General features: G+C 44.5%; 1 protein-coding gene across 2 annotated transcripts; it reads right to left on the reverse strand.

Moving 5' to 3' along the window:
• Nucleotides 1–128,694: 128,694 nt before the first annotated feature.
• AMOTL1 (angiomotin like 1) lies at nucleotides 128,695–440,266 on the reverse strand. 2 transcript variants are annotated; one of them, XM_086935303.1, is made up of 14 exons: nucleotides 440,109–440,266; nucleotides 431,623–431,673; nucleotides 252,496–252,645; nucleotides 239,112–240,015; nucleotides 207,526–207,814; nucleotides 197,131–197,275; nucleotides 194,118–194,204; nucleotides 183,871–184,016; nucleotides 173,128–173,277; nucleotides 163,651–163,841; nucleotides 160,663–160,788; nucleotides 146,209–146,444; nucleotides 139,677–139,949; nucleotides 128,695–131,424 (listed from the first exon to the last, which is right to left on the reverse strand). In XM_086935303.1, the coding sequence occupies exons 1-14, from the start codon at nucleotides 440,194–440,196 to the stop codon at nucleotides 131,318–131,320; spliced, it is 2,943 nt and encodes a 980-aa protein (XP_086791429.1). In that variant the 5' UTR covers nucleotides 440,197–440,266; the 3' UTR covers nucleotides 128,695–131,317. The 2 variants fall into 2 exon arrangements, with proteins under 2 accessions (XP_086791429.1, XP_086791428.1); XM_086935302.1 differs by lacking the exons at nucleotides 431,623–431,673; nucleotides 440,109–440,266 and adding an exon at nucleotides 354,600–354,947.
• Between the last annotated feature and the right edge of the window lie 1,428 nt (nucleotides 440,267–441,694).

Below are 441,694 nucleotides of genomic sequence, written 5' to 3' on the forward strand. Positions count from 1 at the left end.
TGGCCCCACAAAGTCCATATATGTATATATATTTGTGTGTGTATGTATATGTATATGTGTATATATATATATATATATATATATATATATATATATATATCATCGAAAATAGTCAGTCCTGAACTTCCAGAGAGCTGGCGACCAGAGACAAAAAGACCAAAGGAATCCCAAATTGAGGCAAAAAAAGGGTTGATTTATTCCAACAGCAGCGCGGATGCCCTTGGCGGACATGCTGGGCGTTAGGACTCGCGAATAAACTCACAAATAAAGCACCTTTTGTTTTGGCACCAGATTGGGTTTCTGCTCATCGTCATTTCAACCATCAGCAAGTTGGTAGCGCTTTGGACGTGTGGCGAGAATTTGTATATATATATGTATGTATGTATGTATGTTTGTATATGTATGTATATGTGTATATGTATATCTATGTATATGTATATCTATGTATATATAAGTTGCTACCTTTTCCAAAGAAAAAGGCCGTGACCCAAGGGAGACAATCAGGAGCACTTTATTGAACAGATGGCTTAGGCGGATGCATTTCGGCGTTATCAGCCTTCCTCAGCGCCCCTCTCCAACTGCTCCTAGCGCTGCGTGGTGAATACAGTCCTTCCCCTCTGTTGTTTTGACCTCTATGCTCCGCCCCCTCAATGTAGTCCGCATCCAAATGCAGCTCCATGTAGTGGAACTGCATATCCCATAATGCCCCAATGTTCAGCATAGCGGGACTGGATACATGCCAAATGGGGTGACGTTGCCAGAGAGAGTATGTATATATGTATATATATGTATATGTGTGTGTGTATATATATATATATATATATATATATATATATATATATATATATATATATATATATATATATATATATATATATACATACATACAGCTCCAAGATGTGTCCATCAGTTGAGTCTCACTCGGCCGACAGGAGCAAGAGAACTCTCCTTTCATGGTATGGACGGATACCGCTCAGCCATTAACAGCCTCTGTGAAGGTTTGCCTGACATGTTTCGAAAGCTCCTCAGCTTTCTCTTCAGGGGCTTTCACGGAGGATGCGTGTATATGACGTTCCCATTTAAATACTGCACTCCCTCCAATGGGATATGTGAATCTGTGCATTATGGGAACTGTAGTTCGTAATTTCTCATCCCCCCATATGGATGCACGCATTATACTCTGTATGAGCGGGCCTGTCCTAAATGAGTGAGACTCAACTGATGGACACATCTTGGAACTGTATATATATGTGTATGTATATTTTTTATATATATATATATATATATATATATATATACACACAAAAGGAGGTCGGTATGGAGGAATTAATATAAAGGCTTATTTTTGAGTAGAGTACATTCAATTACCCTCTCATCAGTTTTTTATCCCATATAATTTCATTGATAAAGACACACATATACAATGGCACCTAGTCAATAACAAACTACAAACAAAATAACACGTAAAAAATATATATACAAAAATCATACAAACAACTATATGTTGCCAATACCCATAACAATTTACACTTGTGTCCACCCTTTTTTATGGGTGATACACTTAGAGGTAGTCTAGGTTGGCACTTAAGACAAAGGGGTTTATTTTCTATCGATCTTATTGTGTCATCAAAGAGTTATTAAACCACTCTTTATGAATATACTAAAGACTCCTCGATGCAGATGCATTTCAGCCTTAGATGTTCTTCTTGGCTTCTTCAGGACTAGGGCATTGGACCAAAAACTAAACAAAATGAATATGCATATATTTATTACCCACCCTTTCTGACCTATTATTTGTATACAGCATGCTGGCTATACCGGTCAGATGCCTGTGTAATTATAGTTACCACAGTGTCACCAGAAAAGTGCGGAAGATGCAAAGAATAATCAAGCCTCATATCGATGAACAATAAATGCAGGTTACAATGGTAACCAAACACTAGCACCCTATGAATTCTAGAATGGTATCTGCAAAAAAGTGCACGTGATGTATAAGTATAGCATCCCAAAGCACTTAAAAATCGAGACATGCCTATATCGCAGGGCAAATGAAAAAAAGTCTCCTCAGTAACTTACATCAATATTTGCACCGGTCGTTTGTATTAACGGACCACGTCTGTTACGTCTCTAAGTGTGTCCCACACACGAGGTAAAACCACCTAAAGAAACCAAGACTTTATATTAATTCCTCCATACCGACCTCCTTTTGTAAATGCCTTCTCATTTGGGGCCAAAACAAGTGGGTGACAAGCCCTGTCAATGGTACATCCTGAGCCAGACCCAGTAGGAAGGTCTTGAGGGGTGCCACCAGCACATGGACTGAACCAGGCCCAATGACCTTAGGCTTGCTCTCAGGAGACCATTCTCCCAGTAGATCCGGTGTGATCCCGACGTATCACCAGCTGCCTGGTTTGCAGCCGGATCCACAAACCTTCCAGAGAAGGGCTCTCTTTCTGCTCCCTGCAGAATTCCTCCCTGGTAGGACCACTTTCTTGTTGCCAATGGGTCAGCTCAGATAAGTCCCCCAGCTCAGCTACCAGCTCCCCTGTGGGTACCGGGGCGTCCCCCTCAGGATCTGCCTCCTCCCAGACCGTTGCAACTTCAGGGGCAGGTTTCCCACGCCCCCTACCCCTGCTCTTGCCAGGAACCTTGGCCACTGTTTCAAGTTCCAGGTTCTTCTGATCACTCGCCCTTCCCGGCTGCAGTTGACGAGTAGTCCCGCATGCCCACTCTGGCAACCCAAACATCTCCAAGTGAGACTTGAGCTCAACATCCCTCCACAAGGACTGTTCCAAGTCGTTTCCTATAAGACAATCTACAGGAATGGTAGGGCTTACAACCATCCTCAAGGGACCGGACAACCCTCCCCCCCCCCCCCCTCAAATGGAGCCTGCGTCAACATAAATCGGCGCTCTGAGTTGTCCACAGCAACTACTTGGTGGAATGCCCCAGGGAGTACTTGCTCCTCAGAGGCCAGGTGACGTCCGACTGAGGTCACACTGGCTCCAGTATCTCTGGGATCCTCTACCCGTTTCCATTGATGTTCAGCGATCCGCCTCCATAGCAAGCTTCCTAGGGTCATTCAGCTTACTATCAACCAAGTGCTGGTGCAACTCTCCAAAACATAGATTAGATAGGTGCTCCCATGCAATCAAATTGTAGAGCCCCAAAAAACTGTCAATTACTGCCCATCATCCAGCCACCCAGTGACCTGCAAAATTAATCCACACCTTCCAACCAAATGTTTGCCTCAGTTTTCTTACTGGACCTAAACTGGTCTATGTACTTTTCTGGAGTGAGACCATACCTGGTGAGAAGGGCCTCCTTCATGTCTGTATCAGCATAGGTGAGGTTACACCCCTTACCCAAAGCCACTAAAGTGTCCCTTGCCTCTTGCAGGAAAAGAGCCCACAATACTGCCCCCCAATTCTTCTCAGTGACCCCATTCATTGGGAGAGGATGTGGTTTCACGGATAGTCTGGGGAAACCAAGTTTCAAGCCTCTGGGTCAACCCCACATCCTGTGATTCTGGGCAAATCACTTAATCTCTCAGTGCATTCCAAATTAAAACAATAATATTATTGTGTCCGTGTGTAACGTAACTGGTGCTCATGTAAAGCGCTCCAATACCTTTGGGTCGAATTTGCGCTATATAAACCCCCCTCCCCCCTCTGTTCCCTAGCGTGTTTTTTACCTCCCTTCACAAAGAATACTCCCAGGACACAACTATCCCTGAACCTCAAAGCCCCCTCCTTTCAGTGCCATGACCTCCACCAAATGCCTTACATGGAATATCCGTGGTCTGAAGGACCATAAGGCAAGCCCGCTTATTACATGCGTACCTCAAAACTCGGCAGGTAGACATCTGTTTCTTTCAGGAACTATACCTCTCTCAGTGCCTTGCACCAGGACTATGTGCGTGCTGATGTGGGGTCGCCATACTGCTGCATAGGGGCTTGCAATGGCAGATGCGCTTTGCAAACTATGCTGACAGTGGCAGATATATGCTGCTCGCTGGCACCCTGCACCATCAACCAGTTATATTAGCTGCTGTTTACGGCCCTAATACTGATGAACCCGATTTTTTCACAGAGGTCAGGCAAGTAAACTCTGGTTTTGCAGCGTGAATCTTTCTGGATTCACTATGCTGTGCATATTCCGCGGTCTTGTGGTTGGGTCCGGATTCGTAGTCTTTTCTTTGTTTTTTTGTTGTTGTTTTTTTTCGTCGCCCAGGTGGGCGTCGGCGTCACCCCTTCCTGGGTGTATTTCCGGTGACGTCGGCATGCTTCCTGCGGAAGCTCCCACCCTGGGGCGCCATCTTCAGATTCTTTTTTCCGCGGTCTGGTCTGGATCGTTCCCGTTGGGCTCCAGACATTTTTGGAGAAAGTACTAGGAAAAGTTTGAAATTGGAGAAGATATCGAAGGAAGAAGACTACGAAAGACTTCGCCGAACACACAGCCCGGCGAAAGGAAGGAGAATTCATCGAGGACTTCGGCGATCGTCAACGTTCGCGCGGCCAGGGAGGCCTAAACACTCGATGATGGACAACACACCGTTCAAGTGCTGCCCTAACTGCCACCACAAGTTCACGCAGAAAGACCAGCACCCGGTTTGCAACCTTTGCCTACCGGTGGAACACAGAAGCGAAGACTGCAACGCCTGCTCTGTCTTCGCCCCGAAGACCCTTCGTGTAAGGAAGAGCCAGAGGGTAGCGCACGCCACCCTCAAAGGAAAAAGGCCCGACGCCATCGCTGTACGAGCTGGGGATGTCCTCGGAGGAAGAGGACAACGCTGCCGCCAAAGACGACAGCTACACGGTCGTAGAGACCGATTACACGAAGACATCTGATAAGGTAGGAGACTCGTCGTTCCCCAAGAGCACGAGAGACTCAGAGTCTCGGAAAAACAAGGGCAAGGCCCCGAAAGCGCCGACGCAGAGACACCTCACGTCCGCCGCTACCCACAGGCCCAGCGGATCTTCTGAGAAGGAGTCCCTGGTGCCGAGAGCTGCTGAGCAGCAGAAGTCGCCAAAGATTGTCCCCGAAAAGGACTGATCGACGTCGAGAGAGAAAGACCCTAAAGCTTCGACGCCGTACAGGGACCCGAAACCCAGTTCGACGTCCAAGGCCTCGACGCCGAAGCTCTCGCAGCCGAGCCAGGCGCCGAAGAGTGGCCGAACAATCCGGAGCTGACAACGCGGCCGAGATGGAAAAGAAAAAACGGCGACTAGAAGCCGAAATGGAGAACATTTTGCAGCGGAAGAAGGATTTCGACGCCAAGATGAGAGCCTTCACGATTCCCCACAAGACCAAGCCACCCATGCAGGAAATGGTCGAGGAGGAAGAGGAACAGGTCGAGGAACATGAGCCTGGCACCGAAATGGTCGACGATCAGGAAGAGGACGAGAATCCCTACGAGGCTTACAGCTATGAGGAGGAAGAGGACAGCAGGTTGGACGCCGAGTCGGCCACCTCTGACCCGCAGGAGGAGGATTACTTGGATGTCGACACCGAAAGCCCAGAAGAGGCGGTCGACACATACCCTTCGAGGCCATCGCCACCAGACGACATCGGAGCTTACAACTCGGTGATAAGGTCGGCGGCAACCGCTTTCAAACTCAAGCTCGACGAGGAGAAGCAGAAAGCGGACTTTCTCCTCGAGACATTACTCCCCACGCAAACAAGGAACCAGTATCTACCTATGCTCGACAGCGTCTTGGTGCAGGGGATGGAAGCATTCAGGGAGCCCGCAACATGCAAGGCAGTCACTCCCAGAACCGAAAAAAAGTACAAACATTCATCGAAGGACCCAGCCTACATTCGAGGTCTCAGCTGACTCGATCATCACAGCCACAGCAAGGAAGAGGGCTAACGTGGCCACCACTTCTGGACCTCCTCCTGATAAGGAGAGCAAAAGGATGGACTTAGTGGGCAGAAGGATCGAACGGAATGCCTCGACCCATGGCGCATGGCTAATTCTAATGCCCTCATAAACAGGCACATGTACCAGATCATGGAGGAGCTAGGAAAACTGGTGAAAGACCTACCCCAGGAGGCCAGGCAGAAGGCAGAGAAACTGGTGGAAGACGGGAAGAATGCGGCAAATTGTTGCCTCAAGACGGCCCTGGATGGTGCAGACACCTCCAGCAGGCTCATGATGATGGGTGTCACGGAAAGAAGACACGCATGGCTCAGAATCTCGGGCTTTAAGCCTGAAGTGCAACACAGCATCTTGAACACTCCGTTCAACGGCGAGACGCTGTTCGGGACAACAGTTGACGACAAACTCAGTCAACTAAAGAAAGACAATGAAACTGCACGATTCATGGGAGCCTTGCAGTTCAGAGGCAGCAAAAGGGGCACCCAGCCACCGAGGCCCGGCGGAAGAGGTGGAAACCAGCCAGGTACTTCACACCAGGCTTTCCAACAGACGCACCAGGCTGACTCGCAGGCGCAACAGAGTCAACAGAAGCAGTCCTGGCAGTACCAGTCAAGGGGCCAGTCCTTTCGAGGGAGAGGAAATGGACGTGGTCAGCATAAAAGAGGGGGCCAGCAGCCCGCCTCTAAATGACTTCAGAGACACCCGTGTGCCCGCCCACAGAAGGGATCCCGGGGGGCAGCACGTACAAAGGGGTCAGGACACAATGGACAACTACCACCACGTAACACCAGTGGGTGGAAGATTAAGACTCTATCTCCAGGAATGGAGAGAGATCACATCAGACAAATGGATTCTAAACATCATCCAATACGGGTACTGCTTAGAATTGGAAGGGAGACCAACAAGCAGGAGACCAAAGCGTAAGCAACAAACGAACAGCTACAGCGGCTTCAGGAAGAAGCGAGAGAGCTCCTTCAAAAGGAGGCCATAGAACGGGTTCACTTCAAAGAAAGAAACGAGGGAATATACTCAACGTATTTCCTCGTGACCAAGGTCGACGAGACAATGAGACCCATTCTGGACCTCAGGTTCCTGAACACATTCATAAGAACACAAAAATTCAAAATGACCTCCCTGCAAGAGGTGCTACCGCAATTGCAGATTGGGGACTTCATGGTCACGATAGACCTCAAGGACGCCTACCTGCACATACCAATGAACGTAACGCACAAACATATGCTCAGGTTCACGGTCGGAGACAGCCACTACCAATTCACAACACTAGCCTTCGGTCTAAAATCAGCTCCGAGGTTCTTCACAAAGTGCCTCGCGGCAGTCGCAGCGCACCTACGAAGGAAGGGAATACACGTATATCCTTACCTGGACGACTGGCTAGTGAAAGCAAACTCGTACCAGAAATGCAAGAAAGACGCACATACAGTGACGAGAACGCTGATAAACCTGGGGTTCTCCATCCATTGGAAAAAATAATCAATGGAGCCGGAACAAGTGAAGATCTTCTTGGGAGCACAGATCAACACCTTGCAGGGCAGAGTGTTCCCCAGCAACAAGAGAGCAGGGGCCCTGGTGAGGGAAGCTCGCCTCTACCGGAAGGGACAAGCTCGGACAGTGAGGACTGCGAGCAAGATCTTGGGGATGATGGCATCATGCATCCACCTGGTACCAAACGTACGACTTCACATGAGACCCATCCAAAATGGCTCCAGGAACAATGGTCACAAGCTTCAGGGAGTTGGGAGGATCTAGTGGTTGTGACGCACGCAGTGCAGAAGGAAATGACATGGTGGACCATGGAGAACATAGCAAAGGGAAAACCTCTTACACCCCCAACACCAACAGTGACCATCACCACAGACGCATCCCTGATGGGATGGGGCGCTCACATGGAAGAGCTCAAAGTCAGGGGGTCTGTGGACACCAGCAGATGCGTCGAATCACATCAATTATCTAGAATTGAAAACAATCTTCCTTGCATTGAAAGCCTTCCAAACAAGACTGTACAAGCAGAGGGTGTTGCTGCAGACAACACCACAGCGATGTTCTACATCAACAAGCAGGGTGGAACACAGTCAACAACGCTTTCGACACTGGCGCAGGAGATCTGGAGATGGGCCATCCCCCTCAGGATAGACCTACTGGCCATACACCTACCAGGAAAGGAGAACATTCAGGCAGACTGGCTGAGCAGACAGACATCGACATCCCACGAGTGGGAGCTCAATGCCCAGGAGACGAAGTGGTTGTTTATCAAGTGGGGAACGCCATCAGTGAACCTGTTTGCAACACGCCAGAATGCCAAATGCCAAAGCTTCGCATCCAGACAACCCGAAGAAGGGTCCCTTGGGAATGCCCTATGGATAGATTGGTGCGGGACATTTGCTTACGCTTTTCCCCCGATACCACTGATACGCAGAGTACTGAGCAAGTGCAGAGCGAGCAACATGACCCTGATACTGGTCGCACCACAGTGGGCCAGACAGACATGGTATCGCAGATCATGGAGATGGCACAGAGTGCACCCCACAGATTCGGCAGAAGAAAAGACCTGCTCTCCATGCACAACGGAGAGGTACTGCACCCAGAGCCAGAGAGCCTGAGCCTGGTGGCGTGGCTCCTGAGGACATAGAATTCGCACACTTGAGACTGCCTGAGAGCACCCTCAGGGTCCTTCGGGAGGCACGAAGGCCCAGCACACGGAAGTGCTACGGGGCAAAGTGGAAGAGATTCACAATATGGTGCAGGAAGGAAAGACTTCACAATAAAATGAAGAAGGACTCCACAGTGCTAAAATACCTCCCGCACTTACTGGAGAAAAAACTCAGCTCGTCCTCCTTAAGAGTCCACTTGGCAGCGATAGTCGCCTATACAAGGGGTGAGATGCGCAGGAGCTTCTTCATGTCACAGGTTGTGAAGAGATTCCTGGAAGGAGCGAAGAGGATCGCACCACCCAAGCGGTTGCCACCACCGGCATGGAACTTGGACATAGTCCTGACGGAACTCATGCAGGAGCCCTTTGAACCGCTCCGCAAGGCCTCACTAGAAATGCTGACCATGAAGACAGCTTTCTTGGTTGCAATAACATCCCTACGACGAGTGAGCGAGCTTCAGGCGCTAACTCTGCAGGAACCATACATACAAATACACAATGACAGGGTTGTGATGAGGACTGACCCACACTTCTTGCCAAAGGTGGTGTCCAGATTCCATATGAACCAGTCCATACAGATTCTGAGTTTTTTCCAAAAACCAACAAATAGCGCAGAGCGAGCCCTTCACACCCTAGACGCCAGAAGGGCGGTCATGCACTATATCGAGAGGACAAAAGGACACAGGAAGACAAAGCAGTATTTCGTGTCATTCGCCAACAGTTTCATGGGTAAGGCTGTAACAAAGAACACTATTGCACGATGGATCGCGCAAACAATCCAACTCTGCCACAAGCGGGCAGGGCAAGAACTAGCAGAGGGACCACGTGCCCACTCCACTAGGAAAAAGGGTGCGACAATAGCCTTCCTGGCTAATACACCCATACAAGACGTGCCTGGCGGCAACATGGGCTTCAGTGCACACATTCACGAAGCACTACTGCGTTGATGTTCAAATGAACAAAGAAGCACAAGTTGGACAAAAGGTGCTCCAGCACATATTCAAGAACCAAAGCTCATCTTCCACCCAGCCGCCACAGAAATGAGAAACCGCTACAAAATCTATGCACAGCATAGTGAATCCAGAAAGATTCACGCTGCAAAACGAATAGTTTCTTACCTGTCGGTGTAGTTTTGCAGCTTGATGATCTTTCTGGATTCACTAGCGAACCCACCCACCTCCGCCAGAAAGATGAGGCTGGAGAGAGAAAGAGGTGGTCAAAAAAAAAAAAAAAAAAAAAAAATAACAGAAATGACTTTATATACAAAGCGGTTAAAAGAAGTTTCACCTACATAGAACATTGCCATCACTTCGGAGACGAAAGAAACACGGAAAAAAAGAATCCGAAGATGGCGCCGAAGGGTGGGAGCTTCCGCAGGAAGCATGCTGACGTCATCGGAAATACACCCAGGAAGGGGTGACGCCGACGCCCACCTAGGCGACGAAAAAAAAAACAAAGAAAAGACTACGAATCCGGACCCAACCACAAGACTGGGGAATATGCACAGCATAGTGAATCCAGAAAGATCATCAAGCTGCAAAACTACACCGACCGGTAAGAAACTATTCGTTTTGGACCCGGGCCATTATATGGGGAGGTGATTTCAATGTTGCATTAGACGACCAACTTGATAGATTTGGCACATCCAGTCACCCACACCCTCGCGTTGAGCTGACACTCAACGCCATTATACATGACAACTCATTACAAGACATTTAGTGGCACATGCAAAAGGTACCTATATTACAACTCACCGCAATGCATGGTCGAGGATGTATTATTGGATCAGACTTGGGTCACACATGTGTCGCATCTCCCTCACATCTTGATTAACTTTTCAAACTATTTATTATTCCCTCCCTGATGGTACACTGCAGTTCCCCGTGGAATACTTTTCAAGTGGGCATCTGAGCTGGAGCGATACTTGGGGATCAGGCTTCGTCGTGATCATGATGAGTTCTGGAAAGCCAACTACAGCCACGCCATGTCCTGGTTCGAAGACAAAATTCTGGACTGGGAGGCGCCCTGGCTACTTAGCACTGGACTTTTTTTACCCTACCGGGCTCCCAGAGAACAAATGGACACCAGTGGATGTGTGAGATGGGCCTGGATGGTTTGCAAAAAAAATCCCTACCTATATGTCCCATCTATTCCACTAAGGCATAATCCCGGCTGGCATCACTGATGGACGCAGGTGCTGGAATGCGCATACGGGAGCAGGGCTCGTAACTTTCTCTGATCTGTATCCAGAGGACCAATTTCCGTCTCCATGTGCAACATCCGCTACTTGGTGCCCCACTGTCTTGGAGGCGCTTCTTTACCACAAACTCAGTGCTGCCTGCCATGCTCTACATAACATGTTTCCAGCACCTTCGACATTTTCGGCCCTCTAGCATATTACCAAACTCATCATCATGCAAACTAGTCACTAGACTATACTCTATCATGCAGACACCCACACCAGTAAGCTTGCCTGCAGCCCGCACGTCATGGATGTCAGACACAGGCCCCCCTCACACTAACGTCCAGTGGACCTATTGCTGTAGCCAGAGAGCATTACTATTTCCCATCTACAGGCTGCGACTTATACATTTTAAGTTCTCACACTGTCTCTACTGCCCCCCAATACACCTTTTCAGCATAGGGCTCATTGCTGATGTGCCCGGCTTGAACCTCTCCACAAGCCATATACCTTCCTCCACTTGGCGGGGGGCCGCAGTGCAGCTTTGTTCAGGGAAGGGGGTATTTTCAACTACACACAATTTTACTGGCCACGCTCTACCTTCCAAGGCCTAATGGCCCTCCTGGGTTCTGTTAAGGATGCCCCTGCAGGCTTCTGCCACCTAACTGTAATGCTTCTCCTATTGGCTAAGCGCAGAGTTGCCATCCACTGGGGCCGGTGACCTGCCCCCACTGTGTCCGCTTGGCTGTGAGACGTGGCATATTGCCAGGAGCAACTGTCCAACTTCTGGGATATGATGCCCCTGCGATCCCGCCCCAAGGATATTTGGGAACGGTTTCTTGCACAACAACCGAGTAATCCGTGGTCTATAGACAACAAAGGTACCTCTAGATAAAATTCTGGAGTCACACATCACCACTAATGCTAGTATCCTAAGTGCAAGCAAAAAAGGTCAAGATGCAAAGTAGAGATTCATATACAAAGTGAAATAGAGAGAACCCATTCAGGATTATTGGTATCCCATCATTTCACTTGAAGTGCCCAGTGTCATCATCTGGGGTTCCAAACAACTCTTCTTTCCCCTCCAATCAAAGAGGAATGTTGAATGAGTTGTATCCTCTTGTAGGGATTTTACCAGAAGACAAAACACAAAGGGAACTCTTTCCTTTTAGAAAAGTGCAGTGCAAGAAAAAAGAAAACATGTGTGGTTGAAATAGGATAGGCAACAGAGACAAAAGATGGTATTCCTCTTTCTTATAATCTCAAATTGCGTTCCTACTTAAATACAGTGCAGGAGAAAGACAGCAGGTATAACTATTCACCGCTTGTATCTATGGTCGACATGTTTCAGCCAATGGGATAACTCCCTGGCTTTCTTCAGTAACTCAGCACAAACAATCTTTGCTACTGCAATTACCAAAATTCATACATACTGATGGGACATTACTATACCCTTGTGATCAGTGTTCAGATCCTCTGTATATACATGATGTATAGGGCATCGATGTAATACGAGGACTAGACCTCACCACTCTCGGCACCAGCTCCAGTCAAAGAGGTCCCACTCTGTCCGCCGTTGACTCCAGCTTGAACGTTGCTGGGATGGAGGTTTTTAACTGCTCCCCAAGACGCTTCACCCTAATTGCTGAGATGGGTCCCCCTGCCCCACTATTTCTACTTCTGCCACTCTGGCTAAGGGAGGGTTGCAGCCACATGTGAAAGAGGAATTGTCTTGATGCTACCTATTAATATACATCATACAGACACCATACTTATCCCATCCTGTCCCTTCCTCTCCTTCCTATCCCATGTTTTTACAGTTGTGTTTCTCGCTATAAATGCCAATAGAATTACTTTTTTTTTTTTAAATGAAGAAAAGAACAAGGCCTTGGTCTCAGGACTTGATTAGCTGTGAGTAGACCACTCGGGTTTACCAGCAAGCAATCGCTTAATTTTCTTTTTTTGCCGCAATCTATGGAGACCACCACCTACATCCCATGTACTTTGCAAGTTGAGATTTTTAATCACATACTTGCAAAGGTAAAACTAACTACTAAAATGCAATCTAAAAAAGCCAGTGCTCACTAAAGGTATCAGACAAGATAGGGGCTGGGTTGAAGCTGTGGTCGTGACAACCACCGCACACCTAGTCCATGTAAACTTCCATCCGGTCGTTTTAACATTTAACTGTACCCTACATCTAACTGATGTATCCACTTGTGTTCAAGTTTTGCTAACCATGTAGAAGCACATACAAGGAACTTCAGCATTTTTATTCTTGCAATTCGACACAGTTATAAAGCAAGAAATCTTTTATTAAATTTAGCATTCCATTTACCAGAAAATACATCTTTAGTGCCTTCAGAACCGACTGCCTCCCAAATAATATGCTTAAGAAAAACGGCCTTCCAGTGAAGCTGTTAATATTAAAAGCAAGCAGAAGCCACTGTCAATTGTGTGGAAATCCCCAACCCCAGAGATAGCTAGAAGAACAAGTTACCATCAGTAACACTCTTCCAAGTGTACACTCTAATTGATGATTATACATCTTAGCAGTTCTCTTGTGTGCCAGGCTGGATCCAAAAACTTTTCCAGAAGTTGCTCCCGTGCATCAATAGGTGGCGCCATTGGATTCCATGCTGACCTGGCCCCATTTCCAGAATTGATGGATTGAAGGTGTATAAAGACGAAACCTCTGGCCACTGCATCAGTTTTCTAGAGACCAGTACTGTAACTACTATTTAGAGGACAAATTGAATTTCTACACACAAAGGATTAGACTGAGTGTGAGTTTGGACTGTCTGTCAGAATAAATCACTTTTATTGATCATATATTTTTTTCAATTTTTTTTTGTTGGTTATAATTTACCAAAAGTACACAAAATAGATAAAGAACAAACAATACGAAATACAATTTTCATAAAAATGACATTTGCATAAAATACACACTAGTGAAGAAACCTTTCAAACGACCACCTATCTACACCGTAAAGAGTGCAATTCACTAAATAGTGTTTTTGATATGCTTAAAAAAATCATTAATCTAACCAAACAAGTTGTAAATAGTGATATGTATGTATGTTTGTTTGGTGGTGTGTGAATGTGAGATTGGAGTGCTGATGTTGATCAATCACGTATGAAAGGTTTCTTCACTAGTGTGTATTTTATGCAAATGTCATTTTTATGAAAATTGTATTTCGTATTGTTTGTTCTTTATCTATTTTGTGTACTTTTGGTGAATTATAACCAACAAAAAAAATTTGAAAAAAATATATGATAAATAAAAGTGATTTATTCTAACAGACAGTCCAAACTCACACTCGGTCTAATCCTTTGTGTGTAGAAATTCAATTTGTCCTCTAAATAGTAGTTACAGTACTGGTTAGGTCTCGTGACCTACAATGCGCGCAAGCGCATTGAGGGAGTGAGAATTCAAGTCGGCAAAATCCTCGTCAAACCAAGGGCTTTCTGCTGCGGTTTTCTTGAAGTTCACGTGAATCACGTGAACAAACAAGCACGCGCATCAGGCACTCCTCCCACACCTCACGGACATCTGTTCATTTCTCCTCCCCCTCCCCAGCCAGCTTCCCCCAGGCCCCTGCTGCTTCACACCCTCATTGCCGCTCGGCCCCCTCCCATGCCCGCCGTGTCGCATTTCTCCTCCCCCCTCCCCTTCTCTGCCTTGCCTTCCCTCCGTCTTGTTATGAAGGTTTGTAAATAGCATTTATAATACTTTACTAGCACTATTGTAGTACTACTTAACGTACTACAAAATGCAGTTTGTGAAAAGGCTCCTTGTATTTAGGTTGGAGCTTCGCTTTGGACTTCATTTTAGACTTTACCAAGGGCAGGGACCTTGAGCAAGACTAAGACGTGGAGTGGGAGCAGCACAAATTTTGGAGTGTGACTGGCTCTCCTTCTTGTGCTTTGCAACATATGCTCCCCGGTGGCCTTTGGCTGCTTCAGAGAGCATTTGTCACACAACTTTGAATCTTGTATGGATCTGAGACACCAAAGACAGATGTCATGTGGATCTGAGTCTGACATCTCCTTCCTGCAGGTGCAGTGCAACGCTGCTGGAAGCCAGCAGATTTGGAGGTTAGTGAAACCCTGGCAAAAATTTGGGCGCAGGATGTTCACACATAGATTTGGCGCCTACATACAGCTCACACCATCACTTCTGAAGGTGGGACAAGGTTGATACAGAGTTCAATGGCACCACCAATCGACGTGCAGAAGCAATTTCTGGACATTTTTCAAGTCCAATCCATAAGGTAAAAAAACTGCAGTTGGAAGAATCCATCAGAAGAGGTTAGTTCTGATATGTTCTATTTACACATTATCATTTGTGTATTTACTAAGAACCACTTACTTTATGTATATTTTCCTGAAACATGTCGTGGAAAGTTCTTCATCCAGCGGCCTCCAGAAAGAAGCACTGCACCCGCGTTCTGTATAACTTACTGTGAAGTTGTTGGAGGTGTCTCGGCTGGAAAGTGGGAGAGTACACCATTTTGTGTCATTGCATTAGAGTAGAGAAACTCCCTGGCATGCTCTGCAGAATCTGTGTAGAAAATGTGGAGAAGTGTGGCTCACTGGTTAGAAGCGGCAGACCCTGAAGCAGAGGTCGGCCCGGGACCAGGGTTCAATTCCCGACGCGGCAGGGTCTTGGGTCAACGTCCGCGGACTCGATAATTCTCGCCTAGGTACCTACGCTAACCATGGGTCCCACTCTGCAACTCTGGGCAATAGCTTGCTTAATCTCCACAACGGCCCTAGCAGCGCCGGGGATGCCTGGCTTCACCTTGGGGGTGCCCTCTCACAGGGAAAGCCAGGACGGGTTCCCCAGCGGTATACAGCGCCAGGATGCCCCGAGTGATGGGGTAACAGTGCGCTTTACAAGTATACATACAACATCAGATGATCTAAAATGAAACACAGAGTCTGTAAGGATAGATATAAATAAAGACCTGAGAGTCTGCAAGTATTGATATAAATGAAGATCTGCTGGAATGGATGCAGCAACCATGGAGATCCTTGTGATAAATGCACTCTTAAAAGAGAAGCATTATGCCACTGGAAATCATTGCAGCTTTTCCAGCTGTCAAGAGATGGAAGCATTGTGTGGTATCCAAGGAGTGACATTGTTGATTATTTTTGTACCAGGGAAATATGATGGAGTTTATAGGCCAGTATGCCTAGGTGTAATGAATTGATGTAATCCAGTACTCATTAGGCAGACGGAAGCATCTTCCCTCATCCTCGAGTAGTAGAAGGAAGTTAAAAAGACCTTATTGATCTAGGGCAAGAAAGTCAATTTGTGGTCACAGAGAAACTCTGAGTTACAAACAGTGCCATCTGATCAAGCCAGAGGATCAATATCCGAGGGCCTTCAGTTAAGTGTCCAGATGGAATTATGAATGTGTAAAAGTGACACGTGTATTTTCTAAGTTAATCTTTTAACTTTCCTACTGATCCAGTCCGCAAGAGCAGACAAAGAGTTCTGGAAGTTATTTGGGCAGTGTCAGGCTGGTGTCCGGTTCAAGATAATTCAACTGTTATCAGTATATGGCATGAACAATCGGCCCGGGGACCTTATAGGCTAAACCAGACAGTGGTGGAAGGCACGGATCGGGGGCGGGAGGGGGGACGAAGGGGTTTTTATAAAAGTATAAAAACACTTGCCTTCCTCTGTGTCTCCATCACCGTCTCTCCCCTGGACTTGGAACGGGAAGCACCTAGGCTCCCCTGAGCCAATAACAACACTGCAATGCAGAATTGTAATTAGTAAGCACCCAGGCTCCTCAACACTGCAAGGTAGTGTTGTGATTGGTCTGAGTGCCGTAGATCGGTGCTCAATCAGGGAATGGGAGCCTGGGCATGTTCTCCACCCAGGCCATAATTCAGCCTGCGTGGAGAATATGCAAAGTACGCATGAATGTTTGACCGGCCCAAAATGGCCGGCCAAACATTCATGCGCATTTGGAGTGGGCAAACCACTCCTCCGCCTGCTCCTCTGACATCTGAGCAGCCCCGCCCGCAAACCTGCAGCAGCAGGAAAACCTAAAATGGTAAGAACCTCAAGTTATTATCATTTTATGTTTTTTTTCTTTACTGCGTCAAAGCAGAGGGGCGAGGCTCCTCCGCTAAGCCGCCGCTGAAACCAGAGGAAAGAAATAGATACTGAAAAGAGTAGGACTAAATGAGGAACCTTGGAGCACATCACATAAAAGGCATCTAAACACAAACTGCAAAGAAAGAAAGAATGGAGATTGTGAGTAATCAGTCAGGAACAAGACAGTCAGTCAAGACGCTTGATCTGAAATAGGTTTCATGCAGCTAAGATATCGACGCAAGGCGAGACAGTATTGGCCGCCGCTGAGAGATCATCAAAGGCTCTAAGTTGAGGAAATGTAGACAGCAACACTGCTTCTGTTCCATGCATGGCTTCAAAAGCATGCATGGGCCAAATCCATAAAACATTTGTTTTCTTTGACATTTTTATATGGTGCGTATTAGTTATGCATTGCAGTCATCCTTTAAGGAGGCTGCGTGCATGATGGCTTGCCTGTATAGACAAAAGTGAGAGAAGCTTGAGAAAAGACCTGTCACCTTCCCAGCCAATCAAAATACTATAACAAAATAAGAACGAGTCTCCTACCTATTTGACTAATGTTCCAACTACCATTTTCTGATAGTCTTCAAGGTTACGGTGCCTTGGAACCCACAGATTGTTTTAAAAGGACCCTCATTCACCTACCAGGTAGGTGACATGCTTCATCATTGGGTTCCCACCCTGCTCGCCGAATGCTTCCAGGGTGTGCTACGATGCCTGATTACAGCCGAGCTGGGTTTTTTTTGGGGGGGGGGGGGGGGGTGATCTGTGATTGTGTGTGTGTGTGTGTTAGTGAAGGGTGATGTTTAAAATTGGCTTGAGATTTCCTTTCACTCTCCGTGATTTTTTAATAGTGGAATACTTGGTCAATGTTAAAAGCAGTGGTGAATCAATGTGGATATTCAGTTGATCCCACTTATCCGAAGTGTGATCTACATGTTTCAGCCATCTTTTTTTCATGGCTCTCAGTGTCAGTGTGGCTTTGGTCAGGACCAAAATCAGAAAAAATGCATGCACACTAAGGCATGCAATGAAGGTGTGTGTGTGGTTTGTACTTGCAAACCCAAGGCGTTGTGAAGACAATTACCTCTTGTGTTTCATCCTGTAAAAAGTGGAGTTACGAGTAAGTGGCATTATTGACATATAGGTAGACTCTGTGTGGAGCCAGATAAGTTGCTTTCTCTCTGGTTCCTCTCCATGACCATTTATCACATCTTTGTCAATTACATTTAGTATCATAACCTGTGGTACAACTTGGAATAAACACTTGAGCATGTGAATGTTCTTACCAAACACAACATACACCAAGACATTACACAGATATATCGTTTTTTCATTATGATTCAGGGCATCGTAATTCATCGTTTTTTTACTGTTAGGTAATATGTATCTGGCAGAATCCTAGAAACAATCACCAGCTTTTTTTCATTACAGCCCCAGCAGCTGTCAAATTATTCATGTAGTGCTGTAATTGAAACCTGATGCGCATGTTAGAAAAAGGGGCTCTTTTTAGTTTTTCAAATTAGCAGACCGCGTTATTCACTGCTGCATGCATGGATGATGGCTTACCTGGCCAAGACTTTATATATCTACTGCTGTGGACATAGAAGGATGTATGCACATACGTATATGGTATTTCTATAGCACAAGCTTGGCTAAAAGGTAGCAAAGCGCTGAAGAAGGCCCAAGGCCAGCTAGAAGTCGGCGAGTGATAGGAGAGGAAGCTGAGATGTGGACGGTTAATGCATAATGATGTCGTTTTCTCAAAAGTGTCGAAACTTCAACACTTTTCGAAAAAAAAAAAAGAGTTGGGACAGTTCTGATTGATGAGGAGAAGTTTCAGATCCTGGCTGTATAGATGAAAAAGGCCTGCTGTCTTGTTTTTTCTTTTTTACTCTTCTTAGTCTGCAGTCTGATGGTGTCCTGGCTGTGAGTGTGCAGAGGACAACCAGAGATGGTGAGCTTGTCTGAAAGATAAGTGGTATGACCATGCTAGAGAGAATCCTGAGACAATCTAGGAGGCTTCGGCTACACCTGTGCAGATATAACTGGAGCTGTGGAGGCCATCCTTGGTGGGACAGGTCTGAAAATGTCTGTATGTCTGCTGCTACATCTGTACAGACTGAATGTGAATAGCAGAGGCGCATCCACTAGGGGGTGCCCTGGGAGGAAGTATGTGAGTCTGCTGTTATATATTGGATACGAGAGGCCCACCCAGGGGATAGGTCTTTGGAGCGCACGGTCTCTTGCTACAGCTGTACAAGCAGAACCATTTTAAGAGGGGCCCACCCAGGTGAATTGTGTTGACAGTTTGTGTCCGTTGTGACGTCTGTGAGTACTTTAGGCTGTATCACATTAAGGGAGCACTAATTTAAGACCGCAATCTGGCACAGTTTTATTTAGGCTGACTGGTGTTTTTAATAGCTTTGGCTGAAAATGTGTCAGTATTTATTGACATAGTTCAAGTAAACAACATAATGTAACAATATATACAAAACAGCATTATGACACAAAACATAACGGGGCACAACACAACAAAACAGACCACCACAAAAAAACAACATAACACATCACATTGGAGTAACGCAGAACAAAAGAAAAACTGAACACATCACCCACGGCCCGGGACCAGGGTTCGATTCCCGGCGCGGCAGGTTTCCGGACCAGGGTCAGCGGACTCGATAATTCTCTCGCCTCGGTGCCCACTCTGATCAGCGATCACACTCGGCAACTCTGGGCATTAGCTTGCCTCATCTTCACTAACGGCCCCACCAGACCGCCGGGGATGCCTGGTCTCACCCTGGAGATACCCATTAAGGGACCATCTCTCAGGGAACCCAGGAAGGGTTTCGCAGCGGTCGAAGCGCCTTGGGACCCTCCGGGTAAGTAGTGCGCTATATAAATGCCTATACATTTACATTTACATTACACCACAACAAAATGTCGCACAAACATTTTGTCACGTCTTGCCGTCTGCAGAAACCCAATTTTTATTATCCTGTGGAAAAGGTGTTTGCTCCGAGCACTGCCGCCACTTACCACCAAAAGACATGTCAAAAATGTGGGCACGAGTCGGCCACCCGGGAGAGACAGGACTGAGAGAGTCCTTTATTCTGCTGCTCTGCCCGTGCTCTGTCTGTGTGATGGAAGGGCACTGTGACCTTGAACTGCAGAGCTGTGCACAGAGAGAGTTATCCTAGCTTGCTTGTAGGGTGTCCCACGCCCGAGGAAGTCTTTTGGGCACGGGTCTCCAGTACTGGCTGACTGCATAGCCTACCCCAAAGTAACATCGCATTTCTGTAAAGATTCCCAGCGCAGCAAGGTAATGCTATTCAGGACACTGGAACGAATAATATGTGTGCATTGTTTACAACCAAAGGAAGGTCCGAGGCTCTGCTTGACCTGCTGAACTCTGCACTTACCAAGCACCCACATAAATTATGTCTCGTAAAGTCCTGTGAAAATGCAAGATATTTTATTGGAATATTGTAGGGAAACAGATGTTACCAAAACAGAGCGCTTGCCCCTGAGAAATTTCTCAACGTCTCACTCTCATGGTCTGTGAGCGGGGCACAGAGCCAGCACCGAGTTTACTTAAGCCAATTTGATGAGGTTTATATAGCAATCCCTTATCAGATAAGAATACATTAACTGGATGTCTGTCCTACTTTTCAACTGGATGTCTGTCCACCTATACCGACACTGGTTTGCTGTCCACCTATCGTACAGTTACATAAGGTGATAAGTGATTGTTATATAAACCCCATCATATTGGCTAAAGTATATATATATATATATATATTCATTGAAAAAAAAACAAAGGTTACTGGGATGTGATAGCATGGGATTAGATGCATGTGTGGGGGGGAGTTAGGCGCAGGTAATCAACTTTTGTTAATTACATTTTACTTTACGTAAAAAAAAAAGAAATTTACAAAACAAAATCGAAAGTTCAAATGGAGGTTATAGTTAGGTTGATGTTTTAATCACACAAAACCATAGAAATTCACCGCTTATAGTTATACTTATGTTAAGAAACTATAAATCATGGCCTTAAACTTACTGAGCTGCACAAGTTATAGTTTCTTCAGATAAGTATACCTATAAATGCTGAATTTCTATGGTTTTGTGTGGATAAAACATCAACCTAACTATGAAGTCCCTGTAACCTCTGTTTTTTTCATCAAATTTCAGTTTTTTTTAACATAAGGTAATATATAATTATCATACATTAATACAACCTCTGCCTTCGGCCAACCCCCCGCATATATCCAACCCCTTGCTGCATACAGCCTTTGGCTGTGCGCTGTGGGAGTATAGTGTGTGAGTGTGTGTTTTTTATCCTTGTGGGCTCAGATCAGCGGGGTCCTGTGGATTCCCCAAAGATCCTCGATTTGTGCCCCCAAAAGATTTTTGGGGGCGATTTCTTGCCTATGAGAGGTCACTCCATATGTCCTATGGGGTCAGAATGCCTGTATCTTGACCCCTTATGTGTTTTGACACTTTATTTTCCCTCCGTCAGACCAAGCAACAAACGAAATGGTGAACGCAACTTTCCTTTCAGGTAGTGGCCAGCCAATCAGGGCTTTGCTTTTCCCCCAGAATCCGCAGGTACCCATGGGTACCAGCGAATCCCCCTGTGGGGGGATCCGCATCCTTAAATGTCCCTACATGTCTTTCTTCAATAACTCCCAAACTACTGAAAGGATTTGCACCAAATTACACAAGACCACTTTCTGGACCAGGATGTACCTTTCTGCCAAATTTGGTGTCATTTCGTTTAGTGGTTCTGAGTGTAGCCATGGCTAAAAATGGCAAAATCCCCATAGACCTTGCATGGGGAAAAAGTATTTTGGGACCCCCTTTTTCCTCAGCACCAGCTTGACGAATCACCTCGAAACATTCCAGACAACAGCTGAACTGACTTGTGTACTAGTTTAGAATATTTGGAGAACATTCATCAAACAGCGCCAAAGTTAAGTAAAAGGTGGTCCTAACTATAACTGCCTATCACCAGTAGGATATATATATATATATATATATATATATATATATATATATATATATATATATACAAAAAAGCGAAGAGCACCCAATTTGAAGACCACACTCGTTGTGTCTTTCTCTTTAATTTTGTAAGGCAGCAATTCAACAACCTCCGTGGGCACCGTTACATCAAACAGCCACTTTTACCAATATATATAGTCACTGCACATAGGGTCCTATTCACAAAAAAAGCAGAGAATTTCTATAGGTGTAGGTATTGTGTATTTTTTCCTGGGACACACCTGTTCTAACCATTGGTACGCAGATTCTCCTCAAAGAGGTGAAGTCGGAGACATACTTCTCAAGTTGCTATGAAATTTCAGTCATTTCTTTTACATAGGGTTCTTTTCCATTTCCCTTACCATTTTATGAAATTGGGTGTTCCTGGCACCTTTCCAGACTTTGTGCACCACAAGGTGCACCGAGGAGTAGCAAAAGTGTTGTGAATACCTGGAAAGCCTGGGCCTTTTTGGGCTGTTCATGCCTTTTGAATCTGAGACTCCTCAGTGAACACTCACTTAGTGACCTACAATGTTGTTTATTAATGTATTTATCGATGTACTGTGCACCGCTTCCTCCTGTCAAGGGCCTCTCCATGCTGACTATTGACAGCTCAAATATAGCAACCGGCGCAAAGCACTGAAGGAAAGGATTAACAGAAGAGAAACGAATTTCTGCAGAACTGTGCTTGATTTTCAATTCAATGGATTATATGTTGGAGATCATTCCAAATTGAGGACCCTAAACCCAGAAATCTATAGCCCCATTGCTTTTAAGCCTGAAACTAGAGCTCTTAAACATCATGTCCAGCATGCTCGGTCTGATGTCCTTGATGTGCACATGGGGAATCACCAGACTGGCCAGACAACAGAGCTGAATTTATGGTACAGGGGTGGACTGTGCACAGCGGCTTGAAGTGGAGCCTTCGAGTCCCATGGAGCCAATGCAAAGCTCTTTGTGCCTTGGAGACGTGGCCCTTCTTCCACAGCTTGCATATCAATCCAGCTGCCTTGCTAGGTGTCAGGTCTCACTACTCTGTAAAAACTTGCAGTGCTTAATTTGAGCTGGTGATTGCAGGTAGGACCCACTGGCACTTATTTTTTGGGTGCAGCACTTACTTTTCGGGACCGGCACTTACTTTTCTCATCAAACTTTCACCCAAAGCAAGAGAGAGAAAAATAAACATGGTGAAAGGTGGAGGAAGAGAAATACAGAAAAACACTGATAAAGGAAGAAAGGATGGATGAAAAGGAATGTGGAACAGTGAGATTGAGAGTCTGGGTGTGCCTTGTGCTGGATTAAAAAGGTATGCAGCCTTAGTAATATGCACCCCAATTTTCGTAGGAATGGCAGTGGGCTCCTGAACAAAACTTTGGACCCCACCACATCTTATTTTACAAATTAAGTACTGAAAACAGGCACACATGGATTATTTTTTTTCGGACGTAAGCTACATCTGTGCAGATAAAAGTCCCCAGTCTTAGTGAATTATGGGGCATATTATCAAGGACGGCGTTAAAATTATCGCCGGTTTAGCGGCAGACCACTGCTGCTAACGCAGCGATAATGATATAATATGATAATATGCCCCAGAGAATTCCAATAGAAGCCCAGGTTCACACCAGAACATGGACTTCTATTGGAATTCTCTAGGGCATATTATCAAGCCCATTATCGCCGCTTTAGCAGCAGCTTCCTGCTGCTAAACGGGCGATAATTTTTAACGCCGTCCTTGATAATATGCCCCTTGGTTCTTTCTTTTCCGTATGTAGATTACACTTTTTCAGCACATAAATTACACTTATAAGCATAAAAAGGTTTTGCGAATAGCAGGTGGTAAATGGCAGCAAGGGGGAGTGCTGTGGGTTTGGGGAAAGGGGAAAGGAGAAAGGGCTGTGGGGTGGGGGCCAGACCACATTAAGGCAGAGCAATGCCATGGGAGCATCATTCAATCCTCCTATGCAAGAAGCATGCTGTCCAGGGCATGCTGCCCGTCTGCCTGCAGCCCCTCCTCAGAATCATCTGGGGATTCAGCGTGTGAGGATTCGCACATGGTGGAACCGGGTCTAGTGTTTCTGTACTTGGATTACTGGGTCCAGTATTTGCATACCCAAAAACCCAGGGTCAGAAACGCAGTCCCGCATGTAGGAGATGTAACTGCTCTGGCCATCTTGTTATAAGACCCTAAGTAGAGTATCAGCAGTACTCCTGCTGTGAAAATCCTCTGTTGCAAGCACTAGAATTGCTATCTCCATAAGGGCTACACAAGAAACACATTTAGAACTAAAACAAGTAAGACATGTATCCGGATGCAGAAGATAGCAGTAAGAAAGGGAATCTATCCAAAACTGGCATATCTCCCATCTGCTCCTCCGGCTAATTGTGTGCCCTATTTAGTCCATCCTAGGGGACAAAAATTCCACCAGTGAAGAATACTCCAGAGATGCTACTGTCTCCACCATGGTTCTGAGTTAACTCTTCCATTCATGGTGGCTGATCTGACAGCTATTCTAGGATAACTGGTCCACCACCATGTCTACCAGAGTTAATGTTGTGGAAGACCATCAAGGAAGTGTGGTGTCGGACCTCCAAGGAAAGGTGGGTACTGTGTACCCCACATGCTGTGATCTCCAACAGGCTGTAGGTACGTTCTATGTCCCCCCTCTTAAAGGTACTACCTTTACATTGCCCATGTAGGGCAAATCCCAATAGTGGCGGATGTTCTGTCAGAGTTTTCTTCTGAAGGAGGCACCTTCCATGGTGGATGCCGCCACTCAGGGGGAGAAACCTCCAATGCCTGATGAACATTCTAGCTATGACAATTATTTTTGTAGTTTTGGCCACATTGGCTGATGGATATTCTGCCATCCAAACTTTAAAGCATAGTAATGGTGTATATGATCTTACTGGTACTGAACTGTTGCAGTTCGTCTGTTCTTTTCAATGTTAATTGGACAGTTTGGAGCACGCCACGGACATCGGGAGGAGAGACAGCAGTGTTGAGATTATTAATCCCACATCGGGCATTTTGTGCAGTGTCACATTGGCCCCTGTTGAAAGGACTCCTGTTTCACCGTGGCTGAGGTGGTATTGGGGGACCGGAGGAAGCTAACTTTATGAGGGAATCCAAAGCAGGAAAACTTTTCCTTCGTTCCATTGGTTGTATGCTGTTCTTTGGAGGGAAACCCCACACCCCCCCCTGCACTGACTTTTGGTATATATCCTTGTTCCCCCAGCGCACAATTTCCAAGGGTTTGAACACTGAACTCTGGGAAATGAAGTCCGTCTACAACAACGGGACTCCACGCAGGTGTGCAATTGACTAACAGGGGGCGGAGCGGACCTGCTCTAACAAGGTACAAGGGAGCTGAACTCACCATAACTTCTGTGACTGCACATTTGGGACGCTTTGGGCGCTGAGGAAGGCAGGAGTCTGCCGAAATGCATTCACCAGTTCTGAATTAAATGGCTTCCAACGAAATCCTCCTGGGTCTCTGTCTCGTTCCTTTGGAGGGAGTTCTGTGTTCATGTGTATATATATATATATATATATATACGAAAATCCTCAAACTTCCACACCAGCGGCGCGGCGAAAGAAGAAGACGGACCCCACGGCTTCAGGCAAGATGTTGCTTTTATTAAAAACCTTCCTGGCGACGCGTTTCGAGTAGCTAGTACTCTTGTTCACACACCATTCAATAAGTCAGCCTGTTATTTTTAAATGCTAGTTTTCCCTGACCCCTCCTATGGGCCACACCTCCTAAAGTGCATCACATGATTTGTTAAAACGTAGGCATAGAAAAGGTACATATGTCATAACGGAAAGAAAAAAAGAGACTGCTATAAACTTTTCTTATTAAAAAAAGGATACATTTTGCCTGAAACACTACTGTATAACTAATAAATTTCATTTATACATGTTGTATTGATTTTTCATAATTTTATAATGCTAAAATATCGCAATATAAAAACATTAGTTGCTTCCGTTAATAACTATTGCACGTATCCAATGTTTGTAAAACATTATTATCCTTACTGCATGAATGCAGAGACGCCCCACGGCTGATAAAGTGACTAATGCTTTTCACCGTTTATTCATGACTGCATGAATGCATACAAGCCTCAAGGCTACTAAAGTGTCTGGTGCTTTATCCTTACAGCATGAATGCTGGGTAACCAGTAACGGATTTAGTTGATACCGCATTGGAAATGTGGATATTAATTTGGCCTACTAAAGAAACAATCATGTGACATAAAGTCTAAGTGAATTGGAACTAACCATGAAACCCCCAGCACATGTAATGAATATTTATTAAAAATTCAAAATACTTGAATTTATATACAACATAAATATTGATACTATATACACTATACGTACCCATACACAGAGGAAAAAAAGAAGAAACATATTTTTTCCCTCTTATTAGGTAACAGTGCTGTATATCTACATGTGTGCCATTGTGAATATGAAAAAACTGTGAGGAAAACCTGGGAAATGACCCTACATGACAAAAAATATATAGGATACTGATATAAGAATATATTAAAACCTATGTACACAATATACAAGAAGAGAAGTAAAAAATATATATTGTACATTTTACTTAGACACCTTACTAACTGAATTGATTCTGTTGAGTTCATGTTACACATATAGAAAGTAATAGTGTCTAGCCGGATGAGTTAATCATGGTAATTTGTTACGTTGACTTGGGAGTAAGGTACAGCACAATATCATAACCACAGATGTAAAAACAACCACAAAGGGACTCAAGTGAACAACACGTGGGAGAAAAAAAGGGGGGAATTTACAGAAAGTTGTGTAGATCTTCCGTGGCGTTCAGCCCATAGGGCTGTTTGCTGTCTAACGCCACAATATATTGAGTTTCCAACTTTCTCAACGCGTTGTCCCTATCGCCTCCCCGTTTTTGTGGTGGCACTGCATCTATGACATAATAACTGAGGCACGACAGATCCCTGTCATGCACTGCGTTAAAATGCCGTGCCACGGGGTAGGCTTGGTCATGATTTACAATTGCTCGGAGATGCTGCAAAATCCTGACGTGCACCTGCGACCTCGTACTACCCACATAGCACAAATCGCAGGTGCACGCCAGAACATATACAGCAAACTCCGTGCGGCAATTGTAATTGCCTTTGATCAAAATCTTGGCCCCAGAGAAAGGATTGACATAATAGGTCTTATTTTGTCTGAATTTGCAAGCACGGCAAGAGCTACATTTGTAGAAGCCCTTTCTATTTAGCCACTCACTACCCAAGGCTAGTTCTGGACGAGGCTTCACAAGTCTGCTGTGCATGCTGTATGCTCTTTTAAAAGTGATGATGGGTTTGTCGGGGATTCTTGAACACAAAACACCGTCAGTTTTTAAGATCGACCAGTGCTTGTTGATGATGGCTTTGATTTGTTTGTGTTGCTGACTATAGGTGACAATTAGTCTGGGAGGCTGATCTTGACTATTGGCCTCCACCGGCCTGGGGGTCAACAATGATTCCCGTGATCTCTCTTTTGTTTGGTTTAGTGCCCTGGACAGCGTTGATTCACTGTATCCTCTGGCCCTTAAACGCATTATCATCGTACTGGCCCCCTGATCAAATTTTTCCACGTTGCTGCAAATTCTTTTTAACCGCAAAAGTTCCCCCAAAGGTATACTTTCGATCACGTGACGAGGATGCCCACTGCTGGCATGTAATATACTATTGCCAGCAGTGGGTTTGCGGAATAATGAGGTAATGATATTAGTTCCTTCAATATCAATCTGGACATCCAGAAATTGGGCCCTTTCCTTGCTGACACTGGATGTGAAAAATAAATTGCTGGTGTTATTATTGAGGGTCTGAACAAATTGATCAGCACTTACAATATCGCCCTCCCATATGCAAAAAATATCGTCAATAAAACGCATCCCGTGTTTGACGTTGTTAAAACCCGGTTTGTCGATGAGATCCCGCTCCTCCCACCAGCCAACGTGTAAACACGCATAGCTGGGGGAGAAGCAGGATCCCATCGCAACACCTCTGATTTGTTTCCATATGTCCTTGCCATACATGAAAACATTATTGTTAAGACACCACAACACTAGCTCGCACAGTATTGAATTATGGCCATAATACTCGCAAGATTTGTTGCCCAAATAGTGTTTGATTGCTTCAATACCTTTAGTGTGTTCTATACAGGTATACAAAGATTCAACATCTAATGCAATCATACACCAATTTGCTTGCCATTGTATGGTACCCAATTTAGACAGAAAGTCTCCAGTGTCCTTGATATAGCTAGCAAGACTCTGAACATGACATTGCAGGAAAAAGTCAATGTAGCGTGAAATGTTCTCACCCACACTGTTGATCGCAGCGATGATGGGCCTACCTGGGGTGGGTTGCCTCATTTTGTGCACCTTTGGAATCAAATATAGGTGCGGCATCACTGGATTCTCCACATGCAGGAATAAAAATTCCTCAGATGAGATCAAATTTTTGCGTTTGTATGACAAGAGCATGTGTTTTATATTGTCTCTGGCCCGCTTGTATTCCATGCCGCTGCTCCTTTCATAGCAGTTGCTGTCGGCCAATTGTCTCTTTGCTTCTGTCACATAATCTTGTTTTTGCCACAGGACAATATTTCCTCCTTTATCAGAAGAGTTTATTACTATGTCGGGATTTCTGCTCAATTTTATCATCAATTTGTCATATTGGGCACGTTGAAAATTGTGTTTATAGTTCTTTCTGGTAGCATATTTCAGTCTTTGTGTAAGCCTGTTGAGTGTCTTAAGATCCTCCACCACACACTCGTGGAATATGTCAACCGCATCCTTTGGCATGACGGGGACAAACTTGATTTTAGATTTAAAAGGACTTTCTCCCGCTCCCTTTTGTGTTACACTTATTGCCCGAAGTTGGTTCTGGGTATCCGGTAAATCTGTGGATTGATTGCGGTTGGAAACAGAAAATTCAGTTTCTAGGTCACACAAAGTTAGCAAGGTTCTTGCGTCCCTGGCAGCCGCCATAGGCACCTCTTTGGCTACTTGCTCTTTGTCCTTAGTGTTGTTTTCTTTAGGGTTGGATTTGATGGTAAAAAACTTTTTTAGTTTAAGCTTCCTGATAAAAAGAAACACATCTGCTCGCGTATTGGTATAATTAAATGTACTTTCTGGGCAGTAGTTGAGGCCCAGAGATAGAATTTGTTGTTCAGCCATTGTTAATGTTAGATTTGACAAATTAGTAATGGTGCTCGCCATTGTGGTTACTTTTTGTTCTTCTTGTTGTACCACGGTTTGTTTTTGTTTGGCTGCGGCAATATATATATATATAAACGCCTTGCTCACTTGCCCGTGAGCAAGGCGTTTATCGCTGAAATACGTAGGGTGTTTTGTCCTGGCCCGTATGCTTTGAAATAAACTTTATTTCCAACTGGAATCAATGGTGATGTGATTTATGCTGGAAGGAGAGCACTCTCGCAGTTTTGCGCTTGGTGGAAAGTGGATCTCGATACAGGGTAACCTCTGACCCTGCAGTGCACCGAGACATGAAGAGTCCTTACGCTTCGGAGGAAGTGGTGAATTGATATATATATATACCACTACCAGTAGGTAGTTATAGTTAGGACCTTGTTTCTATTCAAAAAGCAAAAAGCTTTTTTTCTTTTGCCAATATTTTTGGCGCCGTTTGACAAATCTTCGCGGAATCTTCCAAACTAATGGTTCACTCAGGTCATCTCCTGTCTTGAAACACATTTTCACCATGTTAATTTTTAGAGGAACTTTAGACAAAGCTGCAGCCTGAACTGCTGAACGTAATTACACCAAATTTGGCAAAAAGGTAGGTCTTGGCCCAGAAAGCGTGCTTTTTTTTAAATGGTGAAATCTGTTCAGTAGTTGCTGGGAAAAAAATAAATATATATTGATATCTGAGCACCAAGGAGGATTCGCAAACCCTCCCGAGCACGTGGTTCATTCTGCTTGGCTGCCAACACTCCAAACCAGGGTGTGTTGGCAGCCATCTTGTGACTCGGTAACCGAGTCCCAAGAAAACAGTTTAAAAAAACAAGAAAAGGGGGGATGGGTAGAAACACCCTGACCACCCTAGGCCTGCTCACGGGGTCCCACAAGGACCACAAGGGCCAAAAAAAGCATTTTTGCTTTTAAATCAGCCAAATTCACACTGGGTGCACAAATACGGGCGTGAAAATAGAAATGAACGAAGCGTGGGCTACGACGCTTCGTTTTAATGTGCCCCCGGGTGGGCCAGGTCCCGGGGGCAATATGTAACTATATGTGGGTACCACAACCAACCCGGGGCTTGTTTAATTATGGGTGAGGGGGCCACACAGGCCCCCCAAGCACCGGGGACTGCCACCTCCCCGGGACTTTATTTAATTATGTGCAGGGGCATGCGGCCTCCCTGCACCCCTGGGGACCAACACCTTCCTGGGGCTTTGTCAATTTGTGGGTGGGGGTGCCTCAGGGCCCCCAATCCCCGGGGACTACCACCACCCCAGGGCTTTCATTAATTATTTGCGGGGGCCTCACAGGCCCCCCTATGCCCTGAGGACCACCACCTCTCTAGGGATTTTTTGAATATTAAGGGGTTGGCTCGCGGGCCCCCCCAAACACCCCGTGGACAACCAAAGCCCAGTGTATCAAAAATGATGGGAGGGGGGCCCCTCTCCTGGAGCCCTCAATGGCCCTGGGCACTGCCACCCCCAAGGGCTGACCCCTGCAATGTCCTAGAGTGCCCACCCCGAGGACATTGCCATTTGCCATGGCAGGGCGGGAGCACAGCTCACGCTCTGCCATAGCAAACACTGCTTTGCTTCTTGAAGCGATAGCAGAAAACCTGCTCTTGCTTCCAAGAAGCAAAGCAGAATTCCTTTTGGGGAAGGGGAGCTGCATGTTAGTAGCTCCCGTTACCCAAAAGCAATGCTGGCTCCCACAGGAGGCGGGGAGCCTGCAGTGACCATGGTGGCATTTGGGCTCCCCCCATGGTCCCCAACTTGAGGGCTAGCCCCGGGGATGGGGTGCCCGGGGCCAGAAGTGCCCGGGCAAGAAGTGCCCAGGGGAGGGAGGCCGCGTGGCCCGCCTCCTGGGAAAAATACATTTTTAAATGTTTTTTTAAAAAGGAAGGCTGGCTCCAGGGGATGGGATCCCCGGGCCATAATTGGTCTTAGGAGGGGGGCCACGTGGCCACCCTCCTCCCAAAAAATCCAGGCTGGCCAGGCCCGGGGATGTAGTCCCCAGGCCAGAAGTGGCCAAGGGAAAGGGGCCCTGCGGCCCACCTTCCGTACTCATTATTTAAAAAATGCCCCGGGTGATGGGGTTGCCGGGCCGTTATTGGCCCCAGGAGGGGGGCCACGTGGCCTCCCTCCAAAATGTAAAAAAAGGAAATGCTGGCCAGGCACGGGGATGGGGTCCCCGGGGCTAATAGTGGCCCAGGAAGGGAGGCCACGGGTCCCTTTCTGTTATTTTTTTTTTATAGAAAATGCTCAGGCCCTGGGGGATAGGGTCCCTAGTGCCCAAAATATATTAAAAGAAGGAAGGCCGCACAGCCCCCCTTCTAAAAATATTTAATAAAAGAAAAGCCAATATCTCGCCGAAGGCCCCCCTGTACCACTCTCCAAACGTGCCCCCTGGCGCATTCTAAGTTGGGGAATTAGGTCCCCTTCATTCCTGAAGGTCTCTGGTGGCCAACTAGCCGACCAGGTACCTCCAGTAAGCCCCACACAGTGGGATTGCTGAGAGGTGGTTTGAGGCCATTCCCCTTTTTACACCACTCTGCAAATGCACCTCTTGGCGCACTGTTGGTGGGGGCGATGAGGTCCTCTTGTGTCCTGAGGACCTCAGGACACAAGTGGACTTCATCTCCCGGGAAGCCGTGCACCAGGAGTTGCGTTTTCAGAGTGGTGTAAAAAGGGGGTGTGGCCTTTGAGTACTCTCAGCAAACCAATGAGGTACTGGGTTTTCTCGGAACCAATACTACTACAATAACCCAGCGGTGTCAGGGCAACACCCATAGACCCCGGATTCCCCTGTCTTGGCAAACAGAGACACGGGATACTTCTCGATGACGTCAAAGACCAAAGTTTAATGGTTGCAACCAGGGACAGAGGTCTATGAAGTACACACAGGTAGTTCGAAAGAGACTGCACCATCTCAATGAACAAAACTCGGTCTTTTATGCCGAAAATTACGCTTCTGGCAACATCACAATTTACATTCAGTGCATACAAAACTAACCAATGAGCAAGTAGCATTTCAAAAAGTAGCGAATCACGACAGTCAAAGTTAATCCCACTTTCCGTTGTCCAGCCCACCAAAACGATCGCACATATGCTAGATTCCTGTTCGATCAGGCCGGACAAACCCATCATAAAACCTTCAACCCCAGATCGATGAACATGTCGTAAAGGAAAGGCAGAAACAGATGGAAAGGAGATAGAGGAGTGGGAACGGTGGGCCATAAAATCGGACCACGTCCTGTTCTTTGATCTTTATCAGTGCAACTGCTAACCAAGGAACTGGCTCAGCAGGATTCGCCCCAGGCGAGGAGTCAGTTCGGCCAGGTCAACCAGAAGTCAGCTAAGGCGTACGTGTCAAGGACTCGTTCGGCCACAATCATAGGGCCTATGTTAGGGCAACCATACAAGATGGCTGCCACATTACAAAATGGAACCAGAGGGTTCAAACTAAATCCTCAAATGCAGAGTGTTCTCCTATATCGATTCATACGAAAACATTCAGACACGTTAGACTCGTCATTTGCGGTCTGCTGACACCAAGATCGTCCATTTCCGACAATCTTTATAAATCGGGTTTCCAAACTATCGAACCCAATTCGGGACCACGGAACCACAGACCCTCCTTTTGCCCTATCATAGGCAATAAACCCAGACTCATTTTAATCTGAATCCGGATCTATATTCATCAGGTCATCGATATGCTGCTGTAGCATCATCTTATTACTATGCATCTCTCTCCGGACAGGCTTCCGTACGCACAAAGTAGCGCAAAGGCCACAAATAGCCGGAGCACACTGTACACAGAGACAGAACATGAACAGAATCACTAAGACCATCCCAATGACCATCAAAATCTTCCAACCCCAAGTGGATATCAATCCCCATAACCATCCCATCAAAGACCAATCCCCTTTGTCCAGATGGACAGAATCGGAGATTTTATGCAATTTGGAAATGGCCTGGAAGACTGACGGAGCATTATCTGGACTAAAAACGCAGCAGCTCGATTGAATCAATCTACAAACTCCCCCTCGATCTGCTAGAATAACGTCTAGGGCAACTCTATTCTGAAGTGTCATAAGTCTATCCGACTGGAGCTCAGCAGTCAGGTTACCAAGGGCACCGGCAGTCTCAACTATGGTGGACTCAACCACTCTCGTAAGCTGACGAATATTCCTACTGTTAGCCATAGGTCCCCAGAACGACAGAAAACCCTTAAAGAAATCACCCAATTCTTGTCCCGCAGTGTCTTCTTGGCTAAAGACACCTCTAGCAATTCTCATCTTGTGATAATCTGCCGCAGCTGTAAAAGTGGGGGGTAACAGAAAGGAAACAAAACATGTGCCCGAAAAATGATGGGGCAACCATGTATATGCTTTGTCGTAGCAAACAAAGTAAGTACCCTTGGCAGCTAAGAACGCTGGGGAAGACTGAGACGGAAACACGTAAGTCTCAGTGCAAACGCTCTTCCCTAACTGAGCTCTCGGATTCTTACCGTTGCCCTGCAGACAATAGTAACCCTTATGGGGCACTATCCAGATCGGTAGAGGACTTTACGCACGCTGGTTAATACTCAGACTTACTCCATATCCATTTACGCTCCAACCACTATATGGTTGCCTCTCGTCTTTCGGAATAGTCTCTACTGCATTAGTCCCTTGAATCATGTCGACTATGCCTCTAGCTATAGGACTATTCTTCGGATTATCTCTCGGTGAACGTAAGGGGTCAACACTGTGGGCATATATGAACATGGTTCTGTAAGCTCGGATCGAACCATTCAAACTAAAGGGCAAGACCAAATAAGGAATTCCTTTATCGGCTGTATGAGGCATTAAACCACAAATCCAGCAGTTCGTTGTATTGATCACTAACTGATGCTGATGAAGGAATTATTAGCGAACTCCTTACGTCTGACTACCTCATATTCAGGCAAAGGGTGGAAAGAATGAGAGGAAATAGTAGGTGAGGGTGTAGATTGCACAGTGGAATTAGACGTCACTTTAAAAACAAATGCTACATAACCAATTATGAAAATTACGAAACTCAGTAGTAAAAGTATGCATGGTATCAAAAAACATTTCTTCGACATTATTTTGCAAATGCGTTTTCTAAAAGTCAGTGTCTGCACAGGTCTCTCCAACTCAAAGAAATCCATCCTAAACTAAAGTTGCTGCCCGCGGTGGTTGGTTGATTCTGCTTGAGAGTGCCTCTGCTATACCCAGGAAGGCTGCCCCGGACCAACAGAATCCAAGACCTAGTGTCTCAGACTTACACTCCCAAGACTGGTAGCAACCGCGACCCTAGCAGCAAGAACCGGATGGCAGTTCAGAAAAAACAAAAATACGTAGATCCTTGGTGGAGAGTTAACCTGCAAACGTAAAAAAATCAACTTTATTAACTTTATTTGTCCTTAGTTCTCGATCTCAAATTGTATCTGTCTCTTCCAGGTAACTCTTGATCGGCAAACAAAAGATGAGGCTCGGTAGTGTCCAACCGCTCTGCAGGAGGTATTGCTGCTTGCAAAAGACGATCGCTCTCCAATGCTGAATTAGTCCCAATCAAACGAGCATCACTGAACGTAACAAATTTCGGAACTGTCTCCGTTTCTGAATCTGCAAGACCATCCTGAACCCACTTGTCGTACGGCAAAGGTAAGGGTGCTTTCTTCGTGTGGGAGCCGTGAATCCAGTGGCGTTTCCCACGAACTCGCACCGCAGATCTCGTCGACAACAGGACCTGGTAGGGTCCAGTCCAACGGGGTTGTTCGTTTTTAGTACGTTGAAAGTTCCTCACAAAAATCCAGGAACCAGGTTCGATAATGTGACCTGTATCTTCTGCATCTTGTGGAAGAGAGTCGTGCACCTGTTGGCGTAAAACATTCATTTTAGTTGTCAATTCGCGCAAGTAATCAAGCAAAACAGGGTACTCAAGGTCGCTAAATCTTGTTGGTCTTGGTACGCCCCAAATATTCGCCGGGCGACCAAACACAACCTCATACGGACTCAAACCCATTCGCGAGTGCACAGTCATTCGGATGGACAAAAGTGCTAAAGGCAAAGCATCTGGCCATTGTAACCAGTGCTCTCTTGAATTTTAACTTCAAAGTGCCATTATAGCACTCGACTAAACCAGCTGATTGGGGATGATTTGCAGCATGAAATTTCTGCTTGATCCCGAGACCATCACACACTCTCTTCTTCACTCGTCCCACAAACTCACTTCCGTTATCACTCCAAATGATTCTCGGCAATCCAGACCTAGGGAAAAATATTTTATCAGAGCTTTGGCAGTGGACAAAGCAGTGTTGTCCTTAAGGGGGTAAGCTTCTAGCCATCTAGAAAAAGAGCAAACAACTACCAACACATAGTTCAAGTTGTTGCACCTTTCCATATGGATAAAATCTAGCTGCAAAGCCTCGAACGGATACGTAGTTAGGAGCAAAATGACCAGCTGGTGTTGGAGTTCCCTTGCCAGGATTATGCATCAAACACACCATACAATTCTTGACCAAGTTCCCTGCACATCTGGGTATTCCTGCATTCTGCCAAACCGGAGCCAACAACTTGCAAATCCCTTTCACACTAATGTGTGCCAATCCATGTGCCATTGTAACAACTGGAAGCACATACGCGTTTGGCAGCAACCATCTTTGATGTTCGGACAAATCAGTCCAACAACCATTCGAATCCAACCTACCCTTACTCTCTCTCCATTCATCCAACTCTTTCTCCGAAGCCTCACTCTGGATAATCTTCACGCTCTCAATGGTGTCTTCACACATGCCTTTCTCCGGAACCCATCTCGCTGGTCCCACAACATACATTCGACTCGTCACATTCCTAGCAGTTTCTTTCGCAACCTCATCCGCAAACGCATTACCACGACCAACATCATCTGTGATCTTTCTATGAGCACTACATTTCACAATCGCTATCTGCAATGGTAACGTAAGAGATTCAAGAAGTTCATTCACCAGTTGCCCATGCTGGATTTTCGCCCCATGCGATGTCAAAAATCCACGTTCACGCCACAATCGTCCAAAACTATGGGCCACTCCAATCGCATACTGGCTGTCAGTATATACATTCACTCTTTTCCCTTTCGCCAACACACATGCTCTCGTAAGTGCAATCAATTCCGCCGCTTGAGCAGAATTATACGGAATACGTGCAGCTTCGACAACTGTATATAAAGTCGTCACGGCATATGCTGCAGTGGTATCGCCATTTGGTAATTTAAAACACGAGCCGTCAACCCACAAGGCATCATTGCAACCAGGAAGAGGAGTATCTCTCAGATCTATCCTCCCTTTCGTCTCTTCTTCAGTTCTCAAGAAACAATTGTGTTGCTCTTCGCTATCATTGTCTGTCTCAAGCGAAATCGGCAACAATGTAGCCGGGTTTAGGGTATTGCACCTCTTAATGTGCACATGGCTTGCTAACAACGTAAGCTCATACCCTGACAACCGAGCACTAGTCAAGTGCTGTGTCTTCGTCCGATTCAACAAGGTATCCACTGCATGTGGAACCATAACCACTAGCGTATTATCCATAACCAAACCAGCAGATTGTCGAATCGAAACAGCCGCTGCTGCAGTTGCTCTCAAGCAACTCGGCAACGCTCTAGCCACAGGATCTAAAGTTGACGAAAAGTACGCACATGGGCGTTGCTTCCCGCCAAATTGTTGGGTCAAAACCGACAATGCACATCCTTCTCTTTCATGGACATACAATGTGAAAGGCTTACTGTAGTCGGGAGTACCCAACACAGGAGCCAAGCACAACGCATTACGTAGTTCAGAGAAACTCTTTTGGCTTTCCTCAGTCCAAGGAATCGGAGTTGGAGTATCCTTAACCGTAAGAGCTATCAAAGGTTTTGCTAAAAGAGAAAAATTTGGGATCCACTGTCTACAGTATGACGTAATACCCAAAAACGCACGTACTTCTCTCTGTGTGGTAGGGACACTCATTTTCGCAATGGTCTGGATTCTTTCTGGGGTCAGTTTCCTCCCCTCCTTCGATAAGAGGTGACCTAGATAGGTAAGTTCTTGGCGACAGAATTGTAGTTTGGAAAGAGAAACTTTATGATGGCATTCAGACAAATGAGACAACAAGGACACAGTGGCATCCTTACATATCTCTTCAGTATCGGCAGCGACCAACAAATCGTCAACATACTGGATAAGGGCCGCACCGTCAGGTAAGGCCAACAAGTCAAGTTGCGTCTTCAGAGCTTGACTATAAATCGATGGACTCTCGCAATAACCTTGAGGAGCGCGCTTAAAGCGGAAACTTCGTCCTCCTAAAGAGAATCCAAAGATATCTCTACTCTCTATGGCAATCGGGATGCTGAAGAAAGCATTCTTCAAATCAATCACCGAAAACCAAGTAGCAGAAGCTGGAATCAGTGTCAGTAACGCAGTAATGTTGGGTACAACAGGGAATTGCGGAACAATGATCTTGTTCACTTCACGGAGATCAATAACAAACCTATATACAGGAGGCTGTGAAGAATCAGTTCTCTTTAGAACGGGCAAAACCGGACTATTGCACACATTACCTCGAGTCAGAAAAACCTATAGAAACATTATTTAAGCCAGACAAAGGTGCGCCAGAAAAACCTATAGAAACATTATTTAAGCCAGACAAAGGTGCGCCAGGGAGTTTCGAATGCATAATAGAACTCTTCGTAGCACCAGTGTCTAGCAGAAAAGTCTCTGACACGCCTTTGTCAATCAGATCATAAATGATCGCTAAAAGCGCTCGTTCACCATCGCTTGAAATTAGGTATGGGCGGAAAATCCGTTTCGCTCGCGGATTTTGCGGATTTTCGGGAAATTCGCAATCCGCGAGATTCGCGAATCTCCCGCAAAATCCGCAAATCCGCGCGCAGCGGATTCTGCTCGCACTGTTCGCGTGAGTTCGCGGCTTCCCAGTACAACTTCGCGCCCCGCGAATAAGTGCTAAATTGCAGAAATACGATCTTAGCAAAACTGAAACTACTTACCAGGTTCAAAAGTTCAGGCTCATCATTAGTAGCCATTTCCTGTAGTGCTTCCTGAGGGGCCCCTCCAGAGTTCAGTTGCCAGTTGCAACTATTATGTGACCCTGCTCTGAACCTCAGAATAGTTACACATATGCCACAAAGGTCCTGAATTACAGCTAAGGGAGACAAGCAGGAGCCAGGCTGGAAGTTAAAATCCATTAATCAGCCCCTAATTCATTATTGTCAGTTGGGGCAGGGCAGGTGTTGTAACTAATTTTGCAACAATGAAAGCACTTAGCAAGTGCAAAAGATCACTAATCAGGGCGCACTAAGGAAGCAGGTGCCAGCTAAAAAAATATTCTGTGACACATTAATCAGCCCCAAATTAATTCAGGTCACTTGAGGCAGGGAAGGTGTGCTTTGCTTTGCCGAAAATAATGTACACTGGACAACCAGAGGGTGTGGTGATGAAACAGAGGGTGGCATGGGTGGGCCAGAGGGTGGCATGAGTAGTCAGAGAGTGGCAGTGGTGACAGAGAGTGGCAGTGATGGAGAAGAGTGTCCCAAACAGGCTGGACACGTAGAAACAACAAGTTCGCGAAACTTGCGACCCGACAGGTAAGTTCGCAATTTGCGAAAGTGTACAAAACCCTCGCGAACTGGCAGAAACCCGCGCAAACACAAAAAAAAAAAAATCCGCAAATTCGCGAGAATTCGCGGATTTTGCGGATTGCGAGTTCGCAAATCCGCAAAATTCGCGAACGCGAGATTCGCAAAATTCGCCCATGCTTACTTGAAATACGATATTGCGGAATGCGAGGTAACTGAGCATTCGCCTTCAACGTCACAACATATGGAGGAATGTCTAACAGGCCCACATCATTTGGACCCGTAGCCCACAGCGAATCCGGTAGAGAAGACAATTCAGGTGGAAGACAATCTTTCGAAACATATGTCGGAGAAATCACATTCTCACCTAAGGTAAGATGTACTCCAGACGGAGAACAGTACAAAGTCGCATATAATCTCTTCAACAAGTCAAGGCCTAGTAGGTTCTCATTACAACCTGTTGTCAAAAGAAGGGGTGCTTCAAACATACGAGGACCAACAGAAAGAGGCAATGGAACGGAAATCGGATTCATAAGGGGGGCGCCAGAAAAACCTATAGAAACATTATTTAAGCCAGACAAAGGTGCGCCAGGGAGTTTCGAATGCATAATAGAACTCTTCGTAGCACCAGTGTCTAGCAGAAAAGTCTCTGACACACCTGATGCAATCACTTCCACGTAAGGTCTACTCTGATCTACCGGAACTGAAACAACTCCCTCTCTTTGTCCATGGCTGTCCTAATAATCATTACCTTGCTCTCCATCGCCTTCAACATAGTAATCATCTACGTAGTACTGTGTAGACCTACCAGAAGAATTCTGCTGTTGATCAAAACTGTTCATTGAATTTTGCGGAGGCAAAGGGCGCGCGTTCTGTCCGCGACCTCTACCTCTAGGCGCTTGTTGAGCACCTCTACCTCTAACGCCAGGAGTACTATTTGCACGTTGCAACAAAACTGGACAACTATTCTTGTAATGACCTTCTTCTCTACAATATGCACACTGATTAGGCCCATATTGAACACGCCGTTGTTGAGGAGTCTCGTCTCTTTGCGAGTTCCTCGAATACTGTTGAGGCTGCTGATAGTCACAATGATTACTAACACGAGGTGGATAAGCTTGTTGTAGAAGAACCTTAGTCTTCAATTCCTTAGTCTTCTTATCCGCTTTCTCTAACTCATCCTTACGCCTATTCTCGTAGTACTGAGCCGTAGCAAGAATCTGCGCCGAAGTAGAAACAGGCCAAGAACTCTCGGAATCCTTCAACTTAGTACACAACTCAGGAAGAAGATTGTGCACGAATTTATCAACAAACAATCTCTGGCCACCTTCTGTAGCCATATCCTGACCACTATGATCTACAAACGTTTCCTCGAAACGCGAGAAAAAGTCCGAAACAGACTCTTCTTTCTTCTGCTTACAGGCTGACAATTTGTCCCAATTAACACGGACTTCAGGCATTAAAGTCTTCATGAAAGTAATAATCCTACCAGGAAGTTCAGTAATAACATCTTCAGGCTTAGCACCTCCCACTTGTCTATCATTTGCTGCAGCGAGATTCACCCACGGATCGCCCAATTCATGATCATGATCTGTATGACGAATGACATTCCAAATGGACTGTGGAACAACATTCCCAAACAGCATATCTATGTCCGCCAAATTTATGACACACAAACTCACAGTTTGCGCAAGTTCTTTATAATACCCCGCAGGATTCTTTCGCGGATCTGGTAAAGTCTGCTTAAGCGCTAGAACTTCTGCTCGCTTCCATGGTACATGTACCCACACTCGCTGGAAATGAGCTAAAACAGGTGGAGCAGCATTAGGATCAGCGGGTCTCCATACTGGAGGAACCTCTCGCATCGGATATTGGCGCGCATGTCTCCTAACTGACGAATCTGGCTCAAACAACTGTTCAATAGGAACATCGCTACGGAGCAACAGTAACGTTGATACCGCTTTCTCAACATTGGGTAGACTCACAATCGTTCCTTTGGCAAACTCCGAACGCAATCGGGACAATTCTACAGGAACTCTACCCACTTCGTCCATCCATTGTTCATGGAGGAATGCACACATGAGTTAAAAAACGTAGCGCTGCTTTGGTGCTTTCCATTGTCGGAAAACATCCATAATACCTTCTAGATCATACTGGGACTTATACGTCACCCATCTACGTGTCATATGGTCTAGAACCACTCGCTCATCTGTATCGGGCAATTGACTACGCAATTGTCTACGCTCATTCATAGGAGACATACCCATTTGTCCCAAAATAGGAGTTAGGAAATTAGAAAAGGCAGCGGTCATCCGCTGTCTAGGAGAAGGAACAGTCGGAAGGACAAGAGGAGACGAAACAGTAGTAGTAGGATCCATAGTCGGAACAGGCATAGAGACAGCAGTAGTAGAAGGAGGCAAAGTGGGCAACCATTGAGAAGGCTGCGCATTAGGAACAACAACTAATGGAGGAGCTGGCTGTGGAGGAATAACAGGAGGAAAAGCAATAGGAGCTTGCACGGCCACAATAGGCTGTGGTGGTGCCGTAGCATTCTGCATATAAGGTGGTGGTGAATTTAGCAAATGCGACATCAAAGGGTCTTTCACAAGATCCTTTTCGTCTTTCTGCTCTTTAGCTGGCAAGACTGGGTAGCATCTGTCTACTGCTAACTTCCTCACTCTAAGCATCTGCTCACTGTCTCTTTCTTCTTCATCATTTCTGTACGCAATGGCGGCTTGCACCATTGACATACCCTTTCTATTCTTCTTCGCTAACTTAATTTCTTTCTGCTTGGCTTCCTTGCGCCATATGCGGAAAGAGTCAAACATCGCCGGCCGGGCTTTCTTCTTAAACAACTTCACTTCAAGATTATCTAAGACTTCTGTCTCAAAACTACCATAACGGGGCCACTGTAGGACACCGTCATTCTTCGTATATTTTACCCAAATCTCATTATAGCTAATAGGACCTACTCCATGCTTCACGTACAACTCGTATGTAGGAGTTCTGATCGGAGGAACCGGACACGAATCCTCTAACCGGGAATCCCTCATAGTACCACAACTAAACAAATTCCTAAGACTGCTAAAACCAGGCATCTTGCTCACTAGTCTAGCTTCAAACAACAAGGGTAATCTAAAATCGATAAGCTCGTGAATACACGAATCCCTTGGCTTTGGGGCCTGCAGGTACCAAATCAAAGCTATCCACTAAAGGATACAAAACAAACTAAGAACTAGGAGACGCTCCCTTTATACTTAACTGAGTTGTCGATGGCGTCACCAGAAGACCCGTCAATCGTCTCGCTCTACAAACGTCTAAGGCTCCAAAACAGGGCGACAGTCAGGGCAGCAGTCCTTCGTAGCCGTCGGGACACGGGAAACCTCGCAGCAAAGACCTTCGGAACCACGTCGACATACAGGGGTTGCTGAAGTGGCTGGCCAACCTCCGGAATTTTCACACGAAGCTCCTCACGAAGCTCTGGCTTGGACCGGTACCGCTGAAGTCGCCCCACGTTGGGCGCCAAATGAGGTACTGGTTTTCTCGGAACCAATACTACTACAATAACCCAGCGGTGTCAGGGCAACACCCATAGACTCCGGATTCCCCTGTCTTGGCAAACAGAGACAGGGGATACTTCTCGATGACGTCAAAGACCAAAGTTTAATGGTTGCAACCAGGGACAGAGGTCTACGAAGTACACACAGGTAGTTCAAAAGAGACTGCACCTTCTCAATGAACAAAATTCGGTCTTTTATGCCGAAAATTACGCTTCTGGCAACATCACAATTTACATTCAGTGCATACAAAACTAACCAATGAGCAAGTAGCATTTCAAAAAGTAGCGAATCACGACAGTCAAAGTTAATCCCACTTTCCGTTGTCCAGCCCACCAAAACGATCGCACATATGCTAGTTTCCTGTTCAATCAGGCCGGACTAACCCATCATAAAACCTTCAACCCAGATCGATGAACATGTCGTAAAGGAAAGGCAGAAACAGATGGTAAGGAGATAGAGGAGTGGGAACGGTGGGCCATAAAATTGGACCACGTCCTGTTCTTTGATCTTTATCAGTGCAACTGCTAACCAAGGAACTGGCTCAGCAGGATTCGCCCCAGGCGAGGAGTCAGTTCGGCCAGGTCAACCAGAAGTCAGCTAAGGCGTACGTGTCAAGGACTCGTTCGGCCACAATCATAGGGCCTATGTTAGGGCAACCATACAAGATGGCTGCCACATTACAAAATGGAACCCGAGGGTTCAAACTAAATCCTCAAATGCAGAGTGTTCTCCTATATCGATTCATACGAAAACACTCAGACACGTTAGACTCGTCATTTGCGGTCTGCTGACACCAAGATCGTCCATTTCCGACAATCTTTATAAATCGGGTTTCCAAACTATCGAACCCAATTCGGGACCACGGAACCACACCAGTTGTGTGGGGCTTACTGGAATGAAAAAAAACAGGAAGGTTAGTTGGTTCCCAGGGACCCTCAGAAGGAAAGGGGACTTCATCCCCCAACCAAGAGCGTGCCTGGAGGCACATTAGCATAGTGGTGGAGAAAGGGGGCATGGCCTGTGTCCACCTCTCAGCAATCCCACTGTGTGGGCACTTACTGGAGGTAAGAGGTAGGCTAGTTGGCCCCTAAGGACCCCCAGTAGTGATGGGGAATTCAATCCCCATCTAAGAGCGCGCCAGGGAGCACGTTTGAGAGTGGTCGGCAAAGGGGGCATGGCCTGCTATGAGAATTTAGTAATCCTGCTGTGTGGGACTTACTGGAGGTAATAGAATGGGTAGTTAGCCCCCAAGAATGTCCTTGGGGGCAAACTACCCCTCTTGTTACCTCCAGTAAGTCCCACACAGTGGGATTGCTAAGTCATTTTAGGAGGCCAAGGCCCCTTTCTCCACCACTCTGCAAACGCACCTCCTGGCAGACTACGGGATGGGGGATGAAGTCCACTTTACTCCTGAGGGACTTTGGGGGCCAAGAAACCCTTCTGGTACCTCCTGTAAGTCCTATGCAGTGGGATTCCTGAGCGCTGGTCGGATGCCCAGCACCCTTTCTCCACCACTCTGCAAACGCGACTACTCGTTGAAGAAGCATTTGCGAGAGTTTGAGCTATTGGTGTTGTAAATGTAACAGTTTTTTACTTATGTTTTTTTGTGTAGAGTGGATATACGTTGAATGTAGTGGAATTATGTGGTAATTTGTAGAGTGAAATTATGTAAATTGAAAGTATTTGGTATTTAGTGCATAGGAATTATGTGGAGTGGGATTATGTGTTTTGGTAATTATGTGGTATGGTAGTCTGTGTTGTGGAGTGGTAACCTCAAGTTTAGTCTTCCTCGTTTCCATAGAAGCTAAACTATAAACTTAAAGAGACACAAAAAAGAAGGACCACTGAGGAGCACTTCTGAATCTAGTCAGAGGTATGAACAGGGCCACTGGAATTATGTGTCTGTTCGGCTGCACCAATTTCACATAATTAAACATATTCAGCATTTGCCAAATATTCCATCAGCTGCTGCTTAATCTGCATATTTGAACAAAAAAAGCCTTGTCTCTAGCTCAAACGGCTCAAATGTTCCCAAAAATGCATTTTCATGTGTTACAGCATGGTGGAAGGCCATTTGCAAAGCTGGAATGGTCATGTATTACTTATTGCTAAATGTGGGTGTTAAATTGGTACTAATTTTGCATAAAACTCTCATCTTTCTGTGCCTCTCTCTCCTCTTTCTGCATTTCTCTTACATCTTTCTGCACCTTTCTTCCTCTTTCTTCACCTCACTGTCTTCTTTCTGCACTTCACTTGCCTCTTTCTGCACTTCTCTTGCTCCTTTCTGTACCTCACTTGACTCTTTCAGCCCCTCTGTTGCTTTTTTCTGCAGATCTCATGCCTCTTTCTGCACCTCTTGCCTCTTTCTGCACCTCTCTTGCCTCTTTCTGCACCTCACTTGCCTCTTTCTGTACTTCCCTTGCTCCTTTCTTCACCTCTCTACCCCCTTTGTGCATTTATCTTGCCTGGTTCTGCACTTCCCAAGGCCTCTTTCTGCACCTCTGTTGCCTCTTTCTGCACCTCACTTGACTATGTCTGCAGCACTCTTCCCTATTTCTCTACCTTTCCTGCTTCTTTCTGCACTTCTCTTGCTTTTTCTGCACTGCTCTTGCTTAGTTCTGCACCTCTCTTGCAAATGTCTGTATCCCTCTTACCTTTTTCTCCACCCCTGTTTTCTCTTTCTGCACCTTTCTTGCCTGTTTCTGCACCTCTCTTGCCTCTTTCGGCACCTCTGTTGCTTCTATATTCACTTCTCTTTCTTCTTTCTGCACCCCTCTTACCTCTTTCTGTACCCCTTTTGCCTCTTTATGCACCTCTCCTGCCATTTTCTGCAGTTCTCTTGCCTCTTTCTGAACCTCTTTTGCTTCTTTCTGTACCTTTCTTGCCTCTTTCTATACCCCTCTTGCCGCACCTCTGTTGGTTCTTTCTGCAGTGCTCTTGCTTGTTTCTGCACCTCTGATTTAGAGGTAGTTTTAATCCCCCTGCCCTATTATGTACCCGGGCCTTACAGGGGAGGTCATGCCAGTCACAGGGGTACTCCAACCCATAGTGAACCCTAGTGTATGTAGGTGTTTTCACTGTATTCTAAGTGTCTTTCAGCATAGCACTAGCTCCAGGTCTGGTTGGTCAGAGTCAGTTACCACCAGTAACAGTCAGCAAAATTTGGGGGCACAGGATGACTTTGCAACAAGGCCTGTTTCTGCACCTCTTTTGGTTCTTTCTGCATATCTATTGCTTCTTTCTGCATATTTCTTCGTCTTTCTGGACTTCTGTTGCCTCTTTCTGCATTTTTCTTGCTTCTTTCTGAGCCTTTCTTCCTCTTTATGCACATGTGCTACCTCTGTAGGCACAGTTAGAAATTAGCATTTAAAAAACATTTGAAATTCACAGAAAAATACATAGGTTCCAGGGACAATATAGTTAGAAATTAGCATTTAAAAAACATTTGAAATTCACAGAAAAAAACATAGGTTTCAGGGACGTTATAGTTGGAAATTAGCACTTAAAAAACCTTAGAAATTCACCGAAGAAAGACACAGGTTTCAGGGACGTTATACTTGGACATTTCACTCGTACAAAACCAGAGAAATTCAGCCATTATAGTTAGTTGAGGTAACTATAACTCGCGCCCTCGCAATCCACTGCTGATGACGTCACATATTAATGTCCAACTAACTATAGCATCCCTGAAACCTGTGTTTTGTTCAGTGAATTTCTAAGGTTTTTTAAATGCTAATTAACTATAACGTCCCAGAAATCTATGTTTTTTTTCAGTGAATTTCAAAGGTTTTGAAACCTAAGGAGAGGGTCAATCTACCTTAAGGAAGAATCCCGATGTTGGCCTGCCATGAAACTAAGATCAAAATTATATACAGTGATCGAGCAAAAGATATAGTAAATACAGAGGAATGCTGTTATGGAACAGGATGGACCAGTGAGACAGCTACATATCGATCACATGTTCAATTTGCTTTTTTGTTACATTTCTTCAGTCTGTGTGTGTGAATAAGTGACATTCTACTGACAAATGTGTGAAACTTTGAGTGGCACTTCCTCATGAGTAAATCAAAGCAACGATTAGTATTTGTGTGCCTGCGAGTTTTCTTTTATTGTGTCAACAAATATGATATAACACAATAATCAGTATACCTCTAAAACAAAAAAAAATTGTTTTTGTGAATTTGAATAAAAAAAATTCGATTCTGAAAATATTAGACTGTGCATTAAATGTTACTACGGTCTGTAGAAGGGGAGTCGTCTTCAGAGTGCTTTAACCAGTCAATCAGTCACGTTCTCCAATTCATACTGTTCTCCACAGTTTCTCCTTCTTCTGGCCACCAATGAAGGTGACTATAAGCCCTAGAGGCAATCAAGACCATGTGAGGTTGCTCATGAAAATGAGAATGTAAAAATATATTAGCTTTAGGGGTTTATGACAATAAAGTAGGAAGCAGAACACAAATCTACAACAATGAACCCATACAAAGGTTGCTGTTATATATGATAGAATGTGTGAGAAATTGGGTTTTAGTTTGACTGGGGTGAGAGCACTGGTCAAGCAACAGCCACAATCCTTGGCACAGTGACGCACATAAAGCTACTAAATGAACCTGTGCTTAACCCTGGGTAGCTTCCAGGGTAATCAGGTACATTTAGAGGTAATGTATAAATTATGTATGCAGCACACAAACATGATAAAGTGAAAACACAAAACAAGTATATTCCCACAACAATTTAGAACAATATAGTTCATTTTAATAAATTATTTGATACCAAAATTACAAAAATCCAATGAGTAGAACTGAAGTTATGAAATTTTACGGTTCTTAGTGAAAACTATCTCCTAAAAGATCAAAGCGCCACCTGCGATATTTTTGCTGTGCGAGCTGGTCAATGTAAAAAAATATGTCAGAAAGCAATGGAGCGCGGTTCGGATACAAGAAGTACATTGGGGCTTACCTTTGGACTTAAAATAATTTTTACGAAAAATGTTCTGAAAAGGTATAGTTTATTGGGGCAAGGCTTTAGGCAGTGTCCAAAGAGAGATCGTCATCATTGGGGAGCCTTGGCTCAAACCCAAGATTTCTACATTAACCGCATCGCTGCAGCGGCTTTTCCCACTGTGTGCGGTAATTTTCAAAAAGCCGCGTTACATGACGAGCTCAGCTCGTCATCAGCATACGAGCGCCGTAGCTGATGACAAGCTGAGCTCGTCATCAGCAGCGAAGAGGTTAAGTCTTCGTCTCTTTTTTGGAAGTTGAAAATCACCAGCAGAATGAGGCAGGAGGCTGTATCCAAAGACAGTTCCAGGGGCTCAGACACCCCTTTGTTGAATGACCGTTGATCAGGATTTGCTTCTGTGAGCAAGAATGCATCGGGGGCATCTGCAAAGTCAGGCTTACCAGTGATGCACCATGGGCAGGTTGACAAGCAAATTGAAAGTCTTCCCTCGATTCTCAGAGCAGTTTTTGGTCAAGAAATTTCTAGCTCCTCAATTTTGGATTTTGTCCATCTGGGCACATGTAGCACCACAACCAAGGGTTCAGGACTGGTGGGACACCACTTTGGAGTCAGGATTCACTCAGGATGGGTCCAGATTCAGGTTCAAAGTCACAGGAGCCGTGTGGTTCTGAAAAGGAGGCAAGCTATCTAGCCCTTGGAGTAACTCTGGTAGTCCTTGGTTCAGGTGACGATGAAGGGCTCAAACAAAAGAGCTGCCCTCTGAGGGTTCAAGGCAGGCTCCAGGCAGCAAAGCAGTCCTTCCAGGTTTAGCAAAGCATTCATGCAGAGTGCAGAACCGGTCACAGCACCAGCGAGTCCTCTGAGAGTCCTTAAGCCGGTCCAGAAAGTGAACTGAAGAGTGAGTCTGAGGGCTCTACTTTTTTAATTGGTGTCTCCTTTGAAGATGGGAGATGTTTCTATAGGTTTCTCTTTGAAGTGCTTGGAATATCTTGACTCCCCTGCCCGGCTCCAAACTGGCTGCTTGGAGCTGGCTGCAGTGACAATACCAGCTGTATTCTGGCCCGTATTCAGTTCCAGACTATTCATCTACCTCCACCTTCAGAGGGTCCTTTACACGCGGATCTTGAGAATCAACTTTCCCGAATCCTCCAACAAACGTGTTTGGACCAGACCAGCTGGTTTCATAGTCATTTCCATAGAATGAAGTATGGTAATTTTATCACTTCACAATGATAGCAAAGTGACAAGAATTGGTCCTGAAGAATGCCATAAACCTTTGGTCATCAAGGCAGAAACATGTTGACCTATTCTAATAGGGAACATCTGTATACCTATTACTCACACTTTTTTAGTTCTATCCTTTAGGGACAGCTATTAAAGTTTTACTGTCCTCTTATGAGATAGTTTTAATTCACTACTTTAGTTGTTTTTTTGCACTCTGCCCCTTACTCTTACCAACATTGGATGATTAAAACACCTCACGCTCCTCTCCTGCGGGAGAGTTGTAGCCCACACTGTGTACCTTGCGGTCGCAGGGTGCAAGAGGGAACCCATTGATGAAGCATGTCACCTTTGGGTGAGTGAGGGTTCTCGTCTTTACAATAATAATTGTCCCCAGTTTTTACAACCAATATTTAGGTATAGTCGGTAGACCATCCGGTTACTTTTTGTGAGTACTACTGAAGGGGTGTATGGGCCATATGTATGTACACATTTTCCCACAGATACAGAATGGGTAAAAGCCTTTTATACATCTGGCCCTATATGTTAACACCCCTCTAACATTTAACTTGATAGGACTATCCATAGGTTCCAATATAGCAGTGCCTACCGGTCAGGTGGCACTCCTAGTCCTTACCCTTTTTCATAATTCCTCAGCAGAACTAGGGAGGCTATTGATGAGGTCAAGGGAGAGACAATTGATTTAACCTGCAATTTCATCAGTGTAAAGAGGGTAAATGATGTCACTTCCGCTACCCCGGCATTCATAGGTTTGAAGCCGGACGATAAAAGCGGCTCTTGAGTTTAATCGTGTCAGATGTAAAATGAACAGCTCCTCACAAACTCTCTGAGAAGCGGGACCAGCTACATCTTGTTCTGTGGCTGGGCTTTCCTCCAGCTGTCACAGAGACTGTTCTGAATTCCTCTCAGGTCAGCGGCTGCCTTCAGGATGTTCTGCAGTGCAGGGAGTTAATGGATTTTCCAGGTAACGCTCAAACCAAGTGTTTGTCCACAGAATTCTTTTGCAATAAATTGAGACCTCTGCAAAATGTCGAGTGTTGATAGAAATTGGTTGTGCCACTGTGTGTTAGATATTTGTTTCGTGAAAACAGATTTTTTTATTTAAGCAAATTCAGTACATTCATTATTATTCACAAAATATGTTTGATCAAAATTTAGATTAATCTTTAATAGCTTGCTTCTTATATACCGCTTCATACGGCTCTTTGTCAGTTTGCTACTATCCAGATTAATGGTGGTCAATGTACCAGTCTCAGTGGGATGAAAGGCTGAATTGACCTTGTTGATATCTGTCTGTCTGTCTGTCTATCTGTCTATCTATCCATCTATCTATACACAAACGCACACATGCTTTTTATTCCGGCCCTTTGTTGGTGTCCCTCCCACTATTAACGGTGGCTCATCGTGTGCCCCCTCCCTAAAAATCACTTCACCACTACATCTGACTCACGGTGGTATCCTGCTGCCACCAATTTGACTTTATACATGGATACAAATGTGAAAAAGATATCTTTAATATCGACCAGCTGTGCATTACACAGTAGGTGAAACTATAAAAGCTAACATAATCAGTGGCCATGGTGATGCTGTGATGTGGTTCCAGAAACACTGACACTTAGCAACATATTTACTAACATTTCATGCAACGCAGGGCAGCAAGCACATTTGCTGAGTTGTATGAAATGGAGAGGGCAGAAATATGCCATATTTACCAAGATATTTTGCGATTCTGCTCCCTCATTGCATTGGCGCACTTGAAGCTGCATAGCACCAATGCAGTCGCCCTTGCACCTTTCTGCACGGGTGCATATGTTACACGCAGGATTGTTTTTGGTTTAGAAGGACTAACTTCCTGCTCAAAAAGAATCCATTCAGACATTTTCCTTTTTCTATATGTGATGCGGAATGCATCACACGTAGTAAATGGAGAAACAGGGAGAAATGAAGATACTTCTCCTTGCTACACCAGGGTTTGGGAGGTGCACCATTCTGACACAATCGCAGATATACTGACCTTAGTCGATCTGGGATTGTGTCAAAATCCATGTGTGGATGCATGGAACGCCCATGCTCCATCCATGGAATGCCTCCCTGATGCAAAGTAATGCAAATCATGCCAAGCAACACAAAATGGCATTGGTGTCTAGTAAATCCCAGCTAAAGACTTGCGATGATTTGAGTCACACTAAGTCAACGCAAGTCAACACAACCTGGACCATAGAGTGTGATAACCTATAATTGGCAATCCAGTTTGCTGTTCTTTTAATGCATAGATTGTACATGTCTCCATTGTGCCCCGGGTTTTCTAGTTTGGGCATAGTGAATAACACGTGCAGCATTTAAGCATGCTTAATATTTAAGGGATTTAAGAATGAGGTTTTAACTAGGATGTGTGAAGTGGAATTTTAAACTTTGTAATTAGAACAGCAAGAACATTTGCAGTAGCCATGCATACATTTATTTTCACTATTGCACCTTGGTAATGTGGCATCTGTCTTTTACGTTGTGGTGCTGTTAAACAGTTTGGAGTGATGTAAGAAGTAACAAGAATAGGGGTGGTCTCGAGAGACGAACGACACCCAGTGCAATGAAGGAGTGTGTGCGGATGTAGTGAGCAGGTAGGGTGAGTAGGAGGGATGAGAAGCAACATGCAGGAGAACTAAGAGGAAACAACGTACAAGAGCGGATTGCAAGTGGCAGGAAGGAGTGAGGAGGACCGAGCACTCGATTAGAGCAGGAAGGATCGAGCCAATAGCATTGGGAGAGCGGGAAATACTACATTGGGTTAAGCCAGGACCTGAATGACAAGCTCTAAAGCGACAGGCTAAAAGAGTCTGGTAAAAAAGCCAGCAGTTGAAGTGTGTGGTCATTTCTAAGTATATCAGAAACAATAGGTCTTTTAACAGCTATGCTGTCAAAATCCAGACCTAAAAACTGGGACAGCAGTTACAGATTTTGTTTCCTTTAAATGTAGATTAATGAACATAAGTGAAAATGTCAATGTCATTAACACCATATAATTACTGTGTGTGTTCACAGATGCCCTCTGGCAATAAACAATTATGATAATATATAAAAGGTAGGAAACAATCAGAAGTGGACTTGTGATGTTACATGAGCATAGGAAATTGCATGCTATGTGGTCTCCGCCCTTAATATCACCCATCCCAAGATGGTAAAAGCACAATGATAGTACAAAACATTTTAACATCTTCATTTGTAGCGGCACACTCAGCGTTAGGTCTGCCAGTGTAAAATGTAGAAACTACCAAAGGACAAATAGTACTCAAGTGAAGTGATGATGAGGTGTCAAGAGGAACAACCGACGGTCTATCTGGGAGGTATACGACTTGAGAGTTAGTGAGCTGTGGTGACTGTCCATTGGGATGTATTTGGCAGAGCCATAGCAATCTCACCAGTGGCCACTGTCATTAACTAAGCAATAAGTATGTTCATACCATCAGCATAATTAATGGCTATGACATGCAAATTTTGCACGGATGATGGCACACTGGAGGGAGACCAGGCACGGCACCAAGAGCAGACAAACAAGCACTGGCGTTGCCAATAGGTTTCGCATTTGGAAAGTTGGAGCTATTGGTTTTGTAAATGACATTTTATATTTATATATCGTTATTGGCATTGTCAATAACAATATATAAATATAAAATGTCATTTACAAAACCAATAGCTCCAACTTTGCAAATGCGAAACCTATTGGCAACGCCAGTGCTTGTTTCTTGACTTTCAGTAATGTTCAACAGTGTCAGCAAAAAGGCACATGTTGTACAGCATGAACAAAGGGAGGGCGGGTGCGAGCTAGCTGATACACCTGTGTCATTTTGGCCAATTGCACCATTTAAAAATTAAAAATAAAGAATTATTTAACAAAATTCGTAGCCTTGCTATCAGGAAAAAGGCCCTTGTTGCATTATGACCGGGACCAGAACCAAGCAGCACCCCACCGTCGTTGAGCCATTGATCAGACTCGGCCGGCAGCCTGCCCTACCAAACAAAATCCCCTAGAAAAAAGACAAAGTCAGAAGGTAAACTTTTTAGTAGAATGAACCTAGTCCCTGTAACCAACCCGCACTCCATCACAGTGAGTCCTATCTTTTGACTTGGAGCCGGTCTTGCATGACCAGTTACCCGTAGTTGGTGATTTTGGCACTAGAACAATTCTAAAACTCCTAAAAATCATATCTCTGGTTCTCCTGATCCAATTTGTGTTGCTTTGGTATCTATTTGCTCAGTAATATGTATAGTATTTTTTATAAGCTTGAATGGGACATAATAGTGTTGTTTTCAAAATAACTGGCTTGGTACTGATAAATACTTTATGCTGGTTTTCTTTTGAGCTAAGCAGGACTGAAGGAACCACAGCTCCCACGACTGAGTTAAGGTTTAATAACAGGGATCCAAACTGGATCTGATATAGAATAGTGACATTATTACTAGGGGAGTTCTCACAACCACCCCAATAATATTCCACTTTCTCACAGTTTCTCTCCAACAAAAAAAGCTAAACATTTCAGGGATTAGGGGTGTGTGGGGGAGGAGGAGAATCCCTTCGGGAGACCGATGGGAAACAGATGCACTATCATGCAGTGTTTAAGCACAAAAGGAAGAAAATGGGTCCTTACATGTAGAAGGACACAAGTAAAGAACATATGCTCCAGGGTAGGAACAAACATCAAGGCATCAAATAAGAAGCAAACAAATGAGTGATAGCCAGGCAATTGGCGGCTTTAAGCCCACTTCTTGGTAAACTGACAATAAGTCTTTTGCAACCAGACAGTCTGCACCAAAAAGCAGTTGTGAGCCTTATTGGGCGGAGGGGGTGGGGGTGCGGGGTAAAGCTACTTTAGTATTCAGTTCGGACTGGGCAATTTCATACGGATTATGCCAGCAATTCTGGTCATTATAATGACTGTTACCGACATACGACCCCGTACACGAAAGAGAATCAATTGTAAAGTATTATTCATATTACGAATAAGATTATTTGGATACTTATAATCTATGGGATGAGAACTATATGTGGTATAAATTAATAGTGAAAGGAGTGTCATCTATAATTCAAGAGCAACAACATACAGATTAAAAAGTTTTACTAATAGAACCTATTATAAAGCCCAATGATGACTGCATAAGAAGGGGAGCCTTTATATGTACGAAAAAGAGGCAGTGTGTGGCACGTCAGAATAAAAAAAACAAGCTCGTGGCATTGCTGTGTGGGGTGCGGGGGAGGGGGAGCAGGGCAGCGAGCGAGCATATGGCGAGCAGCGGGGGAGCAGCTTGTGAGCGTGCATTCCAATGAAGTCTGGTGAGAGGCGTGGGGAGAGGGGGAGCAGCAAGCGAGTGGGAGACGGGGAGAGTGGGACGCAATAAAGAGCGTCTACGAGGTGGTGAGAGAGCTAGCCCAAAATGTCTTTGGAGGCGCATGGTCTAGCACAGAAGAACAAGTGTTCAAGCAAGTCAGCAGAAGCCACAAAACGTGCAGGAAAAAAAAAAAGAAACGTCTGAGTCAATGAACCACGGACGTGGCAATCGACCCGCATGGTCGGAAGTGTTGATAAGAAAAAAGGAGTGAAAAGTGTGCGAGGTGGGAGGTGCTGAAAACGACTCGTAGGTGAGAGAGAAACAATAACGAACCATGTTCGTTGTCAATTAAAAATGTTCTTCGCATGCGTTCTAATTATAATAAAGGAGTGTGCCCGTTTGGTGCGGTGTCGGGGGTGAAGTGGGGATCAAAAAGGCTTACCGTGAACAAAATGTTAGAAAACATGATCAAACTCCATGGTGTCATTATCGAGTGGTGTTAATCACCCGGTGAGCCGTGAGCATGCGTAATAAGCATTGTGACAGGTAATAGAAAGAGGACTGTCTGTAGTATTGTGCGTGGAACAACATGAAAAAATACATGAAAATATTTGTTTATAAAGTGGTAAAGTGAAATAGAACAGCTGGGAATGTAAACATGAAGTAACCAGAGAAATACGAGTAAAAGCAGGGCGGAGGGAAGCCGGATGGGGGCTGGAGAGCCTGGCGGGGGGGGCGGGAATGCGAGCGAGGGGAGCAGAAGTGTGGCAGGCGGATTAGGGAGATGCGCGTGCTTGTGTGGTCACGTGACCCGCTTTTGTGGTCACGTGACTTACATGCACTGTGAGAAAACCGCAGTGGTTTCACTAGTCGATTGAGCACTTGAATTTTCGCCTATTACATTCGCAAGCAAATGATAATAGGCGAAACCTAAAAAGCACAGCACAGAACTATGCGGGTTGAAAAACCAAATTTGCTAAACCAGTTCTGACAATGTGTTTCATGGGGTACACAGACAAAATATCGATTTTTAAATATCGATATACAAAAATATCGAAGTTTAAATATCGATGGGACAAAATATCGAAGGTAAGTAATATCGACAGTCTTAATATCGATATTGGTATGATATCAGTAATATCGAAGTTGTAAATATCGATGTCAATAATATCGAAATTAATAACTTTGATGTTACTAATATCAATTTTTAAATAAATTTAGTGTATATTATATTGTATTTATTATGTTTTATTATTTATTTTTAATGTAATTTAATTAAATATTGTCTTTTACTACTGTAGCGGGTTGTGGGTTTATAGGGGAATAGGGTGGGAAGTAATTTAATTATGTTAAATTAATTATTAATTAGTAGGAATTATTAATTAATTGAGAAATAATTTTTAATTATTTTTAATTAATTGATTAATTGATAAATATGTTCTGTAGCGGGTTATGGGTTTATAGGGGAATAGGGTGGGAAGTAATTTAATAATAATTAATTAATTGATATATGTTTGTACATATTTTAATTAATAATTAATTGGTAATTAATTTCTATTAATTAGTTAATTAGTTAATATAATTTTTGACATATTTATAATTATTAATTAGTTGGTAATTAATTAATATTAATTATTTAATTACATTAATTATAGTAATGTTTTTTATATATAATTTATTGTTATTCTTAATTAATTAATTGGGAAAAATAATATTAATTATTAAATTAAATTAATTACAGCAAATGTGCTAATATATTTACTTTATTGTTATTGTTAATTAATAATTAATTGGTAATTAAATAATATTAATTACTTTTGGGTAAAGGAGTATTTTTAGGGTTCAGGGTCAGTTTTCAGTTTTTGGGTAAAGGGGTATTTTTAGGGTTCTGGGTCAGTTTTCAGTTTTTGGGTAAAGGGGTATTTTTAGGGTTCAGGGTCAGTTTTCAGTTCATGGGTAAAGGGGTATTTTTAGGGTTCTGGGTCAGTTTTCAGTTCATGGGTAAAGGGGTATTTTTAGGGTTCAGGGTCAGTTTTCAGTTTTTGGGTAAAGGGGTATTTTTAGGGTTTAGGGTCAGTTTTCAGTTCATGGGTAAAGGGGTATTTTTAGGGTTCAGGGTCAGTTTTCAGTTTTTGGGTAAAGGGGTATTTTTAGGGTTTAGGGTCAGTTTTCAGTTTTTGGGTAAAGGGGTATTTTTAGGGTTCAGGGTCAGTTTTCAGTTTTTGGGTAAAGGGGTATTTTTAGGGATAAGGGTCAGTTTTCAGTTTTTGGGTAAAGGGGTATTTTTAGGTTTCAGGGTCAGTTTTGGGTTTTTGGGGTACAGGGATATTTTTAGGGTTCAGGGTCAGTTTTGAGTTTTTGAGGTACAGGCGTACAGGGTAAAAAAAAAAAATTACATTAAATCAAATAAATTACATGAAAAAAATTAAAATTACTTTAAATTATTAAGTGTTTTATTTATTTTAAATGTATATGTATTAGTTTTAATTTTGTTTTAATATTTTTATTTAATAGTTGTAAAATTATATGTATTTTAAATTTATTTTTACATTATTATTAATACATTTAAAAAAACGATATTTTTGATTCCGATATTTTTGTACTTCGATATTATTTTTTCGATATTTTTGTACTTACCTTAATGAAGATAGGATTCCGATATTTTTGCTGTCGATATTTTTGCTCCGATATTTTTGCATATCGATATTCTGTCTGTCGATATTATGTCAGACATTCGTTTCATGGAACCTCTTAACACAGGGTCCACCTTGAGTGACATTTGTCAGGTTGACAAAACCAAGAGGCATATTAGCAAGAACCTTTTTAAAATTATCGCAGTTTTAGAGGCAGGAAACTGTTGCTAAAACGGCGATAATGGGCTTGTTAATATGCGTTATAGAATTCCAATAGAAGCCCAGGTTAGATGTCCTGCACATCTAACCTGGGCTTCTATTGGAATTCTATAACGCATATTAGCAAGCCCATTATCGCCATTTTAGCGGCAGTTTCCTGCCGCTAAAACGTTGATAATTTTAACGAGGTTCTTACTAATATGCCCCCAAATTCTTGAATGACCTTCTTAATGCTGTTTGGCTTCTCCCCAATTTCTCCTACTCTGCCTTCTTTTTAGGAGTAATCCATCCTAAACTCCCTTTTTAGATCTTGCCAACAAAGCCCTATTGTGGACCATACCACAACCTATTGCGGACTCTGAACCAGCAATTGCGTACCATTGGCTGGTTTTCTTGACTCTCATTTATTTGATTCTAATTCAATGACTTTCCTTCCTCTTGTTTGTGTCCCTGCAATGGAGCATAGCTTCCTTAACAGTTATTTGATTTTATGAATTGTAGCCTTCCACTGCTCACATTCAGGGAATTACTTTTTTCTTTTTCTTTCAGCACCTCAGAGAGTGCATGTGTTTTCTTCTCTCCCTTGTGTGCTGCTTCCCTCAAAAATATACCCCTGCACACTCTGTGTTGCTCCTGCCTCCCCACCTCTAGCTCATTCATTGCTTCACTCAGCCATCTCTGTCTTTTTAATTTTTTTCTTCCCCTGACCTCTCTCAAGCACATCTATTGCTCCCGCACTCCCCTTCTACTCCCTATTGCATCTTCCGTGTTCACTTCTCCCCCAACACTCATCCGCTGATTCACCCACCTGTTGTGTTCTAATAAAAATAGTTTATTTACATTTCTTTGGGTGGGCCTGGCAGCTGCCATTTGCTGCTGGGCAGCTCCTTATTCCAAATGCGCTTTTACGCATGTTTACATTTTTTTTCATTTGCTGTTCGCAGATGGTGTCCGCCATCTTAGAATGGTACAAAAAAAATTGTGTCTGCGTCATGCTGCATGCTCACGCATACATGGGCTCTTTGTAACATCGTGGTGTTGACACCCATATGCACACATTCAACAAGCAAGCTTTTTTCCATTTTTTATTTTGACAATGCTGCATAGGTCGAAAAGGCAAAACCTATTGGCTTCGCCAATACTTAGTTTCATTTCCTGTTCCTCCCTCATTCTTTCTAAAAATGTGAGCAACCTTATCTCTTCCCTTCCTGTTTCTCCCTTTTTACCACTTCAAATTTTTTTCATGTTGGGTCTGTATTTTGTGTCTATTGAGCCACAAAGAAGGCCAAGTTCTAACGACATTGTGCTCTCTTTGTGTCAACCCCTGAAGTCCTGTGGTAACCAATTTCCATCATGCCAAGCTTAGTGTAAAATCTTTGAAGTTGACGTGAGCCACAGTGCTACGTCTATTGATGGAAAAATCAAAGAAAAGAGCTCAGGTTTCTAAACCTAAAGGCATTCCTTTGGCACATGTACATTAAAAATCGTCAGATGGCCAACATGTTGGGTTCTGCTAGATGAGACTCTCTCCCCTAGCCTCCTGACCATTTTGTCTATGTTTGCGACCCCTTTGATTATTCAACGCTCTTCTGCTTAAGCTAAATGTAAGGTCGCCACCATTCCATTAGGGTGTAGCACCAGCTAAAATTGCATTATGCATGTCAATGGGCCTATGCCAATGAAAAGATGGGAATATTTTATGTGTTTTGAAGAATTGAGCTCCCAGTTGCAAGATTGCAGCCATTTCTCTGGTTGCTTAACAGTAGCTTTCAGACTTCAGGAGTTAGGGCCATATGTTTCTGATCTGCTTTGCTGTCGTAAATGCCGCAATTTCCAAAACAGCAGCTATTGCAACTGCAAAATAGTTTTTCTCTATGTACTAATTTCATTTAATGAGCCAGTAAGCTTTTATTGGCTCTTAGAATTAGATTGCCAGTTGATAACAAATTGCAATTTGGAAGGGGAGTGTCCTTCCAAATTGCAAAAGCAGTATGTGATGTATCAATATTTTGCAACTGTAATCTGGATTCAAAACATTGAAAAATGTACTACTCCCGTGTTGTTGAGGTAAGCTATTTGCAAAAGGAAAGCAGTCTTTACCCCTTCCCCTCTGAGTGTAAAAAAAATGTTTGTAGTGGAGTAGCTAATAGTTCAAGGGACCACTCTCTTTAAAGACAGCCCCCGTTTGCTTAACTGAAAATAGGCTGGATAGGCTTGCTGGCCACCATTCCTGTGATGGTCACCAATCAGAGTGAGTTGCAATTTGGAACCTACCTCATTAACGTTCATGAGGTAGATCGGATTGGATTGCGACCAACTCCGAATGGGAATTTTTGCAAAACGACCTATTAGTACATAGGACAGTTTGCAAAATTAGATTGAACTCTCAAAAACGTAAGGGGAGATTCACTAATATTTTGCGCCGTGGTTGCATCACAAAAGTGATGCAAATCGGCACCATTTTTTTAAATTTACTTGCCAGCGTTAAACTTGGTTAGCGCTGGAACTAACGGAAAAGTAAGGTGAAGCAGAGCACTTCGCACCACGGGGGCATTACAAGGATTGAGCATGGGCGTTCCCATGCAACCACCCAAGATTTCTCATGCTAAACCCAGTTTACTACGTGAAGTAGATTAGGTTTAGCGTGAGTAAACTGCGCAAGGAAGAAGAAATGCTTTCATTTCTCCTTCCTTTTCTGACTTTGCATGTGTGCTGTCCTGCACAGCACTCATACAAAGAGCGAAAAGAATTGAAGTGAGTCTCAGCGTAGTATTTTGTAATGGAATAGTTCCCTTCCAGTACAAAACCTATGCTAGACTCACCGAAACACCATTGCACCATGGCGCAAAGATGTCTGTGTGGCGCACAGCAGCTGATTTCAGCACCGGCGCTAGTGAGAGGGGAGGAGAGTACCTTATTTTAGTAAATAGGGCACTCACCTCCTCTCTCCTTTTCACCTAGTGCAGAATTTGCGGCTGCTACATTGCAGTACGTGAAAAGTAGGTAAATCTCCACTATAGTATGCATTTGCGGCTGCTTTTTACAAATCCAATCTTGTACATCTGCCCCTCGACTGCTTAATTTCTATGCTTATTTAGTTATTCCGGGTCCAAAAATTGTGTTGTGTTAATTTTCATATTTCATGACTGTCCTGTAGAATGGGTCAGAAAAACTCCTTCATTCAGCTTTGGAGCAGATGTAACGTAGCATTAATTAACACATTATAATTCAACAATTCTCAAGAAAAAGAGGATTGATAAAATGCCCCGTATTTAAAGGGCAAGTTAATTGCCTACTTTAGTTAATTTGAGACAGCACATTTTGCCTTTTTCCTTTATTGACAGTCAATGATTTTGCGTGGTATTGTCTGCCTTCCTTGCAACTCACAACCACAACTACAACCACAGAGCGCCACCTCAGCTAAACAACAAAATAAGAACCAGAATATCACAGCACGCCTAAAAACACAACAAAAGGTCAGCAGGACACAGCAAGAAAACACACCAACACATCAACACAATACCACAACAACTCAAAAAGACAGACCAACACAGCAAGATAAAAGAACACATCAGCGTCCCAGCAAATAATACACCAACACAATGACACATAAACAAAACGAAAGATCAGTAAAAGGTAAGAAAACAACACACAAAAACATGTTGCAACAAAACACAATACGGAAAGAACAAAAAAACTCAACGAAAAACAAAATAATCCAACATCAAGACACAACTGCCCAATAGAACATCACAAGAGTTCAAAAAGCTTCAACACATCAACTAAACAACACAACAAATTAGAAATAAACCACAAAGCAGTAACTTAACACAGCAAACAAACACAACACAATAATACATCAGCATTGAACGCAGCATAATACACCAACAAAGCACAACAGAGTAACAATGCAAAAACGCAACACAATAATAACCCAGCAACATTACACAAATATCCCAAAACTTTAACAGAGTAGTGTCAGATGTTTCAGCAGGGCCTGGGGCAACTTGCTTCTAAGAATAGCACAAGCGTATCCTCCATCCAAAAGAGAAATCAATGCATCTGACACTATCTAGAGGTATTGCTTTAAATTGATTTTTAACAATAGACAAGCAGGCTTACTTTACTCTAAATATTTTTGCAGCATTGTGATGGGCTTCATGAAGCGCGGGCCCTGAGGCATTATGTTACTTCTGCCCTCCGCTTGTGATGACCCTGTTTCAATACAACAAGAAAAGACAACAGCACCATAATACTCAGGCACAACAACCAACCAGCACAATGACAAACCACACAACAACACAACTAAATAAAATATTAGCACCACTATACAATATAAGAAAACAGTATATCAGTCATAACACAATAAGAAAACACAACATAATTTCAACACACTATAATACAATACAACAACATAACACAAAAATATAACATACACCAACAAAACAACACAACCTCACCACATCAACTAGACACCCCAGGGTTCCTCCCTCAGCACAACGCTCTTCGACGTCTACATGGCTCCTCTCGCACCAATCGTCAGAACCTACAGACTCAACATTGTTTCATACACAGACGACACCCAACTCATCCTCTCCCTATCCAACGAAGTCAACACAGCCAAACACAACTTTCAAGAAGGTTCCAAAAGTGTGTCAGGACAAAATGAGAGAGTAGCATTCCAATCACTGAAAAAATTCCAAAAGTTGATTGATCATATGCAGTGTTTTATATATAGTTTTTAAAGTTAAGACTCCCTCTCAGGAGGGTAGCAAGAGTTGACAGCCAACACGTGTTTCACCCCCTTACATGGCCATCCGGCCTGGGGCCTCCTCAGGGCGTTAGTAATTAGGTATAGGACACAATTCGTCCAAGAAGATCCGGTTCTCGGTCACGTAATCTAATATGTAGTGGCGAAATGCCTCAGCGCAGTCTGTCTCAGCAGTCGGCATGGCACACTTTTGGAACCTTCTTATCGCCAGTGGGATGGGGGTCACACGTATTCCAGCTTGCTGTCCCACATGTGGCCCCAATTCAACAGGCAACATAGGCCCTCTACGCAGAGATCTGCGATAGCACCTGCCACCTTTAAATCTGCATAGAGGGCCCATGTTGCCTGCAGAATTGGTGAAATATCATTGTGCTTTGTCAGCATCTTTCCCATGATAGCATGTATGGTCTGGGGGATGATTGCCTGCACCTCAACCTGTCCCTGCACTACTGCGCATATTAGATTGGATACTACCTGTCTAGCATTCATAATTTGTAGCACATATTATATGTGTTTCCTGTATAAAGAGACTCTATAATTTAAGACTCCTACTACATCAGCAATTAGTAGGTTCTCAGGATGTCAGATATTGTGAATATCCAGCCAATACAGGCACCTTCATTACTCAAAGGGCTTGCTTTAACAGTCATGTGTGTGTGGTAGTTCAGCAGAAAACCAATTCTGGTTTTATTAGTAAATCAAAGAGATTTCCAGATACTCGGATGCCCTAAAGTGTGCAGGCGCTACTGCATGTTTCATGCATTTTAGCAGATGGAGGAACCTTACCTTAACAATAACAATCTATGGGAAAGCAAATTTAGTAAAGATGGTCATTCTTCCGAAGCTGTCTTACCTGTTTTCCACAATACCCCTAGCCTTTCCACGTAATAGCATTAGTAAGGTGCAGGGTAAAATTGGGAGTTTTGTCTGGGGAGACAAGGGTGTAAGGTTATCCTAGAAGAAACTGAGACGCAGACTTAATAAAGGGGGACTGACTCTTCCCAATATCAGCTTGTATGCGGTAGCATTTAAATTCAAAGGAATTTGGATGCTACTTGCGAAACCAAAAGAGTCGGCTTGGGGAAGGTTGTTGGGAGAAATGGCAAGAACGGAAGGAGGAGGGGGTGGTGAGGCTTTCCTATATAAGTTTGGGGCCCCAAAATATTTTAAGCGAGTACATTTGAAGGTTCTCAGGGCAGCCTTGGAAACTTGGTACAAAGTTAGAACCAGATGAGGGATAGGATACCACTCAGACCTAGCACCTATTTGGGATTCCCCTGGAACACCTTGTTGTCTTAGGGACAGTTTGGCTGTACCTATCAAGAGAGAGGGCATAAATATCTGGTCTGACCTGTTAGACTCAGAGGGGATCCACTCCTGGGAATTGCTTGAGGGCTAGGATCGATACAGGGTTTTCGAGATTTAAGTATCTATAACTGGTATCCTGGTTCGATGCAGTAAAGGGGGACGTGAGAGGGAATTGGGATCTTGAACGTCTGTTTCAATCTTCACACTCAATAAAGTAAGAGATTTCAGTGTGGTATAACCATCTTTTAGAAGCTGAAGATCTGGAAGTCCCATCCCTATCTTTGGTCTGGAATCAAACTTCCCTAGAAGCCTATATAGACGCCCTGTTTGAGCCTTCATTGAAAGTACTATATAAATACATCAAACCCGCAAGTCTAAAAAAGAATCACTTCTTTGTCATCAATAGACTTTATTATACCCCAGCTAAGTTAGCCAAGTTTGCTCCATCCCCAACACCAAAATGCCCCAGGTGTATGATGCCCATTGCCGATGACCTTTACATCTATTTTGAGTGTCCTGAATTAAAAATCTTCTGGAAGGGGGCCAGTGACACTCTCCGAGATATTTTTAAAGCCAACATTGATGTCAATTTGTCACTAGGTTTTTTTGGGGATGATGGTTTATTTTATCAGACTGCACCACTGATCCATCGTTGGTTATTATTATACCTGGTGTTACTCGCACGGAGAGTGGTCTGTAAAGTGGAAAGATCCCCTTCTCCCTAAGAGCGAGGACTGGCATAAAGTCACATTTGCTATGGCTCGCCTAGACCACGAAGGTGAAGGGGTCAGTTCGACAAACATCTGGCTGCCCCTTATGAGATTGGGACGCAACTTGAGATTAATATAGTTAGTCCTATGATTACACCAAGCCCCCCTTTGAATGAAACTGGCCCACAGATCGAAATACCGGCTTCATAAGACCCGCAGAAGCTTAGTGGTGTGATGAGGACAAAAAAAAAAGAAACTGCCCTAAGGCAGCATCTATGGCCTCAAAACTCCACCCATGAGTAAAATGTTTCAAAGGCATGTGCAGCTGTTACAAATGTAACTGTCCCCCACCCTGCGGCGTTGGAGACTCCTCTATTCTTAGGAGTAACTGCCTCTCAGTAATTTACTCCTATCATGGCAGAAGCCGCCATTTCCATCGAACAGATTCAATAAAGCATGAGATTCAAAACAAAGTAAACCACAGATAAAGAATAACTTTTTAAGAGTCAAACTTCACAAGCCTACAGTAAATGGGTGCTACCGTATTTCGTCCGTAGGAAGTAACCATGATTACTGTAGCCCCACACAACCCAATGACTCTACCTTCTGATGTGGTTTCCGTGCTTTCTGGGTTACTAACAGGCCCTTATATGGTTCAGGGAGGCTGTGATAGTTCACCCCCAAATTCCTTTTTCACTGTAGAACACTGAAGCATTGCACTTATGTAAAACCGTAGATATATTTTTTAAAGTGTTTTATTTCAACAGTCTCATCTTGTTGCTTAATATATATAAGATAATTCCTTTATTAAAAAAACCCACGGCTGATCCCATGGTCTTAACTAATTATAGACCTATTTCTCTTCTGCCGTTTTTTGCAAAAACAGTTGAGAAATTTGTTCATACTGTGATCAGCAATTTTGCGGAGGCGAACAATCTGTTTCACTCTAGCCAGTCAGGCTTCTGGCAGAATCTCAGCATAGAGACAGCATTGCTGGAGGTATCAGATTCCATTAAAGAGACTTTGGATGCAGGTGGCAAAGCGGTACTGGTCTTGCTAGATCTCTCGGCGGCCTTCGACACCGTGCCCCACGGCCTCCTTTTGCAGAGGCTAACGGAATGCAGCTTTGCGGGCACGGTGCTGAAGTGGCTCACCTCTTTCTTAGACGGTAGAAATCAGGAGGTCTGGTCACCTCCTTTCTCGGCCAGTATACCATCCTTAGCGTAGGGGTGCCACAGGGCTCTATTTTGAGCCATGTACTCTTCAACCTGTACATGCCCCCCTGGCTACCCTGGCCAAAGAGAATGAGGTCACAATAATATCATACGCCGATGACACTCAACTGCTGTTCACCTGTAGGAAAGGAGAGGAATTTAATGGGGAGAAGATTAACAAATGCCTGAAAGAAACGTTTGCTTGGTTTAAATATAACCATCTGAAATGTAACTCAGATACGTCTGAAATTATTTTTTTCCGCTCCCCGCTGCTGGATGTCAGGAAACAATGGTGGCCTCAAGATATGTCGCCACCCTAGGCTGCAGTCAGGACTGTAAATAACCTGGGAGTAAAATTAGATGACACTTTTTTGATGGCACCCCAGGTTCAGGCAGTAGCACGGATCTGTTTTGGCCTCCTAAAAATGTTGCTGAGGTTTTTGTTTCTACTTCAGACCTCACACAGAAAAACTGTTATTCAGGCCCTCATTATGTGTAGATTGGACTACGCTAATGTCCTGTAATTGGACCTCCCGGGGTTCCTATTAAACAGAATGCAAGTGGTGCAGCACGCGGCAGCCAGGGCTATTCTGAGTCTTGGGCCCAGAGACCGGACTCAGGAATTTGCATTGGCTGCCTGTTCGCAGCAGAATTCGCTTTCAGGCGCTGGTCCTGGCTTTCAAGTCTCTGCATGGCCTCTGAGCAAAGTACATCTGCAGAAGAGTCTCTGGTTATGTACCGGCCAGATCTCTTAGATCCGCCCAACAACATCTTATGGTCATCCCGAAGTACTGCAGGATCCGTAAAGGCGGCTGCTCTTTTCAAGTGCAAGTGGCCGGACTCTGGAATAAGCTGCCTCTTTCACTTAGGCAAACCACTAATCTGTTGACCTTCAGGAAACAACTGAAGACCTGGGGCCTCATTCATGAGGCTGTGCATCACTTTTACCCTGCTGGTGCGTCACTTTTTGTGACGCACCAGTGGCGTAAAAAATGCCCCTTGTTGCGCCATATTTACAAAGTGACGCATCTAGGTAGATGTGTCACTTTGTAAACCCCTGCGTCACATTATACCTGTGCCAGGTATAATGTATGCAAGGGGGGCGTATTGACACAAGAAAGGGTCGTAGAAGTGACGCAGTGAAATCTATGAGATTTCACTGCGCCACTTTTAGGACGCTGTTACGTCAAAATCTTGCGCCTGCCTCACAGCAGGCGTAAGACTGACGCAGGCCCTTTCACATGGGGCTTGCCCCATGTGAAAGGACACATTGCTGGAGTTGCGTCACTTTTGTGACACACTCCAGCAATGCGTCACTTTTGTGCCTACAGATACTGACATATCTGTAACTCCTTGCGACATGATCCATCATACTGTAAATATGAGGCATCATTGGTGTAGCAAGGAGGGCGCAATGAAAAGTGACGCATCGCTGTTTTCACGCAGCGATGCGTCACTTTTCATAAATGAGGCCCCTGGTTGTTTCAACAAACAACCTAACTGTTTCTTACCTGGTTCTTTCTCTTCTCTGTTTCTTCTTTCTCCCCCATTCTTAGCTTTTGGTTTTCTGTCTTAGTGCCTGGATACTCTGAGTAGCTGTGCGCTCTATACATTTATTTTAACATAACATAACATAACCTATGAAAATAATCACACAGCATATAATTAAAAAGAGCACACAATCCTGTTGCTTGCAGTGAAGATAAAATGAACAGTTCTAACATAATTAAAATGTCCCTTACTACTTACCGCCTTAAAGCTATTTCTATTCACTATTCTATGAGAGCATGGTATAGCTATCTTGCCTCTAGAGTTTCTTGGAGCCCAACGCACCGCATACCTCTTCACAGCAGATCAGCTGTGATTATCAGACTCCAGCCAGAAGAGAGTGTTCCCCGGAAAGAAAACACACAATCAGCTGCTCTAAGCTCCCCTCATCACTGTATTGACTCTTGGCACAAGAGTGGATGCTAAAGCCGCCTGGCAGGACCTCTCGTGATAACCTGGTGCGATGGCCTCTTGAATTCAGTGGTTAATCCAAAGAATTATATATAGGATTGGCCACAGATCTCTAGCATGCATTGGGGAACTTTCTAATAATTCAATACATAACCATTCTAAACCAGCACAATGAGAATACGTCCACTCAGATTATGATGTCGGTCGGATTTATCTCTAACCGACATCAACGCAGATTCGGGACTGAACCACCTTAGATCGGTGGTCCCGACCAAAGTATTACAATGCGACTGCCCCTGGTGCAGTCGCATACTCCCATTTTTCTATAGGAGCTTGTGCTGCGGCTGTAAACCAGCTATAGCATAAGCTCCCATAGAGAAATGGGAGATTCTGTTAATCCCTGCACTGCGTTGCAGGCACCTTGACCATAGGTGCCCCCTCGGCCCCCAACCGGAGGCCGCTAGGGGTCCCCAAAGTCGCTTTTCGACATCCCGATGGCAGAAACGGGATGGCTGAAATGCCGTCGTATAGGGATTACAGAGAGTCAAATGGTATGTGTTATAGTGGCAGGAAGATACTGACTTTTAAAAACAAATGGTAGTATTCTTTGTTTCATGTACATGTTTATATGTGTCTGGTTGTAATGCGTGTGAATTTTATAGTCTCAATGTTAGTGACATCTGCCGAAATTGAATGGAAAAGAATGTAGAAAGTCATTGGTTAGCAATCTTTGAACTTGTTTCAAATGTTTCAAAATAATGGGCCAACATTTGAAATCCAAATATAGTACAATGCCTGTTAATGCTGGGTATTTTGAAGCAAATATTTTGCAACCAGTTAGAAACAAATATGTCACAATGACTTTACTCTTTCTGATCTACACAAAGCTGAAACAACTCTAATGTATTAATCCTTTTTAAAAAAAATATTTACTTCAGAGTTGAAAATTACACAGCAAGAAACAAACACATCAGTGTATTTATTCTATGAGCCATACAGGCAGATCTGTTGCTATCCTATTTTAGGTTAGCCTCCTTTAATCTAGTCTCATAACGTAACAACAAGCAACAACAAGCATGTGACTACACTAAGCTAATATAAGTAACACTTAATTGCTAAAGAGTAGCCTGGATATGATGCTTCCATAGAATTTGATTACATTTAATTGCATGATGAAGACATCGCAAAATTGTGACATTTCCACCATGTGTTCCGAAAAATTCCACAGTCCTAAAGCCACTTTTGAGGGTTCCAAGTAGAGTGCCATAGAAGTCGTCCTCGAACGTTTGGTGAGCCCGCATGCAGTGGGAACTTTATGGATATCCACAAAGCCAGTCAAAGTTTCCCCCACAATTATTTATGTTTCTAAACGAAGACCTAAGTGAACCAGGGGTAAATAATGTTCTAATATTCTCCCTTTAGATTTTAGGTTTAGGCAATTGATAGCTTAAAATATATATGAATTACTTCGAGTGGAAAAATATTTTTTATTAAAAGTCTTCTCTTACCTTTGAAATTGGGAAGTTTTCTACTTTCTATGATACGTGGGTCAATTATACCGAGGAAAAAAAGGCTTGGAAGTGTGTCCTGGTGTACACAATGCACTAAAATTTCGTATAATCAGAGGCACCATCTTCACATGGAAAATAACTTGTCTGGAAATAAAAAGGAATAGTGTATCTCACAAATACACTGACTCTTCAATGCAAATTCTGTTTCATACAGACCATTCACCGTCTTAGGTTTAGGCAACACAGACATAGACGAACAAAGTTAATAAAACATTAACAATGTATGTATTATGAATGAGGTATTTGTGAATCAGGTTTGGATTTGTAAATAAAACCACTGGCTGCGCCAGGGATCAGTCATACCCTGGCTGTGGCGGAACTGCGCCACAATTTAAGATGCTCAGCGAGGCTGGCGCAGTCCCGCTGATCATATTAGGGGTTCTGCCACCGCTAGCCATTTCATGGCCGGAGCCCCGCCATGAAAAGGCTGGCGGTGGAGGAACAAAGGGGGCCCTACAGGGCGCCCATGCCTCCCCCGCCATGGAGGTGCATTCATGGGGGCCCAACATGTGCCCCCCCTTGTCTGTATTCCCCCAAAATGCCAGCACAACATGGATGTCACCATCTATGACGTGCTGGAACTTGTTTGCCGTTCCCATTGCTGTGCCTGTTTTCCAGGCACCACCATAGGAAAGGCAGAGGACCATCCGCCTTACACGAGTGCCACTTGTCTTCAGACCCACTCCTGCATTCATAGGAACCAATGCCAGCCAGTGGGAAGCCCTGGTGGATACTCTGCCTGCCAAAAGCTTTCTTTGCCTGTGGCTGTGTTATGTGAAGTGTTGCCCAGTTAGCACTGGCCTCTCTGCCATTGTATTTGTCATCATTGTTTCAGCTGTTGCTTGATGTTTCAGAATGACACAACCTTGCTGTTGCACTAACACGTTTCTGTGGTTCATTCATGCCTCTAACTGAGCACAATGTATAGGTGATGACCATATACATGTTTTTTGATCCTTAGGGCCTATTATCTCAGGGCTCTGTTGGCTGGTGTGAGGCGCAGAATGACTTCTCAAGGTCTCTATCAGACTCTCCTGCGTTGCACAGAACAGTGAAGATCTGTCCTTTAAGTTTGTAAGACTAAAAGATGGCCATCCAGTAGTTACGTTTTTGTGAATCATCAGTATCCAATGAAATTACTACTTTGATGGAGAATGTGGTCACTATAAATTATCAGACACCATTATAAAACAGTGTATCCTTATATTTGGAAAAGCGTGTGTCCAACTGTACTGCTGTAAGTTGTAACCCACGTTTGGGAAAAATGCCTCTGAAAGGGTCAAATATTATCACGCTGGAAGGGTGACACTTGTATGCGACACTACCTTGTTTAGTAAGAGGTATAATTTAAAACCCTCATGATTTTAGAGATCAGAAGGCACTGGCTGGCACCCACTCTGAACAATGTTCCAGCATCACAGGCTCTCGTGGGTATTGTAAAAGGTATGATACGGCCTTCCTTTGCATGTAAGTCTTTTTTGATTGCCTGTTTGCTCGTGTTTAACACGTTTTTTTAAACGCCCGCGACTTGACACTAGAAACAGCAAAATAAACTTCCGCCCTCCATTGAAAGGTGTGATGAACTCGGGACTCCGGCACTCTGGTGTGTCACGCGTCCTTCTCAGCCTCACGTAGACTAAAAATACAGACAGCTGTTGATCCTGAGGAGCGCTGAAAGTGACGTGGGGCACGCGGCCAATGGCCTGCGTGCTTCGGCGTGCCCTCGCGTGCTATCCTTCCCATCTACCTGGCAGCGGTGCCACTGGCACGCGCTGGCAACAGGTGCAGAGAGGACAGGAATGCCCCGGCCGGAAAGTCGCGCTCCATAGTGATCATACCACACATAGCCGACGCTCCATTAACGTGGACTCAGGAATCCTTTAATAGGCCCTGTAAGGGGCTGCAGGGCTTCGCAAAGGAACAAACCTTGGCAAAGGCAATGGTTTTTGCCAGTGCACATCTTTTTTTAAACATGTTGCGCAACAGGGCCGGCTGCTGTGCAACATGGCTTAAAGTAAAAAAAAAAACAAATCTATGACGCCACTAGCTTTGACTGCGTGATAGCGGTTTTTTCCTTTCAGCCATGTTGCACAGCAGCCAGTTTTGCGAGGCAACATGTTGTAGAGAAACTCACACGTAATTAAGTTATAAGTATAACTTTATTCAAATACAAGTTCCAGACGAAGTGACCACCAGGTTCAACCGCCTTTATGCATCTGCCCAGTAAGCTCACTCAACTGTCCCGCTCCAACGTCTATATTACAAATCTAAACAAGTTTACATCGAATGCCTAAGCGCATGCCACAACATTCTTCCACTTCCGCGTGAAAACCAGGAAAGCTTCATGAGGAACGGAACCAAACAATTAGGAAATATAAGCCAACACTAAACATCCCCCCCTTTTTTCCCTAACAAAAAAACAAAACAATCAATAACAAACATAATCTTGCAGGGCACGTGGCCTCTTGATTACTCTTTTCCCAAAAGACTTCTCTTTGTCTTCTTCTTCCAAGAAACTTCCTAATGCTTGTTGAGATTCCATAATGGTTGTTTTCTTTCCTTTGGTTTCTTGTCTGGAAATTTTTTGAACCACATCATGAGAAACTCCAAGAACTGGTTGTTTACACCAAGCAACTCTTTAGAGATTCCAACATTTAATAAATGACAATTTTTTTTTTGATTTGAGCAATATGTTGAGGATTATAAAATGTGCTATTGCCTTTTGGAACAAAACCAGAGGGCATATTATCTACAATTAGCGATATTTATCGCTAAATAAGCTTAGCGTAATTTTTTTTATCGGCGCGCATCGCTGGATTTTATCGCAGAGATAACGTGCTATTAGCAAGGTTTATCTCCAATGCGATAACATTTCCGGCGATAGCGGCAAAATGCGTGAATATCGCTGGGAATCCAGCGATATTCAGACATTGACGCCAATAGGGTCTTAACCTGAATATCCAACTCCCATTACAGGTTAAGAAGTGGTCTGAGCAGGCGTTAGTTTTCAGCAATATTCACGCTTAGCGCAAATTTTTTAATCGCTACACCTGCGTTGATAATAGGCGATAGTGATGTTAGCGACTGCTTTCAGTCGCTTACAGGTTGGGTACGCCCACTTTGCATGTCATTAACGATAAATATCGCTGACATGCAAAGTGGGCCCCAAACCGCTCGCTATCACCTAAAAGCTGATGTTAGCGACAGCTTGCTAATAGGGCGATTAAATGATCACCGCTTTGCGGCCGAAAACGGCCGCAAAAGTGGTGATAATTTCATTTTGCCTGCCTTGGTAATATGCCTCAAGGTTTTCTAACTCTGACCCATTGACCAATTGACAAATTTACATTTTGAGTACCATGTTTTTTGTCATAACATTTTTTGTATTCATCATGTTTACGATGGAAATTTTTCATGACCTCTGCAGCTGACCAAATAACATCACAATCAGTTTTTATCCATCCTGGAAACCATTTTGATCTGGGTTTCCTTCCTCTCAGGAGCTCAAAAGGAGAAAATTTTGTAGCATCAGAAGTGGACATCCTATAGGACCAAAGAGTTTTAAACACTTGAATTTCCCAAGGAACATCATTTTTTAAGGCCAATTGAATGGCACCCTTTAAAACTCTGTTAAACCTTTCAATTAAGCCATTTCCACTCAGGTTATTTAAAGAAGTGGTTTTATGGAGAATACTACACTTATTTAAATAACTGATCATATTATCAGAAGTAAATTGTACTCCATTGTCGCTGATGATCAGAGTAGGAGTACCTTCTCTTAGAAAAACATCATCAAAAAACGTTATTACCGTGTTAGTGTCTAGATTCTTTATGATTTTGATAACCGGCCATTTAGAGAACACATCCGTCATGGAGATGACATATTTTCCTGAGCTACCAACAGAGCCCATAATGTCCACTGCCACATTCTGCCAGGGATATTCTGGACACATAAAATCACTCATTTTTCATTTTCATTTCATGAAGCTTTATTCGGTGCATTAAAAGAACAATGACCATAAAAGCACATAAGCAAAATGATTGCATAATTATACAGATAAAACAGGATTAAAAAATCATGCTTTTCCTAAGCTGCATTGACTTACATAAAAACGTGGCAATATAAAAACATTTGTCCGGAGAATTCAATTCATAAATCAATTTCAAAGCATCATCAACATCACTCATAGGTTGTTTTAAAGTTTTACGAGATTTGTCAGCAGAGGTACATAACTCACACTGTCTAACTGCTCTTTCAACTTCGATGTCTATACCTGGCCTCCAACATTTTCTTTTAATAATGGATTTGGTTTTATAAATTCCTAGATGGCCTTCATGAAATAAGGAAATTATCTTATCCCTAATCATAAAAGGTGCAACCAATTTATCAACTCAAATCAAGGAGGCCGATTAGGATGGCGGACGGAATGCCCCGCCGGGCTGGCGTTAGCCACCGCCGGCCCGGCGGGGGCAAACCCTCCGCCATCCTCACAGAAATGACCCCCGCCACATTCGGATGGACTGCTTTTCAAAGTACAAAATGGCAGGCACCGCACGGTGCCTGTCATGTTGTGCTTTGAAACGCACAACATGCATTTTTAGCATTGCGGTGGACGGTGCTTTCAGCACCGCCCGCCACAATGTTAAAAATGCATGATGGACCCACCACTGTGGCGGGTGCATCCTAATTCATCGCACGGGATCTCCGCCCCTGTGACGGATGGTCCCTTCCTACAACGGAATGGCGGAGGGACAAAGTGCGTACGCCATCCTAATCGGCCCAAAGATTACCATCTAAACAAACCAATTCGTTCCTGACCTCCCAAAACGATTTTTGTTCTTTTAATTCAAATTTACGTGGCCATTCAACATTTCCAAACTCCATCATTTTCTTCAAATTGTTATCTTTTTCTAAAGCTTCGCCCCATTCAGACCTTTGAATCGAATCAATACCATGGTCCTATAACCAAGCGACCTAAACATCTTCCATAAGATCATCAAGATTTTCAATCAACTGTATTGAAAACCTTGAAAGAAAATCTGCAATGGCATTATCCTTACCAGGAATATAAACAACTTTATAGATGTAATCTAAAAGTCTCATAGATATTCTTGCTAATCTCGCAGAAACGTTGACCATACCCACATTGGCTATAACCTTAACCAAAGGCATGTGATCACGCTTGATGATAGCATCCTTGCCCCAAAAATAAGTTCTAAAATGTTCCAAAGACCAGGCACAAGCAAGAGCTTCACGTTCAATGACCGCATATATACACTTAGCAGGAGATAATGATCTTGAAGCATACGCTACAATAAATTCCTTAGCATTGTCATCAAGTTGAGAAAAAACAGCACCTATACAAGTGGCACTGGCATCAGTAGTGATGATATTCTTGCCACATGGATCCATACCTTGAAGGGCAGGAGATTGAGCAATAGCATTTTTAATGTCTTCAAATTCCTTCTTACAAGAATTGCACCACACAAACTCTGTTTTAGCTTTTAGAAGTTGTCTAATGTGGAAAGTTCTACAAGAATGTTTTTTAACATCATCTTTACTTATGAGGTCTGGTGCATCAGTTATAGAGGAGACGAGCTTAGCTTTGGGACGTATTCCTACTGCACTGATTTCATGTCCCAAATAGTTTACACTAGAATCAGCAAACTTGCATTTAGAGTATTCAACAGTCAATCCAAATTTGTTTAGTAAGGAGAGTACTTCCATAAGTTTAAATTTGTGTTCATAGTCCAGATGGCTGAAAATGTTATGTATTAGGCGCTGAAAGACAGCGGCAGCAGATGCTAGGCCAAAAGGCATTCTAGTATATCTGAAATAACCAATATGAGACACAAAAGCAGTGAAATCCTTACAATAATCAGATAAAAGAATTTGGTGATATGCCTGGGACAGGTCTATAGTTGAAAAAACTTGCATATCTCTGGTTTTAGAAATCATTTTGTTAATTTTGGGAAGGTGAAAATGATCAACTTGAATACTAGCATTTAAATGGCGTAAATCAATGCAGAGCCTAATTTTACCATTGGCCTTCCTGGCTGCGACCAATGGAAAAATCCATTGAGAACTCTCAATTGGCTCTATAACACCATCCTTAGCCAATATATTCAATTCACTAGCTACTTCCTCCCTGACTGCAAATGGAATATTCCCTAATTTGTGAATTTTGGAAACCGCATCTAGTTTCAAACGAATACAATGTTCAAAACCCTCGATTTTGCCAAGAGTCCCCGAAAATACATTTGGAAAATCAGTGCGTAGACACTTCCCTAAAGAATCACCTTCATCTAAAATTAGGACTTGTTCAATCCCATTGGGATCTAAAATGATGTTCAATTTCTTTTGATCTTGTCAACCTAGGACAGATGGTCCTATTTTAGAAACATACATTTTGCAAAGCGTGCTTCTGTGTTTGAATCTGAACAGGAGTTTCCTAAAACCTAAAAGTTCAATTAGATCTCCATTAAAACTCTCCGGGGATATATCCGGAGTCAACAAACTTGACACAATTTTGTTCAACCCAAACGGATTCATTAATAATTGTAAAGGGTGAACCCGAATCAGCAGCAATGTGAATACTTACACCACCCATAAACATAGAATACATGGGTTTGTTTGACTGTTTGTTGCTAAATATGTTAAAAACAACTCTGTTACCAGAGATAGAAGCATCGCAATTATCCTCATCACTATCATTATCATTAGAATTGAGATCACTTTCCTCAACACACTTGACTCTATTAGATTTCCTATCATGATATACTTTGCTAAAATGACCTACTTTTCCACAATTGGAGCAATGACTTCTCATTGCTGGACATCTTTTATCGTTGGCTAGGTGGTTTTTACTATCACACCTGAACCAACGAAATTCTTTTTTTATTTGAAGTGTTTTCTTTTCTATTATTTGTTTATTTATTATTATTATTATTATTTATTATTATTTTCTATAACACATAACATTTGACTCTCTGTAATCCCTATACGACGGCATTTCAGCCATCGCGTTTCTGCCATCGGGATGGCGAAAAGCGACTTTGGGGACCCCTAGCGGCCTCCGGTTGGGGGCCGAGGGGGCACCTATGATCAAGGTGCCTGCAACGCAGTGCAGGGATTAACAGAATCTCCCATTTCTCTATGGGAGCTTATGCTATAGCTGGTTTACAGCCGCAGCACAAGCTCCTATAGAAAAATGGGAGTATGCGACTGCACCAGGGGCAGTCGCATTGTAATACTTTGGTCGGGACCACCGATCTAAGGTGGTTCAGTCCCGAATCTGCGTTGATGTCGGTTGGAGATAAATCCGACCGACATCATAATCTGAGTGGACGTATACTCATTGTGCTGGGTTAGAATGGTTATGTATTGAATTATTAGAAAGTTCCCCAATGCATGCTAGAGATCTGTGGTCAATCCTACATATAATTCTTTGGATTAACCACTGAATTCAAGAGGCCATCGCACCAGGTTATCACGAGAGGTCCTGCCAGGCGGCTTTAGCATCCACTCTTGTGCCAAGAGTCAATACAGTGATGAGAGGAGCTTAGAGCAGCTGATTTTGTGTTTTCTTTCCGGGGAACACTCTCTTCTTGCTGGAGTCTGATAATCACAGCTGATCTGCTTTGAAGAGGTATGCGGTGCTTTGGGCTCCAAGAAACTCTAGAGGCAAGATAGCTATACCATGCTCTCATACAATAGTGAATAGAAATAGCTTTAGAGCGGTAAGTAGTAAGGGACATTTTAATTATGTTAGAACTGTTCATTTTATCTTCCCTGCAAGCAACAGGGTTGTGTGCTCTTTTTAATGATATGCTGTGTGCTTATTTTCATAGGTTATGTTATGTTATGTTATGTTATGTTAAAATAAATCTATAGAGCGCACAGCTACTCAGAGTATCCAGACACTAAGACAGAAAACCAAAAGCTATGAATGGGGGAGAAAGAAGAAACAGAGAAGAGAAAGAACCAGGTAAGAAACAGTTAGGTTGTTTCTTGAAACAACCAGGGGCCTCATTTATGAAAAGTGACGCATCACTGCGTGAAAACAACGATGCGTCACTTTTCATTGCGCCCTCCTTGCTACACCAATGATGCGTCATATTTACAGTATGACGCATCATGTCGCAAGGAGTTACAGATACGTCAGTATTTCTGACTTATCTGTAGGCGCAAAAGTGACGCATTGCTGGAGTGTGTCACAAAAGTGACGCAACTCCAGCAATGTGTCCTTTCACATGGGGCAAGCACCATGTCAAAGGGCCTGCGTCAGTCTTACGCCTGCTGTGAGGCAGGCGCAAGATTTTGACGCAACAGTGTCTAAAAGTGGCGCAGTGAAATGTCATAGATTTCACTGCGTCACTTCTACGACCCTTCCTTGCGTCAATACGCCCCCCCTTGCATACATTATACCTGGCGCAGGTATAATGTGGTGCAGGGGTTTACAAAGTGACGCATCTACCTGGATATGGCGCACCAAGGCGCATTTTTCACGCCACTGGTGCGTCACAAAAAGTGACGCACCGGCGGCGTAAAAGTGACGCACAGCCTCATAAATGAGGAGCCAGGTCTTCAGTTGTTTCCTGAAGGTCAACAGATTAGTGGTTTGCCTAAGTGAAAGATGCAGCTTATTCCAGAGTCTGACCACTTGCACTTGAAAAGAGCGGCCACCTTTACGGACCCTGCAATACTTCGGGGTGACCATAAGATGTTGTTGGGCGGATCTAAGAGATCTGGCCGGTACATAACCAGAGACTCTTCTGCAGATGTACTTTGCTCCGAGGCCATGCAGAGCCTTGAAAGCCAGGACCAGCGCCTGAAGGCGAATTCTGCTGCGAACAGGCAGCCAATGCAAATTCCTGAGTCCGGTCTCGGCCCAAGTCTCAGAATAGCCCTGGCTGCCGCGTTCTGCACCACCTGCATTCTGTTTAATAGGAACCTAGGGAGGTCCAAGTACAGGACATTAGCGTAGTCCAATCTACACATAATGAGGGCCTGAATAACAGTTTTTCTGTGTGAGGTCTGAAGTAGAAACAAAAACCTCAGCAACATTTTTAGGAGGCCAAAACAGATCCGTGCTACTGCCTGAACCTGGGGTGCCATCAAAAAAGTGTCATCTAATTTTACTCCCAGGTTATTTACAGTCCTGACTGCAGCCTAGGGTGGCGACATATCTTGAGGCCACCATTGTTTCCTGACATCCAGCAGCGGGGAGCGGAAAAAAATAATTTCAGACTTATCTGAGTTACATTTCAGATGGTTATATTTAAACCAAGCAAACGTTTCTTTCAGGCATTTGTTAATCTTCTCCCCATTAAATTCCTCTCCTTTCCTACAGGTGAACAGCAGTTGAGTGTCATCGGCGTATGATATTATTGTGACCTCATTCTCTTTGGCCAGGGTAGCCAGGGGGGCCATGTACAGGTTGAAGAGTACCTGGCTCAAAATAGAGCCCTGTGGCACCCCTACGCTAAGGATGGTATACTGGCAGAGAAAGGAGGTGACCAGACCTCCTGATTTCTACCGTCTAAGAAAGAGGTGAGCCACTTCAGCACCGTGCCCACAAAGCCGCATTCCGTTAGCCTCTGCAAAAGGAGGCCGTGGGGCACGGTGTCGAAGGCCGCCGAGAGATCTAGCAAGACCAGTACCGCTTTGCCACTTGCATCCAAAGTCTCTTTGATGGAATCTGATACCTCCAGCAATGCTGTCTCTATGCTGAGATTCTGCCTGAAGCCTGACTGGCTAGAGTGAAACAGATTGTTCGCCTCCGCAAAATTGCTGATCACAGTATGAACAAATTTCTCGACTGTTTTAGCAAAAAACGGCAGAAGAGAAATAGGTCCATAATTAGTTAAGACCATGGGATCAGCCGTGGGTTTTTTTAATAAAGGAATTATCTTATATATATTAAGCAACAAGATGAGACTGTTGAAAAAAAAACACTTAAAAAAATATATCTACGGTTTTACATAAGTGCAATGCTTCAGTGTTCTACAGTGAAAAAGGAATTTGGGGGTGAACTATCACAGCATCCCTGAACCATATAAGGGCCTGTTAGTAACCCAGAAAGCACGGAAACCACATCAGAAGGTAGGGTCATTGGGTTTTGTGGGGCTACAGTAATCATGGTCACTTCCTACGGGCGAAATACGGTAGCACCTATTTACTGTAGGCTTGTGAAGTTTGACTCTTAAAAAGTTATTCTTTATCTGTGGTTTACTTTGTTTTGAATCTCATGCTTTATTGAATTTGTTCGATGGAAATGGCGGCTTCTGCCATGATAGGAGTAAATTACTGAGAGGCAGTTACTCCTAAGAATAGAGGTGTCTCCAACGCTGCAGGGTGGGGGACCGTTACATTTGTAACAGCTGCACATGCCTTTGAAACATTTTACTCATGGGTGGAGTTTTGAGGCCATAGATGCTGCCTTAGGGCAGTTTCTTTGTTTTTTTTTTGTCCTCATCACACCAATAAGCTTCTGCGGGTCTTATGAAGCCGGTATTTCGATCTGTGGGCCAGTCCCATTCAAAGGGGGGCTTGGTGTAATCATAGGACTAACTATATTAATCTCAAGTTGCGTCCCAACTCATAAGGGGCAGCCAGATGTTTGTCGAACTGACCCCTTCACCTTCGTGGTCTAGGCGAGCCATAGCAAATGTGGCTTTACGCCAGTCCTCGCTCTTAGGGAGAAGGGGATCTTTCCACTTTACAGACCACTCTTCGTGCGAGTAACACCAGGTATAATAATAACCAACGATGGATCTGTGGTGCAGTCTGATAAAATAAACCATCATCCCCAAAAAAAACTAGTGACAAATTGACATCAATGTTGGCTTTTAAAATATCTCGGAGAGTGTCACTGACCCCCTTCCAGAAGATTTTTAATTCAGGACACTCAAAATAGATGTGAAGGTCATCGGCAATGGGCATCATACACCTGGGGCATTTTGGTGTTGGGGATGGAGCAAACTTAGCTGGGGTATAATAAAGTCTATTGATGACAAAGAAGTGATTCTTTTTTAGACTTGCGGGTTTGATGTATTTATATAGTACTTTCAATGAAGGCTCTAACAGGGCGTCTATAGAGGGTTCTAGGGAAGTTTGATTCCAAGCCAAAGATAGGGATGGGACTTCCAGATCTCCAGCTTCTAAAAGATGGTTATACCACACTGAAATCTCTTTCTTTGTTGAGTATGAAGATTGAAACAGACGTTCAAGATCCCAATTCCCTCTCATGTACCCCTTTACAGCGTCGAACCAGGATACCAGTTATAGATACTTAAATCTGGAAAACCCTGTATCGATCCTAGCCCTCAAGCAATTCCCAGGAGTGGATCCCCTCTGAGTCTAACAGGTCGGACCAGATATTTATGCCCACTCTCTTGATAGGTACCGCCAAACTGTCTCTAAGACAACAAGGTGTTCCAGGCGAATCCCAAATAGGTGCTAGGTCTGAGTGGTATCCTATCCCCCATCTGGTTCTAACCTTGTACCAGGTTTCCAAGGCTGCCCTGAGAACCTTCAAATGTACTCACTTAAAATATTTTGGGGCCCCAAACTTATATAGGAAAGCCTCACCACCCCCTCCTCCTTCCGTTCTTGCCATTTCTCCCAACAACTTTCCCCAAGCCGACTCTTTTGGTTTCGCAAGTAGCATCCAAATTCCTTTGAATTTAAATGCTGCCGCATACAAGCTGATATTGGGAAGAGTCAGTCCCCCTTTATTAAGTCTGAGTTTCTTCTAGGATAACCTTACACCCTTGTCTCCCCAGAAAAAACTCCCAATTTTACCCTGCACCTTACTAATGCTATTACGTGGAAAGGCCAGGGGTATTGTGGAAAACAGGTAAGACAGCTTCGGAAGAATGACCATCTTTACTAAATTTGCTTTCCCATAGATTGTTATTGTTAAGGTAAGGTTCCTCCATCTGCTAAAATGCATGAAACATGCAGTAGCGCCTGCACACTTTAGGGCATCCGAGTATCTGGAAATCTCTTTGACTTACCAATAAAACCAGAATTGGTTTTCTGCTGAACTACCACACACACATGACTGTTAAAGCAAGCCCTTTGAGTAATGAAGGTGCATGTATTGGCTGGATATTCACAATTTCTGAAATCCTGAGAACCTACTAATTGCTGATGTAGTAGGAGTCTTAAATTATAGAGTCTCTTTATACAGGAAACACATATAATATGTGCTACAAATTATGAATGCTAGACAGGTGGTATCCAATCTAATATGCGCAGTAGTGCAGGGACAGGTTGAGGTGCAGGCAATCATCCCCCAGACCATACATGCTATCATGGGAAAGATGCTGACAAAGCACAATGATATTGCACCAATTCTGCAGGCATCATAGGCCCTCTATGCAGATTTGAAGGTGGCAGGTGCTATCGCAGATCACTGCGTAGAGGGCCTATGTTGCCTGTTGAATTGGGGCCACATGTGGGACAGCAAGCTGGAATACGTGTGACCCCCATCCCACTGGCGATAAGAAGGTTCCAAAAGTGTGCCATGCCGACTGCTGAGACAGACTGCGCTGAGGCATTTCGCCACTACATATTAGATTACGTGACCGAGAACCGGATCTTCTTGGACGAATTGTGTCCTATACCTAATTACTAACGCCCTGAGGAGGCCCCAGGCCGGATGGCCATGTAAGGGGGTGAAACACGTGTTGGCTGTCAACTCTTGCTACCCTCCTGAGAGGGAGTCTTAACTTTAAAAACTGTATATAAAACACTGCATATGATCAATCAACTTTTGGAATTTTTTCAGTGATTGGAATGCTACTCTCTCATTTTGTCCTGACACACTTTTGGAACCTTCTTGAAAGTTGTGTTTGGCTGTTTTGACTTCGCTGGTTAGGGAGAGGATGAGTTGGGTGTCGTCTGTGTATGAAACAATGTTGAGTCTGTAGGTTCTGACGATGGGGGCGAGAGGAGCCATGTAGACGTCAAAGAGCTTTGGGCTGAGGGAGGAACCCTGGGGTGTCTAGTCGATGTGGTGAGGTTGTGTTGTTTTGTTGGTGTATGTTATATTTTTGTGTTATGTTGTTGTGTTGTATTATTGTGTGTTGAAATTATTTTGTGTTTTCTTATTGTGTTATGACTGATATACCGTTTTCTTATATTGTACTAGCAGCCCACCCCAGCGTTGCCTGGGGCAGAAGGGGGCTGGGGGCAGCATTTCCGGATTGCGGCAGCGTTGCCCGGGGCAGAAGGGGGCTAGGGGCAACATTTCAGGCTTGGGTGCACTCCCGCCCCGGCCCCCGCCCGCCCCGACATTGCCCGGACCTCCTCCTGCCTCCCGCCCGCCTCCCGCCTGCCTCCCGCCTCGCCTTTGCCTTACCCCGCCCACCCCGACATTGCCCAGACCGCCTCCCGCCTCCCGCCTGCCTCCCGCCTGCCTCCCGCCTGCCTCCCGCCTAACCTTTGCCTTTGCCTCACCCCGCCCGCCCCGACATTGCCCAGACCACCTCCCGCCTCCTGGCTGCCTCCCGCCTCCCGCCTCGCCTTTGCCTTTGCCTTACTTGAGCCGCAGCTCTTCCCCGCGCTCCGGACTTCACCGCCACTCCTCGCTGCTCGTCACCGCTCCTCCCCGCCTGTCGTCAGCACGCATGTTGCGGACATCGCTAGGTCGCGGCCAGCACTACGTCGCGGCCGGCGCTACTTTTAGGGGACTACTTTGTTTTTAAAGTTTAATTTTTTAATTTACATTTTTTTTTATTTTATGCAGCCTATGTCCATCTACACACCCTGAGGATTACAACAATGTATTGGGTGTGTGGATTGGCGCTGTGGTTCCCGAGTTTACCTTGCCAAAAGGTTTCTGTTCTCTCTTTATAATAGTAGTATAGATAGTGGTGCTAATATTTTATTTAGTTGTGTTGTTGTGTGGTTTGTCATTGTGCTGGTTGGTTGTTGTGCCTGAGTATTATGGTGCTGTTGTCTTTTCTTGTTGTATTGAAACAGGGTCATCACAAGCGGAGGGCAGAAGTAACATAATGCCTCAGGACCCGCGCTTCATGAAGCACATCACAATGCTGCAAAAATATTTAGAGTAAAGTAAGCCTGATTGTCTATTATTAAAAATCCATTTAAAGCAATACCTCTAGATAGTGTCAGATGCTTTGATTTCTCTTTTGGATGGAGGATACGCTTGTTCTATTCTTAGAAGCAAGTAGCCCCAGGCCCTGCTGAAACATCTGACACTACTCTGTTAAAGTTTTGGGATATTTGTGTAATGTTGCTGGGTTATTATTGTGTTGCGTTTTTGCATTGTTACTCTGTTGTGCTTTGTTGGTGTATTATGCTGCGTTCAATGCTGATGTATTATTGTGTTGTGTTTGTGTGCTGTGTTAAGTTACTGCTTTGTGGTTTATTTCTAATTTGTTGTGTTGTTTAGTTGATGTGTTGAAGCTTTTTGAACTCTTGTGATGTTCTATTGGGCAGTTGTGTCTTGATGTTGGATTATTTTGTTTTTCATTGAGTTTTTTTGTTCTTTCCGTATTGTGTTTTGTTGCAACATGTTTTTGTGTGTTGTTTTCTTACCTTGTACTGATCTTTCGTTTTGTTTATGTGTACTTGTGTTGGTGTATTGTTTGCTGGGACGCTGATGTGTTCTTTTATCTTGCTGTGTTGGTCTGTCTTTTTGAGTTGTTGTGTTATTGTATTGATGTGTTGGTGTGTTTTCTTGCTGTGTCCTGCTGACCTTTTGTTGTGTTTTTAGGTGTGCTGTGATATTCTGGTTCTTATTTTGTTGTTTAGCTGAGGTGGCGCTCTGTGGTTGTAGTTGTGGTTGTGAGTTGCAAGGAAGGCAGACAATACCACGCAAAATCATTGACTGTCAATAAAGGAAAAAGGCAAAATGTGCTGTCTCAAATTAACTAAAGTAGGCAATTAACTTGCCCTTTAACTACGGGGCATTTTATCAATCATTTTTTTCTTGAGAATTGTTGAATTATAATGTGTTAATCAATGCTACGTCACATCTGCTCCAAAGCTGAATGAAGGAGTTTTTCTGACCCATTCTACAGGACAGTCATGAAATATGAAAATTAGCACAACACAATTTTTGGACCCGGAATAACTAAATAAGCATAGAAATTAAGCAATCGAGGGGCAGATGTACAAGATTGGATTTGTAAAAAGCAGCCGCAAATGCATACTATAGTGGAGATTTACCTACTTTTCACATAGTGCACTGTAGCAGCCGCAAATTCTGCACTAGGTGAAAAGGAGAGAGGAGGCGAGTGCCCTATTTACTAAAATAAGGTACTCTCCTCCCCTCTCACTAGCGCCGGTGCTGAAATCAGCTGCTGTGCGCCACACAGACATATTGCGCCATGGAGCAATGTTGTTTCGGTGATTCTAGCATAGGTTTTGTACTGGAAGGGAACCATGCCATTACAAAATACTACGCTGAGACTCACTTCAAATCTTTTCACTCTTTGTATGAGTGCTGTGCAGGACAGCACACATGCAAAGTCAGAAAAGGAAGGAGAAATGAAAGCATTTCTCCTTCCTTGCGCAGTTTACTCATGCTAAACCCAATCTACTTCACTTAGTAAACTGGGTTTAGCATGAGAAACCTTGGGCCCTATTTATGAAAGCCTTGCGCCACCGGTGCGTCACTTTTTCCCATGTTAAAAGTGACGCTAGAACGTTAGAAGTGTTGGAATTCTATAACGCATATTAACAAGCCCATTATCGCAGTTTTAGCAACAGTTTCCTGCCTCTAAAACTGCGATAATTTTAACGAGGTTCTTGCTAATATGCCTCTTGGTTTTGTCAACCTGACGAATGTCACTCAAGGTGGACCCTGTGTTAAGAGGTTCCATGAAAACATATTGTCAGAAGTGGTTTAGCAAATTTGGTTTTTCAACCCGCATAGTTCTGTTCCTGTGCTTTTTTGTCTGCTCTTGGTGCCGTGCCTGGTCTCCCTCCAGTGTGCCATCATCCGTGCACAATATGCATGTCATAGCCATTAATTATGCTGATGGTATGAACATACTTATTGCTTAGTTAATGACAATGGCCACTGGTAAGATTGGTATGGCTCTGCCAAACACATTCTAATGGACAGTCACCACAGCTCACTAACTCTCAAGTCGTATACCTCCCAGATAGACCGTCGGTTGTTCCTCTTGACACCTCATCATCACTTCACTTGAGAACTATTTGTGCTTTGGTAGTTTTACGTTTCTACAATGGCAGACCTAACGCTGAGTGCGCCGCTGCAAATGAAGATGTTAAAATGTTTTGTACTATCATTGTGCTTTTACCATCTTGAGATGGGTGATATTGAGGGCAGAGAGACCACATGGCATGCAATTTCCTATGCTCATGTAACATCACAAGTCCACTTCTGATTGTGTCCTACCTTTTATATATTATCATAATTGTTTATTGCCAGAGGGCATCTGTGTACACTCACAGCAATTATATGGTGTTAATGACATTGACATTTTCACTTATTTTCATTAATCTACAATCTGTAACTGCTGTCCCAGTTTTTAGGTCTGGATTTTGACAGCATAGCTGTTAAAAGACCTATTGTTTCTGATATACTTAGAAATGACCACACACTTCAACTGCTGGCTTTTTTACCAGACTCTTTTAGCCTGTCGCTTTAGAGCTTGTCATTCAGGTCCTGGCTTAACCCAATGTAGTATTTCCCGCTCTCCCAATGCTATTGGCTCGATCCTTCCAGCTCTAATCGAGTGCTCGGTCCTCCTCACTCCTTCCTGCCACTTGCAGTCCGCTCTTGTACGTTGTTTCCTCTTAGTTCTCATGCATGTTGCTTCTCATCCCTCCTACTCACCCTACCCAGGGGCGGTGGGTGACATTTTAAAGTGGTGGGGCGCAAAGTGATTTGCATACAGCACCGTAGCGAGCGAGCGTAGCGAGCGATCCGGAACCCCAAAAGGGGGGTTTGGAGGGATTACCCCCCCAAGAAAATTTTGAAAAAAAAGAAGAAAAATCGTGCATTTTCAAGCACATTTGAGAAAGCAGGAAGGTTAATAAAGCAATTGTGAAAGTGCAGTTATTACATTAATAGATGGCATAACATACGTAGCTGCTTATTCAGTATAACCACAGAGCTTTTTAACTTGTATATCCAATGGGAGTTGGATATTCAGGTTAAGACCCTATTGGCGTTCTTGCCTGAATGTCGCTGGATTCCCAGTAATATTCACGCATTTTGCCGCTATCGCCGGAAATTTTAGCGCATGGGAGATAAACCTTGCTAATAGCACGTTATCTCTGCGATAAAATCCAGCGATGCGCGGCAATAAAAAAAAATTTGCTACGCTTATTTAGCGATAAATATCGCTAATTGTTGATAATATGCCCCCTGGTTTTGTTCGAAAAGGCACTAGCAAATTTTAAAATCCTCAATGTATTGCTCAAATAAAAACAAGCACTGGCGTTGCCAATAGGTTTCGCATTTGGAAAGTTGGAGCTATTGGTTTTGTAAATGACATTTTATATTTATATATCGTTATTGGCATTGTAAATAACAATGCTATTAATTTATATATTTTCAGTGCCAACACATATTAAAAAAATAATTGTCATTTACAATACCAATAGCCCACACTTTCCTAATGCGAGACCTATTGGCAACGCCAGTGCTTGTTCAGCATTGAGAGCTAATAGAACTGCTTGTTTATCTAGTCTGTCACACTGTGCCAGGCACACTTTCTGCTGCTTTTAAATATGTCTCATAGCCCTAAAGGGCAAAAGCCCAGTTTGTCTCGGGCCACCATGGAATCCACCACCTGCAAGATCTTCAAAATCAGCTACATCACCTGCAAAGTCATAAGCACTGGAACCCTCCATACCCCTCCTATCGGCTGACAAGCTCACCACTTTCGATGGCTCTCGCACAGGCACAGCTAGGGCACCACCAGACTGAAGATAAGAAAATGTGCAAACGAAGGCAACTGTCCTTCTGTAGGTGTGCACCCAGTATCTGGAACAACATCCATCTGGACCGCCCCCCCGTGTCAATTTAAGAAAGGGCGAAAGATGCCTGCCTCTCCTCAAAGAAACCTACATCATGGTGCAGGAACAGTCCACTTCCGCAGCTGCCCCCACAATCACTTGTTGGCTGTATCTTTGCCTTGGACTCTGGACAGCGCTCTGCTGTCATGTAGCAAATACTACATATTTACAGGCTGTGAGGGTTGGGTGACATGAATAAACACGCTTCTCGTTTGATAAGTGGAGCAGCGCGTGGTTTTGCCCTCTGTTGTTTGTCAATAAAGGGCTAGTTAAAACCCAAAGATGCCAGGAGACGCCACGTGCCATGAAATTAGTGCCTAGCAAGAACCTGTGGGGCTTCCCTCCAAGGAACTCGGAAACAGTGATTAAGCTGGAGATAAAAATCAGTTTTGAAGCGTCTTTGATTCTCGTGTCAGACTTGCCTGGAGGAAGCTGTACGCACGTGCTCTCTGCAAGTGTCGGGCGGCAGCAAGTGAGCGCACAGGTGCACGCATGCAGCCAGAGCCGAGATAGCGCCCCGGGCCGAGAGAAATGTGGCGCCCCAGCTGATGGCAGTGAATTAAACAAAGCTAAAGGTGTCTCTTTAGTGTTCACTGATCACTTCTTGGATCAGCAGGGGCAGCCCCCTGAACACAAACATTCCGAGACCTACCCTTGCTGCCTCACACGTATGACGGTTTTGTAGATGTATGCCAGCAGGGGCCAAGGGACTGCAAGGAAGGGGGCTAACACGTGTTACTGTCATATGGGCCAAACTGAGCGCACGGCACAGACTGTCCAAACAATGGGGTGTAATTTCATGCGGGACATCTCTCTGCCTGGCTAACGTATGGCCTTGCTGTGCGGGGCACACTGCACGCACTGTTTCAAGAAACCAGGGGCTATTCGTGCCAGGTAGTCTGCAACGTGCATTCCACTTCCTGACCAAAACATGGCTCTGCCATGCCAGCGCTAGACCACACATGAGCCGTCACCCAGACATTCTAGGGCTGAAGTGGGCACTGAACTGCTCCAACAAAGGATGACGCAGTCATGCTGGGCGCCCACAGAGCACTGCAGTGCTTTACCAAAGCACGGCCTGGCATTAAGGGCATGGTGTGCACACTGCACTGTTTATGAAAATGACAGCTTTGCTGCGCAGTCCGTGAGTGCTGCTGCGTAAGACTATAGCATGGCCACGTTGGGCCCGCATAATGCTTAAAGGGTAAACTAATAAGTGCCTGGGCCCAAAGTTTCTCACAGGAATCCCACAACGGGGCTATCGGACGTCGGTGGTGCAATGGTTACCAAGGCTGCGTGGTCGTTATTCCAGCTCATTGCCTCTATAGTCCACGACCAGCCACTCCCTGCCCCTTTCTTGCTCTAGTAGGTTCCCTCTCATCCCTGCTTTGTTTCTCTGAACTCTTTCAATAATTCCATTCGGTCTTCTTTCCTCTGTTTGTGCGTTCTCTCTCTTACCCTGGGTATACCTCTGAGGTGGTAAAAATAAGTGCCGGTCGGCCCACCGGCTTAAAGTAAGCTCTGTGCTTGGCTAGGGTCCCTGGATCTCCCTGCATGTAGCTAGAAGGGCATGGCACGCGTAGCTGCAGGTTTCCCTGGTCTATGCATGACTAGGTGCTCCAGCTTAGGTTTTTTCCCCCTTTGCATTCTGGGACGTGTAGTACTGGTATTATAATAAAAACAAAGCAATATCGTGGAGTGGAGCAGCTAGACATGAATGGACACGCATCCTCACAGAAATGACCCCCCGCCACATTAGGATGACGGGGGAGTCCGCGGCGGACGGCAAGACCGCCCACTGCTTTTCCGCCGGTCACCTTCCCGACCGGTGGAAAAAAGTGCTTACATATGGTGGCGGTGTCTGCAAGACACCGCCAACCATATTAAGATGCCAGCGGTCCTATGCATTTCCACGGCGGCATTGCCGCCGTGGAAAGGCATACGGTCTTTGGTTTGGGGGCCCGTTGCAGGCCCCCAGGGTGAAGGGGTGTGTGGGGGTTGCACATGGGGGGTACCTATGGTACCCCCTGAGTTTCAAAGTACAACATGGCAGGCACCGCGCGGTGCCTGTCATGTTGTGCTTTGAAACGCACAACATGGATTTTTAGCATTGCGGCGGACGGTGCTTTCAGCACCGCCCGCCGCAATGTTAAAAATGCAGGATGCACCCGCCACTGTGGCGGGTGCATCCTAATTCGTCACATTGGACCTCCGCCCCTGTGGTGGACGGTCCCTTCCTACGACGGGATAGCGGAGGGACAAAGTCCGTCCGCCATCCTAATCGGCCCCAAGAAATGAAATGAAATGAAATGAAAAATTGCATTTGTATAGCGCATAACCGCCCTGGGGCCTCGCAGCGCTTGAAGATAAAATGGTTTTAGCGCAGGCTCGGGCAGATCAGAGAGATTTAGCAAACAAATGCGTTTTTAGGGCCTTTCTGAACGAGAGGAGGTTGCTGTTACCCCGGATGGCAAAGGGGAGGGCATTCCAAAGTCTGGTCGCCGAATGGGAAAAAGAGCGGCCACCCCAACGGGCTTTTTTAATTTTAGAGGAGGTGGCCAGCTTCAGGGTACCAGACCGAAGGGGGCGTGTTGGAACATAAGGCGTAACCAGAGGGTGCAGAATCGCTGGGCCTACACGGTGGAAGGATTTGTGCATGAAGCACAGAGCTTTGAACTGCACTCTGGCAGCCATTGGGAGCCAATGAAGGTCCTTCAGAGCCTTCCTCGCCGACTGCCGATGGGACAGATTGAACAATAGGCGGGCCGCACTGTTTTGTGTGACCTGGAGCCTCTGAAGGACCGAAGCCGGTGCTCCCAGGTAGAGAGCGTTCCCGTAATCCAGGCGAGAGAGAATGAGGGCCTGGACCATGATCCTCCTCGCCTGGAAAGGGAGTAAAGGGAGCACCCGCCGGAGCATCCTCATTAGTCCGAAGCAAGTGGCAGCAGTTTAGTAGCCTGGACAGAGAAATCAAGGGCAGTGTCAAGCCAGATCCCGAGGCTCTTTATCTGAGACTTGGGTGCAGGAGGAGCGCCAAGACATGGTGGCCAGACGGGTGCAAGAGCAGACGGGGAGGGATTTCCAAGGAGAATGATGTCTGTCTTCTCCCCGTTAAGCTTGAGACAGGAAGCTTGCATCCAACTGGCAACAGCCTCTAGACAGGGGCCTAAGGTGTTGGATGATCCATCTGCGTGGTCTAACGAGACCACCAGCTGCGTATCATCCGCGTAGGTGACTATACGCACACCAAAGGGATGGACTATCCTGTCCAGAGGTTCCATGTAGGCGTTAAAGAGGGTCGGGCTCAGGGAGGAGCCCTGAGGGACCCCACACCTGAGAGGATGTTTAGGAGAGACTGTCTCACCCTCAAAGACCCGGAAAAAGCGCTCACTCAAAAAGGAGGTGAGCCAGTCCAGAGCTGCGCCCGACACGCCCATGCCCGCCAGTCGGTATACTAGCGTGGCATGGTTCACCGTGTCGAACGCGGCACTAAGGTCTAACAGGATAATGGCCACCTTTCCTCCCCGATCCAAAGTCGTTCTTGCTTCCTCTGTGACCGCCAACATGGCAGTTTCTGTGCCATGTTGAGGGCGAAAACCTGTCTGGGAGGCACGCAACAGACAGTTGGATTCCAGATAGTCTGTTAAGATATTGTTGGTGTGCCTCTCCAGCAGTTTACTCAACCAGGGAAGCAACGAAATGGGGCGGTAGTTGGACAGGTTGTTCTGGTCCAGGGAGGGTTTCTTGAGAAGCGCCCTCACCATGGCACACTTCCAAGCGAGTGGGACCGACCTGGACACAATGGAGGTGTTTAAAGTTTCCAGGATCACAGGACGAATAACGTCCAGTGCCTTGACAAGGATCCGGGGGGGTGCCGGGTCATTGGGGGAGCCAGAAGAAACTTTGGAGATTAATCTATCCAGGCTGGCGGCATCAAGAAGCGGAATTGTGTCCAGTTTGCAGGGAACCGAGGAGTCAGCTGGCCTAGGAGGGACGGAGGGGGTATTGACTGTAGGATTACTAAAAGATGAATATATGGTCGAGATTTTCTTGGAAAAAAAGGCAGCTAGCTCATTACAGCGGTCTTGTGCCCCTTCAACAGAAGGACGCTCAGCCGGAGCTGAAATGAGGGACTTAGCTATCCTAAAGATTTCTCTAGGCGCATTTGCTGCAGCACTAATTTTACCTTCATAGAAGGAGGTTTGCGCCATTTTAATCTCTGATTTATAGAGCCTCATTGCGGACCTGTATTCGTCTTTCCTAGACTGAGAATGGTCCTTCCTCCACGCTCTCTCTAGTTTGCGGCAGTTAAGCTTTAATAACCTCAGAGCAGGAGTGTACCAGGGTGCAACTGTAGGTCTTCTGATGAGATTACAAGGGCGTTTGGGAAGAACTTGGTCTAAAGTGCTGGAGATCCAGTGATCAAAGTTGCTAGAAGCTGAGGCAGGGTTCAAGGCCTTTCTCGGGGGTCTTGAGTAAGGGCCGTTGTCCAATCGGTAAGGGGAAGTGAGGACCATTTCCTGCCCATGTACTTTATAGAGGCTTCAGGAGGGGGACAAGAGTTAGAAAGCCAGGTGAACGGTATCAAAAAATGATCGGTCCAAGGCAGAGGAACAGGGGACTCTACATTAAGGTTGATATTACTGTATATGTGATCGAGAAGATGTCCCTTCTTATGGGTCGCCTGATAGCCTCTCTGGCAGAGGTCTAACGCTTGCATGTTGCCCCGCAAGTTATTAGCTGCCGTATCCTGGGGGTCATCTGAATGGATATTAAAATCCCCAAGCAGAGTGAGGTTAGATGAGGTCACGGCTGCGTTAGCGGTGAGATCAGTAATTTGAGTGATAAAATTGTTGAGGGAGCCTGGTGGTCGATAGAGAAGAATACCAGAAAAAGTGGTGGTAGGGGAGAGATCAAGTGCAAAGTGTAAGCTCTCACAGGTCAGCAAGGAATTAGAAGTGACCCGACACTTAAAGGTGTCCCTATATATAATAGCTAAGCCCCCGCCTCTCCCCGATTGGCGGTCGAGGTGCTTAAGGGTGTAGCCTGGAGGAGTGGCCCATATTAAGGACGGGTCGTTGTCAATCTGAAGCCAAGTTTCCGTTAAAAATAGGGCATCAGGATTAAGTTCATCAATCAACAGATGCAACTCTGTGGAGTGTTTAGGTAGCGACCGGCAATTAAGGAGATACAATCTCCAAAACTCTCCCAACGGGGGGGAGCCGCTACATGGGCGGGAGGTGCTCCATGTACAGTGCTTGCAGTGATGGTCGGTGTTAGCTGGAGAGACGGAATGGCAGCAGGAAGGACTGACAGGGGGGCGTAAGGAGTGTAACCACAAAGAGTTGTAGACAACTTGATTACCGACCATGGTGCCGGTCACCACCCCAGACCAGGACCAGCGAGAAGCGTCTGGACGCGGACTGGCTTCTCTTTGGCGCCTCTTCGGCGCGTATACGGCGCTACCGCAGCGCGTCACCGCTGCGCGGGATAGGAAGAGGTCATATAGATTAGGCCAGGGTGGAGACTAGCCCGTCAACCTCCCCAAGATGGCTGCCCAGAATGGGACACCCAGGAAGTGGTGTCGCTTAAGCCTCCCTCCACACAATCAGCACAAGCTGTGGTGGACCGGGGAGTAGCGACCAGAAAACAGGTAAGAGGCACAGCAATGTAATTTAAAAACACATATTCTTCAATAGGTTTTTAAATTGTTAAAACGAAGTAGCAGCAATCTAATTTTAAAAACACATATTCTTAGTCAATAGGTCTTTAAAATTATTAAAAACGAAAGTAGCAGCTTGCAGAACTCCTGGTCGCAATCAAGCACTAGCGCTATGATCTTTGTTGGTAAGTGATCGTGCGCGCAATACTCCCACCTTAAAATAGTGAGGGCCAGGGGGGAGACTAGCCCGTCAACCTCCCCAAGATGGCTGCCCAGAATGGGACACCCAGGAAGTGGTGTCGCTTAAGCCTCCCTCCACACAATCAGCACAAGCTGTGGTGGACCGGGGAGTAGCGACCAGAAAACAGGTAAGAGGCACAGCAATGTAATTTAAAAACACATATTCTTCAATAGGTTTTTGAATTGTTAAAAGGAAGTAGCAGCAATCTAATTTTAAAAACACATATTCTTAGTCAATAGGTCTTTAAAATTATTAAAAACGAAAGTAGCAGCTTGCAGAACTCCTGGTCGCAATCAAGCACTAGCGCTATGATCTTTGTTGGTAAGTCTAAACAAACCAATTCTTTCCTGACCTCCCAAAATGATTTTTGTTCTTTTAATTCAACTTTACGTGGCCATTCAACATTTACAAACTCCATAATTTTCTTCAAATTGTTATCTTTTTCTAAAGCTTCGCCCCATTCAGACCTTTGAATCGAATCCATACCATGGTCCTATAACCAAGCGACCTAAACATCTTCCATAAGATCATCCTGATTTTCAATAGACTGTATTGAAAACCTTGAAAGAAAATCTGCAATGGCATATTCTTTACCAGGAATATAAACAACTTTATAGATGTAATTTAAAAGTCTCATAGATATTCTTGCTAATCTCGCAGAAACGTTGACCATACCCACATTGGCTAGAACCTTAACCAAAGGCATGTGATCACACTTGATGATAACATCCTTGCCCCAAACATAAGTTCTAAAATGTTCCAAAGACCAGGCACAAGCAAGAGCTTCACCTTCAATGACCGCATATTTACACTCAGCAGGAGATAATGATCTTGAAGCATACGCTACAATAAATTCCTTACCATTGTCATCAAGTTGAGAAAAAACAGCACCTATACCAGTGGCACTGGCATCTGTAGTGATGATATTCTTGCCACATGGATAAACACCTTGAAGGGCAGGAGCTTGAGCAATAGCAGTTTTAATGTCTTCAAATTCCTTCTTACAAGAATTGCAGCACACAAACTCTGTTTTAGCTTTTAGAAGTTGTCTAATGTGGAAAGTTCTACAAGAATTTTTTTTAATGAATTTTGAGAAAAACTCCACCATACCAAGAAATGATTTAACATCATCTTTACTTTTGAGGTCTGGTGCATCAGTTATAGAGGAGACTAGCTTAGCTTTGGGACTTATACCTACTGCACTGATTTCATGTCCCAAATAATTTACACTGGAAGCAGCAAACTTGCATTTAGAGTATTCAACAGTCAATCCTAATTTGTTTAGTAAGGAGAGTACTTCCAAAAGTTTAGATTTGTGGTCATCATTGCTCTTCATCATAACCAAAATATCATCTTGAAATATTAATACATAGTCCAGATGGCTGTAAATGTTATGCATTAGGCGCTGAAAGACAGCGGCAGCAGATGCTAGGCCAAAAGGCATTCTAGTATATCTGAAACAACCAATATGAGACACAAAAGCAGTGATATCCTTACAATAATTGGATAAAGGAATTTGGTGTTATGCCTAGGACAGATCTATAGTTGAAAAAACTTGCATATCTCTGGTTTTAGAAATCATTTTGTTAATTTTGGGAAGGAGAAAATGATCAACTTTAAATGGCGTAAATCGATGCAGAGCCTAATTTTACCATTAGCCTTCCTGGCGGCGACCAATGGAGAAATCCATTGAAAACTCTCAATTGGCTCTATAACACCATCCTTAGCCAATCTATTCAATTCATTAGCTACTTCCTCCCTGACTGCAAATGGAATATTCTTTAATTTGTGAATTTTACAAACTGCATCTGCTTTCAAACGAATGCAATGTTCAAAACCCTCGATTTTGCCAAGAGTCCCCGAAAATACATTCGGAAAATCAGTGCGTAGACACTTCCCTAAAGAATCACCTTCATCTAAATTTAGGACTTGTCCAATCCCATTGGGATCAAAAATGATGTTCGATTTCTTTTGATCTTTCCAACCTAGGACAGATGGTCCTTTTTTAGGAACATACATTTTGCAAAGCGCGCTTCTGTGTTTGAATCTGAACAGGAGTTTCCTAAAACCTAAAAGTTCAATTGGTTCTCCATTAAAACTCTCCGGGGATATATCCGGAGTCAACAAACTTGACCCAATTTTGTTCAACCCAAACAGATTCATTAATAATTGTAAAGGGTGAACCCGAATCAGCAGCAATGTGAATACTTACACCACCCATAAACATAGAACACATGGGTTTGTTTGACTGTTTGTTGCTAAATATGTTAAAAACAACTCTGTTACCAGAATTAGAAGCATCACAATTATCCTCATCACTATCATCATCATTAGAATTGAGATCACTTTCCTCAACACACTTGACTCTATTAGATTTCCTATCATGACATACTTTGCTAAAATGACCTACTTTTCCACAATTGGAGCAACGACTTCTCATTGCTGGACATCTTTTATCGTTGGCTAGGTGGTTTTTACTATCACACCTGAACCAAAGAAATTCTTTTTTATTTGAAGTGTTTTCTTTTCTATTATTTGTTTTATATGTTGAATTGCTCTTTAATCTGTTGGATAAAACTCTGGCTACTGTTTATTTCGATGTTGTCTCTTGTTGGGAAGCTTCAGAACCTTTGAGTGCTTTGGCACATCTACCAGACAATTCATCTTTGCGGGCTACTGCAAGGACATCTTTAAGGGGATTATCTCCCTTAACCCAGAGTCTATCTTGGATATTAGAGTCATAAAAATGCATAGCAATCTGATCTCTAATCAGTTCTATTTCAATCAGACCAAGTCTACAATCAATTGCCAATTTTTGCAGAGCCATAGCATAATCATCAATGGATTCATTTTTTTAAGTTGTTTTCTTTGGAAAAACTTAAAACGGGTAACCCCAATGCATACTTTTGGCGAGTAATAGTTGTCTAAATGTTTAATAGCTTGATTAAACACATTATCATCACCCTCTGCAGAATCTTTATTTAATTTATTATAAATTCTTAAACCTTCAGGCCCAAGACAATGCATTAAAAGACCTTTTTTCCTATCATTAGATAACTTATTAGCGTGGTCAATAGTGAAAAGATAATTAATAAAGTTTTCCTTCCATTGGATCCAAGGAACAGGTGGATAACCAGGAGCACAAATAAATTCCTTTGGAGGTTTAACAGTAATATTGGTCAGAGGAGTTGACATTTTAAATAATTAGATGTGAACGTGAATTATTAACACGGAGAAAGAAACAATATAAATCTGAAATGCACTGACTATATTTATATTAAAATTATAGGAAGTTATTGCAAAAAGGCTGTGCGAATCAGCGTTGTGAATCACACCTGGAGCTGTAATTTCAGTTAATAAAGAGAGTCTTAAGCTGTGTGAATCAGCAATGTGAAACACACAAATAAGCTGTGCGACTCAGCGTGGAAAGTCTCACCTTGAATTGAAGATATACAAAATCCTTCTTCCAATTCTCACCCTTCACCACACAGGAAATATGCAGCTAGTAGCTCGGAGTGTCGAAAGCAGCCCTTGTGAACGATTGTCAAATCAGTTGAGACAAGAAATGCGCTAGCTTTCGTCGTACCGGCAACGTTTGCTGGAGGTATGGTAAAAACGGGCTCCAATCTGCAAGTTTTGTTTGAAGGAATCCAATTGGGGGAGAACTGAAGAAATGGGCCAATCACGATATAGAAAGCACCACTTGGAGGCAGTATTAGCCAATCAGAATTGTCATAGAGTCATCTGAAGGAAATCAGCAAAATCAGGAAATGCTTCAAATTATTCATGCGTCGGCTCTCTTTCCGTCTGGAGGATTGTCACCAATATGCGTGTTGAGTACGATGCCTGAAAATCTGTAGCGCTGACTGAATCGGTTCCATAAGCCATTCAGAGAGATGAGCCTTCCAGAGCCAATTCGTACAGCTCTATGGACTAGGTTTACCAAGCAAGCAAGTACAATGAATGATTCGGACAGCCCTTCTGATTTGGTTTGCCAAACAACATGACAACTGGAATCAGTCTTTGGGGGCCCGTAGCTGGCCCCCTTCATCCGTGCCCTACGAATTGGGCCTGTGGGGGTACCCATAGGTCCCCTCTTCCAAACAATGCACAGTGTGGCAGGCACCAAGGGGTGGCCACCACAGGGTGAACGATTATCCCCAAAAACCCCATTTGTCAATGTTAGCCTGTGTCGCATTAGGAACACAGTGGTCCAAACCGAATTAATTTTACATCAAAAAACAAAGTATACACATAGTTGATTACTTTAGTGAGCTACTTGGATTGAACTGCTCTGTTGAATCAATCAGTGATGCTTCCTCCAGCACCAAACACAAAATACCTGACACAAAACCAACGGATTATTTGAAAAAAGTGGAGGAGTTTAATAAATTACTCCATTTAGGCTTGATATTTATATACATTTATACATTTATATACATTTTTCTTACTAACGGTAAAAAGAAGAGCAATCTGCTTCTAAAGAAGTGCAAGAAAAAGAAGAAAAAGCAAGGTGGTGATTGTGGAGAAGGGGTGTAAGCCTCAAGAAAAATTGTGACAAGTGAGAGAAAATTTGAACGATTCCAAAGTATTGCAGCTGTTTTTACAGATTCAGCTTGTTTTGCAAAGGGCCACAGTTGATTACTACTGTTTTTTCATTTATACAGTCATAAATCACATGTATAATGTTTTAATTGAGGAGTGGTCCTATTTGCACAAAAAATAAGGGGCGTCGACGTTTCGACCCGACTTTAGGTGCAAGGGCAAGTGGGAACCTCGACCTGCGGGTCTTCCTCAGGACAGATGTAGCACAAGCTTTGTACCGTAGAATTCTCAGAGTGTAACCCACAAATTACTAATGGGTGGCCTCCGTCCTCCTGCTCCGGGATGGACGTAAAATAAGGGTGACCGTAGTGTACCACCCAACAAGGGTGGGGCGGCGTCTGTCTCAGATATTCCCAATTGTAAATGCAGACACAATTCACACAGAACGTCCCCGGACACTTGCGTGTTGGCTTGGGATCCTTCGGCTGTTAGATTGGAATCCCCGTTCCGTTTTACCGCGAGTGCTTTCCTCGTAGCGTTACCGCCGCCACACCGAACCGATGTGTCGGATCCAGTGCAAATAGGACCACTCCTCAATTAAAACATTATACATGTGATTTATGACTGTATAAATGAAAAAACAGTAGTAATCAACTGTGGCCCTTTGCAAAACAAGCTGAATCTGTAAAAACAGCTGCAATACTTTGGAATCGTTCAAATTTTCTCTCACTTGTCACAATTTTTCTTGAGGCTTACACCCCTTCTCCACAATCACCACCTTGCTTTTTCTTCTTTTTCTTGCACTTCTTTAGAAGCAGATTGCTCTTCTTTTTACCGTTAGTAAGAAAAATGTATATAAATGTATAAATGTATATAAATATCAAGCCTAAATGGAGTAATTTATTAAACTCCTCCACTTTTTTCAAATAATCCGTTGGTTTTGTGTCAGGTATTTTGTGTTTGGTGCTGGAGGAAGCATCACTGATTGATTCAACAGAGCAGTTCAATCCAAGTAGCTCACTAAAGTAATCAACTATGTGTATACTTTGTTTTTTGATGTAAAATTAATTCGGTTTGGACCACTGTTTCCTTATAGCATTGACTACCCAGGTCCTTGAACCGTATTGGGTTACCCCATTCCAGTAATGGCATTAGGAACACAGGCGCCCATTGAAGCCAGTGGGAGCCCGACCGAATTGTATCCGGATGCATTCAAATGCATCATACTCATTCAGTTGGACTCTCCCAATCGGAGATTTCCCGAAAGCATTCTGGACCGAGTTGTTCGGTATGCTTTCCGAAAGAGATCGGACTCGGGCCCTATGCGTAGTTAAAGTACCTCATACATCAGCCCAGTAGTTGAAGATCAGGGACATGACTACAGAATATGACACAGCGTTCCCGCCTCACGGATCCACGGGCAGCACTGAGAAGTGTGGTTCAGAATTGAATGTAGGAGCAGTGATGGTGTCTAGTGCAAGTTGTGTCATATTTTATACAATGTAAAGTTCAGCTTTGATTCTCTCATACCTTTATCATGTGTATCTATCAGTTCCTCCCATTTCTCTTCGATGTATTCTTTGGAGAGGATTACCTGCCATTTTGGTCATAGTAGCTGTAGCCCGGATGAAGAGTATAGCTCTGTGTTTAACATTGTACAGCCCTTTCACTACTCCTTAATGCCTATCCTATAGTGGGGCAACCATCATTTCCATGACTTGTATCCAACCCCAAATCCATAGGTTAGTGATTTCCATTTGTGAAAGTTCAGATTTTTTTTGACAAATAAAAGGAGATAGATTGTCAGAGATCATGTCAGTGAGTACAGGATTCAGAAGAATACCTAAATATTTTAAGTTGTGGTGGACCCATCTAATGTGGAAGTGGTCAATCACTGCTCTGGCTGTATGAGGAGACACCGGGAGAGCCCTGTATTTACTCCAATCACTCTTGTAATATTAGAAGGCTGAAAAGGAGTCTAAAAGGGACCATAAGGAAGGTGTAGGTTCGGTTACTGTAAACATTATGTCATCTGCTTAGACCAATGCCTTCACTTCTTCTGTAGATGTCTGTATCCCTGAAATAGAATGTGTTTGTGACAGGAATTGCAAGTGGCTGTGTTCCATGAAAAAAAGAAGGGGCAATAGGGGTGGGGGCAGTCTCTCTTGTCCATCTCAAAATTGGGAATCATTTTGACTAAACCCACCACATGTGACTTGTGCCGAGGGGTTTTAAAGGTAGCAAACCTTAGAGATGAAATGCTCACCTAAGTTACATCTTTCAAGTGTTATACAAATATAGCCCCCCTCCACTCAATCAGAGGCTTTCTCTGCATTGAGGGAGAGTGCATTAGTAAGGTCAAGAGAATCCTTTGTGTTCCATAGTATATGGGAAAGAGTGCGAAGGTGATGCGTGGAGACCCTGCAAGGGACAAATCCCACATATGAGTCATGGCTCAATGTGGGAATTACTTTACGTAACCTAGCTGTAATTATTTTAGCTAAGGTATTCATGTCAGTGTTAATTGATGAGATTGGGTGGTAGTAAGCACAGTACAAGTGGTCTCTGTTTGGTTTGGAGATCATGCTTACGATTTCTTTGTTAGAAAAGGAATGTAAAGTGCTAGCATTTTCCACCTATTGAAAGGATCATGTAGTAATTTAAACATATGGGGGGCTTGCAGTTTTTTGTAGATTTCACTAGGATAGCCATCATCTGCAGGTGACATATTTATTATTGGAGTGTTTTTTTTATCTCTTAAGGAAAGATCTCCCCATCTAAGAATGCCTTCTCAGCGTCCGATAGTTTAGATAGTGGGTATTTGTCAAAGGGGCCTTCCTCAGCCTTCAATATCTCAGCACCCCAATTGGAATAGTAGAGCCTTCCTAAGAATTTTTCAAAGGTGTTAACATGGTCTTGTATATGAGTGTATAGTCTGTCATGTTTATCTCTTAGTGAAGTTACTGTCATGTATGAGTGTCTCTGATTCAATGGTGAAGCTAGCAGGTGACCCACAATATCACAATTTATTTACTTATGTATTGTATAATCTGCTTCATCAGTAAAGAGGGCGTTCAAAGCTAGTTTTGCCTTTTCCAGTTTGCGTAAAACCTTAAAGTGTCAGGTGTTTATTGCATTGTTAAGTAAGTTCCTTATAAGAGCGTTCAACTTCCAACTTTTCATTGTGATCCAAGTTCATTTGATCAGAGAAAACCAATGGATTGGGATGCGGCCCGAGCAATTGCCACTGCTGTGATTAATTCATGCATTCCACCCATTAACTTGTTGTTTTTGCTTTTGATGCCCTAAGTGTGCTAGGTATGCCGGGAAGTGTTTCCTGGCAAACACACGGAGATGATGGACAGAGTGTTGAAACTTTTAAGACACTCATCCCCAGTCACAGATCTGGGTTGAATCCATCATCATTCTTTAGCTCACTTCGCCACCGCAGTTCAGACCCAGCCATATGCAAATCAGTCTTGACCCTGTTCTTTATGGGAACAGTCCAGCCCGAACTGCCAAGCCACATCTTCTCTGGACTGGACACAAGCATCCTCGAACTGGTTTCAAGATAACGCCCTCATCAGCAAGGCTTGCTTGAATCCAGTGGTAAAGTGAGCAAGGTACCAATGTCTGGGTATACCGTGCCAACTTAGGGCGAACAAAGCAAACACAAGGAGATGATTGGCGGAGTGCTGACACTTTTCAGACACTCACCAACAGGCACAGATCTGGGTTGAATCCATCATCGATCTTTAGCTCACTTCACCACCCCGGTTTGCGAAGTTGGCGAAGTGGTTCCTGGGCTCACTGTGCCACGGGAACCATGCTATACCTGGCTGGATATCCCTAATAAGGGTGAAACCAGTCCTAAGTTGCTTGTGTTCCGGCTCAGGGAAGACCTAGCCTGGCAGTTCGGGCTAGACTGTGCCCATGAGGAGCAGGTTCAAGGCTGATTTGTATATAGCTTGGTCCAAACTTAGGTGGCACAGTGGGCGAAAAACGACAGATTGGGATACTGCCTACGTGATTGCTAATGGCTGTGATTAATTTAAGCATTCCATCTATTACCTTGTTGTTTTTGCATTTCACTCCCTAAGTACTCTGGGTATGCCCAGACATGGGTCCCGGGCTCACTGACACTGGAACCAAGCTGTACCTGGCTGAAGAGCCTTAATAAGGGAGAAACCAGTCCTGGGTTGCTTGTGATGGGTTCAGGAAAGACCAGCCCTGGCAGTTTGGGTTGGGCTGTTCCCAGGAGAAACAAGATCAAGACTGATTTTCATTTGCCATGGTGGGAAAAAACAATGGATTGGGATGTGTCTCCCAGTGATTGCCAGGGGCTTAGATTAATTCAGCATTCCATTCATCATCTTGTTGTTTTTGCATTGATGCCCTAAATGAGCCAAACACCCAGACTTGGGTCTCAGGTTCAATGTGCCGTTGGAACCAAACTATACATGACTGAAGAGACGTAATGAGGGTGAAACCAGCCCTGGGTTGATTGTGTTCTGGTTCAGGGAGGACTTGGCCCAGCAGTTCGGGCTTGGCTGTATTTTTTTTTATTTGACCACACTAAGCAAAGAAGGTGTTGCATACATATCATGCCTGCAACTGAATCTCCATCCAGCTGCACTCTTGAACCACCCTCTGCTCGTACTGCCACCTTTCTCCTCATAAACACTTGAACACTAACCCTACCAAAACCCAACTCAACAATCTATTCATTGCGAGTGATACATGTGCTGCCTGAACTAAATATTGTACTCCCACTCCTACCTCCAAGTGTTTGATTCTGCTACCCCCAGAAAGTGAAAGTCTTAAAAGCAGGAGCTTGGCATTTGAATGAACTTGCCGTAGTATTTAGTTTCTGCATTTCTATGGATACTGGCAAAACTTGTTAGAAGATGGAGTGACTACCAGCCCTTGAGTTGTGCAAGCCATAATGAATTATTTTTTAACACAGATCTTTTGGACAAGGGGATCTGTGTCTAAGCTGTAATGTATAGTTGTTACTTCTGCAAAATAGAAGCGGTCTATTTAGGTCTCACATAGACCACATTATCTGTTGGATACCTTGTCATTAATTATTCAAAAAAGTACAAGAATTACTGAGAGCACAGACTTTGGGTCAGCCCATTCAGTCATTGGCTTTCATGCGTTTTTCACGGTTTGCCATTGTATGGACCGATTGTGCATTATGGACATGGCATTTTGTGGATGGTTACATTGCCCCATTAGAGTCCCTGTTCAGTTTTAGTTTTGGTGGGATTGAAGTTGTTCTTTTTGCAGTGTATGTTTTTGATTTCATGACAATATTTAATTGCTGGGCTATATCTTTATTTTAGGAAGTGCATTTGCTCTATGATCGATCAAGGTATCCACAGTGCAAATTACTAATTAGTCATGCAACTTGGTTTACTTTGTTGTTAATAAAACGGGTTGTTTTTTATGTTCAAGTAAATGGTGTGCAGATAAACCTTCTTAAAGATGCAACAAAAATACTGGTCCTTTGTTAAAAGTATCAGCTATGCAGTATTTTGCTGTTTATGCTTTTAAGTTGTCTACAAAAAATACAGATTTCATCTTCTCACTCCTTTTCATATGACTCTCCTTAGATTGTGCAGCTTAACTCTGCTAATGTAGACTGCTCAGCATAAGGGCCCTACTGCTAGCTTCCAACTGTTTTGGCCCAACATATTATTTCGACATAGGATTTTTCTTTCCAGGACAGCGGAAAGCTACACACGAATTTACCTATTACCAAATACTTCCCCTAACAAAAACCCTGATATATAAACTTTGACAGAGACTTTTCCAATTATTGATTTTACTCATATAATCAATGAGCCCTTTTGCTTTTCAAGACTGTATTTCGTGTCTATAGGTGGGTATCATGGGTTGATATCAAGGCCAGGGTTTCACAGGGGGCAATTCAGAATGAAATATATTCATACATTAAGAAGTACTACATGAGTATTGCATAACACAATTACAAATACAATTGTAATTTGGCCCTGAAATGTTCCACTCTCCATTAATAAAAGTGGAAAGATGATCCAGTCCTTTCAATTTGAACTAACTTTATATGAATACTCACTGAATGTTCCTCTTTTAGATGCTTTGGTTCAAATTAAACAGAAAGGGGCATATTAGCATCGGCTTGTCGCCACTTTAGCGGCACTTGTTTGCCGCTAAAGTGGCGATATATTTATCTCCCTATTAGCACGATGTCGTTAGCGACAGCTTTCCGGCGATAGCAGTCGGTTTTTCTATTGGCTTGCATGCCAGCAATAATTTTCGCTAATGACATGCAAGGTAGGCGTTCCACCTCTAAATATCCCAAAAAACTCCTGCTAACCGCACTTTGCCCTATTAGCAAGGATGGCCCGGACCCGCAAATCGACAAAAAAAGTCACGCTAAGGCCCGTTAGCAGCAGGTACTTAAGACCAGAAAATAGCTTTATTCGACAGTGCAACACCGGTTGTCTCTGACCATTTTGTTCTAAGGTTGGTGAGTGGAATGGAAACTTGCACTCTGATGCCAACGTAGAGCCATTTAATAAGATGGCTGCCCTTCCCCATATAATAGAGAGTTCGTACCAGGTCTTGTTGCGGGGGTTCGTTGAGTTGAGGCGCCCATGTCGTCTTAACATAGTGAGTGACTGCTGCATGGGTTAAATAACGTTGGTCCGGTACACCAGTGTTCCTTCACAAAGACGTCATGATCCAGGAGGTTACCATCGCTAAATAGTGACCCAACCTCCGCCACTCCTGCATCCACCCACACACTCAGCCGGACCTTCTTGAGTCTGCCACCAGCAGTCTGTAGTCCCAAAAGTGGACTGTTACCAGCATATGGAAGCACAGTTGGTGTGTAAAGAAGGGCCTTCCTCCAGCAGTGAAGTGCTGTTTTGAGTAATGGAGGCACAACAGGGGATCCTTATCTCGGTAGGAGCAGCGTGTGTGTAGGGCAACTCGCTCTAAGTTCCAGGTCTCAAACCCTATTTCCTGCAGGTTCCTGCCTGCTGTTCAGTAGGACAGCCATTTGAGCTGGCAGGCGTAGTAATAAGCTCTAAAGTCAGGTACCCCCAATCCGAGGCTTATCCTCCGACCGCCCGGCCCCCATATAAGGTCTAGTAGTAATGTATCCAACTGCAATTCACGGTATGTCGTGTATGGCATCAAATGCCCTTGCAACATGCTGTATATTGGGAAGACCAACCAAGAGGTTAGATCAAGGATAACCCAACTTAAGTCACGAATCAGAACAAATATTCAAACAGCTCCACTAGTGAATCATTGGCGTTTGAACAACCACACAGAAATGGATCTTAAGTGGACAATTATATCAAAGGTGGAAAAGGACCCTAGAGGCGGGGATTTGGATGCCAAACTTTCAAGAAGAGAAGCAATGTTGATTGTTAAATTCAATTCGGCGGTAGATGGCCTGAATGAGATAACTGAGATTTATAACCTTAATTAATGCAAAAAAGTTACACTCCACACTGACCAATGTCACCATTGTTGCACTTCCTTGGTACACGAAAAGCATCAGGATTTAATAACAAGTAACTCATCATTGTGTGTGATTCACAAATTTCTAGATGTATATGATCAATACACAACTATGGAATTATGCCATCATTCGAGAACACCTTAGGTGTTGAGATGCGCGCCATGGCTTCACCACCCTGTGATTCCATTTAAGGAAAATTGGCTTAGATTTTGGAAATCATCAATGTTTCCCGAGGCCATTAAAATCACTACATAACAAGAAATGACTGCTTTACCGAATTGGCCCATGGAGATATATAATCGTCATATCATATGTAGACCAACAGGCGGATCGAACCGCCTTGAGATTATCCATTAAAAAACGACATCTCCCATGAACCACCACCCTGATTTTTATGAGTTCGTTATTTCGATAAGGTCAAATAAACATGAAATTCCAGACGACATTATAGTCGATATCAAGTGGCTTCTAATAAATATAATAAGCTTGTCTTTAGACTGTTTCAATTCATCTCCAGACACGCCAACTACATTCCCCATGAGTCCACCAACCAGGAAGTGCCTCACATAAACCTCACGCAACCATAGAGGTAGATCCAGTGCGCGATTGAATTCACGCTTGTTTCCACCACTTGGGTTTCTTGGAGGTGCATTCGGAGGTAACAATTTCTCCAAGTCCGTTTTGAACCAGAACGTTGACTAATACCTTACGGGTCCGTTTTAACAGCTCGCTGTTCCTCTACAGGTCTCCCGAAACGCTAACATCTACAAACCTGACAATAGTGGTTATCGGCGAACTAAGTAAGTCAGAGGGTCACTATTGTTCATTGCGTTTGGTCTTGGACAAAGTTTGTTGAATACTTGGAAAGTTCAACAAGTTGCCATTTATTGTATTTTAGGATTGCGGAAAACAGCATACAAGTTATACAAGGGTGATTGTGTTGGATCACTGTAAGTATCTTCGCTGGAAACAGAACATGTCGAAGTAAGTGTAAGAACATGATTCTAGAAAAATAACCGTTAGGTGTTGTATTTTAATTGTAGTGTCAAGCGACGGCTAGAAATGAGCCAGGTTCTTCTCCACTTAAGGTAAGCAGCAGAGGCTTTTAGAAGAGATGATGGGCTGATTTGGTATAATAACCAAGGTATTAAGAAAGGTTCTTATTATGTTCCACAGCTCTGGGTCCTGATGAGAACTCCCCACCCGATAGGAGTTCGAAACGCGTAGACCAGTGTGTTTTAGAGCCATAAGATTTTCTAATCTAAAACAATTTTTTGCTCCAAATTGAAGAAAATAAGATCAATTTTTTGCTATGGTTATTGTATTAAATTGTAATATATATTCAAATGTATATATGAGTATTTGGGTGCATGTGGATGTCAAATGGTAGAATGTGTGAATGATTGGGAGAGATGAATATTTGTGAATATGTACAAAATTATGGTGGATTTAATGTAATGTGTTTTGTATTGTAGATGTTGATGAAAATTTGGTGAAATTTAACCAACAAATGTATATGAAGTAAAAATAAAACAAGTGATTAATTCAGAGTGAAGTATAAATCTCACATTCAGTTTAAATCAAATGTGTATTTGAAAAGGAGGGATTTAGTAGAAGAGTATAGGCAATTGTTCAGTTTTCGATTCGTCCAGTAGGACAGCCATTGGAGCTGGCAGGCGTAGTAATAAGCTCTAACGTCAGGTAACGCCAATCCGAGGCTTAGCCTCCGACGGCCCGGCCCCCATATGAAGGTCTAGTAGTGATGTATCCAGAGTTCGGAAGGTGGACTGAGGCACCACGAGAGGTAAGTTCACAAAGAAATACAGAAGACTGGGTAGCACCACCATCTTGGAAATTGCCACCCTCCCCAGCACCGACAGTGGTAAGGATGTCCAAAACGATACGCAGGAGCGTATGTTAGTAATGCCTTTGACAGATTACCATCTAGTTAGTCCGCCTGTGTTCTGTATCTCTGAATTCCTAAGTACTGAAATGTATGATGAGCCACTGGTAATTGATAATCACCGAAATGTAGTGTGTCTGAGTGAGGTCCGTCATGTAGATAGAACGTGTTCGATTTCCCTTCATTTATGGCCGGTCCGAGATACGTTCAAAGGTGGAAAATATTGTGGGGAGATGTTCCGCCCTAGCAGAGAGATCACGTAGGTATATAATTATATCATCGGCGTAGATTGAGATTAAGTGTGAAGTATCGTCTACTAAGATCCCCAGGTGTTCAGCAGACTGCTGCAGCGCTAGCGGCTCTAGGGCAAGGACAAACAATGTAGGGGAAAGGAGGCATTCCTGCTGTGTGCCTCTGTGTATAGTGTATTCTCGCGAGATATTCCATGCGGTACGAGTTCTTGCGGTAAGGCGAGTATATAGCAGGCGCACCCATTGGAGATATTGTGGCAGAAGCCTGAAACGTCGCAGGGCTGTAAAGATGTATCCCCATGTAATGGAATTGAAGGCCTGGCGGATGTCCAATGCTATACAGCCTGCAGTGGCACACTCCTCTAGGGCAGCCTGCCTGATGTGATTCAGGCGTCTAATATTTAAAGAGGTACTGCGTGTGGGCAGAAACCAGCATTGGTCTTTATGAATTAGGGTATTTAGGTGGGGTAAGAGTCGGTTGACCGGGACCTTACTGAGGATCTTGTATTCAGTCGCTAATAAAGAGAAGGGTTGGTAACTAGATAGGTCAGCACTGTCTCATCCCGGTCTAGGGAGTGAGATGACCAAGGATTGTACGGTGGAGTGGGGGAAGTGTCCGGATTCCAAGGCTGTCCCATATAGCTCTTTTAACTTGGGGACGAGAATGTCTGAGTACATGTCAAAGAATTCTATAGGCAGGCCATCGAGGCCCAGGGCCTTGTTACGCTTCAGTCCCTTAACTGCAGCTCGTATCTCGTGTCTAGTAATGGGTCCCGAAATCTCCTTCTGTGTGTCTGCTTTCAGACATGGGTATGTGAAACCATTGAGGAAGTCATCCATTACAGTGTTGTCAATATGTGTGGGTTTGCAAATGCATCAAGGTATGAAGGACTGAATAGCTTTAATTGGTTGTATTGTGTCTTATTATTTAATAAAATGTAATATTACATTTCTAATTAAAACATATTTGTATGATAAATTAATTGTAATGTGTAATCTAATAGTCATTCATTTATAATATAATTGTAAAATTGTGTTTTTAAGCCTAATTTTTTTAAGTTAATAAATTAATGTTAGATATTTTTAATATATTACAATCACTTTGGGGCTGACTATGATGCAGGTTGGACCATCTTCCGATGTCCTGTCGAGGTTGGTCGGACCACTGCAGTCACACCAGAAGCAGTTGTGCCAACCAACATATTAATATGCATGTGAATGCACTGAAATACGACAGCTGCAGTCCCTCTGACTCTGACAAAACAATCAGACCGCGGGGGCTTCGGAAAGGCCCATCAGAACTAATCGAGAGCGAAACAGCGGTGGAACTGCCCGCATAATTACGATTCGTGTTTCCGATGAGGCGTCTGGGGTGGGCCAACCACATTGCCCGAGCTGACATAACAGGAGGCACATTAGGGCAAACATCACTTCCACACAGTTGCACACTTCCTGTCTCAACATGGATCTTACAACACAAGTCCTGCGCTCCTGTATCTGCTTGATGACGAGGAAAACTGACAACTTTGTGTACACAACCACTGGGAAGTGACATACTGCTCCCTCTACTGAGATCCCATAGCCAATGGATGGCCAACCTCAAAAGGCTGGAACCCACTTTTTTTTAGGGGGTGTTGTGTGACTAGCATATGTCCCAATCGTCATGCAGGAACACCATGACAATATACTTGGGTAGTGAAGATGTACATAAAGGGGCTTCAGGCCTTTCTCTAGGCTAGGTTGTGACGGGGCCTTGCAGCGGTAACACAAAAAGGTTTGTGGTCAGATGGATATCCATTGGGCTCTCCATTCTAGCCATCACCATCTGGATTCACAACTACACAACTGACGTCAGCAGCAGTACCACCCTGCAGTATGTGTAATGTGAAAGATGCATCTTTCGGCATTGTCTAAATGTGTAAAGGGGCATAAAACCTAAACAAATCGACTGAATAAAGCGTGAATGATAAACTTTGTTAAAATATTTCACAGATCAGAAAGAATGGGTGTAAATATTCGTTAAATATAATGAAGTTATTAAATTTTATTATTGTTTTTAATAGTATTTTATATAACTAAAACTTATTGTCAGTATTCGGCTTTTTAAAAAATTGTGTATAAAATTTAACTCCTGTTTTAATGTAACTGCTTTTATGGTTTTTTATCTGCCAGAAACCGAATAAAGAAATACTTGAAATAACACACTCATAATCTCATTAGCTCTGAACATAAAAGCCTCCAAAATACACAACAAAGCCACACGTGTTGTACATTGTTCCTATGCAACTCACAACCCATCATAATGCAGAGTCCTGGAATGGCCCATGTGCAACGTCACTTGTATCAGATATGCTGTACCAATGACAGGAGCTTACAAATGCATGTCAGGTGGCACCCTAAGATAAGTACAGATGCACATCAAAGGTGTCATAGGACATGGTCACAATTACATAAGGCACACCCCTCCCACTGACACCCCAGGTAGAATCTACCCACTGCAAGCCTCGGTGGCTTGAAAGCCACTTAAGAAAACAGTGAGTAGTGTGATTCGGGTAGGTGGTTTTAAGTGCCCCTGGGTATATCTGTCGTCAATCCCGGTAGGTCGCCAGAGCTGATGCTCATAATATCCTCCACGTACCTTGCATATGTTACACATACTAAAGGTGTCAAAAAATACAAATATGTACCAAAGAAACACATTATACAGCCACAGAAGGGAGAACAGACATACTGATAACAGTCCATCCCCACTGTTGACAGGTTAGAACTGCAGCATCACCAAAAGTAAATGGAAGTAAGTCAGATTGAGATCTTCAACAACCATTGCAACTAACACCCATTGGGGAAAGGCAACTATCATTGTCACGTGTTGATGCAAAGTAAGTTGTAGTCTTACTGTTGGTTTCTTTCAGGTGGGCTGGGCTGGCCAAAGCAGGGGGGAGGAGTGGTGGGCATTCCAAGTGTGCATGATGGTTTGGCCACCCGTCTTGGGCCTGCCAAACAGTCATGTGCACTTAACATGTTCTCTACCTGGTTTTATTGTACAGCCTGGGTGGAGAACATGCATAGGCTCCCAGTCCCTGTCTGAGCGCTGAACTAGAGCGCTCGGGCAAATCACAACTCTGCTGCTATACTGGTGACAGCAGAGTTGTGATTGGCTAGGGGAGCCTGGGTGCTTCCTGCTGCCAGGAGCCATAAGAGAAGAGGTCGGAGGAGAGGCGGCGGCCAGCCGTGCCCAGGTAAGTGTTTTTTTTCTTTTTCATTCCTCCACTCACCCCCACCACCTAGCTTAACCCCCACCCCCTTTCGGTAGCAGCTGGCACTGATGATAGTGTTTGGTAAGCATGCTGGGGAGAGTTGGGGAAGCAAGCAGGGGAGAGTTTGGGAAGCATGCATGGGGGAGTTAGGCACAGCTGCTCCTCTTGGTGAAATACACTTACCTGTAAGGAAGTATTCATAAAAGGAGCAATTTCCAAAACACCCCCCCCCCCATGTATCTTTATGGCATAGTCCTGAAACAGTTAACTTTAGCTGCAGGGAACCATCGTCTGTTCTCTGTTCCTCTCGAGACATGTCTGGCTTGTCTCCTAGGTTAGCACTTCTGGTAATGGGTGTTGCCATCACTGCGGTTGAATGAGCCAGCAACATCTGCAGAGGTCGTTGAATCTTTTTCTGCTCCCGCCTAAGAACACACGACAGTTTTCACTATGTATATGAAGTCATTTTATATGTTAATCCTATTTCAAAAGTTAGAAAAATTAACATTTTCAATATTCACTTTAATCTAGATGTTCTTTAAAATGATTTAAAATCAACAGAGCGCTTTACTTCATTATTCTAAATTCAGAATGGAACAGGATGTGAGCGATGCCTTCCTGGTCTCTCTCTCACGAGGATAGAAGCCTCTCATACTGCTGTCTAGTCTGCCTCTATCGGGGCTCTCGGATGTCCTTACAGCCTTGATCCTGCTTAGTAATGAATTCAAACCTATGCTCATACATACTTCGAATAATAAGGAAAGAACTGTGCCCAAGTGTTCTCATGCATATGCTGTATCTTTACCAATGTTTTTTTTGCCCTGACATTTAGACCAACCAAATAAGTCCTACTACAATTTGCACGGATGTTTGGACGAACCAAATTGGTGCAAAATGTACATTTTGAACGTCCTTGCAAATGTCGTCTTTTCAGGTAGTAAAAAAAGCAAAATGTGCACCAGTGCAGACAGAGTGAATCCAGAGCAGCTGACTAAGCTCATTTTAGAGGGGGGAAAAGTTCCTTTTTAAGTTTTTTGCAAACTGCACAAAGGTCCCTGTAAAAACATCTGAACTGAACTGAATGGGTTATTTCACTTTCTCACGTCCATATGAAAATTTGTGACAATTTTAGGTACAAATATCCCTATTTACATCCAATGAACAGTTTTTGCATGGGATATACTTTTCAGAAAACAGGCCCTTATTGCGCATATTAGAAGTGGCCTCATCTGGAATCTCATGTTTCAACCAAAATCGGTATTATGAGTGATGCACATTGTCGCACTCGGGGGCATATTTACAAGGAAACTGCCAGAGCGTGGTTTTAAGCCAAAATTGCTAATGCCGTGCTAACAGTTTCAAAACCCCTGCGTTTCCCCTAGCGCTGGCGCTAAATTTAGCTCCTAGGACCGATGCAGGCACCCTTGCTTTACAGTTCAAGGGGGCTTGCGTTGCAGGGAATGATTGTTCATGTGCAGGAAGGTGTCCCTTCCTGCCCATAAACAATTAATAATTGCGATTTGTAACTTTCAAATGATTGATAATGTGCAGGAAGGGACACCTTGCTGCACATAAATAATCACTAATGGCGATTTGCTGTTTTTTGTGTGCTGAAAAATGCAGCACGCATAGAAACAGCAAAAACGAGGAGAAAGTATTAATATCGCCTCATTGTGCCTATTTAAGGCTAGCTTTTCCCTGGTCTTATTTTTGGCGCTGCGCCATATTCACGGCACCCTTTTAAATACAGCATCAAAAAGCAATGGGTGTTGCAGTGGAACACCCATTGCCCGCCCCTTTGCGGCAGCAGACTGCTGCAGTAAGGGATATATTTACAAGGTGTCCTTAAGCCACGTTAAGTGGCTTAACGCCACCTTGTAAATATGGAGCAGGGCATTGCGCAACAGGAACGTCATTAAAAATGATGTTCCTGTTGTGCAATGCCCTTGTAAATATCCCCCCCTGATATTCCTGAATGTGGTTAAACCACGTTTCAAATAGGAGTTAACCCTGAAGGTCATTGCTAGAGGAATTAATCCTCAATAAAATTACATGTTGACATTGTGATTTCCATGTTATTCCCCTTGGCACAGGGATGTAGAGGTGATCGCTATACCCCTGATATCTGTAGTACTGCGCAAGGTGTTAGTGCCTCTAATGTTCGGGCCACTGGTAACAAGAGCCTTAAAGGTTTCAATGTCACAAATTGTGCCTAGAAGGGCTGTGCAGAAGGTAAACTTGCATACACTTTCCAGATGATCTGGGTTTGACTATAGTGAAAATGATCTTGCTATGTGCCGAAAGATTTTACTCAGGCAGAGAAAATCCAGAAAACTGTTAACTTTGCCAAAGATGAAAATTATGAACATTTCATAACTTCACTGTCTGGTGGGGACCCTTTGGGCGCCTCTACTCACCTTTTTTTCCTGAGATGTCACTGGTTTCTTTACCTCATTTTGCCATGGCCTTTTTAATCACCAGCTGTCTTTGACCCTGCACAGTGCTCCGCTGCCTTTTGGCTGGGAGTGCGCTATAGATATACCATATACATACATACAAAAAAGGTTTGGACTTTACAAAGTAGATGCTGTGGTGCTGGACATCATAAAATGATACAAAACATTAACACACCACACTAAGATTTCAAATGTGGCACAAACAGCTAAAACACCTGTTAGACCTGACATCATTGGCTTGAGTCTCTCCTCCATTTTTTCTTTTTGCCTCCACTGTTTTTCGATGTTTTGCTGGTATATGCTTTGGGCGCGGTGTCACTGCTGATCAGTGCCACAGCGCAAGTGCTCCCTATGTTAAATTGATGTATCTATTGTATCCATGTTTGGCTTATTTGGTTTACTGTCAGTCCCTAGTCTAGTGCACCAGGAGTGCCGGGGCTTGTAAATACAAATGCCGCTCGTGGGCTTGCAGCACGTGTTGTGCCACCCACAGGAGCGGCCTCGTAAAAGAATGTCTACGGGTCGGTCATTGCGAGACCCACGTGCAGCCTAGTGCTGTCACGCAGGCTGCGCAAGTATACCTACTTGCCAGCCCCCCAAACCTTCCCTTGACTTCATGTTAGTCACCCCTATGGTAGGCCCACGGGCAGGGTGCATTGTAAGTATAAGGTAGGACACGCCTGACCAAGTTGGCATGTCCTAATAGTGAATTACAGCCATCGTCGTTCTTCACTATTGCAAGGTAGCCTGCTCTCCATTAGTTAGAATGGGCCGCCGGGATTATTAATGCTATGATCCTAGTTGGCTCGGGGAGCATGGTGCAATGTCGAGTTTGGTATCCCTGAACTCGGGGTTTAATTACGCATCCGTTGGTGTGGATGGTTTTTGGACTCGGGGTTTGAAAATAGCACTTTTAGAAAGTGTCTATTTTCTTGTCTAACCATATCTGGTTTCTGCTGGTCTTGCGTGTGTGTGACAGGAGCTGGGTGGCTCCACAGGTCTGGATGAGTCAGTGTGGGATGAGTGGGACATTTGCGTTGAGAGTAGGGGGAGAGTAGTTGTTGATAGCCTGCCCTGCCTGGTACAATGCTGACTCCACCTCCTTCCAAGCGGCTGATGGCTCTGTGCCTGCCATGGACGATCCTAGCCCCACCTCCTGCCAGGAGGCCGATAGCTCTGCTCCTGCCCGTGTCAATGCTGGCTCCACCTCCTGCTGGGCGTCTGAGGACCCAGCCCTGCTCAGTGAATAAGCCAGGTGCTTCTGCCTGGCTCCACCCACCACAGACCCAGGATGTTGGGAAAGTCCCCGGCATGGACAAAGGGATCAAAGCCGAAAAGGGGTATAAGAGAAGGACCCCTGAACCAAGAATTTAGATCACTTCTGACAAGGAACCCTGTAACCAAGGACAAGAGGCCTGCTGATCTGAGGACTTGCCTACCCCTTCTGCCAGTGTGCTGTTTGCTGGGGGGAATCCTGCAGTGCTTCTTTATTTTTGCCAAGGAACCAGGAGAGAGGAACTGTGTGTGTACTCTCACGCTTGCTAAGAAAATCTCCAAGGACTGGAAGAGTGCCAGTCTCCTGCTGAAGTCACAGGGCTAAAGGACTTCATCTGCTAAAGTGCTATTCGCTGGGACCTGTGAATCCAGCACCTCTGAAAGAACCAGCCATCTCGACGCCGACGGACGTCGCCGAATCCAGCTCGACGTAGTGGGTAACGGCCCCAGTGTCCCGCTTCCTCGACGACCGGCCGCCGGGCCCGACCGACGCCAGCAGCAACGCCAGTGAGCGGGAGTACGGCTCCAGCTCCAAGGGACCTCGTGTCGGCACCGCTGCTGATCGCATCGCCCTCGTGCCCTCTCGACGCCGTGAGCGCTGCTCACTCTGTGCAACCGCATCATCGACAACGACGCCTGCTGAGGCCTGAGCGACACCGAAGACGCGCCGCCGGATTGCTCGACGCCGCCGATCATCGTGTGCTTCATTTTCCAAAGGTACTGTGTTGTGGGGGGTCCGTGTGACTCCAGGCTCGACGTAGCGCCCCTCGCGGTCGACGCCGAACCTTTGGATTAACTTTGCCTCGACGTCGTGTAGCCCCCGTGTGGGTTACCCTGTTGCTAAGACCTGTATTGCCAAGAAGAAGATTTGCTTTGATACTAAAGACTTTTGTGCTAAAGAAGAAACTACCTTTGAACTATCCCTTTTCCCTTCCCAGAGTATTTATTAAGATTGTGTACATTTTTGTCGTTATTTGGTCTTGTGCTAAGCCTTATATAAAAATACTTATTTTTATAATACTACTGTGTCGTGTCCATTTGTAGTGTATTCACTTTATTACTGTATGTGGTCATAAATGCTTAACACACAGCCTCTGAGATAAGCCTGTCTGCTCTGCCAAGCTACCAAGGGGGTGAGCAGGGGTTATCGAAGGGTGTGATCCCCTTGCCCTGACTAGAAAAGGTGTGTCCCTATTTGTCAGAAGTGTATACCTCTGCCAACTAGAGACAGCCGGTTCTAACAACACCCAAAATATTCTCCAGGCATAGCAAGCCAGGAGAGGGATGAGGTTAACAGACCAGGAGGGAGTACCTCAGCAGCAGTGGTGGCTGATCATTTTAGAAGTAGTGGCTCGATTAGGCCGGTACTCCAGAATGCTCTTAGGCGCAATCCCAAAGCTCCCAATCGTGGTCAGTTATGAACAGTGTTTATAATGGGCCATGATTGAGAGCTCTGGAGTTGTGACTGAAGGCAGCACGAGTTTCTCACACTGCCTGTCAGAGTGTGAAAATAAATTAAACCATACAATTAATTAAAAGAAAAAAAAAACGTACTTACCGAATCCAGTCCGTTCTGGTCTTACAATTCGGCTGGCATGGGGTCTCTGAGCCAACTCCCCTAACCAATCCAGACGCTGCTCTCATGCTGTTAACCAGCATGAGAGCAGTGCCAGGACTGGCTGGAGCAAGCTGGCTCAGCCCTCCTACAGACACTGGAGGCCTGTGCCTGCATCCACCCAGCTGTCTAAGACAGCTCTGGTGGAGAGGTTCAAAGTACACGTCAGGCTGGCCGTTCCATGACTGTCAGTCAAAGTGACATGCACACTCTGGGCCAGATGTACAACCATTGGATTTAGCGGTTCGCAATTTGCGACAAATTGCGAGTCGCAAATTGCGAGGAGCTAAATCCAATGTTCAACAGTGGCTCAGACACTGTTTGCGATTCCCAATGGGGTCGCAAATTGCGAGGCTCATGAATATTAATTAGCCACTCGCAATTTGCGAGCCCATTGGGAATGACTGGCCCTCCCAGGGATGGTGGACTGCTGGGATCAGCAGACCATCATGTCTGGGACTGCTTTTCAATAAAGCAGTTTTTTTTTTTTAAATGCAGCCCGTTTTCCTTAAAGGAAAACCGGATGCTTTAAAAAGAAAAAAAATGAAACTTTTTCGTTTAAATTTTTTTAAGGGCAGGTAGTGGTCCATGAGAGCTAGTTGGGAACTCCATTGCCACCCTCTAGGGTGTTAATTTGCGACCGCAAAACATTCATACATTGCTTTGGGGTCGCTATTAGGACGGGAACTCCCCTTCCTAATAGGGACCCGCAATTCCGAGTCACTATTCCGGAACTTTTCCATAAATATCTGTCTCCTGGACAAAAGGACAGGTTAGAAAAAATGCTAATTCGGAGTCCCAATTCCTAAATTGCAACTCGCTATTTAGGAATTGTGCCTGCAAGTAGGGTCGTACATCCGGCCCTTTAACCTTTAGCTGTGCATCATTCCTCTACCCCTGCTGCCAGCCAGCAGTGCTGACCACACTCAAACACTTGGCTTGGGCTGGCGGCACGGAAAAATAAAACTATAATAAAATCATTTTATTTTTCATGTTTGCTGCGCTGGCAGCACGGAGGGTGATGTTTCCTGCGCCCTAGTGGACTCACCGCCGTTGCTCTGCAGGGGACTACCCAGTAGAGTACCATGAAGAGGAAGCGGAGATTCACCGAAGAGGAGTTGGAAATTTGATCACTGAGAGGACAAAACATAAGAGCTATCCCGTTGTCACATCTAGCCACCCACAAGCGAAGAAGGCTGCTTGGTGAAAGTGCATCCTTGATAAGGAGATTGTGTTGGAACCAATATGCAGGATTGTGGAGGAATGTAAGAAGGTGTGGAATTATTAGAAACACAGAAAGGTTCATCAGACGATCATGCCAGAGAGTGGAGCACTGTGCTCTTATTACTTTGAGAATTGGACTATGCTTAACTAACATACACAATTAGATACAAACCTGAGCAGATAAATACACTTGATCACCTAAATACAAATATAAGAATACTAGCAGTCCAAATGAGGTTCCCGGCCTTTCTGCGCGTCATGTACAACAATAAGATGCATAACGTCAGAACACCATTCGAGGCGGATGAGCTTCTGGAGTCCATCCAGAACCACTCTCAGGGCAAATGTTGAATGACCAAGATCCCCCCGCCCATTCAGCTTATTTACTCTATAGGCTGAATAACGACGTTTTCAAGAATGCATCTTGCGAGCTAAGGGAAACTCTTAGGAAACTTGGGACAAAAAAAAGAGGGGGGACAATGTGCAGTGGGTAAATTAAAAAAAAAAAAAAAAAAGTAGAAAAGGTGGGAGGAACAAGGGAGGAACAGGGGAAGAAGGAACATATGAAGTGAATACAAAAAAAAAAAAAGGGAGGGAACTAAAAAGAGTAAGTGAGGGAAAATGGAAAATTAAAAAAAAGAGAGAGGGAAGAGAAGAAAGGGACAGGAAAAAATAGAAAAAAAAAAGAGAATATAAGTGGGATGGGGAAAAAAAAAATAATAAACTCACACTCTACGGGGGTCGTGAACAAACAATTCAATAGGGTGATGGTGACGGTTAAAGAACAGGATAAAACACTGTTTTTTCTCTCTAGTTATTTTTAAGGAGCGTAACCCGTGTCGAGGGAAGGAGGGCATAGAATGGCGCGAACCGGCTCAACAACTGGCCGGAGTAAGTAGGGACGGGTTCTCCAAAGGGGTGGGGGAGGGGGGACACAAAAGCATAAAAACTCAAAATTATCCTCAGAAGCTTGGCCCTCTAAAACAGACTCTTCTTTTTTACAATCCAACTGCCTTAGATAAAACAACTAAAAGTAATAAAGTAAAAAATATTAAATTGTGTGGCATGGAAGTGAATATTGGGAAGGAACAATGACATCGGTACAATTCCTATCTTGGAACGTGAATGGTCTGCGCGTACAAGGGAGAAGAGAACGCATTTTACAATATTTGCGCGATTCCCCGGCGCAGATCATCATTATCCAAGAATCACATCTCTTAAAAAATGAGGCAGACTCAATACTAAAGAAACAAAAATGGATAGACGTATTCTTAAGTACCGACCACAACGCAAATATAAGAGGTATTCTCCTAATTTGCAAAAAATCAGCAAATGTGCGGATTCTTGATTTTAGGGAAGACAACAGTGGAAGATGGCTCATAGTTAACCTCTCTATACATGGACAGAGGTATAATCTAGCTGGATATTACGGTCCCAATACTGATGATCCGTCTTTCCTGGAAATTATAAGGAACAACCTAATAACCACTTCGGACCCCATAATTTGGACAGGGGACTTTAACGTTATTCTAAACCCGAAATTAGACAAAACCACCAATATTAATAGGCATAATTGTCAACCCCCTTCAAAATCTAGACAATCTCTTAAAGGGATCATGGAGGAGTTGGGTCTGGCAGATATATGGAGAGAAAGAGCTGGCACTAAACCGGGGGTATCGTATAAGAATCTAAAATACAAACATACATCACGAATAGACTTAGCCCTGTTTAGCTACTGTCTCCAAAATTCCATATCTAACATCAAGTATATACCCTCTCACTTATCCGATCATTCAGCCTTGTCGTTCATCTTAAAACTTCAAGTTCAAAAAAATCATCCCTCTTGGTCATTTGATCGAACTATTTTATTGGACCCGGAGGAAGGGACACACCTCAATTCCGAGGCTAGGATGTTTTTAGATATCAATCTGTATTCGACCTCTCTTGCTTTGGTCTGGGAAACCCTTAAGGCATACCTGAGAGGCTGTATTACCAACAGAGCTTCCTTTATGAGGAAAAATTATCTATTAAAAATCCAGAACCTTGAACAGGAGATGGAGACAATCGAACAAAGGCTTGGGGGTACAACCGGGTCACTACAAGATCAAACAAATATGTCAGATCTCAGAAATCAGATGGAAGATATCCTACAAGAGAGGGTCTCAAAGAGATGGGAGGCGAGTAAATTATCCAACTTCGAATTCGGAGAAACCGCGGGTAAGATTTTAGCTTGGAGGATTAAAGCAGACCAAGCTAAAAACTACATAAGAGGGATTAGGGTTGAGGGGGAAAACGAGCTCAGGTCATCAGACGTAGGAATTAGTACTGCCTTCACGCAGTTCTTTGCGGAAATATACAGGGAAGACATCACAGATGACCAACAGGCAAGGAATACATGGCTAGATCAGATATCTCTTCTACACCTCTCGCAAACACAAAGCGGGGCAATAGAAATGGACATCTCAGAGGTAGAAGTCAGAAAGGCCGTTTCTGCATTAAAACACGGTAAAGCTACAGGTCCCGATGGACTCCCTGGAGAACTGTATAGAGCCCTGGCTGATACAATCGTCCCTTCCTTAACTGCCCTCTTCAACGGTATCCTGAAGGACGGCAATGACCCCCCTCGATCATGGTGCGAGGCTACTATAGTCTTGATTCCAAAACCTGGGAAAGATCCAACACTATGTGGGTCTTACCATCCTATATCATTATTGAATAATGATTACAAGATATTCACCTCCATCTTGGCAGCTAGATTGGGCTCAGTAGCGGGGGAAATAATCCATCAAGACCAGAAGGGATTTATTAAAGGGCGTCAGCTTTCCGATTTAACATACGACCTAGTGGGTGCAATTGACATCGCCTCAGCTTTTTCTACCTCGCTGGCAACCCTCACTTTGGACGCGGCTAAAGCCTTCGACAGAGTAAACTGGTCTTACTTAAATGACGTTTTAAGGAAGGTCAACTTGGGGGAGAAATTCTGTCGAACAATAAAGCTCCTATATAAATCACCAACTGCACGGCTCTTAATAAATGGCACACTGTCTGAATCACTTGGGATCTTTAGAGGTACCAGACAGGGCTGCCCGCTTTCCCCCCTCCTCTTTAACTTATATATAGAACCGTTTGCGGAAGTTCTTAGACGAGAAGATTCTATTCCATCTTTTAGGTTCGGGGAGTGGGAAAAGCGGGTAGCTCTGTATGCAGATGACATTTTGATCTTTACCTCAGACCCGGAGATCGCACTTCCCGTAGTGATTAGGAGAGCTGAAGAGTTTGGCCGTATCTCGGGCTATGAGATAAACCCAACCAAAACCGACATTATGGCATGGAATATCCCTGACCTACGGTTAAATATATCTAACTCAATGAGATATTTGGGAATCCGGATAGTGCAAGATATCGCCCAAATTGCCCAAGTTAATCTTGTGAGAATTCTCAATGAAATCAAAAAATCACTAAAATCTTGGTCTAATCTTCCACTGACTATCCTAGGCAGAGTAAGCCTGATAAAGATGTCAATCCTTCCCAAGTTTACCTTCCTATTTAACACGATCCCTCTCGCATTTGATAAAACAGCATTACAGAAATGCCAGAGAGAGCTTAATTCTTTCGTGTGGGGATACAAGTCAGCAAGAATATCATGGAAAAAGCTGAGGAGGAGGAGGGAAAAGGGGGGTCTATCTCTGCCTGATCTGCAATACTATGCGTGGGCATTCCAACTATCCCATTCGAGAATGCTCTTAAAAGTGCCATCCAATACACCAATAGGCCTTATGTTTAAGGCAATGCTGATCGGTGCTGGATTACCAACTAACGGCTATATGTTCAAGTTTGGAGAACAGAAATACTTTAAGAAAGTTAAATTAAAAATCCTTATGTCCCAAGCGAAGATATGGTCACATATAAGGAGGAACCTGGGTTTGTCATACTACTCCAACCTCGCACCCATCTGGGAATCTCCAGGGCTGCCTTCTTGCTGGGACGACAGGCTTTCTATTCCGTTGAGAGCAGGAGGGATACTAACATGGGGAGAAATGTTGACAGGAGAATCACTGAGGCCCTGGGAGGAGTTGCGGGAGCAGCGGGGGATAGAGCTCTCGAGGTTTAAGTTTTTACAACTAGATAGTTGGGTTAAGGCAGCAAACAGGTCTGGGGTAACACTAGGGAAGCATAGTATCACTGAAGAGAAATTGGTAACGAAACCAGCAGGTGGCAAAGAGGTCTCGCAGTGGTATTGGTGCCTGCTAGAAGAGATAGATGGAGATTTCACCCTCCCGGAACAACTATGGGGCTCAGATCTGGGGGCTCAGAGCATCGAAACCTGGCAGAATTCCTGCACCTTATTATATAAATGCGTCAAACCTGCATGGCTAAGGCGTAATCACTTCTTCACAATGCATCGAGCATATCTTACACCGTTAAAACTATCCAAATTTATCCCAGGCAAAAAATGTAACAAATGTGGTCTTTCCGCAGCCTCAGATATTCACATGTTCAAGGAATGCCCCAACATATCACAGTTTTGGAATGAAGTTAAAGTAACTCTGGACTCCATCCTTAACACTTCGAACTCTATCTCACTTTCCTTGATTATATTTGGATGGGACAACAATATAAAGGGCCACGCAAGGTCATTTCTGTTCTATGCCATACTGCTTGCAAGAAGAGAGATATGCAAGGTCTGGACTGAAAATCTAGCACCAACACATGCAAACTGGCTGTCGTCTCTCTACGCAACCTCTAAAACAGATTTGAGGAGATCAGGTGGCGAAAGTAGTTGTATGTTTTGGAACGTTTTGGTCCGCTGGAGACAGTAACCGGGGTTTTTTTTTTTTTTCCCCCGGTCCTATGATTATGCCATGAAACTCCAGAACTAGGACCCTCCAGTTGGCTCCGAACGGCTAGCTCAATTGATTAAAACGTCAAGGTTGGAGTCTTTTCCCACGATACTCTTCAGGCCATCTCTTGCCGGTTTCCATCAATTGTAGTATTGGGTGCAGAGGAAACCCTGCACCTTGATTGTGTGGATGGCAGTTGGAGGCTAAATAAGAGTGGGTCAGGCAAATGAGGATACAAGAAAGGAAAAAAAAAAAAGAATACTAGCAGCCCGTCCCGACGTTGGCCAGGAATGAATTGCTGCCGGCCAGTACTATATTGTTTTGTAGGATTTCGTTTTGATAGCATTTCTTAACTGTGACAGGCCTGTGAAACGCTCCGATTCACAGTGGACTGCTGATGCACTTAACAGTGCGCATTCAGTAGTGTGTGAACTCGAGTTTCCCTACTTTATTTTTCCTTGCAATATTATATAGCGCGAACGCGACAACATGGCATGAGCACAATTTACATTACAGAAGAACACATTCATTTGTGGTAGGCATGGGGAGACAAAGCGATTTGCCTGGAATCACAGGATGTTGAGCTGATGCCAGGATTCGAACGTAGCTCCCCAGCTCTAAAGTTCGCAATTCTAGAACTTGTGGCGGGAGGTGTGTCTAAAAGTGTATGTCGGTGCTGGCCATCAATGAGAGAGACCTGTGCATTTTTCAAATCGGTGGTGAAAAAATACGAGTATGTTGCTGGAGATGTGGGCTGCCGTGCCACCAATGTACTTACCGGGGAGGGTAAACACCCATTATTCCGCAACTTTCTTTCCGCATACCATCACTCGGCATACTTTCATTACGAAAGTACCATGACTCCGCAATGCCATTATAACGCATGGCATTACATTTTATATGCTTTTACCACGCATACATTTACAACGAAATTCGTTGTAAATGCATGAATGGTAAAAGCATGTTTTTTTTAAATGTTTGGATAAGATAAGTATGGGTATAGGGGTGTATGTTTTGGGGTACTGAGGTATATGTTTTAGGGTGTTTGGGTATTTTAAGGGTTCAGATATAGTTTTGGGTTATGGGGTACAGGGGTAGTTTTAGGGTTTAGGGATAGGTATGGGTTTTGGGGTACAGGGGTATTTATAGGGTTCAGGGCTAGGTTTGGGGTTTAGGAGTATTTTTAGGGTTCAGCGGTAGGTTTGGGTTTTCGAGTACAGGGGTATTTTAAGGGTTCAGGACTAGGTTTGGGTTTTGGGGTACAGGGGTATTTTTAGTGTTCAGGGCTAGGTTTGGGTTTTGGGGTACAGGGGTATTTTAGGGTTCAGGGCTAGGTTTGGGTATTGGGGTACAGGGGTATTTTTATGGTTCAGGCCTAGGTTTAGGTTTTGGGGTACAGGGGTATTTGTAGGGTTCAGAGGTAGGTTTGGGTTTTGGGGTACAGGGGTATTTTAAGGGTTCAGGGCTAGGTTTGGGTTTTGGGGTACAGGGGTATTTTTAGGGTTCAGGGCTAGGTTTGGGTGTTGGGGTACAGGGGTATTTTTAGGGTTCAGGGCTAGGTTTGGGTTTCAGGGTACAGGGGTATTTTTAGGGTTCAGAGGTAGGTTTGGGTTTTGAGGTACAGGGGTATTTATAGGGTTCAGGGCTAGGTTTGGGTTTTTGGGGTACAGGGGTATTTTTAGGGTTCAAGGGTAGGTTTGGGTTTTGAGGTACAGGGGTATTTATAGGGTTCAGGGCTAGGTTTGGGTTTTGGGGTACACAGGTATTTTAGGGATAGGTTTGGGTTTGGGGTACAGGGTATATTTATAGGGTTAAGATGGGTTAGTGTTTAAGGGTGTTGGGGTATTTTAAGGAGTAAGGGTGGGTTATGATTATGGGGTGCAGGGGTATTTAAAGGGAGCAGGGTGGGATTAGCACACGATAAAAGACATGGCATGAAGGGCGGAACGTAACACGCCCCCAGCGTTTGTCACGCCCCCAGGACACGCCCACAGCACAACGCAGACACGCCCACAAGGGACTACTTTCTTGGCACGTTTCTATGACCTTTTAAATGTATATGGTGGGCGTCTGCATAGCCTATGTCCTCCTGCTGCAACTGCCCTTTCCAACGCTGTATTGGGTGTTGTGATTGGTGCTGTACTTTTTGAGTTTACCCGCCTCAAAGGTTTAGGCTGTCTCTTTCTATTATTAGTATGGATATGGATGGGAACTTTGAGAAGTGAAATTTACTTATGAAATGAAAGGTTACTGAGTGTATGGCTCGAAAAAAGTTATACAGCATCACAAAACTTGTGCTGGCCAATATTATGGAAGAAATATTGATCAGCATAGTAAAGAAATCGAGCATGTGTAATTTGTGGCCCTTTTTACGGTTTGGAATTGTTGTTCAAAGCTATACATGATGGTGCAAGTTGATATACACAGAGGGTGCAGAATGCGTGTGTTTTGTTTTGGTATTTGTCTTATTGGACTTATATCCTTGATATGGTCAGTACAGCTGCACCATCATGCAGGACTGTGGAGGAGTGTAAGGAGAGGTGGCCTGATTGTAAACATAGCACAAAGGAGAAGCTTGCACAGAACTTGTGGCTTGTGTGGAAGCATGCGGTGGTTCATACAACCAGCAGGAACTGACACCCGTAGAGGAGCAGGTGTCAAGAATAATAAGCCCTGATATGGTGGTACTGATAGCAGAGACCAGCAATCAGAAGGGCACCAGCAGACTTCATGATCAGCAAATTGGCAAACAGAAGCATGTATCCAACTAAATCAAGTCTCAAGACACAGGTATGCAAAATATCAAATCACTCACACACACCATGTTGAAAGACAGCGTAGACCGAAAAGAGAATCTGTTGAAAGAGTAAGGTTCATAACTACTTTCAACAGTGAACATAGGAAGATAGCAAGAATTTTTAAAATACATTGGAATATTTTGAAAAATGATAGGGCTATGAATCAGTTTATTGGCAACTATCCGTTGATCACTTAGTGTAAAGCAAGAACTTTGCAGGTGATGTGAAGTCCAAGTGACACCATAAAATATAAAAACAAGGAAAAACAGAAAATGTGGCTGCCAAATGAACAGGAAGGGCGTTACTGATCTCAACATTGTATTTGCAGTAAATACGTTCCAAATGGAATTCAGGTTTTCCGTGCTTCAAAGTTCTTCAAAGGAATATAGGATGAACTCATTTATAAATTGAAAAACAACATTTTGTATTTATTTATTTTAATGCATTCGTGATAAGTTTAACACAGGCTCCACAGTTAGAATGTTGTGCAAGAACATGTAAGATCAATTAAAAACAAGGACGGAAATTCATCCAGTGCCGAACATTTCAATGCTGTTCATGATATGGCTTAAAACATCAAGGTTTGGGGTATTGAGCATGTTCCAGGCAATAGAAGAGGGGGAGCTAAATCCAGAACTCTCTGCACCAGGGAGGTTTGGAGCACTGATAAATTAGATGCTATTGAATTTGGCTTGAATATTGAAAATTAATTCTGCAGCTCATATAAAGCACTAATTCGGATGAAGGTTTCAGGTGATGTTTTAGGAATATATATATTTTCCTAAAAATAATGTATAACATTGTGGAAGTATTTTACAATACCTTGATTGTTGAGCCCAATATTCATCTTTTTGGACTCCTGCATTAACGTTTCAAGGTGTCATTTTTAGTGGGTAGTAATATAACAATAAAATGCATATAATTACTTTTTGTTACCAGAAATCCATTTGACCAAATAGGGAAATGGTTAAAATATAGAAAAGTACTTTGAATTGAATGAACAACTGCTCCAAAAGAAGGTTGTGGGACACGGTGTCAAAGGCTGCGCTCAGATCCAGCAGCAATAAGGTTGCCTTGTCACCCCTGTACAGAATCTGGCACATAGAATCAAAAGCCAGCAGAAAGAGCACATTTTGTACTGTACAGAGCGGGGAAATCAAACTGGGTTCTATGCAGTAGATCCCTTGTCTCAACAAACATTGAGAGTTGGCGGTGAACAAATCTTTCATGGACAAAGGAAGAAATGAAATAGACCTGAAGTTCCCAGGTTTTGCAGGATCCAGGCGAGGCTTCTAAAAAATACACCCTGACAAAATAGCGATTCCTATAACTAAATGGTAATTAAATCAATGTTTACTGTAATGATGCCTTTGTTGTTTAATCTTCTTTGCGTTTATGATCTCCGTTTTATTTTGAAGATTACGGGACTGATTAAGAGTTTGGCGCTGCGGCGCAGGGTGTGCCCCACTGCTGAATTGGCAAACCCGTGGTCGTGCCACCCACCAGATCACTAGTGCTTCTCATGTCTGGCATGCTTTTTTTTTATGTTCACAGGGCAATGCTCTAAAAATGGGCACCGCAATGGGAACACCAAAAAGAGTTCCTGAACGCCGTAAGTACATGCCGTGCAGAAACTGGGGTGCATGCACACAGGGGGTTGTTGTGCCCCCCTTGCATGCACTCCATGGTGCAGAGGCACAAGAGGATCCTGTAGGGCCCCCTTTGTTACCTGTCTGCCTCGGTTTTACCACTTGGTCGATAACTGTTGAGAATGTATTAATATTTACGCCATTTAAAATGGAATGACTGCTCCATATATGTCTCTTACTAATCCACTTCCTGTATTGCATTTCTGCCTATGTGCGGGTATTAGTGTTAGTGCATCTATGCTTTTTACAGCATACATTTTTTTTATTAATATGCCTAAATAGCAGCTCCCTTACCATTCAGCTGGCAAAAAAGGAAGCATTCTGTCCACAAATATAATAAACCCCTGGAATAACATTCTCGTTTCCCTGCAGGATTAGCCAAGATCCACCTGTCAATTTGAAAGTGTGTTCACAGCTACTAGTCCATACATGTCTAGTTCTTTTAGGTGTCCATCTTTTATACACACAAATCTTCCCTTTGTGTTTGCTGTCAAGTTTCAGTTTAGGATAAACCATCTTCTTTCTAAATTCATTTTCCTCTTTTCTACAAGAATTCTCTAGGACATCACTCTTTTTGTCAGCAGTATGTGTCATGTCAGTGTATCTTTCTTCTAAAGGCATTATATAAGCCAATAGGTCGCATTAAATAGATTAAATTGTCTTTATGAGCATTTATATAATCTATGGGTCTGTGAGGAAATGAATAGTATCAAGCTGTATCCATTACTTTTGCTGATGAGTGTAAATTCATGATTTCTATTAATGGTACACTGGAAAGTATTATCACGAAAATGTAACCCATAATTAATTTACATTTATTCTAATGCAACGCATTCTCTGAGTCAGTTCAAAGCTCTTAGTCAAATAGCTTGTAGAAAGGTTTAGTAAACAGCTTTTCTTTGTCCAGTTAAGCTTCTCACTAGACAATCCTTAACACTACTCCGTGTTCTTTGAAAATGTTGTCTCTACTTTTCTGTAACTTTCAGCTCGAGCCTAAGTTAGTCTTCTGTAAAATCAAGAAGTAAAATAAAAAATCTCTAATAGACACGGTTCAAGTCTCTTTCTTCTTCTGTTCAGTCTCCAAAGTTTTTTCCAACTATTTTCCGTTGGTTTCTTTCTTTCAATCAAACAATCAGTACATTGGTAGAGCGTGCTACTCACCCGTGAGGGTCTCAAGGCGCTGGGTGGGTGCCGCTAATGCTCGAAGAGCCAGGTCTTGAGGTGTTTCCTGATTGTGAGGTGGTCCTGGGTCAGTTGTAACCTTTCAAAAAGGTTCAAATAGTTCAAGGTTTACGTTGCACAAATCTTCCAAAGTGGCATTTGAAACAGTGCTCACAAAGTACGACCAGTCAGGTGCTGAATATTTGCGACCTTAGGTTTTGCTGATTCGGGTTTAGGCTATTTTCATCACTAGACTAAGCCTCTTCTGGTATTATTTCTGGTATCCCAGCTATTGAAGAACTTCTCCTCTGATTCTTGTTTTCATAGCTTTGTGGCAACTCTGCTTGTGGATTTACCCTCCTTATTCCAGTGCTGGTTCCTTTACCTGGATCACATCACAGGCACTTTCTCCCAGTGATTTAATCTCAGCTTCTCTTCTATCTAGAGATAACCAAGGCACTCTGTTATTTGAGGTACTTGCACTTGATCTTCTGTCAATTAATCTTCACTCCTCTCATCCTTGCGCTGTTGAACTGGCAACAGTGTTGCTGGTCTAGGCGGTCTCTTGACTGGTGGTGGAAAACCACCAATGCTCTTCGCTCAGGATCAAAGACCAAAGGCACTTCTTATGGATTGCTTACTCTTTTGGTGTGCGAGGCATGATTCCAGTTCGGGATTCCAGCACACTTAACAGCTGTATGTGTAGTGAGGATCACCTGGAAGGGGCCTTTCCAAAACGGGGGTCAAGGCAAGTCTTCTGAACATGCTTCTTGATCACGACCCACCCACCAGCATTGAGGTTGTGGGCCTGTTCTTGATGTGGATCTTGTGTGGCAGCTGAGACTTGATGAAAGACAGAATGGACTACATCAGCCAGTCCTTTACAGTAATCCAAAATAATATGGTCAGTAATATTTAAGAGAGCATTTGGAGGAACGGCGGGTAATCTCATTGCCCTGTCTATTAAGAGCTCGTGGGGATAACCCAGAATTCCTGAAAGGTGTACTCCGAATACCCATCTGCACCAATGGTAAAGCATCAGGCCATTTTAGAGAGGTAGATGCACAGACTTTAGACAATCTAGACTTGATCGTATAGTTCATTTGTTCAACAATACCAGAGGCTTTTGGTCTGTAACTGCAATATAATCCTTGCTCAATCTGTAAGGCTGTGTAGATCATTTTCAGAACTTCATTGTTAAATTATGTTCCTCTGTCTGACTGAAGAGAAATCGGTCTGCCGAATCTGGGTTTCAGTTCACGCAACAACAACTTTGCACCAGTAAGGCGACTTGTCTAGTTGGGTAGGCTTCCACCCATCTTGAGTAGACACACATATCACTAGGATTTATCTCAGCTTGTTATGGACAGGCATCTCGATAAAATCCATCTACATCCTGTTGAATGGGTCGCCTGATCTCCCTAAGTGTGTTAGAGTGATGTGTCTGCTTCCCTACGTTTCATTATTGACAAAGTCTACACCAATGGCAAACCTCTTCTGCTAGCATTCTGAATCTCGGCTTATACCAATTCTGTCAAAAAAGTCTCACCATGGTGTCTCTCCCCAATAGCGTGTATCCATTGTAGTATTGTGTGATTGGAAACAACAAGCCATCCAGTAAGAGGGGTCTCCCATCTACTGTCATCCAAATATAATTTACATTTTACTCGCAACCTGCCTTTATCCAACCATTCTGTTCAGCTTATGATACATTTTCTTGCACCCATTTCATTTCATCCCATGTATCTGTGACTTTCATCAACATTGCAAAAGAACTCTCCTCTTCAGACAAGTGAAACCTCCATGAAATGAACAAGCTAACAGAGTGCTGCTGAGTCGGTGTATCAGTTGCCCATGGCAACATATCCTCTTCCTCCTTGATGTGCTGAGCAACTTACCACAACGATCTCTCCTGGCCGCTGCAGAGCATCCAGTAGGTCTTTGGTGTGTGTGCCGTTCTTTATACATTCTGACTATCAAACTATCACACACAGCTCGACAGTACAACAAATACTTTCTCTCATAAATATGAACAGGAAAGAAAAACGAACCAATGGAGTAAAATATAAAGTTTACTTCAAACGTGAAGTGTAGAACTCGTATATGAATTGGATCCGATGATGCAAAACAAAAGTAATGCACATCAAGCTAGAGGTGACGAAAACACATTCTGTCAATAATATACATCTTTTAAATAATTCATCATTTATGTCTTTGAAATACCATTCCCCTTATTAAAATATATGGATGGATGTCCACAACTCTAGTATGAAATGGGAATATTTCTTTATATTTCACTGATAAATATTTCTTGGTATTCTCTTTTTTGTGCCTGAGATCATTACACCGATTATATTTCGCCATGGGAACATCACAATGTCACCAGTTCTCGAACACTTTTTCATTTGGAATTGTCATTTCATTTTCAGACGTCATTGGACACTGCATAAAAACATTTTTTTTATAGTCTGTAAATAATTTTTGTATCTAAAATAACCACATCTAAATGTTTCTTATTTGTACCTCAAACATCAAATTCTCACCTTTTAAATATAGATGTTTTTTCACAATGAAGTCATAACAATATAGAAATACCACAAAACATTTTTGCTGCACACAATAAGATGTACCAAAAAGTTGTCTACGAGGTCAAGGTTCATTTTGCTCCTGTCCATCAGACCCGTGGGTTATGGCAGTAGAGTTCTTTCATCCATTCATCAGAAACATGCCTTATCCTCTGCTTAGTTATTGCACCCGCTGATACTTCCTGCCATTTGGCTTGTCTGGAGACAGACACATGGACATATGTCATTCAGAACAGGTGTGTCCAACAGAAGTCCAGAGAGCAAGATCCATGGCACCTTTTTCAGTTAGCCGCTGAGCATGTAAATCAGTTACATTTAAATTTGTTTTACATAAATTTACCTAACATGGATATATCCTAAAAATGTGGCATGGACCCAAGCTGGACAGCCCTGATTTAGCACAGGTTCCTGTTACAAACGTGCAAGTACAGTGATGAATTACTGTATTTTTTCTTCATTGTGTTGGAAAGACTTTGTTTCTTCAAACTCTATATTTCTTCCCACACGGCCAGGGTCCCACAAACATAGGCATAGCTTCCTCCTTGTCATGGTACATTATGCTGGCTTTTAGATTGTCATATTATTTAGGAAAGAAGCCTATCTCTCCCTACAGACGCATTTATTTATGATTTGAAATAGCACCACAAGAGTTTGTTTTGCCACACAATGGGAAATTGCACACCACACAAAATTTCAAGGCTAGCAATAAACACATTGCGGCATACATATATGCTGCAATGTGTGACAGCAAAGGTCCATAGTGTCATTTATGTTACACCAAACATCATTGCACCAGTGCTTAAGAAGTGCCGGTGTTTGCAGGTGGTGGGCACCGGTACTCATTTAAAGAGAAAAACGTATTTTATGATCTTCAGACTTTGACCAAGAGAGAGAGAGCGAAAGGCAGAGAGGAGAGATTGACAGAAGAAGATAAAGATAGGAAAACAGTCATTAAAGGAAAAAGCAGAGATGGAAAGAAACTGCAAGAGGAAGACAACGAAAAAGGGAGGGTGGGGTGCAGGAAGAAAGGCATGAGATGGAATCAACAGAGGCCAACCTAAGCAGTGGGCAATGCCAGCATTTTGCGACGGGCTTAGAAGTAAAACTTTGTGCAGGTGCACTTAATAATTTACAAATTAAGCACTGCATAACACTAATAGCAATCCTCCTAGTACCTGAGCACGCACGCGCTCACACACAGGCACAGGCGCTCACACACAGGCACAGGCGCTCACACACAGGCACAGGCGCACACACACAGGCACAGGTGCACACACACAGGCACTCGCGCACACACGCGGTCACCCCAACCCCCCACACACAACCATTGCCTAGACCTATGGCTCTGTGGTTTCCATTTGCCAGAAATCTGGGTGTTTACTAAACATATGGTTCACATATCCTACTGCTTTCGCACACCAATAACACCACCCATGTCACATCTCGACCTCAGAACGATGGACAATGCTTGTCCCTTTATGCATCACAAAGCCTTTGTGGCTTTCTTTATACAAAATGGAATACACCATTGTAATACAATTTCACATCGTACACGGTCAGGGCTTCATTCACGGAAGCAGAGGAATGTGTGCATGTACAAAAGGTTTATAACTTAACAACTGTGCACTAAGAACCCGGCACACCATTTTCAAAACGTCGAAAACATCTTATAAAAAGAATACTCTTATTTATTTAATTTACGAACTTTGGCTTGGCAGCACCCAAACTGTGAAAACACATGGGACAGGAACTAGTCAGACGCAGCTTCAAACAGTTCATTTGAGTATCCCCGGTCATCAATGTCTCTTTCGCATTGTTTCAATGGCTACCAACAAGCCTTTGCTGCACCCAGAGTGCAGCCACCATCAGTTGTCTTTGTTGCACATTCAAAGCCATCTTGTGGCTTAGTCACTTCTCACGTCACCTTGTGGCGTCATCTCTTCCTAAGCCCCTTTGTGGCTTAATCTTTCCAAATCACTAACTTTCTCTGTCCATCGATAGGATTCATCTTCTGTGAACACAGCTGCAGAAAGAGGCTCAATGGCTTTCAAATGTTTGCAGAGTACACTGGGAGGCACTGGATCACAGTTCACTAAATAAGAACCTCCATCATGTCTCCATCGGAGAAGTCCGACTTGTGCCCCGAATTACTTACTCTGCCTTTGCTGTCTTGTAGCCTTCCAAGGCTGCCACAGTTCTCTATATAAACAGAAAAAAATGCAAGTGAGTGAGACTGGAGAAAACATTTGTACTGAACACTATATGATCATTAAGAGTTTCCAGAAATCGACCCACCTACTCCAACTGTATTACCTTAAATTAAGATGTGTTCTTGCTTCTAAATTTGGGGTCGGTGTGTATGTGGGTGGGGGTGGGGGTGGGGGCGGGGGGAGGGGGTGGGGGAGATGGTAGCAGGCTACTTTCTTTGCCACTTAAGAGCTAAACCCCAAAAATGACATCCATCTATGAATGTTGTGTTTTCAATAAAATACAAGGACTTCTATAGTTGTGTGTTCAAGCCTGGTGACGTTTTTTTTTTTTTTTTCAATTATTTCTTTGTGGCACCTAGGAACTTTCAATTGTAGTCGTCAGAACTACTCATCCACCTGCCTCCCTCTTCCTGCTTCCCTTCTGTAACCCCACAAATGGGTGCTACAGCCCACCAATAGTGCAGAACTGATCATTGTACTGAAATCCAATGGTCTCTCTTCTGCACCGCCTGACTCCTTCAGGCTCCAGATTGTCAAATCCTTAGGTCTCTTGCCAAGTGCTCTGTTCTGCTCTAATGTCCAACAATAGCTGGACCCTGTTTCTCACCTATCAAAACTTATATAATCCCCTACAATCAATCAGGTTTTCTAGCCACCACTGCACTTCAACAGCACTCTCTCTTGTGGCTTATATAATCCACTTCCATAACAATCTTTCTTCTATCTTCATACTCTTAACTGACTTCTCGGCTGCATTCGATACCGTTGATCACGTCACCCCTAATCTACCCGTGTCACTGTTGGTATTCCTGACAACGCACTCTGCGGGCTCTCCTCGAATCTTTCAGATCGAACTATCGGTCGCATGATGCTGATCACTTCTTTCACTACCAATTCCATTATAAGTTGGTGTCCCAAAGGGCTCAGTCCAAACCTTCCTACTCTTAACTCTATATACCAAATCTCTTGGTGGCATTATTTCCTCCTTGGGTTTCTCGTACCATCTCCAGACACATGACATGTAATTCATCTCCTCTCTCCAGCTTTTACCCCTGTGCTTAAACATCGCATCTCCAATTGCTCCAGTCAGCTGGTTCTCCATGGCTCTCTGCCAGTAGCGTCCGCTTCCCTTTTAAAACAGTGGCACAAATATTTTGACCCACTTACAGGCACTGTGAGAAACCAGCAAAGCTCGCAGTCGTGGTCCATTATAAACAATGTTTACAATGGGCCACGATTGAGAGCTCTGGAGTTGAGGCTGACGCCAAGGCCGCAGGAGCATCTCACACAGCCTGTAAGTGGGTACGAAAGCAGACTTTATTTTAAAAGAAAAACGCATACTTACCGCTACCTCGTATCACTCTTCGGTTCCTCTGATTCTACAAGACAGAGAAGAGTCCCAGAGCCACTTCCCTTAACCAATTCTGATGCTGCTGAAAATATTACCCAGCATTAGAGAAGTGCCAGGATTAGTTGGAGCAGGCTTCCTCTATACACCCTCAGGCAATAGGGCCTTGTGCCTGCTCTCCACCAAACTGTCTAAAACAGCTAAGATTGGAGAGGTTTAAAATGTGCATTTCAAGACGCACATTGCAAGACAGCCAGCCAAAGTGGTTTAAACTGGAGCAGCAGCCACCACTACTCCCAAACTGGAGCAATGCCTCCCCCAAAGCCCCCCCCCCCCCCGGCTCGGGCTGGCTGCACTAAAAAATAAAATGGTAATAAAATCCCTGAATTACCATTTCAGTTATCACGCTTTCTCCACTGGCAGCGGACAGGGTGGGGGGTGGGGGTGTGGGTGTGGTTGGGGCTTGGGGGTGGGGTAGAGACACTCCTACGCCCTAATGGAGGAATCGCTGCTGGTCACTGCTCTCTTACTGCTTACTCTTGCTCAAAGAAAAAAACATATATCCCTGCTAAAACTGTACCACCATCTCTCAAACAACACTTTGGGAATCCCTACTACCACTCTCACCCAGACACCATCACCTAGAAACCTTGGCATAGTTTTCAACACTAAGTACCTTCAGTCTTTCATAACATGCACAACAGCAGCTGGTAATCACCAACTGCTGAACATACACAAAATTCGCCCTAACATCCCCCTCTACACCGCCGAAAAATTGATCTTTTTAACAGTCTTCACCAAGCTGGAGTACTGCCGCAGAAGACGCGCGCAGCGGGCACACCGCAGGCGTGCCTAAGGCAAGCCCGTCTGCGCCCGTCCGCGCCTGGCCGCTGACGGCTGCCAGGAAATGCTGCCAGAATATCACCATACAGACTCTACGCTCAGGGTATGTTATTCAAGAGAATGCCTGTTGCGATGGAAGCGTTCGGAGCCCTGTCTGGGGAGGAGATGTGCCCCCTAATGAAAGTGAAATCCCCCAAGACTGGAGATGCCCGATATGCAGTTGGTCTATGACCTCTATGAATTCTAGGTTCGGCATCCCTTTGGCCATCAGTAGGGGAGGTCCCGCAGGGGCAAGAGAGTGTACTGGATCATTGAGGTAGGCGATCTAGCCACATCCTTCAAGGGGTTGTATCTTAATGTTAGATCTATTCCTAGACATGTGGCAGAGATTTGGGATATGCTGGATGAGACCAAACCTGATATTTGTCTTTTTAGTGAAACTTGGCTGAATAATGACGCTACGCCAGCATTAGCAATTGCCTTTCCAGCAGACTACACAGTAGTACGGGTAGATAGACTGGGAAAGAGAGGAGGAGGGCTGGCAATTGCCACGCGCCACCCTTTCCATATTAAGAGCTTAGATTCTGTCTCTAATTCTAACATAGAGCTGCTGATCTTTAAACTGCAGCATGGTCACAGGACTGAATGGACAGGAGCTTTAGTGTACTATCCACCAGGAGGAAATAAGAGATTTTTGCATAGAACTATCTGAAAGGCAGGCCCCTTTTATATTATCAACGGATAGATTGTTACTCATGGGGGATTTCAATCACCATCTAGAGAAGTGCACTAATGTGGACTCGGCCAGCCTGATCGCGGCTATGGAATCCCTGGAGCTTTTTCCCCAGAGTAAATAGCACGACCCACCGGGCTGGTCACACTCCGGATAATATCTTCTCTAATATTCCCGAATTATTAGTTGAATCTCCTCAAAACGTGGGCTGGACGGACCATGCGAGTTTGAACTTTGCATGGGTCCATCCTAAAAATAGAGGAATCTTACAACCTCAGAAAGAACTTCGCAGAAGCTGGAAAAATGTTACAGCCTCTGCCTTCAGCAAGGTCTATACCCCGCCTTCACTTAAGTTAGCAAACGACTGTGACCAGGCGTTAGATTCTTTCGAGGCCTCCCTTATAGAGGCCCTCGACTATCGCACCGCGGAAGCTGGTCAAATTACAGACCAGGGCAGCCCCTGCCCCCTGGTACTCCGACATTCTTAAGAAAGAAAAAGCCTTGTGAAGGAAAAAAGAAAGGAAATGGAGAAAGTCTAAGTCCGAACTCGACGAGAGGAGTTACCGTGAGGCTCATAGAACATATCTTAGTAAAGTTAACACTGCTAGAAGAACACACTTCGGGGCACATATTGAAGGAGCCAAGGACTCCTCGCGTGAGCTCTTTGTTAAAGGAGTTCACAAATCCCAGGGCGAACAACCCACTCCCATCAGCAACGCAGGAGCTGTGTAATAACCTTGCGACGCATTTTATCAATAAAATTGATCTAATCTACTATGCTTTTGACTCAGAAGTGAGAGATTATGAGGGAGTCTTTGGCCAATTAAGTTCTTGTTCTCCGGCTTTAGATCATTTTTCTAGTATCACCAGCGAGCAGGTCAGTGCGCTTTTGGCCCAGGTAAAATCTGGATCGGTTTTAGACCCAGCACACCGAGCAGTTTTGTCGGAGTTAACACCGGTCATTGCTGATTCATTGGCAGAGATATGTAATATCTCACTTGAAACTGCAACTTTCCCACGTATATGGAAGAGAGCCCGCTTGAAACCTCTATTGAAAAAGGCAACAGCAGACCCTAGAGACCTACAGAATTAAAGTCAGATATCCCTCCTTCCGTGTTGCTCTAAGATTCTGGAAACAATAATAAATCGACAGTTGGCCAGCTATTTGGAAAAGAACAACATCCTGGATCCGTCTCAGTCGGGGTATCGGGCCTCGCACAGTACTGAGACGGCCCTCTTAGACTCGCTCAGGATGACACTAGACAGGGACTCTCCGAACATGCTGGTGCTGCTGGATTTGTCAGCAGCCTTTGACACCATCTCTCATACTATCCTGCTTTGTAGGTTTAGAGAGTTTGGTGTCAGAGGATCGGCATGGGATTGGATGCAGAGTTACCTGTCTGAGAGAACTCAAGCTGTCCAGATGGACTCATTTGTGTCTCCTATCACAGCTGTGGACAAGGGGGTGCCCCAGGGCTCTATTCTGAGCCCAACGTTGTTTAACATCTACGTTGCCCCCTTGGCCAGTTTCGTCAGAAATGATGGGTTTGAAACGATCTCTTATGCTGACGACACACAGCTGATAGCACACATTGGGGACAATCCAGCCGAAACGAAGGCCAAATTTATCAGCTGTATGACGGCCATCGCCAAATGGATGAGAGACAATTTTTTACAGTTGAACTCCTCTAAGACGGAGATCCTGTTATATGGGAAGGCAGTAGAACTGTGGAGCACCGACTGGTGGCCAACAGAATTAGGGAAACCCCCTGTCCTTAGGAGATGGGCAAAGAACCTAGGGATCAAAATGGATAACAGTCTTTTAATGGAAGAGCAAGTCAAAACTCTAGCAGGTACCTGCTATGGGACCTTGAGGTCGCTTAGAAAGATCTTTCCTTGGATCCCTATGACGGCAAGAAGAACCCTGATAGAGGCATTTTTGATGAGTCGCCTGGACTATGGTAATTCTATGCTGGTGGGTGTGAGGGAGGATTTGTTGGCCAAACTCCAGGTGGTACAGAATAAAGCAGCTCGCCTGGCATTGGACAAACCAGCGCGAACCCCTCCCCCTACTGCAACGTTTGCATTGGCTGCCCATAAGAAAGCGTGCTATTTTTAAACTGCTTTGCAAGGTCTTCAAGTCGCTGCATGTGTTGGGTCCGTCATATTTGGCTAAGAAGATCGAACGCTACCAACCAGGAAGACAACTAAGGTCTCTTTCTCAGGCGCCGAGAGATCCCCTGGGGGATGATTTGTGCTCCTTAAAAATGAGTTTAATAATAATAATATTAATAATAATAATAAGACGAGGAGTATTTCTTTGCACATGTTTGTGAATATGTCTCAAGGAAATAATTGTTTTATGGTAAAAGCTGAATTGGAGCTGTGCTTCTAAAATGTTTTATATTGGCGGGACAAGCAGACTTTTTATGAAGAATATGAGGGTATGATGTAATGAAAAGGTTTTCTGACATACTTATCTGGAGTAATTGCCAACAAGATCAAATGGTGCCTCTAATTGGAAATTCATCTTTTGTTACAAAACCTTACGTGAACCTAAAGAATCCTAAAGATTTTGACGTGAGTAGAATAGCGTGATTGTGAATGGTCTATAAGAATTGTCAACAATTTAAATACAAAATTTTTATTGTTTTGATAAAATGTGACTTTTGTTCACAGTGGAATTTCACTTGTACAAAATGATGTGGTAAAAGCTAGGCGATTCAGCAAAAATTGCTGTTTTTGTACCTTCCACCCTTCTCCAACTCGGCCCCACATTCTACAGCAAACGTCTTTGTAAAAAATGGGTTATATTTCTAGCAGCCCCAGAGCCAGCCCTTGCTCGGATAGCACCCTGGGCTAAAAACAGTTTGTGCCCCCTCTGCAGATAGTGCATAAAATTGGGTAGCAGGGGGTCTGTTTGTGTTAACAGGTCAGTTACACATTATAGCAGTGACCGGCCTCTGAGCACAAAGTTCTCGGCACCTCCCCCAAACAGTCTGACTCACCCGCGGCTGTAGCTCGATTACTCTAGTGCCAAGGTGCTGGTGGTGCGACAGGCGGTGTTTGTGTGTGACACCAGGTCGATGAGAGGGAGAGGGGGAAGGGAAGGGAATGAAGGGGTACATGGTGCGCAAAATGTCACCTGCAGCAAGTAAAAATCAACAACAGTTCCTCCCTGTTATAGTGAAATGCCATTCTGAGAAATCAAGTGAATCTGAAATAGGGAGTGCACACCTTCTCTTCTTTTAATTAAATTTTTACTTTTTACTGAAATTGCCAAATACATGTGTGCATCACAGCGCTGTGAATGTCCCTCACAGCATATCTAAGATATTGCCAAAGCGGGTGACCTTTGCGCCCCCTGCTGTTGCACTGCTATAGTGAGGATACTCTCCTCTTGAAGTATACCAAGTTCACCACTTTTGACCAAATAATCCAGAGTAATCTGTAGTAATCGACATTATTAATCAATATTTTATCCATCCTTCTTATAATCACTCTGGAGACAGCAATGATAACTTCTAATGTTTTATTTCGCATTTTCAAATGTCTTTTGCTGCCATACAAGCTTAAACCAAGACACGTGCTTTCAACATTCCATTGAGCCGGCATTGTTAAAACAACCCAATGCATTTCGAACTGTTAAAGTTCTTCGTCAGGGGTACTAAAAATAAATCAGAAAGAACTGCATGAAAAATAAATACACTACATTTAATGCATGTGCTAAATCACAACACCTAAAATGACAACCACTTATCCATCCCAGAACCCCCATGAAACGAGCAGGGGGGCTGGCGCTGGCCACGATCTGGATGCAGATCGGCTCAGATGGACTTGCCTTGCTCATCTGTGCTGTGCAGTCACTTACATGCAGTATACTAACTGCAGACCAAGCATCTAGACCTCCAACCTACCAAAATGGCGGCGATCTAACGGGCCTGTGGAAGAGAGAAGAATAACAAGCATTGAAAATACAATAGGTCTCGCCTTTGATTAAGTTATAGCAAAGCAAATGGCTTTCACTTAATGAAAGGCGAGACCTATTGCATTTTTAATGCTGGTTATATATTTTGAGGTCATTCACAAAGACATTCAAGAGTATGTGCAGTAGTACTGCAGGAGTACTTCTGCATGTATTAAAGAATGGCTTTGCGAATTAACAAAGACGGCAATTAAGGTTTGTCATGAGAAAAGGGCCCAGACAGACCTTTATTAATTATTAGTGGGTCGTTTGGTTGCAAGATATACTTCACGCTAATTCACAATACGTACCATAGGTATATGCTAACATGCTTTCATCTTCTTATATTCCATTGTGAAACTGCATTCCCAAGGGAAGCAGGGTGGGGACCATCACTCAGAAATACCCCTGTGATAATCGGCCAGAGCAATCAACCCAGCACATTGCACTTTTATGCAGGTTTTATCTAACTCCAAGGAAATTCAATCTGAAAGCCCCTTTTTCAGGGAAAGATTATCCACCATCTGGAGGCTGTTAAGCTCTTGTATAACTTAAGTAATGCAACAGTTTGGTATTGGGTTGCTATGTTCCTTCCCAAAGTGGCTCGGATTCGAGATTCACTGACACATTTGGGGATGTATTGAATTAGCCTAAGTGTCTGAGGATCTAATCCTGTGATTCAAAGTTAGTCGATACCAAAATATTCAGATTTTTATTATAACAGTTTTTACTGTTTTGGTGTCACTTTGTGCTTTATTCTTTGAATATGTATTATGTAATGGATGCTTTTTATTGAATTTTATTTTGTATTGCTGTGATACTTTTATGGTTTATATTATATGAACCGAATAATGTTTTGAAAGCAATCAACAAACACTACCTGCTCACCTCTGGTCCAAAGAAAATATACAATCATGCATCACCTGGTATGCTGTGATAACACTGATATGTGCGCAGAAGATTGTGGAAGTTTATATGCAAATTTTTGGGCTGATGGTTTAGGTGTAGGGTTTTGAAATTCTGGTGAAATATGACGAGGAAGCTAGTCAGGATGCAAAATGTACTCCCGGAAAACCAATGAGAATTCCCATTTACGCTAATGCAAAGGCATTTATGTGTGGTCAATTGTGTATACTGTATATTTATGGTTGCAAAAATGTCTCACAACTGGATTAACACTTTTCATATTTTGTTTTCATTGGGTTCTCCACAGAGAAAATAATATTCCTGTAGTAAACCTCTTCTCTTACAGCCTCACCAATTTGAGAGCTGTTCCTATCCCATTCCCACCCCGGAAACAAATATACTCCTGCCAAGACCTTGAAATGACGATACTTTTGAAGGGATACTCACCAAGCTTTTCTCCACTACCTTTGTTGGTCGTGTGCCTCAAAATGGGGCTGCTTGAAGGGGTGGTGGTCAGCCTTCCTCTACCTGGAAAGGATGCACTGTTTGGCCAGAAAGGGTCACTTTTCTTGTCTGTCTGTGTGCTGCTATCTTTGCTGCCTGTTTTGACATGGCATGGGCTCATAGTAATTGATGAAGTTGCTGGTGGTAAGAAAGAGGAGGGCAGTGACAGTGCTGTCAGCGATGATTGTTCATTAGAGTCCTTTCCCAAAAGCAAACCTAGTGGGGGGAAAACAAAGACACACATTTTGTACAGCAATTCATATAGTTAGTTATCAAGAGTTAACACAGCAGAATTGCACAGGCTCAGAGTAGATTATACGGTCTTGTGGAGTAATAATCCTAAACCTGAGCTGAACATAAGTAAGCCCTGGCGATACAATGAGGCTCACAGTTACAAAATCAAGCCACAAATATGAAATTTGAATTCGCTCAAAGAGTTGTGCTGTAAATATTGTGGCCATGTACAAACGTAAACATTTTGCTTACAATAAACTAGCGATGATTGTTCATTAGAGTCCTTTCCCAAAAGCAAACCTAGTGGGGGGAAAACAAAGACACACATTTTGTACAGCAATTCATATAGTTAGTTATCAAGAGTTAACACAGCAGAATTGCACAGGCTCAGAGTAGATTATACGGTCTTGTGGAGTAATAATCCTAAACCTGAGCTGAACATAAGTAAGCCCTGGCGATACAATGAGGCTCACAGTTACAAAATCAAGCCACAAATATGAAATTTGAATTCGCTCAAAGAGTTGTGCTGTAAATATTGTGGCCATGTACAAACGTAAACATTTTGCTTACAATAAACTATTCAAATGCACATTTGTATAGGAGACTGGGACATGCACTGTCTAGATGTAGGAATAAGTAATTATTCTTTCTTTGCCCTTGTCTGCAAGATCTACCTGTGTTACTTCAACGCTGGCAAATTTCCCAAAAGAGGAGTTTAAGAAAAAGTATGCCCCAACAAGCCAGCTCACGTTTCATTCTTTTAAAACGGATGAATCAAGCGCCAACCGCTTCTGAGATTTAATAATATGTGAAAGCTGATGAGTGCAACTTTTTTCCCTTAGATGAACTGTGAGCCACAACACCTGTTGTGACTCTACCATTCTTCCAGACTGCACCAGCACCCTGGCTCCACCTAAGAGTGTTCGCCGCGTTGCAGGTGAGTAACGTACGTGGAGTGCAGTGTCGAAAACAGAGTGCTGTGCATAGTTATAGAAGTAAAGAATGACACAGAAACATCTGTGATCATATTCGGCTTCCAGAGAGAAGGTGAGATGCATTTGACTCTACTGCACCACACACACAATGAACAAATGTGTACAGGCTAAGTTACATTTTCAGTTCGCAGTATGAGCAGCTGTAGATACACATGCTCTGCATAGACTATTAAGCAGTCCCTCTCCAAACCTGTAGTTAGTGAGTCAAAGATGCATCTGTGAGAAGAGCATTCTTATGAAGCTTGACCAACTAAAGCCTGCTGACGTGAAAGCACATCCACACAGTGCAGTAATGCTTGGTGAAGGAGTGAGCCATTAACCAAGTAATGTCCGTGCAGAGACCTGCTCAAAGGATATTAATAAAAAGACTTGGGTTGTGGCTTTTGGTGTGTTTAGTTGACTTTAGGTGATATGGGGAGTGTCTGCTTAGCCTTGGCATAGCAAGTCTAGAAGCTCTTAAATATCCAGCTGGCAATGCCAGCTTTTGGAATGGCACGGCCCCTGTGGGGTTTTGTGAAAGCTATAAAAAGCTGAATAAACTTTATACAGGGAGTTAGTTCTATCAATGTAATACATAAGGGCTCTCTTGATATCCAGAGTTTGGATAACCCCTTTAGCTACAGACTCTGGATGTGGAAAAAAGACAGGTACATTAACAGTCTGGTTCATGTGGCAAGGTGAAACAACCTTATGAAGAAATGAAAGGTTGGTATGAAGAACCCCCTTGTCTTTGTGAACTAAAATAAACAATACTTGGATGGTAAGAGCCAGAAACTCACTAATATGGGAGGTAAGTTTGATTAAGACAGTCACCTTCCAACACAAGAACTGTAATTGACATGAGTGTATAGGTTCAAAGGGAGAACCTATGAATAGTGTGAGGGCCACATTGAGGTTCAAGGCAGGTGCCAGGGTGTCTGGAGAAATTATACTGTTGATGCACACAAATAAGACTTTAATGACTGGTAGTTTAAATAGTGTTGTCTGCTTTGAAGTTATGCCACCACTGCAGTTAGGTGTAAAGGTATAGAAGTGTGAGCACGGCCTGCCTTGTTTAAGTGCAGAAGGTAAGACACAAAATGATGTTTAGCCTTTTTGCATTTTCTGGAGTGGAGAACAGGTCTATAGTTGGAGTTGTCCACATTTGGAAGTACTTGTGAAGCACTTCTGGGAGGAATTCCAACTTTTTGATGCATCCTTCAAGGAGGTCTGCAAAGTTGCTAGCCACAACTAGTAAATGATGTGCCAGCACTTGAATGTTGTTGCGGGTTGCCCAGTACCAAATTTCCTGCGCCAGCACAGAAAGCTGGGGGGAGTTGGTACTTCCCAGCTTCTAGTTGTAGAACATGACTGTCATTAGTTTCTCTCTTTATTAGTATTGTTTTCCCTTGCAAGAGTGGGAGGAATGCTGTCAATGTTATTCTGATGTGCTTGGAGGTCCAGGTAGATGATACAACATGGTGAAGGGTCCTGGTGCCTTGGACAGACAGGTCACAGAGGTTAGCGCCCCATCCTAGAAGAGAGGCATCTGTGGTTATGGTCACATGTGGACGGGAGTGAAGGTCTGCTTTGAGAGCCATTTTTGCAGTGGGTGCATGTGGGTGTATGATGCATTTGCTATGAATGAAGCCTTCATCACCCACAGTTTCATCAGATTTCAAAAGTAATGGAATACTGTATCTAAAAAAGAGGCAGCAACTGTTGGCATGCCATCACTCTCTTTTGGGTTGGGTGTCCTTTGGCTGTCACCATAGAAAGGACTGGGACAAGGAATGGCTAAATCTGCAGGGATTAAATAAAGGCAATATCTTCACACTGCCGATGAACTCTAGGCAGTAAAATAGAGACACTACCGTTTGACTGTGTGCTAGGCATTACCATCGGCAGCTGCCCTTGATGAGTCGGTTGTTTGGGAAGACGTGCATGGGGTTTCAGCGCAGGTGCAGTAATAGCACCATTAAGCACTTTGTAAACACTCTTGGAGGTGCGCGACTCGAAAGGGGAACACCTTGAACTGGTAGTGTCCTCCACTTACAATTATCCGAAGGTATTGACGGTGCGCTAGATAGATTAGAAAATAAAAGCACACATCATTCATATCCAGTGCTGAAATGAACTTGCCTTGCAGTATAACGTTTTGTAGAGTGACCAAAAGTGTTCAGAGAGGACGTACTGGAGACTATATGCCTGTTCAATGGAAGAGGTTTTTAATTTTTTATTTAACATTTTATTAAATCAAATCATAGTCATCATTGTAAAATCATAGTACATATCAATAAGGAGGTACAGTGTATTTACAATCACATGCTACACATTATAGGCAACCAGGAGTTTTACTGTTCTGTTCTTCTGTTCATTGCCATATCGTCTGTTGGTGATGTACAAATATCGCCCCTAAACGCGTTCCATCTGCCCCGTTTCCGATACCATTTCTTAGCAATGGCAAGAGGTTGAGAATCAGTGAAAGGGCGCTGTCCTTTTTGGGGATTAAAAGGAGCAGGGAATACACGCCTGCACCACACTGGTGAGCAGGTTCTGGTTCTATTCGTCGTATTCTAGAAGCTCCCGAACCTCTTCCTCCAGAAGGTAAAGGTGGTCTGAACTCAGTAAGTGATGGTGGGATAGGATGTTGGGACGGGTCACGAAATTTGAAGCAGTACCACTCCCACACAATGGAGAGGACTAATCGATCTTATGAGATGTTTTGCCACTGTGCTAGAAAGGGCCTCAGTCCTCCCTCAACAGGTGTAATGTCGAGGGGAAGAGGGTTAACACTGTTTTTGCAGCAGAAGAGACCATTCCAGAGCCACCTTTGCCTTTTCCATACCCATTTTCCATATAGTATCTTTTCTGGAAAGTCGTAAGGTGCTGGAGGTCCTGAAAGGACTCTTAGTACTGTTGTTAAGGTGATTGGTGACTGAGCCACCTAGTTGGGTACCTCCCCAGCAAATTAGGGACTGGGAGAGTGTAGGGTGGCCATTGATTTCGAGATATCAGTGTCTTTTTTTATTTATTTTTTCCATGCGATTGATTGGGAGGGGGAGAATAACTGATGCTCACTGTTGTGCCTTGGGCCTAAACTGTGACACCCTAAGTCAAGTTTGCCTGCGGAGGTGGATGCTGGTATTACCACCCCTCACGGCGGTATCCGCTGAGCCGACGCCACATCTACTATTGGCATTGCTGCAGGTCTTCCCTCACCAACCAACTCTTGTCCTCTTTTACGATGAACCTCTGGTAGTTGCTTTACCAGCTCCTACCAGTCATATATGGAGAGGAAGATCACGGAATTGGCAATCCATCAGTGCATGAATGCATACACTGGTGGATTGCCACCAGCTTCTGCTTTGCATCCAGGATTTTAGACAACTTTGATGCGCCTTCTGTGGTGTAGGTATTTGGCGTCCAGAGGGGTTTGACCCCCAGCTTAAAGGCCTGTTGAGGAGTGTCGACCTCGGCTCTGAGTGTAGCTTCTCAGAGAAGGGGGGAAAGATTTGATGTTGGATGTCAGTTCCTTGCTGCCAGAAGGGGGTCAAAGCATGGTGCTATTTAGTGCTCTTGATGGGTGTCTTGTGTGGAGGAGCGAAACTCAAAGGTTTTTGCAGTTTCCAGCTTGACTCGGGGCTCGATGCCCTACTCCTGAAAGAGTGATACTCTGCATATGGGAATGTGTGTTTAGGGGCTTCAAACAGACCTTGAGGCACAGTAGATGCATTAGACATTGACTTGATTTTTGGCCAGAGGATGGCGTGTGTTGCACCATTGGTTTGAGGAGGAGGTAGAGTTTCTCCATGTCAAAGACCTCGGAGAAGTTGGTGTTTGGACCCTCTGCCTGCCCCACCAGTATGCCGGAAAGCCCACCTTCCTCTTCCTTGGCGCCAGGCATATTTTCGGCTCCAAAAATGTCAGATGGCAATCTTTCACTCGGGTACCTTATGAGTTTTTTTGCTGTGGGAGTCAGACTGGCTTTGTAGGAAGTCTCTACATGTTCTGGGAAGAGGCAGAGACAGAGGTTGCAGAGTTTATGGAGGGCACTCTAGGGGTATCTGGTGCCATTCCTTTGGCAGAAGTTGATGGGAGTATGTTCGATAATGCTACCCTAGATGTATTCTTGGAGAAGTCTCAGTGAGGACTCAAGAGGGTGGTAACTCGAGGCCGCGATGTGTCGAAGTGCCCCCACCACTGACTACTGCATCCACAGTCCCAGTTTTGTGAGCGGATGCTTTCATCAGTGCAGTAGAGCGGATTTCGCTGCTGGGCTGGAAGGGGGAGCCACTGGACTTGAAAGGAAGATCTGGTACATAATAACACATCAACCTTGGAGCACCATTCCCAAACATCCAAGCCCGATAGTGCAAGAAAACCATCTGAGGTGGAGCCAGTGTGCAAGTGCATTCTGGAACGAGTCACAACAGGTCTTGTCACACATTTTACAAGAAAAACAAGTTGCATACATCCAGACACAACACTAGATGGCAAGAGTTTGCAGAGCATGGGTATCTACAGCCACACATGCTGCGAAAATATATATCATAGTGGTTGGGAGCAGCCACTTTACAGATTTTGGTGGAAATTCTGTCAATACAAATGGTAGTCGTTGGAATTGCTGCCACCAGATGTGGTCATTGGAAAAGTACCAGAAAGTGGGGGTCCATAGTCATTATCCACATAACTTTTTTCTTTAATATACTAGGGGACGGGACATTACTGCATGTTAGGAACTCAAAACATAACTTTTAATGAAAGTTTACCACTCTGTTCATGGAGATATTTCATGGCAATACCAGAAACAAAAATGTAGGTGTCCCATTCACACTAGATTAGGGAGCTACTTCATAAGTAGTTTTGATTGAAATAGGACTACATCATGATTGGTCCAAAGGTAAAGATCGCATATTCCCCACTGGTTTGTTCGATCAACACAAGGACAAATGGCAGTTCTCCCATTTTTGGCCACAACTAGAGTAACTGCCTTCCTCTCCAGACAGACCTGGGACAAAACCACTTAAACTGTTAATCAATTGCAGTGACTGTTGCCATAAGTGCGCATTAAGCAATAGCGAAGTTGAAAAATGATCTTATGAAAGTTAAAGCTAGTTTTGGCATATGTAATACCTCTCATCCTGCACAAGATATATTGGTGTTAAGCTGTGGATACGTGGGAGATAGTGTCATCAATGAGAAATGTCAATGTCATGTGAATCTTTCACAGTCTCTCAAGAGTTAGCCTCATCAACTGACTTTACCTATGCTTCCTTTCCAGAACTTGTCATCCTTCTTTTCCACGGCCATCTGGCTGTTGGTGAGGGATGTTTGGCGAGAGTGAATCCCTGGCAGTGTTGTAGCGGCTGCAATAGACGGAACAGATCTCGCTGGGCGTAAGTTAGGGGAATCCGTCTTTCCAGTTTCCCTTCGAGACCGCTGCTGAAGAACCTTAATCATAGCATCTTGCTCTATTATTTTTGCATGAAGATTCTTTATCCTGTTGTAAAATCAAACAATAAAACTTTGAAACAAATACAAATAGGAACAGACAGGTAACATAACTTTGCAGATGAATTTGGGGAGCAAAGAGTATGGAACTGTGTCTTAAATGACAAGGTAACATGCAGACCGTTTCTTGACTGCATATCTTCCATTGATATGCAATTAGGGAGTACTGCAGACTCTACATAGGAGTTATGATAATTTGAGAACAAGGAGTAAGTTAGAAACGAAGGGTCTTATTCAGAGTTTGGCAGATTGCGAGCATCGCTGTTAGTCATCAGTGCTCCCATCCTGCCCCACTTGCAGTTTGTTGGCTTCATTCAGGGTTGGGCAAAGTGTAGTGTGTCCACTTGCATAGCCTCAGCTCGATTTGTTGGTGAAAAACCTTGACCCTAGCAACCTGTTTGCCAGTGGGCTGCCAGATGATAGTGAAGTTGCCCCATCCTAGTTAGGACAGGCAACTGTCAATGGGCTTCCTTGCTAAGGACCACTGTGTATGACATGGTGGCCCTAGGCAGGAAAATCCACCTACTAATTGCACTTGTGCACAGAGAAAGCTCTCTCACATCACGGTCCTTGATTTCTATTTTTCAAGAAAAACTCCTAAAGTGAAAGTTTGTTCTTGAAAAAGAAAAGGTTTTCCGGGCGTGTGCAACAAACATGATACCACTTGGCAAACTATTCAGCTTTCAGAGCAATCACAGTAGTGGCAGCTGCCCTGGCGGAAAGACCCCACCAGATCCACTGGTGCTCTAAATTGGGTGGGCCGTCCTCCAGAAATAGACCGGAAGCTATGAACTCCACTTACCTGGTGGATTGGCTCGCTGTTTGCCAGGGTCTGAATCCAGACCCCGTAAATATTGTTTGCTGTGGTGCAGAAAGCAGAGCAACTGGAAGTCTACTGATGTAGAGGACTTCATCTGCCAGGAATTTACTTTTGAGCTATATGTCCTTCATTGTATTACAAGGTATGGCTGTTCATAACTCTACGGCCAGAGAATGAATCTCCATGTGCCATAAGGTAAATCTAACTATAAAGATTACTTAAAAGTGAGTCTGTGACTGGGAAATTAGTCACTGTACTATTACTATCTATTTCATGAGAGAAGCTGGCAAGAAGTGTGACAGGTAACATGTTGCAATAGACCTCCGAACACAGCTAAAGTTATAGAAAAATATTTTTGTGGTACCATCGGTCTTGTCATTCTGCAAACCACTTTGCCACGATAGAGCCTGGCGCAGGATAGCATGCACATGGGGATACAGTCAACTTTATTGTTTTGAGGGCTCTTATGTAGCACACGAGAAGATAGGGAACCGGGTGGCAATTTTGACAGGTAGTGAAAAGAGGACTAATGAGGAAATGGTGAGTGAATTGATGTAAGCGATGAGATATGTATGATGTATTCTAGGAGTACTATGTGTGAGAAAGGAGGGGTTGTCACAAGACTTGGTGAGAGGTGGTATTGTATGGCAGCTAAGGTAAGCAGGAAAGCTGTGAGGGGTGTCAGTGGGGTATTTGAAAAGGGGATGTACGGTAGAAATCGTTTTGTGGTTGTAGCCCACTGACAATGGCGAGAGAGAAGTATCAGATATCTTTTAGAAATATATCATGCAAAATATCAATTTCACACAGACCTGGGATAAAACCACTTAAACTGTCAATCAATTGGGATGACTGATGCCATAAGTGGGCATTAAGCAACACAGACATGTTTTTTATTTTAATGCCTTCTGCCTTTCAAAAGCTTGTAAGCATGCTCTGTTAACGCGGTTTGGGAGTGCATATTTCCCAGCAGGACAGTACAGAGCATGAGACTTGGTAATGGAAAATTACTGTTAACAAATCATTTTTTACCTAGAAATTTCTGCTTGTAGCATTTCAGTGAAGAGATGGAGCTCGCTTCTCTTTCCAGCCTGAAATTACACCTCTTAAGCACTGTGCAAATTCAGAAAGCATAGTATCAAGAATATTGCCCCCTTCGGGCAACAATTTCAATTTAAGGCTCTTGAACTTGTTTAGCCTACTGTCTAGTAGACTGGCCCAAACATTCTATTTGACATCATCAACTCCTACACAAACCCACATCTTCATGGAACTCCATAATCTCCCCTTGCTGGCCCGCACCATTTTCAAAACCAGGTGCATTATTTAACAAGCCATCATGACCAGCACCCCGCTCATCTTGTAGACAAACTCACCATATCTGGTGGTTCTTGACTCAACCATACCCAGGACAGCATCACACCGCAGACAAAGAAGTGTAAGAAGGAAAAAACAAGACAAGAGGCTGTTGTTAATGGCCCTTTCTAGGGTGCTTTACCTAAATTTTTTGATTTTCTCCTTCCCGGTTTTCCGCTGACCTAGGTGCTAGCCTTAGGACTTCGAGGGCGTTTGATAGTCATTTAGTGCTAAAGCGCTGTGCTGGTCATATACATACTGGTGGCTGGTGTATACATGATTGGCTGATTCGAGTTAGCTGCAAGTCCTTTCTCCAGAGGTAATACATATACCCAGGGCACGTACCTTAGATGGTCCTTCGTGGGCCTGCAGCACTGATTGTGCCATCTTTGGAGATACCTCATCAATCGTGCCACAGGTTTGCCCTGGTGGGGCCTGTGTACCCGGGTTACTGTTACTTGGCTTGGCATTTCAAATGCTACTTGCAAAGGTTCTGCATGTCTCTTGCTAGATCAGAGTTCTCCCTGGGGACAGGGTGGGATGTTGGGAAGAGGTAGGGTGTGTGCGTTGCATGCAAGGGTAGTGAATGGAACCGGATGATGTGTTCGGTACCACATGCCTGCGTCTCGCAATGGATTAGCATGGGGGAAAGATAGGGAAAGGATATTGAGCAGTATTTCCAACGTGCAGAATAGCAGCAGTGCAGTGTTTGATATCATTGAGTTTATAATGGCGAGTCCTCTCCAGTAGTCCAAGTCGATCCGACATTAAGTGTGTGGAAATGTCACTTTGGGAAAGTGGGCATTTCGATGCTCGTGGCTGTGTGTGCCTGTCGCCCTGTCTCCAATTCACACCTAGGTGCTGGGGGGACAGCTATATCTCAAGGGTCACTGCATACCTGTAACTCTGAGGGGCCTTTCTGGGACGGTTACATGGGGGTGTAATTGGTTATTAGATTTCAAGGGGCAGTGTCTTGGCCCCACTAAAGACAGTGATCAAAGCTTCTGGGGTAGGATGGCAGAAAGGACAACTTTTAGAGAGGGCCTGCGAATTTCAAAGGTGGGCTTCTGAACTGATCGCATCTTCAAAGGCCATTGTGTGTATAATTCTGGGGCTCTGGCCTCCGAATTTAGCGACGCTTTTGGATTTAAAACCATACTACCCTGGTTCGACGCTGGGACATTGACAAGAGGAATCTTTAGGACAGGAGGGACTTCAAATGGATTATCTGCAGACTTGTGGTGGCCAGGAGGTTGTTATGCTCCAGGAAGGGGACTACCACTTAGTGGATTTTGGCTGGACATTGCTGGCCTGTAGCTAAGGGTTCCTAACTACTCTTCAAGGGCAGGTTGGCTGACCTCCTGTCCACTAGATCCCAGGGGCACAAAGGGTATCCCCATTTCCATGAGATTATAAGGATGATGGAGATGCGGCGGAAACAGGTGAGAGTGATCATCGGTTGGGACAAAGACCGTCCTGTCCTGACGTACACCGTCATCACACTGTGCAGATGAGTGCACTCGTAACGTCCAATAGCCCACCTGAGGTGTAGGGACTTGAGAAGTTCATGGAGCGTTGGGGAAGCTTTCAGAGTCCCAGGGACCTATACTTGGAACCAGGGGAGCTGTGGTAGCTTCCTATCCAGAATGTGTGATGTCCAAGGGGTGTTGGGGGACCTGAGCTGGAAGCTGAGACGGTTTTTGACCTTCAGATCGGGAAGATGACAGTGTCTGACATTGTGACCTCTGTCAGAGGCCGCATGCTCCCTCTCCCAGGACCAACGCCACAAGGTACTTTGTTGTGGATTACATCATGACTGGGGCTGATGGTTATCATTATGTCTAGTGGGCACCTACCGTTGGGTGTCGTGAGCTACGTCAGCCCGGACCTCAGTTTAAGGGGAACATTTCTCTAGACTTGGAAGTGTGCCAGTTTGCCTATGGGGGATAGCGATCCCGCAATTGTGCAGGTGAAGCTGGGTGCCTAGAGGTCTAATCTGGATGGACGGAACTAAGTAACTATTTCTTTCCGTGTTAGGCAGTTCCATCAATCTACTCAATGTGGCGCCAGCAGGAGCAACATGTATCATTGGCTGTTGTAGTTAAGTGACTGAGGGGTTGGGTCACAATGTGTAGTCAAAGACCTGTGACTGCTTTGACCATTGCAACTTTTGGGGGTATGCAATATTGGGGAATGTTGAACTGGATGAATACCTCTGATCAGGGCAAGCATGTTCAAGCCGTTCTGCTGCTAATGAGAAAGTTCGACAATTGCATATAACTGTAAAGTGTATATACAATGTGTATTCCGTTTCTGATTTAAATGTGTGTGTAATACAAATACAAAAACCAGAGTTCTTTACATACAGTGTGGAGTCTTTTTGTGGCGTACGCAGTGTGTTGCAAGGGTGGTGTTGAGCCAATACTTTACACTTGGGCCCTGAGGAGAAGCCTGACTGCTCGGTGTCAAGCTACCCAAGACTGAGCACAGGTCATCGGACAGGTGTATCGTACTCATCCTATCTAGGACTGTGGATTCTGACTGGCCTTGGGGTGTCCCAGTCAGCTGGAAACCGCAGGGTCTAACACAGGCCATCTAGGCACCCAGGAGCTGGAACCGTATCCATCAGGGCTGCCCTGATGCTGCTCGAAATTAGCAAAGAGTTGAAGATTTACCTTTTTAGAGAACACTACATCATAATGCATTAATGTCCACAGCTCAGCTTCCTCACCTATTAATCATTGACTTTATGCTCGTCTTTGACCATGTACAGCACTCTGCAATTCACGCTATAGAATTATGATGTACATACATACATTACTGTGCGCTCTGTTAGATTTACCTCACTGCACCTGCTTTAATTCCACATTTTATGGAAGCTTGCTGCTACGGAGAGCAATAAGGTTTCATGCTGTACAACTGTGAAAATCTTTTTCAGGCCAACTTAGACTGATCATCGACTACTTTGCATTTCTGAAACATCTTCAAGTGCATCTCTTCTCGGTCCTTCGGTATGTCCTTTGTGTAATATCTATATGGTCTCAGTATGTTCCTAGCTGTTTGATATATAAGCAGCAAGATGCCTCTGCTGAAAACTCCACTTCACAAATAAAAAATAAATAAAGATGCTATTATATTGCAGATTTTGTCAAATGTTTCATGCCCCTGATGAGGCCACAAAGAGCTCTGATTTAAATTGTATTCTTAGGCACTCCATTGGTGTGTATGGTTGAAAGGATTTTGAAGTACTGTGATGTATTTGGCAGTTACTGAGTGAGGGGAATGAGGTTCAGAATCAAGTTTCAAACATGGTGTGACATGCTGCGTATAAGCATAAGAAAGAGAGGCACGTAGGAGAGAGGTAAGTAGCTGTCTGGAGAGGAGGATTTGGATCCAGGATAGGATATATACAGAATTCATGGTTCACCCCTTGGCCGTCACCGACCCAGCCGGACATCTGCCATTGCTTTCCTCGTCTCCCCGTTGTGTTTCTTTTCCCTCCCCTGCCTCCTCTCTCCGTGATTATCTGACTGCCTCACCTTTTCCAGCCTGACTTTTCTGTGTCCCCTGTAGTACTTTTCCCCCTTGCCGTTTTTTAATGTTATGCTATGCTTTATAACTCATGTAACAATGTTATACTGTTTCCCTTTCTATGTTATGCGACACTCCAGCAACTGATGTAACTATGTAACAATGTACTGAAACAATGTCCTACCTCATGTAAAGCGCTCTGATAACTTCCGGGTCTAGCCAGCGCTATATAAAACTTTTCAAATAAATAAAACAGGGGGAGACGCAAAAGGAGTGAACAAGAGATGAATAGAGCAGAGAGTAGTCGGGGGAGTGGGAGCGTGGTTAGTAGTGTGAGTCGAGAAAAGAGAAGCGCGAGTGTGCTTAGTGCTCTGACGGATGAAAGGCAAAGGTGATGGGGGCTGGGTAGGTGAAGGGTGAAAGGTGTAACATATGAAGAAGAAGAAGAAGAGAGTACTTTAGGTGGGTTGGGAAGTCTGGGAAATAGTAGCACTGAAAGTGAAGGACGTAGCATGAACAAGATGGGAATTAATTGGCACATCATAGAAGGCATGCTTGAAAGCTGCTGTTTTCTGTGACATTGCAGTATAGTTGTCGGTATGATTTCGGAGAAGCATTTTAGTTTTTAGCTCAAGTATCTTCTGTGCACAAAGTAGGAATTTAATGCATGGTTTGTTACTGTAACATGGTGTTTTAAGTCTGAAGCAGTGAAACCACAGATTTCTGAGACTGCATGCCTTGATGGGTAGTTCTGGTACAGGGAGGCTCTGTCACCAGATAATACCTGTAACACTACTGGGTGTAGGTTTGGTGGGGAACTGCAGGAGCTCAGGTGTCGAAGACAACTGGAGCTGAAAAATGATTAAGAAATAGAGGAAGCCCAGCCACAAGATCTCATTTGTGTTACTATATATTGTTGCCAGTGCATCTGGAGCAGTGGAAGATTAGCAAATAGAGCACGACTTGAATTTGTAATCCCTAAGGTTTTATGGTGTTATTTTACGATGGAATGATTCGTTTTGAGCTAGACGATGTTCCGGTGAGAAAGTAATACATTTCCACCAGTGGGGATCTGTGGGGAAATACGCAGAAACATTGGTGGTTAGTCCACAGTACTTAGACCAACGCATTCCGTCCAGAGGAGTGATGGGGACCAGGGTGATGCAGCAAACCCCACAGGGGTCTAAGGGGCTATCCTGAAGTGGTTCTAGGTAATACCCTGGAGTGGCAACGGCAAAAGCCAGGCAATTATGTAGACAATGCAGTACAGCATTTTTAGATGCTACACCGGCCAGAAATGGTTGAACCCAGATGAACAGGAAATACGAGGGTAGGGTTTCTATGGTGGTCACCCGAAAGCAGTATTCGTACAACTGAGGTTGCGCAGAAGACACCACATTACATTATTTAAGGGGCAACTGAAAAGTGTCAATGGGGCAACCTAAGAACACTGAAAGCAAAAAATATGTGATGCAGCAGGTCCTTTGTCATGATTCAGCTTGGAGCATCGTTCACACTACAAACGGGTGAGATGGCTTCAGACCCTTAAAAAACAAAAGTGTGTACTCAGCCACTCGTTCTATGTGCCATAATGCATTTGCTACAGGTTCCTGCTGATTCCCATTCTTGACGAGTCTATTGACAAGCAAACTTCACAAAGTCTATATTGTGGAACGTTCTTACCGAATTGGACGACACTTTGGAACACAGAACATGTTATTTTGGCTTACTAAAATACTTTTTATTCCTGTCGCTGGTATACAGTGGCCCCTCGTCCTAGGATATTATGTAATCTTTAGGGTCCCAGGAGCAGTTTTGGATCTTTGACTAAATATCGACGGACACAATATCGAATTCCTATCTACAAACAGGTAAGTACGAAAATATCGAATCCAAAATATCCTTTAAATATATATACTTTGTAAAAATATCACATTTCTTGAAAATAATGTAAAATTAAAAAAATATAAAAAATAAATAGCTAAAATATACTTAAAAATACTTAAATTACCTTAAAATTATTAAATAATTAATTAAACTTACAAAAAAAATATACAATCATATCTGTTAAAACATATATATATATATATATATATATATATATATATATATATATATATATATATATATTTATTTATTAACATAATATTAATAAAAAATACACAATATTATTACCGTAGGATAGTGGGAGTGTAAAAATTAGTATTCCCACTCCTGGAAGTGCAACAGTAAGGAAAGTGTTGGATAGCGTGGGGTAAAAATTACTATTCCCACTCCAGAGACTGCAACAGTAAGAAAAGCGTTGGATAGCGTAGGGGTAAAAATTAGTATTCCCACTCCAAAGAGTACAACAGTAGGGAAAGCGTTGGATAGCGTAGGGGTAAAAATTACTATTCCCACTCCAGAGAGTGCAACAGTAGGGAAAGCGTTGGATAGCGTAGGGGTAAAAATTACTATTCCCACTCCAGAGAGTGCAACAGTAGGGAAAGCATTGGATAGCGTAGGGGTAAAAATTACTATTCCCACTGCATGAGAGTGCAACAGTAGGGAAAGCGTTGGATACCGTAGGGGTAAAAATTACCATTCCCACTCCAGAGAGTGCAACAGTAGGGAAACCGTTGGATAGCGTAGGGGTAAACATTAGTATTCCCACTCCAGTGAGTGCAACATTAGGGAAAGCGTTGGATAGCGTAGGGGTAAAAATTACTATTCCCACTCCAGAGAGTGCAACAATTGGGAAAGCGTTGGATAGCATAGGGGTACATTTTACTATTCCCACTCTAGTGAAAATAAATTAATATAATTCACATAATTAGAAATTAATCAATTAATAAAAATTAATTATCAATTAAGAATTAATTAATTACCTATTAAAAATTAATTAACAATTTATTCAAAATAAATACCAATAAATTCACATATTTAATTAATTATAATTAAATTCCTTCCCACCCTATTCCCCTATAAACCCACAACCCGCTACAGAAACTAAATTATTATTCACATAATTATCAATTAATAAAAATTCATTATCAATTAAGAATTCATTATTTACCAATTAAAAATTAATTAACAATGTATTCAAAATAAATACCAATAAAGTAATTGACATATTTAATTAATTATAATTAAATTACTTCCCACCCTATTCCCCTATAAACCCACAACCCGCTACAGAAAATAAATTAATATTATTCGCATAATTATCAATTAATCAAAATTAAATATCAATTAAGAATTAATTAATACCAATTAAAAATGAATTAACAATTTATTCAAAATAAATACCAATAAATTAATTGACATATTTAATTATAATTAACTTACTTCCCACCCTATTCCCCTATAAACCCACAACCCGCTACAGAATTAAATTACGCAAACATTAAATAACATAAAATGAATTACTTAAAATAAATTACAAAAAAATATACACTTTTCACACATATACTAACATACAAAACACTTAAAAAAATCGATATTATTAAAAATTCGATATTTTTAATAACCTATATTATGTACTTCGATATTTTAACGGTCTATATTTTTTTAATCGATATTACATTACTTACCTTCTAAACGATATTTTTGATGTCTATATTCTGTCCATTCGATATTTTGTCCATTCTATATTTTGGACTCGATATTTGTGTTCCTCGATATTTTGGACTCGATATTTAGACCATATACCTTCCTGGTGAAGGCGCTTGGCGCCGAAAATTCATTAACAATTCAAAGCCACACTCTCTACCTATAATGATCATTTTTGTGTGACACTGTTTATACTTTAGAGATGAATGAGTAATTATGTTATGTGACAGAATTTTGGCCCTTTGAAGATAACAAGACATATAAAGATATCAAAACATTTCGCACATTGTCGTTGTATGGTTGTGTGAATGTGTGACTGTAGGATTTTCTGAATATTGTCTTTTCTGTTTATGTAATACAGTGTATTCATTAAAATATAATGTATAATGTACATTAGGATTTTAATTAAATAAATGCGGAGTTATTATTAAAATATAAAGAGACGTTTTCAAGTCTGTTGCCCGATTTATATAGTAATCATGGACGGTATGTTGCGCAGGGGGTGTTGTTTATTACATTGATGCAGCAGTACCACAGTAGCGGGTCAACAAAACTATCAACAAGCTCCTCGTGATCAGTAAAACTAATAACCCAATACCCACCCACTGCTATCTCACCACTTTCTGTATGTGAAAGAAATCTGGTTTAAAACTGGGTAAATAAGTCTGTGGCACAATGTGCGTTGTGGTGGGTGAGTTTCTCTCTTTATGGCAAAAGGAAGGGTCCTCCTATCTTCCTCGCTATGCAAGGACATGTAGTTTCACTGCTGTAATTGTACTGCAATTTTTATTAGAAGCCTTCAGCATGAAATTACCAATGTAGTCACTACACCCTACCATGAGACAGACGGAGCATAAACCTGCTTATACCATGAAAAGCATGGACTGTGAAACATAGATGAACATACCGTGTTACGACAGAACGTTTTGTGGTTAAGTAGTCACATCGGGACAGAGAGAGGGTGTAGGAGTGACTTCCTGCCTCCTCTTTATCCCTTTTTTTAGACTGGACACCCCTAATTAACTGACCAATGGAAAAAATAGATGGCTTTTCTCTACAAGCCAAGAGCTAAAATTTGGACTATCATTTCTCAGTACTTTAGTTTGTTTTTCCTTGTTGTGAAATTTACCAGTTTGATGCCAATCTAAATACATTGCATATAAGAACCATGCGTATTTCCTAACCCATACAGTTGCAGAGAAACTTTGAAAAATCCTTTCAAATGTAATTTGTAGATTTGTAAAACCCAGTTATATTTAATAACCTACAGTATAACAATGCAAACACAGTCACATTCATACAGTGCCAGGCAGGGAGTAAAGCCCATCTTTATCACTATAATGTACATGTCCAGAGTTGCTATGGCTGTTTGATAATAATGCTCGATTGGACCTCACTCATAGTCCATCCCACTACTTGTCATCTCTTCTCACTTGCCCAAACACACAGACACAAGGCACAGGAAAAGCCTGTATCCAGCAAGGGGAGCCTAACAAAGCTCCAATAAAGAACACATATTTAAGCCCTGGGTAGATACCTTCAGTCAGGAAGTCCCAGAAGGTCATATATGTGTTTCTAAACTAGTCATTTGTTGAACAATCTGACATCCTTTACACTCATTTTTTGTGAGCCCTAAACCCCCCCTTTCTAAATCCTACTCCATTCTATTGATTATGCTTTATGTAGTGTTCATTTACATTTCCAACCTGCCTTGTTTGAGACTGTGTCCAAAAGAGCTTTATTCAATTTTGCTTCTTTTTTGAAGACGTTCATTCCTTTTATTTCATGCTCAGAATTTTGTGAAATCTTGAACAGAACAGTCTTTCTCGGATGTGGGGTTCGCTAATATTTTATACTTCTGTGGACATCGACCCTAAATTTGCATTAGCTGCAACCAGACAGCCAACTTGGTTGAAAAGGAAGGATACATGGAAAATTGAAAAAAAAGTCCTACTAGTTTTAATTTTTTTTATAAGATTACCCTTTAAAAAGCAACAGATGCTCTCCCACTGAAGGCTGTGATGTTTGCAGCCACTTGGCAATCAGCATGATCAACCGAGATTACTGAAGCAGGTACGAGAATTTTCATCTTTCCATATATTTGCAAGAGAGGAACTTGAGAAAATCCTATATTGCTTTTATCTTTTTCTAAGGTGGAACATGAAAGGTGTACAGGCCAACTGCAGCACAAATTGATGCACGGTTGTCTCACTGCCCACACCACATTGCAGGATAAGAAACCACAGCAGGTGATAATTTGAAAAAAGGTGCAAGTTGCAGGGGAGTTAAAATAAAATAAGGAAAAAACTCACTGCAAATTGGTGGCAGACTACAAAGCTCATTAAAAAAAAAGCTTTCAGGCTATGGTCCAATATTATATTACCCAAAACTATAGAGAGGAAAGGAGAAGATTGGCATGAAAAAAAGGTCACCATTGGGAGAAATATGCTTACTTGTGGAACTCACCGTGGGACAGATATCGGCGCAAACCATGCCTCGGTGGATGTCCACCGATTAAATTTCCTAGAACCAAATAGAAGGATAAAGATCACTTGAACTATACTGTTACCTTCTGGGTGGAAAGCTACCATCAACTGTGAACCTTCAGTTGTTGCATTCTACTTTGTTGGGGCTGGACTGATTGTACTAATCATGTTACAATGGTTTGAGATGTTAGGGTTGGAGGGAGGGTTGTTTGGGAGTAAACACATATTTGTCATGGGCTGCCTCAGTATGCATTACATGTACAGGTGTGGGTGGCACAAGGATTCCTGTGGAAATAGCAGAGCCTAGTCACTGTGTGTGTGTAGGAACATGCAAATCACTGGGTCACAAGTATGTTTGCGGTCAAGCAGAACAAGGTCTTGTCTTTTGGTTAGAATTGTAGGGGGCGGTCACGCTCTATGCCTAGGCTGGTGAATTGTATAAATGCGGTGTTGAGAGCAGTAAGTTGACAGTTTGTGTGTCTTTGGCACTGTGGTGGTAGATTGTATGCATTAGGAGGAGTGGCATTGGTGTAGCAGGTGCAGTGGCACTGGGGCCCACTGAACCCTGATCATTGCTGTATTTTACTACCCCAGTAGCAGTCAAAGGAGACATTTTTCTTGCTTGCACCATGGCCCTTTGCATCCTTGCTACGCTTGAGGAGTACATGAATTGTTGGAAGTAGATGATAAAGTGGAGAGAAAGGAAAGAATAGTACACATGAGGCCATAGGTAGGAAGATGAGAAAAAGAAGTGGGATAGGAGGAGCTTGCAGCACTAAGAAGAGGAAAGTATGATGGCAGTAAGGAGAAACAAACTCCCATACAAATAGTGTCACTGAATATTAATGGTTTGGCCCACTTTATCAATATGAAAAAGGTACTTGCTTTCCTGGGGAAAATGATCCCAGATATTGCCTCGTTAATGGAGACATACGATACCACCACAAACCAAGACGTTGAAAAGACTGAGGGGCATATTAACAAGGGGATTGCCCTACCGGAATGTCACTTTTTTTTACATTCCGGTAGCGCAATGCTCTGCACCATATTTACAAAGCAGCATTAAGCCACTTTGTATGGCTTAACACCGCTATGCAAAAATGGTACTCTTTCACGCAGGTACCTGCGTGAAACGGACGCACAATGGGTGTTGCTGTGGGTGTTCCACCGCAACACCCATTGCTTTATGACGCTGCTCTGGATTTACAAGGATGTGTAAATCTGAGGCATTGCCAACAACTAATACCAAGCAGAAACAGGCGTTAGACTGGCGGAATGGGGAGAAATGCTTTTATTTATCAAAATATTTGCTTTTCTGTGTGCTGCAGAATGCAACAGACAGAGAAAAAGCAAAAACGCCATTAATGATTGTTTTTGTGCAGGAAGGCCTGCCTTCCAGGACATTAACAATAATTAAATACTGACGATTTGTTACTTCTATGTGTGCTGCAAAATGCAGCTCACATAGAAGTAGCAAATCGCCATTAGCAAATGTTTCTGTGCAGGAAGGGACACCTTCCTGCACAGAAACAGTCATCCTTGCAACGCAGGCATCTTTGCACTATGGCGCAATGGTGTCTGTGTAGGTGCTAGACGGCTATTTTTAGCGTCAGTGCTCAGGAAAAACACGTAGGAAGCACGGTATTCTTGTGAATACGGGCCACCCTTGTGTTTTGGCACTGCAAAATCTGCCACCACGCTGCGCCATTTCCTTGTACATGTGCAGCTGAGAGAGAGAAAGGCACGAAACACTGAGCAGCAGTCTCACTACACACACATTTTTGACGAAAAGTCAGAAAGATGCAGACACATAAAGAGTAGGGTGGTACTGGTGTCCACAGTGGCAGAGCACTATGGTTACAAAAGCCTCAATATATTCGCTTAATCAAAACGAGAGAGTCTAAATCCATCTCATAATTGAGGTAGATTAAAATGAAATTATCCTGGGGCAGGCAGGAACATGATGGTTGGACAACCGTCAGAACAGTAAGGTAAATTCGAGTTAATGACACCATGAAAGACATAGGGTGCCGGACCAGAAGATATGTATAGATCCCACAAACAGAGGTCACACATTGTTGCTCTGTGCATGCATAGGGTTACCAACATCTGAATGAATATCAGATAAAGCAGACAGATCAAAAGAAGAAGAGAAACGCTTCTCTGGCTCGGTGACAAACCTGAAGGTTTTTTCAGTGTTCTTTGTCCCAAGTACTGTTGTGGATTATTTGCACCACGGAAGATTGTTAGCAATAATAAAATGCATCCTTTTATTTAACCTGGCATATATTTAATGTTAAGGGTTGCTGATTTTCAAGCTGATTTTCTAGTTCACATTGTGATTCAAAAATATTTCTTGAAGATGTCGTCAGAGTTACATTGCTCATACAATTTTTTGTTTACAAGACAATAGCGTTTATTACGTGAGCTCCATGTCCAAGCACCGCCGACTGGCCTGCGCGATCTGCTCCTCCTCCTGCCAGAGCCGGATTGCCGACGCGTTGTCATTGTAGCTGCCGTGTCGCGAGTGGTTAATAATTGTGGTATCCCTAGCAACACAAAAGGAACACCTACATTTGGAACTTGCACATATCCATTTATTTTTCAAAATGCAAATCACAGAGCCAAGTTTAATATAACATGAAAAATACTGCATCTGAATAAAGTAAAATGGCAAAACAATCAGGCTATGAAATCCCGCAACTATGAATTACAGCGTACCAGGGTTCAGGGAAACATAAAAAGTGACTGAGAATATTTCACGGTAAATAGTGAAATATGGATTTCATCATCAGAATGACAGTCCCCAAACCACTCTGCAGAGCTTGACCATTGTTGGTGCTACTACGATTTATTGCATGAAGTTACAAATTATGCAGCAAGGTTATCTACATTATGCAACATAAACGAAAATGATGCTGCACGCTCTCTGGATGTATTATTTTTTTATCCATTTTAGGTTAAATTTATTTTTGGTGAAATCGGCAAATTATGTGGAGAGGTCATATAAAACTGCATAAAGAGTAACTTGTAAAATTTTCATATATTATCATTTCGGGTTTCTGGTGACATTCACAAACTACTCAGCCTTCAGCCTCGTGGTTTATGTCATCACCAAAACCAAAAAACCCTCACCGGCAATATTGTAGCATATTATGTATCATATATATTACATGTTGGGTGCTTTCATTGCACAAAATGCTGTGGCATACAAACCCATATTTCAAAGTGAACGGTTAAATATGAATTTCATCAGCCAGATGACAGCCCCCAAACCACTCTATATGGCTTTATTTACCATTGTCTGAGCGACTTGGATTATGCAGCTTCGATGACCAATTTAAGCAGCAAAAAATACAATTTGTGCGGCACATTCTTTGGTAGTATTATTTTAATCCAAAACAGAAGCAACATTTTATGTGGCAAATGTGGTAAACTGATAATGATGTGGTAAATGCTCCAGTCACAGAATCATATAAATCCTCTGGCCCCCACAATGGTCCATTGTTTTATCAACAGGTCATTCACGAAAGTTAATCCTAAATATTCTAACTGCAAACAGTGCCCATTGCTAGCTGCAGTCTATATACTGTCATGAAGAAAAATAATTGATTGATCTTTAGCACTTGGATAGTATGGGCAAGGAGTCACTAAGTTGAAGTGCGGCTGAAAACCTTGGAATCTTGTTTATGATAGAGGATTCCCTGTAGAGGGACAGCTTTTGTCTGTGTTCCCTTTCTTAAATCAAAAGCAAGCAAGTATCCTGGTTTAAACTAACTCTGTGTTGGTTGAATGTACCCTTGTTCCAGGGGTTAAAAAGATTTCCCCTGTCTACATACAGCATAAAAGAGACCCATTCTCCACTTCAGTAGCTCAAATCTTTCGAGAAGCGAAGGAAGAAAGTGCAAGATAGAAGGAAGACAATGAAGTAAAGCTCTTATAAACATACTTGGCCCTACCTGCTAGTTGGAAAGTTGTATGATGCTTTTTGGTGTTAACTTTGAAACAATGGTTGATGCTTCAAAATGGTATTAGTTGTTATAATGCGTGATACAAGAATTAAATAAATAAAGAAATACCTGAACATTACAAATAGTCTGATATACAAACTAATATCATTCGAAGTAAGGCCTAAACAAAGCTCTAATCCTAAATTAAGCAAATAAATACTTCTGTTATGTTTTAAAATGGTCCCAATCAATCAGCGGCCTACTCACAAACCCACATTTACCTGTGCAGATTTACTCACATGTAAAGTTACAACTGCACCAACAGTTTTTGCTATTCACAGTGTAACTTTAATACTAGGTGCAGATATACGTTTCCACCCACTCAAAAGTGGGTGGGGCCTGATAGAACAGGATTTACAGGTGTAAAGTTAAAACTTCTAGCTTTTCACACATACCCGGTGGTCTCTGCCACTGGGGAGGAGATATCTCCATGGAAGATTTGTGAATATCATTTTGTAGTACATGAGGAATACAACTAAATGTACTACAAAGTATAGTTTGTGAATGGGCCTCGCAGTGTGGCCACGCATAACATGTATAAAGAGACAATCATCAAATTTTAAATTAACTCAATAAAATCTTGAAGGTGCCTGTGGGATGCCAGAATGCCATAAACATAATTGGTCGCCTTCTTTCAGTCATGAACAATGACGAGCACCTAGACACTTGGAGAAAAACTACAAAAAGCTGATGGATGGAACGCTTGAAGTAATCTAAGCCACTGGTAACTATTTTGGTCTAAATCTCCAGTCCATAGAATTATTTGCCTACCATGCCTACGTCACAGTGACCGGTCATATCCAACTCAGTCTTGACCACACTCTAAAAGGGACTGTCCATGCAAAACATCTTACAGCATTAATTTAAAATGTAATTTTCAAAGAAACTGAAAGATATATATGATAGGGAACCAAATCACAATGTAATACAAACAAGTTAAAATGTTATGAACACACGAGTGGAGGAGCCCTACAGCTCCCAGTCTGGACTCACCGGAAAGGGGGCATGGAAAGAAGCCGAATACTGGCAATCTCCATTTATTAGTCTAGGGGGATGCCCTAATACACATAAATGTGGGTAAAGCTAAGGTGATGCACAGTGGAATACTTTATATGTCTCCTCTAGGCTCCCTTCCTGCGATCACTGATGGTAGCATGTATTGAAATAATATGTCCTACATTTGTAGTTTCTGATGCCAGCTGTTTATTTGTTTATTAGGCTCACCGAAGATATTGCCTGGAAAATGAAAACATTCAATAAAGTAATTTGTTAAAACAAAATATAGGAACAGAAGAGGTCTTATATTAGTATTTTCAGAACAGAAAGTCTTATGAGACACTGAAAAGTGATTGCTCCCCTCTGCTGTATTTGCTGACAGGCCTCTGTTTCCCTCCCGCCTACCTCTGGGCAGCAGCTGTGGCAGCGGCATCCATGGCAAAGTGCCTCATCGCGGTCTCCTCCAGGTATTTCTGCTCCCATTTGATCATGTCGGCTTCCAAGGACAGAATGGTCTCCTCCTTTTCCCGCAGTAGCTCCATCAAGGCTGGTGCATTGTATTCCGGCACAATCGCAGTTGGAGAATTGGGGTGTCTCTGCAGGAAACACCATCATATGAAAGGGAAAGATTAAGAATCAAAGAAAATTTGGGAAACATAACCATATACTTCTTGCAAATCTTTCTCTAACAAATGAAAACAGCCCAAATCATTTAGCACAAAGACACCGCCGAGAAAGGTGTATTGTCATCCCACGCTTCTAGGGTTGCATTGCTATTATGAATGGACCTCAATGTCAGGAACGCCACAATTACCACAGAATTCTTGGTTTGTACCCTGGAGATTTGTAACATCTCTCCATCAGCAGGCTGTACACAAGGAATATTCGGGGTAAGTACAGTCAAACCCTGGAGCCAGCATATTTATATCCGAAAGCAAGTGCATGGAATATGCTGACACAGCTGTGGAACCCAACTAATGCACTAAAATAAACTCAGTTGGAGCAATCATCATTTTTCTTCCCTGCACCTGAAGATTCCCTCGGGACATGCAGAAATTGTGGATTTCACCATTAGGAAATAAATCCTTATGTGCTGTTTCGAAGTCTATGTCAAGCAACGATTAATACTAGCTTAACTCATTTTTACAAAAAGAAGTGAATAGCAGAGCTCAATTGCATCTATCACACAGAAATAATATCCTTGCCACAAACTGCAACTCATACCTCAAATGATTTTGTTTGAAAACAACTCTGGTTTTGTTGGTCCAACATCTTTTAAACCAATACGCATAACATTTTCATTATAAGAGTATACAAAAGGAATGTGGCATTCACCTCTCATTAACAATCACTGCAAAATCAGATCCCAAGCATTCAAAGCGATGCTGCAGCAGAATCATGGAGAGGCCCATGTACAAGCATTCACTGTCATCCGTAACCACAGTGGAGGAGAGCACAAGCCCACTGCTACTGTTCATTTAACATACAGGCCAATGGACATTTACCTTTCTGTGTCACATTAGTATTTAAAACTTTGAATCAATAAATTGATATGATTGAAGAACTGGGAGCTTTACACATCTGGGCTCTGGTCACGTGAGTGGCAGACAGCGCATGGGTTATCAGCCTACCTGCGATTGATGTCATTCATCGTCTACATACATCCTTGAGCCGGACGACTAGTGGATTGTGAGGGACCTGAATGCCTGTGATGTCTCTAAGTAGGGCCTGAGCTTCCTTCCAGAAAGTTTATGTCTGTTTACAGGTCCTCCAACCACATGTAAGCCATACTGCGCACTATTTACAACCCCTGCAACAACTTCCAGATCTTCCACACATGAACTTCAAATGTACTGGAGTGCCATACTTCATTAGGCTCGTTTTATAAGCACTTTCTTTGTACTGCGAACAGATGGAGGACCTCCCTGCTCTCGTCCAAATACTAACCAAAGATATGTACGGTGACAAGGAGGGGTCATACCTTTTTCAAGGACTTTATATAGTTGGATAGTGTTTTTAACAATGACCTATGCAAAAATAAATAATGAATTCTAGTGAGGTCTCTCCCATCGTTCATCAGTATTTTTTTCTGTTTAGCTAAATAGAAAGGTTTCATGAGCCACAATTTGTCTTTATCATGAAATGTAAAGACCAAGAATATATCAAAGCTCTTTAAAGTCCCACCTTCATACAATTCTCCTAAAAATGTAAGATTATCTTGTACCCACGAGCAAAACGCGTCCTTACTGATCCCCAGTGGTGCAGTCTGGCTTGTTTATGGTAGAGGACAAAAGGAAGGGGAGAGAAGTTATGCCCTTCGTTAAAAAGCTTCTACCAATAACTTGGGGGTTATCTTCAAAATTTCAAGTGAATTCCCAATATTTGATGGTGTTTTGTGGCTATCCACAGAAACGCTTTCATTGTAACTTCTGAAAGTTTTTTTGTACATTGAACTAGAATATCAGCTTAGTCTCAAGTGACCACACCAGTGCTGGGTTCATATGGGCAGCTAAAAGTTTCCTCTCTTTATTAGGGAATCCCGAACCTCCTTTGTAACTCGAAATGTATAGTACTGATCTTGCCACATGTAAGGACTTGAAGAAGGATTATGCTGAACAGAGTGTTCATTGGAAACCTGACAGCAAGGCTTTGGCAAAACACAGAAGTCTTGGTAATGAGTTTAGAGTCCCGCTGTTCATTCTGTTGAACCATGATACCTTCAGCTTCTTGCTCCTGTGAAAGTTTTTATAAGAAGCTTCCACCAAGTCTGGAATATTAGGTTTGTAGATCTTTCTGATTTGCTGGGTCATTAATACCTAGATGGCAGAACTTGTCTTCAGAACAGGCCAATCTTTTTAAAGTCAAGAACCTAGGATTCGCACATTTTAGCACATATTGCCATTGATTTTAACCTTTGGAATTTCATTATAAAGTTAGACACTAAATGGTTGTAATTTGTAAACTAGCAATGGGCAAGATCATTCTGTGTTGTTCAGAAAGCAAAGTAAGTCATCTGCAAACAAGGCTTCTTTATAGTGACCAATCTATAATCGTATCCGTTATCACTGGTATTTAGTTTTTAATCAATAGGGTTCTACTGTCTGGACATGTTATGTTATGTTATTGAGATTTTTATAGCGCAAAACAGCTGCCCCAGTGAAGGGGCGTCCCGGCGCTTTAGCTGGCATCAGAAAATATCAAAACACCACTAAACAAGCACAGAGAAAACTATAGTGGGCCAGAAGGAAAGAGGAATGTCTTAATGGCTCTCCTAAAAGCATACAAGTCCTCAAGGGCACGAATATGGGCAGGTAGAGAGTTCCAGAGCTTAGCCGCGAGATAGCAGAAAGATCGGCCTCCAGCTCGAGAGCGTTTGACCCGTGGAACTATCACCAGATTTTGGCCCAATGACCTTAAGGAACGAGAAGGGACATACATAGTAAGAAGGTTAGCCAAAATCAAGGGGGAAGACAATTTGAGAATTTTAAAAGAAAGGCAGAGAGTTTTGAACTCAATCCTTTGAGCTATAGGTATCCAATGGAGCTTAGCTTTTGCTGAACAGAACCTGGGAAGGCCCACCAAGGCTCTCGCTGCAGCGATCTGAACACGCTGCAGCCGAGTGATTTCTGCCTGATTGGCCCCCAACAGAAGTGAACTCGCATAGTCTAATCGCGAGAGTATGACAGCCTGGATTATCAGCTGTCTGGTCGGGGAGTCAAAAAATCTCAGGGCCGGCCTAAGCTCACGCAAAATACCAAAACAAGTAGCGGCAACTTTTTTGGTGTGTCCGCAGAAACTAAGAGCAGGATCCAGCCAGACACCCACATTTTTCACATTAGACACTGGAATGGGGGTGGGGCCTAGCTCGGCTGGCCACCAATGATCGCCCCAAAGGTTGCTATGTTTACCCACTATTAAAACCTCTGCTTTCTTTGCATTGAGCTGCAAACAATTTTCCGTCATCCAACCTGCAACTCCTATCAGGCCCTCTCTGAACCTAGAGGCCATGGAATCGGCATCCCCACTGAGAGCAACCGCCAGCTGCGTGTCGTCAGCGTAGGAGACCATATTCAGGCCCCACTGCTTGGCGACCGCAGCCAGTGGCTGAACATAAAGATTGAATAACGTGGGGCTGAGTGCCGACCCCTGAGGTACTCCCTGCTCGATGGAATAGGGTTTGGACTCAAATGGGGGAATAGCAACTCGGAAGGTGCGATCAGATAAAAAAAGATCGAAACCAATCCAATGCCCTCCCTGAGGGCATTGGACATACAGTAATGGTGTGATAGGACAGCCATACTTTGATCCCTCGAGAGCATGAAGGATAGTATTAATTGCAAATTTATATTTATCTTTGTGAATAGGCAAATTTTTTTTTAATATATGTACAGTTAATTTTTGTGGCCAAATCAACATTTCTGAAAAGTCTTAAGGAGGAACACCGCTAACTTTAGTGAGATAGTTCTCCGGAGCGAGCGAGAAGATCATTTTGATCCTGTAGCACTGTGCTTAATTAGCTACACTGATTGACAGCCAGACATTGTCACCAGCCTGCCTAAACCCAACTGGCATGAGGAGATAAGTATTGGTCAGATGTTTTTTAAGTGTGCCCGAAAGCACAATTATGTACATTGTTATGTCACAGTTTAACAATGCAATGGGGTCACACGAACCCCAGGTTTCAAGGTCTCTAACAGGTCTCTAACAGGTTTTAGGTGGAGGGATAATTGTGTATATACCACAACCAAACCCACCTGCGAAAATGAATCAACTAATAACACTTTAGTTAGCGGTCCAAATCGTACAGCTTGAGACGATTTGTAAAAAAAAAAAGTAGTTGCGAATTAATATGTTTGCGGGTTTATTTAACTTTAAACTGTGATTGAAGTAAGATTACTCATCTCTATGCAACTTTTGTGCGGGTAATAATTTTAGGGCTTGTGAGGGAGTGACTGTCACACACGGGAAAAAAGGCATGTACACAAGTGCTTTGTCAATGTAATTTTGTCAGAGTTCTATGCATCATGATTTCTTTATTTTGTGTTTATCGGTCAGTCATGAGATATGAAGTAATCAGTATGAACAACTGCAGAGGAAAGGCTTCCGGGTTCTTAACATAGGAGTGTTATTTTTTTTTAACTCAAACATTATTGCATTTTCACATACAAGCATTTGCATGCATGTTATATTGTTTATCTATGATAGTATACTTTTAGAAAGCACTGTGATACAATTAGGCTTCACAATTATAACCGCAACCAGCATAACCTCAGACTGAACTGAGACAACATGCAGGGTACATTGCCCTTACGGCATGAACATTACACCAGTAAATCTATGTCCATTGGTATAACTGCATTAACATTAAATCAGTAAGTGTTTGTCCATTAGAGGAAAATGGGTTACCAACACCTAGATACCATCTGTCATGCAGGCTGAAAAAGGCCTCCTGGTCATGAGACTTCTGACCCCAAATGAGACCAGCATTTAGATGATTGTACCTATCTGCTTATCCCGGACACTCACTGCAAAAACCGTGTTGAAATCTGTCTGGGACAAAAAATGCTGCCATGAATATACTTACTAAGGCCTAACCCTGCATCCCACGGCTCGGATCATTTCTCTTGCGACAAAAAAAGTGAACTTAGCGGTCTACAGAAATTAACAACGACATCCGAAATCTTTAACGCTGGGCAATGTGGCGTTTTGCTTCAAACAGGAGGGTGTCTAATGCAGAACACCCCTCCTAGCCCATCTCAAGGAATTAACAATTTGTTGATTAGCCAAGATGAGTCTAACCGATGTGCTTTGAGAACCAAGGGGGACCATCTTGAATTTGTTTGCTAATACCCTGGATTTGGAGAGTTTAGGTGCAAATGCCATCAGCAACCCATGGTATCTGTTTTAATATTGCCAAATATTAGCCAACTTAATTATCCATGTTCTAAATATTTGCATTTTCTGGGATTGTTTATTATACATATGTACAGATCATGCAACCTTAAGCTCTGCCAAATAATGGGAAAATAGGCCTGACTGGAACATACATCTGTGGAAATGTGCATGCTGGAGTTCATTCACAGATCAATTAATGTATAAGATTTATTGTCAGGGGAAGGCAAGTTCTTTTGCTATGCAGAAATATTTTAACTAGGACCTAACAAGAACACTTGCTTTTTTGTCTGTACAAAAACTATAGTACATTCTCTATCACCACATTTGAAGATTTTGTAATATTCCTGTAACACAGTTTTGATTTCATAATCTTAAATTGCCAAAGGAATACAAAATTTACCTCACTGTCACATTGTTTCTGTAGTAGACAGTATTGAATATAAGACGTCAAATAAAAAAAGAGTATGGTTGTAGTACCGGAGTTCTTGAATGCTCTTGAAGTACCAACGAATGAACCAGAAAATGCATTACAGAAATACTATGTTTACATGCCTTAATGGGCCTCATTTAAGATACAAGGGTGTTACTGAAAATTCTATGGCTTACATGGGCCATTCCCGATCATTCAACTCACCCTTGGGGTCTGGAATCATTACAGTAATGTGGGCAGTCACACAAGACAATTTAAGGCTTGACTTTGATCAATGGAGCAGTTTTTAGGTCGAGCCTAGGCAGCGCACATGCACTGTTCTTCGAGACATGCTGTATGGGCTTACAGCCGCCCATTGGCTCTTTATTGGTAACTTGGATTGTCCCTCAAAAAGGCTTCCTCGCTAGAGGTTAATCCTTCTTTTATGTCCTGCCTTGTTGTGATTTGTATTCTCCCATGGAGCAGAGCCCAACTTTCCGGATATTTACCATTTCGTTTTAGGAGTTGTTTTTCAGGGACTCTTTTTTCTTTTCAGCCGCTTCACTTCAAGCTCTGTTGCGTGCTGTATGTTTTTCATGCTCCAGCGGGAAACCTTCAACGTCTCCACAAACTCCTCCCACAATACTCCTAGCCCGGCTCCACCCCCCCCCCCCAGGTTGCTGCTTGCCCATCCCAAAACATCCCCATTGCTGCTTGCTTTAATGCAATTCAACTGCCATCTCAGGTTCTTAATGGCAAGAGAAAGTGAAAGTCAGTGGTGTCTGGCTCTGAGGCATCTCTTCCACCAAAGGATTATCAACCCTTTCTGGATATGAAGACTTAAACATCCCATAAAAGTACAGTGGTGTGCTGCTCCTAACCAAGTCTATTTTTCACGCAGCATGCTTCAACCTTTCAACCCATCACACTCCAAGGTGAGCAGCGTCGTGTTTAAGTCTTTATTTTACAAAATCGGTGAGGGCTGTCCTGGTGCAGCAGACGGGACGAGGCTCGGAGCAACTGGCAGTTGTTTTGGGCCCATGCTACATTTTGTTGGCGTTGAACATGTTGAAGAAAATTATTGCGATTGCAAAACCCACAAATAAATAAACTTTTTCCGTTGAAATCTTTCTCTCTTTTCACTTTCTATTTATTCACCCACTGTTGACCTGCCTGATACCTCCATTTTCTATCTTTCTTTCTTTTTATCTATATTGCATTCTTTATTTCTTCTTTCTTATAGTCCTCTCTATCGCTCCCGTCTATCTATCTGACTACCTATCTGGGTCTCTATGTGTTTATTTAGCTGTCTACTACGACTACATGCACCCCTCACACCCCTTGCTTGCTAAACACATTTCTCAACTTCCCCTCTCTGCAGTGAGTGGGAGCATTGGTTGCAGCATTTCCAGCCCCCACGCCTTTGTCCACTTTGTTGAACTGTATCTTCTATTGAGCTCCTGGCCCCTATTCTGCAGCCTCCTTGCTAAGCCCGCAAAGGCGAGGTCATGTCGGGTACTTCTGATGGGAATTATCTCAGTCCACCTGAGAGAATAAAGCGGGACCTGGGCGTGCCCAATAGCCAGCCACACACGAGGTTCTAAAGAGCTGCTTTAACAGGTACAAATATCTGCAATATTTCGTCTCTTCAGGTGCTGGCATTTAAGATGTGAGCTGCAATGATATGAGGGCCCATTCAACATAAAATCACTGGAACAAAGGGGGATGTCTGCTCTCCTAAAATAGCAGAGTAGTGCAGAGAAGTGGGGGCACTCAGATTGCAAATGCCCTCGCCCCTAAGATAGCAGACGGGCACCCTCAAGCTGAGGCACATGTACGTGCAAAACTCCAGCCAGTCGGCATTAATGTCTGAGAAAGTGTACTGCTTTGGAGCAGCTCTTAGTATAATAATGCAGCATTATTTGATTTTCATTTTCACAGTCACACTTGTAATGGTTTTGTTTCCCCTCTCTTCCTGTAGTCCTGAGATGAAGATTAAAGACACACTGCGGGTCAGACATATGACTGATTTATTTCTATTTTTTTGCTCAAACATATATTTTCTTTTCTTCTGTACATGTTTGTGTTTCCCCTTCCCTATCGGACATGGATGTCACCACTCCAAGATGGCCGTCGTCTCTCCCAGGCTCTTCAGGGACTCCACTCATTGTCCATTCTCTCTTGCTGTGAATATAATGTGCAGGATTATTGTGTAAACAGACTACAGTTCTCGACATGCTGTGCTGCCACCAGGAAGCTGTGCGCATGCGCACTTTGATTATGAGCCAGGACCAGGAGTTGCACATGGGCACATGTGAGAGGTCAGCGGGAAAAGAGCTGCGAGTAGCAACTGGAGGTCTGTGCCAGGTACGGGCCAGAGACGTGTAACTTGCATCTCCAGAAGTTATAAGGGCGTCACTGTCAGTGATAATTAATGGGCACCCTGCATCTTAGCTGCCATGTGCTGGGCAGTGTGAGGGCATCAAATGACTGGCTGTAATAGCATTTGTGCCATAAAGACTATGTGGCTGGCATTGTAAAGGGCATATTGAGGGTCACTCATGCCATTCATTGCAAATGTCAAAATTGCAAAAGGGCGTTAATGACTGATAGAATAAGTGTATTTTACCATACATAGACAGTGTATGATAGTCAGTTTGGGGCCTTTAATGACTTGATAATGGCAGGACACACGTGCCACAGACTACACGTACCAACATTGTCAAAGGACTCTAATTAATGCCTTGTAGTAATAGGGCTAGTATATCATAGATGATTTACCACAAACGTTGATGACAGGAGAATGTGCTGCATCGCTAAACACTTATAAGGTCTCAAAGGCAAGGCTTATTGGCTAGGCCAAAGCTTGTTTTCACTGCCCTCACTCAGTAACCATAGGCATATAAGCAAAGAAAGTAGTTGGTTGCCTAATTAACAGGCAGAATAAAGGTGTGATAAATTAGTTTACACAGAATAGGGGCAAGGTCTGCTTTTCTGTGTTGTGTGTATTTGTTTACAAGTGTGGCTCAATGGTTAGAGCGGCAGACTCTGATGCAGAGGTCTGGCCCGGACCAGGGTTCAATTCCCACCTCGGCGGGTCTTGGGCTCAATTTCCCCGAACCTGATAATTCTCGCATCAGTGCCTATTCTAATCATGGGTCCCACTCTCCAACTTTGGGCAATAGCTTGCTTAATCTTCACAACGGCCCCAACAGCGCTAGGATGCCTAGCTTCACCTTGGGGATGCCCAGGAGTGGGCACTTCACAGGGAAAGGCCAGGAAGGGTTCCACAGCGGTATGTGCACAGCGCCTAGAGACCCCTTCGGGGGCGATTTGTGCGCTATATAAAAGCCCTACATTTACTTTTACATTTAAAGCTAGTTCTTGAATACAGTTTTCTTCACAAAAGGGACAAGAAAAGTCTGCAAATCACACCAAACATGATAAGAGCACATATTGTCATAGCGGTCAGTGTGCAGCGACAACACCACCCAAATTACTTTAAATGTATGTAAATAAAATGTATAACAATGTTGCTTTTTCAGTATAACCTGCAAGACGGGTAGCTATAATCTTACCTGCTGCATCCTCAGAGCCTCCAGCTCTCGCTCCAGCCGGGTGCGCAGGCGCCGCTCCAGCTGCTCTCGTTTTTCTCCAGCCGCCTGGAGCTGCGTCAGTGCCTGTTGCAACTTCTCCACCTTCTCTACATAAACCTGCTTCTTCTGCAACTGTAGGAAAGGACCACAGATGCCAGGATTTACACATTCTTAAAAAGCATCATAGAAGCAGAAACATTAATGTATTCATAACCTCTGCATGAAACAAACCTGAAAACACTGAACTGAATTGAAATGTATCTATTTTTAATTGTGATGAGAGTACTTAACTCGCTGAATGTGTTAATTTTTTTTTAACAAAGTCATGGTCTGTGAAAAAGGACAAAGAAAACATTTTACTTCATAATATTTTATTATTATGTCACTGTAAAGAAATATTTACTTGTATAAAGTATAATGTTAAAAATAGTAATATGTGTTCCAAGCAGTGCTTAATTTGAGACAGTGTTTCCGATGCTTGGCACTGTAGGAAGGTGGAATAGGACTGCATGGTTACCCCCACTTTTTTCCTGGTGTTTTATTGGTTTTCGACATAGTTTGACTGGGATCCTGCTAATCAGGACCCCAGTCTATCTGCTTTCTCCCTAAATTGGTTGTTGATGTAATTTAGGTACACTCCAGATTGGATTCTGGGGTACCTTTACAAGTCCCTATTATATGGTATACTATATGCCCAGGGCATAGGTACCCCAGAGGCCTCTTAGGGGCTGCAGCATCCAAAATGACACAACAGGTCTGCTACAGCAGCCTGTGTAAGGTGGTCCATGCACCCCTTACTTAGATAGAGGTTCACTATATCTACTCCATATCACTGCCCATATAAACCAGTCAGTCAGTCACCTCTATGGCAGGCCTTATCAATCCTGAAGGCAGGGTGCTGGATTTTATGTGAGTGGGTGCACCTGCATGAGCAGAGCCCCTCTGCAGCCTTCGGAACCACTATTCCAGAGTTATTTGTGATGCACAAATAACCCCTTCTATGCGGGGTTAATTGCCCTGCAATGCGGGGGGGCGGGGGGCGCGCGCAGCGCCACGGTGCTCGTGATGAGCCCAGCTAGTCATGCTGCACAGTGGAGCTGTGCTCATGACGAGCTGGGCTGGTCACGACTCCGCCCACTCCTTTAGAACGCCCGCACAGGAGGGGAATTAGCCGTGCGTGGGAGGGCCGCAGCAGTTATGACGAGCTCAGCTCGTCATGAGCACAGCTCCACTGTGCCTCATGACGAGCTGAGCTCGTCATAAGCATGGAAGAGGTTAAGTGCATTATAACCTCACGGTAAATGCTAACTTTAAAACGGCTCCATGGAAACATGTTGTGTTTGGTGTCAAACACTTTGGAATCATACCTGCACACCAGTAATTGGTGTGGGAGGTATGATTCCACCCTCCTAGATGGAGAAATATGACAACACTGGTAAACCCGGTACCAGCTTTCTCGACCCTGGCATCACAAGATGGATGCTGCCAGCCACAGACACGAGTCTGTCCTCCTGCTGCTGGGCGAAACTCCGGTAGGGTAAGGTTGGACAATAGGTTTCCTTTCACAGAGAGGTGTGACCACCTCCCAGACAGGCTTTAGTGCTTTAGTGTATTGGGGCTGGGTGGGTGCACTCCAAGAGTGCTTTGATGTCTGCACTGGGGGCACATTTGGTGTCCCTGTGCATAGTCCAACTCAAACCGGTTGCAGGAACTATTTGCACCTGCTCTGGTGTGAAACTGGACAAAGGACATGGTTGTAGCCACCCCTCTGTCCTGACCCTCCCGTAGGTGGGTCCTCAGAGTTTGTCCCACCCCTTCCTTGAGTATAAAGTAGGAAACCCAAACTACAGGATTTTGGATTTACCTGGATGAGACTCTGCTACAGAAACCAAGTACTTAGACGATCTACACTGCGCTAGATGACTGAAGAATCTCCCTTGGAGTAAAGGAGTTACTCCCTTGCTAAGCAGGCACCAAAGACGCATCTGACCGGTTTGCATCTCCGAAGCTCCCGAGGTCTCCGAAGACTTTTGCAACACAGGAGGTGGGTTTCCAAGTGTCCCCGAGGTTGACTAGTGTGCTCAGCAAACCCAAGACCTGTTTACCTTGTGGGGACCGTGCAACCTGAACCCCTGGGCACCATGTACGTTTGCAGAAGCATCTGCTTTCATGCGACCCCCTGAAGTTGTGCTTTTGGCTACTTGTAGTCCAGACCCCAAGCAGTGATTCCACTGAAGATTACCGGCCTACACTCCACAAGTGTTCAGTGGGCTAGTACTTAGTGATTCCTCGCAGGGTCCCTTTGCGATCCCTGGTCCGTTGGCCTGTGGGTAACTGTGAAGGCAACTTTAACTTTCAGTGGGCTTTCCTGGTAGCTCCAGACGAGCCCTGACTCTCCATCACTTGGGGAGTCACCAGGACCTTGCTGGTCCTCACCGAAACATCTTTTTTCTGACCGTGTTGGTTGCAGTTGCCAAGGCTTGTTGGGTGTTCAATCCGGACACTGAACCCCCAGCACTCGACATCCTTTGTGGGACAGCTCGCCTGCGGACTCTGGTCATCCTCGATGTCTCCTGTTCCCCGTGGCTGCAGAGTCAAGCTTCATCTCTTTTCACATGAAGCATCCAACATCGGTAGGCATTCATCTCCTGAGCCCCTGGTCACTGGCAAGTAACCCAGACTCTATCCCTTCTGCTTTCAGGTTCTTCTCCACTTCGATCCAGGCTTGGATCACACGGACACTTTTTCTCTTCACTGCAGCAGCACTTTGCAGTATCACGCCATTGAAAACGACAAAGATTCCTCACACAATTTGACACCTATGCACCCGGCTTCCCTGGGTTAGGTAACACGAGTACTCCGGTGCTCACATGGGTGCTGGCCTTAGAACCTTTCAAGTTTGAAAGGGTTTGTTCGAAGTCCTTTCCTAAGTGTCCTTAAACTTTAAAATTGCAACCGCGACTTTCTCATAGAGTTGTACGGAGCTTGTGGCTGTGTTCTCACACTGCACGCGTCCCCTGGGTCCCCTGTGTCACTACCTTGGGTGGTTCCTTGGGGTTCCAGCGATTCTACGTGCTCCAGGCACTGTGTCTAGTCAAGTCGTGGTTGTTATACCACTTTCTTAGTATATGGTTTGGTCTCCCCCTGGAGCCTACTGTGTAGTGTACTATTCACTGTTGTTCTAGTGATTTAATATTGTGTGCTTTGTTCTCTAATCTCAAAGAGGTTAGTAGTGAGTGTTTAAAAAATACATATATATTATATATTCCTTGTGTGGTACTCCTTTCATTTGGTCATTCAGGAGGTTATAGACTGGTAAAACAAGCTGCTTTACATTCCTTCGAGACTTAGTCTGAAGGCTGCTCTCCATAGCTACCACTAGGATAGCTTTCTTTTAAGGTTGTCTTTCACCAAGTCATCAATAAGGGTCGTTTGGACAGTGCAAAGTGCCCACTATAACTAGTGGACAGCATATACCAGGCCAACTTCTCAAAGCACCAGCACTTAATTGTCGAGACCGGCACTTATGACAGCTGCCACATGGTGGCAATGTTTGTATAATTTAGAGATGAGCAGAACAGCAATTGTGTATTAATTCAATATGCATTAAAACCAACCAATACCTGCTGCCCAAGTTATTTTTATAGCGTTGGGAACCTGAAGTAGGCTGAATTGTCACACTTGTAGCCGTGTGCTAGTTGGCAACACTGGCCAATGGGTGGTGCAAGCTGCAGAGGCCTTCTGACCAGAGCCCTGTCACTTACAATTTTACAAATTAGGGACTGGTTCCAAGAAAAGTTCTACTGTCCCACAAATTCCACAGTCTGGGTGGGACGGAAATATTGTTGACAATCATTCTACAGCTACTGCGTTTCATCTTATTTACTTGTAAGAATGACTGTTTCAACCAGTGCTACCAGAAGGGCTAATGCACAATGCAAAAGAAAGGATTTTCAAGCTGATCCCAGTGATGAGGAACCCATCCGCCTATTCTAAGGACACTTTTCTACTTCAATCTCTGTAGGACGTTCTGATTGATAACTTGGAGAACAAAATGATCAAATACTCCAGTAGACCACGGGTTGGTCAGTTGAGTAAAGTGAAAAAAACTGTACCTGCGGTCTCAAAAATAGAAAAGTAGGAGCTACTCGGGTAGTTTAACTATTAGGTTGTGTCTAGCGCAACCATGTGTGTTGGGGAAAAAAACTAACTTGTTTATATTACCCTCACACACCCTAGTGGTGTCATGCTTCATCATCGGGTCACCCCGGCCCCTACAAGTCGGGGTGGGCTCGACCACAGTATTGGGAAGCTCTTCTGATATGTTCAAGGAGGGGGCTTTACATAAAATAGAATAAAATCACCTAGATAGATCCCCGGTATCCCTTTATTATGGGGTCTATCTGGGAGGTTAAAATACTGTACAGAAATTTTTTATACAAGTGGGTCTCTTTAGGGTATTATGGTCCTAAGACCCTAGTGCCAACATGTTTCAGTCCTCTGTGGCCGATATGGAGAGGCGATGATAGTAGCATTGACAATTTTGCAATCTGGATCAATGGATTAAACCCATATCTACACTTCACCTTGAACAGGAACAAGGAAACCATCCCTTTTCTAGATGTCAATATAACAACACACAATGGAGCCCTGGGGAGCTCTTTATATACTAAACTGACTGATAAAAACAGTCTATTGAGATTCAACCGTGCGCATCCACGGTCTCTGAGAGAAAATCTACCTGTTGGACAGTTTTTAAGAATCCGTAGAAACTGTTCCAAAATTGAAGATTATAAAAAAGAGGCAGAAATACTAACATCAAAATTGAAAGAGAAAGACTACCCCGATAACATCATTGAAAAAGCAAAAAAGAGAGCGCGTAACACCCCACGTGAAGCCCTCCTAGAGGACAAAGAGAAAACCCAACCTCAACAAATTATCTGTGTCACCACATACAACTCATCGTCAAATGACATCAAAAAAATCATAAATAAAAAATGGCCAATTTTAACATCAAACAAATTGACATACGAGAAGCCTATATTCTCATTCAAAAGAAATCAAAGTTTGAGAGATGTCCTGGTCCATACAGATTCGTACAAACCCAAAATGGATAGTCAAACAACTCTATGGAACACCACACCGGTCACTGGACACTATCCATGTGGCTCATGTGTGGCCTGTGATTTCACTGAACAAACAAAGACTATAGATCTGGGCCTACGCACTGTATGGGAATAGAGATCCCATACCAATTGCAACTCGGAATCAGTGGTCTACCTCATTAAGTGCCCTTGTGGACTTACGTAAATAGGTATGACCAGCCGTAAAATAAAGATACGCATCAGTGAACATAGGAGCACAATCTGGAGAGCTATTACAGCTACTAGATTAATGGCCCACTATGTTGAGAAACATCACAAAGATACAGATCTACAATGGACAATAATTGAACAGGTGAAAGGTACTGGCAATCTACAAAAGAGACTCCTACAGAGGGAACAACGTTGGGTTTACCGATTAAAAACCCATATCAATGGTCTTAACGATGCCATACCCTGGAGCCAACTCAACAAGTAAGTCTGAGTGTTCCTTGTAATATCATGACTCACCGAGCATAGACGATTAACCTTTGACTGGTTTGAATACGTGTTCCTTGATTTCTATTATGATTTCTATGTTGTTACTAACTTTCCCTGGTTTGGCCACCTTGGTCCAACTACTTATAATTACCAATTCCCTCTTTTGCACATAATAAGCTCGATCACTCAACTCAGTACGCCACGAATTCAGGCATCACTATAGAAGAACTACAATTCTCATCATTTTCCGTGATATACGCTAACCACATGCATATTGCGCATTGATGTGACGTTGAACTACATACGGCCCAAAAAACTACAATTCCCAACCCTTTTCGCTCCACACGTCACGCAACCGTATGACGTAACAAGCACTCGCATGGACGTCACTCACGGCACCCTCGGATGCCGCTCACTGAACTTTATTAAACAACTCTCCGATCACTCCGGTTGCTCAAAGCCGAGGCCAGGAACCGATGTAGGTACACTGCAGGGTGAGATCTCCAATTCAAGTAAGTGCCTCCACACGTAGCGTGTTTGAGCAGATACCGCCCATTTTCCTTTCTCACTGCTCACTGCTCAACACTCCATATCACTAGGACCACCCTCATGTTGTCCGGTCCTGTGTGAAGCAAGCCGACTTCCCTAATTGGGTACAGTATTTGAATCACACATATGTGCATGACAAAATGGTTGTTGAGGCGAATGGTATCAGAATAATTGAGAATCTTATTTTTTTGCTAATCGAGTGGATACGATTGAGACTAACTCCTTGGGTGCATGTGTTATGTTGAGACGTGTACACACACAAGTCGTTAATGAATGCAATATATCAGAATGCGATTACTTCGCCACTGAGACATTGATCCCGTCACGTAATCCACGATATGTCACGGAGATATGTACTTGAATGGCACAAGTAAGGGCTGATACCTCTACACAAGCGTGCACTATAATCCTGATGCATGCTCACAACAGCGGCACACGTTCCTGACCACCTATGTCACTGCAGTAAACAGTAATCTGCACACAAGTATATGATGTTGTTTGTTGTTGTTTTTCTTCCCAGACGCAGCCTGGCAGTTTTCACAGACAGCACACTCTATACTTGAGGAGCAGCTACTCTGCCCTCACTATATTGTTAGGATAGGGAACCCCATCCTTCCTTACCCCACATAGGGGGCTGCTTTTGCCCTGAAGAAAGTCCCGGACCTTTACGGCCACAGAGGACTGAAACATGTTGGCACTAGGTTCTTAGGACCATAATACCCTGAAGAGACCCACTTGTATAAATAATTTCTATACAGTATTTTAACCTCCCAGACAGACCCCATAATAAAGGGATACCGGGGATCTATCTAGGTGATTTTATTCTATTTTATGTAAAGCCCCCTCCTTGAACATATCAGAAGAGCTTCCCAATACTGTGGTCGAGCCCACCCCGACTTGTAGGGGTCGGGGTGACCCGATGATGAAGCATGACACCACTAGGGTGTGTGAGGGTAATATAAACAAGTTAGTTTTTTTTCCCCCAACACACATGGTTGCGCTTGACACAATCTAATAGTTAAACTACCCGAGTAGCTCCTACTTTTCTATTTTTGAGACCGCAGGTACAGTTTTTTTCACTTACTCAACTGACCAACCCGTGGTCTACTGGAGTATTTTTTCGTGTTATACTTCTCTGGGAGGATATACTCCGGTTATTACCTCTCCTACCCTCAGGGTACTTGGTTCACTCCAGTGCCCGTTTGTGCTATCGAACAAAATGATCAACCACCACATCTGCCAATATAACAAGAAAAAAGAAATCTCCACCTCAAAGACACTCTTTTCAACCCACACGCCCACCCCTCCCCATATAAGTACTTCCAACATCACAACATATTTAACCCATAAAATTCAGCAACTAGTAAACAGTAGCTCACAATTCAGGATCCACATCCACTATATTTAAGATAATTCTAACACTACAGCAATAGCCCCCCAATGCCTCCCACCGAAGAGTGCGTTGAGAATAGTGTGACAACAGTTAAACATTCTTAACAATGAATATAGGTTTGGTGGCTTGAGATAGGGACATTGATGGTATGAGATCCATCATGGCAAAACTGTAAATAAATTCACACATCATTGGTGGGGAGCAGAAATAACCTTTTTTGGCTCTCATTAGGAGTTGCTTGGAGGTAGGTGGGGGTACATCAGATGTCAAGAATGTCAATTCTGGCTAGTATTCCTGCACCTAAATCCAGCCATTACAACATTTAATGCCTGGAATGGGGAGTAACTATGCAGACACCGAAAAACCACATGAAAATCAAGATGTTTTCCCTGAGTTACCACCTATCCTTACGAAGTGGTAAATATCTACATGGGGGGCGGTGCGGGTCAGGTTGATTGTGCAGTGGCAAGTAGGCTGCGTCTTCACTGGGAAGCATTGTTTGCTGGAGGGGGTTGATTGGTGTTCAGATGCAATCCCAACCGCTCTTTTCAACCTAAAAAACAGGCCTGGATCGTACAATTTTGGGCCTGCAAACACCGGACCAGCCATAGTTGCCCAGACTGGTATCACCTCCAGGAATATTGCTCAGCGTAACTCGTAAAGATTGCCCTTGTATGATAAAAAGTGATATTACAGGCAACAAGCAATAATTTTACTTCATTTTGACTGGCACAGGGTAAATAAAAATTGCTTAATCATTCGGATCTACATGTGGCGCCCCCTTTCCACTTGCAATGACTTACAGTGACTCACTCACAGTCTCTACACCATCCACTGCCCTCCTAATCTAAAACTGATGGGCTATGGCAACACAGAAGAGGAGCTGGGGATGGTGGACAACTCAATGAGGATGACAGGAACAATAAAGTAGAAGTGAAGTAAGGTGCAGCTTTAGAGCAGTGTCATAGGTGTCAGATCCCTCGTCTGGAGGCCACTTCACCCATTGCCCCTACCAGCGCCGCCAATGCCCGAACCCACACAACTACCAAACATCACACACTATAAGTGTAATTAACAATTCAGACTGTTCCAGGCCCCCAGAGTCATAAGAATGGCTTGGGCGGCAAGTGTTCGTCAATTCTAATGTATATTGAATTAATAAACAACTGTTGTGGTGTACATCGCTAATTTAGACAAACAGAGACACCTTGTGGCAGGATGTCGTAAGTGCTGGTGTTAACAATTAAGTGCCGCTGCCAAGCACCGGAAACCACCAGCTCAAATTAAGAACCGTTTTACAGGAGTAATTAAGTTATGCCGGACAACATTGCATTGGTCTCTACATTGTAGTATGCTTACAGTAATCCCCCTTCCATCTTTTCCCACCCTATGACCTGCATTCAGATTGTATTTGTTAGGCTCTATTTAAGTCACCCCTGCTGCCTCTTACCAAGAGCATCATGAAGCATGGTGATCCCTGACTCTGCCATACCAAACCCTGAGTGTGGCAGCCGCTCTTGCAGGGCTGTCAGTACACAGCAGCATTAATTAGTCAATGAAGCCATGTCCCACAGTCAAATTGGGAGCTCTTATCATCATGGACAGCTTCTTTAGCCTTCCATAGCCCCAGTCGTCTCATGTGTTTGGTTTTGTGCAGGAGAGATAGTCAGAATTTATAGGACCAAATCAAAACCTACGGCCTGGGATTTGGAATTTATCTGGTGCTATAGTTTAAACCAATTCTGACTTTTTGGGGAATAGCATGTTGATTTTGGATTTCACAGCACCAAAATATTGACCTGCCAAATTTCACCAAGCATGCAAACCTTACTACTATAAATACTGGGCGCAATAAACATCGCACTATTTACAACTGCAATCTCTACAAAAGCAGGTGTTTGCACATAGTTAGTACTTCTAAAGGCCAGTTGGAACCAGGACCATAATGCACTACTAGTTAGAGGTGAAACCATATTATACTTCGGGGTGCTGGAGGAACTAGGCACATGTACAACATATAAGCATATATTTCAGTAGTGGTTTGAGGTTTATAATGTAGGCCAAAGTCATGAGCGTCAACAATTCTTTGTCGGCTTTCACCATTCTTGGAAGTACAATGGAAATATGTTATGGGCCTTAGTCCATGGCCCAGGCAGCTTGGCTAAAGGCCAGCTGTATTGTTGCAATTTTAGCACAGATGCTAAAGACTGTGTCACATGTATCATTATTTCAAATAGCGATTATCTTATTGCGATTCTCTGCAAATCGTGATTAGGTAATCGCTATTTGAATGTATGAAACTCCATGAGTTTAATTTAGCATTTCCTATTGGTTCACTAATTGATCTATCACGTTAATATTAATGAGGCATGTCGCAATTTCCGGACCATTAGGAATCGCAAAAATCAGAGGGTTGGTGGCCTGCTGGGGTCAGCAGACCACCATGTCTGTGAGTGATTTTAAATCAAGCAATACTTTTTTTTTTTAATGCAGCCAGTTTTCCTTAAAGGAAAATGGGATGCTTTTAAAAAAGAAAAATGAAAACCTGTTTTTTTCATTTTTCAAGAGCAGGGAGTGGTCCGCGGGACCACTACCTGCTCCTAAAAAAACATTTTTACGAACATTCACAAAGACAAAGGGGTCCCTTGGGGACCCCTTCTCGTTTGCGAATGGGTTACCACCTACTTGAAGTAGGTGGTAAAATGTGAATGTTTTGCGACGACATTTCAGTCACAAAACACTCCTACATACTACTGCGATTCGGTTTTAGGAAGCCCTAAGCACGCCTCTTCCCAATTACGAATTGGTATGTATTCGCAATTCCAACTAGCGATTTGGTAACATGGCACAGGATCGCAAACTGGAATTCTTACATACCAAAATGCATTTTACCATTCGCAAACAGTCCGATTCTGTGAATCCGGCTGTTTGCGACTGGTAAAATGCATGATACATGAGGCCCTAGATTTTAACCAACGTTTCAACAAGTCACAAGGTCAGGTAAGACCACAGGAGCTTGAGGTTGGTACGATAATGCAAGGAAGCTGGCACCGCTGCTGCACCACAGTGCTGTGGCCACATGCAGGATTACATTTCTTGGGCTGACAGCAAATTTATGAGCATAAAGGAAGCACAAAGAAGACGTTGTTCCACAATTTACAATGCCTCCTATATAAACAGAAACACCATGCCTCTGCTCACCTCTTCTTCCAGTCTGGCCACTTTACTCTGGGCGATGCCCAGCGCCTGGTCGAGGCTCTCCATATGCCGTCGCTGGTCCTCACTTGTGGCACGCAGGGTGGTCACCTCAGCTTCCAGCTTCTCCCTCTCTTTCAAGTGCTCTTTGTCTGCAAACGAGAGAAAAACAAGAACAGCTCTATCAGAACGGCTAAAAGGATCTGGGAGTCAGGCCAACTTACCTCTAGCACTCAGGAAAAAGCTGGAGAAAAGCAACAGCTGTTAGCTTTATTACAGGACCTCTGTGTTCACAGCCCTGGCCAATGTGGATTTTAGTAACAACAGTTACACTGAAACAATGCTCAGCTTGGCACTGTTTTCGAGCCTGAAAAGGGCTCCTTCAAGGGAAGACTAGGCTCCTTAAGTGATATTCCTTTTATGCTCAAAATTGATGCAATTAAGAGCACCTCTGAGGAACTCAAGCTGCCAATCGGGACAGCGACGCGCCTTTACAAGGATGAACTTTAATATACTATAAAAGAACCAACACCAGTCCAAATTGGACTCAAGAAGCCATCACAAACACACAAAACCAACTGTAAGGGAGTTCAACAATTATTAATACCATGGTTCTGATGGGAGAAATATGTAGCCCAAATTCCACGTTGTGGCATGAAAGTCTTCACAAAAGGCCCTACTTTAAATCTGCATGAGACCCTATGGTGATATGTGCGCTTAATAAGTTCCTCTGACTTGACATGTGGAAACGATGCTGGAGAATGCAGTTAAATAGAACAAGCTTCATGAAAATAAATATACTTTAAAAGAATTGTCCACATGGTCCCGACATACATCCACTAAGTGGAATATCCAGATCACCTCCACGTTACTATAGAAGGTTTGCGATGAAAGAAGCAAATTCTGAATTTGAAAATTTCCAAAGACAATTCAAGAATTGAAGAGTCTGTCTACAGCCCACTGCATCAGAGGAGGACAGTGTTCTGTACACTAGGTTCTTGATTGAAGTATACTTCACACCCAAGCTGAATGCGTAGATGCACACAATTGTCACTTAGCATATGTAAAGTCCTATCGGACTGTTGAAATTTAGCATGTGCCAAGTGCATCTGCGAAGTGAGAAATGCTCCAAGATTGTGGAATTTCTACATTTGTGGTAGACTGCGTGTGAGGGGTGGATTTGTGGGCATTTACAGGAAGACCTACCTGCAAAAGCTGGTGAACACTCTCAAGCTTGCAAGTTTCTGACATTTCACGTGCAAGGAGTTTCCACACTGGAAACATATGAAACTGTACTCCAGTCAAAGGCAGGAGTAATTGTGCAAATAGGGATGGAGATACAGGAATGATTTGCTGCATAAAAAACTATTTACACCTTGAAGATGTAAAAAACTTGTTAGGTTTAAATGCTCAAGTGCACCAGATTTAAACATGAAGATTTTTCCACAATGTGTAAATTTTATGCATTTGAATTCAAGGAAATCCATGATTTGCACAGATTGTTTTTTAGTTCTCTTGGGACATTTTAAATCCCATGAAAATCAGATAACTTATGCAAACATAGGAGTATTCCCACAGAAACAAATGAATAACTTTCAAACCACTGCTCACTTTGTAAAAGAGTAAGTGCCATCTCCAGTGATAAAGAACTAATTTGTGTTACCTACGGCCGGGCACTGAACGCCCTGTCGGACTACATCACACAATGGACCTCCCCGCCTTTGTCGATAGCAAGTCGCATATCATTAATAAAGATGGTCATATTACCAAAACTATTATACATTATTCTCAAAATTTCTAATACCCCAGGTTGTCACTTCTTCACCACTCTAAAGACACAGCTCATTCGCTTGGCATTTTGGAGGAAAACAACCCAGATTAGGTTGGGACGAGGTCATGTAGCCTTACTTGAGGGGAGGGTTTAAGCCCTGGGGCTATATGTTCTAAGTGCCCAGGCACACTTTGCAGCATACTGGTTTCGCCTCCCCCCTTCATTTCTCACCTGGCCATAGAGCAGGGATACATTGCACCAGCCCCTACAACCACATTTTGGGATGCGTGCTTTCATTAAACAAATGCGGATTTCTCTATGGTTGCCGGCGCCTTTGCTGCTTGGCATGGATTAGCCAAATAGTTAAATAAGCCTCTGCTCTACTCCGCGCTCCTGCGGCTACCCTATCACCCTCTGCTCCCAGTGACACACGAGGTGGCCTGCCGAAAGATGCTTCAAAAGACTGGCGTTACTACGTGGGGAGACATGTACGAAGGGGGAACCTTTCAGGGTCGAGAGGCTTTCTTGGGGACGACATGCCTACCCCGATGGAGGTTATCTTGTACATTAGACTAAGGCACAACATTAGGGCATTCATCACGGATTTCCCTCAGGAACCACCCATTCTGACCCCTTTACATGCATTACTACAATTTTCTACCCCCATACCATCAGTCACAATGCTGTATCGTATCACTCAATCAGAGCAGGATGAATTACAGGGAGGGTCGCGACTAGGTTGGGATGCCGAGCTGAGAATAACCCTTCCCGATAGACACTGGTTCTACTGCTGTCATCAAACTGGGCAAATATCGACCAGTAGCCGACTACGCATTAAACATTATAAATTCTTACACTGTATCTACTACACCCCAGCCAGACTATTCAGGTAACGCTTATGTTCAAATGACAGGTGTGACAGAGGCGGGACGAGGGAGCTGACCTCCTCCACATGTGGTGGCCGTGCGAACACAGATGATGGGTGCCCAATTGAAACTCACCCACTCATTGCTTTACTAGGCTATACTGAGGATATGGAGGTATCAGTCAGAAGATTTATTTCACTTGGGTTGCTGTTGGCCAAATGGAAAATGGCATGTAGAAGGGGACGGGGAGTGCCCCTAAGTTTAGGACGGGCTGCAGGACTTAATAGATTGGCAAGAGCAAATGACTATATATATTCGGAACAATTACCATCGACCTCCCGGCCGAGAGATGTATGGGATACCTTGAGATCATATTTGTTACTCAAACCACTTGATGTGGCTAAGCTGCCCCCCCACCCCCGGGGACTCACTTGAATCTGGGCGACAGAGCGTGCCGTTTGGCTCCAGTCCAGCCTGTGGCTTCATGCGCAATTACTGAAATGGCACTCCTTGGGGGCTCCTCTTCTTCTCCCTTCTTCGCCTCCTTAGGCAAACTGAACTTTGCAGGGTACCGGCCACAAAAAAAGGTATCAACGCTCTCCCTTCCTTAAGTAATGGTGGATATACTCGATATGATGTGGGAGCGCCGTAGACAGGCTTTAGCAGAAACGTCATGAAACTATATGTGAAAATGCAAACAATGTTGTTGTCTGCTGTGTCTGTTGAGTTTGTATTTGTACTAACACTGATTTAAAGACACCAATAAAGAAATTTACAACAAAAATAAAAAAGAGTAAGTGCCAGGTCCCAAAGTTTTGTTCGAAGTCCACAGCCAGTGCTATCGAAGGTCATCCCTGCTTTCTCAATTTGTCACTGTTTTTCATCCTTTCTCTTCCTCTTTTCCCTCTTGTGTTTTTCTCTCGTTTGCTCTGGATCAAAGTTGGGTGAGGAAAAATTGGTGCTGATCCTAAAAAATAAATGCTGGTGAATCCAACCTGAATTCACCTGCTCAAATTAAGTTCTATTTCAAACTTGTGGCTTTTAGAATCAGGTCCATAAAGAAGGCAAAGGACCTTGTTTGCCTGGAAAAAAAGGGACTAATTTTTAGGTCTGAGTTTTGAAACTGCAGTTGTTAGGCAGACATTTTGTTAACAATACACATAGATTCAATCAATCAATTGGCATTTGTAGAGCGCAGCACTGTCAACCCTAGGGATATCCGAGTCCTAGGGGTGCCTGTTCTCCATTTAAAAGCCAGGTCTTGAGTTTCTTTCTGACGTCCGCCAGGGAGGATGCTGTTCGAATTTGGAAGGATAGGTTGTTCCAGTGGCCTTTGGGACTGCCTCTTTCAACATCTGTCTTCCTTCTACCAGCAACTTATTGCCATTGGCTTCTCACTTTGTCAAACACATTGTGGCTCAACCAGGTGGAGAATTTCTTTTTCAACTAATGCTATTGACTGGTTGGATGCATGCTTATGCATGCTTTTATGCCATTCAAGTGCTTGAACTGCACAATAAACAACTATAACCTTCTCCTGCGTTAGCACATTTAACCCAGACCTACTGGCTTTACAAATGATTGTTAAAACAAGTTTCCATGGCTCCTACCGACTTTAGCTTCTCATTAAACAAATGATTTTAAAATAACTACAGCTGATGAGCTCACTTAGCACATGAGCTCACCCAGCTCAGAAGATTTAATTCAGAAGTATTTTCATAAAAAAACCTGGCTGAGCTCACGTAGTGTGTTGCACCATTGGGTTACTTCTATCGCTGAACTATTTCTCCCCGGTGATGTCAGTGAAATGTTTATCAAAGATGATCACGTAGCACTCTGTATAGCCTATTAGGCTTCCCAAAATTCTGGTACTGACCTCCTCTGACAAAAGCTGGCTTGATATCTTCCCAGCAGAACTCTTCGCTCCTCCAATGCAAAGTTTCTGAAAGTGCCCAAATTAAAAAAAGCTGACTGAGGAGACTGGCATTTCATCTTGGGCGTTGTCAAGACCTGGAATAATTTACTTCTTTCCATCCTTCCTCCTCTAGTCTCCTGGCTTTTAGGAAGGCCTTGAAGACTTGGCTTTTTTCCCATTAGGTTGACTAGGTTCTGGTACTAGGAGCAGGCGCCAGGATGCCTTCGGGTAGCTGTGCACTTTACAAAAACTCAGTAACAATAACATTAATCCTTATCTAGGAAAAGTGGTAGTGTTATCAAGGTCAACAAGACAGGAAGATAGGATGGAAGCTTCTCACACGGTTGAATCTTCTTATGTTGAAGGAAAAGAGCCAGTTTATAGGATTTGGCCCAAAGGAGCACCACCTGGTAAGACGCGTTAAAGGTCAGTTAGAGCAGCAGAAGGATGAGAATGGGTATGTGTGTAGCATCACAAAAGCAAAGCGCATCATCTCGGTACGGGCCATAAAATGGTCAGAAAGCTGGATTTGTGTTGACCAGAAGGTTGTGTTGGACTGTTCTTTCAATGTACTTGGCCACGAAGGGTTAATAGACATTAGGTGGAATGTTAATGATAGGTGGCTAGGAGGAGCCCGACAAGGGAGCATATGCTGTGAATCTTGTGTAAGTACTAATAGTGTTCTATCCAGCATGTCGGGATCCAGGGTTTTCTGTCTACTGGCACTATTTGTAGAAGTCCTGTCTCATAAGGGCAGCTTTCAAATAAGAGTCTGGCGAAATGAGATTCCCATATAGAATTCTGCTCCGCTTGATCACAAGTGAGCCAGTGTACTGGCACCGGGATTTTCCAGTTGCGACAACACCACACCCGGAATTCCAGTTTGTAAAATTGCTGTGGGGAAAGGGCTGCTTTACAGCCCGACCCAGTCCCCAACCCCTGTGCGACCATCAACAGTGGCAAAGGCAGGGAGGAGCATGTACTGCTCTGTCCTGCCTGGCAACGCCTCCCTAACTCACCCTTATTAACGCCCTCACCTGACCACAAACCCTGCACCAACCTCTAAGTTCACACTTACCACCTGCTCAGAGGATGTAGTATAAGTGAGGGTTGATCCTTCTGGAACAGGGAATACTGTGCAGAATGCTGCCTGCTAAGAACAGGTCCATGCAGTTATTCACCATTCCATGAAAATTAATTTGCAATGGCAAAATTTCCATGAGGAAATTCCGCACAGTATTAATAATGCCAGTTGCCTGGAATTTCCTTGTGGAATTCCGCATTACTTCTTCAGGCCCACTGAGCGAGCAACCCTAGCCATCATTGCACATGAACTGTATAATAAAATCGTACCACTCTGCTGTAAAGATATATGTCCCGGAAGTGAAGGTATTATCTTGAATGGATATTTATGTAGAATGGAGGTTCAATTCCTCACATGGGATACACAAAAGAGTTGATCCTATAAATGTCTCGAATGGAGATAGATGTAGAATGGCGTTCATATACCTCAAATGCAAATATGCCTAGAATAACAGCCCAGTACCTCAAATGGAAAAATACATAGAATGGCAATCCAATTCAGCAAATGGAGAGATACATAGACCACATGCCCTATTCATCCAGTCTTGCATGTTTTATCAGTTCTGTCAGTGCTACTGTGCTTTTTAAAAAAAAACATACCAACGTACTAAGGACTTAATCTAAGGCAGTGAAAAGTCAAATACATTTTCAGAAAAACTGGGATAACCTAAAAAAAGAAGAAAAAAATGGAGAATCACCTTTTTTTCCAGAGGCACTCTTCTACTTACAGAAATTCAAAAATTAAACTAGAATTCCACAGTGTTCTTCGAACAGCAAAAGGTCTGTGTTTGTAGTGAGGTAGTATGTCTGTATCTGAGTGACTTATTCGAGTACCCAAATATTGGAACAAATCATATGGCCATATCAGTAAGACCAGCCAGAGAGAAGAGGCATGATTTCCCCAAGTTTATCCAGTCTAGATTCTAACGCAACTGTTTTCACATCTCCCAAAAATGTTCAAACTATCTCAGCTGGGTTTTAAATATGATGCAGAGTAGAACTCTATAAAGCAAAAATAACATGGTTTCATCTCCCATATGTTATGGCCCTTTCAAGGAAACTTTCTTAACTGGCCACTGAGTGGTCCCATTGCTGCAAACAAAAGTGGAACAGGAGGTAGTCGTGTCAAGTTCCTCATTGCCCCATTGGACATTTTCACATTGATCCTTGGTGTGGACGTATTATACAATAGATAGAGCCAGCCTATCAGGTCAAGTCCAAAATTCATTGATTTCAGCATCTCAAAGAGGGATCATCACCCCCAAGGAATTAAACATCTCTGCATCCTCATCCATATTTGACAGTTCTTCACTAACTTTAACAGTGTCGATAAGCTAATAATGTTCATGTTGTTCTTGGTTAACTAATCTAGCTGGTTTGCCATGCAACAGTGCACAGGTGATCCTCTGTATGCTGCTGGCTATTATTTTGCCGAGGACATTGAGATTCAGGTTCCACGTGGACAAGGGCCACAGTGATCCACATTTTTGGAGGGGGACTTGCCAGGATCCTGAGCCATCGCTAGGCCCTAGTTCCTCGTTTGGTTTTACACGCCTTAAGAATTCTGAAGACTCTTAATAAACGGACTGTGAAAAAGGGGAAAGAGAGAGTGGAGACAGATGTGCCCCGTCAGGCAACAGAGAAGCTGCCGCAAGCTGGACTTCATTCCCTTCTTTGAGCTAAAACCTATCAGGCCCTCCCCTCTCCTGCTCATCCTAAGACATAAGTGGTGTATCTGATTGAGGTAGCAATCCTCTTGTAACTACTCATGTATGTTTTTATAAATTACATCAAAATTATTTCGCTCTCAAGCACCATTATACAGACCAGTCCTTCTTAAACTGCACTATGCCCATTCGGCTGCCATGCAGTTGAACATTAATACATTTTTTCAATCTATATGCTATACTAGTGGTCTGCGGCTGCATGCGTTAGTGAGTCCTGAAGGCATCTGGTTCAAGGTCATGCTTTTCAATCAGGGATGAGAATGATGCTGACATGAAGTAACATTTAGGCCGCTCCCTTGCACCTTTATTATTTTATTTGATTGTTCAATCAGTAGTTCTCTACTGTTCGGACCTTCAGGTAGGCTGTTACATTCCCAATGCCAAACTTGGTAGCTTTTACCCTTTATCTAATGACTTTGTTCAGATTAAAGGCCTTGGTGGCATTACTGAAGCCCAAAGACATGATGGAGTCACAAATGCATAGCGTAGTCAGAGTTTGTTTAAATGTTCAGCAGCATTTCCTGCGCTCGCTGTAACATTTATACCAACGACAGCGATCCAGTCCCCACCAGAAACAAATGTAAATTGATACTTGTATAGCGCACTACTCAACCGCAAGGGTCTCAAGGCGCTTGTAAAAATACCGCTGTGGAACCCATCCTGGCTTTCCCTGTGAGGCGTCCACTCCTGGGCACCCCAAGGTGGAGGCCAGGCATCCTTAGCGTTGTGAGGGCCGTTGTGGAGATTAAGCTAGCTATTGCCCAGAGCTGCAGAGTGGGACTCCATGATTAGAATAGGCACGAGGCGAAAATGATCAGGTCTGTGGAATTTTTTGAGCCCAAGACCCGCCGAGGCAGGGAATCGAACCCTGGTCCCGGGCTAGACCTCTGCATCAGGGTCTGCAGCTCTAACCATTGAGCCACACTTCTCCACCAACAATGGACGGTCACTCTCTGCTACTGAATTGACAAAGAAATCCTGAAATTAATCGTAATAGTAGTGAAGGTTGTGAACCACTGTTTGAGTATGAACGTTTATATGTGTGTAGCTATGACAACAGTTAACTGAAATCACGCTTCACAGCCAAGTGTAGCTCAGCTCAATTTAACATTGCAATTTCAGCACCTTCCTTTCAACATTCCACATTGATGTTTGCATCTTGATACTCACATGCAGCTAGTTTATTTTGTGCACAAGTCATACTACTTACTTGCAACATTGTGGGAGGCAAACTGTTCCTGAAACGGTCCACTTGTAGATGCAAACCTACACGATATTGCAGTTGGTCTTCATGTTTAATAGAGGATCGGGAATGGAAGGTGGATAAACAAACACTTTCAATAATTACTGTGTATAAAAGTGTATAATATTTGTACTAGCTCTGAAGGGGCGTGCTGGGCCTGATGCATTGACACCGTGCATCCTTGTCAGAACCTATGACTGTCTCCGGCTCAGCGGGGAGCTCAGGCAGATGCAAGGTGTTAGATCCCATGGGTACCTCAGGGATATTTCTGATCTTATGCACCAAGGATAGGCCGGGGAAACCCCGGTGCTAGGTGCCATGGTTACCTCAGGGATAGCTCTCATCTTATGACCCAAGGAGAGCCCGGGGGTACCCCAGTGTTGGGTACCATGCAAACCTCAGGGATATCTTTCATCTTATGACCCAAGGCGAGCCCGGCAGAACGCCGGTGCTGGGTACCATGCGTACGGGGATAGCTCTCAACTTATGACCCAAGGTGAGCCCGGGGGTACCCCGGTGTTAGGTAAATCCAGCACGTTAGGGTCAGCTCCAGTAAAGTAGACTCCTATGGATGTTGCCATCCGATGGAAGGGTCCCACCCCCGGTATTGATGGTTTAGCTAGGGATTATAGATTACCAGGATCAGGGGTCTGTTCACATTCTTGGGGAGCGGATGGCCTCTCAACGTCATTCCCCACTATATTGCATGAGTTCTATCCCATGACAACAATATTGCATGTACTACACAGGCCTAACTGCTACATTGCAAAGTCAATGTAGCATATGGAGATGTGGGGTTAAGGATAGTAAATACATACTTACCATTACAATGTAGTGGTTGGTGATGCAATGGGCGCAGTATTTTTGTGGGGCAACAATAATGACCTGAATATTGAGTCACACATTGCCCCAAAAGGTGCAAAAATGTAGTTCTTCAATGGCCTACTCCAGAAAGTAATGGCAGATGAAGTGAAGTGTGAAACACACACAGTGAACAATATCTTCTAATAAGTGAAGCCTTTAAGTTCAATAACACGCGGAATGGAGCTCAGGAACGTGCAAAAGAGCACTGTGGACACCATATAACTCCTGGCCTTAATACAAGGAGAGAAATGGCAGAGATATGCTCCAGGATACACACAACTGCTTGTCTCTCTCGGTGGATTAACAGCCCATTAAAAAAGCATTAAACAGAGGATGGACAAAGGAGGGGCTGGGAATGCCTGAGCCTTTGAAGGCAAAAGAAATTAAGACAGTCAGATGTCTCAGTGAGCCAATGCTCGTCCCTGAATTCTCCTGTGAGCGGAAAGTCATGAAAACCTGGCAAGGCCAATTCAGCCTTCCATCCTTAAGAGGTTGGTGAATCAACTCCCATGTAAGTGGTTAGTAATAACACCATATACTTACATCACTCAAACAATACGAAAGTAGTATGAACAACAAGTAAATATAAGTCGCTCTTTTGTCTGATATACCGTAGGGATTCTGTTTCACAAGTTATAAAATAAATTAGCGCACTGCATCTCAATTTATACACCTACGTTACTCTGCAGAGTTGCATTAACTTTTACAAAATTACTTCATCTACCGCACAACTTATAAGATGGTTACTTTTTTGAAAGCAAGAGCACAAGAATGTAGTACTCACTCTGCGATGCATACTGCTCCTGGGCCCCCTCTTCGTGCCCCTCGTATTCTCGCCGGGCAAGCTGCCTGCTGGCAGTCTCAAGGCGCTCTAGGAAGAAACAGGAAACATTTTCCGTAAATATAAGTACTGTGTAAAAGAGAAGCAGGCCAACAACAACAAAGCACAAGATCAAATATATCCCAACAAAGAGGTATAAATAGATTGGCTGAAAATGACAGGTCTATGAAGAATTGAGGCAGAGCTGGTCCACAGATCCCCAAACAGACAAGCCCCCCTTTCTCCTTCTCCATCAGTAGTTGGTGGTTGGTCAGTCTAGCAACCCACTTACAAACACTGCAATGTAGTAGTCACATTTCTGAATGGGTATGATGATTAATTATTTGATCACAGTTTATACCAGAATTATAAATTAATATTCACAAATTAATCTGGTGTCCAAAGAAAATGAAGATACTGTTCCAGTTGGAATAAGGTGTAGGGAGTTTTCTTGTGCCTCTGTAAATCTGCCAGGCGTAAACAGCCATCAGTGATACATTGTTCAGGTACATGAATTTGTTTTCCTGGAGTCTTTTTAACCTCGTCGCCATCATACTACAATGATATAGTTAACATCAGGATATTGCCAGATAAAAATAAGTTCACTGCTCCTGAATTCAGGTACTCGACTTACGGGACAGTTGGCGAAAATGACTCTAAAGTTATGATTGAGACGCACCGAACAACTAACCACAACTCCGCTTCCTCTTCTACAACTCGTCGATGTCAAGCTTGCCTTTGACCATGTACAGAACCCCTGCTGCCTTTTGGCTAGGTTTGCGCTTGAGAAATACCACATGCATATATAAATACATTCACAGCAAACAGTGTATTTTTAAGGCTATAAACTGTGGTTCAGGCTGACAAATGTGCATGACAGATTCCAAGAAAAGTGCTCGACTATCTTCAAATTAGTTGCCAGGTTTCGTGCTGACTGTTTAAATGAGGCAAAAAGTAAGGAGAGGAGCACAACTGGTATTTGCTATCCGCAGTCCCAAAGGCACTATGCTCAACAGAAAAAACTGCAGGACATATGGGAAACAAACCTGGCAAGAAAGCAAAGCAGAGTTCAAAATGAGTTCCTTTGGAGAGGTGGGGTGAATCTGAACAATACGTTTGGAACAAAGGGGGAAACTCTGGTGACTCTTCAATTATTGAAAGAGTGAGTCGCAGTACAAACATGTGAATGAAAAAGAAATAGGATTGCCCAAGACACAAAAAAATCCTATCGGCCATTGAAATATTCAAGAACCTGACTGAGAAGCAGGCTCCGGATTGAACATCTACAAACTGAGCGGCTGAGAGGCTCTCTAATCGGATTGGCCCAGAGGAACTTAACATTTTTGCTCCACCTGTTAATAAGTTTGATACATGGCTTTGATGGATCTTGGTATATTGATCTGCTTTTTTGATTACGTTCAGAAATGAAAAACGACTGGGGCCAAAAAGTCAAAAGAGTAATTCATGGAATGAGTACCAGAACGCCATGCTATTCAATCTGGAAATGTTTTTTTTTTTTAAACATTTCAATTTGCCTCCACACTTTTAACGTGAAATATCAAATGAATTGTATGAACAGGCTTACAAGTCATTAAAATATACGCTCCTAGAGTACGCAAAACAACTGCTTTCCAAACTCTCTCGGAGACTGAGAGAATGTAAATCCTTTAAACTAAGTATCCTTGACTCTCAAAAAGGTGCTGGCCTCTATTTCTTTCCTTGGCGAGCCCAGGGATCAGGGAGGGGAGACAGCCAAGGTGAGAACCAGTGAGGACCAATTGTTCAGGCTACTCTTCAGCTTTTCACTGAGCTGTGATGCTCAGTGAGGTCCATACTCCCAGCTGGGACATCTCTCATCCGCCCTGGCCACTCAGCCAGCACATGGGTGGAATGGATGTGCAGATGCCAGTGGTCCAGCTTTCCTTAAGGATTCCCCGAGGAAAACTGTTCATCTTGCAGTATGATGGCCAATTTAAAGAAAACCAAGCACAAGCAACTCTGCAGGGACTGCCTCTCTGCCCTTGTAAAATAAGACTGAGAATATTCTGCAGGGGCTGCCCACCCCCACTGTGTGGAAATAGGACAGCAATCAGGGGGACCTGTGCGGCCTTGCAGAAAAAAGCAAGTAGTGGAGAAGTCCTTCCATGCAGGGTAGGGTTTTTTTTTTTTTATGGGAAACACACTGGTGTAGGTGAACATCCACTGCAAAAAAAAGTAATTTGGGGACTGTTCTTCCCCCTCTACAGCGTGCACAAAAAACATAATGGACATATTGCCATAGGCCAGGACGAGATGTCCCTGTGGAGTCGGTACATGGCTTCTGACTCCACAGAATATCTAGTAATTGACTTTGTTACAGTTCTACATGTCCCTATGTAATCAGCAAAATATATTAAGTACCACAGGACAGTACTTAATATGTAAAAATAGTAAGTGCCAGGGCTCTCGTCAGGAGGCTGCTGCAGCTTGCACCACACGTTTCTTCTGCCACTGCCGCCAATTATAGAAAAAAAAATACTAGCCAGCTATTCTAGGCTCCCAAAGCTATAAGAATGGCTTGGGCAGCAGGTAATATGTATATAGAATTATGAATTAACGGTTGTTGTGCTTTCGAATTAGACAGCGCGACCTTGTGACAGAGTGTTACTAGTGCTGGTGTTGACAAATAAGTGAGGGTGCTGAGTACCGGAAACCACTGGCTCAAATTAAGCACTGCAACAGGAAAGATTAAGTACCCTGCAAAGTAAGAAGGCTTGTGCTAATTCCATAGAGTAATCAAGTAGAGGCTGGTGGTCCAACAGCAATTATTCATTTTTACATTTTATATAAATTGCACTTCGAGGCATTCTTGCTCTAGGAATATCAATAACTTTTACTGGGCTCTGTAAATTTAGAGAAACAAAAACCATCACCAAACTCCTACCAACTTGCCAGGTAGTTTGGAGAGGCTTTATGTCTCGGCATGTAGCAACCTTACCTCTGAGGTCGCGGTTGAAATCGTGCAGCCTCCGAATTTCTCCTTCTAGCTTGTTCCTCATAGCCTTGTCCAGCGCTTCTCTCTTGGTGGTGGACTTGACCAGGCTTTCGTAAGCTTCGGAGATCCTATGAATTTCCATTTCAAACTAATAGATATGCAACATTATTAAGATGGAAATGAATAACAATCTAAAATTATGCTGAAGAGTTACCAACAATTTCCGTACTTCCCCTCACCCCCCCCCCATTCTTATTAAAAACTTATCAACATTTTACAGTTCATCAAACAAGGAGTGCAGGCAACAATCTCCCTACAGCCGATGACCAGCTTCAAAGCAACTCACTTCCTGGCCATTCGAGAACCATTGCTCCTATGCAATGCTCCTTTGCCAGTCATATGGGAACCAAAAAGTGTCTAGATCCAGTCCAGCGAATATCCTTGCATGAACTCCGACAGGTAGACTACACATCCAATTTGCTATTTAAACATATTCATGGGTATAGGCAGAAAATACAAGATTTCGTAATGAACGGATCTTGGGTTTAAAGACTACCAGAAATTAGAGAATGGGATGAAGTCAACTTCTGATGACAAGTCAGTTGGTGATTACATGCGATGTTGGACAGACAAGCATAAATACAGCGGAAAAACCATATACTGTTGGACTCATCCAGTGGCATAGTCGGAAATACTGCTAAATTTGTTGAAGGGCCCCTTGATTTTCACTGTGGCTGGCTGCCAGACATATACAGGTTCTTGAGGTATCAGTAGCAGCCCTTGGGTGTGGAGTTCACTGGTGCTGTAATTTGGGCTTGATGTTTACTAGGGCTGTGCATCAGGCCACAATACGGAGCCCCAAGATTTGGTACTGTAATAGACTGTTATATAAATCATTGTAAGACATGCTATGTGTACTCAGCCTGAAGCTGTTCCAGAAGATTGAAATATTGTGTGCAAAACGGCTTGGCCAACTCTAGCTTGTTGCCTAGGTAGAACATCTACACAGTAATGTTGAGTAAAAGTGTGAGGAGTGGACCAAATAGCGGCTTTACAGATGTCAGCTAGTGGTATGTTCCCTAAGAAGGCCATAGTAGCCCCTTTCTTGCATGCAGAATGGGGTCTGGTAGGGACCCATTAGTTCTTGCACATAAAGTTTGGATACACATGACAAGCCAACAAGCAATACCTGCTTTTGAAATAGCACGCCCTTTTTGTGGTTTGGAGAAGGACACTAAACGCCAGTGTACAAAGATTAGGAATAGCGGTGTCCTAATTCCGATTTTCTGTGAATCGCAATTCGGAAATCACTATTCCGGATTATGAAACTCCTCTGAGTTTCATAAGTGATTCCTAGTGGGTCGCAAATAGACCTTCCTCATGGATATTAATGAGGTAGGTCGCAATTTGTGATGACTAGGATTTGTTGCCAAAGGGGATGATAGACGGCGCGTTTGAGCAAATCAAACACTCACCCCCAGTCAACTGATCTGGGTTTAATCCATCACCATTCTTAAGCTCACTCCACCACCCAAGTTCAGACATGGCCTTATGCAAATCAGTCTGACCCTGTGTCTCATGGGAAAAGTCCAGCCCGAACTGCCAGGATTTGTTGCCATCACAGGGTAGGTGGTCTGCTGGAGTCAGCAGATCACTAAGTCTGTGATTGCTTTCAAATAAAGCAATAATAAAAAAACAATGCCACACGTTTTCCTTACAGGAAAAAGGGAAGTCATTTAAAAAGAAAAAAATAAATATTTAAGTTACATTTTTTTATCAGTGTAGCTAGTGGCCCTTGGGACCACTGCCTGCTCTTAAAAAATATTTTTCAACATTCTAAAAGGGGAAGGGGTCCCAAAGGGAACCCTTCCCATTTACGGATGGGTTAACACCACTTTTTAAATGGTGGTAAAGTATTACTGTTTTGCAACCAGAATTCTGTTGTAAATTAGTAATACATACTAGATCGATTTGGTATTTGGAAAGGAAGCCCATAACATGCCTCTTCCAAATACCGAATCGCAAATACAAATTGCGATTCGGTGACAAGTTACTGAATCACATTTTGCTTGTAGTACATCAGATGAAGGATTTTTCTATCACAAACGGCTCGATTCTGCCAATCGGGCGTTTGCGACCTCAAAAATGCTTCATACATCTGGCCCAAAGAGTTGTGTTTTAAGAAAAAGGTTCTATTCTAGCCACATAATAAATTAGTAGCGCTCTTTCGACATCTAGGGTATGCGAGATGAGTTCCAGTACAGACTCTGGAAGTGGGAAGAAAACTGGCAACTCAATTGTTTGATGGAGATGAAAACTGGAAACCACCTTGGGGAGAAATTTGGGGTTGGTTCTAAGAAGCAAGGGGGGCCGCGCGCGGTACCTTGGTGCTCATGACGAGCTTGGCTCGTCATGCAGCACGGTGGCGCTTTACTGATGACGAGCTCGTCATGACCACGCCCGTTCCAATGGAACGCCCAACACACAAGGGGAATTATCCCAGCGTGGACGTTCCGTAACAGTCATGACGAGCTGAGCTCGTCATCAGCACAGCGCCACCGTGCTGCAAAACGAGCTGAGCTCGTCATGGGCACCCAAGAGGTTAAGTGCTTGTGCTAAGCACGGGACACCACTGGCTCAAATTAGGCACTGCTCTAAGCCCACTTTATGCTTTTCACATGGCCTCCAAGCGGCTTTCATCTACAGACAGCTAAAAGGTGCTGGTAGATAAGGCACAGTAAAGGAGTACTAGTACCAGCATGCAAGGAAGCTCGTCAAGTTAATCTTCTTTAAAGCTATCGGGCCTAGGGCATGGGAATGGTGGACCTGCTGTACCCCAATTGTGACACTCCATTGCTATTTGCCAGTTATCGTTTAGTTCCACAATCAATAACTAGGACAACAGCCATGGAAACCACAACTTGCACACCAAATTCAATGCTCGTGACACACTGATGTGACAATTGGAAACTACAAACGACCTAGACAATGTAACAAGTGAGATTACACAACCCAGCAGCATGAGCAATTGTAAATGAAAACAATAAATACAGTATATTATACATTGCTTTCAATGAGTGGTGGTAGTTAACGATAGTTTGCTTTTAGGTGTTGTTACTCGTTCACATTTTGTGAAGTCTTTAAATATTCAATTAGGTGTGTAAGTCACCACAATACAGACCTGTTTTTTTCCTGCACACGTGCAAAGTGCGGCTGCTACAAGAGGCCAGTTTAAGCCGGAAAAGTTGCCTGATGTAAATGACTGGAAACATATTGTTCTGCTACATTTTAAAGTGCTTGTCAAATTATTGTAGCCTCTTAGCACTGAGCGAGGGGCCCGTGCTGTGCAAGAACTGCAAAGAGCACGCGTCACTCGGCCCTCCGGCCACGGCGCCCGGTTTCATAAACACAGCGCCCCCTCGAGCGCTGCACATGGCCGGCAGCTATTATGACAGAAGGCAGACTCATTTCGAGATAAAAAGATTTTCCATCAAAGCTGCTTTTGTTTAATGCTCCCGATGGGGGAGGGGAACCGTGGAATTAACATGCTCGCATTTCGCTGTAGCTTTCCAATTTCCTTTCAAACTCGGATCTGCCTGTTGATGGCTTCCGGTGCCAGCCCACCGCACACCTACACTCGGCGGCAGCCGCAGAAGCCGAGCCAACCTACGCTTTATAATTCACGCCGGGCGCCAGCCAAGCACGACAACAGTTTGAAACCACGAGCAGCAATTCGCGAAAGCTTACTGTTGTTTTTTTTTATCGACCATAATTATCTAAAATGTTCAATACCGCTTGGCGCTCTGAGACGGTTGCAGAATTCATTTACGCCGTTTTAATTTGGAGCTGGTAGTGTACAGGGAAAAAAAAGTAAACTTGCAAAATTAGTGCTACAAAAAAAGAAAAACCAAAATGCAATCGTGAGTTCAGTACTGCGTTGTAAGTGTCGCATATCTTACGAGTGAACCATTTCCCACAAAAACACGTGTGATTTCAATTAAACGCGTGTGTACTTTCATTTAGAAACGTTCTCTTGTTAACGGGAAACGACCATCAACCATAAATAAAACTATATACAGCCCACTCTGTCACTGCACCCCCTTCATGGCGCAACCTCATTTAAGAACATACCACGACTGCATGTTAGTGGCAAGCTAAAATGTCAAACCTGAACACGGCAATTTACACGAAATCCGTAGGATCGCAGAGTACACTTTGTAGTGAGCGCGCTAGCACGGCACGTCACGTGGCTACGTGACGTGCGCTGACGTAGAGGCGCGGGAGGCGGAGCGCGGCATTCAGAGCGCGAGCAGGCTGGGCGCAGGACATGCCTTGCGCTCCTTGTATGTAATGTACCTGAATAAAGAGGTTGGTACCACCATCCGACTCCGAGAGTTATTGGGGGAAGAAAGAGTATCTTTACAGTGGCGACGAGGGTGGGATACCGACCCACGACCCCCACCACGCAGACTACGAGAAGCACGGCGGAACGGAGTGGTGGCGCAGGAGAAACGAGGAAGGCCCGAGGGTACGCACAGCGACCCCATCCTCATAGGGCACGGCAAGGAGCGCAACGCAACCATCAGCAAAGAGAACAGAGCACCGAGAGCACAAATAGCGACGGTCGAAGAACCCTGAACAACCGAGGTAGGAAGCCAGTCACGGTCACGGCCCACCGGGATACGCACTGGCTACTCCACCCGAACAGGAAAGGGCTGAAAGGAACAGCCCTCCACCCTTGCTCAAGAAGGAAGAGCGAAACGGTGCACCAGGGAGCCCGAGAAGCCTGGAAGGTACGCTACCCGCAGCCCGGGCGGAGAAGATGAATGCACAAGCGGGCTACGCGATAGCGCCAGTCCAGTTCCTTCCCCGACCGGGAGAACCGCTCATGAAATGGGAGGACTGGAAGGAATACATAGACAATTTCATAGAAGTGATGGAAGACGAGAGCGAGGAGAAGTTCAAGCCGCCGAGAAAGAAACGCATCCTGCTGCTGAATCTGGGCCCTGAAGGCCTAAGGATCTACAAAAGCTTGGTGCCGAAGAAGAGAGAGACAGAGGATGACGACGTGTATGCCCATGCGCTGGAAGACCTAGAAGAACACTTCAAACCCTCAGTGTGCGTCTCAGTAGACAGGTTTAACTTCCAGCAAAGGAAGCAACTACCCGGGGAAACGGTGGAAGAATATGTGGCGGCGTTGAAGAAACTGGCGGTATCGTGCAAATATGCCAACTGGGAAAGTGAATTCATAAAAGACCAAGTGGTGATGCACACCACGTGCACGAGCGTGCAGGACAAGCTATGGGCCGCAGGGGACACCTCTCTCAAGGACGTGTTGGTGATAGTGAAAAGGGCTGAACTGGCACGAAGGTGTGCAGCGGCTACGAAGAAAGAGATCGTGCCCAGTGGGACGGTGAACAAAGTAGACGAGGAAGAACACCACAAGGATAATCAGGCACGGAAACAGCCAGAAAAGGGTCCCGACAAATGGCGGAACAGCCCAGGCAACCCTGGCAAACAGGCCGGAAGTAACAAACGGCCTTGCTACAGATGTGGCAGTTGGACGCACGAGGCGCACGACCGGAAGTGCCCCACGCTTCGCGCCAAATGCACGTTCTGCGGAATAATCGGCCATTTTGAAAAGGCGTGCAGGAAGAAGGCAGCCAAGAACGCTGTGAAGTACGTGGCCCAAGCATCGGAGGAGCCAGAAGAAGCAGCAGAGGAAGAGGTGATCACAGTCCTCTGCATCTACGATGAAATATTAAGCATAAACGACCGAGGCCGTGGCACCGGCGGAGGAAGAACGATGAAACCCGTCATGGAAATGAAGATCGGAGGCGTCGAAGTCCAGGTGGTGGCAGACACAGGGTCGCCTTACACCATCATCCCCCGGAGCGTGTGGGAAGAGAAGTTTGCTCCGCGACTGGGCCCCGAGCTGGACAAGCTGGACATACGTCCCGTTACCTACAACGGTGATCGAATCCCCATGGCCGGGTGCAGGAGATTGAACTTCGAGTTCAGGGGCAGAGAGGCCAGGTGCAAACTGTATGTCTCCGAGAAAGGTCCCTCCGTCCTAGGATGGCTCGACCAAGGAGACCTGGGCATCAAGCTAGACCCGGGAGGCAAGGAACAGATATTATTGACGGAGCCGGAGGAAGCGTTGGACACGAATAAATGGAGGAAGAAGTTCCCAACGGTCTTCGGAGGCTCAGTGGGCAAACTCGACAGATTTGCACACAAGATCGTACTCAAAAAAGGAGCCGTACCGGTGGCACACAAGGTGAGAAACATCCCGCTAGCAGTAAGGGACGACGTGAAGGAAGAACTACAACAGCTGGAGAAAAGAGGGATCATTGAGCCGATAGCCTGTGCTGAATGGCTATCGCCGTTGGTGGTGGTGAAGAAACCAAACGGGAAGGTCCGTTTGTGCGTGGACCTACGTGAATTGAACAAAAATATAGTGGTGGAGAAGTTTCCTCTTCCCCGGATAGAGGAGATGCTGGCCAGCACCAGGGGTATTCAGTGGTACTCCACCATAGACTTGACTTCAGCGTATCACCAGATAGCGTTACACCCAGAGAGCCGCAGCTTAACATCCTTCATAACTCCCTTCGGATGCTATCGATTCCGCCGCATGCCGTTCGGACTAGCCTCGGCGGCTGCAGTATTTCAAAAGCTCATGCATCAGCTGTTTCAGGACCTCAAGGGAGTGCAATACTTCCAGGATGATATATTGGTGATGGGCCAGGACAGGACGGACCACGACAGGAAGCTGGAGGCGGTGTTGGGCATCCTGGAAGGGAAGGGCCTCACAGCAGAATGGGCCAAATGCCGGATAGGGATGGAGAAGGTAACGTACTTGGGCCACGAAATCAGTGCTCAAGGTGTGACTCCCAAGAGTGAAAATGTAAAGGCGATCTGCGACGCACCATCACCAGCTACCAAGGAGGAAGTCAGGTCATTCCTGGGAATGGCGGAATACTATGGGAAATTCATTGAACATTTCGCCTCGAAAACTCACCACATGAGGCTGTCAACCCGTGAGAACAGCGAGTTCTGTTGGTCAGAGGAAGCCCAACGGGAATTTGAAATGATAAAGAGAGAAGTGGCAGGGGCAATTCCACTGCAAGGGTTCGACCCCCAAGGAAGCACCATACTAACCACAGATGCAAGTGATAAAGGACTGGGGGCAGTCCTCATGCAAGACCGAGGTCAGGGGAGAGTCGAAACCATATGCTTCGCATCCCGCACCCTGAATGACACTGAAAAGAGATATAGTGTGATTGAAAAAGAAATGTTGGCGGTGGTGTGGGCCATGTCCCGGTTCCGGCAGTTCCTGTGGGGCACAAGGTTCCGGTTGAGGACCGATCACAAGCCCCTGCTCAAAGTGCTCACCTCCAGTGGACATGCGGAAGCAACACCGAGGATCTCGAAAATGTCGCTCAAATTAATGGAGTTCCGCTATGATGTTGAACACATTCCAGGGAACAGGAACAAAGTGGCGGACTATTTGAGTAGGGCGGCAGCGATGGAGCCCAGTACAGAATGCCCGGAGGCAGGGGAAGAGTGGGTCGCACTCACCGAGGACCTCGAAGTATCTATCAGCAAACAGGAATGGAGAACGGCATATGAAGGAGACCCGAATATGGAGAAAGTGAAGGACTACATTGTGAGAGGCTGGCCGGACAAATGCAAATTAGAGCGTGGCCTTGTCCCCTACTTCGAGGTGAGAGAGGAACTATCTATGGATGACCAGGGAACATTTATATACAGAGGGGAAAGAGTCATACCCCCGTCAACGATGATACCCAGATTGATGGACATGTTACACGAAGGCCACCTGGGAGTGGGAAAGCTGAAACTAAGGGCCAAGCAGAATTATTGGTGGCCAGGAATGGACATAAGAGCGGAAAGACACGTGAGAGAGTGCCTGAGGTGCCAAGGCGCGGACAAAACGCTTAAACCATTGCGCCCTGCCCTGGGAAAGATTGATCCTCCACAAAACCCGTGGGAGGAACTGTCCATCGACATTTTAGGGCCAGTGCTGAATGCACAGGGTATACAGAAATACATTTGTGTAATGGTGGATCGTTATTCGAAATGGCCGGAAGTAAAGATCGAAGAAACAATGGACACTGAGAAAATAGTGAGCTTCATGGCGGAGACCTTCGTGAGAGAGGGCATCCCTAAGTGTGTCCTCAGTGACAATGGGCCCCAATTCCGCTCTGACAGATGGAACCAATTTATGCAAAGAAATGGAATAGCGTCTAAACACACATCCATATATCACCCGGCGGGGAATGGGTTGGTGGAGCGCTTCAATAGAGTGGTGATGGGCTCGATACAAGCGGCTATTGCAGACAACAAAGACTGGGAGGCGGAGATATGGCACATGGTGTGGGCGTATCGGATAACTCCCACGAACACTGGCTATAGCCCTTTCCAGATATTAAGGGGCCGGGAGCCGTTCACCCAAGACAACAGGATATGGAAGGACAGAGTTATCAAGAGTGAGTGGTCACCGGCAGTGGTGCAAGCCAATCTGAAGAAGGCACAAGCAGTGTATACCTAACACTATGATGCGAGGAGGAATGTAAAAGACACTGCCCTCGAAAAGGGGGAATGGGTGAGAGTAAGACTGCCCACTCTACAGAAAAAAGGGGAAAGTAAATACAGCAGGCCCCTGAGAGTTGTGGAAATCAAGGGCCGGGCGGCCTTGCTGAGCGATGGAAACGTGTGGTCGCAGGATCGCATGGCCAGGTGCAATAAAATACTCAACTGGAGAAGCAGAGACAACAGGGAAGAGAGTGAGAGCAACAGTGACCACTCCAGTGACTATGGAGGTGAAGACCCGGACTTAGGAGAAAGTAGTAACGAAGATCAAGAGGCCAGTGCAGAGTGTCAGCCGGAGGAAGACAGCAGTCGGAGTGTGCCTGGCGCGGCTGCGCTAGAGAGTGGACAGAGTGAAGAAGCAACGACTGCCAGTTCCCCGGTAAGACTGACGAGAAGGGGCAGGGCGGTGGTCCCACCAGTGAGGTTCAGAGACTATGATATGAGTCAGGACTTGTTCACATAACTCTTTGGAAAAAAGGGAGATATGTAGTGAGCGCGCTAGCACGGCACGTCACGTGGCTACGTGACGTGCGCTGACGTAGAGGCGCGGGAGGCGGAGCGCGGCATTCAGAGCGCGAGCAGGCTGGGCGCAGGACATGCCTTGCGCTCCTTGTATGTATGTACCTGAATAAAGAGGTTGGTACCACCATCCGACTCCGAGAGTTATTGGGGGAAGAAAGAGTATCTTTACACACTTGCCTGTAGGTACCTTAAACTAGGCCATACTTCCTGACTAGGTACGAGATGCAGGCTGCCAGATTCCCTGGGGCCCGCGTGTCCCCCACACTGTTCTCAAGGGCCACCAGGATACAGAGGATTAAGAGGAATTGGAATGAAGTCCACCCGGAAGTCACAGTAAGTGAGCAAGGCACTGTGCGTCACCTCTTCTCATGGACCACAATTTGGTGTGGGAGATAGGGTACGGAGGGAACTCCGTTCTTTGGGTACACACTTCCGGAGAAATGGCATTAAGCTAAGAAAAAGCCACAGGTTTCCTGGCCGGGGACTCCATCCATGTCCAACTTTGTAGCGCTACACAAGGGGCAGACTGTCCCACTGGTTCACATAAGGGAGTTGCAGGGGTGCCACCATTTTGACGCAACTAAAAGAAGCATCATATAAGTGACATACTCTGTTGTGCAGTCGATACAGAAGGGCACTTGCATCTGAAGGAGTGAGCTATGAAGTATGTGTTTACATAAGCGTCTGAAATAAATTTGACTTGGCAATCTGGATCACCCTTATAATGTAAATTAACTTGCCAAGTTACCAGTGAAACAGTTTATGAAAACCCGTTTTATCAAAAATCCCTATTTCTTGGAGAATAAAGACTTGGAAAAGACCGGGTGTTTATTGGAGAATGTTGTCCAAATGTTGGGATCCTGGATAGGCTGGACTCCAGTCATCAGGTGGCGACATGCGTCAGTGTGACATGTTATCGAAATGAGTTGGGACCTGGATGATTGCATGCTCACTTGAATGTGTCCTCAGGGTATAAAATCTCACCTGTACAGCCCGGATGAGAGCTCACTCCTGTACAGGTCACCCCTAAGACTGACATACCACCCATGAGGGAAAAGGCAACCACAAGGGTAACCCGTAGTACTTCTCCTCAGTTCCATAAACAGTTTACACAAAACAACTTGACACAACTCAATGAAAGTGATAGCTACTGATGTTAAAGTGGCTTGCTAGGAACTGACCAGAAGGGAACATTCCCACAATTCTGCATGGCCGCCTCACGCTTGTATGAGGTGGAGGCTTCGAACAACAGATCTCAGGTACCTTTTGAAGTTTGTCCGTCTTTTCGTAGAATGCCTCCAGCTCATGGCGCAGCACTCGGTTGTCCTTGGATAAAATCTCCACCATTTGCTGTGCTCGCTCCACGATCGCAAAGGCATCAGGTGGGAGCTGCTGGCTCGGCGGCGTAGCAGGCGCTGCCTGGGTAGGCATAGCACTCGGTGCCGCTGCCAGGGGCGCGGAGTGCGGCGGACCACTTCCTGAGGAGCCCTGGGAAGACATGGGACTGTGGTGATGTGCTGGCATGGACTGGAATGGTTGCTGGCATTGTCGGCTTAAAAAAATAAAGAGACAGACATTTTACTGACATGGTAAGAATATGAATGACCATAACACTATGATAAAAAATATTTATGCCCTTAATTAAGGTTTACTGAGCACATTTCACCTGAACGAACTATGCAATACCTATGTTCAATGGCTAATGTTGCCATATGAACTCTCAACTAAATTTTCCTGCATGTACGGGTCAGCCTAAATCACAGAGTCCTGTGCTTAAGTTTCAGTGCTAAAACTGGGGATAATACCCCAATGTGCTAATAACATTATCATGTCAAATGGGCAAAATGAAGGAACTCAGGTTGTTAATACCCAGAAGTTTGCTAATAGTTACTGGTCACAGAATTTCATGATGTGTTGACATAATGCATAGTAAAAAATACAGTATGAGGGCCTAAATCTAAATATCAATTTATGGCAGAAATGTAGAGCAATTAAGTTACGGCACATTTTGCCATCAATGGAGCAGCCGAGAAGAGAGTTTCTTGTGCGACTGCTCATTGGTCTCTGCCACTCACTCATGACGTCAGAGCCCAGTCAGAATATTGTGACCAGGAACATGAATGGAAATAGTTTTCACTTATAAACTATATAAAGCATTTTAGATGATATATATTACATCCGAGATGAGCACAAAGAACATTCTTATAAAAAGGATGTAGAACAATAGCAATATAAATAGACACCTCATCTTCATGGGCACAATATTATATATAGATGCTGATTGATACACAATACCATCCACCTTCTTGACACGGTAGACAAAGGCAGGTGTGCAACCCGTCAAATGTCCAAACAACAAATTCACAATAACGAAATCCAGTGCGGTCACCCATTATTTATTGTGTCGGAAAGTTGATGTTTCGGCTAAGGAATCCTTTGTCATATGTATATTTTACAAGGGCAGCGGCAGTGCAGTTATTGTAAGGTCAGAGGTTCCATGGGAATGGCATTTTTTATTTTCTTAATACTGGTGGTGTTTGACGAATCTGCACAAAACTTTCAAAAAAATCCACTTTGGATTTCTTTTTGGCAAATTTATGCAGTGCCCCCCCCCCCCCCTAAAAAAAAGAAGCTTTCCAAAAAGTTCCTTTTCCCATTTTAATTCCTACAGGACTCTTTGTTTTTTGGCTCATTCCTGGCACTACTGTAGCCCCGAAGTGCTGTTCCCTCCCCTCAGCTGAAAATTAGATGCATGCTTGTGTGGATGAGAAAGGCGCTGTACAGTCATGCATATATGTACGGAGACACAAGTTGGTTGGGTGATTCACAAGATGTTCAATTGTGACATAAAGAGAATATATCAGCATAGTCCGACAGGATAATGTGACAGACTTGATGTGAAGAGACCATGAGTAGGTAGTTTAACAATGGGGACTGGTGTGGCGGCAGACAGCTTGTGAGGGTAGGTTTGAGAGGTGGTGATTTGTAGATGTAGTGCATGAAGGCCAGGAATGTGCTGCGATATCCTGCATCAAGGAGTAGGCTCCGTTAAACCGAGCGGTGGCTGGTCAGTTTTTGAGGAACCATTCAGAAGCTGGATGAACGCGTGTGCAGCACTGCGTAAGTGGGGCTACGTGCAGGTGCCATCCACGAGTTCCAGGTTTGTGCTCGGATCATGGTCCAGTGATGGCCACAGTAAGAGAAGAAAACGACTACTATTCCAAAATCCAACCATGAGTTACCCGAAGGACAGATGCACTCAAAGGAGGGCTTACCACACAAGCGTGACTCAAGACCATGTGTTGCTTACAAAAATATAACAACTTTGAATTACATACATTTTGGTGTGGCCAAATGCAGAACATAAGTAGGAATCAAGAAAGAACCCAGTCACAGAGGGTATATAGGAGTTGCCAAATTATAAACGAAGGCTGTTCAATGGCAACATCTAGGTGAAGTAACAGGCAAGCAAATATGGGCTTGGGACGGACAGGCAGGTAACAGTTCACAGTATACCGTCTGGACACAGGTGTGGAGGGAGGTAGTATACAGAATGCACTATTTGCAGGAAAGTGTTGACCAAGTAGCATTTAAAATGCATTACATAGGTAGATCCAAGGTGCAGAGTGAAACAATCCACATGGCTACTTGGTTCAAGAAAGAGGAGGGAACTGACAGCATTGCACAACAATATCTATAATTTATCTTGATGTAAAGTGGCATATCCTTACAGGGCAAGACAGGGAAAGGGATACAAAAATATCCCAAAGCTTGGACGAATAATGGAGTGATCTATCCCCAAGCAAAACAGGTAAAACACCTAAACCATTTTTAAGGTGCTCTTAACATTTCCAAACCCTTCAACATTTAAGAAGGTGCACAGAGTATAATTTACATATTGCACCAAAAGTCAGATTTTGTACAAATAATGCCGCATCTCGTCAGGTTTATTGCAAACAGGCCCAAATATTCTAGGTTTAAGCAGGTGATACAGGACAGAGCATTCCGAATTAAATTTAAAAGATTGTGGAAAAGTCCTGCTTTCAGACATATGCACATGGGACCTTTTCCATTATTGCCACCAGATGAGGAGGATATACCCTCCCCATTTCAATCCTTGAAAAATACTTAACTTCTTCAGGTGTAACTTTGCACATTGTTGCAGGATCAGAAACAACCATCATGCGGTATAAGACATCAACAATCTTACACATTTTGGGATGTTTACAAACATCAACATTCCCACCCTCAATACTGTATTTACAAATAGGGAAACCGCACCACTCTGGCGGATCGTCAGGGATCACAAATGAAAGGTTAAGGCCACCATCATTGATTCCACTTTGCTAAGAAGATCCTCAGCGATCACAAAAGAAAGGATAAGGTCAACATCTTTGATGCCAGTTTGCTGGACCAAAAGGATCTAAGGGCTTATCTCAAATCCATCGACAGTAAGATTGAATCAATAACATTGCATTTAGACGGACTCATGGAAAGGATTGATTGGCAAATTGTCAGGTGAGATGGGCAAAGGAATGGATTTCTGACCTGCAATATCACTCTACTGCAACCACAAAGAGGCTATTGAGAGTGGAGAAAGATATAGAAGTACACTCCTGAGGCAACAATATAAGGATGGGCCTTGCTGAATCAAAAAATATGAGGCATTTAGATTCTTTTTTTAAAGCCCTCCTGTCTGACCGTTTCAACTGAGCCAATTTCTTGGACACTTTTCTGGGTGACTGGGCACAGCTGTGCCTAGGTCCCACACCACACTCTGGCACACCGCCCAGGCCAATCATTGTAGACATCTCAATTACAGAGACGACTGCACGGTTGTTTGGTTAGCCAGCGAGAGAAAACTGCTATAGTACCAGGGTGCAACCCCAGCCATTTACTTGGACTTCAAACTGGCAGTGCAAAAAGCTAGATGCAAGTTAGTGGAGTTGAAGCGTACCCTCCATGCCTGGGATATTAAATGTGCAAGGCTGTACCTGGCCAAACTGAAGGTCACGCTGAACGGGAAAGCACACATCTTCACAAATGCAGCAGAAGCAACCAAACTCTGCAAAATGTATATCAATGCCAAAAAGTTGCTGTTCACATGTCATTCACGGAAGGTTCTGGCGATGCTGTTGCAGACACTTGCAATGTGGCACAAGCATGATTTCTTCACCAGCAGCATACCAGCTCACCTTGAATTTGCCAGATCAGTTGGCCGGAGCGGTAGGGAGGGATGGGAGGGGCAATGATCTGAGACTGAACTGATCTGAGATTTCGGATGAAAACGGGGACCGGAACGAAGGACGGTGGGATCTCAGCAGGAGGCCAAGGTGGGTACTGTGCCACTACAAATTGGAATATGCATATTTATCACAGAACTTGGATGCTGGAGGGCATACCACGCACCTTGCTATTTACCATAGAAAGGTGTGCTTTTTGTTTGGGATTCTTGACGGTGATAGTTGGGGTAATATGTGTGGGTGGGGGAGTGATGGGGTTTGTTTTTTGGGGACAAAATATTCTACACATAGCTGGATATACATCAGAGTGCACACGCGAGAGGTCAGCACCATGTATGTACACATTACATATACAACTCTATGGTCTCTCCTAAAAATACTTTAACGCTTTTATCCTGGAATATCAGAGGATTAACTAAGTCCCAGAAAGAGAGGAGAGTGCTCGCATACCCAGAGAGACATAGAATTGACCTGGCCTTGCTTCAGGGAATGCATTTAGGTCCTGCGGCGTGCGCGGTGACCACGCCCACTGGAGGCCACGCCCCCTTCTTTGAACTACTTAAACCGCTGACTTCTAGCGGTCAGGTAGCAACCTTTAACCTAGTCCTGAGGCGAAAGCCGGGGCTGGAGGTACTCATTTGCTTTTAAAAAAACTGTTCATGCACCACGCTCGCTTTTTGTGTGGTGTCACTTATTGAAAATTGTGTTTTTAAACTCACTTGCGAAGCCCTGATTCCAGCGCTCTCTCGCTCATGCCTGTTGGCGCTTCAGCGCTCAGCTGACCTTGATAGCTGCTCGCTGCCCCCAGCTCCTCGCTCACAGCCGCCATCACCTGCGGCGTGCGCGGTGACCACGCCCACTGGAGGCCACACCCCCACTCCCTCGACCTACAAATGTGCTTACACAGGAAGCGCAGCGGACGAGCGCAGGGGGAGCGCCGTTTGCGCGCCGAAGGCACGCCTAAGGCAAGCCCGTCTGCGCCCGTCCTCGCCAAGTCCTCGCCTCTCGCCAGAACCCCTGCCCAAAAATCTTACGTATATGACAGCAATATACTGAGATCGCTTAACCCTGGCCCTAGATGTAATAATACAGAGGGATGCATTGGTCGAACCGCCCTCCACTGTAAACACTGTAATCTGGTCATACCTGAACCACGCCCTATCAGCCACAAAGAGAACAAAAGAAAGGAAACGTCACTTACCATCATGCAGCTGAACGTCAGATCCCTGGTCAAACACCATGCGGAGGTAAGAACGCTTTTAATGGACGAGAACCCAGACATAATGTTTCTGTGTGAAACCTGGCTTAAAGACGACCTAACTAGCATCCCCAATCTAGCCATACCGGACGGGTTCTCTATGACTTGCATTAATAGAGACTCAAGAGGAGGTGGCATTGCCGCCATCCATAGATCCTCCTTTACCTGCTCCTTCCAAAAGGAAAGTATTGCGGACAGCGAATGCGCTCGTTTCAAAATCTCCACAAGTCCCCATTGCACTCTTTCTGGCCTTTTTATTTACAGACCCCCAGGGCCTTCTACGAAATTCACTGAAGAGCTTATTGAGACAGCACACGCTATGATCACTGGCTCGGCCAACTTCACGATCTTAGGAGACCTCAATCTCCACTTAGACGATTCTTCAGATGCTAAAATCAGCAACTTCGTTGCAGACCTAGCTGCCTTGCAGCTAATCCAGCTCGTCCGAACCCCCACACATGTCGCGGGCCATTTGCTTGACCCAGTATTTACTAACATACCAGAGGCCAAAGCTGACGACCCCAAACCCATGGCCTGGACGGACCACTCGTTAATAACCCTCTCAATCCCGAACAACTCCCCTCCCGTAAAAAAATCACCCACCGCACGCCTAAAACGACCTTGGCACAAACTCCAACAATGTGACCTAGCGGTCAGCCTAGGGGAACCTAACCTGGAGGATATAAACGACATTGAAACATCTTATGCGTCCTTCCAGGACTGGATCACCAAGGGACTGGACGCCATTATACCAGCCAAGTGGACAAAAGGGCGTAACACCCCTTCCAACCCTTGGTACAATGAGAACCTTAAAACGATGAGGAAAACTTGTAAAAAAGCGGAACGGCAATGGAGGAAGGAATACAAGCAGGAGGACAAAAACGCATACTTGGACACTCTCAGAACATACCACAAGGCAATTCGGGTAGCCCGCGCTGCCTTCTACGCTACTGAGATTAAAGCTAGCCCCAACCCCACGAAAACTATTTTCCAAATCGTGCAAAATCTGCAAAATGGTGACAAACCGGCCTCTCATATCACCTCCACGCAGCAATGTGAAGACCTAGCCACCTTCTTCACGGAAAAAGTGAAGAAAATTTACAACGCCTTCACCCAGGATAGTCCAGAGGACATCAGCCCCCCCAACGCCGCCTTTGGAGACTCCAGGCTCACTTGCCTACCCGCTATCTCAGGTGAAGAACTCACCAAACTTTGTAGGAAGGTGAAATCTGGTGCCCCTACAGATCCGATGAGACCAATTCACTTCCTGGGAGCCTTGGAATTCTTCCTCCCATCCTTGACCTCACTCCTTAATCTCTCATTTACCACAGCCACGGTACCCACCTGCTGGAAACAGGCCTGGGTAACACCGATAATAAAAAAACCCTCCCTAGACCCCTCTAAACCGGAGAACTACCGGCCCGTTTCACTGCTCCCATGGGTAGCGAAACTAGCGGAAGCCCACGCGAACAAAATTCTCAGTGATCACATGGCAAAAAACAACATCCTGGACCCCTCCCAACACGGGTTCAGGCCGGGCCATAGCACGGAATCCGCGCTTCTCACCTCCACGGAAAATTTACGGGAAATCATGGACACCGGTAAAAGTGCCGCGCTGATACTGCTCGATCTCAGCGCGGCCTTTGACACGGTCTCCCATGCCATCCTACTAAAACGCCTTGAAAACATCGGGATCGTAGACACGGCGCTTCAATGGTTCCGATCATTTCTAACCAACAGATCATTCAGGGTATCTGCCCCTCCGTTCATCTCCCAACCCCAAGACATAGGACAAGGAGTCCCACAGGGCTCTGCCCTCAGTCCCTCCTTGTTTAACCTATATATGCAACCCTTGGCGGAGGTTGCCAAGACATGGGGCCTCACAATGGTGTCATACGCCGACGACACTCAGTTGGTCATCAGCCTCAATGAGGCCCCCTCTCCCGAGGCCACTAGATTCAGGGATGGACTGACTGCCGTCGCGAAATGGATGACAGCAAACTGCCTCCAACTCAACGGTGGCAAAACCGAGGTGCTGATAATGGGGAAAAACAGTGACAACTGGAATGACCTCTGGTGGCCCCAATCACTGGGCCCAGCACCCCCCCCGAAAACTCTAGCTAAAAATCTAGGAGTTTGGCTGGACTCTACTCTTAGCTTCCAGTCGCACACCAAAAAAGTTGCCGCAACTTGCATTGGTTTACTGAGAAGTCTCAACCCCATCTTAGGCTACTTTGACTCCAAAACGCAACAACTTATCGTACAATCTACCATCTTGTCCAGGCTGGACTACGCGAGTGTCCTGCTGTTAGGAGCAAACAAATCTGAAATAAAGAGATTCCAACGGATCCAGAATTCGGCTGCAAGGGCTATAGTAGGTCTCCCTAGAAGGTGCTCGGCGAGAGCGACCATTCACAGACTACATTGGCTACCCATCGAAGCCCGCATCCAATTCAAGGCCCTCATATTCGCCTTTAAAATCTTGAAGAACGAAGGTCAAGAGCTTCTCCGTTCGCTGTTGACCCCCTATTATCCCAAATGGAATCTCCGGTCCAAGGGGCAACATTTAGCCATGATACCCCACACAAAGTTCTGCCGCATCGGAGGGCGTTCCTTCAAACTACTGGGGGCCAAGTTATGGAACTCCCTTCCCCTCCACATCCGATGCATCGACAATATGCTAGCTTTCCGCAGAGCGACCAAAACCCATCTCTTTCCCTCCTTGTAGGTCTCGTCTCTCGTCTCAGTTGGTTGTGTTATGGTTCTAGCGCCGGGACGCCCCGTTGCGGGGGCAGCTGTTTGCGCTTTACAAAACAGATAACATAACATAACATAACATAACATGACACCCTGCTGACTTTGCTAAACTTTGGGGGCAACATAGATACTTCTCTTCTTACAGTTCGTACTCCAGGAGTGTTTGTATTCCGATCGCAAGTCTACGGAGTTAAAATTTGTTCATACAATTGAGGACCCGTAAGGCAGGTACATTGCGCTTGTGGGTTCTCTCAATTACAAGAAGCTGATACTAGTAAACAGTGGTGTGTGGAGATCCTCTGATGCCCTTGCTTGGCCGACCGTGTCTGCCCCTCGTTCCCGATGATTTTGTAATCTGTGAGTACTGCAAGTATCCCTTTCTGTAACCAGGCCAGGATCTTCCTAGGTATCTTGTCCTCGCCGTACTGCCTTGCCATTGCAGATTTCTTTAGGAATGCTGCCACTCTATTGGCCACATTGTGGTAGGTCTGCAGAAAACTAATAATTTCCTGGATATATGCAGCGTGGGCCATTACTGTAACGTTGCTTTCTACTGTCTTAATGTCACCGTCTGAGTGCTCTACCTTGGGTGGGTGAAGAAATGGGTAAATGGATAGAAAGAATAGGTAAATGGATAGGTGGATGGATGGGTGAAAGGATGGCAGAGTAAACTGATATCTGAGTGGATGGCTGGATGGATGACAAAAGGCTCAACTGATGGATAAAAGGCTCAACTGATGGATGAAAGGCTTTATTGATGGATGACTAAGGCGAAGGATGCTGTATGGGCGGAGGGATGCATGCATTCATGATGGATGGATGGAATGGCTGATGAATGGTGAAAGATGGAATAATGGATGAAAGAAAGACTGGATGACATAATGTAAATGTGAGATGGTGGATATCAGTGGGAGGATGGAAGGGTCAAAGCAATAATATATAGATGCTTGGACAGAAGATGTAAAAGAGTTTTTCCAGGGCTCACTTGCTTCACTTGCTTGGAGCCGTCAGAGCTTTGGTTGAAAGTGGGGAAGGGGGGTATTATTATTTTCCAGCTACTCCTGGGAGAAACATGTGATCACCACAGTTTATGAGTGGAATCCTGGGCACCAGAATATTTGAGAAGGTAGTATCAGTTTGATCGGAGAAGCAACTTGGTCTGCCAGAGAGAAGTTCTCTGAAATTGAGACAGCAGATTTTGAACCTAATGCAAGCCATTATGGGAAGCCAGTAGAGGTTCCGTAAAATGGCGGCGATGTGATCAGAACGGACACTACGTAACTGTATTATACTAGAGAAATATGTGATCTGGAAGATTGTGTGACACAAGGAGTCTTTGTTATGGATTCATCAAAGTTTCTGATTCAATTACACCCCTTTTTTTAATCATGTTGATTTTACAAAGATCTCACTGCCAACGCCTATTTCCAATGCTCCGAACAGTTGTCCTCACAAACGGTCTCCACGATTACTGGCCAGAGACACCATGAGCGGCCTTTTATAGTTTCAAGATGCTTGTTTGGTCACTTTACCCCACACTAGTTTCTCCAATGAGGATAAAGATTCCTATTTGGTGTTTGTGGTTAATTTAGGTTAATGTTTTGCAGCTGTCATTTTGAGCTACTCCTGAGAAACTAAATTGATATATTTCACACTACTTTTATAATATTAAAATTCTGAAATGTTTACAGCTCCGTTTATCAAACCTAATGGCACATGCACAATGTCTGCCACAGAGATGCTGTTGCTTGCTTTTAATATAGCTGCCCATGTCTGAAAATCTGGCCTAATTTTGAGATAAATATACACACGATGGATCTACAAATTGACTCATTTGCATATTCATTTCTTCTACTAAAGACATGAGTTGGTGCAGTTTCTGGGGACTGCAGCCACATACCTTTGCATTCATTGGCTGTTAAAGAACTGTCCTGTTATGTACGATGCACCTTGTGATGTTTGACTGACGAGCACTACGTTTTTCTTGAATTCAGTTGGAATTTGGCAAGCGTACTTTAAAGCAGTGTTTTCCCTCACCAGCAGAAAGGAATCCGACTTAAAAATAATAGGTTGCCCACCATATGTAGTCGTTTACGTACTCTTACTCCAAAGAAGCTGGTTCAGTAATCACCTGGGTCCTTGGTCCCGCTCTCTATGGAAATCCAGCCAACCAGAAGGTCCATTCCCTGAGTAGCACTTGGAGATGCAGGATATGATGTAAAGAGCAAGGATTGTATCAGACGCCTGTCAGTGATAGCATCGCCTTGGTCACAATGCGCCTAGGAGATTAATTCATTTTTAACCATAAAGGAACATGAGAGATCTTGAGACTAACACATTTGGAAGAAAATGTGGTAAGATTTCATTGAGAAATCTACTTAGAAAAAATATATACCTACGAGTCAAAAGAAATATAAATCATATATTTATTTTTTGTTGAAAGCAAACTATAACTTTCAGGACTGTCTCAGTGTATCTTGCTCCTTTGCTCAATTCCACTGTCTCCTATGCTATTTAGTATGTCAAATAAGCTCAGACCTAGTAAGTAAATATAAGTATAACTCAATTATGAAAACTGAATTTATCCCCCGTAAGCAAGTTACTGGATGGCAGCACTGTATATAACCATCACAATGCCCCCAATGTTGTTTTTAAATGTACTCCACATGGATGTAGCTCTGCACAACACTAGCAGCCTTTCATCGCTCCTTTATGACGTCGGCGGCGTGTAGTGGTGTCACCGTGACGCATCCTTGCCGTAGCAGAGGACGCAATGCATCCTCAGCAGACCACAGTGCAGAAGAAGAGGGGCGTGTCCCGCTTTAAAGGGCAGACCAAGGCAGGCCGTGAGCGCAGCATACACCATCAGACCTTCTCCTGGCACAATTCAATCAGCAGGTTGATGGCTTCTGTAAATATCTTTAATGAGTTTGCTTGATGCTACTTTCTTCCGAGTGTGGTGTTACATACACGTTACATAGGAGACAAAACGTCTAACTCTTGAGAACATTTTCATAGTTTCAAATCCTTCGACGTCATACATTTTTGTCCGCTTTTCTTTTGATGTGAGCGATTTTCATTACCATACACGAGCACCAGTATCCCCGATTCACGTGGCAGGGCTTTGTTCTTTGTAATCACAATTACAGCATCATTCCAAAGATGCTCACAGAAAAACAAACCCACACCATACGTTTGAACGAGCCCTTTTTGCCATTAAATATGACAGTGTCCTGAGTGACTTACCAAAACAGGCAAAGCCAATAGGTCTCGCCTTCTAGTATTTATGCCTTTATAGATTTCTATTAGCCTTGGAAAGTAAAAAAAATAAACCCCAACAAAAACTTTATGACGCGGTCAGTGCTGGCAGCATGATAGCACTTTGTTTTTATAATTCACTGGCTGCATGACTCAAGGCAGAGGAAGGGTCTGTGGGGGGCAACTAAGACAAAAAGTAAAAAGCGCTATGACGCAGCCAGAGCTGGACACGTCATAGCACGTTTTAAACACGCATTGGTAAAACCAACAGGTTTCGCCTATACAAAAGCTATTGGCAATGTATTTTTGCCATATTGTACACCAGTGTGGCTGCTGTTCATCGTGGCTAAAAGTTAGTGGCATGGAGTGTTCTAGAATGGAGTGGGGGAGTAGAGTGTCTTGGACTGGATTTGTTGGGGAAGAGTGTGGTAGAGTGGATTAGGAGAAGTAGAGTGTCATACACTTGAGAAGAGGGGAGTAGAGTTCATTGGTTATGATATGTTAAGTTAAAATAAATGTATAAAGCGCACGTGCACTGGTGAGGTTTCGTGGCACTACTTTGCTTGATATCCAAGTTCTAATGCATATTTAGAAGGCCTGATGGAAGAGCCAGGTCTTAAGGAGGCTTCTGAAACTGAGAAGATTGGTACAGAGGCGTATTTCAGAGGGAAGAGAGTTTCAGGCCAAAATGGCAAACCTGGCACCACCAGTACTCTTTAATTTAAAAGAGGGGGTGGACAGAAGTAGCTTATGTGCTGAACGAAGATTGCGTGTGGGAACGTGCTTGTTGATCAGGCTGTTCACAAATTTAGGACTTCTCCCATTCAGTGACTTAAAAATAAGGCACCCAACCTTGAAGGCACAGCGCTGGACTACCGGAAGCCAATGAAGTTTCTTCAGGGGAGGAGTAACATCAAGGTGCCTGGGTTGATGAACGAGCAGGCGAGCTGCCTGGTTTTGAACCAGCTGTAGGCGTTTAGATAGATAGAGTGGGATGCCGAAGTAAAGCGAATTGGCATAGTCAATATGGGACATGACCATGGCAATAATCATCTGAGTCTGGGCTTCAGTGGAAGAGAGTGTTGTAGAGTAGAGTGGCGTAGAGTGGGGTGTGGTGGGGTGGTATAGGGGATAGGTTGGATTGGACTGAGGTAGTGGGGTGGGTTGGATTGCAGTGGATTGGATTGGGGTAGAGTGTGTTGGATTGAGTGGGGTGGATTGGAGTGGGTAAACTGCATGGGGTGGATTGGAGTGGGGTATGATGGATTGAAATGGGATGAGGTAGGTTGGATTGGAGTGCGGTGGAATAGACTGGGGGTGGATTGGATTAGAGTATGGTGGTTTGAAATGAGGTGAATTAGTGTGGAATGGAGGGGGTGAATTGGACTGGACTGGAGGGGATGGATTGGAGCGGGGCAGATTGGACTGGAGCAGGGTGGGGTGTACTGGAGATGGGTGGATTGGAGTGTGGTGGGCTGGGTGGATTGGAGTGTGGTGGGCTGGATGGATTGAGTGAGTGAGGTGGACGGACAGGGGTGGAATGGATTGGGGTAGAGTAGGGTGGACTGGAGTGGAGTGGGATGGTTTAGATTGCAGTGGACTGGGTGGATTAGATTGGAGTGCAGTGGACTACACTGGGGTGGGGTGGATTGGAGTGGGGTGGGGCAGATTGGATTGCAAGGGGTGGATTGGATTAAAGTGGATTGGATTGAGGGGGGTGGATTGCTTTGAGGGGGACTGGAGTGGGGTGGATTTGGCTGGGGTAGACTGAAGTGGGGTAGATTGGATTAGGCTGGATTCCATTAGGGTGGGGTGGATTAGGGCGAGGTAGATTGTATTGGGGTGGATTGGAGTGGGGAGGATTGGAATAGGGGATTGTTTTGTATAGGAGTGGGGCAGATTGTTTTGGATTGGAGTGGGGCAGATTGTTTTGGATAGGAGTGGGGCAGATATTTTGTACTGGAGTGGAGCAGATTGTTTTTAATTGAAGTGGGGCAGATTGGAGTGGGGTGGATGATGATGGATTGGAGTGCAGCAGATGTTTTTGGATATTAGTAGGGCAGATTGTTTTGGATTGGAGTTGGGTGGATTTGGGAATAAGTGTGGTGGATTGGAGTTGGGTAAATTGGATTGGGTTGGATTTGGGTGGAATGCATTGGAGTGGGAGGATTGTGGTGGATTGGAGTGGGGCGAATTGGGATGGGTGGGTGGATTGGGGTGAGGTGGATTGGAGTGGGGCAACCTGGAGTGGGGAAGATTGGAGTGGGGAAGATTGGAGAGGGGCAGATTGCAGTAGGACAAATTGGAGTAGGACAGTTTGTTTTGGATTGGAGTAGGGCAGTTTGGAAGGGTGGATAGGAGTTGGGTGAATTGGAGTGGGGCAAATTGTTGTGGACTGGGGTGGGGCAGATTGGTGTTGGGGCAGTTTGAGTGGGGATGATTAGAGTGTGGAAGAATGGAGTTGGGCAGGCTGTTTTGGACTGGAGTGGGGCAGATTGCCGGGGGTGTATTGAGAGGATTAGAGTATGGTGGATTGGAGTGGATTAGATTGGGGTATGTGGTTTGGACAGAGGTGGGTCGATGGGATTGGTCTGGGGTGGATTAAATTGAGTGGGGCAGATTGGTGTGGAGTGAGATGTGGTGGATTGGCGTGAATTGGAGTGGGGCGAATTGGAGAGGAGTGGATTGGGGTGTAATGTAAGATTGTGTGTTAAAGCATAATGTCAGAAGTTACACATGAGAAAGAAACTATGTCGCTTCGCACTATAATAATTCGCATCTTTTGAACGCAGCGCCCTGAGCAAAAACATGAGTGCAAAGTGAGAAAAGAAGACTTGGCAAAATAAAAGAAAGTTAACTATAGAACATAAATCAGTGCAATTTTGTTTGTCCTGCTAGGCACACCTTTGCCAGTCAGACACCTTCTGTTTGTGGGGCACTAAAAGTTAAACAGAACAAACTAGTACTGTATCACGTCGGGAGCAGTGGACGGGCACTGATTATGTTGAATCAATCAGTGCTTGGTCCCTGCTCCACAGAGAAGAATGGAACGATGTTCGACCTGCCTTGACAAATTACGAGGCTGCAAAGAAGAGTGCCACGAAGCCAACACATGGAAAGCAATGGGCAGGCTCCAAGCCCTTTTTGTTAACAATAGTGTCTCGCAAGCCAGATGCATATGCTAGCAGATGCTTTTGCAGGCTTGCCTCTAAAAATTGCTTGTGTGATGGCTGGTTGTATCGTAGCATTGTTTTTTGTTTTGCTTCAGGGGAGGCAAAGTAGGCCAAGAGGGGCAACATAGACAAAGGTAGGGCAACATGGACAAAAAGTTTAACATCTAAAAAATAAAAAAAGTCCTACACTATGACACGGCCAGCACTGCCCGCATCATAGTGCCATAGTGCTTTATGTTGTTTTAAGGGGCAGGAGACAAGTAGAGAAGGAGAGGGGATGGGATGGGAGGTAACACACAGAGGAAAGGATGGGGGTGCAACACGGATAAAGGCAGGGTGGAGGCAATAAAGATAGAGGGGGTAGGATGCAACACAGAGGTGTATGGGAGGGGTTGGAAGAAAGCAGATGAACAATGAAGGTTTGGTTTGAGGGACTCAGAGCAGGGGTCTGAGGGCAAGCAGACGTACAAGGAGGGTGGGATGGGGTAAGCAGTTAAGCAAAGGAGATGAAATGGGGCAAGCAGGTAGACAAGGGAAAGTGGAATGGGGGAAGCAGGCAGAAAAGGGAGGGTGGGAGGGAGTAAGCAGGTAGACAAGGGAAGGTGGAATGGGGCAAGCAGGCAGAAAAGGGAGGGTGGGAGGGGGCAAGCAGGCAGAAAAGGGAGGGTGGGAGGGGGCAGGCAGGCAGAAAAGGGAGGGTGGAAGGGGGCAAGCAGGCAGAAAAGGGAGGGTGGAAGGGAGCAAGCAGGCAGACAAGGGAGGGTGGGATAGGAATCTGGCATAGAGGAGAGAAAGGGATGGGGTCAAGAAATATAGAGAATGAGCACATGGGGAGACAACAAAAAAACACCAGGTAAGCTGGCAGGGAGTGGACAGATGATGGTCAGCAACAGTAAGGACGCAGGCACGGAGGTGATAGACAGGAGCAAGCCAGACGAAGAACGAGTCCTTGGGAGTGAAAACAAAGAAAAGAACACAAAGTAAGCAGGCATGCAGGGGAATAGATGAAGCAAGCAACAGGAAGAGCAAGGCCTTAGGGGAAAGAAATAAAGAAAAGAATATGAAGGAAGCGGGCATGGAGGATACAGCTAGGGACCAGCAACAAAAAATAAGCATATGCGGGCACGGTGAGGACATATGGGGCTAGAAACATGAATGCAGGAGCACACTGGCGAGTGACGGAAACATGATTGCATGTGTGGGGTCAAAGCATACGTGTGTGGGCACATGAGGTAGACATCTAAGAAACAAATGCATGAGCATGGAGTCCTTAAACAAAAAGAAACAAGCATTTGCAATGCAATAGGTCTCGCATTAGGAAAGTTTGAGCTATTGGTATTGTAAATGACAATTTTTTTATTTACGTGATGGTTTTGAAAATAGGGAAATTAATAGCTTTGTCATTTACAATGCCAATGCTTTTAACTTTTGCAAATGTGACATCTATAGCATTTGTAATGCAATATGTGTTGTATTTACGTGACTTAGATGTATTGATATTACAAATACCAATTGTTTTTTAATTGTTTTAAATAATTAATACTTAAATAAAAGTTGTTGTAATTTATAATGGCAATAGTTTAAACTTTTATAAATAGATTTTGTGAAGATTATGTTCAGTGTATTTTATAGTGACGAAAATCCAAGAACAGAAGTGAAATATTAACATCTTTTTGTGACATTTGTAATAAAGCTTGAAACATTGAGAGAACATATGTGAACCAGTTGTTGTTGAATGGTTGCACAGATTGATGCTGTGGTGGCTCCGAGTGATGTTCTGGTGGCTCCGAGTGATGTTCTGGTTGCGACGAGTGATGCTGTGGCGTTCAGCGATGCTGTGGTGGTGCTGAGTGGTGCTGTGGTGATGCGATAGAGTAATTATTTGGCGTGTAATTATGTGGCACTGAGTGGTATTTGGGGTGTATGTTGCGTTGAGCGCAGTGTAAATATGTGGCATATACTTATGTGGCACAATTGGTATCTGGAGTGTATGTTGCACTGAGTGCAGTGTAATTATGTGGCGTGTAATTTTGTGGCACTGAGTGGTATTTGGAGTGTATGTTGCGTTGAGCGCAGTGTAATTATGTAGCATATAATTATGTGGCACTGAGTGGTATTGTGTGGAGTGCATGTTGTATTCAGTAGAGTTTAATTGTGTGGCGTGTAATTATGTGGCACTGAGTGGTATTTGGAGTGTTTGTTGCATTGAGTGCAGTGTAATTATGCGGCATGTAATTATGTGGCACTGAGTGGTATTTGAAGTGTTTGTTGCATTGAGCGCAGTGTAATTATGTTGTGTGTAATTATGTGGCACTGAGTGGTATTTGTAGTGTATGTTGCATTGAGAGCAGTGTAATTATGTGGCATGTAATTATGTGGCACTGAGTGGTATTTGTAGTGTATGTTGCATTGAGTGTAGTGTAAATATGTAGCATATAATTATGTGGCACTGAGTGGTATTTGTAGTGTATGTTGCATTGAGTGCAGTATAATTATGTGGCGTGTAATTATGTGGCACTGAGTGGTATTTGGAGTGTATGTTGCGTTGAGCGCAGTGTAATTTTGTAGCATATAATTATGTGGCACTGAGTGGTATTATGAGGAGTGTATGTTGTATTCAGCAGAGTAATTGTGTGGCGTGTAATTATGTGAAACTTAGTGGTATTGTTTGGAGTGTATGTTGTATTCAGTATAGTCTAATTGTGTGGCGTGTAATTATGTGGCACCGAGTGGTATTTGGAGTGTATGTTGCATTGTTTGGAGTGTAATTATGTGGCGTGTACTTATGTGGCACTGAGTGGTATTTGGAGTGTATGTTGCATTGTTTGGAGTGTAATGAATATGCTACTTACCAGTATGCATCTGTTCTTGGCATGTAGGGCTGCTAACATTCATATCTTAGCATTAGATCGCCACCTAGTGTTGGGTCCGGATGATCGCACATTGTTGTCCTGGAAGAGTCTTCGAAGTATCCTGAGATGGGTGGCTCCTCCCCTGGACTACAGTGCGCATGGGCATCGGCTCCATCCCCAGATTGTTTTTCGCCATTGTGGCAGAGGATGGAGTGAAAAGTGTAAAGGATGTCCATGCTAATGATTGAATACAATAGTATATCTGCAGCTGCGACAGGCACCGGGGAGGAGGGTGGGCGATATGCTATATGTTAGCAGCCCTACATGCCAAGAACAGATGCATACTGGTAAGTAGCATATTCAGTTCGAGGCATGTGGGCTGCTAAATTCATATCTTAGCATAGAATACATAGCAGTCCCTCCATCAGCGGCGGTTGCCCGTGCCAGCTGCAGAAACCTGAAAAAGTGTCTTGAGAACAGCCTGCCCAACAGCCGCTTGCTGTTTGGAATGTACATCAACACAGTAGTGTTTTGTAAAGGTATGTGGTGTAATCCACGTGGCTGCTCTGCAAATGTCCTCTAGAGGAATGTTTCCTAGGAAAGCCATGGATGCCCCCAACTTGCGTGTGGAGTGTGCTTTTGGGGGTATTGTTAAAGTGCGCTTGGCTTTATGATAACAGATTTGAATGCACTTAACAATCCATCTGGCTATTCCAGCTTTGGAAATTGGGTTGCCTTTGTGTTGTGGTGAGAAGGCAACAAAGAGTTGTTTCGTCTTCCTAAAGTGTTGTGTCCTGTCTATGTAGTACATCAATGCCCTCCGTACGTCTAACGTATGGGGCATTCTTTCCGCCACCGTTTGTGGGTTTTGGAAGAATGCCGGCAAATCGATAGTTTGGTTGAGATGAAAATGTGACACCACCTTTGGAAGGAATTTGGGGTTAGTACGTAGCACTACCCTATTTGGATGAATCTGAATGAAAGGCTCTTGTATTGTGAGCGCTTGCAGCTCACTAACACGCCTTAGTGACGTAATAGCAATCAGGAAAGCAACTTTCCACGTTAGGAACTGCAGTTCACATGAGTGCATTGGCTCAAATGGTGGTCCCATCAGTCTGGTGAGGACCACATTGAGGTTCCACACCGGAGCTGGCGGTGTTCTTGGGGGAATGACTCGTTTCAGACCTTCAAGAAACGCTTTAATGGCAGGCACCCTGAAGACTGAGAGGTGCTGCCTATTTTGAAGGTAAGCTGCGATGGCGGATAGATGTATCCGAATAGAAGTGAACGCTAGCTTGCACTTATAAAGGTGTAACAGATAGCAAATGATGTTAGGGATAGATGCATCTAGCGGGTTTATGTCATTGTCTGCACAGTAAATGACAAAACGTTTCCATTTTGCGGCATAGCATGCCCTGGTTGACGGCTTCCTCGCCTCCTTGATGATGTTCATGCATTCAGGAGGTAGGTTGAGGTATCCAAACTCTAAGACTTCAGGAGCCAGATCGCTAGGTTGAGCTGTTGCGGATCTGGATGCTGAATTTCTCCATGGTTCTGCGTCAGAAGTCTGGGCGTGAGGCGCAGTCTTTGATGCGGCACCACTGAGAGTTCGAGGAACGTGGTGTACCAGGCTTGGCGCGCCCACGTTGGAGCAACTAGGATGAGTGTCATCGAGTGTTGCCTTAGTTTTCTCGCCACCAGTGGTATCAGAGGTGTCGGGGGAAAAGCGTAAGCAAATTTGCCTGACCAGTTCATCCATATCGCATTGCCCTGCGATTGGGGGTGTGGGAACCTGGCGGCGAAGCTTTGGCATTTTGCGTTCTCCCTTGTGGCGAACAGGTCTATGTCTGGACGACCCCACCTTTGGAAGTACGGCTGGAGTACCGATGGATGTATCTCCCACTCGTGCATTTGATGACTGTATCTGCTGAGCAGATCCGCCATCTGATTGTCCTTCCCTGGGAGGTGTTCTGCCATGAGGAAGATGTTCCTCTGAATGGCCCACTTCCACATGCTCTGAGCCAGGTGAGACAGCTGTGGTGAGTGGGTGCCTCCCTGCTTTTGGATGTAGTACATCGCGGTCATGTTGTCCGTCCGGACTAACACCACCTTGTTGCACAGATGTACAATGAAGGACTTGAGTGCCATGAAGATCGCCATCAGTTCTAGATAGTTGATGTGCATCTTCTGCTGCTGCGTCGTCCATAGTCCCTGCACCGTGTAAGTGAGCAGATGAGCTCCCCATCCCTGGAGAGATGCGTCCGTTGTCAGGATAACCTGTGGCACTGGCTCCTGGAACAGTCGGCCCTTGCAAAGGTTGTGTGGAGTCCACCAATGCAGAGAGTTGTATGCCCGACTGGTAACCAACACTAGGTCTGTTAATTGTCCCTGAGCCTGTGTCCACTGATTTGCTAAGCACTCCTGGAGCGGGCGCATATGCAACCGTGCGTGAGGGACTATGAAGATGCAGGAGGCCATCATGCCTATCAACTGCATGAACACTCTTGCTGGAAGTGAGTGTCCCGGTCTGAACTTCTGGATTAAAGACTGTATGCCGTCTATCCTGACCTGGTTTGGTTGCGCCTTGGCCGTCAGGGTATTGATTGTCGCACCCAGAAACTGCCGGACGTGTGCCGGCTGAAGGTGTGACTTTGGGTAATTCAACGAGAAACCCAGGTCGTGAAGGAGGTGAATGGTAGTCGACATGTCCGCGGCGCACTGCTGTTCCGACCTGGCTTGAACGAGCCAGTCGTCGAGGTAGGGGTAGACATGGATGTTCTGCCTCCTGAGGTGCGCTGCTACTGTCGCCAGACACTTGGTAAACACCCTTGGGGCAGTTGTGACTCCGAAGGGTAGGACTTTGAACTGATAATGCGTGCCCTGGATAGTGAACCTGAGGTACTTTCTGTGGGACGGATGTAGCGGGATGTGGAAATAAGCATCCTTGAGATCTAACGTTGCTAAGAAGTCTCCTTTGTTTAACATAGGAAGGATCTGTTGCAGTGTAAGCATGTGGAAATGCTCTGACAGTATGTACAGATTGAGGGGACGGAGATCCAGAATTGGTCTGAGAGATCCGTCCTTCTTTGGAATGAGGAAGTACAGGGAATAAACCCCTGTTCCTTCCTCCCCCACTGGCACGAGCTCGATTGCCCCTTTTTGCAGCATCACCAACACTTCCTGCTGCAATAAGTGCAAGTGCTCTGCGGACATAGGTCTTTGCCTTGGTGGAATGTTGGGTGGAGTGGACTTTAACTCTAGACAATAACCGTACTGGATAAGCTGTCGCACCCACCTGTCTGTGGTGATGTTGATCCAGACGGGCAGGAACTGCTGTATTCTCCCCCCGACAGGTGTTAAATGGTCGGGGGGCAGTGACAGAGAGTCACTGGTTGCTTGGGGCAGAGGAGCGTGAATTGTTGCCTCCTTTGCCACGTCCTTTGTTGCTGTTTCCCCTGTAGCCCCTCTTGTTTTGTTTGGGGTACGAGGACTGTGCTCCACCTCTAGGGAACTGTGACTGTTGACCCAACTGTCCTCTGGTGACTCCACGGGCACCTGAGCGACGAAAATTATTGCCACGAAACTGCTGTGATTGTAGGGCCCCCATAGATTTAGCAGTTTCAGTGTCTTTTTTAATTTTTTCCAGGGTGGTGTCAACATCTGGACCAAACAGTCTATCCGGATTGACTGGTTGATTAAGTATGGTTGTTTGAATGTCAGGTTTGAACCCCGATATGCGGAGCCAAGCCTGTCTTCTGAGCATGACACTGGTGTTAATGGCCCTAGCGGCTGTGTCCGCGGCATCAAGTGCACACTTTATGGCTGCGTTGGAGATCAGTTGTCCTTCTTGTATAATCATTTTGGTGCCCTCTTGAAACTGCGGAGGCAGGTGTTCCACAATCTGCTCTAGTGTGTCGTAATGTGATCTATCATAACGTGCCAGTAGTGCCTGTGTATTTGCAATACGCCAGAAATTGGCAGCCTGTGCAGCCACTCTTTTGCCTCCTGCCTCTAGCACTTTGGACTCCTTATCCGGGGGAGGAGCTTCACCCGTTGTTTGGGAGTTGGCCCTCTTGCGTGCGTTTGCTACCACCAGGGAGTCAAGCGGCAACTGTCCTCGAATGTATGCAGGGTCTGCAGGCGCTGGTCTGTACTTTTTTTCAATACGTGGGTTGACCACCCTCGCCCTGGTAGGCTCTTTAAAGATGTCCGCAGCATGCTTGAGGACCCCTTTGAGCATAGGCAGGGTCTTTACAGTTCTTTCCGAAACTGAAAAGGTGTCGAACAGAAAGTCTTCCTCAACTGGGTCAGCATGCATGTCCACATCATGATTAGCAGCTGCCCTCTCAATGAGTGCATGAAAACCTGCAGAATCCTCTGTAGGGGATGCACGTGTACTGAAAGTCTGTGGGTCTTGTCCCACATCTTGGGTGCCTTGGTCCCCCATGACATAATAAGAATCTGGCTGTGCATCAGGTTCATTTACTGGGAACGTGTATTGTTCATCTTCGCCATAGCCCTCACTCTCCGAGTGGTCTGGAGACGGTGTTGGGCTCCTTCCCAGAGGAGGCTGGATAGGTTCCATGAGGCCTGAGGCGTCCTGTGGAAACTTCTTCTTCTTTAGGGGGATGACATAGGATTCCACCGGCTGCGAAGTGATCTTCCTTTTGTAAAGGGTTAACTTCCCCGTGTCCGCGTCTATGAAACACTCCGAATCCTCTTCTGGGTCGAGCACTTGACCCGAAGATGCCCCTGCCGTAGAAGATTCCGACTTCTTTGGCGTCGATTTCGATGAAAAGGCCTTCGGCGCCACTTTTGGAGGTAGAAGGAAGAGGAGTTTACTTGCGGGCTTGACCGGGACGTCTGCCGCCTTCTGCGTCGATGGCGTTGGCGTCGACGAAGAGAAAGCCTTCTCCCTAATTCTTTGCAGTGAAGCAGCCACGAGAGATGCGTCGGTGACCGATGTCTTTGGCACCGACGAGGTGGCTTTGCCTTCGGATGCGACGCTCCGTTGGTCTTTTGGAGGGATGGACGGCGCCGACCCCGAGTCCTTGGAGCGATGCGCAGATGCCCCCGTTGGAGCCGGGGCTGTGTCTGTTGCCTTGGCTGGCTTTGCCTGCGCCGGCGCGCTTGTCTTGTGCGTGCCACCCTTCTTGGAGGATTTCTCCTCCGGCGCCGATTTTTACCCTGTGGAATCGCCGTGTTTCTTCGGCTTCTGCGAACCGGAGGTCGACGGAGTCGATGAGGGCGGCGGTTTATTTGTTTTTGCCGTTGCGACCGCCATCTTAGGGACGATTGAGTCCTTTACTTTCGGTTTCGGTTTCGGGTCGGCCATTTTAGGTGCAGTTGAGACCGTTGCTTTCAGTTTCGGTTTCGAAACCCTCGGCGCAGCAAGTATGTCCGTGGCCGGGCCAGCAGGCGGGGCCGTGGCTTGCGCTACAGGGTCTTGGGTAAGGCCGACAGGCGATCCCGCGACCCTCTCCAGATGTCCGCCAACTTCGGGGCATAGCTCGTCCCCTGAGCTATCTTCCGCGGCCCCATAAACCATATCGTCGTCCCCTACCTCGTCGACGTATTCAAGGCCTTGACCCACGACTCCGTCGTCGTCATATTCCGGATCAGCCTCGACCTCCGTCTCAGGCGGGGAGATTTGAAGATGATGGCTCTGGTCCTCCTCTTCTTGGTCGTCGAAGATGTTCTCTGGATCCGGGGCCGCCTGTTTGGCCACAAGGCGCACCGCGCGCCGAATCGTGAGAGTTTTCTTCGACCTGAAACTCGCACAGGCCCTGCAACTTCCTTCGTCATGGTCTGGCGAAAGGCATTTATTACAGACCGGGTGCACGTCTATATGTGGGTATTTGGACCCACAGAGCGGACAGAGCTTAAACGGGCTCCGCTCCATGTTGGGAACTTAGTGTCGAGTCGCGATGAGAAGGCCTCGATGTCCGAAGAGTAGTAAAAACTCCGCTGAGTCCGGCTCCGAGAGACGGAAGAACTCGAGACCGTACGCAAACAATACCGACGTAAAGAACCCAAAGCCTTTTGGCCGTTAAATTAGATGTTTATTCGGTTCCGACGGAGAGACGTCGAGACCGCATCCGAACCCAATGGCGGAAAAAAACAATCTGGGGATGGAGCCGATGCCCATGCGCACTGTAGTCCAGGGGAGGAGCCACCCATCTCAGGATACTTCGAAGACTCTTCCAGGACAACAATGTGCGATCATCCGGACCCAACACTAGGTGGCGATCTAATGCTAAGATATGAATTTAGCAGCCCACATGCCTCGAACTTATGTGGAGTGTAATTATGTGGCACTGAGTGGTATTTGGAGTGTATGTTGCATTGAGTGCAATGTAATTATGTGGCGTGAATTATGTGGTCTGATGTCATAATCTACCTTTTGCTCCTTAATTTGGAGATTTCATAAAAAAAGTGTGCTTCAATGTCAAACAGTTCATAAGATACATGACTGCTACCATACAGTGGTTGGCGTGATGAACAGGTTAACTATTCCGATGATAAACTGGAACAAATGAAGTGAAGGTGTTATCCGGATCGTATTAATAAGACAAATGCGGAGATTTGTGATGTTTGATTAAAGTGCACACCGTTGGCAGTTATCAACTGTAATCTTCGTGAATTTGCAGTATGAGAATTCTCGCCCAATTACCATGCCTTAGCAATTTTTACAGTCTCCCTCAATACAGTGTTATTAGTTAGAAAAATAAGTAAATAATAGCACAAGTTTACATTTACAAATCGGCCCACTTTTTCATGCCCAGTGAGACAGAAATGTTAGTCGGTTCAATCTGTGGGAGCTTCTAAGCTAATCGCTGCATTTCGCATAAGGCCAAACCACGTGACTTTCGATAAGAGAAAGTAATATCTTGGGGCAACCAACAAACATACTATTTTACTTTTTTTGCTAAGACGAACACCTGAGGCCAACAACGACAATCTGATCTGCTTAATAAAATGTTAACAAATCGACCAGTGTTTATTGCCCAAACAAATAAATGAAACAACAATGGTACAGCAATTTTGACCTGGACTCATGTGCAGCCAGCTCCTCCGTTTCAGAAGTGCTTGTGGCAGAAGTTTAATGGGATGACCGTCCCATCATTTTAGTGGACACATAGGTGTTAGGCTACATTTAACATGACCAAGCTTACAACTAAAAGGGAAAGTGCGGTCCAGCCTTCCCATAAAGGCTCGGTGTAAGAAAAACAATGCAGCAATGGAGTGCGATTAAAGATGAAACTGTTTCTTTCATACAGTATGGAGTTGTGAACGGTTGAGTAGATTCTGGAATGGCGTCTGGAATGGGTTGGACGAGGCGCTGGGTTGGGTGCTCCCGCGCACGCCGCGGTTGGGGTTGCTGCTTGTGCTAGAGGGGGTGGGAGGCAACATATACAAGAGACACCTGCTCTTGCTAGGCCTCACTGTGGCCAAGAGAGACTTTGCAAGGGCCTGGAAGAACCCGCAGGCCCCATCGCTAGTAGCATGGAAGAGGGGCCTAGATTTCTGTATGGGGATGGAGGAACCCATATTCCTGGCTCGAGGCTGCCCTAGCAAGCATTTTAAGATTTGGAAAAGATGGGCAGACTATAGGGGTATTTGGTTGGAGCCACCAGCGGAACCAGACCCGGATCTTGAGGCTTGAGTCCGCTCTGGTCTGGACTATGTGTGTGTATAGGACAGGACAGATTGAGTACCATGCAGGGGGGGGGGGGGATCTGGGATGGAGTCTGGGATGGTGGGGGGGTGGATGGGAGTTGGGAAGGGGAAAGTTGAGTTGTGTACATTGATCCCGATGCCTTGATTATGAACGAAATGATGGATTACGTTATGGTTTATGTATGCTGGTGTCCTGCAGATACCTCTGGGGTACAGGGGTCTGCGACTTTTTTTTATGTGATCTATCAATAAAAATGTGTTTTCAAAAAAAAAAAAAGATGAAACTGCACCAAAGTGTAATAAAAACACAGGCAAGGCAGGTGAGCTAATTTTCTTTGTATAAAAAACCAAGCAGACTGCTTTAAAGAGTCCCCTTGGGTCTTATCCACTTCTCATACTAGTGCCCACACATTAACACGGGCAGCATTCGAAAGCAAAAACATAGTCCAGCCTTTTAGAGGAGGCTCTGCGTAACAAGACAAGCGCATTGTTGTTGGACAACCTCAAATTAAACTAGCAATGTTGTGGGACGGGTAAGGGGCTGGAGGGACGGCACGGGGAGAATAAGGGACACAGTGGTCTCGGGTAGAGAGCGGTGGAAAATAAAACAAGCAGTAGACTCCATCATTAGGGCCTTTGAGTGTAATGGGGTTCAGCTCTGCTGAGAAGCGATGTCTGCTGCCGCTTTTCTGCAGGGTGTGTTGGGAGGTTCTGAAGAGTTTTTTGGGTGTGTACACCCAGGCGAGTGATGTGTGTATGTCTTTTAATGCATGTTGTGAGTAAGCACACAGGGGTGGATGTACATATGTCTAAAGGGTGCATGTCTACATATTTAAAAGTTGTGTGTGGACGGCAGGGAGGAATGTTTCACGGTGGGTGTCATTTCAGGATGTTGTCTGTCTAGATGACAGAGAAGCCTTGTTCATCTCTTTCCAGTGCTCGCACTCACCTAGGGCCAAAGCGAGGAGTCCTCGGCGCTCCTCTAGTGCCCCATATCGAGGGTGCCACTGCCTGGTCGTCCTTCGTCCTGCAGCGTACGTCCACTCCTGGCTCACCCCCTGCCAGAGCCCAGCTGCCCTGCCTGCCGCCTTGTGATCTGCGCGGGCTGCACGCACTCTGAACTGCCGCTGGCTGGGGGCTCTGCACTTCTTGGCCAGGCGTGAGGCAGGGGAAGGCCCAGCTGTTTCACATACAGCGGGTTGTCCCGGCGACCCCGCCCAGCCCGGGGCTGAGGAACACATAAGCTGGACTGGCTTTGGTGGATCGAAATTCCGGGCAGCCATGGGGAGAACCGGCTCATTTGTGTAAGGCCTTATCCCTTGCGAGGCACAACGCTGCTTGCCTGCCGGGCATGAAACACCAAAGTGGGCCACAGTCCCTACTGCTAATAATTAGGGGCTTGTGAGTATGCCGCCGTATAGCAAGGCCCTGAAAGGAAGTGAGGAGATATCTGCCGGTGGGGGTTCTCAGTAATACGGAGGAGAGCGTAGAAACTGGGCCAACGTGAACAAGTGAAAATGAAAGGCACGCCATGAGCGTGCACATCGGCGTGCCCTGCGGCTTGTGCCCAGTGGCGGCGCATGCGGGGTTCGCCACTGTGCCTTAGGAGTGCTGCGCGGCTCGCGAGGCCGTGGGAGGGGGCTGCCAAAGCAAAAAAAAAAAAGCAGCCCCTGCACACAATGCTGCATGCCCGAGAAGCCTGCTTGCCCGAGAAGAGCTACAGGGAGGCGACCAAGGCGGGTGAGTGACGGCACTGCAGTGCCTGCGAGCGCCACGCGCCAGTGCGCTCAGTGGGGTGCGCCAGTGCGCTAACACGTCTTGGTCATGGAAAGTGAAAGTGCCTTGCCTCTCAAGGGGGACAGGAGAAGCCCACGGCGTGCACGTCCACATTCACAGTCCGGCCTGCAGCCTGCGCATGCCCCAGTCAGGCCTGCAGAGTGCGCGTGCCCATCTCCTGTCTCCCTTTAAGCCCTTGAAAGCATACCCGACGACTAGGTGCGAGACCTAAAAAGTAGCTCCCACAACACAAGCAGAGGAAATACATACGTTCTTTGGCAATGTTCCAAGAGAGGGGCAAACACAAGATGAGGACATGAAGTACACGTGTACTGACAAATCAGAAGCAAGCAATTGAGAGTGACAATGAAGCCAACCAATAGTAAGCACTGGATAAGCTCTAAGCTCACTGTAAACTAATAAAATATCTCGCAAGTAATGGCACATGTGTAGACTCTGGAAAGACCTAAAAAGATCTAGTATCAAAACTATGCTGCTACAGAAGAAGAATATATAATGTCAATCATTTTATAATAGAAAAGAGGACAGATCAGAATAAATGGTAAAGAAAACAAAGAAGTCGGAGTCCTTCAACTTCAGCCTATACATTTTCTCACCATCCAAAAAAGTCAAAAGAGAGTCCTCTGTGGAATCCATCCATTCTCCAGATCTCCAGAAAATTACAGCATATTTTAAGGTCTACTATCCAAATAACTATCTGTTCAGGGGCGTAACGCAGGCCCCCGCAGCCCACGCGGTGCCCGAAGCTCCAGGGGGGCCCTCGGCACTGCAGTCTGTCCGGAGAGCTACTGATTGAGCCCGGAGGGCGCCACTCTACATACCTTGCAGGGGGCCACCTCAATTTTCGTTACGCCAGTGTATCTGTTAAATCGTCTCCTAGTTTCACAGTCCATTTCATTTTCAGGATTAGTGTGCTATTAATAGAGACATCCCCAATCCGCCTGTGCATTTGCTTGAGCACAAAAATGTGCATAGGGCTGCCACCACCATCACCAACAGTGTGCATCACTGAGCCACACACTAGGAGCCAGGAGGAGCATATGAGGCTAATCAACTATATTCTGATACAAGTGAGAATTTTTCACTCCCCTAAGCACCAGTGCCTTCCTCCCCTCATTTGTCCACTCAGCACAGCTTAGTGACAGCAGGGAAGGGGTAAAGTGGCTTTACCACAGAGTCCTCAAGATTTGCAGTTATCTTCGATCCACCATCAGTACTTTAGTAAGATGTACTACCTAGAAAGGTAAATATGCAAGCAGATTGCATATCAATATTACATTTTAGTGGCGATAAACAAGATTTGGCAAAGTCAATATTTGGTCTGGCTTGCATTTGGAACCCAACTAAAATATTTTTTTAAAGCAAGCTGCAGTGAAAAAACAAAACCAAAAAATGCTATCTGTTTAAAATGCATCTAGAAGACAAACAATTTAATGTTTGACCATCATCGTACAATTGAGCAGTAAACTAGTCCCTCATACATGGCAATGCAAGCACTCCGTAGGAAGTGGAATGGCCCAATAGCATGAGGTTAAAGGGTCATATTCTGTGAGGCAGAGGCAAGTCATCTCCTTGCATATGCTAAATAATTGGCAGCAAAAGGTTTTCAGGGGACTGCGTTGTCAAGAGGGAACGAAAAATGAAAGTCAGACTTTGAATGAGAGAGGAAGATTATATGGAGGCGAGCTGTTAGTTAGAGCAGGAGACTATTTGTCATGGGATGCCCTGCAGAAAAATGTCTGCATGGCAACATAAGGGATGAGCTAGGATTATTGTTGTTTTCAAGGTAGAAAACTGTCTCTGAGTCCTAATGGGTACTTGCAGATTTTCAATAGAGTGGTGGATTTGCGACTGCTTTGGTTAGTACATGGATGTCAACGTGGAGGAAGGTGCATCGGTGTGATGATTGTACGGCAAGAGATAATTTGAAGATGTCATGTGTGGTTGACCTAATATCAGGCTATGGTGGAGATTGAGAATTCACATGATGAGACTGAGGTGTTGCAGATGACTGCAAGCATGTTATGGTTTAAGAAAATAGTTTCTCTAATTTGCTAGAGCTTTGTTGGAGCTTAAGATTGTAGGGACACGTGATACCTCCGCTGTATGCACTCATTCAAATGATCGTGTTAAAAAAAAGTTTAACAGTGCAGGCTACTTATGACACTGCGTGTCTATTTACTAACTGTTCACGAAAGTTGCTCTGCTGTGTTGCATGAAAGAGAGAGTAGAACGCCAGCGTTTCTACTGAGATATTGATCGCTTTAGGCTGCCTTGCGGCACACACACACATTGTTGCCAGTTGTGGCAGGCATGGCTCGCGGGTGAGGGTAGGTGTGGGTTAAGGGGGGGCTAAAGGGGTCATAATATATATATTATATATATATATATATATATATATATATTTTTTTTTTTCAAACTACCTCGAGCCCGGGTCCCGCGTCTTCTGTGCTCCTGCTCTCTTGCCTCCGACAGGAACAGGAAGTAGGCAGCCAGGCTCCCTCCCCAAAGCCATTCACAACGCTCCACTGCAACCGTTGTGATTGGTCTGAGTGCCGTGACACAAGGTTCAGCCAGGGCCTGAAGAGGTGTGCTTGTTTTCCATGCAGGCTGCATTGAGGGGAAAGTGTGCATGACTGGTTTAGGCAGCCCGAGAGGGCCGACCAAACAGTCATTGCGCACTCAGGAGTGGGCAGACCACTCCTCCCCTGCCCCGTACGCAGAGCAGCCCCGCCCACCGCCCGGTGGCAAAGGAAACCTAAAATGGTAATAACTAAAATGATTACAATTTTATGTTTTTGCTTCTTGCACTGCGAGAAAGCAGTGGGGCGATGCTCCTCCGCCATAGCGAAGGAGCCAACACTGATTGTTACGCCATAGCTCAAGAGTCTGTGAGTGATGTCAATAGATTTTGTACTAGAAGGGTACTCTTGTATTAACCAGCATTGGCAATAACAATGGGTCTGGGTTGAAAGAAATGTTGTATGGTAAAGTGAAGCATTACAAGTAAATAGCATGGGAAGAGATATGTATTTGTGTAGAAGCAAAGAACTGCCGAATAATCTGAAATCGGTTAATAGGTCAAGAGACTGTTGTACTGTCAAGTCAGACCTAAATATCCATGCAGGTTAATGACTGCCCTCCTCCCATTTGTGCTGCTGCCAGAGAAAGACAAACACCATACATTATCTAGTAATCTAACGCACTTTTAGAGCATTACAATGTCATATGTGTGCCCCTGAAAGTTCAAGCGCAGAAAAAAGGATCACAGCTGGTGGAGGGCAAGCACGTTTTTGTGGAAACACACAACTTTTGCCCAATCACAACATGTATTCCTGGATCCCAACATGTGGATGGAGCCAAAGTACTTCTCTAGTGATGCTCACATAATTATCTGGAGATAGCTGCGCTATCAAGCCAGGCCATAGAAAGTGCGCTTACACATAGTTTAAAACGTACAGGTTTCATGGGTGCTGCAGAACGGCACACTTGCACCGTTTGAAAAGTTTGCAGAAAGGAAAGCTTTTCTCTAATGTTACACCCCTCTCGAAGAAGAGTAATTCTGTGATGTACAAAAAGGTCTAACAATGTTGGCAAATAGGGATTTACATCAAAACCCATGAGTGGTTGCATGGGAATTCCCGTATACCACTGCTGGTACAACCCCCTGCGGTACTTTGCATTAGTTTATAGCTACTTTCCAGCACAAAAAGTGAAAAGTAAATCCCAATTCAACACTTTGTGCCAAGTTTGTGACGCAAACTCAGAACAGAGTGTTAGTAAATCTGTGCCTGTGTGCTTACAACGTGGGCAAAATTGAACTCTGCATGCAATTTTTATCCTATGAGTTTGGGATAATGTGGTTACAGCTTTTAGATTGCCGTCCAACCTCAACCCACGGAGTGAGTGGATATTAAAAAGACAAAAAAACTGGTTTAGCACTTGGCACACAGTAGCTGATTTAGCAGTCTGCTGGATGATTTATGCACAATGATACACACACATACGTGCATTTATAGAATGTACGTTGTGATCCCACAGTCTTTTAACCCGCAGGGAATCACAACACGGTGTTTACAACGACCACGTTGTCATTTTGCATACCATTACTCCGCAAGTCGTAACAACGAATTGCAGAGGGGGGGGGGGGGGTCAGGGGGGGGGGGGGGGGGGAGAGGGAGCTGGATGTTGGAATAGTATGATTTACTATTCCAACTCCAGTCTGTGCGGACAATAGGGAAGGTGTTGGATTTTGACTCCAATGCCTCCCCCCCCTAACCCCCCCGCTCTCTGCAAGTCGTTGTTCTGACTTGCGGTGTAATGGTATGCGGAATGACAACGCGGTCGTTTTAATGACCGCGTTGTGATTTCCTGCGGGGAAAAAGATTCGGGGTTAACATTGCTTACCGCATCTATATGCTCATCTCCCTTACTATACCTCATCTTCCAATATAATTAAATAGCATTTTTTTAAAATTGATTAAATAGGTTTCACACAGTCTCTAGGGTACAACTTCCACAACCCTGGTCTCTCTGCTCATGAGATGCAAAAACACACTGCACACACATTTTGTAATGCTTCCACTTAATTGATATTTTTAGCATACGATATTCTTAGCTGTAAAATGCATTTCCATGGAGATACATTAATTAGCTTTTGGAGCATGTGATCTTAGAGAATGCAGATCCACGTGCACGATGTACATCAATACACATAATGACGCATTAGATCCCTTTTATAGTGAAAAGGCTTTGCAGCTGCATTATCAGGACAAAGATCTGAACAGAATCTAGAACATGTTTCTCAAAAGGAGAGAGAATGAGAAATTACCTTGTAACACCGTATTCTGGAGGCGGCTGGTATCGCAGGACTGCAACCTCTGTTCTCACTGGCTGGGGGGCTGAGTAGTTCATTAAAGCATCCTGCATGCCCCCAGTGTGCTGGTCATTATAGAAAAGTACATGTTCTGGAGTCTTATTCACAGGAGACATGACCTGTTTTGCTTTGAAAGGATAGTCCGGGGGCGGTCCCCTAAGATCCTGCCCCTTTCCAGGTATTGGAACCGGCGATGGAGTCTCACTTTTCAGTCCTTTGGTGATCCCTGAGGTCTGTGGATGCTGCTTAGCCCCGTTTTTCTCCAACGACAGCTGCATTATTCTCTCGCTCAGAGAGCGGACGTGTCCCTGCTTAAGTTCTTTAAGAGCTTCGTCCTTGTGCGCCTGCCCACTGCTGGCTCGGGCCACAGTGGGCCTCCCTTCTGTTCTTAATTTGTGATTGGCCACCACTCCAGTGACGCAATAACCTGCCGCAACAGTAACTGGTGGTTGCCCCCTGAAAAGTTGGGATTGTGCTTTGGCTTCCTCGTAGGAAGGGAGATCCTCGTTATTTAGTTGTGGTTGGGCTGCTGGGAGCTGCTTCTCCATCACAGTGTTGTCCACCTGATGTTCTTGCCCCTGAGGTTCCTGGCGGGCGGAGTGGTTGACCATTTGTGGGTCTTCTTGTGAGAGGTTCTCAGTGGATGAAAGAGTGCTTGCAGCGTTGCTAGGCTGTCCTGTGCTCCCCGAGGCTTGATGTTGGATTGCCAGTAGGTTCATGTTCTCATTGCGGGTGCCATACCTTAGTCGTTCCTGGATCAATCTTTGTAACACTCTGCCAGCAGAACCATCCTCCGAAGCTCTCATTTCCACCTCCGAGATGGTAAGGAAATCCTGAATGTTATAAAGATTTTCTTCAACTAAACAAACAAGTAAACAAGACGTCAATTTTCCTGACAATACATTTTACACATTCGAACAAAAGTTATTTTTGTGTATTTAATAACTTTCATATCGAGGTTGTAGCCACCATAAGCCCAATACTGCAAAAACGTCTACTACACAGTTTTTTTCACCTATATGTCATTACTTTTTATTCTTTTGGTAATTTGTAAACAGCATTTCCAGCACTACCATCCCTCATTTCTTCACTCACACTCCACCTTATCAAGAACATTTAGCATATTAAATTCCAAAATGTTATGAAGGGTGAGAGCTTCATAGCACCTGGTTATTACTGTGATAAATAAACAGTGCACTACTTGGACCTGTGATGAAAATGTTGAGTATCGAATATTCAGAAACATCAGACAAAGTCTAGAGTATGACTCGTATAATAACATATTGATACAGTGTTTGGTTTGTTCATTTGAAACTTTACCAATTCAATTTCCACTTTAGATGTTCAAATTACCGTCCATTCTTCTCTTTAATCTTCCCTTTCCTACAGCAATTGCAATATACTCCTTTCTTAGCAGGTGGCACTTAGCAAATAATCTGAGAGCCTGTCAGATAATATGATAGTCAATTAACTTATACCAGTTTATAGCTCTTCTATAGAAATTTCCTGGTCTACGGATGCCATCACCCTTACTATTCAACACTCTACCTAAACATTAGTTAATGAACGTTTTTTCATTAGAATGTACTTAAATACTTTTACTACTTTAACTCTGTGAATAATAAACATTTTAACAAAATAAATTGTTATCCGTGGACACAGCCCCTTTAACTAGATAGTTAATAACGGGAATGGATTTTCTCTTGACCTCAGCCTAAAACCTCAAGCGAAGACATTCCCAATACAATAAATCTCATGGTAATTTGAATGAGAACATAGAACTGGGTGATCTTATAAGGTGAAAGATCAATCACTCCAATGCCGGTTTTTAAATCTTACGGTCTAACTACATTGCGACCTGATTTAGTGTCTGCTGCAGCCAGTTCACATTCCATATCATGAATTAAATCTACCTCGTCTTGATAAGTGTCTGATCTTTCTTCTTTGAAAAACATAACTGGCCATAACCAACACGTTTAGTGTGGTTTTAAAAGTCCCCCACCTAACTTAATGCAAGATATATCTTGAATATTTCGCGAATCATAAACATGTGCCCACAACTTTAAAAAAATCTGTCATGCCTCTCTGGACCTCTGAAACATTCAACAGCCACTTGCCAGATTGTTTTCCTCATTGAGAATAAGATGGGTGAATTGTCCGTGAGACTTCTATCCAGATATCCAAATCATGCATCTTCTTAACCTGAGTGCATAATCAATTCTTGAATTGTATGGCAATGGGAAAAGAAGGGAACAGCCTTGCCCAGGGGATAATACCCTTCCGAGTGTGCAACAAATTCAACTCATTGAGATCTTTATTATCTTGGTCTCAGAAGAACCATTTAGAGGACTGCTTGCCCTGATCAGCTGAGAGAAGTCACAAATCCAAAAAGGTATAGGTCTCGATGTACACATCAGTTCCAGTATTGACAAAAAGAGGCAGAATGCGGGGTAGGTGGATAATCCTTAAAAAGTTGAACCTCCGGCCTGTTCAAGGTACCTGTAATAAACATACATATTTATCTAAGCGGTCGACTGTCACTTTCTACACGCAATGGCCACCAATGAAAAATCATCAGTGGAAGTGGTAAAGAAACACATATGTGTTTTCACCTTAAATACAGGAGCATCTTCATGAAGAAACAGAAGGTTAACACTCAGAAGCATAATCCTCCCGCAGCGTATGGCTTTCCATGGACAAGCCGCTCTCATTGTACCTAAGATTAAAAAGGCACAAAGCCATTTCTAGGCCCCCGGTCTCACAAACAATCCCCTCGAGGCAAGGAATCCACGGCCGCCATCTTGAATTGGGGCCTGGACAGCGCTCTAGTGGCTGGGCGATTTGGGCCCAATCCACTATAAAAGAGCAGACTATAGTATTCCCTCAGATCGATTGCTTCATACTCCTGAGGCGGAAGCCGGGAGGTTTAATTGCTACATAACAGAATAATTGTTATTTTATCTCTTTTAACGCACTGCACTTTATACCAGCACTAGCGCATTTTAAAATTGAATTGCTATCACCGCTTTTACTGTGTATATTGTGATCTGTGTAACTTTGTGTAATTCCCTTGGAAACTTCCCCAGACAACCGCTTTTGAGCCGCTCTCATTGTACTCAAGATTAAAAAGGCACAAAGCCATTTCTAGGCCCCCGGTCTCACAAACAATCCCCTCGAGGCAAGGAATCCACGGCCGCCATCTTGAATTGGGGCCTGGACAGCGCTCTAGTAGCTGGGCGATTTGGGCCCAATCCACTATAAAATGGAGCCTCCCTCCCGTCCGCGCAGCGGGCGGGCGGGCGCAGCGGGCGCGCCGATGGCGCGCCGGAGGCTCGCCCGAGGCAAGCCCGTCTGGGCCCGTCCGGGCCAGGCCGGGCACAGGGCCACCCACTATGCCCGTTTCACATAGTCACCGGATCAGACACTCACGTGACTATCTCCTGCAATTCTGCACGGCAGCTCCTTCCCCTGCACCCTACCCCTCACCCAAGCCCCAAGACGAGTCTTCAAGGATATCCACTCACCAGTCATCCAACGGTATTAGCCTGGCTTTGCTGAACTGTAGATCAGCTCCTAAACACGCTCTAGAGATCAAAATACTGATCCAAGACTTAAAATTAGATATTCTTTTCCTCACGGAAACCTGGCTAACATCTCACTCCGAAGCTGACATTGTCAACAGGCTACCCCAGAACTACCTTATACAATACCAGAACAGAAAGGAGGGAAAAGGAGGTGGACTAGCGATTATCTACAACAACTCCTTCATATGCAGGCTACAAGAAGGAGGAATTGAGGACTGCGAAAGCGTCCACTTCTCACTTCAAATAACCCCCAATAAATCCCTTTCTGGCATTCTTATATACCGTCCACCCGGCAGCCCAGGAAATTTTGTGAGCTCACTACTAGAGTCCACTATTTCCTCTTGCACCTCGACCCCTAATTTCTTCTTGCTCGGAGATTTAAACTTACACTTTGATGACAACACAGACAAAACTGCTGGGGACCTCATTTCAGAAATAAAAGTACTTGATCTTCATTTAATCAACTCAGAGGCTACTCATATCAAAGGACATCTTTTGGACTCTCTCTTCACCAATCTGCCTAAAATTGAAGTTCGACCTCCACTCCCTCTCCCTTGGACTGACCATTTTCTCATCCCATTCACCTGGCAAACTCCAGTAAAAATGGCCCACATACCAACCCCCAGAGAACATGATAGAATATGGTCCAGACTATCATTTGAGCACTGGACACAGGAGCTAACACGCTCCGCTCCTCGGCCAGTCCCTGACCCTGTAAAAGCAGACGAGAACTTCACCAGTTGGCTCACCTCCACTCTGGATATTATCGCCCCCAAAAAAGACCTAAAGAAAATAAATAACTCCTTCAAATCTCCATGGTACTCACAAGAACTCAGGAACCTAAGAAAATTTAGCAAAATCCATGAGAGAAAGTGGAGGAAAAAGTGGGACCCTCTTATTAAGGAAGAGTATAAAACAGCAATGAGGACTTACAAAGCAGCGGAAAAGCAGCCCAAGCCTCCTTCTTTGACAAGAAAATCAAAGCTGCATCTAACTCATCCCGAGAGACTTACAAAATAGTCAAAGATCTTCTTAAAATACCCAACCCCCCTCATATCAACAACCCACAGTTGCCAGATGCAACCAAATAGCTGGTTTCTTCCAAAACAAAATCACTAATATTCTGCAATGACTTCCACCTAAAGCTGATAACAATCCCCCGGTTGCCTCTTTTTCCCCCACTCCGAGACCAACCCTGGATAGCTTTAATCAGCTGTCCAATGAGGACTTTTTGAAAGCCCTCTCAGACTTGAAAAGTGGCTCCCCCAACGACCCTGCTCCCATCCGAATCCTTAAACAAGTCGGACCTACCATCTCTCACCTGGCTTCTAACCTAATTAACACCTCCCTGAGCCAAGGAGTGGTCCCCCCAGCTGGAAACATGCCATGGTCAAGGCATTACAGAAAAAACCAGGCCATGACCCCTCAGATTTGTCCAACCTTTGCCCAATCTCTCTCTTACCTGGCTTGAGCAAGATCGCAGAGAAGGCGGTCAACCAGCAATTGTCAGCCTTCCTCGAATCCAACAATCTCCTTCGCCCCTCACAGACAGGCTTCCGTCCAGGTCAGGGGACGGAGACAGCCCTCCTGAAAGTGGTAGAGGAGGCCAGATGCATCTTGGATTCTGGGGGATCAGTTTTACTGATCCTCCTGGATCTAAGCGCTGCATTTGAAACGGTAGACCATAAGATCTTGATCCAGCGTCTACTTGGGCTGGGAGTGAGGGGCACGGCACTTTGTTGGCTTTCATCCTTCCTAGAAAACCGTACCTTTCAGGTCTGTGAAGGGAACATGCGATCAGATATCCTTCCCCTCCAGTGTGGGGTTCCCCAGGGCTCTTCATTGAGCCCTACACTGTTTAACACATATATGGCCCCCCTGGAGGATGTGGTCAACCCCTTTGGGATAAAAGCCGTCACTTACGCTGATGACACCCAAATGATCGTATCATTCTCACTAGAAGAAGACAAAATCAAAAACCTCCATGACTGCTTAGAAGGTATTCACGCTTGGATGTCCAACTCAAGGCTTAAGCTTAACGGCTCGAAGACCGAGCTCATGCTCCTGGGACATCTATCACCATCCCTCCCCATTGCTATGTGGCCTTCCTGCCTAGGTCCCCTCCCACAACCCAAGACTGAACTTAAAAGTCTAGGTTTCTGGCTGGAACAGAACCTCTCCATGACAACACAGGCGAAAAAAACAGCCGGTACCTGTATGGGCTTACTCCGCTCGACTAGGAAGATTCTCCCACTACTTCCTGCAACATAACAAAAAATGCTCATCCAAGGTCTAATACTGTCAAGATTAGACTACTGCAATGCTCTTTTCCTGGCCGCCCCAGAAGCTACGCTCAATGTTCTGCAGAGAACACAAAATGCCGCTGCCAGGATCCTCACGGGAACCTCCCGCAGAGTTTCGGCCAAACCTGCCCTAAAGGCATTACACTGGTTGCCGATCCGTGAAAGGGTCAAATTCAAAACCCTATGTACCACTCACAGAGCCATGCAAAATCAAGGACCCCCAATGCTGAAAACTATGCTTTTTCCATACAAACCCAATAGGCCCCTACGATCAGCCCAAGGCAACCTGGCCAAGGTTCATCGAATCAAAAGAGCTCGGACCGGTGGACGCCGTTTCTCGGTGATAGCCGCAACTCTCTGGAATACCCTACCAACCCAACTCCAGTCCGAACAAAACCACATGAAATTCCAGAAACTTCTCAAGACCCACCTCTTCCCGCAATAACCGCTCTCCCTTACTCCTCTGCTTCTAGCCTTAGTTGTTTGTTTGCAATCCCAGCGCTGGGACGCTTCCGGGCAGCCATGCGCTATAGAAATCCTAAATTCATTCATTCATTCATTCAGGTGTCTGAGACTACATCACCTATAGTACACAGGGGCACTTGCTGGGGGTGGGAGCTGGCACTCGGTGCTTTATAAGAAATGGGGCACACCTGGGCGCGTGTCTGGACGAAGACATGAGCCAAGAGTGGGCCTATCTGAGCCTGAAGAAGATTGGGCTGGGCCACCCCTCTTGGCCCAGTGTTCCTTTTGTTGGACCCTGGGTGTGCAAAACGCCAGTGTGGCACTCTTTGTGGACAAAAGTCCCTGTACTATCTCCTCCATTCTTCAGTTTCTTACTTCTGCTATTGGTGTTTTTACGGAAGATATCACCTTACTGGAGGAACAGTTAGGACTAGGGCAGCAAGGTTGTATCAACACTAAGGACCCTGCTGGCATCGCAAATAAAGTACATTCTCTGCGCAAGATCAGTTTTAGCACTGTTACACTTCCAGCATGTAATACTCAAACTGTTCAGGCCTTGTAACATCAGCTCCCTAAAGAGAATGACATTCCTGCGACTCAGCTGTTGGATAAATGGATAATATCTATCAGTTCTCTGAATAGGGATAAGGTGGAGGGTTAAAGGGCAGCAGGGGGAGGCCTCTTCCAGTACGTTGTCCCCAGGTTGCTACCGAGGAGTATGTAAGGAGACTGGAAAAACCTTGAACTGGACTCCTTAGACTCTTCCAGTCAGACCTTAATTAAGATGGAGATTACCAAACTCAAAGTTAGTGGAATCCATTAATGCTCTGGTCAAATCTAATATGTCATCAATAGATGCTCCACTAAGTACTGAAGGGAATTCAGGCTCTACCCAAACACCCTTCCTGAGTAGTAATGAAATTTCCTCCACTGACTGTCGAAGAAGGTTGAGCAAAGAGAAGATCCTCATTGTTTACATTTAGTAGATAAGAGATAGACAGAAAAAGGATTCTCTGGGGTGGGCTTGAACGCAAGGTTCACTGCAATCAATAGTTTGCCAGACACAGTATTGTGGAGGCCACATAATGTGACTGAGATGACACATTCGGTTCAAGGGAGCAGATTAGGCTTCCATATGAAGCCTTGATTCTGGACCTACCGCCAACGGTCTCTGCTTTTATGTGGGCCAAGGTGCCGCAATTTAAGGGATTAGGAGGGAGCTTTTCACAATTGAAGAATACGGTCACTCATTGCCCGAGTAGGCACTGGGTTTGGGGTTAGACTATATTTGATCAGATAAACATGGTTAGAGAAGTTAATTGAGTAGGCAGGGTAAATTTTAACAAAGCCTTAATTGCTGGTTATCTGAAAAGGGATTGATCTCACTCTAGAAAAGTGCAAACAGAAATTCCGGCCTTGCCTTAGGTGGTTTTGTTTATGGGTCACAAGCTTTGACCCCCTTTGGTGGTTGTGCTTGATCTGAGGAGAAGAATTTTGTGGGAGAAGTGGGCAGTGGTAGTTTTAACTTCCTGACTGCCAACAGACTTAATACTTCATTTTTCTAAGTTCCTGGAATATTCAAGATTGACTGCAAATTGCCTCTATTCCTCTAATAAGGATTTAATTGCCCCCCCCCCAACTGATTTGGAAGCAAGCAGTTTTCTGTATTGCATAGGGTTATAGTTGTTGCTTTGTTCCCGTCACAGCAGTCATGCATGTGGGTGTACTGAAGATCTATTAATTTGATTGCTTTGCATCTGACCAGTCAAACTGATATTTTGGAAACTAGTAGCTGGAATCTAGTAGCTGTTTTCTAAAAGTTCAAGAAGATGGGCAGTTTGTTAATCCTGAATCTTTAGAATTCTAACATCTCACCAAATTTGGATGCCCATGTGTTTGACATTAAAAGGGTTTTAGATAATATTTTTTGTTGTAGACATTATTTTATTCCAGTGATGTGGATGGGTGATTTTTGATTTTCATTTGTGGGATGACTGTCTCATTTTAGATTCCAATAAGTATGATTGTGAAGTAACAAGCACTGACCACTTTAGACACTCAAAACTAGGCAATTTGAGGGAATCAATATTAGCTGATTTTCATTTCTCTGTTTTATTGGAGTTACGGCAGGACTTGTTGAATCCTTTGAGTATTCATACTTTTAATGGGAGAGGTATACAGTCTGCGATAGATTTGATCTTTGTTACCTCGAGGTTGCTTTAATTACTTATCAAATATGAGATTTGTTGGCACGGCGATAGCGAGCATAACCCACTGACAGCCTCATTTGAGTGGAGTTTTATAGTAAATATCAGGGTCCATGATTATACTGGGTTGGTATCATTGAGGTATGAAGGGCATAAACTAAAATGGGCTATAATTTGCCCAGTGAACTTTCATATTGAGCTATTTCAGAAATGTGCATATGAGTTGTGGTTTGTCTTGATGATGATCATCCCAATAATCTGGTTTTATCCTCTTATAAAAATATTAGTAGTGTAGTTAAATCTATGCTAAACAGGCATGGTAACACCTTGAACCCACCTCTCAATTGGTGGTTTTATTACTCCTGTACCAAAGCCCTTCAAGATTTAAAGATTTCAAGGATGCAAACCCCTAGAGACACCACTTTGGTGTTCTTGTGTCAAACTAGATATAAATTTGTGTTAAAGGATTGAAAATGCAATTACGTAGAGAGACATGGGAAGAGCGTATTTTTTCTTGTACTTAGCGTGAGAATGGTTTGTTTTGGAACATTGTCAATCGCCCCTTGTTTCATCCTAAGCCAAGCCTATATTGTCCTTACATATTTCAGCAGACATTTGTGTAAAGCACTTTGAATCTATTTATGATGATTCTGATTGTATATCTATTTTTTATTTGTCTGCTGAACGGTCAAACTTTAGGTTTGAGTGGGAGGAGGTGAGGGATGCTATTACTGGCTTGCCAAACAACAAAGCTCCAAGTCCAGATGGGGTCCCATGTGACTTGTTTAAATGTAATATCAAGTTGGGGATTCCTTTGGCTACTTTGCATCTCAATGTGGCTGTGAGACATGGCATACCAAATTATTGGTCACACTCGGTGATTGCGCGAGTGTTTAAGGAAGGATTCGGGGGTAGACCACTGTTGATAGTGGCCTATTTCTCCGGTCGAAATGGAGGTGAAAATCATTAGTTGAGTGGTTTTACATTGATTACGTATCCGGGCCGAGGAGCACAATGCCTTATCTGACATACAATAAGACTACAAGGCTGGCCTTGAGACAATTCACCAATGCTTGAACCTGTACTCGATTATCTCGAAGTATACTATAGTACAAAAAAAAAAGGGGGGGTCAATCTACTTGGCCTTCAGTTTTTTACAAATAAAATAGAAATACGCTATTGGCTGCCCTGGATTCCATGGGGGTCGAGTGGGACATCATCTACCTATTAAGGGAGATGCATCTCAACCTAACAGCTCAAATTCGGTAAAGTGAGAGGGGGGGGGATGTCTGCAGCCCTTCATTATAGCTCCTTTTTTATGCACCTTGTATATCAATCACCTATCTCAAGTTGGTTAAGGAGATGAGAGATGTGCCCATTGTACGAAGATAATGCTGTGCTCATTTCAAGTGCTGGGATGTGCAGCACCTCTTAGACTCATTTGTGGAGTTCATGGATAACCTGGACTTAAATAATAATGTTGGTAAATGGCCTGATGGACACAAAATCCAGGGCTTTTTCTATTAAGAGATGTCATATTAGCATAGTGGAGGGGTTTTCCTATTTAATGCCTTAACCGCGGTGCAGGCGTTCTAAAGGGTGGGAGGGGCTGTGTTGGCTGACAGCAGCACTAGGGAGGTAGTGCTCCCGTCGGTCAACGGACGACGGGAGCACGCAAGGGGTTAAGCTAATTATTTGACACCTCGCTTAGTTGATCCTCACTATTGAAGCAGAATAGATTATTTTCTCTTTTAGGTGTCGTAGTCCACGCCAGATCATGTTGTTTTGGTTTGAGGAAGGACCCTATGATGAAGCATGCCACTTATGGATGGGTGAGGGTTCTTGTCTTAAAATAATTCTTCTTTTTTGGCAGTACATGATACAAACAGAAATTCAGCAACATTGTGTTTAATAACTGAAGAGGAATAAACATGTCAGAACAAATGGGACACAGTAGGGACAAATCAGTTGAAACATTGGCTTTAGACAATTTCTTTTTGGTTGTCCAACCAGTTCTCCGTGTTCTATTGTGGTGGATTCAGGCTGCTACGAGAATCCACCAGGATATGCATTCTTCCTTTTTAAAAATGTTCACAAATTCCTAGAGCCACCCTGCGACAGCTACCGCATAGACGGCTAAATCAAGATAAAAGAAATATTTACCATGTTTTCCGAAAACACTAGTACCATGCTACAGCCAAAGGCACACAAGTGTCATCATTCAAAAATGTCCTTTTATCAACATAATTACATATTACTTAATTTGGAATGTGTACAGTGTTCTGGAGAAGTCTTTACAGACTTTCTGAACTCCAAAGCGGGTTTAAATCGTAACCCTGGGAACATGCATAATGTCTGGAAGATTATCAAACACTCATTTGAAAAAACTGCTAATTTAGCTGGTAATTGATTTTTTTATTTAGTGGCTCATTAATTTCCTCGTTGTTTGATTTCTTAAATGAATACTTATGTTGCCTTCTATTTTTGTTCTTTTGTATTTGTTGAAGTTGGAATTTAGAATCAGTTTATGATCATCTGACCATCTTAATGGTACTGATGTTAATGTTACACTATTGTACTATTACCCCTAATAAATCAAATTAAAAAATAAAAATGGCATTCTGTTTTTGCAGGTAGGCCGTACGTGAGGTGATAAAAGCGTCTAATGATGTAGAAGACCAATTTTTCAAATAGCCTAACTTTTATGCACAAGACTGTATGAAAGGTACAACATGATTAGCATTTTTGACAGAGTGACTCCAGATTCCCACAGAATTTAAATTATAGTACATTCAATTGAGCATAGAGTGGAAATGCCAGTGTGGTTGTTAAAAGGTTTACATGGAGAGTGAGGGTGATGCCCTTCGCTATCACACATCCACCACACTTGTCGCCAGTACAATGTAAATTACTATAATTGCCCTCAGCTGTAAATTTGTCGCAATTATCGATTTCAGAGTTAGGGGAAACTCAATGTAGAAAACCACTTCTCAATTTTCTCTGGTTAACTCTGATGGATCTCCCTGAGCTGATCACTTTTTCAGGCTTCAGTAGCATTAAAAGAGTGCTATAAATGCGAGTGTCATAGAACTTCTAAATGAATGTACTCATTGGAAAGCATATCTTCTATTTTAATTAATTATACAAACCACCATGAGGTGAATAGTGATGGTAAATTGGTTTTAGCCATTCATTTAAAGATTTCATCTGGTAAGGGAGTTTGACAAACGGCGTTTGAAGAAATCAGGAAGAAAATCCACTGCCATTCTCTCTGGTTCCGGAATCAATACATTCATGCCCACATAAAAGTGGATTCATATGGAGGGGTCAGGGACATGCATTCTATCAAAGGCCTCCTAGGAAGCAGTAGTACAGGACTAAGTAATAGAGTCTACCAACAAATGACGGAATCTCCAGCAACACAGATAGTACACGACACTTCTTACTTTTTTGGGAGCCAAAGTAAGAGGTTTATTTACTGCCTTTTAGGGAACAAAGCTCACTCAGGGAATTAACTCTTCTATATTAACAATGTGATAAAAAACTTAATATGAAAATATAAAGACGCAGAAGTAAATGAGTAAAATAAGGCTCAGAGCAGCATTCTTTTCGCAGTGTGTGTGCTACAGCATGCAACCGATGTGACGTACTTCTTGTGAAGAATCGCTCCACATTTGCAATAGGCAGATGGGGATGAAATTTCAAGGACACTGTCCAAATTCAAGTAAATTTACTAGTAGCTTTTCTGATAAGCAGCATTACCACTATACACTTCAAAAAAGGGAGGTATGACGGGGAACCCAGGTACCACCTTCAATGTTGCCCTACCCGGGAATCCAGTGCAGTCTAACCCCTATTATCTCCTAGGAGCTTTCTGAATCTCCCTTTGGGTGTGAAGGATCAGTATTGTCCGAAAAACCTCCATGGGAGCAGTAAAGAGACACTGCATCGGACTAATGTAAACTATGCACCTTCCTCCAACACACTGTTAAGGGCTGTGACTTAAGAAAGAATAAGAGCACCACTCTGGCCACTTGTGCACAAAAGCAAAACACTTTGTACATCCGCCCCGATTTAGAGTTAATGAGACAGGGTGCTCTGCCACAGACCTTGACAGACTACCAAGTCCACCGAACCGACGGTCTGACTGCCCTATTTAGGTACATGAGGATCGCCAGTTCTCCATCGATGGACCTCCCATTGGCTCCCTCACTGAAAAGTTTCCAGTGATGGCCCAATGGAGTAGGTGCCATTAGAGGAAGAGCATTACACTTCCCATCCCATTTAGGGTAAGTGTGTGGTGTCCCTTTTTCTGTCCGTCTTCACCAGAAGAAAATCTAGCAAGGAGAGTAAAACTTTTAAAAAATCACTGCGTTTGGGGCATTAGTTATATTTTTTGTAAAAAAACTAAAAAACTTTAGTAAAGTTTGGTGAACAGCTATCGGAACAGACAGTGGCTGTTCACCGAACATTTTGTAACTTTACAGGAATTGCCATGACAGCAGTTGCCATGACAGCAGTTCTGGCCAAGGTGCAACCACCTTCACATCAATTACTCTCCATTGTGCATCGTGCTATCTATCTGCAGTGGTGCCTCACAATGAGCTATGAAGCACTATAAAAATTACATTACATTTACAATTTCCCCACTCACTCATGTAAGAAGCATCTTCAGACATTTTGCACTACAATGCTCCATCCAATTAAAACCATAACTTAATAAAAATATAAGTTAGAACATTTTTGTGTCAGTGAATACACAAGAATTGTATTGCCTTACCACTTGCTTCTTCCACACAGCTGGTGGTTTCTGAAGTCACTGATGGGCCCTCATTCTCGTTGATATACAATCGGTGGCCCTGGTAGGCATAGCCGAAGTCTTCTGAACACTGGACAGGGCTACTGCGGCTGAGGCAAATAAGTGGAGGGCCTGGAAAACACAAACATGGAAGGTATAAGGAAAAAACATCACAAAGACAGATTGCAAATGACCCAAGCTGCATTATTTTCTTAAATAAATCCCAATCAGGAAAATACTATTTAGCAACATTGGGGAGTTTATCATGTTGTATTGTTAAGAAAAATAAGTGGTGAACAGATTAAAACGATATAGAGGGTACTGTAAAATGACGACGAGGAGATAAAGACTGTTCATCCATACCTACAGTGACCACTGCTCAGAAACCCCTGGATGTACATAAATACCATTATTCCCAGTCTTTGAACACACTTTTAGTGGCATGAAATATAGAATTAGGGCATTCAAATTGTGGTGTGTCCATGAAACCTTGGGGACATTTTCAATCCTGCTCTAAAGACACAAAATACAATAAGCATTGGAAATGCAATAGGTCTCGCATTAGAAAAGTTGGAGCTATTGGTTTTGTAAATGACAATTTTTTTTATGTGTTGGTCTTGAAAATATCAAAATTAATAGCTTTGTCATTTACAATGCCAATAGTTTTAACTTTTTGCAAACGTGACACCTATAGCATTTGTAAGGTAATATGTGTTGTATTTACATGACTATAAAAAGAAACAGGCTTGTAAATACAAACGTTTAGTTTTGTGAAAATGCACTGCCATGCGACATGTGAACACATTTCATGCTGGCTAATTATTCTAATTTGTTTAAATATTTACAACACTTAATTCACCCTAGTAGCCTAACAAAGTCAGTACATGACGTGCCATTTTAGATGATTTCATAGGAGGACAGGGAAGAACTAAGACTGCATGTGTGCCGCTCTGCGCAAGAGACACCCAGCCCGGTCACAAGGCCGAAGGAACTGCTGCAGAAAGAAGCGCCGCCCTGGCAGAAAACTTACCCGCACTCTGTAGTCGCAAACACACAGAAGTGACGGGAAAGTCACGTGTCTGTGACTGCAGACCAGGGAGGGTGGCACGCAGTGGCGTAGCCCTTGGGTCACGGGCCCTATTGCAAGAAAAGAAAAGACTCCGTCGCCTCGGTTTGAACTTTGAAATACAGCAATCACAAGAGTGCAGTGCGCCCCGGTGCCACTGCACCTGCCGCACAAATGGAAGCTACGAGACTGGTGGCACGGGCAGATCAGGAAACAGAACTGCATCAAATCTGTCAGTAACGTGACCTTGGTATTAATGAAAACTAAATTACTTCCTCGTATGCTGCCCCAGATCAGAGGAAAGACGGGAACACTACTCTGAAGATTTCACGTGCAGAATGGCTGACGTCGGAAATATTAACAAATGACCGCGCGGCTTAAGGCTTCTTCACAGCAAGGAATCACCACATTCATCCTCATTAGCATCGCTAAAGATTACTGGTTTCTTAAGCTGCGGAGTGCATGACACCTTCTGCACTACAGCCTCGCCCTCTTAAACACACAGCATAGCACGTGATAGAGGTCCAATATATTTAACAGCGAAAGTTGTTTTCATTATCAAAAGAAAGCAATGATGAGTGCCGAATTAAGGTATTATTTGAAGGGAAGGCCATTTGTGTTTAATGTACAATTATATACAACAAGAAAAGTAAAATAAAGGAAAACACGGCCTGGCGGCCGTGAAACTGCAGGGAGAGGGAGGGGAGGTGCTTGCGGCTGGGGAGGGGGGAGGAGAAATGCGAGCCTGGCGGCCGTGAAACTGCAGGGAGAGAGAGGGGAGGTGCTGGCGGCTGGGGAGGGGGAGGAGAAATGCGAGCCTGGCTGAGTGCGGGGAGAGAGGGGAGGAGCTGGCGGCACCAAGCTGGGGAACAGATGGCGAAGACTGGCGATGTGCAGGACACCTTCTGCGCTACAGCCTCGCCCTCTTAAACACACAGCGCAGCACGTGATAGAGGTCCAATATATTTAACAGCGAAAGTGGTTTTCATTATCAAAAGAAAGCAATGATGAGTGCCGAATTAAGGTATTATTTGAAGGGAAGGCCATTTGTATTTAATGTACAATTATATGACCTGGCTTACCACAAGATATACAAACTTTGGACCGCAATCACTTCAAGGAAAGCAGTGAAAGTATGCTTCAAACGCCTCTAACGGATACGCGAGATTTGAATGAACCAAGTGTGGTCCCACATTATCTAAAGTCTTCAGAGCTTTGAAGATGCCTTCTGCGTCAAGATGTTGTTTTACGTAAAAATGCATGCAAGCACGTTTGCAGGGGCTGCTCGATTATACAGAGCAAATATAGACACAGGCGCTGGAGTGCTGCAGTTTATGAAGAAGTGCACTAATATTTGAAACAAAGCAGAATTCGTGAGGTACTGCACAACACAAAGAAGCATGCAGAAACAAGTTGAGAAGTGCTGCTGAAAGAAACAAAGTAGGGTGCAAGCAGAGGTTTGTGGATGGTCGCTATGATATTCCGTAGTAGCCAATAACATGCGGTGCTGCGGTATGATACAAAGTGTATAGGTAAAGGCGTTGGGTGCTAATCTATAAAGAGCAACGGGCAAGCCCAAAGTGCTTGTAACGTTTCAGGGAGCTAGGCTCTTATTCTCCGTGGAGTCAAACTATACCTCTGTGAAACTGGGTGCAGAAATATGCAGCCTCCGAGAAGCTACCACTACAGTAAGCCGGCTGAAACGTTTCCATGGAGTAGGGAACCTACTCGGATAATTAAGCATGCGGATTCTGTATGATCCACAGCAGGAAGCTGCTGCTCTGTAACATTAAAAATGCCCGCTGCTACCAGTCAACTAGCGCAGACCTGCGGTTACATGCAGAGCATGATGTCGTCATACACATGGAGAATAAATCATTAGTATGATGCCCAGCAGGAGTGAATGCTTCTCACTGAGCGTAGTTCTACTGTACGGTACAGAGCAGAATGGTTGTTGTCACGAACAGAGCATGGATCTGTTGCCAAATAAACGGGGCATGCTGCTCCGATGTGATATAGCAGTACACTGCTCCGTGAGTTGAAGCAGGGCAACTGCTGCAGATAAAGAGAAAACGGTGGTGCTGTAAAATACAATAAGACAAGTAAAATAAAGGGAGACACGGCCTGTCGGCCATGAAACTGCAGGGAGAGAGAGGGGAGGTGCTGGCGGCTGGGGAAGGGGAGGAGAAATGCGAGCCTTGAGCTAAAAGCGCACATGCACTGCATCAAATCGCCAGTAAATCGCCAGCTAGTTAAACCTTGTTTAAGCCCCTATAGTCTCGCTCCGCTCAATGCGCATTGACAGGCGAGACCTAAAAACGAATCTAAAAAAAGCAAAGGTTTCACAAGCACGTTGTCTGAACAATATATATATATATATATCTTTATTTCCATTTATTTTAAATTAGAGCAGTCTTTTTCCTTAATGCAGCAAATTACTATAGCATTCTTCATGGTACTCTCAGGTTCTTCAACCAATCACATGTGTAGATTTGAAGAGCATGGAACACCAACCAAGAAAAGAGATGCATGTGTTCAAGGATTTACCCTAATATATGGGAAATCGATTCAATGATATAAAAGCTAGAACTAGTAGGAAAACAAATTCATTGATCTCATCAGGAGTCTGTACTTTCTACAACCCACACACCTACATAGAAAATTAGCTTCCTTGTCAGTAATTGACACTAGTTAAACTAAAATGAACGCAGAGAGCAGAGAAAATGTCAAGTGAAAAAGTGGAGTTGACAACAGGAGAAGAGTAACAGACAACAGTTAACATTCATACGTATACGGGTTAGTGACTCCAAGCCATGTGACATATTGTATCCTACATTTCCCGATTTCTCTTCTATTGAATAGAATATTAGCTGTAATACAGTTGAGCCTTGGTATTGAGGTCCTCTATCACTAGTTTGCCCAAATATTCACTCAAGCTTTTCACTCTACTCAGCCCAGAATTAACATGTAACATGTGGATAAAAATACAAAAATAGCTGCGAGAACAGAGAAAATAGGATTTAACAAATTTTCAGTACAGCAAGGCAACCAACAAGCAGGTTTACCAGTCATAATGTCATCCCTGCACATTTTTAACAACATTTGTCACTGAAGAGAAAGGAACAGTTTTTGGTAGATGTGTACAATATGCATAGGCTTTGTGCAGTCATTCAAAGTGAAGGGGGCCAATGGGAAACGCTGGCTTACCTATTGGCCCATGCTGTATGCTGTATCTCAAAGAGCAGACCTAAAAAGGTGTCCTAGCACACACTTAACTGAGAAAGGACATATGTAAATATCTGGTAACAGGATTGCTAGTTTGTATTGGACACAACTATATATCTCAATGCTGGTCTGTTTCTTAGATCTGCACTGTAAAGCGCTTTGAAAGCAGCAAGGGTCTTGTTTGAGCTGTATAAAACCTCAAAATAAAGGGTAGTTGAAGATATTTCTTTATCACTGTTGGCTACTGAAGGACTCTTGAAGAGCAATGTCTTCAGCTGAAATGGAGAGCGAAGAACGGAGCAATATTTGTAAAGGGATGTTATTCGAGAACCTAAATCCATAATATATTTGCCCCTCTTGATTTCAAGTCGGGCAGTGTAATTTTAGGTATTTCACTGGCCTACTAAAGAGGCGAGGTTCACTCATTTTATAGTACACTCACCAAACAAGACTTGCAGACTTTAACCTCAACACAGCGTTCTGGTAAATTTCACAATATGCAAGATAACCCATTTGAAAAGAAACCAGGCCAATGTAAGATTTCTGTAAAGGCAGAAGGAAAACTATGATTAGATGTGCTTAGGGCCACCATCGCACGACCGAAGGCCCAACGTGAGCAATGAGGTGCCCTAGAAGAACAAACAATGAATATTCTACAGATTATGTGTGGTAACCAGAACTATGAGCTGAATGCTTCAGACAGAAACCAAGAACATGGATCACAGCGCTTTAGATGTATACACCACTGATCAACGAGGAAGAAGATGAAACACAAAGTGATGAGCCCCTCCTGCCGAATGTGATGAGGGGTCCTCAAGTGTCCCATCTCTCTCAGCCATCATTGGCCTTGGGCTTAATAAAGACCCCCCTGAAGGGTTTGGGCGCACTCGTGCCACAAGGCCCCCAGATACCCCCCTTGACATGTATGATCACACCCACCACTGACGAACAGCCTGCTCCCATATTTTTACACACCTTAATTTTGCTAAGATTAGAATTAGTTGAATGCAGATTTTTTTTGCCTCAATTGCAAAATTGTGTCTGTTCCTTACGGCTTTTATAAAAAAAAGTGCATATGAATGTAATCCTTAACATCATGTGATCTATTGACAACTGTATGTAGAATAACTTGAGCACTGAAGGGCTTTGCCCCTGTGTTGTTCTTTGCATAACGAATAGTATGGATCAGCCCCACTGGAAGTAAATGGTGAAGAGGACAAGCTTTTTACTTTTCACTAGCTGGGCCCCCTAATTATGGTGAGGAGAGAACTATGGAGGGCCCACGGGCCCTCACCATAAAACAATATTTGATTCACACGCATACTGTGGTTCATACTGAGGGGTGTGAAGTTGCAGCTCCTGAGAACTTTCCATACACCACACCTAGCTTTAAAAACACCTGTCCAAGCATGTCTGATATGACTCAGATCCTCATCCACCCTGGGATTGCAGATTACTACTACAGATAAGCTATTCACAGCACTTTTGAAAATACATTTACAGATGTTAATTAAATGCTCAGACCTACTGAACCGCTGGCATATATGCAAGGTATGAGATGACTTTCTATTAACCGCTGTCCTCCAAGCCCTCTTATTAAAGGCTATGCATAAAGACAGAAGGATGCATGCAACCTTGGGCGATGAGAAAGATAGCCTAAAAGGGCGCTTACTATAACATCACATCGCAAAACAACTACAACATATCATGAGTGAAGAGGCATCGCCATGGAAGTCTGTCCATCTAGAGCAGGGGCCTCTTACCTTTTTTTGCAATAGGAGCTACTTATGTTCCATGACTATCATCCTGAGTTATTAACTATTACTGGCTATTAACAACTACAGCGATAACACATAATTGCAAAGCCCCAAGAACCAAGATAATAATACCTCTTCCCATTGCAGTATGATTTATCACTCAAATATCCACTGAAAATATATTTTGCAAATGTAACCACATTTCTCCAAATATCAGCTTATGAGTTCTGACAATATATACAATTTAGTCTTGAATGCATGCTTTGTCCTATTGGCATAGATATATAAATTCAATCAAGAAAAAGCTTTGAATTTACTAGGCTAGGCTGAACATAGGAGAACTACTTACAGGTAACAGGTGAGCTACTCGTTGGAAACACATGGCCTGATGTGGCTTAGATCAATGAGGAGGAGGCACATAGGAGGGACTACGCATACAGGTCTCACTGGTGCACAAACACCATATCCGTTTACTTCACCATATGGTTGTATGTTGAAACTACCATGGAAAATATATTTGATAACAGTGAGGATATAGCTTAAAGACTTCAAGAATAGCGGATTATATTTTAAGCACTTCGAATTCGAAGTTGTGGTAGGGCTAAGTACTCAAAATTGAAGGTCTAAATGTCAGACGCCTTTTCTTCACACACATCAATTGAAAACACCAGCTCCAGGGCCAGGTTTTTAAAACCTGTCACTCCCCAAAATTTGACTTGGCAGGGTTTGTCTTAGGGGTTCAGTAAACATTCTCTGATAGCAAACTTACATCCCAGATTCTTAGAATAAGGAATGCTGGGATTCTGAAATGGTAAATGGGATTTTCATGCATTAACAACCTTCAACTAGTAGAAATTCCAGGTTCACAAATCTAAGACTAAGAAAGTGTGTGAGATTTCCTGGGGATTGGAAATTGCACCTATTAAAAGGAGAACACCAACATTTTTCAATTTGTTTCTCACCGTGGAAAAGAATGCAGATTGTGTTCATATGAAAGGCACAATTAAGTGTTTTTACAGGGCAGAAATAGCGATAGAACTCCCCCAATATGTGAATGCAGGAGAAGGGGTTTCCACACAGGGGTCCAATGGCTACTCCAACTCACTATGATCTTTACAGCTTGATAAGAAAAAATATTTGCTGTAGATAAGAGTAGCAAGAGGATTTATACCATGCTGTAAAGAAATTTGTTAGTCCACACTATGATGATGTGTTGTATCATACAACCACATGGTTGTTCATTTTTGTGTTTATTTGTCTCCTCTTTCCCTTTACAGGTACCAATTTGGTAAATCTTTTTAGGGGTCAATTAACCCTTCTTTTGTCAGCTGACCAGCTTATTTTTGCGGTCAGCCAACGTGAAATAATAGGCATACTATATATCACATTATTATCTTAGAGTGTAGTAGGGATCATAATAGGTCTTGATGAGTAAAGCAGTAGGAGACTGCTTACGAAATATGTCGACCAAGTAGGGAGTAATACTTACCCCAGACTTATTCTCCCCCCCTTTTTTTAACGTTTCCAGCTAGGGAAAGGAATAAAGTATATTTTATCCACTAGCCAGGGAATTTTTAATACCATGTATTTTTTTGTATTTCTAGTAAATTAGCACACTCCCTACCACTCTCACAACCCACAACACACACAGTCTATCCACATAAAATGAAGTGCTCCCGCGTAGTCGTAGGTCGAAGCACGCCCCGCCCGGTAGAGGGACGGGAAGACCCCTAAGATGAAGCATGACACTATGGGATTCATAGTGTGTGAGGGGTATTTTAAAAACACTTTGCTATTCCCTAAGAGTGTAAGGGAGAAGCACTATCTCACACATCACAAGAAAATAAATGAAAAATTAAATAGGATAAATTCTCGTTTATCCCACAGTGCCCAGTATTTTTGCTTGAACATTATGCATTCATCGTAACAATATAGTTTGAAGATCATGTGAGGATCTTGAAGAGATCTGATCAAATATCATGCACCATGAATGTCCAATTTCACTTGAGAAGACACTTATGGCCCTGTTGTTTCGAGAAAAGAAGAAAGTATGACTTTCTATAGCTTACAATTTAAAGCTTTACCCATGTGAGTTGTGATGAGACATAGGAGTCATCATAGGTGATGTGCTTATGTCTTTAGAATGGCTAAGTTCCACAGTTAGCAGCATTTCTATTCACTAGAGTTAATCACTGTTTTTTGCTGGTTTCCAGATTTCATTTTAGTTAAAAGTTTTGAGGGAAGCACAAAAAACGTGAAATATATTAAGCACGTAATCAAAGTGCATATGTAAAAGAAAAGTGTAAAGCTATAACTCTCGCTTTGACCAAAATGAGATGAAATCATTTGTTAAAAAGGTTATACAACAGAACAACGCAGGGAAATACATTGCATGCCTTAACCACGCAATTTTTACCCACATTTTTTGTACAACGCTTATGCTTTTACAATGTACGCCATTACCACGCATTGTTTATATGTATAAAAACAATGTATTTGAGGGGGAAGACCCACCCCACACTCCCAACTTACCTTAAATGCGTGCTAAAGGTATGCGATGTCATACATGTGCTAAAAAATGCGTGGTAACGTCACAACGTGGTAAAAACCTTGCTGTAAAGGCTGTTTCCCGTTCAAAAATGAATGAACGGATATATACTTTTCATTAAAGGCAATTAAGACTTTACAGCTAATCCCCTCCCCAAAAAAACTAAATATTGTGATTTGTCACCAACAACACATCATTTACTGCTATGCCTGATCTCAATAGTGAAAGTTTCAATTATTACTGAAAGCGCTGGGGACACTTTGACTGTACAAATGAATGGAGGAACTACTTGCATGGTGCGTCACCATCAGCGATTGCTTTGCTCTTGTTTTAATGACACTAGCACTTGCAAAGGAGAGATAAAGATATATATATATAGATATATATATATAGATATATATATCTATATATATATATATATATATATATATATATATATATACATCTTTATATATATATATATATATATATATAAAAATATATCACCAGATTTATGAACACCAGAGGTACCAGAACCAAAGCAATATGAAATATGGGGCTTGAGCCACCAAAAGAGTGCCATAAACTCACTCATATCTATAGTCCTGGCTTGTAGCCAAAAGGAACCCACATATGGTATTGCTTTTATCAGGAGAAACCTGTGGCTTTAGTATGCTGTGGCAATCAGTGTTAGAGAAGAGCATAGGGCTCTTCTTATGTTTATACCTAGGAATGTAAACAAATCATGCCTATCATTTGTGGCGCCCTCCCCTAGGGCACTATCAGTTGGATAATCTTGCACAATCAATGCAAGTGGTCCCTTTCTCCTAGAGTCTGTTTTTTAAAATTAATTTTGCTGCACAGTGTCCCAGTGTGGCTCTCACCTAGGCAAGACATTGCTACTCACAGAAATTCAGTGTAAAATAGGTCGCAAAATTACTGCATTCGAGATTTTAACCTCACGTATCATGTATACGACTCCAAATGTGTTTGATACCCACTTTAGTTGCGTACCACAAGATGGTACAATGTTAAGACTTACGTTGATGCAATCTGACTTCCCAGTGGCGTACTAGGTCAACAACACCCAGATATCAGACCGAAAATAAAGCTGTTTACTCCATTATGTGTCCCTCACTGTGTCCCTTCTCTTGAACACCACTCTTTTGTATTACAGCACAGTTTGCGCTCTATTTACATCCGAACATAGGTAGGCAAATGCTGAAAAACATCTCATTAATCTGAATCTGACCTGAATTTAATAGCATTATGCATTACTCACAATTTATTACTGTAGGCGTGAAAACTGCCCCTAACCTCAAATGCCTGTCTTTGTTTCATTGATTTCTTTGCCAATAAAATAATTTCATATTTTTTCAAACCGGAAAACCAAGACTAATCACCAAAAGAGTGAACAGAAGATTTAATCCATAAATGGTGGAGCCAGGCTTTGCGGTACCATTAAAATATGATCGTCAACTTTGATCAAACACAGAACCAGACTTCATCTTCCTTCTTCCTGACCTAGCCTTCTACCTGCTCCCACAGGCTCACTCAATTTTCTGCTTCATGGTGGCTTAGAAAGTTCATTGCTTCATTATGTCTCTTCAAATTAGTACCTTCACACTTTTGAAGGATGTTTAGCTCATCAATCACGTCTTCCCCTCCCGAGCCCAAGCTTGCTTGACTCGATTAACCAAAAGAAATAAAGGAAGATGACTCCATCCCCTAGGTCTTATTTACCTTTACACCTTTCTCTTAATATCCTTTCCAACCATCAGGTGCATCCTTCCCAATCTCTGCAAATGGATAAAAATTTAAGAAACTTCACCCAATCAATCAATCAGTATTTGTATAGTTCACCTAATCACCCGCGAAGGCTTCCACACAATCCATTCGGTATATTTAAACCACAGGATGAGATTGACTCTGGGATCATCACTAGTTTATTTATTTATTTATTTTAAAGGTTTTATATCGAATATTGACCATTGTTTGGTATCTTTAATACACCGTTGCCTCTTTAAAGGGTCAAAGGACAGTAAGCAATAGTCAAACCTGAACGCACCAAGGGTATCATATGTCAGAGCTACAGAACAGGTTTCACTAACTTATTCATGGGTGAACTTATGTTCACAGATCTATTAAAAATCACATGATTTAAATGTGAGAGAGAGGGACATCCAATAAGCTGTTGAAGGATGGAAATGTCTGCCTAAAATTATGACACAAATCATGCATCTGAAGATGAATAGAAGATGTTGCGAAAACTTACATACACAAGAAGAGAATGAGGGAAACGGGCTATATTTGATCCTGAGGGACCCTCAAACGAAAATTGCCTCATCGTCTGACACTCTATAGTTTAATTGCGATTCTCATATTAACATGACTAGAGAATCTGGATTTCATTAAAGACATGGTGGCTGACATTATGCATTATTCCTTTAATGCAGTCCAAGCAGCCGCTTACATTAAAATATTAAAAGGTTCCAGAATAGGACAATAGCAAGAGATGAAAGGCATGAGACATCAACAATCTGCCTCTTTTAAATGCGGCTCCAAGCAGATAATTCCATTATTCATTTTTATCTCTATTTTGAAGTTCCCTAGTGTATAGCTTAACCCCCCTCCCCCCTTCCTACTGCCTCTATACGATCTCCAATTTACGGAGATCTCCCTACACCCCTTTCTCTAGTCCCATCCTTGCGTGGCTGACCAGATTAACCTGCCTTTTCTTTCAGCTTATGTAAGACACTCTATAATTTAATTAAGACAGAAAGGTTGTGGAGGTGAAGAGGTTTCAATCAAAAAGAATTAAAATTATTATTTGGCTTTTAAAGTCGACGTACTCAAAATTAAAGGAATGTGTAACCAAAACTTTTCGGCCTATACGTATTTCTCAATTAAGAAATAAATAAGAATGTTCTGCTTCTTCAGGGTTACAACATAATTAATTTCATCTTGACTATTGAGTCCTTACATATAAATATAGTGAATCAACAATTACACCACAAAGGGATGGGTTATAAATAAGTGAAATAAAGCAAAAAACTATTTTAGAGCACAACAATGCGCAGTATACATTTGCACGACAATTAAATTTGGTATGAGAGAGCACAATATTTAAATCAAAACAAAAAAACACAGTGCACTCTTAGTAAAAAGGGACTAAAACAAAAGGCGAGACAGGAATATTAAACTCTACAACTTATATCACGTGAACCAGAAATCAGATGCCATTAGCATAGATGCAATAAATTGTTTTTTTCAAGTCAAGTAATTTACAATTCGATAAATCGGCAAAGAAAACCCCGATATAAACATATGCAAGTCAAAATGTGGCAGAGAAACACTTTCAACCTAAGAAATCAGTGTTTGTGTATTTTCACGGTCTTAATTGTGCTGTAAATTAGAGAAATTGCAGAGTTTAAGTTGGAAACAGGGTCTTGTCAATAAATGAAGTCCAAATCAAATTAAATAAAGAATAATACCCAACAGTTTGCATTTTATGTATCATAAATTAAAAAGTGCACATTGTAAACGTCAAAAACTGAAACAAATATAAAAGCACTGTGTGGTTAATGAAGCTATGTAAAAATAAACAGAAATTAATTCTATTGTAATCATTATTTTTGGGAGTGGCGTAATGATTAAAGTGGCACCCAATAGTATTAATGCCATGTTTACCAACAGGGACACCCACAGTTTCAGCATCATGCCTTACATTCCTATAAGGAACATACAAGGTACTTCCCAGAGATTTGTGATAAAGCAGACCACATTGATAGTGAGGTACCAACAGTACTGATCAGTAACCTACACACTACTAACCAAGATGGCCACCTGACCCTCACCAAAAAAGGCACAGCAGCAGTCATGCAGACCATCCATTCAGGGGTCACAACGGTCCCATGGCCCCACCACATCTACAACCTGGGAGCATCAACATTCAGCACCACCTTGACCCACATCATCAACACCTCCATCACTTCCCCCACTTTCCCAGATGAATTGAAACCGAATAGACAACCCTCACCAGAGAAGAACACGGCAGCAGTCATGCGGACCGTCTATTCAGGGGTCACAACGGTCCCATGGCCCCAACCCATCTACAACCTGGGAGCATCAATATTCAGCACCAACTTGACCCACATCTTCAACACCTCCATCACGTCCTACACTTCCCAGATGAATCGAAATTTCCAGGAGTCAACGCTATCCTAAAGAAGTCCACAGCCGGCCCAAATCAACTAAGCAACTTCTGATCCATCTCCTTGCTCCCTTATCCAGCCAAATTGATTAAAAAGGCAAGCAATCCAACCAGAACTTCACCATGTTCTACACCAAGGTTTTTCAAAGTTGTTCCTGGAGAGCAGGATCCATGCAATTTTTAACATATCCACATTTAGAAAAATTTAGATATCTTAAAAATTTGGCATGGATCTAGCCCTCCAGGACAACTTTGGAGAACCCTGTTCAAGACATGGCTCAATCAGGATTCAGAAAGAACCAGAGCAACGAAATGGCACGCATAGCAGCCACCAACGGCATTCAAATCATCATGGACTGAGGAGAAACAGCATCCCTCATCCTGCTCGACATATCCGTGGCCTTTGACGCTGTCTCCCACAACACCCTCATCAGACGACTTCATGAGATTAGCAGGCAAGGATCATCTCTCAAATGGATCTGTTCCTTTCTCACAGGAAGAACCAAAGGGGTCAGACTGCCACCCTTCACATCAGAGACCACAAAACTGATATGCAGAGTAGTACAGGGATCAACCCTCAACCCACCCTTTTCAACATAAACATGGCACCACTCGCCAACATAATCCGATCACAAGATATGACAGTCATCTCCTGCGCAGATGACACCCAACTCATCCTCTCACTGATGGACAAAGATAACCACCACCAGAACTAACTTCACCAAATGCATTACCATGGTAGCAGACTGGATGTGAACCAGCTGCCTGAAGTTCAACTCCAACAAGATGGACGTACTGGTCTTCAGCAAAAAGACCTACCCATGGGACTCCACCTGGTGGCCATCGGAGCTCGGACCAACACCCACACCCACAGACAATGCAAAAAAGTCTAGGGATCCTAATAGAGAACAAGATTAACATGACCGCTCAGGTGAGCTCAGTGTGCACCTCCTGCTTCCACATCCTATTTATGCTGCAAAAGATCTTCAAATGATTGCCTAAGAACCACCAGTCAGGCCATCATACAAGCACTCATCAACAGCAAGCTATTCTACAACAACACTATCTACACCAGAATAGTCAAACAACCACACATGCTCCAGACCATCCACAACACTGCAGCAAGAGTAATACTCTACCTCCCACGCGGCACAAACATCACACTGCACCACAGGGAACTTCACAGGCTCCCCATCCAAATGCGCAGCCTATTCAAGCTTCTCACGCACACATACAAAGCACAGGACCAAAATTATACCTGAACAGCCACGTACACTTTGACCAATCCACCAGACACCTACCACTGCCTCACTCTCACTTACAGACACTCCCCGCATCCGTAAAAGCTATACTGGAGGTCGCTCATTCTCCTGCATCACACCCAAGATATGGGACAACCTCCATCAACACATCTGACCCTCCTCCTCACTTCTACAGTCCTGGCTCTTCATAAAATCACCTTGGGGACCACACACTTACACACCTGCCCAAGTGCCTGGATACACTCTTGGGTGATTAGTGCGCTATACAAATTAATATAACATAACATACTGATCATGTTTCTTCATGAGTGTTTTAACTAGTGCAATTTAACAACGGGCCACATGATACTATGACTTGTAAAATATTAATGCCTGCCTAGTTATCTGAATAGTCACAGCTGCTTTGCAGAATGTGTTTAATATCAGCCATCTCTTTTGGAACTATCTGAATGATTGATGATTTGACAGTGTGGGTCTTCCAGAGTGGATGATTTTGCCACCACACTATACAAACACTATTTTGTTTTTCCGAAAATATGATATATGCTTATAACTGTCACACATGTTGAATAAGATACTTATTGATCGGCTCAATTTCATGATATTAAATAATGAATAATTGAAGGGAATATTTACTAAGGTTTTGAGTGGGTACCCAAGTGGCACAAAGTATTGAGTCGATTTGCTTACCATTACAAAAGAATCCTGCAAGAGCTGCTTAAAATGTCACAGGGTCACGCAAGCATCCTTGTAACGCTTATTAAATCTAGGCCTTGATTTTTTTAATGAAAATGGAGAGCAGATAGTCCAATGGTGAAGAAGGAAACTTTATGGTCCTTAGGTTGCCGCCCCACCCAAGATCACAATTCATATTTCACTATGCACAGCACAGAAAAATTCAGTCCCATCAAACTCAATGTGACGTGATACAGGATATCCATTTTAGAGTTGCTCCTGCTCCTCCTGCCTTCTAAGGCTAGCTCCGGTTTCTAACGCATTCGGGATCAATCACAGGGTCTACAGCAGCACAAACCTAAAGTTCGTTTCGGCATATTCTATCAGATTTTCTAACAATATACTTTATGCATGCCCTCTCCTTTACTCTGCCAAATTAATATATGAAAGTACTTGTGCTTGTACCTAGTGAGAATAATGTGGAAATACAAGTAATTCATACTAAATATTAGTCACCATGCTCCCTTACACACATGTGCCACTTTTTTTTCAAAACAGAAAAGGGAAATCGAACACTAGTGTGACCACAACTCACTATTCAGTAAAACATCGTTCTCTATATTGCATTCATCAGAATTCACTTTTTCATCCTTGAAAAAGCCCCAGCCCAGCACGCCCCACGTGGGTGAAACACGTGTTAAATGTCAGGTGTGCTCCGCTCCTCCATCATGAAGAGCAAGAGCAAATTCAATAGATGAACAATAATAGAATGACTTCTAGAAATCTTAAATAAACCATAAAATGTAAGATTTTGCTGATTGAATTGTGTTTTCTTTATTCTCTGCAAATATTGAACAAACTCTCTCTCCATGAAGATAGTGGGTGTTCGCATTCCACTCATGTTGTATTGTGATTAATTTATGGAATTAAGGGCCTTACACAGGTTTTAATGGAAATGCATTATGACACAGACTACGTATTACCAAAAGATACAATTGGCTACTAGGTAGCAGCCTGTGATTTGGTGCTCTTCCTTTAAATGATACTCAAATCATACATTTAAAGGCTGCTGCTTGTGTCTGCCAAGTGGATGGGAAAGCTTTAATGGTTAAATTCAGTTCCCTGATGTGTAAATTCAACACTGGCATTTATTAAGATTTTCAAAATGTGATTCTTTGCTTGTGACATTTAACAATAATGAGGACCTTGTACTGCCTTAATTATTTTTTCCCTGAGAACAAACTGTTTATTGTGCCATTAAAACAGTGTGTACTACTTCGTCGAAGCAAGCCGGCACCCAAAATGCTGCAGTGAACGATGCACAGGGCGTTGGTGGTACTGAATGCTCACATAATTCAGGCTTTAATAAAAGGGCAGATTAACCGCACAGGAACTGTGAATTGCCCTTTGCTGAGCTGATAACTGTTGCTCAGAAGGCCAGTATCTGGCAGTCTGCCCTGGCCCCAACTGCTAAACATCAACCTGAACCTAAAAGCTCTTTAAACTTTATACTCGGCACAAGCAGCCAGCTCTGTTGTGATCCAGTGTTTTCTAAGTGTCTCTGAACGTGTATAACCCTTCCCTGCTGCCGTCGGCCGTCGCAAGCACTACCTCGCTGGTGCTGTGAACGCCCAACGGTCGACGTCGCCCCGCCCACTCTGCGGAACCGCCGCACTGCCGCGAAATAATGTCCGCTGCTAAGGTGTTAAGCATGCATTTATTATCATTATTTAGTGTGGGACGGAGCATGACTCCAGAGAAGTGAAGCCTTGAGTGAGTCATTGTGGCATCCTTTTTGGATGTTCTCCCTCAGTTTTTCCTTTTTTAGAACTCACTAGTTGATAATCTTGAATTTTAACACTGAGACATTGCTATCCAGAGGCCAGTGTATGTTGCCTAATCCCTTGAAACATGGAGAAATTAGCTTAAAACCTGATGAGCACATTTAACTTTCCTATAGGGTAATTAACCCCATTGATGCGTGCGTCGGCCAACGGCCATCGCGAGCACTATCTCCGTAGTGCCGTGGACGTCCGTTGGCCTACGCGGCCCCGCCCACTCAATTAAACCGCCACACCGCGGTGGAAGTGCCTCCGCGGTTAAGCGGTTAGACTATGGTGCAGAAATAGGACTATGGCATGGAAAGTAAAAAGCTACTGTTGAACTGCAGCACTTATTGTGCCACTTGCTACAGTGGCAGTAGAAACATGGCTTCAGGCCTACCCTGTGTAGCCTGACAGCAGTAGCTTGATCCCTGCTGCCCGATCTCACAAAAGGTTTGGCCATCTTTTCAGATCCGGGTACCAAAATGTTGGATATCAACACATCTGGGTTATCACTACTTTTTATGCCGTGTTTTGTGCGTACGTTCCTGTGCACACTTTAGGTGTCACGGTCCTTATTATTATTTTCACAATTATGAGAAAAATCAGCATTGCTGTTCCTGTGCAATATTAGCTCTCCCTCACCGCATGTCGTGCATTTGTGGATTACTTTGTTTCTGTACAAGGTGAACCTGGTTCACTCTATTCTAATCCATGATCTTCGAATTCGGTATCAATGTGTTTTCACGTGGTAGTCAAGCCTGCGGTTAAAACATTTAATAGTGAAAAGCTTATAGAGCTATAGTGACACACACACAAAAGATGACAGTCTGTGTCAAGGTCTAGGTTCAGCAAGGTATATGTTCATAACCCATCCCAACCGCTCTTTGTAAACCTGGGTTTATGTTGGAAAAATAAACACTTGCAAATGGGCATCCGGAATTTGGAAAACAAAAAGGAAAACAAGAGATCCCTCAGAACAACCAGTTCTGCAGGTAAGTTGAATGCTTTATCCCCAGAAAACAGCAATGCAAAGGTTTTAGGAGGATACGATTCCCTTTACCATGACAATCGAGCAGGAATACCAGTAATATGCTATATTCTGTGTTCAGACTCCAACCTAAATTCCCTTTAGATAATTAATGAGGTTTTACAGTAATACCTCTCTAACCTTCCTCCATAAATAGCCTTTCATAATTAGTATTAAGATTGTGGACTATTATCCATTCTATAATTGGGATTTGACGGAACTCTCTTAACCAAGTATTGATGGATAAGGGAAATAAACTGACTTCCTATGTCTGGCTAATATAATTTTATTATTAGAGTTGCAAGCATCAATACTGTCAGGGATAATCTTCATTCTTGCTACAGGGGAGGCTTTGCACCCAACATACAGGCAGCGTTATATAGGAGGTGTTCTTCATATATTTCTTCCAAAATACACTAAACCACTTCACCAGAGACATAGCAACTGAAGACATTACATAGACATATGGCGATAGTCTGATCTCTCTGCTTACACGTGGGACACTGATCTTTATTCTGTCCTTTCATTTTAGATAATTTCTCTGGAGTATGATACACATGATGCATAGTGAGACAAAACGACTTCTGGTATTGGGAACTAATAAATGTTTCTCTGTTTAACATTGGGCAGGTATCCAAACCTTTGCGCAGCTCCAAACCTTCTTCAAACCAATTTAAACTTGGAACTTTTGCCCATTCAGTGTCCACATACTTCCACATACTTTTATAGTAAAATAGTGACAACAGTTTCACTGTATACTCAGAGGAAAATTGAATTAAAAAAGTAATGAGATGGTTTGAATAGTTGTGCCATTATGATGAAGCTTATTCTTCAGATATTACACCCTGAGATTGGTTGATCGTTTCTTGAAGGACTGAGGTTACCTCTGTGACCAACTTTTGGAGCTCAGAAGCCCCCCAGATAAGCATCAACAGATGCAATTTAAGAAGTCCCATAGCGCTCGCTTTGTATAGGTCTGCAGTGTTTTCTATGATGTTTAACCTAATTGACTTACCGTAGGTGGATGGTTAGAAAAACTATTAGCTAGAAAACCAACAGGAGGAGAGAATGTGATTATAAGACTAAAAACACATACCTCACTTTATTTATTTATTTTGAAGGTTTTATATAGCGCGAACAAGATCTTTGCAGATATCAGAGCGCTTTACAGAGCAGGGGATACAATCAGGAGAGTGGATAACAGGCATTAGGTATAGCGTAATTGTAGGTAATAGGCACAGTAAAACAGATACATCAACAATGCAAGTAGTACAGTAAGTGTGAGCATAGACAGTCAGGTAAGTCACCAATACAAATAATACAGATAATCGCAAGGATCGAACAGATAATACAGATCGGTGCAGAGACTTTAAAAATCCACGTTAATAATTCAAGTGTATTTAGCCATGAGGATAGCTTTTACTTCTTTTTTAAAGAGTGTGATGGAGGAGATAAGCGTGGTTTCAGGAGGGAGTGAGTTCCAGATCCTGGGTGCCATTCCTGAGAAGGAGCGTTTATAAGTTTTTTCCTTCCGGAATCTTCGAGGTTTTAGCAGAAGATTGTTTGTGCCTCTAGTGTTTCTAGAGCTGCCAGAGATTGTCAGCTTCTGGGTGAGGTATCCGGGTGAGCTCAGGTGTACAGCCTTGTGTGTCATGCAGGCAATTTTCAGATGAATTCTGGCTTCAAAAGGCAGCCAGTTCAGGGATTTCAAGTCAGGGGAGATGTGCGAGTGTTTTTTTGACCCACTTTCATACACCTGTCTGGGCTATTAAGTATGGACTATGCCATAGTGTTGTTGACCAACAGTAAAGTTTAAAATCCAGTCGAGGCGCTGCTAGCCCCTAGTCAATTCAGTAATTTTTCCACGATATTCAGAGTCGCAGGCGCAAACACTGCAGCTACTCATGTCGCTGAAATTAGTCAGATATAAAAACAAAAGTTTGTTTTAGGCCTTTACATTTGTTGGAGATCCAGCCAACACAAGAGGGGTGCGTTTTTGTCCAGAGAAGTGTTGGAACACAGAATAGTAGAATATTTTTCATTATCAATTAATTGTCTTTCTCTCCATTTGTGGCTTCCAATTGCACGACAGGTATCACATGTTTTGTACACAGCAAATACCTGTTACAGGTTTTGCACATTGCAGTGATCACTTGGTACAATTCTACACACTACAAAGGTGACCTGTTAAAACGTTTTATAAACTACAGTTGTGATCTGGTGCACGTTTTATACACTGCGACAAACGGCTGCAAGTTGTGCCCACTATGATGAACTGCTACACGCTGTTCACACTGCAACAAACTGCTACAAATTGTGCACACTGCAACAAACTGCTAAAAGCTGTGCACACTGCAACAAACTGCTACACGTTGTGCACACTGCAACAAACTGCTAAAAGCTGTGCACACTGCAACAAACTGCTACAAGTTGTGCACACTATTACAAACTGCTACAAGTTGTGCACACTATTACAAACTGCTACAAGTTGTGCACACTGCAGTGTACTGCTACAAGCTGTGCACACTGCAACACGTTGTGCAAACTACAGCAAACAGCTACATGTTGTGCACACTGCAACAAACTGCTACATGCTGTGCACACTGCAACAAACTGCTACACGGTGTGCACACTGCAACAAACTGCTACACGGTGTGCACACTGCAACAAACTGCTACATGGTGTGCACACTGCAACAAATTGCTACATGGTGTGCACACTGCAACAAACTGCAACATGGTGTGCACACTGCAACAAACTGCTACATGGTGTGCAGACTACAACTAGTTGTACAAACTCCAGCACACTGCTACATGTTGTGCACACTGCCACAACTGCTACATGTTGTGCACACTGCAACAACGGCTACATGTTGTGCACATTGCAACAAACTGCTACATGGTGTGCTCACTGCAACAAACTGCTACATGGTGTGCACACTGCAACAACGGCTACATGTTGTGCACACTGCAATAACTGCTACATGTTGTGCACACTGCAATAACTGCTACATGTTGTGCACACTGCAACATCTACATGGTGTGCGCACTGCAACAAACCGCCACAAGTGCACACTGCAACAAACCGCCACAAGTTGTGCACAGTGCAACAAACCGCCACAAGTTGTGCACAGTGCAACAAACCGCCACAAGTTGTGCACAGTGCAACAAACCGCCACAAGTTGTGCACAGTGCAACAAACCGCCACAAGTTGTGCACGCTGCAACAAACCGCCACAAGTTGTGCACACTGCAACAAACCGACACAAGTTGTGCACACTGCAACAAACCGACACAAGTTGTGCTCACTGCAACAAACCGCCACAAGTTGTGCACACTGCAACAAACCGCCACAAGTTGTGCACCCTGCAACAAACCGCCACAAGTTGTGCACACTGCAACAAACCGCCACAAGTTGTGCACACTGCAACAAACCGCCACAAGTTGTGCACACTGCAACAAACCGCCACAAGTTGTGCACACTGCAACAAACTGCCACACGCTGTGCACACTGTATGGGAAACCAAGTTTTATAAACTGTAATTAATGATCAACTGATCCAAAGAACATATTTTTTTTCGAAATGCCATGTGAATCATATGAAAGTAGGGGTTTCCCCAGATTTACAAATAACCATATTTCCTGAACTCATTATCTTGAGCACTTTAAAAAAAATATATTGGTTTTCTTCATACCCAATTTGTATTATCTATATTTTACTATAAGAATGTATGCATGCTCACTACACAATGAAAATTCATTACAAGCTGCAGCTCAGTGTACTGCGGATTTTATGATAACCAAAAAAAAAAATATCCCTACTATTTTAAGAGTGACGGATGTGATAGTATATTAAAAAAAATGTAATCGGTCATTTGAGCAGAAAATTACAGATGAAAACCACCTATTTCTTTCTACTGATTTTTTTTTAAATTTCTTTTAAGTTCAACAATTAGTTTCTGTGGGAAAACCATGAATGATTTATACAAATGACCCCTGGTTGAATTCAGAGTTGTGTCTGCTTTTCAAAAGTGTATACCTTTGTGGGTTCTCCGATGAGTTTTACAACTTTTTTCGCCGTTAACTGAAAGTTGGTAGAAACCACAAAGTAGCTAAAATCAATTACCACATAGAAAAATGAAAACCTTGTGGTAAAATAAAATTGTTTTTTTTACAACTCAGCTGGTTCCTAAAACCTAGAAAGACATTTATATTTGCACATAAAACTTTTAATTGATGTATTTGTTTTAGAAAACAAATGCATTCATTTTCTTGCACACCACCCTTTTCCCCCCCATTAAGAAAAACTTTTTGCTGCATATTGGCTATTTTCTCATTTTCCTCCAGGGGAATCCAAAATCCCTGGGAACCTTTAGAATATGCAACATATGGGGGGAAAGATGCAAAATTGGCATGGATACCATTTGTGGAAAAAAAGTTATGGAGTTTGGACACATTTCATCAGAACTGTGACAGAAAATAACATTCACTAAATAAAAAGAAATGGTGCAGAAAAAGGACACATTTTCTTTCAACAAATTGGCCTTCTGTGCTTATGGTATATGGGTTAGAATCAATTTAAAACGCGTGCAGTCCAATCCTTTAAAAGGAAAAAAGCTTTATTCCAATTGCAGCTTTGAGGTTTGTTGATAATTGTTTCTGCGGGGTTTCATTTGGGACCAAGCTCACATTTAAAGGTGTTTCTAGTAATAGTGCAGAGATTTATATATATTTCAAATCTAGGCCAACGAGGAGGTTTGCAGCCAGGCCCAGCTGTGATGGCTTTAGCAGCAGACAGCCATGTGCTGCTGGAACCTCGGACACCAGCCTCCTTGGCTCTGGAGTAGTAAGAATTATTACATGGAGAAAAAATGCCCTCAGGAAACATTTGAGACGGGGCAGCTGGCCCATGCTGTTTGGTTTTTACAAGAAGACATTGCTCATAGCAAACAGTGTAATGCCAGAGCTGCATGTGGCAGTGTGCCCATGTTGCTCCGAGCGCTCTTTTCTTTCAGCAGATCTTTCTGTTTGAAGTTTTCGATAACTTAAGAGAACGGATGGCGAGGCCGCCTGCCTGTCATTTGACTTTGAACTAATAGGTGTATGTCGATGTGGCCTCATTTAAAGTGTGGCACTCAGAGAGGCGGCTAAGCTCTATTCATCGGATGACCTTAAATAAAAGCAAAACATATGAGAGGAACTGCAATGATGAGCATGAGTGAATGGAAAACTGAGGGAATACAAGTCCCAGAGTGGCAAACAAGAACTTAATTGAAAAGAGGAAACACCTGCCTAGACTAACTGGTGGAACAAACTTAAAAGAAACAAGTTGATTTGGCCGAGTGTCAACACCACCCTCTCTAGACAAATGAAATGGTTGTCCTGTGCTCTACTAGCCTCCATTGGGTTTCACAATGAACTGTGACAGTATAAAGTTTTCATGCATTGAATATGGCCGCTGTGTTGCGTGGTGCAGCATGAGGACACAATGCAAGGCCATCTTGAAAGTTCAGAAAACAATATTTTCAGGTAAGCCGTAAGGTTCATTGACGCAAAGTGACAATGCAATCCTGCGGCCATTTTGAAGGTATGAAAGCATTATTTTCTATGCTTTCAAGATGGCCACCAACTTGCATCATCACGTTGCATCCTGCAACAGGGTAGCCATCTTTGAACAATGGGAAATATTGTTTTCTATACTAAAATTAGCCAAAGCTGGCAAATCATAAAATAATCTACACTGGCAAAGCCAAGAGCAATGGCTACAATAGAGTTGGAGACAGATGCAGGGAAAGAGGCTCTAGGAGGCACAGGAAATGGTTGGGGAACAAGATCCTGGACATCAATAATCCAGCACCTGACATATCAAAAAGTACAAATGCGATGGATGGCAGAAGGGGAGAGACAGGGTAGGGGTGATTCAGGGACCAGGGAATGACAAGCACATTCTCAAGCAAAGGGAGAAACAGGACCAGTGGTAAAAATGAAATGGCATTGAAGAAAGGAAAAAAAAAGTTGTTCCATAGTGTTATCAGAGGGTGGAAAACCTTATTGAATCAAACGTAAGGGTAAAGAAGAAATGCTCTGGGGCTGGAAACTAGAATAGGGAGGAAAGGCAGCCAATGAAGATGAGGGAACTGAAATCGACAAGAGTCTCATCCTATCATGATCAAGGGGGACTAACCCAAGCCCGACTATGTAGTATTGTATAGATGTCTGCAACAAAGCTGATGGTAGCAAGACTTCAAAAATTATTAAAAAGCTTTTTCTGTTTTCATGCAATTATAAAACCCTTCCTGGGCAGTATTTTGAGCATTTGAGAAGCTTAGCTAAATCATATTACACCTCTTGCTTCTGCTTCACTTCCCCTTTACTAGTGATTTCCTCACTCTCACCAAGAGATCTGGTTTCCTAAGGCAAAGTGTCTGATAGTGGTCTTGATCTTCCCAATAACATTTGGAAAAAAACAGAACAGGTGTCAGGCAAGAAAGTAGCCTAAGAGGGCCACACTTACAGAAGGAAGCCACAACTCAAAATGGGTACATTTAGGAGGTTTGAAAAGAGTTCTGGGCGCTGACCATTGATCACAGAGGTTCTAAGGGTTTGATAAAGAATGAAAGCCAGAATCCGTACACTCATTATGCCTAAACTACATGTAAATGCTTGTGAGTTGCATTTTTTTTTTAAATCAACAGAATTTCAAAAAGTACTTGGCTCACAAGGTTCAGTAAGAGTAGAAGGAGGCAGCCATGTTAAGGCAGAGACTTGAAAAGGTTCTGAAGTGAGCAATTGAATAGAGAGGCAGACAGATTAGCCAAGGGATCATTTCTACTTTCGCCTTCTAAGAATCTATGTTGCACCACCAGTCTGAGGTTTTTAGGTCTCGCCTACGCATCGCCCATGCACTGCTTAGGAGACCTTTAGCTATTGTTCAGCTCTTTTTCCAGCACTGCACTTGTGCATGTGGCGGCATACACCTTACGAGAGTGCGCAGCGACGCGCCACAACTATGAGTGCAGTGCTTGAAAAAGTGAAGCCTGCTCTCCCAAGCGCGTGCACACCTACTGCTGAAGCCTGCACGCCTTTTTTTTTATTTTTTACTTCGAGTGCGAGGCGCGCACGCTTGTTTAGTCATTTCTGGGGTTTACATCATAACCATGTACTCCTACGGCTTTCCCTAGGTTTCTCTTATTTAGTCTGAGGGACTGCAATGCAAGGGTAACTGGCTTCTTTGGAGGTAGTGTATGTTTTTGGGGTGTGTGTGTCTTCTTTTTCCCTCGAAAGCTGTTGCGTTGTTTTTACTTTAATTCTTGTTCCTTGAATATCTCCTGCTGGTTACTGATGTCTGTTGCCTCTTTAAGCATTTGGATTGCCGTATGTTGGTCTTCTCAAACCTATTTTAGTCATTTTCTCATGGTTTCTAAGACAGCAATGTTGCTGCATCTCTTCATGCTTTTAGGATGCATCTCTTCATGCTTTTAGGATGTCACATGCTGGCTCTTCCTCTCACTGGATGTCTTTTATTGTGAGCCCATAAACGCCCCGGCGCTAGATTAGTTTGCCTGTTTACTTTGACTTCCTTATCTCTCTAACTTTTGTTTTGGGCTTTTTGTGAAGCGCCTAAAATTGCTCCACATTGGCTTCAGAGCGCTTTGAAAGTGATGGCGCATATAAGAGAGGGGTGAAGAGTTGCTTTGTAATACAATTTATGGAACCGGGGGTGGGTGTCGAGTCTACCATTGAGCAGAGATGGAATTTTCCGGATATGGGCCACAACAAGTATGACCTTTAACTTTTGTAATCCATGAGAGAATAGCATCCATTGGAGGAGGCCCAAAGCTGGCCATCTCAGTCAAGTTTCCGGGTCATTGCGTCTGTGACGTAATCTTTATACCACATATGTAGATTTCAGGATTGCCTCTTCGCAAGTTTTCATAATGTCTCCTGGTGTTTGCTTCTGGTTCATGGGTCCTCCATCAATCTGCCACAAGCAGGCTTCCCAGGTGTGGCATTTGACCGTTGACCCTTTCTTTTAGCCCTCTGATTGCAATTCGACCCCAGAGGATTTGGTGCTTCTTTACTCTTTCACCTCTGCACTGCTCTCACATGGCTAAGATGCTCTTTTCCTTCTAACTCTTTTGAGCTTTTCTTCACTGGACCTTTAGCACTAACGTTCTTTATGTTCGTTTTATGATGTGCCTCTATGAGGATCTTGTTGGCTGCCCGTTTCTCCCGTAGTCTAACTCTGCCATTTTCATGTCTGTTTTCTCCTAAAGATTTCTCTCAAGGTTGTGTTCTTTTCACCTGTATGCCTTCCCCTCACGCTCTAGCATTACACCTTATGTGCCTGTTTCCTATCCTGATTGCTTTTGCCGGCCTCACTAATTGCCTGTCACTTCTTATCCCTTGCCCCTTATGTCTGACTTGCCACTAATTGGAATCAGTGACGCATTATCTGATGACTACACCTTAGCTGTGGTTTAAAAGTTACAGCAGCATGTAACAGTGTCAGGGGTCCTGCAATTTCTTCACAAATATATTCCTACTATCGAGACTGGTAGTAAAACGTTTTAAAACTGAGAATGGAAAAATAATTGCATCACATTGCAATATCCATATAATTTTTTGATGTTGTTTTATATAGCACGAACTTGACCCGAAGGTATCAAAGCGCTTTACATGCAGACCAGTTGAATCAGAATTTACCGTCTCACTTGTACCTGGTACCTTAGTGCGTATAAACTGCGATATATAACAAACTTGTCTGCAGATTCCATAAGTGAAGTCTGAAGTATGAAAGCTGAGTAGTATATGACAGAAATTTCGGATGTCATTTTCCAGTGCAGTTTATTACTGCTTCATCATATGAAATCGAATAAAGCTATCTTTGACTACTGCATCATCACAATTTCATTTGATATTAAACTATACAATATCGCATTTTCCCTCTATGTAACAGTTTCAGGAAGCAGAGCCACAAATGGGTCAGTAGAAGAGGTGAAACTAAGACATGCCCATAGGAACAAGCATTGGCATAGCCAATCAGTCTCGCTTTTGGGACCTTATAAGTATTAAGTTGTGCAGCACAAAATCCTTGGTGCACCAACATTACTGTATACGGTTCCAAAGGGGAGACCTATTGGCTATGCCAATGCTTGTTATCTAAGGTGAGTACAACACTTAGTTGTATGCATGTAAGAGAAGATGCTTGTGTACTAAATATAATTATTGCCATTTCTTCTAGAGTATGATAATTTCATCCACTTTTCTTCTAAATCACAACAATCACCACTGAAAACAGCCACAACTCTACACCCCGCAAGCGAGTGGTAGAATCCATACTTTTCAAGCAGCAGTGATCAAACTCATTTTCAAGGATATGTTGACTTAAGGCACTGCTCTCATCACAGATGATGTTAGGCACAGGCAAAGTGGATTCCACTGGGTGAGGCGGATGCACTTTATTCAATGGGTTTATTAGTGATGCCCTGTTACACGTTTTACGCACAGTAATGGTGTTTGGGTGACAGTTTACTTGCTGCAATTACATTTGCTACACGTTTCAGGACAATGCAATGATTTGCTACAAGTTCTGCTAACTGCCGTGATGACCTGCTACAGGTTTCAGACAATGCAAAAATGGCCCATTACCAGTGGTGTACACTGGAACGATATTTCACTAAAGGTTTAAATGCTGCTGCTACTAAAGTTTAACACACTGCAAGGATGCATGTTTTGTACACAGCAAATATCTGGTACAAGTTTGGAAACTGCAGTGATCACTTGATACAATGTAATACACTGGAAAGGCGATCTGTTGGAACGTTTATAAACTACAATGGTGATCTGGTACACGTTTTATACAATGCAAGGAAGTGATGCAAGTTGTGCAGACTGCGACGAAATGGTACAAGCTGTGCAGACAGCAACGAACCGCTACAAGCTGTACACACTGCAACAAACTGCTACAAGCTGTGCACACTGCAACACACTGCTACAAACTGTGCACACTGCAACAAACTGTGCACACTGCAACAAACTGCTACAAGCTGTGCACATTGCAACGAACTGCTACAAGCTGTGCACACTGCAAATAACTGCCACAAGCTGTGCACATTGCAAATAACTGCCACAAGCTGTGCACACTGCGATGAACTACCACAAGCTGTGCACACTGACGAACTGCTGCAAGTTGTGCACACTGCAACAAACTGGTTCAAGCTGTGCACACTGCAAAGAACTGCCACAAGCTGTGCACACTGCAAAGAACGGCCACAAACTGTGCACACTGCAACAAACTGATACAAGCTGTCCAAACTGCAACAAGTTGTGCACACTGCAAAGACCTGTTACCAACTGTGCACACTGCAACGAACTGCTACAAGCTGTGCACACTGCAACGAACTGCTACAAGCTGTGGGCACTGCAACAAACTGCTACAAGCTGTCCAAACTGCAATGAACTGCTACAAGTTGTGCACACTGCAAAGTACTGTTACCAACTGTGCACACCACAATGAACTGCTACAAGCTGTGCACACTGCAAAGAACTGCCACAAGCTGTGCACACTGCAAAGAACTGCCACAAGCTGTGCACACTGTGATGAACTGCTACAAGCTGTGCACACTGTGATGAACTGCTACAAGCTGTGCACACTGCAACAAACTGCTACAAGCTGTCCAAACTACAAACTGCTATAAGTTGTGCACACTGCAAAGAACTGTTACCAACTGTGCACACTGCAATGAACTGCTACAAGCTGTGCACACTGCAAAGAACTGCTACAAGCTGTGCACACTGCAAAGAACTGCTACAAGCTGTGCACACTGCAAAGAACTGCTACAAGCTGTGCACACTGCAAAGAACTGCTACAAGCTGTGCACACTGCAAAGAACTGCTACAAGCTGTGCACACTGCAAAGAACTGCCACAAGCTGTGCACACTGCAAAGAACTGCCAGAAGCTGTGCACACTGAACTGCTACAAGTTGTGCACACTGCAACAAACTGCTACAAGCTGTGCACACTGCAAAAAACTGCTACAAGCTGTGCACACTGCAAAGAACTGCTACAAGCTGTGCACACTGCAAAGAACTGCTACAAGCTGTGCACACTGCAAAGAACTGCTACAAGCTGTGCACACTGCAACAAACTGCTACAAGCTGTGCACACTGCAAAGAACTGCCACAAGCTGTGCACACTGCAAAGAACTGCCACAAGCTGTGCACACTGCAAAGAACTGCCAGAAGCTGTGCACACTGATGAACTGCTACAAGCTGTGCACACTGCAATGAACTGCTACAAGTTGTGCAGACTACGAAGAACTGCTACAAGTTGTGCAAACAGCAAAGAACGGCTACAAGCTGTACAAACTGCAGTTGGTTGCAGTTTGTACAGATGGTAGCAGTTCATTGCAGTGTGCACAACATGTAGTAAGTTCTTCGTAGTCTGCACAACCTGAAGCAGTTCGTCATAGTCTGCACCGAGAGGCATTTAGGCAGCGATAAAGAGGGAGGGGGAAACACCTACACACAAAAGAGTAAGGCTATTGCTATTTCGAAAGTACACTACTAAAGTCAGCACACCCAAAATGTTTGCAAAATAGAATAAATGCACTTCAGTTCAGCCTTAGAGTAAATCCAGCACCACACATGGCCACTAAAAGGTAGTACAAAACACCCCTATTGAAAACAATGGAGGCAGGAACTTAACATAAAACACTATAGGAAATGATTGTAATTACATTAATTTATTTGAAGTTATATTTTTGTTTAACATTTAAAAGGTATATATAATAAATAATTGTGAGATGGACATAAAATGTCAACACTTTTTAATTGAAAATTAAACTTTTGTAAAAAATAAATTTTAAGTACTTTATCACAAACCTTTTAGTACATTTTAATACATATTAAATAAAACATATATTTTACACTGTTAGATTTTTTTAAATAATTTTTTATAATTACATATAAATCCATTAAATATAATTTTATGTTTTAATTATTTAATCCACATTAAGTCAATGCCCAATACAGTGGTTCTTAACCTGGGGTTGTGGGAGTCTGCAAAGCCTTCTTAGAGGGCCTGCGACTGCGTAAAAAATTAAATAATATTAACAGATTAATAAAGTGTACATACATAAAGAAGCAAATGTAAAATAAACATTTTTAAAAAGTTCTGTAAATGTGAAGGAAGTTGAAATTTAAAGCTAGGGCTTAAAGTTGGTATTAAACAGAATATAGTATGGACAATGAGTAACCTCAATTGAAGTTAGAAAAGCTCCAAAGTTCCCATGAATTAAAATGTAGATTTTTTTTATAAGTGTTTGTGGATTACAAGAAATATGTCATAATTTGTGTATTTGTTTGACAAATGCTGTATTTTTTTATGTATAGTTTTGCGGTTCAATCATCAAAAATGCTTAGGCGGGGTCCCTGCCTTACAATAATGACTTAGTAGGAGTCCCCGAATTCCAATAATGATTCAGTGGGGGGTCCAGTAATGATGATGCGCGAGTCCACAGTAGTCAAAAGATTAAAACCCACTATGCTAAAACATTTTATGTGTTCTAGTTTCTACATACATATTTAAAATTATTCTACATTAAAATATTTGTAATTGTTTTTAAGTTTAATAATCTTTATTATTTTTCCCTATACTTTACAACATGGGGATTTCATCTCCCATGTAGGAGATCTCCACCTACATGTAAAAAGTTACGGATAGTAATTTTGCACTTGCAAATTCGGTCTTAGATGTCTCCACCATTTGGTTTGAAGGGGTGTTTATGTGCAAGTCTATGTTACACTCGGAAATGGTGAACAACAAAAAAGTGTTGAGTTACAATAAAGTGCAGTAGTAAATTTACTCACAGGTAAATATGCATGTGTACAGTTGCCTTTATGAACTGGGCCCTACATATTATACTGTGTATCATGATACCTTGCCACTGGGCAGTCACAGCACAGGCTAACAAGTGCATGTGGCAGTTGAGTGGGAGGGAATGCACGTAGTTGTACATGGATGGGACGGAGGCGCTTTTCTGGAGAGCAAGAGCAAATGGTGCCTGCAAAAGGCAGGGATGAGGGGATGTCGAGCAGCTGTGATCAAGGCTGCCTATATACAAGATACTGATAAAAACAAAGCAAAGGTCCGTTCGGGCAAGAATAAGGCTCTAATTACTTGCCAATTTTAGAAAGGCTATCGATTGATCGCTTCTCAGAGAAATTAATCAGTTCTGTATATTGTAGATAACACTGTAAATTTCCTCAGAATATATAACTACATATATATGGACGCAAACAAATGCTCCGAGATACAACGCAGTGACGGTGAATAAGAAAACTAAGGTGCGTAAGTGCGAAATACGATGCATATATACAAAGCAAGTGGCTGACATGTATGTAAAATTCAATGATACACCTTAGAATCTAAGGATGGTGTCAAAGATCCCGATAAAAATCAGTCCAGTAGCAAATTTAAAAAACATTTCGACACTAATAAACATTATTTTGAAAACAGGGCCATTATTAGGACCAAAATCAGAGTAGCTCCAATCTCAAGCGAAACATACAGTAGCATAAGCTACTCCACCCTCTTGGCACTTTATGCATACCCCTCCTCATGTGACTTTTAAGGGGATTCAGCAAGGAGCGAGTGAAAATGCAACACAAAAACTTTGCTCTAAGATCATCAACAGATCGGTCGTAGCGGTCCTGAAAATACTTTAGATCTGTATGCTGGAGTCTGTGTGTTCCAGAAGCACTTATTCACCATCACTGCGTTGTTTCTTGGGGCACCCTTTGATGCAATGTGTCTATATGTCCCTGTATATATATTCTGAGAACAATCTCAGTGTTGTCTATAATAAACAGAACTGATTACTTCTCTACGACGATCAATCGATAGCCTTTCTAAAATTGCCAAGTAATGTGAAGCTTATACTCCCCCCCCACCCCCACCCCCCCAACGGGACCATTGTTTTGCTTTTATTACTGACTTCCTGGACATTCACAAAACAGGCAGAGGAGGGCCTTTTGCCTCCACACAGAGCCATACACCTTCCTCAGTAAGCACACACTGCACAGCTCTACCTCTGAGAAGTAGGACCTGTTGATTGGATTAGGCTTGGCTTTAGCCTGGCGCATTGTGCATGCATTTGTTTCTTACTGTGCTGTGCCTGTTTGGAGGTGACATGTGGCTCCTGCCATCTTTCTGCAAAGACATTTGGCAGTACCTCAGAAGGGGGAAGGACGCAGCACTGTTTGAACCATGCTATAGTCGCCAGCACAGCACGGACCCATCAGAGCCATACAGAAAGAGGACCACTGAACAATGAAAACGTATCTAGCCATGCATCCATTTGTTCAATCTTCCATCCAACAATCCATCCATCTATGCAATCAATCTCGATGCACTTACACTGACATATGACAGACCTGTTGACTTTACCAATGTTTGTTTGTAATACTTCTCACTCAGCCCGAAGTCTCACGTTACTAGGCTGCTATACTGGAATGTCAACAGTGTCTGAGCTCGTGTGCGTGTTGGGACCACTGAAACCAATATAGAGGCGACCATTCTGTGTGCAGTCCTCGGCAATAAATGCCATCCTAGGCAACTAAGAGATTGCTATTGTGTCCTGCACACATTTTACAAGGGAGACAGAGAGCACCTGTAACCAGAAAACCAATCAGCAATGAACTTGGGGAGGCGCATATTAATCTGTCCCCAAAATGCTCAGCAATAATGAAATGCGGACAGATCAGGACACATAAAGAGCCCCCTGGAAATAAAGGGCAGAAGGTCCAGTCCTCCCATTTGTTCAATGGTGATGCCTCGCGAATCAGGACAGCTCTACAGCAGCGTCCATCTTTGGCAGCCGGTGACGCTGGACCACACAGAGAGGGACGAAGGCGCACAGCGGCTGAAGACGCAGTCTGCTGCCATGCAGTGGGGGATCAACGCCTGCATGATGGGGATAGAAGGACAGATTCTGGCCATGTGTGGAGCCGGCACCAGCAAATCTCATTATGTACTTTGTACAAATTGCTGATCCAATCATTCAATTTAGCGCTCAGTGTGTGGCGCAGCGGCTTTCAGGGCTTATCTTCCAGATTTAGAAAAATGAGTTGTATCCCTAAGGCTGTTCCTCACCAAGTTCAGTCCTTTGTTAAAGGACTCACAATATATACCCCCGTTGACCCGTCCGTACTGGGGCTCTTCAGCTAAGGTGCCATTTTTCTTGGTCTACTTGCAGCAAAGGCCTTTGACCTCTGCACATGTATTTATTTACAAGTCCTCTATAGCATTACTTGTCTGGTTTGGGTTATTTAAGAGCACCAGGGGGGTTGACAAAAATAAATCTTCATGTGGGAATGGGCAAGGTAGAGACCAGTCTGATGAAGAGGGAACAGTGTCCGATAGTCCTCTGTCGCACCTCCTTGTGTGAGCGGAGGTCAGCTCATATTGTGCCTAAATAACAAAGTGAAGTCTCATCTTGAAACGTTTGTGGTTAGGTTCTGCTCTACAATATTGCGTTTACAGCACTCCAAAGTGTGATGCATAGCACCTAGCGATTGTTGAGTTCCTTTAGAATGCTATTCACATGTGCATCAGTAATTGGTGACGTTTGCAATGTTGGCACCCATGAACCAGCTTCTCCTGGCTGAAGGTGTGCTCTCTCTGCCTCTTCTAGTGGTGGTGCACACTGACCAAAGCTTGCTCAATGAGGACACACTCTGCATCTCCTTGGAATGCATGATTACCAGACTCTGCGCATCCCTTGAGGTACATCCTGAGTACGATGCAAGGCAGTACTAGGAGTACCAAAAAGACGACTTTCAAAGCTTATCTAGATAGTATGATTGTTGTTTTCACTGAAGACTAGAGCAGCGCGTGTTTTCAATGATGTGGCCTTAGGACACCTAAGTTACGCACTCGTTATGAGCTACAGTTTGCACATGAGATACATGTCAGATAAGAGAAGAAGCGTCCAGGACTTAGGGTGAGGCAAAGAATCCTGAAAGCAACTTCGATGCCAACAAGTTGCCACCGTAGAGATTCTAGCATAGAGTAGATGGAGTACCTGGCCTCTTTCTAGCGGCAAGTCTTGCTGCTGCCTTCCCAACTGCTAGATGTGACATGGTGGCAGGCTTAACCAGAGAGAGCAAGGGTATTGGAACCAGTAGTTGCCGTTAGCTCCCAATACTTTCATAGTAGAAGACCGGAAGAATAGAGCAAAGCGTGCAAGGTGTTCCTGGCTCGGGATAATCACAGATCTAACCCGGGAGACTCGAAGACTTTGGACTCTAATGCTGTGAAGAATAGATTGACCTAGGCTGGAGGACAGGGTTTGGCAAGAGTCGTTTGGTGGTGCAGCTGGAGTTCAGACCAAGCAGTTCTGTTTTGGATCCATGGATGTTCAGAAAACAGGTTGCTATCCAAGATAAAAATGGCAGATAAACAGATTTGGACAGCCTTGTATGGTTTTGTTTGCAATTGAAAAAGTGGCACATTTAATTAATGTCACATTAATGGCGGTAGAGAAGGTTGTGGTCCCAGATGAGAGGGCAGAGCTAGATTTCCCAGAGCGCTGTTTACGTGGGTGATCATTGCCAGACCTTACATGACCTGGCTGGAGTTCGACTGAAAGGGACCCACATCACATTGTTGAGATCAACCATACAGAGGGGATGCCTACACCCCTGCTTTCTGGATGATGCGTCACTTTAAATTCCCAGAGGTACAACCAGTGTAGAGCATTGCTTCCGCGGTGAAGGTAAAAATGTAAATTAAAAATGTAAATTGATACTTGTATAGCGCACTACTCACCCGCAAGGGTCTCAAGGCGCTTGTACGAATACCGCTGTGGAACCCATCCTGGCTTTCCCTGTGAGGCGTCCACTCCTGGGCACCCCCAAGGTGGAGGCCAGGCTTCCTTAGCGTTGTGGGGGCCGTTGTGGAGATTAAGCAAGCTATTGCCCAGAGTTGCAGAGTGGGACTCCATGATTGGAATAGGCACCGAGGCGAGAATTATAAGGTCCGTGAAATTCCGAGCCCAAGACCCGCCGAGGCGGGGAATTGAACCCTGGTCCCGGGCTAGACCTCTGCATCAGGGTCTGCCGCTCTAATCATTGAGCCACACTTCCCTTTGCTAAATGGGAGTCCACATAGACACTATCAGGCTGACTGTATTCTCCATCTCATGCACCAACAAGCTGTGTAACACACCACCACAAGAACACAGCTGCAGTCTCTCTGGCTCGCACACGTAGGGCTGGCATAGACTGATGCGACCTCGATGAAGTTACACTCTCCCCGACCTCTTCCATCACCAGGGTGTGTAAACCATCCTTACAGTTAGGACCTGTGTACTCATACTGTCTTCATCACTCAGAGGAGCTCTCCTGCCCCTGTGCTTACTTCCTCAAATGCCCAGAATGTTTTGCTGCACTATTAAAGTACCAATTTGGGATATATTAAACCTTCAATTAAGCTTAATGAACTATTAGGAGGCAAGTGGTCATTGGATGTTGCTCTCTGATTTCAAGAGAGAAAACCAAGACATTAGCCCTTCATATATCTTACACCCCTTTGAGCACTAGAACACCCCAAGAAAACTGAACAGGAACATGAACTGATAGCAGTATCCCTCAAGGATTAAACATGTTTACAATTAAACTTTAACCCCTTGGCTGCTGGGGTAATTTTCCTGCTGTGCTGGGGGGTGCGCGCACAGCACCCCGGTGCTCACGCCGAGCTCAGCTCGTCTTGAGCTACAGTGCTCCTGTGCTCATGTGACGAGCTGAGCTCGTCACGGCCACACCCGTTTCAATAGAACGTTCAGCACAGCAGGGGAATTATCCCAGCTCGTCATGAGCACCGGAGCACTGTAGCTCAAGACGAGCTGAGCTCGTCATGAGCATGCAAGGGGTTAAAGGCCAGATGTACAACCATTCCAAATTGCAACTCGCAATTTGCGCTCAATTGCGAGTCGCAATTTGGAATGCACAACAGTGTCAGAGACACTGTTAGCGATTCCCAATGGGGTCGCAAAATGTGAGGCTCATGAATATTAATGAGCCACTCGCACCTTACGACCCCATTGGGAATGGCTGGATCTCCCAGGGATGGTGGCCTGCTGGGCTCAGCAGACCTCCATGTCTGAGACTGCTTTTCAATAAAGCAGTTTTTTTTAATGCATCCCGTTTTACTTAAAGGAAAATGGGATGCATCTTAAAAAATAAAAATAAAAATAAACTTTTCTGTTTCATCTTTTAAGGGCAGGTCCCTGGGACCACTGCCTGCCCTTAAAAAATATTTTTGGAGGCAGTCACAAAGGAAAAGGGGTCTTCCCTTGGAAGAGGGTGGAAATTTGTGAGTGTTTTGCAAACGCAATTGCGGTTGCAAAAAATTGGTACATGGCTTGTGACTAGCTAGAGAAGGGTACACCGCTTCCTAATAGTGAGTCGTAAAACACTATTTTGCAAGTCGAAAATTATTTGCAACATAGTGTTTGTACATGGGGGCGTGGCTTGGGCGCCGATGGCGATGGTCGCCTGAGAGCTCGACTCCGGGACTGAGCCCGTATTTATCCTGTAAATCGGTGGCTGCGGGGCACCCCAGACCCCGCACTCGGCTGAGCGGACCGACGGAGACCTGCCGGGGCCCTTGGTGGAGCTCAGACGAGGGTTGTTCCGGAGCGCAACCGAAGTTTGCGGAGTCGCGGAGTGCGTCCCAACATGGCGCCCGGACTTCTTTGTCCCCCTGGCCGGACCCACTGACTTGGAGGAGCGTAGCGAGCGGCGACTTGCGCCCGACTTCGCCATCCCCGACTGCTCTGTGCACTGGCTGTCTATTGGATCGGATCTCTCACGACGACTTTGCACTCGGCTGGGTGGCCGGGCGGGTGCCCACGTTGTAGGGGACCCCGGGAGCAGACGCCCTGTGCTCTGGGCGGTGGCCCGTCTCGCGACTCCGCACCTAGCTACATATTCCCGGCCAGCCCACTTCCATGGGAGGCGCGACACCTTGGCGCTACACATCATCCAGTGGAGTTGGGGACCCTCACCCTGGATCTCTAGCGGGTGAGCGGGCTTGCCTGGCACGACGACGGCTGTCTTCGCCCCCTCATCGGTGCCCCCGGACGCCGTGGCGGTGGCGTGAGTCGAAGCGGAGAAGTCTCCACAGGCCCTGGAGACGGAGATCTCCTGTATTCGATCGGAGGGCCAGGAGCCGGGAGGGTCGTGGTCGACACCTGCGCCCGGAGACGCCTACTCCGGGACTTTCACGGAGTGCCCCCGGCGACATGGGGAAACCTAGGGGAGCCAAGGGGCCCACCCCGACCGCCTCGGACTCGGAAGCCCAGGACAAAGAAGAGCTTGGGGACCCTAAGAGTTCTGATGGCGCGCCGATGCAACGGCAGTTTGACCGCGTCCTAGAGGCGATAACGACTACGAGATCGGCCCTCCAACAAGACATTGCCCAGGTGGCGACGAGCCTTGGTCTCCTCAGAGCGGACCATGGCAAACTTTCGGACCGGGTCAAGGAAGTGGAGGGCTCGGTGAAGACCTTGGAGCCGGCGCAGCGAACCTTGGCTGCGACAATGAAGGATGCCCTGTCCCGAATTGCGTCCCTGGAGCAGAGGGCGGAGGATGCGGAAGGCCGCAACAGGCGGAACAACATTCGTGTCGTGGGCCTCCCGGAAAAAATCGTAGATGGCGATATGGTGACATACTTGGAGGCCTGGCTCCGCGACACGGTGGCTCCGGAGGGGCTATCCTCCTTCTACACTCTGGAGCGTGCCCACAGAGTCCCGGCGCGGCCGCCGCAACAGGGACGCCCCCCGAGGCCGGTGGTGGCGCGTTTATTACATTTTCGGGACAGGGATTTAATCCTCAACGCCGCCAGGCGTGATGGTCCATTCAAAGTAGCGAACAGTCAGGTGAACATCTTTCCGGATTACACCTACGAGACTCAACGCAAGCGTTTCTCCTTCCTGGCGGTCAAGCGCGAGCTCAGGAGCGAGGGCATCCAGTACTCACTTCTCTACCCTGCGAGGCTCCGCATCATAATAGACGACAAAACTCAGTTCTTCGACACCCCGGAGGATGTCTGTGCCTGGCTCGAGCTATATAGGGCGGGGAAAGATGGTTTCGGCTCCTCGTCCCAACAGGCAGATGAGCCGGAGCAGAGGCGGCGATCCAGGAGGATCAGGAATCGCCGTGGCCGCACGGGTGGGCCCTCCACAGCAGAGACATCATCGGAGCGGAGGGGAGTGCTGGAAGTGTTGTCGGAGTTGTCGGGTGCCCGGGACGAAGCCATCGAGGAGGAGGAACACCCGGGTGAAGAGGTGGCACCATCGGACTCGGAGGACTCAGTAACTGATAGTGCCCATACTTCGGTGATCACACCGAAATCGGTGGAGGACCTTTTGGATGGACAAGGGTAACGGGGTTTGCTGCCTTCTTTTGGGTGGGGGCCCGGCAGGGGGGAGGCGGTTGCCGTCTATAAGTTGCTGACAACGAGGGGGGGGGGGGGGCCCTGCTTCTGCCCCGGGAGAGGTTGTCGACACTGTTTAGGGCTTGCAGTGGTCCTGGTGGCCTAAGCGTCGAGGGCCCACTGCCTCCGCCCAGCCCGCACCTGGCCCTTAAGGCCTTCCCACGGTGGCGACCGTGGGATTAGTTGGGGTTATTGGGTTGCTGGAAGGCGAGGTTTGGATGGGATCTGGATGGCATAGTTTGGGTCCTGTTCTGGGGTGGGTGGGTGGGGGTTTGGTTCGTCCTTGGGCGGTTTGGTTTTGGTTGGGGGAAATGGCCGCTATCAGCGCTGGGAAGAATGATGTTTTTCTACTGTGGGGACCCGGATGGGGAGACTGTGCGAGAACATTATGGGACAATGGCTGATGTTGCTAATTTGAAATGTGTCACTTGGAACGTAAGGGGGCTTCATACTATGTCCAGGCGCCACAAGGTCCACGCTTACTTAGTGCGTAGGGGAGTGCAAATGGCGCTGCTGCAGGAAACTCATCTGAACAAGGCGGAAGGGGCGGCGCTGCAGCGTAGATGGCGGGAGCAGGTCTTCTCCACCTCGTACTCCGCTTATGCTAGAGGGGCGCTGATTTGGATCAGGGCGGGGGTCCCCTTCCAGGTCACGAAAACAGTGGTGGATCCAGAGGGGCGTTACGTGGCCATCTCGGGAACACTGGGAGGGAGGGACTTGAACGTTTGCTGTGTGTATGCTCCTAACGTGGATCAGACTGCCTTCCTTTCCAGGTTATCGGGCTCGTTGGCCCACTTCTTCTCCGGGCCCCTTCTGCTTGGCGGAGACTTCAATTCCGTAGTGGACGTAGACATTGATCGCTCGCATCCACCGCTTCCCGATTCTCCGGTTCGCCGCACAGCTAAGGGTCGCCAGGATTGGCAGACTCGATGGGGGTTGACGGACATCTGGAGAGCGCATCACCCCGCGGCTCGGGATTATTCATATTTCTCGAGTCTTCATGAGCTACATGTCAGACTCGATGGCTTTCTGGGGTCGCCCGAACTGGTCTCGGCGGCGCTCCGATCCGAGTACTTATCCAGGACCATCTCGGACCATAACCCCCTCCTGCTGGACCTTCGCTGGTTCCCCGGGAGGCCGGCGGTGCCCACCTGGAAGCTGCAACCCGAGACCCTTGAGGACAGTGTTTTCAGGGCGGACCTGGGGGACAAGGTGGTGGAATTTTTTGCGTCCAACGGCGGCACCGCGAGTACCAGAGCGTTAGAGTGGGATGCTTTTAAGGTAGTGGTGAGGGGTTACTGTATCTCCAAAAAGGTGGGCATGAGGCGGGTTATCCTGGCTGACTTAGATGCAGCGGATCGGAAACTCCGCAAGCTTGAACTTCGGCGCCCCGGGCACCCGGAATTGCAAGTACCAACGGCGGAGGCGAGGGAAAAGGTGGCGGCAGAGGTCGAACGGCTCCGCTGTTTTGACTATAAGGCCTACACGGTCCGATCCATTGCAGAGGGGGACAGATCGAGCGCGTTGTTGGCGTGGTTGGCGAACCCTACGCGCCAATCCCAATCGACGACGAGTATGCGACAGGCGGACGGCACCGAGGTGCACACCCAACCCGAGATTCTTAGCTGCTTCCGGCATTATTACGAATGTCTATACCGTAGTCGCTCCACTCGAGACCCTGACCGACTTGAGGATTATTTACGTCCACTGGAGCTCTGCACGGTGGAGCAGGAGGTGGCGAAAGCCCTGGGATCCGACATTGAGTTGGGAGAGATCCGTGGGGCCATCAAACGGATGGCGAGAAACAAGACCCCGGGCCTAGATGGCCTGCCGGTAGAGTTTTATGCAGCTTACGCTGACCTCCTAGCCCCTCGGCTATTGGTGGTCTACAGGGAGGCGAAGAGGCTGGGGCGACTCCCGAGCTCGATGTGTGAGGCGTTGGTGGTTCCTCTCCTGAAGCCAGGCCGCGACTCATCCGACCCGGGGTCTTACCGTCCTCTATCGATGCTGACGGTGGACTATAAAATATTGAGCAGCATCCTTGCCTTGAGGCTGCTGGGACACATGAGTTCCCTAGTACATGTGGACCAAGCTGGTTTCATCCCACGACGGAACACGACTATGAATATCCGCAGGTTGTTCCGTTTGCTAGGGGAACCTTTTGTGGATGCCCCATCCCCGGTTGTCCTGTCGGTGGATTTAGAGAAGGCTTTTGATAGCCTGGAGTGGGACTACCTCTGCGCGGTACTGCGGAGATTCGGCCTCGGAGAGGGCTTTATCAGGTGGACCACGGTTCTATATGCCTCCGCGTCGGCCAGGGTCCGGGCGGGGCCGCAGATCTCCTCGCAGTATCCAGTAGAACGAGGCACGCGGCAGGGGTGTTCGTTGTCCCCACTTCTCTTTGCGCTGGCGGTGGAGCCACTCGCGCTGCATCTTCGATCGGGAGCCCATTATACGGGCTTATGGACACCTGCGGGCCCACATTATGTTTCACTGTATGCGGATGACCTGTTGCTCTTCCTGGAGGACCCGATCGACGCTTTACGTGGAGCGGCGGAGGCGCTTACGGAGTTCGGGGAGGTCTCGGGGCTCCGTGTGAATTGGCCCAAGACCTGCCTTTTTCCGGTGCGCAGGGGCACTCCTGCCCCTGCTCTAAGTAGGGAGATTAGGTGGGAACCCGACTGCTTTAAGTACCTTGGGGTGTTTGTTTATCACGACCAACCTGACCTCCTAGATGGGAACATTGCCCGCAGCATTCGGGCACTCCGAGGCTGCATGGCCTTTTGGGCCACGCTGCCGCTTTCGGTGGCGGGACGGATCGCCCTGCTTAAAATGGTGGCGCTTCCTCGACTATTGTACTATTTCCGGACTCTACCGATCTGGGTCCCACCGGCCACGTTTCAACTGCTGCGCTCCATGGTGGTCGGATTCCTCTGGGGATCGGGCCGCCGGCGGGTGGCCCTCAAGACCCTGATGAGACCGAAAGACGAGGGGGGGCTCGCGGTGCCGGACTTCGAAAAGTATTATCTGGCGGCACAGCTCCAGACCTTCACCCAGGAGGTCGCCAGGGAATTCCGGGGCCCGGAGGATGGGAGGGGAACGGGCATGGCCAGGCATGTTCTATCCTTTATAGCGCTGCGACAGCGACTGGCCCTTCGGGACTTGTCGATGGAGGAGCGGACTCTCCGCCTGTGTTGGAACCGGGCCCACGCCCGGGGCCGATTGAGGATCCCGTACGCGCCTGAAATACCGTTGGGGATGTTGACGGCCCTCCCCCACGGCGGGGATTGGTCGCGCTTGGCGGCCTGGGAGGATGCCGGCTTACAGCTGGTTGGGGATTTATACGAGGACGGAGCGCTCTTATCCTTTCAAGGTCTTATTGACCGCTTCGAGATCCCCCGTGGTGACTTTCTGCTACACTCGGCCATTACGAGAGCGATCCAGGCCCACTGGAAGAACGGGCAGGAGGAACCCCCCTTATCTCAGGTGTGTCAGTATGTGATGATGTCGGCGGGCACGGTGAAGGCGGTCACTTGCCTCTACGGCAGGTTGATCAACGAAGGGTTAGCCCCTCTCACCACTCTCAGACACCGCTGGGAGGAGGACATTGGTAGGGAGATCCCAGAGACGACTTGGTCCCAGTTGGTGAGACGAGCCTGGAAGGGCACTCGCAACGCCCGCTTCCAGCTGGTGCACTATTACGTTCTCCATAGAGCGTACCTAACTCCGGTGAAAATCCGGCGATATTTTGCCACGAATTCGGCGGCATGCCCTAGGTGTCCGGCGCCGGAAGCGGACCTCATACATATGTTATGGGCCTGTCCAGGTCTGTCATCTTACTGGCGGGAAGTGGAGACGACCCTGGAGGAGGTGACGGGGAGAGCCTTGTCATTCGATGCGGCGGTGGGGCTCCTGCACTGGTTCCCCCATACCCCCAGAAATAAAATTTCTAGTAAATTTATCGACCTAGGGCTCCTCCTGGCTAAGCGAGAGGTGACCAGGAACTGGAAGGCACGGGTTGGTCCGACAGGCAGCAGATGGCACAGTGAGCTTTTGAAATGGGCGGCGGGGGAGAGCGCGCTGAGGTATCAACTAGCTTGGAGGCAGCGTAATGAGAAGGCGCAGGAAGCCGCGTTGGAATGGGAAATGTTGGTTCAGGCCCTCAGGGATTATTGTGCCCCCAGCGACTCGGAAAGTGAAGAAGCGACTCGCCCCGAGTCCTAGTAAACGATTGTACTGATGGTACTATTGCTTTCCCCGTGGGTCCCAAGGCAGATCCTATATAGGTGGCTCCCTAGCGCTGGTGGCGAGGTGGGGTGGGGGTTCTTTGTTTAGATTTTTGTGGGTGGGGGTTTTCTTTCCTTTCTTTTGGGTTTATAGGCTTGTTTAGAAAAGCAGATGACGGACAGTGTATCATCCGGACCAGCTCAAGCATCCTACGGACCCCCCTCTGTTTTTTCGCCGCCCGACCCCAGGGTTGTGGGCCGGATGGCTGTGTTTGGGTTTGAAGGTGGGGGGCCGAGGGGTTTTCTACTGTTGATACTGCCTATGATACAAAGCTGGTCGATACTGTAACGATTTACTAATTCCTGCAATAAAAATATATTTAAAAAAAAAAAAAAAACATAGTGTTTGTACATAGCCCTATTAGAATTAGCATGCACAAAGGAGTCGCAAACCCATTTGTGCATGCTAATTCTCGCCGTACATCTGGCCCTAAGAGAACAGACTGTATGCGCAGAAGGAGATACATGAATCGGACCCACCTACCTCAAAAAGGCTCTCTACATAAACTTCAAACTAAATTTACATCCAAGAAATGTAAGGGAAATGTTCATTCTCCAAACATCTTGGGCTTCACAGACTCCTTTCCCCCACTCTCCAGATTTCAGAAAACACTAGGGAATATATTACAGTGCTGTGCTTATTTTCATTGGCTGGACGCCACGCAGCCCCTCCTGCTGCCAGCACGCTTCCGCGCTTCTATTTTTGTAATGCCAGAGCTCTCATGGGAAGGTTCAGTGGCGTGCACTTCACGTAAAGGACATTTTCATAAAAGAATATCATCTTCCCGTGGCCAGAACTGATTTCTTGTTTAAGACTGTTCTGGGGAATTTCAGCAGTAATAATAAAAGCGTACTACTGTAGGTATCGAGAGGATGCAGGGAACCTTGTGGAAAGTGGAGCACTTTAACAGAAAGTGCTGCAAATCAAACATGCATTGGCAAAGCCAATATAGATCGCTGATTGAAGAGCTACTGGCTTTGCCAATGTGTGCTGTACACCAGCGGAGTGGTGTAGTGTGCAGTGGAGTGGCGTAGTGTGCAGTGGAGTGGCGTAGATCAGGAGGGTGCAGAGTGCTGTAGAGTGGAGTAGAGTGTCGTAGAAAGTAAAGTAGTGTGGAGTGACAGTTGCACAGAGTTAGGTAGAGTGGTGGTCGCTGAGTGGAGTGTCGGAGAGAGGGATGGCATAGAGTAGAGGAGTGGCAGAGTGTAGGGGTGTGACGTAGAGGGTAGTAGAGTGGAGTGGCACAGTGTGTTGTGGTCTGGCAAAGAGCAGTGTGTTGTGGTGTGGGGTGGTGTGTAATAGAGTAAAGTGGAGTGGCATAGAGCGAGTGACGTACAGTGCAGTGGAATGTTGTGGAGTGAGGTACAGTATTGTGGAGGGAGTGAAGGGGAGTAGAGTGGAGTAAAGTGGCATGGAGTGGCATAGAAAGTTGTATGGACATTGCACAGTGGGGTAGAGTGGAGTAGAGTATCGTAAAGTGGAGGGGCGTACAGTGGAATATAGCAAAGTTCTGTTGAGTGGAGTCGAATGGAGTATCGTAGAGTATCTTAGACTGGAGGGGCATGGAGTGGAATAGAGTAGTGTGGCATAGATTGGAGGCGCATACACTGTCTTAGAGTGGGGTGGCATGGAGTGCAGTAGAGTGGAATTACAGTGTAGAATGGAGTAGCATCATAGAGTGGAGTAGAGTGTCGTAGAAAGTAAAGTAGTGCGGAGTGACAGTTGCACAGAGTTAGGTAGAGTGGTGGTCGCTGAGTGGAGTGTCGGAGAGAGGGATGGCATAGAGTAGAGGAGTGGCAGAGTGTAGGGGTGTGACGTAGAGGGTAGTAGAGTGGAGTGGCACAGTGTGTTGTGGTCTGACAAAGAGCAGTGTGTTGTGGTGTGGGGTGGTGTGTAATAGAGTAAAGTGGAGTGGCATAGAGCGAGTGGCGTACAGTGCAGTGGAATGTTGTGGAGTGAGGTACAGTATTGTGGAGGGAGTGAAGGGGAGTAGAGTGGAGTAAAGTGGCATGGAGTGGCATAGAAAGTTGTATGGACATTGCACAGTGGGGTAGAGTGGAGTAGAGTATTGTAAAGTGGAGGGGCGTACAGTGGAATATAGCAAAGTTCTGTTGAGTGGAGTCGAATGGAGTATCGTAGAGTATCTTAGACTGGAGGGGCATGGAGTGGAATAGAGTAGTGTGGCATAGATTGGAGGCGCATACACTGTCTTAGAGTGGGGTGGCATGGAGTGCAGTAGAGTGGAATTACAGTGTAGAATGGAGTAGCATCATAGAGTGGAGTAAAGTGTAGAGTGGAGTAGAGCGCTGTGTCGTAAAGTCTTGTGTCGTAAACTGTGGGGTCATTGAGTGGAGGGGCATAGAGTAGCCTGTCGTACAGTGGAGTGGCGTGGCATAGAGTGGAATGGGGGGGTCAAGGAATGGCGCGGAATAGAATGTGTTAGAGTGGAGGGTATAGGCTGGAGTGGAATGGAGTGAAAGGGAGTGGCATGTTGTAGGGTGGTAGAACGGTTCTGGACGAGAGCCACGGGGGACGTTTCCCGCAACTCAGGAATCACTTAAGAACCCTACTCTAACCCTTATACGTATCCGTGGCCCTCTGATACTGTGCTTAACACTTTGACCAGACCACGTCCTAGAACCTTTACTGCTCTACTTACCCTTCAGTATCTTGCTGCCGGGTTGGAATTATCACGGCATCTCTATTACACCGCATCAGTTTCCAGCATTTCAGCCCTGAAGAAGTCATGGGAGTACTCTCCTAGACGAAACACGTGTTAGCTGGTTGTTTTTGTGCTGATTACTATCTATGTGAGTTAAACTAATAAGAACAAAGAACATCTCTTCTGCAAAACATTTTTGAATACAGAACTTTCATATGAACTTATGTAACATGATTGCTTGTTAACACACCGCTGTATGTGTGCCCAGGACTCAAGAGTACTGTTTTGGTGTAGGTGTTCCTACACTCACATAGGGGTTACAGGGGTCTCCCCTAGGTGGTTAGCACCATATGTATCCGAACTTCTTCTTCACACATACACAAATATAGCAGAGCGCCACTTCTTCCTATCCACTAAAAACCCTCCCTTTTGAGTAGGCTATGCTGCAATGGAGGGATTAATCCAAGTTGGACAATCTAAAACTAATAAAGCCAGCAAATAAAAAGCAACCAACTGTGAGTTACAAAATGCAAAGCCAATTGTAGGCAATAGCTGGAATGCATTCCCAGGGAAGCTTTCAGAACGTCCACATGAAGTCTTTAGCAAATCAGCTGAGATGTCTGGTGGGCTGAGACCTAAAATGTATCACAAGAACAAATGCAAATGGTGTATTTCTGTTCAGCACTGGGGAAAAAACTGATTTGTTTGAATTTGCGGTACTATATAAGATACATTAAATTGAGCTATATGTGTCATTCTACAGGCTAATAATGTGTGCCATGCTAAGAAAAAACGTCCGCCACAGCACTAGAGGAAAAGAACAACATGGGAGACCATCATGAAAGGAAACACATGTGCATACCATAGCGAAAAGATACCGTCATAATACAAAGAAATGCATGACATACACTCATGTAAAGAGAATGTCCTGACATCTCATCATGGAACGAAAATCAAAGCATACTTGGAAAAACACTTGAACATTATGACAAAAGAAAATGAGCATAGCACGTCATAAGGGTAAAAGTATTTGATGGTATGCCAGCATAGAAAGAAACCCAACAGACACTGTTACTGCAGAAAGTAAAACACAGGGTATACCAGAAGTACTTGGAATATTGGAAGAAAGTATGCATTGCAACCCAAGGGGAAAACACAGACCGGGCACACACAACGTGAGGGAAAATAAATAACCTCATGACAATTTCACAGTAAAAGAACTCTAAGGAATGCCATCATAAAAGAGTTACCTTTAAGCAAGACCATTGGAAGTATGCGATTCTCGGGCATTTTCCGTATTATTATGGATGTACTGCATTTGCCACATAATCATCTGTATAATTTGCAGATTGTACAAAAAAAAAAGAATCCTAACTCAAATGAACCAAATCTTACTAAAAAAAAAACACAGCAACAAATGTTGCCAGGAAGTGGAAAGTTCTTCATAAAAGCCAATTTAACACCTTTCAATTGCCTATTGCAGTGCTGCCAAAACGTTTTAGAACCACAACCCAATTTTAAGGACGAAAAACATTTGCAACCCACCTAGCTTTAGTGCACATCAGGCCGATGATTTTAGAATGTAACTAAAATATCGCATGGCAGCGCACCGTAATTTACAGAAAGCACATTATCCATTGAAAAGGCCACTGAATTTGCACAGACATACAGTTTTACTGATAAAACTACATTGCACACACAGGTCAATGAGTGGCATTTGTGTTTTTAGTGAATACATTTGTACATAAACAGTAAAGTGTCTTGATTTGTTTTGATCCTATTAAAATCTTTGATTGCATCACACTTCAAACTTACAAAAAGCGTGTTTCATTTTTTGTTTCCTAACTGCTGAATATGTCCAGTATATTTACAAGTATTTACGTTTTGTTTTCTTTTTACCTTTGACACTCCCAGTACCCCAGCAATATTGTCACAACATTCACTTTACTTTCTCTGACTGCAAAGTGATAAGAGTTTGTAAACACCAATCCCCATGTTAAAAAATAAGCAGCAATTTGTCAGAAGACATAGGCTGATGTTGAACCCCACCTTTGAAGCGCAGCAAATGTGACAAGATAAATACAAAATTTAAAGGCATCTTTATTTATTGCTTGGACTTTCACGGCCTACCAAAATTCGGTTCGTGAGCCGCAGTTTGGGAAACGCTGGTCTATTGCTTTGAGTGTTAAACTGTTACTAAGGAGGTGGAACCTTTGTCCAGTGTTAATGTGTAAAACAAAAAAAAAAGACAAAATATTGCAGTAATACGGTCATAAAATGTTCTGCATTACGTCATAAAATTAGCCTTTTCTTGCCACATAACATTCTAATCCTGCAGCATAATTTGATCCTCTCCTCCCACATAATTCCAGTGGCACTGCCTATATAATACCAGTAGAACGAATAATCCAGCAATATAAGAAATCCAGGGAATACCAGCAGGAACAAAACCTGGGGGAACCAGTGGAACAATTACTCTAAAGGCTAACAGTAGAGAAGAAGCACACGTGATAACAAGAGAGAAAGAAGGCCAGACTAAAAGCAGATAAAGAGCCACATAAGATTTGATCCAGCGTAAGCGGTATAAATATTTCAAGTTTATCTTCCACTTCACTACTTACTCATCTATCCCTCTAACTGCACTGGGCCCCCTACAGTTAGATGGATTATAGCATTATCCTCACAACCACGGCAAACGGTCCTCTGATGGATTTTTCTTTGTCGATAGGAGGGGTGGGAATTAGGATGTCCAAAACACAAAAGTCAGTCACCCAATTATTAATTGGTGACTAACTCACAAGTTTGAAATCAGATTTTAAAGAAATTAAGTCTAACCTGGATGATCTAAATTAGAAGCTCATCTACTGTGACACAAAATAAAAGAAGCAGAACTTGATATTCTGAAAAGATTTTCTGATTCTACCTACAACGCATTTAGATTAAAAGAGTATTTCAATATAGTTTCAAATAAGGAACATCTGGACACAATAATAAGCTCAGGCAATTCAGATAGTTACTTATTGTATTAAAATTCCGAAATGTATACGAATAAGTAATTCTTTAAGCATCACAGTCAAAAATATTATAACATGTATTATTAAGCCACACATTTGGTTAGAATTTCAAATCCAAAGAGGATAGTTTTAAACACACATTGGGGAGAGGATGTAACCTTACAGCTAGAGCGGTCGACTTCGAAGCTGGGGAACCGGGTTCGAGTCTTGGCAATGACACTCAACATCCTGTGATTCTGAGAAAATCACGTGCCTAACAAAAAATAAATGTGTATTTGTGTGAAGAAACTGGTACTCATGTAAAGCGATCTGATACCGGATATCTCCGGGTCTAGTTTGCGCTATTTAAAACTCTCTTAAAAAAAATACAAAACAAAACATCAGATAAAAGAATACAGGTTTTCGAAAATAGTTAAGTTCTATCTAAGATTCAAAGCAAAGGGGTAAAAAGAATCAAATGTAAAGTCCTCTAAGGGAGAGTGCATAAGCATTTGGCAAAACAAATATATGAAGCAAAAATCAATTTGTTCGGCAAGGAAGAATTCCAGGTCGAATGTAACAGCATTATCAAAAAGGCAGTCCAAGATAGGATTTTAAGAAGGAATATAAATTCATAGAAAAAGATTTCCGTCCTTTTCCAAGGATAGGAAATAAAACAATGGGTTGTCCCAAAGAACAAATAATAGCTATGCCTTTTCGGAAAAGGAAAAAGGTATAGCGTTTCATCACAAAAGGAAAAATAGTAAGGTTTTTCATTACCAAAGGAAAAATGGTATGCTGTTGCCCCTTCTTTGGGGCTTCTTTTGTAGTCCTTAGGACACCTTAGTGACGTGGTGTCACTCCACTAGTCAGTCCATCGTATGATTAGCTTATGTATGTAGTCACAAAATATATTTAGTTAATCCTCAATTCTTTCCCAAGCATTTCATGTGAACGACTTGGCTTTCATGGTCTCACAGGTTAGTCAACGGTAGGAAATCTACAATTTAACATACTATGGCATCTGGTGAGAGTTGCATTTCACCATGACCTTTGTAAGAATGTCCTTTGAATGTATACTGAAACATGCAAGGAAAAAATAAAGCAACATCTGCAAAATGCCAATGAATTATTATGCTTGCTAAGGGAAAAATTGAAGCTCAAGAAAGAACCCATTTAAATCTTAAAATGCATACATCAGCTTCTAATCGAATTAATCTTAATTGGAATCAAATATATTGCATCAAATCATTATTTCATAATAAATGAATAATAATAAATGCTTTACCAATGTATTATTACACAAAATTGATTGACATTAGCAATGGTCCACTGCCACAATTTCTTTTCAATATCCATACATGTAAATTATGCTTCAAAACCAATTTAGCAAAATTGTTTCTACATTTTTAAAGGCACCAAGGTCTTCTATAATCTGCTCTGTAAGTTTCAACTTTCTAGCTAATTTTATCGCATAATTACACCACAATCTGATTACAATACATTTGCAATGAAAAGCAACTGAACTGTTAGGCCTCGTCTTTAGATTCATTCGTTTTCAAAAGTACATGAATAATAAAACATTTCATAAATAATCTTGTTATGAATTTCTATAAATAAGCATTATAACTATTTAGCAGTGTATTTTCTCCTTTTCTAACTCTTTCAAACATGCTTTTAATGTGCTGGTACTTCACTTGTCTCTATGGTTGTATCACATCGTCTATTTTGTACAATGTGCACATTCAGGTTTTTGTGTGTAAATCGGTAGATTGTCATGTAATGTGGTTTTTGAAATATTTGCTCTATTAGATTCCAGAACAGAAACAAACACCCGGGATCCCAACAGGTATATAAACTCTGGGAATATCAGAAGGGAAGACAAAAACACACAGGAAACCAAATGAGCAAAAAACCCACAGCATACAAGTAGGCAAAGAAACTCACCACACACTATAAGAGAAGAGAAAGAAACACACAGGTTAGCAATAGAGAGAGAAAGAGACCGGGTAATAGCGACAAACCAATACATAAGATACCCAATGAGAAAGAAACTTCAAAGAATCCAACTAAGAGGAGAATCCAAGCAATTAAAGCGAGGAAAGTACCCATAGGATACCTGATGAGAAGAAACCCACAGAATACCAGAAGAGGATGAAACACACAGGATACAAACAGAAAAAGAAACTCGAGGACAAACAACAGGGAACAGAGAGAAATGAACGGGATACCAAGTGAAAAAGAAACACACAGGATACCAGCAGAGAAAGAAACCCAGGGGATACCAGCAGTCAAAGAAACTCACAATGACAGTATTGACAGTATAAGTGAATAGAATAAAACACACATGATAACAGAAAAGAATGAAACTCATGGGATAACAGCAAATAAATAAACTCATGACATAACAGAAGAGGAAGAAACCCACAGGACACCTGTTGACAATGAAACCACAAGAATGCCAGCAGAGGCAGAGGAATCTAAGGGACAACATCATAGAAAGATACCAGCACAATCCTTCCTTATATAAAATACCGGCAAAGAAAGAAACAAAAGGAAAACTTTTTAAATAAATAACTGCAGAGAGTGCTTCGGGCCCTGACCCCCCTAATGAGATCGCATGGTCTGAAGGATGTCTGGAGTGCTAAAGAACCTATCGACCCAGGTTTCACATATTACTCTTTCCCACATCAGGAATACTCCAAGTTGAACTATTTTCTGCTATCCTCAGAGAAGCTTGGTAAAGTCAATATCGAAAAGTTATCCCAATCCCTTTCTGACCATAGTCCTTTGATTCTAATATGTGATGTAGATAATATCGAGAGGCGACAAACAAGCTGGTCATTCGAGAGAAAACTTCTTTCGGATGACAAGTTTGTCGGACATATAAGACAATGGACTAGGGAATTCTATGAGATTAACCGGTATAGTGCCTCTCGTAATGTAGTCTGGGAAATTTTTAAGGTGTCTCTGAGGGGTGAGACAAACTGCTCAGCCAGATTGAGGAAAGAGGGTAGGATGAAGGTTGAGACTCTGATTGGGGAGCTAGGAATAGCAGAAGCACAACATATTAAAGAGATAGGGCAGGGGGCTGATGGTCAGGCAAGCTTAAATAGAATGGCTACCATCAAGGCGGATCTCCAAGGGGTAGTGACGCAGAAGGAGTCTAGAGAGTATCAGTCCTCTAGGGCAAAGCGATACAAGACGGGGGAACAGGCAGGAAGAGCATTAGCACTCCAAATCAGGCAGGAGAGATCCAAAAACTTGATCTCCAGTATACAGGAAAATGGGACTGAACATACTGAGCCTAAGGAAATAGTGAGAGTTTTCCAGACTTTCTATCAAAAACTATATGATGAAGAGGGTGGGGGGACTGTACAAAGTCCAGTACTCGAAGATGACGGCCCAGTATTAGATGAAAGAAGTAGGGAGATGTTGGAATGCGACATGACTCTGATCGAGAAAGATGGTGCTTCAGGAACTAGCAGCTGGTAAAGCTGCGGGTCCTGATGGGATTCCCCTCGAAGTATATAAATGCTTAAAGGAGGAAATTGCCCCAATCCTGCTGGATCTATTCATCGGCATAGTATGTAGGGGTCTAATTCCTGAAAGGAGACAAATATTGTCATATTCCATAAGAAAGGCAAACCAAAAAATAATCCAGGCTCATATCGTCCGATCTCCCTTATTAATGCAGACACAAAATTATATTCCACGGTCTGGGCGAAAAGATTGGGGGGGGATCATTGGCCGATTGGTCTCCCCGTGGCAGCATGGGTTCATGCGAGATCGAAGCACTACGGATCATATAAGGCGTGCTATAGCATTGTTTGATGCCCATGCTGCCGCGGGCGGAGATATGGCCATGATCCTCCTCGATGCGGAGAAAGCATTCGACTGTGTGATCTGGGAATGTCTGTGGGGGATCTTGGCCGGAAGAGGCTTTGGGAAAAAGAGCATGAGGGCAATTAAGGCGATGTACAGTGACCCGGTTGCCAGGGTTATGGTTATGGGTCAAAGCTCGGATGAAATAATAATCAGAAGGGGGACTCGGCAAGGATGCCCTTGCTCCCCGATTTTATTCTCGTTGTACATCGATCCTCTCATACAAAAAATTCTGGCGTCTGAACAGATCACCCCAGTGATACTGACTGGCCACACCACCAAACGTTTGGCATGTGCTGATGATCTGGCAATTATAACAACGGACCCTCAACAAGCTATGGCCAAGATATGTCAATTGGCTAAGGACTTTGGTGTACGGTCAGGTTATCGCCTGAATGAGGAAAAAACACAGATCATTTGCACGAGTAACATCACTAAGCTGGGTCAAAGATATGTGGATTCAGCTGTGTATCTGGGTGTAAGGGTGAATGCTAATGTAAATAAAATTCTTGCGGATAACTATCTACTCCTGATAGATTCAATTCAAAAGGAGCTTAAGAGGATAGATGATTACATTTATCATTGATTGGTAGGGTAAATGTATTGAAAATGACTATGTTTCCTAAGCTCCTCTATCTGTTCCGGGCCATCCCATTGCTATTGGAAGAGGGGACGATTAGGAAAATTGAAGCAATCTCCATCCGTTTCATCTGGCAGTATGGGAAAGTTAGAAGATTGATTGCCCGTATGTCTTTACCACTCGAGAGGGGTGGCCTGGCAATGCCTAATATCAGGTTGTATCATTGGACATGCCTGCTGGTTCAAATGAATGTACTGTTTCAATATGATCTGGAAACACTAGAACCCCAGCCCGCCACTTATATACTCCCCTCTATTTTTGAGCTCTTAGTGGGAAGGAAGGCAGTGGGGCTACTGATGTGCGAAGTTGACCGGAGGTATTACAAGAGAGCTAGATATAAGATTTTGATGGGGGCATGGGGTACTTGGAAGTCGGTAATGACATTTTTGAACATCCTAAAAATCCATGCCAATATCGATCTCTGGAAATCTAACACCTTTGCCCATTTAGGTCAAAATAGAAATAGTCGTCTTTGGAGTGAGCTGGGAGTTAGGTGTCTAGGGGATGTTATGCTAGGCAACGAGATTCGAGTCCCTTTCTCACTGCTCCATCAGGATTCAAGCAAGCCGGGCCGAAGACGGCTGAAATGCAAGAAACCGGTCCCCGGTAGCTTGTCTCCTTTCTGGTGAAGAATTGGCTTGGTAGTTTAGTCTGCCCTGTTCCCATGATGCACTGGGCCAGGGACAGACTGATTTGCATATAGCCAGGTTCTGAGCTGGGATGGGGCAGTGAGATAAATAACGGTGATGGATCAAGCCCTGATCTTTGGACTGGGTAAGAGTGGTCTGTTTAATTCAGACACTCTGTTCATCACCACCCCCTTTTCTGAATCGTTTTTTGCCACTATAGGTGTGGCAGGGTATACTCAGACATGAGTCCCTTTCTCACTGCTCCATCAGGATTCAAGCAAGCCGGGCCGAAGACGGCTGAAATGCCAGAAACCGGTCCCCGGTAGCTTGTCTCCTTTCTGGTGAAGAATTGGCTTGGTAGTTTAGTCTGCCCTGTTCCCATGATGCACTGGGCCAGGGACAGACTGATTTGCATATAGCCAGGTTCTGAGCTGGGATGGGGCAGTGAGATAAATAACGGTGATGGATCAAGCCCTGATCTTTGGACTGGGTAAGAGTGGTCTGTTTAATTCAGACACTCTGTTCATCACCACCCCCTTTTCTGACTCGTTTTTGGCCACTATAGGTGTGGCAGGGTATACTCAGACATGAGTCCCTTTCTCACTGCTCCATCAGGATTCAAGCAAGCCGGGCCGAAGACGGCTGAAATGCCAGAAACCGGTCCCCGGTAGCTTGTCTCCTTTCTGGTGAAGAATTGGCTTGGTAGTTTAGTCTGCCCTGTTCCCATGATGCACTGGGCCAGGGACAGACTGATTTGCATATAGCCAGGTTCTGAGCTGGGATGGGGCAGTGAGATAAATAACGGTGATGGATCAAGCCCTGATCTTTGGACTGGGTAAGAGTGGTCTGTTTAATTCAGACACTCTGTTCATCACCACCCCCTTTTCCGACTCGTTTTTGGCCACTATAGGTGTGGCAGGGTATACTCAGACATGAGTCCCTTTCTCACTGCTCCATCAGGATTCAAGCAAGCCGGGCCGAAGACGGCTGAAATGCCAGAAACCGGTCCCCGGTAGCTTGTCTCCTTTCTGGTGAAGAATTGGCTTGGTAGTTTAGTCTGCCCTGTTCCCATGATGCACTGGGCCAGGGACAGACTGATTTGCATATAGCCAGGTTCTGAGCTGGGATGGGGCAGTGAGATAAATAACGGTGATGGATCAAGCCCTGATCTTTGGACTGGGTAAGAGTGGTCTGTTTAATTCAGACACTCTGTTCATCACCACACCCTTTTCTGAATCGTTTAATATATTGCAGCAAAAATTTGGACTCCCAGCCAGTCAGTGGCTTTTATATGGGCAAATTGCTCAAACACTTCGCTCAGTCAGGCCTAGGTTATCTCTTTTGTTGAGCAATCCAATTGTTGACTATTTGAAAAAGGAAGGCAGTAAAATCAGAATAGGGTATAATAATCTTCTACAAGAGCTGGAGGATGATATGGAAAAAACCAAAACTACCCTAGCTCAAAAAATTGGTGACCCAGATGTGGATTTAGATTTAGCCCTAGTAGTGAATAAGAAGATCTATCGGTCCTCAAATTTGAGGGCTCAGCACTATAAGACCCTTTTTAACTTGTATTTTACCCCATCAAAATTGTTCGCCTGGGGCGTAAGATAACGACAGGTGCCCTAGGTGTAGAACGGACCAGCAGATCTACTCCATATGTTTTATAACTGTCCGAATTTAACACCGATTATTAGGGAGATACAGTTATTTTTGGAGGGGCTGCTAGAACAAAACATCGTTCTATCCCCTACTGTGGTTTTAATAGGCACGGACGGTAAACTGAAGGCAGAAGGTGGGGTCGAAGCCCTGGTTTTTATATCAGTAGCTATACTGCGTTTCTTAATTTCCGCTGGATGGAAGGATACCACAGCACCCACATTTCAGCAGTGGCTAACTAGGCTTTTAGGAATGCATAACATCGAGGAGTGCTTGTATGATTTTAAGGGAAAGAAAACACGTGAATTGGGTAGAAACATATGGGCTCCTGTCAGAAAATGGAGGGAATCTAGACACTGAAAATACAAGTGGAATTGTCTATGAGATTGGGCGGTCCATATTTCTACTCATGCCTACCCGAGTGTTTTTATCTTGCCCTCTTCTTTTTGGTATTTTCTATTTATTGTTGTTAATGTATTTATTCTGATTGTGTAATGAATTGATATATGTAATGATTTTTTTTACCTCAATATCTGAAACATCTCAATGAAAACAAAAAAAAAAAAAATAACTGCAGAGAAAAAACACCAAAGACTGCCTGATGGGAGGGAACCCCAAGAGATATCAGTAAAGAAGGAAACTCCAGGCGTACCAACAGAAATAGAAGCCCAAAAAGTACCCCTAACACCAATAAGATAGGAGAAGCAAAATATATCCACAGGATTGTATAAGAGAAATATAAACACTGAACACCAGTAAAGAAAACCCCACAGGATAACAGCTGCAAAAGATTCCCTGGGGATACCAGCAGAGAAACGAACTCGCCCGATACCAACAGAAAAAGAAACCCACAAAAGCAGTACTCGAGAACAATCCACAGGATAACAGCAGATAAATAAACCCACAAAATACCACCAGCAAACAAGATCGCAACAGGAAACTAAAGCCACGGCATAACAGCAGAAACAGAAACTCACAAGATACCACCAACAAAGAAAGGGGAGAACTCGAAAAGATACCACCAGCAAAGAAACAAGCAGAATAGCAACAGGGAAAATAAATCCACAGGATAACAACAGAGAAAGAAACCCACAAGATATCTTCAAATCCCAAGGGATGTCAGCAAAAAAAAAAAAACAGGATACCAACTGAGAGAGAAACCCATAGGATACCAGCAAAAAACAACAAATGGAGTGTTGGAAAAGAAAATAGACAAATAAAAGTTGACATATAAATAGACAACATAACTGGAAAGTCATCTGTGTTTTAGTATCAGTCAGGAAAGCATAACATCCTATTGAGAACAATGACTGCATGCAATGACATGCATCACATTACTTCTGGGGAAGAACCGCATGGCAACCCATCATTTAGAGTAAGGCATTACCCACTGTCAGAGAAACAAATGAACGGTATATAATCAGGGAAATTAACACATCACATATTGTCAGCTGAAGAGATCTATGAAAAAATAGCAGCAAAATTATTGTATCACAGAACTTGAGAAAGGACGGCCAGAGAGAATGCATGACATTCTCTGGGGTGATAATTTCATATTGTCAAGGAGAGAACTGCATGGCATACTGCCAGAAAGAATCACACGGCTTAGCGCCAAGGAATGGAACGCATGACAAATCTTAGCCCTCTGCATTGAGGTAGTGGCAACGAGGCAAGGCTCCTTGAAGGAAGGGGTGGTCAACAGTGGGGCCAATATTTGGAGTACAGTGATCTAGATAGGCAGCAGGTACGGAGAGTAGGCCAGTGTAGTGGGTGGCTCTAAGAATCATGCTCAGTGCTTCAAAAAAAATCTTACAGCCACTGTCAGCAAAGCCAACGATCGAAAGGCGGGAGAAATGTTGAGTCTGGATATAGAGATTGAGGCCTTGTCTTGTAGTTGCATTCTGAATTTGTTTGAATTTGAGAATAAGGAGGAAACCTTCTCCGAGGTATGTACTACTGGCACAGCCAAGTACTAAGAAGATGGTGGCCTGCACCCTTTCAGAGAACCCTAGGTAAGAGAAAATGTACCCTTCGTAAACACACACTACTCTAGCACAATGATTTTCCTGTGCATCAGGAGACAAATTAGTGTAAAAAAAAAAATCACCCCTAGATTTACTTGGCATGAAGGGCTCGGTTGTGGACAAAGATATTTTGGACAGATGCTGGATGAGTGAGAATTGATCTATTTCCTGCATGCTCCAATCTCCATTTCTTAGGCATTCAGCTTGAGATGTAGTGTACTGAATGCAGGGGATGAGGAACGCCAAAGAATCCTACCCTTGATACCACCTCATTCCCTGTGGCGGATGTCACGTACAGAGGGTGGTGGAGCAGGGGGTGGGACACAAAAAAAACCCACTTACCTTGAAACAGGACGCAACGTCCTCCTCCATGGGTCGTCTCCCTTCCATGCAGGCTCTAATGTGGGACCAGGAAACTGCACTCACTAGTCCTGGCATGTCTCTCAGCATGGGAGGCGTGTCAGGATTGGTGAGACCGGGCCTCTCGCAGCACTCCTAAGAGCCATGAAGGCCTACGGTTCTCTAACCCAGCTATCTAAGAGAGCTGGGACCAGGAAACTGCACTCACTAGTCCTGGCATGTCTCCCAGCATGAGAGACGTGTCAGGATTGGTGAGACCGGGCCTCTCACAGCACTCCTAAGTGCCATGAAGGTCTATGGTTTCTCTAACCCAGCTATGTAAGAGAGCTGGGTTAGAGAACTTTAAAATGCGCATGTCTGGCTGGCCAAATGCTCCCTGCTGCCGCCTCTCGGCAGCATAGCATCCCCGTCACTCAGTTCAGGACGGGTCGGTTGCTCAAAAATAAAATGGTAATAATTAAACTCTTTTATCATTCTATTTTTCAGCTCTGGCCGGTGGGGCAATGCTCCTCCGCTCAAAGAAAGGAGCCGTCCCTGCTCATTACTCATTCTACCACCACTCTAGAATTAAAGTGCTGTTATCTCAAAAGTGCAGGTTATTTTCATCCCTGCTTTTTCCTTTTCTCACTGTTCATATATTTCTCTTTCTCCTTCTTTTCCACTTTCCTGCCTTTCTCTCTCTTTCTGTAGGTCAAATTTTGATGTTGAAAAATGAGTACTGGTTCAGGGAAATTCATTATTTATTTAGTTTTCCTTGATGGTCATCTGTCGAATCCCCCCCCCCCAACCTGGCCCTACCGCCCCACCGCTTTTATCTGTATGGGCCACACCTAAAAAGGAGTGCCCGGTGCCTACCACTTGCAGGGTCGGACTGGAAACAAAAATCAGCCCTGACAAGAACCAGTTTGGAAGAAGCTGCAATTAAAATGAGGATGTGCTGGGTAGCTGGGCGATGGCAGCCAATCCCCTTCTGAAAGCAGCCCCTGAGCCTTCCACCAAACAGGAAAATGCCAGAGTAGCAGAATGACCACAAGCAACTACTGATGCAAATTAAACACTTAATAGGACGCATTCTGAATACACCGATATCTTTCTATTACACTGTAAATAACAAAACCCCCCACAGACATTGGTGCAAGAGAGTCGAACATGTATACTTGTCACCCTCTTTAAAGAGGTAACAACAAGATCAACACAATTCCGCTTCGCAGCAGACACTTTGCTTTTTCTGTGCCAGTGATTACCAGGCTGTGGGGTATCTCGGCTTGCTGTTGCCTTTTTCCACCAAGACCCCGCAGAGCAGCCTGATGGCATCCACAGGAGTTAATAGACCTGTAACAACGCCTCCCATATTTCAGAGCCTGCAAAGTCAGATGCTATACATTCTGCTCCTTTTAGAACAGCCTCCCACACAACCCACACGCAAAAAGCAATCACGAATCTTACCTGCAAAAAAAGCAAGAACTAGACAGGAGGTCTTAGGCACAGACGCCAGGGGAATGTGACCATGTTTAACAGGGACGCGGCCTCATCCCATGTTAGTTGTAGGCTTGAGACTGTCTGGTCTGGTTAGCATGAATGCACACCGATCACCAGTGCAGGTGAACTGTGTCAAACAATACAGTGCGACTGCACTCCAGGAATAAACAACAGGGCATCGACCGAGTTAAACGATTGAAAGAATCATCAAACATGAAAGTTGTTGCTTTAAACATTTTGACAGGCTATCACTCTCACACGAGGTGTGGGCGGCCCAGAAACCTCTTTTTGTTCATATTTATTTAACATATGTTCGTTAAAATAAACATAGCTGTGGCATGGATTAGGGATTCAGTTTAGATTCGGTTATTTTTCACCGAGCATGCATATGGCCAAGGGGACAAAGAACTGAGCATTGAAGTAATAACTATAAAAAACATTTAAACTTCCAATTAGCCAACAAATTCATAGACTGCATTCATCTACCAAGTAAAGAAAATGAATGCACTAACTGCAAAACCACTCCTTTGAAATGAGGCGGGAATCATTTAGCAACCCTTGAGGATATAAACATACTTCAATTTCATTCAATTCAAGTTTCTCCTACATGTCTACTTACTGCTAGCAGACACACACCACATCTGCTCAGCTGGGACTATAAGACCTGAGGCCCGCCTCTCCCACAACTGAGGGGCTCCCGACTACCACTCTCGGGCAGAGCTCGGATCTGGAGAGGGTGTTTCTCAGCCGTTCTCTTTCCAATTTAAGTTCCAATTCTTTAAAGAACCCTCCCACGCTAGATGAAACCTTCTCAGACTTTCAGAACAGACCGGTAAAGTTGTACTGTGCCCACGTAACCCCAACACAGTCCAGGCTTTTGCGTTATGGAAGCGTGCAACAGCCGGAAAAGAGGTCGGTAGCTATGAGGCTCACCAAGAATGGGCAGCCCGGACATAAGAAACATTCACTTTCGGTGCAAGCTGGAGGACATCCCTAAAGCCTCAAATGAGTCTGTGGTATCATCTATTAGAAAATGTACTTCAAGGTAGTTTAGAGGATAGGATTGTAGGTGGTGTGTAAAATGTATTAAAAAACACAATGCTTGCAACTATGTACTGACTGGAATATCTATTTTCCAAGCTATCATGAAGGGAAAGAGGGGTCTACCAACAACACGGTTCTAAAGATCATAGCTATGACACTGGACTACCATACGTCAGTACGACAAATGTTCTTTGAAGTAACAAACTCCAAACCCAATGATTGATATATGATCTTGCTGTGGTAGAATTGCAATCAAAATAGTCAAAGTGAGCAACAAGCATTGGCAAAGCCAACTCGCCTAAGCAAGATCTACTGGTGCTGTCAATGTTTTGTAGCCATGTTGGACAGTAGCACAGCTGCTGTGTAGGCCAGCTGAGAGTGTAAGAAAAACGCAATCAACACTGGATGCGTCACCGCGCTTTTTTTTTTTTACTTTCAAATATGCTGGGCAGCAGCCATGCAGCTGTACAACATGACTTAAAAAATAAAGAAATACTAAATTATAGAGCCACTTGGCTGTGTCAATACTTGTTTTTGTCATGTTTTACAGCTGCTGTTGAAAGTTAAAAAAAAAAAAAGCCCTATCAAGTGGGCAGCGCTGACAGTCATGGCACTTTTAGCCATGCTGCACAACATGACTAAAAATACAACATTGACATGCCAATAGACCTCACATAGACGTGATCCGTTGACTTTGCCAATGCTGGTTATGCCAAAGGGACATGTGCTTCTGGTCCTTGTCCTAGACGTGACCTCCAGAACTGGACAGAATCTCCACCGTGAGGCTCACAGACACTGTCAATATTGCACCCACTAGTGAAAAACATCTTTCTCTCAACGCTCCGCCCTTTGTTGGTGGAGGAGGGGAGGGATGCGTTGTAGAAGGTGTGGGGGTGGCAATGATGGAGGTGGAAGCAGGGCACTCCTTTGAATCCACACTTCATGCCAACAGATTATTGTATAGCGCTGCCTCGCCATCAATAAGGCATCTCACCCAAATGTTTGGTAAAGGAAGGGTGCCCAACTTGTGCCAAGGAGGGCCTGATTCTTGCTACTGTTTCAGGATAACCACTAGTGCCATAAATGAGTTCTATTTAGAGTAACTGTGTGTGCACATATTCTGTGGAATCCTGAAAACCTGGCATGGACCCAGCTCCCTCTGGCAGACCTGTGCTGGACATACTTGGAGAGTGGGGTAAAACCTGTACATCACTTAGCCGTGTAACACTATGTAAAACGGTGCAGTAACAACAATACACGGGGGAAGGCATTCTACAAATGACGTCAACCCCCAATCAGTGGCCGTCAACGACAGGCCAACACACAGATAACGATACCTTCTCTGGCACTTTATGCTTTCCGGCATTTGTCAGAACATCGCATGTCAAATATTTGCTAATAATGCATCAGCAGAACAATGCACAGACAGACAGTCCATGTGAGCCACGTCCGTCCCAATACAACAGCGAGCAGTAACAAGTTTAAGAACATCGACTCATATCGAATTTTCTTCAAAAGACCGTGCAAACACCAGTCCATTGTAGGGGGCTGCACACGCTTCACTGGTTTATTTTGTATCAAAGCGTTATAATAGCAACACACTCCATGCTAGACACATTATGCACATTACTCCACAGTGTGGTTGAGCTAGTATAACGCACAGGAGTGAATTTACACAGATGCTGGGCGGGACGATACAGCAATGGACTCTAAGGCAGCTCTGACACCATCTCCCCTCCCCCGCCCACCTTCTACCAGAACGCAAAGAGCTGGCCGAGGACCGGATGGGCTGCCTGGCCTAAGTATCCGAGCAGCCATCCTGCCTCACTTAGTAGTGTCAAGCCCCGGGACTCTGCGTACCAGAACACGAAGGATGAACTGAGACAGGTATGAGCTCACCCCTCCCCTGGCTTGAAACCGATTGATATCATTGGCACCATGTATTCCAGAATACACTGTGTTTTACCTAGTAAAGTCAATCTACATAACAAGCCTCCTAGTGCCTGTAGTTTCTGCCCTGTAGTGGGCAGCAAGTCAACAAAAAGCGCGCAGAACGGGACAAGCAACAGCTATTTGTTTTGTCAGGTTATTTATATTATATGTGAATAGGTATCTCTCTTGGTTTCTTTCTTTGTTCACATGTATGTGCTTGAATTATGCACATGCATTGGTTTGCATATGCCTGTGAGTGTCTGCATGTCTTGCTGCCAGTAACTGGATGTGTGTTTGTGATTATGTGTCTGTGTCCATATGTATCTACATGCATCCATGTGTATGCCCGTTTCCTGGTCTCTCTGCGTATGCATTTATGTGTCTGAGTGGATGGGTCTTTGGATGGATAAGTCTGTGGGTGGGACTGAATTGTGAGTCTGTGTAGTTGTCTGTATGTGTATGTGCAGCGACAATTGGCCAATTTTATCGAGAGCCACAGTATCCTGCACAACACTCAATCTAGTTTCCGTGCTGGTTTTGGCACAGAGACGGCGTTATTAGAGGTGGCTGATTCAGTGAGGATGGCGTTGGATTCAGGGGCATCAGCTATGCTGGTGCTCCTGGATCTATCAGCGGCATTTGACGCGGTAGACCATTCAATACTGGTTCAACATCTCGTGGACATCGGCATTGGGGGTACAGTCCTGGCTTGGGTGAGTCATTGCTCCATAAGTGCACACAGAGGGTGGCTTCACAACCATATCAATCCGATCGTGAGCACTTATGGTGCGGGGTACCGCAAGGGTCGGCCCATAGCCCGTTGCTGTTCAACATTTATTTGGCCCCATTATTTTCACTGAAAGCCAACTGGGGGGGGGAAGACGATTTCCTATGCCGACGATACCCAGTTGGTATTTCCTTTTATAGACCAGTCGGAATACTCTTTTAAGAGCTTTAAGGGCTGTCTAAAAGATAAAACCCTTTGGATGAACAACAATAAACTTAAACTAAACGCCGAAAAAAATTGAAGTGATGCTTTTGGGTAAAAACCAGCCCCCTGCGGCCGACCGGTGGTGGCCTGTGGAAATGGGCTTACCACCCACTCCAGCAGGTCCTGCCAAAAATTTGGGAGTAAAGTGGGAGGCTGACCTATCCTTTTCGGCTCAAATTTAGCAGGTGACAGCTGCCTGCTTCGGTAGATTGAGAAATCTGCGAAAATGTTTACATCTGCTGCCGGAGGATTGTCTTTGGGTCATAGACAATGCCACAATGACTTCTCGGCTGGACTACTTATGTGTTTGTCACAGTGATTAAACAAAAATTGTTCCCTGGGCGTAATTCTACTAATGCTCAAGACTATCAAATGAGCTATCTCCCTCAAAATCACTATTATTAAATGTGCATATATTCAATAATCATCACATTCACACCTCAGAACTTTTTTTCCTGCCCGCCCAGTCAAAGGTAGAATCACAAATTGCACTATGTGTTTGCAAAATTTAACTTGACAATGTTAATTGAGTTTACATTCTCCTTTATTAAAAACATATATACATTTTATCATTAGTACATAAAAACAATCAATGTAGAATTAATCTTTCTTGCACCTTCCAACAATGATGTATCACATTAATCATTCAAATCGAAAACAGTTTCCAAAATACATTTAAAATATCACAAAAACCTTATTAAAACACATTCTTGTATCCTTGGATGCAATCATGCTCATTGCCCTATTAACATTCTTCAATGATCAGGCTTTGTATAAAAGGCAGTGGTAGATCTGTAGTGATAGGTGCAGAGAAGAAATAAAAAAGTAATAGTATGAGTGAAAAGGGAAGCTGTGCTCTCGAGAAAAAAGAGAAGTTTGACGCCAAGCAGCCTACTCTTCTATATGTGTGCTAGGAAAACAAGTTTCTTTCCCAGCACCCTCAAGATTGTCACATAAAGTCTCTTACTTTGAAGCCAGAGGAAAAAATTAAACACCAAGCTTCCTTGGAAGATGGAACCAGACATTTGACCTTCCTCTTTAAATGCACAGTAAATGTGATAAGATAAAAACAAGAATTAAGGGCCTGCTTACAGAAAGGGTGCACTCGGAGGAATACTGTAAATATGCTTTGGGCAAGGAAAGGCACGAAACATTCTGGACAGCCTGAAACAAACACAGCCAGTAAATAGAAAGCCAGAACATGTCAGTTGCAAAACACAAAGCAATGGACAGAATGCATTCCCAGGGAAGCTTTCCCAATGTCCCCAAGATGTCGTTAGTTAACCAGACAGCTGTGCTGTATGATAGGCTTCGACCTAAAAAGGGTGAAAGGTCAATGGAATAAAGCCTGAAACAACAGAAAAACTCAAAAGGGTGAAGGGGTTCAAATGTTAGACATTTAGTTGAGAGGAATACATAACTTTCGAAGCTATTACACAGAAAGAGGGCCAGTTAGGGTCAACACTGGAGTTACAGGAGTGAGAAGGCAGTGATTGGTGAACAATTGTCATGTACATTTCGTATAGAACTAATTTTGTCTGTTTCTGAGAATATAGCTGTGAAACGTTGCTGTTTTTGATACTAAAAGAGAAGAGATGAATGTATTCTTCACGATGACTTTGCAGTACTTCAAAAATAATTTTAAAGGATTTTTCTTTACTTAACCGGAACAGCATGACAACATGAATTGCGACAAACCCAGCATTTCTAGAGCCTGAAACATCAGGAAGTCAGCACTTTTTAAAGTGGGGGTCACTCCTTATAGAGCTTACGTGTTATAACACAGAGGTAAATTGTAAAAACATGAACCACCGAGTAGGATGGAAACGTAGTATTTAAAGGGCTAGACTTTTAGAAGACGTTATTTATTCCACTCTCTGGAGAGTTTGGCTATTTATACTGCTGTTCAGTTCTGTCAGCACGGCACAAAGATATCCAAGTAACACCTTCATTGATGGTCAGATATCGCTCCCCAAATGAACTCCAGATGGCAGTGTGTTATGATGCTGAATTTGGCCATCGCTGATTTGCAGACCCTTCACTGATAGGTCGGTCTTCTTCTGTACTAATTCACACCTTCTCTGAACCTCTGCTTGCAATGACCTTAAAAGGTAAATACAAGACTCTTACAATAAATTATTGGTGGATTTAGGCTTTCATTCACAGCCTCAAAAAACAGAAGGTGTGGAGGGTCGAGGGGATAGTTTAACGACCTGTCTACTCACTCCCCATATTTGGAATACATGACAACAAAAGAGTAGACCAAGTCTAGAGATGGTGTGTGTCTGAACAAGCGACCGTGTAACAATTGGATATAAGTAGATGATGCCAGAGACTGTTGAGTTACAGAGGTTTGAAAAAATCCCATCAGACCACCCAATTGGCGGAATATCATCATTTGGGGATTTGTAAGTATTCAAACCCTTTCCTGACCATTTAGTGCCAGGGTAACATAGGAACTCCATGTACATCGTTCCTCAATATAATAGTGTTGATAAAGTGCAGTGCTCAAATTATAATAATAAATAAAATTGACTACTAAGACTAAAGAATTTTTTAAGTTAGTGGTCTGAGTGTCAAAGGTTTAAAAACACGCCTGGCAGTTTGAGATGAATACTGCCCAGTGGCGCTAAGCAAGATGGTCGACATGTTTCAGCCTGTAGGGGAACTACCCCGGCTTTCTTCAGGACCTTTCATATAAGCTTGCTACTGCAACTAACAATAATAAGTGATATGAGGAACATTGAAAATTGTGCTTATGAGAAGTCACATATCTACCAGGAACCTTGCATTCCAATGTTCGCTGGAGGAAAGGAGACAGGGCTTCTTCCTATCGTGAGACAAAATATAACACAATCAAACAGGACAAGGTCACCCACATACATCCGCAGGAATACACATACACCGCTCAGATCACCACACATGCGTGAACAAATAATATTCCGCTTTATTAGGACAAAAAACATACTAGCTACATCACACAGAGGCATTTCCTCATAGTGATACTCACCCAGCTTTGTGTGGGTGATGACCCCACCTCACCCGGTAACCGCTCGGGAGAATGAGGCCCCGCTCTATAGTGTAGACAAAGGACATAGTAAGTGAACAACATCTTCTACGCCCAGCCAAATTGCTCTACACAGTAACCCAACAAACGTGTGAAGGAAACCCAAATATCAGACCACTAGGTTATCTACTCAGAGGTTAGCAATGAGAAAATGAAAAAATGAGGGGCTCCAGATACTAAAAGGTATGCTTCCCAGTACGCCTTATAGGCACTATTAATCATCTCTGGATTATCACCTTATCAAACACAATGGAGGCATTCATAAATGACACCAGGATTAAGATGTAGATATGATCATAGTTGAAGACCAACAGTCTATAAACAATATATAAACAATATAGAGCCCTACTAGTCTTGGTTTGCCCATCTGTTAAAGTGCATATCAGGTAACCCACAATAGAGTGTGAGGGTGTTTGGTTAATTAGTCACACGGGGACTGATTTCGCGCTAAAAGTGGCAAGCTCTAACTATCCGGAATTCGTCATGAGGGGAGTGTTTAGGAAAGCGCCTCTGCGCCAGGTCAGGAGACCGATGCTCTACCCGGCGAGTACAACTGCGCATGCGCTAAGCGGTAACCGCTGTTCACCAGCGTCTGCGCACCAGACGCGGGGATTCCCCTGCCAGTCTGCAAAACCCTTGTTCACACGAAAACGCCGTCCCCCCATGATTAAAGAATTATGTAATCATAATTATGTATTATGTATACGCACCTTCGTATACATTTGTAGCTCACCCAACTCAATTGTGATGATTACCCTACACAGACCCAGCCCAACCTTTACAGACTCTTTATCACATTAATCCCATAACTGATAAAATATTTTTACAGTTAATTTTGTTCTTTAATCAGTCAACCCTATACACTCATTAGGGATTAACATGTGTATAAAATACAAGTTTCGCTGCCTGGTTTTCACACTCTGATTCCAGTATGTTTAGACTGAAATAGTCTTTGCCCCTGAGACACAATCATTATTAGTGCATTAGAGACATGGTTTCCCCTATTATAGTGTGTTTACCGTCAGACTTGCATATATCGTAAGAATAGTGTCTTTCGATTTGGGCATGCGTGCACAGCGCAAATGCCAACGAGACTAATCGACGTGTTTCTCATGCCATGTACTTTATTTACATTGCCCCCTCTGTTTCCTCTAATTAGCGCTCGCCCCTTGGGATGGGGGGACGGCATTTTCGTGTGAACAAGGGTTTTGCAGACTGGCAGGGGAATCCCCGCGTCTGGTGCGCAGACGCTGGTGAACAGCGGTTACCGCTTAGCGCATGCGCAGTTGTACTCGCCGGGTAGAGCATCGGTCTCCTGACCTGGCGCAGAGGCGCTTTCCTAAACACTCCCCTCATGACGAATTCCGGATAGTTAGAGCTTGCCACTTTTAGCGCGAAATCAGTCCCCGTGTGACTAATTAACCACACACGGTTCCTTTATAAAATGAAGGCGGGCGGAATGGGACACACCTCCACTTCCGCTTGTTCAATACAAGGGGTACCGACGGACAGGTAAGAAGCAGTCCGCTTTTGCTGTGTTGATTTAGTTCATACTCCCCATTAGTATTACCAGCAGAAACTGCCCTCACCCTCACACTCTATTGTGGGTTACCTGATATGCACTTTAACAGATGGGCAAACCAAGACTAGTAGGGCTCTATATTGTTTATATATTGTTTATAGACTGTTGGTCTTCAACTATGATCATATCTACATCTTAATCCTGGTGTCATTTATGAATGCCTCCATTGTGTTTGATAAGGTGATAATCCAGAGATAATTAATAGTGCCTATAAGGCGTACTGGGAAGCATACCTTTTAGTATCTGGAGCCCCTCATTTTTTCATTTTCTCATTGCTAACCTCTGAGTAGATAACCTAGTGGTCTGATATTTGGGTTTCCTTCACACGTTTGTTGGGTTACTGTGTAGAGCAATTTGGCTGGGCGTAGAAGATGTCGTTCACTTACTATGTCCTTTGTCTACACTATAGAGCGGGGCCTCATTCTCCCGAGCGGTTGCCGGGTGAGGTGGGGTCATCACCCACACAAAGCTGGGTGAGTATCACTATGAGGAAATGCCTCTGTGTGATGTAGCTAGTATGTTTTTTGTCCTAATAAAGCAGAATATTATTTGTTCACACATGTGTGGTGATCTGAGCGGTGTATGTGTATTCATGCGGATGTATGTGGGTGACCTTGTCCTGTTTGATTGTGTTATCTTTTGTCTCACGATAGGAAGAAGCCCTGTCTCCTTTCCTCCAGCGAACATTGGAATGCAAGGTTCCTGGTAGATATGTGACTTCTCATAAGCACAATTTTCAATGTTCCTCATATCACTTATTATTGTTAGTTGCAGTAGCAAGCTTATATGAAAGGTCCTGAAGAAAGCCGGGGTAGTTCCCCTACAGGCTGAAACATGTTGACCATCTTGCTTAGCGCCACTGGGCAGTATTCATCTCAAACTGCCAGGCGTGTTTTTAAACCTTTGACACTCAGACCACTAACTTGAAAAATTCTTTAGTCTTAGTAGTCAATTTTATTTATTATTATAATTTGAGCACTGCACTTTATCAACACTATTATATTGAGGAACGATGTACATGGAGTTCCTATGTTACCCTGGCACTAAATGGTCAGGAAAGGGTTTGAATACTTACAAATCCCCAAATGATGATATTCCGCCAATTGGGTGGTCTGATGGGATTTTTTCAAACCTCTGTAACTCAATAGTCTCTGGCATCATCTACTTATATCCAATTGTTACACGGTCGCTTGTTCAGACACACACCATCTCTAGACTTGGTCTACTCTTTTGTCGTCATGTATTTCATTCACAGCCACCACTGTTATTGCCTCACTATTAACCAAGAAAGCTTAAGCGCTACCTCCCTAGCCCAAGGCTTTACACTTCAACTATTGTCATTAAAACACAAGCTTTTTATGAAAATCCCAGACAAACATTCTAATCAGCGAGCTCCTTATCGGTTTCTGTAGGCCTTTTCTGTACTCGAACTGAGAAGATCGCAGGGTTCCACAAAACAAATTATCAGTGAATATTTGAACACATCTTACCACCCCTAAAATAAGACACATAGGGGGTCATTAGGATGACCCGCCCGCCATCCTATCGGGACTAGGGACCACCCGCCATAAGGGAGGGGGTCCAGATGGTGGAATTAGGATGCGCCCGCCACAGTGGCAAGGCGACCGGGGCGGACAAGCGGCGGACGGTCTTTACATCCGCTGCGGTCCCCCCCCCGCCATCCTAATATGGCGGGGGGAATTCTGGTGATGATGTCGGGCGGATTGCCCCCGCCAGGCCGGCGGTGGCTACCGCCAGCCTGGCGGGGGCAATCCGCCCGACATCATAATGGGCCCCATAGTGATGTTCTACTCACATGCATGGTTCTTTAGACAATAAGATATACCTCTGAATGAATATTTGAAATATTCACTTATCTTCCACTTTCAAAGCCTAAAGGTTAAGTCTTCATGCAAGGATTTAGGGTACAGTCATATTCAGAGGAACTAGCCCAGCACACTAGGACCGCACACCAACTTCCCGCCAGACACCTCCAATGCAACGCTACCGAAGGCCCATATGTGATACCAGCTAACACTTTAATTCCATCGCCCTTTCCAATGAGGACACATGCTAATCCAGTGAACTGTCACTGGCTGTGCTCAACAAGATTAACATACATGCTAGACTAGACAGCAGCCCTGTTTCTCTAGGTACCTTATTACACCACTTTAAAATCATTTTTTGATTTGTTTAGTATTTTTTATATGTATTAATAAACTGATATTTAAAACTAAAATAACAACGTGTGGAAACACATGGTAATACTAGGACACCATAAAACAAATATTAATTGCTACCAAACGTCATGTCTACAATAAAAAAAAGCTAAAACACATAGCACAGATTGTAATAAAGTGTGACACCAGAGAGTTCTCATTGAAGTAAAATAGTTAAGCAAAACGAAAGTTGCAAAATAAGCTGAACACAGTGCCAAAGAATCTTGGAAGGGGAGAGGAAGTTTGCTATTCGACTGAAAGTTGCTAATCTCAGGATGATCTAGGAGGTGAGAGTGTACCTGTGGATGGACCCTGAAAGACCTGATTTTGAAACACAGATTTGGGATCAAGACAATTCAGTCTTCCAAACCTAAACTAATTTAATCCACGCCTTGAAAAGGCTCTAAACCTGTGTGCCATTAGGCGGCAAAACTCGGTTTGGCTGTACCATAGGACTGACTCTACAACATGAAATATTGACTGGAATGAAGAAAGGAAGAACATTTAAAAAAAAACATTTTTCCATCTGGAAACATGGTCTCTTTCTGCTTCGAAATATTCACATTACTAATATTTCTTGTGTTTATCTAATTATTGTATGCAAACATTTCTAACAAAATAATATCTAATAAATTTCATGTTATGGTTAAAGTATACAATAGGTTGTGGGCTTACTCGTGGAAGAAGGCATATTAAGACATTGGTTACTGATGTGGGAATTTTTAAAGCATTATTGATGTATCTGGAGAAGTAGTCGAAACGCCATTGTCAGAACTTTTTTTTGTGAAAAATCTTTATTGTCAGGAGCACAGAAAATATATTCACAGTAACACATGTGGATGCCAGTTTCATATCAGCATTGGATGTTATCAAGAGAAACGGATAAGTCACATCACATTCTGGCATGGGGCCTTTACCCTCCCACTATTGACATGGATGAATTATTAACAACCATTTCGCACAGGCTTTATCTCACCTCCATATCATACCCATTGCTCATTCCGTGATCTGCCCACTTTCGGTACAGTTATCAGTTCCCAGCAAAATCAACTAACAGAAAAAGGAAAAACAATAAAACCCAACTAATGTCATCACTCAGTAGAAGGTTATACCCATTCCAAGTCAGTATTTAGACAATACACATGATCATCATGTTGTCAAAGGTTGCGTCACACTCTCGCGCCACCCCAGCTCAAACCAGAGTTCATTATATATGCCCGCCCTCCCTAATCCTCTTCCTCCTCTGAATCCAAGTCCTCGTTTTCCGGTAAGGGTTCACACGGTTCTCCCCTGTACTTGTTCCATGGCGTCCACACCTTGTTCCATTTACGGGGGCAGGCTCGTAGTACATATACCGCCCTTTCCTTCACCATTAGGAGGTCCATATTCCTAATCCATCCCGCCACCGTAGGTAACTCCGGGGCACCCCATTTTTGTGCAATGTCTCGCTTGGCCACTGTCACTGCCAACGTGACCCATAGCTGTCCATATTTGTCCAGGTCATTAGGGTCCCAAATGTTCAACAGGCACTTACGGGGTTCAGGCAGGATTGATATTTCAATGGCCTGGGAGACTGTGCGCATAATCTGCTTCCAGACGTCTTGGATTATTGGGCAGTCCCATAATGTGTGGAGTAGAGTTCCCTCCTCCCCGCATCCCCTGAGGCAGAAGGGATGTGGTGCCCTCTGTATTCTGTGAAGAAGTGTTCTGGTGTAATAAGTGCGTTGTAAGATCTTGAGCTGCACTAATCTAAACCGAGCCGAAATGCCTACTTCTTTTGGCGACGCAAGCGCCTCGTTCCATTCTGTGTCATCCATTTCGCCTAGTTCCCCAACCCATCTCTCTCTAAGTTTCTGTGTGGGGTCTGTTAGATTGTTAACCAGTTTTTTATATGTGAAAGAGGTTGCTTTTTGTTCCATAAAGTCCGTCAGTAGCCTGTCTTCTAGTGGTGGTGATTCTGGGAGTGTGGTGTCAGGTGGAATTGCTTGAAGTAGTGCGTGTCGGATCTGCACATATCTAAATGTTTCAGTGGGGCCCAAACCATACTGTTGCTGGAGCTGTGAAAATGCAACTACCGTGCCTTTGTCCCAAAGGTCTCCTACCACGGAGATCCCTATGTGATCCCATTGCGCGAATCCCTTACTGGATCTTAAGTTTCCTAGCGTTCTCGTGTCCCACAATGGTGTCATTCTGGTGATTTTCCCCTTCCAACCCAGTCGGGATTGTTCTGCATGCCACAATGCCGCCGTATGAAACGTCGGTCCAAGTAGGTTCTTAACTTGTGAGAAATTATATAGTACCGAAAGCATGCCATCCGTCCCCAGCTGCGACCAGTCTGCCTTATATGCGGGGTCCCCCCGCGGGACGTGGATCCAGTGATTAATTATCTTAAGTTGGGACGCCCAATAGTACAATTGAAGATTGGGCAGCGCGATCCCCCCTTCATACCAGCTTTTCACTAATTTGTCATGCGCTATACGGGCCGGGCCGTTGCTCCATAGTAAGTTGGATACTAGTGCCGCGACTTGTTTGAAATAACGCGGTGCCACCATATAAGGGGTATTTTCTAGCACATAGAGAAATCTGGGGAGGGCCATCATTTTATATAACGCCGCTCGCCCGAGGAGGGTCAGTGGCAGAGTAGCCCAGTATTTAACATCAGCACGTAGGCGTGCCAGAGGTGGCATTAAGTTTGCGGCATAAAAGTCCGCGGCAGCCATTGTCAGAACTTTGAATTACCACGAGATTGAGGTATAGACAATTGGTGTAAAAGTCAAGAAATATGTACAAGTTTCCATTTGAATCTCCCATGGAATTTCTTAAAGGATAAGGAACTTGTTAACATAGATAATGAATGGAGATGATGTTTCTCTACCTTTACTTATTTTACGCTTTACAGCCTTTCTGATCAAATCCATCAGAAAGGGGGGCTTGACACAAAGCATTTCGAATCACCTCAACACCTTCCAGGCTGTCAGGCGTGGTGCTGCTGGAGGCGGAGCCCCTGCGGGTGTACCGCGCCGGTCTCCCTCCGCCGTTGTTCTTGGAGCAGCCGCCGAGAGTGGGGGACCGAGAGGGTTGAAAAACTACCCTTCCCAGCTGCCCCGTGACCAGGAAGAGACCGCGGGACCAGAGAGCGCACCTGCTGGCGCATAAATTTGACCAGCCCCATCGGTGGAGCGGGGGCTTGACACAAAGCATTTCGAATCACCTCAACACCTTCCAGGCTGTCAGGCGTGGTGCTGCTGGAGGCGGAGCCCCTGCGGGTGTACCGTGCCGGTCTCCCTTCTCCGTTGTTCTTGGAGCAGCCGCCGAGAGGGGGGGACCGAGAGGGTTGAAAAACTACCCTCCCCAGCTGCCCCGTGACCAGGAAGAGACCGCTGGACCAGAGAGCGCGCCTACTGGCGCATAAAACTGACCAGCCCCATCGGTGGAGCGGGGGCTTGACACAAAGCATTTGGAATCACCTCAACACCTTCCAGGCTGTCAGGCGTGGTGCTGCTGGAGTGGGAGCCCCTGCGGGTGTACCGCGCCGGTCTCCCTTCTCCGTTGTTCTTGGAGCAGCCGCCGAGAGGGGGGGACCGAGAGGGTTGAAAAACTACCCTTCCCAGCTGCCCCGTGACCAGGAAGAGACCGCGGGACCAGAGAGCGCGCCTGCTGGCGCATAAAACTGACCAGCCCCACCCGCGTTGCGGGAGCCATATCACTAACCTCTGCTGTGCTGCCACGATTCATCACATCTAAGGTACTGCTTGGGATATTATAACGTATATTTTGATACGGCAATGGTATTGCCCCTTGCTCCCTACTACTACTACTGTTATAAATCTATCTGTGGCTACTAGGTTTATAAAGTAGAGGGGTGTGACCCGCGTTCACTGCCGATTGACTGTTAAATCATGAGGAGGGGGACCAAAACAAACAGAATGCCCACGTTGAGATCCAACACTAGACAGAAAGTCGATTCACCACAGTTGCAGCCCCTACCAACTTTAACGGCGATAGACAAAATGTTGCAACAGACCATTGGGGTCGTAGCAACCGCCATTGAAAATACTGAAAGGAGACTCTCGATAGCGTCTACAGTAGCTATTCATGACACGGAGGATGGTCCTGCGATAACTTTAACAGATGAACCGGACATAAGCTTCTTGTTAACATCCTCTTACGTAGAGCTTCCATGTGCACAGCCAACCACAGACACACCCAAAAATACAGTGAGAGATCCAGATTCTGTTAACCGAGAGCAGACACCCCGGGCAATCCCACAAACTAGAAACCCAGTTAAAACTGTCCCGAGACCTAGGAAGAACAGCGCTGTCAAGCAGAACAATAAAAAGGGGGGGAGAGATAATTCAAAGCCCAATCACAATTTGGTAACCCCTATGGCCAACACCACATCTGGCATACCCTGCTGGGTAGCCAATATGGTGTCAGACCTTAAGGCAGAACTGGAGGAGACCATCAGTGCGCACCTTTAGCCCCTAATGTCCAAATTGGACAGATTAACGTCTGTAATAAATAACAGAGTGATAGGACCAACCAGACTAGTGACACAAGCGTCAACTCCAGCACTAGGTAATCAGGATACGGGTAGACCAGGGGTCGAAAAGATTACAAATAATGGTAAGGTAGCGCCTGATAAAAATTCTGTTAAACAAAAAAAAAGCGCTGCCCCACTAAGTAAAACTCCGGCTAAAACCCATGTCCCCCCACCTTCTAGCGCTAATGGCACCGTCCCGCAGGCAAGTAACAATCAAGGGAAGAGCCCCCCACCATTAGACAAGGACACTGAAAGTAACACCAAATTGGGGAATCCCACCCAAGCAAAGACTACCACCCCAACAGTTGCAGCAAGGGTTAAAACGGGAGTGCGGTTCCAGTCAATTAATCTACCACCGGAAGCACTACCCTATGTAGTTGTGCTAACAGGTGTACAGTCTTTAAAGGAAGGCAAAAGAGAAAATGAAGTGGCGTTGAGGAACAAATGTGTGCAATGGCTAAGATCTAACAAGCCATTACCTTTACACATGTCTGGGGAAATATTGTCTGTCAGAAGGGGACAATGGATAGGAAATGGTACGAAAACTATTGCGGGGTATGTTATCGCAATAAACTTCAGGGACACCTCTGTAGTTACCCACATATGTAACTCTCCATCGTTGGGACCACAAACTAACATATACCCCTTACCTTTATCCTATTTTTACCCCTTACCCCCCTCACATAGACTAACACAACCAAACAGGGGTCGGGTAAATAGGGCTCCACACCCTGTGCAGCTACATAGAGCAGACAATTGGCAGACTCCCTGGCAGGCATTCCCTCTTTACGATCCTGTAACTGCAATGCACGCACACTGGAACAGGTTCTGTGCCTTGGACAATGTCGACTGACTCGAATGGAACAGAAAGTGCCAACTTCAGCTTATTGAGGGCACCTCAGTGAAAAGATCTCGACAAACAGGGTGTCTGTCACTTACCGCCTTAGCAGAGACAGGTAGTGCCTTGATGGTACCCACTCATGAACCCATAGCAGCTGGCCCGAATGACACACTAAGGGCTGGGCAGGTAGCCGAGCCAAGGGTGGAACCCTCACCAGATAAGTTGGATACCCCAGTGGCAACGGGGGAGGCATCAGTTAGTAGTCCTATGGCGGCTGGCGCAAACAAGGTTGAGACTCAGCCTGGCATAAGAGTTATATCCTGGAACATTGCAGGGGTGGCAGCCAAATACAATGTGAAGGAGTGGAGAGATTTTATAACCAGCTTCCACATCATCTGCCTCCAGGAGACCTGGGCTGTTGAACCCAATCAATATACACTAGAAGGGTTCAAAAGTTTTGTGGTCCCCGCAGTAAGGGCGCCATCTGGTAGAGCCATTGGTGGACTTATTACATACGTAGATCTTCGCATTCAGGGGTGCTGGTCAAACTTGAGCTGGGACTCTACAATCATGCAAGCGATCGGTTTTTGCCACAAGGGATTAAAAATTACATTGATAAACTGGTACAATGCAGTGGGTTTATGTGACAGAAATAATACCATGAGAGAATTGGATGACCGTTTTAAAACCATGTCGTCAATCAATCAAGCCAAGGGGTCACCGTATACCATCCTAGTTGGAGACTTCAATTGCCATCTTTGTGAAAAATTAAGACCAAAAAACAAGGATTGGTCATGGTGCCCGGAGGAAAAAGGACCACATTTTGATCACACCACTGTAGGCAAGGAGATGGAGAAATTTATAAAGAGGTACAACCTATCATTCGTAATGGATCTAATAAAGATAGGCAATATGAGGGAACCTAATCCAACGTATAAAAGAAGGGGTTGCCACTCCTACATAGACTTTGTCATGGTGTCCCCAACAGTTAGAAAATGGATTATAAACTTTGAAATTGTACATAGTCCCTTTAGTGACCACAACCCGCTGGCATTGGATCTTAAAGGTATGAACCTCAGAACAGCAGAGGGTGTACCCGATGCCATAGAACAGGTGACAGCACAAGGGAGAAGACTCAAATGGGCCAAGATTAATGGAGAAAGATTCTACTTCAACCTTGTAACGAATGGCCAAAAACAAATACAAGTGTGCCTGGATGAAAATATGGGTGGACAAACTGTGGTAAAGGGCCTTTGAAGAAATCGCCCAACTTGTAGATACCTTATTGAAATCCTCTCCCCGAAAAGGAACCACAAGGCCCCAGACTCCACGTTGGTTTGATCATGATTGCACTAAGGCACTGAAAGACCTCAAAAAATGCCTCACTGATCATCCAAAGGACAAAGCCAAAATAGCAGGGAGCAGATCCAATTACAAAAAAGCCCTGAAAGTGCGCAAAAGAACCCTACAGAATCAAGCATGGGAAGATCTAAGGGAAGCAGCAGAGAGGGGCGCCATGACGGCTTTTTGGAGAGTTATAAATGACCCATGTTTTGAAGACCCAAGGGGGCCAGACATAGTGAATGCTATTCTCCCTGATCAATGGCACAATCACTACCGCGGTCTTTATAATCACACTGGGATGGCACTGCAAAAAGGCGGAGCAAAAACAGCAGCATCCGTAAGCTTAGAATTTTCGCTGGGAGAAGTAAAATCAGCTATCCAAGGGCTCTCAAAAAATAAAGCGCCAGGCCCTGGCGGTATCCCCCCTGACCTTTATTTGAGCAACATTGATTTATGGGCACCTATTCTCACTAGGGTCTTGAACGAGGCAGTAGTGGCAGGACTGCCTCGCTCTTGGTCCTCGGCAATCATTGTCCCAATTCACAAAAAGGGTAGCCGGGATGATCCTCAATGCTACCGTCCCATTTCATTAATAGACGTTACGGCTAAAGTTCCGGGACGAGTGATTTTAAATTGTCTACAAACTTGGGCAGAGGACAATCATATTTTAACAGATGTACAATATGGGTTCAGAGAAGGGAGATCCACAACAGACCAATGCTTAAATTTGTATCTCCTCACCGCCAAATACACTATTGCCGCCAAGGGGACTATCCATATGGGGTTTATGGATCTCTCAGCGGCCTTTGACCGTGTTAACAGACAGAAGCTATGGGCCCTGATGACCTCCCTGGGGGTGGATCAAGGGCTAGTGGACACCTTGAAGGCATTACACTGGGAGACCACAGCTGCAGTTCGCTATAATAAAGAAGGAATGACGACAGAGCCATTTCCTTGCACAAGTGGTGTGCGGCAGGGCTGCATTTTAGCTCCTTTTTTATTTTCATTGTATATTAACAATTTGGACCGAGAACTCATGAAGCTGGGAGTGGACTCCCCCAAGATTGGCCAGCGTCCGGTGCCCGTCCTCTTGTATGCGGACGACGCAGTGTTGCTAGCCCGCACCCCATTGGGTTTACAAAAGTTAATTGATGGTTTCGTCAATTTTATGAACTCATTGGACCTCTCCGCAAACCTGGACAAGTCTTTTGTTATGTCCACAGGCATAAACCCAAAAAAGACCTTTTCGCACAGCATAGGCTCACACAGGCTAGGAAGAGGTAAGTCCTTCTCTTACCTAGGCGTACTCTTTGATGAGAAATTGGAATTTAAAAACCTGGCTGAAAAACATGCAACTAAACTGGTGGCCTCAACGGGTGCTATAATGGCTTACAGAAGGAGGTTAGGCAGATGGTCACCGGAACAGATACTGAATCTTTACAGAGCGGTCTCCTGCGCCAAGGTGTCATATGGGGCAGAAGTTTGGGGTTGCAAAACTAATAAAGTACACCAGATACAAGCTGAGGAAAATAAAAAAAATTTAAAACTATTAAAGGTTCCTCAGAGCACCCCCTCACATATGACACACATGGAATTGGGCGAGCCATATATTGAGGACAGAATTATGGTTCGACCCATCCTGGCCTGGATTAAGATTTTGACCAACCCAGAGGCTGACCTCAGCAGACAAATTATCAAGGATTGCCTGAGCCGGGACAGAGGGGGACAGATTCCATGGCTCAAATATGCAAAGGACACCATGGAATGTATTGGCTGCATGAATCTGTTCTCTGAGCCGGAGTCGATGACCGCTCAGAACAAAACCCTGGCCAAAAATCTTTTTAGTGCATGGGCAACAGCCAGAAGGGCCCACGCTGAAAACAGGAAAATATCCGTTGTGGCCCACGGCTCATTAATAACTACAACGCCTGGAATGGAACCATACCTAGCGGTAATGTACAATGCGCAGGAAAGATTCTACATGACTAGGTTACGACTGAATCTCCTTCACCATTTATTGGCCGTTCCCGCAGGATTTACACGTTCGGTAGAGCTGAAGGGTACCTGCAGCTGCGACACTAGGTCTCCGCAGGATACCCTTCACTTTGTTTTATTATGTCCTTTTTACCTAGAGCCTAGAAGGAAGTTTTTAGTAAGGATTTTGAAGAATAAAAGTCAGACATGCCAAAGCAGCCCTCCTTTTTTTGCAAAAAGCCTCAGACCCATATACTCTGTTCTGTGTAATAAGCTTTATTAAGGTTGCCATAAGACTGAGAAACATTAGGGAAACATCTGCCCATATCATCACTACATAGTCTGAATCAATGCTAGTATGAGACTCCCAATGATCTATTGCTCCTTTTCCCACTGTTTTTAGACCTATTTTAATTGTAATTTTTAACAATGTTATTTAAAATGCTTTTAAACACTGTATGTATGTATTTTCATGTTCTTTAATGGTATCTTTTTAAGTACCGAATAAAGATAATTTGAATTTGAAATCCATCAATACACTAAAGAATCAAAAGGGGCCAATAAAATGATCTTAATTTATAGATGTAGAAGGGAGAATAGGATAAATCATAGTCTATCAGAAGGTAAAATGTCTTCAAATAGGAAGCTGCACCTTACTGGCTTTAGTATTATTTTAGGCCACACTGAGAACTTTCAAGGCTCAAGAGGGGTAGCTTTCTAAAGCACAATAATTGGCGAACACACACAAAGAAACTAAACAAATTAGGCGTGATTGTCTTGTGAGTGGGAGTGACAGCGTTCAAGGGATATGCGGTCTCAGTGCCAGGGACCATTCATGCTGCGGGGAGCAGAGTCGGAAGTGTTCTTGCCCATCAATGATGTGCACAAGCTAAAGAGCAGAGGGATACAACTCTCAGACAGACTATGGGGCAGACTGGTGGAATATGTGGGCAAGACAGAGATTGTGGAAGACCGCAGATCCTGTGCACAGGCCAGGGTGGTGGCCTCATCTGTATGGGTCTCTGAACTTTAGGGTACCCCTACATGGGCAATCTGAAATTGGAGGTCGAAAGCGCTATAAAATTGGCATAAGTAGAAGATTCTGGAATTAGACTTTTGCGATTCTGCATAAAGAAGCCAGACAAGTTTACTGAATGAGCCTTAAAATTAACCCAAAATTAGATGCTAAACCACTGTGACGTACAGATGATGTTCTTAGTTCATCGTGCTTGTCTGTGATATATGAATGCAGTCTCAAATGCTTAATCGTCTAAACTGATGACATGCTAGAACATGCATATTTCCATGTCTTTATCTCATGATTTTGACGACAGTATTGAAGTGCGAGTCTCTCACACCTGTTACGGTCTTCGTCCGCTCGCTGTTCATTGGTTCATGCTGCACCAAGATACTTTTATTTTGCACACCTCATGCTTTGTACAGCTAATGTTGTTGGTAAAGAATCTCATTAACCCGTTCAGCGCGGCGCAAATTCCTGCGCTGTGCTGAACGTTCCATTGGGCCTATGGAACCATGACGGAACGGTTCCGTCATGAGCACAGGCCAACCGACGCTCATGACGGAACCGTTCCGCCATGAGCATGGAAGGGGTTAAAATGCTAAATTAATATAGGTAAAAGAGGCTTATGCAATGACATCGTGCAATTTATTATGACCCAACAACATTAAAACGGACAAATTGCAGTACCTAACCGTTTCTATTAGTACTAAGCCCCAAAATGTTAAAGCAAGCTTCATTGCGTTAGCAGCAATGGTAAATGCGCTGAGACGTGCGCATAATGCCTAGACGTTAACCTTACACCGACATGCTTTCTTATTTTTTTAAAGCCTCACGCCACATGGTATTAAAGAAGGTATCTGATTTATAATAACATTTTTAAATGTTTTGCTAGAAACACTTTATTATTGAATAGAGTGCCTTCAAATTATTTAACACACTAAATACAATGCATGAATAGAAAATGTTAATAGGTTAACCTATTTCTTTTCCGATATATAATGTAGGAATGTGGTGCTGAATAATATTATTTGTAGTTGATGTTTCTATTGGACTTACGTCTATTGTTCAGTCTAATATACAGATAATTCCATAAGGAGGTGAGAATGTGCCTATACACATGGGAAACTAGGTATTAGAATCAAAAGGCTTCATACATAGAAAATGTTTAATAATGTTTCATACTTCAAGGTCATTCTTTGTAAGCGTATTGTGAAGGAAAGTGGGAAAGGACCGGATGAGACTATTCACAAGAAGAATCAAAAGCTCATTGGATGAGAGGAAGGAGAAGATACAGAATGAACTGCAATATTTTCAGTTTTCTTTTTTATTTATTTCACAAGTTTTTATTAAGAAAAACATTTACAGTACAAGTATTGAGCGGGAGTTACTGTGGTTCTCGGCGCCTACTTGGATTCAGCTGTTTATATTAGCGTGTGTCCTAGAGTAGATTCACGCTTTTTTCATGACACTTATTTTTCAGACCTCACAACCAAGATACTTTATGCTCTTTCCCTTACCACTCCTCCTCACTGAAGCTGAATGCGAATGGCTTTATGCTGAAGGCTGAATGCTGGTTGTTATTCTTACCTGACCTTATTGCGGATTGTAGTCGCTGTTACTACTGCATGGTTATTTTTGCTTTTACAAACATCGGTTTATGGGAAGTTTAATTGACACTAATGAATGAATGTTGAGATTTGTAAAGTGCGTGGCTACTGCTAGAGTGTCCCGGTGTGGGCCTAATGCAGAATGGAGGGAAATCCAGCTTAGACTTTAAACTGATGGGTTTTCCGTTGTTTACAAAAGGTCTTAACACCTTGCCTGCGGCGCCGATTCTCCCCCGGTGCTGAACATTCCATTCGCGGGTGTGGTCATGACGGAACCGTTCTGTCATGAGCATCAAAGGGGTTAATGTGAGAAATGCATCTAAGAGCCACCAGGAGTTCATTCCAATATTTGGCTGCTAGTACTGAGCATGCCGAGCTGCCACAATTCTTTCATCTGGTAAAAGGAATGCATAGCGGGTGGGCAGACTGAGACCTCAAGGGTCTTTTAGGACAGTATGGAATCAGTTTGCCCTGTGAATATTTAGGACCAGTCTTGTAAAATGCTGCATGTGCCACAGTCAGTGCTTTGAGGATGTGTCTCATCCTTACTGGAAGCCAGTGTAACTGGCATCGGTTGTGGGATATTGCAGTATGTTAAGGCAAGTTAAGTAGAAGGAGGGCGGCCATGTTTTGTATCCTTTGAAGTTCCTGAATAAGTTAGTCTTGTACGCCTAAATATAGGATATTAGCGTAATTGAGTCCTGACAGGATCAGAGCTCGTACCACTATTTTCTGGGCTTCTTAGGATAGGAGTTTGAGAAATGTACCCAGCATCCTGAGAATGCAGCGTGAGGTTTTGATTACAGCAGAGATCTGGGGCTTGAGACATACATTTGTGTTGATAAGAACTCCTAGGTTCTTTGCCACTTTGGTGTGGGGAGGAAGTGCTGTAACATTGGGCAGCCAAGCGCCCGACCAGCCGGGTAAGGGGTTGTTGCCAACTAATAGGGCCTCTGGTTCATCAGGTTTGCATTGCAGGAAGTTAGCCTCCAGCCACCCATCACTGTTTGAAACGCAAGCTGCAAAGTTAGCTTTTTCCTGGTTCATTGTTGCTGTATGTCAGGAACAGTTGCGTGTCGTCCACATATGAGACAACACCGATGCCAAAGAAATGCGTGGGGCTCAGGGCTGAGGAATTCCATACTTAGGGGTCTATTAGGAAGGCGGGTGGACTTCAGTCCGCCCACCACCCTAGCGGTGCTGGGACCGACCGCCAGTGATCTGGCGGTCCCGCATCGCCAATTAGGATGCCACCACCGCGGTGGCATCCTGTATATACTACATTGTGGCGGGCAGTGCATGTAAGCAGCACCCACCACAATGCAATATATGTATGTTGTGCATTGGCATGCACAAAGTGACAGGCACCACTGCTAAACCTCCTGAGGCGGAAGCCGGGAGACGACCGAATTTTAAAATTGTAATTTCTGTGTCACTTTAAAAATAACCTGTATTTTTAACTGCGTACTCACCCGGCAAGCACCTCCACAGCGGGCTTGAGACACGCCAAACAGCGACCCCTTCGCTGCACCGATTCAAGAACAAAACAAACATTTGGACGCCATTCACAGCGAGGAACTGAGGCCACGCCCACTCTCAGGCCACGCCCACCCGCCACAGTATAAAGCGCGATCAACTGCGCTAAATAATCAGAACTGCTAAACCTCCTGAGGCGGAAGCCGGGAGACGACCGAATTTTAAAATTGTAATTTCTGTGTCACTTTAAAAATAACCTGTATTTTTAACTGCGTACTCACCCGGCAAGCACCTCCACAGCGGGCTTGAGACACGCCAAACAGCGACCCCTTCGCTGCACCGATTCAAGAACAAAACAAACATTTGGACGCCATTCACGGCGAGGAACTGAGGCCACGCCCACTCTCAGGCCACGCCCACCCGCCACAGTATAAAGCGCGATCAACTGCGCTAAATAATCAGAACTGCTAAACCTCCTGAGGCGGAAGCCGGGAGACGACCGAATTTTAAAATTGTAATTTCTGTGTCACTTTAAAAATAACCTGTATTTTTAACTGCGTACTCACCCGGCAAGCACCTCCACAGCGGGCTTGAGACACGCCAAACAGCGACCCCTTCGCTGCACCGATTCAAGAACAAAACAAACATTTGGACGCCATTCACGGCGAGGAACTGAGGCCACGCCCACTCTCAGGCCACGCCCATCCGCCCCCTCTCCACCCATAAAGATGTGTAATCACCGGACGCGCAGCGGACGGGCGCAGCGGGCGCGCCGTCAGCGCGCCGAAGGCGCGCCAAAGGCAAGCCCGTCCGGGCCCAGCCGGCCTTAGGCCCAGTCACTCTGGCCGTGGCAGCTCCCAACAACTTGACCTACACCCGGGATGACTTGCTAGCCTTGAACACCAACAAACATCCCTCCTGCTCGCGCATCCTAACCGGAGACGCACAATTCTCCGGCTGTGACCGCTGTAACCCCGTCAATCAGACCATGGCATCAAAGGGTTTACTCTTAGGTCTACTTAACTGCAGGTCGCTTGTGAAACACGCACAAGAAGTAAACCTCCTAATTACCAACAATACCCTAGACATTCTGTTTTTAACAGAAACCTGGCTTACTCCCAGTAGTGGCCCAGACATTGTTTTAGCACTCCCCCCCGGGTACGTTATGTGCTCACAGAACAGACCAGAGGGTAGGGGAGGTGGACTTGCAATAATCCTCAAAGACACCTTTACCTGTAGAACGTCTGATGGCAACATCAAGGGTTATGAAAGCTGCCACTATACTATTACAATCTCCCCTGTCACCTCGATATCAGGTACGCTGATATATCGCCCACCAGGCAATTTAGGGGACTTTCCGACCAAAATTGCTGACCAGACCTCCGTCAAATGCACGTCTACAACTAACTACCTATTATTAGGAGACCTCAATGTACATTTCCTGGACCCAGACGACAAACTGGCCAATGAACTACTCCAGGATCTTACCTCAATGGGCCTAGATCTAAAAAATCCACAGGCCACCCACGAAAAAGGGCAACTGCTTGACCCCATTCTTTCCAACATCCCCAACCTTAGATCCCTTGACCATATCCCCCTTCCCTGGACGGACCACTTTTTGGTTCCCCTAGTATGGGACATTATTACTGTGCCCCCGCCACTTCCAAAAATCAGAACGTACTCCAGACAATGGCAAAAATTGGAACCAGATGTCTGGGCAGCCAAACTCCGAGAAAACGTTCCTCATCCCCCCAATAACACCTTAGTAGGGGATAAAAAATTCAGTACCTGGATCACTCAATCGCTTGACGCCATCCTGCCCAAAACCCACTCTCTTAGACACATCAAGAGAATCAATCCCTCACCCTGGTATACCCCGGAACTCAATCTGCTACGTAAGGCTTGCAAGAGATATGAACGTAACTGGAGGAAGGAAAAAACCGAGGAACGGAAAGAAGCATTCCGCGCCGCGGTAAAATCCTATAAAAAAGAGCTCCGTAGCATCAAAGCTAGTTTCTACGAGGACAGAATTAAAAACGCGGCCTGTTCGGCGCATGAAACCTACTTAGTTCTAAAAGAACTACTCCACGCCCCTGACCCCCCACTTAAACCCCTCGACCCCAAAGCAGCTGAAACCAAATGTCAAAAATTAGCCACTTTCTTCGATGAGAAGATTCAAAACATTCTCCTAACCATACCCCCCCCCCAACAGGACCCCACACAGCCGGATCCTACCATCACTATCGCCAATCCTCCACTGCCACCAGCCCTCCAACCCTCCCTGGACACCTTCGGGCCCGTAACAACGGAAGAAGTAGGAGCTACGCTGGCCGCAATTAAAAGTGGTTCTCCCCTTGATCCTGCCCCCCTCCGTTTCCTAAAAAAAGTGTCAAATACCATCATCCCCCCCCTCACGGCCCTGATCAATTCCTCTTTCTCAGAGGGCATTGTCCCCCCCCCAGCTGGAAAGCGGCAGCAGTCAAAGGTCTGCTGAAAAAACCCTCTTTAGACCCGCAGGACTTCGCCAACTACAGGCCCATATCCCTTCTCCCTGGAAACAGCAAGATCGCTGAGAAGCTGGTAAATAAACAACTATCGCTTTACCTAGAAAGCAACAACCTCTTAGCGGCCTCCCAGACAGGGTTTCGTCCAGGTCAGGGCACCGACATCGCCCTCCTGACAGCAGTGGAGAAGGCCAGAAGCATTCTGGATACGGGAGGATCAGTGGCAGTGATCCTCCTAGACCTCAGTGCGGCCTTCGACACTGTAGACCATCCCACCCGATGGATGAATCTCTCCTCATTAAAATTGAACGGGTCCAAGACTGAGATCCTCCTGATGGGCCACCTTTGGCCCAGGTGCCTAGGGGACCCTCCCGCACCCAAGGAAGAGGTCAAGAGCTTTGGTGTGTGGATTGAGAAGGACATGAGTTTTAGAACCCAGGCAAAGAGAACCGCAGGAACATGCTTTGGACTACTCAGAGCCTGCAGGAAGATCTTTCCCCTGCTTCCAGAGACCGCAAGGAGGCTCCTCATCCAGGGTCTAATCCTGGCAAGATTAGACTACTGTAACGCTATATACTTGGGAGCTCCTGAAGCCACCTTGAACTCACTGCAGAAAGTCCAAAATGCCGCAGCCCGCCTACTCACGGGCACACCTGGAAGATCCTCCGCCAGGCCAGCCCTCAACTCTCTCCACTGGCTCCCAGTCAGAGAAAGGGTCCTGTTCAAAGCCCTCTGTCTGGCCCACAAAACACTCAACAACAACGGTCCCCCTCTTCTGAGAGAACTTTTAATCCCATACAAAGCAGAGAGGGATCTCCGGTCCATGCTGAAAATCTCATTGCAGTCCCTAGAGTGAGAAAAGCTAAGACCGGTGGCCGTCGCTTCTCGGTTCACACGGCGAAAAGATGGAACCAGCTACCCCGAAAACTCAGGACAGAACCGAACTATCTCCAGTTCAGAAAGACCTTAAAGACCTTCCTTTTCCCACAAATATAATCCCATTAGTTGGCTAAAACCCCTGGAGAAGCAGATCAGCGCTGGGATGCTCTTCGGAGTTACTACGCGCTTTACAAAACCATTAAATAAATAAATAAATAAATTGTGCATGCCAATGTTGGGGGGATACCATGGGTACCCCCCAAGTGCTGCCCCCCCACCCCCTGGGGGCCCGCAACCGGCCCCCAAAGAAAACTCTGCATGCCTTTCCATGGCAGAGTCTCCGCCAATGAAAAGGCATTGAAAGTGCCACATCATAATATGGATGTTGGTACCTGCAAGGCATCACCACCATGTTATGGGCCTTTTCCACCCGTTAGCCAATCGGGACGGTTGCCTACCAGCAGAAAAGCGGCGTACGGTCTTTCAGTTCGCCGCGGTACCGCCTGCCATGCTAATGTGGTGGGGGTAAAGGGCCGTCCGGTGGGGTGATTTGGTGAGCGGATCGCCACCGCCGGTACGGCAGTGGCGATCCGCCCGCCATCCTAATAGACCCCTTAATGTTTTGGCATCAGAGTAGTATGGCCTAAGTCAGACAGCCTGCTGCCTGTCTTCTAGAAAGGACCTCAGCCAGGCCCACGTCTTCCCCCCTACATCGATCTGGGTGAGACGATGGAGCTAGACTCCTGCGAGATTGCGTCAAATGCAGCTGAGAGGTCTAATAGAATCATCGCAGCATTTTGACCAGCATCCAGAGTGAATTCGATGGAGTCAGTGATTTTCCGCAAAGTGGACTCCTTGCTGTGAAGGACCTTAAAACCTGATTGAGAGGGGGTAAAAGAGTATTGCTGTCCAGGAATTGTGTTAGTTGGATATTACCAACTTTATCTTATGATTTTGGAGGCCCCAGGATCCAAGAGATAAGTCGAACATTTGCTAGGATATTAGGATCTGCATTAGGTTTTTTTAGCAGGGGGATCACATTTGCTTTTTTCCATGAGAGGGCACTAACACCGATTGTACGAGGTGAAAAGCTCATGAAGTGTAGGTCCTAGGCAATCCCCTAGGAGCCTCATGGCATGAGGGGAAGGAGGTCCAGAGGTGAACCTGATTTGCTTTTAGAGATCAGGCTTTCCACATCATTAGGTATTGAGGGGGGCAGAACTGGTTAAATGTAACCTGAGCCTGTGGCATAGAGTGACAAGTGCTATTAACGGGTTCACTAGCTTGTGTTTCCATGAGTTTGTTCTGCTTTTTCTGAAATGTTACTTTAAAAAAAAGTACTGTGTTGGGAGCGTAGGGAGGTAGTGGCTTCAATAGGGGGTGCGGTGCATGTGAGGTCTGCGAATTAAAAATAAATTCTTTAGCATGGTTATTAGCTTTATTATTCTTGTTAATGTAAAATGTGGAGCGAGCCAGCTTTAAATTTATGCGGTATGTACTAAGAGCCTTTTTATATTGACTTATTCTGGAAGCATTATATTATTTACGCCATGCACTCTCTAGTGATTTACATAATTCCCTCTCCTCCATTAGTTACCTAATGAATGATAGGGCTGAAGGGTTGGCTCTGAGGGTCCTTTTAGTGGCTAAAGGGGTGACTTTGGAGGCCGCCTCTAAGAGCCAGTTGTCCTTGCTTTCATCAGATGCAGCATCTCCTGTTAATTCTGGTCTGTTGACTGCAAGAGTCTCCTGCAGTAGGGGATTGTTAACTTTGTTACAAGTGTGATTAGTGGTAGGAGGTCCTATTCTTCATAAATGTTTGGTAGGCGACCAGGACAAGCATTTACAATGCAGTAGGTCTTGCAATAGCGAGATTTTTAGCTATTGGCATTGTAAATGGCAATGCATTTCATAATATTAAAAGACATTGTCATTTACAATACCAATAGGTCAAAATTTGGAATACCGAGACCTATTGTATTGTAGAGCATGGTGTGAAGCAGGCGCCACGCTCATGAATAAAGTAAAAAAACAAAAACAGGAGCGCTGTGTTCCTGAAGTGGGCACCACGCTCACCCTTAAAGTTTAAAGAAAAAAGAAAATGAGTGCGGTGTCCCTGAAGCGCGTGCTGCGCTCAACATTGTTTAAAAAAAATTAAACTGACCGCAGTCTCCCTAGAGCGGATGCTGCGCTCAGCATGCACGGTGAAAGAACTTGCGGTGTCCCTTAAGTGGACACCACGTTCTTCTAAAAGTAATAATTAAAAAAAAAAAGCCTTGCCATTGTGCCACGAGTGCTGTGTGGGCAGCCGCTTTTAAAGTTAGAGTAGTATAGCGCTCTATATGAAAAGAGGCTGCTATTGTCCTGTGTTGGTGCGCTGCAAATACAAAAAGCAGCCGCTATTGTCCCCATTAGTCAATAAACAAAATAGTGCTCACCCACTTACAACGCCGACTGTGTTAGAAACCAAGTAAAAGGTCCAGTCGTTATGGGAAGTAACAAATGCAGACAAGGCGGTAACAAGGAGGGACTAACAAGCCTATTTACAAATCAGATGCCAGCATTTACAAAGGACTATGACACAAGCCAATGAAAAATATGGGCGGAGAGTGGGAGGAGCTTCCAGTGTATACTCAAATACAGCATGCCTCGCAGAGCAGCCAGTGCATGCGCTCTGCCCTTAGGCTCGACCTAAAAATGGTAAGACAGAATGATAAGACAAAGTAACTTCTTTTGATTTGTTAAAGTTCAAGGAAGTATTAGTATAAATGGCATCTATACTATGGCCCACTTTGTGTGTAGGTTCAGTTAGAACAATAGGAAGATCTACATTAGCCAATATCTCGGCAGGTTTTACTACAATGTTGTCAGTAGGGTTATCTAGTTGGATAGTAAGTCACCCAGAATGGTAAAATTGTCATAGTGAATGATTTTATGGCCCAAGGCTTTGGTGATCCAGTTAATAAAATCTCCGGCATAGCCTGGAGGGCAATATAGTGGGGCTCCTGTAAAAGATGACTGGGCGGAAGGCGAAATGATGAAGCCTAAGGCTTCTGTGCTGGCCAGGTCCTCCACCTGGAAGGTAGTGCATTTAAGTGAGTTCCTAAAAGTAATTGCCACTGCACTGCCTCTACTCCCAGCTCCATCTATGTGTACGCAGGAGTATTCAGGGGGCAGGGCTAATTGTAGGTCAGGCATAAATTCTCATTTAGCCAGGTGTCTGCCATGAGGAGAACGTCTAATTGGTCCTTCTCAATCAGGTTACATATATCTACGGCGTGCTTAGGTAGGGAGCGGACATTAATATGTGCAGCTTTTGTTTTCTTACGGATTACTCCTTGCTCCTTTTTATTGCGAACTCTAGAATTAAGAGGGTGGAAAGGCGATTTGCAAATGCGGCGGAAAACACGGCCCTTTGCGTCTGAGCCCAAGGATATTACGCTGCTTAGTCAGGGGGCGCAGCTTGAGTAAGTCAGTTGAGGTATAGGAGATAACAGGGATCACCTCCGTGTTTTTTCCAGCATAGTGCTGGTGCAGGCCGCGGTCGGGACACAGATGGGTATGTCTTAGGCACGCCTTTGGTGCTCCAGTGGCAAACCCACTGTGTACTTCTGCACTGCAGCCATCCTTAAATAGTAAGACTTCTTTAGTGCCTCAACTACTAAAGTGCTGCCGTCCCTCTGTGCACAGTGCCCCACCTCTATCTCCGGCCTCACCTCACCACGCCGCAAAGCGCATGTTTCAGTACAGGTCGGGTGAATGCCGGGCTTGCAATGAAATTCACATGAGATGAGTGAAGAGTGTCAGATTGGTATTTAGGCGTTTCGTGTACAAACACATTGAGGTTTAATACAGTGAATGTAAGAGCTAATTGATCGAATTCGAGCTTCATACTTTCTCTCACTGTTGGCTTTTGAACTTTAACTCTTTATGAGTTCCTGCGAACACCCATTTCGCCCCATTCTTTAGAATAGGGATTCATTCCTTTATGGATCACTCCGTATTGTCTATTTGATGACTTGTTCTAACCAAAATGTTACAATCAATTTTGTAATCTGATTGATGCATTTTGAACTAATTGAGTAAAGAAAAGAGATCTTACTAAACTTCTTAATGAAAATAAAACCCTTAAACTAATTAAAAGCTGTAGTGGGTGTGTATTGAATTGGGTTTGTATTGAAATGTTATGAAATGTTTATTATGCGATTGTTCTCTGTTGCCCCGTGCTTGGAGTGCGCGCTGTCAGGGGTTTGATGGTCAGTTGTCAGTTGCAGATTGAACTTCTGGTGGGTGTGATACTCCTTGTTGTGCCTGGAGCTTTTACTAAATAAATACATCTTTAATCAAGAAGTACGACTCCATTGTCGTACCGTTCTACTTACCACAAAAGCTCTCATTATTGACTGAACTTAGAGATAATATTGTGATCCTTGATTTTTGTGATGTATAGCTCCTGATCTTCTCAAATACGACGGCAAAGGTCTGTCACAGAGAGAAGTGAGAGGAAACTCACGCAGACGGAGAAAGAGAGCGGGGATCCACCCTGTTTGTTATGAGACTGTAAACTTTTTTATTTAAAATGATTCCCACTCCAGCAGTGTCTTTTTGAAACTGGTAAAACCAATAAATACACTTAATGTAGCACTGAGAGGCACTAAGGCAAAGCATATTTTTATAATCTTAACCTAATATACTCAGTTGCTATTTTTTAAATCAATCAATGCTTATTTTACAGAAGACCCTTGATGCAAGAAATGGGCTTAGGTTCATTCATCATAATTCTCACTTGGATTAACAGTGTTGAAAGTTACTGCATCTAGCTTGGCTCGGGTCTCTATGGCAGCTCTCTCGGACTCTACGGTCAGCACAAAGGCCACAAAGAATCACTTACAGTTCTCTGATGTGAGCTCCATAGTGGCGACTGGACACGCAGAATGCCTTCCCATTGTGGCTGTCGACTCAGGAGCTCTAACCGGAGCCCATGATGGCCATTCTGCTCCATGTAAAAGTGGCAGGAAAGCAGGTTGGCTTTGGCCAGTGGCCAACAAGCATACAATGGCTTATGACATCACAAAGAGCCCTGTTTGGTAAATTACACTGGAAATAGGTGGTTACAAACTCTGACATCATAATGTGGGGGTTACAGCAAATATCCGCCCGGCCTCAGCTACGTTACACATAGTAATCTAGGGTTATTATTTAAATGACTTAAGAGGTTTATTTATAGCACATGATGGCCGAAGAGGGCCTGCGACCAAGAGCGACTGCTGGGATAAACGCCCACCAGAAGCCTGTAGTTACAGTCAAACTTGGGGAGATACAGGGTTTGGTGTAAAACACCCAGGCCCACAATGCTAGTATGTCCCTAAACATTCTAGAGCGTTCTTTATAATATTATTAAGGTTTTTTTATAGCTGGATTTTGATGTTTCTAAGCACTGTAAATAACACGTGTTACTATTTGTTTATTGCTACTCGGTTTACTGACCTTGGAAGGATGGAAGGTTGAGTCAGTCTTGATGGATTTGAACTGGTGAACTACTGCATATTTTAACAGCGAACATTTAACTTACTGATCCATCCAGCTGGCTATCGTTTAAATAGTGTGATGAGGTGCGGCCTCAGTTGATTGGTTGTAGAGAGGTGCGGCCTCAGTTGATTGGTGTAGAGAGGTGCGGCCTCAAGTTGATTAGATGTAGAGAGGTGCGGCCTCAGTTGATTGGTTGTGGAGCTGTGCGTCCTCAGGTGATTGCTGTGTGTGCAGAGAATGGCATCACTGCTGGTGATTAAGTATTCAGAGAACACTTCAGTTAGAATTGGAAAGTGATATTATAAGTCTAGCGGGTGTGATCCAGAGATTCCCTAGCCAGGTGGCCTCTCTTTGTATCTCACAACAGCTTCTTTCTGTGCATCCACATCTGTCCCGTTTGTATTCCGAAAGCGTGTGATACTGGGCCTCGACTTATAGTGACACAGTCCAAATAATCTGTGGTCAGTTGTGCCTGCCTGAACATTTATTATCACATTAAAGCCAGACCTGTTGGCATGGCCAATGGTTGTTTTTTTTTACATGAAGGTGGATGCCCTGCTTATTCCAGCTGAGCCTCTTGTGTTACAGTCTTCTCAGAGTACTTTAAACTTCACATAATTACGTTTGCCGCAGGACAGGACTTCCAAACTGAATAACTGTGTTGTGCTAGAACTACTGTTGTTTAATATAGGTTTGACCAGTGCATTTTCTCCGAGTAAAATCCAGTTATTTTTCACGTGTGGACTGATATTTTAAAAAGGAGTGCACCTTTTATTCTGTCCACCACACCAGCACACTAAAGCCTAATTCATGTAGAATCATACTTGCGTTTTTAGTTCTCGTCTATTCCATCCAGTAGGGATGGTAGGCGAGATTTATAGTAAGCGTTCCGAAAAGCGTCTACCCACTGGATTCGAGCAAGCCGGGCTGAAGACGGCTGAAATGCCAGAAACCGGTCCTCAGAAGCTTGTTTCCGGTCCAGAGAAGGCATGGCGTGGCAGTTCGGGCTGGACTGTTCCCATGACTGATTTGCATATGGCCATGTCTGAACTGGGGTGGCAGAGTGGGCTAAAGAACGGTGATGGATTAAACCCAGATCTGTTGACTGGGTGTGAGTGTTTGATTAGTTCAGATGCTCCGTCCATCACCACCCCCTTTTGTAAGTGCATGTTCATAAAACACTGCTCCTCGGAACTGCTTTACTTTAACAGGACCGTGGCTTTTCTGTAGCGGTCCCTATATTCAGTTAATGGTAGGCTCTAGCACTTATAGGAAACAAGGGAACCCGAAGGTAGTACACTAGGGACCTTGGGCGTTTAACTTATTACAAAAAACAGTGGACCCTAGTAGTTTGGGGGATCAGGGTAAGAATAGACACAAACTGGAATAGTATTTATGTCCTTTGTCCAGCCGGATAGGAATTTATTTGGATATGCACACAATCAGAAAGTAATGTCAAGGGGGCACAGCCCGTGACCTACAGTGAACAAGACAAAACAACAAGTATAGGCAAGAGCGAGCAAATCGGTCTGTATACTTATAATCTGTGAACAGACTTGATTGTAGTTTGAGTGACCATTGTACATAGCATTCACAAGCATATTCAGTATGTACTGAATATGCTTGTGAATGCTATGTACAATGGTCTGTAGGTCACTGGCTGTGCCCCCTTGACATTACTTTCTGATTGTGTGCATCGCCAAATAAATTCCTGTCCGGCTGGACAAGGGACATAAATACTATTCCAGTTTGTGTCTATTCTTACCCTGATCCCCCAAACTACTAGGGTCCACTGTTTTTTGTAATAAACTAGCACTTCTCAGCAGCAGCGCTTTGAAACAGCCCGGCGTGTTATAAGCACTTAGCACGGTGCTTAATCACCAATGTCTCAAAACACAAAACTGAGGCGGTTCCTCTACGGGTCACCAATAGGCACGCAGACAGCGTGTGGGGCGACCTTAGAGTAGGCTGAATAAGGCTAGTCTCGTATCTATCCCGACATATATTTTAAGGCAGAAAAATAGCGCAACCAGCATGATGACTACTAAATATCTTGACGTTAAGCATATTCGCACACACACACGTAGGTTCACTACACTAAACTCCGCATATGAATCTAATATGACGATGTATAAATCCTCAAAGTATACATCGTCAATTTACGTAGATATGGAGATAAGAATACTAACTCCATATCATTCTTACATATTTATTTTTGCAGCATTTCGGTAGCCAATATTCTGGCTACTATATAGTTTTAGTAGAAGGGCAATGGTGTGCTCGATATGTTGCTGTTGAAAGGAGCCAGCTCCTTGAAGCACTCTGGGAGGCGCTAAGGTCTGGTGTTGACCTCTAGGTGGAACAGCTTCGCACTGACTGACTGACCAAGAATGGCCACCGATTCAGCAGACATGATTTAAACTCAAATAAAATGGATCGGAATCAAACCCCGACGTTTTAAAACAACTGACTATATACACTCCCGCGCGCTTCTTTCTACCGGTGGACAAGGTTTGTCTTTCTGGGGACAGTCAAGGTCGGCTGAAGACAGGCAGTGCCATTTCAAACAATTAGAGGGGCCATCTGCCTGCGCCCGGGGCTAGCAGCAGTGACAGACATCCACTAGGAAACAAGCAATACTAGAATCGGGGACAATTAAATGATGCAATCCTGCAGCCACATGTTATCAGTTTAATTATGGATCAGCCACACTTGCCACATAATCCACCACATAATGCATAATATGCGGAATTGAGCCAAAAAAATACCCCACAAATCTAACTCAATTGAAGAGGAGGTTACTGGCAGTCCATTTGCAAAGGTTAGCTGGGCACCTTTTCGTTGGTGGTTCCTGAAGTGTTAAACAGATAATGAGATGTAATATTTACCCAGAAAGGGTGTTAAATTGACAAATGTGTGTAGTGCCGAAATGTCTACACACTATTAACCACCGATTTTCAGAAGTTGAGGAAACACAACAAAATATCTATCGGAACTTATAAACTGAAAACAGGAAACCCAAATCACTGATGACATTTGCGAAAACTATATATCCTGCAACATGTCGCAGAATCTTGGAAAAGAAAAGGAAAGAAGAGAAGAAGAAAAGAGAAGAAGAGAAGAGGAAAAGAAGAGAAGAGAAGAAGAGAAGAGGAAAAGAAGAGAGGAGAAGAGAAGTCAAATCGCTCTCAGTGGAAGATATGCGCACAGGGCCAGCAGACTTTAGCCAAATCTCCAAAACAGAGGAAGTGGGGATCACAAATAAATGTCACCAGTCTCTTTTGTAATGCTTTTCTAGAAAGACATTTTACAGCTACTACACCGTGAATCATAATTGTTAGATTCTGAGTGAAAGTTCATGGAACAGGGAATTACGGCGTGGGAATGGATTTACAGGTCGTAAAACCACATGGAATTCCTCTATATTTAATCAAATGATTAAAAATAATAATTGCCAAGCTAACTAATATTATTGCACCATATGACACACGTGCAATGTTAATGATTTCTTTTGATTGATGTGTTTCGGTTTTCTTTTTGTCTCTGTACATTGCTGTTAGCATGGTTTTTAAATCGAGTGTGCCTGTGGATATGACTGAAGTATGTGTGTGGCTCAATATGTAGCTTTCTTTACATGTACGGATTAATATATTTGAATAAAAAAAAATGTATGTGGTCTCATACCTGCGTTTGCCCCGTTTATATATGTGTGCCAAATATAACATGCTGTAAACTAATAGATGTGAGTGGCCCTATGTTCTGTACATTTACATATGTTATCTGCCCAGTGGAACTCATTCTCAGTTGCAGGGGGCCCTTGTCTTTACACTGAACTGTGTTTGTGCATGCAGAGGTGTAGTGTACTTCGTTTGCGCTATTCCCACATATTTCTTTGCAATTCGTGCAAAGTATGCACGTTCTAATCATGTTCTAGTGTACATGGATACATGTATGACACTCGTGTACACGGGCGACTTCTGCCTATAAGCCAGTGTACCTCAACCTATGTTGGTAGGTTTTCCTGAGCACTTCGACACCAATTAAGGCTTCTTGCTGTTGGGACGAATGGGGTGGGAGCTAGACCATTGCACTGAATTAGAGTAAAATCTTAACTCTCCTGCTGAAGACGAGCGCTCGATGCATGCAATACTTTTGTCGTGGCCTTTCAAAGCACAAAGGAAACATCTACCATGTGAAAAAATGAAGTTTCCCTACTCCTGCTGGAAAAATGGAGGTGTTTGCAACAACATCAATAAATCAGAGGTAGTACAGCTACTCTCCTTCTTGGCCTTCTGGGTCCCTGGCCCTGCCCTTGACTGCCTGCTCTCAGGGTTCATGGCCACAGTAGCAGGAACAGAAGGCAGAGAGGGCCACAGGATCCCAATTTACTTCCTGTAGATTCCATTCCTTGCCCTTCCCATAGCCCCACATCTGGAGGCAGTCCACGGGCTAGGTTAACGGATAAGGGGGCAAACCTGTGATGTCATTGGGGTCAAAGGTTGAGGGATGCCAGCTATTCCATGCCTCACATTTCAGAGACGTTCTTGAGTGTCCAAGCCATTTACAAAGCGCACTGCATCACTTACAGCTGCTTGGAGAAAGCACAAAGGGTTTAGAGGACTGTTTCCTTAATGCGTAAATGGACCAGAAAGGACCATGCATCGAAATAACCATGTAAAAAGCTTTGGGCATCACAGTTTAAGTTAAAATATTTGTCTCTAGGTAAGCAATGGAGCAGAACCAGACTGAATGTAATGTGTCATCCGTGCCAGGTTCCTGAACAGTTGTGTTGATGTGCGCTGTATGCGTTTAATACAATTGAGTAGAGATTTAGGATGAAATAGGAACAATACCGAAAAGCCAGAGGAGATGCAATGAGAGAGTAAGTAATAATGCTCAACTGGGAGGCAAATAACCGCAGAAGAAAATCACTCTGAATTAAAGGTGGAAGAGGCACCATTTAGAGAGAGTCGTAATTTGAGCCTGAAGTTTCGATTTTATCCACTTGAACTACAAGACCTGTTATTGAGATAACAGGTTAGGGCGTAACAAATGCCAGGATTTCAATACCTTAATTGCCAGACAGTCAAATTTTCACCTCTGCAGTTCATCAATTACATCACATTATTGACTCATAAGGTGATGCTGTGGGGTGGAAATCATCCACTCATTGAAATATTGGAGTGCCATCATCAGAGGCAAAATGAGACTAGTGAGACAATAACAGAGAACTTGAGAAAAGAAGAAAGAAAGTAATCTGTGGGGTCTGGTAAAATGGCGAGGATATGAAATAGTGGGGGACAACAAAATGAAAGCTTCTGTCGGAGAGTCGCAAAAATTGAATGGCATGATCGATGGAGTCAAATACCGCCAAAAAGATCAACCAGCATCTAAGTATGGAAACCACAAATAACCTACATATTTCACCATTCATGACAGCCACTAATATAGACCCCAGACACTTGAGTACCTACTTGTAGAGAATGGAAAGGCTTGCCGTCTCCAAAATATGTCTAAAGCGGACATGGCACCAGCATTCTACAAAAGCTGGGCAGGGTAGTGCTGATTAGCAATGGGGCCTCGGTTACTGGCATCCAATGTGGATTTGTTTTTTAAGAGCCCTACCATTTTGCCCAACAAGACTGAAATTGACAACAAGAACCTGTTGACAACATGTGTTTGTGACTTCTATCTCCAAATCATTTTTAAAGACTCTTTGAGGGGAAACGTCATAGGGGGAGCCGGAACAACAAATTGCTTGATGAGTTATGATTTCCCTTCCACAATGACGTGTGTGTGTATATCAAGCTCCCTTGTGGAGCGAAACGCATCACGGAGGACACTGGGCAAGTACAGACCAGACAGGCAATCACATAGCACGCAGGACAGGAAGGCACCACAGAACAGGCATACCATCAAAGATCACATTAAATCACTCAGGTTGTGCTGAAAACCACATCTAGATTCAGACGATCACAAGACTGAGAAGAGTACAAGTCAGTCTGGACAGGTGATCAAAGGCCAGGCACACAGATCCTAGACCAGACTAGACTGGGGATCACAAAGAGGACTGGATATAAAAAGTCAGGAAGCAGATCATTGGCTAGACTGGAATATATATGCTGGACCGGCCAAAACAGGATGACCGGGCAAACACAGGCCATGAAGGTAATCACAGGCCAGGAAGGACATCACAGGTCTGACTGGAAAATAAAGGATGGACTGCAAATCGCAGATAGAAGAAAAGATCATAACATGGCAGGAGACCACCAACAGGGAAGGAAAGATGAAGAGTCCATTACTTGCAGGGTTAAACAGCACAGGCAAGAGCAAGCAACAAAAACATATGCACTCAAAGAGTAATGAAAGCATATGAAACAAGAGAAAGCAACAAAAACACATGCACTCAAAGAGTAATGAAAGCATATGAAACCAGAGAAAGCAACAAAAACACATGCACTCAAAGAGTAATGAAAGCATATGAAACTAGAGAAAGCAACAAAAACACATGCACTCAAAGAGTAATGAAAGCATATGAAACCAGAGAAAGCAACAAAAACACATGCACTCAAAGAGTAATGAAAGCATATGAAACCAGAGAAAGCAACAAAAACACATGCACTCAAAGAGTAATGAAAGCATATGAAACCAGAGAAAGCAACAAAAACACATGCACTCAAAGAGTAATGAAAGCATATGAAACAAGAGAAAGCAACAAAAACACATGCACTCAAAGAGTAATGAAAGCATATGAAACCAGAGAAAGCAACAAAAACACATGCACTCAAAGAGTAATGAAAGCATATAAAACCAGAGAAAGCAACAAAAACACATGCACTCAAAGAGTAATGAAAGCATATGAAACCAGAGAAAGCAACAAAAACACATGCACTCAAAGAGTAATGAAAGCATATGAAACAAGAGAAAGCAACAAAAACACATGCACTCAAAGAGTAATGAAAGCATATGAAACCAGAGAAAGCAACAAAAACACATACACTCAAAGAGTAATGAAAGCATGTGAAACCAGAGAAAGCAACAAAAACACATGCACTCAGAGTAATGAAAGCATATGAAACAAGAGAAAGCAACAAAAACACATGCACTCAAAGAGTAATGGAAGCATATGAAACCAGAGAAAGCAACAAAAACACATGCACTCAGAGTAATGAAAGCATATGAAACCAGAGAAAGCAACAAAAACACATGCACTCAAAGAGTAATGGAAGCATATGAAACCAGAGAAAGCAACAAAAACACATGCACTCAAAGAGTAATGAAAGCATATGAAACCAGAGAAAGCAACAAAAACACAAGCACTCAAAGAGTAATGAAAGCATATGAAACCAGAGAAAGCAACAAAAACACATGCACTCAAAGAGTAATGAAAGCATATGAACAAATGTAGCTCAATGAATGTGAGCAGGGCAAGGATGCAAGACATTAGGTCAAAAGGATGGTAAAATGTTATGCTCCAGAACATCGCCCGGATCCTACGCGTTCTGATGTCTTGATGCTGACTAACCCACATTTATACATAGAGATAACTGATCAACAATTGAAAGTGGACGGTCTATCCTTTCCTATTCATCACTGCACCTAAAGTGTTGCAAGCGCAATCGTGGCACATTGGATTCATCTTTGTGCACCACTTCAGTGTAATTAATTCCAAACACCGGTGCAAATAAGACTCCTATATTGCTAAAAAGGGTCATCAATTGCATATACTACTTTGTAGTCCTGATGATGGTCTTAAAAATAACCATAATAAGACCGAAACGTCGACCTGCTTAGTCCAATTCTGCCTAGTTTGCCCCCCAGTCATCTTTTGATTTTCTTCTGACTCCGGGTTAAAACCAATCAACCACTGAAATACAGCAGTCTGGACTTTAATTTGGATATGTCCAAGGAAAAGGAAACAAGACCTTGAATATCCTCATTGTATATCTATGTATGCACCCTGCCTTTTATGTTCATTCATTGTTTTTGTACATATACTTTGCCTTGAAACTTAATAATAATTTTCAGACAATATACCCTGGTTTCTTGTTTTGTTTTATTGAGCAATATTGCTCTATCATGATGTTAGTGTGGTAACATCTTATGTCTATTTTGAATTGAATTTAACAGCCATTGATTTAACTCATACTTAGGTACTGTGATTAAACAACAAGTCCTAAAGGTGCTGTACAAACTCTCAAATTAAAATCCCTTGCTGGCCATTTCCTCTACAAATGCTCCAGATGAGGCACAAGAAAAAGGAACGACATTCAATAACAAGCAAGCAAGAGTGACAAGCTAGCCAACCAATGGTAAGCGATGCGCTGGCCCAAAACCACTGCAGGATTTGGTATGGTCCACAATACGTCATTTAACAACAAACAGCTAAAAGTTGTGTGCAAGCAAGGCCTAAAAAGCCAATGTCAACCCTTGCCCATTGCCAATGTTGACCCTTGCCAAAGATGCACAGTAAGTGTAAAGTAAAGACCGGTCAAGCATGTGACATCCAGGCCACAGCCCCACCTCTGATCAGTGGTTACCCGTGGCACACAACGGAAGAGCGCCAAACATGGCAGCCACAGTCTCGCCAGCCATACAGGAAGCTGGCCGCGTGCACCAATCTGCGCTGACCGCTGCGCCATCTGTCTGGCCGCGCGCTCACACCTCTAATCCTAATCCTACAGCTTCCATTGGCCAGCTGCGGGTTTTACTCATTCCAGGAACATAATCTCTGCAATGCTAACAACAGGAACACAAACAAACGTGATCTCACAGAAAAACAGCGGCGCAAAGCCACATGATGGCTGCCATGGACTCAGCCGTGCAGCGCACTACACAAGTGTATTTACACACTCGCGCTCACAGCCATGAACCACTGTGTTCTCTGTTGCACGGGCTAGTGCTTACATTATTTACATCTCACTCAAACAGACTTATCAACACGTTAGGGTGTCGTCACTGGTGCCATATTGATAACCCTGACCAACAGCTAATTCAATATTTCTGGCCTATAGTGAGTTGGCGGACTCGCCCACTGGCACCCACGTAGGGTGAACAATATTACGTTTAATTTCACAAATCTGTACAAAGAAGCAGTTCTTACCGCTCCTTGCCCTGCCAGAGCTATTTATTTCCACCAGCCGAGCCACAATGCAACCACTGTAGTAGCTTGCTAGGGTGTCCAATGTAGGTTAAAGAGGGCCTGATCCACACATATCTTCAGGATAGCCACTGACCGTGTAAATTGGTTAATTTACATTCACTGTATTTAAATGTACCTTCTATGGATATCATGGAAAGGGGCACTTATAATGGATAATATATGATCTGATCTGATGATCTGTGCTGTACCCTTGAGTCGAGGTGTCTATAAGCGCAGAGATGCCATGCCCATGTGGATTGTTTGTGCCTCAGAGAAAATGTCACGTCACTACATAAAACACAACAAGGATGCTACATTTTACAGCTTCAAGTACGCCATGGGTTGGAACAAGAATGAGCTTGCACTAAAGGTAGCGCCTGGGTATCGGGTATTATTGCGAGGGTGAGAGAGCGCTACCTCGGAGAACAGGGGGCTGGTATCTCTTGTTCGTATCCATTGCCACAGAGCTGAAAGCAGTGTTTAGCATTCCTGCTCCACCGCCTGTACACGGCCTTGGGCACATTATGCTTTCACTGCGCTCCCAGTGGCCTCATATGCAGGCCTAGAAGACACTCTCCGCCAGCTCTTAAAGTCCTGCGTGGGTGGGCGTGTGCCCGCTCCAAGGCCATTGGCTCGGATTACAAGGTACTGTGTAAACTGTAGAAGACAGAAGCAGCACACATGCTGGCGTGCCCTCCTACACGATTTTGTTTTTTTGGAGAATGTCAGAATTTAGCTCTCAGAAGTGACCGCAAAGCGACTTTTCAGAGCTATACAAAAGGCCTTGAATTAAAAAAAAAAACAGCAATTTAAGAACGAAAGTTATAGGTCGGAGACACCGTTGCGCGTGTGTCACAGATGGACTCACTTCACAATGCCTATCGGCTTGACACAAGTCAAGAGGCCAGGTTCAGAACCAGGAATCCCGGCTCATTATACTAAACTTCGTGATCTTGGACGTATTCCTCCACATGCTGCAATAGATCATCTCCAACAAAAGTAAAAACTCGCAGAGGCGAGTTAGTTTGAGCTACACAATAAAAACAATGAACGTGTACCTTATTCCAAACTATCCAATTCACAAAACATGCAACTGCATTGCCGACAGTTTAACGAGCCATCTTCAAGGCTGCAAAGCATAATATGTAAATGTATCGCCTCCAAACGCACACCCCCTCCCATGCTGCCTGTGAGTGAGTTGGAGGATTCCCCGGGCCTGTGGACTGCATCCCTCCCTGCTTTATTTTTGGTGTCCCCCCCCCCCTTGCGTGCTGCCTGCCCGTGCAGTGTAGCCCATACACCTATCGAGAGGGGTGAAGGGGGTCTGCAGCCCAGGCGCCTCCTTCCCCCACCAAAACCTACCCCCCCACAGATATCCGGCCACAGGGCGCGCAGGCCAGGCTGCCAGAGGTGCCCCCAGCTGCCAAAAGTTAGCGCACACACTCGCGGCAAACAAAAGGCTGCAGTGAGCCCGGCGCTACAGCGGTCAGCAGATGTGCAGCCAGAGTGGGGCCGTGCATGAGCCACTGCTGTGACCTGCGCTGCAGAGTGGTCTTTTGGGGGAGGGAAAAGTAACATATAATCTGTTGAAACATTCTGGTACACAGACGAGCCTCTCCTCCCCAGACGTCCCCCCACAGTGGCATGCGTGTGCCTCTGCCCCCATGCCTCAGCCCCTCCTCCCCGATGCTCACCTCCGTGCAGCGCCTCCTCGGGGGCCCGGAGGGCCGCATGATCCCCGCGGGGGCGAGCCGTGCACGGTGCTCTGGGGGCAGCGAGCGGTGCTCCGGGCGCGCACAACAATCAGCCCCATTCAGCGCGGAGCAGGCACAGGAGGAATGGCAGAGCGGCGGCGGCGGCGCCTCCCGGGTCCCAAAGCTGGGGGCTGCAGGGTGCCAGGGCTTCAGCGCTTCCGGCCGCAGAGCCCCGCGCGGGGGGCGCACGTGGAGCACGGCATGTCCGGCGCTGCAGCCCGCGTGCCCGGGTCCCGGAATGCAGCGCACGGAGCCGGGCTGGAGCATGCAAATACCGACGGAGGGAATGATAGGAATGGCACCGCTCCTGCGGCCGCGGCGAGCCCGCGGTCCTAGAGCCGCCTGCTGCATGCTCGCCTGTCACAGGCTGCACACAGGCTGAGGCTGCACGGCACGAGGGTGCATGGCACCGGGACGTCACAGTGATGTGCGTTAATGTCACAGCCTGCACCAGGCTCAAACAAAGAGAGGTTATTAATGACAGGCATCCCTGCCGGCCGTGTCACAGACAACGATTCAGAAAAGGGGGTGGTGATGAACAGAGTGTCACAGACAGGCACGCTTTCACCACAGAGCTATTCAGTGAATGCACTGATTTATAGGTATGAATAGACGTACCAAGGTTATCAGAGCTTATCGTACATTTATTTAGGCTTGAGATATCATTTACGCGTAAGAAAGAAACACACGAGGAATCAGGGTGTCCACCTCACTTGCTGTCTATGCGAAAATGTCACCAGGCCTGAACTTTTCACCAACAAAATATCTATTTCAGCTGTGTTGGTCTAACTGGTGCCATGGAAGCAAAGCAAAACTTCAGCACCCAGAATGCATTTTGCTCCCACGCACAAGCCCAGGACTGAAAAAAGTGTTCACAATGACCTGGTCATAGTTACCTCACGTGGAGTAGAGCTAGAGTACCAGTTTAATAAAAATACTTCTCACTGATCTCATAGGCGCTAAGGTCAGATGTGCTATGCAGCAGATTAAAAAGCAACACAAGAGTCGTGAAAATCAATGGTGCTATCAGGTCAAAGTATATCATTTAAATGGAAACCCTGTCAACCCAAACATGACCATTTACTGTTCATCCACATTTAAAATGTGCATTTTTTTCTGACAATCTACCACTGGAATTACTATTTTTTAAAGTTTTAGCATGGTGCTCCTTTAGCAGCACTAGGGGGCAAACTATTTCAGGAATATATTTAAACAAGCATTTACAATGCAACGGTCTCGCCTTCGGAAAAGTTAGAGCTTTTGGCATTGTAAATGGCAAACTTTTTATTTATGTGTTGGTTTTGAAAACAGATATATAAATGGCATTGTCATTTACAATACCTCACAATTTTAAACTTAAATGTTGGTCTCATAAGAAAGACAGCCGTTCCACTAATGCAAAAATGTAACTACAAAAAGAGGTGTTGGGATTTTAATATCAGTCCCCAAACCCTTAATAGTGTGTACATACTGCTGGAGAACAATAGTTGCATCTAAAGTTTAGAGACAAAATTACTACATTAAGGCGCCTAATTCTAGCTCTACGCCTTAGTTCCTTACAGATCTAGAGATGCTAGAGTTCTGGAGTGCCTTTGCAAACATTTGTCACTGAAAATAGCCAAAGTTGTCGATGCAGGGGTGAACCAGTAGAGAGTATAGACAGGCAAGCAGGAGGCAAAAGCTAGTGCTTCTGAGCAAGTAAGGTGACATTAAAGGATGCAGGAATCAGGAACGCTCATTTAATTATTTTATTAACAATCAATAACAGAAAATACATCAACAGCAGTATAAAGAAATAAACAGCAATCGTAGCAGAAAACAGAGGTCACTTGCTTGAAAAGGTGCAATAGGGTTTATAGGATCGAAGGGGGACAGAAAGGGACCAGTATGCAATACAAGTATACAATACAATGTACAAACAAAACAAAGAGCCACAAGTGAGGATGGGCCATTAGAGGCAAGATGGGTCTTTTTAAAAAGACTCAAGTGTAGAGAAGTACACGGCTACAAAAGAAAGTCTGTCTAACCAAGAGTGTCAGACTGCGATTCTGGATAATTTACAAGCATCCACGTGACATCAGAGTAACTGGGGCAATTTTTAGAATCCTACAGGTGCCGCTAACACCTTAGGTACATAATCCCCCCTGCTCCTTGTACAAGACTAGATATTCACTGGTCCAATGTTATTCAAACAATGTGCAACAATGTTCAATCGATGAAGTTCCTTGCAGAACGCAGTTTAAAGTTCCAAGCCTCTTACTTATTACAGAACCGAACTTTCAGGTGACAATTTAATGCATTCTAGGTATTGTTGTCTTGGGTTGCTTCCAGTGAACTAATTGGACTATTACACCAGATAGCAACTATCTGAAGCTTAAAAACCCATTTCTGAAAACAGTGACCGTCATGATACAAGGAGACACTATATATCTAAAAATCGCATACTAGTAAACCGCTGAACCTACGCATCTGATACTCTTGTCTATATCTGTTAAAATCTTCAATTAAATAATGGTATTCGCACTATCACATGCACATTTGCTCTTGCTATAAATAATAAGCGTTGGACAAATATACCAAACGATCAGGCACCATCGATTCCACCTTTATGACACCATTACACAGATTCTATTAAATAAAAGAAACAACACTACCAATGACAAGCGCGGGGGCAAAGAAACTCGCAATTACCATACATAAAGTAAAGAACCCAAGCATGTTTACGGAAGGCATTCGTTCCACCCTGTATTCCTCCTTATAAATGCAAATGTCACTGCCTATTACCTGCACTACCAGACCGTTTAATTGCTCCCTCCCCTCCCGCACCCTGCCCCTCAACGTGACATTTACCCCCATTCTAGTCCGCTGACACGTCTCATTTACTGTCACCGCCAACCTCTATTCTACTTTTGTCCGCCCGGTAGCAGCAGTCTCTGGCTCACCTGTGCTGACCAGGCCGGAGGTGGGAGGCTAGTTCCTCACGCTGATGATCACGTTTTCTGCAAAATTTCCTCTCCCTCCCTGCACAAGATGTCGACCAGCAGCTGTCACCTGTATGCCGGAAGTGACAGTGGTAAGGATAGAGGACTTCCGATGTCAGCTGTACAATACCATGGATACCAGATACGGAAACGATCTCTCACTAACTAGTGTGAAAGGTCGAAAGAAAAGAGTGCGATAAAATTACGGCCATCTTGAACGTAAATAGGCATCGCTATGTTGAGGTGAACTCTTGATGTGTGTAAAAAATTTCTTTTGTTACCCTATGTCATTGAATTATGTGAATTTAACGAGGACGTAAATGCAAATTCAAATGTCACTCGTGTAAGGGATGGAACCATGAATACGCTAGCGCTCCATTTATCAATCCTCCCGGCGGTGCGATGTTCGCGCCGCGGATCACGCACAGCAGTCTGCTCCTCGCAACACAAGTACAGACGGCTTTAGTGGGAATAAACAGTAATTTATTTGAAACAATTGTGAAATACTTTATGGAAACCAGCGGTGTAATGCATTCAAATAAATGCCAAGGTGGGCTGATGGAGAGCTGAGCTGGGGCGTTAAATCACCCTGCTTAGGAATTCAACGGCTGCGAGCAGACAGTAAATCCGCGGTGGCACTATCCGGCGATGGCAGCGCTTTGTGACGACGGCTCACCGGCTCTACAGCACCCTCTTACCCACCGTGCCTCGGCAGCCCGATGTATGTATGCGACACGGGACTGTGGAGCGGCGGCCGCTCCCGTTTTTCTTCATCCTCGGTCACTACAACGTAACCTTCTCTTACAGCATTCACTGGAACGTTACAAAAAATAAACAGGAGACTTCACAAGTAAGCTACTGCCCGGCCGCCATCTTCTGAGAAATGAGCAAAACAAACCTTAAAAAAAAAAAAAAACACCGCCCACCGCCTCAATGACGATCGCGAAGGGGCGGAGAGCGAAAAAATCGCCGGAACGCCCACGAATCTGCTCGGGGAATGAGTGACGCATCTCTGTTCCAATGGCTAGCCTCCATTTATGGAGCTAGCCAATGGAACAGAGAGGCGGGACAAAGACCCATACTGATAAACAAAAGTTTTCGCCTGCGCGAACGCTGCTGCGCAGCGGATCGCCAGGCGAAACCTAAAAAGTGGGGCATGGAGCAAGCACGCCCAGCATGCTTTACGTTTGTGTTGTGTTTAATGAAGACATTTCCGATGACTGCAAATATAGCACACTGATAATTGTTATGCAGATAAATGTTGAATGAGTGTCTTGAAATGGTGACTTTCCTTGTAGACTGAACCAGTAACAATTCAAATAGAAAATCCAACATTCATGCAAACTAAGTACCCGAATATCTATTAGTTTCCCATTTTTGCGAAGTTGGTAGCTGTAGGAATTCAAACCATATTTGCTTGCATTAGTGTAACTAACCAGCTTCAACCATGTTTTCTTGCTCGCGTTAAAGTTACCCGTCTCTGACATAGGGCCACCTTTGCATCTTGTGATACGTGAAAAGTGAAGATGAGCTTGCTCAGCCGAAAATGTTACAAATTTGTAACTTTCCGAAGGTTGTGCCACCTGTTTTCAAGAGCTCAGCCTCGACACCTGCTTGTGTTTACCAGAATATACATTTTGGATCTGTTTTTAATTTACAAGCTCACTCCACTACTGATTGCCAGGGGAACCCTTGGCCGGTTTGCTCCGTGACGAACATACAAGTATTGTTTCTTTTCAGAATACACTTTTCAGACTTCTTTTGGCATGTAGGGAGATTTCGTTGATATAGACCTTATAATAATGATTCTTATACCTTGTTTTCTATAAAAAAGAATTGACTCAGCGAAGCTAAAGATATTGTCATGTGCCCAAGTTAAGCCCTGTAGGAATTAGTGCTATTTTTAAATGCACACAGTCCTTTCCTAAAGTTGCCTTCTCTTTGCCACATCAACCTTTGGCACACATTTGTGTTTGTGACTCTTGGACTAGTTTCTTGAGAACACTGGCCTTGCTGACACGGAACACTTTGTGAGCACACTATCACACTGCCTTGACATTAGAAACATGGCCCTCACGTGCACGACACAAGTGTGTTTGTTATTACGTCCATGTGATGATGCAGCTATCTATACACACAAACAATGGAATGCCGATCACAATCTTGGCCTGAGGCAAGGATACCATTTTCTACATATAACTTCAGTTTTCACATTTAATCAGAGGAGACACTTCTGCTGACTTCGAGGGGTCCATACATGCAGGAGCTTTCGCCTAGCAGCTGACCGACATCTCCATGTTGGGTGTTCAGTTTGTGACCAAGATGGGGTCTTACACTGTTACCCATCAGGTAATGGGGTTAGATCATACAGGAGAGGGCTTCTTGGCAAAACATACATCTGCATCCTAGACTCATAGGTTAGGGTTTCGCATTGTAGGAGTGCGCTATATAGTTGTACTATGGTATATGTAATCATATATAAGTTGTGTCAATGAAATGGTCGAGCTATTCCTTCTGTTCACCGTTCTGACATTCAGTATAACTTTTGTCTACTTCTGTCTATTAATCACCGAGCCCATAAATTCTATACAAGAATCACTACGGTTCAATAAATATTGAAAACGACCCCTCTATGTATTCTTTGTACATCTCTCTGAGTGAAAGAGAGCACAAGCGACTTATAGAAAATCTGTCGCCACAGTTCCGGAGGGAACAGAGTTGCCAAGTTCAGTGGTTGCCAGAATTGTTCGCCCCTGTTTAGGATTGGGGGATAAAGGTGGCACTGCGAGTTAGCTGATCCAAGGGACAACATATGCTGTCGGGGTGCATGGAACCAGTCTAGCACCATCCCAAGTATATGTTGCCCCCAAACACGCAGTTCCTACGGATGGGTGGAAACTACAATACAATGTGTTCGGAAAGAGTGCCTCCAACATTTGTGTGGGGTTATTTCCCATGTTCCCTTTCCCAGTACGCTACAGATGAGCTCCTTGTTCTTTAGAGATTTTCTTTTATTTCAGGAATGAGGCAGCAGCGAGCTCTGAGCTAGAGCTAGAGAGGCACAGAGGTACGGCGCTCAGCACAGAAAGCCCCATGGCATATTTATGGGGAAAACGTGAAATGATGCTGCCATGTTGTACTTCTTCTGTATGTGGAGGGGTGAACCGTTCCATTTTGCTGCCTGTGATGAGTGTGAAAAAAGCCAGGCCTTCGGCTAGAGGTGGACAAGCCAACAAATTAACAGGGGGAGCCGAACCAGAGCCGAGCAAAGGGTCTGACTCGACTCTTAGAGCCCGTACACAAGCCACATCCTGAAAATGTTTACTATGTAAATCATACAACAGACGTCACACAAAATATGATAAAGTCTCTTCTCTTCACAATTAAAATAAATGTATTTTTTTAATAAGTGGAAGCTTTGATAATTATTCGTTAACTTACAGCATTGCACTGAGAAATACTTATTAAAAGTGTTAGTTATTAAACATGAACCATTAGGGAAGTATGAGGCAAGACAGTTGTCATGGAAATCCTGTACATGGCCCAGGTCATTATAGCCTCATAACAAACGGGGGGGGGGGGGGGAAGGGTCAGAGGGACATACAAATATTTAGAGATCACTCCTGGTTCGAGTCCCCAACTCAATATGTGATAAACAAAAAGAACACAGGGAGTCTAAAGCAACACAGTGTGTGGTTCGCTACCCTAAACTCAAATGAAGCTAATGAGTCGGTGCCCTAATCACCCTAGATAGCCTGAGAAGCAGAGTGCAAAATGGATAGCGAGCCACACACTGTGTTGCTTTAGACCCCCTGTGTTCTTTTTGTGTATCACCAGGTCATTATCGTGCAACATTATGTTTATGAAATCAAACACAATAAGTTTTTGTACACCTGATATTTTGAACTCACATACTTGAAAGAGCTTTTATATTCAATAATGAAGAAAAGGAGTTTTGGTGAAAACAATATTTGCATAAGGTCACACAATATAAGCGAGAAAGCCACAATTTATCCAGGTTTTCTGGTTTCACTTTGTACAAATCAGCCAGCAAATGGGCATATATTCGTCTTTCTTTATGATGACACTTTGTGTTTACCTTGTTGTGCATTTTTCTGCAGTTCTTATTAGGGCGAACTCAACCCAAATATATTGGAGTACTTTACATGTGCTCCAGATACACTGCACATAGTCACATTCATTGTTTATAGGCACAGGGAGATTAAGCACTTTGCCCAGACTCACAGGATGTTAAGCCAATGCGAGACTTGATTCCCCAGTTCCAAAGTTGGCAGCTCTGACTGTAATTTCAAAAGAACGGGGGACCCCACATCAAATAAAGGGCAGGTAGATGGGGAAAAATTACGTGTCAAAACAGGAGAGGAGCCTGCCCAGAGGTTTAAGAGATTGGCCTATAATAGGTCCACATTAAATAGCACGCTGAACCCTATGTGGATATCTCATAAATGCATCACAAATAGAATTATATCACAAAAGTTTATTATGGGTTGTTATAATTCATTTTTTTCTTTTTTTGTGTTTTTTTTAATACAGGTAGACATGTGCAACAATGGCAACTATAAATATACAATAAAACATTAGGATTAATTCCTAAACAGGGCCCATATTTCCACAAAAACTATCACCAAGCATACAAGCAGTCATTCTCAATCATTCACACTTTGCTGTAGGCCGGGCTACACCTTCATCAGGGCGGAGGTGAAGAGGAGGGAAACTGAGGCCCCAGTAGTAATGTCCTTGTTATGATATTGTGTATCTTGTTTAAATTCTCCCTGTTTAAAATCTTGCAACTCGAAATACCCTCTGTTGGATATCCTCTAAATAAATGTTATTTTAAATCTTCTTCACAGAGAACTATCTTCCTACTGTGGCCTCAGTTTCCCTCCTCTTCACCTCCGCCCTGATGAAGGTGTAGCCCGGCCTGGGCTATACACCGAAACGCGCGTCGGCGTTTGTTCCACCCTTGGAACCCACTTAATAACCTGTTTGGGACATCATGCCATCTGTCCCACACTCATCCACAGCAACTGTGTGAAGCAAAGTGTGAATGATTGAGAATGACTGCTTGTATGCTTGGTGATAGTTTTTGTGGAAATATGGGCCCTGTTTAGGAATTAATCCTAATATTTTATTGTATATTTATAGTTGCCATTGTTGCACATGTCTACCTGTATTTTTAAAAAACACTAAAAAAGAAAAAAATGGATTATAACAACCCATAATAAACTTTTGTGATATAATTCTATTTGTGATGCATTTATGAGATATCCACATAGGGTTCAGAGTGCTATATAATGTGGACCTATTATAGGCCAATCTCTTAAACCTCTGGGCAGGCTCCTCTCCTGTTTTGGCAGCTCTGACTGTAATGCCACATCCTGGGTTAAGGGAGGATGGCAGTCAGAAGCCACATGAAAGCTCCAGGAGTGGGGGCCTCTCTGTGTACCTTGCAGGGGGGCCCCTTTAACTTTCATTTCACCACTGGAAAGCTCGGCTCGTTATGAGTTTGAGAATCCAACTGGACCTCGGGCTGAGTCAGAGCCAGGCATCAGAATTGAGCCTGGCTCGATGTTTCAGTGGCTCACCACATCTACCTGCAGCTACCAGTGTCTAATGTGTGTTGTGCATATGTGACAAGCTGTACTGCTCCCTCTGGCGTGTCTGGCAGCAGCTTCTGCCTGAAAATATTCACACAAAATCAACCCAACTCTCCTTATTTTCTGTCCAAAAATTATTGATAATACTGACATGAGAACTCCAGCATTTCTACCCAGTTAAAATAAGGTTAATCTTTTATTTATTTGTTATTATATCTATAGGTATTTCATATGATGGGACCTTTGTCTTGGGAGCAGTGGTGTTCCTTAGATATAACATTCTAACTGTATGTAGCCAGAGCATCTCAACAATTAGGTGCTCGACACGGAAATGTGTGGTGAGCAGAGTCCATCTGAGCCATCAGACAACAGACAGGCTAGGGTTGTGTAGGGAACATGTAACTTAGGCGATGCAATGCACCGTTGATTTTTATTTATACACTATTTGATGTATAACTCATGAGAGGAGAAGCCTCGAGTGGGTCATGATGCCCTTCCCCTCCCTCAACAAAGGTAATAAAAAGGATATTACATTATTGACATCTGCATATATAGTTTATGCCATGGCATTGTTTCATGTTTATTCGCGTTAAGAAAATGTATTTAACCAAAACTAGGAAGAATAGAGTTATATTGTACAGTACGATAAAATCATATTGAAAAGGCCTTATTACCATTTAATAGAATAGTTTCCATGTGTAAAGTGACTGTTATCTATCTATCATCTATCTATCTATCTATCTATCTATCTATCTATCTATCTATCTATCTATCGATCTGTAGATAGATAGATAGATAGATGGATAGATAGATAGATAGATAGATAGATAGATAGATAGATAGATAGATAGATAGATAGATAGATAGATAGATAGATAGATAGATAGATAGATATCCAGATCAAAAGGCCATCATTAGGGCTCTGAAAGTAGTCAGATTGAAGGCCATGACTGGTGAGTGACTGGTGGACATATGCAGAAACCTGTTTGTTTTGATGGAATTGGGTTATGCTTGTGGAGACTGCAAATGATTGGTCAGAGAGTAGCCAATAAGAGCGAGGCAAGCCCCGGTACAAAAGAACACAACTTTAAAGTAATTCCATGTAATGGCATTGGTAAAGATAAGGTGTTGTCGAAACGCGTCTGCCGATTATGAATGAATGGAATTTTGGACGAGCTGAGGGCTCCTAGATCCTTTTTTTGGGACATTTGTGAAAAAAAATATATACAGACTGCTATCCCATTGCATTTTTGTGCTTGCTAGTTTTATAGTTCACACATCATTTGCTATATCGTAAGACCAGATATCAATCGCATAGTCACAGTGTATTATGGTCCATGTAGTTTTTCACATAATGATACATTTTCTGCCTAATATGTATTTTTGTTTTTCCTTTAAAGCTCACTAAGGGAGGGCAGTGCAGTTTGCAATCAAATAATCATGCAGCATAAATTAATGCATCGCTGACGGTTTAAAATAGTTTGCTATGGAAGGGAACTTTTCTCCCAGTGCTTAGCCACCAACCACTATGAAGAAAAAATGTGATTCCAAAAACCTCCGTCATGGCCAGACAACAGCATCTAAGCATGGAAGGCGCCGATTGCAACTACGGACGGAACTTTCTGACCCTTGCACGGATCTTTGTTTGAACATGGGATAGAATTATAAATTGTTTAGGGGTTATCAGGTGGGTTAAAGTCTGCAACTCACAATTTTCCTCTGGTTTATACCCCTAGGTCAAACTTGTTAATATTTACTGGCCAATAAAAGACAGGAAACTGCTGAAACATAAAGACTTTGTTCCAGAAAGCACCACAATCCCTTATTATGCCTTATCTTGAATCGCTTAACCTGTAATACACAATATTCAATGCAAAGAATAAATACTAAACTTCAAGGTATTGGGGTTTATTGGATACTATATATCTATAATTGTCACATCCCCACCCCACCAGCGCATTAATAACTAGGGTCAAATGTAGGTGTAAACCTTGGCTTTGATTATCCTTCGTCTATGTCTGGTCTCCCATTGCATTCTGGACCAGTGTTATGTTGTATTATATTGTTATTGTATATTGCTTTAAGGCTCGTGTTGGAGCGAGCCCCTGGAATGCTTGTTGCATCACTTGTGTTCTATGGGTATGAGTCAGTTGGAGCCTGGCTACCTATCTGTATGGTTGTGCTTCCTGGCACTACCTGTTCTTCCACTATTTATCTTACCTAAATAAAGAACTTAAAGGAAATCGATTCCATCTCCTACTTTACAATTGGCGACGAGGATGGGATACGGAACTTTTTATGATTTTTGACGTTGTGGTGAAACTGCGGACATTCAAGGAAAAAAATAAAAATATATCGGAGTACGCAGACAATGGAAAAATGACAGAAAACTATGCCTACTTTACAACCAGGTAGTTGTATATTTCCATATTAGCGTGTTCACTCCTTATCTATTGCATCACAATTGCAGGTCTCAATGGCCTGAATTCCCGTTGTTGTAAATTCTGTCGAGCAAATACATGAAACACGAAAGCTGTTTGGATCCCAAATCGACTAAGTCAGTGAAGGTGCATTGTTCTGCAACCAAACGTGTTTCTGAGGAGCCAATCCCTACCTCCAGGGCTGCCGAAGAGAGACTTCTTTCTCTTACAGGTCATTCTTGCCAAATAGATTGGCTAAAACTGTGTCCTGCAAGATTCCTGCAATGCCCTCTGACACACGACCCACCGCCCCTGCTTCTCAAGCACGGTGTTGCCCCGCAATGAAGTACACACAACAGCAGTGTGGTGTGCTTTCATTTCGCTGCGATATGACAACACATGCCAGGCCTTCATATTGTGTTCTTCTTATTGGTGTCTATCCTTGTTCCTCCCAGAACATTCTTCTGCTGGTATAGGGTGGCCAGGCATCCCCGTTTTGCCAGGACGGTTCCCGTTTTTAACCAACGGTCCCAGCAAATTTCAAGAAATTTAGCTCATCTCACGGTTTTATAGAGAGGTCGACTGAAAACGGTGGGAGGTGTTTTTTATGTTTTACAAAGCAGGGAAAGTTAGCAGTTGTTTCAAGAAAGCAATTTGATTAACAGGCAAGCTACTGTGTTTAAAATTTACATTGTATGTATGTTCTTACTGCCTGTTCTGTAATTCTCTGCTGAGGAGCGCTCTTATCGATTGAAGTAAAATTGTAGTCCTTCTTCTATTTTTGTGAAATGTCACGGTTTTTGGCTTTAAAATTCTGGTCACCCTATGCTGGTACAACACATTCCTCATTTCTTGCTCCGGCTGGCTGCTTTTAGCGCTTCCTGGCGCGTGCTCAGGTAGTCTCAGTAAGAAATGTTGTTGAGTTCCGTCCCCCCAAAAAGGCCAAGTCCAGTCTACAGCGCAGCCCCTTGGCCATGCTAAACCTGGTTACAATAGAAGCGAAGGGCAGTCCCTATGCAGGGCTTGTCCGTAAACATGCCAATGCGCTTACAGGAGCTGTCATTCATCAGAACCAGACACTAAGCAGGGCTATTTCCTAGGCTGGCCACCACAGCCTTTACCAGGACTGACCCTTCTTCAGACTCAGTCACTGAGCAGGCCTCTCACCTGACAGGCCACGCCTCTTACCAGGAATTGTTCCTAAGCAGTCAAAAGGCCTGATCTTTGGTTTGCGGATGGGTTATTCTGTCACAAACATAACGGACATCCCCGCAAGTGCATCATCCTATGGCACGTTATATAATGTGGACGAGACGTTCATCACGTTTGTGACTGAGTAACCATCCGCCAAACTATAAATTAGGCCCTTTGACAATAAACAGTCATTTCCTAGGCAGACCACACCCCTTACCAGGACCTGCTTCTACCAATGACCAGCCACTAAGCAGCCCCATTTAGTGGTGTAATGCAAAATGCTGAGACACTCCGCAGAATAGGCTCAATGGTGGACCCTGAAGGATTGAGCTCCTCTACACTGCAGGGGCCGGCTCGATAAAGTGAGTTGGTTTCCCGAGTGTTAAACTATTTCTTATTCCATGCCATTGCACACATTCTGCAAGGAATGCAATGGCAAGGGCTAGAGAGTGAAGGGGCCCTCCCAAAATAAGAAACCCTGGGGGACCCCGCACCGTGGGGTGAGCGGTGGCCACCGTTACACCGTTGGCCCAATTCCTTATGCAGGCCAAGCCAGTAAGCAGGACTCACCACTAAGCAGGCCTCATCAGTAAGCAGGCCCATTCCCTAGGCAGGTCACTCCCCTTACCAGAACTTGCGCCTAAGCGGAGCCAATCGCTTAGCAAGCCCATTGCCCAGACAGTCTAATGCCCACATGCATCAAAGTCAATTGCATTCTCAAACGGTGCGAATCGCAATTTTCGGCCGTTTGCTAATGCAATTGACTAATTTGGAATGCATCATGCATTACGCAATTTTAGGAATCGCAACCATGTTGCGATTTCTAAAATTGCGATTGCATTTAAGAAATCGCAATTTCAGATTTCTAAAATGCAATGCATGATCATTTTTTAATTGTGAATTCGCAATTTGGAAGTGGTAAATTAGCATGAAGTTGTACTTCATGCTAATTTACTGAAAACTTTCAAATATGCACAAATTGCATTTATGAAAGTTTTAATTTACGCACACACATGCCCTTGGGGCATGTGTGTGTGTAAATTGCATTTAAAGTTACATTTCAGGGGTGCAGGGAGAGGTTCTTTGGACCCCCCCCGCACCCTTGAAATTGCATTCACATTTTGTGAATCGCAATTTGAAATTCGCAAAATGTGAATGCCTTCCCATTCATTCTTATGGGCCTTTTCGCCCATAGGAATCAATGGGAAGGGTTTTCCTTAATTGCGATTCGCAAATTGTGAATCGCAATTAAGGAAAAATACAGAATCGCAAAAATAAATGCGAATTGTTCATGCATTGCAGTTTGCGATTTCTAAATTGCGATTCCTTAATTTTCGCAATTTAGGAATCGCAAACTGTTGCAATGATGCATGTGGCCGTAAGTCCCTGAACAGGAGCTGCCACTACTCAAATCTTGTCTTTAGGCATGGCCATTCCCTAGACAGTTCATGCCCCTTGTCAGGACTTGACCCTACGCTGATCCAGTCCTCAAGCAGGCCAATTCACTAGGTAGGTCCCTCCATTTACGAGAACTTGTCCCTAGGCAGACCCAGTCGCTATGACGTCCATTGCCTAGGCAGGTCAAGCCCCCGAACAGCACCTGCCTTTAAGAATACCTAGTTTGTAGGCATGGTCACTCCCCTAGCCAGTTCATGCTCCTTGTCTGAACTTGTCCCTGAGCAGACCCGGGGGCGTATTAAGGTTTGTGACATTGGGATTGTTTGCGTCCAGCGCACCTTTTAAAAGGTGCGCTGGGCGCAAACTATCACAATGCGCCCTATTATGATGTGCGCACGCCCCCAAGGCAGCGCATTCATGTGAAAAACATGCAGCAGCTGCTCTGTGTTTTCACAGTGCATGCGGCACCCCCCTGCACTTTTACAGTGTAATAAAGATCCCCTTGCAGTCGGGTGCAGTCAGTAACTGCACGAGCCTGCAAGGGGATGTCTGGGGGTCCATGGGACCCCTCTACCCCCTGCAGAGGGCTGCTGTCAGGAGGCGGACTGACAGTACGCCACTTTTAAATGGCGCTCTGTCGGTGCGCCTCCTGAGGGCTCCTTTGACTCTGCGCCCGCGTCAGTTATATGGCGGAGGGCAGAGTCAAACGACTTCCCTCGTCTGCATAGGGCATGCAGAACGGGACGCACAAGCGTCTGCGCCCCCTTCTACAATACCAAAGTGTCCCAGGGACGCACAAAGCGGGCGCAAACGTCCGTTGCTCGCCAGGGGCACCTTCTGTAATGCTGCCCCCAGTCTCTAGGCAGGGCCATTTTATCTGCAGGACAAGCCTCTTAGCAGAAACAGGGATTTCTTTATCTTATTAAATAAATAAATACAATAAAGCAAACAGAGTCTCTGAGCAGACCCAGACATGAAGCAGGGCCAGCCAGTAAACAAACCAAGTCTTAGGCAGGCCAAGTAAATCTATAAGCTGGGCGGGCCCTAAGGGGATGATGTTCCTAAACAGAGCAAGACCCCAAGCATGCCGGCCCCTCAGCAGACAGGCACCCCTCAGCAGACGGGCGCCCCTCAGCAGACAGGCACCCCTCAGCAGACAGGCGCTCCTCAGCAGACAGGCACCCCTCAGCAGACAGGCGCCCCTCAGCAGACAGGCGCTCCTCAGCAGACAGGCGCCCCTCAGCAGACAGGCACCCCTCAGCAGACAGGCGCCCCTCAGCAGACAGGCGCCCCTCAGCAGACAGGCACCCCTCAGCAGACAGGCGCCCCTCAGCAGACAGGCGCTCCTCAGCAGACAGGCGCCCCTCAGCAGACAGGCACCCCTCAGCAGACAGGCGCCCCTCAGCAGACGGGCGCCCCTCAGCAGACAGGCACCCCTCAGCAGACAGGCACCCCTCAGCAGACAGGCACCCGCTATGTAAAATCCACCACCTCGCTTTCTAGGAGCAAGCACTCGTCAGCCCTGCTTGCTCCTTCCGGTGCAACAGCTGCTGTGTCCGAGATCTAAATGGATCCTGCTGGACGCACACACTTTGGCGCTGTTGGACACCGATGTTCAGCTCAGGTGTGCAAATGGCACGATTTAAAAGTGCAAATGCCCGGCTTGATTCGAAGTCGTAAATTCATTTACGTGCAAGTCATGTTACACTGGTATGGTGCAATATAATGTGGATACAAACCTTCCCCAGGGGAGAGACGCGGACATTCCTTGGGGGGAATGCCATGCAAAGTGGGCGAGCACCCATATACTCACAAGATTGTGGGCATTCAGAAAACGTTTGACAGGCCATCCCCACCCTGGGTATTGCTGCTGACTTACTCCTGTCAAAGGTAGCAGTAAATGCCACTCAGGATACAATGGGGAGGGAATAACCGTTTCTCCACAGATAGAAAACTTTTCCCAGTGGAGAAAATAAAAATAAAAAAAAGGCATGTAAAGATGCACCTCTGAAAAGCATTTAAGCATCACCCAGGAGGATGACAAGTGCAGTGCTTGCAGAGGAGTAACTGCTGGCACAGATGGCGCTGGTACACTGCTGGGGTCTTCAGCACCATTTGACTAGGCAGGTATCAAAGCATCGGTGGTTTGTTTTCTAGTTAGGAAATGCTGTTCTTATACGTGTTTGTGTGGCTAATGCATGGGTGTGTGCTGTTCTGCATAATGTTCCAGTGCTTTCTAGCGCCAACGCACCTACCACGTCATCACTGACATTTGGGAGACGATGCTGAGATGAAGAGAATGTTTAGTCAGTTCAGTTGGGAGTTTGAGGCATAGAGAGCCGGAGTCAGCTGTTGTCATGCCCTGGAGTGAAAGTCAGAAGCCACAGTTGATGCAGGTAACCTTCATAGGGACCTGAGTTCAGAGAGTCTCTGCGGTAGGTTATAGTTACCCACTGTAGCGGCTGGCTCAGTATATAGCGTCCACCTATGGTGAGGCACTGTCCACTGAGACCAGGCAACCCTTACTGATGGTGTTTAGGTTCCTGATAACCAAAGCTCTCAAAGGGTAGCTGTGGAGAGCAACTAAGGCTTATCCAGGAGGGTGTAAAGTGGGTACATTTACCACTTAGTCAGTCAGCATGCTTTCATACAAGAAAGAACCACAAAAAGGTTTACAAAAATACAGCAGTATTTATTATAAAAACACAAACAATTAATTTGGTATATCTCCTACTTGGAGATATCAAATACACACAAGAAATAAGTTAGAAACAGGTGAGTAGCTTTGAAAAACACATGAGGCCCTGAGGGGGGGAGGGGGGTTGGGGAAGCAAACCATATACTAAGAAAGTGGTATAAGAGTAAAGTACCAAAAAGCCACTACTACCTAAGGATGGAGAAGCCCAGGGGAAGCAAAGAACCCACAAAGGTGAGTAGCTAGGGATCCCAATGCGCCCGGAGCCAGAGTGGTTACACCAGGTCAAACGTCTACAGGAAAACACAGGGTTAATCACAGTTGATATTTTATTATTTCAGGACCCTTCTCAAAGAACCCTGAGGAGAGAAATTGGATCAATGGATGTTGGAGAACCACCCCGCCCATGGATACCCAAGGAACCAGCATACCTAAACCAGGGAGCCTGGGAGTATAGGGGCTAAGCGGTGCCAAACTGCCCGCAGGAACCAATGGAGGATCTTGGAAGTCCGGCGTCTGCAGTAACTTGAGGAGCAGGACAGTGGAACCCAAATGGGGATTCTGGACGATAAGTACCTGAAAGCAGAGGGGACAGAGTCTAAACCACCCAGAGGTGTCCAGGAGGAGCAGGAGCACAATGCCATCCCTTATCAGAAATACTTCCTGAAGCACAACAGCCTTGAGGGAGCAGCTGTGAAGCTCAGGCGTTGATGCAGGAGCACAGGAGTCATCCACCAGCTGTCCCACGACGGATGAGGAATGCAGGAAGGTCAGTGGCATGCAGGACCTCCTACAAGTCTTGGCAGCCGCAACAGTCGGGTTGAAGAAAAAGATGCTTGGATGCAGACCAGCGAGGTCTGTGTGACTAACCCAGCAAAGGGAAGTCTGAGCCTATGCACAGTATTCAGTATAGACAACAGGAATCATTGGAGCCCCCTCAAGGACCCTCTGGCAGCAGGCACAGAGAGTCGCAGGGAAGCCTCAGCGACAAACAGAAGATGGAGGCCCACGGTGTAGAGGATGCAGGCAGGACGTCGTTCTTGGGGCTGTGCAATGCTGGAGATGGGGCTTCTTGGAGTTTGAAGATCTTCTGTGAAGAGATCCAACAAGTCATGGCAACGGCAAACAGACATAGTGGACAGGGTGGTGGTTCACATCGGCTGGAGAGGGATTACAGTCGCCCAAGCTGCAGACAAAACTTGGCAGACCTCTGGAGAAGCAACAAAAACAATACATGTGTTATAGAGCAGGGTGATGTCCCTGGAGCAACAGATCAGCAAACCGGTCGTCGACGTAGAGTTGCCTGCGGATACAGAAAAGTGACTCCTTCACTCCAAGGGAGATTCCTAATTTCTTGGATGCTGGCAGAGTCCTTGATGACTTGGAGGATGCATGGCCACGGAGTTGCAGAAATTTGTAGAGCGTGGAGACAAAGTGGGAGCAGGAGGCTTACCGCCGAAAGCAGTCTTGTCTTTAGCCTTGGCTCGAAGAAACAGCAGAGTTCCAGTGCCCACCAGCAGAAGAGACTTTAGATGTCCTTAAAGATGCTGTCCGGACAAATTTAAGGACCCACCCTCAGGGGAGTCCTTAAGCATCCCTAAAAAGAGGAAGAACCTCTTCTGCAGAGACTCACCTATCAGAGGGGGTCAGGGATGCTACTCAGCTGGCTTAGACAGTCAGATGCTTCCAGGGGTCAAGATTCAACATAGCAGAATCAAGTGCCCACCTGTAGGAGCTCCCAACACCTCCCTATGGAAAAGCTGGTCAGTGGGTAGATACTCCTCTGTAGTTTATGTAGTTTTGTACCAGAGCAGGAGCCAAGGGCTCCTGGAGTGGACAAAACTGATTTATGAAAGGAGGGCCCCAAATATGCGCTTTATGCACCCTACCTAATTCTAAAGGAGAGGTGGTCACACCTCTCCTTTGTTCAACTTCCTCTACCGAGTAAAGGTCCTCAGGAGGGGGCAGAACACTCCCTAGGGCCGGCAGCAGCACAGACTGGAAGGCAAACTCAGTAAGATTACGTAGGTGGGTATTGGGGAGTTCTTTAAGGAGCCCCCCAATAAATGATTTCATGCAGCGAACACTCAAATCAGTGTAGTTGCATGATTCCAACATGTTTGATACCAAACATGACCAGGTTAGGAGCAGCCATTATGTAGTTAGACATCTCGACTTGCCAGTGTCCAGTAGATACCTGAAATGGCTGCCCTACACTTACAAAACCCAGAGAATGGAGTACGGGGTTTATAGGGATACCTCTGCTCATGCAGGGGGTCCCACACACTTAGAACCATGCACCCTGCCGTTGGACTGAAGGGCCTACCTTAGGGGTCACTTATAGGTTAAAAGTGCAGTGGCAGGGATATAAGGAAAACTTTATATCTAAAGTGAAAGGCATACTGTGATAGCAACTCTGCAGACACAGTTTGCATGGGCTCCCATGGGTGTGCCACAGACCATGGGAGACCCCTGGTGTACCAATGTCCTGGGTACCTCAGTACCATATACAAGGGACTTACAGTGTTACCCCAGTATGCCAATTGTAGGGTGTACAAAGTACTTACCATCAAATTTAGAGTACAGAGCACTGCCACTGGGATCCTGGTCAGCAGGATCCAGTGAATACAGTCAAAACCTACCAACACCGGGCAAAAGTAGGGGTATCTGTGCCAGAAAGATCCTACTTTCCTACATAACTCCCCCCCACTCAAATGAAAGGAGATAAGACTACCCTTGCCAAGTTGACTCTTCCTATTTTAAGCGGAAATATCTGGAAAGTCCATCTGCGTTGTCATGGTTACAGCCGGGCCTATTTTCTACTGAAAAGTCCATCCTCTGTAGGGAAATGGACCACCTCAAAAGTTTGGAGTTTTCCCCCTTCATCTGTTTAAGCCATAAGAGGGTCTTGTGGTCTGTCAGAACATTGAAGTGAGTGCCAAACAGGCATGGCGTCAACTTTTTCAAGGCCCAGTTCACCCAAAGGCCTCCCTCTCTATAACTGACCAACGTTTTTTCTCTGGGGAGTCAACCTCCTGCTGATAAAAGTTACTGGTTGATCCTGGCCATCTTCATTTAGTTGTCCCAACACAGCTCCTATTCCTATCGCAGAGGCATCTGTCTGGACAATAAAGTGTTTGTAGTAGTCAGGACTCTGCAGAATGGGAGCTGCGAACATTGCCTTTTTCAGGGCATCAAGGCCTCTTGACAGCTAACTGTCCAGTTCTCCTTCTTAGGCATCTTCTTAGAGGTGAGGTCATTATGGGGAGTCATAATCAGGGCCGGCTCTAGCGCGGTGCGACAGGTGCCACCGCACCAGGTGCTGGCTTCCTGGGGGCGACGTATTCACAAGTTTATAATGTTTTTAAAGCACCTGCTGCCACGTTACTTTCCTCCGTCAATTACCAGGCCTCTCAAAAATGTCAAGATAACTCCTGTGATTAATGTTCTTCCTGGAGAGAGATTGGAGTTTTGCATAGTTGAAGTTTTGACTTATGTGAAGGTAGTGCAGAGGGTTAATATGCCTGCTGAAAAGAACGTGTACCATGTAGATTACTGAGTGCATATAATGTAAATGGATCAGCAGGTTACTGATTTTAAAAGACACATCCTTTTCTTACTTGCAATTTATAATTTAAAGTCCTAATATAGAACAATGTGGGATTAACTTTCAGCATGGAGCTGCATACACACCGCAAAGTATACATTAGAGCATAGATTAATGTTTCAAAAAGGGTTAATTTGGGTAGAAATCGATTCTTATTATTAAAGAAAACTCCCAACTATGCTGTTTCTTTTTCGACCCTGAGTATGGGCTTCTCCACACCAAGCACTCCTAAACTATACAGCCTACCAGTATGGATGACATGTGACTCCTACACTTTTACTCTTTTGGCTTATGTAACATTTCCTATAAGATGATTTACACACATATGTGTGATTGTCTCTGTGTAATGTGTGTGTGATGCAAAGTGCTCTGACATCCTTTACTGGTATGAGTGGGGCTATATAACTAATTCAGTGAATCTGAGTGAGTGGGTATGGAGACTTGGTCACTGTTAAAGGGTGCTATTGAGAGAATCCGTGGTGGGGCGCCAACAGACATTGTCCCAAAGGGCGCCACCAACGCTAAAGCTGGCCCTGGTCACAATGGACCCATATACCTTAACAGATCTTCTGTATTTCCCAGTCAGGCCCAGAAAAGCTCTGACCTGAGTCAGGGAAGTGGGAGCAACTCAATCCACAATGTTTTGGATTTTGCTCTCCAAAGGTTGAACTTGGCCTCCACCTACCAGGTGGCCCTAGTATACAACTTTACTCTGCCCTTTCTGGCACTTACTGGGCTTGACTGGGAAGCCTGCCTGCTGCAGGGCCTCAAGTACATTGCTAAGGTGGACCAGGTGGAGCTAAAGGCAGCTATATCATCTAGATACGCTGCACTAAAATCGTCCAGGCTGGACAGAACTTGATTCATCAACCCCTGAAGTGTGGCAGGTACGTTTCCCCAACCAAAGGGCTTTACAGTAAACTGGAAGTACCTTTCAGGGGTTGAAATGCTGTCTTGAGTTTTTCAGCATCTGTGAATCTGATCTACCAATATCCTGCTGACAGGTCACAGGTGCTGAGATAGTTGGTGGAAACCAGTGTATCAGTTTATCTGCCCTGGGGAAAAGATGGGCATCAGACTTAGTAACCTCATTGAAGCCTCTATAGTCAACACAAAACTTAATTTCTCTCATTCTGCCCTGGGAGTGAGGTGTTGGCACGAGGACTACTGGACTAGCCCAAGGGCTATCTGAAGGCTCAATGAGCCCCAACTCCAGCATCTTCTGGCACTCTGTCCTGATGCAATCCCTGACATAGATTTCACTCTTGACAGGCAGACTGTCAGACTGTCACCTGTCCACCTCATGTGCACACCTGGCAGTCTGACTGGGTGTCAGGGATAAGAGTTCTGGGTACTGACTGAGAACCTGTCTACAGTCAGTTTGTTGTTGTACAGTGAGGCTGTCTGCCAAGACTACTCCATCAACTGAGCCATCAACTGGATTGTGTGAGAGGAGATCAGGAAGAGGGTCCCTCTCTCCCTCCTGTCCCTCAGCAGTAGCCATGAGCCAGCGTATGTCAGCCCTATTGAAGTAAGGCTTCAGGCGGTTCACATAAAGCACCCTGTGGCGGCTTCAAGGAGTACCCAGGTACACCAAGTAGGAGACCTCTCCTTTCTTTTCCAGGATAGTATAGGGCCACTCCACTTGTCTTGGAGTGCGTTTGGGCCTAGCGGCTCCACGTCCAACACTTTCTTCCCAGGCTGGTAAACAGTCAGACCAGCCTTTTGGTCATGCCATAACTTCTGAAGTTGTTGGCTGGCCTCCAGGTATTTACTGGCCTTCTTCATGTACTCAGCCATGCGTGAACACAGGCCTAGCACATAATCTACAGTGTCTTGCTTAGGATATTTGAGAGGCTGTTCCCATCCCTCCTTCACTAGAGAAAGTGGACCCCTTACTGGATGTTCAAACAGAAGTTCAAATGGGCTGTAGACCTTCCCCATCTGTGGAACCTCTCTGTAGGCAAAAAAAGGCACAGTATTAGGACAGCCCATCTACTACTGAGCTTGTCAGATAGTAAAAGAAGAGGATTGTGACCCACCCCCAGAGGAACATTTGTGTAGACCTGAAGAAGAAGACTCCCTGGGCCCGATTCACAAAAGTAATCTGAGAAAAAATCCTAACTTTATGACTTTCAGTATTCAGAAAAAGGCATTTAGTAGTAGTAAAATTAGAATTCCTAACTTTACTAGTACTAAACTGAGAAAAATCCTAACTTTACGACTTTCGGTATTCACAAAAGGCATTTAGTAGATGTAAAGTTATGATTTTTCTCAGTTTAGTCGTAGTAAAGTTAGGAATCCTAACTTTACTACTACTAAATGCCTTTTGTGAATAACGAAAGTCGTAAAGTTAGGATTTTGTCTCTGATTACTTTTGTGAATTGGGCCTTTCTTGCTATATTTAGGTTTCTCATTCTCATCTTTCTCTTTCTTTTTCTGGTCACCCCCACCATGAGACTTATACACTCCCCTACAAGAATAATTGCAGTACCAGGGATAAAGTGTATTAAAGGCCAAGTATTGCTACTGCATCAACAATACATAATGTATGGGTAATTTTATAATGAAGCATATTGTGACGAGTTGTCATTTGTGCTACTGTAACACATGCTCATCATCAACAGTCTTCAAATGGTTTTGCTCAGTCTCCATGTTAGAGTTAAATAAAAAAAATAATGCTTTGCACCCAAAGCCAATGGTGTGGAAAGTTAATGAATCATATCTTTAGACATCTAACACACACTGGCCATTCAGATCGAATGCATGATCATTTCAATAGGCAAATCAGAGGCATTGAGTTAATTAAAGTTTCAGTTTATATCTGGTTTGCCACAATTATCTTCCTCACCCAAAGGTTTATTATGCATGGAAATTAAAACAAGTGGCAAGTGAAATGAATTGCACATCCCCCCTTTCTTTTCATATATCTCAAGTTTGTATATATGGTGCATCAATATCTGCTGCTCTTGGAAATTTCCACCATGCGGACCGCAAAATTACATAAACTAACAGTTGTGCACCCTATCAAACAAAGATTGCAAAAAAGTATTCCAGTTTTCTGCATGCCTTCTTCGGCATCTAAGCCAATCCCATCTCAGACAAGGAGTTCCTTGTGCAATTTACATGCAGACTGCCCCATCTTGAAGTGGTACATACATTCATACGTCCAGGATTGGATTGGTTTAATCCTGTATAAGAGGTCTAGGCATACAACATATCCTGTAATAACCTGCAGAAGAATCCAGCTGTGGGATTATAGAGATGAGCCCTGAAGAAGTTCAGTGTTGTGGACGAAACGTGTTAGCTGAGGCTGTACAATTGGAATTTGAAAGATGGAAATATAAAAAACATTTTGGAACATAGAATAAAGAAGACATACAAAAAAAAGGACTACTTAATTGGACTTTTTTGCAATCTTTGTTTCATAGGGTGCAGCACTATTTGTATATGTATATTATACATAGTTTCCAAAGAGTTCAGGTTGAGTAAGCTGCGGCCTTACTGCCTCGAGAGTGACGCCCCATCTCCTGTTAGTTACAATTAGCACCAATATAATAAACAACATTGAATTACTGACATCCATATTGGTAGCACCAGTATAGTTTATAGAGGAGGTGAACATTAAATGGGAAGAACAACACTACATTTTCAGGAATAAATGTACCCATGTACAATTTTGCATGTGTAGCACATGAATACTCCTGGAACGCTGTAGCTACCCTGGCTTCCCAGGAGTCACCCTAGAATTGTCTAAGAACTCCATTGCATTGTTAAATCCACATCAATTTTAGAGAAGTATATTGACGTTTTTTGGAGTGAATTGGCTTGTTGTCTACAAATTGGGGAGAGGATGTAGCCTTAAGGCTACAGCTGTTGAACTCGAAGCTGGGGAACCGGATTCGAGTCTTGTCAACGAAGCTCAACATCCTGTGATTCTGGGCAAATCACTTAGGGCCAGATGTAGGTAAAATCGTTTTCCGACTCTTAAATACCGACTCATACCGAATCGGTATTTCAGAATCGGAAAACGGGATGTATGAAAAAATCGGTAAAATTTACCGAATTGGTAGATTTTTAACTCCTACATCTCATTTACAATATACCGGTAGGTAACGGCAGTAATTACCGAATTTCGGCTGTTACCGACCGGTATTAGGCTACCTACATCTGGCCCTTAATCTCCCCATGCCTAACAAAAAATTAATGTGTCCTCATGTAAGGAAACGGGTGCTCATGTAAAGAGCTCTGATACCCGATGTCACAGGTCTAGTTCGCGTTGTATAAAACTCAATTTTTTTTAAAAAGATGAAATCTACAATTCTTTGATTAGCTTTTCAAAATCCTTATTGTTTTTATCAGTTTTAAACTTGTGTGCACTTTCTCATTCATTGTTTACAGATCACTGGAATTGTGCAATTTCGTGGCCACTGAGTCTTCCACATAAATATGCATTTGTCAGACTTGCCACATATTCCACTGTGTGCTGTATAATTTGCACATGTTCTCAAAATAATTGTTTTGTAGTTCACAGGGATCATAGTTGGGAAAACAAATCTGGCAGTTGTGGCTAACTCGTCACCTTTCAGTTGCTGGTTGCTGTGTTATGGTGTTAAACTAGCATGAATCGGGTAAAACGGTTGCCCAGACAACATTGATGCTTCCGGTTGATGGACTAGAGAAGACCTTTTATCTGTATCATGAACATATCCGTAGATTTTTAAACCTAATTCAGGCATGGTGGAAATAAAAAATCATTCTTTGTCATGAACATGTTTTTATCATTATTTATGTAAATAAATCTTGCATCAGAGAACTCTTCTCAAAGCAGTAGCTATCTTAAGAGGGCACTCGGAGTGCACAGAAATCCCAAACATTTTATTTCTTGTATTAAGTTCAGCTGTCTTTTAACAGACAGTGCCACCTAGCGGGATATTTGTGTAATGCATAATGTAGACCCGAAGGGCTCTTTTTGCGACGAGTTCTTATTGGTGTTTCTACAGTACGGAATATTTAGTTGATGTTATCCCAGTACTTTAAATGGGCCGATACTGTGCGGTACTGAGTATCGTCACTTTTTAATTTTGAGAGGAAGAGTACCGGCACTTCTCAAGTCCCCAAAGCTTGTCCTGTAGAGTCTTCAAAGGGTTTTGCTCAGTGTCCATGTTAGAGTTAAATAAACAAAATAATGCTTTGCACCCAAAGCCACTGGCGTGAATAGTTAATTAATATATATTGCCTAGTGCACTGAGCAATGTATGTTCTGTAAACATGTCTTTGCCCATTTAACACCCAATGCATGTTGATACACTATTGTTGTTATCCCATGACCACCTGCATAGGGGGTTGTATTGTATGTTGTTCAAGCTGTAAGAAAATAAAATGATACAAAAAGTAAAAAAAGATACCCAATGGACATTCACATCAAATGCATGATAGTTCATATAGGCAAAGGGAAGGCATTGAGTCAATTCACTTTTAAGTTTCAATCTGGTTTGTCACAATGGTCTTCTTTACCCTAGAAAGGTATAATATGCATCATTTCTAAAAAGTTCAGGTCGACTTGGACACAGCCTCACTGTTCGAAGAGTGACGCCCCCCATCTCCTGTTAGCTACAATTAGCGCCAATTGAATAAATACGACAAAATCACTGACTTCCATATTGGTAGCACTTGTCTGGTTTATAGAGGTGAACAGTAGAGGGAAAGGAGGATGCTACGGGGCATATTTATGGGGATTTGGCGCAGGGCAGCGTAGCAAGTCACCTTGCTGTGTTGCCCTGCATCAAAGTGAAAGTTCAGTGATGCGCTGTATCTATGGCAGCATACACCACATTCCTCTCCTTTCCCCCATGCTGGACCTGTTTCGGGTGTCTAGCACCAATACAGGCACCCTTGCACCATGGTGCAAGAGTGCCTGTGTTCTATGCAGGATTGCTGCTGTGCAGGAAGGGGCACCTTTCAGCACAAAAACAATCCATCGAGGCGTTTTCCTCTTTCTATATGTGCTGCAGAATGCAAAACACATAGTAGGAGATAAAAACTAGGAGAACTAAAGTTATTTCTCCTTAGTGCACCTCAACTGGGGAGAGGTGAGGTTTTGGCGTATCCCCAGGTTTACATGCGATGCCCATGAATGCCTCCTTAGCGCAGAGTGAAGCAACACAGAGATGTCCGTTGCCTTGTGTTACTCCATATCTCTGAGGTCATTCAAAGCCACACAAAGCCTCATAAATATGATTTGGTGGTTTGCACCGCTGTTGCGTCATAAAAAGTGAAACAGTGCGGGTGCAAAGGGCTCGTAAATATGCCGCAACATTTTCAACAGGAAATGCAACCCATTTACAAGTGCGCATGTTTAAACGCTTACACACACAAGTACTTGTGGAACGCTGTAACTACCCTTGCTTCCCAGCACTAACCCTAAAACTCTTTAAGAATTCCAATACATTGATAAATCCACACCAAACTTACACTAGCAGATTTATGTTTTTTTTGTGAATCACACTCTTCCAATGTGTCTACACATCAGCCTTTATCAGCACCTCTTTGAAAAGAGGGGCTGATAAAGGCTGATGTGTAGACACGGAGTCAAACAAAACCTGAAGGCCATTTCTAAAATGTAATTGGGAATATCGCTAATAAAAGAGGTACTGCTTTTTATTACAAGAAGTGTGCACATGTAGGCATGTTTTCTGCTCAGTGCCGCAACAATGACGGACTCAGCGGAACCCAAGGCTATTTTGCTATTGTAGTTAGGAGTGGTAGTAACAAAATCATTTATAATCAATGAATGTTAAATGACAAAAAACAAGCATTGGAAATGCAATAGGTCTCGCATTAGAAATGTTGGAGCTATTGGTCTTGTAAATGACAAATATTTTATTTCTTGGTTTTTAAAATAGCTAAATTGATAGCTTTGTCATTTACAATGCCAATAGTTATAATTTCGCGAATGTGACACCTATAGCATTTGGAATGCAACATGTTTTGTATTTACGTGACTTAGATGGCAGCTCTGGTCGTTAGGCCACATCTCTAGAGAGCAGGGTTGGATTTTTTAAAAAGTGTCCATTTGCTGCAAACAGTGGCGATGAAGTGATACCTTTGCTTGGAGTGCGCACCCCCTTTCAGCAGGTGTTGGCAGATGCCATCTTCAGTCATTGGTGCGTTTGGCCTCCGCTCCTATGGTGGAGGACCCGTGTGCCTTCAGTGGTACCACTGAAGGCACAGATGATTGCTGAGCAACAGTCATGTTTGATGCATGAACTCAAAAAATTATGTTTTTAAGAAACAAGCTCCCAAAGTATGAGTTTGTTTCTTGAAAAAAAAAAAACTCAATGCATTCAGTCCTCCCTTGATTACTCTGCCCTGGACGGCCATTCCTTCAATGTACAACAAGACATGGAAATGTAGAGCTGGTAGGAAGTAGGGAGAGGTGACCACAGTGGCATGGCGGCTCAGTGGCTGATAGGCCACCAGGTATGATGTTTATGCAGGCAGAGCCAGCAGAGGCTCCAACAATGCAAGCCTGGTGTTTCCTTCACTCCTAACGAGGTTCCAGCTCGGTTAAATCTAAATGATGCCTATAGTTTCAGTAACAATATTTTTCAAGCGGTAAGAATAATTGCGGGGTCGCTGAGTGTTGTACTATTCCGCCTTTGCAGGTTGCAACCCCGAAATCACCTCACACAATGGACGACTAATGGCTTTCAGTTTCTCCCATAGCCCCAGATAAAAGTACCTGATAAAATACACACTGCATTAGACACAGCAAATTGCACAAAATCAACTCCGGTCAACACAATATGCAAATGCATTGGAGAAATGGACAGTGAAGACAGACCACAAATTCAGATGCATGCTACTATATAAATATAGGCGAGATAACATTATTGAACAGATAAATCGTCGTCTATGCTACACACAGGCATGATACACACACAAAACAAAAGATACATTAAAATGAAAAACACCCAACTCCGTCTTTGAATGCAGATAACACCACCACAAAAAGATCATCATCATACACAAAAACACATACAGATGGATTCTTGAATGCATACACCAACATCGGTTAACACACACTTACACATTACATAGAATATACACACACGACGATTTTTGAATGCATACACACCAGACACACACACACACTTCCAATGCACACATGCAGGGATGGGTTTTCAACACTATTCAGATATACTCGCATACAACCACGTCATCACATACAAACGCGTCCTCGCATGCCAGTGTACACTGAGATAAACTGTTTCAGACATGCACGCACGCACGCACACACACACACACACACTGCAGAGACACGCGTGATGGGGGTAATAGCAAGGTGGTGAAAAGGGGGGCAAAAGGTAGGAACAATGTCAATGGAATGAGTGAGGGGGAGAGGGGTTAGAGTGGTGGGAGGTAGAAAAGGGAAAAAGTCATCGGCGGGATTGGAAAAGAGGAATAAAGGGATTGAAAGATTTCGGTAGCAAGGGAAGTAGAAGGCGTGGGAAAGAGAGAAATTCCACCCAGTTTGAAATTGTGTCCCTTGCAATCAGTGCCAGTGAGGAGAGGTAATATTGCGGGCAAAGGAAGGCATCGGGATTATAAGGGAAGGGTGAGCGGTGGAGAAAAGACACGCTTAAATAGGAATAAGCAGAGGGCAGTAACAGAAGAGGGTTGGGGGAGATGGGAAAAATGTAGGTAAACAATAATTATGGAGTAGTTCGGAATTGAGGTTTGGGAAACAGTGGGTGAGTCTGGGAAAGCGGACAGGATCGGGAAACAAAGGTGAGGGGAGGGACTGTTAGTGAGGAGTAACAGCCCCAATGGGGAGCATTAGCAAATGTATAGCGAGTGATTGGTGAAGAATGAGGGGCTTCATAATAAGGAGGGGGAGCGACTAACAGACAAGTAAAGTGAGGGATGAAGAGATGGACTAATTGAGATGGTAGAACAATGATGTCGAGTCACTAACAGAAAAATAAAGTGAGGGGTTCAGACTTGGGGTGAAGAGAGGGACGCCAAGATAGGGGTGAGGAGGTGGATGGTGAAAGGGTGAGGAGAGGTTCTGATAAAGGTGTAATGAGTGTCTGGATTAGTGAGGAGAGGCTGTGAGGGGGGGCTGGTGGTGAGAGGGCAGCAAGCACAGATGATCAGAGAAGCTTCAAGTGACGGAGAGGCAGGCTCGACGAGTGAAGGAAGTGGGTGGGTGAACTAAAGACTGGTGACGAGAACGATGATGACCGGTTACTCACCGGTAATATTCATTACTCCGAGTCGTAGCCCTCCCCGTCCCAGTCCTTACTAATGAGCATAGCTCCTCCCACCAGAAACTCCCAAGCAACTAAAAACCCATCCCTTCCCTCCAGGCCACACCCACACCCTAAGGCATATAATCATGTGACCCGCCCATCCACATCCTGTACTACCAAGCACAAGAAGCCGAACAGGGAGGGAGGGATGGGAACCAGGACTGGGACGGGGAGGGCTACGACTCGGAGTAATGAATATTACCGGTGAGTAACCGGTCATTACCTCCTCGTCAGCCCTCCCCGTCCCAGTCCTTACTAATGAGCAGATACCAAAGCAAGAATCGGCTTCACATAGCAGAAAAACAGACTCAAGCTGCACAAGCAGAAAGTCACACAACCCGAGCAGAACGCAAGCCAGAGTTCCCAAACCCAGGAGACACAGTCCCACACATCACTCAATGACTACAGGACATAAAAGCACGAGGAGAACACCCAGCAGCAACCACACAGAACACGGCCAGGGAGCCCCATCCCGGAAGCAAGCCCAATGAGCAGCTACCCCAGAGGCGAGGAACTTCGAACCGACCCAGGCGTCAACACACCACAAGCCCAACAGCAGGCCGCACAGCCAACACAGCCACTGATGGAGAGCAGCCACAGAAGGCCCCAGAACACGACCAGCCAGCCCAAAGGCAACAAAAAGGGAACACCACCCCATAAAAAAAGGCACAGCAGGAAGGAGGCACACCGCCAGAGCCCACACAACCGCCAAACAGAGCAGCAGCACCCAAACCCCAGTAAGAGGAACAGGACAGAAAACAGGCAGAACCAGAAACTCCAACAAAGGAACGAAAGAACGGCGCCAGGAGGAAACAACCCCACAACCACCCGGACACCAAGGGGCGCACCAGCCCAACGCCCGAACCCTGAAAGGCCAACCATCCGCCCACAGAGCTCGCAGGGAGGATACAGTCCGACCCAAGTCGAAGCCAACCATCCAGAAACCCAAGACAAGCCCCGGAATCCAATGCAGACACACCCTGTGTCGGACAGCAATCCAGGAAAGAAAACCCCATGACAGGCACAGGACAGGAGAGGCGAAGGGCTCCCGAACTGAGAAAAAACTCAGCCAGAACACCGCAAAGCCAGGAGGTCCAGACGCACCACAGCCAACCCGCAAGCGGACCAGACACCCCGAGACAGAGGGGAAACAACAAGGGACCACCGGCAAACACCAGCAAGGCCCCACCGCCAACCACAACAGAGGGAGCCAAGGCCACCCAGACCAAACCGGAGCCACCAGGACAAACGAGGCCCGACCCAGTCCAACCCGCAGCAGGACCCACGGAACCAGCGCAAACGGGGGAAAAGCACACAGCAGGCCCCCGTACAACAGAAGGACAGGGCAACCACCCCGCAGACAGCGCCTGACCAAACCAGAGAACAACCTCAACCCAAGGCAATCCCCGGAGAAGCAAACCAGGCCCAACCACGAGACTCTGAACCAGGACAGCAAGAGGCACAACTCGGACAGGGAGGGAAACACCCGACGCAGGAGAGCCGCCCCGGGAAGAAAAATCCCCCGGTAGACGAAAAGACCAAGGGGCCACAAGGAAGAAAACGCCCCCCCCCTCCCGGCCGAACAGCCGAACCGTCAAGTGAAGCCATCCCAGCACAACAAAGGCGGACGACCAAACACACCACCAGCACACAGCCCGACTAGACCACCACGAACCTCAGGAGGAACCAAGGCAGAAAGAGGCCAGGCCAACCGAACTGACCATGGGACAGACTGAAAGCACAGGCAATCAGGATTTAACCCCAGACCAGAGCGAGCCAGCGCCACCAGAGGCACAAGAGCAGCAACAGCACCCCGGTCCAAATGAAAGCACCACATGAATTCAACAGCACCCGGCATACCCAGGCGACCTCCCAACCAGGCACCAACCAGGCCAGAAACTGCAGAACCCCAGATCCTTTAAACAAGATCAGGTGCACCCGGGCAAGCAAGGCCGTAGGCACAAAACCCCCATGGGACACTAAGAAAGCAGAGGCAGGAAATGAACCCACCGTCCAGCGGGAGCCTGCGACAGCAGAGGCACAAAACACTCCACAGAGCACTAGAGCCCAGGTCAGAGAACCAACCCCTCTCAGGACCCAAATGGATAGCCCCGCAAGAGGCCCAGTGCAAGACATGCCAGGGGGAACAAGAGCCCACGGGCCCAAGGACAAACCTCACAGCAGCAGGAAACAGCCGCCGAACATGGAGCCGCCGGGGAGTAGAGGAAGACCGAGCCCCCAACCACCACCGTAGTCTGCGGGGCACCGCCAGGAAAACCCCACCAACCGAGGTGCCGAAACCACCCCACGAACAGCAGCACATGAGTGATGCAAAGAAGGAAGACATCAAGTAAAGAAACCCCAAACCGACGCAGGAGTCAGCAAACACCCAGTGAAAGGGCCTAAACCGGAAGGAAAGAAGAGGAAGAATCAACCTACCGAACAAGGCAGGGAACACCCGGAACCCCCTAGTAGGCAAAGAAGCCGCGGGAACCGGCATAAGAAGAATGCGTCCCGGAGAACCCGAAGGATCGACGAGGGAGACACAAGCGTGCAGCTGCCATAACCAGCACCGGACGGCAGACCCCAGAAGGGCCCCGGAACAGAAACAGGAGCGAGTACACCCCCCGACCCTGCCGAAACACTTGCACCCACAACACCGCCCCCTCAGAAACGAGACCCGAGCCCTGAGCAAAGAGCCCGCCACAGCGCCTGAGAAATGGGAAAAAGGGGCAGCACAGAACACAGCCAGCAGCCCAGCCCAACAAGGAGGGACAAGAGGAAGAGGAAGCACTCCGTAGACCCTGGGACAAGAGGAAGGAAGGGACACCCCGGCCCCATTCCATACCACCAAAGGGCAGGGCCACCAAATTAGAATGAAACGCCGCCCAAAAGCAGGCCCACAATCCCACAGATCCCAAAATAGTAAAGAGCCCGCGAAGGGAAGCACCATTATGGGAGTCCCCCAAGCAGTACCGTCCTCCAAGGCAAAACCCAGCGAGCAGACAGAGAGGACCCAGCCACCGTCGCCACCGCACCAAGGGTTTCAAAGGAAAAAGTCTGCCCAGAAATGCAACTGCAGTCCCAACCCGGAAAAAGAGTCAGAGGGACCCACAACCAGCAAACCAGCACAGAAAAAACGGACAGTCACACGAAGCGACCGAACCCAAAAGCCAGGGCAAGACGCAGCCCTGACCGCAAAACCAGAGGTAGCAAAAGCCAGCTTCAAGGTCCCCCATCCCGCATGACCACAGGAGAAGAAGGAACCGCAACCACGGACACCACCAGGCACCGAGCTGCCACACCAGCCACCGGGATCCACTCGCTACACAGCCAGGATACCCCAGCGAACCACCGTAAAGGAAACCCCAATCGTCCAGAAACCGGGGAAAGGCATGTCCGCCAAACATCCCCCACACCCCCTCCTGCACAGCATACACAGAGATCGAGGAAAGGGGAGGCCAACAAGCCCCAACAACAGGTGAATGGTGAAAAAGTCTACAGACTGTCCACCCACCCAGGGCCTATGGAACCAAAAAGCGACCCGAACACGGAGCAGAAAACCACGAAGGCTCGCCCCCCGGACCCAACCAATCCAAGACAGGATCCACGTGGCAGAAGCAACCTGACCATGCCCAAAGGAAGGAGCAGCGGAAGACCCAGCGACCACCACCTCCCCGTGACAGCAGAGCCCACACATGCCAAAACCACACATCTCTAACACGGGCACAGAACAGAGAAAGTAGCGCCCAGACCAAGCAATCCAAGATCCACAAGGGCCAATCAGGGAATGCCACACCCCCCCAGGCCAGCAGGCCAGTCCAAACCAGACAGAAAGAGGGAGTCCCGGACTCCCCCAAACCCCATGGTCCCGCCAAAGCAGTAACTCAAATGTACCCGAAACAACAGGTATCCAAGGGGAATAAAAAAACTGCCGCCAAGCAGACCGACACACACGTACCTGAAAGGAGGCCAGACCGCCATGCCACTGGCGAGCAGAGAAGCCAGCCATGCACAACGCACCTCCCCTCCCACCCTAGGTGAACTCGCTAGGGCAGGGAACCAACCCGGAAGAGGGGAGGCCCCAGCAGGAAGACAAGTCGCGCTACCACCACGGGTCACCGCCTTAAACAAAAGCAATGACCCCAAAAAAGGGGCAGAGAGCGACCCACGGCAGGAGAAAGAGGCCAGGGGAGGAACCAAGGACACGCAGCCCCAGCACACAGAGTCCCGACCCCCAAAAGTACCAGCCCCATGCATGTGTCAAGAGGCGCAGCCCAATATATCCAGAACACCAGGGCGCCCCCAAACCTAAGGAGAAACGGAACGCACCCTAGAAAGAACAGGCAGCCCAAAACAGGACAGAAAGAGAGAGCAGCTTCCACTTGCAAAGTAACCTGCCTCCAAACAGACACGGGAACATGAACTCCCGGACATTCCAAAGGAAGCATACAGGCACAGTATTGCAACCACGGCCCACTGTGTGAACCAAAGCAACGCCCCCTAAAAAAGGGGCAGGGAGCGACCCGCGGCCAGAGATCACGAAGCCCTGGTAGACAGAGCCCCGTCCATTTAAATGTCCAAAGCGATTTCCCGCAGGGATATTGCAGAGTCTGTTCTTGCGGCCGCTTATTACAATTCTCTGTGCGCATCCATTTCGATCTTTAGCAGAAGCATCTTGTTCTGCCTCCCAGGTAACAAAAACAAAAAAGGGAAACACGGGCCCGAGACGAGCACCGAGCCCCCAAACACACCTCCAAGGAGGAGCCAAACCGCCACGCCACTGGCGAGCAGAGAAGCAAGCTGCGCCCAACACACCTCCCCTCCCTCCTCGGGTGTACCCGCTAGGGCAGGGAACATACCCGGAAGAGGGGAGGCCGCAGCAGGGAGACACCACCCCACACCAGGCAGTCAAGGCCCCCCAACCCCACGGTCCCGCTAAAGCAGGGACTCAAAAGTGCATGACAAAAACAGGTACAACAGGGGAACAAACGGCCGCCCAGCAGGGCGTTTCACACTCACCCGAAAGGAGGCACCGGTCCAGTACCCCCACGACGAAGTTGCCAGGAAATGAATTCCGCAGAAAAAACAAACAGGATGTGGATGGGCGGGTCACATGATTATATGCCTTAGGGTGTGGGTGTGGCCTGGAGGGAAGGGATGGATTTTTAGTTGCTTGGGAGTTTCTGGTGGGAGGAGCTATGCTCATTAGTAAGGACTGGGACGGGGAGGGCTGACGAGGAGGTAATGAGTGAGAGGTACTAAGAGAGGGTGAGATGAGGGGGAGAAAATCAGTCAGTAGGAGTGATAATAATAACAAGCTGTACAGCAAAGCGGATCTTGCAAGGCATGACTTTTTTTTAAAGGAATACAAAATAAATAAGCAAAGTGATGTGGCCGACGGCCTGTGCTATTTTGTAGGCATATGCATGCTTTAAACGCACATGTGAAACATAAAATAACAGCCCAACGAACGCATCAGCTTTCTTTCTTCCTCCACGGACAAATCTGCTTGCTGGTATGGGCTAGCACTTCATCTTCCGTTGTTATTTTCTTGAGTCACTTCCAAGTAGGAGCATTCAAATGCAGCCATACTGGTGGTGGTTCGGGGTCAGCTACATTTTTGAGAGGGTGTAATGTAAGCTACATAGCTGCTGACTTAGTGAGCTGGAAACAGATTTGAGTTTCGGTGTCAGCTCTCCCCTGTGCCTACAAAAAATATGCCATCAAATTAAACAATGGAAATAAAATTTAAAATGTATCATACTGGGAATTTTTTCCTAGTATGATCAGCATTTGTAATTTTGTTTACATTGTTTAATATGTTCTGATAGCATATTTGCCATACAAAGCGTGGGTGTCAGCTCTCCTACGTGTACTGGGAAACCCACAGCTGCGTTTGTGCTCGGAGGGTGGGAGGAGGGCTCCTATCGCAAGGAGGGAGGGGGAAAGCCAGAAATATAGAGGCAGCGACGGAAAGGAAAGATAAGGCGGCCGTAATATAAATGCCGTCCAAAACATGAAGTATGGCGTCCGCTTCACAGACGCCGTGCTATTAGTCGAGCAAAGGAAAAGCAAAAAAATAATAAATAAATGCAGTTGGAACGGAAATATATATGAACAAGAGGGACAGAAAGGATGGAGGCTGACGGGCCAAAAGAAGGAAAGGAAAGAACGAAGGAAGAAAGGGAGCAGGGTGAACAACAGAAGGAAGGACATTGAGGAGAAACGTAGCCGCAGACTCTTTGGACATTGGGAAAAGGCACGCTGAAGGGCGAGGGAGGCGAGGGAGGGAGGAGAAATGCGAGAAATGTGTGAAGCAGGGGGCGGGGGTAGCGGATACCTTTGAAGTGAAGCTAATCTTCACTTCAAAGGCTTGTTGGCACAGCGCACGCTGGGGGATGACTGTGGGACACTTGAGGTATCATTACGCGCATAAGACTGCCATTTCTCACCAAGTTAGCCGGCGAAAAGGAAAGCGAGGTGCTGCAATTAAAGGTGCTGGGTCTGAATAGAAATTGTGGCTCAGAGAGAATCTTTCTTTAGACACAATGCGTAGTTCTCCATGTATTGGGACTCGCGGAGATGATCACCGGCAGCCGCGTGATGGTCAGCATGGTGCAGACGCAGAATGCTGGTGTACGCGAGTCTGAACTAACGAGAAGGGAAGACAGACTCGGCTTTCCACTACCTAATGTGTTGTGTATCAGTGTCTAGTTTGACATTACAATACATTGGGGAAGTACAAATCATAATGAATAATAAAAATTGTTATGAAAACCTGAATATGCATATATACATCATATTGGAGAAAACCTCGAGATTTCAAATTCATCACTAGACAAACATAAAGGTATGGTTTCATACATGGCAAAATGTATCAGGTCCTTACATATTTGTCATACCGCATGTAAAAACAATATGACGTAAGATCTGTAGAGTACATTATTATCACCTGGGAATCTATACACTTAGAAAATCCTACAGATTCGCGTTTTACATGGATGTTTTAACCCTACAGGGCCTGTTTGTTAATCTATATATAAGCTCGATGTTCGAGACCAGAACAAAATTAAGTCAATGTGTTGGTTTATATGTCAGACCAATGGCTGGGACCTAACACAGTTTCAAAAATTAAAAACGTCAAGCAATACGTAGAGCAGCGCTGCAGGGGCTGTTAGTAGGGGAGAAATAGTACCCAAGCCTCTTTAACATGCACATTGTTTTATAAACAGCAGTAAAGTGCTAGGATGAAGCTGTGTGTGAGCGCCCTACAATTGTTTGAGCCTAGGATGCCCCACACAACCAGAACAAGCCCTTTACAGCTAATGTAATTAAAGCAGGGGATGGGGGAGCGGATCCTTTGAAGCACGGCCTCGCGGCCGTAACAGCAGGGATGTAATTAGGGGGGAGGAGAAGTTGCGCTTGGGTGAATGCCTGAGGCCAAGCTGCCCGTGGGAGGGAGGCTGATGGCTGTGATAGAAGCGCGGTCACGAGCACGTTCACTTCTACAAATCCGGCTCGTAAAAAGTCATTTGTGGGTGGACGGCAATAGGTCTCTCTCTACGCGAGACCTAACAAGCTAATACTGATGAAGAATGTGCTATCAATGCCACATAAGTTGCCTTTTTCTGTTGCATAATTTAGTGAACTGTGCCACCCAATTTGGTACTCAACTCCTGCTTTATTTCTTTGACTCTGATTTACAACTTCTCTGGTTGGATGCCAACTGTGAGTTGGAAGGGGTAAGAGTATGGTAATGTGCCCTCTATACGTCTAGCCATTCCCTGACCAGCCCAGTGTCAATTAAATCCTGGACTGCATGGTAAAAATGCTTCTTTTCCAGAATAATTATGACCTGTAATTGTAAACTACTCATTCTGCCTAATAGGCTTCTTGGAGCTATTAACAGATATTTACTGATAATGAACAACAATCATGTTTTTGAATTCAAGACAATGAAATGTCTAGTGGACCCACCGGGACTCGAACCTTTGACCCTTAGCAGTGTAAGCTACGATTGCCAAAACATTAGTAATTCCAGAACTACACATGGCCAGCTACTGATACTACAACACTCTCCCATAGAAAATAGTGGAGAGAGGAATTTAAAATAAAACCCAAAAGGAAATAATAGTAAAATAAATAGATTATTTAAATAGTAAGAAATATAAATACATATAATTTAATGCTAAAATATCTAAAATTAATACATATGTATATTATATTTTAATATATTTCAACACCCTTTTTGATTTGTAGAAAATTATAGAACAGCATTTTTTCTTAAAATAGCATTATACTGCTTTTAAATAATTCCATACATCACTTTTAATAATTAATAATGCATCATAAATAATAACTTTAGATAGGAATTTACTTTAAACTTCAGAAAATATTTTGTATTTAGTTTAATACATTTAAGATAATGAAAGATTAAGTTAAAGTTTAATTTAATATAAGTTAATAGTGTTTTAGCATTATTTAAGGTTGTTCTATATTAATTATTTAATTTACATTAATATTTAAAATAGAAATATTTTTACTTTCTCAGGGATTTAAATTTGGCAATCATATTTCCATGTTTTTAATTTTTTTAAGGATGAAGAATCTGACTGATCAGCTGCCTTTTTTTAGTGATAGTGTGAGGGTGAGGGTAGTAAAACTGTGAGCCTGTACAATAATTGCTGACCCAACCCTCTTTCCAAGCAAGGACTAGTATTTGTGATACCATAAAGTTGGGTGGTGAGTCAGCTAACCTTCTGTTGGGAAGGGTAGGCGTGTCTCCTACTGCAGTTCTAGTGTTTTAAAGCTTCACATCATTGCCTTCCTCTCTGTAAATTGGCAGACCTGATGAAAAAATACTGCAGCGGCGGATGCACAGCATCAAGTGCAATTTACAACTGCACAATTCCAAAACTTTTGATTCTGTAAATCAAGATGTGAAATTTAGGATCATCATTGCATTTTTTGCCCTCTGTTCAGTCCCATGCTAGGTCATCTTGCTGGCGCAGTAACTCCTGGGCAGCGTGTGCTATGCACAAGTGTGTGCATACCATAAAATCACTCTCATGCCATGCAGCGCTGGACTGGGGCTTGGGTGCTTCCCTTTGGTGTTGAGTTTCTTGTAAATGTACTTTGCACAACATTTACTACAGCTTGGCGCCCATGCGCTGCAGACTGCCAAATTTAGAATATTTTTCAGTGTGTGATCATACATGGAAAAGGGGACAGGTCTTTGGGAAGAGGAAGCAGACATACAGAGTAGGGCTTCAGACCCCCATCAATGCCCAGCCACAGCTACCCTCCCCAACAGCATGAAGGGAATTATCAGGAACCACCTCCTATGCTCCGGTGAGCATGAGGTTTTGACTGGAACCGACCTCTACAGAAGTTCACATCTGAAGTGTAAACCTATACTATGCAAGGTTTTTCACCTCACCATGTGATAGCAGCCATAGGCGCTGGAAGTAGGGGTGTTGCAGAACCTCTAAAATAACCATGTTGGAGTTAAGAAGATGAATGAGCAAAAAAGATACCTTTACATTTTGGTTTTATTCTCTCACAGTTGCTGTGTTTCCAAGACAGAAATCAAAGGCCAGGTTATGTCTTCTGACAAACTGCAGCTTTTGCCTTTGGCATGGACATTGGAGTTTACTTTCTCTGACTGCAAAGTTGAGAGGAATTTGTAAAGTGAACTATACGACAACCTTGCTGCTGTACAGGGAGTGTGAATGGAAAGACCGTAGGATGTCATTATTTGTCTAACACACAACTACATTTAAACACCGGTAAAACAACTGTACACGTATTTCAGAATATGTCAGCAGTTAGGAAAGCAAGAATGAAGCACATTTTTTGGAAGTCTGAAGTGTGATGTAAAACAAGTTTTAATAGGATCAAAAGAAATCAAGACACTTTACTTGATGACGCGAACTGATAAATATTGGCAGAAACTTGATTTCCACACATTATCATTTGTGTGCTATATCGTTTTATCAGTAAAACTGTATGTCTGGGCATATTTAGTAACCATTTAAATGGAAATCATCCTCTATGTAAACAACAGTGTGCTATCACATCATGCTTTAGTAATATATATGTAACAATGAGCTCCAAAATGCACCACCAGTTACACACTACACCCTTCTCACTATCTTGTGGAACACATCAGCTAAACTTGTTCTTTGTGTGAGGCTTGGATTTTTCTCAATCCCTATGATTTCAGTGATGTAATATTATTAGCAGCAACCCCGCTCTAAAAGGTTTTCCAATGATAGTGGCTCTTCACCAGGTCACTGTGGGATGAGTGAAGAAATCCTCTGTAACACACAGACACTGTGTGAGTTGGCAGGTCTGCCACTGAAAAGGTGCATCAAAACCAGCACATTCAAGCTGCTTGACAAAATAAGCTGCAATTTCCTGGTTTCTACATTTCTTGGCCTACGCCTGGCTCGCCACAATGCTGGTAACTCCTCGGGTGATGCTGCTCTGCATACTGTACATTCATTTACTTAATGAAATGGTTCCGTGGCATGCATTAGTTCTGTTTTTTTCTCCGCTGCTCAGTAAAGCTATATGTCATGCCTACATTGACCGTAGTTTAAGATTGTGTATTGAGGTTATTGTGCTGGGATTTAGTTCACAGGACTTTTAAAAGTAAGCATGCCATGAGGCTTGTTTTGCATTTATTTACCTTCAGCACTCTAGAGCTTTCTATACATTCTTGCTGTGAAAGGGTCAGTGCTGACCATATTCAATACTAGCCTACAAAATGTATTATTAAAAAAAAGCAATTCCAAAACCTCCATCTGAAGACTGCCCCTGAGTGGGTACATTAAAGTAAGCACTGCCCCTTCTGTGCATACATGCTATTGCAGTGTTCAGTCCCATCTAAATCATGCAAAATAAATACAGGTTGCAGATTGACTTCATAGAGATGCCCCTTCGTAATATGCTTAGTTGTTTTTAGTAATTATTTCTCTTTTTTCTAAGTATGTGGATGCCTACCCAATGAGTAAATGTGACACAGGGAGTGCCAGAAGATGTTATGAGACCCCTTTGGAAACACAGCTGCCCAAATTCCTGCCTCCTACGCTACCCTGCCACAATGCTGTGTTGGTTATCAGGGGATATTGTAACAGTCAATTCATTGGCCACACAGCATTCTCTTGTAATGGCAATTTATTTTGCTACATATTCTAAGGTTACATTACTCAAGTATGATGCATTATTAATGTATGTTTTTGTTCAAACTGCATATGCTGCTCTCATTGTTCCTTGATGGTCTCTCAAACAAGAACCATCTATGAATAAAATAAAATCAGCCAATTCAAGTGGCACATCTTGAATTTTTATCTGGTTTGGTACACAATTCTGTCACTTTAATGCAGTCATGGTCACAATCATTGTGTCCAACATTGGAATCTTCCCCATAAGGCATGGGCAGAAGTATAGCAGGATTCAGGGTGTTGTTATTCTATTGAAATGTTCTCGGCCGCAAGAACGATCTCCTCGTTCTTTGTCAAGCAGCTGATGGTCAGATGCAGAGGTTGATTATGAGTCATCAACTGAATGTGGAACTAACACAATAAGTGTATAACCCATCGTAATTCCTTCACTCTGCTGAATAGCAGGACAGGTTGAATCATTGCTCCTTAGGCAGCCAGGAAGTATAGCAGCTACTGGATCTAATGTAGGAGAAAAACTAGCCGCTATTCTCTGCCGTGTTGCTGAGTGAATATTGAAAGTGAACACCCTTCTCTCTCATGACAAAGTAAATAAAACTCTTTATCATAATTAGGTATTCCGAGAGGAGATGCAGTACAGAGACTATGTCTGAGCTCCAGGAAGCATTCATGCATTCATTGTTTTTAAGGCACCAGATCACACACATCACTGTGAGTAAGTCTTTGCAAAGGCTTTGCAATCAAGAATCAGGAATGAGTTTTGAATCAGGGCAATTGCAAACTCTCAACATTTTTCTTAAGAATTTGGGCAACATTTGAGGAACTCTCTGTATAGCCATATGGGATTCAACGGCAGACCATTATTCTATTTAACAATTTAAATACAAAGAGAGGCGGGCTATCTTCATAGAGAGGAATGGAGAAAAACGCTTGAAACAAATACAAATCAATTTTAGTGAACACTCTGCATCCACCAGGATTTGTAAGAAAATGACAGCAGGATTAGGTGCCATAGGACAACAAGCGATCATTATACCATTAATTTCACGCAAGTCCTATACTATTCCCCACTTTGCGATCAGTTTCATAATTCTCATAACAGATTTGCCCCCCTTTCAAGTCTTAGCGAGCAGGACCGACATCGGGAGGATTACGGGAATTGAAAGATCCCACAAGCAGGGGGACTCAAGAACAGTGAATGTGGCCCAAGAGCAGCTAATAATATTGGTGTATTCTGACTATACATTAATAATCAGGTTATGGAATGTTGCGGGATCAAAAATAAAATTAACAAGAAGGAATGGCAAAGCCACATAATTGCAGCACACTTACTATGTCTACAAGAAACATAGCATCCACAAGCATTTGCTATAGATGGTTTTGTGACAATTATTACACCTGCAATACCGTCAATGCAGGGGGGGGGCAAGGGGAGGCCTGACGATCCCGCTATTAACCACAGCACCTGTGACTTTAAAAGAGGCATTTACCAAGTCCCTTTTTTCCAGTTTGCTCTCTTACAATCTGATATGAAGCAATTGTTTGTGTTGATTAACTTATGTAATAATGTTTTTAACAGTACAAAGTATAAGGTTGTAGAGAACCTTGATAAAGATTAGGTGGAATTTACAAAGGGGATAGAGGCTGAAAGTGTTTATATATGGGTGGGGGACTTTAATATTAGCAAGTGTCAGTATTCAAAGCTGGATGTATGTGGATTTGTTGATGATCAAGGGAACAACAAGGCCCGTTTTCCTCATGAAATTTATGGTGATTCTATTAACAAAGTATTATGTAAATATAATTTAGAATCATTGGAACAGGATGTTGATCAGGATAATATACCACTACCTACCTTCCTAGGAAATAAGAGTTCATCTTGTATCAACCATGTATTACTTTTAATTAATGGCAGGGACCTATCTAGTCCTCTTGTAGTAGAATCCCCCAGCTATAGTGACCTTTCCATGCTTATCTTCACCCTAAAAAGAAATATAAAGTACCCTGAAGTAGCCCAGTTAGCAGCAAGTATTGCTGTTGCCAGGAAAAATGGAATCAGTCTCAAATGGCTGGAAATTAATGAATCAGCCATTTTGGAAAAGGTTGTGAAGAATAATGAGGATAACTTTATTATCTGTACCGACAATGAGGCCCCCATGATACGATTGTAGCTGCATTTAGCAAGATCACATCTGTGATAGCAACCAATCTCAAAGTGGGCAACAAGGGCCCAAAGAGACATAATCTAGGTTGGTTTGACCATCAGTCCTCACAGGCCAACAAGAACCTAAGAAAGGCCCTGCAGCAACTACCTAGGGACAGAGAGGAAGTTAAAACTCTTATACACATCTACAAACAAGCCCTAGGACAGAGATAGAGAGAATGACAAGAGTATGCCTAGGCTAGTCTGGAACAGGAAGCAGAAACAAAAGATTCCTTTCTGAAAGATAACAAATTCCCCGTTCCGGAGAGACGAACAAGAGCTGAGGGTGGAGGCATCAGTCTTTCCATCGGACTGTATAATTCACTTTGAAAGCATTTTTAATCCACAGAATGAGCACACAACTTCTAATGAAGGGGACATTTACCCTCAAATGACAACCCTATAACAGTTGGTTATCTTAGACAATGTCATAATCGCAATTGAAAAATCTGCCAGCTGGAGAGCCCTCAGCCCGACGGGGCAGATGCTTTTAAATCCCACATGTCCTTATGGGCCCCAATATTGACACAGGTTTGTAATGCTGCAGTATGAGGATTTATTCCTGTCACTTGGAGTGATAGCTTAATTATCCCAATATTCAAAAAGGAGGATGGGGGGACGCTAAATGCTATCACCCAATGTCCCTCCCGGGTTTTTCCACAAAGATAATGGGGAGACTTTTACTAGATACATTAGATACCTGGGCAACAGAGAATCAATTGGCAACAGAGTCCCAGTACGGGTTCAGGATGAATATTGGAACTATGGAACACCGTATTAACTTCAACCTTCTTATTGGGAAGAATATGCTGACAAAAATGGGACATATTCCTCTCTGCTTCGCAGACCTAAGTAGTGCCTTTGATCTTGTGAATCATTATAAAATAGTGGGTGACCTTGATTGACATGGGCACACCAGAAGTAATTGTATCACTTCTGTCACAGATGTATTCCTCCTTTACAGCAAGGGTAAGATATGGGCTAGATGGGCTATGTACCTCAAGCTTCAGGGTCACAAGAAGCATAAGGCAAGGCTGTGTCCTTGCCCTTTTCTATTCTCTTTATATATAAATGAGGAGGACAGATTGCTACAAGAGGTGGATGCTGATGTGCTGAGAATAGGCTCTTGCCCAACACCCATATTCCTCTATGCAAAGCTCATTCATATATTTGCTGCTTATATGTAGCAAAAAGGTCTAAAACTCAATTTGACTAAAACCTTTATGATTGTCTGTGGAATGGGGAAAAGGACCCAATCTGTGAGAGAACTTAAGGTAGAAGAAGTCCAAAACTTTTCCTATCTGTGTGTACTTTTCTCACTTTTGTGCACTTGGGGTCTCCATATAGGAATGGCTAAGCTTAAATTCCTAAGGTCAATTTAAGCTCCCTTTAGATTTACTAAAAAGATAGGTCACAAACCTGTAAGCAAAATGGCGCTACAAGAGCAAATGCATTCCAACCACCACTTACGGGGCCGCACTATGGGGTATGGCAGAGAATATGGCACTGCAAACTCAGGAAAACACTTTCCTTTGTAGACTTCTGGTTGTCCCCCGCTCGGTTCCAACATATGTTTCCCACAGAGAATTAAATATAACGCATACGTTAGAAGCAATTCAGCGAAGTCCAATCATTAGCTGGTATAACATACGGAGCAAGACTGGAACAAAATTTACAAGAGAAGTTATTAAAGACTGTCTCATCCTTGAGAACAGAATTCAATTGCCCCTTTGAGGAATCATTCGTTTCAGTATGATAATTTATAACAATGTCACCTCCGTGATCAATACTTGGCTTTTGAGCAGGAAATAGTCACTCAATATCAATGACCAATTATATCAAAAACAACGCTCCGTAGACTCAGCTAACACTCGGTCTCGTGTTAGCTGAGTCTACGGAGCGGTCGGTTACACGCATCCAGTTGACTATCAAAAAGTAAACGCCAGCCTTTAGTCTCACGCAGTCATTATTGAGCTGTGAATCTTTAAAATTTGCATCCTAGAAGTTTGGCCGTGGTAATTGTTCCCGGTTTTATTTTGGGGATATGACTGCTTGGAATAAGATACATACATGAGCAACTACATCGTCCTGATGATGGTCCTAAGGATCGTTTAGACCATTGGAGGACCGAAACGTCGACACTGTATCACCATTTTTGCTTACATGCTGCAATTAGGATGCATATAAATACATGTATAATTGTGATTTTGTCACATATTGTGGTATTTTGAAAACCCATGATCTTAGCGAATGGTGATCTCACACGACTGCAATTAATTGTATCTTTTCAGTTTTGTGTATGTTGCCTGGTATAAAGAAAATACAAGAAAACATTTTGATACAAGAATAAAAAATTGTTCTTGATACAATTGGTCATTGATATTGAATGACTATTTCCTGCTCAAAAGCCAAGTATTGATCATTGTTATAAATTATCATACTGAAACGAATGATTCCTCGAGGGGCAATTGAATTCTGTTATTGAATATACCCAGTCGCTAGGGGATTATTGGGTGGCTCTCCATTGTCTAGATTGTCTCATGCTTGAGCACTATGATAAGATTCTTTGGCTGGTTTATCTGAATAATTATTAATAAGCTGAATAAATAAATAAAGAAATGGACAAAAATATCTCCCTAAAGAGTCCTGCCAGTATCTTACAGTTTAGCAAGAAAGAGTTGAAAATGATCTTTATGAGAAAAAGGAGAGAAAACCATACATCAACTGTATCAAGGTATCTGTCAGGACCCTTACATCAGGGCCTACAAGATTATCTAATTAGGGTAACAAATATCCAAGAGACATTCTACCTCAGAAGATTGAGGTTGCATTATAAAGTGGTGGCTCCTTCGCTAAGGCGGGGAAGCATCGCCCCACTGCTGTGCAGCAGTGCAATAAAGGAAAAATAAAATGATAATAACTCAAGGCTATTATCTTTGTATTTTGTCCTGCTGCAGCAGCTTTGCAGGGCGGGGCAGGGCTGCTCTGACACAGGGCCAAGGGGAACGGCAAGCCCACTTGGCAAGTACACATAAATGTTTGGCCGGCCGGCATTCATGCGCACTTAGCATGTTCTCCACCCAGACTGCATTACAGCCTGGGTGGAGAACATGGCCAGGCTCCCATTCCCTGGCTGAGCATTGAATTGTGGTGCTCAGACCAATCACAAAGCTGGATTGCAGTGTTGTGATTGGCTTAGGGGAGCCTGGGCGATTACCAATCACAACGCTGCATTGCAATGTTGTGATTAGCTTAGGGAGCCTGGGTGTGCTACCTGTTCTGTTATGGGGGTGCTGAGGGACAAGGAGGAGAGACGGAGGAGAGAGGCTGTGGTACGACAAGTCTTTCAATTGAAAAAAAAAATCATTCTCCTTAAGACCCTCCCCCAGCAACCCCCCCAATCGGTGCTCCAGATGCCACTGGTATTATACGTCATTCAGGTGCTTCTCCGAGAAAGAAAGTATTGTCAAAAATGTACCTACATGCCCATGTGATGGGAAAGCCACTCCATCAACTGTACATTTTATATTGTTCTGCAGGCTTCATATTGATATAAGAAAGCGTTTCCTACGTTCCCCCCTTTTAACTGAGAAATTGTTATTTTACAATGATGCCCTGAACCTTTTATGTAAACTGAGTCTGATGTTTGCATTGCTGTCTCCGCTTGTACTGCACAAGCAGCTGCCAGACGGAAACTGCTTAACGACCTAGATGGCATGACCCAGGGCTTTAAGTGGGCCAGGTCTCAAGGGGTCTGAGCACCAGCAGTTTTTTTCTGGGGGCCTCGAATCGGGTCTCTATCGGGCTCTGTTTTGAGCCCTGACACAGGCAGCCCGTTTTTTTCCCCAGACGGCAATGAGCGCTGTTTGCTGTCACTGCAGTCCGGAAAAAAGTGCCATGGCGCAAAACAAAGCCTGAAAGAGACCCGTTTCGAGATAGCACCAGGCACATGGATGTGCGCTGCTCACACTGCTCACTTCTCAGTAGTAGAGAAGTTACAGCATGACGTAATGCCAGGGGAGCGTTGTGGGGGAAGGAAAATTCTTTAAGAGTCATTTTCTTTCTGGATTTCCCTTCTCTTTCTGAAACTCAGGAGCACCAACATTGTGGTATGGTCACCAAGGATTTAATTGGAAGCTTTGTCAATATTATATACAAGTTATAGTTGCAGCTTATTTATCTTCTGCAAGTAATAACCATTGATAAAGCCAATATTACTTACTTATTGTAGGTATGATGTTACTTGTATCAAATGTCTGGATGCAATGACGGAAACAGCAAATTACAAGTCGGGCGGCACACTATGCTAAGCACAGATTTTTTGCGTAAGTGATTTAAAGCCACGCCCCTAATTACACTGACCACTCCCCTTTGAGAGACCCCCCAGTTTTTTCATCCCACTTAAAGCCCTGGCATGACCTATGGAAAAGATTAACAGGGACAAAAGGCTTATAATGCGATAAGATGGAGAAGTACAATAAAAGCATATTATTTGTATTAATTGGATTATATATATATTACATGGCATTCCTATGTACTTTATGACTTGCCTGCATTACTGGATACTGCGTACGCATTTTATTGTACATTTATTGCATTTTTGCACATTTACATTTAGTTTGCTTGTATGTTTTATTTACTGACATTATATTAGCAGTATATGTATTCATCTGGTATAGTTTATGCTCTTTTATGGATCTAAAAAATCCAAATAAAGATTTATTTGATCTGTATTCTCAAATCAGGGAGTTATAAGAGCTTTCCAACACCTCCTTTAAATTGACTTGCTCAATCATGTTTTCAATGACCAGTAGCATTCCCTTCTCAGCTTCACGAGTAATCTTGTATTGAGTAGTACAAGGAAACATCAAATTGGTTTCTGTGAGAAGCTGGCTTGGTATATGATGCACACTTATGTAAGTGGGCACCTTGCACCAATCCACACAACTCTTATGGTGATTTTGGTGGTCTTAGACAACTTTAGAAAGCTCTCTAAGAGGTAGCTGTGGAGTACAGCCTTCAGGCTTAGTCCAGAAGAAGTGTAAAGCAGCTTGTTTTACCAGAAAATGATTTTATTAGTATAGATTAAGTGAAAAAGAACCACACAGTGTATTTATAAAAAAAATGCATTTATTATATAACACTCAATAACACATACAGAGATCTCCCAGCTGGAGATACACACAATGCACACAATACTTTTCAATAGAGACAGGTAAATAGCACGTAATAAATAGTGGTCACCAGGGGGCGACTAAACCATATACTAAAATAGTGGAATGCGACCTACGACTCGAGTAAAGACTATACCCAGAAGACGTAAAAGTGTCTGGGACCCAAGGAACCACCCAAGGTAAGTAACGAAAAGCCTTACAGAGGTCATGTGCAGAGTGGGAACAGACCACATGCTCAATACAAGTCAACGGGTAAGTCATGGTTCCAATTTTAAAGAAGAAGGACCCTTCCCAGTGGACCCCGAATAAACCCCATGGAAGACAGAAGGTTGGAGAGCCACACCACCCGTGGATACCCTAGGAACGAATACCTACACCAGGGATGCCGGGTGCATGAGTGCGAAGAGGCGTCGGAAACCGCAGTCAAACCCAATGGAGGACATCAGGAAGATGCCGCTGCTGGAGAAGGAAAAAGTGTCCAGTGGAACCCAAAGGTGGATTCAAGTTGAGAAGTACCTGAAAGCAGAGGGGACAGAGTCTATGCCACTTAGAAGTGACCAGGAGGCACGGAAGACGAATGCCCTCCAATGTCGGGTGCTGCAGGAGAGTTGACGGTGTCCTTGGAGCTGCAGCTGTGTGGACCAGGCAATGCTGTGGAAGAGCCATACACAAGCTGTCCCACACCGATATCTAGAGTTGAGGGGTCGGTGTCTGGTGGGAGCACCAACAAGCCTTGGCAACTGCAACCAATGTGGATGTAGACAAAGGTGCAATGTTGGGATTAGCAATGCCCAGGAGACTCGCCACAAGCAGGAGAGTCAGGGCAGGCCCCGGGCAATAAAGGGTGACCAAAGAATATGAAGATGATCCTCAAGAGGACCCACAGGCCGGAAGCACTGGAGTTGCAAGAAGATCTAGAGCAGCTCACCAAAGATGCAAGATCACGATGCAAGAGATGGGGTGAGGATGAAGATCTTGGTCACTGGAGATGCTTGTGTTGGGGCTACTTGGAGCCCGAAGATCCTGGTGGAAGGAAGCCAACAAGCCTTTGCAACCGCAAGTCGATGCGGTGCATGGGAGTTTGGTTCCTGCGGCTCCAACGAGTGATACTGGCCTCAAACTTGATGAGAGGACAAGGCAGGCCTCGAGGGATATGAAGAGCTACCACCTGTGTTGCTTAGCCTTTCAGAGTCCATGGAGCCCAGGATCAGCAGACCGGTCTGGTTAGTTGCGGTGCCTGCAGATACAGAGAAGTAACCCCTTCACTTCAAGGGAGATTCCTTCAGGTGTCTTGGATGCCCACAGGCCTTGATAGGTTCTTGTCTGGTGTACAGGCACGGACGTTGCAGCAGACGAGCAGGGTGACGATATCTGGAGCAGCAGGAGTCTTCCTAGTTGCAGCCGTGATGCCCAGAGAGAAATCCAGCGAAGTCCAGAGTGCCCAGACGGTTGAAAAAGAGGTATTGGAAATGTATCTTGTCCCACGACAAATCTGAGGACCCACCCACAGGTAAACCCTTAAAAACCGTAAGGAACGAGTTTGGATGATAGAAGGGTCCCTCCCTAAGGAGGGGTTGGACAAGGGGAAGGATACTCCCCTGTCCTTTGTCAAGGTTTACGCCAGAGTAGGATTCTATGGCTCCCTGAACAGGTTTGAACTGGACTATGCATGGAGGGCACCAAGTGTGCCCTGCACACAGAATATGTATACTCCCACCCTGCCCCAATACACTGAATACTGTCTGGAAGGTGGTCACACCTCCCTATGACAGAATACCTATTGGTATGCCTTCCTCGGCCCGAGCTTGGCTCAGCAGCGAGAGGTCAGAAACGTGTCTCTGGCTGGCAGCAGCCCTAGCTTGCTGTCCGGGTCTGGAAGACTGGCACCAGGAGCACCTCGGCCTCCCAGAGGAGTTTTACGGTGCATGGAATCATACATCCCACACCGTGAGGGTATGATTCCAACATGTTTGATATCAAACATGATAGGATTCGTTGCAGCCAGTTTCGAGATGGTCACCTCGTAAAGATGCAGTGCCCCTCTATATGTCATAAGACTGCCTCCCTTACAACCCGGGAGAATGGGCTCCTTAGGTCGTTAGGGTGTCTTGCTCAGGCAGAGTCACCCTCACCCTTAGAACTGAGCACCCTGCCTTCAGGATTGCAAAGGCCTGCTGTACTGTGACTTATAGGTTTTAAGTGCAGTGACCTTAAATATAGGGAAACCCATATCTTTCGTAAGTGGTGCTAGGTGCAAAGGCAGGCCTGTAGTTACAAATTTAGTGGTTTCCCATGGGTGGGATAATACATGCTTCAGCCCATGGGGGACCCCTGGTGTACCTATGCCCTGGGTACCTTAGTACCATATACTAAGGACTGATAAGGTAGCACCATTATCCAATCTGGGATGTACCTAAGTACTTACCAAACCAGTTTAGGGGAGAAAGCACAGAGACTGGGGTCCTGAATAGAAGGATCCCAGTCAGACTAGTCAGAAACAGCCTTACATCAAGCAAAACGGGGATAGCCATAAAAGCAGATCCTACTTTCCTACAGTTTCACTTCGATCTGCGCTGATTCTGTACTTTCTGTTAATCTGATTTCTTTACCAGTAAAATCCCAAACCTCCTCTTTCACTATGTATCTTAAATCAGAAGGTAAGTCCTCTTTTGTGAAAATTGGGAACAATCTCACTATTGACTCTTGTGACTTTAATTTATAATTTACGTCCCCGTCCTGTGTTTGAATCATCAAACTTTCTGGAATGCAATATATTACACATTTCAATTTACACAAAAGATCACAATCCAACTTATTAACTTGAAGTGTGTCACATGTTAAGAACTGATGGTGAATCTCTGTTAAGCTAATTTTTACAAGGACATTTGCAGACACCTTATTAGCAATCTGTTTGTTGCTTTGACTTCTTTTTCCTAGAGGGGTAGGATGGGAACGGCCATTGGTCTAACTGTGGACTGGGTAGCACCTGTATTAATCAAAAATGATACTGGATGGCCATTCAGCTCTCCATCTACAAATAAGCCACTCTGGTGTACCTCTAGGACTGCACGAAGCATGCAGTCTTCCTCCCCCTCAGACTCCGTTTTGTGCCCGTGTCTGATTCATTGTGCCGTGTCTGAATCGGCCTTGTAGTAGTTCTAAGTAGAGCAGCAATTTATAGAAAATTGTTGCTCATTACTGAAGCATTTTGTTGAAAATCAGGATTCTGTATTCTATATATTATGATTCATCATCAGGATTGAGGCAAGATCCTATTGAACTGTCGTTGATTCTACATGTTCTGCACAGAGGCTATTTGGGCTGGGGCTACTGACTGGGATGACACAGACGGCCATTTGATTCATGTCTGTCGCATTTGTGGAACCACTTATGACTCATTTTGTACCATTTCAGGATTGAATTTACACTCTTGCTTACAATGTTAAAGCTTCCCACAATGTGGCTATGTGTAGTTCTTTTTTGCATGTTAATATTAGCATTGCCCATGGTCAAGTTATTGACAAAACAGCTACCTCTATATAGTGGAACAACCAGTGGAAATGTTGTTCCATTTTGCATAAACTGAACATCGTTACTATCTACATCAACTCCTTGCATGGCCGAATTCTAACCTGCAGCAAAACCAGAATCAAAATCAAAACTTTCCTTATCAGCTTTCTGAAAATACTTTGGGGCATATCATCAAGGGGGCATGATAAAATTTTCGCGCTTTAGCGTCCGTTTTTGGGCGAAAAGCGGCGATAATTTTATAGCTTTATTATCAAGGACACGGTAGCGCGCGTTTCCTTGCCTTAGCGCCCGGCTTCTTTCTGCCTAGCCTCGCATCGCTAATGAGATGCAAGGTAGGAGTGCCACGTAAAACTGCATTGTAAAATATCGCTAACGGGCCTTCGCAATATTTACAAGGTTGTCCTGGACACGCGTAGCGATTTAAAAAGGCATACTAAGCGCCGTTATCGCCGGTGTCAAACGTCTGCAAAATGTAAGCCTTGCCTATCTGTATAATGGGAGGTGGATTATAAGGCTAAGTCCACATCTCCTATCTACAAGGATTTTCCTATCACTGCAGTTTTATCGCTGTATTTCCAGCGATATTACTGCATTTCGCTGCTTTTGCCGGATTTTTTATCGCCTCAGTGATACGTGTTGTTAATAACGCGCTACCCGGGAATAAGCAGTAAGCGCGCTTTACGATATTTATCTCCGTCTATGGATAATATGCCCCTTTGTATGCACCAACATAAACTTTTACTTCACTGTCCTATTTCGCATCAAAACAATCACTACAAAACTTGAAATACTTCAATATCACATCAAGAGATTTTGTCTGCCTACACATCACACATTTTTTAATATGTGAAGAACTCGCGTTCAGACGCAAACCTAATTTGAACACTGAAACAAGCCCACTAATGCCCTCTTTTACGGGGTCTTCAGCTATGCTATACTGTCTGTAAATCTGCATCAACCTCTAGTAAAATGCCTGCATTGATTCTTTAGGCCCCTGTGTCACTCTCATATTTTTAGTACAATTTCTTTCCGTCTGAGGGATCTTGGTTTTCAGATATTCAATCACTAACTTATCTTTATCATAACCGGGGATTGACTACTCTGAAGAGGTGACCCTTGGGGACTCTGCGTCTGGCCATCCTACAATTCCATCACACTCTATACACATATGTTTAGGATCAATAATCTCAAACAATGTATTCAAATCTATCCAAAGCACTTTCAAAATTGTACCAACTCTTTCAATCTATGTAAACTACTTTTCGGGTTCCTCTATAAGCTTTGGAAAGTTATTTGTAAGTGTCAGAAGGTAAGACCTCATTCATGGTGCATGCTCAAACGCTCCTCAATGCACTTCTCTCAAGTGATATCTCACAACCATTTTACACTCACAATCACTCACACTTATTTCGTTTTCATTTTGTTTTCTTCTGTTTTTGTTACTTTGCCCTTTCTTTTCCCAATTATCTCTAAACCCTTTTAAATCTCGCGCTCACAAGCTCACAAGTCCCATTCCTTACATTTTATCATCATTGATATCTATTCTGTAATTTCTGCATAACCTCTTTTTATACAATCCACGTTATCCTCATTTGCCAGTCATGATTCTCCTATGCCCCACACACACATCTTGCTGATCCTTACTCAGGGATGTCAATTAGTCCTCACTGCATGATAATATTCTCTGTACACCAATAGTTCCATTGAAAATGTCATCAAAATTTTAGGTTGAATACATTTTTATTGATTTTCTGATAGATTTTCCAGGTCCAGAAATCAAAACTCCACCTATCAGCAACAAACCTGAATAAGCAACACCTCTCGGAACCCTCTGTCCCCAATAGACACTCTCCTCTCTCCCAAAGTCGATCCACAGCTGCATCTCGGATCGCTATAGCACCATATCTCCCTTCTGTACCAAGTAACGGGTGGTGTAGATGTTTACCAAGTTGATTTGATAGCTCCATAATAAACGTCAACTTTTGAATGATCCAAGATTCATAAGGCTTGTAACATTTCCATGTCCTTATAATATGATAGGAAGTATTGCAATATGGGCCCACATTGTTTACCAAAGTGTTTACGTTCTCCTCTTGACCCTTTGAAAGGCTTCCATCCTCATCAGCCAACACAATCGTTCGATCCATTTAGCCTCGGAAGGTAATGTGCTTTGTCCCCATATCTCCAGCACAGTTTGTTTGGCCACTAGTAGCAATAGGGATATAAGTCGTCATCTCCTGACTCCCCCCCTCCTCCCCCAGTGTGTAACTTTCATCATTAGGTTGGCCTAACAGTATAACCTTCAAGCAGCGAGCCGGCTCCGATCCCGTATTCTCGTGTATCATCAGCAAGACCCGACCAAGAATACCTAGATCTTTGGGCAGGACCACAAGATGTGGGTTAGTGATCCCTCCTCCACACATGCCCTCCAACACCCTGCACTTCATTCTTTATTCATCCTGGCCAAACGCAATGGTGCATAGTGCCATATATTAAATGGTTTGAGTGTTGTTTCCCTCTCAGCAGTATGCGAGGCCCGATAGTCAGTCGCTAGAGCATCTCCTTCCATTGATCCGTGCCAAGGGTGTATATAGGTCTCTCTCCTATGCCATTTGAAAGGTGAATGTGACTGTAACTTGTTGTGCACTAAGCATGTGATGTATTCTAGACGTTGCATGGGTTTAGTCGGAGGCCGTGATGAGGTATTTCCCTAAAGGTGTCACGGGTTGCTCCAGATTGACTGCTGGGTTGACGAGACAGTGATGCAGTTGCTTGTATGGTGTCTCTCCCACCCCGGGAGCCCATATTTCTACCTAAGGCGGTCAAAGGGTTTGATCTGGCCCCCCAGAAGCAGGCCCGTAGGGTTTTAGATCCACCCTCCTGCCAGAGCCGATATGGCTCTTTGGTTAACCCCAAAGTAAAGACCGTGGTTCCCCAAAGGGGGGTTAATGTAAAGGGGAATGTCGTGAGTCCCCTCCTCACTGCCCATCGATCCCAGACCTCTAATGTTGCTCTTGTAATCGGGGAATTGTATAGTGTGGGATTTCTCTGTGCCTTTCAACTCCACGGTACTTTCCACAGCTTACCTGCCCTCATTGTATGGTCTCCCATGCACCACCCCTTGCCAATCGTCAGAAGTGCCCAATGGTAGCTATAGCAGAGGTGTGAGGCCCGATAATAGTGCAAGAAATTTCGAACCCCTAGACCCTCCTCCCAGGGTTCGAGAAAGCTCTGGCTTCGAGTCACTATCGACACCTTCCCCTGCCAGAGATATGTCTGGCAGGCAGACTGCAGCTCCTCGATATAGACCTTCGTGATCGAGAGTATCAGGTTTTGGAAGATATAGGATCCTTGGAAGGATCGACATTTTGATTGTTGCTATCCTTCCCATAAGGAGAGGGATTTACTTTTCTAATTGTTAAGGTCTAGCTTCAGTGTCTCTTTTAGCCTTTGGAGATTTATTTCCTATGTTTAACAGCGTGGACACCAGGGCACCCCCAGGAATTCAGTATGTGAAGTTGTCTCCCCGATCGGGGTTGTCAGTTGCAGCTTATGCACCAGTCGTCTTGTGGTGCCTAGGTTAAGGTTCATCAATTTCGTGAGGTTTATTTTGTGCCTTGATACAGCGCGGTAGTCTGTTAGTTCTTACAAGAGTTGGGGAGAGAGCGACCTGAATCGGTAAGGGAAACCAGAATATCATCTGCAAACATTGTCAGTTAAATATTCTGTCTCCTAAACTGACTACCTTGTATGCAAGGATTGTCCCTGATCTCTTGGGCCAATGTCTCTAGCATAGCCACCAACATGAGCGGGGAGGGTAGACAGCCCTGCCTCATTCGCATTGAGATGGGTATCCATCCTGCAAGTATCCTGTTCAACCTGAAGTATGACTTGGGGGACTTGTAGCCTGACAGCAACCAGCTGCTAAATGAGTCACTAAAGCACAACCGGCCAGGAAGTCCCAAGCCACTGGGTCAAAGGCCTTCTCAGAATTCAGGGAGACGTGGACTGATTATTTGGCAGGTGTTATCACTTGCTAGGTGTCCCAAGATAAAGCCTGATTGACTAGAACCCCATCAACATTTGGAGGCACAGGGAAGAGATTCTTGTGAATATTTTCGACATTCAGGAAGGATTTCAGGCAGTATGAACTACAATTGCTGGGGCTCACGCCCAGTTTAAGTATGAGCGATGGCGTCACCTGTACCTCCTGTATCATTTCCTTATATACTATTTGCAGGAGTGGTAGTAGCGCTGGTGCAAAGCATTTGTAAAAGGATGGTGTAAAGCCGTCTGGGCCTGGGGCTTTTGCAATTTTGGTTTGGCAATGGCCTCCAGAATCTCTTCTTTAGCTAGAGGATTAACCAGTTTGTCCCTATCTTGTCTGGACAGCGTGGGGGGCCCACTCTATCTAGATACTTCTCCCTCACTTGGGGGTTTGTCGGTTGCCAAGTGTATAGGATAGAATAGCAAGACCTAAAGCACTCTGCTTTGTCCTGGTCGAGCATGTAAAGGTGCCCATCTGGTCCTTAATTTCTGTGATTTTATTGCATGCTTACTTATCTCGCAAAAGGGTAGTTAATAGCTTGCCTGATTTGTCGCTCCATTTATAGAATGTATTGGCTAGTTTCGCTAAGAAATAGGCTGCCCTGTCTATCTCAAGCATCCTGAGAATGCCCTGAGTCATGAGGATGCTCCTCCATGTTTTTGGGGAGTGTGTACATTTGTGGTCTCCCTCAGTTCCTTCGGGTCTGTCAGAAGCCGTTGACACAAATCGTCCCTCATGTTTTTTTTAATTGAGCCGCTTCAACGATCAAGCACATCCTGTTTGCAGCCTTCAAGGCATCCCACAGAGCCACTTCTGTTGTGCCCCCAGGGGTATTGTGCTTGGTATATTTCTGATGTTCTTATTGATGTTGTTCACTGTGATCGCGTCCTTTAGAGGGAATCTTGGAGCTCCTAGGACATCCCTGTTCCGTAGGATCCTGACAAGATGAACAAGAGGGAGCACATGATTGGGTCATGATCGGATAAAGTCATCGGTTCTTACTCTGTGTTAGTTATATTAGGTAAGAGCTGTTTAGCTAAAAGGAGGTAGTCCAGACATGTGTATGTCTTGTGGACCACCGAGAAGTGAAAATGGTGTTGCCCCAATGGATATCTGTGCCTCCAGGCATCAATAAGGCCCATCTCCACCAGCAGGGATCTGCCAATTGGGGATATTATTCACTTACCTCCCCAGCCCCTTTCATCCGTGTCCACTGAGTCATCCCAGACCAAGTGAAAATTGCCCCCTATTAAGATCGGCTGGGATACATGCTGTCAGAGCATGTATAGTGTTGGTGTGGAAGCATTCTTGTCTCTGATTCGGGCAGTAAACCCAAGCTACCATCAAGGGGGTGCCTCGGAGAGCGCTTATCAGACCTACCCAGCATCCCACTCTGCCATTGCGTATCACTCTAGCGGGCAGCGCGACTGGACCAGAATTCCCAGCCGCCTGTCTTTTTTGTCCCCAGAGGAGTAGTATTGCATAGGGAAATGTTTGGGCACCCCACAGGCGTAGGTCATCATAGAATGTTTTTATTAGACGGTCCCCCACCCTGGTGAACATTTCCCAGGATGTGAGTCAGTAGAGGTGTCAGAATGCATCACTGACGGGGCATAGTGGAGTGTGATTCCAGAAGATCAGAGGGGGGCAAGCTTCCACTCACTCTATGCACCTATTCAAGGGCTGCTTTGTATTCTACTAACCTGTGCTCTCTGCTCGGGGAAATCCGTCTTGTTTTGTTCGCTACCAACCTCCATATCGGGCTATGGGGTCGTGGAAGCTCCTCTAGATGGCCTTGATTTTCCTTTGGCTGAGGACTCTCAAGTATTTGACATGCTTCTTTAAGTGATTTAGTCACCCATTTCTTAACCTTCCACTCAAAGTGTCGGCAGAAGGGGTGTCTCACCATCTGTATCATATTTCGTGCAAGGCGGTTACAGGGCAGAATGCTCTGCTCTTAGTTAATGTGATCGCAGATACATATTGAGAAATTTGGTGGGAGTCCCCGTTGTAGCAAATCAGGCCTCACCCCCATTCCCCCCGCTGTCTCCAGTTGTGCCTCCTTATGTGTTAAGTGTTGAAAGCACACTACAATGTTCGGGGCTGACAGCAAATTCCAGGATGGTGGGCCTGCCCTATGTGCTCGGTCAATGCTGAGGGGTTCCGGCCAGTGAGCACCTTTACAAGTCCCTTGATATTTTTTTTTATGTCTTTACCGTCTTTCCCCAGTGGGGCTCCACTTATACGCAAGTTGGAGCGCTGGGATCTGTTATCCAGGTCTTTCTTGTTTTTCCTGCATTTGTATCACTTGGTTCTATAGGCTGAGCAGTTGGGCGCGGTATTCTTTGAGGTCTAGGCACTTCTCATCCAGGGCTGATTGTAATGAGCTCACTCTTTGACCCAGGTCACCCAGGTCTCGACAGATTTCCAAGAGGTTTTGCTTCAGATCTGTTCATACAGAGCCGATGACTTTTATCAGGTCTGTGAAAATTTTTGTAAGAAAGCTCTTGGTGGTGGGTCACTTGCCTTGTTGCAGCACTTGTTGGCTTGCATTTTTTAAGATTCTGTAGAATCTCGTTTGTTTGTTGTGGCTTGTTAAAGCTCTTTAATCATGCCTTCTTTCTTGGTTTATGTGCAGGTCATGGTGAGTCCCTTCACAATTGATGGCTCTCCCACCCCCTCAATGCACCATTACCGAATTTGATTGTAGATCTCAACAGTCTATTACTGCCCCAACTGTGGCGTTGAGGCATGGCCACGCCCACCAAATTCAATTTAAAGCCTATATATGTTAATTTCTGTTAATTACTGACTCACTGAGTGCTGACGCACTTGAAAGCCCACAAGTAGACACACTAGTGTTTGCTTCGCTCTCCGGGGACTCAGCTCTCTAGCTACTCTCTCTTGCAGACTAGTTTCATCATTATAGGAACGTGTGGTCTCAACAAATCATCTATAATCCATCCCTTTTATCAGAATCACTAAAAATGATCTATTTCTTTTCCATTTTTCTCTTTTGGTTCAATCTTTGTTTATATTTGTTTTCTTTTTGTCTTATTCTTTAACATTTGCAGTGAACACATGCACACCCTTTACCATGTATTCTCTCCACACCTTTTGTTGCATATGCCATCTCATATTCCACCAATTACTCGCTGTGTTTCTAACATGGCCTCTTTATAATTCTATTTTGTTCCTTCTCATTTGCCACATGAATCCCTTATTTCAATGCCTCGAACTGTGCAGGTCTACGCTGTGGCTTTGTCTCATACATAACATGTCTTAAGTATTCACTTGTTCCCACATAAAAAGTACCTTTCAAAGGAAACTGCACATTGTTATTATCAGCAGAGATCTTATTTCAATCTCTGACCCATAAACAAGCATGGAGTCCTGAATTTAGTAACATGAAATGGGCAGGTGAACCTTTGGGTATAACCTTATCTACTTCAAAATCAGGGATTTTGTATTTTTTCAAAGCAGCACCGATTTTATATCAAAGATTAGACTGAATATTCAGTCCGGGCGGATAACTCCACTCCGCCAGTGAAGTTTGCAGAGTTTTAAAACTACGCACTCTGTTTGGAGTGCGAAGTTTTCCAAAACTCCGCAATCGCAGCAGAGCAGAGTAAGACTTACCTTCCTCCAGCCAAATCTGTGTCCTGCCTGCTCGTGCTGCAGCTCGTGGCTCCACCCGCCTACCGTTATGCTGCTCCAATTCAATTGAAATTAACAGGAAGAACTGCTGTGCGCATGGAGTACTGCGTGTAGGCCTGTCTGACCCTATCAAATTCCATGATAGGGTCAGGCATGCCTGCACGCAGTACATTCAGGATTTATACTAGGACTCAAAACCAAAAACTCTATTAAATCATAACCTTTTCATCAAGCATAATTCAAACCAATGTCAACAATTACAATGCAATTGCCTGGGAATCCGTGCCAGCACCAGGGGGGAAATCTCGGTCCCTGCCATTGGGGAAAGCTCACAGCATCAACGCCTACGCAGCGCCCGGTCTCTCCCTGCCGTCTGCGCTCCTCTAACCCCAGCGCGACAGCAGAGGAGGGGATCCCGAGGGGCAGGAGAGACTTCATCTCCCAAGAGCCCTTGCGCAGTGCAGCTGACGCCGGGGGATGACGCGCCAGGAGGCGCCTTGAAATAAACACTGACCTCCGCGCCGCGGGAGAGCGCGGGAGCCGTGCCGGGCTAAGCCCGGGCAAAGGGTGGGCCCTCTACGGCCCTCATCGGACAGAGGAGGACGGGGACGGGCCACCCCCTTTGCAAGTATTGAGGTAAACTACCGACCTGTATTTCTGTATCCATGCCTAAGTCCAAATCAGGGGATATGTCCAATAACATCCCGGAGGATATATTCGCATATTCCCCATCTAGTTTCCCATGGCTGGATGACCTTAACAGTCTGTGCAAGGTTAAATATGTTCCAGCAGCACCCTCCCCCACGCTAAAACGCCGCAGCTCATTATCATACCCAAGGGAGCAGAAATCTCTTACAGATACAAAACTTACACCTCCCAGGGTTACGCTTGTCAAAAAGCAGACTGTTAGGAATAATGACAATGGGAGCTCTACTAAATCTCAAACACCTGATAAACCTTCTCCAAGTCCAATTCCACTTTTAACTAATTCTCTTTCTACCGTGCCGCCTGGTGTCAATCTGGAGGATTTATCACCACCTTCCCATCAGGCCCTCCTATCTATAGTAGAGCATTTGCTAAAATCTTTAACACACCCCTTGATGGACAAAATCACTACGCTGGGGAATAAGCTCATGGGGCTGGAGAACTCCATCGAATCCCTCCTGAAACCCTCAGACCACAACGCAACAACTCATTGCTCATCGACAACCGCCCATTCAAACTCACCTAACTTGATTACTCCTTATGAAGCAGCGCCCATCCAATTGCCAACCCCCACCTCCTCTCTGCCTATCAACCCCAAAGTCCCCCTGAAATTGAAAACCCCACGCCATCCTCCACCTAAACTTGCGCGCATCACCCACATGCACTTACCTCCAGAAGCAGCGCCTTTTGTCATTGTCCTTTCGGGAGTCCCTGAACTAACAGAAGGCAAAGCGGAGAGACATTACGAACTTATGAACAAGGTTAAATACTGGCTATCAAAAAATAGACCTCTGCCCTACCACCTCGATGGCCGAATAATAAGTGTCCGGAGGGTGGGATGGCTTGGACCTCTTAAAAAAGACATCTCGGGGGATTTGGTCTTGATACGTTTTAGGAGTAGACTCATTGTGCCATACATGCAGACGTGGCTACCCCAAAATGGAGATGGACTCATTTCTACCTGGAATCTACATGACTTTTACCCTTATAGGGCCTACACGCTTTCTCCTAGTACCCGGGGCATTGATAACATTCCGGGGGGCAGAGGAACCCATTTAAGTAACTGCAGTAGTTTTCCAGTGGCTTTTAATTATCCCAAACCGTTGTATAATAATTTTTTGTGTCATAATCACTAAATTTTGTAGATTACTGTGCCCTATAACGATGCCTAAAGGTTGCGTAAAGCATGTTGAATACATTAACTGTGTAACCAAAAGCTATTAGGAGATTTATTTTATTTTAAAATGTTTATAAATGTATTTTAGTATTTGTCTGTATGCTTTTATGATTTTAATATCTAAAATCGAATAAAGCTTTGATTGATTTGAATTACAATGCAATGCAGATTTCAATTTCAACACACTTAATGCGCAAACGTCACACAAGTCCAAAACAATTAATAAGACACCACTGAAATGCTAATTGCCACTCTACAAAATAATTACGCGCTCCAAATTACAAGACAATCGTATGGGTGTTATTCATATAATCCCAAGCCACGTAATAAACCACATACTGCTCGCAGAATAAGTTTAATTTATGCTCATATAATGCAATCTCTGACTACCTCAGCAAGTCAGGTTTATTTGATACTACTACAGTGGATATACCGGTATTACTCCACACAATTCTGGAACCTGAGACAAGGGATCTAAGGACCAGAGTTAGGGATCCTAACAATGTTGGGAGTGCAAATTCAAGTTATAGCATTGCACTCAAATTTGCAGCATTCAGTTTGGCATAACCATCAATTAGTTTGAAATCATCCAATTTGTTTTTAATCATCTATGTGCTCACAACCATCCTCTGCTACCAAAACTGTTGCCGCTTTTTACCATTAAAAGGGCCAATGAGATGGATTGAGGCTAGATGTGAGACCCAAGTGGCGCAAGCTCCTGACATAAGTTATGAGGAATCCCAGAGAACCCACGTTAGGAGTTCAGGCAGGAAATCCACACTGGAATATCACACAGCACAAAGTTCGAGTACAAACGAAGAAGATTTATTGAAAATTTAGAAATCATTACAGAAGGCAAAAGGCAGTGGTTGCTCAATTAAATTCAAAATACAAATAAATGTGAATCAGCATAGGCAGTGGAAGCTAAGCCCTGTTCTAGTTAACAGCCACAACTAAATATGGACAAGTCAAATAATATATCAAGAGCAAATAGTTATAGGGACTGCTCAGTTCCAAGGCAGCAGAGGATCATGAAAAATCTCTGACGATTGATTCAAAAAGAAGACTTACATGGAGGCTGTCTCTACAAGAAAGTGAAAGAGCATTGGCACACTTCCTAAATAGAACATCTACTATAGCATTTTGGAAGCAGAGTCTCAAGCCTTAACCATGATGTGCAACAATTTAAGCCAATCATCATTCAGAAAGTACACTATGTAAAACAAGGTCACGCTAGAAACCCTACTTAAATTAATAGAAATTACATTGCAGTGCTAAACCATAGCGTCTTGAAAATATGAATAGGATACAGTTCTACTTGCAAAGACATTAAACTTTAATGTTTAAATATTTTATGCATGTTCCTCCGGATGCAAGCAGATGTGAGCTTTTTCTAACTGTTACATATAAAATAAGCATTGCCACAAGACATGACCATAAAACTGCTAAATTCAGAGTGATTTTACGAATCACTTAAGAGCTATTTTTTAACACTAGCTGTGCAGACAGAAACGAGAAAGCATTTTAAAAATATCCAGCATACACCACATGGTAAATGGATTTGAGGCCTTGTTATTACACATTTAAAACTTCAAAATGAAAAATACAATACATTGACTCTATTTGCCATTCATCCATGTCAATTAAACACATAATTTGATTAATTCTAATTTAATGCCATCACCAAGAAAATGGTTTTTGTCATATTGGGAGCGGTGAATGGTATATTTGAATAGAAAGCAGCTTTAGATGTCCTAACTGTCTGCTTATAAATATGGTTGGCGTTGCCATGAAGTTTAGTTATTTGCTAGAATCTCCTTTTTTTGACTGCTAATCTCCTAGGCTTCATTTGACATCTTCACAAAAACTTGGCAATATGGATCTAGAGACCACATAATCAATATCAAGGTGCACCCACAGCAAGTGTGGGCAGTTTAACCATTGGAACTGTGTCAAGCCGAAATCTATATCAAAACAGACCAGCACAATAATTCTATAGACATTGTGGAAATACATCATACTCACTCCATGTTACATCCTTATATTATTATATTAGTGTTATATGCTTCTCACGCCTCAAATTTTCATGCTTTTTTAAGCAACTTTAGCTTCACGACATTTACTGTGTGTAGATTAGGTATGCATCTCAAATCTCAAAAGAACATGCACATTTACATTCCACAGCACCCTCTCTTAGCTTGAGCCTTTATATTTCCATCATCTAGTGTTTATGACACTGTGAAGATAGAAAATAAATGTTCCCATACATTAAGGGCTATATTTACAAGGAGATTGGGCCACCGGAATGTCACTTTTTTTGACGCTCCAGTGGCGCAATGACCTGCTCCATATTTACAAAGCGGCGTTAAGCCACTTTTTGTGCATATTTGTTCTGTGATTTTTGGCTTTCCTACATTTGCATAGATGAAAGAAAATGTTTTGCGTGATGTTGTTTTCTGTGTTGTGATGTTTGATGTTTGGTGGGTGGTGTTTAACCCATTTGCCGCGGCTGTGATTTCGCAGCAGTGCGGCACTTCTGCAAAACAGACGGGGCCGCGTCGGCCGTTGGACGTGCGCAGCCCTACAAAGGTAGTGCTCTTGACGTCCAACGGGCGACGGCAGCACTTAATGGGTTAAAAAGTGCTGTTTGTGTATTTTATAATTTGCAGCTGTTTCTGTTTGTGTGGGTATCTGCAAGTGCATTTTGGGTACTTTTTTGGTTGCTTCATTGTAGCATTCAGTTTAGTGAATGGCCCTGGTCATGCAAATATGGCAGCAAATGTAGTTATTGGTCTCTCGCTGGTTTTGTCAAAAATGGTGTAACTGGCAGCTTCTGCACTGTTTGTATCAAGTGTACTTCACTTTCAGTTGATGAAGTTGAATTTTGTGTCTATGCCTGACATATTTGCTTTTATTTTCAATTTTGTAATTAAATGAGAGGGCATTAAGTTAGCCCCTAAATACATCCCCACTTTTGCCAGTCTTGTCCTCAGAACCTCTGCACCTCTGCTTGCTATCTATGTATTGGAAATGTACACACTGAAAGTATGATTGTAATCCTTTGCTAACAATTGGGTATGTGCTCAATGACCATCTCTTCTGCATAAACTAGTACATCATTTTTGGGCCCATAACTGTGCTCCTTCCCTCCCCTTAAAAAAGCTTGAATGTTCTTCCAAGTGCTATGAGGGCATGTTATCATGCTCAACATATTGCAGCTCTCGCTTTAAAACACAGTGTCAAATCATTTGCCTTTTTAGGTCTGGCTTGACAGTGCAGTTGTTGGCAGATTTTATGTGATCAATAGAACAAGAGCTTTAAAAAGCACTACTGAGAGAAGTGTTTTAGCTCCACCCGCATGTAATTACCTTGAGTGCAGAGTTTGATTGGTCAGAAATTGTGTGCCTCTGCTGTAAAAGAAGAACTTTTTGCCTGTGCGGAAAGAGTATGCTCAATACAGTAGTTGTTATGGTGATGAACCACAGATCAAGATAATTGGCCTGATGAGTTTATTATGAAAATGACATAATCCTGACATTTTCTATTGTGAAACAAATAGGTTACAGATAATAGGCATTTCAGAGTGGCTTGTTATTGAACTGGGTAAAGCCTGAAGAGAGGTAATTTTGTTTAACCTCATAGCTGCTAGTAAACATCCCTCCCCAGTGCTGCGCTGTCCATTGGAACTAGTGCTGAATGGACGTCCAATGGTCGTGCGCAGCACTGGGGAGGTAGTGCTGCCGTCGGCCAACGCACCGAGGCAGCACTTAAGGGGTGACGTAAATCCTACAGATTACCATAGTATGCAAGGGTTTTGGTATTGGATAGCCCCTCGGACGAACCTTAGATGTAAACGTTTTTCCCAGTGATAACAGCTTTTGCGAGTTTTGTATTGTAATGGCAACTGTAATTTTATTCATAGTCGCAATTTTGTGACTGCATGCTTTATGTTTGTCTTGTGGGAAAGATTATGCTCAACACAGCAGGCTTGAGCTGGTGGTGGCGACAAGCCAATGATAACAGTTAAAGGCTTGATTGGTTTATTGTGAAATGTTATATCAGATACCATAGGCCTGACCAGTTTATAATGAAACGTTATGATAAAGACAGTAGGCCTGACTCATATATTGTGAAAAGCAAATGCTAAAGCCTATATGTCTTCTATTTTGGATGGGTATTAACTATGTTAAATTCTGTAGACAGGAATTTTGTTACATGGAATCCCAGAGGTTACCCTATTAATCAAATGTTTTGGTTTTAGTTACTTCCTTTGACGAACCCTGATGGTCGACGATCTGCACTGTGACAATCCTTGCTAGACCCTAGGGTCTAACAGGTTTAGTTCTGTAACAAGCACTTATAAGTAAAATAAATTGCCTAAAAAACAATAAGTATATACAGATACATACTTACATAGGAGATCAGCCCTATTCTGCCATTGGAATGTCCAAGTGACATTCACATTCTGATTCTGCTTTTGACAATGGACAGCGTGGGGCAATGGTTCAACCCACTTCAGCCATTAGCTAAATTACCCTGTGAGTGACAGCCTATCGCCCAATCACATGTGCACATCCATTAAAAATTAGTGTTCTGTATTTCTAAGTTAGATTGGCCAGTCCTTAGCGGGTTTTTTTTTCTTTCACCGGTCTTTTTTAGTTTTTTTCTTCCTCCTTTTTATTTTTTTATTTTTAGAGCATCCTGAAACTCCCCCTACTGTGCCCCAGACTTTTTGATGTTCATTTTATCTGCAGTGCACCAAATCTCATGTGGCCACTGCTTTTGAACTGGGCATTCAAGTTGGAATGGTATTATCCTATGTAAATCATTTGTTTAGCACACCAAGATGGCTGCCACATTCAAAAACATTACATCAGCCATCTTGGATCAGTTCAACAATTATACACTAAGTACAATACCGTTCCTAGTGAGCATCCATTTGAAATGATATTGTGAATAGTTTATCTTTGCTCTACAGATCCAAGATAGCAACTTTGCTTCCAAATGTGGCAGCTATAGTAGAAGTTTAAAGCAATGAAACACTATGTTCAATACCATTTTAAGACGGTTGTCCACTACTATGTATAATTTTATTTTTAAAACAAACATATACTTTTATTCTTTTAATTTATCTTACATGGGCTTGTTGAGTTTGTGTGCAGGGGTGTAACTATCAAAAGTGTAAAAAAAATATGGGTACAGTTGTTCCAAAGCTACTGCATGCCAATGTTTGCATTTTTTAACAAACTAGGATGGGGGCTTTTTTTCTTTCTTACAATAGGGTTGAAGGCAGCTTTGGTACGTCACTATATTTACACGTGTTTTGATGTAGATGGGTAAGTGAGTATGCAGGTAAAAGCAAGAATGGGTCAGTGGATGAATAAATGGATGCACGAGTGCAAGGATGAGGAAGCTTGTTCGAGATGGCTCTCAGTCAACTATGGAAGCATGCTCTTATTCTCCCGCTCATTAAGAAACCTCTGCTCGACCCTTTACAGTGGGCCAACTATAGACCAATCTCCCTCCTCCCTGCTCTGGCGAAGGTGGCGGAGAAACATGTTCAGCATACTCTTACCACCTTTATAGAGAATAACAAACTGCTGCATGACTCCCAATCTGGTTTCCGTGCCAATTAAAGTACGGAGACAGCTCTTGTGGAGGTGACCGACGCCATCAGGGAAACGCTTGATCTTGGGGGAAAGGCTATGTTGGTCTTGCTGGACCTGTCGGCGGCATTCGACACCGTCCCACACGCCGGCCTCCTCCTAAGACTCAGGGAGGTAGGTCTGCGGGGGACGGTGTTGGACTGGTTTCAATCCTTCTTAACCGACCGTCGGCAGGTGATCTGGGCTCCTCCGTTCTCCGCGGAAATGCCTTCGCTAGAGGTGGGGGTGCCTCAAGGATCCATCCTGAGCCCCACCATATTTAACATTTATGTGGCCCCTTTGGCGAAGGTCGCGGAGGCATTTGGAGCCCGGGTCATCTCATACGCTGATGACACCCAGCTCCTGTTTACCTGCAGGAAGGGAGAGGTTTTTAATGGCGACAGAATCAGAGACTGCCTGAGTGCTGTTTTTGCATGGTTTCAACACCAGAACCTGAAATGTAACTCGGATAAGTCTGAGTTGCTCTTTTTTGGCTGCGCTGAGGACCCTGGCTGGAAATCGTGGTGGCCTTCCGACATGTTCCCCCCTGAGAAACCATCTGCCCAAGTAAAAAATCTGGGTGTGGTATTTGACGACAGTCTTTCTTTTCGTCCCCACATCACGGGCCTGGCGGGGAAATGTTTCGGTATCTTGAAGATGGTGAGGAAATTTCTCCCACTGCTTTCCCTTCAATATCGCAAGAACATCGTGCAAGCACTTGTGGGCTCGCGTTTAGACTACGCTAACGCACTTTTCTCTGGTCTGCCTAAATATCTGGTATCCAGATTGCAAGTTGTCCAAAACTCGGCGGCCAGAGCCATCTTTGGCCTTCCACGGAGAGCCAGTGCCTCTCTACTGCGCGGCAGGCTGCATTGGCTGTCTATCCCTAGCAGAATTAGTTTCAAGGTCCTCACGTTGGCGTTTAAAGCCCTCCACTGCATTGGCCCAGCTTACCTCAGGAAGCGGATTGCTCTCTACGTTCCCCGGAGGAGTTTGAGATCTGCTGACCTGGCTAAAGTGGAGGTACCAGTGATCAAACGCGTGCGGATGGGAGGCCGGTCTTTCCAGTTCATGGCGGCCAGGCTGTGGAATGAGCTCCCTCTGTCACTCCGCAAGGCTAACAATCTTCTGGCCTTTAGAAAGGAGCTCAAGACGCTCCTCTTCTCCGCCTAACCAGTGGGCCTACAGTGTTTCTGCCGCTGGGTTTTTCTTGGTTGTGTTCAGGACTCTCTGCCAAAGCGCCGGGACACCCGATCTGGGTAGCCGTGCGCTCAAGAAATATAGTTCTAACATAACATAACATAACATACACACACACACAACACAAATTGCATCGGCTACAGTATGACCCAGACCGATAATTGAGCAATGCCCACTGATTATGTGTTATTTACGAGCTTCAAAAGTGACGGGACTAATTGCAGAAAGGAAATCCTGTAATCTCTCAGTATTTTAACCCCTTCGATGCTGATGACGAGCTCAGCTCGTCATCAGCCACGGGGGGCGTGTGCGGATGACGAGCTGAGCTCGTCATCTAACGCAGCTTTTACAAAAAAAGCTGCGTAGCGCAAAAATAACCGCCGCAGCGATGCGGTTTAAGAATCTTTCTGCAGAAAAGTGCCTGATGACAGCACCTGAGGCTAAAAAAATATATCCCAATCATTGCAGAAATCAAGAACTCAGTGCATCAACCTTTCACAGTTCCTCAATCATCCAAGAAACACATCACGATCCGGGGGCTGAGGAAGCAGTTCTGTTTCCATGACAATTTCTCCACTGAAAGGATATTATGTGACAGTGGAAGTCACGGCACCAATTGTACTGTCTCTTCGGTGTATTTAATGAAATGTCAACTTGTTTTCAGGAAGCATATTAGAAACAAAGTTGTTATATTGTTGCAAATGAACATTTCTCGGAAAGAGGTTAATTTCAATTTTACTCAACGGACGCGTAGTAATAACACTACAGGCGTGGCGCGGAATAACAGGTGTTTAAATTATTTCACCGTTAACCAACTCAATGGCACGCATTTTATCGACCTCAGAAGGATGAAAGCCTAAGTGAACCTGTAGACATGAGGTCAATCACATGCTTATAGACGGGATACGTTAGCAGTGGCGGTTCCTCTGCTAAGACGGAGAGCGTTGCCCGCTGCTATTGCAGCAGTGAAAAAGAAAATGATAGACTTTATTCAGGATTTGGGGCGGGTCTGGTTACCTGAAGCCAGAGCAGGGGAGGAGTGGTTTGCACTCCTCTAAGTACACATGACAGTTTGGCCCACCCCACCACCCCCATTCCAAGCGAGCCGCCACTGTTTGTTAGTCCACTGAACCACCAGACCCAGCAGAGCTGGAGCACTTGTTAAGTTGTGTAAAACATTTCTCTGGCGCTCAGCACATTCACATATATATCATCCTTCCACTGTAACTATAACTGAAAACGTTAATAAAGTACGTCACTGTATGTGGGCAAGATGGCTCAGCACCCCAATCCTTCATCGCTAATATGTGATGTGAGCTGTAGGTCACAAGTTTGAATCCAGCAAGACCCATTCTACCCACCATCAATTACATTTAGTAATAATAACTTCTGCTACTTGCAGTGCTTCAAACTGCACAAGTATGACAAGAAGCGCTATATATTGTTATCATTATGTGTGAGTCTAGGATGACTGTGTGGCGTGAGGAAATGCCTGCATGACTTGCTCTTGCAACGTGTGATTTTCAGCATTTGATTATCTCCTGTGACCTGCCATTTTCTTCCTGTCCCTACCTTTGTAATAACATCCCTGGTGCTCTTGGAGCTCAAATGTGCATTACGGGTGAACCCTTGTAGATGTTCTCTAGCATCTATTAAATTGCCTTTATACAGCGCTTACTACCCCGAAGAGGCTTCGAAGGTCATGGTATTTTGATCATCAGGGTTGGATTAAAAATGGGCCCAGGCACACAAAACAAAAAGTGGCCCACATTTGCAAAACACTGCTTCGACGAAATTTTATAAAGGGGGGAGGGGTAAAAAAAAATGCACAGATTGGATGAGTTTACACTGGACAAACACACCTGAAAACAAGTGAGGCCACTTTTGCTCAGGCCCCCAGTCCCAGCTAAATATACATACATTAATGGGCCCACCCAGCGAGAGAAAGGGAGTGACACCTCTGCCTGTTGCTAAAAGGGAAGTAATTGGCGCCCATCTGCCTCCAGAAAGGCCAATCAGGCACCCGCTGGGCCGCTGGGGGCATCCGAACAATGCAGAAACCGCCCAAATCGGCCCAGGCTGCTCAAAAAAGCAGCCCACAGTTGCAAATCGGATACCAGCCTCTCGGGTATTGCCCGAGTGCCCTTGTTACCAGTCCGACCTTGCTGACCATGTTTAGTACTATTGTAATGAGCGTACACGGACAGGAAATTCTAAAGTCCTCCACTCCAGAAGCTAGAAAATCATCATGAAAATGACAAACTCGGGGAGGGCTAATCTGAAGGAAATACCTACTGGAATGACAGATGGGAGGACCAATGAGAGAGCCCTTCCCTCCCGTCAGCCTTTGCTCCAGGAAGGGAGCTATGCGGCCGCTTGACATTCCTGTCAACAAGACTGCCGCCCAAGTGATGTCATTGGGTGAACTAGGTGGGTATTTTCAGAGTAAGAAATCTATGAATTGTCAATGATCTGCCTGCTAATCCTGTGAAATCCCCCATGCTTTTTCGGGAGATCAGGCACACTAACATCTTACCAGGCAGACACTTGGAAGGGTTCCATCATTGCCCCCATACATAAAGCAGGGGATAGAGGCCTTCCTCAAAATTACCGGCTAGTTGCCCTAATCGATAATGATGCGAAGTATTTTGCAGGTCTAATACTGGAAGAACTAAAGGCATGGGCCATGAGGAAGTCTCTTATACCTGTTAATCAAACAGGCTTCGTTAAAGCAGTGGGGACAACAACAAACATACTGACTATGGGTATGCTTATAGATAAGGCAGAGATGAAAAAAATGCCCCTGCACCTCTGCTATATTGACTATAAGGCGGCATTCAACAACATTAACCGCAATCTACTATGGACAAAACTCAATGATTGGGGTATCCCAAAAGGGTTGTTGGAGCTGTTAATTAATTTACATACAGACACTTGGATTCAGATTAAGGTGGGGGACGGCTCAATGCTGTCAAGGCGGATACAAACAAACAACGGCCTTAAACAGGGCTGCGTGTTGGCCCCCACACTGTTCAACCTGTTCCTGGCGGACTTGGTGCCCCTATTAAACAACTGTAATTCACACTCGCCAAAATTAGGAGGCCTAAATCTACCATGCCTTTTATATGCAGACGACCTGGTGCTAATAAGCCATACAAGAGTAGGGCTCCAAAATCTCTTAAATACGACCCAGAGATATTCCGAGTTAAATGATTTAACAGTGAACCTCGAGAAAACACAAACAATGACAATCAGCAAGAACAAAAACAAGAAAGTCTTCTCGTGGTTCTGGAATAACACCCGCATTAAAGACACGTCGTCGTACAAATATCTAGGTGTGAAAATTGACAGTGGTGGCCAATTCAGCGAACAAAGGGCCAGCATAAGAGGCAAAGGCCTCGCTCTGGCAATCTCTTTAAAAACACTAAACAACAACCTCTCCGGCCCTTCTTTGACCCCTTTACTGAATGTGATAAGTGCCAAACTGCTACCAACGCTGACCTATGGGAGTGAGGCCCACCGAGGCAGAGATGCCGTAACACTTGACAGTACAATCGTGTCGGCATATAGAATCATCTTCAGCCTACCAAAGCGAACCTCCCCAGCACAGATCAGATTGGAGTTTGGTATTCGGTCACAGTTTTTGGCACGACAGGGGGCATATATCTGCTCATGGGACAAAGTAAGGAAAACGACTGAAGGAACGTTGAACGAATATTTATGGAAAGAGCTAGAGCAGACCCAAAACTCACCAGCAGCAAAATATCTGGAAAAGAGCATAGTGAACACCGGGCTGGCAGAACTCTGGGCGTCCCCTGCAGATTACAAATCACTAAATAAATTGGTGAAGAAATCGATCAAGCTTCAGTCATGGGTCGAGGATAAAGCCACCTTATCAAAAAGATCTCATGCATGGATGGTATTAAACACATTCCTGACACAAGCCCCCCAGCCTTATCTCGGTCTAGGCTATATGAAAAAAACCAAACTGTCCTTTTTAAGATACAGACTGGGCCTGCTACCATGCATCCTACACCTCCCTCACTGGCTGAGATCGAAAGCAGGAATACTATGCAGGCTATGTGGCATTGGGGCTGAAGACATGATGCATTTGCTATGCTCGTGTAAAGAACTGCAAGAAGAAAGGAAGCTCCTGCTGAAATGCCATTTTATTCTACAGGGTGTACGCACACGAAGGAGTGCAGTGCTAACCTGCTTCTCAGCACAGGACCCTCAGCTGAGCTGCAGCTTCGTGAAATTTTTAAAAGCAGTGAAAAAAAAACTACCAAAAACTGACTCATGAACAATCTACAAACAGGACATATGATTTAATTTACATTGATGAATCATCTATGTTGTAAACTTTAATGAATTTTACGGGAAATACGAATAGACTAACAGGCCTACAAAGTGAATGAGAAGTACAGAACGGCCTATTGTGGGCGGCAGGCAAAATATATTTTTTTTATGTTGAATAGCTTATGCATATCGCACTATAGTATAGAATTGATCTTAAACGCATGTTTTTTTTATGAGCATTTTAACTTTCTTATTGTGTACTGTATTGCATTGGTTTTAATTAACTGCACAATAAACTATAAACTGAAACTGAAACTGAAACCATGCTGCTCACCAAGATAGCTTTTTCTATTGGACTACTGGCCTTTTCTACAGATCGGGTCTTACCGGTCCAGGATCTGCTTTTCAAGCATGGGAATTCGCTATTTTTCAGATGTTTGTGTGCACCTGTATAGAACATTTTATGTTCCAGCTTCTCCAGGATGACTATGTAAGTAAATACTTCTTGAGAACAGAAACACCATGCCCATCCTGCAAACATCTCTTCGCCAACTGGTGCCTGACTAACAGGAAATTAGAAAAATACTATGGGGCTTATTTATGGGAGGCTTGTGCCGCCGGATTGCCACTTTTTCTGACGCTCCGGCAGCTCAAACCTCTCAACCATATCTATGAAGCCACATAAAGTCACTTTGCCTAGCTTTGCGTGGGCTCATAGATATGAAGGAAGGCAAGGCAGTGCAAGCCGCTGCGTTACTTTACTTTGTACTAGGGAGTCATTCCATGGGCGTTACAGTGGGATTCCCACGCAACACCCATGGATTTTGATGCTACCCAAGATGTACTTAACCCCTTCGCTGTGGCGGCTATTCCGCCGCAGCGTTAAGGGGGAGGCGGGGCGGCGCGGCGGTCCCGTGCTCATGACGGAACCGCTCTGTCACGGCCCGCGGGTGAGCTGTGCTTGTGATGGAACAGTTCCGTCACGGCCCCACCCGCTCTTCAGAACGTCAGCGCAGGCGCGGAATTCGCGCCGCGCAGGCATGCCGAGCGGGCCATGACGGAACCGTTCCGTCACCAGCACAGCCCACCCGAGGCTCGTGACGGAACGGTTCCATCACGAGCATGGGAGGGGTTAATGACGTAAACATGGGGCAGCGCCAAAACCTTATACCTCCCCAGAGCAGGGACAAGGAGAAGTATCTTTATTTCTCCTCGTTTTTTCCTCTTTCCATGGGAGAAGAGAAAAACGCCTCTCAGGATTGTCCCCCTTCCTGCACAACAATCCTGCATGCAACGCAGACACCCTTGCACCCTGGTGCGAGGGTGTACTGCGTTGACGCTAGGAAGCAAATTGTGCACCAGCGCAGAGGTAAATGTCAGGAATGCACTGTTTATTATAAATACGGTGAATACCTGCCCTTTCACATTGGCGTAAGGCAGTGCAGCAAAACCTGCGGTGCTGCCCTAGGCCCTAGGCCGATTCTCCGTAAATGAGGTCCATAGTGTGTTCAAAATGGTTTCATCGCATTCATTTCCTTTGTCAGCCCACCCTGCAATACCAGTGGGATGACCTTTGCCCCCCAGGAGTGATACCTTCTGTGCAAATGAAGCACACCTGAGGGCACCTACCTGACACCCTGGACAGAGCTGCTGCATTTCTGGCAGCTTTAGTTTTAGATTTGATGACAATTATGCAGTTACTGGATGGCCTGGATGGCTGCAACGGGCACTGTGAGGTTAATAAAAGTATTGAACATCAGGGTGGACAATCAGGTGCAGATCGCCCCAAAGTGATAACACGCAGAGCTGCCCTACCAGGCGACCACAAAGCACAGTGGTGTAATCTACTTGCACTTTCCTGCCAGGCACTTCTCATTTATAAGCTAGCTGGCCAAATCGAATAAAGTATTATGTGTTTTCCATTCAAAGTCTGCGTCTAGGTTTTCTGGTAGTTAGCCTGCGTTTTATTATGTGACACTTTTCTCGTGTTTCATTCGTTTTTGTAAATTCTAAAAGGGCTCACAGGCCTTGGACTGTAGTCCTGTAATTCCGACTGCAAAAGAGCGCAAAATAATTATTTTTCCAGATGGCCAGTGGTCTTAAAATACCATTCGAGGTCCAGACAGTATGTACTTCAGCCAAAATCTCACAAGACTATCTGGCGGATCTGATGAACCTCGAAGGAACAGTCACCCTGTACACGGCTTTGCTTTTGATGAACATGACAACATGTTGTGTGTTTTCTTGCAAGGACCTGATCGACCCCATTTCTGGCTGGACCTTGTGCTAAGCAAAGGCCTTCCTTGATGGCTGGCCGGGAATAGATGCCTCTAGGGCGCAGTAATGACGAACATCCATTACTACAGCTGTGAGGAAAGCCACAGTTCCATGGAGAGGGTATGAGTGGATTTCAACAGCATTTGATTTCCCAAGACGGCTGTGTTCCTTTATAAGAAAGACGAATGTCACTCGGGCAACAACTCGCCTTCACCCACCAGAGAGACGCACGAGCCACCCTCCCCTAAAAACAACTGAGAATGGCGTAGATAAATCGGACAATTTTCCACTCTAACCCCTAGGTCAAAGTTCAAGGACTTACTAACCCAAGACCTCACAAATTGATTCTATAAATTGTGACTAATGGATTATAGTTTACTTCTATCTGACTTTCAAATTCCGTGAACTTGTTGCAGCAGCGCATGCGTGAGGCCAGAGCTGCTGTGAATGTAGTCACAATCTGCCAAGCACTACTGCGTATGAAACTCACACCTGGAAATACGGCTCACAAACCACACATCATAACCCCTTGCAAGTCATCACGGGAAACTTGTGAATTACACACATGAACACACGTGTACCGGCAAGCACATATACACACATGTGCACCCACCCACACACATGCACCTACACATACAAAGGCATGTGCAGGCACACACATATACACGGACACGATGTGCATCGTTGGAAGGGTCAGTAAGAACTGGGCTGATATGTGTGTATACATTAGCATGTCTGCTGTTCTTTATCTGGTTGGGGTGCTAGCTTTACATCCTAATTAGGGAAAACTTGGGGTTACTGCCAAGCTGTGTAAGAAATTGTGTACTGGTTGAGGTGGGTGAAACCCAACACAAGCAGCAACCACAATCCTCCTCAAGGCGATGTCACAAGCGAACCCCGAGGTAACCTGTGCTCAGCCCTCTGGTAGCGTGGCACAGCACAGTTAGGCTTAACTTAGTGGAATGTACAGTGAACTCCCTATCTGGATAGTGGCACCGGTCTGGCAAATGATCGTCAATATGTCATTTCAGGCCTGTAGGGATGCTGGTTGTGCGCTGTTGGGGCACCGGGTCTCCATTGAACTAACCTGCGAGGACTTTGCACTAGGGCCAGGACATTTTCTGCAGTACACAAGATTGACTGAAGTGGACAAATTGACTTGGCCTACATACCCCGCTGCACCCAGGTCCATGCACACCGTGGACGTCTTGCTGTTGCATTATTCGGTTAGTGAAAACCATCCAAATGTCCATCCTCAGCAGCCACTTGGGAGTGTCAAATAGAAGAAAGATAGAATGGAACACTAGCCCAGGCTGAAGATATGTAGAAATGCTACAGACGAGAGAAACACCAGATCGCGCCTCAGCATGAGATACAAAGGTTGTGGAGAAGTGTGGCTCACTGGTTAGAGCGGCAGACCCTGATGCAGAGGTCTAGCCTGGGACCAGGGTTCAATTCCCCGCCTCGGAGGGTCTTGGGCTCAAAATTCCACGGACCTGATCATTCTCGCCTCGGTGCCTATTCTAATCATAGAGTCCCACTCTGCAACTCTGGGCAATAGCTTGCTTAATCTCCACAACGGCCCCAACAACGCTAAGGATGCCTGGCCGCCACCTTGGGGGTGCCCAGTAGTGGACGCCTCACAGGGAAAGCCAGGACGGGTTCCACAGCGGTATTCGTACAAGCGCCTTGAGACCCTTGCAGGTGAGTAGCGCGCTATAAAAGTATCAATTTACAATTTACAAAGGTCAGATCCACATTAGATTTGGATCGGACTCTTGACCGCTCATGATGGAAGTCACTGGTCACTTACTCTGTTGCTACTTGCATCCTCACTGTTGCCCTATCCATACCACTTGCCCGTAAACCATCACACACATGAAAAGGTCCAGAACCTTTGTGAACTATTATACACACAAATGTATACACTCAAATTTACTAACACTTTCTTTGTGGAGAGCAGAAACCAGCAGTAACGAAGACATCTGATGCAGCCTGAAGAATACATGTCAGGGTTCAACACAACACAAATAGAAAGAGAAGCTGGAATTTTTGTTTGGCCATATTGAGGCACAGATAAGAAATTTGGTAATCACTTAGATTCCCAAGAAAGGCTTTCCATACCTCAATAGCGGCTCAAGAGAACTCCTGTCCACCCTGTGTCATGTGCAACATCCTGAAACCGACTGAACAAGTGTGCGATGAGGATCTAAAATGAATGTCTGTGCAATACTTAAAAGTGCATCTTGTGCCATTCACATAGGTAGAGGCAGCTAGCCCTACAGGGACCCTTAGCAAACCAAACATTACTACTCTTGATATACCTGATATAGTGAAATTGGGCTCTCTTTGGCCACACAATCACATTCTGTAAGTCTTTGCCATGTATTGAACAATACTTAGATCCTACTTTATACCTGCCTAATGTCACGTCCAAACACTGGAGAACATGTAGGATTTGGACCTTTTGAATGACTTTGAATTGAAGTGAATGTGTATAGAGCAGGTCGAAGCATCCTACTGATAGCCATCGTCAAGTCATGATGCATCATCAAATATTTTGTCGTTATGGTACCTTTCTCAGTTATGTTATGTTATTAAAATATGTAGTATAAGAATGGTACTTACCTAGTTGTCCTGGACCAAAGTGATTGGGATTAGATTCAGGCATCTCCTGATCTACAAGAAATAGAAAGATAAGATGTGGGAAGTTGCTGTATTAAGCTGAGAAAGCAACAACAGGGATGCGTCGACCCAGGGGGTCCGAGTTAGACAACAGGCAATGAGAAGGACGGTCGGAGTAATATCCATGTTGATATCTGTCACATACAGTTTAAGGGTCAATGTGACTAACTGCATGATTTTGTCATCTTCCAAAGCTGTCAACAGTGACAAGCACAGTAAGGAGTTAACAGGAACATCCTGGGTTAGTCCTACATATCACAAAAGAACATAATATACATGTGACCTTCTTCTACTCAACTGATGGCTAGGTGCACAAAAAATGTACCTGGTACTGGATTCCAAATATGGTGAGCTTCTCATCCCTGCACTATACTTCACTTCTAAGTGTGTGCGCAGAGGGCAGATAGGGACAGCGCAATCGTATCATATAAAATGCACTCTTTCCAGTGGAGGCGCGAACCCAATTGTGCACTCGGACCAGCGCATTAGTGAAAGCAGATCCGTTGTTTGAAGTCGCCAGTATGCCTTTCACTGTAGGTGGCGACCCAGCCTCCATTTCAAAGGGGGGCAGTGATCCTCCGGGAGGCGGCGGCAGTGACCCCCTATATCCACCCACAAGGTACAAATTTGGGGGAGTGGAGACACCTGTGTACCACCTCTATGTGTCCCTTAGCATTATCCTCCTCCAATCCTGATATGTAATCAAAACCTTGGATGCTGGTGGGAGGTGTAGAATTTCCTATTTGATTGTTCCAGTTGTCAGACTGTGGTGGGTGCCATGGAATATTATGGGTGGGGCTGGGGGAGGGGAGCAGAAACATAAATTCACTTACCTGGCTGCAGACGCTGCCTCTCTTCTGTTCTTCAATTGACGCAGGGATGCACACAGGCTCCGGGACTCCCCTAAGCCAGTCATGGCACTGCTGTCACCAGCACAACAGCAGCATCGTGATTGGTCGGAGTGCTCTGGTTCAGCACTCAGACAGGGACTCAGAGCCTGTGCGTGTTCTCCACCCAGGGAGTGAAATACAGCCGGTGGAGAACATGCTAAGTGTGCATGACTGGCCAGCCCAAGATGGCTAGCCAAACTGTCATGTGCACTTAAGGGCACCAAACATTCCTCCCCCTGCTGGCTGTGACGACAGGCCAGCCCCGCCCCGCAGAACTGCCTCAGTACGGAAAAATAAAATTACATGGTGTTATTATCATTTTATTTTTCCTTTTTGCACTGCTCAAAGAGCAGTGGGACGGCACCCCTCCTTCTTAGTGGAGGAGCCGCCACCGTATCTTAGAACTGCAATTTCTAAAACATTGACAAATATTAATTCAGAGTTCAACATTTACTGCCCTCCTTTATAAGGAGAACATGCAGCTGTCAGGCTCACTCCAGCCATCCTGGTTTAGAGCTTTCTCAAGAAAATAGCAAGTACTGTTTCAAAACCCCACACGGTATGCTCTACTTGTTCCTTGTTTGGGGTGGTGCTCGCTCAGCGGCTGGCCTGCCGCTTTTTAAATTGTAGGCTCGTTGGGATGACCAAGATAAGCGGCACTTGAACACAACGTACTTTCCTCCTAGTGACCATTGCGCACAGACTCATACAGAGCAGCTGCATATCAGCGTGTGACAGGGTTATAAAGGTGGCGGTGGCCCTGTTTGCTTCCATGACTGCTGTGCCTCTGAAGAAGTGGAAACGAAATGCGTCAGGTGGCAGTCTGTAAGAAGAATGAAGCGATGTATGCCAACAAACAGCTTTCAATGGGGGAAAGTACGTTGTGTGGGCCTATGAATCGGAGCACGGCGCATGGTTTCAACGCGGCTTCATTACCTGGGAAATGGAAGTAACATCGAATGGCAGCAATATCGGACTACACCTCCCAGTGACCATTGCGCACAGACTCATACAGAGCAGGTGCATATCAGCGTGTGACAGGGTTATAAAGGTGGAGGTGGCCCTGTTTGCTTCCATGACTGCTGTGCCTCTGAAGAAGTGGAAACTAAATGCGCCAGGTGGCAGTCTGTAAGAAGGAATGAAGCGATGTATGCCAATAAACAGCTTTCAATGGGTGAAAGTACGTTGTGTTAGAGTGCCACTTACCTTGGTCACCCCAACTAGCCTACAATATATATATATATATATATATATATATATATATATATATATATATATATATATATATATATATATATATATATATATATATATATATATATATATATATATATATATATTTAACCCCTTCGATGCTGATGAAGAGCTCAGCTCGTCATCAGCCATGGTGGTCATGTGCGGATGACGACCTGAGCTCGTCATCTAACGCGGCTTTTCGAAAAAAGCCGCGCAGCGGAAAAATAACCGCCGCAGCGATGCGGATATATATATATATATCAGGTAAACAAATTCTATACTTACATTGCTATATTTCACTTTCAATACTTTGTCCTTGATATTTCCATACTACTCGAACTAACAGCAATGTGGTTTGCAGGATTGATAACATCTCATTTACGGTCAAATGTCAGTGTCAGTAGGAAGGAACACTTCGGGCCCCGTTAGGATGTCGGGCGAATCGCCACCGGCATGCGGGCGGTGGCGATCTGCCCGACATCCTCCCCCGCCTCCAACCCATTTTCCCATCCACGGCGGATGAAAGACCGTCAGCCGCTTTTCCGTCTAGTCGACAAGTTGACTGGGCGGAAAAGTGTTTAATATGGGGGTGGTGTCTGTAAGACACCGCCAACCATATTATGATGGGGGCGGACAGATGCCTTTCCGTGAACTGAATGGCATGCGGGAATCACTTGTGGGGGCCCCCATGGAGTCTGGGAGGTTCACATGGAGGGGTACCTATGGTACCCCCCTGCATTTCAATATACAAAGTGGCAGGCATACACGGTGCCTGTCACGTTGTACATTGAACTGCTTGCGGTGCATTTTTAGCATTGAGGAGCGCGTTGCTTTCAGCACCGCCCGCCGCAATGTGAATAATGCGGGATGCACCCGCCACTGTGGCGGGCGCATCCTAATGGCCCAAACGGGACCCCCGCCCTTATGGTGGGCGGTCCCTTTTTGCCTCAGGATCGCCATCCTAATGTGCCCTGTACTGTTTCCAATATACAACATATACCTAAGAGGGGGCTTTGGGTCAGCCCCTTGTTCTTGAGGGGGTGGCTTTGTTGTCTATTTCAGTTGGCTGCTCTCGATTCATTGGCTCTCCCCTATTCTTGTGCTTGTCTTGGAGCATTTTGATCTCACCGTGCTCTGATTGGACTATTTGTATCATTCAACGGCATACTTGATGGGACCCGTTTTTTGTTATTGAGCACTCCATGGGAGTGCATGTGTTCCTTGCTCTTTATGTGCACTTTACTTTTTACTTCCCCAAATTCCCTGCTTGTTGCCCCCCAGCTCCCTGTCCTGTTGCCATTTTTAATTGTTTTTTTTTAATTCTGCTAGACATTGCGCAAGCCATTTTAATTGGTCAGCCATGTTCCTTATCCCGTTTCCTACCCTATAGTCATGATTGTTTTTTTGTGTTTTTTTTCAAGGGTTCAGTAGCTGCAAAGTGCAGCTAGTCTGTTCACTTCTTGCTTGAATTAATCGTCATGCTTTTCATTATAATTCCATCTTCCTTTATTAAACGCAGTGCTTAATTTGAGCCAGTGGTTTCGGGTGCTCAGCACCGTCATTTAATTGTCAACACCAGCGCTTGTGACAGTCTGCCAAAAGGTGGCCTTGTCTTGCTAATTTAGAGACGACCCCTACAAGAACAGTTAATTAATAATTCAATATGCATTGAAAATTAGCATTACCTGTTGCCCAAGCTAGTCACATAGCTTTGTGGGCCTGAAATAGTCTGAATTGTCACACTTGTAGAAGTGTGATGTTAGTAGTTGTGTTGTTACTATCATTGCCAGCATAGCGGGGGCAATGTGTGGTGCAAGCTGCATTGATCTCCCAACAAGAGCCCTGGCACTTATTTTTTTTTACACATTAAGCACTGATTGGACGTGACTGGAATCACTGTTATCTTTCTGTTTTGAGGGGAAAGCTGTAGTCAAGGGGATGTCGTTGAACTTTTCTCATTTTGTCAGAGGCTGGTGAGTGTGGTGCAGAGTGGCAGGTGCTGCAGAAGACAAATGGACATCACAAGAGGCTGCCAGAAAGATTGTGGGTACATTCTACTGGTCTCACCAAATGGGGACCTCTTCTGTAGTCACACTTTCTTCAGGAGGTAGACCCGTGGTGGCACCTCCGATACAGCACGGACTGTGCAGGATCCTGTGTTGCCCTGATGAAGGCCCAAGACCCATTTTGGGCTCCTAGTGCGGAAACATGTTGGCATTACATTGAGAAGGATGAGTCATCATTTCTCAGTATACACTGATATGGTCATTTGTTGATCCTGCCTTGTGCACCTATAAAAAAACAGGAAATCCCTTGGGTATACAGATTGGTAGTTTTAGGTTATCCTTTGGCTCCCGCATATATTCAACACCGTTTATCCTGATCTTCAACTTTCTGAGGTTGAGACCACCATGGTGGAACTATCTTACCATGGTGGGACAGACCAGCCAGAGAAGAAGCATGCCACGACTATACGGGTGAGACTTTTCAGTCCAAAGTCTTTGTTCTTTCCCACACTGAATAATTAGGCCAATTGCAAATGTCCCTACCCTATGTCGTGTGGACTTTAGTATGCCTCTGATCCAAGCCTGGCATTGCACCTCCGTGAGGTAAACACTTGGGAGCTGAGCAAGTGTCCAACCTTCCCTAAGGGGCACACAGGCCACGATGAACATATTATGCCTTTCAACCCAGATGGAAATAACGAACATCAGAATCACAATGTAAATATAAATACAGTGTAAGGGTGCAGATGTTCACATCACAGTCCTTCTGTCGACAGGAGCAAGCGAGAGGATGCTTCAGACGTTATTTTTATTTGTGTTCACAGTTGTCCGGGGGGCAGAGAGTCACTCCTGAAGCTATAGGTGGGTAATCTGGTTGGGACTAGGGCAGGAGTTTCCATTTCCAACATAGATTCAGGATGGGCTGATCCATACCAGATGTTCAGCATATTATCCCACATCAGATAAACGTACACATAATGGATCTAAATGTAAAGTTGTGGCATAGATTCATCTTTCCTTGACCTATACTGGACATCTCTGGCCCAGGGACTGAGTATCATCGCTTCAGTGTGGAAAGTGAATTAACTGGCCTCTTCTCAGCTAGCGACTCCTTCCATGGCCAAGGCCTTATCTGAATACAGCCTGGAAAGCAGCGAGCATTGTTTAAGTCAACATATCTCCATATCTCCATGCCTTTTCTCAGCTAGCACTGGTAATCTAAATCGGTCTCGCTTACCTTTACCTTTACATACAAGCGAGATCAACTGGCATTGTCAATGGTGGTCTAAAGATGTTTTCACTACCTGTCTAGTAGAACAATGTTGTATCCTTTACCTTTCTGCTGCAGTCTGACTAGTGACCACTAGGTGGCACTGAAAAGCAGCAAACTGGTGTTTGAAGTTTTGAACGTGGCTCTGTTTTCATAGATGTAATGCAGCGTTTGGAGCAGGCCAATGACGAATCTGCAGACGATGAAACCAAAAACCTCCTGTTGATCGGTCAAGCAGATGGGGAGGAAAGCAGCACAAAGCAACTGAGAGTGACACGAAGCCTAGCCAATGTTGAGGAAAGATTGGCTCTGTGGAGTATTCCATACAAAGTTATTTCTGACAGACAAATTTAGCTGACTGTAGGAAAACCACAAAAACGCAGGAACCTAGGATTCATGACGGCGTTTTTTTTTCTCATATAGAGCAAACTTGGCCTGAAGGTATCGGGTATCAGAGCGCTTTAAATAGCACCAGTTGCGTTACATGAGGACACATTCATTCTTGTTACGCACGGGGAGATTAAGTGATTTGTCCAAAATCATAGGATGTTCAGCGTCATTGCCAAGACTGGAACCTGGTTCCCCAGATACGAGGTCAGCCGCCATAGCTGTTAGGCCAACTCCTCTCGAACCGTTTTTCTACCTGGGGCCATATTACACAAAGTGCTTCTGAGGCATAATGGGAGTGTGTGCCCACTTTTTGCAACCATTAAGAACTTTGGTATTTAATAACAGCCGCAGACGTTTATGTTTCCCCTTCTGCAAAGCATGCCTGTGTGAGCTCAAGGGAGCATTCCTTCATATGCATGGGTGGTGCTCCATTGTAAATAAAGTTCACCTTTATCCTTATACACACCTATATATGAGGCACTGATGCAAGGACAAAAGATCCATTGGGAGGTGCACATATTGTTCTCCAGATATGAGGTGGTGCACAGTCATTTTGCCCCTGAGGGTGCCCCTTGAGTGGAGTCTTGGGTCTAGGGTGACCAGGCGTCCCGGAGTTGCCCTAACAGTCCCGGGTTTTCACCAGCCGTCCCGGCAGATTCCTGCAATTTTGGCTCATGTCCCGGTTTTTACAGGGGGTCGACTGAAACCAGTGAGAGGCACTTATTAGGCATTCTAAAGTTGTGCCAGTTAGCAGCTGTCAGGAGTAAGCAATTTAATTACCAGGTATGATGCTGGTTTTAGAAATTACATTTTATTTATATTCTTAGGGCTTGATCTGTGTTCCTGTGTTGACAAGAGTTGTCATTCTGCGCAGCACCGTTGATGTAAAATTGCAGTCCTCCTTCTATTTTGCAAAATGTCCCGGTTTTTGGTTCTCATGATCTGGCCACCCTACTTGGGCCACCCTAACCAAACCCCCAGAGGCAGGTGTAGTCACACACTGCTCCCACCAGCAGGTGGACCCCTGCTCCTCTTTAAAATATACCTGATCCAGCTGGCAGTCAAAAGATGCCACTGCAGTCTCAAATCGCGGGTCCCTCTTTTTCTGAAGCCTCTTCCTCGTGGGGGTGCAAACTGTCAGGGTGCAGGTCACAGCTGAGGAGAGCATGTTGTTCCATAACTGGGTCCATGTTTAAACTGGGCAGACACAATTGAGGTTGCGCCATGGCGCAGACAGGGACAGTGATCCCTTTGTCTCACACAGCACTTGTGTTTAGCCATTAACTTACATTGACATTTAGGGGCAAAGAAAATACCCGATTAACACCTGTATTTTATCAGAATTTCAATACCCATATTTTGCTTTTCATTGTTTGCCCAAAGCAGTGATGTGGGCTAGTTTTCAAAAACAGTTAGGATCTGAACACAGTAAGATACGACAGTTACCTAGCATTCACCTCATTCCAACTTAAAGGTGTGAGCTAATATGATGACTTCATCTGCCTAGGATAATATCCCATGTTGACTAAATTCAGTAGTAGGGGGAAGGAATTTCTCTAGGCAAATCGTCAATATACAAGTTAAGAGGCAATCGGATGAAAACACACCCATGCTCAAACTGTTCCGCAATTGATTTCTTTGATGGTAAAATGCCCACAACAATTTAATGTAATTAGGAGCCAGGTTTAGGTGTATAATGCTATAAACAAAGGAGGTATGGCCTTAGTTTATGAAACAGAGTTACAGAACACACAAAGGCTTGGGCGATCAATAAAAATATAATCTGTGCCTGTGGATTTGTGGATTGCATTGATTTGTACTGCCGAGGGCTGGCAGTTGATGGTTGCTTGCCGTTTGTTGTGTTGTAGAGAGGGAGAGATGATTGTGTGGCATATCGCATGTTTATGAGGCTTGAGCTAGCCCTGGCTGTGCGCCCCAGTATACATCTAGTTCAGGTGTCTCCAAAGAGTAGCCTATGACTATCAAAGCTTTTGCTTGGTTGAATTATTATATGTATACCAAAATTAAAAAGCATGTATTCAAAACAAAAATGTGTGTATTTTCACAACTCATGAGCTGATGTCTGTAGAAAAATCGTTGAATTTTCAAAATGTGCTTAAAGATATTATTTGAGTTTCTCATATTTATACCTTGGAGCCAAGGGGACTGCGTCTATGGTTTGTATGTACTACCCATGTATTATTTCAGTTAAATTGCCAAAGCCTTTTTTACATTACTTCTGGAAACCCTGTAATGCACCGATGTGATCACTGCTGACACTCTTGGATGGGGTGATCTAATTTGTCTAGTGCCAAATGTGTGGTTTGGCACTGAAGCAGCTGTAGACATTAGTGGTGTGTGTCTACCCCTGCCCCTTGCATGCCCCAGCTCTGCCCTTGTCCATTTCTGTATAGAACATTGTAGCGTAGGGTGTTGTGAGTCTAATCCAAATGTTATTTTAGGGCGTAAATGCACGTCAGCCCTCAGTGCCGTTGCTTCGTTGGGTGAGATAGCCTATAGCAAGTGCGAAACCACCATTCCAATTAATAAATGTAAATGTAGGTATAACAAGATATGGAGTTTGCTTTCGTTCTACGCCAGGAAGCAAGGGCCTGGCCAAATGTAACAGCATCGTACCTTCTCTCATGCTTCCAGGGTGGGGAAGTATCCCAATCTGAGCCAGCCAATTGACTTCGTCCAGAATCCAGCTCTCACTCAGGTCCATGTCTCACTCCATGAACTGAGGACTCTTGCGTCTCTCTCCTGGCCTTGCACCTTAGAGGAGGATAGCAAGCCAGTTCTGAAAAGTGAACAAAACATGGTTAGATAGCACACATTTATTCTGGTACGTTCACAAAGAAGCATGAATAAAACAGGTCCTGCGACTTCCAGCACATACACAAAGGTGGACTTCATACACTAGACCACTGCCAATGTCTTCCAAACCCTATTAATTTAAACATAATGTCAGAGTGACAGATGGCATCTGTTCTGAATACACCTCTCCTTTCTTAGTAAAGACAATACAGCATGGAGACAAGACACCAGAACATGGTTCCAACCCAGAAACAGATTATTTCATCTTGGAAATTTAGTTTAACCAGAAATCTCACCAATGTGGTCATTGTTGCCAAAATAATGCGTTCTTTATGAAAGAGAGGTGAAGTGGGATGGGGCCATCCTCTCAAGGCAGACTTCGGTCCTGATGTAGAAGAAGGCGGCTACAGATGTACACAAAAATCCACAGATGTAGTGACCGACCACCTCTTCATTGCCCCACCTCACTGTCCGTGAAGGAAATGTCAGTATTCCAGATGACAATGATGCCTCTGGATCCACCACATGGAACACTGATGTGGCAGAGGTGATACTACCAGAAATGGGGTTGTGCCAGCTACCAAACTAAGAGTGGCTGGTACAGCACCATTTCTGACAATGTACCTTCTGTTCAAGTCTACTATCTTATTAATAGCAGTCACGCCCAGAAAAGGCCTAGCTTTACTAAGGGTTGTGTGGGTGCTCGCAAGGTGCTGCACAATTTTTCCCTCCAGCTTTGAGCTATTATAACTCTAGTTAAATCAACGCAATGCTTTGCACCGATTTGTGCCATATGGGTGCTGAGCAAAACCTTACTAAACAATTCATGTACTCAAACTACAGTAACCACCAGGGGTGACTCCTCCACGATGCCGGAGGAGCGTCGCCTCACTGGCTCAGAGCCAGCAGCGGAAAAATAAACCGATATACTATCATCGTTTTGCTTTTCACCCGCTGGCTGAGCCAGCGTGTGGGGGGAGGGGTGGGCTGGGGCCATGAGAGGGGGAGGATTGCTGGTTGGTGCACTTCTAAGCACGTATGTGTGTTAGCAGGCCGTCTCAGGCCACCCAAACACACATGTGCACTTAGGATTCTGCAACCCAGCTGCATTGAACAGCCGGGTTGGAGAAATAGCACCGACTCCTGTGCCTGAGTGGACGTTCAAACCAGCCCACTCAGGCCAACTCCTGCGCTGCCCTCATAGCATGAGAGCAGTGAACAGATTGCCCAAAAAGTCTGTGATGCTGTCCCAGTGTCTGCTGGGAGAAGGAAGAAGAACAGCGAGGCGTGATGCAGGTGGTGGCCGGCAGCTTTAGGTAAGTTTTCCTTTTTATGAAACTATTATTATTAAACTCCCCCCGTGTCTCACCTCCCGCACTTCTCCTCCCCTGCTCCCCCCACTCCTC

The sequence above is a fragment of the Lissotriton vulgaris genome, chromosome 8, assembly GCF_964263255.1.
Source record: "Lissotriton vulgaris chromosome 8, aLisVul1.2, whole genome shotgun sequence".
NCBI classification, from domain to species: domain Eukaryota; kingdom Metazoa; phylum Chordata; class Amphibia; order Caudata; family Salamandridae; genus Lissotriton; species Lissotriton vulgaris.

What these genes read in the sequence shown, in the direction of transcription:
- AMOTL1 (XM_086935303.1), bottom strand. Translation starts at nt 440,196, where the DNA reads ATGGACCTGAGTGAGAGCTGGATTCTGGACGAAGTCAATTGGCTGGCT. An exon ending in GGAGCAGTATGCATCGCAGA is followed by an intron (nt 184,017 to 194,117) that starts GTGAGTACTACA and finishes TCTCGTTTGCAG; the next exon opens with ACAAAGAGCACTTGAAAGAG. An exon ending in TGCTTGGACATGGAGCTCAC is followed by an intron (nt 146,445 to 160,662) that starts GTAATAAACGCT and finishes ATTTTACAACAG; the next exon opens with GATAAAGAATCTTCATGCAA.